The 576,716-nt window shown below is 44.6% G+C and overlaps 7 protein-coding genes, 2 long non-coding RNA genes, 1 other non-coding gene and 1 pseudogene across 16 annotated transcripts; 5 read left to right on the top strand and 6 right to left on the bottom strand.

Annotated features, from left to right (window-relative positions):
* The first annotated feature begins 38,958 nt into the window (after positions 1-38,958).
* CCDC174 (coiled-coil domain containing 174) lies at positions 38,959-65,436 on the top strand. Its single transcript, XM_043588214.1, has 11 exons — positions 38,959-39,085; positions 42,291-42,395; positions 43,087-43,187; positions 48,074-48,132; positions 50,199-50,376; positions 53,919-54,014; positions 54,991-55,133; positions 55,487-55,581; positions 58,650-58,782; positions 60,524-60,670; positions 61,757-65,436. The coding sequence occupies exons 1-11, from the start codon at positions 38,972-38,974 to the stop codon at positions 62,053-62,055; spliced, it is 1,470 nt and encodes a 489-aa protein (XP_043444149.1). The 5' UTR covers positions 38,959-38,971; the 3' UTR covers positions 62,056-65,436.
* CA2H3orf20 (chromosome A2 C3orf20 homolog) lies at positions 64,319-169,726 on the top strand. Of its 2 annotated transcripts, none has more exons than XM_043588213.1 (18): positions 64,319-64,432; positions 70,733-70,803; positions 73,636-73,692; positions 73,949-74,606; positions 75,364-75,504; positions 80,950-81,069; positions 88,247-88,388; positions 89,427-89,699; positions 103,939-104,091; positions 104,865-104,985; positions 110,934-111,065; positions 115,954-116,068; positions 117,421-117,670; positions 158,116-158,419; positions 160,977-161,084; positions 162,418-162,560; positions 168,747-168,878; positions 169,500-169,726. In XM_043588213.1, the coding sequence occupies exons 4-18, from the start codon at positions 74,135-74,137 to the stop codon at positions 169,693-169,695; spliced, it is 2,802 nt and encodes a 933-aa protein (XP_043444148.1). In that variant the 5' UTR covers positions 64,319-64,432; positions 70,733-70,803; positions 73,636-73,692; positions 73,949-74,134; the 3' UTR covers positions 169,696-169,726. The 2 variants fall into 2 exon arrangements, with proteins under 2 accessions (XP_043444148.1, XP_043444147.1); XM_043588212.1 differs by lacking the exon at positions 64,319-64,432 and adding an exon at positions 65,566-65,754.
* Positions 99,685-103,352, bottom strand: LOC122486486 (annotated as a pseudogene).
* A 51,259-nt stretch (positions 169,727-220,985) lies between the features above and the next one.
* On the top strand, positions 220,986-343,573 carry FGD5 (FYVE, RhoGEF and PH domain containing 5). 2 transcript variants are annotated; one of them, XM_043588203.1, is made up of 21 exons: positions 220,986-221,175; positions 230,143-232,783; positions 273,325-273,457; positions 290,375-290,433; positions 290,546-290,576; positions 309,338-309,498; positions 309,760-309,916; positions 310,563-310,647; positions 312,392-312,442; positions 313,051-313,109; positions 321,469-321,540; positions 322,552-322,620; positions 326,548-326,631; positions 327,737-327,816; positions 329,437-329,536; positions 329,852-329,989; positions 330,464-330,593; positions 331,418-331,548; positions 336,636-336,764; positions 341,631-341,785; positions 342,138-343,573. In XM_043588203.1, the coding sequence occupies exons 1-21, from the start codon at positions 221,163-221,165 to the stop codon at positions 342,172-342,174; spliced, it is 4,515 nt and encodes a 1,504-aa protein (XP_043444138.1). In that variant the 5' UTR covers positions 220,986-221,162; the 3' UTR covers positions 342,175-343,573. The 2 variants fall into 2 exon arrangements, with proteins under 2 accessions (XP_043444138.1, XP_043444137.1); XM_043588202.1 differs by having other exon boundaries at positions 220,987-221,175; positions 310,560-310,647.
* On the bottom strand, positions 325,893-331,495 carry LOC122487542. Its single transcript, XR_006298400.1, has 3 exons — positions 331,386-331,495; positions 330,509-330,704; positions 325,893-326,246 (listed from the first exon to the last, which is right to left on the bottom strand). It is a non-coding gene; the product is annotated as an uncharacterized LOC122487542 (long non-coding RNA).
* A 12,510-nt stretch (positions 343,574-356,083) lies between the features above and the next one.
* Positions 356,084-457,140, top strand: NR2C2 (nuclear receptor subfamily 2 group C member 2). Of its 2 annotated transcripts, XM_043588209.1 has the most exons (15): positions 356,084-356,438; positions 369,619-369,702; positions 407,646-407,756; positions 428,560-428,760; positions 430,883-430,985; positions 434,105-434,284; positions 435,411-435,558; positions 436,329-436,422; positions 440,373-440,506; positions 441,442-441,619; positions 442,741-442,862; positions 443,670-443,809; positions 446,574-446,711; positions 447,689-447,794; positions 450,674-457,140. In XM_043588209.1, exons 2-15 carry the CDS (start codon positions 369,643-369,645, stop codon positions 450,846-450,848), a joined length of 1,890 nt encoding a protein of 629 aa, XP_043444144.1. In that variant the 5' UTR covers positions 356,084-356,438; positions 369,619-369,642; the 3' UTR covers positions 450,849-457,140. The 2 variants fall into 2 exon arrangements, with proteins under 2 accessions (XP_043444144.1, XP_043444145.1); XM_043588210.1 differs by lacking the exon at positions 369,619-369,702 and having other exon boundaries at positions 356,090-356,438.
* A 1,828-nt stretch (positions 457,141-458,968) lies between these two features.
* Positions 458,969-472,063, bottom strand: MRPS25 (mitochondrial ribosomal protein S25). Its single transcript, XM_043588211.1, has 4 exons — positions 471,805-472,063; positions 466,382-466,488; positions 460,014-460,101; positions 458,969-459,348 (listed from the first exon to the last, which is right to left on the bottom strand). The coding sequence occupies exons 1-4, from the start codon at positions 471,936-471,938 to the stop codon at positions 459,156-459,158; spliced, it is 522 nt and encodes a 173-aa protein (XP_043444146.1). The 5' UTR covers positions 471,939-472,063; the 3' UTR covers positions 458,969-459,155.
* A 4,159-nt stretch (positions 472,064-476,222) lies between these two features.
* RBSN (rabenosyn, RAB effector) lies at positions 476,223-503,873 on the bottom strand. Of its 4 annotated transcripts, none has more exons than XM_043588206.1 (12): positions 503,785-503,873; positions 500,613-500,918; positions 496,262-496,402; positions 493,621-493,721; positions 492,404-492,449; positions 492,130-492,291; positions 489,547-489,788; positions 487,394-487,464; positions 483,313-483,399; positions 482,338-482,440; positions 480,956-481,060; positions 476,223-480,281 (listed from the first exon to the last, which is right to left on the bottom strand). In XM_043588206.1, the coding sequence occupies exons 2-12, from the start codon at positions 500,758-500,760 to the stop codon at positions 479,136-479,138; spliced, it is 2,352 nt and encodes a 783-aa protein (XP_043444141.1). In that variant the 5' UTR covers positions 500,761-500,918; positions 503,785-503,873; the 3' UTR covers positions 476,223-479,135. The 4 variants fall into 4 exon arrangements, with proteins under 4 accessions (XP_043444141.1, XP_043444140.1, XP_043444139.1 ...); XM_043588205.1 differs by having other exon boundaries at positions 503,711-503,821; XM_043588204.1 differs by having other exon boundaries at positions 503,627-503,795.
* An 8-nt stretch (positions 503,874-503,881) lies between these two features.
* LOC122487543 lies at positions 503,882-506,381 on the top strand. Its single transcript, XR_006298401.1, has 2 exons — positions 503,882-504,304; positions 505,983-506,381. It is a non-coding gene; the product is annotated as an uncharacterized LOC122487543 (long non-coding RNA).
* A 32,625-nt stretch (positions 506,382-539,006) lies between these two features.
* On the bottom strand, positions 539,007-542,409 carry TRH (thyrotropin releasing hormone). The gene is made up of 3 exons (XM_043588201.1): positions 542,141-542,409; positions 540,882-541,094; positions 539,007-540,229 (listed from the first exon to the last, which is right to left on the bottom strand). Exons 2-3 carry the CDS (start codon positions 541,084-541,086, stop codon positions 539,745-539,747), a joined length of 690 nt encoding a protein of 229 aa, XP_043444136.1. The 5' UTR covers positions 541,087-541,094; positions 542,141-542,409; the 3' UTR covers positions 539,007-539,744.
* Positions 542,410-553,277: 10,868 nt separating this feature from the next.
* On the bottom strand, positions 553,278-553,350 carry TRNAR-CCU. Its single transcript has one exon. It is a non-coding gene; the product is annotated as a tRNA-Arg (tRNA).
* Between the last annotated feature and the right edge of the window lie 23,366 nt (positions 553,351-576,716).

The raw sequence follows: 576,716 nt of genomic DNA, 5'->3' as shown, positions 1-576,716 counted from the left end.
CTACTACGTGCAAGGCATTCCACAAAATCGTTGCTCTTACACAGCTTACATCCTATGGGAACAGCTTATTTGCTGTGTGACCTTGAGTGGGTCACTGTACCTCTCTGTCAGTTTACCTATCTGTGAAGTGGGGTTCATAACCCCCAACCTTGCAGGGCAGCTGTGATGAGAGGAGGTCTGGGGCCTGGGGCATTCGATGGAAGGCATCCCAGGTGCCTAGACCCGGAAGAAACCTCAGCCCAACCCTCTTATTCTGCAGCTCTTGACAAATGCTGTCGAGAGAGGGACAATGACTCCTCCAACGCCACTCAGTGAGATAGGGCCGAGTGAGAACTGGATCTTCTCTTGTTCCTCTTTCCTCGAGTCTGAAGTTCTCTGCATGGTCCAGCCAAGGCTGGGGAAGACATCATATTCCTGGGTGGAAAGAAAGCATTCTGACTCTAGAGTTTACCTTCTCCTTGTGCCCTTCCCCAAACCCAGAAGCCAACTTCTTCCCCACACTTCACCACCAAGTGGTCATTGTGGGAAATGTCTCCCAGCTCGCTTTGAGAAACAGCAGCAGCTAATGTGCGGGCCAGAACAATGGCTTGGGAGCCCCAGGCAGCCCCAGGCATCTGAGTCATGTGGAAATGACTCTTCTTAAATACCTACCTAGTTCAGCCACAGACCTTCAGGGAAAGGCCCCACACAGCCTGGGGAATGCTGAGGAGGAACGTGCAGGAGCCAGGATCAGTCTTTCTTTTCTCATCCCTTAAGTTCAGCTCCAGACACAAACCTGCACATCTTACTCAGCAAAGCAAAGGCCTGATCCCTGCCCCATCCTTTTGTTAAAAAGACCAGTTGGTGGGCATGCTGTGGGAAGTCTGACCCTTTCCCCAGCTACAGGGGCCCACCCAAAGGATGATTTCATTGAATCCACAGAGGTCTCTGCACCAAAGAGTCATGGGATATACCCCAACCTTTCAGTTGGGATGAATGAGGGTTAAACCCCAGGAGAAAGTTGGGAGGTGGGAGGAGGCACAGGTAAACCAAGACTTAGAAAAATCATGACTCAGACTTGAATCAACATAGCCTCTGATTGGATTTAAGACAACATTCCCCAACTCGAGGTCTGTCACAGGAAAGGGCAATGTCTTATCTGGAGAAACGTAACAACATGAAGATCCTCTCATGCACAATATCTGGCGTTCAATTTAGACAAAAAAAAAAATTTTTGTTCTTAACCAGACACATGAATAAACAAACCAAAATGAAAAAAAATAAAACTGATCGAAAAAGACCCGAAGGTGACCCAAATATGAGTGTTATCAGATGTAGACTTTACAACAACTGTGATTGATATGTTCAAGAAGATGTAAGAAGACATGAAGAATTTTTATCAGAGACCTGGGATCTGTAAGAAATAACCAATTGGAAATTCAAGAGAAAAACACAATCACTGAAATCGAGAACCCAGCCAATGTGTTTGCAGATGATTGTGCAAATTTGGAGAGAGGATCTGTGAATTTGAAGATAGGTCAGTAAAAAATATGCAGAAAAATAGCTCAAAAATAAAGAGGAAATATCATGGAAAACACAGGAGAGAGATGTATAGGACGTGGTGAAGAGGTCTAACTATATGGAATTGGAGTCGCAGAGAGGAGGACAAAGAGCATGGAGCAGAAGCAATAGTTCTGATAATGACAAGAATTTTCCAGAATCGATAAAAAGACATCAAACTGGGCCGCCTGGGTGACTCAGTCGGTTAAGCATCAGACTTCGGCTCAGGTCATGATCTCACTGTTCGTGGGTCTGAGCCCTGCGTCAGGCTCTGTGCTGACAGTTCAGAGCCTGGAGCCTGCTTCGGATTCTCTGTCCTTCCCCGGCTTGCACTGTCTCTGTCTCTCGAGAAATGAATAAATGTTAAAAAAAAAAAAAGAATATGTCCACATTAAAATGACAACAGCAACAACTGCTTAGCAGTTGGGACTGCCCCTGTGCCTGGGTGGCTCAGTCGACTGAGCAGGTTGAGCATCCAGACAGTTGGTCACAATCTTGAGGTTCATGAGTTCGAGCCTTGTGGTTTTGAATTGTATTTCCCTGATGATGAGTGATGTTGAGCATTTTGTCATGTGTCAGTTGGCCGTCTGGATGTCTTCTTTGAAGAAGTGTCTATTCATGTCTTTAGTCCATTTCTTCACTGGATTGTTTGTTTTTTGGGTGTTGAATTGGATAAGTTCTTTATAGATTTTGGATACTAACCCTTTTTCTGATATGTCGTTAGCAAATATCTTCTCCCATTCTGTCGGTTGCCTTTTAGTTTTGCTGATTGTTTCCTTCGCTATGCAGAAGCTTTTTCTTTTGATGAGGTCCCAATAGTTCATTTCTGCTTTTGTTTCCCTTGCCTCTGGAGACATGTTGAGTAAGAAGTTGCTGCGGCCAAGTCAAAGAGGTTTTTGCCTGCTTTCCCTTTGAAGATTTTGACAGCTTCCTGTCTTAGATTTAGATATTTCATCCATTTTGAGTTTAGTTTGGGGTATGGTGTAAGAAAGTGATCCAGGTTCATTTTTCTGCATGTCGCTGTCCAGTTTTCCCAACACCACTTGCTGAACAGACTGTCTTTATTCCATCATATATTCTTTCCTGCTTTGTTAAAGATTAGTTGGCCATACATCTGTGGGTCCATTTCTGGGTTCTCTATTGTGTTCCATTGATCTGAGTGTCTGTTCTTGTGCCAGTACCATAGTGTCTTAATAATTACAGCTTTGTAATACAGCGTGAAGTCTGGGATTGTGATGCCTCCTGCTTTGGTTTTCTTTTTCAAGATTGCTTTGGCTCTTTGGGATCTTTTGTGGTTCCATATTAATTTTAGGATTGTTTGTCCTAGCTCTAGGAAGAATGCTGGTGTTATTTTGATAGATATTGCATTGAATATGTAGATGTCTTTGGGTAGTATTGACATTTTAACAATATTTGTTCTTCCTATCCAGGAGAATGGAATATTTTTCCATTTGTTTGTGTCTTCTTCAATTTATTTCATGAGCTTTCTATAGTTTTCAGTGTATAGATTTTTCACCTCTTTGGTTAGAATTATCCCTAGGTATTTCATGGGTTTTGGTGCAGTTGTAAATGGGATCGATTCCTTAATTTCTCTTTCTGTGGCTTCATTATTGGTGCAAGGAATGCAACCGATTTCTGTGCATTGATTTTATATCCTGTGACTTTGCTGAATTCATAGATCAGTTCTAGCAGTTTTTTGGTGGAATCTTTTGGGTTTTCTATATAGAGTATCATGTCATCTGGGAAGAGTGAAAGTTTGACCTCCTCCTGGCCGATTTGTATGCCTTGTATTTCTTTGTGTGGTCTGATTGCTGAGGCTAAGACTTCCAATACTATGTTGAATAATAGTGGTGAAGTGGACATCCCTGTCATGTTCCTGACCTTAGGGGGAAAGCTCTCAGTTTTTCCCCATTGAGGAGGATATCAGCATTAGGTCTTTCATATATGGCTTTTATGATCTTGAAGTATGATCCTTCTATCCCTACTTTCTTCAGGGTTTTTAATCAAGAAAGGATGCTGTATTTTCTCAAATGCTTTCTCTGCATCTATTGAGAGGATCATGTGGTTCTTGTCCTTTCTTTTATTGATGTGATGAATCACTTTGAGTGTTTGATGGATATTGAACCAGCCCTGCATCCCAGGTATAAATCCCACTTGGTCATGGTGAATAATTTTTTTAAGGTATTGTTGGATCCAGTTGGCTAATATCTTTTTGAGGATTTTTGCATCCATGTTCATCAGGGAAATGGGTCTATAGTTCTCCTTTTTAGTGGGGTCTTTGTCTGGTTTGGAATCAAGGTAATGCTGGCCTCATAGAAAGAATTTGGAAGTTTTCCTTCCACTCCTATTTTTTGGAACAGCTTCAAGAGAATAGGTGTTAACTCTTCCTTAAATGTTTGGTAGAATTCCCCTAGAAAGCCATTTGGCCCTAGAGTCTTGTTTTTTGGGAGATTTTTGATTACTAATTTGATTTCTTTACTGGTTATGGGTCTGTTCAAATTTCCTATTTCTTCCTGTTTCAGTTTTGGTAGCATATATGTTTCTAGGAATTTGTCCATTTTATTATTATTTATTTATTATTTATTATTTATTTATTATTTCCCATTTTATTGGCATATAATTGCTCATATATTTTCTTATTATTGTTTTTATTTCTGCTGTGTTGGTTGTGATCTCTCCTCTTTCATTCTTGATTTTATTTATCTGGGTCCTTTCCTTTTTCTTCTTAATAAAAACTGGCTAGTGGTTTATCAATTTTGTTAATTCTTTCAAAGAACCAGCTTCTGGTTTCATTGATCTGTTCTACTGGTTATTTTGGTTTCAATAGCATTGATTTCTGCTCTAATCTTTATTATTTCCTGTCTTCTGCTGGTTGGGGCTTTATTTGCTGTTCTTTTTCCAGCTCGTTAAGGTGTAAGGTTAGGTTGTGTATCTGAGACCCTTCTTCCTTCTTTAGGAAGGCCTGGATTGCTATATCCTTCCCTCTTATGACCACCTTTGCTGTGTCCCAGAGGTTTGGGACTGTCGTGTAATCATTTTCATTGGTTTGCATGTACTTTTTAATTTCCTCTTTAACTTCTTGGTTAGCCCATTCATTCTTTAGTAGGATGTTCTTTAGTCTCCAAGTATCTGTTATCTTTTCCAAATTTTTCTTGTGGTTGATTTCGAGTTTCATAGAATTGTGGTCTGAAACTATGCATGGTATGATCTCAATTTTTTGTATTTGTTGATGGATGATTTGTGTCCCAGTATGTGACCTATTCTGGATAATGTTCCATTTGCACTGGAGAAGAATGTATATTCTGCTGCTTTAGGATTAAAATGTTCTGAATATATCTGTTAAGTCCATCTAGACCAGTGTGTCATTCAAAGCCATCGTTTCCTTATTGATTTTCTGTTTAGATGATATGTCTATTGCTGTAAGTGGGGGTGTTGAAGTCCCCTACTATTATGGTATTATTATCAATGAGTTTCTTTATGTGTGTTATTAACTGAGTTATATATTTGGGTGCTCCACATTTGGAGCACAAGTGTTTACAATTTTTAGGTCTTCTTGGTGGACAGACCCCTAAATTATGATATAATACCCTTCTTCATCTCTTGTTACAGTCTTTATTTTAAAATCTAGATTGTTTGGGGGCACCTGGGTGGCTCAGTTGGTTGAGTGTCCACCTTCGGCTCAGGTCTTGATCTTGCTGTTCATGAATTCAAGCCCCGCATCAAGCTCTGTGCTGGTGGCTCAGAGCCTGGTGCCTGCTTCAGATTCTGTGTCTCCCTCTCTCTCTGCCCCTTCACCACTCATGCTCTGTCTCTCTGTCTCTCAAAAATAAATAAACATTGAAAAAAAATTTTTAATCTAGATTGTCTGATATAAGTATGGCTACTCCAGCTTTCTTTTGTCAGCCATTAGCATGATAGATGGTTCTCCATCCCCTTACTTTCAATCTGAAGGTGTCTTTAGGTCTAAAGTGGGTCTCTTGTAAATGGCATGTAGATGGATCTTGTCTTCTTATCCGTTCTGTTACCCTGTGTCTTTTGATTGGAGCATTTAGTCCATTGATGTTTAAAGTGAGTACTGAAAGATATGAATTTATTGCTGTTATGTTTCTTGTAGAGTTGGAGTTTCTGGTGGTATTCTCTGGTCCTTTCTAGTCTTTGTTGCTTTTGGTCTTTATTTTTTTCCCATCATTTGTCCCCTTAGAGAGTCCCCCTTAAAATTTCCTTCAGGGCTGGTTTAGGGGTCATGAACTCCTTTAATTTTTTGTTTGTCTGGGAAACTTTTCCTCTCTCCTTCTATTTTGAATGATAGCCTTGCTGGATAAAGAATTTCTTGGCTGCATATTTTTCCTTTTCAGCACATTGAATGTATCCTGTCACTCCTCTCTGGCCTGCCAAGTTTCTGGGGATAGGTCTGCTGCAAACCTGATCTGCCTTCCCTTGTAGCTTAAGGACTGCTTTTCCCTTGCTGCCTTCACGATTCTTTCCTTGCCTGAGTATTTTGTGAATTTGACTATGATATGCCTTATTGATGGTCGATTTTGGTTGAATCTAATGGGAGTCCTCTGTGCTTCCTGGATTTTGATATCTGTGTCTTTCCCCAGTTAGGAAAGTTTTCTGCTATGATTTGCTCACATAACACTTCTACCCCTTTTTCTCTCTCTTCATCTTCTGGGACCCCTATGATTCTGATGTTTTTCCTTTATAATGAGTCACCGATTTCTCTCATTCTTAAATTGTGCTCTTTTGCCTTAGTCTTCCTCTTTTTTTGAGGGGCTTCATTATTCTCCATAAGTTTGTCCTCTATATTGCTGATTCACTGTTCTGCCTCACCCATCCTTGCCACCGTGGCATGCTTTCTAGATTGAAGCTCAGTTATAGCATTTCTTATTTCATTCTGACTAGCTTTTACTACTTTCATCACCACAGAAAGGGATTCTAATCTGTTTTCAACCCCAGCTAGTATACTTATTATCGTGATTCTAAATTCTGGTTCAGACATCTGGGTTGTATCTGTGTTAAGTGCCTTGCTGTCGTTTCTTCCTGCTTTTTCTTTTGGGGTGAATTCCTTCATTTCATCATTTTGAAGGAAGAAAAGGAATTAATAAGGTAAAAAAAATTATAATTAAAAAATTGAAAACAACACACACACACACACACACACACACACACACACGAATCAAATAAATGATGCCATATCCTAGGTGTGTTTTGGTCTGGTTGTTGAAAGGAGCTTGGTAGATGAGGGGAAAAAAGAGAAAAAATTAAAAAAAAAAGAAAATAAAAAGAAAAAAAGGAAAATGTTTGAAAAAAATGAATACAGTGAGATAGAATAAAATAAAATGATGGAAGTAAAATAGAATTTGAAAATTTTACAAAAAATAAAAAATATAGTAGAAAAAAATTAAAGAAAAATATTTTTAATAAAAATTGAAAATAAAAATAAATTTTTTCTCTTTCTGTATTCAAGAAGAAGAAAAGAAACGAAAAAGAAAAAAAAAGAAAATTTAATAGATGGACCAGTGAACATACTGAAATACGATTGAAATTACATCTTTTTCGTGTAGAAGTCAAACTATGAAGCTAAGCAGGTGGAGAGACTTGTGGTGTTCATGAAGAGCGAGGTTGGCCCAGTTTGGCAGGGCTTAGTGTAACAGCTCCATTCTCCACTAGATGGAGCTGCTTAGCTTACTGGGGTGGATTGTTGTGGTGTTTGTAGGTGTGTATGCGCATGCACGGGGAGGGGTGAAAATGGCAACCCCGGCTACCCAGTCTCTAGTATCAGAATTCTGCTCTCCCCGACCAGCAGTCTCGCACCTGTCCTTTGTCTCCAGCTTCCGTTCAGTGCCTGCTTTTACACTGTCCGTGACCAAGCCGTCAGGTTGCCAGGCGGCACCTCCCTCCTGAGTTTTATCTCAGATGCAGCAGTGTTTCCTGACCCCTCACTTCTGAGGGTCTGTGGCTTTGACCCACTGAGACCTTCTGTGGGAGGGTCTCACTGAGCAATGGCCAGGTGCCAGCCGCACCCAGGAACGTTTACAGGACCGTGCTGCTGCTGGTGCCCAGAGACTGCAGCTGGGTGCCAGCCCGCCCCAGAAAAAGTTCACGTGATCGGGTAGCAGCAACATTTCAGGGATTATGGAAAATCACAACACACATCTGGCACCAGGCTTCGCCCTTGACAACCTTGTTCCAGCACCGGTGAATGTGGTTGTTCTCCGGGGTCTGCTGGTACCTTTGCCTGTGTGGGGGCCACACCGCCTCTACCAGATGTCCTCCCAGCAGGGGAACCTCCTCTCCCCTGTGGCCCGAAGAGTCCCCCAGACCCCACTCTGCTGCTGGGGATTTGCCCTTCCCACCAGAGCACCACCAGGTATCGAGCTGCAGAGTTTCAGCCTCTGTGCTCCCCCTGTTTATAGAGTCTTAATGGAATTTAAACCCTCTCCTTTCTCCTTTCTCCATTTTTAGTTCAGTCCCTGCAGCTATTTCCACTTTTCCATTTTCTCTCCAGCTGCTTGGGGGGGGGGTGTTTTTCCCATACATCCCCCCTGCCCCAGCTCCATCCTCTCTCCACACACAAAAACAGCTACCTGCCCTCCACAGCTTCTCTCTTCCCCAGTTCACCTCTCCACGCAGCGTACCTGCTGAGTTCTGTGGTTCAGGCTGTGCATATTGTTGTGTTAATCCTCAAATCAGTTTTCTAGGTGTGCAGGATGGTTTAGTGTTTATCTGGCTGTATTTCATGGACCCGAGACAAAAAAAAAACTTCCATGCTGTTCTGCCATGTTGGCTCCTCTGACCTCAATAGATATTTTTAAAGTACTTACTAAGTACAGGTGCTGTGCCTAATGCACAAAACACAGCTAATTGAGTCACTGTGACTTCCACCATATAATTTAGTAGGGATTTGAAAGAGTGGGAGAAATCCTGTCACATCCTGTTGAAATTCAGGTGAGGCTTCATGAGGGAGGTAGCATTTGAGCTGGGCCCTTAAGAATGGGAAAGCTTTTGGGGCTCCTGGGTGGTTCAGTCAGTTAAGTGTCTGACTCTTGTTATGGGCTCAGATCATGATCTCATAGTTCATGAGATCGAGCCCCATGTCAGAGCCTGCTTGGAATTCTCTCTCTCTCTCCCTCTCTCTGGCCCTCCCCTGCCCATGCTCTCTCTCTCTCAAAATAAATAAATACATAAATTTAAAAAAATAATAAATTTAAAAAGGGGAGCCTGGGAGGCTCAGTTGGTTAAGTGTCCAACTTCAGCATAGGTTGTGATCTCACCGTTCCTGAGTTCGAGCCCCATGTCGGGCTCTGTGCTGACAGCTCAGAGCCTGGAGCCTGTTTCAGATTCTGTGTCTCCCTCTCTTTCTCTGCCCCTCCCCAACTCACATTCTGTCTCTCTCTGTGTGTCTCAAAAATAAACATTAAAAACATTTATAAAAATAAAAATAAATTTAAAAAGAAAAGAATTAGATTTCCACAGGAGGTGGAGCTGGCCTGCTACAAGGACATGAGCAACATGGCCAAATGGCCAGTGACAGTCAGGAGAGCCCAACAGTTTGAGTGGAGCAGAATATTTGCATACACGAGTCACAGGAGAAAAATAATAGAGCCCTATTAGACCAGATGAGGAACGTGCCTTTGCTGCCAGCCCAAAGGGTGAGGACCACACTTCCAAATCATGAAAACAAATATCTGGGAGTCATAGAGTTCATCTTCTCAACCCTCCCATTTTACAGATGAGAAAATTGGGAGCTGTGAGCAAAGAGACAGAAAAAATAATTTTTTTTTCAACGTTTATTTATTTTTGAGACAGAGAGAGACAGAGCATGAATGGGGGAGGGTCAGAGAGAGGGAGACACAGAATCCGAAACAGGCTCCAGGCTCTAAGCTGTAAGCACAGAGCCTGACGCGGGGCTCGAACTCACGGACCGTGAGATCATGACCTGAGCCGAAGTCGGCCGCTTAACTGACTGAGCCACCCAGGCGCCCCAAAGAGAAACTTTTTTAGTACAAGCATAACATGGACTGATGTGGGTTTTAGAAACATCATTCTTGTGGTTTGGGGGGAGGATAGATTGGAGAGGCAAGATCAGAAATAGGGAGACCAGTGAGGGTTTTTTGAGATGGTCCAAATGAGTATAAGGAGGCCTGTCCTGGGGAAGTGACCACAAAGATAACTGAAAGGGAGGAGGCACATATGGGTGACAGTGTGTGATGTGTGTGCCAGCAATGAAGGCTGGTTGAAAAACCTCATACGAATGAGTTGGGGTTCTCCAGAGAAACAGAACCAATAGGATGTGTGTGTGTGTGTGTGTGTGTGTGTATGTGAAGATTTTATTCTTATGAGCCAATTTCTTATATATATACTTATATGCATATTTAAGAAATTGGCTCATAAGAATTTATGAGCATGGGCAGGGGAGGCTGAGAAGTCCAGACCAAGGCAAGCCAATGATGTGAATTCCTGTCTGAGTCCAAAGGCAAGAGAAGACCTACGTTCTACCTCAAAGACAGGGAGAGGAAAAGAATTCTTTCTTACTCAGCCTAGTATTCTATTTAGACCTTCAACAGGTTAGATGAGACCTGCCCACCTTGGGGAGGGCAACCTGCTTTACTCAGTCTACTGATTCAGATGTTAATCTCATTTAGAAACACCCTCACAGACACACCTGGAATGATGTTTGATTAAATGTGTGGACACATTACAGCCAGTCATGTCGACGTATGAAATTAGCCATCATGCCATGTTAGCCATGGGCCCTTCTGCCTAGCCTGCTCAGGGAGAGGCCCAGGCCTAGGCTTAGGACACACAGTGTGAACGCATCCCCTAGAACTCGGGGTGATGAGATCGTGAACCTTTTGGGGAAAAAACTAGCATTTATCAATCCCTGCAAGTTTGTACTAGGGCTAAAGCACAATCTTATTTAATGCTTATAATCATCCTCAGATGAGGGTTTGCATTTTTTTCCTTTAGAGATGAGGGAACTGAGTCTCAGAGAGGTAAAGTGTGGCAGAGCTGGAACCCAAACTTTGTCCAACTCCAAAACTCACATTCCCTCCACCTCATCAGCCAGGGCATACAAATGACTGAAACCCAAATGTATTAGTTATGGTAACATTTCCCACTGTATCAGACAGACACCCAAGTGCATAATGGCTCCACTATCTAAGTTTATTTCTCACTTACTTGAAGTTCAAAACCACCTCCTCCCAGCAGTGATTCGAAGATCAACTTTCTTCCATGTAGTGACCCCACCATCCCCACATGGTCGTGTACATTAAGCTGGGGGAAAAGGAAACAGGAGGCAGGAATGTTTAAGAGGGCTTTGGAGTCCAGGCCTGGAAGAGGCTTACATCACATAAAGTGTATATTGAGGGAAAGAAAATGCATTATCTTAGGTTAGGTTTCATTGAGGCAAAGCCTTAGCCAGACTCTTGTACATGTGTTTATCTAGGGAGAGCTTAATTGTAATCAGAAAGGGGTGGGGGAGGGAAGCAGGAGGAGGCAGGAAAGAAATCACTCAAGGATGTGGTTTCAGGAAAAGTGTAGCCTCAGCCTGATCCCACAAGTTGCTCTGGAGCATGAGCGCTACAGGGGGGATCGTCCCACCATCCCATGGGAAGAATGTAACTTCCCAGAAATTCCCCAGGGAGGCTCCTGTTGGCTGAAAGCCATTCTCAGTGGAAAGGTGCAGCTGAGAGCTGTCAGCAGCTAGCACTCACAGAAGCCGGTGGGGGGGGGGGGGGCGTGGAGTGCACCACTTTGGTGATGGAGATCTGGCCAGAGCAGGGCCATGAGAGATAAGAGTGGGGACTTCAAAATATTAATTTGATACCCACTGTGAGATAAGCACTGTCCCCACGTCTGAGCTCGCTTTGTCCCCAGGATAGCATTGTCATACTGTATGTTAGTGATCAGACTCTCACTGCCTCTGGAGGGCCTTTGGAGGGCAAATTTGGGTCCATTTCACTTTCAGTCAGTGTTCCTTTCTCCAGCTCCTGTATGCCAGGCCCGCAAGTGCCAGAATCTCTCAGACACGGACCCAGCACCTTGGGAGGCCAGTGAGGGACACAGACAGCTAGGTAAATGGGTCACCACAAGACAAGACTAGCAGAGAAATGCCTCAAGAGTGTTCCCTGCACTTGGCCCCATGCTCGTGCAGAACAGATGGTGGGTATTTGCTAAATGAAGAAGAAGAGGTCCCCAAGGCCTAGCTTGGTCCCTGGCATAGAGTAAGCTGATCAAGAGAAATCTGTGGAATGGATGTCCCTGGGGCTGGGTTTGGGCTCAGAAATTACTGGTCACTTATCCATCCTGGCTAAGCTGGATGTTGAGCTGGGGAATGTGTCTATACAGACCCCGGAGCTGCCATCCTCTCTGTGGCTCCCACCCCAGTGGATAGGCCTAATGCCAGACCCCAGCTGCTCTCCACCCCCCTCCCACCCTCTCCCTCATGTCTTTGCAGGAACAGGATATTAAGAGCCTTGAGTGCTGGAATAAAAAATGCTAATGTTAGACCTTCATCCACTGTGATTATTGTCTTTGTCAGCGAGGGCTGCCACAACAAAATGCCAGAGTCTAGGTGGCTTAAACCACCAAGATTTATTTTCTCACAGTCTAGAGACTGGAAACCCAAGATCAAGGTGCCACTGGAATCAGTGTCTGGTGAGGGCTCTCTCCCTGGGGTGGAGATGGCTACCTTCTCACTGCATCCTTAATGGCCTCTCCCCTTAATGGCCATCTGTAATGGCTTCCATGGAGAAAGAGAGCTCTGGTGTTTCTACCTCGTCTCATAAGGGCACTAATCTGTCATGAAGACTCACCCTCATGACCTCATCCAACCCTAATTACCTCCTGAAGCCCCCACCTCCAAATACCATCACATTGGGGTTAGGGTTTGAAGTAAGAATTTTGTAGAGGGAGGGCCATCTGGGTGGCTCAGTGAGGTGAGCATCCAACCTCGGCTCAGGTCATGATCTTGAGGTTCATGAGTTTGAGCCCAACATCAGGCTCATTGCTGTCAGCACATAGCCTGCTTTGAATCCTCTGTCACTCTCTCTCTCTCTCTGCCCCTCCCCTGCTGTTCTCTCTCTCCCCCCCCCCCCACCTCAAAAGTTATAAATAAACATTAAAAAAAAAGAATTTTGTGGAGGGGACATAATTCAGTCCATAGCCACTATCTACTATGCACTGCCTCAGGGCATAAAAGGTCAACAAGAGCGACACAGACCCTGCCCTTCAGGAGCTTAAATTCTAATGGGAAGGGGAGAAGAAAATGGGAGAAAAGTCAAAATACATATGAGATACAATGAGTGGTGAGGAAAAAATAAATCAGGAGGATGATGAGGCCAGGCCTCTCAGCAGAGCTGACATTTAGGCTGAGATTTGACTGACAAGGAGAAGGCCATCATGAGACACACGAGGCACTGAGTGAGGGCCCTGACAGCTGGAAGATTAGGAGGCAAGAGCTGGTGGTTGGCAATGAGGCTAAAAAAAATGGCAAAGCCTTATCCCAAGGGCTCTGGAGGTCCCCATAAGGCATTTGGATTTCACCCTAAGGGTAACAGGAAGCCATAGAGAGGTTTTAGGCAGGGGAGAGACATGATCAGATTTATATTTCTAGAAGATTCTTTGGGATTCTGGGTGAGGTCCATTCTGCAAGGGAGTGGACCTCAAGAGGGATGAAAGTGGGGTGGCAGTTGGAGGCTGGGTAGGGGTCTAGAAATGATCTAGTGGCCTGAGACAAAGCAGTGCCAGCAAGGATGCAGAGAAGGGCAGTCAGCACCATTCAGTCCTAGTACTTCACCCCTCTTGTAGCCTCACCCATTGCAGCGCCTGGCGCCTGCACTCTGAGCTTGGCTGCATGACTTGCTCTGATTGATGGGATGTCAGCAGACGTGGCATCAGCAGAGGCTAAAACAGGCATGAGCTTGTGCTAGCCCTGTGCCTCTGCCACTGCCACCCACTGGGATGGCCTGGTGGAGGATGAGAGACATGTGGAGTCGTCCCAGGCCACGGCCAACTTAGATGCACCCCCCGACCCCCAAGCCAGCCAACAATCCCCAGACGTATGAGTGAGCCCAGCTAAGTTTGGCAGAACTGCCTAGCCTACCTCTAGCTTATCCTAGACACAACATGTTTATTGTTGTAGGCACTAAGGTCCATGGCTGTTTGTTACACAGCGGTATCGTTATGCTAGGTAACTGATACAAAAGTAAACAGATTGGAGAGTACACCGGAGGCAGAGCCAGCAGAATATGCTGATGGTTTGCATATGAGAATGAGGGTGGAGGAGAGGTCAAGGAGGGCCTCCAGGTTTCTGGGTGCACAGGGTACCCTAAATCTAGAGGAGGAAGAGAGGGGCTGGGAGGCTAGAAAGAGAACAAGCCTAGTGGAGAAGTTCAAAAGTCCCATTCTATTTGCTCTGATAACAACAGGGAGTCATTGAGGGCTCTCCAAGCAGGACAGTGACCTGGTGATGGTGACGAAGGGGGTGGCCTGAACCCAAAGTTCTCTTCACCAAATGCCTTTCCTGCTGCGGGACTTTCCCTGAAGGTTGAACTTAAACAAATATCTTTTGTCCATTCTGTTTCCAGAGACAAATAGACCATATCCCCCCTCTTCCAGTTGCTAGGACACTAATCTGTTTGAGAAAGGCATGGGGACATCTGGTTGGTGGGAACAGTGCTTCTGGGAATTTCCTTTGTATCTGTGATTCGTGCTCCAGGGTTCTCCAACGGGGAAGGGGCAGCTCATGGCCAGGCACTGGGGCAGCAGCAAGGAGAGCTGGCAAGTCGGGGAGGGGAGCCCCTTTTAGTGAGCACCGACTGGATGCCTGTGCTGGGGCACCTGCTGTTGTATCATGATGTATTCCAGAGGGGCCAGAGCTCAGCGAGAAAAAGAGGTGCCTTAGATTTATCTTTCTTTCAAAGAAAGATTTTGGTTTTGTGTGGGTTATATCCTCTTTCTCCTCACTAGAACATAAGCTCCGTGTGGCTGATCCTTTGTTTGTTCACTCCTGTACCCTTGGTGCGTTGAGAAATCTCTGTTGCGCAGTAATAATAGTACTTAGCGTTGGTGGGGTGGTTACTAGCTGCATGGCACGTTGGTAAGTTCTTTAGATATACAAATTCTTCTAGATTTCAAAATCACCTCAGGAAGCGGGTATTGTTTTGTCCCCATTTTATAGGTGAGGAAACCGAGCATGAAGAAATGAAATAACTTGCCCAGGAAGCAGCGGAACTGGCAGTCCCAGGCAGTCGGGCCCCAGAACCTGTGCTCAGAGCGGTAAGACGATTTGTTGAATGAATCAATGACCTTGCCCCTGTCGCACCGAAAAACTGTGTTCCTCACTAGGACGTCCCATCTGCTTCCCTCATACACACAACAACTAAGGCTTCATCTTTGTGGGGTGTGGACTTCCAGGAGGGTGGGGCTGGGTTTTCCCCCTGCTCCACCCAGCGGGGAGACCACAGGTGGGCTCTTCTCAGAACCACCCAAGTGCAGGGTCACAGGCCTCCCTCCAGGCCACCAGTGGCTTGCTAGGCTCCAGGCACTGTCACCACAGCAGTTGGTGTGGGCAAGTAGGGGGCTGTGCATATAGGTAAGTCAGATAGAGCCAAGAGATGCCTCAGGGCACAGCGTCCTTCCTGCTGCTCTTTCAAACAATGGTCCTCACAGGGTACTGATGAGGACAGCCAGACCCTTCAGCGTTGGGCCCCTTGTGTGGACCCTGCTAATCTCATCCCTCTTCATGGCCTCTCCTCCCCTCTTCCTCAATTCAGGAAGCTGTTCAATATTCTGAGGCCCAGGTCACCTGGCTCTTCATCTGTTTTTCCCAAATCTATTAATTAGAACATGAACCTATGCTCTGACTCAGGGTTTCAATGTTTGAAACCCAAAAGGCCACACTCAGAAGAATCAAAATGGCATTTGAAACTCATCAACCGTGGCCTTGGAATGTGAAGTTCCTGGGATTTGAAACTCAAAGGTCTTTTTTTTTTTTTAATGTTTATTTATCTTTTGAGAAAGAGACAGAGTGAGAGTGGGGGAGGGGCAGAGAGAGAGGGAGACACAGAATCCGAAGCAGGCTCCAGGTTCTGAGCTGGCAGCACAGAGCCCGACACGGGGCTTGAACTCATGAACCATGAGATCACGACCTGAGCCGAAGCCAGACACTTAACCGACTGAGGCATCCAGGCAGGCACTCCTAAAACTCAAAAGTCTTAACTTTTCAAACTAAAATATCTTAGCTTCTGAAATTCTTGGCACTTGAAACCCCAAAGTTTAGAATTTTAAAACTAAATGAATGGCACTGGAAGATGGGGAGAGAGCAAAGAATTCAGGGATAGGGCAGGTGTGTGTGTGTGTGTGTGTGTGTGTGTGTGCGCGCACGCGTGTGCACGCATGTGTTCACATGTATGGGGGAAATGTCAGTAAATATTTGTGAATAAAAGGTTAACAAAACTCTTTCCTTCTCTTTTTCTTAATGTTTATTTTATTTATTTTGAGGGAGAGCGCAGGGGAGGGCCAAAAAGAGAGGGAGAGAAAGGATCCCAAACAGGCTCCACGTTGTCAGCACAGACCCTGACGAGGGGCTCATACTCACAAACTGTGAGATCATGACCTGAGCCAAAATCAAGAGTGAGACACTTAACCAACTGAGCCACCCAGGCGCCCCTCTTTCCTTCTCTTAAGAACAGATTTGACCTTGGGTTAACTTACTAGCTCTGTTAACCCTAGAAACCAGAAAAAAGGTAGAATGTTGGCTGTGTTGCCAGGCAACATTGCTTATGTCAAAAATGGCTCTTGGCCAGTGAATTGCATCCAGACTAGAAGGACTGTGAATGTGCCTGAGGGGAAGCCATAATGTTGAGCTTTCCCACGTACAAAGACCCCTGAAACTGGGTGTGTCCTTTGCAGGCACCCTGGAAGCTTTGTATATGGAGCTGTTATTACAAGAGACACTGGCTGGTGTGACATGAGTCTTGAAGCCCACACCTGCCCCATGTAGATAGTATTTCCTGGACTTAAGTCATCACCTGAGGACCAAACATGACTAGCTCTTGGACTGCTATGGGGACTCCTAAGGATAAGAAAGTCCTGGTGCTACCCTTAGGCAGGCTATTTCTTGGACTGTGTCCTGAGTGACAAGCATGTGCTATGGTCAGGTGTGAATTTCATTACCTAGATGAATGCAAAGAAGGCCCCTCCCCCCTACTGCCCTCCCCCATTAGCTCATGTCTCTGCTTCAGTTACAGCTAGGTAAGCACTTGGAATATTCAACTTAGCTAAAGAACAACATCTATAGGGAGGGGAAGACAATGTCCGCCATTTGCCCAAGACTTCTGCACACTGTATTCATATGATCTCTGCACATAAGAATTCATATCATCTCACATCAGTCTCTTCACGGGAGGATACTCGTGCATTTTACAGGTGAGGAAACTGAGACCCCCAGAGGTAAAGAGACTTGCTGAAGGTCATGCAGAAAACCAGTGGCATAGCTGATGTCTGGAAGACTCAGATTTAAGTGCTAGTGTGTTGGGTATGAGCCGGCAGACCTTGTGGGCTATTCTAAACCTCAATCTCTCCCTTGAAATAAGCGGATGTAATTATATTACCATACAAGGAGGCTGTGAGGCTTGAGATAGTCCACTTTCAGATGTCAGGTGCAAATGCAGCAGAATTTAAAATCTTCCCCCTCTATCCCCATCCTGTCTGCTGCCAACACCCCCCGCCCAGGGCTGTACTATCTAGCAAGAGTCTCTAGTTGCCAGTGGCCACATGGCAGATGTCCCCAGTTCTGCAGAGCAGCATTTCCACGGCACAGATAATCCTGGGGCACAGCTAGAACAGAGGTTCGGCTGTGTCAATAGCCAAATCTGATTTAAAATGGGGAGCCTATGGGGCGCCTAGGTGGCTCAGTCGGTTGAGCGTCCGACTTCGCTCAGGTCACGATCTCACGGTCTGTGAGTTCGAGCCCTGCATCAGGCTCTGTGCTGACAGCTCAGAGCCTGGAGCCTGCTTCAGATTCTGTGTCTCCCTCTCTCTCTGGCCCTCCCCCCGTTCATGCTCTGTCTCTCTCTGTCTCAAAAATAAATAAATGTTAAAAAAAAAAATTAAAAAAAAAATGGGGAGCCTGATTACCAGCATTCCAGAATCACCTCTGGCGAATGTAAGTAAACCTTGCTGTTGTTAAGGCAGTTAGAGAGAGTCCATTCATTCAATAAATATTTGATGAACACCTACCACATGTCAGGCATTGTGAATACCATTTTCTGTGAGCACACATAATCCTTGCCCGTAGTGTTTCACAATAGTTAGGGAGACAGACATTAATCAAGTAACTAACTCAAATAGTTTTTTAAATCCAGCTTATGTTATAAAGGCAAATGGCAGGGTATTATGAAAATTTGTAACAGGAGGTCTGTTGTAACCTGCTGTTGTTATTGCCCACCCAGCATCATGCCCTCATTTTCTCACTTTTCATTTGGGGCCCATGTTTCTCTTTCTTTTTTTTTTTTTAATTTTTTTTAATGTTTATTATTTTTTTTATTTTTGAGACAGAGAGAGACAGAGCATGAACGGGGGAGGGTCAGAGAGAGAGGGAGACACAGAACCTGAAACAGGCTCCAGACTCTGAGCTGTCAGCACAGAGCCTGACATGGGGCTCAAACTCACGAACCATGAGATCATGATCTGAGCCAAAGTCGGACACTTAACCAACTGAGCCATCCAGGCGCCCCCTCTTTCTCTTTTTTTTTTAATGCTTATTTATTTATTTTGAGAGAGAGAGAGCAGGTTAGGGGCAGAAATGGAGGGAGAGAGAGAATCCCAAGCAGGCTCAACATTGCCAGTGCAGAGCTCCATGCAGGGCTTGATCCCATGAACCATGTGATTATGACCTGAGCTGAAATCAAGAGTTGGGCACTTCACCGACTGAGCCACCCAGGTGCCCCAACATATTTCTCTTTCATCAGCCCATGTGATTCAGGTGGGGATGAGCTGAGGGTAGGGATATGATCCTGGCCAATCAGAGCATTCCACTTCCTGACCACTTCAATGATTGGTCAAAGATCTGCATATGACCTAAATCTGGCCAATGAGATTCAACTCTGGGACTTTTGTGAGGACACTTAGGGAAAGCAAGTTCTCTCTGCACTGGGGTTTCTAAACTGGAAAGGTAGAAAATCTGGGTCTGCCATGGAGGTGCCTCCCAGGACAGCCTACCTGAGCCTGGAGCCCCACAGAAGAAAGTTGAGAGATCTGTCGTTAGGCAGCTTCCTGGGGATGAGTCCAGCTCTATCTGAAGCCATTACCCTTGGACTTTTCTGTTATCTGAACCAACAGTCACTGTTTTTGGCTTAAGTCAGTTTAATTTTATTTTTCCACCACTTAAAATCAAGAGCTTTGCCTAGTACAGGACCAAAGGGTCTTGGAAGCCTTCCCTGAGAAGTGACATTCATGCTGAGTGCTGAAGGACGAGTAAGAGGAAACTAGGCAAAGAGGCCAAGTGTAAAGTCAGCAGTTTGGGGGCTTTTGAAAACCTTGAGAAGTTCAGGAAAGGGGAGGGTCCTCATCCTGTGTTCAGAAAAGGCATTCATGTTGGGGCGCCTGGGTGGCGTAGTCGGTTAAGCGTCCGACTTCAGCCAGGTCACGATCTCGCGGCCCGTGAGTTCGAGCCCCGCGTCAGGCTCTGGGCTGATGGCTCGGAGCCTGGAGCCTGTTTCCGTTTCTGTGTCTCCCTCTCTCTCTGCCCCTCGCCCGTTCATGCTCTGACTCTCTCTGTCCCAAAAAATAAATAAACGTTGAAAAAAAAATTAAAAAAAGAAAAGGCATTCATGAAGGGAGATCATCACGGAGAAAAGGTAAATCACAATTCACACCTAAGGCTTCTATCACTCATGGTCTTTCATTTCATTTGAGCCAGACAAGCTCATCTCTTTTCACTTGTGATAAGACCTACATTATAACAATGAGCTCCTTTTGCAGACAGAAAGATGTCCTTCCCTACACTGGCCATTCCCAAGAGGGCAAGGCCCAAGCTTGCCCTTTTTTTTTTTTTTATTTTTTAAGCTTTATTTATTTTTGAGAGGGGGCGGGAGGAACACACACACACACACACAGTCTGAAGCAGGCTCCAGGCTCTGAGCTGTCAGCACGGAGCCTGACACGGGGCTCGAACCCACGAACCATGAGATCATGACCTAAGCCACCCAGACCCCCCCCACCCAAGCCTGCCGTTGAAGCACCTCTGCTTCTGGCTTTGGAGGCAGAAGTATATTTTTTTAAAGGGAGGGAGGAATTAAACCAAAAGTAATAACAGACCGAAAATGGGGCCTATTTTTAAATGCAAATAACCATTTCTTAATTTACTAGTTTTGTAACAGTGTGTGGTTTTGTGTTTCAGATTTTCTTAATTTTTAAGTGTTTGTTTTTTTCATTATGAAAGTAATATAACCACATTTTGGGAGATGTGGAAGAGAAAAAAACCCAACTCTTTATTATTCCCTCTTTTCAATCCAACCAAAGTTAGTTTGTTTTTTGTTTTTTGTTTTTGTTGTATTTTTCTTCTTTTTGTTTGGCTAGTTCTGTGCAGTGTGCAGCCTAGTGCTTTTCAAACTTTGATCACCTAGGGATTTGTTAAAATGCAGATTCTGACTCAGTAGGTCAGAGCCAGGACCAGGGATTTCTAATAAGCTCACAGATGATATCGCTGCTGGTCCTGGATCATGCACCGAGTCACACGGAGTTGAAGTCAACTCCGGGCTGTGTGGCCTTAGGCAACCCACTCAGACTTTTTGCTCCAGATCCTAAGTCCTGGTTCTTAGGGGTCTCCCATTGACAGTAGGAGATGGGAGGCACCCATGTCTAAGAACTGCTAAAATGTCATCGGGAGGACTATGTGGATTTGAGAAGCCACTGAGGTAGGGGTGAGGTTTCTGAGAAGCCTGCTTCAGTGGGAGGCACCAAGGAAGGTAGGCCATGGTACCTTCCAAGGAGGGTGGCCTAGTAACTTCCGGCCTCTGTCTTCCCAGGGCAGAATGGAAGTGCTGGAGGTATGGAGCAGACACTTAAGCTGCCACCCACATCTCCCATTCCCCTTCCTCCTACCCTGTCCGCCCCTCTACCGCGTGAATGCTAAACCCGCATTTTATTAATCTTTGCTGCCCAGGTGGGACAGATGATTAGCTTCTCCAAGGTATTTCAGATCTCAGCCTTGCCCCTGCTCACTGAGTGTGTTCCCAGCTAAAATCTTAGCATATTAAACGCTTAAGATATCTGCTTGGGAGGGGGGGGGCACTTTTGACAAGAGACACGCATTAAGCCTCCACAGCTCTAGTGAGGCCTGATCCACTCTCCTTTCTGCCTACCACACACAGGAGAAATGTCCCTCCTCCCTCTCCCGCCCCCCCCCACTCCCCTCCCCGCAAGACTGGCACTCAACAGTCTATAATCTGACCTCATCTAACTTCCCCGCCTCATTTTCCTTTTTTTTTTTTTGTAATTTATTTTAAATGTATTTTTTTTAATTAATTTATTTTTGAGAGAGCGTGCAAGTGAGTGAGGGGCAGAGATTGAGGGAGAAGAGAGAATCCCACACAGGCTCCATGCTGTCAGCGTGGAGCCCGAAGTGGGGCTCGAGCTCACAAACCGTGAGATCATGACCTGAGCTGAAGTCGGACACTGAACTGACTGAGCCACCAGGGCGCCCACCCCCCACCCCCGCTGCCCCGCCTCATTTTCTTATGTCCCACATTCCAGCCACACTGAAGCTTCCCAGGCCCCACTTGCGTGCCACTGCCGTGTCACTTCCTCTGCCTCAAATGCCCTTCCCCGCCTTGATCCTTGAAGAACAAACTTCAATTTATCCCTCAAAACGTAAATCATACGTCTCCTTCTTCGGAAGCCTTCCAGACCCTTTCATGCAGGGGCTGACCTCCTGCCCCAAGCCTCCTTTGTGTGTTGCACGGACCTGACACAAAGGGCATGACTCTTGGTAGCAGGTGGCTTAGGAAAAAAAACAAGGGAGAGGATTCATTGATTTGTGTAATGGAAAAGAGCAGGTGGTAGCGTTGTGGCTTCAGACACACCTGAGACAAAAAACTGAGTCTCCTTGGTCTGGCTTGGTCACGTGCTGATCCTTGAACCAATCACCGCGGCCAGGGGATCAACAGCTCTGACTGGCCCAGCCTGAGTCACATGGCCACAACACCTGGAGCCGGAGGGTCTAGAATGGGGAAGGGCAGCTTCTGGAGGGAAACCAGGGGTCTGGAACCAGAGGCCAACCAAGTATGGGCCCAGCAGCCGAAACCCCCACGTCCCCACCTTAGAGCACTTTTCACACTGTAGTATTTGTTTATATGTCTCTCTTCCAGCTAGTAGGGAACAAGGGTCTTTCTAATCTATAATTCCAGAACATCATTCTAGCCTAAGGGAAAAGGAGCTTAATAAATGGCCATTAAATGGTACATTTTAGGCATTTCCTTGCTATGTGACCTACATAGCAAGTAAATGAGAACAGAGTCTGACAAAAAGTTTTGTGACATGTGTATTAAGGTAATGCTTCCTGACGTTTTTTTTAAATCATAGATTGACTTTTGCTCAGTGCCTGTGTCCATCCAGGGTGAGTCCAGGGTTCTCTCGTGGAATCTACAATGCTGAAGAAGGGAGGGCTCCCTCCTTGACAGGTGAGAAAACGGAGAGGCCCAAATGCCTTAAGTAGATTATCTGAGGTAACACAGTTGGCCAGTGGAGTCGCTGGGAGGGAGTTAATGCTGTGCGGGGCTGCCTTTCCAGGACTTTGCTGAAGGGGTTCTCAGTTCAGGGGGACAGAGAGAGAGGGATCTCGGAAGCACCTTTGGGCCTGTTTGAAAATATTTCCCCCTCAGTTTGGTTTCCCTTAGAGCCAAACCCTTGAGACAAGGCTTCAAGTGCATGCGTTTGACTTGGGAGGGGACCCAGGGTGCACCGGTGAGAGCGTGTCCAAGTAAGACCGAGCGGGGAAGGCTGCCAACCAAGCCAGCTTTGGACATGGATACTGCTGTGGGCAACTGGAGCGGAATGCTGTGGAGACTCGCTGAGGGTCAGGGAAGGATGGAGCTCACGGTGGTCCCCCCTAAGGGGCGAGGGATCTGGCATGTTTTCACCCTGACTCTCTTCAGCCATTGGTTGGGGCTGCTCCCAGGGGGCAATCCTTAGCCAGCATGTCCAACAGCTAGAAAAAGGCCTCAGGCACCGCCAGATGGTTGGGGTCCGGGGCCTCACGCAGGGCACTGACAGAGGCCTCTGCGACCCCTGTCCTCCCAAGCTCGGAAGCACTGTTCTTCAACAGAAAAACAGGCCAAAATATTTGAAATCAGGGCCATTCCGGACCTTTAATGGTGGAGCACATAAGGCACAGAGCCTTTGGGGGGCCTGAGGGGGAGGCAGTTTCTTCTTCCTGCTCTCCCTTCACCTTTCTTGCTGTTCACCTTATGTGTTAACTAGTGTTGCACAAAGGTGGTTCTGAAGAGAGCATCCGGGGATCTAAGTGCAGGGGTTCGGTAAACCCAAAGATTATAGCCAATGACTTAGATCTGATACGTATTTTCAAACAGACTTCCTGGAGCACCTGAGTGGCTCCATCGGTTAAGCATCGGTCTCATTTCTTCTAAGAAAATTATGATAAAGCATTTCAGACATACAAAGTAGGGGGACAGTAACAGCAAACACCCATGTCCCCACCCCCAAGCTTCAGAACTGGGCCATTCCATGTGGATTCCATCTTTCAGAACGACCATCCTGCCAGAGATGTGGAGACAGGAGCCCGAACTTCTGGCCTCCACTCTGCCCTTCCCAGCTGTGGTCTTGCACAGTCACTTCGTTGAGCCTCAGTTTCCTTATCTTTGAAATGGGGATCATGCCAGTACCGACCTTAGGGAGAAAATGAAGAGACCTGTGAGCTGATGGGTGAACACAGGTGGTCCGTGCTTTTTTTTTTTTTTTTTTTGGCAAAATGTTTCACCGCATTTCTTGATAAGCCTGAAAAATCTCCATCCTTTTCCTTCTTTCAATGGCTGCAATCTTCACTCTGATGTTTCTAGCACAATAGAGTTCTTAGTGAAAAACGAGCAAAGGCAAGGCTGGCCGTTTCTCAAGTCTTGTCAGCAATCAGATACAAGGATACACACTTCCCGGTATCCCAGGAGGAGTCGTGCAGGTTAGCTCAGGAGCGAGCATGAGTGTGTTCCAGTGGGAATGTTCATTTGTTTGCTTACACAGCTGTCCTCATTGCTTGGGGGGAGGAGGGAGTGTGCGGGGAGTGCTTGGGGAACGTGTACATGAACTCCGTGTCAGTGGATATGGTCCCTTGACACATTTTTATCTGGTTACATGTTTTTTCCTGTCATGGTAGTTTTTTATCCCATTACCATAATACCCAAATATCCTGACATTCCTTCAGAAATCCCTCGATTTCTATTTTCTCCTGCCTGCCAAGAAAAAAAGGCAAAAAGATGTTACATTCTAAGTCACACAACCCAGCCCCATCAGGAACAACTTCAGAGCAGAGAGGTGTCAGCTACTGCTGTATAACAAACATTACAATCTCAATGGGTTGAACCAATGAACATTATTGCTCATGAGACTACAGGCCAGCTGGGTGATACTTCTGGTCTCAGCTGGGCTCCCTCCTGTGTCTGAGGTCTGCTGAGAGTCATGTAGGGAACGTTCTGATCTGCTCTGGGCTCTCATAGTTTTGGGGTCAGATGTCCGTAAGCTGGTCCACAATGTAAGCTGGGACACCTGGGCTCTCCTCCAAGCCTCTTTACATCCTCCAGCAGACTAGACAAGGTTTGTTCATGGGGTATGAGAGACAGGAAGCGTGCAGGTACTCCCAAGTGACACACCATCACTTCTGTCACATTCTACGGACCAGAGCAAGTCATGAGTTCAGCTCAGTTTCCAGAGTTGGAGAAATAGAATCATCTTTCAATGAGAGGGGCTGCAAAGTCACATTGCAAAGTGATGTGAGTACAGTGAGGCCATTCATACAATGAGTCTACTGCAAAAAGGAAGCATTCTGGAATGGTCACCCTATCTCAACTGCCACTACCCATAGCTGAGTGTGTGGGTCTCCAAATTGGCAGGTTCAACCTTGCTCCATGAAGGAAGGGAGGGAAATAGGAAAGAAGGAAGAGAGGACTGGGCTTGGCAATACTGGGCTCCCTCCCCATCCTAGCCAACAGCCAAAGGGCTGGGAGGGATTCGCTCTGGCAATACATGTTCCAGGCATCCAACTTGGAGCTCCTAATACTTAGTGAATCGCTGACACAGTTCAATAAGTTAGTTTATAGGGCATTACTGATTCATTAACTAACAACTAATTGTTAAACATATTTATTCAAGCACACATGAAATCTGTGTGGTTTCATCGCTGCCGTGATAATCATGCTCATTTAATCTTAATCCCTCTTTCAAGAATTATGTTCTTGTTCTTGTATGTTAAAGAGATGTTCCTTTTGTGAATCTGGGTGCCTGAGCTTTAGGGGGCTCCAGCAGAGGGAGTTAGTGGAGGTTTCCCTCCGATCTTGCTGAGCACCCTCGGGACTCCAGAACCTCCTCCATGCTAGCTCCCCCACCAACTTCTGCCTTGGCCTGGCTGGGCACTCAATTGTCCCATCTCATCTCTCCACGCTAGTCACTTGCCTGCCTCCTTCGAGTTGACAGCTGCCCTGGGAGTCAGATTTGGCTCTGAATCCGGGCTTCACTGCTCTCCTGGGTTGCTTTGGGACATTTTAAAAACCTCACTGACACTCAACTTTCTCATCTGCAAAATGGGCATCAGATGACCAAGACTGCTTTCAAAGTTCGCTCAGAGTAAAAATCAAAGTTCTTGCAAAGATCGTAAAGTTTGGATAATCTGGCTGCTGCTCCCTCTCTGAGCTTATCCACTATTCAGTCCCTCCCCAGCTCCCCACCCCCTGCTCATTTTCCTACAGCTACTTGGGCCTCCTTGCTCTTCCCAGCAGGCTACTTCCTCAGGGCTTTTGCATATGCAGTTCCCTCTACCAGCAGTGCTCTCCCCCAAGCAGCCACATGCCTCTCTCCCTCACCTCCTTCATGTCTTTGTTGAAACTCACCTTCTCCCTATCTGCCAGGTCTGCCTAGAGAACGCAGCCCCCACTCTGCTGCACTTCTCATCCAGTTCTCTGCTTGATTTTTCTCCTTATTAGCACTGTATAATTTACTCCACAGTTCATCAGATTCGCACAACATCAACAGCAAGATGAGCCATTAGTTTTGTACCACAAAGAAGGAAAAAATAACACCAAGTAAACTGTAGAACAATGCTGAGACACCATCGAGTGTAGGATACACCCTGATTTCAGACATATTAAATGTGAGAAATAAATCCACATCATAGAATCAGTGAAATATGGTGTATTTTACATATTTATGTTGTTTATTTTTTTTAAGTTTATTCATTTATTTTGAGAGAGAGAGAGAGAGAGAGAGAGCAAGCACAGGGGAGGAGCAGAGGGAGAGGGAGAGAGAGAGATTCCCAAGCAAGCTCTGCATTGTCAGCGCAGAGCCTGATGTGGGGCTCAATCGCATGAACCATGAGATCATGACCCGAGCCAAAATCAAGTCAGATGCTTAACTGACTGAGCCATCCAAGCACCCCAGAAGGTGCTCTTGCAATATTGTTCAACATTAAATGAATTCTCTTCACCCCCAAGAAAGTACAAGACCTAGAACTGCTTTAATACTGCCCAAATGGGCTGTAGGAGTGTCCGATGTAAGGCGGAGCATGTCAGGAAGGGGCTCTGGTGGGAAAGCAGCCTGCTGGACAGTGACAGCAGGGAGCTCTCCGCACCAGCATGGCAGACAGGAATTCGCTGTAGGAATTCACTGCTACAGTGTAGAGGGTATCCCCTGCTGTTGTGGGGCACCCTGCTTGAGTGGCCAAACACATCCCCCTGGCTTCCTGCCTCCATGTCCCAGGGCCCGGACCCAATGAGAGAAGGGTGTGAACAAGTGAACATGTTGACTCGCGGGACCTGTCACAGGTTGGGGAGTGGTAATTCGTCCCATCCTCACATTTACACAGGGCCTCACACATTCAAATTTGAGACATTCTGGGGAAGTCACTTTCTGTGTGAATTTTAGGCAGTGCTTTGTAAAAATATTAATGAAGTCTAATTTAAAATGCAAAACTGGAAACAGTAAAAATATCTCCCCCTCCTCTCTCTCTCTTTCACACACACACACGCACACACACCAGTTAGTGGAAGGAAATTCAAGAGTCCAACATTTTCAGAGAGGGCCAGCCAAAAAAAGAATTCTAAGTTGTACTTCATGACTGGTGCCACACGATGGCGCCACGCCAGCCATAAACAGAAGCTGCCTCTGTCTTATCCTTGTTGGTCTTGAATTATGAGAGTTTTGAATTATGCAGGGTCTTCAGGAACACTTCTCTCACATACTCCTCATTGTGTTTTATGGGTTGTGTTGCTCAAAGCATTCATTTGTTGACTTGTACCTCGTAAAATATACCACTTTGTGACACCATTTCTTCGTTATTTGGTCTATCAGGTACCCCCAAACATGGAAGTGGCCCAGGGTCTCTTGGCTCTGAGAGGCCCCAGAGATTTACTTTCCTGTTGACCCAGGAGAGGTAGCATCTCCTTGCCCCATCCATCCATCCCCAGAGACTTCCATGGGTACATACATGAAGCAAATACTCTGCAGCACATACCCTCAGAAAGGTCTTGTGCTGGGAACCAGATGTCAGAGATGGATCAGATGGGCTCCCCAGAGCCTAGAGGCTGGGGGCTCTCAGGGGAGGCATCCTGGAGGAGATGATGTCTTGACATTCATTAGGTTGAGAGTGTGCACCTGAACATGAAATTATTAATTACCCTTTGTCTCATTGGCTGAACCACGAGCTCCTTGTGGTCAGGAAACACAATTTCATTCATCTGTTTTTCTGCCCTTCTATTTAACAGAGGAAACAGAAAGTGAATTAAGTATGCAAATTTCTTAGAGCCTTGCCTGAGGCATAGTAAAGACCATGTAAGTGTTAGCCGCTGTTCTTGGTGTGGCCATCTTGCTATTAACCAGAATCAATGTATACAGAATGAGTGAGTGGCGTGGTAGAAAGAGTCTCAGACTAGAGGTCTAAGGCTTGCACTGGAGTCCAGGATGTGTCCCTGACTAGCTCTGATCCTCAGTTCAACATCCAGAAAGTAGAGAAAATAAAACCTTTCAGACCTGGTGTTTTGAGGGGGACATGAAATTTGAGAAAATGCACAGAAAACAGCCAGCATATAGAAGATGCTTACTGCTAATTCTGCTCCCCCTTCTCATGTTATGGCACCTAGCACAGGACTGGGCATGTGTGTGGGCTCAATAAATATTTATGCATGGGTTGATAAGTAATATTCTCATTGCTTTAAGAATATTAGTCATGAGGCACCCTGGGGTGGCTCAGTTGGTTAAGTGTCCGGCTTTGGCTCAGGTCATGACCTTGCGGTTTGTGGGTTCAAGTCCCATGTCCAGCTCCGTGCTGACAGCTCAGAGCCTGGAACCTGCTTTGGATTCTGTGTCTCCCTCTCTCTCTGCCCCTCCCCTACTCACACTATCTCTCTCTCTCTCTCTCTCTCTCTCTCTCTCTCTCAAGAATAAATAAAACATTAAAAAAAAGAATATTAGTCATGAGACACGTTCAAGTATCTTAAACTCTGAAGCAGAAATGGGAAGTATCTGACATATGAATGTCTGCTCACCATGCCTCACCCAAGGCAGACATTATTAATCAATCATGACATTCTACCAGTCAGGACTGGCCAGCTAGGATCATGTGTCACTGGCAAGGTGCCCCAGGGGAGGGCAGTCAGCAGGAGTGAAGAGTTGGCCCTCCTATTGGTCCAGAGGAAGAAGAAACAAAAGCTTGCATACAACTCACTTTGGCTCGTTCAGAATTGGTTCTGAAAAATACACAGGCTTCTGCGTTGATTTGCTTACATGAAGAGAAACCCAATATCTTTATGATAAAGTACCTCTCACACTAATGAGTCTCCCTAGAGCCTGTAAGAGTTGGGGTTTGATTCGGTTTTTTGTTTCTTCTAAATTACCAGGAAGACCTTTTTTTTTTCTTTAAGGGCTAGGAAGCATCATTCCATCTGGAAGAACCATCATCATCATGCCTCCCTTTCCTGGGTGGCTGACTCACTTGCTCGGTTCCAGGAGGCACTGCCACTCAGTTCTGGTTAGGAACTGTGTGTGCATCACTGTGCGTGCACACCCACGAACCATGGGCACACACACACACACACACACACACACACACCTGCCAGGGGCACAAATGCACCATGCTTGAAGTAGGGTGTGTGTCCCCCCACGCCTGGGGCTGCTGACAGAAGCCATTCTGCAAAGGCTTGTTAATTCTTAGACGGCGGGGTGTGAATATCGTCTGACATTTCTAGCTGTCTTCTCTGCACTCCGTCTCGCCCACGCTGAACCATGCACCTGCAGAAGGGAACTGTGAGCATGTTTGCAGCAGATGTTGTGTGCCCTGGGAACGCTTAAATATGTATTCTAGCGAAGGCGTTTGTTACCCAAACACAGGACCGGAGGGAGGAGGAGTTGGTGGCGGGGGGAGGGCATTCCTCTGGTTTCCCCAAGTCTATGTCTGGGTGATCTGGGTGGATAGCCTGTGAAATCCCAGGCTTGGATAAAAAACAAAAGGCTATCCTGGCTTGATTTTTTAAAACAAGCTCAGGAAGATGTTAATCATATACCAAAAAAACAAAAAACAAAAAACAAAAACAAATAACACATGGGCTGTGGAGTCCCTCAAAATCAGAAACCTGATTTTGAGTCCCAACTCTACCGTTCAACTTGCTGGGTGACCTTGGGCCAGTTGCCTAGCCTCTCTGAGTCTTCTCACCTGTAAAATGGATAGATTAAAGTTATTTACTTCTCAGGGTTGTGGTCAGGACCCGTTAGATTAGTGATTCCTAAGGTGGAACCAATGTTGATACTATTTTCTTTATTTGAGCTTCTAAGTTCAGGATGGCATGTCAGGGCAACTTTGTCCTAATATTAGAGATATTATGACCATTTTCTAGTTGCCTCTGGTTCTCAGCTTCCTGTCCCCAACTCTGGCATTCCTGTGCATCCTGGGGGTGGCTCCTGCAGATCCTGCCCCTCCTCAGTCCCCAGGTCTCCCTGGCCTTGAGGGGAAAAATGTATTATGTTGCTCAGTACTTTTCTGATCGCAAAGTGACAGAAAATGGGAACTTACTAATTCATGTAATTAGAAAGTTCAAGGGTCTGACTTCCTGAGATTAGACACAAAGTACAAACAGGCCACCTGCACTTGATTTGACTCTATGTGTCTTCTCCACTTTCTCCAGGTCGGCTCCATTCTGAGGATTTTCCTCATGGCCACAAGATGGTTGCCAGGAACATCAATTCACATCCAACCTAAAAAAGGTGACTCTGTCCCAGCATTCTTAGCAAAATCTTGAGACTTACTTTCATCGAGCAGAGTGAGGAGAACCAGGCACAGGTACAGTGGCCCAAGGAATGCAGCACACTCACTGGCACAGACCTGGGTCACTGGCTGGCACTGGGCAGGGAGACTCACTTGGATCGAGAGTGTACGAAACTGCCTCCTCAAACAAAAATTGAGGGTTCTTGCTAGCAAAGGAGGGTGGGATGCTGACAAGACAAACTGCGGCCGTCTACTGCGTATGTCAGCCTAAAGCTGTGGTCCAAGGAACCCAGCGTTGAGCCTTCTCATTGTTCTCCCTGGGGTCCCAGTGTTCCTGCTCTGACCACTGGCCCACGATTCAGATAAGTGATGGGAAAATGGAATGAACAGTACCCGTGGGGTGTCGTGAGCAATCAACGGGTCACATAAGTAAATGCTTAGCTCATTGTGTGGAGACGGTTCCTTATGCCACCAGGGTCACTTCCATCTCCTGGATGCATGAGAGAAGAACATTCCCTGCAGGTAGATTGGGACCTCAGACTGAGTTCTGACCAATGGACTGTGGACGGGAATGACATACATATTCATGTCCAGGCCTGGCCACCTTCCATGCTTCTCTCTTCCCTGTCTATTAGGTGGAAGCAAAGGGCTCTGAGATACTGGAGCCACCTGCTGAATAAGCTCCGATCCCTCGGTTACCGTGTGGAGGCAGGCCACCCAAGAGATCAACTGGACCAGGCACACTGGACTTTGTAACAGCAAACCTTAGGTACGGTAAGTCAATGGTTCTCAAAGCGGGGCATTTGATAGTATCTGGGACATTGTGGTTGTCCCAATGACAGGTGGGGTGGGGTGGGGTGAGGAAATGCCATTGGTATCTAATGGGTAGAGGTCAGAGATGCTGCTAAACATCCTACAGTGCCCAGGGCAGCCCCCCAAACAAAGAATCACTTGGCCCAAAATGTCAACAGCACCAAGGTTAAAAAATCCCACTCTAAAATGTGAGCACCTTGAGAGAAAAGATTTGTCATTGCCCCAGGATAAATCCTGGACACCCCCCACCCCACCCTTTGATCTACAAGGCCCTGCAGGACCGGGATCCTGCCCACCTCTCCTACCTCACATCCTATCCTCTCCCCTTCCCTCACTCGGTACCAATCACCCTTGCCTTCATCTGGCCTCTTTTAGACCTCAGGGCCTTTGCACTTGCTGTTCCTTCTTCCTTAAAAGTATTGCCCCCTGCTCTTCTAATTATCCAGGCACAACTTAAATGTCACCTGCTCAGAGACACCTTCCCTGATCACACAGTGTGTATTAGATCCCCTTCCACCACCTCGTGATTCTCCATTACCACACCACATCACCATTACTGGTGATCACGGCGACGAGCCCGATCTACAACGTGGTAATGTGCTGGTTACTTGGGAAGGGAGGGATCTGACTTCCCCCTGGAACCTGAGGACATGAGGACAAGCACCATGGCTGCGTCATGTATTTCTGTCTCTCCAGCACCTGGCGCAATAGCTGGCGCATGTGCAAAGGTGAAAAATAGACGAGTTGGATGAAGGAGTAGGTGAGGAATGGGCAGAAGGAGCAGGGTGTTTGCAGTCAGACACCGCTGGATTCAATGCTGGCTCCACCACCAGCTGTGAGTCAGCTTCACTCTCCAAACCCCCATCTGCTCGTCTGTAAAATGAACACAAGAATCCCATCTCCCGGGCTGGGGGAGGATGAAGGACGACAGCATATGCAGAGCGCCATCACGATTCCCAGCACAGAACAGGCACCTGTAAGGCATGCATTGAATATCAAATGCAGGGATAAACACCCTTCCCTGTGTGCTGTCATCTTGAGGGTGACCACTGGGAAGGAAGATGGAGCTGGGGTGCCGGAGCCTGGTTCATCCAGCAGCTTCCCTCAATGATCCTATTCTGTACCCTGCCTTTTCCTTTAAGACCGTGACCCTAGGTCCCTCCTGCCAATGTCACAGGACCCAAGTTGGTGCCTGGCTTCCCTGCGCCCTGCCTCTCCCTTGCAGGATCCAGGAGAGATGTGATGCAGCCATCATGAGGGTCCCTCTTGTGAGATTCACAGCCCCTCCCCACACATGCCTCCCACCCCCTGCCTCTATCTGTGCCCATCTAGACTACGCAGGAAATGAAACTGGGCAGCAGGGTGTTTGCAATAAGGATCTCTGTGATGCCCTGTGATGTCTGTAAAAAGGAACGTGATGAGGGGCCTCTTTCTTTCAAGTACAGTCTCATAGCAGATTTGGGGCCATAAAGGAACTCGGATTGTTTCTACCTCTGGATGCATGAAGAGCAGGGACGGCAGGCAGGACATAGAGAAGGTGACCTAGGGGAGAAACAGGTGCAGGAGCCCCATCTTATAGGAGAGGCAGGAGTGTGAGGTTGGGAGCTCCTGCACAGCCTCAGTGTGTCCCTGAGCCTCGTTTCCCTCAGCTGTAAGATGAGGTGGCGGCAGGCCCCATGGCGTTAGGTTATTGTAAAAATCTGATGAGTTAAAACTTGTACAGCACCACTGGACAGTGGGCTGGCCAGTGACTTGCTTCCAAAGGGTTAAAGATGCTTTACTGGTAGAGAATCCTGCAAATTGGGCCTTAGGCCAGGTGATGAGTGATTTCAGCAGCATCATTGACAGTCTTCCCTACCTGGCCTCCCAGCAGCCTGACCCGGATGGGGGCAAATGTACCGTACCGACCAACTTCCTTTTGTCCCATCTCTGCAGCCAGGCTATCTGGCCACCTTTCTTTGGCACTTCTTAACGATGCCTCAGGCAGTTTGTAACCCCAGGCTCTCTGGAGTGGAGGGAGGCCTCATATTCCCTCCTCCCAGATGGCACTGTGGATCCACAAGTTGTCCTTTTTCGAGACCGGCAGTGGAGCCCGTTGGGGGTTGAAATGGGTCCCCACCATCAAATGATATATTGAAGTCTTAACCCCAGCATCTCAAAATGTGACCTTTTTTGGAAGTAGGGTCGTTAACAGATGTAATTAGTTATGATGAGGTCATACTGAGAAAGCCGGGCCCCTCATCCAACATGCCCAGCATCCTTGTAAGACAGCCGTGTGAAGACAGAGACACAGGGAGAATGCCGAGCAAAGATGGAGGATGGGAGTGATGCATCTACAAGCCAAGGGATGCCAAAGATTGCCAGCAAACCACCAGAAGCTGAGAAGAGGCAAGGAAGGATTCTCCAACAGACTGCAGAGGGAGTGTGGCCCTGCTGGCACCTTTATCTCAGACTTCCAGCCCCCAGAAATGTGATACAATGTCTATTGTTTTCCAACTACCAGGTTTGGGCCTGGGAAACTAACACAGGGCCAAAAGGAAGGGTCTGCTTTTCCCCACTTCATGGCCTTCAGCATCCTGAGGGATATCCCACTCAAACATTGCCCTCTGTGCTCCATCCCTGGAGCCCCTCCCTCACTTGGCTTCAGGCTCCCCTGCCTCCTCTCAGCAGTGGGTCTGGCGGCGAGGAGTGGGGGAGGCGGTGGTGAGTTGAACATAGTAAGGCATCTTCTGCCTTTCCTCCTCAAAGCCACTGGGTTGAGGTTGGGGGCAACTGTCAGGACCCAGTGATAGGTGGTTTTCTCCAGGCTATAGAATTCTTAGTACCTCGTGTTTTCAGCTGTGGACTCACCACCAATTTCCCAGGCAGCAGGAAAAGTTCCATTCACCATCCTGTTATTCCAGATTTGAAAGCTCAGGTGGGCTCTCCAGGCCACCATGATCCTTGTCCAACCCCAGGGTGCACCTTCAGGCCTCCTGACATTAACCTGGTCAGCCTCTTCTGCCTGCAATAACCTCATGACAGGTGCCTCCTGCAGAAATATTCTGGGGTCAGCTCTTGTAAAAATTCCTCCCTTCCTCCACAGACTTAAATGGATGAATGAATAAATGAATCAACGCAAAGCTAATGCAGTCCCAAATCCACCGAGGGAGGACAGTGTGAGGTTGTGGAACTAGGCTGCTTGGGTTCAAATCCTGAGACCAAGAATAGCTGGGTGACCTTGGTCAAGTTACTTTCTCTGTGTCTCAGTTTCCTCATCTACAAAGTAAAGATAACAACAGCACTTACTCTTGAGGTTGTTGTGGGGATTCAATGAAATATTGCTAACAGCAGATTTTGTGCCTGATGCCAATAAAAGTTAGTTTCTTTGTTAACCGGGATACAAGTCTCGGTATCTTTCGGCCCCATCCTGTGCCTGTGCTTAGAACCTAATTTCCTAATCTTCTTTCACACATTGGGTTTGGCTAATTCATCCACTGCTGAGTAATTTATTATCACAGACGGTGTTCTGGAGACAGAACAAAGGTTAAGATGCTATGGGCTGAACGCATGGGGGAGAGACACATTTTTAGTTTGAGGAAACAGGATATATAGAAAAATTGTACACATGCCAAAGCCAGGACTGGATGAAATTAAACCTCTTGACTTAACTGCCAATTAAAACATTACAGGAGCAGCACAGGCTACAGCCTGCAACCAAGCTTCTATGAGACCTTGTGTTGGAAAATGACTTCAGGGCCCCCTTTAAAAATAAGAGCATGGTTTGGTGGCCATGTCCACAGGGAAATAGCTTCTGTATGTTTTGGAAGGTCTCCTCTCTCCCCCTTACTTAAAGCACCTAGGAGATTTTACAATTAAAACCTACTAAGAGATGAGAAGGAAGAAGATAATTGGTCTCCCACCTAGTCCCACCCCCCTTGGGACCCAGCAGGGGACAAAATGGACCTCAGAACACTGCAAAATATGCAGCGTCATAACACAGACTGTCTTCAAGCGTGTGCCTTCTGCTGTGAGAACACTGGCACTGAACAAAACTTCTGTATCCTGTAAGTGATGTGTGCACAGCACCTGTCAGCTTGCAAATCATTTCTGAGCTCTAGATCTCAAACATCCTGTGTGCCCAACTGGGTAAGAGTGTTGAGGCACAGAGGGGTGAGGCGATGTTCTCGAGGTAGCTGAGGGGGTGTGGCTGGGACCAAGTCCTAGGCTCTTTGGAGGAAGGCCTGGGCTCTCTCTCATCAGGCTAGAGCACCCTGTCTGCCTCTTTCTTCCAGAATGAACCCAGGTCCATGGGCTGGGATCCGGGTGAAGATGAACAGCCCGGTAAAGAACATAAGGGCTGTGGCCTCAATTTTTGTATTAGGTAGCTGAAGGCCACTCTAGATGACCCAAACGTTTGGAAAGCATCAAAGGAAGAATTTGAAGAAACAGGACATGTGAAAAATCACTGGTGTCCTCAGAGGGCATTCCAGTCCATCCAAGATTAAGCTTTCCCTGCTTCTCTGACCTTGAAGTGTGTGAGGCTGGGGGGGAATCAAGGAGACTCCCTGGCTTTTTCTTAGTAATTTCAACGGCTTGGGAGGTAATTAAAATCAGCTGGATGCCCCTCTAGTGAGAACTTCTCATAAAGATGATGGCATAAACTTGCCTAATGAGCATGGAGATGACAGCAAAGGACCAGGGAAGGCATTACAAAGAGTAAATTCAACTCTCAAGGTCTTCTGTTTATGGAAACAACTAAAGTTTCTTTCTAGCTGCCCAAGATCAGAACCCTTTGAATGGCATCATTGCCAGTGGTCAACTGGGCAAGGAAACTAAAATTCATGGTTTCCAGTCCGTCTTTGGCTTCTCCTTCTCCCCCTCTTTCTTTCATAGAAGTCCTCTTCTAGCCATTTTTAGATGGTTCCCCTCTTTACAAGTAAGTAGAGTGCAAATAATGAGCTCAATGTCGTTGAGTTATTCTTTGACTCAAGGCTCCAGCACTTGCTAGCTGGCAAAGGCCCTCTGGGGTGTCACTTAACCTCTTGCACCTCGTTTTTTTCCTCTGTAAAATGGAGATAAGTAGCTCCCACCTCTGGGATTATTTCAAGCATTAAACCAGATAACCCATGAAAAGAGTATCATCACACATTGCCGACATCCAGTAGGGCTGTTGCTAAAATCTTTTCTATTAGTTTCCTATTGTAAGTGTTATCAAAAATCAATCTCTGTGCTTCAGAGTGCAAACATAACTCGAAGACAGAGTTTGGGGTAAAGAGGAACATTAGCTTTATTGCTTTGCAGAGCAAAAGAGGCTCCAAAACTGCAAGCCCGCCCAAAGTTGGGGGCTGGGGTGTTTTATAGGGACATCAGGATCTAGCTGTTTTTGTCAGGACTGTGTATGCACTGCCAGCTCAGTTGTCAGGGTGGTACAGGGTTCCTGAAAGAAAAGGCTAAGAAGGGAGGAGGGGAGGCTTGAGGAAGAGAGGAAAAGGGTTACTTAGTTTGAAATCGAGCCTCGCTGGGCCATTAGTACAGCCATTTTGATTTTTCAACTTTGTGCTTTTATTATTTTTTTTTAAAGTTTCTTTATTGTATATATAGAGAGAGTGAGAGAGACAGAGTGTAAGTGGGGGAGGGTCAGAGAAAGAGGGAGACACAGAATCCGAAGCAGGCTCCAGGCTCCAAGCTGTCAGCACAGAGCCTGCTGTGGGGCTCAAACTCATGAACCACAAGATAATGACCTGAGTCGAAGTCAGACGCTTAACCGACTGAGCCACCCAGGCAACCCTCAACTTTGTGCTTTTAATCCATTTCATAACGAATTGTTGGGCTTAAAACAATACAAATTCTCCTATGGTTCTGGAGGTCAGAAGTCTGAACTAAGCCTTACAAGGTGTGATATTGTGATTTGTAATAAATATATATTTGGTCTTCATCCCAGTTCCTGGCACTGAGCTCCTAAAACGCTTGGAATTTCCTAAGGGAAGACAACAGTAAAGGTGTCCTTTGTTCTGTTGGTGAGTGACTTTTGGAAAGCACCTAAAGGTAGGAGCTGGTTGCTAGAAGCAGAACCTTTCAGTCTCACCCTCTGACCTCCAGGGAGGGGATAGGAACTGGAGATTGACTTTAATCACTAGTGGCCAACGATTCAATCATGCCTATGTAATGAAGCTTCCATAAAATCCTCTAAAAAAGACAGGATTCAGAGAGCTTCTAGATTGGTGAACATGAAGAGATTTGTGGAGATTAATAAAAATATTAATGGTTGTGGGGTACCTGGGTGACTCAGTTGAGGGTCCGACCCTTGGTTTTGGCTCAGGTCATGATTTCATGGTTCCATTTGAACCGATCACTCAGAGTGAGCATGGGATCTCCATCTCCCTTCCCACATAACTTGGCCTTATGCATCTCCTCCCCACCCCCCACCCCCCCACCCCACCTCCCACCGGCTGTTCTGGAGTTATACCCTTTTATGATATAAACTGGTAATCTGATAAGTAACATGTTCTCTGAGCCTGTAAGCTGCTCTAGTAAATTGATCAAACCCAAGGAAGGGGTGATTGGAACCTCCAATTTAGAAGCATAGGTGATAGACTGGACTTGGAATTGGCATCTGAAGTGGGGGCAGTCTTACAGGATGCAGCCCTTATCTTGTGGAATATGAGGCTATCTCCAGTTACATAAGGTCAGAGTGAGTTGAACTGTAGGCCATGCAGAATCACTATAAGGCTAAAGTCTAGGTGTCAGTGGTGCTGCATTCCTTCTAGAGGCTCTAGTGGAGGATTTGTCTTTTCCTTCTAAAGGCTGCCTGCATTCCTTGGCACATGGTCTTTGATCCTTCTGCCTCCCTTATAAGGACATTTTGATTACGTTGGGTCCACCCAGATAATCTCCCCATATCAAGATCTTTAATTTAATCACATCTGCAAATTCCCTTTTGCCATATAAGGAAACATATGAACAGTTCCTGCAGATTAAAAGATGGACATCTTTGGCAGGGGAGGTCATTAGTCTATTGTTATCATTAATGTGTTTTTTTAAGTTTATTTATTTATTTTTGAGAGAGAGTGAGCAAGGGAGACAGACAAGCAGGTTCTGTGCGGTCAACAGCAGAGCCCAATGCAGGGTTCAAACGGAATCGTGAAATCATGACCTAAGCCAAAACCAAGAGTCAGATGCTCAACTGACTGAGCCACCCAGGCACTCCACAATCATTAATATTTTTATCAAACTTAGCTCATTTTACTTATATAATCCTCATTAAATCCCATGAAGTACATACTATTTTCTTCCCATTTGAAAACTGACACAGAAGAAGTTAAGTAACTTTTCCAAAGTTCCAAAGTTACATAGCCAGTAAGTGTGATTGGAAGCCAGGAAACTGGCCTCTGGAGTTCATGTTCTTACTAGCAGAAATATGTGTACAGCATTATTTATTTATTTATTTGGGGGGGGGGGTATTTTAGTGAGAGAGCACAGGAACAGGGGAGAGGGGTATGGAGAAGGGAGTGGGGAGAAAGAATCTTAAACATGCTTGGCTTGGAGTCCATCGTGGGGCTGGATCCCACAACCCTGAGATCATGATCTGAGGTGAAATTAAGAGTCGGACGCTAAACCTACTGAGCCATCCAGGTGACCCAAAACAGCTGAAATATGTAAAGTGGTATATAATAAGCACTGTATTAATGTTAGCTATTATTGTTATTTCTACCAAGATTAATATAATAATCCGTATCACATATGGCTTTTGTGAGAAATAAGTTAAAGTGTAAGAAGCACCAAACAGTGCCAGTCGTACAGCAGGTCTTCATTTAGATCTTTCCAGTCCTTACCAGCCCACCTTTCTTTTCAAAAGGAAGAACATTTGTGCTCACTGTGCCCTCCCCAAGATGGCGCCATCCCAGCACCCAATCCGCCCCATTCAAGATGGCGTCCATCATCCTGAAAGCCACATTCCGTCCTTCTCAAGATGGCGCCAACACTAGCCCTTGTTACCTTCCTCTCTCTTCAAGATGGCCTTAGCTTAACAGTGGGCTTCTTTGACCCTCTCAAAATGGTGGCAGGCACACCAGGCACAACATCTGACCCTTCCAAGATGGCGCCGGCGTCGCAAACTTTTCCTCTCTATTATAACAGCACTTCCGGTTGTGCCGGATGCAGGCGTTAGAGGCCTGCGGGAGGGCGTCGGTGCTTGTCCGCTTTGCGCTGGGAGCCTCTGGCGCCAGAATGGATCGGAGGAAAAAGCCTTTGGACGTTACTGCCTCCTCGGTGAGTGCGGGTACGGTGATGCTCCGGGGCTCCGAGTTCTCCTCACCTCCACTAGACAATAATCTCGACCTTGTGTGGCTTTCCCGCAAACAGGAACCCGAACCTGGCTTGTTTCAGTTGGGGACCCGGCCCAACTTTCTTACTGGGTTCTCCCCTCGGACGTACACCCGGACCGGGATTCCCTCCTTCGATACGGACCTGAACCTGATATCTTTTCCCCTTTAAGAACGTCCTTGCCCTTCTTCTGCGACAACCGGGCCAGGCCTCGTTGCCAGTCGTGTCTCCCTCCGTGGTCGGAGAGGAACCCCGGCCAGTGCTTGCTGTGCAGACACATTCCCCTTCCTCCTTTCTTTTCCAGTCCAGAGACCAGCAAGGTCCTCCCAGAACATGAGAGAATGTGACTTATTCCCCTGGATCCGAGAGCGCCCAGCGTCCCCTGACCAGGAACTAAACAGTTGTTAATGCACCCGTAGGTTGCGGTGCTTGCGAGTTGTAAGCTCTAACAGGACGTAGTTTTGTTAAACTAGCTACTTCTAAGAAGAAAACCTGCTCTGACGTTTCTGTGCACTATCTCGTTGAATTCACCCAGCTGCTTTAGAAAGTAGGTGCTATTAATATCCCGGTTTTATAGCTGATAACTTTGAGGCCCATTTAAGGCAAAGTGGCTTTCCCCAGTTTACATACAGAATTCTTAGTGATAGAACTGGCTCACTCAATCTGGTTGTCTCCAAAGCTGTTGCCTTTTCTGTTACATCAGAGAAAATTGCCTAATATTTGATTTAATCTTCAATTTACTGCAGAGTATTAGGATGCAAAGGAAGTGCAAAGGAAAACTTCTATGTGTGCCAATATTTGAGTCTTTTTTCCTTGTCTGATATTGAACTTTAGTGCTAGTTAGTATGTTTGAGCAAAAAGAGCAAAAAAAGTATAAATAATAAAGTTATTCTATCCTGACAGGTTAAAATTAGCAGTAACCATAATAGGAATGTTCTCTGGGATGGACAGTTTTCAGAGCATCTTCTTTTTAAAATTCAAAAGTAGTCACAGAATAGGAAAATGTATGGCTAGAAAATGGAGGTGGTTAAGAAGGCTTAGAAGAAGAGGCTGTAAAGTTTTTGTGTTTAAAAGCTTAGATTATTAGGTTCTGGGATGACACTTCCTTTAGCATTAAATCCCTGCCAAGGCTGCTTTTAAACTGATGTCTTCCAAAATAGAAATCCTTGAACTCATTTTGATTCCCCTTAAAAGTCAATCTGTGATGCTTTATAAGTATCCTGTTGATAAATGCCCACGTGGAAGCACCTGGGTGTCTCATTCGGTTAAGCTTCTGACTCTTGATTTTCAGTTTAGGTCATGATCTCACAGTCCTGAGATTGAGCCCCACGTGGGGCTCTGCCCCAAGTATGGAGCCTGCTTGGGATTCTCTCTGTCCCCCTCTCTCTCTCTCTGTTCCCCCTTGCTCTCATGTGCACGTGCATGCTTTCTCTAAGCATTAAAAAAAAATGCCCATGTGTATAGGGAGCTGTATCTGGACCTTTAAAATGGAAACTGTCGTTATATCTTTCTTTGCAAAGTAGACACTAGTGATTGGTATAGTGAGAGATAGGCATGGATATTCACCCAACTGCCCTGTTCCCTTTGCCCTGGCCTTTCCTGTTCTTGAACCCTGTGATTGAGCTAAACTTGCAGTTTCTAAAACATACATAAGCTTGGAGCTCTTTTCATTCACTCAGTCCACTTTATTTCCAGCTGTTGACATCTTGCATATCTTTTTTTAAAATTTTATTTATTATTAAAAAAAATTTTTTTAATGTTTATTTTTTTGGGGGGAGAGGGGCAGAGAGAGAGGGAGACACAGAATCCAAAGCAGGCTTCAGGCTCCAAGCTGTAAGCACAGAGCCTGACACAGGGTTTGAACTCATGAACCCCAAGATCATGACCTAAGCCAAAGTCGGATGCTTAACTAACTGAGGCACCCAGGTGCCCCTTATTTATTTTAAGTAATCTCTACATCCAGTGTAGGACTTGAATTCATGACCCTGACTGAGATCAAAAGTTGCACACCCCTCTGACTGGGCCAGCCAGGTGCCCCTTTCCTGTCTTTTAAGGCTCAACTCAAAGCTGTCTCTGACCACTCTGGACAGCAGGAAATGCTCCTGCAGCTCAAATTTTATGCTATTTTCTTCCACTTTTTTTTTCTTCTTAAAGACTTTTTAAGTAATCTATACACAACGTGGGGCTTGAACTTACAACCTTGAGATCAAGAGTCATATGTTCCGACTGAGCTGGCCAGGTGCCCCTGTTTTCTTCCACTCTTTTTTTTTTTTTTTTTTTTTTTGAGGCGGGGGGGGAGAGGGGTACCTGGGTGGGCTTAGTTAAGTATCAGACTTTGGCTCAGGTCATGATCATACAATTCCGGAGTTCAAGCCCCACATCGGGCTCTTTGTTATCAGCACAGAGCCCTCTTGGGATTCATTCTCTCTCTCTCTCTCTCTCTCCCCCTCCCCCCCACACTCTCTCAAAAATAAACAAACATTTAAAGAGAGAGGGAGTCTTAAGTAAGCTGCACACTTAGTACAGAGCCTGACTTGGGGCTCGGTCACGCCTCTATCTCACAATCCTGAAATCATGACCTCAGCCGAATCAGGAGTCAGACAGTTAACCTTAATGCTTAACCTTAATGGACTGAGCTACCCGGGCACCCCTTATTCCACTTTTAAAGTCATTTATTACATCTTACTGGTATTATAAGTTACCTTTTTTATTAGATTGTAACTGAGGCAGAAGTGTTTCTATTTCATGTTTATATCCTGCTCTTCATTACTCGGATAGTTGCTGAAGACATTTCTCTGCAGAAATAATAAATTGTTGTGATGATTTTATGGGATTACAGTATCAGTCAGAGAGAAGGTGTTTAGTGTTGTTAATTCAGTCTGAATCTAATAGATGCAAACTTCATTTACTTTTGAGTAATTACCCGCCCCTTGCCCAGTGTTGAAGGTTAGAGTAGAAATACGTCTCCAACAGAGCTGGAATGCATTATGACTTGACTTAGTTTGCACTGGATTCTATATTTAATTTTGTATTCATTTTTGTCTGTTTATAGGAACTTTAAATCTTGCTTTGAGAATTACAGTAACTTGGAAATCTGGTCACTCATTAGAACTAACCCATCGTTTTTGTTTGCTTATTGGTTTTATTCTAGTTGGTAGACCTTAAGGCTGAACTCTTCCGAAAACAAGAAGAATTCAAGCAAGAAAAACTTCTAAAAGATTCTGGAGTTTTGGGAAAACCAAAAACAACTAATAAGGTAAAAATAAGATCTAGTTATCTCCATTGATTCCAAACATGAGGGAATTATGCCATAATTAGATTTTTTGAAAGTCTCCTGGTCTCTGCTACATATAAAATTTCAGGGAAAATCCCTATCTTGTAGCTGAACATCCACATAAAATATATTATATTAAAATAGAAATTAGAGCATTTAAAAGCCCATTATAATGTTGTATGTAATTCTTTAGCACTTCTTTTGGAAAAGTGCATGCTCTAATAAGTGGTTTTGTACCTGTTCATGGAAGATCAGCTACATAGGTATTATAAATCCAAACAGAGAGAAACAATTAGATAATACAGTAATATAGCAGAAAATACCAAGATCTTTAAGAGTTGTGAATGGTTTTCCGATTTTACAGGTAATGGTACTTATTATTTGTATTACTGAGTCTCTTGAGTTAAGTTGCAGTCATTCAGGAGATAAAAGATAAATGTGCAGTCGCGTAAAAGGAATTCTTTAAATAATTTAGGACTTTTTTTTTTTTTTTCCACCTCCAGCTTTTCCTTGTATAGTTTATTTGCCTGACATAGGTTGGCTGTCAGAAGATCTAGTTTTCTCCATTGATCCATAAGATCTAATCTGTTTTTTTCTTCTGATGTATAAAAGTAGAGATTTTTTGCAATCATTTGGTATTTCTGTTTTGTCTTTTTAAATTAATATGCTGCAGAAACCAAGTATCTGGAGCAAACAGAATGTAGGAGTTACAAATAGAGCTGAGAAGGATGCAGAACAGAAGATTGAGGAACAGAAGACTTTAGACAAAGCAAGGTAGAGTTAAACTCTGATAAATGTAGTTGCCCTTGGTGTTACCCAAGCAAAGAAGTGAGAGTTCCACTTCACACTTTTGAATTTATAGGTTTAATTTTGTCATCTTTTCAGTCAAATACTACAAAAATATAAAATAGCCTCTAAAAATAATATCATTTGTAATCGTATAAGAAGATAAGACATAGCCTCCATTTGGAACATGAAACAGAATCCAACTTTGAGCCTTTGTTAGGCACTAAGATTATCAACAAGTGTTGAAGAAATGTCCCTAGGAAGGTGTGGCTCTGGGCTACTAGGTGTTATGATGTTAGCATTTCGAAACTGAATTTTCCCTTTAACTTTTTATTTTGAAAAACTTCAAAGCGGGGCGCCTGGGTGGCGCAGTCGGTTGAGCGTCCGACTTCAGCCAGGTCACGATCTCGCGGTCCGGGAGTTCGAGCCCCGCGTCAGGCTCTGGGCTGATGGCTCAGAGCCTGGAGCCTGTTTCTGATTCTGTGTCTCCCTCTCTCTCTGTCCCTCCCCCGTTCATGCTCTGTCTCTCTCTGTCCCAAAAATAAATAAACGTTGAAAAAAAATTAAAAAAAAAAAAAAAAAGAAAAACTTCAAAGCAACAGGCTAATTGAAAGGATGCCTGGGTGGCTCAACCGGTTAAGCATCCGACTTCAGCTCAGGTCATGATCTTGTGGTCTGTAAGTTCATGCCCTGAGTTGGGCTTTGTGCTGACAGCTCAGAGCCTGGAGCCTGCTTCAGATCCTGTATCTCCCTCCCTCTCTGCCCCTTCCCCACTCACACTCTGTGTCTCTCTCTCTCAAAAATAAATACATATTTAAAAAAAAGAATACAGTACCTGGGTTTACCAATTAATGTCTTTCCACATTTGCTTTGGCTCCTCTCTGTCTCTGGTGTGTGTGTGTGTATGTGTGTGTGTGTGTGTGTGTGTGTTGCAGAGAAACTTTGTTAAACGTCATGATACTTTGCCTCAAAATATTTCAGCATGTATCTCCTAAGAACAGGATATTCTCCTACATAACCACAATAGTGCTATCATACCCAAGAAATTTAACACTGATAAAATAGTATTATATACGATATGATCTATAGTCCGAGTTTACCAGTTATCCTGGCACAGTTAAATCCTTTATAGTTTGTTTTGTTTTAATTCAGAATTCAAAGATCACACATTCCATTTAATCTGTCATTTTCTTTTCTTTCTTTCTTTCTTTCTTTCTTTCTTTCTTTCTTTCTGAGAGAGGGTGTAAGCAGGGGAGAGGGCAAAGGGAGAGAGAGAGAGAGAGAGAGAGAGAGAGAGAGAGAGAATCTTAAGCAGACTCCATGCTCAGCAGGGAGCCTGATGCAGGGCTTGATCCCTGACCCTGGGATCATGACCTGAGCTGAAATCAAGAGCCGGGTGCTCAACTGACTGAGCCATCCAGGCACCCCTCTTTTTTTTTTTTTTAAAGATGGAGAGATTTTGTATATAGAATGACTTTCTTTTTTCTTCCTTTTATTAAAATTATTTTTTTAGTAATCTCTACACCCAACATGGAGCTCAGACTCATGACTGAGATCAAGAGTTGCATGCTCTACCAACTGATCCCGCCAGGCACCCCAGTTGTCCTATTTCTTTAGTCTCTTTTAATCTAGAATAATTCCCATGCCTTTTTGTCGTCTGTTGTGCCATTACTGTTCTTGGTGAGTCCAGGCTTGTGTCTGCAGTGTCCCACAATCTGATTAGAGTCTCATTAACTGCTTTTGGTAAGAATAAGATGTAGGCGGTGTGTCCTTCCCATTGGATCACAGCAGGAGGATCACAATGTCAGTTCGAGTTATTATTGGTGATGAACTTTGATCACTTGGTTAAGATAGATTTTTTCACCATAAAGGTCTCTGTCCCATTTGTAACTAATAATAATCTAAGGAGGGCAACTCTGAGACTATGAATATCTTGTTCACCAACATATTTCCACCCAGTGGAACCTTGTGACTTCACAGTTGTTAGACTGGTGATTTCAAAGTGATGATTTTCTAATTCATTCGTTCCATTTTTATTTTTTCATTCCATTTGTTAGCTGGCATTCTTCTGTAAAGAAGAACTCTTCGTTATTTACAGTGTCACCCTATACTCAGAGGGAATCCCAAGTTTGAATGTCTGTCATGACTCATGTGCTTTTGGATCTATTGCGTAATAAAAACTCTGCACTTGGAAACAGTAGTTGCTAAGATTACTCAGCTCTTCTGGGTTTGAAAAAAAGAGGCAGAATATTAGCGCATTTGGGGAATTGTTTTTCTTAGTGTTTGACCTGTTCCCAGCAGACATAGCATATGTTAATTTTTGAGACATCTTTCTCACCCTACTGGAATATTCTCAGAATTCTAATTTGTTGAAAGGTGCCATAATCCTTTGTTATTTACTGTATATAACAAGAGTTTTCCTGGGTACTTTGTGATTTTTTTTTTATCCAGTAACCTATTACATAATACTTTGGCTTCTTTGTGCTTATGAAGAGTCAAGTCTGTCCTTGGTCTACAGGACTTCTGAGTCTCCCCAGAGCTCAAGATGGGCAGGGACAGTCCTTTGAGGATGTAAGACCTTAGGCAAGTTACTTCTCCATTGAGATGTTCCTTATCTATGAGGTGAGGTGGTTAATACTCAGCTCATGGAGCTTTGTAGGGAATTCATTAAAGGAGATACATAGTGTTTGGCACATAGTTGTTCCAGATAAGTGTCCCATACTCTTGCCCTCTGAATTCCATCTTTCTTACTTGACTGAAGAAATTGTTCTTTAAAGTCTCTAATGACTTCCTCATCTACTAAATCCAGTGGTGGCCATTTCTCTGACATCTTCCTTGATCTCTGTTATTCATCTGGAGACTCTTCCTGCCATCTTTCTGTTACACTGCATCCAGGCTTCTTACGCTTTCCCACGTTTGTTTGTTTTTTAAGTGTATTTATTTATTTTTTGAGAAAGAGAGTGCCCGTGTGTGCTGGGGGAGTGGGGGATGGGCAGAGAGAAAGGAGAGAGAGAGACTCCCACTGAGAAGGCTCAGTGCTTCCAGTGCAGAGCCCTACACAGGGCTCAATCCCATGAATTGTGAGATCACAACCTGAGCTGAAATCAAGAGTTGCACACGTAACTGAGTCCCCCAGGTGCCCCTCCCATGCGTTCTTGTACCTGCCTCTCTCTGTTCTTATTTTGTGCCCTCCTCTCCTTTGCTCAGCATCCTCCACCATTGTGATCTCTGCTTGAACATATCAAGCTCATTCCTACTTCCTCCTTCCTCTGTCTCACTTGCTTTCTCCCCAAGATCCTCTCATGGTTGGCTTCTTGCTCTGTAAGCCTTAGCTCAAATGTCACCTTCAGAGAGGTTTCCCCTGGCTACCCTTTCTAGCCTAGTGTCCTCCTGGTTACTCTATCCTCACACCTGTTTTTTTGTGGTTTGTTTTTTATTTTTTTTTATTTATTTATTTTTTTTATTATTTTTTTTTTTCAACGTTTATTTATTTTTGGGACAGAGAGAGACAGAGCATGAACGGGGGAGGGGCAGAGAGAGAGGGAGACACAGTATCGGAAACAGGCTCCAGGCTCTGAGCCATCAGCCCAGAGCCCAACGCGGGGCTCGAACTCATGGACCGCGAGATCGTGACCTGGCTGAAGTCGGACGCTTAACCGACTGCGCCACCCAGGCGCCCCTGTGGTTTGTTTTTTAAAAATTTTTTAGGTTTTATTTTCATTAAGACAGTAAGATTCTCTGATGACACAGCTTACTACGTTAAGCCCCCTCCGAAATAGAGTCCTCGTTACGGAAACAGTGCTTGGCATAGAGGAGGCCTGGAGGAAGTACTTGTTGAAGGAATGCATAAAATGGGAGAGGAATCTTGCTGACCTAGATGACGAAGATGCAGATGACGTACCTGATGGCATGCTTTCCGTGTGCGATCTAGTTACTCTCCATGACAACCCTAAGAGGCAGTGCTGTTTTTTTCATCTGTTACAGATTTAGGAACTGGGGGTGGGGTGGGGTACAAGAGAGGTGAAGTAATTTGTTCCAGAGCACACAGCCATGTGACCAAGGGACTTTATTGTCTCGGGATGCCATTAGAAGTGAAATTTTCCTTTATGATTAAGTGTGATTGATTCTTCGCAAGCAAAAGCACACATGACTTCTTTGGGACTTCTCTTTACCATCATTAAGTATTTCTAAAATAAGGAATTGCCAGCCATCTTACTAAGTCTGTGTCCACTAAAAAGTAAATGTCACCAGAATTAACGTGACCAGTGAGGCTGCTTTATTGAAATACCAGGGTTGATGTTTGTTTTTTATTAGCTGTGTCATGAATAAATTATTCATGCTCTGTGTAATACATGTATGATGTATTCATGCATCATATTTTAACAGACTTCTAAGAAGTTGATCTTTAGCTCCCTTAGAGAAGCCTAATGAGCCACAGATGATCAGGGACTCGTGCCTTAAAACAGTAATGCAAAGGGTGTGCATTGAATATGGTGATCCCTTTAGAAGGTTGCACATAGAAAATGTTTTTATTTAGACACCTCTTTCTTTTTTTGGTATTTAACTTAGTTTGCCTTTGGAATCTTAATTCATTATTTATTTTCAGATACTGATTGAGAATTTACTATATACCAGGTATTGTTCTAGGCACTGGGATATAGTCATTAATAAGAGAAAGATGGGGCTTGTCCTCATGGAACTTACATGAAGTTGGCAATCAGGAGTGGCTGGGTCTGAGGGTCCCCTTAGGGTGGGGTGGTCAGCTCAGCCTCATCGCCAGACTGGGCCTCCTGGCAGATTGCAGCAGTCAGGCAGCCTTCACACGAGTAGCAGGCGTAAGACCATTTCTAATACTTGTCTTTTTTTTCTCCTAGGGAGAAATTAGAAGAAAAAGCCAAATTATATGAAAAAATGACTAAAGGAGACTTTATAGGTAAATACAATAATTTATTTATACTTCTTTATTTTCTGTAACTCATATAGCCCTGTGGTATTTCATTATTTATTAAAATAACCTTAAGTACGGGGAGAGATTTAAGAAATAACATGCATTACCTTCTGAGCCAGCACAGGGACGGGAAAATACATCCACAGTAATCTCTGATTGTCCAGTGTGCACCACATGTTAGGTGCTATGAGGGGACAAACAAGGGTAGCATGAGCCAGATTCTCTTCTTGGTCCTCAAGGGGATTGTCATCAGTGGAGGACAATGGCACGCAGAACAAAGCAAAGTTAGGAAATGAGGTCTAAATAGGCTACAATTAGAAACGATTCTACCTATATTAAAAAATGACTGAGGGGAATTATAGGTATATCAGGGTGTTGGAGTTAGGTTTCCTTGTCCCTATTTTCTATTTTTTTCTGTGATGTGCCTGTAATTGCTTCTAAAATAATAAGAAGATCCCCCTTTCCCCATACCCCCTCCCCGCCAGAGAAGGAACGCCCAGCCTTACTATTAGATAGCAGTAGAAGAGATTTTACAAGGCACTGCATTTTTCATTGCCAAAAGGCATGTGAGGAAGTCTTTAGGGAGAAGGTAGGCTCTAATAGGATCTCAAAGGCTTTGGAGAGCTGGAGAAAGGGATTCTGCAGGGTAGACTGGTGAGAGAAGATCAGTAGAGAGAGGAGAGGGCTAGTGTTGGCAGACAGACTAGTATGGCTGGGCCTGATGGGCTGGGAAAGGGGGCAGTGGGGCAGCAGGAGAAGAGGCAGGGCCTGAACCTTGGTCATTGGCTGCCCACACAGCCAAACTCCCTCTTTCCAGACAGCAGAGGCATGTTCCTTGCCTGGCGGGGAGCCCAGCACGGGAGAGGTAGGCACTCTCAAAGCTAGGGGACATGGGGAGAGGCTGTGTCTTCCTTTTGATGAAGCAGCAGGGTGTCCATTAACCAGGAGGCCTCACTGTTATGTGGTCTTAGAACTCCACTCTGAGAAAGTACATCTCTTTCCCATGTGAGTTATTTTGTGGCTTAAAAAAAAAATTAGTCTTTTTTTTTTTTTAATTCAGACTTTACTTGTATCGTTAATATAGAAATCAGGTCAAAGGACTGTGCCTGTGGACCTGGGGATTTGGTTCTGTCCAGCATGGTGGGACCTGATAGGCCTGATAGGCATATTGGATATTTGGGCAAGTTAAGTTTTGGAGCCTCAGTTATTCTCCACTGTACCTTGGGGGTTAACAACGGTACCTGGTAACAGGGAACCTAATACCTGTTCCATAGAGCTTAATCCTGTACTCAAAAACCTCAGAGAAAATTCAGCATAGTGAAACTTAATGTAAATGTTATTTGTGAGTATTTCAACTGTCTTGGGTTAAATTGAATGAAAGTCACGGGTTGCTATTTAACTTTCAGCGATATGTTTTAGCTCAAGCATATTATAAGCCATAGGTCTTACCCGTCTCTGTATGCACTACAGATCCTGGCACCATGCCTTGCCTGAAAGTGGTGTTAATTGCATTGAAAAGAATTCAGATGACTTCTTTTCCCTATATTATGACCCTTAAAACACCATACCACAACAGTATAATTAAGGTTGGTAATAATATAGCCCCTTGATTGGGGAGCTACATGTAGTAACACAGGTCTGTTGCTCTGGTCTGGCGACATGAGAAATGCAGTCCTGCTTCTATATTATGTCATTGGGTGAATGAGTCTCTTCGAAATCACGTGGTTTTATCTTAAAGTTACATTCTGAGACCATATTGCTCACTCATTGTATTGACGAGGCAACAGAAGACTTTAGACTCTTAAGATTTTTTTAGTGTGGTATGTGTTTCTGATGGCACATTTGCAGCTCCACGGTTAGATCCCGCAGTGGCTCTGTGTCTTTGTAAACTTGCGGGGGGTGGCGGGGGTGGCGGATGCATCGACTAGTGAGCCATCCAGGGGGAGTGTAGCCGCCCACTGGTGAATGTGACTGCTTCATATCAATTCCATATGTGGTTTACATCTTTGAAAAGAATGTCAAAAATCTGAATATTGATTTTTATGTCTTAGATGAAGAAGCGGAGGATATGTACCTTGTGGATTTCACACAGAAGATCATAGACAAACACAAAGAGATGGAGGTGTTTGGTGCCAACAGAGATTGTAGGAAGGCAGGAGAAAGAGACGATGATGAAGAAAATCTTTCTGAAAAAGATATACCTCCTCCCCAGGACCCCGGTGAAGAATGGTTGGTGATAATGACATTAATTGGTCATGTTGACATTCTCAGACTTGTGTTTACTTTTTTTTTTTTTTTTTTTTAAGTAAGCTCTGCACCCAACATGGGGCTTGAACTCATGACCCTGAGACCAAAAGTTACATACTCCACCGACAGCCGGTCAGGAGCCCTGACTCGTGTTTACTTTCTGAAAGTGATTTTGTTTGGATGCTATCAAAACATTTCTCTTCAGTCTTCCTCTCTTTCCTTTAAGATTGGATTTACAGAGGGGCGCCTGGGTGGTGCAGTCGGTTAAGCGTCCGACTTCAGCCAGGTCACGATCTCGCCGTCGGTGAGTTCGAGCCCCGCGTCGGGCTCTGGGCTGATGGCTCAGGGCCTGGAGCCTGTTTCCGATTCTGTGTCTCCCTCTCTCTCTGCCCCTCCCCCGTTCATGCTCTGTCTCTCTCTGTCCCAAAAATAAATAAACGTCGAAAAAAAAAAAATTAAAAAAAAAAAAAAAAAGATTGGATTTACAGAAACAGTGGCTCCAAAGAAGAAATAATTAACAAGACCGAGTCAGGTGCAAAAGGCATTAATACACCTGTTTGACTGATGTGGAAGTGTTTAGACAGAAGCGTATTCCTTTCTTACCTGGGCTACTGCCCAGGTCATTATTCAGGCATTGTGGAGAGTCACTGTCCAGCTGGTGGTGATCTTCATTTCCACAGAAAAAGGCAGGCAGGACTCTGGCTGGGGCATTTCTGGCAGTGTCGTGTAGGCATTGTGGACCTCGGACCTGCATAGCAGGTCTTTCACTGGCAGTATGACCTTGATCAAGTTCCATCCTCACTGAGGCTCAGTTTCCTCACCTGTAAAACAACGAAACCTGGTTTTCCTTATTGTTTGCCTTAAACTCCCTTCAGGAAGTAAGAGTATATTAAGCTACCCAAGAAACTGCTCTGTGGAGTAGAAGCACACATGTTGTAAGCTTTTATTGAAATTATTCTAAGTTTTACCTACGTGTACGTGAATGATGGGGAAGCAAACTAGTCTTTTCCCTATGAGACCAATATGTCAATAAGTAAAGAGACCAGAATGAAAAGTCCCTTCTAAAGATTTTCTCTACTGAAGACTGTGTTTGCAAACTTGTTCAGACGTGGTTAAAATTGCATAGAGCTGCACTGATGCTGTAAAACTGTCTTGAGAATAACCCCGCCTGCCCACCCTCTTGCCAGTGCAGAGCCTGCCCACCTTCTCTTCCAGGCTCAAATATCCTCATTATTGGGATCTTTGTTGGGAACCGCTCAGGATAGTTTGCAGCACTTGCTGACCTTTTGTCAGCTCTTGGCCCCGTCGGTAGGAGTCATTGGTGAGCTTAAGAGAGCAGGTCCGGCTACTGAGGATTGCAGGGACCTCACATCTTCATACTACCGAGGGTGTCCACGTTGTCTGGAAATAACATGACATTGGGATAGAACAGATGTTATCTGCTTTCTAAAAACTTACATTTGGGCTAGGTTTTCTGGCTGCATACTTGTTAAAAGCAACCCAAAGAGAAGCACATACGACGTGGTCTCTTCTGATGCTTTTCCTCATCGTTTCCAGTATGAGCGATTTCTCCCTCACCTGAAATCTGGTAGCACTTAGATATGCTTCCAACTCCTTTGGGTCTTAGCTTCTCTTTATTATTGACACACAACTGGCCTCGTTACTAGAAAAAAAATTCGAGGCAAAACTTTGGTACTTCTTATATCCTCCCTGCTGATGTTAGGAAGCGTTTCATGGGCACGGGCCTTAACTCTCCCTGAGAGCGCTTTGAAGATGCCATGACTCTGAGCCCTGCCATATTACTCTTGTACCTCAAGTAATTGTTTTCCTGGAGCTTGTTCAGTGATTGCTGATTACATAGAGCACTTGCTGACTACTGTCTTGCCACTTCTGTTTTGAGGGGATCTGTACATTTTAGAGACCTTCTCCAGAAACAGAATAGCCTATGATTGCTTTTCATAGCAGAAATCTCATCTCCTTTGAAAGGTTTAATGTCTTTTTTTTTCTTCCTAATGCTTGTATGATTACTAGCAATTTGTCAGTGATTTGAAGAGTTTGGAGGGCAATTGAAGGTGTCACATGCCACCATATGGTGAAGGAAGACGCACCGCAAGCAGTTCTGACACTTTTTTTGTTTTTAAATTAAGCTCCAGAATTGTAGCTACTTGTAAAATCCTTTTGGTAGTTAAGTTCCAGGTGGTGGAAAGTCTTTCCGCAAAAATACTGTAAATAATTACTCAGACCATCTGGCTAGATGATTTTATTTCTCTATTCATTAAAAAAAGTGGAGGGGGGAGGGAGGAAGAAAGAAACTGCTTTCTGCAGTTGGAGGTTTTATTTCTCACAGCAATCAGCGTCAGGACTATAGTAATAGATTCCCAGACATTCAGTTTTCAAGTCATGGGCTAACAATTGGAATCAGCACGTGTAAGAGGAAAGAAATTGCCAACAAAAGCAGAGCCACATACATGAGACTCTGATCTTGAGTTGCACCAGCAGTACTGACCCCTTTCTGTGTTTTTAGCCCCCTGCTAAAGGCTATAGGCAATTCCTTGCCCATAATTAAACAATAAATCTGTTGCATCATAAGGCAGTTGAAATGTTTTCCATGAAAATCCGTCCATATTTCCTGTTGGAAGTAGGAGTATTTCGTTTTGCCTTGATGTCTGCCTGGTTCCCCTGACTGTAACTTCTGTCTGGTTTGGGCAAAGCTAAAGAAAGCGGAACTAAAAGTAAAAGATAATAGACTAGCCCACCACTGAGCTGCTTTTGCAGTACAAAATGTGTGTTGCTTGGCTTCCTCCTAATTAATGAGTCCTCATAGTAATCCTGACTTGAGAAATTTCTAATTGGAAGGAGCTGTACCAATTAGAAGAAGTAAAAGAAAGAATAAAAAGTCAGGTTTGCAAAGACTGAGAAAATGAGCAGGTTGAGCATGGTACAGAGCAAAGTTATGCTGGTAAAATATGTGGAATTGTCTAAACCAGACTGAAGGAAGTTCTGAGGTATTGCAGCAAGGCTCTGTGTGGGGTGTTTTTATTTTATTTATTTTTTTAAATGTTTATTTTTGGGAGAGAGCAAGAGAGCGTGCACACAAGCAGGGGAGGGGCAGAGAGAGAGAGAGGGAGATACAGAATCCAAAGCAGGCTCCAGGCCCTGAGCTGTCAGTGCAGAGCCCGATGTGGGCCTCCAACTCATGAACTGTGAGATCATGACCTGAGCCGAAGTCGGATGCTTGACCGACTGAGCCACCAGGCACCCTTGTATTAAATCACAGACATATATGATCAATCATTTTCTGCATTTTCTAAAACTAAGGTTTAACAGAGGGCACAATGAGCTTATTGTGTGTCAACTTAAAAAAAAAAAAAACGTTCTTATCCGTGGTTATGGTCTCTCAGGGTTGAGAGTGTTTTCTTGGTAGTGAAGCTTACATTACTTTTTTACTGTGCACCTAGTCTGTAACTTAAGGAACCATATGTCATGTACAAAGCCTTCTTCACATGTTTTCACTTTTATTTTAGGGTGGATTATGTGGATTCTTTAGGGCGATCTCGCCGCTGTATGAAAAAGGATTTGCCGGATCTGCTGGAGATGGATAAAAATCTTCAGGGGAGGCTGTAAGTATGTGATATGCAAACCTCTGCCCAGGTCTGAAATGTAGACATAGGGATTGTTTTATGGGTGAGGCTGCTTTTAGTTCATTGTCTTGATGGTCCAGTAAGAAGGTTTTTTTCTTGATGCGTAAGAATATTTGCTGAAGAACTCTTCTATGGTTAGCACACACACATAATCCACACTCAGGGAACAACCTGAATAGTTGATCATCCATATTGTGTAGCCACTGAAAGGGATGAGTTGGAAGCTATATCTGTTTACTTGGAAGGGTGTCTGATTATCAGAGTTAAAAATATAGAATGAGCCCAAACCAACAAACAAACCTTTGTGGAGAAAGATATTTAGCAATATATACTTGGTTATCCCATAGCAAGTGAGAGCACGGAGGTGGTTAGCTTATTAACTTTTTCTTTATACTAATTTTTGCATTTTGAAGCAAGGGCCTTATTGCTGGATTTTTTCCTTTAGGGCCAGAGACATCTAAGAGATAACTTGCCAGTACACTCCAGGGGATAAAATTCCCCTCACCAAGGGCAGTTTTGATGTGGAAAGTCCACCTTGTCCAAGTCCTTCAGGTTCAGATCGGCCTGGGCTCAGCACAAGGAAGGAAGTGCAGGAGCCCTGAGCCGCCTGACACGGGACAGGAGACACTGCCTGGCTGCAGTGTTACGCAGCTGACCATGCAGCCGAGGCCCTGGCTTCTTCCTCCCCTTTAGCCCAGAAGGGGATGGGAAGGAAAGTGGTTTGTCTCAAGTGCTGAGGCAAGATTCTGTTGCACTAATGTAACAAGTCAGCTGCTTAATTAAAGAAAGATGAAAACAGTTTTTGCAGTTTCCCAGTGGTATTGTGGGTCAGAAAATTCTGTAAGGAATTACCTTATCAGCTAGAATTACTTGTCCATGATCCAGCTTACTGAACTGAAGTATTGCTGTCTCACAGCTCTTACCTAAATATAGCTTTGCTCTGTCCCCCTACTAGTTTCGTTAGTCCTGCTAATGAGAAAACCTTATTATCTGAAGATATGAGAAAAGAACTTCAGCGCCAGCAATGGGAGGAAGAAGAAAGAGAGGCCTTGAAAAGGCCGATGGGGCCCATACATTATGAAGACATTCGTGAAAATGGTATAATCATCTTGCAGCTTTTTAAATCTTTTTTTTTTTTGAACTAATGGCAAGCATAAAGAGAAATATTCATAAAGCTGTAGCTCTTACATAGAAATAAAAGATTCTGATTTCGAAATTGAAAATATCCCCTTTGTTTGCTTTATAGCCTAAAAAATACTCTTGTTGGGAATATCTTTCTAACAGAGGGCCTGCTAATCATAAGCAGGAGATCTTTTTGGCTTAGCTGCCTTTTTTCTTAAACTTGTGTCAAATATTACTGCATTTCTTTTTGCCTTCATTGGAAATTTAGCCTGACTCTAATTTGTTAATCAGGGAACTCTAATCTTCTGAAAAATTGTGACTTATTTCAGAGGCCCGGCAACTTGGTGTTGGATATTTTGCCTTTGCCCGAGATAAAGAGTTGAGAAACAAGCAGATGAAAACATTAGAGATGCTACGTGAACAGGTAAAAATTAAATTCAGAATTGATGTTAAGTATTTGAGAGCAGTTTGTTTCTTGTTGGACCATATTATGGAAATGGTCTATTTTTTAAATTGATACTCAAAATGGCCTTTTAAAAAAAATTTTTTTTGTAACGTTTATTTATTTTTGAGACAGAGACAGAGCATGAATGGGGGAGGGTCAGAGAGAGAGAGAGAGACACAGAATCTGAAACAGGCTCCAGGCTCTGAGCTGTCAGAACAGAGCCCGATGCGGGGCTCCAACTCGCGGACCATGAGATTATGACCTGAGCCAAAGTCGGACACTTAACCAACTGAACCACCCAGGCGCCCCAGCCTTTTTTAAAAAATATTTATTTAATAGTTAATATTCAGAGCAGTGATGGATAAAAGTACATTAAATAAACTTTCCATTTTATTAAAGATTAATATTTCTGATAATTAGTAAATATTGTGGCCATAAATCAGATACTGTATTATTACTTTTTAATTGATGTATAATTAACACATAACATTATGTTAGTTTCAGGTATACAATATACTTATTCAGTATTTGTGTATATAGCAAATTGATTGTCACATTAAGTTTAGTTCCTATCTGTCACTATACATAGTTACAAAATTTTTTTTCTTGTGATGAGAACTTTTAAGATGTACTGTCTTAGCAACGTTCAGATATGCATTACAGTATTATTAACTGTGATTGCCATGTTTTACATTACATCCCCATGACTTACTTATTTTATAAGTGGAAGTTTAAATACCTTTCGATTCCTGTCACCCATTTTGTCCACCCCCTACCCTCACTTCTGTCAACCACCAATCTGTTGTCTGTATCTATAAGCTTATATTTGTCTTTGTTTTTTTTTTCCTTAGGGAAGGGGGTTAGATTCCACATATTAAGTGAGATCATGCAGTATTTGTCTTTTCCTGTCTGACTTATCTCATTTAGTATAATGTTCTCAAGGTCCATCCATCTGGTTCAAATGACAAAATATACTTCTTTTTTTATGGCTGAGTAATATTCCATTCCTCCCACCCCTTCTGTATCCGTAGATCCATTGATGGACACTTAGGTTGTTTCCATGTCTTGGCTGTTGTACATAATTCTGCAGTGAACATGGGGATGCAGATATCTTTTTGAGTTAGCATTTTCATTTTCTTCAGATAAATAAGCGGAACTGGAATCACTGGATCATATGGTTAATTTTTTGAGGAACCTCTATACTGTTTTCCATAGTGACTGCACCTATTTACGTGCCTACCAACAATGCACAAGTGTTCCCCTTTCTCTACATCCTTGCCAACATTTGTTGTTTCTAGTCTTTTTGATAATAGTCATTCTAATAGGTACGAGATGAAAGCTCATTATGGTTTTAGATTTGCATTTCCCTGATGATCAGTGATATTTAGCATCTGTTCATGTGTCTGTTAGCCATCTGTATGTATTTTTGGAAAAATGTCTGTTCAAATTTTCTGCCTGTTTTTTAATCGGACTGTTTTAATGTATATATTAATCCCTTATCCGATAATATGATTTGCAAATATATGTCCCATCCAGTAGGTTGTCTTTCATTTTGTTGATGGGTTCCTTTGCTGTGCAGAAGTTTTTAGTTAGATATAGTCCCACTTGTTTGTTTTTGCTTTTCTTGCCTTTGCTTTTAGTGTCAGATCCAAAAAGTCATTGCCAAGACTGATGTTAAGGAGCTTATGGCCTATATTTTCTTCAAGACGTTTTATAGTTTGGAGTCTTGTGTTCAAGTCTTTAGTCCATTTTGGGTTAATTTTTGTATATGGTGTAAGATACCAGTCCAGTTTCACTCTTTGCACCTGCCTGTTCCTTTTTTCTCACATGATTTATTAAAGAGATTGTCTTTTCCCCATTGCATATTATTGGCTCCTTTGTCATAAATCAATTGACTGTGTATGCTTGGCTTTATTTCTGGGTTCTCTTTTCTGTTCCACTGATCTTTGTGTCTGTTTCTATGCCAGTGCCTAACTGCTTTGATTACTATAGCTTTGTAATATAGTTTGAAATCAGGGAGTCTGAGGCTTCCAGTTTTTTTTTTTCTTTCTCAAGAATGCTTATTCATGGTCTTTAGTGTTTCCATACAAATTTTTGCATTGTTTGTTCTATTGTGAAAAACACTTGTTGTAATTTTGATAGAGATTGCATTGGATCGTAGATTGCTTTGGGTAATATGGATGTTTTATTAATATTCATTCTTCTAGTCTATGAGCATGCTATATTTTTCCATTTCTTTGTGTCTTCTTCAGTTTCTTTCATTGTTACTTTATGGTTTTCAGAGTACAGGTCTTTTACCTCCTAGGTTAAATTTATTCCTAAGCATTTTATTCTTTTTGATGTAATTATAAATGGGAATGTCTTCCTAATTCTTTTTCTGATAGTTTGTTACTGGCGTATAGAAACATAACAGATTTTTGTATATTGCTTTTGTATCTTGCAACTTCACTGAATTCATTTATTAGTTCCAACAGTTTTTTGGTTGGTGTCTTTAGGGTTTCTATATATAACATCCCGTCTTCTGCAAATAGTGACAGTTTTATCAATAAACTATTATTTATCAGTATCAGAATGCTATTATAGTTTTATGAATGTAGTTGCTATTCTATTTTGGTGTTCCAGACTTTAAAATTATAGCTGCTTAGAACTAACTTATATAACTTTGATGTTTTAAATTTGGTTTTAAATATGGTACTTTTAGAGTGGCCTGGGTAAGAAAATAGAGAGTTATTTAAGGGATTTATTTAAGGGATTAAGGAGTAGAACAGAATTGGTTGGTTTCCTTGAATGTGAAGCATTCCAGGGCGCTCTGTGAACACTCGCTAAACTTAGAAAACCTGCCAGAGGGCTTGTATAAGAGGGCCTCCTAGGTCTGTGTTTTGAAGAGCTCAAGGCTAGCTGCCTAGTGGTGGCCTGAAATTAATTAGTCTGTTTTTTAAGATGAAATTAATATTTAATCCTTTAAATTCACTTTTAATAATTTTAATTTGAGAAGAAATATTGTGAATTTGATATACAGTATATTTCTAATTTTCTGTTATATTCAGACAACAGATCAGAGAACAAAACGAGAGAACATAAAGGAAAAGCGAAAGGCTATGTTAGAAGCAAGGCTTGCTAAACTCCGACAAAAAAAGATGAAAAAGTCAAAAGAAGATGGAGCAGAGGAAGAAAACAAAGGTATATCGTGGCTCATTGTGTCTGAACTTCAAAAGGAAAATCTTTAGTTCCACTGATGTCTCAGTGAACAGGACTGACAATCTGGAAATGAGCCATTTAGTTTTATTCTCTAAGCAAGCAGGGTACCTTTGGGGTACTGCCAGGAGCAGTTTTTTATAATCCACGTGGTGCAGAATGACACTCGAAAGAATCTTTTTATACAGACAAGAATATTAACGAACAGGACATTGTGTTACTTCATAGAAGGGCCTGGCTTAGTAAACGAGACTTCACTTAGAGCAGAGATGTTTTAAGATAGAGTTTTGTTGTACACACACGTTTTAGACTTGGTTTCTTTTGCTATGGCTATAAGTTTTTTTGGTTATTGTGCATTAATTTATTTTAAAGGAGAAATATATTCACAAAGTCACGTAAGAAAGGAAAGAATTTACGAGTATAGACAGCTTCTGAAAGGACTGTCACAACACGTGGAAACACCACATGGCATGTTGTGTCCCTGAAGGCTTCTGCTTGCTGCATGAGCTACCCTAGTCTGGGCTTCACTGCCATTCCTGAGACTCCTGCATGGACTGGCTCCAACGAGCTGGAAGTCTATTTTTGGTTTTAATCCTTTGGAGGTGGTGGGTGTCTAGGCAGGTAGTAGCTCTGCCCCACATGGTCACCCAGTCCCCAGCTTCCTCCTGTTTTCCTGCTTCTGCCGTTCCTAGAGTGATGCTCTACCTGCAGGGTGGAAGCTTGCTCCCTACCACCTGTTCATGGTCCAGCCCTAGGGAAGTGGGAAAGAGGGGAGAGGAACCTGTTGCTTCTTTAGGAATGTGAATTGGAAGGCCCACACAACCATGCATTTACAACCCACTGGCCTGAATGCAGCTGCAGGGGCCCCTGGGGAATGGCCTGTCTAGCGAGGTGGCCACATCTCTAACTGAAACTGGGGGCAGGGCGTTCCATTCCCAAAACAAAAAGGTGACTGTGGGTATCAGGAGCATGTTATACAAGCCTCTCCTGCTCACACGGAAGCCTTGTGCTAAGCCATCGGCCATTTTCTATTCTGAACACAGCTTCAGTTTAGCTTTGAAAGGAGACAAGAAACATTTAGGAATAGGAAGATCATCTGTTTAGTTTTGTATAAATGCTATGTTCCTGTAATATGTTAAGCTCTGCATATTGTTTCTCTATTTTTTGCTCTACTCCTGAACATCTGTCATCTCTACAAGATGTGGAGCGCCACACAGTGTTTTTTGAAAAATCCACTTTCTTTTAAAATCTAGCCAAAGGTGAAGAGCCTACAGCCCGCTGCCACACCCCAGCTCTTTGTCACTCCCAAGTTCTCTTGCTTTGTCTGAGACTCTTATTTTAGTGGAGTAACTGGGGGTTTCTGGTCCTTCAGTTGTCGGTCTGGGGAAGCAGGGTGGCATAGTGGGAAGCACAGAGACTTTGAAATCCATCCCACCTGGGTTCGGATCCTGGCTCTTGTCACTTTCTACCTGTGTAGCATTTCTGAGCTTAATTTTCCTCATTTATAAAATAGGAATACTAACCCTGACTTTATGAGGGTTATTATAAGAGTTACACAAACTATTGTACACAAGGTACTTAGTTCACTCCCTGGGCCAAGATAGGTGCTCATTAAATACTGGCTGTTACTTTTACTCTCAAGATGAGCATGTTCTATTTAATGTTTATTTTAATAATAGCTTTAAGTTTTATTATAGTGATGTCTTATTCTCTTGCAAAAAAATAGATGTTATTGGGCCTTTGCCACCAGAACCAGAGGCTGTGCCAACCCCACGTACTGTTGCCCAGAGTAGCAAAGTGGAAGTCATCGTTCAGGAGAGGAAGGATACCCGCCCAGGAGTGCCGCATGTCCGAGAGTGGGACAGAGGAAAAGGTAAGGGGGGGGGGGTGGTTCTAAACAGGCCTTGCACAGACTTTTCCAGTTCATCTCAGAGTGTGATTCTCATGAGTCTTAGTGTAGAGGCTTTTGAGGCTCACGGAACTCTCCAGATCTTTGAACTGTTTCTTCTCAGTACCCAGACCCTAGCTGTTTGTAAACAGGAACACTAGAAAGTGTGATTATAAAAGACCAGGGTCTACAACAGGTCATTTCAAAAGGACAATTTTTTTTAGAAGCACTGGGGGAAGTTTTTAAAAATTTGTGCTACCCTCATGTGGCTTTACAGCTTTGGAATGCCCTTTCTCAGGAGCCACTTTTAAAAATCTTACAAGGTTTGGTATTTCAACGTCCTCTGTGTTTTTAGCAGCCTCCTTTACGTTTAGTTGAAAATAGTCTGCATGCCACAGGATTCACCTGGATCCACGTATGGTTCTGTTGGGTCATGCAGATTTTTCCATAAATTATTTCTGTAAATGTACCATGATGCCCACAGCAGCTTCTTGTTGGAGGAGACCAGGATTTATGCCTCTTTGAACAAGATTTTTACAGTAGTGCATTAGCTCACCCTGTTTGAGCTGATGAGATCCAAGACTCAATAAAGGCAAATAGGCCAGTGCATTTGGTTAGTGCTAGTTAGAAATAGAGATGAAATGCCAAATTAGATTTGGACTTTCGTGTCTTCTAAAACTCAGTAAAGGCCAAAATTTGTATTTTGTTGTGAAGTACCACATTATGTCTAGCAAATGATTTGAGTGTTTGGTTTTTCTGTATTTCTCTCTCAGATGTAATTTTAGTGCCTTTTTGGCAATACTTCCAGAAGCTACCAGCCTTCTCCACCAGAGCCTTCCTTGAATCTTCCCCATCTGGAAATAGTCACTCCCTTTGCTTAGCCTGCTGCTTCCTTATATTTTTGTAGGCCTTACATATACCTCGTATTATATTATTGCTTTCCTTGCTATCTCCTCCAGAGAATGGGCGTTGGCATTTAAGAAGTATATGTAATAATCGAAAAGTAATAACAATAAAAATTCAATTGATTTGGTCTTTACTTCTAATGATACTCTTTCTTATTTTTATTAGAGTTTTCCTTTGGGTTCTGGTCGAAGAGGCAGTCAGATCTCCGGGCTGAGAGAGATCCTGAGTTTGCCCCACCATCGGATTACTTTGTGGGTCAAAAGAGAACTGCTTCCCTCAGTAGCGAGACGTGGAGCAGAGCTGCAGCTGCACCGAGCGACCCAGGACAGTGCTCTGGCCAGAGTCGTGACACTGGCTCTTCACATCCACCATCCAGTCCTGCCCCCAGCAGCCCACCACGAGCCCCGACAGTCACTTTTGAAACTCTGGACGATATGATATCATATTACAAACAAGTGACATGAACTTCCAAACCGTTCTGATTTGGGTCTCTACTGTGGATAGTGCCTTCTTCTCCTAAATTGGGGAAGATAATTTAATTTTAGGGACTGAATTGTACCTGTTTCCTCCCGTCCTTTCCCTGGAAGACACAGACTTCAGGTTGGATTCGTCTGTCAGCAAGGAAGAAAGTGAATGGTACCATGGGAATTCTGTGGCCACTTGGCTGTTCATTTTTTTCTAATTGATATGGAGCCCTGTCCTTCTGGATTTATGTGTAAGCTGTCATGTACGACCCTGAAGATCTCGTAACCCTGTTTCATAACCACTTCCTTGGCTTACCTAGATTTAAGGGTTCCATTCCTTTCCTTTTGCAGATACTAGAGTGCAGCTTTCTTTGTTCCAAGGATTCAGCTTCCGTATCAATTCCATATCTGTCGGGAGGTGTGTTAGGCTGTCAAAGTGGCAAATGAGGGGACACTGTGTGGGCAAAGTGATCTAGTCTCCAAGAGGACCATGAAGCTGGTGGACTATTAAGTAATAACATTTGAAATAAGACCAGAGAGGAGAACTTCATAATCCAGAAAGGTAGAGGGTGAAGTCACTTATCTTGTCATCCCATCCTAAATGATGGTTGTCACCACACATGCCTAGTGGGCATTCGGTAAGTGTGTGTAGAGTCCCTGGGGCACATGTGGAGGCTGCTCAGCCTGGTCAGAGAGTGAGATGCTTCTTAGCTTAAGGGTTAGTTTTTCAGCTGGGCCTGCCTCTCTGTTGCATCCACTGTAGGCCCTTATCACTCTCAGGAGCCAAGTCACCTCAGAAGTCTGATTGGAATAGACCTGAGCTGGAGTAAGAGGCAGGGAGGTCCCTTTGTCTTTACTAACAATGAACAGAGCTCCAGAAGCATTTCCTGTGCCCGCTGCACCTCCGTGTCTTTACAGCTGCAGACAAGCAGTGTGAGTTGGCCCATAGGACTCCCTGTAGGAATGTGCTAGAGCAGGTCTTTCAGGTACCAGAAGGAGCCTGCACTCTTGGGGCTCTGATGCACATAGTCTCAGTGGTATTGATGGGAATGCCCCCTTCTCATTACAGATTGCAAACTGCAGTGCAGAGAAGGTCAATGACTTGTCCAAGGTCATGTAGCATCCGTATGGCAGCTCTGGGACTTCAGGGCAGTTTATTTAGGCTCATGTTTGCTCTAGCTTCACTTTCTCCAGTGCCATCTGCTCTCAGTCTTGTCCCAGTTATCAAATAGTATTAGATGAAAATCCCAGATTCTTGGAAACGTAACCTCTGAACTCCATGTCAAAGGCAAAGTTGCCTGCCCTACTAAGGGTCATTCTGTCAGCCTGATCAGGCAAATACCTCTTCAAAAAAAATTTTTTTAATGTTTATTTTTTGAGAGACAGCGTGAGTGGGGGAGGGGCAGAGAGAGAGGGAGACACAGACTCTGAAGCAGGCTCCAGGCTCTGAGCTCTCAGTGCAGAGCCCCATGCAGGGCTTGAACTCGTGAACCGTGAGATCAGGACCTGAGCTGAAGTCAGACACTTAACCGACTGAGCCACCCAGGCATCCCAGGCAAATACTTCTTTTTAAAAAATATACCTTAATATCAACTGACCCAGTCACATTTTTTGCAAAACTTGATAAGCTGATCCTAAAATTGGTATGGAATTGAAGAGACGCAGAGTATCCAAAACAATCTTGAAAAAGAACAAAGTTGGAGGACTCGCACTTCCTCATTTCAAGACTTACTACAAGCTACAGGAATCAAAGCAGTGCGGTACTGACCTAGACCCATGGACTAGCGTTGAGTCCAAAAATAAATCCTTATTTCTGTGGTCAGTTGAGTTTTGACAGTGGTGCCAAGGCCATCCAATGGGGTAAAGGATATTTTCTTCAGATGATTTTGGGACAACTATCTGCATGCAAAAGAATGAATTTGGACCCACAACTCAGACCATAAACAAAACCAACTCATTGTCAAAATGAATCAAAGACCTTAACATAGGAACTAAAGCTACAAAACCAACTGAAACAGCTTGTAGTACAAAGGGAGAGGGACAAAAAAGGAAAATTGGAATACTAGAGAGAAAAAATAGAAATAATAGTTCACTGGAATCCTAAGAAAACAAAAAAATGGAAGGGAAGAACGAAAACAATAGACAAATGAGAACAATGGAAAGAACGTGTTTATGAGGTAGAGCAGAAGAGCTTGAGAGCTGATTGTGGAGAACAGGCGGGAAGGCCAGCCAGACAGCAGTAAGCCCAGGCCTGTGGGAGTAGCGGTCATGAGCAGGATCCCCAAATAACCTTTCGTCGTTGCCCAGGATGGCCCAACCTAGGGTGGATGGCGAAGCAGTCTGCTCTTTGGCTTATGGTCACTGTCGACTAATAACTGTAAGTCGGATGTCCTCTAGGATTTCAAGACTATATAAACATTTCTAATCCTCTCTTAGCATACATGTAGTTGTTTCATGAGCCCAGTTAACATCCTCTTCCTTTTCAGACCCAGAGCTGAAGTGTTAACACAATTAGTTTTACCGGTTCTTGTGGGCCTGTTTTGTACACATGTATCCAGCAGATGGCGTTCAAGTCCTCAAGACTTCAGATCACTCTAGAACAGCACTGCCCCATAGAAATAGGATGCGAGCCCTCTGTCATTTTCAGTTTTCTGGGACCCACATTACAAAAGTGTAATTAATTTTATTGTATACTTTATTTAGTATATCCAAAATATTTCAACACTCCATATTAAAAAAATATTGAAATATTTTACATTTGTTTTCACACCAAGTGTTCAAAATCAACTGCAAATCCTCCCATGGTACATCTCAATTCAGATGCTAAGTTTTCATCAGGAGTACTCGATCTGTATTTATATGTCATAAAACATACAGGAAAAAGTAGACTCACACATCCACATTGTTGCAAAAAGACAAACATTTTTAAGTTTGCCAGTAACTGAATCCAGTATCAAGTCATAATACAATTTTAGATCTTAGTCATACTAGCCACATTTCAGATGCTCAAAAGACACGTGTCTAGGGCTACTGTCTGTCCAGCACAGTACAACTCTACATGATCTGTTTTTATACACTTTATGGTTTGACCACACCTACTCCTCCCATTAGCAGCTAAAGGACTGATAAACATTTCTTCCAGGCATACGTTAAGCATTCAAGATATTATGGCAGTGTTTCACTTGAAGGCAAGGAGCAGTGAAATCTGTCAGAAAACATGACCACACCTTATTCATATCTTTGTAGAGCTAAGCGGAATGTTTTGGATCAGAAATTGCTTTGAATTACTTGTTTTCATTGTAATCTTTCCTCCAGGCCTTTGTGTGTTTTGATACAGTTCATTTGAATTGGCTAAATAAATCATTTTGTTTGCTTGCAAAATTCCCAAAGGAGAAACTTTAAATCCATATACATGAGATTTCTGCTATGTTTAGCCGTACATTTGCCAAAGACTTGTGGGATCATTTATTTCTTCTTAAAGCCATAGTGCAGCCTGCAGGATGGTTTTCAGCTAACCTTGTTGTGACATAGAGACGAGGCGGTAGAATTTAGAATTTGGAGCAAGGGTGGGTACTGGTCTTTACAGTTAACCCAAAATAGATTAGCCACGCCGTATGCGTGTAGTTTCTTTTTTAGCCTGTAAATTGAACTAAGTCAGTTATATGCCAAGCAGTTCCTGTAAAAAACAACATGGCTAAGGTAAGTGATAATGATTGAAAAGAATTTGTTGACCCACTGAAAACTGGGAGAGAGAATGAAACTCCCCTGGCCCTCCCGCCCGGTCCTTGCCTTGGTGAGGCATTTTGCTAGTGTAGGTTGTGAACGTCTAGCTTAATGTTTATAGTTTGGGGTCGGTGGGGAAGAGACTGATGTGATGGGTGTAGATCATTGTCTAGGAAAACTGGAAAATTCATGGAATGAAGCAAGGTGTTTTAGTGAAAACCTGTCATTCAGGCCCAATATTGATCTGTTACCCTGTTTCTTAAATCCTGGGCTCCATTTATATATTCATGCATGGTAAATGTATGTTTGTTCAGTGACGGGATTGGTCAGAAATACTACTTCTTTTTCATCCTTAATTTAAAAAATTTCTTTCTCCACATTTCTAACTACCACGTTCTTCCTAATTCTGAAAGCTCACCTGCTTGGTGGCAGTTTTGCCTGGTGATAAGCATCTTCCCTGGGGTACATTGTATTCTGTTCCTGTTTCTTTTTTTTTTTTTTTTTTAAGGTTTTTTTATTTTGGGAGAGAGAGTATATGTGTGTGCAAGTAGGGGAAGGGCAGAGGGAGAGAGGGAGAGAGAGAATCCGAAGCAGGCTCCACACTGTCCGTGCAGAGCCCGATGTAGGGCTCGATCTCAGGAACCACGAAATCATGACCTGAGCTGAAGTGGGATGCTTAATTGTCTGAGCTACTCAGGCGCCTGCCCCTCTGTTTCTGTTTCTGAGAGTTATCAGCAATTAAGCTTCCTTGAACTTGAATATGAGGAGTAGTTTTAGATACTCGACCCCTCATCGCCCCTTCCCTGCCCCACACCTCTCTGCACATGTTGTTCAGGGTTGTTTATGAAAAACAGAAACACAAAAATAGGTTCTGCTCATAGCCGGTTCTCCCAGGTCACAAACATGTCTGAGAATGGCACTGCTGTTTTTGTAGGAGACCCAAGATTTACTGTCTTCAGTAATCAATAGATTTTTTTAAATCAAGGTATAATTTACATACAACATATTAGTTTCATTGTACACCATAAAGGTTTAATATTTGTATGTATCGTGAAGTGATCACCATAACGAATCTAGGTATCATCCATCACCACACCTAGTTGCAGAATTCTTTTTCTTGTGATGAGAACTTCTGAAGTCTACTGTCTTAGCACCTTTGAAATATGTAATCCAGTGTTAACTGTAGTCACCATCCTGTACATTACATCCCCATGGCTTGCTTATTTGATAACTGGAACTTGGCAGTTTTTGACTCCCTTTATCCGTTTCGTCCATTCCATCCTCTGCCTGTGGCAACCACCAATCTGTTCTCTGTCCCTGTGAGCTTGGTTTTTGTTTTTGTTTTGTATTTGTTTTAGATTCCACATGTAAGAGATCACAGGGTACTTGCCTCTCTGACTTCTTTCACTTAGCGTAATGCTCTCAGAGCCCACCCGCGTTGTGGCATATGGCAAGATTTCCTTATTTTTGTGGCTGAATAATACTCCACTGTGTATATAAATCTTCTTTCTCCGTTCATCCATCGATGGACACTTAGGTTGCTTCCATATCTTGGCTATTGTAAATAATGCTGCAGTTAACACATGACTGCGTATATCTTTTCCAGTTAGTGTTTTTGTTTTCTTTGGATAAATACCCAGAAGTGGAATTCCTGGATCCTGGATCCTGGTAGTTCGATTTTTAATTTTTTGAGGAACCTCCATATTGTTTTCCATAGTGGCTGCACCTGTTTACATTCCCACTGTGTACCAAGGTTCCAGTTTTTTCAAATTCTCCCCAACACCTGTTATTTTTTGTCTTTTTGATAATAGTTATTCTCACAGGTGTGACGTGATATACCCCATTGTGGTTTTGATTTGCATTTCCCTGATGTTGAGCATTTTTTCATAATTTGCAAAGATCTTTACCTTAGGAAAGGCTTTTTGTCCCTGCTTCCAATGACCTGCATAAGTTTTAAGGTATACGTAACCAATGTAAACATAACATTAAAAAAATTTTTTTAACATGTTTGAAACTGGGCTGCTCAGATATTTTTAATTGGTACCTGATAGTTCATCAGATTCATCTGCATCATTCTTAAACCCTTCCTCAGTTGTTGGCCGGGTGCATTATTTCAGTATTAGGAATGAAGTAGCTATAGGCATCTTTTTTGTTTGGCTCAGCCAGCATTGGTCTTTATTCCAGTAGCTTCTCTCCTTTTAAATCATCCCTTTGGGCATTGTTTTCAGAAGTGAGATTACTGGGTCAAAGGGACGATCATTTTTATGTTCCTTGATGGGTCTTGCCGGGAGACCATCTTAATAAGGGCCCTTGATGTCGTGATAAATCTCCCTGGTGGAGGATGCAGGTGGTTTGCAAGTGAATTCTGCTCTAGGATAAGCAGTAACCATAAGGTTTCAGTCTCCTGTGTAAACCGTCCTCGGTGGCAGGTGGTTAAGCTTGATCATGTGCGCTGGCCCCCACTCTGCTTCCTCTCAGATCACTTCTCTCTCCAGCTCAGCCCTTTCTTCTTCTCATCTGCCTAGAGAATTCAAGCATCTGTCCAGAACATGCTTTCTGTATTGAATAGCAGAGAGGACAGTGTCTGTTAATTTTCCTAGTCCCATCTCCACCTCTTTTGTGCACTGAGTGAGGGCTCATTCTCATGCCTGTCCTAGCCTAAAGCTGGGCTTGCTCACTGATTGCAGGCACGCAGTTACATCTGCACTGCTTTCTGTCTTTATCAAAGCATTTCTGATGAAAACTACAGAGAGCCAGAAACTAGAGAAAATAGCAAAGAAAGCCAGGACCAGGTGACCTGAGAGGGCTAAGTTTACAGCTTTTTGTTGTTAAGTATACAGCTGTATAAACTTCTAAAAGATACATTCTTGGGTCAGTGCCAATAATGGGAAGGAAGGATGCCCGTTTTTCTTCTAAACCTACACCCGATTCCTCACCCCCCACCCAGCTTCCTTCTGATTACATGCACTTGCTTTTCCCAAAGCCTGTTCAGAACTTTCCCACTTTTCACCCGTGTTCTGCTTGTGCTCAGCTTGCTGTGTCTGTATTTTTCAAGTACCCTTCCGGGTGCACCAAGGACTAGAAATCCCTTTGTCCTGTAGGCAGAAATCAGGCTACTGTGATTTGGTTCCTCTCCTTGGCTAATCTCTACAGCAGCTGGGCTTCTTACACTCCTTCCCACCACACTGCCAGCCCCTGGGAGGAGTACCCTAAAATACGGATGCCACCTCTGCTGGCAGTCCTTCCATGGTTTCCCATCACCTGCAAGATGAAGTCCAGGCTCATCATTTTACAGCTGGCCCCTTTCTGCCCCTCCCACGCATGGCCCCTCCCCACTTGACACTAACCCATCACCCGCTCTACTTACTTCCAGTTCCCCAAACTTGCCAGGCAGTTTAGAGCCTCTGCCCTGAGCAAGTTCCCATCACCCAGAATGCTCTTCCTCACCTTGTTTCCTAGTCAGCTTGTCTCTGGAGCAGTTTCTGTCATTTCCATTGTGCAACCTTTTTGGACCGCTCCAAATAATTTCCGTTTGCTATTTAACATTCATTGAGCACTTAACTGTGTGCTAGGAGTTGCGCCAACCCTGTACGTGCATCACCGCACTTACTCCTCACAGTCCTGGGAGGTGGGGACTAGTGCCCTTGAGAATATCACACAGATCCAAGTGCTGGGTTCAAGGTCACCTAGCCTAAGCTCTTCACTACCCAGTGGTAACTATCTTCTCTGGGCTTCCATTCTCCCTTGCAGAGAGCACTCTGACTTGTCATTGTAGCTTTGTGTGCCTGCTTCTCCCCTCAGATCTATCCTCTGGGACAGAGCAGCCAGACAGTAAGTAAATGGAATGAAGAAGCCCCTGGGCCTGTGGTCATCTTCTATATGCTTTATAAACTTATTGCATGATCCTTTCATTTCTTTGTGGGAGGTGTTTCTTGAAACTTTGCTTATGGCCACCCGCATGGGTCTTTCAGGCTATTCATGGGACTTCGATGCCACAAATAGTTTTCAGTTGCTTATAGCAGCACTGTAGTTAATAATATGGACACTATGAAAGAGAGAGAAGACACGGGCCCTGCTCTTCATTTGCAGAGATGAGATTTGCCACATGGGACACAATTAGTGATTAAAGACAATACATTTGAATATTTGATTGCATAACATGCAAATTCTTTGGCATGACCTTCTTTGGCAAGGCCTTTTGGTGATCTGATGTGAGACCACTTTTCCAACTTTGTCTACTATTCTCCCACAGACCCCAATCATGCTGATGTGTTTTGTAGTGCTCTGAGCCCACCATGCTTTTGATGCTTCTGTTCCCATGTACATATTGTTCCTTTTGCCTAGAATGCCTTCTCCTTCCCATCTGCGTAGCAACCTCCGCTCATCTTTTATAGCCATCTTCAGTGCTGCTTCCATTAGATCCTTTTCTTTGGGTTTTCATGGCCTGTGTATATTTTTCTGTAGTGTGACCCTTATCCTATAGTCTATGAGTCAATTTTGTTCTAAGTCCGACCTGCCTGTTAAACGTTGAGCTAGTTGAGGGCAAGGCCCATGTCTCAGTGATGGAAAAATGAATGACCGAATCATAAAAAATGTTTACATAGAAAGGAGGGTGGGATGGTGTTCCAACATGGCTGGTTGTCAGTCAGGAATCACACTTGACTGCAAGGATAGAGATCTGAATAAAGTGGTTCATTCTGCCCTGTGAAACCAGTTTAGAGGTCGGTGGCCGATTGTTGGAGTAGGGTGTCGCTGTGTCATCAGGAGCCCAGGCTCCGGCGCTCTGCTCAGCCCCCTTTAATGCGTGGCTTCCCTCTGCAAGGTAACCTCATGGTTGCTTGAGCTACAGAGAGGAGGAAAGAGAAGGGCTGTGAGGAAAGAGCAAGTCCATGAAGGTAGCTTCCTGTAAAAACATGTCTCAGGGTCCTACCCAGAAGCTCTGCTTTCATTTCAGAGGCCAGAATTTAGTCACATGGGTACGTCTAGCTGAATTTTGAAGAGATAAATATATGGCAATAAATACAGGTAAGTAGAAATTATAAATATAATATTTATGTTGATTATATTATCATACTTAAATATAATGTAAATAAAGTAAGTGTATGGTAATAGCAAATTTTAAATGACATTTTTCTTTTAAAAAACAGCTTTTAGGTGCAAATGGACTCTTCTATAAAGAAGATATAAATTGGTCAATAAACACACAAAAAGATGCTCACCATCATTAGGCATTAGGAAAATGCTAATCAGAATCACAATGAGATGCCACTTCACACCCTCTAGAATGGCTCTAGAATCAAAAAGACATAGTAACAAGTGTTCACAAGGACCCGGATTAATTACAATCCTCCTACATTGCTGGTGGGACTGTAAAGTGGTGTAGCCACTTTGGAAACCAGTCTGATGGTCCAAAATGTTAAACATTGAGTTGCCATATGACCTGGCAATTTCACTTCTAGATATACACCCAGGAGAGTGAAGACATCCATCCACGCAAAAACTTGTACACGAGTGTTCATAGTATTACTATTCATGATAGCCCAAAGTGGAAGCAACCAAAATGTCCGTCAAATAATGAGTGGATCAACAAATTGTGGTCTATCCATATAATGGGATATTATTCTGCCATAAAAATGAATGACGTACTGACACATTCTGTGACATGGATGAACCTTGAAAACATGCTGACTGAAAGAAGACAGTCACAAAAGACAACATAGTGTATGATTCCATTTATGTGGAATGCCAAGAACAGGCAAATCTATAGACAGAAACTAGATTAGTGGTTGCCTAGGAGTGAGGGGGAATGGGGAGCGATTGCTAATGAATGTCTTTTGGGGATGATGAAAATGTTCTAAAATTAGATAGTGGTGTTCATTGCACAACTTTGAATATACTAAAAACCACCGTACACTTTTAAAAGGGTGAATTGTATGGCGTGTGAATTATACCTCAATAAAGTCGCTTTAAAAACCAGCTTTTATCTGTTTGTAAGACTTATCTTCAAAGTTAACTTCAAAAGAAATGAACTGGTAGGGAGGGTGGGGAGAAGTTCCCCAAACCAGTTAACATTTCAAGGACTGTATTTGTCTTCTCTTCATTTGAGTCTTAGCTTAAAAAAAAAAAAATCTGCCTTGCTTGGTCAGGGTCAGATCCATCTGGCTGGTTGCCCAGATGATGGAGATTCTGAGTGGTTTCTTTGTTCTGCAGACTTCTCATTTAAAAAATGAACTATTTTTTTCTGAGTCTCCAAAGCTGAGGAATAGAGATGCCAGGGGGTCAGCAAATAGACATAGGAAGCCACTTCTCTGTAAACCAGGATGTCATAAGGGTTTGCTCTATGGAGCTCTTGTTCCTTGGGGATTTTGTTGCTGATAGATGGGCAGAGGCAGCTCGAAGGCCGTGGGGAAATCACAGTGTGCTTGGACAGCTTCTGTGCCAAGACTTTGCATATAGGCAACTCCTGCCTGATCAGGAGCTCTGTCTCCCTAAGCCTCTGATTCCTCATCAGTGAATTGGGAAAGTGAATAATCTCACCCTGGGGTGGTCGCACCAGATCGTGGCCCTGAGCGTGCTCTGGTATATGCCGGTTGTATACCCCACGGGTGACTTTGGGGTGGCTCCAGGGGGCATGGTTTGAGAAATGAAAGAGGGAAGATTGGCAGGAGAAGAGGCACCTTGGCATCGTGAGTGGTTGTCAGGATGGAAGGTAGAAGTGATGATTGGAAGGCTGTGGTGACAAGGATTGCCAGAAGGCACTGGCCAGCAGTCCTTCCTCAGCCGGTGTTACTGGTGTGCTGGTTGGGGGCCACTGAAGTCAGACCACAGGGGCAGCTGGCCTGCATGGCATGGAAAATGCTGGCAAAGGTGGTGGGGGAGGACCCTACCCCGTCTGCTCTAAGCTTCCCTTAGGTCAGCTTTTGTGACATGTTCTAGATTCTTCAGCATCTTTTGCAGAGGCTCATATTCTCACAAAGCCCCTCTGGAATTAAAAAGAAATAAATCATCCTTTTCTTGTAGCACAAGAGTAAGAAGTGGACTTTACATTTTTTGTCAATGTATTTTAGACTGATATGCTACTAAAGAATGTCCTTATGGGGTTCATTTTGATTAGATAAATGAAACTTTCAGATCTGATTACAAAACCCTCGAAGTCTATCTGTGGATTTTCCCAGCTATCTTTGTGTTTATCAAACTGTTCTTCACACTCCCTCTCTTCAATTGGTGTTTTATTTTTTTAAGTTGATTTTTTTTTTCTTAGTAATCTCTATACTCAATGAGCTTGAACTCGTGACCTCAAGATCAAGAGTCACATGCTCTTCTGACTGAGCCTGCCAGGCACTCCAACCAGTGGTCTATTTTTGATATATATTGAGAAAATACGAATAAAACACAATTTAGAAGTAAGGGTAACAACCACCATAGCACCTAATGGTGTTCAGATGACCCAGCCACAAATATGCTTCTTTGCTACCCCACACATGTCTGCTTGATGAGCATGCAGAGCCCTCAAGAAATTCTATTAAAGTGGGGAAATATTTATTATAGTTCATTGATTTTAAGATAGGCATTTCCCCCATTTTAACATCTCTTAAATTGTGATATGTCTTATAGTCAGTGGCATCTTACATTGATTTTTTTTTTCTTTCTTGTACGATGGTGCATCTTACAATCAATTGCTTAAAACCTTGCTTTGATGAAATGTGGCCAATATTAGTCATTGAATTGAGAAAATGTATTCTCTGTCTGCCCTTGGATGTACATGTTGAATGATTGCATGCCCACCCTTGCATCACCACCAGGAACTTCCACATCACCCCCTCCAGACAGCCAATAGCATCTTTTTGTTCTTTGCAGATTTTTATTACTAAATTACAAGAAGATCTCTCGCTCTCAGGTCTCTAACTATAAAAGGTACGGTGGAACCTTTCGCCCTTCCCCATCCTTTCCACTCCTCCAGCCCTGCAGGGTCCCTCCCAAGAGGTACTTGGTTTGTATGACTGTCCCTGGAACCATTTCTGGAATCTGGTCATCCCCAAAGGCCCTTCCCAAAGCGACTCATCAATGTGGGTTTATCTGTTGCTGTCTCTGGGAAGAAAAGGGAAGAGGGGCATCCCTTTGCCCTACTGTGTGAGGAGTGACCAGTTACTTCCTTATCCTCCCTGGATAGGACCACTGGCTCAATGACCTGTAACGGCCATTTCAGCACTTCCATTCTGTTTGTCTCCAAGGCTTCACCTTAGGTAAGAACTTTTCGCTCTCATTCACCTCTCAGGGGGCTCTGACTTTTTACAGCTGAAGGTCCATCTTATCTGAGATGGACAGTATTACCTAGTAGCATGCATACTCTAGCAACATGAACGACATCAAGAGCAACAGAGAACTGTACCAGCAATACACAGCCTTGGCCCCCAGGCTGCTGGCCCGCATCTCCAAACTGCTCATCATTTGCCGGAATGCAGGCATTTCTGTACCTAAGGGCATCAGGAACATCTTTGAGTTCACTTGGGAGGAACTCACTGCCGACCCCATGGTACCTACTGCGTCTGACATCCTGGGCCTGGAGATCAGCATTGGATCCCCACCTGTGGTGCTTATGGAATCAACCTCCATGCAGGCCCCTGTCCAGAAGAAGGCACCCCCACCAGTACTACCACCTCCATCACTGCCCACACCCACTGGGCCCGCCAGCTTCACCCGCTCTCCCACCCATGGCCATCTGGTGCACTCTAGCCGGGAAATCCTGCAGAAATTCCAGCGGCGGTCCATCCACCTGCTGACAGAGCTGCTCACCCTGAAGATGAAGGCCATGGTGGAGTCTGTATCTGGTAAGGCTGGCTCACCAGATTCTTCTCCATTTTTTCTGAGCCCAGAAGGATCTACCCAGACTGATGTGTGTGTGTCCACCACAGCCACCATAGCCCCCCCAGCCAGGTGTATAAGAATATGCTAGGGATAGGTGGCAGCCATGGGTCTGCCATAGGAATCGAACCCTGTCCCATAACCCCCCTCAAGAGTCATCCTCTCCCCCCAAACTGTTCTTTACTTTTTTCTCCCATTCCCCCAGTATTGCTGAGTTCAGACTGGAAGGTAGGCTATGGAGAACAGTGTGAGGCCAGAGGCACTGAAGGGTGGAGTTTGTAGAAGTGAAGGGTGGAGAGAGGCAGCACCCAGGAAGAGGGGGGTGAATTGAGAGGGCTGATTGGTGTTTAGCAAGACCATCCATGGTAAGGGTGTAACCCCAAGATCAAGGAGGGAAGATAGAGCCATATCAGTAATTGAGCCTTCTAGATGCTTCTAGAACTTGCTAGATGTTATTTTAAATACTAATGGCACCAGGACCCTGGCCTGTGGGTAGGAAGAGAGAAGGGTAAGGGGGGTAGAGAGCAAAATGCTACCTGACAGGTCTTGGGAAATCGAGACCCTTCCATTAAGGAGACCCTTCTATTAAAAGACCCTCACTTGCTTACCCTAGGAATAGAGCTTCCCTCTACCCTTATTTCCTGGGCCATTTACAGAAGTCTTTTCCTGGAAGCATTAGCCCTGTGCTGGGAGGAAAATGAGTTGCTTCAATGATTCCTTTAGTAGGTGCCAATCCTCTGGACATCACAAGGCGCTTCGTGGAGGCCAGCCTGCTCCTCCACGTCAATGCCAAGGAGATGGCTCTTGACTACCTGATCAGCACAATTGGAAAAAGTGGCTATGGTGCCGGACAGACAGGGAAAGGTGGGTACCCAAGCTTCAGCCCTTAGAAGTTCGAATAGTGCCACTAAGAATGCAATAGAAAGGTCAAATCCCCAGTTTAAACATTTGACATCTCCAAGAGTTGAGGTGGATTCTCAAACAGAGATTCTGGAGCAACAGAGATTCTTAAATGCTGCAGGTGAGTATAGAAATTGGTGCAGTTCCCATGGAGAGCAGTTTGATGGTATCTGCAAGGTGGTCGATGCTCTAGCATGTGACAACTCGGCAACTTCTCTTCTAGGTCATTCCCTAGGGCTGTGCTTTTCAAACTGTCTGCGGTAAAGGACCAACTTGTAAAATTGCCGATCTCTATCTCTCGTGGACTGACGTTTTCAAAAATGTGATGTGACAGCAATGTAAAATTGACACAGAGGTTTCTAAATGTTTACTCTTCATTTTTGTGCTCATCTGGCCATGGGCTGGTGTGGATTCTCATCAGTCCACTAGCCACACTTGGCTTGTCACACTTGGCACACGTGTACAAGAAGTTGTACCAGAATGTTTATTGCAGTACTGTTTGGAATGGCAAAAGAAAATAAAATTGAAAACAACATAAGTGTCCATCAATAGGAGGAAAACAGTTGATAGTCTATTTAAACAATGGAACGTAGTGAGAAGTAAAAATCAAGCACTTGTACAGCATAGGGACTGTAGTCAATAATACTATAGTGACAGATGTGTCAGATGTGACAGAGGCGACCACACTTACTGTGATGAGCAGTTTGTAATGTGCATAAATATTGAATCACAATATTGTACACCTGAAAGTAATATAATATTGTATGTCAACTATACTTCAATTAAAAAGAAAAAAATAATACAAAATGAAACAAGCATTAAAATGCACATATCAGTACAGATAAAATCTCAAAACACAGTTGTAAGCAAATAAAAGAAAGAAAGTTTGAGAAGGATACATTTGGTATGATACTATTTAAATAAAATTTGAAAGAATACAAGCAATATTGCTTTGGGTACAGTATAAAAGCGTGGAGGGGAATGCTGGATGCTAAGTTGGAGGAAGTGAGCACTAGAGAGGGGTGGAGGGGAATAGGATCTGGGAGACACAGTGAATCAGTTGTATCTAATGTATCTCTTAAGCATGGTGGATATACAAGTACAACTGACCCTTGTGCTGACCCCCCAAGCAGTAAAAAATCCAGATGTAACTTTTGAGTCCCTCAAAACTTAACTACTAATAGCCTAATATAGATCAAAATTCTTACTGATAACATAAACAGTTAACACATACTTTGTGTGTTATATGTATTATATACTGTATTCTTACAATAAAGTAAGGCAGCGAAAAGAAAATTTGTTAACAAAATCCTAAGGAAGATGGGGCGCCTGGGTGGCTCAGTCAGTTAAGCATCCAACTTCAACTCAGATCATGATTTTATGGCTTGTGAGTTTGAGCCCTGTGTTGGGCTCTGTGCTGACAGCTCAGAGCCTGGAGCCTGCTTCGTTTTCTGTGTCTCCCTCTCCCTTTCTCTTTGCCTCTCCCCTGCTCACGCTCTCTCTCTCTCTCTGTGTGTCTCTCAAAAATAAACATTAAAAAAAATTTTTTTAAATCCTAAGGAAGAGAAAATATATTTACAGGACCGTACTATAGTTATTGAAAGAAATTCACATATAAATGGACCCTCACAGTTCAAATCCATGTTGTTCAAAGGTCACCTGTGTTCATTTTGGATGCCTGAAAGTCATCCTGCCTGTTAGGTTTCATAGGGAAGCGTAAAAAAAATTTAAATCTCATAACCATTGACCCTCACCTGTAAAATCCATCCCTCCCTGTAAAATAGCATCTCTCCCCGTCCACTGGATGTTTGTCCATCTTGGACAAACCTTTCCTTGGAGGTCAGAGCTTAAACATCTGATAATATACATGTACAGTACAAATAAATTGCATAATAAAATTGCCAGCCTTGCAGGAAAAATGTGGGATTTCATGGAGTCAGTGGAAGCGATGTTGGAAAGCTGCTCAGTCCCCATGCGAAGCCACTGACAATGGCACAGTGAGGCAAAACCAATCAGCTACTGGAGACAGGAACATCATCTGGGGCAGCGACTCCTTGCAGAAAGGATGATTTGGGGGTCAGTTAAAAATAAAAACTGATAAAGCCCTTGGGTATTTTTGCAAAGAAAAACAGGAAGGTACTCATGTTTTATTGCTATCCTACAACCATTCAGGAAAAAAGAAAATTACCCCACCTCAAAAAATTTTTAAAAAATGACACAGTCATTTTTATTGCTTATGAGAATTAGAGTGTGCTTACAAAATCAACAAACTTTCATTAAATACAAGGTGAAAGAAAGTTATTTTGATAAATTTTGGGGTATTTTTCTAAGCCTCAATCCAAGTATGCTTTATTTTTTTCTTTTATTAAATTTTATGAAGTTTTTAATTTTAATTACAGTATATTTAACATACAGTGTTGTGTTAGTTTCAGGTGTATAGTGAGTCAGCAATCCTATGCCTTGTTCAGAGCTCTTCACTTATTTCACCCCTCCCCCGCCTACCTCCCCTCTGTAACCATCAGCATGTTCTCTGTACTCAAGAGTCTGTTTCTTTGTTTGTCTGTCTGTCTCTCTTTTTTCCCTCTGCTTATTTGTCTTTTCATGTGTCTCTTGACCATCTGGTTGTCTTTGGAGAAATGTCTGGTCATGTTTTCTGCCCATTTTTTAATTGGATTATTTATTTTTTGGTTTTCGAGTTTGTTTTCATTTTCTAAAATAAAATTCCAATTGGATTCCCCCACCCCCACCTCCGCACTATTTACCATGACCTGGAGGTCTTTGTTTTAAGGGAATTTACTCTTTGCGCATGCTGCTCAGGATCAGCTATGCCATGAAAACACTGGCCCTCTAACTATGCTGTAACTATATACACAGATGGTTACCAGCATGCATGGAGTCCTGCACCTTGCATTCTGTGTGGAGCTTAGAGATCCATCTCATTTGTGGGGGACACTGCCTGCTGGTCTATTGCATGGGTAGGAAAGTCCCACCTGGCCCAGCGGCTCACCCTCAGACCTGCCCAAGATGCTCCCCTACCTGAATGTAGCGTTCCCTTACCTTGAAAAGGAAATGGTTGTCACCATTAGTATTCCACCCCATAAGGTGTTTGAGCATTCTTGCAGGGTCACAGACGTTCACCCGTGATTCAGTGGCTTCCTGCCTCCCTTCTGGGTTGTGGTTAATATGGTGGAAGAGAATTTGCAGAGAACTGAGCTGAACTCTGGAGAGGCTTTGATGATTTCTGCATCCTGCTACATTAGCAAGAGTGTTCCACCACACTCCCTAAGAAATCTCTCACTTGCTGGCATGTCTGTTCCAGATGCTCCTCTTTAAACAAGCCTAGAGCTTGGGGAAAAAAAAAAAAACCTAACCAACAAAATATAAATGAAGGACTGATCTGTTCTTTTTGGAAAAGCATTAATCCTAGAAGGACTTGAATTAGCTCTTACAGGGCATTAAAAAGAAGATCCAAATGCTGTTGACGTATTTTACATGACTTTTGCTTTTCTGGACCATCTTACTGCATGAGGTAGACTAAAGCTGTAACTGGGTCTGGAGTAGTCTTCCCTTCAAGCTACAGCCAGAATACACCCCTTGCTTAAGGAAGCATTTCCTTAGTGATAAGCCTGCTTCCTGCCTTTTCTCCTTTCCAGTACATACTAGTCTGCCTTGTCATGAAAGAAAACTGGACTGCTCCTTGATTTTCAGTTGTTGGCAATATTACTAAGTAAAACATATACAAAAAAGGAAAACAAATAATCTTGCCATCTTTATTTACATAATTCCTATTTTTCATTTTTGTAATCTCCTTTTTGGTTCCCCTCCCTCCCTCCCTCCCTCTCTTGCTCGCGCGCTCTCTCTCTCTCTCTCTCTCTCTCTCTCTCTCTCTACACATATATATACGTGTATATATATATATATATATATACACGTATATATATGTGTATATATATGTGTATATATATGTGTATATATATGTGTGTATATATATATATGTATACGTATATATACATATATATATGTATATATATACACATATATATATTAATACTACAATTTTCCTGCCTCTCAGTTTCCTTAACTGAGAGACAAATGTTTGCCAACATAGCTATATATTTTAATAATTGTCGCTTTAATTCATTGTAGACTTTTAATGTTCAGGTTCTATGATTAACCAAATGCTTAGATTTTCAGTTTTCTACTATTAGTATAATATGCATCGCAATATGCAACTTCAGTTTCTCTTGGTTAAGATTGATTAAGAGGGATTATTGGGGCAGAAAATTTCAATATGTGTACAGCTCTTACCAAATACTATTTTCTAGATGGATTTTGCCTATACCAGCGTGGTTGACTGGTTTTATCCCATCTTTACCAGTATTGGCTATTGTCAGTTCATTTCTGCTAACTTAGAAGGTACTGAAAGTTATCCTGATCTTAACTTTTGTATCACTAGTGAAGGTTATTATTTGCACGTGTGCAGTCTCTGGTTATAGTCTTTATCTATTTAGGTCAGATCTGCCATTTTCTTTAAGAATTTGAATGAACCATGATAAGTTGCTTAACATTTCCTAACAATTTCATGCCTAACCAGCGAAATGACCATATTTGGGTAAAGAATGAGTCAATGATTTGATGAAGTTTATGTAAATATGATCACGATTTTCCGCCAGTGGTGCGGGTGCTAAATTTTAATTCTCAAGTGGTCGGGTATCAAATGATTCTATGTGAAACAGTGTGATTCTGCAAGAGCCTGATTTGTTGTTGAAGAAGCATCTGATTTCAGTGTCCTGGATAGAGAATAACTGGCCCAATGTTTATTCCCTCCACCTAGCGCTGCACTTATACCTGCATTTGCCCTCGCAATAATACCATCACCTTCTGTGCTTGCTGCTCCCGGCTCCCTGTGCTGGTGTCATTACTCTCTTGAGGGATACTATAGTGGGGTGAGGGGTACCGTCGGAAAGGAATCTTAAAGATTCCCCTTAATTACTCTGAGCCTGCTCATGCATTAAAAGTCTTTTTCTGGGGCGCCTGGGTGGCGCAGTCAGTTAAGCATCCGACTTCAGCCAGGTCACAATCTCGCGGTCCGTGAGTTCGAGCCCCGCGTCGGGCTCTGGGCTGATGGCTTAGAGCCTGGAGCCTGTTTCCGATTCTGTGTCTCCCTCTCTCTCTGCCCCTCCCCCGTTCATGCTCTGTCTCTCTCTGTCCCAAAAATAAATAAACGTTGAAAAAAAAATTAAAAAAAAAAAAGTCTTTTTCTTCCAAGATGTGGTTGTTTTGTAGCAATCAGGGCACTTTAGAATATCTACTCTACCATACTGTCAGAACAAAAAATGTAATACTAAATTTTTGGCTACAAGAAAAATTGAAAAGTTGAAAAAAGAGTTCCTCCATCTTCCACTCCAGATTCCTCTGTGAGCACTCCAACCATGGGTGTGAACTCACCTTACCAGCTTGTCTACGAGTCATCTACTGGCTGTCTGAGCTTTTGCCTCTCAACTGGAAGGGAAGTCAAGAAGAAAACAGGTAACAGAGGATTCCAGCAAAGAGCTCTTAGCCCATCTTTGGGGGAGGGGTGGGGGAGGGGATAGAGGATTCCCAGTGCAGGTTGATGAGATGCTTTGATTTAGTTTTCTGATAGGAAGGGTACATGGCTGTCCTGCCTGTTGGCAGAAGCTATTGACACAGATTCTTTCCCATAAAAGTTGACACATCTCAACCCAGTCACTCCACAGTGCAGTCTCATCATTTGATTGTTTTTACGTGCCCTCTGTTCCTGGTGATGTGGTTCCCTTCACACAGGACAACATCCCTATCAAATCTACATCTTCCATCCCCCTCAGTATCCCAAACTCACCCCCTCTATCAAGAGAGAGATCTATGTTGCTCCTACTCACACAGCCAGTGGGGGAACGAGTATCTGAAGAGACGTATTTGGATACCAGACCTAACAGCATGTCCCAAACTGGGCTGATTCATGCAGAAAGAAGAGAAAGACATAGAGGGACCTGCTATCCCACGGAAGAGGACACACAACAGAAAGAAAGGCTTAAGACAAAGAACAGGTGGCAGTAGACCAGATAGTATAGCAGCAACCATGCAGCCAGAACCTCAGAGAAATAAGTTGGGAGTGGAAATGGCAAGGCAAAGTCTCATGGAATTTCCAATTACCTTCTCCCCAACCAGCTGTGATGGCAGATGGTGGAATGGGGTAGGCAGGGAGGACTGTACTTGCAAAGTAGGTGGTAGAAGGATCAGCAAAAGGTGGGAATGCTCAAAGATTGTCCGGTTGATTCCCACAGACACTGGAGGTAAGGCTGGAAGTTGAGAAGTTTGCATTTTATTTCTGACCCTGCCTCTTGCTGACTATGTGATTTGCCTTCCTCCAGGCCTCATTCTCCATATCAAGCTCCTCCTGTGTCTTCAGTTAGTGAACAAATGTTTAGTGAACAATTGCTAGTTATCAATTGCTAGTTATCACTGTTCTAAATCCTGGGGGTATACATGAGGACTCTAAGACAAAGAACACCTTCCCAAATGGAACTGACATCTTCAGCTTCCTTGTTTGGAGTAGATGCAGCCGCCCCCTCTCGTTTCCCAAGCTCCTTTACCTCTGTTGATGTGCTTTCTGTCACTGTGGTTCAATAACCCACAGCATCATTTCCAGCATCCCAATTTATGTGGTTTTATTATATCCACTCCTGAGCTGGCCCTAAATCAACAGAATCCCTTTGAGAGAAGACAAAGTATCTTCAAGATAAACTGTGATTTCATGATTTTTCCTCCTAATGATCTTGCAGGTGATGCCTTCTGTTGGCCTCTTTGTCTGTCCGGCTGTTTTCCTCTGCTACCCCACCAAAATGTGATTTGTCATGATGTGCATCATTCTGACTAGATGTGTGTTCGTGGTGTTGCATCTGTTATAGGTTCTTGATATGTTTAGAAATTAGTCTCATACATGCATGCCAGAATGGATGATTAACTTTCTCTAATAGTTTGTAAATGACCATGTAGACCTGTTTTGCCCAGGAATGTCCCAGTTTATGCTTATTGTTCTGACATAATATTTAATGATGCCCACTTTCACTCTAAAAACTTTCCCAGTTTGTATATGTTGTACAGTTATTCTGGTTTTAGGCCACTTTGAATTTTGGACCTCTGCTCTCTGTTCATGCACATGTGCTATCACACCTTACCAACTGCCCCCTTTGCAGTTCTAGGACCAAGCAGACTTGGAGTAGACAGGCTTCAGGAGTTGAGTCTACTCCCTGAGGGAACAACAGCTATTTTTTGAAAGTAGCCCAACTTTACAGAAGGAGAACTGAGAGAAGTCTGTCAAAAAATTGTTCCTGGTTGAAGTGAGAAGATATCACCCTCAAGGATCCAAGGCAACTAGGGCCAAGCCAGACATGAATGGTCAGACTAGAAGATGTTTCAGGAGGTCAGCCAGCTGCTAGCTGGGACTCAGGGCCAAGTCTCTGGTCTTGGGTGGCAGGAGGAGTGGCAAAAGGGACCAGAAACCACTCATAGTGGCAGATACCAGAGATGGTATCCAAGTACCAGCCAGAAAGCCGAAGAGTTGGCTGACAGGAAGACTTAATTTTGAGGCACTCAGGACCCAGCTGGAGCCTGAGCAGCGGCCCTGGCTTGAAATTCATTTTCATTCTTGAAACCAGGATGAAGTTGAGCCTACATATATTAAGAGAGAGCATGTGGCTCCAGTTGGGTGGGCAGCAGAGGCTCAGAAACATGTGGACCTGAAATGATGCCTCTGGAATTTTAGTCATGGAGGACTATCTCCACAAGTTCATGTCACCAAATCCTTATACCAGCTGACACCTGCCACAGGGTTATAACTGTGAAAATAAGTGCAATAAGCACAAAACATTGCCACCCAGAGTTGAGCAGGCAGAAGAAAGAATAAGCAAATTTGAAGATAGAACAATTGAAATTATTAAATCTGAAGAACAGATTTTTAAAAAGTAAACAGAGCCTAAGGGACCTGTGGGACACCATCAAGGAGAATAACATACACATTGTGGAAGTCTCAGAAGGAGAAGAGGGAAAGGGATAGCAAGAATATTTGAGGAAATGAAAAGTCCCAAGTTTGATGAAAGGCATGAGTATAAACACCAAAGAAGTTTGACAGACTCCAAGTAACATGAACTCAAAGAGACCCACACCAAGATACATTATAATCAAACTTTCAGAAGACAATGACAGTGAATCTGGAAGGCAGCAAGAGAAAAGCAAATCATTATATACAAGGAATTCTCAATAAGATTATCAGCAGGTTTCTCATCAGAAACTTTGGGGGCCACAAGGTACCAGGGCTGTATATTCAGAGTGATAAAAGAAAAAAAAAACTGTCAACCCAAAATCCTATATTCAGCTAAACTGTCCTTCAAAAGTGAGGGAGATATTAAAACATTCCCAGATTGGCAAAACCCAAGGAAGTTCATGACCACTAGACCTACCCTTCAAGAAAAGCTCAAGGGCGTCCTGCAAGGTGAAATGAAAGGTCACTAGGCACCTTGAAGCTGTATGGAGAAATAAGGATATCAATAAAAGAAAATACATGGGCAATTATAAAAGCTAGTATTGTAATTGGTTCATAACTGTACTTTTTGTTTTTTACATGATTCATTTATTTATCTTAATTTTTTAAGTGTTTTCCTTTTATTTTGAGAGAGACAGAGACAGAGAGACAGAGCACAAGTAGGGGAGGAGCAGAGAGAGAGGGAGACACAGAATCTGAAGCAGGCTCCAGGCTCTGAGGTGTCAGCACAGAACTCGATGCGGGGCTCGAAGTCACAGATTGTGAGATCATGACCTAATCCAAAGTCGGATGCTAAACCAACTGAGCCCCCCAAGTGCCTCTGTTTTTCAAAAGGATTTAAAAGACTTATACATTTAAAGAAAAAATTATTAGTTTAAAAGCTAGTATTACTGTAACTTTGGTTAACTACAAATTTTATTTTCTACATGATTCAAAATACTAATACATTTTAAAAAACCGTTAGTTTATGTTTTGGTGCATATACTAAATAAAGATGTAATCTTGTTGGGGCACCTGGGTGTCTCAGTCAGTTAAGTGTCTGACCAGCTCAGGTCATGGTCTCGCGGTTCAAGCCCCTCGTTGGGCTCTGTGCTGACAGCTCAGAGCCTGGAGCCTGCTTCAGATTCTGTATCTCCCTTTCTGTCTCTTCCACTCCCCTGTTCACACTTGGTCTCTTTCTCTCTCTTAAAAATAAATACACATTTAAAAAATTATAAAGATATAATCTTGTAACAACTGAAAGAGGTGGGAATGAATCTGTTAAAGGAGAGTTTTTGTAAGTTAAGCTGATAAAAATTCAAATTAGAGTGTTAGAACTTTGGGATGTTAAATGTAATCTCCACTGTTTCCCTCATTGTAACCACAAAGAAAATAGCTATACAATATACAAAAAAGCAAATGAGAAAGGAATTTAAATATCTTATCACACAATCAACACAAAACAGTATTGTAGGACCTGAGGGACCAAAGCCATAAGGCATTTAGTAAACAAAAAGTACAATGACAGAAATCCCTTGTCAGTAATTACTTTAAATATGAATGGATTAAACTCCCCAATCAAAAGACAGAGATTGGCAGAATGGATTAGAGCACATGATCCAATGATGTACTATCTATAAGAGATTCACTTGAGATCCAAGGACACAAACAGGTTGAAAGTAAAAGGATGGAGAAAAGATATTCTATGCAAATATTAACCAAAGAGAACGGGGTAGCAATACTAGTATCAGACAAAATAGACTTTAAATCAGAAAAATTACAGGAGGGGCACCTGGGTGGCTCAGTCGGTTGACCATCTGACTCTTGATTTTGGCTCAGGTCATGATCTCACAATTGTTGAGATCAAGCCCCATGTCGAGCTCTGTGCTAGGCGTGGAGCCTGCTTGAGATTCTCTCTCTCCCTCTCCCCTTCCCCTGCTTGAGCATGCAGGTTCGTTCTCTCTCTCTCTCTCTCTCTCTCTCTCAAAAGTTTATAAGAGAAAAAGGACACTGGTATTAATAAAAGTTTCAATACAACAAGAAGATATAATAATTATAAATGTTTATGCACCTAATGACAGACCATAAAAATATCTGATGCAAAAAATATATATATAGCTGAAGCAAAAACTGACAGAATAAAGACAGTTCTACAATAGTGGTTGAAAATTTCAATACCCTACTCACCATAATGGAAAAACAACCAGGCAAAAGATAAGTAAGGAAAGAGAGGAAATAAACCAATTAGAGCACAAACAACAAAACAATACACATTCTTTTCAAGTGCACATGGGAGATTTTTCAGGATAGGCCATATGTTAGGCCACAGATTTTAAGTCTCAATCAATTAAAAAGGATATACAAAGTATCTTTTCGGACCACCATGGGATGAAGTTAGAAATCAATAACAGAAGGAAAACTAGAAAAAAACCACAAAATTGTGGAAAGTAAATAACACATTCTTAAACAACCAACAGATTAAAGAAGAAATTGCAAGAGAAATTAGAAAACAGAGATGAATAAAAATTAGAATACAATATACCAAAACTTACAGGATGCAGCAGAAGTAGTTCTAAGGGGGTAATTTACAGTTTTAAGTGCTTACACTAAAAGATAAGAAAGACATCAAATAACCTAACTTCACAAGTTAAGGACCTAGAAAAAGAAGAAGAAACTAAAACCAAAGCTAGACAAGGTAAAAAATACAGATTAGAACAGAGATAATGAACAATCATACACCAACAAATTAGATAACTTGCATGGAATGGATAGATTCCTAGAAAAACAAAACCTACCAAGACTCGGGAAGAAGTAGAAAAATGTTGATAGATCTATAAATACTATGGAGATTAAATCAGTAATCAAAAACCTACCAAAAAAGAAAAACCCTAGACCTGATGGCTTCAGTGGTGAATTCTACCAAACATTTAAAGAACTAATTACAATTATTCTTCATTCTCACAGTTTAACAAAAAAAATAAGAGGGAACACTTCTCAACTCCTTCTGTGAGGCCAGCATTACCCTGATACCAGAACCAGACTAGGACACTACAACAAAAGAAAACCACAGACAATGTTCTTTATGAACATTGATGCAAAAATCTTCCACAATATACTAGGAAACGGAATTCAATAGTACATTAGGGATTATACAGCATGACACCAAGAAGGATTTATTCCTGGAATGCAAACATGGTTCAATAACAAAACTCAATCGCAGAGTGAAGGGGAAAAAAGCCACATGATCATCTCAGTGCAGAAAAAGCATTTGACAATTCAACACCCTTTCATGATTAAAAAACACTCAATAAACTAGGAATAGAAGTGAACTACCTTCACGTGGTAAAAGTCATCTGTGAAAAACATAGAACAAGCATCATATTCAATGATGAAAGATGGAAAGCTCTTCTTCTAAGATCAGGAACAAGGAAAAGGTACTCAAGTTCACCCCTTATATTCAACTTAGAACTGGAAGTTCTAGCCAAAGCAAGATTGAGAAGAAAAGGAATAAAAGATGTTCAAATTGGAAACACACATTAGTGTATGTATGGACCCAAGTGTCCATCAATGGATGAGTGGATAAAATGCGGTCTATACATACACATCGGAATATTGCTCAGCCTTTAAAAGGGAGGAAATTCTGACACATGTTATAATGTGGAAGAAGCTTGAGGACATTATGCTAAGTGAAATAAGCTAATCACAAAAAGATAAGTACTATATGGCTCTACCTATATGAGGTATTTAGAATAGTCAGACTCAGACAGACAGAAAGTAAGGTGATGGTTACTAGAGGCTGGGGGGAGTAGACAATGGGGAGTTGTTACTATTTAATGGGTAAGAGCTTTAATTTACAAAACGAGAAAGTTATAGAGGTAGATGATAGTGATTGTTGCACAGCAGTGTGAATGTATTTAATATCACTGAACTGTACATGTAAAAATGGTTAGGATGGTAAATTTTTGTTACATGTATTTTACCACAATATGTGTAAAAAAAAAAAAAATGCAGTCTTAGTCTGTCCATACACACTGCCCTCTGCAGAAGGCCCAAGATTAGCCAGTGTCGGAGAAGTGTTGCAGCCAATTGAGTTGGAACTGAGATTTTCTGTCTTTAATCAGAAGTGTCAAAAGGGAATCACTTCAGCATGCATGGCAGCCCCAGGCCCAGGCTGTCCTGGGGAAACATAGCTGGGTACGCCACTCTGCACGTGCCTGTTCCTAACACATTCTTAGTTGACTCACAGAGCAGTGTCTCTGTGTTATAGTGACATGCCAGGGATTTCCATCCCTGGGAAGCATGAATGATGCCCCCGATTATTTTAACTATCAGGAGAAGTTGCTATCCTCTGCCTGCCACCTCACCCCCATGTGAACATGGCGTCTTAAGAAACCATCTTCTAGGGGCGCCTGGGTGGCGCAGTCGGTTAAGCGTCCGACTTCAACCAGGTCACGATCTCGCGGTCCGTGAGTTCGAGCCCTGCGTGGGGCTGATGGCTCAGAGCCTGGAGCCTGTTTCCGATTCTGTGTCTCCCTCTCTCTCTGCCCCTCCCCCGTTCATGCTCTGTCTCTCTCTGTCCCAAAAAATAAATAAAAAAACGTTGAAAAAAAAAAAAAAAAAAAGAAACCATCCTCTAGAACCCCTCTCTAACTTCTTCCTCTCCAGCCACAGGCAGATCAAAAAACTTCGAAGACATAACCATGTCACCCCTCCAACGAGGACTCGGAAACTCTGCCTCTGACAGTATGGAGTTCAGCGACCCCTGCCCTGAGGCCCGAGAGAAGCTGCAGGAGATGTGTCGCCTTATGTGAGCGTCTGGGTGGTTGGGGGCAGACACGAGCATTGGGTATGGCTGCCAGCTACCTGTGTGTGCATGACGGGGAATTCACGGGAGTGTCTGAGCAGGGCCAGGAAGTGCCAGCTGCCCAGTGCCCCCAACGACAGTGACCAGTGATGGGGTGATGGCCATCCCTCATATGCATTCATGTCCCTACGCTCTCACCACTCACAGTCCTTTTCAGCCCTCACTATAACCTGATGAGGAAGAAGGGGTATGCCCATTTTGCGGATGAGGAAACCAGTAGCCGGAGCAAGCCAATAAGCTATTGCCGGAGGTCCCATAATTTGGTGGACCTGACACCAGGTCATTGATCTTAGCCTCCTCACCTTTTGCAGGGCTCCTTACACTTTTTAGGCTTTGTGCCTTGAATGTTTATTTCTTAACACAATTTGTCAGATGTTTTCCTACAACAGCAGCAGCAGCAGCAGCAGCAGCAGCAGCAGCAAAAATCCTCTCAGAGCAAACAAAAAACATTGACCTGGGTGATTAATGATATCTATGATTTTGGGTCCCACAAGTCCTAGTAAGTTAGTCTACATTTCTCCAAAGGCTCAGACCATGGGCCATAAAGGATTTAAAACCTAGCCCCATCTAATGCATATGTCTTGGGCTCCCATGGGCCATCATTGCAGCTACAGAACATGAGAGGAGGGAAGCTACCCAGTTTGCCCTTTACTGTAACATTCTGGATGGAAGCTCAGGAGTGGGGAGTGAGCAGAGTCCCCAGACCCTGCCCTCCAGACTCCCCTTCTGTACTCAGTCCCACTCCATGGGTCCTCATCCCATTGGAAATCAGGCAAGGAATGGTTTCAGAAGGGTACCAGGGCCTTCCCAGTTCTTCCTAAGTACTGCCTTTAGGATGAGGGGGAGTAGGGTGGGCACAGGTACTTTGGGGACAGAGAAATGGGATGAGAGTCTTGGGAGCTGGGCAGGGGCTATAGAGAGAGTGTTCCTGGTGAGTAAGAGCCAAGTGGCTAGAAGATATGTTGGTCTCCTTCCCTGCAGAGAAGCTGAAAGGGCCTCGTGGAAAGGGAGGAATTTCTCCTACCCCATGATCTTTCGCAACTACAGGGCAAAGATGCCCTCTCATCTAATGTCAGCCCCGAGAGGGGACGCTCAGACCCCTCACCCTCCAGGTGCTCAGACTTCCACTCCCACCCCTCACCAGCCTCCTGCCCATCAACAGCCTCACTTCAGCCAACATTCTCAGGAGTCTAAGACATCTAAGAAGGTCATCAAGTTACATTACACCTTCTGTGATGGGTCCTCCTTCGTGTAGTATCCTTTTATTTGCTGCTGCCCCTTCTCCCCAACAACTCAGCCCCAGAAAATTTCTGGGTTTGAACAGGCCTGATTATTTACTTTGGCTTTTCACCTGACCAGAGAAGCCTGGTCACAGGTTCTTCAGGACATTAAGCATCTGTCCAGGTCAGAGAAGGCTCTCTTTGGAGGATGTCTGGGTGGGAAACAGTGCATCAAGAAGTCACCTTGGAGGGGCGCCTGGGTGGCTCCGTGAGTTGAGCGTCTGGCTCTTGATTTTGGCTCAGGTCATGATCTCATGTTTGTGAGATTGAGCCTCATGTTGGGCTCTGCACTAACAGAGTGGAGCATGCTTGGGATTCTCTATCTGCCTCTCTCTTTGTCTCTCAAAAATAAATGAATGAACTTAAAAAAAGAAGAAGAAGAAGTCACCTTGCAGCCCCGGTCCTGTCATTCACTCCCCAGTAGGCAGTGGGGCTGGACCAGATGCCCAACTCATTTGGCAGCAAGGCTGTGAAGCCAGAGAGGGCAAAGCATTTATTCCAGGTTCTGCACTCTGAGTTGGATGATACGTCAAAGAGAGGAGACACTAAGCCAGACATTCTTGTCCCTTCTTTGTAGGAACAGATGGTGTGACTCAATTTAATGTCACAAAAGGAATTTGGTGGCAAAGCCAGGCCCAGGTTCAGGGCCACTTCACCTCCATTTAGGGACCTCTTTCTGGCACCATTTTTATGCCTTCTAGGATTGTTTCCTCCAGCAGAGAATAGGAGATGGGGGATGGAAGGGAGCCTCATTTAATAATAAAACCTCGGGGTGCCTGGGTGGCGCAGTCGGTTAAGCGTCCGACTTCAGCCAGGTCACGATCTCGTGGTCCGGGAGTTCGAGCCCCGCGTCGGGCTCTGGGCTGATGGCTCGGAGCCTGGAGCCTGTTTCTGATTCTGTGTCTCCCTCTCTCTCTGCCCCTCCCCCGTTCATGCTCTGTCTCTCTCTGTCCCAAAAATAAATAAACATTGAAAAAAAAATTTAAAAAAAAAACAAAAAACCTCTAGGTACTTAGTGGCCCATACCTTTGGAGGAGAGGGAGCTCTCTGAACTCTCGGGCTGCCCAGCAGCAGTCCCCCCTCACTTCATTTGGCCTCCTCTCCGACTGAACTGGGAATTCAGAATTTAAGCACCCTGTCAAAGGAGTCCTATTGTTTCTCTGACTGTAAATGAATCCATTCATCACACTCTGCTCAGCCTTGCTTCCAGTGAGCCTTGTCATACTGTACATGGCAAACTCCTTCCAGGGTAGCTGCTGCTTGCTGTGGGTCAATGGCTCTCCTTTCCCCCTTTCCTATTCTTCCACTGCCTTGAGTAGGATCGTCTTCCTGAGCCGCTGGAAAAGCTATGTCTGTGAATTCTGTTGCTATCAGCAGGACCAGAGTATGTGGGCTAGAGCACAGTCTGTTCTCTTCCCTGTTCCAGAATCCTGAGGTTCCCCCCCCTGGGTGAGACCACCCCAAACCTGCAGGCCATGCTGCTGGCATGCTTGACTCATATGCCAGAAATAACCACATCCTGGCCATCAACGCATTTCCTCTTTGGGAGTCCCAAGAGGCTGGGTTCTAGGCCCAGTTCTTCTTGGTGACCCTGCACAGGTCACTTCATCTCTCTGGGCCTCACTTCCCTTCATTTGAAGCTGAGGAAGTTGGACCCAGTGATCTTGATAGAGAAATTCTGTGTTACTGCATTCAAATGGCCAAAGCACCCATGCAGCTGTTGGATCCCTTGGAAGTAGAGAAAATGTTTGGAAGGTGTTTTCTGGGCTCAACGATTAATTCTGGTCCCATGGAGATTGCTGGACAAAACCTCAGGTAGAAATTGTTCATCTGCCCTTGGGATGCCAAAGAGCTCCCAGCCCTGATTGGTTTGCTCTTTGTCAACACCAGACCCCAGAAACCATCCCAGTATTCTTTTCATTTGGGTTTCATTCATTCCATTGTCAGCGCCTCCTGGATGTCTTGGCTCAGCTGCCCATTCGCCCCTCAAACTTCCCTCAAAACCTTTTTCATATGCACAGACAGACTCATCACATTAGAAACAAACCCTAATCACAGTGCACAGTGCTGTGCTCAGCCCTGTGCCCTTAAGGGTTGGTGGAGCGCTCAGAACCACTCTGTGTTTTTTTTTTTTAATATGGTAAAATATACATAACATAAAATTTATCGTTTTAACCATTTTAAAGTGTATCACTCAATGGCATTAAGTACATTCACAATGCTGTGCAGTCATCACCACTATCTAGTTTCAGGGTGTTTTCATCACCCTGAAAGCAAATCCCATGTGTCTGTTAAGCAGTCACTCCCCATTTCCCCTCCCCTGTAGCTCCTGGGGACCACTAATCTGCTTTTTGCCTCTATGCATTCACCTGTTTCAGATATTTCATATAAGTAGGATCATGCAATATGTGACCTTTTGTATCTGGCTTCTTTCACTCACGTTAATGTTTTCAAGGTTCATCCACATTTTAATATACATCACTGCCTCTTTTTTAATTGACATTTACAAAGCATAAAATAAAATATTTTAATATATACAATTTAGTGGCATTTAGTGCATTTATAGCGTTGTGCTACCGTCACTGCTATCAAGTTCCACAACCATTTCATCACCCCAAAAGAAAACCCTATACCCATTAAGCAGTTTTCTGTTACTTTCTGTTTTCCCCTACCCTAGCCCTGGCAACCACCAATCTGTTTTCTATTTCTTTTGATTTGCCTATTCTGGGCACCTCATGTAAATGGAATCCTACAACATGTGACCTTTTTTGTCTGGCCTCCTTCACTTAGCATAATGTTTTCAAGGTTCATACATATTGCAGCATGTCTCAGAATTTCTGTTATTTTTATTATAACGTGTGTGTATGTATAAAATTTTGTTATATGGATATTCCACTTTTTTCTAATTCATTCATTTGTTTATGGACATTAGACTTTCCCCACCATTTGGCTATGAACATTCTTATAGAAGTTTTTGCACACCTGTTTTCAATTCTTTTGGGTCTATACCTAGGAGTAGAATTCCTGGATTATATGGTAATTCTATGTTTAACTTACTGAGGAACCTCCAAAAAGTTTTCCACAGTGACTGTGCTATTTTATATCCCCACCCACATGTATGAGGGTTCCAGGTTCTCTACATTCTTGACTACACTTGATACATTTCAATTTTTAAATTCCAGCCATTCTAGTGGATGTAAAGTCATATCTCATTGTAGTTTTGAATAGAATTTTTCTAATAACTAACAATATCAAGTATATTCATATACCTTCTTTGTGTATCTTCTTGTAAAAATGTGTATTCAAGTCTTTTGCGCATTTTTTGATTGTCATTTACTTGCTGAGTTGTAAGAGTTCCTTTATATATTGTAGATACCAGATCCTTATCAGACATATGATTTGCAATTTTTTTTTCCTATACTGTGGGAAGTTTTTTCACTCTTGCTCACCCTCTTTGGTATGTGGAAGTTTTTAATTTTTATGAAGTCCAGTTTTTCTTTTTTTTATTCCTGTGCTTTGGGTTTCATATTTAAGAAACCATTCTCATGCCTGTGTTGTCTTCTAAGAGTTTCATACTTATAGCTCTTACATTTAGGTCTTTGATCCATTTTGAGTTGATTTTTGCATATAGTGCATATGGTGATATAAGGCTCCAACTCCATTCTTTCACATGTGATTCCCAGTTGTTCCACCTCTATTTCTTGAGTAAACTATTCTTTCACCATTGAATGTTCTTGGCACCCTTGCTGAAGATTGTTAACCGTAGATGTATGAGTTTATTTTTGTAGTCTTTTTTTTTTTAACGTTTTTTATTTATTTTTGAGACAGAGAGAGACAGAGCATGAACGGGGGAGGGGCAGAGAGAGAGGGAGACACAGAATCAGAAGCAGGCTCCAGGCTCTGAGCCATCAGCCCAGAGCCTGACGCGAGGTTTGAACTCATGGACCGCGAGATCGTGACCTGAGCTGAAGTCTGACGCTTAACCGACTGAGCCACCCAGGCGCCCCATTTGTAGTCTTAATTCTATTCCATTGATCTGTATGTCTTATTGTGCTCATGCCACAGTGTTTTGATTATTGTAGCTTTATAGTAATGTGTTGAAATCAGGAAGTTTGAGTCCTTCAACTTTGTTCTTTTTTCAATATTTTTTTGGTTATGTGGGGTCCAGTGCAAGTCCATATGAATTTTAAAATAAGTTTTCCATTTTTTGCAAAAAAGATTGATGAAATTTTGATATGGATTGAATTGAATCTGTAGTTTACTGTGGGGCATATTGCCATGAATAAGATGAAGTCTTCCAATTCATAAATACTAGCCACAAATGATATGAAATGCTGTATGAACAACTATAACAATAAAAAGGAAATGAACAAAAGGAAATGATGCCATTTACAATAGTGTCAAAAAGAGTATTTTGATAAGGATTGTACTGAATATGTGTATTTCTTTGGGTAGTATTGATATTTTAACAATATTTGTTCTTCCAATCCATGTGCATGGAATGTTTTTCCATTTCTTTGTGTCTTCTTTAGTTTCTTTCATAAGCTTTCTATAGTTTTCACTATACAAATCTTTTACCTCTTTGATTAGGTTTATTCCTAGGTATTTTATGGTTTTTGGTGCAGTTGTAAGTGGGATTGACTCCTTGATTACTCTTTCTGCTGCTCCATTATTGGTGTATAGAACTCAACCAACTTCTGTACATTTATTTTATATCCTGTGACTTTGCTGAATTCCTGTGACTAGCAGTTTTTCGTGGAGTCTTTTGGGTTTTCCATTTAGAGTATCTTGTCACTGCAAAGAGTAAAGGTTTGACTTCTTCTTTGCCAATTTGTATGCCTTTTATTTCTTTTTGTTGTCTAATTGCTGAGGCTAGGACTTCCAGTACCCTGTTGAACAACAGGGGTAAGAGTGGACCTCCCTGTCATGTTCCTGACCTTAGGGAGGAAGCTATGTTTTTCCCCGTTGAGAATGATATTAGCTGTGGGTCTGTCATATGTGGCCTTTATGATGTTGAGATTTGTTCCCTCTATCCCCACATTCTTGAGGGTTTTTATCAAGAAAGGATGCTATATTTTGCCACATGCTTTTTCTGCATCTATTGAGAGGATCATGTGGTACTTACCCTTTCTTTTATTAATGTGGTGTATCACGTTGACTGCTTTGTGAATATTGAACCAGCCCTGCAGCCTGGGAAAATACCACTTGATGATGGTGAATAATTCTTTTAATGTACTGTGAATTCAATTTGTTAGTATCTTGTTGAGGATTTTAATATCCAATTTCATCAGGGATATTGGCTTGTAATTCTACTTTTTAGTGGGGTCTTTGTCTGGATTTAGAATCAAGGTAATGCTGTCTTCAGAGAATGAGTCTGGAAGCTTCCTTCCATTTCTATTTTTTAGAACACTTTTAGGAGAATAGGCATCAATCCTTCTTCAACTGTCTGGTATAATTGTCCTGGGAAGCTATCTGGCCCAGGACTCTTGTTTGTTGGAAGGTTTTGGATAACTGATTCAATTTCTTTGCTGATTATGGGCCTCTTCAAATGTTCTGTTCCTTCCTGTTTCAGTTTTGGTAGTGTGTGAGTTTCTAGGAGTTTGTACATTTCTTCCAAACTGTCCAGTTTGTTGGCATATAATTTTTCATAGTATTCCCTTATAATTTTTGTATTTCTGTGGTGTTGGTTGTGATCTCTCCTCTTTAATTCGTGGTTTTATCTATTTAAGTTCTCTCTCTTTTCTTTTTGATAAGTCTGGCTAGATTTCCTTCAAAAAAAAACAGCCTTTAATTTCATTGATCTGTTCTACTGGGGTTTTGGTTTCTACATCTTATTTCTGCTCTAATCTTTATTGCTTCCTTTCTTCTGACAGCTTTAGGCTTTATTTGCTGCTCCTTTTCTAGCACCTTTAGATGTAAGGTTAGGATGTGTGTATTTGGGACCTTTCTTGCTTCTTGTGATAGGCCTGAATTGCAATGTATTTTCCTCTTAGGGCTGCCTTTGCTGCATCCCAAAGCGTTTGGACTGTCATGTTTTCATTTTCATTTGCTTGCATGTACTTGTAAAAAGTGCTTCTTTAATTTCCTGGTTAACCCATTCATTTCTTTTTTAAGATTTTTTTTTTTAGCATTTATTCATTTTTTGAGAGGCAGAGAGAGACAGTATGAGTGGGGAAAGGACAGAGAGAGAGGAAGACACAGAATCCGAAGCAGGCTCCAGCCTCTGAGCTGTCAGCACAGAGCCTGACGTGGGGCTCGAACTCATGAACAGTGAGATCATGACCTGAGCCGAAGTTGGACGCATAACTGACTGAGCCACCCAGGTGCCCCCCATTCATTTCTTTAGTAGATTTTATTTAACCTCAATGTTTGAGGGCTTTCAAAATTTTTTCTTGTGGTTGATTTCAAGTGTCATAGTGTTGTGGTATGAAAATATGCATGGTATGATCCTGATCTTTTTGTACTTGTTGAGGGCTGATTTGTGACTCAGTATGTAATCTTTTCTGGAGAATGTTCCATGTGCAGTCGAGAAGAATGTGCATTCTGTTGCTTTAGGATGAAATGTTCGGAATATATTTTTTAAGTTCATCTTGTCCAGTGTGTCATTCATAGCCATTGTTTCCCTGCTGATTTTCTGCTTAGATGATCTGTCCATTGTGGTAAGTGGGGTATTAAAGTCTCCTACTATTATGGCATTATTATCAATGAGTTTGTGTTTGTGATTAATTGATTTATATGTTTGAGTCTTGCAAGTTGGGGGCCTAAATATTTACAATTGTTATATTTTCTTGATGGATAGACCCCTTAATTATGATATAATGCCCTTATTCATCTCTTGTTATGGTCTTTGTTTTAAAATCTAGTTTGTTAAAGTATGGCTACTCCAGCTTTCTTTTGATGTCCATTAGCATGATAGATGGTTCTCCATCCCCTCACTTTCAATCTGCAGGTGTCCTTAGATCTTAAATGAGTCTCTTGTAGGCAGCATATAGATGAATCTTGTTTTTTATCCGTTTTGATGCCCTATGTCATTTTATTGGAGCATTTAGTCTATTTACATTCAGAGTAATTGTTGAGAGATATGAATTTAGTGCCATTGTGTTACCTATAGAGTTGGTGTTTCTGGCGATGTCCTCTGGCCCTTGGTAGTCTTTGTTGCTTTGGTCTTCTTTTTTTCTCCACTCAGAGTGTTCCCCCTTAAAATTTCTTGCAGGAGTGGTTTAGTGGTCACAAACTCCTTTAGTTTTTGTTTGTTTCGGAAACTCAAGCCAGCATTCTTCACAGAGCTAGAATAAACAATTCTAAAATTTGTATGGAACCAGAAAAGACCCTTTATAGCCAAAGTATTGTTGAAAAAGCAAACTAAAGTTGAAGGCATATAACTCCAGGCATCAAGCTATATTACAAAGCTGTAATCATCAAGACAGTATGGTTCTGGGTTCTCTAACCCAGAAATGGACCTACAAATATATGGCCAACTAATATTTGACAAAACAGGAAAGAATGTCCAATGGAAAAAAAGACAGTGTCTTCAGCAAATGGTGCTGAAAAAACTGGACAGCGACATGCAGAAGAATGAACCTGGACCACTTTCTTACACCATACACAAAAATAAATTCAACATATATGAAAGACCTAAGTGTGAGATAGGAAACCATCAAAATCCTAGAGGAGAAAACAGGCAGCAACCTCTTTGACCTTGGCCATAGCAACTTTTACTAGACATATTTCCAGAGGCAAGGGAATTAAAAGCAAAAATGAACTATAGGGACCTCATCAAGATAAAAAGCTTCTGCACAGCAAAGGAAACAATTAACAAAATTAAAAGTCAATAGAAATAATGGGAGAAGATATTTGCAAGTGACATATCAGATAAAGGGTTAGTATCCAAAATCTATAAACAACTTATCAAGCTCAAAAAGCCAAAAAGTCCAGTGAAGAAATGGGCAGAAGATATGAATAGACAATTTTCCAAAGAAGACATCCAGATGGCTAACAGACACATGAAAAGATACTCAATGTCACTCATCATCAGGGAAATACAAATCAAAACCACAGTGAGATACCACCTCACATCTGTCAGAATGGCTAAAATTAACAACTCAGGCAACAATACATATTGGCAAAGATACAGAGAAAAAGGAACCCTTTTGCACTGCTGTTGGGAATGCAAATTGGTACAGCTACTCTGGAAAACCTAGTGGAGTTTCCTCAAAAAATTAAAAATAGAACTATCCTACAACCTACCAATTGCACTACTAGGAATTTATCCAAAGGATGTAAAAATGCTGATTTGAGGGGGTACATGCATCCCACTGTTTATAGCAACACTGCCAACAATAGCCAAATTATGGACAGAACCCAAATGTCCTTTGGCTGATGAATGGATAAGGAAGATGTGGTATGTATGTGTATGTATATATACACATGTATGTATATATACACATGTATGTATATATACACATGTATGTATATATACACATGTATGTATATACACATGTATGTATATACACATGCACATACATACATACACAATGTATTATTACTCAGTGATCAAAAAGAATGGAATATTGCCATTTGCAACAAGGTGGGTGGAACTAGAGTGTATTATGCTAAGCTAAATAAGTCAGAGACAAATATCATATTTCATTCGTGGAATTTAAGAAACAAAACAGATGAAAATAGGGAAGGGAAGGCAAACTGTAAGAGACTCTTAAATACATTGAACAAACTGAGGGCTGCTGGAGGGGATATGGGTGGGGGGATGGGCTAAATGGGTGACGGGCATTAAGGAGGACACTTTTTGGAATGAGTATGGGGTGTTATCTGTAAGTGATGAATAATTGGGGTCTACTTCTGAAACCAATACTACACTGTATATTAATTAACTTTAAATAAATTAAATTTTAAAAAGAAGATATTTTGGAATAAATTTAACCAAGGAAGTGTCAGACTTGTACACTAAAAACTACAAAATACTGTTAAGATAAATTAAAGAAGAATGAGATAAATGGAAAGACAACCCATGTTCATGAGGGGCAACTGATTTCTGGGTGTTGATCTCTTATCCTTCAATTTCCCTTTGCATGTTTCTAGGAATTTTTTTTCCAAGTAGGCTATCTAACCTGTAGATGTAAAATGGTTCATATACTTCTCTTATATGTCTCCACTTTCATTTCTGATTTTAGGAATTTGAATTTTCCTTTTTTTTTTTTTTTTTTTTTTGGCAGTCTAGTTACAGTTTTCTCAATTTTGTCGATCTTTTCAAAGAACCAACTTTTGGTTTTGTTGGTTCTTTCTGTTGCTTTTCTGTTCTCTATTTTGTTTCTGTTTCTGCTAATCTTTATTATTTCTTCCCTTCTGCTAGCTTTAACTTTAATTTGCTCTTCTTTTTCTAGTACCTAAAGTGGTAATTATGGTTATTGATTTGAGATCTTTCTTCTCTCCCTTTTTTAAAAAGCTTATTTATTTATTTATTTTGAGAGATAGAGAGTGAGCAGAGGAGGGGCAAAGAGAGAGGGAGAGAGTGTGAATCCCAAACAGGTTTCATACTGTCAGCGCAGAGCTGGATGTGGGTCTCGAACTCACGAACCATGAGATCATGATGTGAGCTGAAATCAAGAGTGGATGCTTAACCGACTGAGCCACCCAGGCACCCCTCTTCTTTCAGTGTGGGTATTTACAGCTATAAATTTCTCCCTGACCGCTGTTCTCACTTTATCCCTTAAGTTTTTCATTGTTGTTGGTATATTATTCCTTTATTAGAAACTGGTGACACCTGGGTGGTTCACCTGGTTGAGCATCCAATTCTTGATTTTGACTCAGGTTGTGATCCCAGAGTCATGGGATTGAGCCCTGCATCAGGCTCTACACTGTGGAGCCTGCTTGGGTTTTTCTCTCTCTCCCTTTGCCCCTCTCACCCACTCATGGACTCTCTCTAAAATAAAAAAATAAATAAATTGTTAATGAGAAATTACTTCAACACCTGAAGACCAAACTACAACAGAATATTCCATAGGTTCAAGATTTTAAGACATTCTGGAAAGAGTTTTCTGTAAAGTATATCCTTTCTGTGGCATGGCATCATCATTCTTTAAAAAAGTTACTGGAAAGGCATCATTTTCACCATCACCTACATAAACCATTCATGTATAACTCACTCCCTCTTGTAACCGTTTGTCTACCAAAACTACATTTTGCAAATTTTTTTTTGGAACCTATTGCAAGAATGAGCATGATAATTTTTCACAGAGAGATGACAATTGCTATCAAAAGATGTTGGATTTATAAACATATTGTCTAACACATCATGAAAACTGGTAGCTTCTAAAACCCCATCCATGAAGACTGAATTTGAATCTGAAATAATGATACAGCCAAATTTATCCAAAGTTCACCAAGGCATTGATGTCACTGCTCTTTTCATCTTTTCTTATACCTTCATCTCCCAAATGCTTAAAGACTCTGCCCATAAATTCTGTCCAAAATCCTTTTTCATAAGAATCTTGTAGTTCCATAGGAAGCTTTTTCTCTGGAGCACACTGTACAATCCATGCATCGCTATTGTCATCTGTGATTATATTGTCAAAGTCAAAAACGAGCAAAGTTTCATGGTTCCAAAAGCAAATTTGGGTCACCAGTATTATTACTGTGTTCCTGTGTGGATGATTCTTTGAGCACTACGAATTAAACTGACTTAGTATTTCTAAGACAATTTTACTTCAGAATAGAGCTTACATTAAGCAGTCATGACAATCTTCAGTTTTAAACACCAGCCAGATTCTGACCAACATCACTCCTATTCTATATGCAGGGAAGAATGTCTTGTTTTGGAGCAAAGAAACAGAGACTTCATAACTCCAGCATTATTACAGTGGAACATCTGACAGAAAACCTATCAGGTCGCCTTGAATGTAGGAGTAGGCACCTAGTTGGGGGTCATTCCCTGTGAGGTGCATGTTGGAGAACAGGAGCAGCAGGCTCGGCTGGGTCCCCAGGGCTTCTCACTGACCTGGGCCAGGTGTTGGCAGCATTCCTGGCCTCTGTGCCATTCCCATGGACTCTGTCCTCCAACCTCATTCCCGTGTCTTATCCTGTAAGTTTTGATGTGTTGTATTTTTGTTTTCACATCTTTCTAATTTTCCTTGTGATTTCTTCTCTATCCATTGGTTGTTTAAAATGTGTATTGTTTAATTTGCACCTGAGAAATTTCCAAATATCCTTCTGCCATTGATTTCTAGTTTCATTCTGTTGTCCGAGAAGATACTTTCTAAGGTTCCAATCTTTTAAAATTTATTGAGACTTGTTTTATGTCCTAACATATTGTCTCTATCAGAGAATGGTCCTATGCACTTGAGAAGAATGTGCATTCTGCTGCTGTTGGGTGGAGTGTTCTGTTAGGTCTAGTTAGTTTATAGTATTGTTCAAATTCTGTTTTCTTTATTGACCTTCTGTGTAAGGTAGTGAGGTAGTGAAGTCTCCAACTTTTAACTTTTTAAGTCTCCAACTTAAAACTTTTTCTATTTTTAATCCTGTAAATTTTTGCTTTATATATTTTGGGGCTCTGTTGTTAGGTGTATATATGTCTATAATTGTATCTTCTCTAGGTATTGACCCTTTTCTCAATACATAATGTCCTTATTTGTCTCTTACAGAAATTTTTAAAATCTGTTTTCTCTGATACCAGTATAGCCACCTCTGCTCTATTTTGGTTACTATTTGCATGGAATATCTTTTTTCCCATCATTTGACTTTCAACATAGTTGTATCTTTGGATTTCAAGTAAACCTCTTATAGACAGCATATAGTTGAATTTTTTTTAATTCATTCTGACAATTCCTGCTCTTTGGTTGCAGAATTTAATCCATTTGTATTTAATGTAATTGCTGATATGAAAGGACTTAATTCCACCATTTTACTATTCGTTTTATATATGTCATTTTTTTGCTCCTCAGCTCCTCTATTATTACCTTCTTTTGTGTTTAACTGATTTTTTTGTAGTATTCCATTTTTATTCTTTTCTCATTTTCTTTGCCCCATATTTTTTAGTTATTTTTTTAGTGGTTACTCTTGTATAATGGACTTTAATAGTGTCTCCTAAAAATTTATGTTCACTAGAACCTCAGAATGTGATCATATTTGGAAATAGGGTCTTTGAAGATAAATTAAGATGAAGTCATTATTGGCTTCCAATCCAATGACTTGTACCCTTAAGAAGAGAAAGCAGGGACCACAAAGAGGGAAGAAGACCATGTGATGACTGAGGCAGAGATTAGAATTATGCATCTATAAACCAAGGAATGCTGAAGATTCTTGGCAACCACCAGAAACTACAGAGAGGCAAGGAAGGATTCTTCTCCAGAGCCCCCAAGATCATGGTCCTGTCAGCACCTTGGTTTTAGACTTCCAACCTCCAAAACTGTGAGAGAATAAATTTCTGTTGTTCAGGTTATCAGGTTTGGCCTGGATGTTATAGCAGCCCCAAGAAACTAATACACTTGAGTATTATAATTGACAAGAAACCAGTTTGAATTAATACCAACTTAGGCTTAATAGTATATAAAACTCTGCTCCTATACAGCTCATCCTTCCTCGTTTATGTTGTTATCAGAAGTTACATCTTTATATGTGCATTGAGTGCCATTAACATAGATGTACAATTACTGTTTTGTGCATTTGTCTTTCAACTTATACAGGAAAAAAGAGGAATTATAAATCAAAATATAATACTGGTTTTATATTTACTTATATAAACACCTTTACTGGTGTTCTTTTTTTCTTTGTATGGCTTTAAGTTGCTGTCTTTCACTTCAGCCTGAAGAACTAGCATTTCTTGTAGGGTAGGTCTACTAGTGGTGAACTCCCTCAGCTTTTATCTATCTGGAAAGCCTTAATTTCTTCTTAATTTTTGAGGGATAGTTTTTTTCAATATAGAATTCTTGGTTGGCAGTTTTTCTTTCAGCTCTTTAAATATTCTATCCCAGTTCCTCCTGGCCTCCATGTTTTCTGATAAGAAATTGCCCTTAACCTTATTAAAGATCCCATGTATATGATGAGTCTCTTTTCTCTTGCTGATTTCAAGATTCTCTCTTTGTCTTTTGGCAGTTTGATAATGTGTCTCAGTGTGACACTCTTTGAATTGTTCTCCTTGGAATTTGTTGAGTTTCTTGATTGTGTAGATTCATGTATTTCATCAAGTTTGTGGAACTTTCAGTCATTATTTCTTCTAATATTCTTTCTTCTCTTCTCTCTCCTGTCCTTCTGGAACTCCTGTTAGGGATATGTTGATATGTTTGATGATCTGCCATAGGTCTCTTAGGCTCTGTTAAATTTTCTTCATTCTTTTTAATTTGTGCTTCTCACACTGAATAAACCCAATTGATCTATCCTCAAGTTCACTGATTCTTCTGCTTCAATCTGCTGCTAAATCCAGCTAGTGACTTTTCGTTCCAGTTATTGTACTCTTCAGCTCCAGAATTTCTATTTGGTTACTACTTATGATTCCTATCTGTTTATCTCTTTTTCCCCCATTAATGGGAAACCCGTAAGAGGTTGAACCCCAGTGATAACCACTGAAAGTCTTCTGTCTGGGCACTACTGAAATTCCTACAGTAGCTGCCCACACCATGTTCCTATTTAGCTGAGACCAGTGCTTCTTGGAGTCACCTTAGTAGGAAATGAGCAGGGAAACATTGCCTGCTCTTCTAGACTGATCGTAAGGGAAGGCAGCCTGACAACATTAGAAATATCACTGGCTTCAGAATTCAGGTCCTTGTTCTGCCACTTCCTTGTGGTGTCACGTGGGGAAGATCATTTCTCTGGTCCTTGGATTTCTCATCTGTAGAGTGACCAACTTGTCCTGGTTTGCCTGGGACTTTCCTGGTTTTAGCACTGAAAGTCCCACGTCCCAGGAACCACCCCCCACCCGCACCCCCAGACACAGAGGGACCCTACTCATCTCTGAGATGGAGATAATACTACCTACCACAGGGTGGTTTGAGGAGTAGAAAGAAGATACAAGAAGGCACCTGGGGCATGGTTGGGTTCCATAGTCATTTAGTTGTTACTTATGCAAAGTGCAGGGAGGGTCTTTGAAGACTGGGAATGATGCACCAAATAGCTATCATTTTGACATGTAGACTTACTTTCCATCGAGCACCTGAAAGCAGAACCCGGAGAGTTTTCTGCTAGTTCTCCTTGACCATTTCTGCCAGCTATCCTTCTGGAAATATTGCCATGTGTCAGATCCCCACGTGCTGCAGAGGGAGAACCATCACCTGCCTCTTTAATGACACACCCAGCTTCTCCTTTCTGGCTCTGTTCAATGCTGAAGGCCAGGGCTGTGTTCACTACAACCTGAAGGCCCGGTGAGTTGGTTGGGGGAATCCTGGCCCCATAGAAGTATCTTTGATGGTGACAAAGGGAGGCACCATGGGAAAAGGAGGGCCCATCAATGTCCAGAGGTCTAGGAGGGCAGTGAGACAGGGTTAAAGTAGGGCCTGCAGGGTGTAGGTATTTTGATGCCTGACCTTTGCTTGCTGGATCCATGTCATAGCAAAAGAGAGGGGCAATTCCCAAAGTCCTACTCCTCACTTATACCCCCAGGGCACTAAGATCTTGATTGTTGACTTGGATGGAATTCCTAGAAGAATTACTTAGTAGAGAAAATTTTTTTATACCAGGAGTAAGTGAAGGAGAGGCCATGGGTACCACTTCCGTGGGGTCTTTTAAGAGAGGCACATATTCTTGTCAGCCAAAAGCTGATTTTATTTTGGCCTTTCATGAGGAACTGTTCTCAGAAGGAATGACTCTTGCATTATAGATGTTCCATTTCCCATTTTGTCACCTGTATGCTCCAGCTTTTGGGCAACAGGACACACATTCTATTTCTTCCCCTGTTGGATGTGGCCTGAACCTCCATCATCTCTCAGACCTGCCCTTTCTGACAGACATTCCAGTAGCATCAACAGGTGAAAGGGCCTAAGACCACATTAGGCAGAGGAAGTGAGGCTGCCTGCTGGACTTCATGGTTCCTTCAGCCCAAGACAGAGTCTCAGAGCCCTGCCTTCCTGTAGCCTATAGTGATGAGGGCTTCTTTCAGGGGCCTGGCATCAACTTCTCACCTCTGAATTTCTCCTAGCTGTCCATTTGTCTTGGTCTTGGATGAGGAAGGTGGGACCACCAATGACTACAAGGGCTACGTAGTCCACAAGTGGAGCTGGACTTCCAAGACAGAGACTTTGCTCTCCCTGGAATATCAGGTGGGCATGGACAGCACAAGTGGGGTGGCTTTGGCAGTCTTCCTCAGACTGCCCAGCATTAAGAGTCATAGGGCTACCTGTAAGACAGGTGCTTTTCCCTTAAGGAGCTTATGGTCTCATTCAGAGTTTCCCCAGTTGATGAACAGTGGTTGGGAGCTGGCTGAGGTAAACTTTTCATCAGTCTACAGTAACTGTTTGCTGCCATACTGACTTTCTTAGTAATATCCCTCCTTTTTTATTTTTATTATTTTTAATATTACTACATTTTGATGGTTAAATTCCCTTCACTTTATGAAATAACTGTTATAGTAGTTGCTGTCTTTATTTTTGATGCCTATACATGGCAATAAGAAAAGTTAGCAATTCTATGTTGGTCTTCTCAGCTTCTGTTTTTATAATGTTACTATGTCATGAAAGTCAAAGGTGGCTGACAAACACAAGCCCTTCTTTATTATTCATTTGATTACTCAGACAGCCACTCATCAAAGATTCATTAAATAATAAATTAGTGTGGAATTACTAATACTAAATAATAATGATAAATCTAATTTATTAATAAAGCAACTAAATGTGCTTGTTACTTTATCTAGAGCAGACTTTCTCATCCTTGGCAGAACTGACATTTTGGGATAGATAAGTCTTTGTTATAACTATGCATTGTAGGATATTTATCAGCATTCCATCAGATGCCAGTACTACCCACTCCCCAAACTGTGACAACCAAAAATATCTCCACACATTGCCACATGTCCCCTGGAGGAGAAAGTTGTTATTGATCGAGAATCACTGATCTGGGGGTAGAAAGATCAGCAAAGCCCCCCAAGGAATCCCAAAGTCCAGGAGAGTAATAAGAACACAGGATAGAGAAGAATAAGGGCTGTGAGAGAGAAGAAACAAGCTCATAGGGTTGGAATTCAGAGAAAGATCACAGAACATAGAATACACTCAAGGTGGCCTGATATTTAGAGCCTCAAGGTAAGGATTATGGACAGAAGTACTCTAGGAGTATGCAGTGGGGCTCAGACACCCTACCCCTAATTGTCTGTCTTGTGCCCTTTCTGTTCATCCTCTAAATTGGCCACTGGATTCTCATCCTTGTATCCTAATTCCCATAGATCACACCTCTGCTCAGAAACATTCAATCTCTTAAATATATCTCATCTTTCCTATTAGGGAATAGGCCTGAAGTGTTCTCCCTCCTCTCTCTACCAATCTAAATTTCCCCTCCTTCACAGCCCTGCTCATACTTCCCCTCCATCATGGCACTGCAGCCCACATCCATTTGCCTCTTCTCATAGTACTCACAGTCTGGGTTAGTTATTTGATAATTAGTCATGCAGTGAAGAGGTCCTCAGCTCTGGTTGCTTATCAGAACCACCTATGGAACTTTAAAAAATGCAGATCCCCAGGCATAGCCTCAGAGAGATTCTGATTCAGGTGGTCTTTCAAGAATGCTAGATTTCTGTAGTTGTCACAAGTACTTCTGATGCTTGGCCAGGTCTGAGATTGTCAATCTAGGGGTATATTGAATTGTTGCCTTAATATTAAACTTTTTCCAGCTCTATGAAAAGTTTATAATCCATAAAGATTATAAATTGGTGGCAGACAGGCACCATGTTTTATGTATCAGTGTGACCAAGTGGACAGAGAGCTGGAATGAGAGTCTAAGAAGCCATGTGTAGTGCCAGCCTTGCCGACTCTGGCTGTGAAGCTTTGTGAAAATCACTCAGCTCCTGAGTATTGGTTGCCTCATCAATACAAAGTGCTTTTGTGAGAACTAAATAAAATAATGGCGAGGAAGTTGCTTTGACATCACTAAAGTGTTTTGGCAGTATAGTTCAGTTCATTGTTTTGTCCCCTGGAGCTGCATCTAGAAATGCATAACAAGGGCTAGTGCAGTCAGGAGTGGTCTGAAAGATGAGGTGTCCCTTGAATTGTAATGTGAACATGTGTGCATATGATTCATGTAGATAGAAGGAAGGGAGAGTATTCTGAGTAGAAGGAATAGCATCTGTAAAGACTTGGAGTTGGGACTCTGTATGGCATCACAGGTGCTTCTTGGGGCACCTGGGTGGCTCTGTCAGTTAAGCATCTGACTTCGGCTGAGGTCATGATCTTGCAGTTTGTGAGTTTGAGTCCCACGTCGGGCTCTGTGCTGACAGCTCAGAGCCTTGGAGCCTGCTTCAGATTCTGCGTCTCCCTCTCTCTCTGCCCCTCCCCCACTCATGTCCTGTCTGTCTGTCTGTCTCTCTTTCTCAAAAATAAACATTAAAATTTTTTTTAATAAAATAAAAAGTTCACAAGTGCTTCTTGTAAAAGAAAGAGGGAGCAGGAGGTGTATCTTCTGTGGGGTGGAGGTAAGAGGTATTGTATGTTAGGCTGAGGAATTTGCTTATTGTCTTGCAGACTGCATTGGACAGTTTGTTTTCACCCAGATATTTACCATTTCCAGGGTTTTGCATTCCTCTGAAAATCCAAGTTTCCCCATAGTATAATTTCTCTTCAGCCTGAATAAGTTCCCTTAGTATTTATTGAAGTGTGCAGATCTGCTGGCAACAAATTCTGTTTGCTTTAATGTGAAAAAATATCTTTATGAAAGGATATCTTTGCTGGGTGTGGAATTCTGGGTTAACAGAATTTTTTTTTCCTTCCAGCATTTTAAAGATGCTGTTCCACTGTGTATATCCTCTAAAGTTTATGATGAGAAGTCTGTAGTTACTCAAATCGTCGCTCATTTTCTCTAGCTGCTTTCAAGATTTCTTCTTTAATTTGATTTTCTAAGTTTGACTATGATGTGTCCAGGTGTGGTTGCCTTTGTTCTGTTGGAGGTTTACTTGAATTTGTAAATTCATGTCTTTCACCCAATTTGGGAAATCTTCTGTCATTATTTTAGGGGAAAATGTGCTCAATCTCTCTCCTTTTCCCCCAGACTCTAATTATGTTTTTTTTAATAGCTTTTAATATTGTCTCAATATACTCCTTCTTTCTTCTTGTCCTATTTTCTTCTCTTCTCAGATTGAATAATTTCTATAGATCTATCTCCCAAGTTCATTGATTTTTATTCTGACATCTTCATTCTGCTATTATGCTAATCTAATCCTGTGAATTTTTTTATTTCAAATATGTATTTTCCAGTCTAGAATTTCCATTGAGGTTTTTTTTTTTATATTGTCTATTTCTGTGCTGAGATTTCCTATTTTTTCCATTATTACAAACATAATTTCCTTGGCTTCATTGAGTACAGTTAAATTAGCTGCCTTAAAGTTCTTGTCTAATAATTTCAACATCTGGGACATACCAGACAGGATTGGTTATCTGTTATTTTGAGAATAGCTCACACTTTACTAGTTCTTTACATGTTGAGTACTTTTGGATCACTGACATTGTGTACATTATCTGAGGATCTATGGATTGTGGAGTCTGAATTCTGATGTATTTCTCTGAAGAGTGTTAACAGTTTTGTTTTAGCAGGCAGTGAACTTGGTTAGACTCACGTCCCAAACTTTGTCTTACCACAGTGGGCAGGAGCTCACATCTCAGTTCAGCTTTTCTGATTCCCTAGCAGTTAGCTGTCTTGAGTCTTCACTACTCATGCATGGTTCAGTGATTAGCCAGGGATATGGATGGTTTATTCATAGGATTTGGGCATCTATTTCTTTGGCACTGTCCCTTCTGGAATTTTTTCCTTACTTTTTTGTGATTATAATTTCCACAGGTTTAGTCCTTTGGTTCTCTGGGCCAGAAAGATGGTAGGTGTTTTGGCCATGACTGCAGTTTGCCTTCAGGCTAAAACTGTAGAGTGGAAATTCATCCCATGCTAGCCCTTTCTTTTAAGTTTTGATTCTTCAAAATTTGCCTGCTTTTGTTTATTCATCAGAGCCTTTGGGTCATTGGGGTTTTTTTTGTATTTTTTTTCAAGTTCTGTGGGAGGGTCAGCCTGTTAGGAGCTGACTCAGCTATACTGGAAGTATAGTATAACCAGCCGGTTAGTTTCTAAGTTGATGGCTGGCATGGTTTGTCCAGCATTTGTGTGGAAAGCTGACTAGTAAGGGAAAGATCAGTGGATGGGATAGTACAAAGACTGGTTATGGAGTTACCAGCCAGGTCTGACACGATGAAGGGCAGCAGCAATATATTTTAAAGGAGCCATTTCAATAGAAGGATTCAGTGACATTCAGGCACAGGCTATAGGGATAAATGAGAGGAAAGAGAAGTATAGATGACTCCACAGTGGAGTATGTGCTTGGGTGGAAACAGAAATTTCTGAAGGATCGGACATCAATATAGTTTTAGATGTGCTGATTTGGCTCAGTGCCTTTTGTGACCTAATCCTTGCTAAGGGTGAGAGATTAGAGAGGACAGATATATGTGATAGACTGGCTCATGAACTCCCAAGAAGATGAGCAGTGAATGAGCTTGTAGAGAAATCATCCAGGAAGCAGGGATAATAAATAACAGTTGTACTGTGCTAAGACTTGTGCATGTTTTACCCCAGGAAATCTGCTCAGTCCCCTAGGATAAAGCTTCTGTTACTGTCCCCAGGCTCGGAGAAGCCAACCAATTTGCCTAAAATTGCTCCTCTGGTAAGTAGCTACACTGGGATTTGAACTCTGTCCAGCTGTAGCACTTAAGCTGTCAACCACAGCTCTCTACTACAGTCTCTATAAGGAGAACAGGAGAGGGTAGGGTTTTTTCTTAAGTGGAAGTGATCAACAAATTTGAAGATGTCAAAAGGCTTGGCAAGAAGACAGCCGTGGAGTAAATATTTTCTAGGTGCTGGAGAGTACTAGCATTCAGACTGCGGAGTATAAGGAAGGGATTCAGTGGTGAGGAAATTGAGTGTAGACCTTGGGGCCAACAAGTGGGATAGTAGAAGTAAATGGAAGAAGCAAAATGAAGAGTATTTGCTTAGTTCAGAGGAGTCCTTGGGTACATGTAGGTCAGGGACTTTGAAAATGGAAGAACACGTCACCACACAGGTACCTACATAGGTAGGGCCACTGTGTATACATAACTCTCTGTACACATGAACCAGGGACCTCACACTGGAGTTGTGCTGACACATCCTGACAGTATCTGCTCTTGTGTGTGATGGGTCATTGTCACTTCCATAATCTTTATCTCATTTGAACCTAATATTAGCCTTTCACCTATTTCCTGTTGAGGAATTTGAGCTTCAGAGAAGGTCAGTAGTTTGCTAACAGAGGCAGAACTCAGACTTACTTCTAGAACACAAAATTCTCAGAAAGGAGTGAGTTGCTATAAAGGCAGCTCATCCTCTCCCTGTTCCTATCTGGGATTGCTACATAGAAAATCCCACCCTTTTGGAAGTGATTTTAAAAAGGGGCGGGGGTGGGTAGGTTCCTTTGGCTCCTCTTCAGGGGAAGAGTAGTGACATATGTGGTGATTGAGGGGAGAAGACTGAGTATGTGTGGCTCAGCCCCTGCTGGGTTCCCTTTTGTCATCTGCCCACCCACCTGTGGAGGGGTGCATTCTGATGCCTCCTGCCATGTTGTCAGCTTCCGGAGGCAGCTCTGCATGCTCTAGACCAAGGTTCATAGTCAGAATTGGTGCTTGGGTGGACATGTTGTCTGATTCAGATATAGTGTAGGCTTATGACCCAAGCTGCATTTCCACCCAACTCTACTAGAACCAAAGCTGATTCGCCTGTAGACTCCTATGTCTCTTTCACAGTTGGTTCCAAGCTTGGGCTGGAAAGTGAAGGGGCAGGGGTAGGAAGGCATCAGTTACTTTTTCTGCCAATCCCCCAAAGAAAGACTGACATTCTTTCTTCTCCATGAAAGCTAAATTCCAACATAAGAACTGGAAAGATCTTACAGCTATCTCAGTCCCAAGCCAGGAGGGATTTTATGCTTTGTGGAGAGTAAGGAGTGGGGTATGGATAATAGAAGCAGAGATCCACTAAGTATTGGTTTCTTCATCTTCAGGTGAATGAACAAATTAAGCTGACGGTTCTGAGCCAGGACTCCATCATAGTCACCTTCACCTCCCTAAATGAGACAATAACACTCTCTGTTTCAGCCAACAATTGTCCGCATGGAGTAGCGCAGGATAAACGGGTAAGCCAAAGCAGACCAGGTCCCCAGGGCTGACCCCAGGGTATCTCAATGTGAATTGCCACCCCATATTTCAATGCCTATGCTCCTCCTCTTCCTCCACCCCTGCCCTAGGCAGGGCGCTACCTCTTTCTCTGACTAATGGACTCCTACTCATCATCATTCACTACCTGATGTTAGTACCATCTTCTCCGTGAAACTTCTACCTGTTAGAAGTCTTTCAATTGTGATTGTATCCAATGCAGATTGGCTTAAACATAAAGACAGACTGTATTGGCTCAGTAAACTGAAAAGTCTATCAGTAAGCAGCTTTAGGCACGGGTGAATTCAGGATCTCAAATGATTCCATCAGATCTTCCCATCTCTTGGCTCTGCTTTCCATTTTGTTGGTTTCGTTCTCAGAGAGTTTCTCTCCTTATGGTAACAAGATTGTCATGGGCATCTCTGGGCTTGGTATTCTATGAGCTTTGTTCTTCCTAGGAGAAAGAGGGCTTCTCTTTCCTAAGTGCTTCAGTAGAAGCACCAACATTGCTGCCTCTGCTTAAAATGGCCCCCATGGCCAGGAGCGCATGTTGCTCTCGCAGGCTAGGCTCAAGTGTCATGTCCATCCTGAGAGCCAGGGCATGATCAGCCCCAGGTATACCACCTGCATGATGGATGAGTCAGGAACATCATGGCGCTGTTACCAGAAGAGAGAGAGATGATACTGGAATGAATTACTACCAAAGTGTGATGATGACCCTCTCCACCACCCCCTTTCCCATCCCAAGGAGAGTCTACCTCTCCCTCTGCTCGGCCCTCCCAGTCATGACTCATCTCTATTCTAGCACTCCTTTATTTGTAAGCCTATCTACTCTGCCAGATTGGGAATTTCTTGTGGTTCCTTCTGATGTCTGTTTCACCAGAGCCCCAGCACAAGGACTGCTTCAAATTAAGTACTTACTAAGTATTTGTTGGTGGGTGAGCAAACAGTGGAGACTAGAAGCTCACTTCTTCCATTTGCTGTGTCTTCATGGATCTTTATATGTACCTGGTCCCTAGTCAACATTGTGGAGCGAGATTGGAGAGGATAGAGAGGACACAGTCCCTGATCCCTGAGGGGTTTACAGTCTAGTAGGGAACAGTTGACATATACCTTGACACTGGGATAACCAAGGGCTCATTAATGGAGCAGACCACTTGCATTGCACAGAGCGCTTTGCTGGGATTCCACTGGGGAAGCCTCCTTGGAACAGTAGCAGGAGGACCACACCTCCCAGTTTCCCCAGGGCCAGTCTCAGTTTATACCTGCCAGCCCGGAGGAATTGTTAATAGCATCCCCTTTCACTCTCAATAGTGTCCAGGTTTGCATGATCAGTTATATGACCATCCAGAGGGCAGTTCACCCTCCCCATGTTCCTCTCTGGAGCTGAGCAAGGCTCTTGTGCCGCAGGGGCATTTGCCACCAAGGCTCATAGACTCACAAAGCTGACAGAGCCCATGAGGAGAAGCCAGCCCAAAGTTCTCACTTTACATGCAGACATGGAGGCAGGCATTTGCTAGGGGCCCATGCTATTTGAATAAGGCACAGAACACCTGTGTTTTTCTTGGAAGAGAGCATTGCACCTGTTTTTCACTGCCTTTTCATTTCAGCAGGATTTCAACTTCATTAATTCATTAAGTAATTCAGTAAACATTTATTAGCACTTGCAGTGTGCCAAGTTGGCTGCAGGGATGTAGAAATGGAAGAAATCTCACTCCCTCTAGTCTCTAAGGTATCTTTGGTCTAATGGAAGGGGGCAAAAGCTTCAACAACCCGCTGTAATCCAGCCAGATTGGTGCAGTGTGCTAGGGAGGGGGCACTGTGGGAGTCACTGGGGTACCAGGAGAGAGTGTGTCACTTAAAGGGGCCTCATAGGAGCACCCAGGAAACTCAGATGCCTGTGACTTCAGGCTGCACTCATTACTTCAAAGAGCAAAAGAACCCCAGGGTTCTGACTCCATCTGGGCTAAGATGACGATCATGCTTATTGATGAGTCCACCCTGCCCATTTGGTTCCATGCTATTACTCTAAAAGTTGCTGTTATGTGACTAAGTACACATGATATATGAGGTCATATGTCTATATTTCTTAAAAAGCTTTTTCAGCTGTGTAAAAAAAAAAACGTGAGCTTACTTTTCTTACCAAAGGCAACGGGTATTAGAGAATTGTTCTTTCCCATAAAGTTGCAATAATGCTTCATTTTCCTGGCAACCTCTTGTCTGGCAATTGCTGCAGCCTGGATCATAGCTGAGAACCAGGATGTAAGCAATTAAAGAACCCCATGAATAGCCAAGCCAAGAGAGGTCACTCTATGTCCAAATACCAAACATGCCCTCTGGGACTAGGAAAGCCCCTTAGTAATTCAAGTCTTGTTTTGTCTTACCTAAATGCAATCTTAGAAGCTAGACCTAGAAATCCAGAAGTCCACGACAGAGTCCTGTCTAATATGGTAGCCACAAGCCACAGATGGTTACTGAGCACTTGCAATGTGACAAGCCCAGATGGAGATGGGCCATAAGTGAAAATGCATGCTGCATTTCAAAGACTTGGCATGGAAAGAAAATGTAAAAATTTCTCATGAATAGTTTGATTCTATGTTAAAACCATCATTTTTTGATATATTGGGTTAGATAAAATAGTTATTAGGATTAATTTCACCTTTAAGAGCTTTTTTATGTGGCTACAGGAATGTTTACAACCACATGTGTAGCTTTTATTTTATTTGTGCTGGACCATGTGGTCTAGAAGGTGGCATCTTCATAAGGGAAGCTCACAGAGGCAGTTTGACAGTGTGGTAGAAACCTGGAAAGCTATTTAAAAGGACATCATAACTCAAAAAGCACAATTGTCTTGGGGACATTTAGCATAGGGATAAGCAGACCAATACATTAAAACAGCTTCTGAAAACAGTGCTGTGTTCTAGTCTATAGTCATTGATATTGACCAAGAAGACTGACTTGCCATAAAAGTGACAAGGTAATAACCCCTTCTGTTTGAGAACACAGATTTCTGACTAGACAAACTCCAATAAATGAGGAAATATCAACTTTATTGTAGGTAACACAATTCTCAAATGTTGACTTTAGCTGCCAAGTTAAGCATCTTGGAATATTTTTACATGAAATCCTAAGGTCCAGAAAATTGGTTCATCATAGATTCTTGGACCATCAGAGCCGCAAGGGGCCCCTGAGAACACTTGCTGATTGTGAAGGCTCGCCTAGGTTAGGAAGGGGCCATAGAGCCTTGGGGTAGTCCCTTCCCTTTCTGGGACTCAGTGTCCCCACCTTTATAGTGACATGTAAGGGCCTGCCTGGCTTCCACACACTCCCATCCTGGGACTTTTACAATCCATTCAACCTTTTGTAGGTCTGTGTGTTTGGGGCTAGTTATGACTCATCAGCAAAATCCATGGCAGTCTAGAAAAGCTGAGGGTGGGGATTAGGGTGGCCTCCTCCCACAAAGTTCCCGTCACTGAGAAGCTTGTTAAATGGCTTCCCCAGACACCCATCACCTTGGAAGGAGCCACCTATCAGAGTGACAGGCAGGATGGCAGTCCTAGCTTTTACAGCCCTGCAGCCAGGCTTCTCACTAAATATTTCTATCAAGGCAGCACTTTGGAAGTGAGGCAACACCTCAATTTAAATGTTTTATTAGCCCAGAGTGCCACCTCAAAACCTTATTGGAAGCAGGCTGAGTATAAATTACAAATAAATAAATAAAATTAGCCCAGAAGCAGCAGCTGGGGCCAACAACCAGAAGGATGGTTGAAGCTTTGCTATTAATTGGGGCATCCTTTACAGAAGTCCTGACTGCAGGGCAAAGAAGAATCTATAGACTGACTTCGTCACACTTCAGAAAATCTGTCCCCCATCCATCCCATTCTCTCTACTTGAGGCTTCAATTCCACTGAAGAAAATTTTTTCTGCAACTGCTCTGTATTAAGCAGGAGATATAGAAAGCAAAGATCCTGCCTTGGAGGGGCCAGTCACATTGAGAGATAAAGAAAGTACAAAATGGCCAGGCCCAGGGTGGAAAGGACAGCAATGGGCCCTTATGCTGGTTTAGCATGGAGAGCACTTCCCCTGGCTGAGGAAATCAACAAAGGCTTCCTGGAGAAAAGGTCAGACCCCGACTGTCATGAACTCCGAGATCTGAGCCTCATTCCACATGCCTCTGAAATGCTGTAGCAGAGGTAGAGGTTGAACGGTGGGGCAGCCCCAGCAAAGGCCTCGCTGTCCTACAGAGGGCCTCAGAGCCAGAATGGCTTTTCAGGGTAGTCCCGAACTGAGGCAAGAGGCCTGGGCCTTTGTGCCCTACAGGAACCAATCTACGTAAGCTTGATCACAGTTTCTCATCTGAGATGTCCTGGCAGCTGTAGGGGACAAAGGGACTCTGGGGAATGCATATAGAGGGGGACTGGCAGCAAGGACTCCAAAGAGGCCCTTGTCTATCTAGTTATTCATAATGCAACAAGCATTAATTGAGCACCTTCTGCATGACAGGCACTCAGACACCAAAGAGACCAAGATCCGGTCCCTGCCCTTGAAGAGCTTACAGTCCAGTGGGGGAGACAGACTCATATGCATCCAGTTACTTCATAAAGGGCTAACTTTTGACTTCAGGCTACATAGAGAGCAAGGAACAGTTTTGCTTCCTGGAGGGGAGCCCTCCCACAAGGGGACATTTGAGTCAGGTTGGGCTGATGTGCAGGAATTCCCTGAGTGCAGGGGGAGAGGGCTGTGTCCCAGGCAGAGGGGACAGCACATCCTCCAAGCTGGAGCAAGGCCTAGTTGTTGGTGGGCTGAGCCAATGGCTCCTGGGCTCCTGGCGGGGAGGCAACAATGCTCTCCCCCTTGGCCTCTCCCCAGCTGCTGACCCGCATGGACGACAAGATGTCTAAGATGAGCCGAGCCCTAGTGGGGATCAAGAAGCGGTTTCAAAAGACAGTGTCACAGTTTATGAATTCTGTCTTGTTGGCAGCAGGTAAGGAGCAGAAAAGTAGAGTGATGCCTGTCAGATAACTTCCTAAATCCTGAGTCACCTGCAAGGCATCTCTGAGGACAGCTTTTTACCACCTGGGGAGGTGGGTGGGCAGGGCGACCTCCTCATCAGTAGATTGGGTAACAAGGCTCAGGCTCCCGAAGCAAGGGTACTTGCTCAGGGCCGTGTCTCAAGTAGTGGTGGCCTTTGCCACCTTCAGTTTTCTGAGCATGGTCCCATGTGTCCTCAGTGTCTCCTGTAGTTGTCTTATTTTCCTGGACCTCCCATCATTGTTCTATAACTCTCTCTGTCCCCATCTGGTTCACCTTTCAGCTCTCCCATATTGCCCGTCATCCATTTGTAGACCCTGTTCCTCTCCTTGCGGACAATCTCAGTATAAGGGAAAAAAGCAGCCAGTTCACCAGTCTGTCCTTGTTAGGCTACAGGGTTCCCCCTGGGGCCAGCCTGGTGACCTCAAAACTGCTCCCACATCTAGACTTTCTTCCTGCTGTTGGGCCTGGGGACAGAGGAACAGTGATTTCCATTCCATGCCACCCTGGCTGGGCACCAGGGGGCTGTGTTCCAAGGAGTTTTTCCTCATCCCTAAAGACTCAGTTCAACTGTACTCCTCCTCCAGAAAGCCTTCCCTGGTTCCCTAAGCTGAATGAGTCATATGCTCCTTTGGGTTCCCACAGCATATGTAAAATGTGCTCTAATTATAAATCTTACTACCTAGCATTATGAATAGTTCTTTGCTTGTCCATCCCCCCTGTATCCCTGCTAGGAGTTCTCAGAGGCAGGGAACCCTGTTTTGGGTCATCTCTATATGTCTAGCATCCAATAAACATCTGGTAAGTGAATGAAGGAATGAAAGGTCCTGGGCCTCAGAAGTTTTCAAGTCTAGTAGGAGAAGCAAAACAAGAATACAAATAAACACAACAAAGAAAGTAGATGGAAACTACTTAAATCTGGAGATATAGGGAACAGCATTCTCAGGGAAGAGAACAGCATGGATGCATTGTATACCCAGCCTCTATGAGTGCTGTGGAGGACACAGAACTGAATGAAATGCAGGCTCCTTGGCAGAAGAGGGATCTCAGCTGGGTCTTGACAAATGAGTAGAAATAAGATTGATTTGTTCTTACATTTCAGCCAGTATTTACCAATCCACTAACTGTACTGGGGTGGAGTTCTATGCCAGACAGCAGAAGGGAGGCAACCTGGCTTGTGAGTGTGTGAGAGTGGAGGAGTGGAGAGGAAGATGAGCTGAAGGGCTGCTCATGTGCAGAGCCTCATAGCAGGGCGGGGAAGGCCGGGCCATGAGGGAGAGTGACAGCCATGTCTTCTGTTAACAGGCCTATTCACCATAGAATACCCAGTTAAGGAAGAGGCACAAAGCAATCGAACCAAGGTAAAATCGGGTACCTATGTCGAGCGAGGCCCCAAGCCAAGTTTATACTCAGAAGTCCTTTTATTACGATCTCGGTCAGCCCGACCTGAATCCTCAGTTGGAGAGTCTTCGAGGGAAGAGCATGGGTCCGTTTCCGTGAGCCCCACTCGGAGGAAGACCATCAAGACCCAAGCCAAAGCCATGATCACACCCAGGTAGGCTTGGGCCTTCATTGCTTCTGGCCTCCATGTGTCAGACATGGTGATGGGCGGTGGGCACACCATGAAGAACGAAACAGATGAGGCCCTTCCCTCTTGGAGCAGAAATTTTAGGGGTGTGAGAAGATAGACAATAAATACAAGAAGAATTGAAGTCATTTTAGGTAGTGATATAGGCTAGGAAGAAAGTAAATCAGGGTCACCTTAAAGCAGAGGTTGGCAACGTAGGGCCATTCACCAAATCTAGCCCCACCGCCTACCTTTTTATAAGTGAAGAAGAGTTTTTAGCTTTTTAGATGCTTAGGGGGGAAAGATCAAAAGAAGAGTATTTTATGACATGTGAAATGATATAAAGTTTAAATATCAGGGTCCATAAGTAAGGTTTTGTTGGAATAGCCACACCCACTCATTTACATATTGCCTGTAGTTACTTTCCCTAAGACAGAAATGTTGAGTAATTATGACTAAGACCATCTGGCCTGCAAAGACTAGAATATTTACTATCTGGCCCTTTATGGAAAATTTTGACTAATGCCAGGAGTGGAGAGTGACTGGGAAGTCTGGGTAAGGTGCTAAATTAGATAGTCAGTGAAGGCAGTTCTGAGGAGGTGATATTTAAATGGGGACCCACGATGGGCATTGAGGAGGGCACCTGTGGGGATGAGCACTGGGTGTTGTATATGAGCCATGAATCATGGGAATCCACTCCCGAAACCAAGAGCACACTGTATGCACTGCATGTTAGCTAACTTGACAAGAAATTTAGAAAAAAAAGACTAATTTTTACTATATTACCTTAAAGAAAATAAATGAGGAACCATGACGAGAAATAGGTAGGCACAGAGAAGGACAGGGAAGGGTTAGCAGGCAGAGGATAGAGCAAATATAGAGACCTGTGACAAGAACAAGTTAGGTATGTGCTAGGGAAAGTAAGAAGGCCAGTGAAGAGCATGTTGATAAAGAGGGGAGATGGCTGTAAATTGAGGACAGAGAGGTAGCCAAGAGCCACATCAGGTGACCTTGTTAGTGTTATAGGAAATCATTCCATAACTTTAAGACAGCAAGTGACACCATCAGATTTATGGGTTTTTAAACTTTAAAAAATAGATAAAATACATGTCTTTTCTATTTTTCTATTTTAATTTTATATACTATCAATTAATATATATTTTCTATATATATAAAAATACATAAAAATGAACAAATCCTGAGTGTATATAGCTTAGTGCATATCACAAAGTGAACATACCCTATAATCAAATCAAGGAATAGAACATTACCAGTTCCTTAGAAATACCCTCTTGTCCCCTCCCACAGCTTCCTCCCCAAGGGGAAGAGTTCTAGCTTTGTAGATTAGTGTTTGTGTTCTTTTTAACTTTATTGAAATGGAACTACAGTATTCAGTATGTAACTGGCATCTAGCCTCTTTTGCTCAACATTATAATTATGAGTTGTGTGTAGCAGTGTTTTGCTCATTTTCATTGCTGTATGATAACCTATTTTTGAATACACTACAAATTATGCATTCTAATGTTAATGGATATCTGGGTTGCTTACAGTTTTGGTAATGGCAAACTGCACTAGTGTTAGCATGTGTCCTTAATTATTGTTGGTATATGCCTGGATGTGATATTGCTGTCCTAGGGTGGTAGGTACATGTCCCACTTCTTGTGGGACTGCCCATATTCTAGAGTGGTGGTATTGAGTGTCACTCCCACCAGTTCCAGTGGCTCCCCATCCTCACTAATGCTTGACATTGCCAGTCATTTTAATTACAATATGGATTTTCATTGTGTTTCCCTGGTGACTGTCGAGGTTGAGCACCGTTTTGATTGTGCATTGACCATTTTGTATATTCTCTTTTATAAGGTGCCTGTTTAGCTCCCTTGTCCGTTTTTGTACTAGTCATTCACCTTTTCTTGATTTATATTTTGGAGTTCTTCGTATGTTGTGGGTACAAGACTTTTGTCCATTATACACGTTGCAAACGATCTTACGTTTACTCTGGTAATGGTGTCTATTGAGGAACAGAAGTTGGAAAATTTTAATGTCCGATTTTCAATATTTTTCTTTATAATTAGCTTTTTATATCCTATTCAAGAACTTTCCTATTCAGAGAACATGACAGTATTCAACAAAGTAACTTTCCTAGTTAACTTTTTTGTTTTAACTTTTACATTACATCTGTCCTCCACTTGGAGATTTCTGTAGTGATGTGAAATAGGAGCCAACTTTTAATCTTTTCCATCTATATCTATATCTATATCTATATCTATATCTATATCTATATCTATATCTATATCTATCTATCTATCTATCTATAGTTATCTATATCTGTCTTACTGATCCAGCATCCCCTTTTGAAAAGATTGTAACTTCCCTAAGCTTTTTGGTGCAAAGTTTGTCACAAATTAAGGGGCTCTATGTGTATAAATTAGAGGACGTTTTCTGGACTCCTTATTTTGTTTCCTCTTTTTCCAGTCTTTTACAAATACCAGGCTCTCCAATTAATTATTATAGCTTTATAACAAGCATTGATATACAGCAGAGTACGTACTAATACTTTGTTGTTCTAAATTGTTTTGCTGTCCCTTGTAGTTTATATTTCCATATAGGTTTAGAATCACTTTGCTGGTAAAAAATGTATCTTGGCATTTCAACTGGATTGTTAATGTCTTTGTAATATCGTAGTATTTCAATCTGTGAGTAGTATAGCTTTTTATTTATTTATGTCTTCTCTAATCTCTCTCTGGTTTGTAGTTTTCAACACAGAGTTATGTGTCTTTCATTAGGTTTATTTTAAAGTTTTTAGTAGTTTTTGTTGCTATTATAAATTATGTTTTTAATTTAATTTTTTAATTTGTTGCTGGTTATATAGAAAGGCAGTTAATTATATTACAATTTAAATTTATTTTTCATTTACTTACAGTAAGCTTTACTCTTTTTGGTGTATAAGTCTATGAGTTTTGACAAATGGATGGAGTTGTATAACCACCACGATAGCCAAGACATAGAACAACAGAACAGTTTTATCACCTCCTACCCCCGACACGCACAAATTCCCTCATGCTGCCCCTCTGTAGTCAAACTCTTCACTCACCCTTAATCCCTAACAACCACTGACCTGTTCTTTGTAGCTATAGTTTTGTATTTTCTAAAATGTCATATGAAAGGAATTATACTGTGTATGGCCTTTTGAGTTTAGCTTCTTTCACTTAGCATAATGCATGGAAGATTTATTCATGTTGTTGCATGTATCAACAGTTCATTTCTTTTTATTGCTGAGTAGTATTCTATTTCAGGGGGCCCCTGCACTACTCCCACATTCAGAGATTTACCAGAACTCATGGGATTCAGCATATGGAAGCATTCATGTATAAGGTATTATAGTGAAAGGATACATGATAGGATCAGCAAGGGTAAAAGACACAGGTAGAATCTGGATAAATCCATACACAGACTTCTTTATGCTCTCTCCCTCCTGTGAGGGGATGCACCAAGCAAGCTCCTTTCTCTAGCAGTGAAAAATGTGAAAATGTAGTAATGTATGCAATATCTCTGCCCAATCATGCCCATTAAAGACTCAGAACCCAAGGTTTTTATTGAGTGATAGTCACATAGACACTCTCTGCCTAGCAAATATGAAAATTCCAGACTGCTAGAAGGAAAGCAGGTGTTCGACATAAATCACATTGTTTACACAGTGTGGGCATAGCATAGGAAATGGTTCAAGTGCCAGGTTTCTAGACATCGGCAAAGGGCCAACCTTGTAAGCAGGTCCTTCTAAAGATAGTAGCCTTCTATGTTAACTCTTTTGTGCATGTATTACATGGCCTGGATGGATAAAAAGATAATTTATCCATTCACCTATTAAAAGACATTTGGAATATTTTCAGTTTTTGGTGATTATGAATAAAATTGCTGTAAATACCCAAGAACTTTATGTGATCATGGGCTTTCAATTTACTTAAGCAAATACTTAAGAGCTAGATTGCTGGCTCTTAGATTGTAAATCTATGTTTAACTTTATAAGAAACTGCCAAACTGCTCAAGTAGCTGTACCGTTATACATTACTCTCAGCAATGTATGAGGGTTCCAGTTGCTTCAAATCTTTGTAATTGGCATCCTCAACTTAAAAAAAATATTTTACCCATTCTAGGGGCACCTGGGTGGCTCAGTTGGTTAAGCGTCTGACTTCAGCTCAGGTCATGATCTCATGGTCCATGAATTCGAGCCCTGAGTCGGGCTCTGTGCTGACAGCTTGGAGCCTGGAGCCTGCTTTGGATTCTGTATCTCCCTCTCTCTGATCCTTCCCTGCTCACACTCTGTCTCTCTGTCAAAAATAAATAAACATTAAAAATTATATATTTTACCCATTCTAATAGATGTGCAGTGATATCTCATTATCATTTTAATTTGCATTTCGCTAATAACTAATGATGTTGAGCATCTTTCCATGGGCTTACTTACCATCATTTGGTAAAATGTCTGTTCAGATCTTTTGCACATTTTCAAATTGGGCTATTTGTACTGTCAAGTTTCGAGAGAGTTCCTCATTCTGGATATAAGTCCTTTATCAGAAACTTGACTTGAAATATTTTTCCCAGTCTGGCTTGTTTTGTTTTGTTTTGTTTTGTTTTGTTTGAGCAAATTTATTTTGATGTAGTCTAATGTATTTTTTTTTCTTTTCTGGATTGTGATTTTGGTGTCATGTCTAAAAACTCTTTGCCTAAGCCAGTGGTTCTCAACCAGAGACAATTCTGATCCCCAGAGGACATTTGGCCATATTTTGAGAGTTGTTTTTTTAAGTTTATTTCTTTATTTTGAGAGACAGTGTGTATACACATGCGTGTGCACACACATGAGTGAGCAGGGGAGATAGAGAGAGAGAAAGAGAATCCTGCATTGACAGTGCAGAGCTTGACATGGTTTCTATCCTACCAGCTGTGAGATCATGACCTGAGCTGAAATCAAGAGTCAGATGCTTAAGTGGTTGAGTCACTCAAACACCCTGGAGACATTTTTTAATCGTTACAATGTGAGAGGGATTGCTACTGCTATCTACTGAGTAGGGGTCAGAGATGCTGCTAATCATCCTACGATGCACAAAACGACCTGCACCACCACACACAAGAAAGAATTAAGTAGTCCAAAATGTCAGTAGTGCTGACTGAGAAAACCTGGTCTAACCCAATGTCACAAAGTTCTCCTTCAAAGTTTTATATTTTTATGTTTTGTATTTAGGCCTATGATCTACTTTGAACTAATGTTTGTTTAAGGTACAAAGTGCGGGTTGAAGTTTATCTATTTTGCATATGGATATCCAGTTGTTCGAGTGCCATTTTTTGAGACGATGTCCTCTTCTCTGTTATGTTGCCTTGGTACTTGTGTAAAAAATCAATTGGCCATATATGTGTGGGTTTCTTTTTATTTTCTTAATATGGTGAATTATGTTGATTTCAAATGTTGAGCCAGCCTTGCATTCCTGGGATAAACTCCACTTTGTCATGAGGTACTATTATTTTTCTCTTTTGCTGGATTCAATTTACTAATATTTGGGGGAGAAGTTTTACATCTATAGTCATGAGGTTATTGGTCTGTAGTTTTCTTGTAATGTTTCTGTCTGGTTTGTCAGGGTAATGCTAGCCTAATAAAATGGGTTGGGAAGTTTTTCTACCTCTTCTATTTTGTGTTGAATTGTTTTGTTTTTTTTTTTTTTTTTTTCTAATTCACCAGTGAAACCATGTTGCCTGCCATTTTCTTCATTAGAAAAATCTTTAAAACACACTTAATTACTTAAATAAATACAGGACTATTCTGGTCATCTGTTTCTCTTGAGTGAATTTTGATAGTTTGTGTCCTTAAAGGAATTGACCCATTTCATCTAATTTATTGAATTTATATGCATAGAATTGTTCATTAATATTCCCTTATCATCTTTTTAATGTCTGTAACGTCTTCAGTGAGAGCCCCTCTATGATTTCTAATGGTTATTTGGATCTTCACTTTTTTATCTTAGTCAGTTTGGCTGTAGTTTTGTTAATTTTATAACCTTTTCAGAGAATCAGCTTTTAATTTTATTGATTTTTCTCCATTGTTATTCTGTTTTCAATTCCATTATTTATGGCATTTATTTTTTATCTTCCTTCTGCTTGTTTTGTGTTTAATTTGCTTTTTACAGTTTCTAAATTGTAAGCTTGGATTATTGGTTTGAGGCCTTATTTTCTAACATGTAAGTATTTAATTCTGCAAACTTCCTTCTAAACGCTGTTTTGCCTACATTCCATAAATTTTGCAATGATGGATTTTAATTTTAATTTTCATTTTGTTTGAAATATTTCCTAATTTCCCTGTGATTTCATCTTTGGTACATGGGTTATGTAGAAATCCAATCTCTAATTTCCAAATCTTTGAGAATTTTCTAGATATCTTTTTGTTATTGATTTTAGTTTATTTCTGGTGCAGAGAACATATTTTGTATGATTTCTGTTCTTTTGATTTGCTAAGGTTTGTTTTATGATCCCTGAATATGGTCTATCTTGGTAAATGCTACATGTGCACTTGAAAAGAATTGCATTCTGCTCTCGATGGGTGGAGTCTTCAGCAAATCTTTCAATAGAGGATCATTTACAAATGTCAATGAGGTACAGTCATAGAGTTGTTTAGCTCTTCTTATCCTTGCTGATTTTCTGTCTTCTTACTCTGCTGGTTACTGAGAAAGGAATGTTTATGTCTCCAAGCATGATTGTGGATTTTTTTGCTTAAATTCCTTAAAATATGTATAACTGTTGAAAGCAAAAATTATAACATTTTTGAGGTGTTTCAATCTATGTTTTCAATATCTTCAAATTGTATCATATTTTTGTTTCATAAATCTTGGACCCATGTTGTTAGGTATAGCACATTTGATTCTTTTAACATTATGTAATGTCCTCTTCAGACCTAATAATTTTTTTTGTTCTGAATTCTACTTTGAATAATAATAATAATAATAATAATAATAATCATCCCACTTCAGATTTCTTTCAATTAGTGTCTGGTATAACTCTTCCATTGTTAATTTTATTTTTATTTTTTATCTTTTGTTTGTTGAAGTAAACTCTAGACCCAACATGGGGCTCAAAATCACAACCCCAAGATCAAGAGTCACATGGTCTTCTGACTCTGTCAGCCATGCACCCCTCCATTCTGTTACTTTCAATCTATCTGTATCTTTATATTTAAACTATGTTTCTTGTAAACAGTGTATAGTTAGGTCTTGTATTTTTACCAATATGACACTCTTTTAATTGGTGTATTTAGACCCTTTACATTTAATTAATTATTGATATAGTTAGATTTATGTCTACTATTTTATTTTTCTGTTTATATCCTGTTTTTGCTTTGTTTTTGTTTTTGTTCCTCTCTCTTCTCCTGCCTTATTTTGAATTACTTGAATATTTTTAGTATTCCCTTTTAATTTGTGTATTGGCTTTTTAGTGTATGTCTTTATGGTTTAATTTTTCTTTTTTAGTATTTGCCTTAGGATTTACATTCTACATGCTTCACCCTAAACAGTCTATCTAGATTTAATATTGCCATTTTGAGGGAAATGTAATAATTTTACAACTATATAAGTCTTTTTATTCTTCCCCCTTTATACTATAGTGGTTGGTGTATTATGTCTATGTATATGGAAACACTTCAACAATGTTATAATCTTTGCTTTCATTGGTCATAAATTCTGAATAACTCAAGAAAAATATATGCTTTATTATATTTACTCAGATATTTATAATTTCTGCTGCCTTTCTTTAATTTCTGAAGTTCTGGGTTTCCCTCTGAGATCATTCCCTTTCAGCCTGATGAATTTCTTCTAGCATTTCTTTTAGAGCAAGTCTGTTGGTGATAAATCTTTTTTATTTTCCCTCACTTGATCATGTCCTCATTTTGCCTTAATTCCTGAAGGACATTTTCACTGGATAAAAAATTCTGGTTCAATAGTATTTGAATTATATTTACTCAGATATTTATAATGTTCTTCTTTCAGTACCTTAAAGATGTTGTTCTCCTGTTTCATAATCTCTATAGTTTCTGATGAGAAACCCATAGTCATTTAAATTGTTGTTCCTCCATATGTACTGTGCCCATGCGATTGCTGCCACTGCCATATGAGTGCAATTCTGCTGCTGAAACTGGCCTTGTGGAAGAACCAGGAGAGGAAAAAGAAGGCATAAAAAGATGATTCTCTTCACACTCCCAGAATTACGGGGATCTATTTTCTTCTTCTTTGGCTAGAAAGAAGGTTTCTCCTCAAGGATTTTATTAACCAGTTCCATTGTTCACTTCTCCAGATTCAGTTCACCCTCAAGTCCAAGCAGGATATATAAGAAAGAGAAAGACCAGGAAACTCACCACTACACACTGATTGTTCCTTAAGTTTTGACTCCTTGCTCCCTCCTCTCACAATCTACCTGCTATTATTTATCTTTCAAAGGCACCAGGTAGTTTTAAAAAATTCTTTCTAGAATTGTAGTCAATGGGAGAAAGAAACTACAGTGTGCTTACTCCATCTGAGTAAAAACTGGCAGCCACAATTGAATTCTGCATATTGACTTTTTACCCATTGATCCTGCTCAGTTCACTTAATAATAGTTTTATCAGTTGATTATTTTGGATCTCCAACATACATAGACTTGTTATCTACAAGAGTAAATTCTTCTTTTCTAAATATTATACGTTTTTATTTCTTTTATTGCCTAACTGCACTGGTTAGATCTTCTAAGACAATTTTCAAAAATAGTTACAAACAGAGAAGGAGGGAGGCAAACCATAAGAGATTCTTAAATACAGAGAAAAAACTGAGGGCTGATGGGGAGGGGCGAGGGGGAAAATGGGTGATGGGCATTGAGGAGGGCACTTGTTGGAATGAGCCCTGGGTGTGTGCAAGCGATGAATCATGGGAATCTATCCCCCAAACCAAGATCACACTGTATACACTGTATGTTAGCCAACTTGACCATAAATTATATTTTAAAAAAAGGAAGTGGTAATGATAGGCATTTTGGTTCATTCTCATCTTAGAGGAAAGTTTTTCAGTATTTTTTTCTATTATGCTGTAGATTTTTTATAGAAACCCTTTATTAGATTAAAAATTTATCCTTTTAGTTCTAGTTTACTAAGAAATTTTTTTTATCCTGAGTCAATATTAAATTTTATCAAGTACCTTTTCTGCATCTGTTGAAATTTAGCGTGTGCTTTTTCCCTTTATTCTATTATTGTGGTAAATTTTATTGATTGCATTTCAAGTGTTCAACTAATATTGTATTCCAACATAAATCTAACTTGGTTTTTATATACTATATCCCCTTTTTGCATATTGCTAGATTTGGCTTGCTAATTAATTAATTAATTAATTTATTTATTTATTTATTTTTCTTTATTTTTTAAAATTTACACCCAAGTTAGTTAGCATATAGTGCAACAATGATTTCAGGAGTAGATTCCTTAATGCCCCTTACCCATTTAGCCTATCCCCCCTCCCACAGCCCCTCCAGTAACACTCTGTTTGTTCTCCATATTTAAGAGTCTCTTGTTTTATCTCCCTCCCTGTTTTTATATTATTTTTGCTTTCATTCCCTTATGTTCATCTCTTTTGTCTCTTAAAGTCCTCATATGAATGAAGTCATATGGTATTTTTCTTTCTCTGATTGACTAATTTCACTTAGCATAATACCCTATAGTTCCATCCACATAGTTGCAAATGGCAAGATTTCATTCTTTTTGATTGCTGAATAATACTCCATTGTGTGTGTGTGTGTGTGTATGTGTGTTGTGTATGTGTGTATGTGTGTGTGTATACACACACATACCACATCTTCTTTATCCATTCATCTATCGATGGATATTTGGGCTCTTTCCACACTTTGGCTCTTGTTGATAGTGCTGCTATAAACATTGGGGGTGCATGTGCCCCTTAGAAATAGCATACCTGTATCCCTTGGATAAATACCTAGTAGTGCAATTGCTGGGTCATAGGGTAGTTCTATTTTTCATTTTTTAAGGAACCTCCACACTGTTTTCCACAGTGGCTGCCCCAGTTTGCATTCCCACCAGCAGTGCCAAAGAGATCCTCTTTCTCCGCATCCTCACCAACATCTGTTGTTGCCTGAGTTGTTGATGTTAGCCATTCTGACAGGGGTGAGGTGGTGTCTCATTGTGGTTTTGATTTGTATTTCCCTGATGATGAGTGGCTTGCTAATGTTTTATCTAGGATTTTGGTACTTGTGTTTATGAGAAATATTGGCCAATATTTTTTTCCTTTTCTTGTCATGTTCTGGTCAGTCTGGCTTCTTAAAATAATCTGGGAAGAATTTCTTATTTTTCTATTATCTGCTATTTGTACACTTGAGTTATTTCTTCCTTAAATATTTGATAGAGCTTACCAATAAAGTCATCTGCCCTGGAATTTTCTTTCGGTGGAAGTTTCAAGTAAAACTTTTATTTATTTTTTTTTTTTCAACGTTTATTTATTTTTGGGACAGAGAGAGACAGAGCATGAACGGGGGAGGGGCAGAGAGAGAGGGAGACACAGAATCGGAAACAGGCTCCAGGCTCTGAGCCATCAGCCCAGAGCCCGACGCGGGGCTCGAACTCACGGACCGTGAGATCGTGACCTGGCTGAAGTCGGACGCTTAACCGACTGCGCCACCCAGGCGCCCCAAAACTTTTATTTTTAATAGATATAGGAGTATTCAGATTCTCTCTCTCTCTCTCTCTCTCTCTCTGTGTGTGTGTGTGTGTGTGTGTGTGTGTTTATTTTGGTAAGTTAGATTTTCCTAGGAATTTACCCATTTAATTTAAATGTTTAAATATATTGCAACAAAGTTATTCAAAATATCTTCTTGTGATGTTTTATTTATTTTTTTATTTATTTTTTTTTTTTTTTCAAAAAAATTTTTTTTTCAACGTTTATTTATTTTTGGGACAGAGAGAGACAGAGCATGAACGGGGGAGGGGCAGAGAGAGAGGGAGACACAGAATCAGAAACAGGCTCCAGGCTCCGAGCCATCAGCCCAGAGCCTGACGCGGGGCTCGAACTCACGGACCGCGAGATCGTGACCTGGCTGAAGTCGGACGCTTAACCGACTGCGCCACCCAGGCACCCCATTCTTGTGATGTTTTAAATGACTGTAGAATATATAGTGATACCTCCTTTTACATTTATGTGTGCCTTTTTTCTTTTTTCTTCATATATTCACTTAGGATGATTTTCCTCCTGCCTAAAGAACCACCTTTAGAATTCCTTTAGTATGTCTGCTCTTGCCTAATTTTTTATTTTTTGTTTTTGTTTTTTGCCTTAGTATGTCTTATTTCACTTTCCATTTTGAATCATACTCTTGTGATTGGCAATTATTTTCTTTCAGCACTTTAAAGATGTCTCTCTGTTGTTTTATAATTTTCATCATTTCTATTAATAAGTCAGCTCCCAGTCTTATTGTTGCTTATTGTTGAAAGTAATGAGCCTTTTATTCTCTGACTTTTTTTTTTCTCTCCACCTTTAGTTCGTGGCCTCTTTTAGCACGTTTTCCATGACGTGCCAAAATGCAACTTTTATTGTATTCATCTTGTGTGTAGTGCTTCTGTACCTGTGGCTTTCAATGGTTTTGGAAAATTCTCAGCCATTATTTCCTTTTCTCTCTCTCTCCCTTCCTTCCTCCTCCCTCTTCCTCTTCTTTTCCCTCTCCTCTCAGCGTGGGACTCCAGGTATATCCACGTTACACCTTTTCACTAGGTTCCATGCATTTTTTTTCTATGCTGTATTTTAAATCTTTTTCTTCCTTCTATACTTATGTCTAGATATTTTCTTTTCTTATACTTCTTTAACTTTATTTAAATCCAAGCTAGTTAACATATAGTGTAGTAATGGTTTCAGGAGTAGAATTGAGTGATTCATCACTTACATATAGCACTCAGTGCTCATCCCAACAAGTACCCTCCCTCATGCCCATCACCCATTTAACCCATTCTCCCACCCACCTCCCCTTCAGCAACCCTCAGTTTGTTCTCTGTATTTAAGGGTCTCTTATGGTTTGCTTCCCTATCTGTTTTTATATTATTTTTCCTTCCCTTCTGTTTGTTTTGTTTCTTAAATTCCACATGAGTGAAGTCATAAATGTATCTTTCAATGCCTGAGTTATTTCACTTAACATAATAAACTTTAGTTCCATCCACATTGTCGCAAATGGCAAGATTTCATTCTTTTTGATTGCTGAGTAATATTCCATTGTGTATATATACCACATCTTCTTTATCCATTAATCAGTCTGTGGACATTTCAGCTCTTTCCATAATTAGGCTATTGTTGATAGTGCTGCTATAAACATTGGGGTGCATATGCCACTTCAAATCAGCATTTTTGCATCTTTTGGATAAATACCTAGTAGAGCAATTGCTGGGTCATTGGTAGTTATATTTTTAACTTTTTGAGGACTCTACTGTTTTCCAGAGTGGCTGCACGAATTTACATTCCCACCAGTGGTGCAAAAGTGTTTCCCTTTCTCTGCACTCTCACCAGCATCTGTTGTTTCCTGATTTATTCATTTTAGCCATTCTGACAGATATGAGGTGATATCTCATTGTGGTTTTGATTTGTATTTCCCTGATAATGAATGATATTGAGAATCTTTTCATGTGTCTGTTAACCATCTGGATGTATTCTTTGGAAAAGTGTCTGTCCATGTCTTTTGCCCATTTCTTTAGTGGATTATTTGTTTTTGGGTGTTGAGTTGGATAAGTTATTTATAGATTTTTGATACTAACCCTTTATCTGATTTGCAGTAACTTCTTCCATTCCGTCAGTTGCCTTCTAGTTTTATTGATTGTTTCCTTTGCTGTGCAGAATCCTTTTATCTTGATGAGGTCCCAGTAGTTCATTTTTGCTTTGTTTCCCTTGCCTTTGGAGAAATGTCTAGTAAGATGTTGCTGCAGCCAAGGTCAGAGAGGTTGCTGCCTGTTTTCTCCTCTAGGATTTTGATAGTTTCTTGTCTTACATTTAGGTCTTTCATCCATTTTGAGTTTACTTTTGTTTATGGCATAAGAAAGTGATCTAGGTTCATTCTTCCACATGTTGCTGTCCAGTTTTCCCAGCACCACTTGCTGAGGAGCATCTTTTTTCCATTGGATATTCTTTCCTGCTTTGTCAAATATTAGTTGACCATACATTTGAGGGTCCATTTCTGGGTTCTCTATCCTGTTCCATTGATCTATGTGTCTGTTTCTGTGCCAGTACCCTGCTGTCTTGATGATTACAGCTTTGAAGTCCAGAATTGTGATCTCTTCAGCTTTGGTTTCCTTTTTCAACATTACTTTGGCTATTGGGGGTCTTTTGTGGTTCCATGTAAATTTTAGAATTGTTTGTTCTAGCTCTGCTGGTGTTATTTTGATAAGGATTGCATTGAATGTGTAGATTGATTTGGGTAGTATTGACATTTTAACAATATTTGTTCTTCCTATCCAGGAGCATGGAATCTTTTTCCATTTCTTTGTATCTTCTTCAGTTTCTTTCATAAGCTTTCTATAGTTTCACCATACAAGTCTTTTAACTTGTTTGGTTGGGCTTATTACCAGGTACTTTATGGATTTAATGCAATTTAAATGGGATCAATTCCTTGATTCCTCTTTCTGTTGTTTCATTATTGGTGTATAGGAATGCAACTTATTTCTGTGAATTGATTTTTTTTTTTTATTTATTTATTTTTTTTTTTTCTGAAATTTATTGACAAATTGGTTTCCATACAACACCCAGTGCTCATCCCAAAAGGTGCCCTCCTCAATACCCATCACCCACCCTCTCCTCCCTCCCACCCCCCATCAACCCTCAGTTTGTTCTCAGTTTTTTACAGTCTCTTATGCTTTGGCTCTCTCCCATTCTAACCTCTTTTTTTTTTTTTTTCTCCTTCCCCTCCCCCATGGGTTCCTGCCAAGTTTCTCAGGATCCACATAAGAGTGAGACCATATGGTATCTGTCTTTCTCTGTATGGCTTATTTCACTTAGCATCACACTCTCCAGTTCCATCCACGTTGCTACAAAAGGCCATATTTCATTTTTTCTCATTGCCATGTAATATTCCATTGTGTATATAAACCACAATTTCTTTATCCATTCATCAGTTGATGGACATTTAGGCTCTTTCCATAATTTGGCTATTGTTGAGAGTGCTGCTATGAACATTGGGGTACAAGTGGCCCTATGCATCAGTGCTCCTGTATCCCTTGGATAAATTCCTAGCAGTGCTATTGCTGGGTCATAGGGTAGGTCTATTTTTAATTTTCTGAGGAACCTCCACACTGCTTTCCAGAGCGGCTGCACCAATTTGCATTCCCACCAACAGTGCAAGAGGGTTCCCGTTTCTCCACATCCTCTCCAGCATCTATAGTCTCCTGATTTGTTCATTTTGGCCACTCTGACTGGCGTGAGGTGATACCTGAGTGTGGTTTTGATTTGTATTTCCCTGATAAGGAGCGACGCTGAACATCTTTTCATGTGCCTGTTGGCCATCCGGATGTCTTCTTTAGAGAAGTGTCTATTCATGTTTTCTGCCCATTTCTTCACTGGGTTATTTGTTTTTCGGGTGTGGAGTTTGGTGAGCTCTTTATAGATTTTGGAGACTAGCCCTTTGTCCGATATGTCATTTGCGAATATCTTTTCCCATTCCGTTGGTTGCCTTTTAGTTTTGTTGGTTGTTTCCTTTGCTGTGCAGAAGCTTTTTATCTTCATAAGGTCCCAGGAATTCACTTTTGCTTTTAATTCCCTTGCCTTTGGGGATGTGTCGAGTAAGAGATTGCTACGGCTGAGGTCAGAGAGGTCTTTTCCTGCTTTCTCCTCTAAGGTTTTGATGGTTTCCTGTCTCACATTTAGGTCCTTTATCCATTTTGAGTTTATTTTTGTGAATGGTGTGAGAAAGTGGTCTAGTTTCAACCTTCTGCATGTTGCTGTCCAGTTCTCCCAGCACCATTTGTTAAAGAGGCTGTCTTTTTTCCATTGGATGTTCTTTCCTGCTTTGTCAAAGATGAGTTGGCCATACGTTTGTGGGTCTAGTTCTGGGGTTTCTATTCTATTCCATTGGTCTATGTGTCTGTTTTGGTGCCAATACCATGCTGTCTTGATGATGACAGCTTTGTAGTAGAGGCTAAAGTCTGGGATTGTGATGCCTCCTGCTTTGGTCTTCTTCTTCAAAATTCCTTTGGCTATTCGGGGCCTTTTGTGGTTCCATATGAATTTTAGGATGGCTTGTTCTAGTTTCGAGAAGAATGCTGGTGCAATTTTGATTGGGATTGCATTGAATGTGTAGATAGCTTTGGGTAGTATTGACATTTTGACAATATTTATTTTTCCAATCCATGAGCAGGGAATGTCTTTCCATTTCTTTAAATCTTCTTCAATTTCCTTCAGAAGCTTTCTATAGTTTTCAGCATACAGATCCTTTACATCTTTGGTTAGATTTATTCCTAGGTATTTTATGCTTCTTGGTGCAATTGTGAATGGGATCAGTTTCTTTATTTGTCTTTCTGTTGCTTCATTGTTAGTGTATAAGAATGCAACTGATTTCTGTACATTGATTTTGTATCCTGCAACTTTGCTGAATTCCTGTATCAGTTCTAGCAGACTTTTGGTGGAGTCTATCGGATTTTCCATGTATAATATCATGTCATCTGCAAAAAGCGAAAGCTTGACTTCATCTTTGCCAATTTTGATGCCTTTGATTTCCTTTTGTTGTCTGATTGCTGATGCTAGAACTTCCAGCACTATGTTAAACAGCAGCGGTGAGAGTGGGCATCCTTGTCGTGTTCCTGATCTCAGGGAAAAAGCTTTCAGTTTTTCCCCGTTGAGGATGATGTTAGCTGTGGGCTTTTCATAAATGGCTTTTATGATCTTTAAGTATGTTCCTTCTATCCCGACTTTCTCAAGGGTTTTTATTAAGAAAGGGTGCTGGATTTTGTCGAAGGCCTTTTCTGCATCGATTGACAGGATCATATGGTTCTTCTCTCTTTTTTTGTTAATGTGATGTATCACGTTGATTGATTTGCGAATGTTGAACCAGCCCTGCATCCCAGGAATGAATCCCACTTGATCATGGTGAATAATTCTTTTTATATGCCGTTGAATTCGATTTGCTAGTATCTTATTGAGAATTTTTGCATCCATATTCATCAGGGATATTGGCCTGTAGTTCTCTTTTTTTACTGGGTCTCTGTCTGGTTTAGGAATCAAAGTAATACTGGCTTCATAGAATGAGTCTGGAAGTTTTCCTTCCCTTTCTATTTCTTGGAATAGCTTGAGAAGGATAGGTATTATCTCTGCTTTAAACGTCTGGTAGAACTCCCCTGGGAAGCCATCTGGTCCTGGACTCTTATTTGTTGGGAGATTTTTGATAACCGATTCAATTTCTTCGCTGGTTATGGGTCTGTTCAAGCTTTCTATTTCCTCCTGATTGAGTTTTGGAAGCGTGTGGGTGTTCAGGAATTCGTCCATTTCTTCCAGGTTGTCCAATTTGTTGGCATATAAGTTTTCATAGTATTCCCTGATAATTGTTTGTATCTCTGAGGGATTGGTTGTAATAATTCCATTTTCATTCATGATTTTATCTATTTGGGTCATCTCCCTTTTCTTTTTGAGAAGCCTGGCTAGAGGTTTGTCAATTTTGTTTATTTTTTCAAAAAACCAACTCTTGGTTTCGTTGATCTGCTCTACAGTTTTTTTAGTTTCTATATTGTTTATTTCTGCTCTGATCTTTATTATTTCTCTTCTTCTGCTGGGCTTAGGCTGCCTTTGCTGTTCTGCTTCTAGTTCCTTTAGGTGTGCTGTTAGATTTTGTATTTGGGATTTTTCTTGTTTCTTGAGATAGGCCTGGATTGCAATGTATTTTCCTCTCAGGACTGCCTTTGCTGCGTCCCAAAGCGTTTGGATTGTTGTATTTTCATTTTCGTTTGTTTCCATATATTTTTTAATTTCTTCTCTAATTGCCTGGTTGACCCACTCATTCGTTAGTAGGGTGTTCTTTAACCTCCATGCTTTTGGAGGTTTTCCAGACTTTTTTCTGTGGTTGATTTCAAGCTTCATGGCATTGTGGTCTGAAAGTAAGCATGGTATAATTTCAATTCTTGTAAACTTATGAAGGGCTGTTTTGTGACCCAGTATATGATCTATCTTGGAGAATGTTCCATGTGCACTCGAGAAGAAAGTATATTCTGTTGCTTTGGGATGCAGAGTTCTAAATATATCTGTCAAGTCCATCTCATCCAATGTCTCATTCAGGGCCCTTGTTTCTTTATTGACCGTGTGTCTAGATGATCTATCCATTTCTGTAAGTGGTGTATTAAAGTCCCCTGCAATTACCACATTCTTATCAATAAGGTTGCTTATGTTTATGAGTAATTGTTTTATATATTTGGGGGCTCCGGTATTCGGTGCATAGACATTGATAATTGTTAGCTCTTCCTGATGGATAGACCCTGTAACTATTATATAATGTCCTTCTTCATCTCTTGTTACAGCCTTTAATTTAAAGTCTAGTTTGTCTGATATAAGTATGGCTACTCCAGCTTTCTTTTGGCTTCCAGTCGCATGATAAATAGTTCTCCATCCCCTCACTCTCAATCTAAAGGTGTCCTCAGGTCTAAAATGAGTCTCTTGTAGACAGCAAATAGATGGGTCTTGTTTTTTTATCCATTCTGATACCCTATGTCTTTTGGTTGGCGCATTTAATCCATTTACATTCAGTGTTATTATAGAAAGATACGGGTTTAGAGTCATTGTGATGTCTGTATGTTTTATGCTTATAGTGATGTCTCTGGGACTTTGTCTCACAGGGTCCCCCTTAGGATCTCTTGTAGGGCTGGTTTAGTGGTGACAAATTCCTTCAGTTTTTGTTTGTTTGGGAAGACCTTTATCTCTCCTTCTATTCTAAATGACAGACTTGCTGGATAAAGGATTCTTGGCTGCATATTTTTTCTGTCTAGCACCCTGAAAATCTCTTGCCAATTCTTTCTGGCCTGCCAAGTTTCAAAAGAGAGATCAGTCACGAGTCTTATAGGTCTCCCTTTATATGTGAGGGCACGTTTACCCCTTGCTGCTTTCAGAATTTTCTCTTTATCCTTGTATTTTGCCAGTTTCACTATGATATGTCGTGCAGAAGATCGATTCAAGTTACGTCTGAAGGGAGTTCTCTGTGCCTCTTGGATTTCAATGCCTTTTTCCTTCCCCAGTTCAGGGAAGTTCTCAGCTATGATTTCTTCAAGTACCCCTTCAGCACCTTTCCCTCTCTCTTCCTCCTCTGGGATACCAATTATGCGTATATTATTTCTTTTTAGTGTATCACTTAATTCTCTAATTTTCCCCTCATACTCCTGGATTTTTTTATCTCTCTTTTTCTCAGCTTCCTCTTTTTCCATAACTTTATCTTCTAGTTCACCTATTCTCTCCTCTGCCTCTTCAAGCCGAGCTGTGGTGGTTTCCATTTTGTTATGCATTTCGTTTAAAGCGTTTTTCAGCTCCTCGTGACTGTTCCTTAGTCCCTTGATCTCTGTAGCAAGAGATTCTCTGCTGTCCTGTATACTGTTTTCAAGCCCAGCGATTAATTTTATGACTATTATTCTAAATTCACTTTCTGTTATATTATTTAAATCCTTTTTGATCAGCTCATTAGCTGTTGTTATTTCCTGGAGATTCTTCTGAGGGGAGTTCTTCCGCTTGGTCATTTTGGATAGTCCCTGGCGTGGTGAGGACCTGCAGGGCACTTCCCCTGTGCTGTGGTGTATACCTGGAGTTGGTGGGCGGGGCCGCAGTCAGACCTGATGTCTGCCCCCAGCCCACCGCTGGGGCCACAGTCAGACTGGTGTGTGCCTTCTCTTCCCCTCTCCTAGGGGCGGGATTCACTGTGGGGTGGTGTGGCTCGTCTGGGCTACTTGCACCCTGCCAGGCTTGTGATGCTGGGGATCTGGCGTATTAGCTGGGGTGGGTAGGCAAGGTGCTCGGGGGCAGGAGGGGCAGGCTTAGATCGCTTCTCCTTAGGTGATCCACTTCAGGAGGGGCCCTGTGGCAGCGGGAGGGAGTCAGATCCGCTGCCGGAGGTTTGGCTCCGCCTAAGCGCAGAGTTGGGTGTTTGCGCGGAGCGAGCAAGTTCCCTGGCAGGAACCGGTTCGCTTTGGGATTTCGGCTGGGGGATGGGCGGGGGAAATGGCGCTGGCGAGCGCCTTTGTTCCCCACCAAACTGAGCTCTGTTGTCAGGGGGCTCAGCAGCTCTCCCTCCCTTTGTCCTCCAGCCTTCCCGCTTTCCGAGCAGAGCTGTTAATTTCTGACCTCCCAGACGCTAAGTCGCACTTGCTGTCGGAACACAGTCCGCCCGGCCCCTCCGCTTTTGCAAGCCCGACTCGGGGGCTCTGCTTGGCCGGCGAGCCGCCCCTCCGCCCCGGCTCCCTCCCACCAGTCCGTGGAGCGCGCACCGCCTCGCCGCCCTTCCTACCCTCTTCCGTGGGCCTCTCGTCTGCGTTTGGCTCCGGCGACTCTGTTCTGCTAATCCTCTGGCGGTTTTCTGGGTTATTTAGGCAGGTGTAGATGGAATCTAAGTGATCAGCAGGACGTGCGGTGAGCCCAGCGTCCTCCTAAGCCGCCATCTTGCCGCCCTCTCTGTGAATTGATTTTATATCCTGCAACTTTGCTGAATTCATGTATCAGTACTAGCAGGGTTTTTTTGGTGAAGTCTTTCAGGTTTTCCACTTAGAGTATCATGTCATCTGCGAAGAGTGAAAATTGACTTCTTCCTTGACAATTTGGATGCCTTTTGTTTGTTTTTGTTTTCTGGTTGCTGACACTAGGACTTCCTGAACTATGTTGAACCACAGTGGTGACAGTGGACATCCCTGTTGTGTTCCTGACCTTAGGGGGAAAGCTCTCAGTTTTTCCCCATTGAGGGTGATACTAGCTATGAGTCTTCTGTAATGGCCTTTATGATATTAAGGTATGTTTCCTCTATCCCTACTTTCTTGAGGGTTTTTATCAAGAAAGGATACCGTATTTTGTCAAATGCATTTTCTGCATCTATTAAAAGGATCATGTGGTTATTATCCTTTCTTTTATTAATGTGATTGATTTGCAGATATTGAACCAGCCCCACAGTCCAGGAATAAACCCCACTTGATCATGGTGAATAATTCTTTTAATGTATTGTTGGATTCAGTTTGCTAGTTTCTTGTTGAAATTCATCAGGGAAATTGGTCTGTAGTTCTTTTCAGTGGGGTCTTTGTCTGGTTTTGAAATCAATGTAATGCTGGCTTCATAGAAAGAGTTTGGAAGTTTTCCTTCCATTTATATTTTTTGTAACAACTTTAAAATAATAGGTATTAACTCTTCTTTAAATGTTTGGTAGAATTCCCCTGGAAAGCCATCTGGCCTACTGACCTGCATTCCAATTTAGTAATTCTCTCTTTAAATGTATCTAGGCTGCTGATAAAACTTATCTCTTGAGTTCTTGATTTCATTCATTCTATTTTTAAGTTCTAAGATTTCCAACTGATTCTTTTAGAGCTTTTTCTCTGATGAAATTTTTCATCTTGTCTCCTATTTTCTTACATGTATTAGTCATGGCTACTTTAACACCTTTGTCAGATATGTGCAATATTCCTGTGGGTCTGTTTCTCATAGTTTTCAGTTAAACCTTGATTCTTTATATGTCTGATTTTTTGTGTATGCCAGACATTGTGTATGAAAAAATATAGAGAGAATTTGAGGCTTTGGATAATGCAATATTCCTTCAGAGAGGACTTACCTTTGCTTTCAACCATCAACTTGGCTGGGTCCATATCACCCTCACCCAGACAGGAATTTAAGCTGTGTTTCAGTCTTTGTGAGGGCTTGTCTATTTCTGTTTCACTTTTACTCTTTAGGTATAGTTCTTCAGGTCCTCAACTAAAAGCCAGGACTTTTTTCAGGGACATCTTCTTTGGTGGGCCTGAGCTTCCATTTCACCCCCCTACAACCAATGAACATGCCAGGAGTCTCCTCACCTTCTCAGCCTGTCATCCCTAGGTTTCACTTTCAGAATCAGAATTTTCCTTGAGGGGTAAAGCTGTCCTATATGTCATACTTACCTTTCTTGTTTTCTCTCTTTTTCCATATCCTGACCTTTCAAGTTCTCACTTATGAAATGCAAACATATTTTTGTTAATTTTTTCTCAGAAGGAAGGTTTGTCTAAACCCCCCTAGTCAGCCATTGTTGGAAGTGGGAACGTTTCTGATTGCTTTGTGGAAAATTATTTTAGGGTGAAAAGAGTGGAATCATAGTAGTTAGGAGAATATTTTAGTAATCCAGGTGACAGTGATATTGTGCTGTCAGAGGTAGTAGTAGAAATAAGGAGAAAATTAGACATATTTTTAATAAACAAAATATGTAATAACATATTTGTTAACAGAAATGACTAACTGATAGATGTGGAATAAGAGAAAAAAAAGTATTATGGATGACTTTGAGGTTGTTGTCTTAAATAACTGAATGAGGATGGTGTCATTACCTTGGATAGGGAAGAGTGAGGGCAAAGTAGGTTTAGGTGAGAATAAATGTGCAAATTACAAATATACTCCTTTCAGTATGCATTTGTATCTATGTGAGCAAGGATCCTGACCCAGATGGAGAAAACTCAGGACTTATTCAGAGCCACTGTTATTCAGTGGACCCCTGAGTCCATTTCTCCTTTGATCTTAAAACTCACTCTCCTCGTGTGGTAGAACACATCCCTAAAACCCTGGAGTTACAGGAATTAACCAAGTTTATACAACTCTAAGACCTTCTGGTCTAAGTAACTCTAACTCTCAAAACCTCAGTTTCCTTATTTGTCAAATGGGTCTAATAACCCCTGCCCTGTCTACCCTCTCCCTGTATGCTCTTCTAAGTTCCTGGGAAGGGCAACGTCTATTAGATTTGCAGAAGTGCTATTTAAGCTGTAAGTGCTGTAATAACTTAAAATAGTGTGCTTCTGTATTTTCAGATACCTCAGAAACATTGTGGGAAGTGAGGAAGGAACTAACACTAACTGTTTAGTGAACCAGTCCTGCCCTACCATATACCTGGATTAGGTTTTCCTTAGGCAACAGGCAATAAGGCACCAAGGGGAGCAGTGTTTATGTGGGGAGCTGGAAGACAGGATTCCCTCTCCAGAGACAACAGTGAGCAAAGGTGAGCAGAACCTGTAAAAGCCTCTTTTCCTAACCTTCCAGTCTCAGGAACCATAAACATAATGCTGAACAGCAGAGCACTGAGCAGGAGAGGCAGTTTCCAGTTACTCCAACAACTGTTCTATCTTTAAAAACAGGCAGCCCAACTCTGGACAGGAACTGAAGGGATGGACTGCTAGGCATGGGAACTTAAGTGCCAGGCTTTCAGCATTGCAGAGGCCAGAGCTGGCAGGTGGAAGATGAGGACTTTTCCAAATGTGTGGGCCTATCTGAAGAGTAAAGTCAAGTTAGAGTGGGAAGGGGAACAGTTGATGAGACCAGGCTGCAGAGTTTGGATTTGACTTTCAGGGCAAATGACTAAAACCTGGACAGAGAGAGCAATGGGGAGGACCTTCTCATGGGAACACTGACCGGTGGCTGAGAGGAATGTGACCCCACAGGGAAGGAACTGAAGAAGTAAATATCTAACTGTATGGTCCTCTTTACTTCTGATCTCCTGCTGGTGCTCCCACTGGCAAAACCCAACCAGAATTTCTTAAAGCCTGTTTAAGCAAATGCAAATATATTTTACTTCTTCTGTTGCTGCTGCTTCTGCTTCCACTTTTCTTTTGTCTTTCTTTTCTCTTCTTTCTTCTTCAAAAGCATGATATTAAAAATGCTGTTCTGGGGGCGCCTGGGTGGCTCAGTTGGTTAAGCGTCCGACTTCAGCTCAGGTCACGATCTCACGGTCCGTGAGTTCGAGCCCCGCGTCAGGCTCTGGGCTGATGGCTCAGAGCCTGGAGCCTGCTTCCGATTCTGTGTCTCCCTCTCTCTCTGCCCCTCCCCCGTTCATGCTCTGTCTCTCTCTGTCCCAAAAAAAATAAATAAACGTTAAAAAAAAATTTTTTTTTAAATAAAAAATAAAAATAAAAAAAAATGCTGTTCTGAAACTTTGCCTTTTTCACTTAACACTATATCTTAGAAATTGTCCTATAAATTGCTTTTTCTTTTGGCTACATAATATCCATTATATAGATGTTCCATGTTTGATTTGCCCAATTCTGTATTCCTATTCTAACCCATGGGGAAAGCAATGACCACATATATTCATCATTTCACATTTATACAAATATAGCTGTAAATAAATTGCTAAAGATGGAATTGCTGGGCCAAGGGTCACGTGCATTTAAAAGTTTAAGAGATAGTCCAAATTAATCTCCATAAGGGTAATACCAATTTATATTCTCATCAGGAGAATATGTTGCCTTAGTATAGTTTTAATTCATATTTTTCTTAAAATTTTTTTTTTAAATTCAAGTACAGTTAACATACAGTCTTATATTACTTTCAGGTGTACAATATAGTGATTCAACAATTCTTTTTAAAAAAATGTTTATTTAGTTTAAGAGAGAGGTGCACATGCAAGCGGGAGGAGGGGCAGAAAGACAGAATCCCAAGCAGGCCCCCTGCTGTCAGCGAGGAGCCCTACGCAAGGGACTCAATTCCATGACCATGAGCATGACCCAAGTTGAAATCAAGAGTTGGATGCTTAACTGAGCTACCCTGACATCCATTGATTCAACAATTCTGTAAATCACTCAGTGCTCTTCATGATAAGTGCACTCTTAATCCCCATCACTTATTTCACCCATCCCCTACCCACCTCCCTTCTGGTGACCATCCATTTGTTCTCTATAGTTAGGAGTCTGTTTTTTGGTTGGTCTCTTTTTTACTTTGTTCTTTTGTTTTGTTTCTAAATTGCACATATGAGTGAAATCATATGGTATTTGTCTTTCTCTGACTGATTTATTTCACTTAGCGTTATATTCTCTAGGTCCATCCACATTGTTGTAAATGGCAAGATTTCATTCTTTTTATGGAGGTTTAATATTCCATTGTATATATACCACATCTTTATCCATTCATCTTTTGAGGGACACTTGGGCTGCTTTCATAATTTGACTATTGTAAATAAGCTGCAGGAAAAAATGCTTTTGTATTCTTTGGGTAAATACCCAGTAGTAGAGTTATTGGATCATATGGTAGTTCTTTTTTAATTTTTTGAGGACCCTCCATACTATTTTCCACTGTGGCTACACCAGTTTGTATTCCCACAACAGTGCACAAGCATTCCTTTTTCTCCACATTCTTGCCAACATTTGTTGTTCCTTGTATTTTTTATTTTAGCCATTCTGATAGTTGTGAGGTGATATTTCATTGTAGTTTTGATTTGCATTTCTCTGATGATGAGTGATGTTGAGCATCTTTTCATGTGGCTGTTGGCCATCTGCATGTCTTCTTTGGAAAAATGTCTGTTCTCATCTTCTACCCATTTTTTAATTGAATTGTTTGGTTTTGGGGTGTTGAGTTTGATACATTCTTTATAGATTTTGGACATTAACCCTTTATTGGATATGCCATTTGCAAATATCTTCTCCCATTCAATAGGTTGTCTTTTAGTTTTGATTGTTCCCTTGGCTTCGCAAAAGCTTTTTTTATTTTGATGTAATCCCAATAGTTTATTTTTGCTTTCCTTTCCCTTGGCCTTGGGAGACGTGTCTAGAAAAAGGTTGTTATGGCCAGTGTCAGAGAATTTACTGCCTGTGCTCCCTTCTAGGATTTTTATGGTCTCAGGTGTCATATTTAGATCCTTAATCCACTTTGAGTTTATTTTGTGTATGGTGTAAGAAGTGGTCCAGTTTCATTCTTTTGCATGTAGCTGTCCAGTTTTCCCAACATCATTTTTTGAAGAGACTGTCTTTTTCCCATTGCATATTCTTGCCTCTTTTGTTGAAGATTAATTGACCATATAATTGTGGTTTTATTTCTGGGCTCTCTAATATGTTCCATTGATCTATGTGTCTGTTTTTGTGCCAGTACCATACTGTTTTGATTATTGCAGCTTTGTAATATATTTTGAAGTCTGGAATTGTGATACCTCCGGTTGTTTGTTTTGTTGTTGTTGTTGTTTTAAAGATTGCTTTGGCTATTCGGGGTCTTTTGTGGTTCCATACAAATTTTAGGATTATTTATTCTAGTTCTGTGAAAATGCCATTGACATTTTGATAGGGATTGCATTAAATATGTAGATTGCTTTGAGTGGTATGGGCATTTTAACAGTATTTGTTCTTGCAGTCCATGAGAATGGAATAGCTTTCCCTTTTTTTTGTATTAGCTTCCATTTCTTTCATCAGTATTTTATAGTTTTCAGAGTACAAGTGTTTGTTGGTTAAATTAATTATTAGGTTTTTTATTATTTTTGGTGCAATTGTAAATGGGATTGTTTTCTTGATTTCTCTCTCTTCTATTTCATTATTAGTGTATAGAAATGCAATGAATATCTGTATGTTAACTTTGTATCCTGAGACCTTACTGAATTCATGCATCAATTCTAGTTGCTTTTTTGGTGGAGTCTTTAGGTTTTTCTGTATAATAGCATCATGCCATCTGCAAATAGTGGAAGTTTTACTTCTTTCTTACCAACTTGTATGCCTTTTATTTCTTTTTGTTGTCTTCGAGTACTGTGTTGAATAGAAGTGGTGAGATTGTACAAGCTCATCTTGTTCCTGACCTTACAGGAAAAGTTCTCAGTTTTTCCCCAGTGAGTATGATGTTTGCAGTGGGTTTTTCATATGTGATCTTTATTATGTTGAGGTATGCTTCTCTAAATCTACTTTGTTGAAGATTTTCTTTTTATCACGGATGGATGTTGTACTTTGTCAAATGTTTTTTCTGCATATATTGAAATGATCATATGGTTTTTATCCTTTGTCTTGTTGATGTGCTATATCATGTTGATTGATTTGTGAATATTGAGCCACCCTTGCATCCCACAATATGACTTTATTGTGGTGAATGATTTTTTAATATATTGTTGGATTCAGTTTGCTAATGTTTTGTTGAGGATTTTGTATCTATATTTATCAGAGATAGTGGCCTGTAGTTGTGTTTTTTTTTTTTTTTTGTAGTGTCTTTATCTGGTTTTGGTATCAAGGTTATGCTGACCTCATAGAATAAATTTGGAACATCTTTCCTTTTTCTCTATTTTTTCTTCTTTTAATGTTTGGCAGAATTCACCTGTGAAGCCATCTGGTCCTGGACTTTTGTTTGCGGGGAGCTTTTTTATTTTTAACGTTTATTTACTTTGAGAGAGAGAGAGAGAGGATGAACTTGTACACGCGTGTAGAAGAGGGGCAGAGAGAGAGAGAGAGTGAGAGAGAGAAAGAGAGGGAGAATCCTAAGCAGGCTCTAGACTGTCAGTGCATAGCCCGATACAGGGCTCAATCCCAAGAACCATGAGATCATGACCTGAGCTGAGATCAACAGTAGATTTAACTGACTGAGCCACCCAGGTGCCCCTGCTAGGAACTTTTTGATTACTGATTCAATTTTTTTCCATAAGTGATCTGTTCAAATTTTCTATTTCTTTCTGATTCAGTTTTGGGAGGCTATATGTTTCTAGCAATTTGTCCATTTCTTCTAGGTTGTCCAATTGGTTGGCATATAGTTTTTCATAATATTCTCTTTTAATCCTTTGTATTGCTGTGGTGCTGGTTGTTATTCTTTCCTCTTTCATTTCTGATTTTGTCTATTTGAGTCTTGTCTTTCTCTGTTTTTTGTTCTGTTTTGTTTTGATGAGTCTCGCTGAAGGTTTATCAAGTTTATCTTTTCAAAGAGCCCAGCTTCTGCTTTCATTGATCTGTTGTATTGTTTTTTTAGTTTCTGTTTTGTTTATTTCACTCTAATCTTTATAATTTCTTTCCTTCTACTGGTTTGGGTTTTCTTTGTTCTTCTTTTACTACTCCTTTAGGTGTAAGTTTAGGTTATTTGAGATTTTTCTTGCTTCTCAAGGTAGGCTTGTATTGCTATATACTTTCTTCTTAGAGCTGCTTTTGCTGCATCCCAGATTTTGTACCATTGTGTTTTCATTTTCATTTGTTTCCACATATTTTAATTTCCTCTTTGATTTCTCAGTTGGCACATTCATTGTTTAATGCATGTTATTTAACCTTCACATATTTGTGGCCTTTCCAGATTTTTTCTTGTGGTTGATTTCTAGTTTTACAGTGTTGTGATCAGAAGAGATACATGGTATGGTTTCAATATTTTTTATTTGTTGAGACTTGTTTTGTGACATAATATGTAATCTATTCTGGAGAATGTTCCATGTACACTTGAAAAGAATATATAGTCTGCCATTTTAGGATGAAATGTTCTGAATATATCTGTTAGATCCATCTGGTCTAGTGTGTCACTCAAAGCCGCTATTTCCTTGTTGATTTTCCATTTGGATGATCTGTTCATTGATGTAAATGGGGTGTTAAAGTCATCCCCTACTATTACTGTATTACTATTGATTACTTTTTGTATATTTGTTATTAGTTGCTTTTATGTATTTGGGTGCTCCCATGTGGGTGAATAAATATTTACAGTGATATATTCTTGTTGGAGTGTTCCTTTTAGGATTAATTAGATAGTGTCCTTCTTGGTCTTTTGTTACAGTCTTTGTTTTAAAGTCTACCTTGTCTGATATAAGTATTGCTACACTAGCTTTCTTTTCACTTCCTTTTGTATGATAAATTCTTCTCCATCCCTTCACTTTTAATCTGTATGTGTCTTTAGGTCTGAAATTAGTATCTTGTAGGTGATTACTTTAAGTTTTTTATCAGGTATATTACTCATCTCCATTTCATTTAGGTCTCTTGCTGTGATTTTGTCCTGTTCTTTCATTTGGGACATATTCCTCCATCTCTTCGCTTTGCCTGACTCTGTGTCTGTTACATGTGTTATGAATTCAGCTATATCTCCTGCTCTTGAAAGTAGTGGCCTTATGAAGAAGAGGTCCTGTAGTGCCCTGCTGTGCAGTGTCCCCTGTTCCCTAGAACTGGTGCTTCAGGGGTGTCTCCTATGTGTGTTCTGTGTACCCTGCCATTGTGGCTGAGTCACTTTTGCCTTCAGTTATCAGCAATGGCTCTCTCTACCTGTTGTGGGCAGGGCTTGTTTCCTGTGTTGTTAATGGGTTAGTCTGAGGCTTCCAGTTTGAGGTTTGAGTTGAGTCAGGCCAGGCATTTTCCAGAGATGCAGTAGCACCAATATACAGAGTGCTTTTCCTGTGTTCTTCCCTGAGAAGTTTTGTTGGTGGGCAGAGCCTACATAGACCAGATGTCTGCTCCCAGGCCTCTGCTGGGCCACAGTTGGACTGGTGTCAGTGGTTATCTTCCCCATTCCCTGGGGCAGGTGTCACTTTGGAGTGGTACTGGTCCCTGTTGGAGCAGCTTGCATGCTGCCAGGCTTGTGGCATCACTCTGGATGGGCTCCATCTAAGGGCATATGGGAGTGGGGGGTGGTGTCTGAAGGAGAATACAGAAGCAGGGCAGGTGGTGTTAACAGGGTCTAAGAAGATTTGCTGTGGGAAGGGACCTACAGCTTCTGGAAGCCATGGCCTGCCAGGTTGGAGGGGGTGGATCCACAGAAGTGTGTGGGGATAGGGTGCCCTGTTAGCAAGTAAGTAGCGAATTTCAGCACTGCACTCGTTGCAGGTATCTACGTGTCTAGGCTAGGGCGTAGGGGAGGGAAATGGCACCTGCCAGCTCTTGGTTCCTAGAGAACTCTCCCAATGATCCTGCCCCTTCAGCACATGCTCTGAGATTAGTAAACAGATCTTCTTCCTGTATACCTCCGGCAGTTTTCAAACTGCTGCTTCTATGCTGTATCTCCATGGGGCTGTTTGTGCTGTTTAAGGGCAGGGACTCAATTTCCTATTGCCCTCTCAGAGTTTTGAAAATCCCACTGATTTTTAAAGTTCCAGATGTTAAGCCCTCTGATCGTAAGAACTCACAAAATTTGGCCCCTCTGGTTTTCAAAGCCAAACATTATGGGGATTTGTCTTCCCTGTGCAGTTTCCGCATGACTGGGGTGCCTGATGTGAGGGTCTATTTCTTTCCCCTCTCCTCCCCTGCAGTATCCCTCCCTTCCAGCACAATCCTCCAGGTCCATTTAGTTCCTGACTGTGTTTTCACTCTTCCTATCTTCTTTGATGTGGCCTCTTCTTTATATTTAGCTGTAGAGAGTCTATTCTGCCAGGTTTTGGGTTGTTTTCTGGGACATTTACACTGATATAGGTGTTAACCTAATTGTATTTATGAGACGGGTGAACTTAGGGTCCTCCTACTCTACATCTTCCATACTTATTTTATTGTCAGTGAAGTCAAGCGTAATTTTATAATTTCTTTTTCAACTTTATGTTGTGGTAAAATACACATAACATAAAATTTATCATCCTGGTCATATTTAAGTGTATATTTCAGTGGTATTAAATACATTCATGTTATGAGACCATCACCACTGTCCATATCCAGAACTCTCTTCATCTTGTAAAACTGAAACTCTGTTCCCATTAAACACTGACCACCCATTTCCTCTCCCTCAGCCCCTGGCAACCACCATTCTACTTTGTTTTTATGACTTCGATTACTCTAAGTCCCTTAAATAAGTAGAATCATACAGTATTTGTCTTTTAGTGAGTAGCTCATTTTACTTAGCATAATGTCTTCCAGGTTTATCCATGTTGTAGTGTGTGTCACAATTTTTTTCCTTTTAAGGGTTGAATAGTATTCCATTGTATATATAGACCACATTTTGTTTATTCATTTATCTGTTGATAGACACGTGGGTTACTTCCACGTATTAGCTATTGTGAGTAATGCTGCTATGAAGATGGGTGTACAAATATTTCTTTGAGAACTGTTTTACATTCTTTTGGGTGAATGCCCATAATGCATTTGCTGGATTATATGGAAATTATCTCTTTTTTTTTAAACATTTTTAATGTTTATTTAGTTTTGAGAGAAAGAGTGTACGTGGGGGAAAGGCAGAGAGAGAGGAAGACACAGAATCTGAAGCAGGCGCCAGGCTCTGAGCTGTCATCTGTCAGCTGAGATCATGAGCCGAAGTTGGATGCTTAACTGACAGAGCCACCCATGCACCCCGAAGTTGTCTCTTGTTTTTGAGGAAACACCATATAGTTTCCCACAGTGGCTGTACCACTTTACATTCATACCAACAGCACACAAAGTTTCCAATTTCTCCACATCCTTGCCAACACTTGCTGTTTTCTCTTTTTTTTTTTTTTTTTTAAATTTTTTTTTTCAACGTTTATTTATTTTTTGGGACAGAGAGAGACAGAGCATGAACGGGGGAGGAGCAGAGAGAGAGGGAGACACAGAATCGGAAACAGGCTCCAGGCTCTGAGCCATCAGCCCAGAGCCTGACGCGGGGCTCGAACTCACGGACCGCGAGATCGTGACCTGGCTGAAGTCGGACGCTTAACCGACTGCGCCACCCAGGCGCCCCTGTTTTCTCTTTTTTTTGATAGTAGCTATCCTAAGTGTGAGGTGATGTCTCATAGATGTTTTTTGGGGGGGGTAGGTATTTAGTATAAATTTATTAATTGCTTTATATAAGCGCTAATGCTATGTACAATCATGCAGTTTTAAAAATAGTTAACAAGAAAAAAATAAAAATAGTTAACAAGAGTTGTTATAGAACTATACATTACTGACATCATTGGGAAGCAAGGATTAATTGTTCATACTTTTGTAATGAAGGACACCTCAAATTTACTTAGTTATTTCAAATATCTATGTCAAGATAGTCTACATTTAGCTTGCCCTGGGTGTGTTTTATTTATTTTATTTATTTATTATTTATTTTTATTAATTTTTTAAAATTTACATCCAAGTTAGTTAACATATAATGCAACAATGATTTCAGGAGTAGATTCCTTAATGCCCCTTACCCGTTTAGCCCATCCCTCCTCCCACAACCCCTCCAGTAACCCTGTTTGTTCTCCATATTTAAGAGTCTCTTATGTTTTGTCCCCCTCCCTGTTTTTATATTATTTTTGCTTCCCTTCCCTTGTGTTCATCTGTTCTGTGTCTTAAAGTCTTCATATGAGTGAAGTCATATGATATTTATCTTTCTCTGACTGACTAGTTTCACTTAGCGTAATACCTTCTAGTTCCATCCACATAGTTGCAAATGGCAAGATTTCATTCTTTTGGATTGCTGAGTAATACTCCTTTGTGTATATGTACCACCTCTTCTTTATCCATTCATCCATTGATGGACATTTGGGCTCTTTCCATACTTTGGCTATTGTCGATAGTGCTGCTATAAACATTGGGGTGCATGTGTCCCTTCAAAACAGCACACCTGTATCCCATGGATAAATGGCTAGTAGTCCAACTGCTGGGTTGTAAGGTAGTTCTATTTTTCATTTTTTGAGGAATCTCCATACTGTTTTCCAGAGTGGCTGCCCCAGTTTGCATTCCCACCAGCAGTGCAAGAGAGAACCTCTTTCTCCACATCCTTGCCAACATCTGTTGTTGCCTGAGTTGTTGATGTTAGCCATTCTGACAGGTGTGAGGTGGTATCTCATTGTGCTTTTTATTTGTATTTCCCTGATGATGAGTGATGTTGAGCATTTTTTCATGTGCTTGTTGGCCATTTGCATATCTTTCTTTTAAGAAATGGCTCTTCAAGTTCTTTCCCCATTTTTAATCAGGTGTTTGTTATTTTGATTTTAGTTCTTTAAATATTCTAGGTATTAATCTCTTATCAGTTATATAATTTGCAAATATTTTCCCATTCTGTGGGTTGTTTTTTTACTCTATGGATAGTATCTTTTGATGCACAAATTTTTTGTTTTCCTGAAGTGCAATCTGTGTATTTTTTCTTATGTTACCTGTGGCTTTGTTGTCATATCCTTGAAATCATTGCCAAACCCAATGTTGTAAAGCTTTTCTCCAGTGTTTTTTCTAAGAATTATATTATTTTAGGTTCTTGAACCATTTTTAGTTCATTTTTGTATGAAGTGTTAGGTAAGGGTCCAAATTCATCTTTTGCATGTGGAAATCCAGCTTTGCCAACACCATCTGTTAAAAAGAAAATGTCTTTTCCCTATTGAATGGTCTTGACACCCTTATTTAAAAATCATTTGACCATATATGTAAGGGTTTATTTCTGTGCTCTGTATTCTATTCTAATGGTCTATATGTCTGTCATTATATCACACTGGTTTGATTACTGTAGCTTTGTAGTAAGTTTTGAAATCAAGATTTGTGAGTCCTCCAACTTTGTTCTTCTTCTTCAAAGTAGTTGCAGCTATTCATGGCCCCTCAACAATTCCATATGAATTTCAGGGTTGGCGCTTCCATTTCTGCAAGAAAGGCGGTTGAAATTTTGATAGGAAGCACATCAAATCTTCAGGTCATTTGGAGTAGTATTGCCAGTTTAACAATTTTAATTCTTCCAACACAGGAACATGTGATATCTTCCATTTATTTACATCTTTTAAAATTTCTTTCAATGTTTTGTAATATTCACTGTGAAAGTCTTTTACTTTCTTGGTTACGTTTATTTCTTAGTATTTTCTCCTTTTTGGTTCTATTATAAATGAAAATATTTTCTAAATTTCCTTTTCAAATTGTTCTTTGCTAGTGTATAGAAATATAACTGATTTCTGCCTGTTAATCTTTTATCCTGAAATTTGCTGAATTTATTAACTCTTTGTGTGTGTGTGTGTGTGTGTGTGTGTGTGTGTGTGTGTTCTTTAGGATGTTCCAAATACAATTCATATTATCTGTGAATAGAAATAGTTTTACTCCTTCTTTCCAATTTAGATGGCTTTTATTTATTTTTCTTGCCTAATTGCTCTAGCTAGAGAACTTCTAGTACAGTGTTGAATATAAATGGTTTAGGCACCTGGGTGGCTTAGTCAGTTAAAACAGCCAACTTTGGCTCAGGTCATGATCTCACAGTTTATGGGGTTGAGCCCCTTATTGGGCTCTCTGCTGTCAGCATGTAGCTCTCTTTGGATCCTCTGTTTCACTCTCTCTCTGCCACTCCTTGCTCTCTCTCTCTCTCTCTCTCTCTCTCTCAAATAAATAAACATTTTTAAAAATGGTGAAAGTGGGCATCCTTGTCTTACTCCTGATCTCTAAGAGGTAAGGCTTTCAGTCTTTTACCATTGGGTATGATGTTAGTGGTGAGTATTTTGTAAATGCCTTTTATCATATTGAGGAAGTTCCCTTCTAATCCTAGCTTGTTGAGTGCTTTTATCAACATTCATGAAAGGGTGTTGCGATTGTCAAATGTTTTTTTCCTCCATAAACTGAGAAGATGTTGCATTTTTTTTAACCTCCATTTTTTATTAAGGATATGTATCACCCTGGTTGATTTTCGTATGTTGAACCGCCCTTATGTTCCTTGGGAAAATCTCTTAGTCATGGTGTATAATCCTTTTAATATGCTGCTGGATTTGGTTCACTAGGATTTATTTTATTGAGAATTTTTGCATCTATATTCATAATGAATATCCATCTATATTTTTCTTTTCTTATATTGTCTTTGGCTCAGGTATCAGGGTAATGTTGGCCTCATAGAATGAGTTATGAAGTGTTCTTTCCTGATCTATTTTTTAGATGAATTTGAAAACAATTGGTGTTAGTTACCCAAGTGTTTGGTAGAAATCAAAAGTGAAACCATCTGGTCCTGGGCTTTTCTTTGTCGGAAAGTTTTTTTTATTACTAATTCAATCTTTTTACTTGTTAGAGGCTTATTCAGATTTTATATTTCTTCTTCAGTAATTTTTGGCAGTTTGTGTGTTTCTAGGAATTTATCCATTTCATTTAGTTTTTCTAATTAACATATATATTCTATATTATATATTAATATGTATTATATATAATAATATAATTATATATTAGCATATATTTTATATTATATAGTACATATCATTATATATTAATATATTTATATTATATATTATATTAATATTATAATATATTAATATATATTGTATATTATATATTTTAATATATTAAGATATATTAATAATATATTATTAATATTATAATATAATATATATTAATATGTTATATATTTTAATATATAATATATTTATATATTTTTTAATATATATTTTTTCAAGTTCATGATTCTTTTTTTTTCAATATATGAAATTTATTTTCAAATTGGTTTCCATACAACACCCAGTGCTCATCCCAAAAGGTGCCCTCTTCACTACCCATCACCCACCCTTCCCTCCCTCCCACCCCCCATCAACCCTCAGTTTGTTCTCAGTTTTTAACAGTCTCTTATGCTTTGGCTCTCTCCCACTCTAACCTCTTTTTTTTTTTCTTCCCCTCACCCATGGGTTTCTGTTAAGTTTCTCAGGATCCACAGAAGAGTGAAAACATATGGTATCTGTCTTTCTCTGTATGGCTTATTTCACTTAGCATAACACTCTCCAGTTCCATCCACATTGCTACAAAGGGCCATATTTCATTCTTTCTCATTGCCACGTAGTACTCCATTGTGTATATAAACCACAATTTCTTTATCCATTCATCAGTTGATGGACATTTAGGCTCTTTCCATAATTTGGCTACTGTTAAGAGTGCTGCTATAAACATTGGGGTACAAGTGCCCCTATGCATCAGTACTCCTGTATCCCTTGGGTAAATTCCTACCAGTGCTATTGCTGGGTCATAGGGTAGGTCTACTTTTAATTTTTGAGGAACCTCCACACTGTTTTCCAGAGTGGCTGCACCAATTTGCATTCCCACCAACAGTGCAAGAGTGTTCCCGTTTCTCCGCATCCTCTCCAGCATCTAGTCTCCTGATTTGTTCATTTTGGCCACTCTGACTGGCGTGAGGTGATATCTGAGTGTGGTTTTGATTTGTATTTCCCTGATGAGGAGCGACGTTGAGCATCTTTTCATGTGCATGTTGGCCATCTGGATGTCTTCTTTAGAGAAGTGTCTATTCATGTTTTCTGCCCATTTCTTCACTGGGTTATTTGTTTTTCGGGTATGGAGTTTGGTGAGCTCTTTATAGATTTTGGATACTAGTCCTTTGTCCAATATGTCATTTGCAAATATCTTTTCCAATTCCGTTGGTTGCCTTTTAGTTTTGTTGGTTGTTTCCTTTGCTGTGCAGAAGGTTTTATCTTCATAAGGACCCAGTAGTTCATTTTTGATTTTAATTCCCTTGCCTTTGGGGATGTGTCAAGTAAGAAATTGCTACGACTGAAGTCAGAGAGGTCTTTTCCTGCTTTCTCCTCTAGGGTTTTGATGGTTTCCTGTCTCACATTCAGGTCCTTTATCCATTTTGAGTTTATTTTTGTGAATGGTGTAAGAAAGTGGTCTAGGGGAAAGAGCATCAGTGGGGGAAAGGGGCAGAGGGGAAGAGAGAGAAAATCCCAAGCAGGTTTCACATTTAGCATGGAACTCGATCCCACAACGCTGGGATCATGACCTGAGCCTAAATCAAGAGTCAGACACTCAACTTACTGAGCTACCCTGTTGCCCCTCATTTAGGTTATCTAATTTGTTGGTGTACAGTTCACAGTGACTTCTTATACTCCTTTTTAGTTCTTTAAGATCAGTAATAATGTCCCACTTTCATATTTTATTTTAGCAATTTCAGTCTTCTCTACTTTTCCTACATCCAACTAAGATTAATGAATTCTGTTGATCTTTTCAGAGAAACAAACATTTTTTAGTTGTTTCTCTATATTGCTTTCTATTTTCTATTTTCTTTACCTACTGAGAATTATTTCTTTCCTTCTACTAGCTTTGAGTTTAGATTGCTCTTGTTTTTCTAATGTAAATTTCAGTTAGGTTATTGATTTGAGCTCTTTCTTCTCTTTTAATGCTATATATCTCTATTTGAGTACTCTTCTCAATGTATCCCGTAAGTTTTAGTATTTTGGGTTGTTTTGTTTTCATTAATGTCAAAGTATTTTCTCATTTTTCTTGTGATTCCTTCTTTGATCCATTGATTGTTTAATGTGTTGCTTAATTTCCACATATTTATGATTTTTCCAAATTTCCTTCTGTTACTGATTTCTAATTTCATTCCATTCTTATTGGAGAAAATATCTTCTATGATTTCATTTTTTTTAACTTATTGGGACTTTTTGATGGGTGAATATATATAGTTTACCCTGGAAAATGTTCCCTGTGCACTTGAGAAGAATATATATTCTTCTGTAGTTAAGGTAAATGATCTACATATGTCTCTTTGGTTAGTTGGTTTACAGTGTTCTTTAAGTTGTCTATTTTCTTTTTTGTCTTTTTTTAGTTGTTCTGTCAATTATTGAAAATAGGGTGTTGAAATACCCAACTATTAGAGTAGAATTTTGTTTCTCCCTTCAGTTCTGTCAGTTTTTGCTTCATATATTTAGACTGTGTTGTCATACTGCATATATATTCACTGCATATATATATATATATATATAGAAATATATATTTCTAGTGAGAGTGACCCTGTTCTTAATGTCTAATACCTCATTTGTCTCCTGAAATCATTTTTTACTTAAAGTATTATTTTTGTCTCTTATCAGTTTAGCTACTCCTGTTCATTTATGGTTACTATTTGCTTGGAGTTTATTTCCATCCTTTTACTTGCAACCCAGTTGTATCTTTGATTCTAAAATGGGTCTCCTGTAGAGATCATATTATTGGGTCATAGGGTTTTTTGTTTTTTTGTTTTCTTTTCTATTCTGTCAGTCTTTGAGTTTTGTTGAAGATTTTCATCCATTTACATTTAAAAGTAATTACAATTAATGACTTACTTCTTCCATTTTGTTAATTGGTTTTCTAAAATCTTTTAGTTTTTGTTCCTCAATTCCTCCATTGTTGACTTTTGTTTTTGTTTCTTATTTTTTTTTAATTTTTTTTCAACGTTTATTTATTTTTGGGACAGAGAGAGACAGAGCATGAACGGGGGAGGGGCAGAGAGAGAGGGAGACACAGAATCGGAAACAGGCTCCAGGCTCTGAGCCATCAGCCCAGAGCCCGACGCGGGGCTCGAACTCACGGGCCGCGAGATCGTGACCTGGCTGAAGTCGGACGCTTAACCGACTGCGCCACCCAGGCGCCCCTGTTTTTGTTTCTTATTTTTATGTATGTTGGTATATGGTGTGATGCTTAATTTTGTTTCAACTTGACTAGGCTAAGGGGAAAATATTATTTTGGGGTGTGTCTGTGAAGGTGTTCCTGGAAGAGATTAGCATTTGATTTAGTAGACTGGTAAAGAGATCCATCTTTACCAATGTGGGTGGACATCATCCAATCCACTGAGGGCCTGAATAAAACAAAAAAGCAAAGGTGAATTCCTTCTTTATTTTCTTGAGCTGAAAAGTCTATTTCTTCCTGCCCTCAGACATCAGAGCTCCTGGTTTTTGGGCCTTTGGACTCTAGGACTTACACAGAAGCCTTACTTCTTATGCCTTTGGCCTTGGACTAGGAATTTCACTGTTGGTACCGTTTCTTGGGTTTTTGGACTCAGATTGAATTTTAATACTAGATTTTCTGGATCTCCAGCTTGTAGACACCAGACTGTGGGACTTCTTGGCATCTATAATCACATGAACCAGCTCCTGTAATAACTTTTCTATGATATATATCTACATATATCCTATTAGTTCTGTTTCTCTGGAGAGCCCTAAATAATACACACAGTTTTATTTCCTTCTTACTTCCTTTTCTGTGTAGTTTTTAGTTATTTTTTAGTGGTTAGTCTGGGAATTACAATAACAATCTAGCTTGAATTAATACCAACTTAGCTTCAAAAGTTACAAAATCTCTTCTATACAGATCCATACTCCCTGCCACATTGTTGTTGTCAAAAATGACATCTTTATGCATAGTGTGCCCAATTAACATAGTTTTATAATTATTGTTTTATGTATTTGTCTTTTAAATCATATAGAAAAAAACAGGAGTTACAAATTGAAAATATAATAATGTGGGTTTATATTTACTTAATGTAGTTACCTTTACAGTGTTTTTTATTTCTTTATATAGTTTGAAATTACAGCCTAGTATTCTTCATTTCAATCTAAAGGATACTTTAGCATTTCTTTTGCAGCAGGCCTACTGGTGACAAACTTCCTCAACTTTTGTTTATCTTGGAATGTCTTGATTTCTCTTTTATTTTTGAAGGAAAATTCGCTTAATATAGAATTCTTTATTGGAAAGTTTTTTTTTCTTTTAGCATTTTAAATATGTAATTCCACTGCCTTCTGGCCTCCATTATTTTTGATGAGAAATTGGCTGTTAATCTTACTGAGGATCCTTCTTGTGATGAAATACTTCTGTTGCTTTCAAGATACTCTTTGTCTTTGTCTTTCAACAATTATGTGTCTCACTGTGGATCTCTTTGAATTTATCTTACCTAGAGATTTGTTGAGCTTGTTAGAGATCTGTCAAAGTTGAAGACTCTCTTGGCAATTATTCCTTCAAATACTCTTTCTGCTCCTTTCTTTTTTATCCTTCTGGAATTTGCATTGTGTATATATTGGTATTCTCAATGGTGTCTCACGTGTAACTGAGGTTCTATTAATTTTTCTTCATTTTTTTTCTTTCTATTCCTCAGACTGGATAATCACACTTGGCCTGTCTTCAAGTTTGCTGATTCTTTTTTTTTTTTTTTGGCCTGTTCAGATCCACTGTTGAATTTTTTATTTCATTTATTGTACTTTTCAACTCTAAAGTTTCTAATTGATTTCTTTTATACTTTCCATTTCTACATTGATATTTTCTGTTTGGTGGACGTTGTTGTCCTGGTTTCCTTTAGTTCTTCATTCCTGCTTTCCTTAGTACTTTGAGCATAATTAGGACAGTTAATTTAAAAATCTTTGCCTAGTAAGTCCAATAGCTGGATTTCCTCAGGGATAGTTTTTCTTTATTTCTTTTTTCATGTGAATGAGAAATATTTTCTTGTTTCTCTTTAGGTCTTCATAACTTTTTGTTCAAAACTGAATATTTTTAGTATTATACTGTGGTAATTCTAGAAATCAAAATTCCTCCCTTTCCATGGTTTGTTTTTGCTACTCATAGTTTGTAGTTGTTTGTTTAGAGACTTTTCTAGACTACTTTTATAAAGACTATATTCTTTGTCATGTGTGATCATATCTATTCTGTTCTATGTGTGATCATATCTATTCATAAGGTCTCTGGTTAGCTTAGTAGTCAGCTAGAAAAATTTGACAAACTTCCTTAAATACCTAGAGCCAAAACAACAACAACAACAACAACAACAACAACAACAACAACAACAAAAACAGTGACAACAATCCTCCTATCATTGCAGATTAACTATGTTGATGTACACTCCTTTAGTGCTTTTAGCCAGGCTCTTTACATCTCTACTTTGTCCTTCACTTCCCACTTGTGTGGAGCCCAAAGATCTGCCAGGGGTGAAAATCTAGGATGTTCTCAGGCTTTTTCTAAACATGGTTCCAACCCTGGGCATGCATGTGTCCCTTTAGATTCCCTAGTGTATGTGGAACCTTCCAAAGTCTTTATTCCCTCATGAATTTTTTCCCCAGCCTCTTATTCCCAAGCTTTTTGGTTTGTGTACTGTGTGCTTGTGTGTTACCTTGCACCAGGAGGTTGTATCTGATATATTTCCTTCCAAATACTTTGAGAGATGCTGTCCAGGAGAAAATTCCAAGGTGGGAAATACAAAGGCAAGCCATTAGCCAATCCTTCAGGGAACCTCCAGACACATCAAACCACCCAACCACAGTTCCTTGAGAGCAAAGTTCATATTACCATCTCTGGTATCAGCAAACCACACCAGGAACATGGGCTGCCATCCCCATGAATACCACCAAGCTGGGGAGTGGAGGGTAGTAAATGAGTAAGTTAAAACACAATACTTTCTTATCAAAATATAGCAGTTTCTATATATTCCACTTTCCTCCACTGGAGGGTTTCAGAAAGTAGTGACATAACGTGACTTAGGTTCTAACAGGAACCAGGATTCCCCAGTCTGGTGTGTGCAGAATAGATTGAAGAGGGGTCAGGGGAGAAGGAAGAGCACCATTAGAAGGCCCTTGTAGTCATCCAGGCAAGAAATGATGGCAGCTTGTGCCGTGTCAGTAGGAGTAGGAGGGCAGGAAAGCGGATGGATTCTAGATCGTTCTTGAATGTAGAGCAGACAGGCTTACTGATGGGTTGGATGGAGTGTGGGTGTCAGAGAAAGAAGAGGGTTCAGGATGACTCCAAAGTTTTTGTTGGATGGGTGAAGGAGTCACAAGTTTTGCACCTGAGGAAACTGAAGAACACAGAGGTTAGGGACACACACACCATCCAAGGTGGTGCTGCACCAGCAGGTGCTAGTGGGGCAAGGACCTGAGCCCTGCCCACTGAGCACTGGCCCACTTGTTTCTCATTGTAGGGGGAAGGCCCAAGAGGTGCGCAGCCCCACCAGGTGGGCAGCCTCGCCCTCTGACTGCCCGCTGGTGCTGCGGAAGCTCATTCACAAGGAAGACATTAGGGCTGGCTGCAAGTGCCTGGTGAAGGCACCCCTGGTAACCGATGTGGAGCTGGAGCGCTTCCTGTCTGCGCCCCGCGACCCCAGCCAGGTACTGGTGTTCGGGATAGTCTCAAGCCAGAACCCCACCAGTACCGCACAGCTCCAGTGGATGCTGGACACACTCTACAGCCACCGGCAGCAGGGCCGTGCCTCACCCTGCATCCAGGTTGGTCTTGGGCCCAGCTGAGGAGGCCCCAGGGTCCAGGCATCAGGAACCTGGGGGGAGGACCCCCCACAGGGAGGCTAGGACTGGCTGAGCATCTGGCTGAGAGGCTGTCCTTCGACCTCAGCACATAGGCCTTCTTTTACTTCCTTTTCTCCTCCAGGCCTTTGTACACACTCTTCCACACACTTTCTGCCACGTTTTGCCCCCTCTACTCTCTGTGACTCATCCTCCTGTCCTGAGATGAAAGTCACCACATTTATGTGGGTGCTTTGTCTGCATTCAAGATTTTTCCTGCCATTTTCATCCAGGGCACTGACCGTAGCTGTGGTTGTATATTGGTATGTAAGTACTTAGAGCAGAGATGGGCTCACCACTGGGTACCCAGGGCTCAAGAATATTCACAGACTGTAGCCAAGTACCTACTGTGCACGGGCCCTGTGCCAAGCCCCAGGGAGGCTCCCAGCATGGTGGGGAGCACATATAGCACTCCTGAACAGGGCCATGAAAGGCCAGTTCCAATTTGCAGGAGCTGGGAGCAGGCCCTGTCACCTCCAGAGATCAGGGAGAGTCTCCCAGGATGAGACGGTTTGAGCAGGTGGGTGAATGTTCCCGGAAGAAGCAGGGAAAGGGGTGCTTGAGGTCCCTGTTCAAGGGTCTGTTAGTCAGGGGTACATGGAACCACTTTCTCAACCACCTTCTCCCCATCCTGGCTGCAGGGTCCTTCCTGAGTCTCATCATCATCCTCAGTCAGTAGCCATCTCTGGCAGGGTTAGCACAGTTCAAGGGTGGCCACATCCCCACCCCCACTGGAGCAGAGGATGCCACGTGAGCACATGAGCTTCATGTTCATCTAGTAACTTCCTTCAAATCCTCTTGGCCCCATGCCCTCTCTGGTCTGCTGTCTGCCCTTTCTCCCTTTGCTGCAGACACAAAGTCTAAGTTTTTGTGTTTGTCCTGGGGATACCTTCTCCAGCTTTGCTCCCAGGGGTGCAGCCTCCTGACCCCATGAGCCTACCCAGCTAGTGCCAGGAGCTTGGCATTGGAACCAGTCTGATCAGACACCAGAAGGCTTTTTACTAGTCACATACATCAAAGCCATGTATGTTTCCTGGAGCCAACCCCAATTTACATAGATTTAGTGAAAACTTACTGAGTTCCTGCCCTGCAATGATCCATGCATAGACAGATATGATCCCTGCCCCCATAGGACCTTAGAGGTGACATTTAATTACCTTGGGGCTATTAATGGTTTATTAATAATTATTCATAAATGTAGGATGCATGGCGGTCCAGCCCAGCTGTGAGAAGTGCGAATGGGGACCGGGCCTGACCTCAGGTGGTTGAGGCCAATGGAGGAGTAGATAGTGGGTTTTGAGGGGTGCAGAGGACAATTCTGGAAGGAGGTGTCAGATGTCACAGTGCCTCTGATTCCACCATTCCAGTGTGTTTGGTTAAGGTAGAAATGTTCCCTAACGTCTTGCTCTGAAAGCTAAAATACCAGATACAGTTCTGGGTTTCACTTTTTTTTTATGTTTATTTATTTTTGAAACAGAGAGCAAGAGTGAGCAGGGGAGGGGCAAGAGAGGGGGGTGGACAGAGGATCTGAAGCAGGCACTGTCCTGAGAGTGGAGACCCTGAAGCAGGGCTCAAAGTCACGAACCATGAGATCATAAGCTGAGCTAGAGTCAGATGCCTAACCAACTGAGCCACCCAAGCACCCCTGGGTTTCAAATTTTAAGTAGAAACATCAGGGGTGCCTGGGGGGCTCAGTCTGTTAAGTGTCTGTCTCTTGATTTCAGCTCAGGTCATGGTCTCACAGTCCTGAGATTGAGCCCTGCATCAGGCTCTATGCTGGCCTTGGAGCCTGCTTGAGATTCTCTCTCTTCCTCTCTCTCTCTGCTCCTCCCCTGCTTGTGCACACTTACTTCCCCTCTCTCTCCGGAAAAAAATAAATTGAAATGTCATGTAGGACAGTTAGAGGCACCTGGAATAAAAGGCAGATCAAACCAGAAAACATCATACATTAGCCATATTAATGGATTTGTAGCATCCAGAAAGGAGGGGAAAGAGACCAGCTTTACTTTGGATTGCCCAGGTCCCACCTTGAGATGTAGGTTTGATTCAGGTCCTGGCACTGACAGGGGTTGTCCAGAGGGGCAGGGGGGCAGAGGGTGGAGGAATCCTGAAAATAGGTACACCCAGGAACACAGTACACCTCCAAATCTCCCACAGGGCTTCTCCCAGGCAAAGGGAACAGTCAAGTCCTGCAGACCCTAGAGTGTGGGGCTAGTGGCTGTCAAGTGGTAGGGCACAGTCATCTCCATGACAGCTTTCACAAGCAGAAGGCCCTAGAGGAACCCAGATGCCTAGATGGCATCCTTTGGCAATGGTCATGGTAGGTGTGCTTGTGGAGGCTGAACAGCCTGTTGAACAGGAGTTGGGAGGGGATGTTGAGGGGCTCCAGGATTCCATGGGAACTTGGCCTGGCTAAGAATTCTGCAATCTGAGTGCGTCCTCTTGGCATAGGATTGATGGGCACTTATTTCTCTGTTGGAAGTGCCGGCATGACCCCTACCGCCTGCTACGGTATGACCTGGACAGTGCCCTGCAGAAGAACCCACCACTGCTGGTGAAGAAGTATGCTGTGGTGCAGGGGATGGTTCTGGTGAGCTGGGGCCCGGTGGGGGGCTCACCACCAACTACTGCCAACCTAGTCCCCCATAGCCCCTACCCTTGTGGAATCACAGATATGGGAGGGGAAAGGAGAGAGGGTCTGTGGGCTCTGAGGCAGAAGGCCTGACTGAGAGTCACCCATCACATGGAGCCAGGGCTGCAGCCCAGTCTCCCGTTTGCAGCCTGACCCCATGCGTCCCTCATCCCAGAAGACTCAAGGGAGTGAGGGACACCTAACCTGGAGAACCAAATTCTCTTTTTCTGTTTTTAAATAACTTTTTACTAAAAGCAGGGCATTGTAAAAATATATGTATATTTATTGAAAAAATTTAGAAAATAATTGCTTCCCCGTATTACCCAGATTGTCTCATTTGTTCACACAATGAGGATGTACTGGGCAGCTGCTGGATCCAGCACTATTGGAAGCCCTGGGGCATGCCCATGCTAACATTTTGGCCCCTGGATTTTTCTGATTTTGGGGTCCTGCTTTTTTTAAATGTTTTTTAAAAATTTTTATTTTGAAGAGGGAGAGAGAACAAGTGGGGTGGGGCAGAGAGAGAGGGAGAGAGAGAATCCCAAGCAGGCTCCTCACTGCCAGCATAGAGCCTGATGCAGGACTCAATCTCATGAACTGTGAGATCATAACCTGAATTGAAATCAAGAGCCCAATGCTTAACTGACTGAGCCAGCCAGGTGCCTCTGGAGTCTTGCTTTTTTAATTGTAATTTTTTAATCACTGCATGAGAATCAGTCATTTGATTTCTCTACCTGTGATCCTTTTGTTGAACATTTACATTATCTCCTTTTTGTTTGGGCAGTGGGCCATGACAAATAGCACTCTAATGGATATCTTTGCACAGAAATCTTTGGACAGGTGTCTATTTGCTGGAGACTGACATGTAGAGAGTGGGGGTTCAGAGAGCCATAGGACAAGATCCCTACCCTCAAGAGCTCCCATCCCATGGGGCCAGCTGATCAATGCATATGGATAAGTGGGCCAGTCAGCTGTAGGAGGGTGGAGTGGGTCCCTCTGAGCAGGAAAAAACCCTTCAGGCCCCAGGGCTCTGGAGCCCTTGTGTGTGAGGTGACCTCTGAGCAGGTGGGCCAGCAGAGGGCAAAGGCTGGGATGGTGGGGCTGCCCTCTGACTTGGGAGACCTTGATGGGGAACAGGCTCAGCCACACCTCACTGGGCGACTTGGGGAGGGTAATACCCTTTGCCCGAAACCATCAAAGAAAGGCCTGAATTCTGGCACAGGCTCTGAGGCCCATGGCACCATCCTGAGATTCAGTGCCCTTCTGCTGTTTCCTTCCTATGTGTTGACAGATGTTTGCTGGGGGAAAACTCCTTTTTGGAGGCCGCATTTTGAATGGATATGGCTATAGCAGGCAGAATCTGCTGAAACAGATCTTCCAGGCTCGACAAGACTGCAAGATGGGCTACTTCCTGCCAGACAACTACAAATTTAGGTAAAACAGGAAAAACTTGGGGTGCAGGGCAAGGACGGGGTGGGAGGAGACCTTGCTATGGAAGAGACACTATTAGGGACAGAAGCTGGCAGCAAGACGGAAGACTTCACAGGTGGCAAGGAGGAATGAGGCCACGCTGTTGGGACACAGGTCAGGGGAAAGTGCCCTCTTGGAGAAAGAGGGACACAGGATGATGTGCACAGTGCCAATTTCTGTGGGGGAAAATAATGGAGACAGGTTTGGGTGGGGGTCCTAGTGACATCCCTGCCTTTCGCCCTATGACACCCTACCCCATCCTCAGTGCGATCCCAGTCCTGCTTCTCTGTTTACCAGCAGGGCCATGTAGTCAAGGGTCCCTCATGAGGTGAGTTCAGTCCCTTGTAAAGGGAATGGGGTGGTGCTGGCTTAAGGCTGCCTCTTGGCCACTGAGCATAGGCTTTTCAACCAGGTGACATCCATCTATGGAGTGACTCCTAGGCCCAGCTAGGGTGAGATGAGCATACATAGGTCTCTTGGTTCCAGAAGCATGCAGCCTGGTCCAGGGAAGGAGCATGGGGTTTATGACATTGCTGGAGGCTGTGTTAAGAGCTGGCAGTGGGTTCTGGAATGCCTGTGAAAATGCAGTGAAAGATTTACTGGGTCAGGAGTTCCAAGAGGAAGAGAAAGCCTCAATTCTGCTCTTTATAAGCTGGGGAACCATTAGCCTCCCTAATCCTCATTATCCTCACCTTTAAAATGAGGGTGATAATTCCCACCTCCCGGGGTTGTTGTGAGGATGTAATGAAGGCATGTTTGCTGAAGTGCCATATAAACCAGAAAGTGATGAGCAAACACACATAAAAAGCATACGCCTGCCTAGCACATGGGCTTGCCTTTGACTGTGCCCCTACCGCATGGAGTTGGGACAGCAACCCCACCCCACTCCCACCAGGCCTCTCCGCTTTCTAGGAGTCCTGACGCCAATTTCTCCCCAGTGCACTGAGTTGGGGCCATGCCAGTGTGTCTGCCTGACCCTATAGAGGTTCCTCTAGGAGGATCTGGTAGAGGTCAGGCCCTGACCCCAGCATCCTGGACAGCTTAGTAGAGAAGGCAGGATCCCAAGGAGCCTGTGGACATCAGGAAGGCAGATGCTGGCAGGTGCAGAGAGGAAAGTCACTGAGACCCCAAGGCCTGAGACTCAAGGAGGGCTTGGAGGTTATTCAAGACCAGCTCAATGACAGTTCCAGGGAGAAAGGGAAACGGAGGCTCTGGGTCTGCTTGGGCTCAAGAAAGAAATACACCAAAGACAGAAGGGGGTTGGGGAGGACGCTATCCAGAAGGCCCACACTGAAGATGAACTGAGACCACTGGAAGGTGTCAGAGACAGCAAGCAAAGGCATTTTCAGAAACATTTAACAGATGGGGTGCTTAGGGGTATGGTAGATGGGGATGCCAAAAACTAGTTACAAAAAGATGTAGCTCTTATTTGACTTCCACTGTCCCTCAAAGGACCACTTACTTTCTCTCTGCCTCAGCTTCTTTGCCTGCAAAGCAAGAACAAACATAGTTTCCACTGTATGGGGTTGTGAGAATTAGATGAGCCAGTGTGTGTGAAGTTCTGGTACATCACTAACATTTATTGAGAGGTTACAAATTATAGCTGTTAGTGCTGTCATTATTATTACTAAAATGAATTCCAGGTTCTTAATTTGTTATATGCACGGGTTCTAAAAGGACTTAATACTTACAATGGTTTTCAATAATTTTTTGAGGAATGATGGAGAAAGAATCAGCAAACCACACACACACACACACACACACACACACACACACACACACACAGAGTCTAGGTTTTTGGAAGTGGAAAGGGGAGGATTCCGGAGACTATAAACCAGTAGAACTCCTCTTAATTCCAGAATGGCCTATTAGGTTGGCAGTTTGAAAGCACTTAGAGAAAAAAGAGTGGAATTCTACAAGAAAATGTTGCCATAACAACAGTTCCTTTATCTCTATCTGTGGAACAAACTACCTCAAGTTTAGTGGTGTAAAACCACACAACCGTTGTTTATTACCATCTCTGGCAGTTTGGGGGCCAACCGGGTTCAGCTAGGTAGTGCTTGCTTAGGGTCTCTCATGTGGTTGCAATCAGAAGTTGACGGGCTGGAATCATCCCAAAGTCTTGCTCACTCAAGTCAGGTGGTCCGTGGAGGCTTTCAGCCGTGACAATTACACATGGCTTCTCCATGTGGCCTGGGCCTCCTCAGATATGGCAGCTGGGTTCCAAAAGCGAGCATCCTGAGACACAGCCAGGTGGGGACTGGGTTGCCTTATATGGCTTGGCCTCATAAGTCATGTATGTCATCACCGTCCACTCCATGTGACTCCCTAGGGCCGGCCCACATTCACAGGAGGGAAATGACACTACACCTCTTGACGGGAGGAATGTCAAAGAAATTTGGGACACGTTCTAAAGCCACCCGCTGGCCCGATTCCTCTTCCAGCAGGGTAACTAGAATAGTAGTGAGACACGCTATCAGCCTAGAATACCTAACTTCAAGGAAGACACTGGGTGAGATCTCTTGATGTCCTCGAGAACTAGATGGATAGATGGGGCTCAGGCAGCTGCTTGCTCGGCCACACCCAGTAAGTGGTGGTGGGCCTAAAGGGCAGACCTCTATGTTTGGCCTGTCCACTTTTTCCCTAAATATGCAACTTAGATGTGTTCATGGAAGCCTGACTGATCATTTGTGCCCTAGATGGGGAGAGATGACAGAGTGGGAGTTTGCAGTAGGCTCAGCCACCAAGCAGGGGTTTGGGAGGAAAATGAACAAATGTTTACTTTTAGTTGTGGAAGGTTTATGGTCAGTGGATGTTGGAAGCCCCAGCATGATAGTCCGTTATGCTGAAAAAAGTAACTTAGAAGTCAGAGCTATCGGTGCAGCCCAAGGGAGCCATAGGTCCTGGAGTGTTAGCGTTTTCATTTCTGGGTCCTCTGTTCCAAGAGGGACGCTAGCAGAGCTCTGGCAAGGGGGGTCCTCCCTGTCCCTTGGTGGGAGTCATTTCTTCCTTGCCAGAGTAGACTTTCAGCTGCTTGGTTTTATGCAGCTCCCGTGGGAGGATTCGAAGTGCGGAGGTGGGAGGGAGAAAATATAGGTGGGCAGAGCCGGAGTACAGATCCAGAAGGGCTGGGCTGCTTACCCGGCACTCAGAGGAGCCAGCCACAGAGACGGCCATCCATCTGGGCTTGAGGTCTGTGAGGCCACCGTGGAGAAGCAAGGGCTGTGAGCAGGGAGGGGAGCCGGGCTGCCCAGGGAGGTGGGGCCCCCCACTGAGGCCTTCCAAGCCCCATCAGAGAATGGGGTGGGGCCCCTGCTAGTGAGTAGACTGGTTGTGAAGGAGCAGGAGGGTGGGGGCCAGGCCAGGCCAAGGACAACTGGCGGGGCGGGGGGAGATTCATGCAGGGCTGGAGAGACCACTCTGCCTGGAGGAGAAGGCAGTGTGTTGGGAAGCTCTGTGTTAAGCTGTGCCAGCCCAGAGGACTGGGTGTCCTGTATCACATGGCCCACCTCCCTTCTGTTTGTGTCCTTTGCTCATGCTCACAGCCTGGCACATTGAACCCCCTTGGGAAACGTTCACTGATTGAAGACCTAGAGCTGATTTTATCCCAGGGAAGCAGAGGGCAGGTCAGACTGAGGAAGTGCCGGTTGACAGAGTGTCCACTGATAACTGGCCCTCAAGGCCATCCGGCTGCCCCTCATATACCTCCAGTGGTGGGAGGCTCCTCTCTCCAGAAGCAGCTCCTGCTTTTAACGTGGCAGTCCTGCCATTCCTTCCATTTCTGAGCAACTCCTGCATGCCCGGCCTCGTGCTTGGCATTGGGGATTTGGAAGTGAATAAGACCTCAACCTGCTTTAGCTTGGCTGTTCCAAAGATGCAGAAACTGAAGAAAAAGAGCAAAGGGCACTAATCATCAGAGGACACAAGTCAAAACCACAGTGACATATGGTTTCACACCCATCAGGATGGCTGCTGTCGGAGCACCAAAAATAGCAAGCTTCGGCGAGGATGTGGAGGAGCCTGAGGCCACGTGCACTGCAGGCGGGAATGCAAACTGGCACGGCGGCTTTGGAAAACAGTACGGAGGGGGTCCTCGGAAAGAAATAGAATTATGGTGTAGCAGCTTCACTTCTGGGTAGGCACCTAAAAGAATTGAAGGTGGGCTTTCAAAGTCCATAGTGGCACTGTCGGTAATATCCAAGAAGCAGAAGCAACCCAAGTGCCCGTCCGTGGATGGATGGAGAAAGAAAATGTGCTCTGCGCATGTAATGGAAAAGGAAGGAAATTCTGACACGCTACAACACGGATGAACGTTGAGGGCATTATGCTCAGTGAAATAAACCAGGCACAAAAGGACAAATACCACGTGATCCCACTTACATGAGGTCCCCAGAGCAGACAGAAAGTCGGAGGGTGGGTGCCAGGGCTGAGGGAGGGACAGTGGGGAGTTTGCGTTTAATGGGGACAGAGTTCCAGTTTGGGACGATGAAAAGGTTCTGGAGATGGATGGTGGGGACGGCTGCACAACGGTGTGAATGTACTTAATGCCACTAAAGTGTGTACAAAAAAATGGATAAAGTTTATGTTATGTACTTTTAACCACAGTTTAAAAGTGGGGGGTGGGGGGAAATGCTCTGTGGGTGCTTTGCAGCTGAGGGGGCAGGGAGAAAAAGGGGCTATTTTCCCCAGTTAATGAGCTCCCAGGGCGAAGGCTGCTTTGGTCTCCAAAGCCCACCCCGCCTGCTCTGGTAACCAGGTCCATTCTCCATCAGCCCGGGGCCGGATGGAGGAGACGGACTCCCCAGGTGTCAGTACGTGTCATTTGCCAACACGGCCCCAGGCCTGGTGGAGGGTCTCACTTAGGGACGCCGCTGATGCTCCCGCCGCTGATGCTCCCGCCATCCTGGTCACCCTGACTCTCTCGTCATGTAACCTGCTATTGGCAGCTGTCACGTAGGAGTCCTTTTCCGGTGCCCCACTGGGCTGGACTCCCATTGCTCCATTTACCTATGTTTTGAGTTCCTAACAAATGCTGAGCCATGACCCACCCTGGGGGACCGGGGTGGGTCGGGTGCTGGACAAGGGCACTCGGCTCAGGAAGCCTCAGGAGACCCACTCCCAGAATCTGCTTTCTTGCCACCTCTGCAGCCAGGACCAAAGGGAACCGGGGAGACAGCCAGGTCCACACCTTCCTTTTTTATTTTTCTGGGATTCTCAGAATGACAGAAGAGGCCCTTGTCTCCCCTCCCCTGCTCATCTCTTGTCGCGAAACACCCTGCCCTCAAGCAAGTCACATAGCAGGGGCTCAATTAATATGAAGAAATGAGGAGTAAAAGGGCCTGTTCCGTCTCTGTCCTCATTAGTTTCCCAAGACTGCTGTAACAGTGCTTCACACACTGAGTGGCTTAAACTGGAATGTATTATCTCATGGTTCTGGAGGCCAGAGATGGCGGTGTGGGCAGGCCATGCTCCTTCCATGGGCGCTAGGGAAGGACTCGCTCAGGCTGGTCTCCTCGCTTCTGGTAATTCCTTAGCTTGAGGCAGCATTGTTACCCCAGACTTCACATGGCGTTCTCCCTGTGTGTGTGCTTGTGTCCACACTGCCCCCTTTTTATAAGGACACCAGGTATTTTGAGTTAAAAGTCCACCCTACTCTGGTATGACTTCATCTTAACTCATTGCCTCTGCAGTGACCCTATTTACAAGCAAAGCCACAATCTGAAGTACCAGGAATTTGGACTCCCCCTACATGTGAATTTGGGGAGGGGGACACAGCCCCTAACACTGTACACAAGGACTTATTTCCTGGGCATCCTGTGCTCCCTCCCTCCCTTGCTCACTTTATGGAGCCCTCCTGCCCCATTGCACACCTTTCCGATGGTCAGTGCTGGGTGCACAGGTGTCGCTCGCACAGAGTTAGGGTGACTCCAGCCCTAAACAGAAGCCAGAGAAGCTGACCTCCGGTGAGTCTCTGTGTCCCCAGGGGTCAGACTCTCCCTTTACCCACCCTGGTGAGGGGCAGCCCTGTGTCCTTTTCTCTCTCGGAACCGGAACATTAAATGGCAGCGCTAGGTGAGGGCTGCTTACTCAGGGCCCCCTCAGGCTGTGGCTCTGCTGAGCGTTGCCCTTCCTTCCCTGCCTCCCCTGCAGCATTTCAACCTACATCCCGGGCCTGGAAGACCCTGACTCAGTCAAGAAAACAATACCAGAAGACATCCAAGGAAGCTTCTCCTCACTGACCATGGCGGACCAGATGGAGGAGTCCTCCCCTGAAGCTGAGAAGTAGGTGCCCCCCACCCTGCCCCGGCCCAGGGCTGAGGGGCCCTCCTGTGGTAAACAGAATGGGCATGGCTCATAGCAGAGCCCCTGGCTCTGCTGCAGACCACAGAGTCCATGTGGGGCTAAGTGGCCTTGGGCAAGTCACTTCCCCCTGGGCCTGGGTCATCTCTAACCATCCCTGACAGCTAGCCCATTTAATCAACACAATGTCCAGTTGGGCATTGCTCAGCTCCCCAGAGCTGCTGGCAGTGGTCTGGGTGGTGGCCATTGAGGCCTTTTGTGGTGAAATCCTACAGTCCAGGCCATCATCAGTCTGAGATGAGTGGAGACTGCCCACTGTCTCCCTGCGAGAAACTTCCTAGACCTTAACTTGGCCATGTTAACTGAAATGAATTATGTATTCTGCAAGAGCGTGAAAAATCACACATTTCTTATGAAATGGAAAAACAAAACTGTTACAGTTTTTGTTAGAAAGGTTACAGGTGCCACTGGGACCCCCCAGGTTGCAGCAACACCCAGAGAGCCTCAACAGTGCAAAGCAGAGGGCCAGGGCTCTGGGCCCCATTCACACAACCTCTCTCCACCCATTTCCCAGCATTTGCTTCTCTCTATTTTGGTTTTTAGAATGAAACAGCCTGAAGTGTTTCTGCATACTCTCAGCAAAGCCAAGAGAGGCAGTAAGAAGTCGGCCATCTGGAAAAAAACAGCCCTCCAAGAAATGATGCTGCCCCCACAGCTACCCAGAGCTCCAAGCCTGGACACAGCTCCTCTCACATCCACCCCAGTCCTGCCTCCCAAGCCTCCCACCCCCTTTCTCTAAGCCCCTGCATAATAAATAAGCGTGCCTCCAGCATCTGGGTGAGGCCGTGGGATAGGCTGGCTCCTCCACAGACCTGTTCCAAGCTGAGTCCTTGGAAATGTGGTTCCTCTGACCCAGAGCTTCCTCTGTAACCAGTTAAACCAGCCAGAGAATCTCCCATTCCCAAGGAAACAGGTATCTCACTCTAAGGGGGCCAAGCCAAAGGATATATTAACCCTGGGGAGGTCTTGGATGGGACTGAATTGTGCCCTCCTACCTATCCTTTACTAGGTGGAAAAGGACTCTGTGTCTGGCCCAGATGGAAAAGAGGGTGAGAGAGAAAGAGGGAGGAGAAAGACAGAGAAGAGGAGCAACAGATGGGAGGAAAGGCAGGGGGAGAGATGGAGAGCCGCTGAGAAGGGGCAGGAAGAGGAACGAGGGAAGAGGAAACTAGGGAAGAGGGAGAATAAGGGGGCAGGTGGAATGAGAGGGAAAGGGGCATGGAATGGGATGGAAAAGATAGTGGTATCTATTTGTCCCAGACAGCCAGAGACCCTGTGCCCCGCCCCTCGTGTGTTAATGTCCCCATTTAGCCTAGCCTCAGTGCTCTTTGATGGATTAGACACCCCTTTCCTGGCTGATAGGCCTGAAGAATCCTTGGCAGCATCACTGGCCCAGAGATAGCAGCCCTGTCTCCCCATCTCATGTGCTGACTACTCCTGGGTCATGGTTCCCAGCTCTAGGCCTGTTTGTCTGAGGCTCCTGAGAGCCACTTCCTGGAGCAGGGCATAGACCCCAGAGGGTCTGCCTGCTTCTCCAAACTCAGAAAAGACTTCAGACCCTGATCTGTGGGCAGTGTTTGGTGATGTGCTCTACACTTAGCTACTTGTGCCCCTTTTTAATAGATGCTTTTTTAAGCTGAAGTTTTTGAAGGTTAATGTTTATCCTTTGTATCATGCAAAGGCTTATTTTGAATGATACATTTATTCCCCTAGAAATGGATTTGAAATGGCATGCTGTGTGTTTTTAAGTCTGCATCTTTTGATACCTAAGGGCCTGATATTTGCTAGGTGTCTTGGGCACATAACTCTTCTCCCCTCTGTCCCCCCCACTCAAGCACAAGGGCACGCAAGGATTGGAAGGCAAGGGGAGGCAAGTTCCACCTCTGTCCTGGCTTGCAGGCACCCTTATCCCCTCAGGCAGGATTCTGGTAAAGGTGAGAATGCAGACACCGACCCTCCTACCTTCCTCCCGGAATTGGACCTTTGGGCCTGCATGCTAAGTTGGACACTTCACCAGCTGCATGCACAGGTGAGCACAGAACTGTCCCTAAAGGACAGGCCCCAGCCCAACTCAGGATGCTCGCCACACTGAAAAGGGGCTCAAAATGAGCAGACTTGAGCAGCAACATTTCCCACTGGTGGAATAGGGCCCAGTGGAATGTCCAGTGCTACAAAATCAAACTGTCCCTTGAGGGCATAGAATGTCCCTTCACCATAGAAATACCAGGAGAGGGGGATCAGGTTCCACCAACAATGCCTCCAAAAAACCAGGTGTGATGGGAAGGTGTGACGTTATCTGAGAGTCAAACTCTTGTCTGACTCGAATAGCTAGACTTTTCCTTCAAGTTCCCTCCTGTGATCTTTTTCCTTGGATTAGTGAGGTCCAAGGCTTTTTAAAGCAAAAAAAGCTCTAAATGACTCAGGTGGATACTCCAGAGATGACAAACATATGACATACATGTTACTGCTGTTTACCCCAGGTCTTTGCAGGCATCATTAATTAATCACAACACTTTGAACTCAAGTGATGCTTCAGAATCCATCTTCAGCACCAGGCAGCCACTACCAACTAACTCCCCATATTCGCCTTCTGTGGACTTCTGTCCTCTACCAGGGCCTCAGCTTTTAGAAAGACTTCTTGGGGGAAGTAGAAGTGGAATAAGAGCCAGAGCCTAGGGTAGGTAGGCAGAGTCCTTGGCACTGAATCCATTCTTTCTCCTCTATCCCACCACTTTCCATGGAGGTGGACCCAGGGCACCTCCTTCTTCCAGGAAGAAGGAACCAGGAGGGCAGGAAGACAAAGATCAGACTTCCATTTCCAACAATAGTATGGATTAAATGGCCTGTAAAAAGTCACACTGCAAAATAGGTTGAATAACATAAACCCTTTTAATTGCATATTGGAGCTCACGAGATAGTAAGGACAATCCATAGGTGCTGAAAAGAGGACTCAGGAAACCAAGTGGTAAGCAAGCACTAAAACCACAGCTGTCCTGAGGCTGTTTTGTTAATCCCAATGACCCAGAACCAGAGCTTTAATGGTTGTAGGGACACAGGAGACAAAGCCTTGGGCCTGAACAAGATATCAAGCTTTTGTTTGTTTTTACTTTATTTTTTTATTTTACATCCAAGTTAGTTAGCATATAGTGTGACAGTGATTTCAGGAGTAGATTCCTTAGTGCCCCTTACCCATTTGGCCCATCCCCCCTCTCACAACCCCTCCAGCAACCCTGTGTTTGTTCTCTATATTTAAGAGTCTCTTATGTTTTGTCTTCCTCCCTGTTTTTGTACTCTTTTTGCTTCCCTTCCCCTGTGTTCATCTGTTTTGTCTCGTAAAGTCCTCACATGAGTGAAGTCATATGATTTTTGTCTTTCTCTGACTGACTAATTTCACTTAGCATAATACCCTCCAGTTCCATCCACATAGTTGCAAATGGCAAGATTTCATTCTTTTTGATTGCCAAGTAATACTCCATCATATATATATATACCACATCTTCTTTATCCATTCATCCGTCAATGGACATTTGGGCTCTTTCCATACTTTGGCCATTGTTGTTAGTGCTGCTATAAACATTGGGATGTATGTGCCCCTTCCAAACAGCATGCCTTTATCCTTTGGATAAATACCTATTAGTGCAATTGCTGGGTCGTAGGGTAGTTCTGTTTTTGTTTGTTTTTTTTTTTTTTGAGGACCCTCCATACTGTTTTCCAGAGTGGCTGCACCAGTTTGAATTCCCACCAGCAGTGCCAAAGAGATCCTCTTTCTCCACATCCTCGCCAACATCTGTTGTTGCCTGAGTTGTTGATGTTAGCCATTCTGACAGGGGTGAGGTGGTATCTCACTGTGGTTTTGATTTGTATTTCCCTGATGATGAGTGAGGTTGAGCATTTTTTCATGTGTTGGTTGGCCATCTGGATGTTTTCTTTGAAGAAGAGTCTATTCCTGTCTTTTGCCCATTTCTTCACTGGATTATTTGTTTTTTGAGTGTTGAGTTGGATAAGTTCTTTACAGATTTTGGATACTAACCCTTTATCTGATATGTCATTAGCAAATATCTTCTCCCATTCTGTCGGTTGCCTTTTAGTTTTGCTGATTGTTTCCTTCACTATGCAGAAGTTTTTATTTTGATGAGGTCCCAATAGTTCATTTTTACTTTTGTTTCCCTTGCCTCCAGAGACATGTTGAGTAAGAAGTTGCTGCCGCCAAGGTCAAAGAGGTTTTTGCCTGCTTTCTCCTCGAGGATTTTGATGGCTTCCTGTCTTACATTGAGGTCTTTCTTCCATTTTGAGTTTATTTTTGTGTATGGTGTGAGAAAGTGGCCCAGGTTCATTCTTCTGCATGTCGCTGTCCAGTTTTCCCAGCACTACTTGCTAAAGAGACTGTCTTTATTTCATTGGATATTTTTCCTGTTTTGTCGAAGATTAGTTGGCCATACGTTTGTGGGCCCATTTCTGGGATCTCTGTTGTGTTCCATTGATCTGTCTGTTTTTGTGCCAGTACCATACTGTCTTGATGATTACAGCTTTGTAATACAGCTTGAAGTCCGAAGACATCAAGCTTTAAATAAGACTCCCAAAGACAAATCTGGGACCCTTGATATACACAAAATTACAAGGGAATTTTAATGTCTCAGCCTGAGAGAAAAAAATGTTTGGTTAAGGATCCTTCTATGAATGTATAACCCATATCTGCCTTCATGGAGATTTTGGGTTTACATGTTTATGTGTGCTGTCTATGAGATCTAGAAACCCTCAAGATGTTTCGTGGAAGCAAACAAATCCTGTCTGAAAATGTTTAGTCTCAACCTGGACTTCATAGGATTCCCACAGAGATAATCCAGTTGAATATGAGCTCACAATCCAAAATTTAAAAGTATAAGCCAAAGTGAATAAAAATAAACATCAAACATTAAATTAGACATCCAAGATTTTGGATATTGAACTTGGCAGACAATATAAAATGAATGTGTTTTTAATGTTTAAATAAGCAAAAGAAGGAACTGAAAACATAAGCAAAGAAGAAGATATAACTAAACAAAAAAGAGGTGGCTTCAAATTTGCTTCCAAACATGTTAGAGTAAATGGTACTGGAGTGGATCTATTGAAAAACAACCAAGGTAAGAGAAAGAAAATGAGTTCTACAACCCCCCCCCACCCCCCACCCCCCCAGCTTTGGCCAGAGATCATGCTTTCTGAATCATGGTACATGGAAGGAGAATTCAAGCAGAGTATGATAGTGTTGCTGAACTGAGGAGAAAGATTAGAATTAGGGGAGATAGCAGTGACTGAAATTTGTGGAACAGGGCCTCAGAGAAGAGGGAGTTATGCAGAGAGAACTCTAGATATCTGCACAGTGATCTCCTTGAGACTTTCAGCTGAATACTAAACTGCACGTGGTTTGAGTGTGGCTTCGTGAAGCCCAGTAAAGAGCTACATGGGAGCTGTGAACTGGGGAGACATTCAAGTTCCAACCAATCAGAAACAGACTCATGAGCCAGTAACTTCTTTGACATTAGCTGTAGTAGCTTCTTTCTTTGACATTAACTGTAGCAGCTTCTTTCTAGATGTGTCTCTCGAGGCAAGGAAAACAGAAGCAAAAATAAACTATTAGGGCTACATCTAAATAAAAAGCTTCTGCACAGCAAAGGAAAACAATCGACAAAACTAAAAGGTAACCTACAGAATGGGAAAAGGCGTTTGAAAGACATATCCAATAAAGTATTAGTATCCAAAATATATAAAGAACTTATAAAACACAACACCCAAAAACAATAATCTAATGAAAATCGGCAGAAGACATGAACAGGCATTTCTCCAAAGACATGCAGTCAGGCAACAGGCACGTGAAAAGATGTTTATCATCACTTACCATCAGGGAAATGCAAATCAAAACCACAATGAGATGGCACCTCACACCTGTCAGAATGGCCAAATCAACAACACAAGAAACAGATGTTGGTGAGGATGTGGACAAAAAGGAACCCTCTTGCATTGCTGGTGGGAATACAAAATGGCACAGCCACTGTGGAAAACAGTATGGAGGTTCCTCAAGAAGTTAAAAACAGAACTCCCTTATGATTCAGCAATCTTATTACTTTGTATTTACCAAAAGAATACAAGAGCATAATTCAAAGGGGAACATTCACCCCTATGTTTATAGAAGCATTATTTACAATAGCCAAGAAATGGAAGCAGCCCAAGTGTCCATTGATTGATGAATGGAAAAAGAAGATATGGTATAGATATACAACAGAATAGTATTCAGCAATAAAAAATAATGAAATCTTGCCATTTGCAATGACATGGATGGAGCTAGAGAGTATAATGCTAAGCAAAATAAATTAGAGAAATAAAGATACCATATGATTTAACTCATACGTGGAATTTAAGAAAACAAATGAGCAAAGGGAGGAAAAGAGAGAGAGAGACAAATCAAGAAACAGACTTTTAATTATAGAGAACAAACTGATGGTTACCAGAGGGAGGGTGGGTGAGAGGATGTGTTAAATAGGTGATGGGGATTAAAGAGTGCATTTGTCATGATGAGCACTGGGTAATGTATGGAATTATTGAATCACTATTGTGTACCTGAAACTAATGTAATACAGTGTGTTAACTAATTGGAATTAAAATTTTAAAAAGAAAAAAAATAGAAGTAGAGACTGGGCATTTCAGTGAAGATCCCAGAAAATCCAGGCCATATGAGTAGGGATAAACTAAAGGCTAATCTAGACCCTCCCTAATAAAATTTAAAAGTAATTCTTGGCAAAGCTATAGGGACAGAATAAAATAGATGAGGGGTTGCCTGAGATGGGAATGACTACAAAGGGTATGAGGGAATTTGACAGAGGTAGGGGTGTAAATGGGATTATTTTATGTCTTGATTATGGCAGTGGATACTTAACTGTAAACATTTGGCAAAACTCACAGAGCTGTACCCCTAAAAGACTAGATTTTACTATATGTCAGTTACACCTCAATTTAAGAATTATAAGAAGCCTTGAAAGAATCAATCTGATCTTCAAGTAAATTGAACTGCCTGGAAAAACGTCAATCCTCTTAAAAGGAAAACAATATAGTACAGACACAACATTCAACGTAACACAACATAGCATAATATAACATTCATAATGTCTGGCTTGCAATTAAAAAAAATCTCTGGATATGTGAAGAAGCAAGAAAATGTAAGCCATGACAAAAAAAAGTCAATAGAAACAGACATAGAAAAGATAGAAGTGATAAAGGTTGCAGGCAAGGCCTTTATAACAGCTATTATAAATACTTCAGATGATTTAAATGAACACAATAAGAGACATTAAACCTATAAAAAGAACTGGATGAAAAATATACTGGGTAACAGTAATGGTGGATTAGATTCTATAGAAAAGATCAGTAAGCTTAAAGACAAGGCAATGCAAAATAGTCAAAGTTCAGAGGGAGAAAAAGTCTGAAAAAATAAACAGAACCCTAGTAACCAGTGAGACAACATTAAGTGATCTAGTATGTGTATAATTGGAATTCCAAAAGGTAAAGGGGGAAAGAAAACATATTTGAAGCAACCCTGACCAAAAATTTGCCATACGTGATAAAAAGAATCACAATGAGAGGCACCTGGGTGGTTCAGTCAGTTAAGCATCTGACTTCGGCTCAGGTCATGATCTCACGGTTCATGAGTTCAAGCCCCACATAGGGCTCTGTGCTGGCAGCTCAGAGCCTGGAGCCTGCTTCGGATTCTGTGTCTCCCTCTCTCTGCCCTTCCTCTGCCTGTGCTCGCTCTCTCTCCCTCCCTCCCTCCCTCCCTCCCTCTTAAAACCTAATAAACATTAAAAAAAAAAAGAATCACAATGAATCTCAAGCAGGATAAACACAAAGGAAACATCATCCAGGTACCTCATGATCAAATTGGTGAAAGTTAATGTTAAAGAGAAAATCTTAAGAAGAATCACAAAGACTCATTATATACTGAAGAAAAAATGAATGCTGATTTCTCATTTAAAATAATGCAAGTACTAATTTTTTTTAAAAAGTCAACTTACAAATTTTATATCCAGTAAAAATATCCTTCAATAATGAAAGTAGGGGAAAAAAAGTAAATGTGAATGGGTTAAACTCACCAATCAAAAAATAGAGACTCTCACATACAAAAACTTGTAAACAAATGTTCATAGTATTATCCAAATGCCTGTCAACATATGAATGGATAAACAAAATGTGGTTTAGCCATACAGCAGAATATGACTTGGCCATAAAAAGGGATAAAACACTAATACATACTACAATGTGGATGAACCTTGAAAACATTATGTTTAGTGAAAGAAACCAGACACATAAAGCCATATATTGTATGATTGAAAATATATTAAATGTCCACAACACACAAATCTCTGGAGACAGAATGTAGATTAGTGGCTTCCAGGGAACGGAGTGGAGAATGATGGCTTAAAGGGTATGAGACTTCTTTTTTTTTGGGTGATGAAAGTGTTCTGGAATTAGATAGTGATGTTGTTGCATATTATTATGAGTACACTGAAACATACTGAATTGTATACCTTAAAATGTTTAAATTTGTTAATTTTATCTCAGTTTTTTAAAATCCATAAACTATTTCTGGAAAAAAGATTTAGATATATCATTTCATGTATTAGAAGTCTCAATTTATATAGAAATGCAAAAGACCTAAAGTAGCCAAAATTTTTTTGAAAAAGGAGAACAATGTTAGAGAACTTACACTATAGATTTCAAGATCCACTGTAAATTTACAGGAATTAAAACAGTGTGGTATTGGCAGAAGAATAGACACATAGATAAATTGAATAGAATAGATTAATATTCAGAACCATGTGCATATGGTCCAACAGATATTCAACAAAGGACAAGATAATTCAATGGGTGGGGAAGAGTAGTCTTTTCAACAAATGGTGCTGGAACAACTGAATGTCCATATGGGAAAAAAGTTAGAATTGATCTTTACCTCTCATCATTCACAATAAGTAATTAAAAATGGATCAGAGAGGGAGGAGTTAAGATGGTAGAGAAGTAGGGGGACCCTGGGCTTTCCTCATCCCTCGAACACAGGTGTATAGAAGTCAGGTTACTTGGAACACCCAGGGAATTGATCTGCGGAGCAGCAGAAGGATATCCACAGTTGGATGGGGACACCTTGGCAGGAGTAAGGTGCGTGGATGTGAATTGAGGGAGATAAAATGGCAAAGCCATGGAGGGGAGGGAACCCTTTCTGTGAGAGACAAAAGGAGGAGTAAGGGAGAGGGGTTGTGAAAGTGCAGCATTGAGTTAGCACAACAGGAAAACCTGTCTGGACCATGGACTGGTCCATGAAGTACAGAGTGTGCCAGTTCTGCCAGTTCTTTTTTGCAAACAGCCTTTGGGCTGAAATTCTGAGGTTTTGAAGGTGCACGACTAGCCATACTTAAATCAGATAAACTAGATTTTAAAGCAAAGATGGTAACAGGAGATGAAGAAAGGCATTATGTCATTATTGAGGAGTCTATCCATCAAGAAGAGCTAACATTTGTATATATTTATGCCCCCAACTTGAAACACCCAAATATGTAAATTAATTAGTCACAAACATAAACTCATTGATAATATTACCATTATTGTAGGAGACCTTAATACTCCACTTACCGCAATGGACAGATCATCTAAGCAGAAAACCGACAAGGAAACAACAGCTCTGAATGACACACCAGACCAGATGGACTTGACAGATATATTCAGAACACTTCATCCTAAAGCAGCAGAATACACATTCTTCTCAAGTGGATAGGGAACATTCTCCAGAATAGATCGCATGGTGGGTCACAAATCAGCCCTCAACAAATACAAAAAGATCAAGATCATACCTTGCATATTTTCAGATCACAACACTATGAAACTTGAAATCAACCACAAGAAAAAATTTGGACAGCCCTCAAATACATGGAGGTTAAAGAAAATCCTACTAAAGAATGAATGGGTTAACCAGGAAATTAAAGAAGAAATTAAAAATGCATGGAAGCAAATAAAAATGAAAACACAACCGTCCAAACCCTTTGGGATGCAACAAAGGCAGTCCTAAGAGGAAGATACATTGCAATTCAGGCCTATCTCAAGAAGCAAGAAAGGTCCCAAATATACAACCTAACCTTACACCTAAAGGAGGTAGGAAAGGAGCAGCAAATAAAGCCCAAAGCCAGAAGAAGAAGGGAAATAATACAGATTAGAGCAGAAATCAATGCTATCAAAATAAAAAAACACACAGTAAGACAGATCAATGAAACCAGGAGCTGTTTTTTGGAAAGAATAAACAAAACTGATAAGCCCCTAGCCAGACTTCTCAAAAGAGAGTGGACCCAAATAGATAAAATCATGAATGAAAGAGGAGAGATCACAGCCAACACGACAGAAGTAGAAACAATTATAAGAGAATACTATGAAAAAGTATATGCCAACAAACTGGACAAAACTCAAGAAAAAAATGGAAAATTTGAATAGGCCCATAGCCGGCAAAGAAATTGAATTGGTTATCAAAAATCTCCCAAAAGGGGAACCTGGGTGGCTTAGTTAACTGACTAACTCTTATTTTCGGCTCAGATCATCGTGTCATGGTTCATGGGATTGAGCCCCCACCTTGGACTCCATGCTGACAAGCCTGCTGGGGATTATTTCTCTTCCTCTCTTTCTGCCCTTCCCCCACTTGTTCATTTTCTCTCTCTCCCTCTCCCTCTCTCTTTCTCTCTCCTCATCCCCAAATAAATAAACTTAAAAAAAAATCTCCCAAAAAGTAAGTGTCCTGGGCCAGATGGCTTCCCAGGGGAATTCTACCAAACATTTAAAGAAGAGTTAATACCTATTCTCAAACTATTCCAAAAAATAGAAATGGAAGGAAAGCTTCCAAACTCATTGTATGAAGCCAGCATTCCCTTGATTCTGAAACCAGACAAAAACCCTACTAAAAAGGAGACTTACAGGCCAATATCCCTGATGAACCTGGATGCACATATTCTCAACAAGATACTAGCAAATAGAATTCAACAGTACATCAAAAGAATTATTCACCATGATCAAGTGGGGTTTATTCCTGGGCTGTAGGAATCAGCCTGCAAATCAATGTTATACACCACGTTAACAAAAGAAAGGATAATAACCATATGATCCTTTCAATAGATGCAGAAAACGCATTTGACAAAATACAGCATCTTTTCTTGATAAAAAAAAAACCTCAAGAAAGTAAGGATAGAAGAAACTTACCTCAATATCTTAAAAGCCATATATAAACGTACCACAAATAATGTCATCCTCAATAGGGAAAAACAAAGAGCTTTCCTAAGCTCAGGAACATAACAGGGATGTCCACTCTCACCACTGTTGTTCAACATAGTTCTGGAAGTCTTACCTCAGCAAACAGACAACAAAAAGAAATAAAAGGCAAACAAATTGGTAAGGAAGAATCAAACTTTCACTCTTCTCAGATGACAGGATACTGTACATCAAAAACCCAAAATAGTCAACCAAAAAACTGCTAAACCTGATACATGAATTCAACAAAGTTGCAGGATATAAAACCAATGTACAGAAATTGGTTGCATTTCTATACACCAATAATGAAGCAGCAGAAAGAGATATCAAGGAATTGATCCCATTTACAATTGCATCCAAAACCATAAGATACTTAGGAATAAACCTAACCAAAGAGGTAAATGATCTGTATGCTGAAAACTATAGACAGCTTATGAAAGAAATTGAAGAAGATACAGAGAAATGGAAAAACATTCCATGCTCATGGATTGGAAGAACAAATATTGTTAAAATGTTGATACTACCTAGATCAGTCTATACATTTAACGCAATCCTTATCAAAATAACACCAGCATTCCTCAGAGAGCTAGAACAAACAATCCTAAAATTTGTATGGAATCAGAAAAGACCCTGAATAGCCAAAGTATTGTTGAAAAAGAAAACCAAAGCTGGAGGCATCACAATTCCAGACTTCAAGCTGTATCCATCAAGACAGTATGGTATGGGCACAAAAACAGACACATAGATCAATGGAATAGAATAGAGAACCCAGAAATGGACCCACAAATATATGGGCAACTAATCTTTGACAAAGCAGGAAAGAATATCCAATGGAATCAAGACAGTCTCTTCAGCAAGTGGTGCTGGGAAAGCTGGACAGAGACGTGCAGAAGAATGAACCTGGACCACTTTCTTACACCATACACAAAATAAACTCAAAATGGATGAAGGACCTAAATGTGAGACAGGAAACCATAAAAATCCTAGAGGAGAAAACAGGCAGCAACCTCTTTGACCTTGGTGCAGCAACTTCTTTCTTGATATGTCTCCAGAGGTAAGGGAAATGAAAGCAAAAGTGAACTGTTGGGACCTCATCAAGATAAAACTTCTGCACAGCAAAAGAAATGATCAACAAAATTAAAAGGCAACCGATAAAATGGGAGAAGATATTTGCAGATGACATATCAGATAAAGGGTTAGTATCCAAAATCTATAAAGAACTTATCCAACTCAACACCCAAAAACCAAATAATCCAGTGAAGAAATGGGCAAAAGACATGAATAGACACTTTTCCAAAGAAGACATATAGATGACTAACAGACACATGAAAAGATGCTCCACATCGCTCATTATCAGGGAAATGAGATACCACCTCACATCTGTCAGAATGGCTAAAATGAATAGGTCAGCAAACAGCCGATGTTACCAAGGATGCAGAGAAAGAGGAACCCTTTTACACTATTGGTGGGAATGCAGACTGGTGCAGCCACTTTGGAAAACAGTATGAAGATTCCTCAAAAAATGAAAAATAGAACTACCCTACAACCCAGCAACTGCACTGCTACATATTTATCCAAAGGATGCAAAAATGCTGATTTAAAGGGGCACACACACCCCAGTGTTTATAACAGCACTATCAACAATAGCCAAATTATGGAAAGAGCCCAAGTATCCATCGACTGATGAATGGATAAAGAAGATGTGTGTGTCTGTGTGTGTGTGTATACATACATATATATATATATATATATATGTATATATATATATGTATATATATATATACATCTTCTTACACATACACACACACACACACACACACACACACACACAGAATGGAATACTATTCAGCAATCAAAAAGAATGAAATATTGCCATTTGCAACTACGTGGATGGAACTAAAGTATATTATGCTAAATGAAATAACCCAGTCAGAGAAAGACAAATATTATATGATTTCATTCATATGCATAATTTAGAAACACAATGGATAAGTATAGGGGAAAGGAAGGAAAAATAAGATAAAAACAGAGAGAGAGGCAAACCATCAGAGACTCATAAATACAAAGAACAAATTGAGGGTTGCTGGATGGGTTGGGGTGGAGGGATGGGTTAAATGGATTATGAGCACCAGAATGGCACTTTTAGGGATGGCACTGGGTGTCATATGTAAGAGATGAATCACTGGGTTCTACTCCTGAAACCAAGACTACACTGTATGATAACTAACTTGAATTTAAATGAAAAAAAAAAAAAACCACAAGTTAAAAAAGTCAATCATAGATCTTAAGAGCTAAAATTATAAAACTTCTAGGAGAAAATATTTGTGATTTTAAGGCAGACAAAGACTTCCTACAACAATAAGAAAAAGTAATGAGAAGAAAAACAATGGACTGGACTTCACCTAAGTTAAAAATCGTCACTCTTCAAAACAAAAACAAAAAGTACTTTATGAAAAGAAATGGTCCACCATAAACTAGGAGAAAAATACAAATTTCTGGAATAGCTAAAGGACGCTTACAACTCAATGAGAAGACAAACAACTCTATTCTTTCTACCTAAGCAAAATATTGGAATAGACATTTTGCAAAAGAAGATATATAAATGGCAAGAAAAACCCCACATGGCAAGATGTCTAATATCATTAATTAAGAAGGCAAATTAAACCACAAATGAGATACTAGTAGACACCTGTCAGAATAGCTAAAAAAATTTTTTTAACTGAAAATACCAGCTACTAAGAAGTACATGGAGCAACTAGAACTCTCATACATTGCTCGTGGGAATGTAAAATGGTACAAGTACTTTGGAAGACACTTTAGAGATCTCTCATAAAGTCAGTTATTATATGACCAGAAGAAGGAGCCAGGTTGAGGAGCGGGAAAATCCTATTCTGTGAGGAGTGCTTAGAGAGACTGGGATGGTTCAGCTTAAACCCAAAGCCTCAAGGAGTCTCAGTCACTGTCCCCATCTCTGCAGGGCTATCCCAGGGCTTGAGACTGTAAAAGAGAAGTTATAGACAGGTGTCAGCATCTTTTCATTATAAGAAGAAGTTTCTTATGCTGAAAACCCCAAAACCATAGTAAGAAATCTCCACAGGGTTCTCCTGGGTGGCTCAGTTGGTTAAGCATCTGACTTTGGCTCAGGTTGTGATCTCGTGATTTATGGGATCGAGCCCCACATTGGTCCTCTCCTCTCCCCCTCCTGCACTCATGTGTGCACACACACGCATTCTCTCTTTCTCTCAAAAATAAACATTAAAAAAAAAAGAAACTTCACATGACTACTTTGTTTAAAGGCCAGTGCGGCCAGAGCTAGCTCCAGCAAGGTATCTGCTCCATAAGATGGAAACACCCATTGAGAGTAATTCTGGTTTCTGCCAACATGGCAAACTGGCACGGACTACTGGACTATTGGCTACTTCCCTGTAAATCAACCCTGGAGAATTAGTAGCTGACATGATCAAGAAAATATGAGCTCAGAGGCCACAATAACTAAATATAGGAAGAATCATTTACTGAAAAAACAAGAGAACCTGAAAAAGAAGCAGTACCATTGGTAAGATCAGAAAAAACAAGTGCAATCAATATACTTAAGGAGACAAGAAATAGTTAAAATAAAAAACACCACACATGAGATAAAACCTGAAGAACCATTTAATGGATTGGAAGATCAGAGTGTGGAGCTCTCCAAGAAAATATCAGAAAAGACTGACAGTACATAAAATAGATAAGAAACAGTGAAAGATGTGGAGGAAGGAAAGAAATACAACAAAACCCAGACTGTAAGAGTCCCAGGAAGGACAGGAAATAAAAGTGGAGAGGGGGAACTACCTGAAGAAATAATAAAGATGAATGTGCCATAATTAAGAAAGATGAAAAACTTTAAGAATGAAATAAATCAGAGTGCCAAACAGGAGAGATAAGGAAAAACCCACACACAGAGTGAAATTTGAAAAAATCAAACAGAAAATTCTAAGAGACCAGATAGAGCAGACCACCTACAGAGGAGTAAGGATTAGAATAACATCAGATTTTTCACAGCAACACCAGATGCAAGAAGAACGAAGTAATCTTTAAAAAAAATTTTTTTTAACGCTTATTTTATTATCGAGAGACAGAGAGAGAGCATGAGCACGGAAGGGGCAGAGAGAGGAGGAGACACAGAATCCGAAGCAGGCTCCAGGCTCCGAGCTGTTAGCACAGAGCCCGACGCGGGGCTCAGACTCACAAACCACGAGATCATGACCTGAGCCGAAGTCGAACACTTAACCAACTAAGCCACCCGGGCACCCCTGAAGTAATCTTTTTTAAGAATTGAAGGTAAAGTACTGTCAGTGTGGGGGTAGAGAAACTAAAGGGACATGACACTGTGGTAAGATATTTAGCTTCTAACAAGCTAGAGTAGATATTGATAAGGATAAGAATCAAGAGAACAGGAGGAAGAAGGCAGAGTAGGAAGCACCATTAATCTGTCTCCCCGCCTGGACCTGATGGCTTCAGTGGTGAATTCTATCATTTAAATAACTAATGCCAATCTTTCTCAAACCTTCTAACTCATTCTATAAGGCCAGCATGACCCTAAGACCAAAGCCGGAGGAAGATACTACAAGAAAACTGCAGACTAATATTCCTTATGAACATTGACACCTGTCATCAACAAAATACTAGAAAACAGAATTCAGCGGCATATATAAACATTATATATCTTGACATCAAGTGGGATTTATTCCTGGAAAGCAAGATGGCTGAAAATACAAAACTCAATGTAATACACCACAGAATGAAGAGGGGAAAAGAAAAAAACCTATGATCATCTCAACTAGGGCAGAAAAATCAAGGAACAAGGAAAGGATGTCTGCTCTCACCACTTCTATTCAACATAGTACTGGAAGTTGTAGCCAGAGTAATTAGGCAAGAAAAAAAAAGCATCTAAATTGGAAAGGAGGAGGTAAAATTGTCTCTCTTCGCAGATGATATGATCTTATATGTAGAAAACCCTAAAGATTCCACACGAAGCTTTTAGAATTAATAAATGATTTCATCAAAGTATCAGGATACAGTCAACACACAAAAATCAGTTGCATTTCCATACACAATGAGCAATCTGAAAAGGAAATTATAAAAACAATTGCATTTACAATAGCAGCAAAAAGAGCAAAATACTTAGGAATTAACCAAGGGGGTGAAAGACTTGTACAAGGAAAACTACAAAACATTGCTGAAAGAAATTAAAGATATAGATACATGAAAATACATTTCACATTTATGGACTGGAAGATTTAATATTGCTAAGTTGTCAATACTACCCAAAGTGATCTAAGATTCAAATGTAATCCCTATCAAAATCCCAATCACTTTTTTTTTCAAAAATAGAAAAGTCCAGGGGCGCCTGGGTGGCGCAGTCGGTTAAGCGTCCAACTTCAGCCAGGTCACGATCTCGCGGTCCATGAGTTCGAGCCCCGCGTCAGGCTCTGGGCTGATGGCTCAGAGCCTGGAGCCTGTTTCCGATTCTGTGTCTCCTTCTCTCTCTGCCCCTCCCCCGTTCATGCTCTGTCTCTCTCTGTCCCAAAAATAAATAAACGATGAAAAAAAAAATTTTTTTAAAAAATAGAAAAGTCCATCCCAAAATTCATATGGAATCTCAAGGGACCGCTGAATAGCCAAAACAATCTTGAAAAAGAACAGCATTGGAGGATTCCCACATCTTGATTTCAAAACTTACTATACATCCACAGTAATCAAAGCAATGTGCTCTTGGCATAAGGACAGATATACAGATCAATGGAATAGAATAGAGATCCCAGAAATAAATGTTTGCATATATGATCAAGTGAGCTTTGACAAGGGTTGCCAAGACCATTCCATGGAGAAAGACAGTGTTTCCAACAAATCGTGCTAAAAACTGGATATCCACATGGAAAAGAATGAACTTGGATCCCTATCTAATACCTTATACAAAAATTAACTCAAAATGGATGAAGGACCTAAAGGTAAGACCTACAACAATAAAAGTCTTAGAAGAAAACATAGGAGAAAATCATGACAACATTCGATTTGGCAATGATTTCTTGGATATGACACCAAAGGCACAGCAACAAAAGAAAAAGCAGACAGACTGGACTTTGAAAATTTTAAAAATTTGTGCATCAAAAGATGAGTAAAAAGGCAACCCACAGAATGGGAGAAAAATACTTGACGATCATATATCTGATAAGGGGTTAATATCCAGAATATATAGAAAGCGTCTAAACTTGATTCAGAATTGGACAAAAGATTTAAATAGTCATTTTTCAAAAGAAGATATACAAATGGACCATACACACATGAAAAGATACTCAACATCACTCGTCATCAGGGAAATGCAAATCAAGACTATAATTAGATACCACCTCGCACCCATTAGGATGGCTACTATCAACAAAACAAAACAACCTAGAAAGCAGCAAGTGTGAGGATGTGGAAAAATTCGGACCCCCTGTATACTCATGGTGGGAATGTAAATTGGTACAGCTACTATGGAAAGCAGTATGGTGGTTCCTCAAAAAATTAAAAATTGAATTGCTCTATGACCCAGCAATTTTCACTTCTAGGAATCTACCCAAAAGGATTGAAAGCAGGGTCTCTGAAAACACTTGTACACCCATGTTCATAGCAGTGTTATTAGCAATAGCTAACATATGAGAGCAGTCCCAAGTATCCATCGACAGATGAATGGACCATCAAAATCTGGTCTATGCATACCCTGGAACATTATTCAGCCTTAAAAAGGAAGAAAATTCTGCAATACACTGCAGCATGGGTAAACCTTGAGGACATCAAGCTGAGTGAAATAAGCCAGTGACAAAAAGACAAATACTGTACGATTCCAGTTTTGTGTGAGATCCCTAGAGAAGTTAAAATCTTAGAGACAGAAAGTAGAGTGATGGTTGCCAGAGGCTGGAAGGAATGGAGAACGGGAGTTACTGTTTAATGGGTAAGAGTTTTAATCTTACAAGATGAAAAGAGTTACAGGAATGGGTGGTGGTGGTGGTCGCACAGCAGTGTGAGTAGATTTAATACCACTGAACTGGACACTTGAAAATGCTTAAGAGAGCATATCTTATTTGTATTTTAGCTTTAAGAAATGTTTTAAAACCCTGCAGCAAACATTTTTCTTTCTTCTTTTTATTAAAAAAAATTTTAAGTGTATTTATTTATTTTGAGAGAGAGAGGAGGAGGAGCAAAGAGAGAGAGAGAGAGAGAGAGAGAGAGAATGAATCACTAGCAGGCTGCACACTGGCAGCACAGAACCCGATGCGGAGCTGGAACTCACAAACAGCGAGGTCAAGGCCTGAGCTGAAACCAAGAGTCGGACGCTTAACCAACTGAGCCACCCAGGCACCCCAGCAAATAGTTTTCTTAATGGAGACACTTCAAATGCATTCTCTGTAAAATTAGAAACAAGACAAGGGTACTACCGTCAACACCACTGTCTACAAAATACTGGAAATTCTGAACACCATATGGAAAGAAATAGAAGTAGTTCCAGCTGCTCTTACAAAATACCAGAGCCTGGGTGGCTTAAGCAGCAAGCATTCATTTCTCACTGTCTGGAGCCTGGAAGCAGAAGGCCAGGGTCCAGCATGGCCAGGTTCTTGGTGAGGGCCCTCTTCCCGGGCCTGGCCTTTCTTGGAGTGTGCTCACAGAGAGTGATCTCCTGTCTTTGCCTCTTCTTATAAGGACACCAGTCCCATCATGGGCGCCCCACACTCAGGACCCCACCTAAACCTGATTGCCTCCCAAAGGCCCCACCTCTAAGTACCATTCCATTGGGGTTTAAGATTTTGACTATAAGTTTAGTGGGGGAGGGGGGGTGCAGGGAGCAAACACACAAATGTTCAGTCCACAGCAAAGAGCTAGAAGGATGTGAAAGGAAATTATAACGTTGTCACTATTTGCAGGTGGATTAATCATTTACATTGAGAAGCCACCCAAGAATCAATAGACAAACTGTTAAAACTAATACGGATTCACTGAGGCGCTGGACACAAGACTAACGCATGCAGTCAGTTTCTCACGGTGAGAAGCAGTTGGCCAGCAGCTTGAGGGTCTTAAACACACAGCACAAGTGGATGAGAAACAGAATGAAATCTGTACAAGTGACATTAGTGCCAGGGGTGAGCTGAGGCAGGAGAAAGCAAGAGTGCCTGCCCCAGAGAGGATGGTAATCCTCTGCTGATAGCCCGGAGCTCTGTAAGGCCAGGAAGATGACAAAATAAACTTGAGGCCTGTGGTTGCTGACCTGCTACGCCCCTCACCCAGAACCCTCAAGTATCTCGCCCTTCAAAAATCAAAGCTTGCTTCTCCGGTGTTCCCCTCTGGCTCATGCCTTGAGACTGTGGGCAAGCAACTTCAGTCTCTGGGTCTCTACTTCCTCATCTGTAAAGTGGGAATGATCACAGTAAGAACCTCCAGGGATATGGGTGGATTAAATGTGATAATGCAGAGGAAGGACTTAGCTGGTACTTGGTAAACATGAGTGAGAATAAGTAATTATTAATAAAGCAATTAAAGAGCACCCCCCACCTCCAAACCCCCCAGCAAGGCCAGCGTGCTGGCTGCCTCCCAGCCCCCAGTTCCATTAAGGGTTAAGGAGTTTGGCTGCTTGCCTAGAAACAGGAATGAAGCACCAGCCCCAGCAGCTTCTCCCTATCTGAGAGCAATCTCCTCCCCGCCCCCTCCTCCAGCTCAGCCCTTCGGAAATGAAAGCCCCTCTAGGCTGAAACTCCTCCGCTGGCTGCATCATAATGACTTTCCCCTGGGCAGAGATGGGGGTGGGCTCTTCCCCCTCCAAGCTCTGCCTTGCTCCCCTGGATCTTGGGGCTACAGGGACCCCGGAGCTGTCAGCTCATATGTAGGAGAGAGATTGTCACTCCAGCTCCTGGCCCTGTGGGGTGCAGGAAAGAGAAATGGGGGCGGGGGCGTGTTGGAACAGGGTCCTGGAGCTGGGGGGTGCCGAGGAGTTTGGGGAGTACCCAGCTGCTGTGGCCAGGCACCCTGGGTCTCAGAGAACCAATCCATCCTGCCGTGGGTCTGCAGATTATGACCCATTAGTGAGCTGTGGAATCCATTTAGTGGGTTGTGATCTGCATTTTAAAAAAGAGAACTGGAATAGAAAATAGAGTGCATTGCATATAATAAATTTACAAGCTTTGTTTCCCTACCGTGAGGATAGTGGCTAAAAAACACGGACCCTGGAGCCCACCTGCCCAGCATGTGACCTCAGACATATTATTTAACCTTCCGGGCCTCAGTTTCCTTATCTGTCCCTGGGGAAAAGATCAGCACCCACCTGATGGGTTATTGTGAGGACCGAAAGAGTGATACAGGGAATGTCTGTGAGTGCTGGCTTTTTTCTCGTCCTCACTGGGAAACAGAGATTTCCTCCCTGGGAGTGTAGTCACAAAAGCCTCAGGGAAAGCCGCTGGATTTGAGGACTGGGTACAGGACCTGCTTACAGTGGGAATTCGAGGTGCAGTCTTGACGAGGGTGTTGCTGCTCCTAGCAAAACAGAAAAGAGAAGCCTGAGTTAAAAAAGGAAAAACCAGCCTCAGAGGCCAGTCTGTGTGTACACAGCCCTCCACAGTTTATACCACCTGCTGGCCTCCCTTGCCCCACAGTGGACAAGTTGCTATGGCCGATGGGATCATTATGCCCATTTTGCAGATGAGAGTAGAGGCTCAGGGTGGAGAGCATTCTTCGCGTGGAGACTGGTGGCTGCAGGCCTCACTGCAGATACTGGACAGCAATGACCACTCAAGCCCACCCCATAACAGGGGTTATGGAAATGATAGAAATTCCCCTAATTTCCCAGCACATTCCATTCTCCAGCAGCAAGTCTGCCAGAGCGCACCAGGGGTCCTACATTTCAGCTAGCACTGGCCTTTACCAGGAGCAGTGACATCTCAGAAATTGCACTAACCAGGCCTCTGGTGTGGTCAGGATGACAGGGTAGGGAGGAGGGGACCCTCATGGGGCTGAGCTTGTCCCAGGATCCCAGCAATGACACTCTTGAGTGGCTGTGATGGGCCCTGTGCTTGATCTGCATCTGTGCATCTAATCCTGCACACAGCTCTGTCATGTCCGTTTTTCAGGTGGGTAAGCAGAGGCTCAGAGGCCAAGGCGGCACCAGAACTCAGGCTCCAGATCCCGTGGGTGTAAGCACTGGGCTCCATGGCCTCATGTACACAGTGGATCTTCACAGGAATCTTGGACGGTAAGTGTTAAGAACCCCCTCCTGGTCAGCCATTCAACTGATTTTTAATGAGCAGCTACTACGTGCAATTTAATGGTGACAGGACAGGCAGGACTGACGGTCACTGAACTTACAAAGGAGGAAGTCATCTGTTCTTGTCTGTCCTGCTGCATGTCAGGTGCTGCACTTACCTACGTTAGCTCATTTGATGCCCACCTCAGTGCCTCCCACATTCATCTCCCCATTTCCAATTGGGAGGTTGAAAGCTGGGAGTGGGATAGGGCCTGGCCGGTGACCCCACAGCCAGTCTGTGGTGGTGCAGGATCGGATCCAGGGCTGCATGCCCTGGCGACTGTCCCACTGCCCTCAGAAATCCTCCCTGAGCTGGCGAAGCCCAGGCTGCTGTCTGTCCAGCCGAGCATATGAGAGCCCACCTTGCTCCCTCCTCCACTCCACACCCTCGCTCTTCTCTCACCACTGTGGTTCCCCTCTTCTCTGTCCCTCAAGCATGCCACTACCTGTCTCACCTCAGGGCTTTTGCACGGCCATTCCCTCTTCCCGGAAGGCTCATCATTCCCTGGATCTTCAGGTGCTCGGCAACTTACTAAGGTCAGTCTCAACTGAGAGCCTCAGGAGAGGCTCCTGCCCTCCCAGCCCACGTTGTCCTCCGTCCCCACCGCCCAGGGCCTTGCCAGCACATCATCTGTTTTATTTCCCTCGTGGTGCCCATTACTACCTGGTTTGTATTCAGCTGTGTATTATCTATCTCCCTGATGGGGATGCCCGTACATGGATGCGGGGTTCAGGTTCTCGTTCAATTCCTACAATGCAGGTCACTTCGGGTAAGTCACTTCTTTTCTTTCACCCTCTGTTTCCTCCTCTGTCAAATGGGATACCAGCACCTACCTCTCAGCATATTGGCAAGGGTGCAGTGTGACAATGGCGTGATGTTGGGCACATTGTAGGTGCATATTGTGTGGTTGGTGGTGTAATAAAAGGGCACACCACAGGGGCGCCTGGGTGGCTCAGCCGGTGAAGCGTCTGACTTCGGCTCAGGTCATGCATGAGTTCAAGCCCTGCCTTGGGCTCTGTGCTGACAGCTCAGAGCCTGGAGCCTGCTTCGGATTCTGTGTCTCCCTTTCTCTCTGCTCCTCCCTTGCCCGCATTATGTCTCTTTCTCTCTCCCTCGAAAAATAAATAAACATTAAAAAAATAATAAAAATAAAAGTGCACACCACAAATAACTCAAATGGGCAAAGGGGCTGAATATACATCTCTGCAAAGAAGATATAGGAGTGGCCACTAACCACATGAAAAGGTGCTCAATATCATTAGCCATAGGGAAACACAAATCAAAACCACAATGAGATACCATTCCACACCCACTAGGATGGCTCTAATAAAAAAGCAGACAATAACGAGTGTTGGTGGGGATGTGGAGAAATCTGAGTGGCTGGGGGGAGGGTAAAACAGTGCTGCCGACTCTGGAAGACGACCTAGTGGTTCCTCAAACAGTGACACAGGGAGTTACCATGTGACCCAGCCACTCCCCTCCTAGGGAAATGAAAGCATCTGTCCACATGAAAAGCTGAACACGAATGTTCAGAGCAGCTCTGTTCCTAAGAATGGAAAATAGTCAAAAAGCGTAAGTCAAATGCACACCAACTGATGAATGGGTAAACAAAATGTGATGTATTCATAGGGTGGAATAATACTCAGCCACGAAAAGGAGGGAAGTGTTGATAACACACGTACAACATGGGCGAACCTTGAGAACGTGTGTAGTAAAAGAAGCCAGACACAAAAGGCCACACACCGTACGATCTATATGAAACGGCCAGATAAGCAAACCCATAGGGACAGAGGGTGGCTGAGTGGTTGCCAGGGGCTGGGGGGTGGGGAGGGCATGGAGCATGACTGCTCATAAGTACAGGGTTTCTTTTGGGGGTGACGAAAACGTTCCGAAATCGATTCTGTGGATACACTGATAACCACCGACCCATACACTTTTCTCTTGTTTCTTTTTAACAAGTCTTGTTTCCTGGGGTGGGGAGGATATTGTGGGTGGATATTGTGTGCCGTGTTAAAATAACCCCACGAGGTACATTCTCTCTTTAGTAGCGTTTTACAGACAACTGAATTGGGCACAGAGAGGTAAATCAAGCTGCCCAAAATCATGCAGTGGCAAGGCTGAGATTCGAAGACAGGCAGTCGGCCCCAGAGCCCAGGCTCTTGTTGCCACTGTTTTATTTGAATATAGTTGACCCACGCTGTTACATTGGCTTCAGGTGACAGAGCCATGTTCTTAGCTACTTTTATGTCTGCTACGTGGACAAATATTAGAACCCCTAGAATATATACCCTTGCAATCTGTAACGACCCAATATGAAGAACCACTATTTATTAGACAGACACCTGCCTCATCAGGCGCCGAGCAAAGTTCTTCCTCTGAGATTAGCCCATTTTATCACCCCCATCTGTCAGATGGGGGAACAGGGTCTGGGAGGCTCCAGCAACTTCCCCGAGGCCAGCTGACAGCGAGGCTTGGATGCGAATCCTCCCAGCTGACAGACAAGGCATTGCTGTTCCTATACCTTCCAGCCACCTCCTGCCAAGTGCATGAAGGGGCCATGGAAACTGGCACTTCCTTTCCATGTGGGGAAACGGAGGCTCAGAGCTGGCAAGCACCTGTCCACAGCCTGGCAGCCCTTGGGCTTTGGCTTTACTCTAAGAATGGAGGTGAGCTGGGATGGGGGGGGTCAATCCCCAATTCCTTCTCTCCAAGATGTAGTGGTTCTGAATTGGGCGGGTTCTGATTCTTCGGTTCTAAATGCTCCCCTCCCCACCCCAGGAAACAAGACTTGTTCAAAGGAAACAAGAGAAAAGAAATAAAGCCGTGCCTTGGTTTTCAGTCTGTGGGTGTCACGGGAATGGCCAGTTACACTAACGAAGCAGGAGGCAACAGGACACAGGGCAGAGGTAAAATAAGAGGTGCCCCGGGCAGTGGGCAAAGCCTCGAAGTGAATTCTCAGACCAGATGGGCCAAACAGCTTTTCTTAGAGTGGGAAGGAGGAAGGAAGGAGAAGCATTCTCAGCATCCCTGGGCCAACCCATCCTGAACACACCTATGAAGCTCTGGGACCCAGAGCAGACATATTTACAGCCACTTCCTTCTTTTAAATTAAAAAAAAAAAAAAAGTAACATTTTTAATTTATTTTTGAGAGGCAGAGAGAGACCGAGCATGAGCAGGGGAGGGGCAGACAGAGAGGGAGACACAAAATCCATAGCAGGTTCCAGGCTCTGAGCTGTCAGCACAGAGCCCAAAGCGGGGCTCAAACTCACAGACCGTGAGATCATGACCTGAGATGGACACTTAACCGACTGAGGCACCTAGGTGCCCCCTTCTTTAATCCTTATAATAAATGCTATTAGCTCTTCCTTCCACAGATGGGGAAACTGAGGCCAGGGCCTCAAAGGCAAAAGGCAGAGACAAATACCCAGCTTGGCAGGAACCATGTCCCAGGTATGGCTGGGGAGCTGGTGAGGGGCCAACATGGGGGAGGATGGAGCCTTCAGGGGCTCCTTCCAGGGGCATCCCCCGTCCACTGGCGGGGGGGTGCTTACTCACCGGCAGTGGGGGGGGTGCTGAGCTGAGAGGGAGGGAGGGGTTGAAGAACATGGACATCTCTCAGTCCTGTCTATCTCTGTCTCTCGCTTTCTCTGCATTTCCTTTTTAGCTCCCTCCCTCTTGTCTCTTCTAGGACAGAAATTCCTTGTAGACAAGCTACCCCCATCCCACCCCAAGTCCCTCCACTTCCAAAAGCAGGAAGGTCTCCATGGCTGGGGAGAGCAGTCAGCTTGCTAGGGACCTGGGAAGATCCCACAGATCTCCTCACCTCCTGGGACCAAAAGTGAGCTGGGTGATGTCCACAAGCCACATAGTCAGCACAGGCAGGAGACCGTGGCAACTATTGTGTTTCTCTTTCCAGCAAGTTTTCCCATTCTCTTTCTCTTGGTAACAAACTCTGATTCCCCCACATGGTGGTGGACATATGGCCCAGCCTGGCCAATCACAATTCTTTATCTCTGTAGCAACAGTGATAGGGCCAAGGAATAGCCAATCAGAATCCTTCCCTGAGATTGATGCTGGCAGCAATCCCCCTTTTCACTGCAGAAGCAAGCTGGGGGGCTTCCTCATCTATTTATTATTATTTTTTTTTAATTATTTTTATTTATTTATTTATTTTTTATTTATTTTTGGGACAGAGAGAAACAGAGCATGAACGGGGGAGGGGCAGAGAGAGAGGGAGACACAGCATCGGAAACAGGCTCCAGGCTCCGAGCCATCAGCCCAGAGCCTGATGCGGGACTCGAACACACGGACCGCGAGATCGTGACCTGGCTGAAGTCGGACGCTTAACCGACTGCACCACCCAGGCGCCCCTTCCTCATCTATTTAAAAAAGATATCAGAGGCAAAGGGAAGGGAAGAGTCTCTAATGACTCCTCCTTCTTAAACCTGCAGAGTAGGCAAATGTGCCATATTGTTAGGATGACTTTGACCTGTCAGAAGGCCCTGCCCTGTGTTACCTTTGGTTTCCAAATTAATGAACTCTTCTTCCAGACTCTTCACTAAGAGCTGTCCTCGTATGCTCTTGTTCGGCCCTGATATTAGCCCCAGGAGGAGGAGACTTTCCTTCTCTCCAATTTTTTAAAAATAGACTTTATTTTTTAGAGCAGTTTTAGGTTTATAGCAAAACTGAGCAGAAAGTGTAGAAGGTTCCCATATACTGCCTGCCCCCTACCCCAGACACCCAGGCAAGCATAGCCTTCCTCACGGTCTACGTCTCCCACCAGAGTGAGATATTTGTTATCATTCATGAACCTCCACTGACACATCATTGTCACCCAAATCCAAAGTTCACATTAGGGTTCACTCTTGGTGATGTACATTCTGTGGGTTTGGACAAATGTATAACGCCGTGTATCCACCATCATCGTGTTATACGGAGGAAAAATCCTCTGTGCTCCCTCTACTCATCCTTCTCTCCCCAATACCCCTTTGCACCTACCGAAGGACATCTTGGTTGCTTCCAAGTTTTGGCAGTTATGAATAAAGCTGCTCTAAATGTCCATGTGCAGATTTAGTATAGACATAAGTTTTCAATTCCTTTGTGTAAATACCAAGGAGCTTGCTTGCGGGATCATATGGTAAAAGTATGTTTATTTTTGCAAGAAGCCACCAAGCTGTCTCACAAAGCGACTGTATCATTTTGCATTCCTACCTGCAATGAGTGGAACTTCCTGTTGCTCCATATCCTTGCCAGCATTCGGCATTGTCAGTGTTCTAGATTTTGGTCATTCTGCTCTGTGTGCGGTGTTACCTCATTGTTGTTTCAATTTACACTTTCATAATGGCATGTGATTTTGAGCATCTTTTTTCACATGCATATTTGCCATCTGTATATCCTCTTGCTCAGGTATCTGTTCACATCTTTCGCCCAATTTTTAACGGGCTTGTTCATTTCATTGCTGCATTTTTATCAGATGTGTCTTTTACAAATGTTGTTTCCCACTCTGTGGTTTCTCATTCTCTTGACTGTGCCTTTCACGGAGCAGAAGTTTTTAATCAAACTATTTCTCTCATTTATTTCTTTGGTGACACTGGCTGTGAGCAACTTCTTTTCGGTGGAAGCAGACAGAACACAGAGTAAGAAAGGTAGCTCCCTCCCAGTCTCCTGTCATCCTCCCTCTACCTCAAGGAGAGTCTCAGGTGGGTGCTCATACCCCTCTTTGACCCTCACTAATCTCCCTTAACCGACAGAGGAGCGAGCGGTTCTCAAGCTCAGGGCCCCTGCAAACAACCGTGTTTGGCTTGAATTTAACAAAGTAGCTTTATGTCTCATCTAGCTGTTTCCCAGTAAACGTCCATACAAGAGCAAATCATGACAGCGGTAGAAATTTCTTTTAAATATATCTAAGTTGAAGATGTGATTTCGTGAAATCACATTTAATGAAAGGTATTCCATAAATGAAAATGGCAAACATCATGGAGGTGATGTATAAACACCCACATACCAGCATTTGGGAAGCACTCCCTTAAGAAACATGTTTGTAGGATTGCAGTGAGGTTGGGCTTGCGTCTGCTGTGTTTGTCCCCCCTCTTTGATACTTGCTCCCCTCTTCTTTCTTGTCCCCTGGCCTTTTCCTCTAGGAAACAGGACCGGGTGGGGTGGGATCCAACCTTTGCCCCACCCACCCTGCCCGGGCTCTGGAATGTCTGAGAACCTCTTCCAGGTCAGCGTCCCTGTGGGTCCCCAGTCCACTGGGGGGCGTCCCCACACTGGCCAGATCTGCCCACACTTGCGCTGTTTGGATGCGCTGACCTCACACCTTCCACCCTGAGTCCTCAGGGCCCAGGACCAGCACCAAGTTTCGCTTTCTGTCTGCCAGGGCTTCCCACATCACGTCCTGTTCTCTGCGCACCATCTCCCCTACTCCCGACCTCCCAGCAGCCCTGTGACATGAGTACCAACCCCAAGAGGTGGTGAGGCTGGTGAGACCACCTGCAGGACAAGCCGCTGATCCGGGATGACGCATGGTAGTGGCTGTTGGGCTATCCCCCTCCCACCGTGCTCCCTGAAGGAGTGAATGGGGGAGGGGCCTTAGCACAACACCTCTTCCTTACACATGAGCTCAGCCAGAGACCAGTGGCTGTCCTGCCACTCATCCAGCCTGCTAGCGACCAAGCCAGGTCCCCCAGACACTGGGAATTTATGACTCCCTTAGAGAGGCTGAAATCTGACCACCAGCGAGAGCAGTGCTTACCCCCAAAGACTGCCATTTCTGACATATGAAAGGTGACATTCGGAGACCCTCAATAATAACAGTCATCATAATAACATTTATCTTATTTATTCTCTCAGAACGCTTTACAGGTATTAACTTGCTTCCTTCCCTGAAAAGCCCTATGATGCCGCTGCTTTTATGATTCCTGTTGTGCACATGGGGACACTAAGGCACAGAGCCATGAAGAAGGCCCGTGGAAGTTCACACAGCAGGTCAGTGGCAGAGCCGGAAGTCCGGCCCGGAGAATTTGGTCCACACTTGTCAAAAGTGAGCAGAGGGAGCGAGGCTGTGGTGTCTGTTCGTACTGAGCCTCCAAGCCTGCCTGCTGGTGCAGTGGGCCCAGCCCCTCCTCGCTGGCCTGGGTAGCGGCCAGAGCCACAGAAGGCTGGAAGGGACCTTCCTTGGAACCTACCTCCCACTCAACAAGTCAGCCCTCGACAGCTTCCCTAGTATGTGGCCATGCCATCTCTGCTTGTACACCTCCGGTCACGAGGGGCTCACTCCTTCCCGGCCGTCTGTGTCCTTCCTGTTCCGTTCTGCCTGAGAGAAACCTGCTGTTCCTCACCCTGTGAATCCAGCACTCAGTGGGGTCTGATACTGCCCTGTGGATCCCCAGACCTGCCTCTTCCCCCTGCTTTGGGACAGCCCCAGAGCCTCTCTGACCCCTACGGACCCAGTAGGCTTTTCTGAACTTCGGAGTCTGTGACTGTGGGCCCAAGGGGCTTTAAGGGGGGGTTGGGAAATTAAAGTGAAGACAGAACTACAGCCACCTGTGTGTGTGTGTGTGTGTGTGTGTGTGTGTTTATGTCAGGGCTGGTGGGAAGGGGTGGTTTCAGGGCTCTGCTAACACCCAGCCTCCCCACCTTTGCCCTCATGGTGAGGCCAGCCCAGTGCACGGTTTCCAGGGTCTGGCCCTTTTAAATTTAGCTGCAGGAAAAAGCAGTTTGTGCAGGCCTGGAACGCAGAGACAATCAGCAACAGGAAAAAGTCATCCGAGGGGAGTTTTCAATGAATTATGGAGGCATTGTTCCTGCACCCAAGGAGCCAGGGCTGCTGCTGGTCCAGGCCTCACTGACCCAGCCCAGGCCTTTGGGGCCAAACATTGCCTGGAGCTGCGTCAGGACAACACAATGCGGGTGTCTGAAGGCCAAAAAAAAAAAAAAAAAAAAAAAAAAGCAGAGGAAGAAAAATACTGGAAATTCCCTGTGTCCCAGCAATGGAAGAGCCCTTCTTGAAAATCAACAGCAAGAAAAAGGTTGCTGCCCGCCCAGGCAGGGGGCCTCAGGGAGCGGGAGGAAGTTGCAAGTGATATTTTGAGATATTTTCAGTCTGGTGTGATGCTGGCCGATTTTCCAAAACATGAGGACCTCATGCTGGGGGGAGACCTGAGGTTGGACAGGGCTGACCGGGGGGTGGGGCTGGGGCTCAGGATGGGCCAGGACAGGACATAAACAGAAGCTGACCCAGTTGGAGCACTCTCGTGTCCCAGCTGGCTGACTCACAGGCCCCTTGAAGCCCAGGGGGTCTCCTGTTGATTCAAAGGCCCTTCCGGACCTCACCTGGATGAGAGGACTGCAAATGAACATTGGGATTCACCACACAGAAAGTCTGCTTGGTGGCCAGGCAGATTCTGCTTCCTCACCTCTCCCAATGCGGACCTCACTACCTATTGCTCAGCCCATCCCCTTTCTGTACAGCTCGGACTGGGAAAAACAATAACAATGCCTCTGAGAGGGACAAATTAGTGACCAAAACAAAATCTCCTGTGCTCACGGAGCTGACATTCTGGTAGGGAGACCCAGACGGTGCACAAAATTAGTAACATTTATAGCATGTTAGAAGTTGTAAGCACTATTGAGAAGATAAAGCAGGAAAAAGAGTAGGAGGTGGTTGGGATACAATTCTAAAAATAAGGAGTTAAGGGAAAAACTTCTCTTCACTCTCAGCCAGGACCCAGCTTCCTGGGATCTCTCATAGGCCCCTGCTCTGTCTACAGGGCCCATAGCCAGTCTGCTCCCTCTGTCCTGGAATAGCCTTGCTCTGTTCCAGGCTGAGTAGGGCAAGCTACTCATGGGAAAGGGGCCCCAGCCCCATCCTCACGCATCTCCAGCAGCTCAGAGCTAAATGCCTTTCCCAGAAGTAGACAGAACATCTTAAACCCTCTGTCTCTATGAGAGCACCAAGGGTCCCAAATTAGCTGTTTTAGCAGCTGTGGCCCAGTCACCTCCTGCTGGGCTCACTGACCTCCACACCCTCGGTGGTCACCAGCCCTGCCTCTCCCCCCTTGTAAGAATAGTGTGGGCTTGCAGACCCAGGAACAAGAATTCTTATTTATTTATTTATTCCCAGTGTTGCATCTTATGGAATTCTGTCCAGGCAGCTTGCAGAGATCCTCCTGACACAGCAATGGACCACATAGGAGACAGACAAAGCGTTAATATCATCATACAAAAAGTGCCTAAGAGTCTCTAAGGAAAACACACAACAAAAATAAAGAAACACAGACAAAGAATGTGATCAGGCAATTTACGACAGAAATGCAAACAGCCCGTAAACAAATGAAAAGATGTACAGCCTCTCAGGCAGTTATGGAAATACAAGTTACAAGAACAAGGAGATGCTATTTTTCTCCCATCAGATTGGAAGAAAAAAATTAAATATTGATGACATCCAGTGCCAGCAAGGAGGAGGGCAGTCACATAGTTTTGACACTGCTGGTGGGAGCGTGCAATGCCACAGTCTTTTGGGACAATGATCTGCAGTGCCTATTAAAGTTTAAAATGTGTATGCCCTTTGATCCAGCAAATCCACTGTGGAGAATTTGTCCTGCAAAGCCGTATAGACACATAAGGCAATACATACAAGGGTGTTTGTCACAGTAAGAGAAAAAAAGAAGAAAAAGTGTTGATCACTTAGGACAATGATTGAATGAATTCTAGGACATTCATTCTATAAAATATTAGGCAGCTGATAAAAATAATCAGATCTGTATGTATGTACATAGATGTGGATGGACCAGAAGTACGTTTAGGATAGATTATTCGGCAAAAACCACAAGGTGCCTGGGTGGCTCAGTCGGCTGGTAAGCATCAGACTCTTGATTTTGGTTCAGGTCATAATTTCACGGTTCATGGGATCGAGCCCTGTGTCGGGCTCTGCACTGACAGCATAAAGAAAAAAAAAATTTGCAAAATCAGTTATATGTCTGAAGAAGTATGCCAGAAAGAAATATTCACCAAACTGCTAATATCAGTTACCATAAGGCAAGAGGATTGCTAGGGGCAAGATTATTATATTTTTTATGTCACTTCTGTATTGTTTGACTTTAACAGTAAGTTTTCATGGCTCTAATAATTTAAGCAGCAAATACCTTTTCTTCTTTTAAAGTTTGTTTATATTGAGAGAGAGAGAGAGGGTGTGTGCAAGTGGAGGAGGGGCAGAGAGAGAGAGAGAGAGGGAGAGAGAGAGAGAGAGAGAGAGAGAATCCGAAGCAGGCTCCACACCGTCAGCACAAAGCCCAGAGTGGGGCTCCAACTCATGGACCTCAAGATCATGACCCGAGTCAAAATCGAGAGTTGGACACTTAACCAACTGAGCCGTCCGGGCACCCCAGCAAACATGTTTTCTCAAAAGTCATTTCTAAGTGGTCCTTAATGGAGGACCTGTCATGTCATTGTCATGAACAAAGGGCAGTAGGGTGTCGTCTCCCTGCTGAGCTTGGGGACGTGGTTCTGGCTCACTGTGGGCCCCCTTCTCAGGCCTTCCAAAGGGTATTCAAGCACCTACTTCCCCTCTCACCCTCAGACCAGCAGCAAACCCATTGCTTACTGAGCCTCACGGTCTCCCCAGCTTCAGTTTCCCTTATCTGCTTCTCTTGTACCTCATCTTACCTTCCCTGTCCTGTGAGTGGCACTGATTCCAGAGACCGTGCAGAAGGGACTGAGCTGTTTCTCAACCTTGGTCAATGATTTGAGGGATACAGAGTCTAGGCCCAAGGCATAGTCTCCATCTTGCATGCCAACTCTGACCAGTGGCAGAGGCTGCTATGCAGAAAGGGAATCGGGGGCCATTTCTAGGCTCCATGGGTGAGAGTGTAATGATTGGTTAGGGACGTCTGCTCTCAGTGAGGGGTTGCGGACTGGGAGCCACCACAGTTACTGAACAGCCATGCTTGGTCTGGGCCAGTGATTCCCAGTCTGAAATATGCTCCCAAATTACTGGGTATCTGATTAACAGGCAAATTCAGGTCCCAGAAGTCTGGGGCAGGGCTGAAAATTCTGCATTTCCAGCAAGCTGCCAGGGGATGCCCATGCTGTGGGTCTGAAGACCACCCTTTGCGAAGCATGGGGCAGAGATATTTGAGGTCTCCATTCACCTCTATCCCTATTCTCCATCCATGTGTCACATACTTGCAGACAGAACTGATCAGCCCCTCCCCACCATCCAGCACTTTCTATACCCATCACAGCATTTGGTTCTTGGAGCAGCCCAAGTTCTCATTCTCTTCCTTGACAGATGAGGACCTGGAGGTCCAAGGGGAAAAGACTGGCCCTCAGACCCCCAGCTGCTGGTGGCAGAGGTCTATCTGGATGACAGATCCATCACCAACCTCCTCATCCCCAACCATCTCTTCTCTGGAGCCAGAAAACAGCCAGAAAGACCCTGCTGTTCCAAGGCGCTGTGTTCACTGCCATAAATAAGGCCTCGGCCAGCCAGGCTCCTCCTCCTCCCTGGGCCACATCTCACAGCAGGCCGGGTCTAGGGCGGCCGTGGAGGGAAGGGAGGCTCTCCGACAGTGTGAGTTATGGGCTCTGGGAAGCCCATTAGTCACCCAAGCGAGAGAAGTTAACTCCAGCTTATTAACTCTAAACGTTTATTATTCACATTGATCACCTCGCAGACAGCACCCACCACCCCACCCCCTTGGAGCCAGCCAGTGCATTCAGATCGCAGGATGGCGAGTGGGCTGAAGGCACTCGCACATGAAGAATCCCCAGGGAATGCAGGCAGGGCACAGATGGCCCCAGCTGCCCCTTCCAAGAGGGCAAGGAGGGTCTCTCATCCGTGGCCCTGTCACTCATCCACTTCCCACTTATCTGTCAGCCTCTGTTCTGGGCCAACACTTGAACCAAGAGCAGGGGACCCCCAGGTGCACAGACACCGTCTCCATCGTCCAGGGGGTGGCCACGAGGTGAGGGACATGGGGCAGATCGGTGGGGAGGAGCATAGCTTCAGGGTCTGCCTCGTTTGATTTCAGGTTCTGCCACTCAGTGGGTGCCCTTGTGTATAAACCCTATGACTCTCAGAGACTCCATTTTGTCATCTATAAAATGGGGACACATTCATTCACTTGACAAATATATACTGAGCACCTACAGTAAAGAACAGAAAAGCTCCCTGCCCTCATGGAATTCTGGAAATAGAGACAGACATAAGGCAACTGAAAAAAATAGTGTAATTTCAGATGGCGGTGAGTGCAATGAAGAAAATAATCCTGAGTCGCGTGGAAGAGAGGGACTAGGGGCATTGGGGGGTATTACTGGGGGTGCTCAGGGATGGCCTCTCCAAGGATGTGGCCTTTGAACTGAGACCTGAATTATGGGGAGGGGCCAACAGGAGGAGACCTGGGCCAAGGGGAGTCCAGGCAGAGGGAGCAAATAGCAAGGACAAAGGAAGATCGTGATTCCCGGCAATGCTTGGCTGCAGGGCAACCAGAGAGGAGCCAGGGCGGCTGAGTTAAGTGAGATGAGGGAAGAGAGAAACGGGGGGTGAGCCATCTTTTTAAGAACTTCAGCTTTTGTTCTTGGTGCAATGGGGAGCTGCTGGGTGGTTTTAGGTTGAAACGGTCATTAGGAACATAACAATACTTGACCTCCCTCCATAGTTATTATGAACTGTAGTGGACACTGGGGTCCCCGCTCTGCTCTGCATTACAGGACAGTGCTTCCTGTCCCCTAGGTGCAGTGAAGTTGGCTGCTAACGGCCAACAGCTGTCCCCTTCTCCTGAGCATTGCCCTTGGCTACCACTCTTCTCCAGCGTGGGCCCCCTGGCCTCTGACGGGGGCCAAATCTGTGGTGTGCTTTGCAAGCCAGGGCTCTCTGGTGTCATGGTGGGGCCGGGTGAAGGCCAGTCTCCAGCAGGGACCATAGTTTCTGGCCTTGCCTGGTGCTTTGCTCCTGCGCTCCTTGCATCCCTCACTTCCTGCTGAGAGTGTGTCTTTGATATAATCCACGTGCACCTGGACCCCTGACTCAGGCTCTGCTGCGAGGGGTCCCCAACTTGAGACGAGGATTAGATCAGACAGTGACCATAAAGGCTGAACCCCACGCCTGCCACACACAGCAGTGACTTAAGGCTGCCAACCTGTCCTGATTTGCCCAAGACATTCGTGGCTATGGCACTGAAGGTCCTGCATCCCAGGAAACCCCTCAGTCCTGGGCAAAGCAGGACAGTTGGTCATTGGAGGTAACTGCTGACAGGCTTCATTCATTCATTCATTCATCAAATACCTCCCGGGGTCTCTCAGTGCCAGGCTCTGTCAGTGGAGCCATGACAGGGTCCCATCCTCACAGAGTTCACAGGAGGCAGGCAGTATCATCAGATGTTTGCTTGGGCCTGCAAGAAGTCAGGAGAGCCGTCCTGGGTGGTGAGGTGGAGGCTGTCCCTGAGGGCAAAGTTGCTGTCCAGTGAATGGGGGCGGGGACTGGGGAGGTTGGGCAGAGCTCCCACCCTGGTGAGCCGATCAGGAAAGAAGCCCTGACCTTCAGATCTACAAATGCAGAGAGAGGCCATGAGCAGCAGGTTCTGGGGTCCCATCACCCCTGCCCTCAACTGCTCCAGGCCTCAGTTTCCCCATGTGAGAAGTTCCCTCCAGCCTCAGCAGGAAGCTGAGAATGTTTGCAAAGCAATGACTCCTTTGGGAGGAGTGCTCTGAGGCCACCGAGGCCCCTGGGCCATCAGTTCAGATGGTTAAGCCAGGACAGGGAGCCTCCCGAGCCAGCAGGCACTGTACTGGTCTCTGAAGCCCCACAACAACCCTGTCAAACAGGCCTGTTCTTTCCATTTTGCAGACAAGGAAACCGAGGCTTAAAGTGGAGCACTGACTTGCGCAGAGTCCCGCAGCCAGCGAGTGGTGGAGCCGGGGCAGGGTCCTGGGGCTCTCAGGCTCCACGGCCGCTGAGCCACTTGGGTAATTCAAGAAGATAAGGAAGGCATCATCACCTCCATCTGATTCATTGCTTTACACACTCCCCTCTTCTCCACGCTTACAGGGGAGAGCGAATGAGAGCGCAGGTCCTGGTGCCGCCCTGCCTGGGTCCGGGCCCCAGCTCCACCAACGCAGAAGCTGGGGGACCAAAGGTAAGCGACTTACCCCTTCTGTGCCCTGAGTTTCTCATCTCTCAAAGAGGAGAGATCTCAACAGCACCTCCTCCAGGGGTTGTTATGAAGATCAAAAGAGTTAATATATGGAAAGCACTCACAGCAGAGCCTGGCATATCATCTCAGCTATTATTGCTTGTTTTATTACTATGACTCAGTACAATGCAAGTCATAATAATAAAACATTGGAAACAACCCGAATGTTCAGCAATAGGGGAGTTATTAAACGACCATGATTTATCGATTTCAGTGGACACAACAGTAATTAAGACGGGTGGTCTTGGGGCGCCTGGGTGGCTCAGTCGGTTAAGCATCTGACTTCGCTCGGGTCATGATCTCACGGTTCATGGGTTCGAGCCCCACGTCGGGCTCTGTGCTGAGAGCTCAGAGCCTGGAGCCTGCTTTGGGTTCTGTGTCTCCCTCTCTCTCTGCCCCTCCCCTGCTTGCGCTCTGTCTCTGTCTCTCAAAAAATAAATAAACATTAAAAAAAAAATTAAAAAAAAAAAAAGACAGGTGGTCTTGGCACAAAGACGGACAGACAGACGAAGGGAACAGGATAGAAAGTCCAGAACTAGACCAACACGTGTAGAATCACCAGATTAATGACAACGGAGATGTTGCAGCACAGTAGAGAAAGATGATGCTTTAGGTCAGGGCCGCTGGATCGGTGGATATGCACGTGGGGGAGGAAAGAGTCTTGACCCCCACCTCACATATCTGACCCCCACCACACACCCATATCTGTTTCAGTGAACTCTAGGTAGCCATTCGCCTTGAGCAAAACATTGGCTATGTGTCTGTTTACCTCGTCCTGTGCTTTGAAAAAGGCGAACTTGTGTTAAGTCCACTTCGAACACAGGCACGGACTCTGGCGAGGAAGCCAAGGTGAATTTCAGTGGTGTCGAAGCCTTCGCGTGAATGGAAGTTTTGGTTTGGTGATTGTCCTTTCAGTGAAATGAAAGACATTCCTTTATTTTGGAGTGCAGTCACACAATGCACACAATCCAAGATAATCACAGGAGAAGGAAGATGACTTTTAGGCAACAAGTAGTCAATAAGAAAGTTCCGATTTCCTCTGGAGAAAAAGGAAAACATGTTTTGTTGTCCCCTGACAGCGAGGTGGAAAAAAAGAAAATAACCAAGGGAAAAGTCACCCCACGCTTTCCTCGTGGCCGTGGGCCCCCACCACTGTGGCGCCATGAGGAAGTGGAAGGTTGAGTGAGCAAAACATGTTTTCCTTCGGCAGGACATCTGTAGGAACCGTTGCAATCAATTATTGGAAAACAAAAAAATAAAGTAAACTTCAGCCGGTGGTAAACATTACCCCTTCTTTCTGGAAGCAGGAAAACAAAGGCCAGGATTGGGGTCAGCGGGAACAGAGGGCAAGCATGCCAGGCCAAAGGCAGGGACCTGGGCTTTGGGTGAGACTGGGTGAGGCAAAGCCTTCCTGAGGCTCAGTTTACCCACCTGCAAATTCACAATCCTGTGCCCATCTCACAGACCTGGGGGTGAATGTGCCATTTCACTTAATAAATGTGTATTTAGCCCCTATTCTGTGCCAGGCTATGACCTGGGGGCTAGGCACCCCAAGATGCTTGCTGCTTTCCTAGCACTGGTGTGCACAGGGCCAGCTTCACAGCTGTGCCAACAATGTGGTCACCCAGGGACACACACACTCGGGAGGGTCCAGTGCTTGGGTTAAACCTCCATGTTCTGCTGTCACCGTCTTGAAATGCCCCATTTTTGAACAACAGGCACTGCATTCTCATTTTGCACTGGGCCCCACAAATTATGTAGCTGGTCCTGGGTATGAGGCAAGAATCAATGATGCTTTTTGATTGCTCATGGAGTCTGTGTGACCCCTCTGGGTTCACTCCAAGACTTGGCACAAAGAAGGGGGCCAATAGTGGGGTTGAAATGGACGTGAGAGCAGAAGCCAGCAGTTACGGATACTGTGCTACTGTCTGCCCCCCATGTGCCCTTGACACAGGAGCCCCCTCGAGTCCTCGTAGGTGCTATAACTGCCACTGTTTCAGAGAGAATTACCTCCGTTTTGGTTGAGTGCAGTAGGAAGGGTACTAGCTGTGTGGTTACGGCAGCCCTGGGGTCACAACCTTCCCCATCCTTGCTGGCTCTGGATCTCTGGGCAAGTCTCTGCGCCTCAGTGTCGTCATCTGTAAAATGGGTATGATCACACATGACATACAGAGTGCTTGTGGAGGTTAAACAGATAATGCTTAAAGCACCATAGCTCTACTCGTTGGAGGAGGTGCAAAGCCCACATCTACAGAGGTGGCAGGGATTGGGATCCCGAAGCGGGTATTTACATTGAGAGGCAAACCGTTCTCAGGCTTTAAAATGAAGAGTTTGGCTAGATCAGGGGACACTGTCCCTGGAGAGCAAGAGCCAGGTGCTGCAGCCTGTGCATAAGTGAAAGGCAAGCAAACTGTATTTATGAATAGTCAAAAATTAGGTAACCAAACTATCAGGTCAGTGAGAAATGACATGTGGATTAGACCTTCACAAAACCCTAGCAATGTCTACCCGCTAAAAGGCATCAGATCTATTTGATTGCCTACTATGCACCAGCTACTTCGTTAATACTTAATAATGACGTCTAACATTTACTGGGCAGTTACTAGGTGTCAGGCACCCAGCAAAGCACTACTGTCTTCCTAACGGGCATGTGCAGTCAGTGCTAGAAATACCCCATTTTTCAGATGAGGAGAGCTACCCCCAAAAGAGACAGGGACTTGCCGGGGGCTCAGGGCTGGGAAGCGGTGGGGCTGGGGCTCAAACCGCAGCGTGATGTCCACACCCTCATGCCAAACTCTGAGCTGTCAAAGCTCTGTCCCCAGCTCGCTGTGAGATCATCAGAAGGATTCACGCATGGCTCCCGCAGGCAGCTCTCAGGAGGTGCTGTCCTCCTCCCTTCTCATGCTGTTCTGTCCCCTCACTAGGGACTCCCCCCAAGCTGGAGAGGGTCAAACTCCAGCCTGCAGCCCCCCGGCTGGAAGGCAGCCTGGGAGCAGCTCCTGCAGGAACCCTGCACTTTAATGGTGTTCCTGGACTGGGTCTGATTAATTTCTCCTAAGTGTCTGGGTTTCAGGTGGGGGGAGGCTCATCCCAGCAATTGATGGTGTCCATGACAGGGGGTCACATTGCCTCCCAGGGCCCTCTCTGAGCACAATCACACGGGTGCACGCATGCTTATTAAGCTAATTAATGTGGTCTTTCCAGAGCCGCTATCTCCCTCACCCTCTGCCAGAGCTGGCAGAGAAATGCAGTCTCCACTCTAGAGCTCCATGGGGAAAATAAATCAGGAGTCGGGCCTTGCAGCTCATCAAAATGCCTCTTTGTAAATCGCCACCATTCCTGGTACATCGGGGAAACTGACACGGCCACGCCCATTCCGCAAAGTATCCCACAAGGGAACGATGGCCTTGTGAGGGTATGAGCTCCCTGTCCCTGGAGGAACTCAAGCACAGGTGGCTGTCAAAGGTAGGAAGTTGGACTCAATTGCTTGGCAGGGGCTTCCTGGGACTGCCCTACTTCCCACCTCTGCACAACGGGATGAACATGTTCTTGCCCCTTTGGACATTAGTACACACTTGGTCAGGTTCTTGTCTGATGATCCATTTAAAACCTCAGGAGCTTTAGTAGAAAGTTGTCCTTGTGCTCTTCCCACAGGCCGTCGAATGGGGCCTATGGGGCACCTGGGTGGCTCAGTCGGTTGAGCTTCCGACTTCGGCTCAGGTCACAATCTCACCGTCTGTGAGTTCAAGCCTCGCGTCGGGCTCTGTGCTGACAGCTCAGAGCCTGGAGCCTGCTTCGGATTGTGTCTCCCTCTCTCCCTGCCCCTCCCCCACTAGCGCTCTGTCTCTCTCTCAAAAATAAACATTTAAAAGCTATCTAAAGAAATAATAATAATAATAATAATTAATAATAATAAAAATGGGGCCTCCAAAGCCGTAAGCTCATGTTAGCCAAAATGAGGAATCTCAATCCAACCCCTGGGAGTCTTAACTCATGGGGCCTGTGATGGGACTTCAGAGTTCATATTTTAACCAGCCCAGAAGATTCTTCAGATCAAGAGGCTGGGGTTCCCCTGTGTCAATCCACAAACGTGGCTGGTGCCACTGGCCTTGACAAACTTTTGGAGGAGTTTTTTTTGTTTGTTTGTATGTTTTTCAGAAAGCCAATCACCTTTTCTCATTGTCTGTGTACAAGGCCCCTTTGGGCTTGGTGGGAGGGTAAGGAGAGAGCACAGGCTCTGAGAAGTCATTCCTGTTTCCCCTCAACCCCACTACTTCCCAGCTGTGTGGTCCTGGGCACCAGGCTTTCCTTCTCCCAGCCCTAGTGTCCTCATCTGAAAAATGGGGATAATGATGCATACCTGCCAGTGCTAATGCCCAACACAGTTCCTGGTGAACAAATGTTAGTTCCTCCATAGGGCAAGCATTTCATCCTTGCTCCCCTCATCTCCCGCTGACTCCTCTTGAGCGCCATCTTCCTGGAAGAAAGACTGCCAGTCCCTTCAGACTGTGCAGGTGAATGGAAGTTTGTTGCTATGCCCAGGAACGGGGGTCCCTGTTGCTATGGGTGCGTTCGGTGTGTGACAGATACTACAGTGAGCGCTCACTGCATGCCAGGTTCTGTTCCAGGTGCCAGGGAGAGAGCAGCCAGCAGGAGAGACTCAGCCATGCCCTCCAAGAGCTGGCCTTCTAGGTGGGGAGACAGACACCACCCAGGTACGCAGACAAATGGGAGGATCTCAGATATGGGTAAGTGCAAGTGAAGAAGACATGCTGAGTGTTGGGATGGTGAGGGACTGGGGTGGGCAGTGGTCAGGGCACCCCTGAGAAGAGGTGACACTTGCAGCCCAACTGATGAGGGAAGCAAGTCCTGCCATGTGAAAATTTGGGAAGGAGACAGAAATCCAACATGGCGGAGAAGTCGGGGACCCGAAGTTCCCTCGTCCCTCAAACACAGCAGCCTTGAGGCCAGAGGACTTTGAATTCCAAGAGTCCAGGCTGCAGAATGACAGAGATGTCTCTAGGGGCCCACGGGGCCAACCTGGCAGGCCATAGGGCTACTTCAGTGAACAAATCTAAGCACACCTGGTGGAGGGTCCCAAACATCCCTGCAAGTAGAGAGATAAAACAACCAGAGTCACAACAAGAGAGAGTACGTAACACTCTCCAAAAAACACCTCCTGAAGGGCCAGGCCCTGGGCAGTGTATGACCCCTCTTTAATACAGTAGTGCTCGCAGGTGCAGGATGCATACCAAGCTTTTAAAACACATAAGGGACAGAAAACTAGCCAAAATGGCAAAAGAAATCCCAGGAAGAAATGACAGCTAAAGAATTGCTCAAAACAGATATAAACAATATATCTGATCAAGAATTTAGAATAATAGTCATAAGATTAATTGCTGGGCTTGAAAAAAGCGTAGAAGACAGCAGAGAATCTATTGCTGCAGAGATCAAGGAACTAAAAAATAGACATGACGAATTGAGAAATGTTGTAAATGAGGTGCAAAATAAACTAGATGCTGTGACAGCTAGGGTTGAAGAGGCAGAGGGGAGAATAAGTGACATAGAAGATAAAATGATGGAAAAAGATGAAACTGAGAAAACGAGAGTTAAAAAAGTTCTAGACCATGAGGGGAGAATTAGAGAACTAAGTGATTCAATGAAACGTAATAATATCCGTATCATAGGAGTTCCAGAAGAAGAGAGAGAGAAAGGGGCTGAAGGTGTACTTGAACAAATCATAGCTGAGAACTTCCCCGATCTGGGGAAGGAAACGGACATTGAAATCCAGGCGGCACAGAGAACTCCCTTCAGACATAACTTGAATCAATCTGCGTGACATAGCATAGTGAAACTGGCAAAATAAACAGAGATAAAGAGAGAATTCTGAAAATTTGGGAAGGAGTTTTCTAGTGAGCAGAAATGGCAGGTGCAAAGTCCCTGGGGCTGCGGGGCACTTGCAGGGTCAGGGATGGAGAGGAAGGCCAGCTTGACTGGAGCTGAGGCTAAAGGGGAGGGTGGTGGGAGATGAGGCAGCATGCTGAGCTGGGGAAGTGCTAAGTGTTGGAGGCCATGGTAAAGAGAGCCTATATTACTCACTCCCAGAGCAGCTGCTGCATGAGCCACTATGCTGGGGGCTACTTCCATGGCCTCCTCACAGTGGCCCTTGGGCATCCAGAGAGAGCGGGGGAGGGATGTGTCCTGGTGCGCGGTCAAGGAAAAGGCCAGGTTCCTGGACACAGGCCACAGGGTCCCCGCCCTGTCCCGGCCCCGCAAACAACAACGGACTACTGCCTCTCCCCAGGACTCAGGGTTCCCAAGGGTCACAGCACAAGGTCCCCTAGAAAATATGCCTTTCAGAGTCCCAAGTCCCTGTCTCTCAGCTGCATCCCATGGGCACCAAGAACCAGAGGGAATTGTACAAATGCAACTCAGAGCATGCTCCTGCCTGCCTTGCCCCTCAGCCACGCTGCCTTGCTGTGAGAACACAGCCCAAGGGCCGTGATGGCCAGCATCTCCTCCCTTCTCCCTTCCGTCCAACTCACTATTCCTCGGATGGCACAGGCCTTCCCTCCTCTGGGCCTTCCCTCTGTCTGAATGCTGTCCCCCCAAGTGCTGGGACAACAGGCGTGTCTCCCTCTCCCCACGTCCCGGCCTTTCCTGGACCAACAAGAGACCTCTCCCCACTCCACTCCCCTCTCATTGCTCAGAGCACTGGTCACTCTCTGAAAGTCTCCCATTTGCACTGGCTTGTGGGCTTCCTTACTGCATCCCTAACTATGATACTCACCCCATGAGACAGGATACTCACGCTCCATGAGTGTTGTCACTGCCGTATCCCGGGGGCCTGTGGCAGCTGGCACACCACGAGTGAATATGTGTTGGATGAATGAATGACCTCAGGGGATGCCTACAACAGTCCCATGGGGCAGGTGCTCTAATTGTTACATTTCACAGGTAGGGAAAATGAGGCTGGAGAAGGTTAAGCCGCTTACTCAAGGGACACAGCTAGCAAGGAGCCATGACAGAGACAGATTGACTTCAGACCCCACACCTGTGCCCCGCTGCACCTGACTTACTGTATGGCCAGGCCTTCATCCTGTGAGCCTCGACATTGTCATCCATCTAATGGGTATAAAATCCCAGTGCTGCTGTTTCTTCGGGCTAGTGCTGAGACTTTGAGGGTGTCACCAAAGCAGACCCTCCCTGTCACCTGTATGGTGCCACACCCACAAGGGATTGGTTAAGAAGGGGCTTTCAGCCAGGTCTGCCCTCGGAAGGGTTAACATAGCCTCTTTGTCCCATGGTTGCCATGGGGACAGTTCCTGTCCTTCAGGAAGCAGGGAGAGCAGTTTCCTGTTTTGAAGAAGGCTTGAGGGCTGTTTTCCTCCAATCAGCCTGCCCAAAGAGGGGCAGGAAGCCTAGGGCCGGGCCGCCCCTGCTGATGGGTGTGTGGTCGAGCCATACCCACGCCCAGCCAGCCAGGAGGGGCCCTTGTGGAAATGCAGCCTCGGGGAAAAAGCCAAACAGGCCAGCAGAAGGAAAAAAAAATGGTTGGCCGGAAGAGGGTGGTCACTTCCTCCACAGACCTTGGATCCCACCCAGTGGTGATAAAAACTGCAAGCTGGCCCTGCCCAGCCCCAGACTCCCCTCCCCCAGAGCTCCGCCTTTCCTTGGGGAGCTGAAGGTCTGCTGGACAATGGCCTTTGGGGCCCCTACCTGTCCCTGTCACCTAAAGGCACTCCCTACCCTATATGCTACACGCTTCAGCCTAACTGAGCTACTGGCCCCCACTTCTCACCTCCAGCTTCTGCCTGCCACGTTCTGCCCTGCCTTGCTCCCTTTTGCTTGTATGACTCCTTCAGGGTGCAGAGCAAAGCTGTCCTCCTTCTGGAAGTCTTGCCAGCATGCATTTGAGCCCTCACAACTGTGGGTCAGGAACATTCATGACTTCAGGCCTAATCTCTCTTGGGGCCCCTGTCCCAGCTTCCTTGGGTCATCCCACCTCCAGGCTTGACCCTCTGACCCCTTTAGCACTCTGGCTACCAGCTTTTCTACCACCCAGGTCTGACCATGTCCCTCCCTCCCCTAGAAACACTTTGTGGCTCTCTATCCCCTACAGAGGGGAAAGTCCAATCTCTTTGGCCTGCCATCGGAGAGCTTCCCCGCCCCCACCCCAGCACCATCCTGTGCTGTGACCACTTCCTACCTTGCCCCGACCTCGCCTTCCTCTTCCGTCCCCACAGACATTTGCTCAGGCTGTTTCCCTACCCGGAATGGAACCCTATTTTTCAACCTGGAAAATGCAACTTGACCTTTAAAGTTCAGCCCCATGTTGCCTCCTCTCCTCTAGCCCCTCAGCTGGACTCAATCCCCTGCTCTCACCCCCAGTTCCACTGTGTCACAGTTAGCTGACTCCCACACCCTTCCCTTGAACTGAATTCTGAGCTCATCAAGGACAGTAAAGTGGAGAGAGGGGGGAACCAACATTCCTTTAATCCTCACCCTGGCTCAAGAGAAAAGTCTCATTCCCCTTTTACAGAGGAGAAGATTGAGGTGCAGAGAGGTGAGATGTCTTGCCTGAGGCCACAAAGCCAGTAACTGGTAGAGCAAGGGGTCTTCAGGCCCCAGGCTCCTCTCTCTCCTCATGCCTGGCCTGGGTGTGTGCAGTGGGGGCAGGGGTGGGAGATGCCTGAACCAAATTTATCTGCCGTATTCCCATCCACCCCCACCAATCTTTGGGCACGGGAAAGGAAGGGAAGGGTGGTCTTGCTAAAACCCATCCACCCCGGCAGGTGTCTGGCTCAGATTTGCCGCCCCTGGAGCCAGGAAGGCAACTCAATGCCTTTCCAGGGGAAGATAAGCCTTAGAAGCTGATGATGTTGCAGCTGTGGCAGTGGGGGAGCAGTCCAAGGCTGCAGGGACCTGGGGGCCAACACCTGGGGAGGCTGCATGGCTAGGGTCATTTCCATTTGAATAGTGCGCACTTTGTCCCTGTAGACAAAGGCATACCTGCTGCTGGTAGAAAATGGGAAACCCAGGAGGGACCTCCATAGAAGGGGGAGGAGAAGGTGTCCAGCATGGGTCCCAGCTTTATGGGAACAAAACCCTGGTTGTCACCCTCTCTGGCCTGGTGCAGGAAGCAGAACCCAGGCTGCCTCCACATGCCTCCGTTGTCCCCTCTCACCAATCCCAATATAGCAGCTGTTCAATAAATGCCCTCACCTGTCTCTTCTGCTCTGATTGTGGGTTTTTCATGCCCACTTCCTGGTATACTTTATAAACATGGATTAAGCATCAACTATGTACTAGACATTTATTTTTTTAAGTTTATTTATTTCCAGAGAGAGAGAACGTGTGCATATGCACGCACGAGCGAGAAAGGGGCAGAGGAAGAGGGAGAGAGAGGGAGAGACAGAATCCCAAGCAGGCTCCACATTGTCATCACAGAGCCAGACGTGGGGCTGGAACTCATGAACTGAACAGTGAGATCGTGAGCTGAAATCAAATCGAGAGTCAGCGCTTAACCAACTAACCAAGGGAATCACCATTTAAATGATAATGACCATTTATTTAGATGAACTGTCTCATTTAATGAGCAGACACTATTATCACATCCACTGGGGGTGGGAGGGGGGTGCTGTGTGCTGAAGGGGGTTATAAAGCCAGCTTCAGAGCCAGGGTAGGATCCCTATCACTTACTAGCTGAGCATCCCTGGGCAAGTGCCTCAGCCTCTCTGTGGCATGGTAGCCTCATCTGTGACACAGGACTAATTATATTGCCTACTTTATAGGTTTGTTGAGAGGATTAAATGAGTTAATAATATGTGCAGAACATTTACAGAGTACATGCAATAAGCACTCAGCAAATACTAATTATTATGATTTACCAATGGGGAAACAGAGGCCCGGACTTGCCCGCAGGTCAGTATGGTTACTGCCTGTCTGGGAGGCTGGGCCATGGCCATCTCAGCATAAGCTCACAGGGTCGGGGCACTCTGTGTCTGAGAATGAGGCCACATCTAGTTTTGGTGCTGGCTGTGCACTTTGCAGGGGCTCTGGGCAGGCAGGAACAGGGACCCGGATTTCAGTGGTTTTGATCTGAAATTACCTAAGCTGTGCACAGGTAGGTTATTCACCCTGGATGGTTCAAGGATTTAAAAAAAAAGACAGGAGGCATTTGCTTACTTGGAGGATCCTGATCTTTCATGCTGTGTCGTGTGTGTGTGTGTGTGTGTGTGTGTGTGTGTGTGTGTGTGTGTGACATGTGAAGGAGAAAGCTTCAGTGGGGAGGGACCCAGGGGCCTTAAAAGGTCCATGGAGGGGTGACTTTAATTTCAGAAGCCCCGGGTAACTGGTCAGCCCCCACCAGGGTCTAAAGGCATCTGAGGGGACTCAGGAGGTCACTGTCTTCCCCATCAGTGCTCCTATCAAACTGGCAGATAATTTGCCACTGGTGTCCTGCTTCCTTGGCTGGTCTTCGGGCTCCAAAAGGCATGAAGGGAGTCTGGCCTGTTTATCCAGTACCCTGCTCAGTGCCTGGCACAGAGTAGGTACTCAGTGCACTTTTGTGGAGGGAAGGAAGGAAGAAAGGAAGGAAGGAAGGCCGGCTGGCCACCAGTCATTCTGTTTCTGATTCTGCCACCATGGTGTTAGACAAACATGATGTAATGTGACAGCCCCGGCCTTGAGGACAGAAAGACCTAGGTCTAGTCCCAACTCGACCACTAGCTCTGTGACTTGAGTAAGCCTCTTACCTCCCTGACCCTCAGTTTTCTTAACTGTAATTTGGAGATAATGATAGAATCACTCCACATGATCACAAGAAGCACGTAAAGAGAAAGTGCTCCGTAGACGTTAGCTATTCGCCCTCATTGTTACTATTGCTTGTTCTCATTGCCACAGCCTCCTCGTCTGGCAACAGCCGGCCACGTCCCTTTCACCCTCAGGTGCTCAGGCTCTGAGGCTCCCACCTAGCTGTTCCTTGGACGTATCAGAACCACAGTGTTGGTTCCCTGGAACACCCCTCCCAACACTCCTGCAGATATGGGCTGGGCCATCGCTGTGGAGCTGGGAGCTGCTGGCCATTCGGACCATCCACAACAGACAGAAAGACAGGAGGAGGAGAATAAAGGACAGAGAAGGCAGGCCTGGTCAGGGAGGTCTGACTGCTGCCATGGGTCAAGCATGTGACGCCCCTGTCCTGTCTGGCTTCTGTCCTCAAAAGGCAAAGGCAGCGACTACAGCAGCACTGGAGGAAGAGGTGTGTGGTTTCAGGCTTCATGTGGTTCTGGCCTGGGCCTGGATGATGGGACGTGTGGATTCCAGCCCTGGCTGCTCCCCCCCGCTTGCTGTATGATCCAAGGCCAACAATTTCCCCCTCTGGGCCTCAGTTTCCCAGTCTGTCGTGTGGGTATAATACCTACCCTGGGTGGCTCACGGTCTGCTGAGGGGGATTGAGACAGTAGTCATGATTTGGAAAACGTGGAAATCTAGGCAGACTTCCTGCCCATCAGAGAGAGAACAGTGTAGGCTGGTGGTGAAGTGCTCAGACTATGTTCTTGGAGTGAACGGTTGAGTCTTGCCTGGGCTATAGGACAGGGCACTTCCATCTGGGCCTCAGTTTTCCCTTTGTGAAATGGGGATATAATAATCCCTTTATAGGATTCTTGGGAAGAATCCATGAGTGAAGGGCTCATTACCCCACACAGCCATGCCCTTTGTGGGTGTTTGCAGCCAGCCCCCGAGCTCAGTGTGTGGTTATGGCTCAGCTCCATTAGGACTAAGCAAGTCCAACCACCAGTATGAGCGCCGGATGTTTGTAAAGCCTTATGGTCTTTCACATCCATCTTCTCTTATTAGGAAAAGCAAACACAGGAACAAGCATTTCCACTTCATAGTCCATCACTCCACACCAACAAGTGGCTTCAGCTAAACGAGTTTAGACCTGTGCTTTTTCCCAACTGTCACTGGTGCTATGATCTTTTTAAGTAGACTTGGCTTAGCCTCAAATCCTAAATTCAACAGTCGTGGAAAGGGCTTAGCAAAGCATGAGGTCTCTTCCTGCCTTCCCTTCTTTTCACAGGCCCTACAGCGAGGGGTGAGGTTGGCTGTTGACTGAATTCTCTGAGCCTCCCTCTCCTGCTCCTACCCTGAGGTCTTAGGTTATTTGGGTTGTATTGCAAAGTCCCAGAAACAACCTCAACTTTTAAACACATCTCTTTATCTGCTCCACCATGTCCGTCACCTTGACCAACTCCACCACTACCCCCATCACCTCCTCCAAGTCTTCACCTCCGCATCTGTCAGTTTCACTACCTCTATCTCCTCTGCCATTGCCAACTGCACCACATCTTCCGTTTTCACCATCACTTTCACAGCTACTTCTGTCACCTCACCACCTTCACCTCCTTTGCCTCCAATATCACCTCTCCCACCTCCACCGTCCATCACCTTCTCCTCCCCTTCCTTGCAGGGATCCATAAAGTTTATTAAGAGCTTGTCCAGAGAACACAAATTCCGCGGTAGATTTTCTACTCCAGAGGCACAAGTGCTTCTCTACAAAAGGCTGGAGGCTTGAGGACTCTGGTGGCAGTTCAGAGAAGAAAAGGTCCTCTAAAGGATCAAATTCCATTCCCAATTTAGAAAAACTGAGGTACACCTTACGCCCTTGCCTAAATGTGTGCATAATCGAATTCTATATTTGTGGCGTTTAGACGATACAAATAAACTGAAACAAAATCAGCAAACCTGGTTAAGTGTATGAAAGTTCTCGGTGAGTGAGAAGACACTATATAAGATTTTTCATAATGATAGGAAAAAAAAGAGTTTAAACTCTTCAGAGCCTTTCCACATTACCTCACTGAAATTCATTCATTCCTGTCTTTGGTCTGTGTGCACCAAACACCTTCTGTGTGCCAGGCACCATCTGGGTCAGGTAACAATTTAAATCAGACCTTCACTCATATAGTTTTAATATATTTTGAGTGAGCACTGGGAGTTCTACTGGGTGCAGACCCCTAGATATCCGGAAGCCTACCAACTTTCCCAATAACGTATTAATAAGGAGACAGAGGTCAGGGGATTAAGTTCTCATCCCAGTGAGAACCTGGGGAAACCGTGATGTCTTTTCTCTACTCCTGTGGGCCCCAGAAGCACATCTGGCCAAAAAGAAATGGGGTGGGTTATCTATGGCAACGTTTCTCCAACCGTACTGTGTGTATGGATCATCTGGAGATCTTGTTAAAATGTAGATTCTGGTTCAGGAGGTCTGGGGTGGAACCTGAGGCTCTGCCTTTTTACAAAGCATCCGAGTGCTGCTCCATGGACCACGCTTATAGCAGTAAGGTGTTTCATCTATGCAATAAAAAGATCCAGTTACCTGGGACTCCTGGACCAAAGGCTGGACCGCAGGTATCCAGGTTCAGGAAGACAAAGCCAAAGTTGTAAAATGCCTTGTGTCCATTTGGAATTCTGCCTCCTTGCAAGGTCCCAACACACCTGGCCAAAATCACAAAAATTCTAGCCTCCACCATCTTTGATCCCAGAAAACCAAACTGATCCTGAACAACAGTAGGAACCTCTGTCTTGGGCCCTATTCTTGTGGGCAGTAGATATTTTTTTGAAGACCTACTAAGTGGTGGGCTCTATGTTAGATGTCAGGGTTGCAGTGGTGAACAGGTGAGCACATCCCTGCCCTGGAGCCATCATCCTGGCAAGGGGTCATGTCTGGGCCTTTCTCTCCTATTTGATGGACAGGAAGGAATGATGGTACTAATGGGAAAGGGGTACGTTCCATGTTCCTTCTCCAATTTCCACATAGTAGATACTTTGGCTCAATTGCCTAAATGAATTGAGACACACACTCCCCCCTCCCCCAGCACATACGCCTCCTGCTGCCCTTCCCAAAGGACACTGGAATTGCTGGGGCCCACACCCTGGGCTTAGTAGACTCACATAGTAGTAGATTCACAACCAAACTATTAAATGACCAAGCCACACTTTGAGGCGGGGGTTCTGGAGATGCAGATGAGGAACAGCAAGGGCAAGAACAGAGGCAGGAAATCTCATTTTAGCAATTTACTCAGTTTCTTCAAACGTAAAATGGGAAGAATTTTGAATTTTTTTAATGTTTATTTTTGAGGAGGGGGGAGGGACAGGGACAGAGGGAGACGCAGAATCTGAAGCAGGTTCCAGGCTCTGAGCTGTCAGCACAGAGCCCAATGCAAGGCTCAAACTCACAGTGAGATCATGACCTGAGCCAAAGTTGGAAACTTAACCAACTGAGCCACCCAGGTGCCCCATGGGAAGAATTTTGATACCAGCTTCACAAGGTTGCAATGAAGCTTAAATGAGTAAACATGCTTGTTTAGCACTATGCCAGGCCCACAGTAGGTGCTCCATAAATGTAAACAGCCAGTTATATATGGAAGCCATGTTCCTTGCCCTCAGCTTTCAATGGCTGATGTAATGAAGCCCTTAGTATGGTTTTCAAGCACTTCTGGGGCACCTGGCTGGCTCAGTCAGTGGAGTATGTGACTCCTGATCTCAGGGACATGAGTTCCAGCCCCATGTTGTGCATAGAGATTACCTTAAAAAAAAAAAAAAAAAAGAAGGCACCTCTTACTTTGGCCTTTCTGTACCTCCTATTGGGACACTTTTTTTTTTCCTTTTTTTAAAGAGAGAGAATTTTTTTTAAGTTTATTTATTTATTTTGAGAGAAAGAGAGAAAACCAGTAGGGGAGAGGCAGAAGGGAGAGGGGGACAGAAGATCGGAAGGGGGCTCTGTGTTGGGCTCAAACCCATGAACAGGAAGATCATGACCTGAGCCACCCAGGTGCCCCTGGGACACATCTACACCATCTATTTTCCTGCCAAGCTGACCCCTGTTGGCTCCTCCAACAGGGCATGCCTTTTCACACCTCTAAGTCTTTGCTCAAGCCATTTCCTCTACCTGAAAGGCCTTTCCTTTGCTTGAACCCTCTCCACTCCCAGGGATACCTCTTGAGTTCCCACAAGCCCTGTGTGCTCCTGTCATATCCTAGCATTTGTGCTGGGAAGCAGAGCTATCTGCTTATGTTTGCATGACCAGTCAGACCAGGACCTCAAGGGCGAAGGCTTGGTACAAGTCATCCATCGGTGCCAGGGAGGTGCTGGCAGGTGTGCGCTAAGTGAACACAGAAAGGCTCATCGCAACCAGGTCTTTCTTTCAATGTCAGCAACTCAGGGAGGCTTCTCTTCATCACTCGTACTCTACACAAGTGGTTCTCAAACTTCAGGTTGCATCAGAAAAACCTGAAGGGTTTATTAAACACAGGATTTCTGATTCAGTAAGCTCCGGGAGCGGAGGGGGGGGGGGGGGGCGGTCCTGAGAATTTGCCTTTCTAACAATTCCGAAGCTGACCCACACACTTTTGAGAGTCAGTGCTCTGCCCCATTACCCTGGTTTATCTCCCTCTAGGCAGTTATCACTCTCTGAAACGATATTTATTGCTCATTTGTCTTGTGTCTCCACTGTCCTCCCATCTAAGCTCCACGAGGGTAAGAACTGGGAGCTGTCTTGTTTGATCCCAGCATAGCACTTGACACAGGACTGAATGCATACCCGAGGTTGAAAAGAAAGAGATGGATGGTCCGTTGGACGAGAGGACTAGGGGATCCCAAGAACCGCACTCGCCGGCTCCCCCACCCCACCGCAACTGATCCTCGTCCCTTGAACCTCGCGCAGCTCCCCGAGTCGCCACTGCCCCTTTAAATGTGCGCGGGGACGCCTCGCCCCTCGTCTCCTTCGATCCCTGACCGAGCAGAAAGGGGAGGAAAAAAAAAAAAAAAAAAAGCCTTCCTCTTGGAGAGCGGGAGGAAACGTCTAGGAGGGGGCGGAGGCGCGGCGGCGGCAGAGGCGCGGCGGCCAGAGCGCAGCGCGCCGGGTGCGGAGCCGGACCCGGAGCGGACGCGACGCCGCGCGCTGCCCCGGCCGCCGCCCCATGCGCGGCGCACTCGCGCCCCCTCCTCTCTCCCACCCCCGGCCAGCGCGGCCCCGCCCCCGGAGGCTCGCGCCCCGCGCCCCCACTTGCCCTGCGCTCCGCGCGGAATCTCGAGTGAACGCGACGCGGCGCGCCGTCCCGGCCGCCGCCCCGCGCGCCCCGTGCTCGTGCCCCCTCTCCTCCCCCCTCCGCCCCTGTCCGCCCCGCCCAGCCCGGAGGCTCGCGCCCCGCGCCCCCACTTGCCCTGCGCGCCGCGCGGAGTCCGGCGCGCGCCGGGGGGGGGGGGGGGGACGGGGGGCGGGGCGGGCGCCTGGGAGTGCGGGCCCCGCGGGGCGGCCATGGAGTGAGGCGGCGCGCGGACTCGCGCTGGGACTGACCGACTGATTGACCGACGGGCGGCCCCGGGCTGCGCGTGCTGGAAGATGAACAGAGCAGGTAGGAGGCCCGCTCGACCTCGGGCGCCGAGGGACGCGCGCGAGGGGACCGCGCCAGGCGCTCCAAGTTGGAGCCCACGGGGCGCCGGGAGCGAGCCGCCGAAAATCCCCCGACCTTCCCGCCCTGCTCGGCCGCCGCTGAGATATGGGCGGGTCCGGAGTCCCCTCGCCGAGGAGGCTGAGGATCATCGGGGGCCCCCGTCCGAGACGCCCCGCCTCAGGGACGCTCCCTCCGTCTCCGCGAGGCCGCACCCTGGCGGTGTACTCCGTCATCCCGCTCCCACGGCCACCCCGGCGTGGGGACCGTTTGGCAAGCGAGGAAGGCTCCCTTCGCGAAGGCGACTTGATCGCGCTCCTGAATCCTCGCTCCGGCCCCTCTGGGTCCCTGCCAGATCCTCGCTGGCCCCTCGGAGGTCCCTCCAGGGCCCCGGGATCCTCCCGCAGCTCTTCGCCACCCCGGGGTCTATTCCTGGTCCGTCAGTACCTGGCGGCGCACTCTTAAGACGATTCCTGCTCCCTCCTCTCTCTTAGACCCCGAGACTTAGAGCTCACTCTGAGGATCAGACTAGAAAGCTCTAAATTATTGTCCCCCACAGCGTACCCTTCCCTCGCCGCGCCCTGGCCCGGGGCCTTCTTTGTGCCTCCCCCAGGGGACCACATGCCAAGGGACGCTCCTCGCCGCTGAGGCTGAGCCCCACTCCAGACGTTTCCCTCCGTCCCTCGAGTCCGACTCTGCCAGTTCAGGGATTCCGGGAAATCCAGAATGCGTTTGATAGTAAATATTAGCAATCCCTTCCGAGGAGTGCCATTTAACAGATTTAGTAACTGAGACTCCCATGGGCGATGCCCCGAACCGGTCTCAGGATTTCTGACTCCATCCACCCGGAGGGCAGAAAGTTCCCTGAAGAGGCGAGCTTGCAAGCCAGCAATCTCAGCTAACTTCATTTCCCTGCCAAGGAGGGATAGTCACTCTTTTTTTTCTTTTTCTCTTAAAATTTAGCAGAAGGCAGCCCTCTCTCTGACCAACACCCTCGTCCGAAGCCATACTCCAAAACACACATCCCTAAAGAAACAGGAAGCCACCATTTTGGCTGTCTTAGAACCATATCCTGCTGCCTTGTATGTGTGTGTTGTGGCTTTTTCTTTTTAAAGACTTTTTAATGAAAAAAGTCATTGTCTTAGGAGGTGCAGAAGGGAGACATTTGGCTGGACTGATTTGACAAAGGAGACACTCGGGGACTTGGGAGTGTGGTAGCTGCCTTCATGTGGCCAGGCACTGTTGTTGCTGGGCATGTGGATGCCTGGACAGTGAGGGAGTGGGTCAGAATGGGGGTGGGGTGGGAGTAGGGGTGCCACTTTGGGAGTGGAAGAGGCTGGAGTGGGGTCCCAGTGTTCAGTTAGCCACTCCTTGGAGGAAGAAGGTGGCCTCCAGCCTGTTTCTGGCACAGCCTGAACAGAGCCGGACAGGCTAGCTTTTTCCTACACTCCTAATAAAACCCACTTTAAAACAATGGTGAGAGCAGTTCCAGTTTTCCCACGTTTCCCTGCTTGAGGCTTGGGCAAGCCCTCCCCTCCCTGAGAATATGGGGGATGAAGTGAGCAGGAATAAACTTGGAGGCAGGCTTGGACCCAGGAAATCTTAGCAGTTGCTGCTCTTGGGTTTAGTGGTCCTAGAACTTGCCTCCAGCATAAACCTGGTTACTTTTTCAGTGTGATAGCAATGATGGAAACCTCACATAATGATTTCTGTGTGCTGATCATGTAACATAGTGGTCCACAGACTCCGTGGGAATGAATTTCAGAACCACCATATACTTAGTTAGGTGACCTTGAAGAGGTTACTTAACCTCGGTGCCTCAGTTTCCTCATCTGAAAAATGGAGATGGTATGATCTTTGTCATCGAGTTCGATTAAATAAAGCTCATAAGGTATCTGGAACAGTGTCTGTCATAAGCCACTAATGAATACTGGTTAACATTTATTGGTCACTTATTATGAACTAGGTGTGGCTTTTAAGTGTTTTACTTGTATCAGGTCAGTTTTCACAGTAACCTTATGAGGTGAGTACTCTCGCTATCCCCATTTTATAGGTTGGAAAACTGAGCTGCAGGGATTTTATGGTCACTGAGCCAAGATAGGATTGAAATACAGACTGTCCAGCTTGAGAGCCTACTTTTTTATGCAGTGCTGAACACATAGTAGATGCACAAGAAATGATGGCCAGTTGAGTTTCTGTTGGCCTCTAATTGAGGTGTCTTCTATTATTTCTTTCGAACTTCTCAACAGCCTTATAGAAAAAGGAGGTATTTATTTCATCTTGCCAAGAAGGAAACTCAGGTTCAGAGAGGCAAAGTGACATGCCCAAGATGGCACAGTTGATATGTACCAGTGCTGGGATTGGAGCCCAGGTCTGTCTGAGCCTGGGGCCCATGCTTTTCCAACTTCGTCCCATGCAGTCTGCCCAGTATGTGCCCTGTTGTGGATCACTGGACTAGCTTAACAGCAGCCTAATTAGAAATCGTCAAGCTTGGCTTGGACATTCCAGCAGGCACCCAGGAATGAAAGTTAAATTAAGATGCGATTGGGAGGTGAAATTGGAAGATAATTACTCTTGGAACATATGGCTATGAGGGTTCCAGGGGGAATATAGTGAACTGCTGTTGAAACAGACTCAGGGATTGAAGAAGGGGATATCAGGAGACATCAGAAGAAGAGCCATGCATTTAATACTCTGTAGTTGGCCAGAGCAGAAGGCACTTTCCTAACTGGTGCAGTGCTCTTACTCTACAGATGGAGAAACTGAGGCCCAGCGAGGGGAAGGGACTTACCCAAGGTCACACCTCCAGTTAATGGCAGAGCCAGGAGTGGAGATCAGAGTTCCTGACTCCTAGTCCAGTGCTCCTCCCAATACCCCCTCTCATTTAACCTCTATATAGCTGACATGGGAGCAGCAGCATGAATGTGTGAGTGACAGATTTAATTAAAATAGAGAGAGAAAATACAAACTAGTAATGGGGGCTGGCTAGGGATGATTTCTATCACCAGAAACTGTTAAAAATCTCCTCTTCCTGTCACTGTGGTTCCCCACCGTCAGTTTAACTCTTGGCATCTTGGCTCAAAGGCTATTCTGCATTTGAGTTATGCTCATGCATAGCAAATTGCCAAGAGGTCCTGGGCAGAGAGGGTATTACCCTGGGCTTTGTGATACTGAGAAAGGGAAGGTTCACACAGCAGCCACAGGGACTCATGAGGCAGCAGAGGGTCCACACCAGCTGCACCCATGCTGGGTTCTAGTTAGAAAGAGAAACTTAACCCGGAGGAGGAACCCCCAGGTCTGATTTATCCTGTAATTCTGCATCCCTGCCAGACTGGACTCTTGACCATACTCCCAAAGGGCTTGCGTCTAACCACCTCTGGGCCTCTGCATATTCTGTTCCCTCTGCCTGGCATACCCAGCGTCTCCTTTGATTAAGAAAATCCTGCCTGTCCTTCCACATGCGCCCCAATGCTGCCTCTTCTGCGGGTCTTCTCTAGGCAGGATTGGTCTAGGACCCAGATAACCTTGTACAGAGGGCAGGCACTCTATCAGGTTCCTTTCTGTGAGGAAGGAGGGAAGGGAGCCGAGCTAAAGCTCTCACACAGCCTTCATTTTCTTTCCTTCCTCCCCAGTGTCTTTCCCAGGCTCCTCCTCATGCCAGGGCTCCCTCCTTGGCCCTGCTCTTTTCTTTGTTCACACTCATTCTCTTGATGATCTCACCAGGCCCATGCCTTAAATCCCATCCCTGTGATGGAGATACCTCCAGCCAGACCTCTCCATGGAACCCAGACTGGTCTACCTAGGAGTCCACTTGATGTCTGTCTCCACCTAGGTGTGTGTGCTAGGTAACTCAGATTTAACACGTGCAAACTAAAATTCTGGCTTTCCCTCCCTAGCACGTACAGCCTCCCCCAATTCAGTTGGTGGCAACTTCATTTTTCCAGTTCCTCTGACTCAAAACCTTGGTGTTGTCCTTGACCTTGCTCCTTCCCTTACACCCCGTATCCAACCTGTCAGCAAATCCTGCCAGCTCTACCTTCATATTTGGAATCTGACTCTTTACTACTCCCACTGCTGCCAACCTGGTCCAAGCCTCCACCGTCTCATCTCCTGCCTGGATGTCCCTGGATCCGTCATCACCACTTCTGCTTATTTCAGCACATTAACCAGAGTATGCGCGTCCCTCTTCTGCTTGGGGGGCCTGCATAATCTGTCCCCTTCCTGTGACCCCTCTGACCTCATCTCCTGCTTCTCCCCGTTGCTTGCTCGCTCGTCCCTCCCTTCTGGCCACTCTGGCCCTCCTTGAACATACCAACCGAGTCCTGGCTTCCCTCACATCTCTCTAATCTTTGCTCTAGCGTCCTTTCCATAAGGCCTACCCCAGTAACTCTTTAAAATTGAAAAAACAAACAAAACCCCACCTAGCTCCTAATCTTTGTCTATAGAGTTTATGATCATCTAATATACAATAAGGTCATATACATCTCCTTTTTATTCCTTATCTCCTCCACTAGAATATAAAGGTTCATGAGGGACAGGGTCTTTGTTTTGTTTATTGATGTGTCCAAAGATTCTAGATGGGTGCCCAGCACATAGTAGGTGGTCAATAAATATCTGTTCAATGGAATTGGATTAATGAAAATTGGATGAGAACAAACCTTGTGACCAGTCAGTACTTCTGAGTTCTGAACTCAGCCTTTTGTAAAGTTCATACCTGGTTAGTTGTCTCTGGTCTCTCTGGCCTCAGGTTTTCTGAATTTTACCTTTGTCTGCCTCACTAAAAGCTGGGAGCCCTGAGTCTCCACTGTAGAAGAAAGCTCAGTAGCAAAAGGGTGAAGGCAGAGGTTCTAGCAACTGGACCAGGAGGCAGGAAACCCACATTCTCCCTGGGCCCTGCTCCGGGCTTGCTGAGAACAGTATGCGTCACCTCTGTGTGCCTCAGTTACCCTATCTCTTACTGAGGGGTCAGACAAAGCCTTTCTGATTCTGGCATCCTTTGATTTCAGAGGGGTTTCAGGTGAAACACCTTGAACCTCAGAACTGGAAGCAGAACATGAACACTAGATATTTGTCATTCCTAGGGGATCCTGTGGGGAAGGCATTTTCTTGCAGGATCACGCCTCAGACACCTACTGTGACCTTTCTCGAGGAGATGGCGCCCACAGATCAATAGCTTGATTGGATGAAGGATGGCGTGGGGGTGGGGGCGATGCAACCAAGGTGATGGTCGTTTTTCATGGCCCATCTGTCCCTCTGCCAAGTCTCACGGTGCTCATGTGAAATACCACCTGTTAAGGATGAGAAATGAGAGTCCCCACCCCCAAAGAGTAATTTCATGCCAATGCCTGACACCTGATGTTGGGAACTTGAAGCTAGTATTATACATCAGTGTAGAGCAAGGCTTATACCAGGGGAAGATGTGTGGTAGACAAAGACTGACATTGTTAGAATAACAATTGCTACTATTTATTGGCTAGTCCTACTTGAAGGCCTACTGCTGGGCACTTTTAATAAATTATATATATTTTAATATTCATAACCTCTTGAGAGTAGGTGTTACTGTTGAACCCATTTTACAGATGAGGAAACTGAAGCTCACTTTTATAGGTTGTAAGTGGCAAAGCCAGGATTTGAATCCAGATGAGCCAGGCTCCAAAGGCTATTACTTCACAGTTACAGGTTAGCTAAAGCTTAGCTGTTTAAAATCCACATAGTTGGGTGGGTTTTGTTGGTGGTTGTGGTGGTGGTGGTGGTGGCAGCGGTGGTGTGTGTGTGTGTGTGTGTGTGTTTTAACTAATTTGGACAGATAATTTTCTAAATTAGGACGTATTTGCTTATGGCAACAAGGAGTTGGAGGGCCACTTATGTCTTGAACACTCTGGGTTATTATCTGGATGCCCGTGTCTAGCCTTGGTGTTGATGTGGATGAATATAGGTGTGGGTTAGGGCGTTGGCGTAGTGGGTGCTTTAGCCTTTAGGGTCTCGACAGCTGAGTCTCTTCTCTCCCTTTCTTGCTGGCAGCTGCCACATCTTACACCTGGCAGGGTTCCTGTTCTAACTGCCAGTCCCTTCCCCTCCTAATTAGCTGTACACTGGGAAACCAGACCACTGAGTTCCTTAGATATATGTGCAAAGTACAACTAAAGAGACTGAAATCAGGCCCTTTCAGGAGCATGGTTCCTGGGCACCTATATTCTTGCTGCCCCAGGCCTTTTTAATTTCCTTTGGGGCCTCCTCAGTTAAATTTTACATGGTTCTGTGAGTTTAGGGGAGATACTGAGTTTGGCTTGAGGTGCCAATGGAACAGTCCCATGGAGATGGGTTACAACGAGCTAGTGCTGTGCTGGCCAGCACCATAGCCACCACCCACATGTTGCTACTGAGCAGTTGAAATGTGGCTAATGTGAATTGTGATGTGCTGAAAAGTGTAAAATACACATTTGATTTCAAGGACTTAGTACAAAAAAGAATGTCAAATATTTCCTTAATAAATTTTGTATATTGATGACATGATCCAAATATGACTTATTGATGATATCCAAAATGGTAATATATCAAATATATTGAGTTGAAAAAGTATTGTTAAAATTAATTTCACCATTTCTTTTTTACTTTTTTAAAGGATATATATGTATATCCTTAAAGTATATATCTATATACTTTGATCTATCAAATCTATCAAAGTGTGCATGCACGCAAGACAGAGGGAGAGGAGAGAGAAAATCTTAACCAGGCTCCACACCCAATGCAGAGCTAACGTGGGGCTCCATCCCACAACTGTGAGATTGTAACCTGAACCCAAATTGAGTAGGACACTAAACTGACTGAGCCACCCAGGTGTCCCAGATCTCTCTCTCTCTCTATTTTTTTTTTAAAGTAGGCTTCATGTCCAGCACAGAGCCCACTGTGCTCTCACTACCCTGAGATCAAGACCTGAGCTGAAATCAAGACTTGGAAGTTGGGGCGACTGGATGGCTCAGTCTGTTAAGCATCCAACTCTTGGTCTCAGTTCAGGTCATGATCTCATGGTTCATGAGTATGAGCCCCACATGGGGCTCTGTGCTGACAGTGTGGAGCCTGTATGGGATTCTCTGTCTTCCTTTCTCTCTCTCTCTCTCTCCCTCCTTCTTCCCCTTTCCTGCTTGCTTTCTATCTCTTTCTCAAAAAAATAAAATAAAATAAACTTAAAAAAAAAGAGTCGGATGCTTAACTGAGCCACCCAGGTGCCCCCTCGTTTTTACTTTTTACTTTTTACTTTTTTTACTCGTTTTTACTTTTTAATGTGGCTGTGAGAAAAATAAAAATTACATATGTGATGATAAACGTGGCTCATGTTGCATCTCTGCCAGCTACCTCTGGACTACAGATGACAGGGTAACGGTGCTGCAAGGGTTTAACTGGAAGTCAAATGCATGGGGAGAAGAGTTTGCTGACAGACCTTTAGGAGCTCTGCTTCATCTCCCTTCTGTCATGAGCCAGGCTGGCATTCTGAAGTTGCTCTGCATCAAACCCAGGCCTTAGTGGGGATGGCACTGGGCGGCGGGGCGAGGCTTGAGGGGAGACTTGTGTGTCTTCATCTATGGGCAGTGGGGAGCCAGGCAGTGTGTTTGAAGCTGAGATGTCAGGATGGAGTTGCCTTCCTGGAAATCTTCATTCCTCACTCTGCCCACAGTGCGGCCAGGGGCTTGGAGGCATTGAAGCAGTCTTGTGGCAGGACGGATGAACTTGGAAGTGGGCAGCTACACCCTTGACCTTTGCATTTGTCCAGGCCTCTCTCATTCTGCAAAATACAGCTTAAATTTCACCTACCGCAGGAGGGTCTTCCTTCATCATGGTAACTCTTGCTTCTCTGACTCCTGTTGGATGTACAGTTTGTACCTACATCCTTTATTCTGACATGGTCAGATAGATCCCCCAAATCCACAAGGGAAGAGAGTTTTTGCAGATATACATGTTGGAAAATATCATGTAGCTTCTCCCATGAAGTTTGGATGCCCATGAAATTTAGACACAGGGCAGTTAGCTAGACACCAGTCTTGAAGCATGTACAATTCAGAGGTGACCCTTAGAGGAGGAATCATGCATCACTGTCACAGACCTTTGGTGTATCATTCTTGAAGGAATGAGATAATGGCTATTCAGTCATAATATTCCAAAGGTCTGCAGCTCTGTCCTCCAGTTGTTCTGTTCGTTTTGTCTCCCTGACTCAATGGCAAGTACTCAGCAGAGGTATTCTTTTCGTCTTGATTCTAGAAGACCTTCCTATGTATGGTGCTATGCGTATAGATAGGTATCCAATGAATTAAGTGTAGGGTGAATGTAGGCTCCATGTGGGTGGCAGAGATGATGACCGTCAAGTTCAGCATTGTCTCATGAGTGCCTGGCACCTAGAAAGAATTTTTTTTAATGTTTGTTTATTTTTGAGAGAGAGAGAGAGAGTGCGAGTAAGGGAGGGGCAGAGACAGGGACAGAGGATCTAAAGTGGGCTCCATGCTGACAGCAGAGAGCCCAATGCAGGGCTCACAGTCACAAACTCTGAGATCCTGACCTGAGCTGAAGTTGGATGCTCAAATGACTGAGCCACCCAGGCGCCCCTAGAAAGCTTGTAATACGTAGCTGTTGGATGAATGATTACAATGATCTGATACCTGTATTTGAGGAGTATTTCATTGAGTTCATTGAGTAGCTGGACTATATATAGAAGAAAGATCTATTTACTTTGTTTACAGAATGAATTATCAGTGGAGGTCAAGGGGTCTTAAAGATGATTGTGGAGGGCATAAACTTAACACAGAATATAGCAGATTGGGTTCACATAGGTTGGGAAACTATCTTCAGTGTTCTCTTCAAAATGGTAAGTTGGAGACTCTGAATGGAAATAAGGGTTAACTGTACTTTTTCTCCTTCTTTTTCTCTATTTTTATCCTTTAGATTCACCAAAACCACCAGTTGCTCCCAAGCCAAAGACTGCCAGTCCCCTCACACCAGTGACAGCACCCAAATTCCCTTCATCACCCCGGCCCGATAGCCTTCCCAGTCCCAACTCCATGTCTAGGGGGCCGAAACCCCCCATTGCCCCTAAGCCCAGGCTGGCGACCCCCAGTGAGTGGAGAGCCAGCGTGTACGTGATCAACAGCTTGAACAAATGCAGCAACGGGAAGGTGCTCTGTGTTGACAGGGGGCCTTATGAAGAGCGCCAGTCCAACTTGGAGTGCTCGGAGTCTGAGGCTGACGAGGATTACATCGTGGTCCCCAGGGCTCTGCCGAAAGAGGACGAACCCAGGGACAGCAGCTGCTCTGCAGAGAGTGCTGCCATGGCGCCTCCAGATGCCACGGGGGAAGAGGAGTGCAGGGAGGAAGGCGAGGAGAGTGACCCAGAGGGGCTGGGAGCTGCTCCAGCTGAAGTGGTGCTGAGTAGAGAGGCTGATGGAGGCGGGGCCCCCACTCCTGAGAACGTGGAGGCAGAGGATGGTGCCTGTGACCCTGGGGCAGAGGAGCAGACATTGACAAGTGAGGAGGAAGAGAAGCGAGTGGAAGAGCACAACGTATACAACCTGGAGGACAGGGGACCTTGGGACGGAGAGGCACTCCTCCCAAGCGATGACGTCATTCTCACTCACGTTGATTTAGAGGGTCCGGAAACTCCCAGCGAGGAGCCTGGGCCCCCTGGGACACCCAGGGAGGCAGAGGAGGGTGGTGGGGAAGGCTCCACCAACACAGAACCAGGGGTTCCAGAAGAATGTGTGGATTCCGACAGGCCCTCTGACGGGGACGCTGACGATGCCAGCAAGGAACCCACAGAGAATGAGGACTTGGCCGTGGGTGTCCAGGAGGCGGAGACAACCACTGATAGCCCTGAAATCTCTGAGGAGTGTGAGTGTGAAGATGACCATGATGACCAGGATGAACCACAGGACCAAAATGAGAAAACTGGCCAAGAAGAAATGGCAGCCGTCACCCAGGAGGTGGGAGAAGACCCCCGAGAAGGCAGAGACCTGGTGCAGGACGAACCTGCTGAGGAGAGCTGCCAGATCATTCCTTTCGAGAGTGACAGTGTGGATGACTTTGTGACGTCACTCTCGGGAAGTCCCTACGAGTTCTTTCCGACCGAGAGCACCTCTTTCTGTAGCGAGAGCTGCTCTTCTTTTTCCAAGTCAGCAAAAGGCTTAGAGTCCGAGCAGGAACCACAGTCAGGAGAATGTGCAGAGCAGGGCCCCGTTGTTGGAGCTTCCTGTGTCTCTGGGGAGGGCCCCTCTGTCCCTGAGGTAGTGGTTATGCCAGAGGATGAGGACGCCGGGGACGATGCACTCACCAACCCCTATGAGATGGGAGTTGACCTGGAGCATGAGGCTGACCCTGGGGAAGGAGAGAAGCCGGAGACACAGGCTGCATGTGACACGCTGAGTGGTTATGGCATGAAAGAAGAAATGAACTCCGATGCTGAGGGAGGCCTGGTCCCCCTCGACAGGAAGAACATCATCACGAGGACCAGGCCCCACTCTGGGAAGGTGGCCGGCTATGTCCCAGAAACCGTCCCAGAAGAAACGGGACCAGAAGCTGGCTCATCAGCCATTGGCATTAGAGGTGCCACCAAGGAGGCGAGAAAGACAGTTCTGTCGTTGGAGGGGAAACCGCTGGAAGCCAGCAGGGCCTTGCCAGCAAAGCCCAGAGCCTTCACTTTGTACCCCCGATCGTTCTCCGTGGAAGGCCGAGAGATTCCGGTCTCCTTGTACCGGGAGTCGGAGGCATCTGGCTTGGACGACCATAGGATCAAAAGGAAAGATGACAACCTTTCTCTGCCCTGTGTGATCGGCTCCTCTGGGAGCTTCTCCCAGAGGAACCATCTCCCATCCAGTGGCACCTCAACACCCTCTTCTGTGGTTGACATCCCGCCCCCTTTCGACCTGGCCTGCATCACCAAAAAGCCCATCACAAAGAGCTCTCCCTCCCTGCTGATCGAGAGTGAGCCCCCGGACAAGTATACCAAGAAGAAGAAGTCATCCTTCAAGCGGTTCCTGGCGCTTACGTTTAAAAAGAAGTCCGAGAACAAAGTGCACGTGGATGTCAATGTGTCGTCTTCCAGGTCCTCTTCAGAATCCAGCTACCATGGGCCTGCCAGGCTTCTGGAAATCGACCGCAGGAGCCTCAGCAACTCCCCGCAGCTTAAGGCTCGGACTGGCAAGCTCCGGGCTTCCGAATCGCCCTCCTCCCTCATCTTCTACAGGGATGGCAAGAGGAAAGGTGTCCCCTTCAGCAGGACCGTGTCGAGAGTGGAGTCCTTCGAAGACCGCTCTCGGCCCCCCTTTCTGCCCTTGCCCCTGACCAAGCCACGGTCCATCTCGTTCCCTAACGCCGACACTTCAGACTATGAGAACATTCCAGCCATGAACTCGGACTATGAAAATATCCAGATTCCGCCCCGGAGGCCTGCGAGGGCTGGGACATTTACGAAGCTGTTTGAAGATCAGAGCAGAGCCCTGTCCACAGCAAATGAAAACGACGGCTACGTGGACATGAGCAGCTTCAACGCCTTTGAGAGCAAACAGCAGAGTGCAGACCAAGATGCAGAAAGGTACTGTGAAGTTACATTTTCTTTGTTGTTGGGTGAGCCAGGAGGCAGGCGCTTAGGTTTAGGGGACGGGATGGACTTGCTTTTTAGCCTCAGGCTCTATTTATTTCTAGCTGTGTGAATTGGGGTGAGTGGCTTTACCTCTCTGAGCCTCAGTTAACTGGCTGCGAAATGGGGTTCATGCTACCTTGCGGCAGAGTGTTTGAGAAGATCAGAGTTGATCATCTGTGTGAAAGTATTGTCTAAAATGCCAAATACAGTGTAAATGTCAGCATTTGTGTTTCCATTATTTGAGAGACATTTCTCATGTAGATGGGAATGATGGGTTTGCTGGTCCCCTCCAGGAAAGTCACCAAGAGAGAAGGTTCTGGAATCTTGCCAAACTAAATATCTTTCACCATCAGGAAAATACCCTGAATTGAGATTGATACCCTTTTACTGTGTAAATATACACTCTATTCAAGGGAACTAGAAAAGACAATCTATTTAAATTGTTTAAAGAGCTAAGGGCGCCCTGAGCTAAATTTCTGAATAGAAGCCTTTTAAGAGGTATATCCAAGCTGATTTTTTTTTTTTTGGACTCATTCACCTTGGAAGTAAAAGTGAAACACTGAAATTATTGACAACAGTGGGGATTTTCTGACCCCACCTTTCCAAGACTGACTGAATGCCCTTATTGAACATCCCACGTGGATAACTGCCAAATCTTGCTGTTCCGCGTACCTTGTGGACGCAACTTAAAGGCAATGCAATTCAGCTTCAACCATTTACTCTCTTTGGGAGTGCCTGATCGGAATTAATAAAAGCGAAAATGGCGGTGATTTTAAAGGACATCCTGATTCTGACCCCTCGTGTGCAGTGACTTCACCCAGTCCCACACAGCTGCTGCTGCTGCTGCTAGGAGTTCCCAGGGCGCCTGCAGTAATGAATAGATAAGATGATTTGCAATTAGCCTGAGCTGTCGCTGGAGTGTAGATGCTAGCAGTGTTTGTATGGTTTATTCTCCTGAGTTTTTTACATGGTTCCCCCACCCTGGCTCCATCTTCTCTCTCCCCCAAGTCTGGGTGAGGCTGTTAATTAGTTCTTTCCAGAATGAAAAGGTTTGTTTGCTGGGGCAAGGGTAAACACTAACACTACTGGAGGGACTGAGTTTAATTTGGAGAGTGTGGACATGTGCAAACTCTAAGAGGGTGAGAGCTACACAGCCGACCAGTTCATTGCATTAATAGTTATCGGCAGGGTTTGAGAAGATCCAGACCTAGCTGAGTGCCTCCTAGCGTTAATGAACATAGAACCAAGCTCTGAAACCAAAATCTCCCTGCTAGAAAGGACCTCAAAGGGCAGATGGTCAAGGCTCCCACTCTAGCAGGCCTTGCTCTGACCCAGTCTGTACTTGAATTCCTCAAGCCACAGGAAACTCACCACCTCCCAGGGTTGCCTCATCTGTTGCTAGGTATCCTGATTAAATTTTCCTTTCTGACTGAGGCAAAAGCTGTCTCCTAATATCCCTACCCCACTCATGCTGGCTCTCCCCTCTCAAGCTAGGCAAGTGAGTTCATTTCCTCTTTTGTATGACATCCCTTCAGAAATCGAAATCTGCTTCTGTAGAATCACTGAATTTTACAGCTGGGAGGGAACTTCAGACAACATTTGGTCCTGTTAACAGAGGAAGAAACTGAGGCACAGAGAGGGAAAGGGATTTACCTAAGATAAGATAGCTCAGCAATTTAGTGGAAAAATCAGTGCTAGGACTCAGATGTCCTGACACCTGGTTCGGGCATTCTTAGTGAATTACAACTAAGGGATGCCAGATCTGATTGCGCAGGCTGTGCACTGCACAGCTCCAGGGCCACATTCACATCCTACTCCCCCAGGGTTGCCCAGTGCACAGTTTTTGCTTGGCCATATGCAGAGTCCCTGTTGCCTTGATCTGTACTTTGTCCAGAAACCAAAAAAGGTCCCTTCACCCAAGTTAACATGACAATAAGGGAAAAATACCCAAGAAAATGTCAGTGCTACCTTATCTTCTGATGCTATTTCACTGAAGGCCAAACTGACCAGGATAAATCTCCCATGCAGGACCACATCCTCTTGGACATCAATCAGTGAGCAAAGCTTTCTTCTGTTTTCCTTCATGAAACATATAGAAGCAAGGGGGAGAAAAATCCTCGCTTTGAGCTGGAACAGGTCTGGGCAAGGGATGTTTCAGACACCTCAAGTTGAGAGGCACGGGGGACTGCCGTGGGGGTGGGGTCCTAGTGCGTCTTTGCCTGAACAGGGGCTTTGAGAATTGAGTGGCTGGAGTGTTGCTATCTGAGAAGCGTGCCCAGGGGTGTGCTTCAGGTTGAGCAGGACAGGAAGGGGTGAGAAGGTGGGGAGGCAGTGCCTCCTCCTTCCGCTCCTTGTCTTGCCCCACACCTTGCTTCAGTGCGAGGATCGGGGGGAGAAGCCAAAATAAATATCAACAGCCCTGAAAGGGTGCAGGGCAGTCCGTTGGGAGATGTGAGTTCAAAGCCTGCTCGGTCACTGACTTGCTGTGGGGTCTTGGAGAAGGCTAGGCCACAGTTTGCTCATCTGTAAAATGGTAAGATTGGAGCAGGTCTGTGTTTCTCAACTGTTTGCCTTTCCTGTGCCACTTCTACTATTTCTGTTACACCACCTATACTATCACTTACTGTTTTTCTTTCAATCAGTCTTTTTTACTTTAAAATATTTAGAAAGGAAATTTTATGTCACGGTTGGGAAATGGAAAAACACTATTGGCTGCCATAAATAGAAGGCAATTGTACAAATAAGATACTAAGGAAAGGAAATTAACGGGTAAATTGTAGCTTGAGGTTGTTACTTGCCAAGGCTGGAGCTGGAAGCCTGGTCCCTTTGTTAAACAGGGAGAGGTGTTAAAGACATCCTGGCACCACACAGAGACTTTCTCCTTGGCATAGTCAGAAGGATTCAGAAGGACTGAAAAGGGAATAACTCTGTCTCTCTCATGGTGTGATTCACTGTTATTTAAATCCAAGTCCTTTTTCCGCTAAAAGTACCTCCCTTCAAGAAACATGTAGAGTATATAATAGAATTCAGAAGGCCCTTAGAGAACCCTAAACCAGAGTAGCAGCTCAGGGTCTAATGGATGATTGTAAAGTTTCTTCTATGTGGTAACTTCCACTGAGATTTATATACCCAGATAATAACGTTTTAGGAGCCACAATAATCTTATTAGCAGTTTTCTGTCTTGTAAAATAAAACTGTATACATTGTTACTTATGTACATTTTCCCCATGGTGTACAACATTTCCATCATCTTTTAGTTTAAAGTGTATCACCAGAACATTCTTTTTTTTGTTCCCCCCCCCCCGCGAATTGACCCTTGTGAAAAAGAAAAAATGGACCAGAGATCTAGTCCAGAAAAGTCCTACTTTCCAAATAGGCTGTTCTATGTCTTCAGTCAGTGCTCTTTGATGGGGGAGCCTCGTCTTTACTTCTGAGTATTCCATGGCCCTTCAGTACATTGGTTCTATGCTGGGAGCTTAATAAATGCATGTTTAAAAAAACCAAACAAAATAAGTAAATGTATGTTGATGATGAGGGGTTTTATAATTCCATGTGAGTTGGTGATTTTGAGCTTCACAAGGATCAAAGAATTATCATTTATTAAGCACCTATCTTCAGCAACACAGTGCTAAGTGCTTTGTATACACTTAATAAATACCCATTTGGTGCAAAATACTACATAGACTGGTTTGTCCTAAGTGCCTCACTTTTATTTTATTTTATTTTATTTTATTTTATTTTATTTTATTTTATTATTTTATTTTTTATTTTATTTTAATTTTAGAGAGAGTGCAAGTGTGAGCTGAGGGAGAGGGGCAGAGGGAGAGAGAGATAGAATCTTAAGCAGGCTCCATGCCCAAGGCAGAGCTTGACGCAGGGCTCAATCCCACAGCTCTGGAATCATGACCTGAGCTGAAATCAAGGGTCGGACGTGTCACCTCTGAGCCACTCAGGCACCCCCTAAGTGTCTCATTTATTTTTTTTAATTTTTTAATGTTTACTTATTTTTGAGACAGAGAGAGAGAGAGAGAGAGAAACATGAGTGGGGGAGGGGCAGAGAGAGAGGGAGACACAGAATCTGAAGCAGGCTCCAGGCTCTGAGCTGTCAGCACAGAGCCCGACGCGGGGCTCGAACTCACACACCGTGAGATCATGACGTGAGCCGAAGTCGGATGCTCAGCCAACTGAGCCACCCAGGTGCCCCCTTAGTGTCTCATTTAAATTCCCGTAATTGTATATTTGTTTTTTGCATGATGATGAATCTGTTTTAATCATTCAGCACTATACATCAACATGGATCCCTGATGCTCCTTTTGCCCATTTCATTATTAACATTTTCAAACTTACAGAAGAATTGAAAGAGTTTTTACAGTGAATGTTTGTTTTCCCACCACCTAGATTTACCATTAACGTGTTGCCACACTGGCTTTTTCTCATCTTTTTCTTTCTCTGTTCTCTCTAGCTGTTGTGATCAGTCCACATATTGTTCTTGATGCATTTATGGTGGCTTTTTATGTTTACAGATGACGACCCTGGACCCCAGGGAGAGCACAGTGGCTAAGCATGTGGACTTTAGGCAGGCTGCCTGGAGTTTCAGTCAGTACTCCACCCCTTACTGTCTGTGTGACCTGGGACAAGGTACTCACCTCTCTGCACCTTGGTTTGTCTGTAATAGGCCATGAGAATAGTCCCTGCCTTATAACATTGTTAAACCTGAATGAGTTAATGTTGTACATAGTGAAATGATAAGTAAATATTAGCTGTTATTCAGTGACATGGTCAGGGTCACATAGTGGTGGATGCAGGATTTGAATTTGATTCTAGAGGTGTGGGTAGCGAATCCGGTACCTTTCACTGTGGGGATGTCTCTGTCCCTGTCTCCCATATGGAGGTTCTTCTGCATGAGTTTGACTCAGTGTTCAGGACACCACTTGCGAGCTTCAGCTGTGGCGTGTGGTGTCAGCATTACCTCTGACTTCCTCTTGGGCTGGGGTCAGGGCTACAGACAACAGCCCAAGCGAGAATGGTTTGGAGTCATCAGCAGCCTCTTACACCAAGGACGGCAGGACCAGAATTTTTATAATTCCGTGCTCATAGTAGAAATGCCTATCTCTGTGACTCTGACATAGCTGTTATTTCACTTGTAATTCACAATTAGTTAGGTACATTCATCTCCAGGTGAGAAAACTGAGGCCCACTGAAGTGCTATAAACTATCCCCTGTTGCACAGGTAGTAAGTGGCCAAACTAAAATCTGAACCCAAGTCTCTCTCTTTTTTTTTTAATTTAATGTTTATTTATTATTGAGAGACAGAGAGAGACAGAGCATGAGCATAGGAGGGGCAGAGAGACAGGGAGACACAGAATCCGAAGCAGGCTCCAGGCTCTGAGCTGTCAGCACAGAGCCCGACGCGGGGCTTGAACTCACAAACCGTGAGATCATGACCTGAGCCGAAGTCGGACGCTCAACCGACTGAGCCACCCAGGTGCCCCCCAAGTCTCTTTTTTTAAATTTTTTTGATGTATATTTATTTTTGAGAAACAGAGAGACAGAGCACGAGTAGGGGAGGGGCAGAGAGAGAGGGAGACACAGAATCCCAAGCAGATGCCAGGCTCTGAGTTGTCAGCACAGAGCCTGACACAGGGCTCAAACCCACAAACTGCGAGATCATGACCTGAGCCTAAGTCGGACGTTTAACCAACTGAGCCACCCAGGCGCCCCATGTCTTTCTGAATCCAGTACTCTTTCCACTACCTCTTGTTTCCTGTAGTGAAAAAATGCCACGTTTTCTAGTTGTCTTCATCCGACAGCTGTAGTGTCTCCTTTGCAGAAGACAAGCTAGCACAGCCACCACCAAAATGTTGGCTTTGTCTATTGGTCTAAAGGGCTCGAGGAAAAGTGGAATGACACGTTCCTTTATTTTCTGATGGGTGGTGAGTTTGCTGCTCTGTTGGGAGCTCATCAAGAAGGCTTACAAGCTTTCCTGGAACTTGCTAATGAGCTATTCAGACATCTTGCCCTCCCTCAGGGCCATAGTGGGAGACGCTTGCCCTTGTGTAGCTCACTGTGCCCCTAGAGCAACCAGGAACTCTGGGTGTGGAGCAGGCCATCTGTTTGGGTTGTACGGGTTGTTAGGGGGGCTTCAGATGATTCGGCCCACCTGGGAGCAGCAGCTCATGAGTGCTCATGCCGTCTAGGGAGAGTTCTGGAAGGTCTAAGGTCCAGCCTTTCAGGGCTCTCTTCTCCCAGCCTGGGGGTCCTTACAGAGCTGTTCATTGTTGGAATGCAGCTTGAATTGCATGTTCAAGGGTTTGTGGGTTAGCCATATTATACAACATTTGCGTGAGGATAAGGAGTGGGAGCATCCAGGTAATTCAGTATTTTGGCTGATGATGACCATTTGAGAAATGAGTGATTCTTGAGGAACTGTGCCAAGTGAAATATGGACAGAGATGGACCAGGTACCATCACTGGCCTCAGTGGACTTACAGTGAAGGGTAGCAAGAGGACTTACACCCAAGTCCCTGGAGTACAAGGTAGAAAATGCTCAGGATCCAAAGGGTAGAAGTCCAGGGGAGGGCAGGATGGCTTCATGGACACTGATGGAAAGGTAGGGTCTTGACACATGGAGATAGGAGAGAGATGTGAGGACATGTGGAGAAACACAGGCCTGTGGTTTTAGCAGGTAAAGCTGCAATGAACATGGTTTAATCTTGGCTTAGGAGTGCTTTGATCTCTTTATTCTGGAAAATAGCTCACATCATCTGTAGGCATGGGGAATAATATATGGAGGAGATTGGGTTGAAAGACTAAGGATGAAGCTCGAACACTGTGTTTTTCTGATTTCTGGTTCTTGTAGTAGAATGTTGCCCCCAGCTTGGCCTGTTGATCAGTCCCTCTGCTAACATTCGTTCAGCATCTACTAAATGTCCGCTACTGTTCTAGGTACTAGAGGTTCCCACCACCACCTGGAGAGAGAGACTGATAGAGGCCATTAGAAACCATGTGATAAAGGTTTTGCTGGAAGCCCATCCTGTTCTGGAGGAGGGGTGTAGGAAGCCTGGACCATTTGGGAGAAACTTGAAGTGGGTATTGGCAGAGGAATAGGAGTTTGTGATGGAGACCAATAGTCCAGGAGGAACACAAGCATGTGCATGAGTCTGGGGGTTAGAAAGGACCATGAAGTGCTCAGATGGGCCTCAGTGTACGCATCTTTGTGATACAGTTGGGGAGGCAGTTGTGACCTAGTGAAAAAGTCCTTTGAATATCAACTTGATGAGTGAGCACATTACCCATGGGCAGTAGGGCAACCGTGGCAGGTTTTCGGCAGGGCAGGGCCACAGTGGAGATGCCGCATTGGCACAGACGCTCTGTTGGCACGGTGAAGTGGAGGAGATGAAGAAAACGGAAGCAGGGAGACTAGTCAAGAGGCCATTGCAGCAGTGCCCTCCAGAGAACATGAAGACCAGGCCAGAGCCGTAGCATCAGAAAAGCAGGGAGTGGGGTTCCACAGTGACCACAGCCACCCGCTTGTCCGGTGCTGACCAACTCCAGGGCTAGCTTGGGGCTGCCTTGGCTTTCCTCGTCCTTTTATTTGATTGTTACAGCCTGTCTGGGCCCAAATAAATTAAATATTTCCGGCAAAAGGCAAGCAAGAAGCAATAAGAATTCAGTCCTTAAAAGTTAAAGGATACAAGCTGAGTAATAAAGCCGGGAGAGGTAATTGTACAGGCAGTCCAGACCAAGGACAGCGACTGCAGCCAGAACGCTGAAACCCAGCACAAAATCTAGCATGAGAGCCCTCCCTCTCTCCTCCCCGGCTCCCAGTGCCTGTTCACCATCCTTAGAATGCAGTAAATATTTTGCAGAAGTGATTCCCTGAGAGAGTGAAACCTGACTTTTTATTTTTCACAACCATAGACAGTGCTGCAGCAGCAAATACACGCGTCATTGTGATACAAAGGTGATTTACAGACTCAACTGTAAATCCTCGGGTGGGTGCACTGCAGAACTGCATCTAAACCTCCCACTGACTAATTCCATTGGTGCTGAGGGCTGCATGCCTGGGTTTTTGGCACATCCCAGCCGTGGTTCATGGGTATCTTTATATCTGCCTGTAAGCTGGGAGCCTTCCTATTATTATTATGTTTTTGACAAATGAACTCATGCAGAGCTTTCATTAAGTTTCATTGAAAGGACCTGGAAATGCCATAAAAATTATTATAATCTCAAAACCATCACATTCTGAATGCATGCGGCTGTGCTTCTTGTTGAAATTGACTGATGAGAATATTCAGTTTTTAATTTTCTGACTTAAAATAAGACCATCTGCAGCTGTTTCTTTTAGCAATAATTTTTAATTAAATGCAATAAAATTTACGGGTAAGGACCCTAATAAGAAAATCGTGTCAGAAACACACTTATTGTAACATTTGCTAGCATGATATTAAGGCCCCCAACCATTTTTTTTCTCCCTTGCAGAGCTATAATACAGAGGAAATCTTGATTAAGTGTTAATCACAATGTGGTTTTACCTTCATAAAATCAGGGTTTCCCCCTGTGGGAGGCGTGAAAATAATTCTCACTAATAGAAGACAGTCTCGTTGCACAAGTTCTTTGGTGACATGTCAGCAGCCGGTCTTCTTGACCAGCTGAGCCCCAGAAGAGGAGGGGAGTCTTTGTTCCAGCCTGAGTTTGGGTGGTGCTTGAGATGTTAGACCTTATTCTCCCCACCCCACCCCACCCCCACCGTGGTTGGGGGATGAGCTTATCACGCATTGGATGCAGCGGAAGAAGAAAATTATCTATGTACTTCATGCAGCTCCTCAGTAAGCGAAGAAATCAAGTGCCTACTACGTGCTAGGCTGTGCTCTATTTAGATAGAGTAGGGAGCAGACAGATAAGGTCCCTGCTCTGGCAGACTTGGTCTTCTATTAGGGAGAGGCAGACAGTGAACAGACTGAGAAGTAAACAAGATAATCATAGATAACTACATCATTCTTTCCTGATGAGATTTTGTGTGTGGTGTTGGTGGTTGGTGGGGGGGGGGGGGGGAACAGTAATGTGACAGAAAGTAACTGGTGGAAGGGATGTTTTAGGATGGTCAAAGAAGGCCTCTCTGAGGAGGTGATATTTGAGTGAAACCTGAAATGATGGTCAAACCACCATGGGGGAAGGGCATTCCAGGCAGAGGAAACAGAAGGGACAATGGCCTTGAGGCTGGAGGACTCTTGTAGGGTTTGTGGGGAGGCCAGCATGTCTGGATTGTATAACAAAACAGGGGGAGTGTTGGGGGTGGGGTAGGCAGGGGCCTTTGTAAAAGACTTAGATTTTACTTTAATGAGACACCAGTGGAGAGAAATGTCAAGATCTAAAAATGTTTGAATTATCTGAACTCTTCAGACCATTTCATAGGATTTGGACATTTAGGGTCAGATCACTAAATAATTTGAAAATTATAGCAAAGAGTATTTGCTGTTCAGGATGGTTCTGAAAGTATAACACAGGTTTGAATTTAGGTCCCGGCTCTGCCCCTGGCTATGTGAATTTTGAGCATCTGTGTCTCAGATGTCTCTCCCACCTGTGACTGCTCTGAAACTACTCAGAACTAGCAGTTCTGAGTTCCCCATCTTAGTGTTCTTTACAGAAGACTGTGGTGGCCCAGGGAGCTGAGAGGGGGCTGGCCCAGCCACACAAGAGGAAGGGTACAGGTGATAAGGCTGGGGGAGGCGGTTCTTAAAAATGAATGTGCTGCATTTGGACTTGTCCTTCCTACATGAAGATATAATGTGTGAGCCATACAGAGCTATTGAAGGTTTTAGAGCAAGAGAGCGACTTGATTAACTGTTGCTCTAGCACAGTGATTGTCAGATGTGTGGGGTAGAACAGAGGAAAAGAAGCCACCACAGTAAAGTATCTCAGGGTCAAGAGATTGAGGCATGGCAGAGGGACCTAGCTTCTATAGCCTCTGTAGTGTGATGGCCTCTAAGTACAAATACTGCAGTCACTGAGAGAAAGATAAACCAGCGCTTCCACTGCTCTGGAACTCCCCAGCACAGGGTTTCTCAGGGTGGTTGATGGCAGTTAGGCAGCACAGATGACAGAACCACAAAGGCAGCGTGGCTTGTCAGGAAGACAGAATGAGTTCCGGTCTGCCTCTGTCCCTTACCTTGTCATCTGATCTGAGCCTCAGTTTCTTCACCTGTTCATGTGGTATGATGGTCCCTTCCTCTCTGAGTTATCCTGTGGCGTTAGGGCTGGTGCATGTACAAGGGCGTTGTCAGGTACTAAAAAAGGACGCTGTCAGTCTTGTGCTTTGCTGCTGGGAGCTGGAGTGGACATACGCTGCTGTGCCCACAGCACATGGGACTTTCCTGCATGTTCACTCTATGCCAGGCACTGTCTTAGACCCTTATGTACATCAACTCAGTTAATCCCAAACTCCACCCTGCCACACAGGTACTTTAAAAAATATATACTCAGCAGATGAGACATCTAAGGTATAGTAAGTCAAGTGCCCAAGGTCACAGCAGAGCCAGAATTTTAACCTAGGCAGTTTGCAACCCCCACACTGTCACATCTTCTGTGAGGTGCTTTCTCACTTCATGTGCATCACTTCATTTAATTTGCTGAATGTCCCTTTGTCAGGAGTTACCCAGGTTTACTTTTTTTAGAAGAAAAGGAAACTGAGGTTCAGGGTGGTGACATGATGAGTAAGCCAATTAAGTGACAGAGCTAGGACGGGAAGGAAGGTAGCTCTAGGTATGGCTTCTTCCCTCTTTCTGGTTCACCCCCATTGAGAATTTCCCAACTGGAGTTGGCCCTCCATCTGTCAAAGGTGAGGACACACAATGGAATATGAATCTTCAGAACGGAAATGTCCTTATTATAGGCATTCAAACTGGGCAGCTTATGATGACTGTCCACTTGCTTAGAGACACATGGCCAGGGGATGATGTAAAAACTATATATAGAGAGAACAGCACACACTAGTATAGTAATAATCAAAGGGATGATATTATGCAGGAGGTTAACGCTTCCTTAGATCGCCTGGCAGAGCTCAGGAGGGCCCTTGGGGCATTTATCATCTGTGCTCACGGTACTCCAGGTCAACAGGACAAAAATCTCATAATAATTTCTGAGTGATGAATTAATGCATTTCATCTGGCTCCTTGAGACTGCCCCAAGATTGTCCAGCCTCCAAGAGGTGAAGGCAGCCGCTGAGCTGTGTGCTGGAGAATTCTGAACTTGCCCCTGAGAATTGTAGTGTTTCCCTGTCTTGGAGAAGCCTGTGTCTTTGGCTGTTTTCCTGCAAGATGAATGTCTCAGTGTTGAGATTGTTTTGGGGGATGATGTGGCTGGTCTCTATGTAAACAGACCCATTCTCTTTGTGCTTGAGTTCGGTCTGGAGTCCAAGAGAAGTTTCTCCAGGTCAAGGCATGACCCAAGAACTTGAAATTTCAGGCTCGCTTGCATGATTTTAATTAAGAAAATAAGACACACACACACACACACACAGATACAAATCCTGCCTTACAGAGATCTTAAGTTCTGCTCTCTTGTTATGATGACACTTTCTTACACTGAGAGATATGTGCAGTGAGGGTTCCTGTGAGGTAGTGAGCTCTCCATCATCATCTGTAATTAGCACAAGTGGAAAGGATAACAGAATCTGTCATGAGGTTGTTGTAATTCGTACAGGCCGGGAAATCTGAACTCTTGGGATTGTTTTTGGTTGGGCAGATTAGAGTTCTAAGGAAGCAGGTGGGCTGCTATAGGGACTAAGTAGCCTCTGAAAAGTATCCAGGTCCCCAGTTTGGAGAGGCCCCAGAATACTATAGAAGACTCAATATCAGCTCTGGAACCAATTCCAGAAGCGGTCTCCTGGTACAAGGAAACATGCTTTTCATGCCCCTTTCCCACCACATCTGAATCCTCTGAGGTACTGAAAGGCTCACCTGCTGAAAGGTGGCACGGGGAGATGCAGTAGCTCCTGGGCTCTGGCCTGCCTTGGGAGAGGGCAGAAGTCCTCCTCCCTGGAGCCAAGGGCCCAGCTGTAGTGAAGCGGATGGGAAGGTTGGTTATTCGGTGCTTCTTGGGGGTTCCCTGACACATTTAATCTCAGTGGTTTTCAAACTCTGTGTTGTAGCAGGATCCTTTTTCAGATGAAATCTTACTTGGAACTCCAACAAAGAAGGCAAGAGTTTGTTATTATAATTTTCTTTCATAAGTTCAAATTTTCAATACTTCATATAAAGCTAGTTAACGAGATCATCATGATAAAGAAACGTCTTCATGGACATCATGATGGAAGAGACATCTTCCAACTTGGAAGTTGGGAGTTATGGATTGCAGTGTTGCTCTTACAGACTAATGAGGGGTGATGATTATACAAAGGTGTGTATCATAGGGGTTGAGAGCCTGTGTTCTAGAGCAGATGGTTGGGTTCAGATCTCAGCTCTGCCAGTTTCTAGCTGTGTGTCCTTAGACTGATTACTTAATCATTCTGTGCTTTACCACCTTATCTGTGAAAACAGGGAAGATGACACTACCTACTATAAGAAATTGTTGTAAGGTTTGAATGAGTTAATACTTGCAAGGAATGTAGCCGGGGCCTGGGTGTCTTTTAGGTGCTCAAAACACTTTTAGCTGTTGTTGTTAACACTGTAGCAATATCTGTATCCATGAAATGGGAAGCAAACTTTTGTGAATCCTTGACCACAGGAGTCCAGGATTTCTAAGGAACGCTTTGAAACCCCACCTCATCTCATACGATCTGGTCAGTCTTCTTTTAATAAGTGTGATCTGTTGGGTATACATATTTATAGGTCTTTTTCACCAATAATGTAGTCAGTGGTTTACAGAACCCTGTGCCAGACATATTAGGGGAGGTGGAAAAATGGTTTCTGCCCATCTTTCAAAAACAGGCCTTTTTGGGGCGCCTGGGTGGCGCAGTCGGTTAAGCGTCCGACTTCAGCCAGGTCACAATCTCGCGGTCCGTGAGTTCGAGCCCCGCGTCAGGCTCTGGGCTGATGGCTCAGAGCCTGGAGCCTGCTTCTGATTCTGTGTCTCCCTCTCTCTCTGCCCCTCCCCCGTTCATGCTGTCTCTCTCTGTCCCAAAAATAAATAAATGTTGAAAAAAAAATTTTAAAAAAAACACAGGCCTTTTGTTCGGTTGAGGGGGAGAAGGTGTGGCAGGTTAAGAAGTAGTTTAGGGTAGGGCACCTGGGTGGCTCAGTCAGTGTTAAGCATCCAACTCTTGATTTCGGTTCAGGTCATGATCTCCTGGTTCTTGAGATGTGAGCCCTGAGCCCCACATCTGGCTCTGTGCTGACAGTGTGGAGCCTGCTTGGGATCTCTCACTTTCTCTCTCTCTCTCTCTCTCTCTCTCTCTCTTTCTCTCTGCCCCTCCCCTGCACACACACGTGTTCTCTCTTGCACTCTCTCAAAATACATAAAATAAATATTTTTTAAAAAGCAGTAGTTTAGAGATACATAACTAGTGTATCTTAAATTCTTGGATTATAGTAACCTCACATTCTGTGTATAAGAATGGAAGTGAAATTAAAGATATGAATGGGGAAAAGAAGCAACACTGCAGATTCCACGGTCTACAAATATTTCATATGCATATGTGCACTCCACTACTTTATATGTGTTAGCTCGTTGATTATCAGCCCTATTTTACAGGTGAGAAAACTGAGGCTCCAAGACATCATGTGGCAGAGGACACAGACAGGGTCCGAGAACCTAGAGTACAGAGTCAGGACCCACGGTGGGGCACAAGGAGGCAGGTCCCAGCCCCACTGAGCAGTGCCTGGTCCTGGCAGGAGTTGCCCCACCTTTGGAGGCGGGGAGTCACCCTGCCATGCGAAGGTGCAAAGGGGCTGGCCGAGCCCCCGTCAGAGAAGCTGTCCTGGAGATTCCTTTTGTGGGCCAGAAGCTGGGATAGAAAACCCAGAAAGTTATGAAACCTTGATGTGGCCACTGCGTAGCTGTTCACTGTACTTTACAGTTTACAAAGCTTTTCCATGCCTGTTAGCTCCATTGATTCTCCCAACAACCACCATGTGGAGTAGGCAAGCAAAGACCTGTAGGTAGCCAGGCAGAGTTACTTTCGTTGTGATGCCCTGGGTAAGCTGTTCTCCTTGGGTGTGTCTCAGTGTCCTCAACTGTAAAATGGGCATAAGATTGTGACAGGTATGTAATGGGTAAGAGTAACCCATGCCAAGTGCTTGGTGCGGGGCTTGGCATGAAGGAGGTTCTTAATGGATGTAATTGTAGATATTACTATGATTGTACCTGCTATGAAGAGGGGATCTGAGGAAGGACAGGAGGACAGGCTCCCTCTAAGACTGAGGGTTTGGAAAATACCAAGGAAGGGGTGATAAAGAGCAAAACAGGAACTGGAGGCTCCAGGTTTTGTCCAAGCTCACATAGCCAGCTAGCGGGGTATCCGCTACAGAGCTATGTGTTCCGTGAGGAATTGAGGTGAGCAAACCTGGGTCCCAGGAGTGACCTGGAGTCAGGATGTGGCAGGTTGCAGTCCACACCTGGAGCTGCTCTTGGGATGATGTCATGCAGCTAGGGATTGTTCTGTGCCCTTGCTCCCCTTCCAGGACGCCCCTTGTAGATGCTGCATCTGGTTTTCAGGGAGGTCCCTGGTTCAAACCCAAGTTGCCTTGCTGGCCTGAGGTCAGAGGTCAAGGCGAGGTTCAGAGCCATGGAGTGAGTCTGTGGCTTAGAAGGTCCATGGTTTAGGGTGCTGCTCAACCTCTGGGATGAGGAGGCCCTTCCCCTTTCACCTTCCTACTCCCTTCCCACCTACCCTCTTCCCAAACCCAGTCTCAAACTCTGGGAGGCCCTGAGGTCTCCATCCAAGGCCAGCTAGCAGCACTGTAGTGAAGGCATGTTTGTGTGCTATAGCCTTTGTCCCAACTTCTGGTCTTTCTTTGACCCCGCCCTGTACCAGTGTTGAGGAGGGAGGTTCAAGACACCCCTGAGCCTATCACCTTTCAGAGGAGAAAACTGGACCCAGACAGGGGACTTGGTTCCTCATTTCCTCTTTCCACTACCTAAGCTTCCACCCTCATAAATGCATAGGGAAATGGTGAATAGGGAGGACATTGAGGGCAAAGGAGGAAGGGCATGCCATTGATGGAAGTTTATATACTGTGTTAAATGTTTGGGAAAGTATTCTGGAAGAGAAAGTCTCCTTTGTGTTCTTCAGACCCCAGCAGGTAAGCATTACGTTGCTGACCTCCTCACCCCATGATTGACCACTTTCTCCTTTGTACCTCTGTGTAGAATCTGTTCACCTGTGTTATTTGTATAACTGTCTCCCTTACCCCACTGTGAACCCCTCCAGGGCTGCACACCTACAGCTCATCCATGTGTCCCTGGCACTTGGCACAGGGCCTGATGCCCAGGTGATGCTAAACAGAAGTTTGTTTGTTTTTTTTTAAAAAAAAATTTATGTTTATTTATTTTTGAGAATGAGAGAGAGAGAGAGAAACAGAGTGCGAGTGGGGGGAGGGTCAGAGAGAGGGAGACACAGAATCCGAAGTAGGCTCCAGCTCTGAGCTGACAGCACAGAGCCCAACTTGCAGACTCTGGGGACTCGTGGGGACTCAGGAACTGTGATATCTTGACCTGAGCCAAAGTCAGATGCTTAACCGACTGAGCCACCCAGGTGCCCCTTAACAAAAGTTTGTTAAACAAGTGGATGTATTCTGGAGGCTGAAAGACAATGTGTTATCTCAGGGGCACACCCCAACCAAACAGGACTTTGCACAGATTCTCCCCAAGCCCCATCAGTGCTCTGGGTCCTGGGACAACAGGACAGACAAGGCAGGTTGACATGAAATGCCTAATTGCATGGTCAGTTATTTAAATTCAACTGTGTGAGTGCTCTAAAGAAGTGCAGAGCTTCTAACAGGTGCTCTGACCTATCTGTGGCTGGAAAAGACCTCTAAGAAAATGGGACTCCCACTCAGTCCTGAAATACGACGAGGAGTCAACTGCATAGATGGGGAGGGTCAGGAAGGACCCTGTGGGAAAAGCACAGTCATCTTTCCAGATGAGGAAACCAGGGCTCAGAGCAGGTATGTGACTTGTCTGAGGCCACACAAGTATCAAGAGGAGAAGCTGGGATTTGCACTCAAGTCTCCAGAGCCCATACCTCTTCTACTGGCCCTGCCCTGGATGAGGCAGGAAGCCCAAGCTGGCCGTGGTGACCTCCCAGTGTATTGGGCCAAAGCCCTTACTTCCCACTGGGAAGGCTGGACTCCACACACTCACTGCTTGACTCCCTCCCCATACCTGGGGGCTCCCCCATTCCCAGTTCCTTCCTTCCCTCACTCACTCTGCATTTCATCTGTTTTGGTATCACATGTTACCCAGGCCTCTCTGTCCTTGGCTCTACAATGAGGGGGTCAGGCAACAGACTTTCTCAGGCTCCTGACAGTCTGGAATTTTACTACATTCAGTTCTGACCTTGGGAAACATTTATGAGCCTCACATCCAGAAGGAAATATGCTAATCAATTTAAGGATCGTTCAGTGGGCATCTCCCAATGCCAGCCCCTATAGATCAGAAGCCAGGGACCACAAATGCAGCTCAGACTTCAGGTTTTGGGGGAAGGCAGATCCATAAGCAGCTGAATGGGTACAATTACAAGTATAATAGGAAAATTAACAATATTCTGGTAGCAGAGAAGGAGTGGCCAAATCCATTGAAGAGAAGACTTTCCTGAGAAGCTTGCAGGGCTGATATTGGACATTTGAACTGAAGGGTGGGTAAAAGTTTGCAAAGTGAACACGTGTGAGGAGGGCATTCAAACAGAAGGGATGGCATACACAAAGCCACACAGTGTACAAAGACTGTGGACAGGTGCACGGTGGCCAGACTATATGTGGCAGGGAGTGACCAAAGGTGAGAGTTTTGAGCCACCAGCTTGAGATTCTGAAATATAGTGGCTAAGAGTGCAGGTCTGCGGTGGGATGGAGACTCCCAGGCTGGGGCTCTGCCTGTCCTTGCTGCCTTCAGTGGACCCTTCTCCCTGTCTTTTTCAGCCTCCATCAAAATTGTCTGGGATTATATGAGACTCCCCTCCCCCAGCTGGAGAAGGGGGAAGTGTGAATGTATAACAATGTCTTTGAGGCCGGGGACTGGTCTGAGTCCCAATTATCCCTGGAGAGGCAACTACTCAGCTCACAGGGGCTTCATTCTCAAGTTGCTTCTAATCGATGGTGCCCTGGTGACAGGCATAAATTAATTTCCTTTGAATAGGCCAATTAGAGCTAATCACTGGGGGAAATGTATTTAGGTGGCCTTAGCTCTAGGCCTAGGCTTCTCTAGATGTGGCTTTTCAGAATCCTGGTCTCTGAGTTGTCATCCGCCCCATCCCATCCCTGTCTCTTTGGCCCAAGGAGTAGCTGGGTTTTATATAAATAAAGTCCACGCTGGGTAGACTGTCCACCCACAGAGGCGGAAGCAGGCTGAAAACTACTGAGGAGCATTCTATAACTCATCGTGTCTAAAGTGATTGGTTGTGGTCATTCACAAAGGTGTTCATTGTGTTCCACAGTTTGGTTTTGGGCTTAGAGCTCTGAGTCTCCCTCTGAGAGCAAGGTCTGGCCCAGAACATCTGGGCTCTTTGGCTCTGTGTCTCTTGATTTGTGATCTTTTTGTGGTGTTCTACTTTCTGAGCCTTGCTTTCCCCATTTGCAAAATGCAGGGTCCAGGGAAGTGATTTCTGAGATGACATATTAGTTTTCTATTGCTGCCATAGCAGTATACCACGCACTTAATAAAACAACATCCTTTTTTTCCTATCTGACAGTTCCGTAGGTCACAAGTCCAGTGGGCTGTACTCTGTTTAGGGTCACACAAGGCCAAAGCCAGGGTATCCTCTGGCCTGGCCTTTTATTTGGAGGCTGAGGGGGAGGATACACTTCCAAATGCATTCAGGTTGTTGGCTGAGTTCAGTTCCATGTAGGACTCATATAATAGGATAGGGGATGTATCTCTGTTTCCCTGCTGGGGGACTGGTTTTTGCATCTAGAGGCTGCCTGCATTCTTTCTCATGCTTTCCATGGACCCCCCTGCAGCAATAAAGAAAAAGAAAGAATCTTTCTCACACTTTGCATTTCTGACTCCAGGCAGAGAAAGCTTTCTTTTTTAAGGACCAGTGTGATTAGATTGACTCACCCAGATAATCCTGATAATCTCTGGATTATAACATCTGTTAATTTTAAATACATCTGCAGTCTCTTTTGCCATATAATGCAAAATATCCATAGGTCTCAGGATTAGGGTATGGACATTTTTTAAATTTTCTTTTAACATATATTCATTTTTTGAGAGACAGAGACAGTATGAGCAGAGGAAGGACAGAGAGAGAGGGAGACACAGAATCCGAAGCAGGCTCCAGGCTCTGAGCTATCAGCACAGAGCCTGACACAGGGCTTGATCTCACAAACCTCAAGATCATGACCTGAAGTCAGGCACCCCTGAAGTATTTCTTTAAAAAAAATTTTTTTGTTGTTTTAATATTTTTATTTATTTTTGAGAGAGACACAGAGTGTGAGCGGGGGAGGAGCAGAGAGAGAGGGAGACACAGAATCTGAAGCAGGCTCTAGGCTCTGAGCTGTCAGCCCAGAGCCTGACGCGGGGCTTGAACCCACAAACAGTGAGATCATGACCTGAGACGAAGTCAGACGCCTAACCGACTGAGCCACCTAGGCAACCCAGGGTATGGACATTTTTGAGGGCCATTATTCTGCCCCCTCTTTGACACCCAAAGATTCATGTTCATCCCAAATGAGAATTCACTGCATCCCAAGGTCCCCAAAGATCTCATCTTGTGATAGCATCAGCTCAACAAGTTTCATGGGGATCTCATCAGCTCAGGTGTCCCAGGTCCCAGCATCTGAATTATCTAAGCAGCTCCATCCTAGGGTATAGTTTGTCTCCATCTGTGAACCTGCGAAGCTAAAGAAACAAGTTATCTGCCCCCAAAATACAATGATGGAACTGGTTACAGGTGTTCGGGTTCAAACAGGGAGAAAAAGGAAAACAGAACCAGATGACATTTGGGCGCCCTCATACCCGTCTCCCAAAACCGTGGGGAAAAACAGACCAAACCCAGCCCCTCAGTCCCCTCCTCACCTTTGCAGGCAGTGACTGACTGTGTCTGTGATCTGAGCTCTGCTGTGCCCACCTGGGGAGGTCCCAGGAGGTTTGACTGCCATGGTACCTTCCCCTCCTCTTTTGGGATAACCCCCCTCCCCCCGCATGCTAATCTAATTAGCTGACAAGTGTTTAGAGGACAAGAGACACAGGATCACAGAGGTCACTACAATGGCCAGAATTCTGGCCACAGAGGAGGAAATCATGCTGTTGGGAGGAAATGATGTCTAGTAGGTAAGAATTAACCAGTCCATTTTGGTTCAAAACCCCTTTTTTAAATGTTTTGTAAAACATAACATGCACTCCAGAAATTCATATCTGCAGTGAAAAATCAAATCTTACGCCCTGAATTTCTGTTCTCCAGCCCCCCACCAGATGTTTTATATGTGTGCGAACATGCAAGGACATGCACACACACACACACACACACACACCCCTCCCCTGACCCTTGCCTTTTTCTAAGCAGAAATGGAAGCATATTGAATACACTCTTCTGGACCTTGCTCTTGTCACTTCAGACATTGTTCCCTATCAAGGCATATAGATCTGCACCACTCTCTTTAATGACTGCAAGGAACTCCAATATCTAGTCACCTATTGATGGTATCTAGGTTGTTTCCAGTGTTACGCTCCTCTGAAAATGCTACAGTGAACAACTTGTGTACACATTTGCAGACATTTATGAACGTATCCGAAGGTGAAAAAAAGACAATCCTGCCATGTTAACATAATCACTGTTAGTATTAGTTATATTTGTTCTTGTGTTGTGTGAATGTACCTAGGGTGTGTTAAATGTGGATATAATCATATTGTGCATAACATCTCTTATTTTGCTTATTTTATTTAACGGCATGTTGTATTTGTCTATATTATTAAATAACTTACTAGAGTAATAAAAATTACTATGAGACAGTCTGCCAGACTCTACAGATACAGCAGTACCAAGTGATTGCATATTCCATTTGAGTGGTTGTGCCCCAAATTAATGTACCCATTCCCTTGCCTTATGTACTAAGGGTGTTTCTAACATTGTGCTGCATTGTAAAGAATGCTCGGTGAACGTACTTGCAATTAAAGCATTTTCAGCATTTGGGTTTACTTCCATAAGAGAGTGGCATGGGAAAAGGGGGTGCTGTGTTGCCAACGGGCTCTCCAGAGGGTTGTGCCTGCTCGGTGGGTCCCGTTAAGATGGGAGCTGTGGTATGGCGAAGGGACAGTGAGGAATAATTGTGGAGGTTGCTGGTAAAAGCACAGACAGTGGGAGTCACCGTGCCAAAGCACCGCCGTATGCAGGGTGCACGCTGCCTCTCTTCGGGCGAGGGTGTGCATACACTTGCAGAGCCCCGGAGCCCCCTGGGTTAAACACTGCTCTGTCCTGGTTGGTATCAAATTATGGAGGACTGACTAGTGGAGATGGGTCGGTGTGAATAATTCAGGAATCTCAGGCACAAAAAGGATTACTGGAGGCAGGAAGGAGATGAATAGGCTTAGTTAAGGAGAAGAGTTTTTTTTAAGGATAAGATTTCAGAAAAGATACAGGAAAAGTCAGACACCAGAGGGCATGGGTATAACTGACAATTGTCCTTTCTTCCTTATCTAGAGGGGACACAGGTGGGGGGGGGGCGGGGTCCCAAGCCATCTCCCATGGATCTGGGGACAGAAGAAGGCACAGTCACCAGGCAGTGCTGACCTTACTGGTATGGTTGAAGGGTAGCTGCCCCCCAAACCTGCCTGCCTCCCATAGTTCCCAGTCACTTGAGAGTGCCTGTTCTGGGGCTTTAGAGGCACTCCCCCCACGCACATACCCCTACAGTGTGTCAGCGTTCCAAACCCTGGCTTTCTGCAGTGATTTTCCCCCAAAGAGGACTCAGGCAGTTGCTAAAATCAGGCGTTTGGCTTTCATTTCTGCCTGGCACAGTGCTCAGCCTGACAGTTAAGTTGGGTGTGCTTTTTTCCTGGAAAGGCATCCCGGCTTGGGCAACTGCAGTTTTCTGGGACTCGGAGAAATAGAACTACACGTCCCCATGTTGAAAATGCCAAGTTGTCCTCAAACCAACTAGCGGTGTTCCCAGCCAGGCCCCTCCACCATTTCCCTACAAGGAGTGTGAGGGGAGCTTCTCCATCAACCTCAGACCTCAGGACCACAGCCATCCCTTTCCCAGTCAGTCAGCGCTTGGGACCGGCTGCTGCCTGGGGGCTGGAAATAGCACCTCTAGGAGTGGACTCCTCCCTGATTACCAGAGCAGGTACGCAGGTCACAGAGACCAGCCCACAGCACTCCCACGTGGCTGGGAGGCTTGTGAAGCCCTCCTTCCCTTTCCTGCACCCTGGCTCTCCCTCACAGGGCCCCAGAGCCCCCTTCTAGCCTCACACACTTGTTGGGACCCTAGCATCTCTCTTGCCCCCCTCTCCATCCCTCGAGTGGAATTCTGTCTTGTCCTCTTACACATCCTGAGTGGTCTGACTTCCAAGCCTTTGCCCATGTGGTGCTTTCTGCCCAGCTGCTCTCTCACTCTCTGCAGGTTCAGATCCTTCCAGAGGTACAGGTTGGCCCCTTTTAAGTACCACCTTCTCCGTGAAGCCTCTGTTGTATCTTTCGGTAATTAATGGTGTCTCTGTTGTCATCTGAACTTTCCTCACAGTTGATCCCTACGGCTCCTGGGTCTTCTGCCTTCCTGTTTTGTGGCTGTGTGTGTGTCACTGTGTTGTTATTACTCACAAGACCACAAACCCCAAGTGAGCAGACACTTCTGAACCCTTCTCCTTCAGTGTCTAGCCGGAGTCTTGCATTTTCAGTACTGTGTGTGGATTTGAAGATGGATGGCTGGTGGGTGGGCAGACAGATGGGTAGGTAGTCGGACAGGAGGGTGGGTGTCAGACACTGGTCCCATTTTCTGTGGTGTCATCTTGCCCAAGACAGACTGCCCCAGTGACACCTCGGTGCTGCGCTTCCTCCCTACTGTCCTCTTCCCCGATATTAAAATAGAAAACAGAATTGTATGTTTAAGTGTTTGTTACATTTCTTGAGTGAAGTCATACGTTTCTTGTTCTTACGTTAAAAATCCTGAGAGTTGAATACTTGATATTTCTTCAAGAAAAAGAGAATCTAAATTGAGTTCCTTCTCTTTGTGTGTGACATTTTGCTTGATTTATCTTTTTCCTTTTTAGACTCTGGCTCTCCATGAAAGGAAGGGTCCTCATCCTGAACTTAGCATAGTACCTGGCACACCACAGGGTCTCTGTAAATGCTGGGCTGAACTGCGCTATGCTCAACAGCCTGGGAACCCTTGGGGTCTCTGTATGCTTGGGGACTGTTCGCTATGTGTGCTAAAAGTGAGTCTTTAGCTGGGATGCAGACTGGGGCTGATGCGCTGTGCCAGATGTCCTCCCTGCTGTGGTCTTTTCCTTCTAGCCTTGAAATTTGGGATGGGACTCCCCCTTCCCTCTATAGACACTCTCTTGGGGGCCGACACTGAGTCAGACCTGGTTGCAGACAGTCCTCCGCCCCAGGGCTCTGTACTAAGTCTCGTGCAGAGCGCCATCTGGATGCCATGCAGCTCACCCTGTCTTGAGGAGGGCTGTGGGGAGTCCCCCCTGCCCCCCTCCCCATCCCACTCCCTGTTGTTGAAGAAGTCATAGCCAGCCACTCCCTATCAGGGAGCCGTTTCCATGGACAAAGTACCAGTCTCATGGCTGGAAGGAACTTAGAACATTTGGAGTCTGGGGTCTACACCTGTGCATGCCCAGGGAGATTTTCTAACTTCCTTAAAAAAAATGTTTTAAGTATAGTTGACACACAATGTTACCTTAGTTTCAGGTATACAGCATAATGATTCAATGTTTCTGTATTATTATGCTATGCTCACCACAAACGTAGCTGCCATCTGTCACCCACGCAACATTATCACAATATTGTTGACTATATTTTCTATGCTGTGCCTTTTATTGCTGTGACTTATTCATTCCATAACTGGAAGCTTGTACTTCCCACTCCCCTTCACCCAGTTTGCCCATCCCCTATCCCTTTCCCCATGGTAGCCATCCGTTTGTTCTCTGTATCAGTAGGTCTGATTCTGCTTTTTGTTTGTTTATTCATTTGTTTTATTTTTTAGATTCCACATGTGAGTGAAATCATATGGTATTTATCTTTCTCAGTCTGACTTATTTCACTTAGCGTGAAATAAGGTTCATCTATGTTGCCACGAATAACAGCATCTCATCCTTTTAATGCCTGTGTAATAGTCCATTGTGTGTGTATACACCACATTTGCTTTATCTATTCATCTGTTAATGGACACTTACGTTGCTTCCGTATCTTGGCTAAATAAGTATGTATGGTCACTGTGGAAAACAACATGGAGACTCCTCAAAAAATTAAAACTAGAAATACCACGTGGTTCAGTAATTCCACTACTGGGTATTTACCCAAAGAAAATAAAAACATTAATTTGAAAAGATATTTTCTAACTTCATTTGATCCTCATAGCAACTCTGACAGTTGGAGGGAAAGAATTCTCACCTGACAGATGGAGAAACTGAGGCTTGGGAAAAAGAAGTAGCTTGCTCAGAGTTGCACAGCTAGGGGAGCTGGGATTTGGACCCAGATCTTCTGACTCTCAGCTACTGTGTTTCTCAAATCTTAATATGCCTTAAAAAAAAAACTGTTAAAGATGCAGGTTTCCAGGCCCTGCACCCAGAGATTCTGATCCACAGGGTCTGGGATATGGCCCAGAAATGTGCATTTGTAACAGACTTCCCCAGGAATCCCCAGTCAACCCTTAGAGGAACAATCCCCTAACCATGTGGCTTCTTCGTAGCTAGCTGCATGGGGAACCACCTCCCTCTGGATCCGGTCCATTGCAGAGGGGAGGCAGTCTTGGGACCTTGCAGATGCTCCTGTATTTGTGTAGAGGAAGAGATGTGGAAAGGGTCCCTTTAGACAGGTAGATATAAAAGCATTTTGCTTTTCAGTCAGACAGGCTCATTTTTAAACACTGGTTTAACAGCTGTGTGGTTTGGGCTTAGTTGTGTCATATCTCTGTGCCTCGATTTTGTCATCTGTGAAATGCAGCTAGTGGATCCTATCCTAGTGCATATAAAGAGCTGACATAGTGTCATGCTTGAATAAAAAAGAAACCCCAGTTTCTCTGAAATAGGCCACACACATACCTGTCTTCATGGCTTTGTTCATACTGTTCTTCCTTCCTGGAAAGTCTTTCCCTTATCTCCCCTCTTAACTAAATACTTCTGATATTTAGTTATAGCAATAGCCCATGACTGGTGTCTCATTACCTTCTAAGGTGCTCAAGGAAGTCGCTACCCTGGGTTTCGGACAGGTGTCTACGTCATCTCAGGTGCTTCCTGAGCATCTCAGGTGCCTCCTGGCATCTCAGGTGCCAACTTCTGTGCCTCCTGGAATTTGAGAGTTTTGAGAAGTTCTGCCTTAGCTTACTCAGAAATTCTGCCTAGCTTACTCTGGAGAGAGCTTCTAGATTTTGTTGTTTGGTTAGTTGGTTGGTCTTGGTTTTTCTCTTTTCTGTAAGCCCTGTCAAAAAATCCTTTGTGCCACCCCACCCCAGGTGATCTCCTTTGCAGGGTTTCTAAAGGCAGGTGGGGACTCTCTTGCTGTATCTTGTGGGTTGAGGTGAACTGCAGGAAAGGTTTCCCCTAGCTGCACTCTGAAGTCATCCTCAACTTGCTGGCCTCATCAACTCATAACTTATTTTACTCTGGGAAGTTTGAATTACAGCTAATGAGGGTAGTCAGTTTGGGTTTGGAAAGGACTTTTGAGATGGGGACACCCAGTCCCCCACTGGACACTTCAGTTCTCAACAAGCCGGAGCTTGAGCACCTCTAGGGATGAGGGTCTCATCTCTCTCGGGAAAGCTATGACATTATTTCAGTCTTATCTGTCAGTTTTTCTTTCTGCTCTGGGAGGTTTGGGAAGTTTCTCTGGATGAGCAGGTGATACAGGTAGGATAAATGTAGCTGGATGTGAGAGAGTTTATCAGGATAGGAACCCAGCCCTGGAGCAGGGTTACAAGGTGGCTTTATATCAGAAACAGCATAGTCCAGGTGAGCTTTGGAGCTGTGAGCACCCCAGCATGCTTTGTCTTGTTAGACTTTACAGTTGGAGAACTGCCTTAATACACTTTATGCTCTGATCCTGCACAACTGAGCAAAGTTCCCCCACCCTCCAACAAGTGGCATTCCCAGAATGTGGAGAGGGGCTAAGACTGAAGTTGGGGTCCTGGTGGTCCAGGGGTAAGAGGGGAAGGCTGAAGGGATGAGGAGCTGGGCGGCTCGGAGGCTGGATTTGGAGCTGGGTGTCAGTACAGAGGCAAGAGCTTGACCCAGCTGGCCCTGTGGTTTATTTCTGTAAAGGTGATGTGCTCTTAGGAAATGCTTACCTAGTTGATATCCTTCCTTCCAGCTTGCTTCCCGTAAAACTCTTCTCCTGAATCACTAACTGGGGACAGACTCATTTAAATTGAACCTGGGTATACAGTCTGATCTTCAGGTGGAGGAAAATGCCCCGAGCAGTTTAAGGGCTCAGGGGCTCCTCCCTGAAGGCACAGGGTCGGGGAGTTGAAGGATGGGATTGGTGAGGGCAGAGTTGAGGAGGGTGCCACACTGTCCTCAAGGGTTCTGTTTCCAGTTCACTGCCTCTTTTCCAGCACTTTCTTTCAGAAATGGAATTGGAAATGCTTACAGAATGGTGTGCAGTTTTCCAGACTTCCATTGTTGTAGTCTCTGTCCTGGGCGTGTGGAAAGAAGGCTGTGCCAGCTGGCGCTGCAGCCCAGCCCTCTGAACCCATATTTCAAAGCAATTACTGGCCAAAAAAAAAAAAAATTCAGGCTTTCCTGCACAGCTCCTAAACACTTCCAGATACCCGACCCCCCCAAATGCTCATAGCGCCCGGGTCCTGACATGCCCCCATGCCAGCTCTGGAGTCAGGAACCACCATCCAGCATGCTCTGAGGCCCGTGCAGGAAACAAAGAGGTGTTGTCCTGCAAAGGGGAGAGTTCTAAGCATGGGGCTGGACACCCAGGTTCTGGCCCTCTATTTCTGCTCTCTCACTGTGGGCCCCTGGGCAGGCTGCTCTGCCTCTCCAGGTACTAGTGCCTGCCTTACAGGTTTGTGGGCAAAATCAACTGAGATGGAATATGCAGGTATATTTGTAGACTGTAGAGTGTGGTGCAGATCTTAGCCAAAGGGTGAGGGGATGGGGGAGTGGGTAAGAAAAGCCTGTACAGCCCACTCTTAGAGCCTAGGGTATTGCACTGAAGAACTACTCCCCTAGAGGCAGCATACGTAGTCTCTTTGGAGGCAGAGAGATCTGTTCTAATTCAAACTGCGGCCTGTTTCATCATCTGTGACATGGGATGATAATATGCCACTGTGTACCTGTCTCAAGGAGTAAATGAGACATTGCAGATAGGTGCTTACCTAGGGGCAAGTACACAGGAAGCACTCAGTGTAGCCATGAAATTAACACTATACCAAGAAAGACTTTCAGAGTTTATTGTTAGAGACTTAGGTTTGTGATGATTTATTTGGGAATGTTGGCTCCAACCTTAAATACTCATATGATCTCCCAACAACCCATGAGGTAGGCAGAGCAGGGATTTTGAACCCTGTTTAATAGCTGAGGACACTGAGGCACAGACAGAGGAGGGAAGTGATTTTGCTCAAGGTCACAGGGTGAGTCACTGGCAGAACAAAAGTCTCCTGACTCCCAGTACAGCCCTTCTAACTCTGAACTATTTAGAGGTTGGAAATCCAACCCCCAGATGCATCCCTGGTGGGCTGTAGCCTGGAGACCTGGGTCTGTACTGGATAGAGTTTTCAGTGGACATTTAAAAAGTGTGATAGGGGTGCCTGGGTGGCTCATTCAGTAGAGCATCTGACTGTTGATTTTGGCTTAGGGCATGATCCAGGGGTCATGGGATTCAGCCCCACATTGTGCTCTGTGTTCAATGTGGACCTGCTTGAGATTCTATGTCTGTCTGTCTCTCTCCCTCTCTCTCTGCCCCTCTCCCCCTGCTTGTGCTTTCTCAATCTCTCTAAAAAATTAAATAAATAAATAAATAAATAAATAAATAAATAAATAAATAAATATTAAAGATTAAAAACTGCAACAGTAACATGGTAACAGTGTTACAGCCATTACCCTAGATACTTTCTATGTATGGCAACTGACACAAAAACCCAGTGAGATTGGTATTATTATTTTCCCCGTTTTACAGATGAGGAAAACGAGGCACAGAAAACTTGCCTAAGGTTGCATAGCTGGTGAGCAGCAGAGAACCAGGTTTCGGAAAGCCAGGTGACTGGCTCCAGAGTCTGCTCCTAAGTAGCATCTTCACTTCCTAGACTCTACATGTGGCCGGGGTATAGAGATGAGTGAGGTGTGACCTCACATTGTGCGACAGACTTGCTGTGCAGCCTGGGTCAAACTTCTTCTCCCCACCCCACCCAGGCCTTACTTTGCCCACTTTTGCCATGGGACCATTGGATTGGGGCAGCTCAAGCAAAGGGTGGCATTTCTCTGGGTCCTGGGGACGGCCTGGGGTGCAGAGTGGCCCAGCCATTGTGTGCTGGGCTAGCAGGCCAGCCGGGTGTGGCCCCAGCACTGCCAGGCCCTCCCGGGGGAGGAAGTGTCGGTATTTACAGGAAATGCAGGACAAGGCCTGGGAGGTGGGTGGAGGAGGGGCACAGCCTTTGGGAGCCCAGAAGATGTGTCTGGGCGCTGGTGGGAGGGCTGAGGGCGGGTGCCCCTCTCCACACCCCAAGGACAGACTTTTTGTTGTTGTCAAGGGAAAGGTCCCGCTTCCCAGGCAGCCCTGCCCCTCCCCTTGCCTCTTCCCTCCAAGACTGCCGCACCCAGCCTGCCTCCAAAAGGCCAAGGCAGCTGACCCCTGCTCCCTAGGGAGGCTCCTGGGAGCAGTGGAAAGAGCATGGAGCTGGGTAACAGGAGATCTGCCCTGAAACTCGATTTCTCCACCTGTTAGATGGGCACTTGCTGCAGCCCTAACATACATACAGCAAGCTCACTGCCCCCATGTAGCCCACAGCCCAGCTGTGAGAAGCACGACGGGGACAGAACATGCCAACTGCCTTCGGCCCTGTCGCACAGGGAACATAGATTCCTTATGCCACAGTTTCACTTATGCCACAGAAGTGTTCCTTGAGAAGTGTGTGTAAATTGAAATTTTGTAAAAACAGGCCCTGTACTGATTATTCTGGGATGCAGGCTAATTTTTAAGGCCTGGATAAGAACTGGAAAGGAGGGGAAAGAATAGGAAAGGGAACTAATGTTCATTGAGTCCATGCAGGTGTCCAGGCACTGTCTTTACTGCTTTTTTGCACCTCATTTCACACTTTAAGAAACAAAGGTTATATTGGGGGATGGAAGACCTAAATTTAATCTTGGAACTGCCACTTTCTGGCTGGGTCTCCCTGAGCAAATCTCCCAATACCTTGGAGCCTCCGTTTTCTCATCTGTGAAATGAGGATACTTGTGTGTTGTGTCCCATAGGCTTCCTTGAGCCCGTGCCTCACCAGCCCCCTCCCAGGCCCTTCCCAGCCTTCTCTGGGTTCCCAGCCTTTAGCATGTCTCCCACTGCTGTTCACAAGTGGCCAGAGGGAAAAACTCTCCAGGGAGCACAACTAGGCAGGTTCTTCCCCTGGCTAAAAGCCTTCCTCTGGCTACCCATTACCCCTGGGATACACAGTTCAGGTGCCTTAGCCCTGCATTTGAGACGCCAGGTGCCTTGCCAACCTCTTCTCCCAGCCCTCCTTGTGGAGCAGTAGATGTTTCTGGTTCCCTGCACATGGACCCCAACATTTCTCTCCACACTGCCTTTGCATGAACTTCCCTGGAATGTTCTCCCCTACCATTGTCTTTTCTTTGTCTCCTGCTCAACCTTCAGACTCAGCTCAGTCAGGCCTTACCCTGGGCTGGAACCCTTCTGTGATTCCCTCCTCACCACACACACCCACACAGGTTTAGGCGTACTTTACTGTGCTGCTTCCTCATAGCACACACTACCTCCTCTCCTGTCGGTCTGTTGGTTTTCCCACTAGGCTATGAGTGTGCCAAGGGCATATAAGGGGGATCCCTTTCACCTCTGTGTCCCCAGTGCCAGGCATGGGTTAGACCGTCAATATATGCAGATTGAGTGGGTGCTCCATCCATATGCATGGCTGTGCCTGTGCTGGGTAGGGCAGCTCTGATCTTGAAGTGTTCCAAGTCCACACCAGTTCAGGGATGCCAGGAGGGACCTGGCTGGAGGTGCTCTCTCCCATCCCCATGAATCAATTAAAGACAGTAGGTGTTAGTTGAGCACCTGTTACATGCAGCATTGAATACTCTTGGCTGGCAGGAAGGAGCTCACAGTTTGGTGAGGGAGAGAAAACATGTAAAAAGCAAGACCATAGCCAGGTGAGGGTACAGGGTACCCTCTGTGGGTACAGGGGCACATAGAGGGGATCAGGGCCTCTTCTGTAAGTAGGTGTGGCCACACAGGGGCAGGTTGTTAAGCTTATGCAATCTGTGGTGTCTCTTTAAGAAAAAAGAATATACAATGAAGAATACTAAATAACCTACAGAGACTTGAAAGGAACCCATGCAGGTGTGGGGCCCAAAGCATAAGCCTCATTAGCTTCTCTGTAGCCCTGCCTCCTTGATTGGGGAAGGCTTCCTGGAGCAGGAGGTGACGTTGGACCTGGGTCCAGAGAGGAGAATCTATCAGCCATGTACCCTAGGTCCTGACCAGTATGAGGGAGTCAGGTCAGCAGATGCTTCCCAGGCATCTGTTCTTGGCAGGCAGTCCCTGCCCTCGAGAAACAAGGTGGATTTATGGGATCTTAAAGGCTTTTGGCAAAGGGTAGCATTTCTCTGAAAATGCTTCGTCCCTATTGGGAACAAAAGAGGCAGATGTAGTTCAGCAAGACCACAAGATGGGTCATGTGACAAGAATGTGTGTGTGTGTGTGTGTGTGTGTGTGTGTGTGTGTGTGTCTGGGTCCAGGGGTGTTTCCCTTGCCTTTGTCACCTTCCCTGCTGGGTCTGAGCCTTAGTGTGTTTATTTCTGTCTGCCTCTGTATGATTGATTCCCTCTGTGTCCCCCATCCAGATGTCCCACCCTGGCCACACGCGACTCGTGTGTTGATGTGTGTCTGGAAGGCCCTCGCCCTCTGCCCTTCTCGTGTGGTTGCACTGTGGACCCGGCCCTGTGTCCTGGCACCTCTTGTACATTCTCATGCCTGTCTCCCAGCACAGATGAGGCAGCAGTGAACCAGAGGAATGAATGTGTCTCATGAGTGGGCCCAGCTGAGGGTCGTCTGTTTGCGGTTCTGTCCAGGAGAAGTTGGTGGAAGAGGAATAGCACAGTAGGCCTTGGGAAAGTCGTTTAGCCCCACAGAGCCTCAGTTTCCCCAGGTGAAAAGCGAGGATGATAACGGTGCTTGCCTCACCAGGTAGTTGAAAGGATCTAGTGGGGTAATGGATGAGACGTGTTCAGCTCACCACTCACAGCAGTTAGCTGCTACTGCCGCTGCTATATAGAAACAGTATAGATTAGTCGCCCAAAGAACAGACTCTGAAGCCAGATTCCCTGCGTTCCTTTCCCAGCTCTGCACTTACCCTGTCAGCACTTGTTTCCCCATCTGTGAAATGGGCATGGTAACACCTACAGGATACAGTGGCTGGGAAACATTTCTACTTCTACTATTGCGGCTGCTCCTGTTGTTATTGGCTAGCTGTGTCCTTGTGGAAGGGAGGGGTGGGAAAAGGGGACTGCTTTTCAGACCACCACACAGAGAAACCACAAATGACCCTTCTCCCAGCTCCTGGCAGCTTCAGATGTGGTGTGCAGTTATAAAATTACAGTGTTCTTCATGAATCTCCAGCCACCACATCCTCTCCCGCTGCCTGAGGTGGCATCAACGGCCCCCCTCCCTTCCACCTCCCCTGTGGTCTTGCTTACTCTGAATCTCAGAGCAGTCAGGACAGGAGAAAGATGGGTCCAAGTTTCCTCCTGCTCTGGGCTGGGTACTTAGGACTGACAGCTCTGGAGCTTATCTCACAGATGAGGAACCTGAGGCAATCCCAGTCACCAGTCTTTCAGCATCCACTGAGCCTATGGCTGAACCAGATGCACCCCACAGGGTGCCTCTCCCAACCCCCACCCACAGCCATTTTTGAAGTAATATCAAATAATGGTCTAATTAGTAAAAAGGAAGAAAGGAAGGAAGGAAGGAAGGAGGGAGGGAGGGAGGGAGGGAGGAAGGAAGGAAGGAAGGAAGGAAGGAAGGAAGGAAGGAAGGAAGAAAAGCCCATTTATCCATTAAGACTCAGCTAGCCACAGCATTCTCATGGCAGCACCTGCTGGTACCATTTTTACCAAAGGTGTTGAGCACCTGCTGTGGGCCAAGTACATACAGGAATAGGGAGGCCTTCACTGATAGGCTAAGGGGAAGTCAGATAAATTAGCTGGGGTAGGACAGTCGTTCAGTGCATGTTTGTTGTGCACCTACTGTGCACCATTCATGCAACACACAGAAGTGCATAGCAAGCAAATGATCCCCTTCCTCGAAGAACTTGTGTCTAATAGGGGACCTAATACAGGAACATAAATAACTGCAGTCACAAAATGTAAACTGTGATGGGAGCCCCTTCCAGCAGGAGAGATGCAGATGGCTTCCTACAAGAGTTGGCACGTGTGTAGCCCTTGGGGGGCAAGTGGAGGAAGGGGGTGGGCAGGAATTCTGGAATAGCCTTGGAGGAGGCACAGTGATGGGAAAGTGCAGAAGTGTGCGTGGGCCAGTGAGTCAGTGCTTTGGCTGCATGCGAAGGCCGATGAGGGCCGAGATGTGCAGGAATCACGAGGACAGAGTTCCTCGGCTTCGTGGGGGGGCCCCTTTGGACGTAGAGTCACAGAGCTCCAAGTTGGGAAGGGCCTTCAGAGGTTCTCTGACTCCCTTATTCTACAGATGAGGAAGCTGAGGCCCAGAGAGAGGAAAGGGCCCACCCAGGGTCACACAGCAAGCTGGTGGCAGAGGTGGGGCTGGAACTCAGGTCTGTACCACATTGAGGAGCTCTGCCTGATTAATTCAGCCCTGGCCTTTAGCTCAGACTGATTGTAGCAAAGGCACTGCGCTGAGCAGTTCACCCACCTCATTCACAGACATCATCTTCTAGACTCTGGGAAGGTGAGGGCTGTTACCATCTTCATTTTACAAAGGAGGGAGCTGGCCAGCTTAAGTGACTGGCCTGGGGTCATTGGGCTGACAAGTGGCAGAACTGCCCTCAGGAGGTGAAATGTGTCCTTTAACATTGTCCTTTGCTGGGGCCCCAAAGGTGGCTGACATGCGAGGGTCAGTGGTCAGAGCGAGGCCTGGCCTGTGGCCCAGCCGTGTGGCTGCTGCTATGGGCCAGGACTCTTCCTCTGCTGTCTTGACTGGCACCCCAAGTTGCAGGAGGGTTAGTGATTGTTTCCCAAAGCCAGAACCTGAGAGACGATTGTTCTGGTGAGTTTGGGGCTCTGGCTTATGATTTTTCTCTCATATGTTACCTCTTTATATTAGTCTATCATTTTATGAGGCTTCTGCTTGTCTTCCACAAGTATTAATGTTGCTCCCCTGGACTTCTGAACCCCGTGGGTTATCTAAAAAGAGCACCTTCATAGGTATGGCTATGTTCCCCTTTGCCCAGGGGGAAAAAGAGATGTTTGTTTGGAGCAGGAGGAGGTGAACTGGAATGAAGAACAAAATTTTTTGAAAATGCCTATAAAACTGCTTCAAACCCAATTAAAAAGACAGACAATAACAAATATTGATGAGGATGTTGAGAAATTGGAACCCTCATCATTGTAGTGGAAATGTGAAATGGTGCGGCCAAAAACAGTCCAGCGGTTCCTCAAAATCTTAAACACAGAGTTACCATATGACCTAGCCATTCTACACACACACACACACACACACACACACACACACACACACACACATATATTTCTTTTTTCAAGAGAAATGAAAACATATGTCCACACAAAAAACTTTTACCAGAGTGTTCACAGAGGCACTATTCATAATAGCCCAAAAGTGGAAGCAATCTAAATGTGTATCCACAGGTGAGGGGATAAATAGAATGTGGTATAGACTTACAGTGGAATATTTCTTGGCCATAAAAAGGAATGAAATACTGATACATGCTAAAGCACGGATGAACCTTGAAAACATTGTACTAAAGGAGCCATAAACAAAAGGACAAATATTGTAGGATTCCATTTATATGAAATGTCCAGAAAAAGGTAAATCCATAGAAACAAAAAGTAAATTTAGTGGTTGCCTAGAATTAGGGGGCAGTCCTAGTGGTACAAGGTTTCTTTTGAGGTTGATGAAAATGTTCTAAAATTAAGTAGTGATGATGGTTGCAAGACTCTGTGGATACACTAAAAAGCACTGAATTATACACTTACTTAAAAGGGTAAATTTTATGATATGTGAATTATATCTCAATAAAGTTATTACAACAAGAAAACAAATTCCTATAAAACCATTGATGCTGTGTTTCAAGAAGAGGGGTGGGGATGTCATAGGACAGAGAGCAAGGATGTACTTCTGTTTTTACTTAGTGAAAAATGGAAATTGAATTTTTTAAAAAGCCTCTCCTTCAATCATGTTTCTGGGAACCATTACAAGCACTATCCCTTGGCTGACCCTGGGTGTAAGATGCATTCCCTCCAAGAGGGAACAAAGCAGAGATTCACTCCAGGGGTGAGGAGACAGGCAGGCAGCTGCTTTCAGGCTGTGGGGTGCACACGGTCTGGTCTCAGCACACTTCACATGCCTGGGTGTTTTGTTCTCCACCTCCATTTTACAGGTGTGAAAACTGAGGCCCACCTTGACAGTTGTGTAGCCCAGATCATGCATTGGGTTAGTGGTGAATCCAGGACCCCTGGGGCTCTGACCCCCATCTTAAGCCATTTCCACCATATTCAGTCGAAGGTTCCCAGTTATAGTGCAGATGATGCCTGTGTCTGTGGAAGTCTCAGTGTCCCTTTGAGGAAGGGGGACATGTGAGGGGTCAGTTCTGAGTGACAAGGAAGTCTCAGAGCAGAAAGTAGCACCTGGGGAAGGTCTAGAGGGATTGTTTGAATGAACTGTGAAGGTGCCTGGGGGTGAGAGGGTGTAGAGAGTAGGCAGGGGGCAGGATTGAATGTCTGAGGGTTTGGAAATCCCTGGTTGTGCAGCCAGCCCTCCTCTCCCTCCACTTCCAAGCTATTCCAGCTGCTCCGCTAATTAGGGTAGTCATCCTGTCTCCTCCGTCTCCAACTTTCCAGCTCCCAGAGAGCAATCCTGAAGCCCCCTGCCCCTCCTGGCTGAGCTGGCGAACTTCAGAAAGGTCCCAGCCTATGTCACAGGAGCCAAAGGCTGTTACGTCTGCAGTCTGGCCTCCTTCACACATATCATTGCACCAACAAAGATGGAGTTTGGGGCCAGAGTGCCCACTGACTGATTCCCAGTGAGGCCAGCGTTCCTTTTTTATGAGTTATTAGGCCATTTTGGCTGTGCTTAGGGTTATGGTTCCCGGCGACTGTCACATAGAATGGGATTTAATGGGCAGCCCTGGGCTGGGTTACAAACTGTTCGTCCCCCCACGTGGATGCACATGTCCTTTTACGACTCTAGGCTGCTGGAAAGGACTGTGCTCATTTGGAGGGTCATTTAAGGTAATGAGCTCCGGGCAGCTTTAATTTATGTTCCCTTTAAAACACAAGTCAACTCAGAGGGAGGACACAGCTCTGTGGAGACTAGTCTGGGGGTTTAGAACTTGGCCCTTTTGCAGGCTGGCCAGAAAGGACCTACTGCGTGCCAGGCAGTGACCACTTTCTCCATTATGTTCTCATTTCATCCCACATGAACCTACATACTCATCCCCACATCACAGATGGGAAACAGAGAGATTGGGTGACTTGCCTAAAGTCACACAGTGACTCTCCTCTTATCTGATGCCAAAGTTCCAGGCCACTTGGTCTCTAAACTTACAGTCCTGACTGCCTGGCCCTTTTGCTGATTTTTCCGGGCATGTGTCATCTCCCTTGATTTACAGATTTAAAAACAAACACGCAAAAAGCTGAGGCATGGAAAGGTTAAGTAGCTTGTTTGAAGTGATAGAGCTGGGATTTAAACCAAGCAGCCTGACTTCTGAGCTCACCCTCTTAACTAGATATAGGCCAGAGATAGTACTTTAGTCATCTTTGAGTCCTCCCTGTGTTAGCTCCTTGAAGTACATGCTAATCCCTGTATGTTGAGTAAGTGAGTAAGGGATGATTGGATAGCTGGATAGAAGGATGGCCAGATAGGCGGGTGGACAAATGGACACATGGATGGATGGCTAAAGTGGGTAGGTAGTTAGATAGACGGATGGGTGGGTGGAGGGATGGATAGGTGAATGGGTGAGTAGATGAAAAAGTATATAGATAAGTGGGTGGTGGGTTAGAAGGCTTTCTCATATGTAATATATTGTTATGGTCAAATAAGCTATCTGGAGACAACATCTCAGTTATAATGGACATTTTCCATAGCACAAAGGCAATGTCTGTTCACCACTGTCCTACCAGTACCTACAGTTCAGAGTCTGAAACACAGAGGATTCTTAATAGATTTTTTTTGAATGACTGAAAAACCAGACAGGAACCATGCAACTAAAAATACAGAGCCTTGCAGTGTTCCCTTCTATGCAAAGGACCCATCTCAGAAGTTTATGTTGACAGACCGGGGAAATGAATGAGATGTGTCAGGGTTCCCAATCTGTTTCCCCAAGGAAAGAAGTGGTTACTCACACAGGACACAAGTTCTGCTAGAGCCTGGTGGAGCATTTGAGTGTAAGTTGTCGAAACATTTCTCAGAGCTGTTTTCTTCCCTGTATTTGAAGATCAGCCTGGTAGCAAATATGAAGGGTCTGTAGGGGCAGCTGTGTTGACACTTGTGGTCTTAGAATATTTTTATTTGCTTATTAAATGAATGACTTCTGTCCAAGATCAGGTCTGTCACTACAACTTTCATTAAATCTGCAAAGGCATTGGATTATACTTGTTCTTTTAGGTTGTGAAAGTATATTTTTAATGGCAGTTCATCTCCATTCATTGCGCTCACAATCCCTAAATGAGACAGCGAAATAAACAAGCCAGAAATACCATTATAGAACCCAAACCTTTGTCTCCTGACTTATGTTCTAGATCTTTCTTGAAAACAGAAGTCAGAAGAAGAAGTAGAATAAAAGATCATGGGCCACATTTCCAGCCAAAGCTTGAGGTTGGTTGCAGTTGGATGGTTGATGGGTCAAAGGTAACTGTGTTTATCAATGGGAGGCCTGTGGGTCTCTGATGGTGAGCAACATAATGTTAATCAAACTGTTATAGATTAATAATTGTATGGTTTATTTTAAAGTTAGAGGTGGCTCAGTCAGCTGAGTGTCCTACTCTTGATTTCAGTTCATTTCAGCTCAGGTCATGATCCCGGGATCATGGGATGGAGCCCCCTGTGTCAGGCTCCGCCCTGGACTTGGAGCCTGCTGGGATTTTCTCTCCCTCTGCCCCTACCCATGTGCGTGCTCTCTCTCTTTAAAAAAATTTTTTTTTTTTTTTTTTTTTTTTAGGAAAAAGAGGAGGGGTGCATGGGTGGCTCAGTCAGTTAAGTTAAGCATTCAGCTTCAGCTCAGGTCATGATCTCACAGTTCGTGGGTTCAAGCCCTGCATCAGGCTCTGTGCTGACACCTCAGAGCCTGGAGTCTGCTTCGGATTCTGTGTCTCTCTCTCTGTCTCTCTCCCGCTTACACTCTGTCTCTCTTTCTCTCTCTCTCTCAAAAGTAAATCAACATTAAAAAAAAAGAAGAAAAGAAAAGATTAGATGAATGCACACTGTCATTTCATGGGTGTTATCACTTGAGATGAGGTCAGAGTGTTAGCAAATGTTAAAAATGAGTTGACTTAAAGACAACAGTAGGTAAATCATAGAATAACTGTATGCAGCTAGAGCTGAGCCGGTAATGGAGAGAGCGCCCGTTTAGTAAGTTATTATGTGTTGGGCATGGTTCTAAATGTTTTACATTATGTAACTCATTGAATCCTCTAGGCAGCTCAGTGAATTAGGCAACCCTGAGGCTTGGTGAAGTTATACAGTAGCCACTACGGGGCCAAGATGGAATTTGAACACAGGCAGTCTGACTCAAGAGTATGAGTTCTAATCTCTGCATGCTACCACCTCTCAAACAGAAAATAAAAGAATAGCACAGACAACAAAAACAAAGCCCCCTTTCACCCTGATAATCTGAGGCCCAGCTCCGTACATCAGTGCACTATGGAAACCCAACTAGGCCTCTGTTGTCACATCTCTAAAATGGGATCAAGCGTAGGGACAGGCATCCTCGGAGGCAATGTGTATTGGCCTAGATTTGCCATGTGACCTTGAGTCAGTCTCTCCCTCTCTCTGGGGGTTTGACTTGCATGGCTGTCTCCCCAGCGTCACTCATGGCTCTGTCCTGTGGAATCCAACCCTCTGCTTGGCCTGAGGTAGTATCCAATGTTGGGAAGACTTCATGGCAGCATTAAGCCCCAAGGACACCCACTTTTTTTACATCCCAAATTGAGCAGAGCCTTGCCCGACAGCCTGAACAATTCGAGCGAGAGGGTGACATGATCAGATTGGGTTTTGAGGAGGCCCCTCTGGCTGCTGGGTAGGGAAGATTGAAGCCAGCCAGGGTGGAATGGGAGAGGGTAGGAAAGCAGTGGTCACTGGCGTCCAGGCAGGAGATGCTTGGTCCACAGAGCTATGACAGAGATGCCAGTGGAGTCGGGGAAGACTAAAGGTAAATTCCAGGAGAGGTGTTGTGTTCAAATAGTGGCTGGCTATGTGAGGAATTGCTGAGATTTCCAGCTTGCTGCCTGGGACCATGATGGCACCCTTCATCCGTGGGAGGCGTGGCTGAGAATCCTTTCCTCCTTCACAGTGCATGAGGAAGTACGGTTCAGGGACACATTTAACTGGGTAACTGCTCCATCCCTCATCACTACTGGTTATCCTCCACAGAGCATAATGGGCTCCTGCTGGGGCCTAATGTGGCTATCCTCTTATAGGGGTGCAAGGCTCCATTCCTTGTCTGAGGGTGCAAATTGACACAGGAGGCTCTGGGGTCAGGGAAAGGGAGCCAGGGCTCTAGGAGACTGGCCCATGCAGTCACTTTCTTGAAGGAGGTTCTGTGGTCTCTAAAGTAAGTGTGGTGTTCCTCTGACTCCCGGTGGCCTCTGGTGGTGTGGGAAGGGGCAGTGAAGAAGGTGTAGGGTGGTCTTAGGAAGGGAGGTGCTCACGTGCCTTTTTACACCTTGGCGGACTAGGACTTGTTGCAAAATCCATTGTTTGCTCCATTAGTTTGAAAAAAGAGGACAACAAAGTCGATTCTGAAAAAAGAAGAAAGAGGTCTGACCATAAGGGTAGCCAGTGGGACAGTAGAGTAAGTTATGACTCAGCCCCAGTCAGGACTTAGTTTGTGCATCTGTACACAAGGACACAGCTACAGATGGTGCCACACACACATTATGTCAGCAAAAGCCCAGGCAGGAACAGGCCACCTTGTCTCTGATCTATCTGGCTTCATGGCTCCAGTGTGGACCAAGGGATGCCTATCTTGCTCTTGACAGAGCCCCTTGTTGCTTAGGCTCCAGGTATCCCTGGTTCTGGTTCCTGCAGTAGTGGAGAAAGAGCTCCAAAGATGGCCCCTAGTTGTACCGTAGCCTAAGGCTCAGTTTCTCTTGTCCTGGTGTCCCCTACCCTGGCCATGCTTCTCCCTGCCTGGACGAGAGGTAGGAACAGTGTCCCTGACCACATGAAGCATGGGCTAGCCTTGGCCCAGCCACTCCAGCAAGTGGATGCTTCCTCTTCTCTCCCAATTCATTCATCCCTCCATCCATTGATCATTCTAGCACCTCATTGTGGCATTCCCAGAGAGCGGAAATAAAGATTTGATAAGAATTTAACAAGACCAAATACCTGGATTTTGAGTATGAGGAGAAAATTCTTGAGAAGTTTTCTGGGGCCTCATTGCCAGTGGCAGGAAAGAGCCATTGAAAGTTTTCAAGTAGGAGATGGACATGGCCCAATGTTGTACAGCAATCACTCTGCTGGGTGGAGAGGGAGGCCCAGAGCAGGGAGCAGAGCAAGGAGGTGGTTGTAATGGGGTTAGAGCCTCCTCTGTGAAGATAGTTTCAAAGTCAGAGAAAGGAGGGTTCTTCTACTCCAGGTTGGTTTGTGACAGGCCAAGCTCTTTGCTGCCTCAGTGCCTTTACACATGCTGCTTCTCCTGGAAACTTCCCTGTGCTCTCACAGAGCTCCTTTTTCTCTTACAGACTCAGAGCAGCCCTCCCTGACATATCTAAACAGTTCCCCCTTGTTACTCCCTATGAAAGCACCTCCTTCTTCTCCCTTCACTTATAATTTATGATCGTATATTCATTGTTCCTTTTTTGAGACAGAGACCATATCTGCTTTATTTACCACTGTTTTACTCACTGCCTAGCTCTGTGCCTGGCATAAAGCAGGCAATCAAAAACATTTATTGAATAAATGTATTTAATCAAGGCAATGCCTATGTAATAGTCATAGTTACGTATATATGAGATTGTTAATCTCACTGGTGTAAGTTTTCTAAGCATTGATCCTCATAGCATCAGCCAAGAAAATGAAATAGGAATCATTATCCCTCTAGGTGGAAACTGACTTGTGTGCTGTTCGTGATCTAGCTGATGGCAACACAGGGACCAGAGTCCACAATACACATCCCAACCTGTACTGCATCACTTATTCAGGCCCAGAGGACATGACCACCTTGGGAATGGCCCCTGCTGCCTGACCATGCCTGTCCAGACTGCCGGTCCAATCAGATTAACATCTCTTGACATCATAGTAATTATTTGTACCCTCCTTCAGCATCACAGCCTGCCTTGTATCTAACAGAGAGACAAGTCTATCTTAGACATCATGTGTAGAGGCACTTAGGTAGCAAAAGAGTGTGGCATATTCAGGGAACTCCAAGGAGGCCAGGATGGCTGGAGTGGGAGCAGGTAGAGAGGTTTGTGCCTGTGTCTTATTCAGTTCTGGGTCCCCATGGAGGGCAGGCATGGAGCTTTGCACCCAGAGCACTTGTTAATGGCTTGTGGCATTAATAGGGCCCCGGATGTGTTCACTTTGCCTGTGCTGGACAGGGAACTCTAACCCTCTCTCTCCTGTGCTCTGACCCCAGCGCCTACACAGAGCCCTATAAGGTCTGTCCCATCTCGGCAGCGGCCCCCAAAGAGGACCTCTCATCGGATGAAGAGCAGGGAAGCTCAGAGGAAGAGGACAGTGCTCCAAGAGACCCCAGCCTCACCCACAAGGTAGGGTGCCCTGCCCCGGACGAGGGGCAGATGGGTTGTGGGGGATCAGAGATGTGAAGGCTGAGAAAGTACGGTGAAGCATACACTGCACCCCCTCTTGGTGAGAAGGGAGCTGTTTGCAAGTCTCTGGCCCCAAGTTGGATACAGAGGAAGAGTCACTGCGCAGCTGGGGCTGCAGCTTTAAGACACGTGGCAGACATGGGGTTCTGCATTGGTGATGCCAGGGTGACGGCTCCTACGGGCTTCTTGGGTCTGAGGAATTTTGGGGTTCCAAGAGCCCTTGTGAATGAAGTGAAATAGAGCTGCATGATTGGAATCAAGACAGACCTGGATTCTAATGACCTCAGGCCTCTGGGCCTCAGTTTCCTCGCTGTGAAGTGGGAATCTTGAGGATGAGTTAAGGGAAGTGTGTGAGTTTCCTTAACTGAAGACAGTTTGGGACTGAAAGCTGGTTTCCCGTACTCTGCAGTGGTGCTTTGAGGGGATGGGGCTGAGAGAAGGGCTCTTGCTTGTCTGGACACAGACGGTGAGTTGAGGCCCTGCCTGGGACAAGAACCAAGTCAGAGTGGAGGTCCAGACCTCTTAGTGGGCATTGGGCATTGGTGGCTGGTGGTAATTATATGTGCTCGCCACAGGGTGCTCGGGTCCTGTGCTTCACTTCCATTCTCTGGCATGATGTCAGTCCTTCCACACAGCGCTTCTGGGAGCTAGGGTTTGCTTCCCGTGTTTTTTATTTGCAGAAACAGAGACATGAGGAACTTGTCCGGGGTCACACGACTGTTATTCCATGCCATCCAGGAAGTACCACACGGTGCTGGAGGCTGGGAATTCAGACCAAGAGAGACACCCACCCAGCTGCAGGGAGACAGGCGAGGAAGGTTGAGGCCAGCTTGCCATTTGCCCCACTGCATCCCCCCGGGCCCCGCTTGTCTGCAGAGGCGTAGCTGGGGAGGCTGAGGAGCACCACCTCCTGCCTCACAAGCCTCCTTCAGACACCTTGCCCCATGCCTGTGTCCCTGTCTTTGTCAACCTCTCCTCCCACAGCCAGGGTAGGTGTATCACGTTGACTAAAGACTGCTCCCGTGGAAGTGCCCCCCAGAGTGCCTGGCACTTACCAAGCCTTGTATATAAATGGTCATGACTTCATTTTGTTTTCATCTCGTTGATTTCTTCTAACACCTCATTTATCTCTCTGCTCAGGGTTTTCATCAAGTTACCTTCCCAGGGCTGTGGGAGTGTTGAAGGGGGTTTTCCCACCTGGCTGTTCCTCAGTCCTTCCTGCTTTGGCTTCTGACCCTTCCTCCCCCTGTCTGGGTAGAGTACACTGTCTGCTGCACTCCAGGCTTCTTTCACTCCTTTCTACAAATTCACCGTCAGTGCCATCACCCCCCCTGTGTAACAGAGGACACAAAGATTAAGTAACTTGCCCAAGGCTACTCTGCCAGCGATTGAAGGGGTTGGATTTAAAAGTTACAAGCCCAGTGTTTGTTTGTTTGTTTGTTTGTTTCCCCTACAGCCCTGGAAGCCTTCTCTTACCTCTCCACTTCTTCCCTTCTCCCCAGAAGGAACTGTTGGCTCCTTGAGGGCAAGGGAGGGAGCTTTAAGTTAGTGGAGCTATCTACCTATCTATCTATCTATCTATCTATCTATCTATCTATCTATCTATCTAAATATCTATCTATCTATCTATCTATCTATCTATCTATCTATCTATCTATGCGAGAGAGTGAGTGAAGGGCAGAGAGAGAGAATCCCAGGAGGGGTGGGGAACAAGGGGGTGCAGAGAGAAAGAGAAAGAGAGAAGCAGGGCTCACCTGAAGCAGGACTTGACTGGAACTCATGAACAGTGAGATCATGACCTGAGCCAAAGTCAGATGCCTAATGACTAAGCCAGCCAGGTGCCCCAGTAGTGCTATTTAGAGATGATTATGGCTTTTCTGTGCTTTTCTGAGCATCCGGATCAGGGGTTGTGGAACCTGGAAGCAGAAAAATGGTTGCTCTTTGGGATTTGGTCCCCACTCTGACACTGGGATTTGGGTCTGGGTACCAGGCCAGGAAGAGTTGAAGGGCTGACAAAGCAGTAGGGCACCCCCTGTGCAACTTTCTGTACCTCAGGGGGCCCCCACCTCGTGATGGTTCCCCCCACAGTCCCCCAATTCTCTGTTAAATGTTCCTCTGGGACTACCTGCATCTCCTCCTCCAGCTGTGGTGCACACTTTGGTGTGTGTCTTTCCAGAACCTCTCCCTTGTATTCCCTTACATACGTTGTTTGTTATGAGTGGAAGGTGGATGGTATTGTTTGTGGAGTTGTTCTGATAGGTTGAGTCATGTCAAACTGTAAGAAACCTGGCCTAACTTGGTTGCATTCACACACACCTATCTTATAAGATTTTCACACATTGCTACAGCATTTTATTTATTTATTTATTTATTTATTTATTTATTTATTTATTTATTTATTTATTTTACGGCTGCATGGTATTCCCATTTATGGATATGCTATCCTTTATTTGGCCATCCCGCTGCTGAGGAACGTTTATAGTGTTTCTAATTTTTATGCTCTACTAACAGCTTTTCAGTGCACTTGTTCACACATCTCCTTGTGTACGTGCTTTTCTCTAGCATAGATCCCAGAAAGAGATTGGTGGGTCAGAGAGGGGCATTTTCAATCTTTGTACCTGCAGCCATAGTGACCCCTAGGAGGCTGTTGCAGTGCTCACCCTCCCGGCAGCCCTCAGTGGATGTGAAGGGGCATTTCTAGAGGGTGCAATCTTTCCTGGTTTTGGTGGGGGGAGGGGGGGGTGGAGAGAGGCAGCATTTGCTGTCATCTTTTTGTCTTCCACTGAAAGTTCTATTTCCCCAAAAGGCAAAGGCCTCCATCACATCAAGGGGGGAAAAAGAGCCAGATTTGCCATCTCCAGCCACGTCAGAGGAGCAGACCTAGGGAAGGTGTGAGTGAACCCCGCCCCCCCGCCCCGGGAATTGCTTCCCTGGGGCCACAGGAGGTATGTTTGGGGTGAGCCCCACCCTTCCTAGAGTTTGATATGGGTTATGTAAAAATAAACAAAAGGGGGTGAGCTCCACTCTTCCAGATGCTTTGAGGTGGCCACATCAGGAATGGAGAGCCTTCTGGAGCAGGACAGGAGGCCGAGCCCAGCCGTCCACCCACCTGTCTGACTTTGCCCTCTTTCCCACTCACGGACATTCAAGGGGTGTGGGTTGAAGGGAAGAGGGGGCAGAAAAGGGAAAGCAAGAAGGACATAAAAATAGATCTAATGTGAAAGGAGACAAAGGCAACCTGACATATCACTCCTCCCTGACAGCAAGCCTGATTTTCAGACTAACCGAGACTTTTCAAGCGAAATACCAGCTCCCCAGAGGTGAGCCCAGGAGTTGGTGGCCTCTCTGAGCCACCTCCTCCCTCCACCTCCTCCTCCCTCGCCTGAGTCCTGTCGTCCCTGTGTTTCCCTGATAGGTCCACCCCTGAGCCCAGGCAGAAGCTTGCCCTGTCCTCTGGAACAGGCCTGCCCTGCTGTGACACCCTCCCTGGCTGTGCCCACGGTCCATGTGGCCTGGCCTGGGCCTCCTTGCTGGCCTCGTGCCCCCAGGCCTCTCACCTGTCACCTCTATCTGATCATCTCCTTGAACTCTGGTTATTTCCACTGGGCCAGTCCCCACCTGGGTTAAATTCTGCCATGTGCTTTCTCCATGCCAGAGTCTTGTCAACCCATTGTGCAGCCCCGCACCTTGGCTCCATGGCCTGTTCTCACTCCTTCTAGTCCCCAGGAAGCCCTCCTAATCCTGCAGCAGCTTCCTCAGGCTGCAGCCTGCTCTCCTTCCCAGAAAACATCCTCATCTCATCACAAGCGTGGACTACCTCCCGTCTGCATCTCTTGTCTCTGTATCCTCACTCCATTTCTCCCCATCCCTCCTCTTCAGCAGAAATGTATTTACTAAGTACTTACTGAGCACCTGCTATGTGCCAGGCATCCTTCCAATGGCTGAAGATACAGCAGCCACAAGACAGTCTGGGTGCCTCCCTGCCTGGCTTCTAGAATAGAAGCTCCCCTAGAGAAGGAGATGAACAATCAGAAGGCCCCTGCGGTGGGTTTAGGCAGTGAAAGCGCTGTGCCATCAAAGAAACACAACAAACCTGGCAGGTGGGAGCTGGGTCCCAAGGGCGGGGTGAGGGGGGAAATTGAGGCAGTGAGGCTAGAGAAAGCTTTTTTTTTCCAATTAAAAAAATTGTGTTAAAATACACATAACATAAAATTCACCATCTTAACCATTTTACATGTACAGTCTGGTGGCATTAAGTACGTTCACACTATTGTACAACCATCCCCACCATCAATCCACAGAACTCTTCATCTCCCCAAACTGGAACTTTGTCCCCATTAAATGCTAACTCCCCAGCCCCTTCCCCAACTCCTGGCACCTCCCATGCTGCTCTCTGCTTCTCTGATTTTGACTATTCCGGGGACCTCATGTAAGTGGGATCATACAGTATTTGTCCTTTTGTGACTAATTTCACTGAGCACCGTGTCCTCAGGGTACATCCATGTTGTAGCCTGTGTTCCAGTCTCCTTCCTTTTTTAAGGCCGAATAATATTCCACTTGTATGTACATATCACAGCTTGTCAGTTAATCCATCAGTGGGTGTTTGGGCTGCTTCCACTTTTTGACTATTGTGAATAATACTACTATGAACATGATGTACAGATGTCTCTTTTAGACGTTGCTTCCAGTTCTTTCCCGCGTGTCCCCAGAAGGAGAGTTGTTAGATCATACGAGAATCATGTCTCTAATTTTTTGAGGAATTGCCATCCCATTTTCCACCATGGCTGTCCCATTTTACACTCCCACCAGCAGTGCAGGAGAGTTCTGGTTTCTTAGAGGTCTTTAGGATGAGTAAGAAACCAGGGAGCTGAACAGAGTGAGCCAGCTAGAAATGGGAGGGTCTAGGGACAGAGCGTTCTGAGTGGAAGACAGCAGTGCAGAGGCAGAAAAGCGGGACTGAGCCTCGAGGGCTAGAAGACTAGGTCAGTAGACAGGAGCATAGGACAGGGAGATGGGCTGCAGACATTCTTAAGGACTTCCTTCAGCCCACAGACGTATTCAGTCTTCCCCACTCCCCTACCTCCCTTACTGCTGTCATCTGCCCTGCACTGCCCTCCCCGCCTCCATGAGCCAGGCCTCCACGCTGTCCACCCAGACCCTGAGCCTCAGCTCTGGTGGTCTCTCACCTTGGGAGCTCCCTCTTCCCTTGGTTTCCACTGTCCAACTCTGTCTCTGCCTCCACACGAGACCTTTCTTTCCCAAGGCCCGAGCTCCTCCACCCCTGTCTCTCATCTGTGTTCTGCCCAGGCAGCCCATTCCAGGCCAGCGGCCAGCCCTCCTCAGCTGGCGTTCCCAGAGCTGAGCTCCTGGTCTGACCTCTCTCCGTGGCCCACACTCCAGCCTCCGAAAGCCCCACAGATACTGTCGTCCTCCCTTACTTGGGGTTTTGCTTCCTATAGTTCCAGTTACCCGTGATCAACTGTGATCTGGAAGCAAGGGGTCCTCCTCCTGACACATATGCAGAAGGCCAGTAGTAGCCTAACACGTCACAGTGTCGACATCATTTATGTCACTTCATGTCACCACATGTGCGTTTTATCATCTCGCATCATCACAGGAACCAGGCTGAGTAGAGTACTCTAAGGTATTTTGAGAGAAGACCACATTCACATAACTTTTCTTTCTTTTTTTAAAAAATTTTTTTAACATTTGTTTATTTTTGAGAGAAAGAGAGTGTGAGCAGGAGAGGGGCAGAGAGAGAGAGGGAGATATAGAATCAGAAGCAGGCTCCAGGCTCTGAGCTGTCAGCACAGAGCCCGACCTGGGGCTCAAACTCACAAGCGGTGAGATCATGACCTGAGCCGAAGTCGGACTCCCAACTGACTGAGCCACCGAGGAGCCCCTCACAGAATTTTTCTTGCAATGTATTGTTGTAATTGTCCTATTTTATTACTAGTTATTGTTGATCCCTTACTGTGCCCAATTTATAAATTAAAGTTTATCATAGGTATGTATGTCTAGGAGAAAACAGTACATACAGGCATACCTTGTTTTATTGTGCACTTGGTTGCACTTTGCAGATACTACATTCTTTACAAATTGAAGGTTTGTGGCAACGCTGCCTGGATCAAGTCTGTCGACACCATGTTTCCAGCAGCATTTACTCCCTTCAGTGTCTCTGTGTCACGTTTTGGTCATTCTCACAGTGTTTCGATGTCGAACTTTTCATCATTATTATATTATGGTGATCCATGATCAGTGGTTATGGCTCAGCATTTTGTAGCAATAAAGTATTTTTTTAAACATTTACTTATTTTTTGAGAGACAAAGAGCATGAGTGGGGGAGGGGCAGAGAGAGAGAGGGAGTGACAGAATCGGAAGCAGGCTCCAGGCTCCGTGTTGTCAGCACAGAGCCAGATGTGGGGCTCTACCTCTCCAACTGTGAGATCATGACCTGAGCCAAAGTCGGAGGCTCAACTGACTGAGCCACCCAGGTGCCCCAATAATAAAGTATTTTTAATTAAGGTATGTACATTGTTTTTTAGGTGTAATGCTGTTGCACACTTAATAGAATACAGTGTAATGGAAACGTAACTTTTATGCACTGGGAAAGCAAATAATTTATTTGACTCGCTTTACTGCGGTATGTGCTTTATTATAATGGTCTAGAAAAACCCACAGTGTCTCCAAGATGTGCCTGTGCGGGGTTCAGCACTATCTGTGGTGTCAGGCATCCACTAGGAATCTTGAGACATATCCCCCAAAGATAAGGAGGGTCTACCATACCTCGAACTCAGCGCATCCCAAACTGAACCCGGCATCTTCCCATCCCCTCAGCCAGCTTCTCCTCTTGTGTCTGCCATTCTGGTTGTTGGCACCAGATTTGAAAATTTGGAAATCTCTGGCGTTTCATCTTCTATTGTCATGTGTTAATCACAGATCAAATGAAATTCATCAAACTCCAAGGTCTTTGGACGGGCATCATAAAGGATTCCAAAACAGGTTCTGTCCGTTCTTCACCCACCTCAGGGCCTTTGTGCTTGCAGTTTCCTCCTCCTGAAGCACTCTTCCTGCCCTTTGCATAGTTGGCTCAGGGTTTCAGATTAAATGTCACCTCCTCAAAGAGGCCTCCTCTGCTCATCCTTAAGCGCTCCATTGCAGCATTCCTATCTACTTCCTTCCTTATACTTATTTCAAGCTGTGATTGTCTTTCTTTTTCTGTTTACATGCATGCCATATGCCTTTCCCTGTAAGAATAGCTCCAGAAGTGCAGGACCACACTTCTCCTATTCACATTTGTGTCCTTACTGCCTGGGATGTAAAATAGTACTCAGTAAATATTCTCAAGTGAAACTAATAAATAAATAATAGATTTGACTCCGTTTCTGCAGTCAAGTAAGGAAAACAAACTTAGATGCATGACAGTAAGATGAAGACACTTGGGGCGCCTGGGTGGCTCAGTCGGTTGAGTGTCCAACTCTTGGTTGGTTTTGGCTGAGGTAATGATCTCATGGTCTGTGAGTTCGAGCCCCTCACTGGGCTCTGAGAGTGTGGAGCGTGCTTGGAATTCTCTCTCCTCCTCTGCCCTTCCTCCCGCTTATCACTGTCACTCTCAAAATGTGCGCTCTCACTCTCTGTCTCAAAATAAATAAGCTTTTAAGAACTTAAAAAAAATGAAAACACTTGTTTGGTCCTGTATAATTTACTTCGCACAGTGAGGGGCAAAGCTGGGAGCCAACCCAGCTTCTCACCAGCTCCCTGGTAACCATGCAGAGGGTGCAGCGGTTCAGCAGAGTAACACAAGAGACATCTGGAGGCAGTGTGAGCAGAGGAGGATGAAGGACAGACCCTCAGAATAGGGGCTAAGAGGTCTGGAGGTGGCCAGGGCAGCCCTGTGTCCCACGCCCCTTGTTCAGAGAGTCCTGGAGGCCTTGAGGGCTGTGAGGAGCCAGCAGGCTGGGTATGAGGCATTAGGGTGCCCGGCCCTAAGAGAGCTTGTTCTGTGGCTGATTTTGCTCTCTGCCATGTCCTAGATACACCCCTGGCCCCAGCCTGGGATTGGGGCCACCATCACACTCACCCTCGCTTTCTCCTTCCTGGCTTCATGGCAGCTGCTCCATATACCTAGTCTGCAGCCCTGCTGCCCAGAGGTGGACATACAGACCTGCAGCACCCAGGCACCACCCCCCACACCCGCCTGACTGACCGCATGTGGATCTGCATGTTTACCAGATCCCCAGCAGTACGTCTGCTCACTGAAGTTTGAGCTCTGGCCTGTGTACATCAGCCACCCATTCTGTATGGAGCCCCCGCAGGGCCCTCAGCCCTCGAGGTGCCAGGAAAGAAGACAGTGGGGTGTCTGACCATGGGGCACACACAGCCAAGTTGGGGAATGAGAAAGCTATTGACATAAAAAACCTTACATTTATGTTTTATGCTCTTTTGTGAATGTTATATCTCGTGATATAAAAACAATGGCTGGCTGTGAGATAGCACAGTTGTGGGGCGGCCCCAGTGTCCTCAGCTGTGTGCACTAAACTCTAAACAGCGTAAGTGTCCCAGGTCTTAAGAGTCAGGGCAATCAAGGAGGTTTCCAAGAAGAGGTGAGGCCTTAGTGCTTCACAAAGGAGAGTAGGACATAATTAAGTAGAAAGGAGAAGGAGGGTGCATAGGAGGCACAAACAGTATGGGATCCAGCCATTGACTGGCTTCTTGAGGTCATGGCAGGTCCTTTCTTGAACTGAAGTGAGGTGGTTAGGACAGGACCAAATCTCATATGAGCCATGTACTGGCCTCTTCAGACAGTGAGAACTTGCCAATTATAGTTATGGCCACTCTCTTTAGAGTCTAGAAGGTAGGAGAGCTGACAGGGACATTTAGATACCACTTTGTTTTGTTTTGTTTTGTTTTTTATTGTGGTAAGAACACTCAACATGAAATCAACACTCTTAATGTCCATTGATGAATGAGTGGATAAACAAAGTGAGGCCTGTTCATACAATGGAATATTATTTGGCCTTAAAAAGGAAGGAAATCCCGTCACATGATACAGCACAGATGACCCTGGAAGACATCGTGCCAAGTGAAGTGAGCCAGTCACAGAAGGACAAATGCTGTGTGGTTCCATTTACGTGAGGAATCTGATACAGTCAAAGCAGAGAGTAGAATGATGCTTGCCAGAGGCTGGGGGAGAGGGAATCGAGAGTTCTTACTCAGTGGGCATAGCAGCTCAGTTATGCAAGAGATTGCTTTGTCTTACAGGAGGGAAAACTAAAGCTCCTAGAGAGGCACTCACTTGCTGGAGGTTATTTCGCAGATTAGAGGCAAAGTTAGGAGTAAAAACCAGGTTTCCTGATCTCTCATTCGACACCTTCCAAGATAACATGCTGCTTGTATGAATGTATTACAGACTGCATCCAGAACCAGAGTCCTTCCAAAATTAAAAGTTTTTTAAAGCATGTAGGCCAGACCCAGACTCACACCAGCCTGACTTCAAGAACTAGAATAAGGCAGTCGTCATCATGAACTGGAGGCAGCCACTCAGTGCTGGGGGAGCCAGAAGACCTCTGGTCCCACCTTTTCCCCGCCCTCCTCCTGGCAGGTATTGCCTCTCTTTCACCATCTTTATCCCTCCTCTGCCTCCTGTGGGAGCACAGGTGATAGCTGGGATAAAAATGAGCCATGTCTCCCCAAGCTCCTGTCTGAATTTGCCAGTGGCCGTCAAAGGCTGTGCTGGAAACTCCGACCTGAATTCCAAGGAGAAGGACAATGTCTGAGATAGTAGTGCCTGGAGGAACTTCCGGAGACAGCACTCTCCAGGAATCTGGTGCCACCTGCGAGTTCTGAGCACTCTCCTTTCTCCAGATGTGGCCTCAGAACACGCCAGCAAGCCCTTTCACTGGGACCCTCAACAGTATTTTCCCAGGGCTTGAAACAGCCATAGAAGGCAGCCTCTGCTCCCTTCTGCGTGGGTTTTTCGTTCAGCAGGCTGTGTGGCCAAGGAGGCTGGAAAATATGGAGCAGCGGGATGCCTGCCGTGGTGCCCGGCCCCACCTCAGGTTTAGTGTGTGACTTAGAGACATTTGCTGAGATTATAGGGAAGTTCCGGCACAGGGACCTGCATGAGCCCAAAAGGCCCAGAGGTAGGGAAAAACAAGGTGTGAAACTGAGTTCCCTGGGGGCATGGAGGAACAGAGGAGAGGTTTCTGAAAAGGGTCTCTAGGCTGAGTCACAGGCAAAGGGTAGGACTTATTTGTGCCTCAGTTTCCTTCTCTGTACAATGGAGGTGATAATAATAGTACCTTGCTCATAGGTTGTTGGGAGGATTCAGTGAGAATACACATAAAAAGTTTACAGCCATACTTAGCGCATACTAAGTGTTCAGTAGCGGTAGCTGTCTGTTAATAAGTAGGTATTATTATTATCATTGCTGTTTCACACGATGAAGAGAAATCACTTGTCCAAGGGCATAGGTGTATGAAGGGACGGAGCCTGGCATGTGAACCCAGGTCTTGTGACCCCAGAGCCCGTGCTTTCAGCATCATTCTGGATGACAAGTTTTCCTGCAAGTGCTAGGGAACCATGAGAGCCACTCGAGGCTTCACGTGACAGCAGAAGGTGGCCACCGTGACCTGGAATGGATGGGAGTAGGTGAAAGGCTAGAGATCCCAATCAGCTAAGAGATAATTTCAGTTGACGGTGGAGGGACGCTAGAAACTCTGGTCCAAGATGGGGACCAGAAAGTTCACTTCAGAGGTGGGGCAGTTTTGAGTGTGGAGAAGGCCCAGGCTAGGTGAAGCGGATGTAAATATGGGCAAAAGTTATCTGAGAAGAAAGTCAAGGAGCTGAGAGGCCGAGGGCTGTGGTGCAGAGAGAATGGAATGCCATCCCACAGATGGGGAGGACTGAGCCAGGTGTTAAGACCCAGGACATGGGGCTTGGCCAGGGACTGGCAAAGACAAACTTGGAAAGAAGGAGGCAGCTGTTTAAAGGCAGAACAGGTATGGGGGCACCTGGGTGGCTCAGTCGGTTGAGCCTCCAGCTTCAGCTCAGGTCATGATCTCACAGTTTGTGAGTTCGAGCCCCATATCAGGCTCGTTATTGTCAGTGCAGAGCCTGCTGTGGATCTTCTGTCCCCCTCACTTTTTGCCCCTCTCCTGCTCACACTCTCTCAAAAATTAATAAACATTTTAAATTTTTTTAAATAAATAAATAATTTTTTTAAAAGGCAGAGCATGTATGAGCCCAGGAGGCCTGCAAGCAGGGAAGGTAGTTAGAAACCAGGAGTTTTAGGGGTGGTTTCTTCCTCTTCTGCAAAGTAGAACATTGTGGAGAAGGACTATGTGGCCTCTGGGCCTACTTGGGGCCATCCTGAGGGCCAGGCCATAAAGCTGGAGGTTCACTGGCCTGCTTCTCACAATAATAATAATTGTTACTATCACTATTACACAGTAATAACGATCCCTCCCTCCTCCGTAATTTTTCACTGAGAATGAGGAGCTTTTCCATCTACAATCCTATATGAGCTTTGTAACAACCTCTAGGACAGTAGTTCTCAAAACCTTTTGGTCTCCCACCTCTCTTTCCTCTTAAAAATGATTGAGGACCCCAAAGAGTTTTTGTTTCTATGGGTTTTATCAGTCAGTATTTACCACATGAAAAGATAACACTGAGAAAAATTTTTAAACATCTTTTTTTTTTAATTTTTTTTTAACATTTATTTATTTTTGAGACAGAGAGAGACAGAGCATGAACGGGGGAGGGGCAGAGAGAGAGGGAGACACAGAATCGGAAGTAGGCTCCAGGCTCTGAGCCATCAGCCCAGAGCCCGACGTGGGGCTCAAACTCACGGACCGCGAGATCGTGACCTGAGCCGAAGTCGGATGCTCAACCAACTGAGCCACCCAGGCGCCCCTAAACATCTTTTAATTCACTTAAAAAATGACAATAATAAGTGGTGCCTGGGTGGCTCAGTCGGTTAAGCGTCTGACTTTGGCTCAGGTCATGATCTCACAGTTTGTGAGTCCAAGCCCTGAGCCCCACATCAGGCTCTGTGCTGACAGCTCAGAGCCTGGACCCTGTTTCGGATTCTGTGTCTCCTTCTCTCTCTGCCCCTCCCCTGCTCTCTCTTGCTCTCTCTCTCTCTCTCTCAAAAATAAACATTAAAAAAAATTGTTTTAGATGACAATAATAAGTCCACTGCATGTTAACATAAATGGCTTTTTTTATGAAGAGTAACTTTTCAGGAAGACTTAATGAGGAGTGTGACATGAGTTTTCCATTTTTGAAAATACTCATAATGTCTGGCTTCCTAGAAGACAGCTGGGCCCTGCTGCCTCTGTGTTCAGTCTGTCAGAACTGTTGTTTGGGCCAGCTTCACAGATAAGTAGTCGGAAAAGGGAGACAGAACCCCAGAGGTTCTCAGACCACACTTGGGGAACTGCTCTTCTAGAAGGAGGCTAAGCCCTCCCCCCCACCATTTCATAGCTGGAGAAACTGAGGCATGGAGACAGAGGATTAGGACTCCCAGCTCTTTCTGGGACTGCAAACAGGAGGGTCCCTAACGGAGGACTAGCGCTCCCAACCTGGTCTCAGAATAGCCAACACTGACCGGCTGGTTCGCCTAGGGCCTGGGGAGGAAGTGCAGGACTGGGAGGCCCTGGGGAACGGGGAAGATAAGCTGCTTCGGCCTTGGGCAGAGGGGCCAGTGGCCGCCTGATATTAACACCCACAGCCTGAGAAACGCGATAGCGCGGGCCCTGGCGCCCCCAGCCCCCACATTCCTGGGAGGAACCCTGTTCCCAGAAGTCTGTCCCTGGACACTGCCGTCAACCTCAGAGTTCATTTCCTGGTTAAACAAACATCTATATTAAATGGCCCGGTTGGGCAACGCCCAGTAGCAGCTTCTGAGGAGAGCTTCGGGCACATGGCCTGCCAGGCCCCCTTCTTGTCGGGCTGGTGAAGACACATCCATCATCAGCAGAGGCACTAAAGCTGGACGGCCCCGTACGTCCCACCCAGAGTCTGCCCGTCTGGCAGGAGGGGTTGGGAAGGACGTGCAGAATGGCCCGTGCCCCAGCCCTACCAGAAGTCTGGGGGAATGACAGCTTCGAGAATGTAACAATGGTAATGACAACAACTCCAAATGTTGGGGTGGGCCTGATGACTCCTATCCATCATCTCATCATCTCATCCTTGCAGGTGAGAATGCTGACCCAATCTTCCAGATGAGGACACTGAGGCATCCGAGAGGGTCTTGTCCTGAGTCACACAGCCTGCCTGGGATGTGGGTCCGGGCATCCTGACTTCCAGCATAGTTCTCTTTCCTATGTACCATGGCAGGCACTGCTCCTAGGGTTGGAAATCAGAGAGAACTGAGTTCAGAGGACTAGCCTGGACTCCCCCAGGAGTGCTAGACTCCTGCTACTACCTTTAGAGGACAGGTAAAGGATAGGTGTTTCCCAGTTTGGAAAACCTGCCATCTATAATGAGCAGAGATGCCATTTACAGAGTGCTTACTATGTGCCAGACACACTGCTAAGTGCTTGGTTGTTGAAGCCAGACTACCTGATCTTGAATCTTGGCTCTGCCACTTACTAGCAGTGACTTAGGGCAAATCTTAGAACTTACTTGTGCCTCAGTTTCCTCATCTGTAAAATGGAGGTGCTAATAATTGTACCTTGCCCCCTAGGTTGTTGAGAGGATGCAGTGAGAATACATGTAAAAAGCTTAGAGCCATACTTAGCACATGCTAAGTGTTCAATAAATGCAAGCAGTTCTATTATTAAGTGTGTATTATTATCATCACTGTTTTACAGTTGGGGCTCATCGAAGAGGAATCAGTTGTCCAGGGATATATGCATAGGAAGGGATGGAGCCTGGGATTTGAACCAAGGCCTTCTGACACAGCACCATGGGCTCTCAGCATCATGCTGGATAACAAGTGAAAATTGAATCACAGGCCCCTAGAAGATTAGAGGTCATCTTGTCTTCATTTTATAGGGGAAGAACCTGAGCTTGACTTCTGACCCCTGTCCTTTGTCTATAAACTAATTCTCTTGATGGAAGCTTGACCACAGGGTTTCTTAGCTATTAAGGCTTGTCCTGGCAGGGTATATTTTCCATTACGAGGGTTTTGTTTGCAAAGACTTTTCACATGTGGGACTCTGCAGGAGCCCCTGCTTGGGAGGGGTGAGCTGCTTTTGTCCACAGAACCCCACACTAGCCCTGCAGATGCAAAAGGCAGACAGTGAGTCACAATTCGGCGCCTGTGGGAAGGGCGGGAGGCCAGGTGAGGCTGGAGGCCTCTGGAGGCCTCGCTGTTTCCCCTCCTGCTCCATGGATGCTGTGACAGCCCGCCAAGAGACAGCAGTGAGATGCAGGAAGGAGACTGACCGTGGGCCCAAGTTCTGCCCTGTTTAGGTGGCCTTGGAGAGAATGAAATCTCTAAAAACACTATGCTTCTTAGCCAAGAAACTGTCAGGGATGGAGTAGCTGGAGAAGGGAACTCATTTATCGAATGCCTACTGTGTGCTAAGCACTGTATCTCATTTCATGTATTTATTCAGATGTTGATTGAACATATCCTGTGTGCCAGGGTAACATCAGGTAATGTGGCTGCTGTAAAGAAGAACACACCCAGATAAAAAGTTATAACAAGTGGCTCTTACCCAGGGGTGAGATTTTCCCCCCAGAGGACATTTGACAATGTCTAGAGACATTTTTGGTTGTCACAACTTGGGGTGGGAGCTGCTACTGTCAGCCGGTGGGTAGAAGCCATGGATGCTGTTAATGAGCCTACAGTACATAGGACAGCCTTTGCAACCAAAGCTTCCCGGCCTAAAATGTCAGTAGTGCCAAGGATGAGGAACCCTGGGGTAGAGAAAGACTTTGGGTGATCTTTAGGTCGGGTGGTCATGGTTGGCCACAGTGAGGATGTGATTTTTGACCTGAAAAAGTCAGAAAGTAAGAATGAAAAGATCTGGGGAAGAGCATCGCATGCAGAAGGAGCAGCAAGTACAACGGCCTTGAGTCAGGAATGCCTCATCAAAAAGGCCAGTGCACGAGATCGGGTTGATTATTCTCCACCATATTTCAGATGAAGAAACTGAGGCTCAGAGGAAATGGTTTGCCAGCCGTCATATGATTACACAATATGCTGGAACCAGGATTTGAACCTGATGCTTGTTCATCCCAGCGTCCCTTTGCTTTCACTGTTTCAACTGCCGCTCTCAGAGGAGTGGTTCAGCCTTCATTCTGCAGTTGAGACCTCTCCCCTACATGACCCTGTAAATTGTTTTTTCTTATTCCATCCCTGAGCACTTGGTTCTGTCCCTGGTTTCTGCCTCAACAACAAAAACCGCAAAGATGACGATAGCCATTATTTCTGTGGTTTTTACCGTGCACCAGTCAGTGTTCCAAATGAGAGACGTGTGTATAGATACATAGATAGAGATATACAGATATCTTTCTGTATATACACTCACTCATTTAATCTTCACAGTATGCAGGTGTTAGGCATCCTTATCCTGTTGTGCCCATTTTGCAGATAGGAAAATTGAGGTATAGAGAGGCTGCATGACCAGCAAAAGGCAGAAAGATTTGAACTCAGATTGCCTAGTTCCAGAGTCTGTGTTCTTAACCATAACACTGTAGTTGCTCTCTTAATAGGTAGTGAGTTTCTAGTCATTAGAATAGACCACTGGCTTGACCAGTGGCTCCTTGAGTTTAGTAACACACAGGTTCAGCACAAAAGGGAATTTAGAGGTCACTTTATCACACATTCACACATTTAGCAGCCCCAGGAGGCAGTGATAGACCTGGAACCAAAAGCCAGGTGTCCCATCCAAGTGCCCTCTGCTCCACTGTGGGCCACTCTGACCTCAGCCTTGCCTGCACATTCCTGGCGTCTGCCATCTGTTCTGTCAGGCTGAGCCACACAGTCTTTGCTCTTCTGGATCCCAGCCAGCAGCTGTGTCTGATATCTGGCAGGTTTGGGGCCACAGAGGAGGGGCCTGCTTGTGGCAGAAGGCCCAGGCATCTGCCTCAGTCCCCGCCCATCCTTCCTGTTCATAGACATAATCTCACTTATTCCCAAATCTTACAGGTGCAGAAGTTGGGCCTCAGATGGTTTAAATGGCTCATCTCCTGAGGTCAGCTGGGAGAATTGGTGCTTCCAAAGCGGAATGGACATTCATTCATCCATTCATTTACTCATTTGTCTTTCAGTCAACAAAAGCTAGCCTGCTGTATGTGAGGTACCGGTCATGCAGGGGTGATAGTGAACCATTATGGTTCCTTCCCTCTAGGAGAGATGTAATTGGTGTCCTGAGAGGAGGATGTTCAGAAAGGATACCAAACCCAGCTGGTTCACGAAGGGGTTCCAAAAAGACTCCTTGGAGGAGGTGATAGATACCATGGCTGAGTCTTAAAGTATAACTGGGAATTAGCCAGGCAGAGAAGGGGAAGGGGACAGCATGTGCAAAAGCAAGACGTAAGAGAGCTCCCTATGCGCAGAGAACCACAGGTTGTTCAAGGTTACTGGACCTATGGGTAGAGGCCCAGGTCACGCAGTCATGATAGTGGCCACTTGCTGAGCACTTTCTGTGTGTTGGACAGTGTGCTGGGCAATAGCTCAACAGCATCCTGAGTTAGATGCTACCAATATCCACATTTACAGATGAGGAAACTGAGGTACAGTAAGATCTCACAGAGAGTAAGTGGCAGGAATGGGCTGAGAAGTATGTGGAATTTGTCTCCGGCAGCTTGGAGGTCCTTCTGTAAACCCAGTACTTGGGGTCTCCCTTCCCCCATCTGAATTGGTGCTGTCCCTCCTGATCACTCTGTTCTCTCTTGCAGGTAGAAGGACAGTCCAGAGCCCATGTCATCGCACAGGAACTGCTGTCTTCAGAGAAAGCGTGAGTCCCCAAGCAGCTGCCTGTGGCCTTGAGCTTGTTAACAGAACATCACCCCTCCCTGGCTTAACCAGGATGGGAATTAATGCAAACTCAACCCTCTTTCCCTCTGCAGATACGTGGAGATGCTTCAGCACTTACATCTGGTGAGTTAATCATTTTAATTGTCCAAAACTAATTGCCCTTTTACAAGGCTATGATATAAGAGGCAGAAAAGCAGTGAGGAGACAGAGGTGATTTCGATGAACAGAGGCTTGGCAGCAGACAAATGTTCACCAATGCTTTTTGTGGACGTCTGTCCCCTGATTCATGTGCTTCAGGGGGTGAATAGCAGCATGCTTTCCATAAGTATGCCTCTCTGCCCAGAAGGGGGTGTATGGGGGATGTGCTGAGGGTTCTGGAAGGGTGTTTGCAGTTTCCTCAGCCCTCTTATTGAGGACGGCAGAAGGAGGACAGATGTAGTTCTGGATCATTGCTGTGTGTGCATGTGAGTATGCATGTGTGGGTGTGTGTGTACACGTGTGCATGTATGCATGTGTGTGCCTACGTGTGCGTGTGTGGGTGCATGCATATGTTTAGGTCCATATGGAGAAGGTGATTGCTTGCGCAATGACAGAGCAGCTGGGGTGTAGAGAGGCTTTCTCAGTCATCCCAGCCCTGGGGCAATAACACTTGAGCCAGTGGTGAGGAAATCATCTGGACTTTCAGAAGAAAGGAGGCCAGACTTGGGGACTGCCTGGGTATCAGGCACTGCCACCCTTTACAACCCACAAGACTGCCTGGAAGGTCTCCCTGTGCAGTCAGTTCATTTCAGTTCAACAAATATTTTTTGAACACTTGCTGTGTGACAAGGTGAATAGAAAGATCCTTCAGGCCTTTCCCCAGGAGCTCTCTGGCCAGTGAAGGAGACAGATTAGTAAATGAGTAATCATCTGGAGCATGGGGGAAGAACTGACAACCTGGGGGAATCTAGGCAGGCTTCCCTGAGGATGTGACTTTTGGGCTGAGTCATAAGGAGGGTTGAGGGAAGAAGGTACAGCAGAGACATGGGAAGTGAGTGAACATCGGGGCACCTGCTCCCTGAGGTCTCTAAGCCATATCCAGACCCCTAGTAGTTCAGCATCTGATTCCACGCTGTTTTGTATTGTTCACCATGTCTATCCAAGAACATCAGAACTGGGAATGTCCACTTGATATTTTGTTCCTGGTGATATGGAAGCCCAGAGAGAGTGACTGAGCCAGGATAAACACCCAGGTCCCTGTATTTCTAGTGCACTATCGTGTGTTAATCCCACGTTTCTGACTGCCTTTGGAGTTCTTTGTGGCAAAGACCACTCTGGTTGTAGCAGAGCACCCAGCACCAAGCCAGGCCTCCTGCTGAAGCCAGCTGAGGCCCCTGTGAGTGGCATCACCCTAGTGTCCTGTTGCCATGTGAGCAGGGCACCCAGGTTCCTGGAAGCAGGACAGAGCATTACTCTGGTCTGTGCGCCCAGCCCCTCATTTTTGCCCTTCAGGATGAGAGCTTTGTGTGCATTATAAAACCCAAAAGTCCTCAGGTACATAATGTACCACCCTCTTATACCTAAAAGATCTCCTTAGGAAGGGCAGGAAGACTCACTCTCCTGTTTTCTTCTCTCTCACTTGCTTCTGAGCTGGCAGCATGACAGAAAGGCTGGGCTTTTTGTTTTATGACTTTGTTAAGAGGGTTTTAACTGGGAAACTTCCATCTGTGTTTGCACTGCTTCCTGCCAGTTGGAAAGATGCTGAAACCTCTGGTAATCCATAATAATATCCTGAGGAGAGAGAAAGAAAAAAAAAAACGAGCCCATAAAAGTCACAACTCAAAAGCTAGTTGTGGGAAATTGTGATCCAGAGCTATACTGATGATGTCAGTGCTTGTGGGGATGGCAGTGGCAGAAAAGCCCCAATGTGACTACAAGTCCTAGCCGGGTACATGAGCCTCAGGGAGGCCCGTAAACTGCGAGACATTGTCCACCACTCCCCACTCCGGATCCATCTCTAATTGCTAAGATTGGCAGGTTCTCTCTCAGAATTCCTCCTTACAGATTCGATGCTATTGAAATCCCAAGGCTGTGCGGTGAGGGGAAGGGCTGAGCATGCATTCTGAACCTCCCCAGCTAAAAAAGTCTCTGGCTCCATTATGCTCTTTTTGGGCAGTGGGGGGTGGAGGGGGTGTCCTCTGGCCTTCTGTGTTTGGGATTCAACCCTGAGCTTGTCAAATGGTAGATAGAGCTAACTAAAAATTCTCGTCACCCAAACCTGAGTCGTAATGACCAAGATCCTGTTTTTTTGTAGCCTATTAACTAAGAATGGATTTTATAGGTTTTAAATGTTTGCAAAAGGGGTGCCTGGGTGGCTCAGTTGGTTAAGTGTCTGACTCATGGTTTCAGTTCAGGTCACAATCTCCCAATTTGTGAGTTCGAGCCCTATGTCAGGAGCCTGCTTAAGATTCTCTCTCTCCCTCTCTCTCTCTCTCTCTCTCCCCCTCCCTCTCTCTCTCAAAATAAATAAATAAACTTAAAAAAATAAATGTTTGTGAAAATAGGCAATGAAGATGCATCAACTATACTTCAAAAAAAAGATGTAAGAGTTTTCCATATATTCTTGATACTAGACTCTTGTCAAATATACCATTTGGGGGCAAAAAAGGTAAAGAAAAATACTGTATGTGCCCCGCAAAGCCTAAAATATTTATTATGTGGCCCTTTACAGAAAAGGCTTGCTGACTTCTGGTTTAAATACTCCCTTCCATCCCTCCAGGAACCCAGTCATAAATACATTCATCCCCCTGCCCATCTATCTGTATAATCAAACTCTCACCCGCTCATGTAGCCAGCTTTTCACCCACTCATCTGTCCTTTAATCTATGTATGCCCCTTATGGCACATTTATGCACTCATTCATATCCCCCCTCAGTTTATCCACTGTTCAGAGGTCCACCTATCCTTCCAACCATCCACCCATCCTCCCATCCAATCATTTGTCAAACTCCTCATCCATCCATCCACCCATCAACCCATTAACCCATTCATCTAACCATCCATCCATCCACCCACCCACCTATCCTTCCATCCACCTTTCCATCCAACCATCTAACCATCCATCCATCCAGCTTATTCCTTTTGGATGGGACATCACAGGATTTTTACAGTGCTATAGGCACTAGGATGGGCCTTGGAGCCCCAAAGATAAATAAGGCCCAGAACCTGCCCTTGAATAGGTATCCCTTTTTTCTGTGTGTGGGGGGGAAGGGTGGAATGGGGAAGAGTAACAGGTAAACAGTCAGTTATGCTACTCTGCTAAGTATAATTTTCACAATTACAGTTTTGTGCAAAATCTGCAGGGGGATGGGGGAGAGAGAGACTTATTCCCCCTTGGGGTATCTAAGAAGATTGTCAGAAGAGGTGCCCCTAAGATGGAATTTGAAGGAGCCCACCAGGCCAGGATGTTGATGGAGGAGGGTACATAAGGCAAGTGGTCAGCACGGAAATGCTCCTAGGCCTAAAGGTGCATGATATATGTGGAGAATGGTGCATCATCACACATGGTTAGAACATGGATAAATTTCTAAAGGCAGGTTGGAGGTGGGATTGGGGGTCAAGTGATTGGTCTGGAAACCAGGTACCTAAAATGCCAGGCTATGGGGTTTATGCTTTTTCTTATACATAGTGATTCACTTTAGACGTTGAACAGTTATATCCCCTAACACCTTCAATCCTCTATTTCCTCTTCTAAAAAAAAAAAAATCCCTCCCCACCAAAAGCTGAAGATTCCTACCATGGGTTCTTCGTTTGGGTTAAGGCATTGAAGGCCTTTTCAGAAGCCATTCTTCCTACTGGGAGAGGTAACCCTGGAAGTTATCACCATGCCTAGGAGACGCTCCCTATGACTGATTCCCTTGGAGAAGCTCCATCCCCTAAGAGACCCTTAGGGGTCTCTGATCCCCGCCCACCTCTGTGGCACTGCCTCCTACCACTTACATTGTTGTTCACTCCAGACGCTGTGACCTTCTTGCTGCTCTTCAGATACTACAGATGCATTTCCTTTGCATGACTTTTCCTCTTGCTTTTCCCACCACCACAATGTCCTACCCCCGATCTTCTCATAGTCACTTTCTCCTTCTCATTCTGGTGTCAGCTCAAGTATCAATACTCAAAGAAGTGGTGCCCAAAACTTAGTGGCATAGAACAACCATGTTGTTATGCTTGCAGATTCCCTGGGCCAGCAGTTTGGACAGGGCAAAGTGGGGAGAGTGTGTCTCTACTCCCCAATATCTGGAGAGAACTTCAAGACAAAGGGCAACTTGATGGCCAGGGGTTAGAATCACCCTAAGAGTCATCATTCACAACTGGTGGTTAGTGCTGGCTCTTGTCCGGGACCTCATTTGGGCTGTTGGCCAGAACACTTACTTGTGGCCTCTCCATGTGATCCCTCTGCCTGGGCAAGTTTTGGGCTTCCTCACAGCATGGTGGCTGCATTCCAAGAGTGAGTGTCCCAAGAGAGAGCCAGGAGGAAGTGCCTGGCATTTTTATGATCTAGCCTTAAGTCACGTAGCACCACTTCCACCATACTGTTAGTGGAGACAGTCACAAAGGTCTACCCAAGTTCAAGGGGAGGAGGTACGGTTTCCACCATCAATGGGAGAAATATCCAACTCACATTGTGCAATGATCCTGTGAGATAGGAGATATTGTTATGGGCCACTTGGGAAAAATACAATCTACTACAGAAGCCTTTCCTAATAATTCTATGTTGGTTAAAAATTGTCTTCAGCTGCTAGTAATGAAAACCCAGCTATGATAGCTTAATTAATGTAAAGGTGATTCTCTCATGTGAAATAAGTTCAGAAGTAAGAGATTGAGGTTAAGTTTGGCAGCTCCACAAAGTACCAGGGACCAAGGTTTCATTTATCTTTCTGCCGCATCCATTTCCAAGGTTCTTCATGAACAGAGGATGGTTGATGCAGTTCTCACCATCACATCCATGTCCCAGGCAAGAAGGAAAAAAGGGGAAAATTAAAAGGTCATGTTCCCAGCCCCTTGAAAAAAATTTTTTTTTCTGAAAAGTTTACTTGTCCACTTTTGCCTCTGTCTCACTGGGCACTATTAGTTGCAAGGGAAGTTGGGTCAACTGAATCGGTCAAAGCTGGGTTCACTTCAGTGGCTGTGCTTCTTGTGTATTCATTCTGGGACCCAGGCTGAAGAGACAGCAGGCACCTAGGGAAGGCTCTCCCTGTGGTGATTGCAGGGAGCAAGCAGAAATACCAGAGGAGGGGTGCCTGGGTGGCTCAGTCAGTTAAGCATCCAACTCTTGATGTCAGCTCAGGTCATGATCTTAAAATTTGTGGGACTGAGCCCCGCCTGGCTTCTGCACTGACATCATGCAGCCTGCTTGGGCTTCTCTCTTTCTCCCCTTCTCCCTGCCCCACCCTCTCTCTCAAAATAAATAAGTAAACTTTAAGGAAAAAAAGAAAGAAACACCAGAGGGCTTCTGAGATTCAGCCTTACAACTGGTGCATGATCACTTCTGCCCGTGACCCATTGGCCAGAGCAAGTGCTGTGGTCTGGACCAAAGACAAGGGGCAGGGATCTTCTCTCCCCATGATGAGGCCATGGCAAGGGTGTGGATGCCAAGGGAAGTTCAGGAACCACAGCTGTACCTCCTCTTTTGTATCAGCTAGCTCATACTTCATTTTATTTTCTTTATAGAATGTTTCATATCTAAAAATCATCTAATTCATGTATTTGTTTACTTGTGTTGTATTTTCATTTTCATGCAGTTCCAAATACTTTCTAATTCCCTTTGTGATTTCTTCTTTGACCCATGAGTTATTTAAAATTAAGTTGTTCTGTTTCCAACTATTTGTGAATTTCCCAAATTTCCTCCCGCTGCTCGCTTTTAATGCTGTCGTGGTTGGAGAATGTACATTGTGTGGTTTTAAATTTATGGAGATTTGTTTTGTGGCCTGGTGTATAGTATGTCCTGGAGAATGTTCCATGTGTGCTTGAAAAGAATGTGTTTTCTGCTCTAGCTGGTGGGTATCCTATAGATGTCACTTAGGTCAGGCTGATCGACGGTGCTTTGAGTCTCCTCCATCCTTGCTAGCTTTCTGTCTCATCCTTCTGTCCCTTACTGAGAGTGGGGTTACTGATTGTTGACTTATCTTTCCCTCCCGTTTCATTTCATCCACTTTGCTTCATTTGTTTTGGGGCTGTTTTAGAGGCTTGTTTACTGTGTCTCTCCCTCACTAAACTCAGAGCTCCCGGAGGGCAGAGAGCTTGACCGGTCCCATTCCCAATGGCTTGTGAGACCCAGTACACCATCAGGGCTCAGTAAATATCTGATGAATGAGTGATGGCGGGGTCAGCCCTTATAGCAGTCCTACCACTTCTTCCATCAGAAATATTTCCTGAGCACCTCTTATGTGCTGGGTATGGGGTCCCTGCGCTTCAGGGACTGACAGTCTAGGAAGGAGACAGGTGCAAAAAAGGGCAATATTAGTACAATGGTAGGGGCATACTGAGCCTGAGAGGTTCAGACAAGGAATATGTCCCAGGCTTCTGGGTGTGGGAGAAGGACTCCCAGAGGAAATGTGTCTAAGCTGAGACCTACAGGATGGGGAGCAATTAGCCAGGTGAGGAAGGCTTGTACCCGGCAACGGGATCCACATGTACAAAGATCCAGAGGCCAGTTAGAGATTGGAGTGTTTGGAAACTTAAAGAAATTCTAGGTGGCTGGAGCATGTGTGTGAGAGAGTGGTGATAGGTGAGGGGCAGAGCAACACAGAAGTGGGGCTTTGGGTTTGATCCCCTAGAGTTCTGTGGGGAGGCCATTGAGTGATTCCAGCAGGAGGTGACACTGGACTGGAGAGCTGCAGGCAGATTGGAGGACAGCATGCTTGGTGAGTGGCTGTGGGGTACAGGAGAGGTAGCAGATTTCTGGCTTGGTGACTCACCATAGCAGCAAGTGCTGGAGGGGGTCAGGCTAGGCATGGGGGTGATGAGGAGTTTAGTGTGAGTTTTGTGAACCATGAGGGGTGGGTGAAGGACATCCCAGTGATGGGCTGGGCACAGGATGTCTACCAGAAGTGATCAAGTGTGGAGATGTCAACCGAAGCCCCAGCAGTGACCCAGATTTCCCCAAGGAAGTGAGTGTGTAGAGTGGGGAGAGGGCTCTCAAGGGCCTAGCAGGCTTTTGTGAAAGGGTCAGGGGACTTAGGGAGGAGTATTAGGAGGCCATAGGGCAGAAAGGCTTCTCAGATCCTCCCTGCATCCAGCCCACTCATCACCTCCTACACCCGCCTTGCTCAATGGTGGTAGCCACCTGGAAGCGCATCAGGAGTGTCTGGGACAAGCCAGATTTCTCAGACTTCTCGGAGGAAAAGGCCACTTACTCAGAAGCCCTCCCTTATCACTGCATACGTGTTTAACTCAACTGTGGCCATGGTGCTGACATGGCTGGGGCAAGTACAGAATCTAGAGGGACTCACTAGCAAATTTATGAGTTTATGTAAGCTGGGTGCTATCAGTTTACTCCCCACCCAGGTCCCCTCTTTCCTCACCCAACCAGCTCTGGCTTCTCATTACAGCCAATGTCCAGTGTAGCTGATGCTGAGGAGGGGTGGCAGGAGTGGCAGTGAGCATTTGTTGACCTCCTATTGTGTGGTTGACAATTTACATACATTATGTCATTTAATTGCACATAGTCTGTGCTCAATAAATATTTCTCACATGGTTGAATGAGTCCAATTACCCAAGGTCACACAGCGAGTAAGAAGTAGGACCAGGACCATCTGACCCCAGAGCCCTGAGAAGGGGAGGAAACAAACAGAAGTGGAACAGTGCATTTAGGTGGCAGGGAACCCAAGGAGGGGAGAATGAGTATACACAGGAGGAATGAAATCAGGGAAGGCTTCCTAGAAGAGAGGATGTTGAGCTGGCATTGACGGACAGGCTTTCCAGGGGATAGGAGCAGCAGGAATGAGTCCACAGAGTGGAGGGCTTGGGGGTGTGTGGTGTACAGGAAGGGGCTTGAAGAGCTGGTCTTGAGGGAGAGCCTGAATGCCATGCCCCAAGGCCTTTCAAAAGGGAGGCATAGGAACTTGGGAGCCCTGAGCAGAGCAGATGCCCTGAAGGAGGGGGAGGAGGGGAAGGGTGGTCTGGTGGGTTGGGTGGGAGGGCATGATGCTAGGGCACCCACAGGTTAACCCAGACCAAGCTCCCAGGTAGCCTCATGCTGGGGAAGTTGTGTGGAGATAGGAAGATTTTGTGTCTGTCTCTTACTTTTATTTATTTATTTGTATTAACTAAATTCCATAATTTATTCAGATACCCTTCATTTTTACTGAAGTCTTTTTTCTGTTCTGGATCCCACCCACCATAGCATTTTGCATTCATTTTTTTTTATATTTAAATTTTAGTTAACATACAGTGTCTTACTTTAACTTTTGTAGCTCCAGTCCGTAGATGACAGTAAAAAGTAAGTTTTAATTCAGTGGGGAGGGCCCTGTTTCTAAGTCTTTGCTGGGCTCTCTTCCAGGACAAAGTGAACTTATTGATCTTTGGTGGACTCAGAGAGAGACAAATTTTGGTTCAGTGTGAGAAAATGTGCTTTTCTTTCTACCTGAACTGTTGGAGAAGGGGTAAGCTGTCCTTATTGGGAAGTATGAATGTAGTAGCTGTTGGGGAGCTCAGTAAAGTGGTTCCTATCCCAGGTGCGTGGCTCTTCCCTGTATATTTTCATTCAGTTCAGGAAGAAACTTGCTGTGTGACCCTGGAAAGTCCCTTCCTCCTTAATCCCTCACCCTGAGATGGCTGGTGGGACTGAGACATTTTTAGCCACGAAAACTCTCTTCAAGTGGAATTTCACTCAGACCCTCAGTATGAAGAGTAGCTAAAAGCAGAGGTGCTTTGTTTCAAAGGTGGGAGGGGCCAAAGTTTGGGTTCTGCCTCCACCTCTCTAATCCCTGGGTCTCCATGGAGCACAGTGTGAGAAATAGTCATCTATTTCAGTGGTTCTCAGAATGTGGTCCCTGAACCAGCGGCACCTGAGAACTTATAGGAAATGCATATTCTTGGGCCCCAGCCCACAACTGCTAAACCAGAAACTCTAGGGGTAGGGTCTGGGCATCTGCATTTTAACAAAACTTCCAGGTGATGCTGATGGACAGTAACATTTGAGACCCACAGGTACATGATCCTGTAAAATCCACTCGGCATGAGTTCTCTGTGATTCCCTGCCCCCTCGAGAGAAGCATCCTCTGGAACACTGTTCCCCAATCCTGGCTGTGCACAGATCCCCAGGAGCTTTAGAAAATATGGTTTAAAAACATCCACTCAGCACAGTTACGAACAAAGGTGGGTCAATCTAAGGGTGAAAGTAAATGAGACACAGTCTGCTCCCTGCATAATTGGAGGGAAGATCACAGAAACATACAGAGTAAGTAAATAGCCTGACAATGCAAAATCCTATAAAGCCATTGTTTTTCAGGCTGGGATGCATACATTCCTCCCTGAGGTATGCAGTAGGTGTCCAGGAGCACTTGAGGCCACAGCATAAAGAGAGCACATTTTCTAAGCACTCCTGCTTTGCTTTAGATACATATATTTTTTTAATTAAAAAAATTTTTAATGTCTATTTAAAGAACACAAGCAGGGGAGAGGCAGAGACAGAGGGGGTCAGAGAATCTGAAGCAGGCACTGTGCCGAAAGCAGAGAGCCCGATCGGGACTCAAACCCACGAACCGTGAGATCATGACCTGAGCTGAAGTCGGAGCTTAACTGACTGAGCCACCTAGCTGCCCCTAGATATGTATTAAGTAAATTAAATCACACATGGATATATTTTGGAGAATAATGTTAAATACACCTTAATTTTTAAGCTAAAACATGAGACTTCAGAGACGTTCTGAGACCAAGGTGGCTCCCTTCAGGTTGTAACCCCAGAGTTCCAGAGGCTGTAGGATACTTGAAAGGCCACTAGACTGACCCAGGAGGCCTTCCTGATGGAGGTAGGGTTTGAAGCAGCTTTAAAAGATGAGCAAGACATGGACCAGATGTCAGAAGCACAGAACAAAGACACAGCAGCTGGAAAGAGGACTCCTATAAAGCAGTAGTGCTCCAAGTGTGGTCCCAAGACCCAGCAGCACCTGGGAACATGGGAGAAATGAAAATTACCCAGCCCCATTCACAGCCTACTGGATGGAAACTCTGGAGGTGAGCCCAGCGATCTGGGTTTTCAATAAGTCCCACAGACGATTGTGAAGCAGGCTTATCTTGGAGAAGCAGGGGTATACAGAAATGAGCAGTCCGCTGCAGAGGTAGGCTGGATCAGCTCTGGATCATGAAGGACCATGGACTCCAGGCCCTGGAGTTTAACTTTAATTAAAGGGCTTGGAGGAGACATGAAAGCAGTGGAGAAAAGCAGTGCTTGTCTTTCCTCACCCAGGGACCTCAGAGAACCGCTTTCCTTTTTAAAAAATGTTTTGTAACTTACAGATAGGTGCACAAAGGTAGAGCCTAAATATTTAATATATGTGTGTGCGTACGCTTGTAACTGCCACTCGTAGAGCATTTTCATCATCCCAGGAGGTGTCCTGTGCCCCTTCCCAGTCCATATCACCCTCCAGAGGTTGCCACTGTTTTGCTTTCCATCACATTGGATTGGTTTAGCCTGTTGTTGGATTTCATATGAATGGAGTCATGAATTATGTATTCTTTTGTGTCTGGCTTCTTTAGCTCAACATAATATGTGAGATTCATCCAAGTTTTCATGCCTATTAGTATTCTTTTGTGTGGATATACCACAGTTGGTGTATCTATCCTGTTAATGATGATTTGGGCTGCTTCCAGCTTGGGCTATTACAAAGCTGCTATGAATGTTCATATACGTATCATTAGGGAACATAAACACTCATTTCTCCTCAGTATCTACCTAGAGTGGAATTGTTGGTCATAGAGTAAGCATAGATTCAGCTTTATTAGGAACTGCCGAATAGGTTTTCAGAGTGGTTGAATATATATACTCCCACCCCCAACATTTGGGAATAACGTTCCTCATGCTGCCCAGCGTATTGGTATTGCCCATCTTTCTACTCATGGCCATTCTGGTGATTGTGTAGTGGTTTCTCATTGTTGTTTTAGCAGCAACCACCAACTGATGGTTGATGAAATTGAGTATCTTTCTGTTTATTAGCCATTTGAAAATCCTCATTTGAAGTTCTTTTGCCTACTTTTTAATTAGGTTGTATTTTTTTTCTTATGGATCTATAGGAATTCTTTAAATATCCTGGACACAAGTCTATTTTCAGATATATGTATTATAAATATTCTCCCAATCTGTGGCTTCCGTATTCAATTTTTAATAGCTTAATTGAGATATAAATCTTATACCATACAATTCAGCCATTTAGCACATTCAGAGTTGTGTAATCATCACGACAATCCATTTTGGCACATTCTCATGATCCCAAAAAGAAACCCCAAACCCCAAAGCTGTCACTCGCCATCACCCTGCCTCAGCCCTAGGCACCCACTGTCTAGTTCTGTCTCTTGTAGGTTTTCCTGTTTTTGAAATTTCACATAAATTGCAGCAAGGTTCATCCACATTGTAGCATGTGTCAGTACTTCACCCCTTTCATGGCTAATATTCCATTGTGTGGATAGACCACGTTTTGTTATCCATTCATCAGTTGATGGACATTTGAGTTCTTTCCACATTTTGATTATTTTGAAAATGCTGCCACGAACATTCATGGGCAAATTCTTGTATGAACATACATTTTCCATTCTCTTGGGAATATACCTAAGAGTCCAATTTCTGGACCATATGGTAACTTTTTAACCTTTTGAGGAACTACCAGCTGTTTTCCAAAGTGTCTGCACCATTTTAGATTCTCCTTGCAGAACTTGTTATTATCTGTCTTTTTTATTATAGCCATCCTGGTGGATATAAACTGGGATCTCACTGTGGTTTTGATTTTGCATCTCCCTAATGACTAACGATGTCAGGCATCTATCTTTTCATGTACTTCTTGGTCATTTGTATATTTTCTTTGGAAAACTATCTTTTCAAATCCTTTGCCCATTTTTTAAAGGGCTATCTTTTCATTTTGGTTCTATATACATGCAAGTCCCTTATCAGATATGTGATTTGCAAATAATCCCTCCTGTTCTGTGGCTTGTCTTTTCATTGTCTCCATGGTGTCCTTTGAAGCATATAAGTTTTTAATTTTAATGTAATCTAATTTTTTCTTTTGTTGGTTGCATTTTTGATGTTATATCTAAGAAAGCTTTGTCTAGCTCCAAATCACAAAGATTTACTCCCGTATTTTCTTTCTTTATTATTTTTTTTAATGTTTATTTATTTTTGAGAGAGAGAGAGACAGAGCGTGAGCAGGGAGGCGCAGAGAGAAAGGGGAGGCTCAGAATCTGAGGCAGGCTCCAGGCTCTGAGCCGTGAGCACAGAGCCCAATGTGGGGCTCTAACCCATAAACTGCGAGATCATGACCTGAGCTGAAGTTGGATGCTTAACTGACTGAGCCACCCAGGCGGCCCTCCCATATTTTCTTTAAAGAGTTTTATAGTTTTAGCTTTCACATTTAAGTATGTGATTCTGGGTTAATTTTTGTATAGAATATAAAGAAGGAGTCCAAATTCATTCTTTTGAATGTGGATATCCAAATATCTCAGCACCATTTGTTGAAAAGGCTTTTTTCCCCACTGAATTTTCTTGGCACCCTTGCTAAAAATCACTTAACCATAAACATTTATTTCTGAATTTATCTCTGGACTCTGAATTCTATTTCATTGATCTTTATGTCTGTCCTATACCAATATCACACAATCTTGATTCCTTTAGGCCTATAGTAAGTTTTGAAACCAGGAACCGTGAGTCTTTCACCTTTGTTCTTCTTTTTCAAGATTGTTTTTTGTTTTTTCTTTTTTCAAATTTTTTAAAAAATTTTTTTTTCTTCAACGTTTTTATTTATTTTTGGGACAGAGAGAGACAGAGCATGAATGGGGGAGGGGCAGAGAGAGAGGGAGACACAGAATCGGAAACAGGCTCCAGGCTCCGAGCCATCAGCCCAGAACCCGACGCGGGGCTCGAACTCACGGACCGCGAGATCGTGACCTGGCTGAAGTCGGACGCTTAACCGACTGCGCCACCCAGGCGCCCCCTTTTTTCAAATTTTTATATAATGTTTATTTTTGAAAGAGCATGAGCAGGGGAGGGGCAGAGAGAGAGGGAGACACAGAATCCGAAGCAGGCTCCAGGCTCTGAGCTGTCAGCACAGAGCCCGACGCAGGACTTGAACTCACAAACTGTGAGATCATGACCTGAGCCAGTCAGACCCTGACTGAGCCACGCAGGTGCCCCTCAAGATAGTTTTGACTATTCTGGGTCCTTGTATCTTCATGTGAATTTTAGAATCAGCTTGTCAAGTTTCTCTACAAACAGGTGACTGGGATTTTGATGAGGGTTAAGATGAATCTCTATATCAACTTGGGGAATGTTACCCTCTTAACAGTATTAAGTTATGTATACGAGACCTCTTTCCATTTACCTAGGTCTTCTTTAATTTCTTTCGATGAAGTTTTGTTGTTTTCAGAGTGTAGGTTCTATGCTTCTTTTGTTAAATTTATTTCTAACCATTTTTCCCCTTTTCATCTTACTTTTTCAATGATTTTTTAAACTTCTATTTAAAAAAAATTCAGTTTTACAGAAAAGTAACAAGGATAGGAGTAGTACATAGCACAACCAGATTCCCTTTTCCGTAGTCATCTGTTAACATGAAGTCCAATGTATTTATTTTTCTGTGTGGTTCATACATTTTGTATACAGCTGAAGGAGTCTTTGCCCCTCTGAAAACAGAATTGTTTTCAGGGTTCCACAGTACCCTCCAGTGGCTGACCATGCCAGGTGAAGTCATGTCTGCTGGACAGCTCATGGCCTGCCAATGCATGTTTGTGACACAGGTGGGTCGTGGTTGAGGTTGGTGTGCGTTTGGCCAGATGGGATCCCAGTGAGTCCACTTGACTTTTGGCGACAACATCAGTGGTTTGACTACTTGCAAAGAGGACCTTGGCCACCCACCAACTGTTTAGCTCAGAGAATAGAGGTGCTGTGTTGCTTAGAAAACTCAGTAGCAGGTTTGGAGAAGAGAAAAAGGGGCCAAGGGCCCAGGCTTCTGCATGTGAAGTCCCAGCTTCCACTTTACACAAGCCCAGGACAGGGTCCTGAGAATGCTGTGAGCTCCAGGAAACTTGTCTGAGCCCCAGAGGCAGAGAGGCAGTCCTCACACTCGGGCCTCTCCACCAAGCTGCCCCAGGGTCTCTGAGATTGGGCCAGAAGCCCTGGCTAGCACTCAGGAACCGCGTTCTAGTCCCCCTCCTTGACCTGCATCTGTCACTCCCCCGTCTGGGCCATCTGTAAGAGAGCTACAACTTTGGAGTCAGGCTGACTTGGGCCCAGATCTTGCCATCTTGATGACGTTGGGCAATTTACTTAATCCTTCTGGACCTGATTATTTTATTGGAAATAAAATGGAAATAATAATAGTGCCAAACTATAGTTGTCATGTGTTGATCACCTTCCCTGTGCAGGGTGCTAGGGAGACAGAGATAAGTGAAACAGAGTCTAGGGGAGAAGGGAAGCACAGGAAACAAAGAATCCTTAAACAGAGCAGAAGGCAATATGCACAAACACTGTGAAGAAGGTATTTGTATTCCCATTTAGCAGAGGGGGAAATTGAGGTCCATACAGATGAAGTGACTTGCTCAGGGTCACACATTTGCAACTCTCCAGGTTGACAAGGACTCATTTGTGTTCTCTAGGCCTTGGCTTGGGGTCTAGAGGCTCTAAGGCTGGAGCAGAGGCTCCACAGAGAGCTGGTAAGTGGGCATGGTGAGAAGGGGAACCAGATCAAGAGACCTCTGGTGCCCAGATGCATTTGGATTGGATCCTGTAGGCATTGTGGCCACTCAGTTCTTCTTCCTTATTATCTCCAGTCCATTCCCTCTCTCAGTCCCCATGGCCACCATTGGGTCTGGGCCTTTCTCCTGGATGACTGCGACGGCCTTCTCACTGGTCTTGCTCTCGTTCTGGCCACCTCTAGTTTGTTCTCCCAACAACGTGAATTCTGTAAGATAGATATTTGGTCCAGTGGTTCCCTGTCACCCCAGGATGAAACCCAATTGCCTTTAAAACCCTGCAGGGCCCTGTGGGAGGGGTCGTCTGTCTGACCGTCCATTGCCATCATATTCCAGTCCTGTGCACTTGCACAGTGCGCACACTCACATGTATGTGCATACTGCACCCAAGACACATTTAACTTAGTGCCTCCTCCACCTCAGGGCCTTTGCACATGTTGCCTCCTCTGCCTGAAACACTCCCTTCCTATCTCAGAGGAGATAGGATGCTTTCCCAGAGCTAAGTCAGGTCTCCCTCTTATGGCCTGCCACAGCCCCTGTGCCTTGCCCACTCACAGTACTTCTACTTCTGTGTTGAAATTGTGTTTTTACTCCTTTCTTTTCCTCAAGATTGCAAACTCTTTGAGGGCAGAACAGCATTTCCTGCTCCTACTCCCTCCTTGGGACTTGGTGCAGAGCAGGCATTCACTTTGAACGAATAAGGGGATGAGGGCTGGGTATCTCCTACCTCCTTCCTCTGTCTGAGAGCCCCCAGGTGCAATGATGGCCAGAACTATTAAGACAGCAGAAACCTTTCAGGGAGTGATGGATGGTGCGACAGGCACTCGGTGCTTCCAGCCGATGCATGAGTTTTAAGAACGGATGTTTGTGGCGAGTCCAATTATGCTCTGGTTTTTGAAATGAGTCGTGTCGATGATGGCCATCCTGCCCATTGGGACTTAGTCAATTTAGTGAGAATTAATTACAGATGAGAAACTAGCTTGCAGAGCAGTTAATATTTTAGCTCCCTGGGGTACAATGCACATGCAACCATCAGTCTTGTCTTTGCTTGTCCTTCCTTCTCTCCCTCTTCCTCTTTCTGTGGTGGTCCGGGCTGCAGGGTGACCAGATTGCAGTCTTGGCTCCCCTGTGGCTCACTCTCCTGTTAAATAAATAAGGTCTTTCTGTCAGTCAGCAAGTATAATAAAACTCCTCTGTGTCACATGCTCTGTTGGGCTTTAGAAACACAGCAGGAAACAAAACAGATGTAACCCTACTCTGAAGATGTCATAGCTAAAATATAATCACAACTGCAATGGGGATAGCACTTTACAGTTTATAAAGCAGTTTTAAGCATCAGGATGAGCCTCTCAACAGCCTCATGCTGTCCTTAGTGGTGCCATTATTTCCATTTTACAGATGAGGAAAATGAGGCTCAGATAAGTGACAGCTTGCCCACAGTCATCAGCTTTTTCTGGGGTAGCTGGGCTTGAACCTGGCACAGAGCCAATAACAATGTGTTGAAAGTCTGTCAATCAGCTGCCCAAACCCAAGCAAAAGGAATTATCCTTCTTCATCAGGACGTTTTCTTTCTTTCTCTGGGATTCCAGGGCTGAGAAGACCCTGTAGGGCTGGAGCCTGGGTCCTAAACATGGAGACCCATAAGGAAGAATGGGAGGGTCCTCCTGCCCTTGGGTCAGCAGAGAAACCCCCACTCCAGGTTCAGAATGACCCCAGTGTCCCAGAGCCAGCTGTGGGCAGAAATAAGAATTAAACATTACCTTCCTTTCCCTCTCACTTGTAGTTCATACTTTCTTCACCCTCTGAAACATGCTTTCAGGAAAGGTTCTGATAGCTTAGGTACAATGGGATTTGATTTTTTTTTTAACATTTCTTTATTTTTGAGAGACAGAGACAGAGCATGAGTGGGGGAGGGGCAGAGAGATGGGGAGACACAGAATCCAAAGAAGGCTCCAGGCTCTGAGCAGTCAGCACAGAGCCCAACGCAGGGTTCCAACTCATGAGCTGTGAGACCATGACCTGAGCCGAAGTCAGACACCCAACCACCTGAACCACCCAGCTACTCTTGATTTCTAATTATAGCTCAAGCATGTGGTCTCCACTTAAGGACACACACGCCTTCAGCCAGAGAATCCATTCATTAGTTGAAGACTCAGCCCCAAGTTTCTGACCTTGGTGATGGGGCTAGAGGTGTCCTGAAACCTTCAAACTGCACCAGACTGGGACTGATGAGGGCTGGCCTCAGGAGGAACCAGCTCATTCTCCCTCCGTGGGACCACAAGCCAGGGTGGGTGCCCTCTCCTTGTCCTTCCCGCCATCTCTGCCCAGATTCCCGGAAGGGCAGGTTACAGCAGCAGGAAGTCAGCTCCGGACTGGAGGAGGTGTTCAGGAAGCAGGGACCTTTGTCACCTCCACACCTGCTGTCCTCTGTCTGACAGCACAGCAGCCTCTTTACAGATATTAGAGGGTTCTGTGTCCTGCTATCCATCAGTCCCTCCTTCCTACCCTCCATCTTTTCTCCTCTTTCTCCCTCTCCTTCTCTCTGTTTTCTCATTTTTATCTCTCCCTTTGTCTTTCTCTCTAGCCCTGTCCCACTTCCCTGCCTTTTTTTCCCAGTCCTCCCCTTCTCCTGCACTCCTTTTCTGGAGAAGACCAGAAAGACTTCCTGGAGGAGGGACTGCCCATCCTCTCAGGCATTTTCCCCTTTCAGATCTCAATGTAAAGAGACAATTCTAGCAATAAAAACTGTTCAGCAGTGGAATTAACTGTCTAGCTCAGTAATGAGTTCTCTGTCAGAGAGGCAATCAAACAAGGCAGGGTGGGCATCCTTCCTGAATGTTATAAAGGTGATTTGACCTTGATTGGGGCTGGACCACATGTCCTCTGATACTGAGGTTTTCCTGGTGTTTATTATTCCACAATTCAAGGTGGTTTCAGTATATTCCATATAATTAAAACTTCAGGCCTGGGGCTCATGCAAGAGCAGGTAGATTTGAAGATAGTTTTTTGTTGTGAGAAAGATGTCTTGCATTCTTTACAATTTTAATGTTCATTAAATTTAGTTGAATTTTTAAAGTAATGAATCACAATACAGAAATTTTAGAAAACAGAGAAGATGGGGCACCTGGGTGGCTCAGTCGGTTAAGCGTCCGACTTCGGCTCAGGTCATGATCTCACAGTTCGTGGGTTCCAGCCCCACGTCAGGCTCTGTGCTGACAGCTCAGAGCCTGGAGCCTGCGTCTGATTCTGTGTCTCCCTCTCTGCCCCTCCCCACTTGTACTCTGTCTCTCTCTGTCTCTTAAAAATAGATAAATGTAAAAAAAATTTTTTTTATAAGAAAAGAAAACAGAGAAGAAAAAAACCATTCCTAATCTTGTACCCCTGACACAGCCACTGTTTACATTTCACTCCATTTCTTTTCAGCTTTTTCCTTTGTTCCTGTTTTAGACAGCCATGTCAGGGTGGAAAGACAACTGTGTATCCCTTCTTGATGTCCTAACTCTAGGACACGAATATGTTTACATAGACACCATCTGCATCGTTTTCAGTGACTGCTTAACACCCCATGGAGTGGTTGCCTATGACTTCTTTAGACTTTGCTTTAAAACAACACAGTGCATGAACCTTTTCAAAGACAGATAACGGTAGAGCAGAGCTTTGTACTTCTTCAGAGAGGGAATTACCCAACTTTTCAGAAGAGCAAAACCTAAGTTCGGGAGTGAACATGCTTGAAAGCCTCCCGCTGCACCAGGACTTGTGGTGGGTGTTCTTTGGGCATCAGTTACCTGTGAACAGCAGGTGTGTGTTACCACCCCTGTTTTACAGGTGAGAACTCTGGGGTCTGAGATGCTGGCCTAAGGTCTTGTGCTATCTGTATATAGGCTAGGGCTTCAAAGCTGCAGGGGACTTGTGCTCAGGCCTATCAACTGTGGGATGACAGGCCTTTGGGGTTTCAGGATTTCCACGGAGCTGTCATGAGGGCCTTGGATGAAATAGACCACGAGGGCAAGGACACATTGGCCAGGGAGGAGCTGAGGCGCGGCCTGAGTGAACTCCCAGCCATCCGAGACCTTCACCAGGGGATCCTGGAAGAGCTGGGGGAGAGGCTATTGCACTGGTGAGCTGTCCATGGTCTGCTGCCCGTACTTCCATTGCACTGGGGGATGGGGTGGTTAACACCACACCAAGTGAAACTGTGTCTCTGTTTGACCAATGCAGAAGCCGAGGTGCAGATGTTGGGTCCTTTGCCCAAAGTAAAATGAGTGTGGGAGGGTCAAGTTGGGACCACTACCCAGTGACATGATCAACGCTCACCAACTAACACCGTGCTGGTCACGAGGCTGAGTTCTCACTGTCCCATCTCCCTACCCGGCTGCAGGGAGGACCAGCAGAAGGTGGCCGATGTTTTCCTGGCCCGGGAGCAGGAGTTTGATCACCATGCTGCTCACATCCTGCAGTTCGACAGGTGTCTGAGTCTACTCAGTGAGAACTGCCTGCATTCCCCCCGGCTGGCAGCTGCTGTCCGTGAGTTTGAGGTGGGTCCCTTGGTCCTCTGAGAACCTGCTCTAAGGATCCAGGGGTGGGGTGGGCATGGAAGGGCTTACTGAAAATCAGTGGGGCTTCTTGGTAGGCCTGAGGCTGAGGGTCAGAGGGGAAGCCCTGGCTGGGAGAGGAGAAGGTGACCCAGAAGAAGGGAACACTTAGAGCCTAGGACATACCCTGTTGGGCAATTGATGACAACTCCATGAGCCCCCACCTTGGTGGGAGTTTTAGTGGCCATTCTCCTGTCCCAGTAGAAAAGCACAATGCAAGCTGGGGCCACACCCATTGGAATGACCAACAGATGGTCACTAACTGGGGATACAGTTACTGAACAGGAAAAATGAGGTTTTTTTTCTTTTACTAATACTAGATGCAAAGCAGGGACTAGGAGTTGCATGTTACTGAATATAGCACTGACTGTGAGCCTGAAAGAATGAACTGTCACAGAAGGAATGAACTGGTGCTAATCTGGGAGGCCTTCCTGGAGGAAGGGAACCTGGTTTTAGAGCTGGGGGAGAAGTTCAGTGTGGCCAGGAAGAGGCGTGGATGGGACAGTGTATGAGGGATGCCGTGAGCTTGGTGCCCTGAGGCAGGGGTCTCTGACGGAGTTTTGTCCTCTCTGTCTCTTGGGAGCAGCAGAGTCAGCAAGGAGGTGGCCAGAACGTGAAGCACCGGCTGCTGCGGGTGGTTCAGCGCCTCTTCCAGTACCAAGTGCTCCTCACAGGTGGGCCCCACAGGAGGTCAGGGTGCACTGAGGTGATGCGGGAGGGAAGGCACCTGAGGAGGGGTGCAGGTAATGGTGGCAAGCTATGTGATCACAACCTCCCCTCCCACTGTGCCGGGAATGGGCAGGGGTGGGGATTGTTCTCAGTTCCTGGCTCCTGACCCTCCAGACCAGCTAGACTCTGCCACCATCTTCCCTTCAGCGAAGCTTTGGACCCTCTGCTGCCACCTTGGAAACCTTGCTTCAGTGGCCACCTTCTGTGTCTTCCTTCAGCCTCTCCCATCCTAAAACACATGAAGTCATACCTTCTCCTGTTCTGCATTTCCTCAGTGGGTGTCTCATTTCCCTAAATCTGTTCTTACCACCAAAGCCCTTCTTGGGGCCAAATCAGTGGACATTTTCCATCTTGGACCTACTGTGGCCATCTCTGTGGCTTTGCCACTGGTCACTTCCTGCTTCTCGAAAACCCTCCCATCCTGAGGCTTCTGTGATATACTCTCTCTGTGCCTCCCTCAGACCTCTCTGCTTACCCTTCTCCATCTGTGTTGACAATCTCCCTTCCTCTACTGTTTCATAATAAATGTCAGTGTTTCTCAGGGCTCAGTCCTAGGTCCTGTTCCCTTCCTTCCCTCTTTATAATTACAAACTCTCCTCGGGGAATATCATCCCCTCCCTTACCTCTACCTGCCAGGAAACACCATACCTCTGTCCAGACTCACTTACCCAGCTGCCTCCCAAATGGACAAAGTCCCTGGGCCTGGAGGACTGCTATTCCAGTAGGGGAGACAAATACCCACATGTAGAGATATGCATGTAATTCCAGGTAGGAACCAGGGCTGTAAGGAAAGTACATTAGGGCCAAGGGGCAGAGAATTTGTTCATCTGATTCAACAAATGTTTATTGAGCATCTACTGTGTCCCAGGCCCCGTGCTAGATGCTGGAGGTATAGTAGTGCATTAGACAGCCAAAACTCTGTGACACTGTGGAGTTTTTACTCTAACAAGGAAATAAAAATATGATATGTCAGTGATAAAAGCTCTGAAGAAGATAAAGGGGTTTAAGGGGATGGAGGTAAAAGTGCTCTGAATTAGATACAGCACTCAGGAAGGACCTGTCTGAGGAGGTAACACTGCACAGAGATCTCAGCAAAGTGAGGACATGAACCCTCTGAAGATCTGGAAAAAGAGACTACCAAGTAGAGGGAATAGTGAGTGTAAAGGCCCTGGGGCTATTAACAGGTTTAACATGTTCCAGAAAAGAGTAAGAATGCCAGCATTGCCAGAATAAGTGAGTGACATTGGTAGGTAGCTGTACAGAGGCCAGCCCACATAGAGCCTGTGGGTATAAATGTGTTAAAGGTTTAACACGTCACACACCGCTGTGTTGATGGTCACATATGTTCCCCCAGTAGACAGTGTGCTTCTCAGAGGCAGGGTTTCACCTTGTCTGTGTCTATATGCTGAGGGCATAGCACAGTACCAGGCACACAGCAAGTGCTCAATAGTTGTTGAATGAGTGAATGGCTAGCAGTGGTGGCAGTGATGCTGGTGATGGTCCAGGGGCCTGATTTTGTCCTAGTGTGGGGTTGTAGTAGGCTAGCAAGGGTGAGGGGATGCGTACCCCATTCTTCCGGCCCTTTTCTTCCAAGTCTGGAAAGCGGGGGGGGGGGGGGGGCTCCTGCTGCAGACAGAGGGCCTGGTCTCCCTAGGGCAGACTGACCCCTGGCTCTTGTTCTACCTGCAGACTATTTAAACAACCTTTGTCCGGACTCAGCTGAGTACGATAACACACAGGGTAAGTGCAGCATGAACCTGGAGGATGGGGACACATTTCTCTTTGGCCCCTGTCCCCTAGCTCTGGACTCTCCACCAGTTCAGGCCCGGGACATATTCTCTTCCCTGGTAGCTAGATGTGCAGTGGACATGAGACCTCTGGGGCTTCTGAGGTTATTCCCTGCTCACCTCAACCACAGGGCTCCCTGGGATGGGCTGTCATCCAGTCAAAGGAGAAGAGGGTAATCAGCATTGGTGATAGGAGGTAGTGCCAGGTATAAAAAAGTCACCACAGTGTCCCTGTTTCCTCCCAATTCTATGTGACTGTCCCTGCATATGACCTGCCAGGACAGTCCCTATTTTAACATATTCAATTTATAGCCAAGGGAACTAAGGCACAAAGTGGTCAAATCACTGTAAAGGTCACTTAGGCAGTGGTAGCAAAGCTAGGGTTGGACCTATGACCTGACCCAGGTGTGAGAAAAATTGGTGCCACCCACATACAAGGCCCTGCAACTGTAGTGATCTTGGGGGGCAGTGGGGAGAGAGGGGAAGAAAGGAGGTGAGGATAGTGCTACTGAACTGGCCCTCCCCAGGTGGCCCGGCTACCTTCTCTGCTTCCCTCCACAGGTGCACTGACCCTCATCTCCAAAGTCACAGACCGCGCCAATGACAGCATGGAGCAAGGGGTAAGTCTGTTTCCTGGGGTTCAGGTCTGGGACCTCCTCCAGCCTGCCCCAGTCTGCCTTATGATACTCCACTTTTGGAGGTGCTGCAGGCAACCATCTGTGTCATGGGACCTTGCAAAGAGTTCTTGGCCCCTGAGTTCTGGCCCTGACACTTACTATGTGACCTCAAGTACTGTGTGTTCCTGTCCGGGTCCGTGGTTCACCATTAGGGTAGTGAGGGGAGGCTACAGACTTGTCTGAATGTGATAAGTAGTGTCCAGACTGTGGTCTGAGACCACCTGCATCAGCACCTGGAGTGCCTCGTAAGCTACAGATTCCTGATAGACCTTAGCTCTTCTCAGTCAGAACATCTGGGGGTAATGTCCAGGGATGTGCATTTTTAACAAGCATTCTAGGTAAACGTTTTGCTCACAAAAGTTTGAAAACCACTCGTCCACAAGAATACGTGAGCTCTAAGTACACGCTTGTTTCTGCCAGCAAGTGACTATTTGTTGGACACTGATCCTGTATTTACTAGTTTTCTGCCAAGGAAGGCCAACTTTATCCTACATCCCAACTCTGTTCAAGTGGCTACCTTGGTCACTTGTGTCCACATATTTTCTGTTCCACTAAGCTTTAAGTAGGCCTGAGATTTGTGTTGAGAAGGATTCTGAGGCTGAGTCCTAGCTCGGGGGGAAAGAGTTCGGTGATCAAGTGCTGGGTTCCATGGGCAGAGGTGGGAGTGATGGTGGTATGTGCACCGAGCAGTTGCCCAGCTCTGCTGGGACAGGTACACGGAGCGTCCGCATAGTGAGTCCACAGGGAGAAGAAGGGGAGGGGAGTCGCAGCTATTGGACACCTACTCTGTGCCAGACTTGTGTTGGGGGTTGGAAATACAGAGGTGAGACGTGAATCCCAGGAGGAAATCACAGCTAGTGGAGCAGTAAATATGTGGACATGATAAGCATCATGAGGGAAAGAGAAAATGCCACATGGTTTAGAGAAGGGATCCATCCCTCCCAGCCAGGGCTGTGACAAAAGATGATACAGGAGGTGCCCCCATGGGGAGGACACACACACCTCAAAGGCAGAGGGAGGAAAGATGTGCCAGGAAGAGGCATGGAGATGGAGAAGTGTAGGTCACGGTAGAGTTCAGAGATCCACCCAGCATGGCTGGAAGATGGGAACAGGGTAGATGAGATTGGATGAGGGTCTGGGCAAAGAGTGCGCTGAGTGTGGAGGCTGAAGCCAGCTGGCTGTGAAAATTGGTACGTCAGACATGTTGTTATCATCGGGTCTTCTGCCTTCCCGCTCCAGGGTCCGTGAGCAACTTGCTCATGTGTGTTTTGGCATCCTGTATGTACAGTGAGATCTCCTTCAGTGTAGCCAAAGACAGAGGTGCTTTGGGGTCCCATGCCTGTCATGATATAGCAGCAGATGGGCTGGCTTCTCCGCGCTTCACTTTAGCCAGGGATGTCTCTGCTTCCAAAAAGGAAAAACTAGGTCAGGAAGGGCTGGCTGTGTCTTCCCTCCTGCGGGCAAGCTCACTGCGGCACCCTCCTGTAGGAGGGGGAGCTAGCGGTAGCAGCAGCCAGATGCCCTCCTGGCTTTCTCTAAGACTGGGGTTGGGTGCTGTGCCTGGCACAGGCTGGCCCTTGTCTCTCCAGCTGCCTGTGGACACCACACTAGGCCTGCTCTGGACTAGCAGCCCCTACTGCACACTTGCTGGGATTGGGCTAGGACCCTGCCTGGGTGGTGGACAAGCAGGTCCAGATGAACCCTATCCCAAGGCAGAGCTCAGTGGCTTGAGTGGCTAAAGGGTGGGCTGGGGCTCTGCCTCTCTTTCCCCATGGTCACTCCCCGGCTCAGGCCTCAACACCTCCCAACCCTGCCATTCCATTCTTCATCTGGAAGCCAGAGTAATCCTATTAAAATATATCTGATGGTGCCATTCCCCCATTTTGCAAAGCCTTCTATGTTTTCACATTGCCTCTGGTCGAATCTGGGAAGTACTTATTGGTTGTGAGAACCAGGGAAGGCTTCCTGGAGGCAGGCAGCAACATTCACATGGGTTTATGCTCCCATCAAACCATTGCCCCAACTCCCCACAAAGGTAGCTAAGCTAGAGGTATGATTTCTTGAAAGAACCAGATCCCACCACCCCAAAATGGGGCCCATCTATCTACCTGACACCTGGTCTGAAATGCCACCAATAAGCTCACTAGGATACTGTACTGACAGCCAAGCGTAACTGTAAATCCACTGAGCAGCCTGTTTACAGAAAACTGTTAGGTGATGGGAGAAGCATCAGGAAACATGACTCTAAGAGCTGAGCCCCAGGTAGTCCGTCCCCTGCTGTGATCACTTTTCGATGGAGGACAAGGAATAAATGTGAAAGGATGGGAAAGTCTTGGAAGTAGGAAAGGTCGTCCTCACCAGCTTTTCAGGAAAGGCTGTGGCAGATTCCCACATGGTGTCCTACTCACGGTGATCACAACTGCCTCTATTAGCCCAGGATTGTGCCCGACATTCTCCTCTAATCCTCAGGAGAGCTATTACCAGCCCAGTGTCACAAGCAAGGAAGCTGAGGCCTGGAGAGACAAGTGGCTTCACCCCGGATCACTCAGCTCTCGGCATGGGAGCCGGGTTTGAACTTGAGCCTTTCTTGGCTACCAGGCCAGACATGCCTGCACACATCACTCACAGGTTCAGACTTGCAACTTCACACACATCTGTGCATGAAAACGCATCCAGGTGCCCATGCACACAGCACCTGCTTCTCTCTCGTGACACACATAAATGTACACATGGACCGTTTTTCTCTCTTTCCCACATTTGGATTTTTCTTTTTTTGTTTGTATCAACTCAGCCATGGGAATGTCATGAAATGTAGGGGTGGAGGTTTGGAGTTGGCTCCCAGGTTTGTGAGCACAGGGAACTCCTTCAAGGATTGGTCACAGGTAACCTCAGAGAGTGCATGCACCTTGGTTCTAATTGAGACTCAGACCAAGTCTCAGGGGATTCCCTAGAAGAAAATCCCACATCTGCTTGCAGGGTCCGTCTTTCGAGGCTTTTGATCAGATTCGCCATTGAGTGTCCTCTTCCCCACAGCATGAAAGTAAACTGTCTCCCCCCCAGAAGAGAGTGAGGGGACATGTGCGAGTCTGGGGTCTCCGATTTGCACCATCTGTTTTTTTTTTAATGAACTTAAAAAAATTTCTTATTGAGGTACAGTATAACCATTACTATTATTATTTAATTTTTTATTTTTTAAATATTTATTTTGAGAGAGAGACAGAGAGAGTGTGAATGGGGGAGGGACAGAGAGAAAGGGAGACACAGAATCTGAAGCAAACTCCAGGCTCTGAGCTGTCAGCACAGAGCCCAACATGGGGTTTGAACCCACAAACCGTGAGATCATGACCTGAGCCAGAGTCAAACACTTAACTGACTGCACCACCCAGACACCCCCCATCTTAACCATTATTAACACAGTCCCTCGGCATTAAGTACATTGACGTTGTTTTGTGACCATCACCACCATCCACCTTCAGAACTCTTTCTCTCTCTCCAGTTGAAACTGTTCCCATTAAACGCTAAGCCCTCATTTCCCCTCCTCCCAGCCCCTGGTGACCAACCTTCCTACTTTCTGGACAGAGTTTATTGTTGAGAACATTTTAAGCTTACAGAAAAAAAATTAAGAAAGATAATACGAAGAGCTCCCATGTATCCCACACACAGTTTCTCCTATTACTAGCATCTTTATGTTAGTCAAGTACATTAAAGACCCAGTATTGATACAGTATTATTAACTAAAGTTCATTCAGGTTTCCTTCATCTTTGCCTAATGTTTGTTCCAAGTTCCCATCCAGGATATCATATCACCTTTAGTCTTCGTGTTCCCTTAGGCTCCTCTTGACTGTGATGGTTGCTCAGATTTCCCTTGTTTTTGATGACCTTGACTAATTTGAAGAATACTGGTCCAGGTATATTGTAGAATGCCCCCTATTGGAATTTGTCTGATACTTTTCTCATAAACAGACTGGGTTCATAGATTTTGGGGAGAAAGATCATGGAAGCAAAGTACCACTTTCATGACATCGTACCAAAGGTGCATACTAGCACCATGGTTTATGAGTGTTGTTGTAGACCTTGCCCACCTGGCTGCAGGTGCGTTTATCAGGTTTCTCCATTTTTTATTTAAACTCCATAAAGTTATCCTCTTCTCCCCTCCTAGTCCATGCTCTTTAGAAGAACGTCAATATGCACGGCCCACATTTAAGGAATGAGGAGTTATGCTTCCTCTCATTGAGGGCAGAGCACCTTCCCAAATTATGTGGAATTCTGCATGGGAGATTTGTCTCTTCTCCCTTATTTATTAATGTATTTACTCATTATAAATAAATAATTTATGTTATTAAGGGCTCACAGATATTTATTTTATGTTAAGGTTATAATCTCATAACGTTTTATTTCTTTTATTTCTCAAATTGCTCCAGTTTTGGCCATTGGGAGCCCTGTCAGTTGGTTTCTCCGTACTCTCCACATATCCCCATCAATATGGATTTGGGTGGGCTATTTTGGTTTGCCTATTTTTTTTTTAGCACTTTCATTATTTTTTTTTTTTTTAGCTCTTTCCTACTTTCTGTCACTATAAAAATCTCCAGACTCATCTTGTGTATTTCCTGCCTTAGCCTTAGAATCAGCCATTTCTGCAAGGAGTCCTGGTTCCTTCAGTTGGATTAATGGTATTAGAAACCAAGGTCTGGTCACCAAGTAGGCTATCATTTCTTTCAGGTCCTCTTACTTACAGAGCAAAGAATTATATGTGTATATAGTAACCTGTGTGTATACTCACGTCTATAGATATTTCTGTACACGACCATCTGTATCTATATTAAGGTAAATATGTATCCCTGCTGATAGCTCCAATTCTTTTTTTTTTAATGTTTATTTATTTTTGAGAGAGTGCAAGTGGGGGAGGAGAAGAAAGAAGGGGACAGAAGATCCAAAGTGGGCTCTTCACTGACAGGCTGACAGCAGCAAGCCTGATGTTGGAGCTCAAACTCACTAACTGCAAAGATCATGACCTGAGCTGAAGTCAGACAGTCAACCGACTGAGCCACCCAAGTGCCCCTGATAGCTCCAATTCTGATCACCTGATCATCTATGTGGATAATTCCAGTCTCCTCCCTTGGCTTATCTATAAATTTCCACTCTAGCAGTGAGATACCTGGGTCCCACCATCCATCACCCATTTACTTAATTGGTCAGTTTACCTTCATTCTTGAAAGTTATTTTCCTGGGAAAAATATCTGGATTGACCAGTTTTTTTTTTTCCTTTTTACTATTTTAAAGATACCACTCTTATAGCCTATATAATTTCTGATAAGGAATCCACTGTAATGTTTATATTTATCCCTTTTACATAGTGTGTCCCTTTTTTCTGGCTGCCTTCAAGATCTTCTCTTTACAACTGACTTTTAGAAGTTTGACTATGATGTCTTAGTATGTGTGTTTTTAAGGGGATGTGGATGGTATTTGTCTGGTGATTCTCAGGCTTCCTGGATCTGTTGTCATTCATTAATTTTGGAAAATTGTGTTAGATGCTCTGTTCTTTCCCCCCACCCCCTGCATTCTTTTTTCTCTTTGTGTTTCAGTTTGGTTAATCTCAACTTTCATACCTCCAAGTTCAGTCTTTCCTCAGCTGTGATCAGTTTGCTGCAAAGCCTGTCAAGGGAAGTCTTCATTTCTGATATCACGTTTTTTGTTTTTAACATTTCCATTTGATTCTCTTGTATAGTCTCCATCCCTGCTGAAATTCTCCATCTGTTCATGCATGCTGCCTACCTTTCCCACTAGCTCCTTTATTTTTTTTTTTTTTTTAATTTTTTTTTTCAACGTTTATTTTATTTTTGGGACAGAGAGAGACAGAGCATGAACGGGGGAGGGGCAGAGAGAGAAGGAGACACAGAATCGGAAACAGGCTCCAGGCTCTGAGCCATCAGCCCAGAGCCTGACGCGGGGCTCGAACTCACGGACCGCGAGATCGTGACCTGGCTGAAGTCGGACGCTTAACCGACTGCGCCACCCAGGCGCCCCTCCCACTAGCTCCTTTAATATATTGATCGTAATTACTCTGAAGTCCCTGTCTGATGGTTCTAACATTTGTGTCACCTCTAATAAGAGGTGGTTTTGTTGAATGCTTTATTTCCTAAAAATGAGTTGGGGTACTTCCTTGCGTTTTGTGTTTCTTATAAGATGTTCGATTGGATGCCAGGTATTATGTGTTGGAAGAATTGTAGAGACTGAGGGAAATAGTATCTACCCCAGAAGTGGGAGTGCCTCTTTTCTGATCTTGCCATTCATGTAGGGGGTGGGAGCTGAGTCAGTCCAATCAACTAGGTGAGTTGGGTTTGGGTTTTGTTGTTGCTTTTGTCACCTTCAGAGCCCCACAGACTTCACACTCCTCCAGAAGAGGGCTGCTATTACCTGATACTGTTTGTGGGGTCTGAGATACTGGAGAGTTTTTCTCATTGCCCTTGTCTCCACCCTCAGCTTTTAGCAATCCCTGCACCACAGAAGAGGCCTCTCTCCATTGTCTTGTCCCTTCTCAGAGGTAGACCGCTGTTTCCTGTTACCCAGTGCTTGGCTTATAAGTGTCTGCTCTCCTGGACAAGCCTCAGTCCCAAGCAGGGCCTGCAAGCCAGGCCTTCTCTGCTTTCTGGCACCTCCTCTGCACGGTAGCCACACACGCTGCCTTGTAGCCATGGCAGGTCTTGGGCAGGTTTCTGCTTAGTATTACTGCACAATCCTGGGCCCAGTGGGTACTTTACCTCTTCTTGGGGAAGACAGCTCTTGCTTCTGCCCTTTCCCCAGAAGTGGTGAGTGGCATTTTGCTTGTCCTCTGGGAGTGGGTTACTCGGCCTCTCCCAGGGACTGAGGGTTTTGCACCAGAGAGGGGCCTGGGGAAGTTGGCAGGGTTTTATGCCAGCGCCCCCCCACTCCAGTGGCAACCTGCATGCCTTCACCACCAAGGCTCCCTGCCCTGCCCCTAGTGTTCCTTGTGAGCACCTGGTGGGAGCTTTGAGAGAAGAGCTTGCAAGTGACTGCATTTTTCCTGTGTCTGGGGCTCTGTTATTCTAAACTATCCCATCAGCCCCCACCCAACCTTTCAGAATCCATTAACATTTTAGCTGCTTTCTTCTCATCCTCCTTTGTGCTGGCCACCTCCTCCTCCTGTGTGTTGCAGCAATTCATGTGTCTCATGTCTCTGAAGGGGCTTGTCAGTCTTTGGGATTCGGTTCAGTTGGTTGCCTTTTACTTCAGCCTCCAATAGGTGTGAGAAGAGTTGTGATTCTGTACGTTATCTTTTTCTCACTATTAGAGAAAAGGTGGGGGCACTGTTGCCTTGCAATTTCCCTACACACAGTTGTCACCTTATTAGTTGACTTAAGACCCTGGCCCCGCATAAAGTTCAGGGGCACCTACCTCATGGGTTAAGTGCTTGTTATTTCTAGCATAATGGGGTACTGTGCAGAGGGAGGGTAGGTATGTCACTGCATACTGTGGATAGCCCAGTGAGGGACCAACAAGGAGTTCCCAGGCACACATATTTTTCTTCAAAGAACACAGATCTGTTTCTTCCCCAGGTGGAAGGTTTTCTTGATTACTTTCCCTCAGAGGCCGCCCCCCCCACCCTGCCCCCGGCTGCAATCCCAGAGAGAGTCTGGCCTCTGGGCATCTGACCCCTCTGGATTAGTGATGGCTAGATGCTCCAGGCCTTTCAGGGGACACAGATTGAGAGGAGGAGCCATGGCCTAGCGATAAATATGGGTATCAGCACAACAAGGGCAAGCGACTGTCCCCATGGCACACAGAAGATGGTGGTGTCAGATCGCAGGCCCAGAGGGACTAGCCTGAGTATGGGCAGTCCACATGTCTGGTACCCTGCAAGGCCAGGCTCAGATCCCAGTCCTGCCACTGACAGGAGGTCAGATTTAGGGCAAGGCCCTCCTGAACTCTGTTTTCCTCCTTTGAGGTAGAAGCAATGCCACTTCTAATAGAAGGGATAAGACTCAGGGGCGCCTGGGTGGCGCAGTCGGTTAAGCGTCCGACTTCGGCCAGGTCACGATCTCGCGGTCCGTGAGTTCGAGCCCCGCGTCGGGCTCTGGGCTGATGGCTCGGAGCCTGGAGCCTGTTTCAGATTCTGTGTCTCCCTCTCTCTCTGCCCCTCCCCCGTTCATGCTCTGTCTCTCTCTGTCCCAAAAATAAATAAACGTTGAAAAAAATTTAAAAAAAAAAAAAAAAAAAAAAAGAAGGGATAAGACTCCTTAAAGGGGTCCTGACCATCTCCCCATTGCCCTGCTTCCTCCCACAGGAAAACCTGCAGAAGCTGGTCCACATTGAGCACAGTGTTCGAGGCCAAGGGGATCTCCTCCAGCCAGGAAGGGTGAGTGCCACTGCCGCCATGGGCAGGGACAGAGGGCGGCCTGGTAGGCAGGCGGGTGAGGCTCTGATAAGACCCATTGTTCAGCTGGGCTGGTCCCAGACAGGCCTGGCTGCAGGTGCTGTTTACCCGAGGAGGGGGAGGGGGAAGGGCAGGGGGAGGGTTCTGCTGGGCTCTCAAGGCCCAGGGGCTGCCTCCCCTGGTGTTTTCCACTTTCCGGACCTTTAAAGAAACAGTGCCATTTGGGTTCATGTCCCTGTGGTTCTTTTCACCTCTAAGAAGAGACACCAAGTATGTTTAGTTTAGCCCAGCATTGCTAGAAAATCAGGAAAACCATCTCCCAAAAACCATGCTCCTACAAAGCAGCTTAAAAATAACACTTTTCCAGAGACAAATTTACCCACTTTTAAGTTTCCAAATGGAAAACACAAAACTCAGCTCAAAAATAGTCAAAGATATGTTTGTTACCTGTTATGGTCAATGAAGGACAAGAGACATAGACATGAGAGGTGTTATGTTCAGGATATTTTATTCAAAATTAACATGGATCTCATTGGTCTGAGAGTCTATAAAATCACACCTAATGGTTTGGCCTTGGCTCACCAGTTCAGTAAATATTTATTAAATATTTTCTTTATGTTAAGTAACTTTAGGTATCGATTTTAATCATCCTCCGGAATTAATGAGCCTGTAGCAACCGTTCACGGGTCTTCAGCTGTTTAGCAAACCTTCATAGGCTTTGTTCTGAAGGGCTCCCCATGGCAGCAAACGAGGGAAAGAGTCACTCTCTCGACCCCTCAGAGACCAGAACAGTGTCTGGGGCTTGCTAGAAGTCAAGGCGGACTGACAGCTCCTAAGAAGCAAACATGGGCATCTCGCTAAAGCCTGGAATTCACCCATTAGTTGTTCTGTGGTACTTTGGGAGGCACCAAGATTTAAGTTTCCTGCTTGGGGCCTCCCCCCACTCTTCTTGGGCATCAGTCTGACTTCTCAGGTCTGCTTCTGTCCCCACAGGAGTTTCTGAAGGAAGGGACACTGATGAAAGTAACAGGGAAAAGCAGACGGCCCCGGCACCTGTTCCTGGTAAGTACCTGGTGCCCAGCCAAGCCCCAGGACTGTCAAATTTTGTGAAATTTTCTTGGGTCATTATTCAAAGGCAACTGGAGTTGGGGGGTGGGGGGCCTAGAACAGAGCCGAATATTTAGGCTGAAGATCATTCTACAGAGCTGAGCTTTCCAGAGGTCTGAGGGCTTAACTATTGCCAACCACAGTCCTTCCCTCATTTATTATTTGAGCGATTTTAAATGGAATGTTGCCAAAATTTAATTGCCTGTGTCCCCATTTCAAACATCCTAACACTGGGAAATTCTTACACTGGAGATAGCTGTTCAACTGCCTTCTCTAACACGCGCGAAAGCTGAGATCTAGAAGGGGGAGTTTCCTGGGCCAGATCTCCCAGCAGGTTGATGGCAGAGGCCCAGAAGGGAACCAGGGTTGTGACCCCAGTCTAGCACTTTCTCCACTGTGCACAATACAGAGTACAGTGTAACATTTCTGATGATTTGCAGCCACAGTCTGGAATACAAGGGAATGTCCAGGCCTGTTGCATGGTAACATCAACCTCTGTGGCTGTTGAGCTACAAGCAATAATTTTCCCCAATCCTATGGCCCAAAATTGTTTTGCTTTTTAAGTTCTTCTACCTGCTGGGTGTAATTTTCTCTGTTCTTCATGATTTTAACATTCATTTTTTGTTACTGTCAGTCAAGGCTGCCCTTAAGAGCCTCTTATACTTTGTTAGGATTGTGTGAGAAGTAATAATAAACAGGCTGTAAGTGTCTAAGAACTCTGTTTCAGATATTTACTGAGCACCTCCTATGTGCTGGGCACTGGAAACAAAGAGATAAAGTCTCATGCTGTGCCGTCAACCTTCGGTGTCTAATGTGACTACCGAGTTAAGAGCATGACATGGACAGAACCTCAGGTCTATGGGAGCAAAGAGGGAGGTCAACGAGAGTCAGGGAATAAAAAGATGGACAATAGCATCAGCAGCACGGATGTTTGTTATATGTTCCCTGGTGCTACACACTGTGCTAAGTATATGTTTCCTGGAGAAATGGTACCTAGTTAAGCCCAGAAGGAAGGGTAAGAAGTCTGTCCTTCCCCTCTCCCTTTCTCCCCATTTTTCTGTCTCTCTTCCCTCCCTCGTGTTCCCTCCAGCATCTAGTTGGCTTCACCATGGCCTTTCCCTCACTCATCTCCATGCTGGGCCTGGGTCTCTCATATCCCCTCATTATAATTAGGCCATAGCTCCTGCTGAATCTGGGTCCCCTTCTTTGCTCTGTCTTAGCATAGGACCTTCATAAATATCACCTAGAGAGAGAGATGGGAGGAGGATACACAGGTTCCTGAACCAGGAAGAGCCGTGATAAACACACTTAAGAATTTTTCTTCCTCATAGGTACCAGTTTCATAAAGTAATTGTAACTGTAGAACAAAGTCAGGGCCTCTGCCCACCAATGCAATGCACAGGGGTTTCAGTAATGCTACAGAGTGGTTCCCACCATGACCCCAAGCGATAGGTGGGTTTCCCCACTGGTGGCTCATTATTGTGAGAGATTCCCCTTTACTCCTCCATGAAGGATTCCTCTCCCTTCCTCCAAATCGGGCTATAAAATACCTGCTTTGAAGAAGAGAACTGTGGGCAATCAGGAGGCAGCCTGGTTCTGACCACACATAAAACCCCAGGGTGCTAATGGCAGTTGCCATGGCAGCAGGTGCCTGAGGGGCAGCCGCAAAAAGGCAGGGACTGTTCTGATGAGTGACACAAGCCAGTTCCCCAGGGTGGGCAGGCTTGTGAGCAAGGCTCTGTGCCCAGGTTTGGTCACTGTCCCCAGATGGGGCAAGAACTCAACTGCGTGGCCACCCCCCACACACCACACCTGAACACACTGGAGGCACATTCATTTGCTGATGACCCTGACTCTGCCACTTACAAGCTTTGTGCCTGTGAGCAGGTTGTCTAAGCTGTCTGTGAAATGAGGATGATAATAATGGTGCCTGCCTGATGGGATTGTTGGAGACATGAATTGAGATCAGGGTGCTTAGCCCAGGAGCTGGCACAGAGTGAGCGTCCAGTAGGACAGTAGCTCTTGTCATTATTAGAAGGGCAGAGCTGAAAGGGTCTTTGAAGGTTCCTCTGATCTGGGGGTCAGCCTGACACCTGTTTTTGTTAATAAAGGTCTATGGGAACACAGTCTCATGCATCTGTTAGTGGATTGTCTGTGAATGCTTTTGGGCTACAATGACTGAGTTGAATAGTTGTGACAGAAACTGTATGACCTGCAAAGACTTAAATATTTACTATCTAGCCCTTTATTAAAAGTTTTCTGGCTCCTGGTCTACTCCCAACTCTGGTTAGAGACAGTGAGGTCCAGAGAGAGGAAGGGTTTGCCTGAGTCCACCCAGCGGCTCTGTGTCCAAGCCAGGTGTCCCACACTGCTCTTGTTGGCATATTGGGATGTTGGGATCCTAAGAGCTGGAGGCAGGAAGCCTCATCTATTCTTTTCCCTCCCTCAGCAGACTCTCTACAGGGAGAAGAAGTGCTAATCCTGAGTTCTTGCTCTGTTTCAGCCCCTTAGATGCCTTGTCCTATTCAGTCCTTGCAACACCCCTAGTTTACACTGGCTCCTACATACAGTGGGCTCACTGGGGCCATTCTCTGTCTCGGCATCTGTAATATGGTAGGGGCAGCAATGACCCCTTCTTTGCAGGGAGGAAGCTGGGGCTCAGAGAGAGAGAAATGGCCTGTCCACAGTCACACAGCTGCTACAGAGCAGAGTGAAGATTGACGTGTCTTTTCAAACTGTAAACCTTTTAGCTAAACAGAAACGCTCTCCCCTAAGGAGGTGAGGGGACTTGCACTATGTTCCTTCTGGTCTGCCTTGCATGGGGGCAAGGAGCTTCCATTGTTCAGTTAGCAAATATTAATTGAGTACCTACTGTGGTCACTGGAGGTACACCAGTGACCAGGACCCACCAGCTTTCTATGCTCAAGGAGCTTCCTCCCTCCCTCTCTCTCTTCCTTCCTTGACTATACTTTACGGAGTCTTCATTTACAGAGTAAAATGCATCAATCTTAAGTGTATATATCTGCCTATTGACTAATGTGTATCATTGTGTAACCACCCTCTGGATCAAGATACAGAATATTTCTTTTTTTTTTTTTAATGTTTATTTATTTTTGAAGGAGAGAGAAACAGTGTGTGAGCTGGGGAGGGGCAGAGAGAGAGGGAGACACAGAATCCCAAGCAGGCTCCAGGCTCTGAGCTGACAGCACAGAGCCCAATGTGGGGCTTGAACCCACGAACCGTGAGATCACGACCCAAGCCAAAGTCGGCGCTTAACCGACTGAGCCATCCAGGCGCCCCAAGATACAGAATATTTCTTGAATGTTCACCTGTGCCTCTTAGCACTCACTTCCTCCACCCCCTGTTTGGGCAACCACTGGCCTAATTTCCATCACTACAGGTTAGCTTTGCCTCATCTGGTACTTCATATAAATGTTATGAAACAGTGTATCCTCCTCTGTGTCTGGCTTCTTTCACTTGGCATGTCTTCGAAATTCACCCATGCTGTCGTGTGTACCATCAGTTCCTTTTGGTTGCTACGTAGTACTCCACAGTGCTACCTGGTTCTTTGATGCAGTCACCTGTTGAGTAGACATTTGGGTCGTTTCCACTATTTGGCTCTTATGAATAAAGCCTCTGTGAACATTCCTGCACTTGACTTTTTGTGGACAACTGCATTTATTTCCACTTTAAGTTTCTACCTAGGAGTGGAATTTCAGGGAAAGGACTCACATTTTAGTTCAGAGTGGTTATGCTCTCCTGTGGGGGGTCACTGGGGAATGCAGGATGCCTCTGCTCCCCAGAGGTCAGTGATCCTCCAGGACACAGCCTACGTTGCCTTCTGGGGTCAAGACACGTCTGATGGGATTTCCTTCTCCCCAGATGAGTGATGTGCTCCTATACACGTATCCCCAGAAAGATGGGAAGTACCGGCTGAAGAACACGTTGTCAATGGCCAGCATGAAGGTAAATGCTTGGTGTTAAGCACCCTGTTGGGTGGGTGGAAGGAGACCCCAGGGGAGGAGAGATAGCATCCCCGCTTCTAGGAGCCCACATACCAGTGGGACCAGTGGGAAGAGGCAGCCCCAAGGAAACAGCGATATATTGTGGGTTACAGCAGGAGAGGGGACAGGGTAGGAGGACTACCTGGAGGAGGGGCACTGAGTCCCTTATGGGGGACAGATGGGGAAGAGGAAAATATTTGGACAGATGGGGAAGAGGAAAAGGCATCCTAAAAAAAGGGCAATTCATAAGGAAACCCTTGGAGGGAGGAAACAAAGTGGGGGTATGGCAAAGTTTTTTAAGTTGTGATAAAATATACATAACATAAAATGTACCTGTTAACCATTTTTAAGCATACAGTTTAGCGGCATTACGCACATTCACACTGTTGTGCAACCGTCACTACCATTCATTTCTAGAACTTTTTTATCATCCCTAGATGAAACTCTCCCCATTGAACACTAACTCCCTATTCCTCCAGCCCCCTACCCCTGGCACCCACCATCCTACTTTCTGTCTCTAGGAATTTGCTCTAGATAATTCACATGAGTAGAATCATACAGTATTTGTCTTTTTGTGACTGGCCCATTTCAGCACAGTGTCCTCAAGGTGAGTTCATGTTGCAGCCTGTGTCAGAATTTCCTTACTTTTTTATGGTTTAATGATATTCTGTTGTACATATAGACCATTTTTGTTTTTCCATTCATCCATAGATGGACACTTGAGTTGCTTCCACCTTTTGGCTATTGTGAATAATGCTGCTATGAACATGGTATACGGGGATCACTTTGAGACCCCGCTTTCAATCCTTTTAGGTGCATACCCACTTTCTTAGGGGTGGATGGGTGCCTACAGACCACACAGTTGGAGCTGGCACTCCCCTCTCCACAGACGCACACACACACACACACACACACACACACACACCCTGTACCATCAAACAAAAGTTTACCCTTTGCAGATGAGGAAACTCAGGCTCAGAGAGGGACAGTGGTAGGACCAAGAGAAGAATCCAGTCTATGGTTGCCCCTCCCTGCCCCTGCCCTGAGGGGCTGCTTTGATTTTCCAGGTCAGCCGCCCTGTGATGGAGAAAGTGCCCTATGCCCTAAAGATTGAGACTTCCCAGTCCTGCCTGACTCTATCTGCCAGGTATGGGGAAGTGGGTAGAGGGAGGGTCTGGGGGATAGGGACACAGGATTTTATAGGTGTTAAAGTTTGGAATAACAAGCTGAATGAGTCATTTCTATTTGGTATTATTTTGGGTCTAAGGACTTATTTTTTAGAGCCTCTTCTTTTAAATACAATAATAACAATATCTCATGTTTGTAAAAGTCTATGGATTATTGATTGGGTCTTTACAGTAATGCAAGTAAAGAAGTTAAGGTGAGCAAAAAACGCACTGTACACCTTAGTTCATAAAGTGGTCAGCTTTTAGGCTTTCATGCCTGGAGATTGAGAGAAAAACATAATGAGTGAGCATTCATCATTTGCCTTTCCCTGGTTTGGGGGTGTGGCCTTTTTCTCAGAAGGGTCTGTGTTTTCTCCAGGCCTTCAGGCTGCCCAGGGACCCTGCCTCACTCACTATGGGCAGCAAAAGAGCTTCCCCCTCCCTCTTTCAGGGCAAGGCCAGCTCCAGCTCTCTAGGCTCAGAAACCAGGGAGGTGTGGCTTCTGCTGGGGCCACTGTGGGGGCTGAGACAGGGTCACCAAGGCATGGGTGTCTCCCCTCACAGCTGATATGTGACCCTGGCAGGAGGCAGCAATGCCCTCTGTGTGGCGTAGTGCACATCACGTTCTCATGCAGATGCATTTGCTCATTTAGCATTTATTAGCCACTCCTCAGTGCCAGGCCCTGTGCTGAGGACACAGATTTAAACCTTGATGTGCTCAGGGAGAAGCTCACATTAAGGGCGGGAGAGTTGTGTACCAATTACAGCGTAGAGCATAACTGCAGTAATAGTTAAGTGTTGATGACACGAGTAGCATGCAGTGGGCACCTGCCCGGTCTCAGGCACCTCCTCCGACCTCATCGCCACCCTACCCACCCCCTACCCCCTGTCCCTCCTTCCCAGGCCAAAGGGATGCCTTATCCTGGCTTTCCTGGGGCAGACCACACACTTACGCAAGGTGGGAGCGACACCTAGTGGGTCCTGGGAGAATTTCCACCACTCTGCCTCTTGGGGCAGAGCTCAAAGCTCAGGCAACCCTGAAGGGCAGGGTGTGGAGTGGGAATTTGAGAAGTCATCTTGTTGGGGAGGGGGTGTCTGGGAAGCTATGTGGGAAAATGAGGAGGAAGATGGAGAGACGAGGATGTTGATATTTTCCAACTTCACCTAGCCATCCCCTCCCCATGTACACAGCCCTCTGCACCCTGTCCCCTGTCCCTCCTCAAGTGTGGGACTCTCTACATCTTCCTAATGCCCCTTGCTTTTGCATGGTGCTTTGCCATTAACAAAGTCCACCCATGTCCCACATGTCATTTCTTCCCACAACAGTACTGGGAGTTAGAGGGATAGTGTTGATAGTGCCATTTACAGGTAAAGAAGCAGGCCCAGAGGACAGCTAGCATGCCCTGGCCACCCTTCTAGTAGATGGAGGTGCTGAGTTACGATCCTAGGCTGATCTGGCAGGTGGCCAGTGCTCGGTGGGATTTCAGACACTGACAGGCACAGCCAGGGGAAATGTGGGGGGACTTGATCTACACTGAGAAGCAGAGGCAGAGCCGCCGTGCACACCTGCATGCCTTGTTCACACCAGCTTGTGTCCACAGCTCCTGTGCTGAGCGAGACGAATGGCACAGCTGTCTGAGTAGAGCCCTCCCTGAGGATTACAAGGCCCAGGCTCTGGCTGCCTTTCACCACAGCGTGGAGGTGAGTGGAGGGCCCTGAGACCCACCTGATGCCACTCTCCCAGCCCTGGGTTTCCCTGGGCACCCATACACCCAGGAGGGCTCTCAGCTCCTTCCATCACACCCCTTCTCCTTCCCTTCCCACCACACTCCCCCACAGCCAGGCAGTCACTGTGCAGCCCAAATACAGCACTTCCCATTGGCTCTGTTTCTGACCCAAGGTTAGGATCCTGGAAGCCACCGTGCGGTGGAGGGGGTTGTAGAATCCTGCACAGGAAAGAGGGCACCCATCTAGCTATCTCCCGACCACAATGCTCACCCGATTCCTTTGTTCCAGATACGGGAGAGGCTGGGGGTCAGCTTGGGGGAGAGGCCCCCCACCCTGGTGCCTGTCACACATGTTATGATGTGCATGAACTGTGGCTGTGACTTCTCCCTCACCCTGAGGCGTCATCACTGCCACGCCTGTGGCAAGGTGAGTCACCTCACCTGGGTGAGTGTGTACATAGAGTCGTGTGGGGTTGGCTGTCAGGGATATCCAGCAGCTACTGAGTGTCAGGCCCAGGGAAGGGTGTTTTCACACCAACCCTGCGAGGTAGAGATTGTTAATACCCATTTCACTGATAGTCTCAAACCAGGGCTCCAAATCCCATTTCACTATACCACCGTACTCCCAAAAGACAACCATAGCACACATGGTTATTGTCCCAGGAGAAAACGTATCACGTCCTGGTTAAGGACTCATCAGAAAAACTGATAAAAACACTTGCACAGAAACTCTGTACCTTCACAATGGAAAAGCAGGGGGATCCGACACAGTTCTGTGCTCAGAACACAGGGCCCCTGGAGAGGTGGGGTGGGGGGATTGGCAGAGGCGAGGGAATGCTGGCCCTCTGCACAGGCAGAGGAGGAGAACCATTCCAATGTGTGTCCCCAACTGGGCCTGCAGATCGTGTGCCGGAATTGTTCGAGAAACAAGTATCCCCTGAAGTACCTCAAGGACCGGATGGCCAAGGTCTGTGATGGCTGCTATGGGGAGCTGAAGAAGAGGGGCGGGGATGTCCCAGGCATGATGAGAGGTAACCTGGGGACACCATCTCCGTTCTTCCAGGTGGCCCACGTGGCTTCTCGCCGGCCCGTGGTTGGTGCCTGAAACCACTTTTCTGGGGAGGCTCAGAACAAAAGCAGTCCTGAAGGAAGAAAGAGGGGTTTAAACCATACCTGGGGGACCATTTCCCAAAATAGTGGTTCCACAATAAATCAATAGGCACTGCCAGAGGAAGCGTTCTGCAGGCAGCTAAGCTTGGGAAACGCTGGGTCAGTGCATCTCTGTGAAGGGGACGGTAGGCGTGGTGACTCATGGTTACTTTGCCATAGCGGCCCTCTTTTGAAAATGTTCTGTAGGCCTGTGTTCTATGGGACTTTTTCAGGATAAGGATTGTAAGACGGATAGCAGAGGAATTGTGGATCAGGGAAGGGCTGAGGGCTCTTTGATTGAGAAAGGAACCTGGGGAAGCTGTGTTAGCCCTTGAGAGACTGTGCTCAGGGTCCAGGCTTTGTCCAAGCAGGGTCAGGCCAGAGGGACAGCAAGTGTATCCTGGACCTAAAACCAAAGATTTCTCCTCTCTGGAGCCCCCCGAGGCCATCACAGAGGACAGCCCAGGTGAAGAAGGGATAGCCAGCACCCAGAAAAAGCCTTCCTTCTTGGCTCCCATGGCCTTTGTGTCAGTAGATAAAGTGTGCCTGTTCTTCTGGTCACACCTAACCCCCATCATGAAGCTGATTTCCATCGCAGGAGGGACCAGGAGCTCTAATTTTACAGGAATTGGCATTCCAAAGTAAGATGCATGCCTGTCTGCATGGACACTCACCTCCATTCCTCTATGGCTTGTCTTGGTTACAGAGCGGCCCGTGAGCATGAGCTTTCCCCTGTCCTCCCCACGCTTTTCGAGCAGTGCCTTCTCGTCCGTCTTCCACAGCATCAACCCCTCAACCTTCAAGAAGCAGAAGAAAGTTCCTTCAGCCCTGACTGAGGTAAGGCAGGTAGACTGCCTGTGTGGGAGGCAAGGGATTTAGAAGGTTCATGGCCTTCCTCGGACAGGGTCAGAACCTGCCCCAGGCTGACTGAACTTTACAGGACAAAGAGAATTCCTAACATGAGACATTCTAGCTACAAGGAGTAACTCACCACTAACAGGGCCTGTCTTCTGGGCGTGACTAAGAACATGTCTGATTGGTGGCAGAAGGCAGGACCCCAAATGGTTATGGATGGTGCTAGAAGCCTTTCCCATTCCTCTCTCCCCTTCTCCCCTCCACGTGTTTCTTTTTTTCTCCTTACTTTCTTTCCTGTCGCATAGCCTGGACCAGGTCAGGTCCCCAGCAGTGGTGCACAGATCACTGGGGCTCTTCTGACTAAAACAGCTACAGTCCTGACTTCGCCCTCCCCAGCAGGCCCTTGGAACTGTGCCATCCACTCAGCCTGTGGGTCCCAAATGGCCTCAGGTGCTGTGCCTCCTGGAGGGTGTGGGACTCTGTGCAGGAAACCTCAGCATTGGTTAAACTCAAGTCCGTTCTTTAAGGAGGGCCAGATTCTATGTTTATATTCTGATCACAACCACAAACAAATGTGTGCCCGTGAATATACAAGCTGTCAAAAGAGCATGCTCAGCTGTTTCCAAGTTTTTGCATTAATATTCATTATTAAGTAGCTGGTGGCAAGGGTTTTAAGAAGTGTTAGGGTATGAAATATTTAAAGAGGTACTGTTCTATTCATTAACTTAATACCTTTGCATATTAAAAATCTTGGGAATAACACGTGGTAAAAAAATTTTTTTCAGAACACAAAGGAATACCTGATGAAACGTACGTTTTTCTCTCCCTCCCTGAACTCCTCCAGTCCCACCACCCCCAGAAGTAACCATGAAGTTTCTTATGGATCCTTCCAGAAATTTTAATGCATATACATAATAAAGATGCACATTCATAGATCCTCTTTTTTTTTTTTACCCGAAATACAACAAATTGTACTAAATCTTCTGTACATTTTCACACTTCATTTCTCTTAACTATCATTCCACATTTGCTGACATGCAGATCTCACACGTTTTACATCATGTGGTTGTAAGTCATCCCTTTCCAGTAATTAGAAAAGATCACCTCTCACTCCTTCTGTGGTGGCTCACAGAACCCGAGTGTTCCACGGGCACAGAGTTTGAGAACCACTGCTCTTAGCCTTCCAGAGTCGAGCAGCTCTGATGCTGGTGCCCCAGCCAGCCCTTTAGTAATTTTTGCTTAAAGTGACAACCTTTTTATCATCCAGCAAAGATTACACTTAGTGGGATTTGCAGCAGCCCCAGGAGAAATGTGCCCCACCCCACCCCCCACTGCCCTGTCCCCTTCCCCCAGGAGCACCATCTCCGCAGCAAGCCCTACTCCCCATGAGAAAGTCTGCAGAAATGCTGCCTCCTGAGCATCTGCCAGAAAGGGAGGTTGCAGAATCGGTTTCTTCCAATGTGTTCTGTCCACTCTGCCTTTCCTCACTCTGTGAGCTGCCCCAACAGGGCAAGTGCCAGGAGAGAAAGCTCGTGTCTGGTTCTAGGAGTCTTGGAACCTGTGGCGGAGACAGACTCCTTTCCTGGTACTTCTCAAAACAGCCCAGGCTGGTGGTGGCCTCCTTTCCCTTCAGTAAAGTTCATCGACCTTCAGAGTACTTGCCAAGAGATCCCAGTTCTTATCTTCTCTTCAGCTAGGTAGGGATTTGGCCTTTGGTAGATACCTCCATGCCTCCAGGCCCATCTGTAAAATGGGAAAGTCAGATTAAATTATTTCCAAACCTGGCCTTCTTTCTCCAATAGTAAGATTAGTATTTATGAGCAGTTCCTGTAGGCCAGGCACTATACCTGTCAGGCACCTGTCTTGTGTCATTTAATCCCAGTTTTAATAACAGGGAAACTGAGACTTCAAAGAAGTAATTGCCCACATTGCCCATCAAATAACTGGGAGAACCTGGACTGGAGCCCCAGACTGGTATTACTCTACACCTGTGTTCTGAACCTCCACATAAAGACTGTGCAACAGACAAGTACTGCTTCTAATAACAACAGGAGTTAACATTCCCCATTAGGCAGACCTTTTAAGTAAACATTAAAAAGAGGATCCATCTTTAAGATCCATCCTCTTATCCTTTTAGTATAAGAGATAAGCTTAAAAGTATAAGAATCAATGTTTTGAACATGTATGTGTGGAGTTTTTTAAAGTTTTTCTTTAAATTCCAGTTTACAGCGTAATATTAGTTTCAGGTATACAATAATAGTGATTCAGTACTTACACCTGGGGCTCCTCATGACCAGTGCCCTCCTAATCTCCATCACCTATCTCCCCTGTTCCTCTACCCACCTCCCCTCCGGTAACCATCAGTTTGTTCTATGTAGTTAAGAGTCTGTTTCTTGGTTTGTCTCGTTTCCCCCTTTGCTCATATGTTTTGTTTCTTAAATTCCACATATGAATGAAATCGTATTGTATTTGTCTTTCTCTGACTTATTTCACTTAGGATCATACTCTCTAGCTCCATCTGTATTGTTGCAAATGGCAAGATTTCATTCTTTTTCATGGCTAATATTCCATTGTATGTGTATACCACTTCTTTATCCATTCATCTAGTGTGATTGATAGATGGTAGGATAGTTCTATTTTTAACTTTTTGAGGAACCTCCATTCTGTTTTCCAGAGTGGCTGTACCAGTTTTCATTCCCACCAACAGTACACAAGGGTCCCCCTTTCTTCACATCCTTGCCAACACCTGTTGTTTCTTGTGTTGTTGATTTTAGCCATTCTGACAGGTGTGTGATGTTATCTCATTGTGGTTTTGTTTTGAATTTCCCTGATGGTAAGTGATGATGAACATCTTTTCACATGTTTGTTGGCCACATGTATGTCTTCTTTGGAGAAATGTCTGTTCAAGTTTTCTGCCCATTTTTTAATTGGGTTATTTGTTTTCTGGGTGTTGATTTGTATACATTCTTTATATACTAACCCTTTATTGGATATGTCATTTACAATATCTTCTCCCATTCAGTAGGTTGTATTTTAGTTTTATTGATTGTTTACTTTGCTGTGCAGAAGCTTCTTATTTTGAAATAACTCCAATAGTTTATTTTTGCTGTTGTTTCCCTTGCCTCAGGAGACATACCTAGAAAGAAGTTGCTATGGCCAATGTCAAAGAAATTACTGCCTATGTTCTCCTCTAGGATTTTGATGGTTTCCTATCTCACATTTAGGTCTTTTATCCATTTTGAATTTATTTTTGTGTGTGGTGTAAGAAAGTGATCCAGTTTCAGTCTTTTGCCATCCAGTTTTCCCAACACTATTTGCTGACAGAAACAGTCTTTGTCCTGTTGGATATTCTTTCCTGCTTTGTCAAAGATTAATTGACCATATAGTTGTGGGCTCATTTCTGGGGTTTCTATTCTGTTACATTGATCTATGTTGTCTGTTTTTGTGCTGGTACCATACTTTTTTGATGACTACAGCTTTGTAATATAACTCAAAGTCTGGAATTGCAATGCCTCCACCTTTGCTTTTCCTTTTCAAGATTGCTTTGGCTATTTGGGGACTTTTGTGGTTCCATACAAATTTTAGGATTGTTTGTTCTAAGTCTGTGATATTTTGATAGGGATTGCATGAAATGTGTAGATTGCTTTGGGTAGTATAGACATTTTAGCAATATTTATTCTTCCAATCCATGAGCATGGAATGTCTTTCCATTTCTTTGTGTCTTCTTCAAATTTTTTATCATTATTCTATAGTTTTCAGAATACAGGTCTTTAATCTCTTTTGTTAGGTTTATTCCTAGGTATCTGATTATTTTTCATGCAATAGTAAATTGTAAATGAGATTCTTTAATTTCTCATGCAACAGATTTCTATACAAAGATTTTGTGTCCTGCAATTTTACTGAGTTTATTTTATCATTTCTAGCACGTATTTGGTGGAGTCTTTTGGGTTTTCTATGTATAGTATCATGTCATCTGCAAATAGTGTAAGTTTTATTTCTTCCTTGCCAATTTGGATACCTTTTTTTTTTGTAAGTAATCTCTACACCCAACATGGATATTGAACTCATGACCCTGAGATTGAGTCACATGGTCCACTGACTGAACCAGCCAGGCACCCCAGTTGGGATCCCTTTTATTTCTTTTTGTTATCTGATTGCTATGGCTAGGACCTCTAGTACTATGTTGCATAGAAGTAGTGAGAGTGGACATCCCTGTCTTGTTCCTGACCACAAAGGAAAAGCTTTCAGTTTACCCTATTTAGGATGACACTAGATGTGTGTTTTTCATGTGGCCTTTGTCAAGGCATGTTTCCTCTAAACCTACTGTGTTGAGGGTTTTTATCATGAAAAGATGTACTTTGTCAAATGCTTTTTCTACATCTATTGAACTAATCATATGGTTCTTGTTCTTTTGTTAATGTGATGTGTTGATTGATTTGCAAATGTTGAACTACCCTTAAAACATAGGAATAAATCCCACTTGATTGTGGTGAATGATTTTTTTAATATATTGTTGGATTCGGTTTGCTAGTATTTTGTTGAGGATTTTTGCATCTATATTCACCAGAGATATTTGGCCTGTAGTTCTCTCTTTTGGTGGTGTCTTTATCTGGTTTTGATGTCAGGGTAATGCTGGCCTCATAAAATGAATTTGGGAATTTTCCTTCCTTTTCTGTTTTTTGGACTAGTTTGACAAGAATAGGTATTAACTCTTATAGGAATCAGTTTTAGAGGGAAGAACCTTTCCCTCAAATATCTGCAGTTTCATGTTTTGGGGGCTTGGGAACTGGGAAGAGGGAGCCAAGAATCTGCAATACCACTCGGGACAGCACTCCCGAAGGCTGTTTTTGACTCTTGTGTTTCCTGGGTGCATTCAGTAAATCCTGTCTTAATCCCTGGTACTGTTTTGCTGCTTTTGAGGTACTGGATGTATCCTGAGACCTCATCCAAGTCTCAGATTTCAAAGCAGTATAAACACTCTCTGCCAACTGGTTTGCAGTGTCACTTTAGCTCTGTCTGAACTATGCCTACCACCTGCTGTCCTGACCACTCTGCTTCCCTTCTGTCAGGTGGCCGCCTCCGGAGAGGGCTCTGCCATCAGTGGCTATCTCAGCCGGTGCAAGAAAGGCAAGAGGCACTGGAAGAAGCTCTGGTTCGTCATCAAAGGCAAAGTGCTCTACACCTATATGGCCAGTGAGGTACTGGCGATTCTTGCTTTCTCTCCTCTCATCTGTGACGGCCCTCAGGTTAAGCTCACGCCTCAGAATGTCCATCTGGGCATGCACAACACCCCGTCACCTGCAGGGCCATGTGAGGCCGGGATGCTGTTCCCATGTCATTCAAGTCTGTATCGAGCAATACCATGTGCTGAGTGCTGCTGTGGATACCCAACCACGTGTTGGTTCCACATCTAAAGAATTGACCATTCCTCCATGGAGATAAGGCAGTACAGTGTGCAGACCTGTGTGTGTACCCAGGTGGTTTGAATGTCACAGGCCCAGCATCCAGCACAAGCCAAGCACTCTATAAGAGCAGGCTTCTTTCTGCTCTCCACCCGGTTGTTTGGGACAGAACTCAACAGCTTAGAGAAAGCTACCACACTTTTGCTCCGTGCATTTCTTTTATCAGGGAGCTACATTGCTTCATGGTAACACTTGTACCAAATAAAACTTAAGTTTCTGTTTTTATAGATCATCTTACCTTTATGTCTTATAAAATGTAGGAGAGAGGGCCTTGGGAGTGAAGCTTGCTTCCAGAGTAGACAGGTGTGGGCTATGGTTATACAGCAGGGAGCTGTCTGGTCTTGACCCAGGCTGATTCTGTAGGATAGTTTGGAAGATTTCCATGTCCAGGCCTCACCATCTGGTGACTTCCATGGGCTAAACCCACTCTGAAAATTGGTCTTAGGGGCACCTGGGTGGCTCAGTCTGTTAAGCATCCGGCTCTTGATTTCTGCACTGACAGCACAGAGCCTGCTTGGGATTCTCTCTCTCCCCCTTTCTCTCTGCCCCTCCCCTGCTCTCTTTCTCTTTCTCTCAAAAATAAATGAATAATAACTAAAAAAAAAAAAGGCAAGAAAGAAAATGGGACTTGAATGTGCTTTGCTGCAGAGGGTGTGTGCTTTACCCCAGGAGGATGTTCACATCAGCACAAGGCTGGCCTTTCTACCCTGACCCCGCCGCCCCCTCCTCCCCGATGCTGGCCAGTGTGCAGAGGGCACTTCCTTTTTCAGGGCATAAAGTTTCTCTCACAAAAGACCTGCAACTGTGATGGTTGCAGCCTGCTCCTTCCTCAGGGAATCCCAGAGGCTAGGAGGGACACAGACAGGCTTGGAGGGGGTACCCACTGTAGCTTGAGTGACTCAGGTGCTGTGTGAGCCAAGCCCTCACTGACATGTCCATAGAGGAGCAGAGGATTTTTGAGCTAGGGAGAATTTTGATCTTTCCAGAACAAACTGAAATGTGATACAGTGTCCACCTGCAGCCCAGAGCATCTTCCAAAGTAGGTATTGCGCAGGACGCTCACAGGAGTTCTCTAAAAACTGGGTTCTGAGGGAACCTTGAGTAGGCAGTTCGTGGGACTGCCTCACAGAAATACTTCTCAGAATCTCTAATGTACCAAGGAGAGCTGTGGGTCTCTGAAATAAGGAGATTTCCCAAGCTGGCCTGACCATGGGCCCTTCCTCATGGAGCGTCTTGTGGAACCATTCCATCCCGTGGAACACTCTTTGGGAAGAAATGCAGGCTTAGACAGGTGAACAAAGGCCAGTGATGATTAAATAATCACCAAATAGAGATGAGTCCTGTGTGAGAATGGAAAAGCCAGAGTCTCTAGGTCATGAGCAACAGTTGTCATGGGAGTGACACCCTAAGTTTGTTTTTTTAAATTTTTTTCATGTTTATTGATTTTGAGAGCGGGGGGAGTGGGAGAGGGGCAGCAAGAGAAGGAGAGAGAGAACCCCAAGCAGGCTCTGCACTGACAGCACAGAGCCTGATGCAGGGCTTGATCTCACAAACCTCGAGATCATGACATGAGCTGAAATCAAGAGTCAGATGTTTAACCAACTGAACCACCCAGGCGCCCCCCCTCCCCCTGCTAAGTTGATAGATGGATTTTAAGTATGCTTCCAAAGTAGTTTTTTTCTATAGAGAGGAACTTGTACAATTTCTTAGTAAGGTCATATCACTGATAGCACTAAGCTCTCAAATTCCATCAAAGAAAAAAGGTTTGATAAAACGGATAGCCAGTTTTCACTGTCTATACTACCGTGAACCCCTGTCATGTACCTGTGTATCCCCACCTCATTCCCTTCCACCAGAGATTAGTTTTATCTGTTTCAGATCTTTATATAAATGGAATCTCATACAAATGTGATTTCTTCCATTCAGCATGATGTGTTTGAGATTCACCTGTGTTTTTGAATATAGCAATAGGTCATTACATTTTCTACTGAGTAGTATTCCATGTTGTGAACACATCACCATTTGTTTTCCCACTCATCAGTTGAAGGACATTTGGGTTGTTTCCAGTTTTGGGTTGTAATGAATGAAGCCACTTTAAACTTTTATATACAGGTTTTTATGTGAAAATAGGTTTTTTTATTTCACTTGGGTAGACACCTACAATTGGAATTTCTGGATCATAGGAAGGTATATGTTTGGTTTATCAGAAATTACAGACCTTTTGCAAAATTATCTACCATTTTACATCCCCCTCACATTTACATGTGAGATTTATGGTTGTTCCACATCTTTGTCAACACTTGGTATTGTCAGTCTTTAATTTACTAGTATCTCAGTGTGGTTTTAGTTTAAATTTCCATAATGACTAATGATATTGTTAATGTGCTTATTGGCTATTTATGGATTTCCCTTTGAGAAGTGTCTGTTCAGATCTCTTAGACAATTTTTTAAGTAGGTTGTCTTCTTCTTATTGAGTTATAGGAGTTCTTTACATATCTTGGATACCAGTCTTTTGTCAGATAAATGTTTTGTGAACATTCTCTCCCTGTTTTTGGCTTGCCTGTGCATTTTCTTAATGAATGAATTTGTTCTGTTGTTTTGATGAACAGAAGTTTTAAACTTAACCAAATTTATCAGTATTTTCCTTTGTGGCCATTGCTTTTCATATCATAAGAAACTTTTGTCTGCAGGTCACAAGTTGTTCCCCATATTTGCTTCTGACAACTTTAATGTTTCAGTTTTTACACTGAGGTCTATGTGAAATTAATTATTGAGTGTGGTGTGAGATAGGAGTTGAGGTTCATTTTTTTCCCAAATGGATATCCAGTTATTTGAGCACAACTCATTAAAAAAGATTTTCCTTTCCTTATAGGATGATTTGGTCCCTTTGTTAAATATCAAATGGCTAAATACATTTGGACCTATCTCTGGGTTTTCTATTCTGTTTCACTGATAATATTTACCAATTCTTATGCCACTGCCTTACTACCTTAATCACTAGAACTTTATAGTAAGTCTTGAAGTCAGGTTGCATAAGCCTCCAACATTTTTCTTTTTAAAGATTGTTTGGAGTATTCTAGGTATTTTGTGTTTCCATGTAAACTTGTCAATTCTACCAAAAAGCCTAAGATTATGATGGGGATTGTTGAAGCAACTTGGGGAGAATTGGCATCTTAACAATATTAAATCTTCAAATCTATGAACATGGTATAAATCTTCATGTATGTAGTTCTTTAATTTTTCCTTTTATGTTTTGGAGTTTTAGTATAGAGATCTTATACTTCTGTTCTTGCATTTTTGTTAACTTTATTCCTATTTTATTTTTTAGATGCTACTTTGTTGTTTTTCTTTTTGGATGCTATATTGAATGGCATTTATTTGCTAGTTACTTGCTGCTAGTACACAGATATAAAAAAAAATGATTATGCTGTGACCTTGCTAAATTATTGGTTCTAGTAGTTGTTTTATAATCAAACAAGCCCTTTGCAAGCATAGATCGTTTAACTTCTTTTTCTTATCTTTATGTCTTTCTTCTTCTTGCTGCACTGCAATGGCTAGGAACTCCAGTATAATTTTGAATTTAATTGGTGGGAGCGAGTACCCTCTTGCCTTATTCCCAATCTTAGAGGAAAAGCATTCAGTATTTCACTCTTAAGTATGATGTTAGCTGTAGTTATTTTACGGATGCCCTCAGATTAAGGAAGCCCCCTTCTAATCCTAGTTTGCGGAGGTTTTTTTTTTTCATCATGAATCGATATTGAATTTTGTCAGATTCTTTTTCTGGTCCAGCAGTCTTTGAAAATTGATTCCCTTTTATATACAACCTCAGCTCCCCCTCCTTCTCTTCCCACAGCCTTCTTAGCTAATTATATTTTAACTAATTGCTTAGCTAATTATATCTGTTTTTGTATGGTTTAATAAAGTATTTTATGAGAACGTATTTTTATATAAATATGTATGTATGAACATATCTATATATATATAAATCTTTTTCCTCTGAGCACTGTGATTTTAAGATCCATTTATGTTCTCTGTGTACATGTCATGAAATTTTTAGCAAGTTGATAGGACAGACACCCTGAGTGCTCCATATTGAGGCATTGTGAATGAGGGCTTGGGGGAATGAGCACAGGGTATGTTATCGAAAGTACTAACGGAAAACAGAGTCACTGACTATTCGAGTTAGCCTGAAGAACGCAGTGTTAGAAGGTGGTCATGAGTCCAAGTTCTGGCTCAGCCCCTTACTAAACTGTGTAATTAATCTTGGGGAGTTATTTACCTTCTCTGAGCCTCAGTTTCCTCTTAGAACAGGAGTGACTCCTTCTATGATTGTTGTGAAAGATTCGGCATGATAATGTAAAGGTAAAAATGCCTGGGCCCTAATAGGCTGTCACAGAATGTTAAGTTTCTTTCCCTCCTCGTGATTGGTCCTGGCGGGATCAGGGGAAAAGAGTATGTGTGTGGCTGGTCTAGAGTTGCCAAACCATGCCCTACACAGAAGAGCGCATTGTGCATCTTACATCAGAGGTAACGGTAAATGCTAAGCAATTGACTGTGTGTTGTGTGGTGTTTACTATCAGTTTTCCCTTTTGCCCTCTGCAGGACACAGTGGCCATGGAGAGTATGCCCCTGCTCGGTTTCACCATTGCCCCAGAAAAGGAAGAGGGCAGCAGTGAAGTAGGACCTATTTTTCACCTCTACCACAAGAAAACCCTATTTTATAGCTTCAAAGCAGAGGATACCAATTCAGCTCAGAGGTACCCAAATAACTATCCTTGCCTCTCCCTCTGGAAGGAAACAAGTTGCTACCCAGGGCTTTGGATGCTCTCTGCTGCAGCCATCCTGTTCCATCAAATCCCTTTGGGCCACAGCAATGGAACTATCTGTTCCTGATCATGAGATTTTTTTAAGATTATCATGATTCATTCATACAGGCATGCATTGATTCACCAAGCCTTTACACTGTGTTCCAGACCTTTTGCTAAATGCTAGGCAACAAATATGAATATGACCTCAGGTAATAGTCACATAGTCCACCTAGTCACATAAAGGTTCTGCCAGAGTCGCAGAGCCATGACACCTAAATGTTCCCTCTCCTCTGTTTTACAGGTGGATCAAGGCCATGGAAGATGCAAGTGTGTTATAGCAGTTATCAGGCATGTGGACTCAGAATAAACTCTTAGGTTGATATGTGGACCCTTCTAGAAGTCGATCTGTGTCTCCACTCATTGGGGCTCACATCTGGATTCAGCATGGAGCCTAATCCTTTTTTGCTGTAACCCCCTCTCTCGCCTTCACAAGTGGAACCCTTAAGGAATATTTATGAACCGCTCCTTTTCTGTTCTCGTGTCTTCCACCCACCCGACTCCACCCCAACCCAGCAGAAACTATTTCCCTGCCCAGTAGTGAGTTCAAGTTTAGTAACATGAAGACATGGAAACAATAGAAAAAGTACCATGCAGTACTTAGAAATGCAGGCTTTTTAGTGGAAACAAGCTTTTACAATTTTTACTGGTGGTAAACATGATCACTTGTCATAGCATTGACATCAGTGCCTCAGGTGAAACAAGAAACAACTGGTGAATAACAGCTACCCTCCTCGAAAGCACTTTATTGTTTTATTGAGCTACAACCTTCAGTTTTATGTTTTCCAAGTGATTTACTTAAGTAAGTAGCAGATGGAGCCCCGTGGACTAATTTGCCACCAGTTCTCAACAAGAGTATGTACAAGTGATTTGTGCAAACCTGGCTGGACCTTGCCAAGTGGGCTGGTGAGCAACACTTGGCCTGGGCGGGGGAGGGGGGGGGCGCGGGTGGCCGGGCAGGGGGTCCTCCTCGCTGCGGAGGCCACACTGGACTGAATAAGATGGCAAGGATTTTCTCCTCCATTTGATCATGCAACCTGTATACTGACATGACTTAATAAAGGAAGGACCCCCTCCTTCCCGGGGTGGTCCTCACACTACACCAGTGCTGGAAGCTCGGCTGCTAGCAGACCCAGCCCCCACCCTGTAGGTCGCTGCAAGCCTCTGAAGAGATAGGGTCTGCTTTAATTTATTGTGTGCCTTCCTGTGTCTACCCAACATGAGCTGACAGCGTTGTGTCTATAAGAACCTGTGCTTGTTTTCACCACGGCTATCCTCCAGCTATCCTTCGGCTGTACTACCGAAGAGAAAGAGATAGGAAGAGAAAAAAGATACAGTCACAAGGTGAATTAGTGGACTTGACCGGTGGCTCTGGACACAGTGAGGGAGCACAGAAGTAGTGGCTTGAAGAGACTCTCTGGGCACCTGGGGTTCAGCCACCTCCTGCTGATGACCGCTGCTCATTTTGCTGGACAAATTTCTACATGAAGCAGAATGGGGGCAGGGCAGGTGGGATTCCTTGTTATTCTCATCAAAATAGAAAACAATCATATCATTTTCTGATGTCCTGTCCCCATCCTCCTGCTGCCCTGTTCCCTAAACAAAAAGGCATTTGCTGACAAACCTTTTGTAAAAAGTACCATCTCAAGGAGTTATTTACATTAAATATTTTCAGGGGAATTTTTTTTCCTAGTTTGCATTAAACATCCAATTAATGATTCAAACTAAGTGATTAGACAGATCTTTTTATTAATTTTTGAGGGATCAATTCCAATGCAACCATTTTCATCGTCATATTTCAGTGGGCCTTCTAGAGCCTCTGAGCCTTTGAAAAGTACAGCAAGACTTCGGCACCAGGTAGTGGGAGCTTCCGCAGTCTGCTGTGTGTCACTGGCCATTGTCAGTGTCTGAGCTCCGGGCAGAGTTATGCATCTGGAAGTCATCCGAAGGCCTCTTGTACCATATGACATCCTATTTCTGATGCTCTATAAACAAGAGGTAATAGGGCTTTTATTTCTCAGTGAGTAGTTACCCTAATAAAAACCACCTGGGTTATACAGAAAACCTACTGAATTGGTTTTATGAAAGAAAGTGTCAGGGGCCACCAAGCTCCTCTACAGCTCAGTGTGACTGGGCAAGGACCCACTTGGTTTGCCTGCCACTTGCTTTTACCTGTCTTTCCCATGGTTCTTTGATTTCAGCTGATTTCTACTGGCCTATTTTGCTTGTCGTTCCTTCCCTGACTTTTTCTTTGTCCAGCCCATTTTACGGGTTCATGGGGCCTCCTCCTTTCCACTGGGCCCAGAGGCTGGAGAAATGGCCAGCTTTGATGCCATGGCCACACTACCTGAGGCCCCCATGGTATGTGCTTTGCCCCCTGCTCCCAGAACAGCCCCTCTGCTGTGTGCCTCCTGCAAAAGCTGTGTTTCTAGGGAGAAAGCCGTTCTGCGCCAGGCTATAGGCCAGAAATAAGAGCGTGCAGGCCTTGGGCAACTCACTCGCTTCAGTAGCTCCGAGCCTCAGTGTCTTCACCAGTCACACGGACACTATTACAGTTTTCCAAAGAGTTCAGGGACAAAGCACAAACCAAACGCTCAAGAAAGCGGACTGGAAACCATAAACCCGTGGGAAAGGGCATGCATTGTACAAAGTGAAATAAGTCATGGGCCCTGCTCTGTGACACTACAAGATGAAGACAATATGCAAAAAATGACCTTCCTTCTTATCCATGAAAATGGCAAGAAAGAGAAACCAGGACTGAGGAGGGCCTGATACAGGCAGGCTGGGCCCCTTTGGTCACCACCACCCCCGCATTTGTTTTGAATGACCTCTCCCTGAATTATTCATACATGGGTCAAAAAACACACAGACCTTTACATGGTTGGCCTCTGCCTGCTTCTGGGAATCAAATTTTATGAAACTGGAGTTGCACTGAAAGCAGGCACTTACTTTCTAGCAGCTTCCCCCCTTCCCTGCAATGTTTTTCCAGCCTGGATTTGTCTTAGTAAGTAGGTAGAATTCTTGTTCATGATTACTAATACAAAGCCCACTAGAAACAAAGTGTCCAGGGACATTGGTTGAGTTCCTGGCTCCTGGTAATAATTCTTTCACATATCAGAAGTAGGCTTTGAATTGTGGTCAGGCTGACAGATCAGCTGACCACTCATTCTCCCTTGGATGCAGCCTGGACCCATGTGTGGGTGTGGACCGAGGGCAGCCTTTGGGTGTATGCCACAGGGCCAGTGCCAAGGACACCGACAGCCCTGCTACCACCACTGCAGGGTAACAAGGTCAGAGTTTTTTTCCTCATCCAGCCCAGCCTTCTGTTCAACTGTGTAAATGTCATCACTAAACACTGAAGCCCTAAATGGGGACTGAGGCCACCTGGGCTAGGAGTGGTAGGACCAAGCTGGAGCCCGAGTTTGTTCGGCTACAAGACAGTCGACAACATGCTTGTACATTCTGTTAGTTCATTCAGCCTGTGCTTTGTGACTTCTATAATTGTGGCAGTTTTTGTGCTTGCACACGTTGACAGTCAGTTGAGAGGACAGAGGTATCCACACTAAGAAGAAGAAGTCTGTTTTCAACAGCAGGTGAGAAGAAACCAACATCAAATTGGTTTAAACATCTAGGAAAATAACTCTACCAGAGGAAGTTCAAAAGCAGGGCACTTTGAGGATTAGACAGTGTCCTTAAGAACCAAGCTCTTTGGGTTTCTCTAATCTGTTGTCCAGTATCAGCCTGATTCCAGGGCTGGTTCTCCAGAGACTGATCAGTGACTGCCACTGATGGCTGGGTTACAGGTTTCCCTGTTCATGGGCACCAGGGAGGCGGGGCTCATCTTCCTGCACTAGCTTTTTCTTAGAAGAACCCAGCAGGCCTTCCATGCCTCTCAAGGTCCACCCTTACGCCTGCCCTTTCCTGAGCTACTTACAGGGACAGACCTGTCAGCTGGGGGCTGAGGGGAGGATGGCTGCTGAGGATCCACCCATAAAGTCCACCCTTTGGATGACATCTTTTGGAAAGAAGAGTGTAGTTTGGATTAGTATAATGCCAAGGCTGTGCAGGGCCATGGAGCAAGTTCTCTTCCTTACACAGAGAATCTAGTGGTGGTTGTATAGGAAAGGGCATCCTGTGTTGACACAACAGAATGACAACAGGCCTCATTCTCTTGATGGTCTTTCACGGGTACCGTTACAATAGAGCAGGAGTAGAAATGCAGCATTTCCACAAGAGTGAAAGAGAGGCTCATAGAAAATAAAATCCGTGTTAAGAAAGAATGAGAAAAAAAAAAAAAGTACCGTGAACAAGTTTTTTGGCCTTGTTTTTTTTTAACTGTAGGAGTGGGTTATGAAATCGATGGCATTGGGTCACACCCAGCTCCCTTCTCCCAGCTCCCACCCCCGCCCCCCAGGCACACTGAAGACAGCACAGGAGAACACAGCAGAGCATACCTATCATCCTTAAAGACTATTTTATGACATTGTGGTTTCAGTCATGTATGTGCACACACATCATATTACTGATTGCTGATGTAAAATGTATTTATACTTACAGATTACAGTCAACAATTTTTTTAAACCACTAGCCTAAAAGTGTCAGGAGCACAAAGTTGCAGTTAGACATATAATGAACCAAAAGACACATATTCAAATGTAAGGTCGTTGCCAGTTTTAGTTTTTGAATGCTTCAAAAATATTACAAGAAGGGAGAAGGTATAAAATTCATGGTAAACCTACAGAAATAGTTTTGATCAGGAAATGGATATGGTAGCAATTGAGGTACCATATACCTGTAAGTAAAGTAACATGCCTGTTATTGGTATATGTAAATTATAATAATTATCCAGCAGCTAAGAGTTGCAATTATAGAACTTTAGAATAGCAATATCTTTTATGTCAGGGGCTCCCAAAGCTTATTTTCAACAGTGACTACTTTGGTTTATTATGTAAAGATTACCCACTCAAGTGAGAACTGCCCTAAATGACCTCAAGTTCTCTTCAAAATTAGGACCTCACCTTCAAAAGTGCAATTCACATTCTCTCCAAAGGTGGACTCAGGGAAAGTAAGGAAGGATTTGGCTATATTTCTAATGTGTTCACCAACAGCTGTATCCAACAGCTGTATCCAAAAACTGGTCTTGTGGTAAAGCATAACACAATAAGCCTATATGTTCCTAAGAACTCCTTTTAAGTAACAGATATGAGAAGGAGATGAGAATTTTTTTTTAAATTTTTTTTTCAACGTTTATTTATTTTTTTTAGGACAGAGAGAGACAGAGCATGAACGGGGGAGGGGCAGAGAGAGAGGGAGACACAGAATCGGAAACAGGCTCCAGGCTCCGAGCCATCAGCCCAGAGCCCGACGCGGGGCTCAAACTCACGGACCGCGAGATCGTGACCTGGCTGAAGTCAGATGCTTAACCGACTGCGCCACCCAGGCGCCCCTTTTTTTTTTTTAATTTTTTTTTCAACGTTTATTTATTTTTTTTAGGACAGAGAGAGACAGAGCATGAACGGGAGGAGATGAGAATTTAAAAGAATTGCCATCTCCAGTAAATCTGTGGCCCTTCAAATCCAGTGGCCTGTACTTGACAACCCCTAACAATACCACACTAGAATTCATGAATGTGTAATGGAGCTGCCCTGCTGTGAGGAACATACATGAAAAAATAAATTACCTCTTGATAGCTACAGTAATTGGCTATACCCCAAAGCATGAGACTTGATTATTCCAACATGTATAATTATGGAAGTTATTACAGGCATAAAATTAGACAGCTCTTTTTAAAATACAGCTATAATACCACTCAGTGTGACCCTGAATCTTTTTTTATGGGACAAGGTGGAAAATGACCATTAGTTTTCACAGTAGCAATCTGACTAATTTCTCTTAAATCTCAACCTTTCACCTACTCAATAAACATCTTCCATTTTTACAATTATCAAGATATCACTGTCATCCTGTGAGTCCATCCCTTGCTACCTAGGACCAGAAACATCCCCTCCGGACAAAAATACGTGAAGAAGATGGCCTTTTAAACAACATTTCTTAAAAAGCTTTCCTTTTTCCAGATACGTCCCTTGACATTATTAAGGTTTCTTTGTGAAAAATCTTTAAGAGAATAATCTTTTTCCTATTTAGGGAAGCTATGGGGATAAAACTTCTAATAGAGAATACAACATAGTGTTTCTTGACAAGTTCTCTCTTTGGGGGGAAAAATCACGATAGAACGTTTGCTAAATACCATATCTCAAAATTTTAAATACATTTAACATACTGCATTAAACATCTCAAGTTTCTTGTGTTTAGTTCAGGGCTTCACACAAGAGTTTTGAGCTTTGAGGTTCAGCAGGCTTCATGAATGCCTCAGTTTACCACTTGTAACAGTGCTTCCATATTCTTCCTTCCACACTTACCCACCCTGGCAGATAGGGTGGCCTCAACTGACCTCGGAGCCAACAGACTCATGAATTGGATCTCATCTAAAGTGCCACAATCAGTTAATGGCAAGTCTGGAACATGCCAAGACATCCAGGGTACTCCGTACTCTGCCAGCACCTCTCCTCCTCAGCTGAAAGATGATTGATGGTCAGTTATCCTGGAAACTGACTCCGCTGATTGAAACTCTGATATGCAGTTGACTGATAAATATTGACTTTCCTAATACAGAGAAATGCTGATTACCTGTCATAACCAAAACATCTATGAACAAATCAAATTTGTTCAACAAACCTGGAGCCTCAAGAATACATTATGATATTTACTTGCAGGATTAATTAGCTGGAAAGAAAGGTTAGTATAATCGGGGTTGTGTTTCCTGGTACTAGATATTTTTGGTTGACTGCTGGAAGAGGAAGAGCAAGGGCTGAATGTTGTGCATATAGGAGAATGCTAAGGTACTTTGGAACCCTGTAATATTCAGGTGCTATTTTAACAGTGACACCAGACTGGGCACAGTATTAAGCACTAGAGACATGGTTATTTACTTTCAGGAGCTAACCACCTGAGAAGTCAGGTACAAAAACTCTAATTCTCTGTCCTGGAAGCATGAGAAGGATAACACTGTGGTGGAATGGATAACAGAGAATGGATTGTGCCTGAGGCAGATTAGGAAATAGTTGGGGGGGGGGGGGGGGGGGGGGAGGTGAATGGACAAAGGAGGACTTGCCTCACAGAGATGGGCGTCAGAGAGGTCCCTGGAGGCAGGGAGCAGAATGAGTAAGGTGTGTGAGAATGAGTAGGATACCATGTGGCATATTCAGGAAATGGGAGAGTGCAGAACTATACAGTGAATTATACAGGGAGGAAATCACAAAAACAGATGAAACAAGAAAGGCTGTTTGTGACCAGTTCATTCAGAGCCATTGCACCTATCCTATAGTTTCTAGATGGGGTAGAGGGGTCTTTCAGATGCTTTAAAATGGAGGGTGAAACAGCTGTGTTAGAAAGACCACTCTGGTCTTCCCACATTAGATGGAGTCTATTCTGTCAAAGATGGCCACCGTAATAGATGCCCTCCTGCGTGTTCTTACAATGGGATTTGATACTCCTCCCATCAAGGAGTGGAGTGCACATCCCTTCTCCTTGAACCTGGGCAGACCCGTGTGATGGCTCAAGGAGTAGCAGAGGAAGTGACTTCTATAAAATGCTACTTTGTTCTCTTGTGCACTCCTGGAATGCATCCACCATGCTATGAGGAAGCCCAGGACACATAGAGAGGTCACATGTCAGGGTTCACACTGCCAACCAGCATCAATCTCTAGACAGAGTAGGAAGCCTTTCAGATGACTTTAGCTCCAGCCACTTTCTGACTGCAACTATAAGAGGCCTCAGGAGAGAACCTCCTATATGAGCCCCCAGAACTGCAAGATAGTAATTTAAGAAAGTGGTTTTTAAGCCCTTGAGTTTGGATGTGACTAGTTATGCAGTGATAACCAGGAAACATGCATTTCTTGGCTCCTTTCTAAAACCTACTAGGACAGTAAATGAGTAAAAAGATGTAACCTAAAGGACAAAGAAAATGCAAGAAAAGGCAGAGAGTATCAAAATAGTCAACTCATTTTTGGAAGTCACATGCATGGATAGTGGCAGCTGACTTAGCAGAGGAGAAAACAAATACCAAAGTGCCTGCAGGGAGGGACCCCAGTGAGACATAAGGGCTGGCCCTCTGGAGAGGCTTGGGAATTTGAAGGCACAGGTGTCTGGGAAGGCTAGAGTGGGAGTAACAAGAGCATCAGCTGAAAGTCTCTGTAAGCAGTCATGAGACCCTCAAATACCCTAATACCACTGAATAGAGACAAATGACTCTGCTTCCCCACCCTGGCAGGAGACAGTAAATTTATGCTCTGGAAAAATGAGAACTACAAAAGGAACATGCCTCCACCTGCCACACACACACACACACACACACCACTGCATTCGATCTGTAGACATGGGCGCACACACACACACACACACCACTGCATTCGATCTGTAGACATGGGCGCGCGCGCACGCACACACACACACACACACACACACACACACACACACCACTGCATTCGATCTGTAGACATGGGCTTCTGTCTCCTGCCTGCCAAATTCCCTTTCCATGACAGATTAAAATGTATTCCTTCTATTGAACAAATAGAAGGAATCAAAATTCTGAGTTCAGGTGTTTTTATTGGAAGACTACCCTTGAATGATGCTTTAATCTGTAAGGGGCTGAAAAGACTCACTGTGAAGGACTTTCAGTGGCCCTGGCTCAGCTTAGATTTTTATCTGATTGGTCAAAGGTCCCAAACTAGTTCTGAGACCCAGAACCATGTTTAAAAGAGGATGCTTGGCTTGCATAGTTTAAAAACAATTTACAAATTGCCAGTATTGGAAAGTCAAGAGATTTCATTTACAAATCTGGATTTCTGGCTTCTCTCAAAAAACCCATCTTTGGCTGCATTGCAGGTGCTGATAAGGGGCCACCCCTTCAAGTCCAGTGAGCTCTCCGGGTGTCACTATGACCATTTACTGTACTAATGGAGGTTTACCTCAGCTTACTGACCTCCTTTAGAATACCTGCCAGACCCAACGCCCACTGTCCCCACTTTAGGCATCGAAGTTTTCACTTCAGCCCTAAGCAATGCAGAACCATTAAAGAACTTTATTAATAGAAGAGCACTAGAAATGGCTGTTACAGAACAGGCAGTGGAAGAAAAGGAGGGAGTAAGAGAGGGAGGCTGGGTGGGAGGGGGCAGCTGGAGACTGGTTTGGAAGGTTAAGAAACCCTGACACTGGGACAGAAATAATACCTAAACTAGAGAACAGTGGAGGAGGGGCCAAATGTGAGGACAGAACCAAAAGGATTTATGCATACCGTCTTGACAATGTACCCAGAGCCTCCCCAAGGCCAGAAACCTCATAGCAGCATCTTATCTCTCCCCAAGGTGAAGGGCAGGATCCAAAGCAAAGCACAGAAGGGAACGGCTTTTCCAAGACTTTTGGCTTTGAGTTGCATTTTCTGGCCTGTAGTGAAGAGGCTGTAGGGGTGAAATAATCTCTCTCCTTTTTCTAAGTTTATTTATTTCCGGGGGGGGGGGGGGGGGGGGGCGGGTGACGGAGAGAGAGAATCCCAAGCAGGTTCTGCACTGTCATGGTGGAGCACGATACATGACTCGCACCCATGAATTGTTGAGATCGTGACCTGAGCCAAAATCAACTCAGCTGCTTAACTGACTGAGCCACCTAGGTGCCCCTAAAATAATCTCTTCTTTAAGAAACTCAAGGAATGCCACTGTTTAGACTTAGACCCAAGTGATTAATTCTTGTGGTGGTGCTGGGCTTGTAAAGAACTCCCAAGCCTCAAGATTGAGAGTTTCTAATCAGGCAAACTTAAAAAACATTCTTCCAAGCAATCCACATTCTAAAACAGGGGACCAAGGGCAAGTGCACTTTTCTAAGATAATCTAATTTTCTGTCATGCTCCAAGATATTTGAGCCAAACACAACTTTGAAATAACACCTCTTCAAGGCCCAGGAAGCCTCAGGATAGAAACTAAAGGGGCAAAACTCCCAGTGAAAGCTGTTCTGGAGAGGCTCAGGAACTCACTTGCAGTGTCCCTGTTTTCCAGTCTCCCCAGTCCACCACAGGATCACTCACTTTTCTCTTTCTGGGAAAAAACAAAAGCCCTGTATACAGAATCTGAGACCTCTCCAAGTAGCCTTCTATTGTGACAGAGCTTGACTTTGACAGATCATGGTGGTGGGGTGAAGACAGTTTTCTTCTCAAAGTCCTCAAGGACAGAAGAGAAGAAATAAGCAGAAATAACTTATGAATAAATGTTCCACCACTTGCTCATCATGTGACTTTGGGGAAGTCATGCTCCCCTTTAAGGCCTCAGCCTCTTCAGCTATAAAAACAAGACAATACCATTCACTTCACAAAGTTATTCTGAAGATTAAACAAGATAATGTGTGAGTATAAGGAACATGCAATCTGGTATTCATTGATTACATCTGTTTAGATTCCACATTCTTAAAAAAGACCAATAAGAATTATGAGGTTTAAAAGTTTATTTTATAAACATGTCATAATTATATAAATAACAAACAGAAGTTTCATAAATTAGTACACACAGTAACAGAGAATAAGCTTTAACAGAAAAGTTGGCACAAAGATGTAAGTACTTATGAAGGTGATTATTAAGCCTTCTCAGTCTAAAATAAAAAGGAAAATCATCATTTACACTACCACAATAGCAGTATCCTTACAAGTTAAAAAAAATCTTTGCTTAATAGTAACTTGAAGGGATGAGCACTGGGTGTTGTATGGAAACCAATTTGGCAATAAACTTCATATATTGAAAAAAAATAGTAACTTGAAAAATTAAGCACATCTACAATGATTGTTTAACCAAAAGTTCGTTTTCTTTGACATTTACCATTTAAATGCAAATCTCAAATAACCCTGCTTAGCAAAAAAATGTTTACTCTGGGCTACGTACAAAACGAAACTGCACAGTATAGTTCCTGCTCTCAAGAAGCTCACGGACAAGTTATGTAATGATTGACTAAAGAACATACTAGTTAGTTAAGTGGTGTGAAAAAACAACCTGCTCAGAGGTACAGAGAGGGCAGTGTAAGGAGCCAACAGTCCCAGACCCACATCCCAGCTCAGGTAAGTCACCAAACTTTGTTTTCACTGAGTTCATCTTAAAAGCAAGATGATAACAGGGACACCTGGGTAGCTCAGTCAGTTAAGCATCTGACTTTGCCACAGGCAACGATCTCATGGTTCATGGGTTCGGGCGTGGGGCTCTGTGCTGACAGCTCAGAGCCTGGAGCCTGCTTCAGATTCTGTCTCCTTCTCTCTCTGCCCTTCCCCTGCTCGTGCTCTGCCTCTCAAAAATAAATAAGCATTAAAAAAATTTTAAACAAACAAAAAGCAAGATGACAATATGAATACTGTTTACTATATACTGTTGCTGGGAAAAGCACTGATTTAGTAAATGCCAACTTCATACAAACTCTTTACTAGGTACTGTGTTAAGGGCTGAGATAAGAGGGATAAGACACATTTTTTTTTTTAAATTTTTTTTTCAACGTTTATTTATTTTTGGGACAGAGAGAGACAGAGCATGAACAGGGGAGGGGCAGAGAGAGAGGGAGACACAGAATCGGAAACTGGCTCCAGGCTCTGAGCCATCAGCCCAGAGCCTGACGCGGGGCTCGAACTCCCGGACTGTGACATCGTGACCTGGCTGAAGTCGGACGCTTAACCGACTGCGCCACCCAGGCGCCCCGATAAGACACATTTTGATACAGGGCTTACAGTCTGGGTAGTTGCCAAGATGCTACACACACAACAGCTAGGTACTGCCAGACAGACCATCACTCCTGTCAAGACCCCTTCAGTCGTGATCAATCGGTTTTTTAAAAAGCTGCATGTCAAAAAGTGAAACAAAAAGTTTTGTCTTGTTATTTTTGCCACACATTTTTGGAACTAGATCAGTGGTTCAGGCCGGTAGGTACAGAATTCTATGTGATGCAAAAAAAAAAAAAAAAAAAAAATTCTATGTGATGCTCAGAAGTGCTGATGCCAGGCCCCACCCAAAGCTTACTGCTTCACAATCACTGAGGGCTTGGCAGTTCTGAAGTACACCCCCAGCCAAGAACCCTTGAAAGGCATATAAAACAATATAAAATCACTGTTAATGCAAATGTGGATATTTATTAATAGACAGTCAAAAAAACATAGTATAACATATAAGTAATATAGTACAACTTGAATATTTTTTGTGATTATAAGCCACTTAAAACACTAAAAGGCGTTCTAGTGAAAACACAATGGAGCAAAAAAAAAATGGCACTACGGTAGCACTGACCTCAGCTTGCAGAGGCCTGTTACCTGCATATATTGTTTGCAATCTGCACAGAGCATGAACAGGGGAGGGGCAGAGAAAGAGGGAGACACAGGCTGTGAGATCATGACCTGAGCTGAAGTCGGATGCTTAACCGACTGAGCCACCCAGGCGCCCCTAAACAACTAGCTTTTAAGTGAACATTTACTGAATGCTATTACCAACAGGCCAAACTGATGCAGCATGGTTTTATAGCATAAGCCTTAAGGTCAAAGGACTAGGTGAGAGTCCTAGCTTCCCTTATTGCACCCGTAACATCTGGCAGGTTGCTTACCTTACCTGGGCCTCAGTTCCTTCACCTCAGTAAAATAACTGTGCTTGTTCACAGTACTGCTGGGTATTAAGTGAAGAAAATTAGAAAATTATAGGCCATTATAGAAACAGTAATGATTGTTTAGTATTTACCTCAAAACTAGTGCAACTGTAATATGCTTGCAAAAACAAAAAACCCCAAAACTCACTGATGTGTGAATTTTTACACAGTATCTAAAAGCATTATTCAACATTAAAAAATCAATTTTTGCAAGTACACAATTATAAGAGCAGTTCATGTTTATAAGGATTTACCATCAAAACAGCATGTTACCATACCCACATCACTTGACCCGCCTCTCCTGTAAAATCTTCCTGCCAGAGGACTGGCAGTTCCTGAGTTCCTGAGGCCCCTTCCAGTTTCAGGGTCTGTGTGATTCACCAAGACATTACAAACTTAACTCCCTTCCCCACTTCTTTTTGAGTTGAGAACATGGGAGAAGAAAAAAATAAGTGCATTTAAAGCATTTCTTATAAAACAGAAATTACGGACAAAATACTCAAAAGTTGGGGTCAGCCTGATCAAAGCGCAAATGTTTAAGAAAAAAGGTTAATCCTTCCATCTTGGGATCAGTACCTATTCGGAACAAACAAGAAAAGTGAAAAAAAGAAAAATCAATTACCAGAGGATCTTCCTCCTACAAAGCATGATAATCAAGGAGAGTCTAGCCAAAAAATTTCAGGGCATCTAGGATACCTTCTCAAGCAAGTCAAAAACCACAACTTAAAAAGAGAGAAACATCTAAAGAAAACCCACAACCCTAAGTTCCCAAGGTCAAGAGAAGCACTTTTCTTTATATATTTAAGCAATTTCGCAAAGCGTTGTTTTATATACACTTACGTATCACTGTTTACTAGTTCCAAATCACGGGAAGACAGGAAAAGACTTAACAAGCTTTGGGTCACATGTTCGCTAAAAGACCATTAGTAACAGGTTTTGGATGATTTCAATACCTAATACTGCCAGAAGCTGGCGACCTTTAAAACCTAAATAAAAACCATCAGTAACGTGTAGGGCACAAACAATCCAATACCCACCAATAAACCAGCCACTTTTAACCTACAGGCTCTCTGCTGTGACTGCTTCTTCAATCAACAAACACAGAAACTTCAGCTCGGCGGGAGGCCAGGATGGAGAATGTCACAGGGAGAAAACTGTCCCCACCTAGCCTCGCGAAGCTCTCGGTCCCCCAGGAGGGGAGGGCCTGCACCCGAATAACGGTGCCCGGCACTCCTAGGTTTTAACAAGCCCAACCGGCCCTTTGCCCTGGAAACAGAAGCGGCCGCGCCATTTAAATTTCGTCTGGCGGCTACGCCGGCCGAGTCCGGGGCGGCGGCCCCAGGCCGACCGCCCTGACCCCAGCGCCCGCCCGCCGCCGGGCCCGCGGGCCACCGAGGGGCCGGATGGACCAGCGCCGGCCGCGGCGTTCCGGTGCGCGCGCGCGTCTCAGCCAATCGCGTGCTCGCCCGCCCCCCGCGGCCGCGGCGAGGCTGGCGCTGGGAAGAGGAAGAAGAACATTCGCCCTCCTCCTACCAGCGCGCGGGCGGCGGCGGCGGCGGCACCGGGGTCACGAACTCTGACCTTTCACTGACAAAAACAATAACAAACCCCCCCTTCCCCGCGACCCCGGCGGCGCCCCCGGGCCCGCCCCCGCCGCCCCCGCTCCCACCTCGGCGTCTCTTCTCTCGCCTGCTGCCCCGCGAGCCCGCGGCCCCCGGGCTCCCGCCATCCGCCAACGCCGGGAGCCCGGCCTCCCCGCGCCCTGCCCTCCGCGTCGGGGGCCGTCCGCCGCAGACACGGGACCTGCTTCGAGGCCGCTTTGGCGCCAAATCCTGAGGTAAAATTGAAAAGGGGCCGGAGCGGGCTCGGGCCAGCGGCAGAGGGGGCGGGCCTGGCGCGCGGACATGGAGCCGCCGCGACGGCGGCTGAACCCGACCCTTTTACCTTTGCCACGGGGCGCGGCGGCGGCGGCGCCGGACGCTTTGCATAGTGGGCCGGGCCGCTCCCCTCCCCTCCCCGCCCGCGGCCGGGCGAAGCGAGCGGGCTCCCCCTGACCGGCCCGGCCGGCGCGAGGGTGGGGGCGGAGGGGGAATGGCCGCGGCCCCGCCTCACAGCTGGCCCTCCGCCAGCGCCGCCATTTTGTTCTCGATGGAGATGGCTCCGGCTGGGCCGGGCTCCCCTCCTCCTCCCTTTCATCCTCCTCCTCCCTGCAGTCCCTCCTTCCCTAGTTCCCCGGCTCCTCGCCCCTCCGCTTCCCGCCCGCCGTTGGAGACCGCCGCGGCCCAACCGCCGTTTTTTCTGAAGGGAGGGTGGAGGAAAAGGAGGGAGGCGGGTGCGGGGCGCGACTTCATGAGCGATGGTTGGCCCGACCAACTGGTGCCCAGATAGGAGGGATGGGTCCTGTGGCCCCGCCCCCCGAGCTCTGCTGATTGGCTAGGACGGGAGGGGCGGTCCCCGCGGGGCGCGGGAGCCCTGGCGGGGCGGGAGCAGAGGCCGCGACGCGGCGTGAGGCTGGGGCGGTGGGGGCGGGGCCGGGGGCGGGGCGCGCGGGGGCGCGGCCTAGGTTAAGAGTCTGGGGCGCGCGGGGACGCGGCGAAGGGTTTGGCGCACGTTCCCTAGCCGTGGAATGCGTCCAGAATGAGTACCGTAGAACAATAGTAATAAAGGTGATGAAGTATCTAGAATCCACGGCGCTGGCTTGCGGGAAAGGCTCTTCGGAACCTGTACATCCTTCAGGGCTCCTTCCCGTGTTTTCGGCATGGCTGCGGTTGAATCCCTTCTGAGGCTCAATTTCCTGGACTGTAAAATGGGGAGAATGGTGGTTTTTGCCAGGCTATACCTCCCTTCTCAAGATCGGTTGAGGGTCTCTGCTCAGAAAATGGAGTCCAGACTACTTTGTGAACGGCAAAGTAATGTAAAAATGGTGTTCCTGTTGAAAGTAGGATGTAGAGCCATTGGGAAATGAAAAGCTTAAGGGCATTGAGGGCTTGACAGAACAGAGGTAAATCTGAGGTAATTCTAATTCGTGAATTAAATACTTATTTGCCTAGTTTGGTTCACTGGAGGATACATCCAGAGAACCAGCTAGACAAAGCTCTTGCCTTGCTAGAATTGGGGAGTGGGGTGAGTGGACGTTAAAGAGATGATTAAAGAGTGGTCAATTTCATGAAAGAAATGAAATTAAACTGAGTGATGATTTAAGGTCTGATGAGACTAATTTAAGTTAGATTAGATTAGGAAAGGTCTTTTATGAGGTGGTGATGTTTGAGCAGAGGAACCCAAGGGAGAAATAGTGTTCTAGAGAGAGTGAACAGCAAGCGTAAAGGCCCGGGAGGGCAAGTGTCCCTGGTGTGATGGCCAGTTGTGGCTGGAGAGTGGTTCGAACTAGTTCATTGTCCTTCCCATTATCCCACTGACCTCCAGGCTAAAGTCTGTGAACTATAACAAAGGTAATGTAGATAAATCTTCAATTTAACAGGGCCTGGGTGGCTCGGTTAAGCGTCCGACTGTTGGTTTCGGCTGGGGTCATGATCCCGCGGTTTGTGGGTTCTAGCCCCGCATTGGGCGCCCGGCTCACAGTGTGGAGCCTGCTTCGGATTCTCTACCTCCCGCCCCCCCCCCCCCCCACTCTGTCTCAAAAAAAAAAAATTTTTTTTTTTTTAAAGAGACAAAATACAGCCATCAAATGAATTACTAATGAATACGTGACTGGGGTGTGGGGGGAAGGCTTCAAAATCACTTCTAGATTCAAATCTTTTGTTAGTGTCTCATACCCATCTTCAGTTCATAAAGTATTTGCCACGTGCCACTAATACCTCAGGCACTAGGTGACCAAGACGCTGATCTGGGTCAATTATGTGAATGTGTTTCTATACATGTGAGTTCTGTTCTCTCCTCTGCGTGTATATATGCACACACCTATACACACACACACACAAAATGTTTTAAACGGAAGCTAAATACTGTTGTAGTTAACTGTCAACATTTACCAGCTGTCCGGCTTTGGATAACTTCCTTAACTTTTTGAGCCTCAGTGTTTTCATCTGGACAGCAATAGAGCCTTCTTTTTAGAATTGAGGATTAAATGAGTTAATCTAAATAAAGAACTTAGAAAATTGCCTAGCACATAGTAAATACTGATAATTGGAGTTGTCATTATGAAGCACTAGCTGTTGGGTAAAGACCTTAGACTAGTTAAGTGATATAAACAGTGAAATTTTTATGCAGTGTGGTATAGGGGCAAAACACTGGGTTAGAATTAGTTTCGGCTCTTTTCCTTCTGGCTGTCACCTGGCATCCAGACCAAAAGTTTATTTAGAAAACAAAGTAGAGGAACTAAATAGTACTAATGAAAGTATGGGGTGCTTTACAATTTACAAATCTCTTACAGGCTTTACATTGTTCAAGCCCCACTAGAACCCATGTTATGGTACACCGTTTTCCTGCTTCCTATTTTAAGAACTTTCTAAGACTTATTTCTTATCTCTGTATCCCTAGCTCCCTGTGCACTAAACACGGTGGCCTGCTTTCAACTTCCTTAACGGTGTGGCTTACCTTTACCCCAGGTCGTTTCACGTGCTCTTCCCTTCACTTCAGACTTTCACATGCCTGCCCTTTCCTCCACATACCCCCATCCTCCAGTCCCCTGCAGATCTCAGCTCAAGCATCACTTCCTCAGGGAAGCCCTCTCTGTTGCCCACTATTTGTCTAGATCAGATTCTATTACTTTACACTGTGTTCTTTTTCCTTGTATCTCACTTTTTAATTACACACTGTTATGATTGATTGATGTCTGTTCCCCTTACCATACTGTAAACTTTGTGACAACAGGAATAATTTTACTCACCTTTGTATTCCCAGCACTTAGCAGAGTATCTGGTACTATTTGTTGAGTGAATGAATTGTTGATAACTTTTGATATCACAGATAACTAAGTTGCTGCTCTTAAATGGTGCCTTTTTATATGGGCTTGCTTGGCAATTCAGATAGCAGTGCCAGCAATAAAATGCCTGTTGTGGTATTTGGATGAATTTAGGAATTGGTCCCTCACAGATACGGCACTGCCTAGAGATGTAAATATGGGTAAAATAACCCAGATTAATCCCTTTTTACCCACTTAGGTGTTGATTTGTGTTTATCTTTTTAAAACAAGAAGTAGATAATTTAATAGTTGTAAGTTAAATCTCATGAACATTAATGAGCTCATATGAAACTCATTAATAAGTAAATAGCCCAAATATAATGTCATTTCTCTATCACAGGGGATCAGAGAACAGGAAAGAAGACTTTAGTGGGTTTGCAGGGAGTTGAGAGTTGAAGTCTCTGTGGCCATTAATTTTAAATATTTATCTTTCCAAAGAGAAATTGATTCATGCAATGGAATTACTAAAAATCACCCTTTAATTGCTTTACCAAGGTTAAAAGCAGATTTTTATGCAGTATGTGTCAAGCTTCTACTGAAAGGTCTGGTTAATAGAACATTTTGTTTATATAATACAGATTTTTAAAATAAAATGTTACAGTAGTTTGAAAACAACAGTAACATTTTTATTTAATACTTTGTTTATTTTTGGATGTTTCTTTTCTAACCTGTTCAAGGATTTTTTTGGTATCACTTGTTCAGTTCAGCACTCTTGATTCCTTGAACTAATTACTCAGGGTGAGCAAAAAACTGATAAGTTTCCTTATTATTTTATATCATTAAATTATTTATTTCCTCAATAGTTGTATTGATGGTGATCTTGAAATTTTGTTTGAACATGACTTTATAGAAAAAAGAAAAACCCTGTGTTAATAACTTAACTTATTGGGTTTGAGAATTGTCTCCAAGGAGTCAAGAGACAGTGTAGCACCTGTCTCTGGAACCTTGAGTGGGTAGCCTCTTAGAGGCTTATACATTCCTCGCTTGAAATATGGGGAGGGAGGAGCCAACACTGAGATTGGGGTCAGGAGTAGGGAGGGGCCAGTTACTATCTAAATGACTTATAGAACGAGGCAGGTGGGCCTTTGTAGAGCAGCCCTCTTTCAAACCATAGCATTGAACCACTGGCCTCATGTATCTAGCTGCCTGAGTGTGACATATTGAGGGTTTTCGTTTGGGATTTTATCTTTGAGTTCTCTTACCTATGTGTCAAATTCTTCTTTCGTCCCAAAGCACCTCACAAAGCAGATATTGGTCAGTCCCCTTCAATCAATGCCACTTAGGGAAATCGGTGAAGGAATCCATATTAGAGTTTATCAAGCCCAATCTCACACCTTGATGCAAAACTCCCCAGCCAGAGTTAGTTCATCCCTTTTTACTTCGTTGCTGGTTATGAGGAGCTTAAATAATGTTGACTTTTCCCCTCCCTGTATGAATACCATCTCTAACCTGATAGACACATTCATGCTATCACTCATTGTAAAAAATGTGTTCTTTATTTGTTATAGTTTGACCTGCCTTCAACATAACATGCCTAGAGGCCAAGATTCATTTTGTAATTCCCTCCCATCCTGCCATTCCTTCTCCACGTCCCTTGTCACAGTGCTGCCACCTGCTTCCCATGCTCTCTTCAGTGCCCTGAGTGCTAGAGATTTTTAAGCAGCAGGAGCTCTGTTGCCAAAAGGCAGGCCTGCCTGGGACCAGCTCAGCTAGTATAGGTACAATGATGAGGGAGAGTGTATGCATACAGAGGGTGAAAGCCCAGATCGAGGCACTGGCATGGGGGCATTGTTAGGGGGACAATATGAACAGATTCATGTCCCTGGCATCTGGGAGTCTTAGAGTAGAAGGGTGGGAGGGGAGTTGTTTAAGATGTGAAAGGAATAGAGTAGCTCAGACACTCAACTGCCCTTTCTGATTTTAAGTGCTACACTCCAGGTAGTTAGTCTATAATGATGAAAGCAAACCTCAGGGACAAAGTGTGATTTTTAGGGACAATAAAAATTACTTCCTCCACTATAATAAGAAGCCTTCATGAGAAGTCTTTATAGGTAAAACCTTTCATTTCTTAATTATCGACAGTAACCAAAGATTCTAATTCCTGGAAATGTTAATGTTGTAGAGAGATTTCATTCCAAGTGTTAAAAAAGATAGCTTTCTCTTCTGTTTGGACTAGTAGTCAGAGGTATGAGAGGGTTGAAAATGAAAAATCGCCTCAAACTTGAAGCCTTCATGGTTTTACTGGCTGCCCACACATGCAGCCTCAAGAAACTCCAATAACTGCCTGCCTCTAGGTGGCTGAGAAAGATACACAACAGAGATTGGATGGCTTTTGGGAAGTTACACAATGCCAGCAGGCTTCATGGTACATTTGCCCAGTAGTATTTATTGAACAGTGAATCTGATTATTATTTGCAAAACATTTCAGAAATGCCATTTGTACTATCTTCGTTCTTTTTCTCTCCCCCGTCTCCATTGCTTCTGCAGTAATGCATCTTTTTACTAGGTTGGTTAAGTGAATGGCTTGGAATTACTCTTTTTTTTTCCTTTTTTTTTTTTTTTTTTAACATTTATTCATTTTTGAGAGTGAGAGAGACAGAGCATGAGTCGGGGAGAGGGAGACACAGAATCTGAAGCAGGCTCCAGGCTCTGAGCTGTCAGCACAGGGCCCGACGCGGGGCTTGAACTCACAGACTATGAGACCATGACCTGAGCTGAAGCCAGACACTTAACCAACTGAGCCACCCAGGCACCGCAATAGCCTGGAATTATTTAAAAAATCACCTTTCACCATGGTTAAAAGCACATATTCTAAAGTATGTCAGCCCCTGGCTGAGAAGACTGGCAATTAGAATATATTTGTTGACTTATTCGATACAATACAGATTTTTAAAACTTTAAATTTATAATACATGTTTCTTTTCTGAGGAGGGAAAAGAGTCAATTTTTAAAAATAAGTATCAGGTTACTAATTGGGTGGGACTAGATCAGAAATTTCTTTGAGCAATACTGAACATAAATTACATATTTTGGAATTAGTGGTTGTGTAAATGAGTTATTAAGTGGTCTAGCTTATGTTCCCTTAGATAATAAACTAGTCTTCTGTCACTTTTTAAAATTCCTTTCTCTCGACTTCTGTTTTCTGGGAAACTATTTTGAAGGGCACTGTGGTATAGAGAGAATGTTGTGATTTTAGAGACAGACAGGCCTGAGTTAGAATCCTAGGTCTGTCTCTTACTAACCAGATGACTTGAAACAAGTTGATTAAAATTCTGAGTCTTTTTTTGTCAGTATTGGTGGAACTCATACTTAGAAGGTGTGTTAAAGATTAAATGATGCCTACTTTGATTAAGACAGAGTGGATGCTCAGGAAATCTATCCTGCTTTCCTTCCATTCATCCATCCATCCATATTTCATGCTAATAGACATGAAGAGAGTCTGTGTCACTCTTACACTTGGGCCCTTGGTAAGGGAGGCAATCACCCATTAGGGTACATGTTTTTTAGGGGAAGTCTCCATATAGAAGATTGTAGTGCTGCTCCCATAGAATAGGAACTGCATGTAGGTTAGAGTCACTACTCTTCGCCACTATTCATTCACTCCTCTCCTCATCTCCCCAGGCCCATCACACACACACTATTGCTGCCCCTTTGTTATAGTCCAGACCTGTAATATGGAAGAAATAGGTTTCCTGTGGAGGGTGGGAAATCATCTGACCCCAAAGCTAAATAATCTTTGAGTCTAAATAATGTCAGGGTTTCTGATAAAAAGATGTATATCTGAACCCGAGACATCTCTGTGAGCATCTTTTCTGTTGATGAACATTTATATTATGCTCAATTTGCCACTTGATTTCTATTTCCTGATTGTAAGGCTTGATCTAGGATTTCAGGTCTTCAGATATGTATTTCTTCTTTTTTAGTTCTCAGGCAATCCAGATTCTTCAATTTTTATTTTCCCATGAGTATAAAAAGACTTCTGACAATCACAGAATAATAAACTTAAACTGAGTACCTTGTACCTATCAAGAAGTTCTAGGGGCACCTGGGTTGCTCAGTTGGTTAAGCGTCTGACTCTTGATTTCTGCTCAGGTCATGATCTCATGGTTCATGAGTTCTAGGCCCATATCAGACTCTGCGCTGACAGCATGGAGCCTGCTTGGGATTCTCTCTCTTTCTGTTCCTCCTCCACGTGTGTGTGCACACTCTTGCTCTCTCTCTTTCTCAAAATAAATAAACTTAAAAAAAAAGTTCCATACCCAGAAGTATTTTGCAAATAGTTATTAGCTTGTTTTTAAATATTTGTGAGATTTATCCTAATTCAAGCCTTTCATTTTGCCCAGTTGTATAATTTAACAGAATAAATTACAAATGCTATGTGAGCATATTTTATTTGTGTGTGTATACATTACATATTTATACACATTTCATGTGGATCTTATGTCAAAATGAAAGACCTGTTCCTAGTTATATATTGCATTATACAATTTGAATTTTTGCTTTCAAATTTCTTTGAGAAAGTAGAAGCGTCACCGTCTCCTTATAGCAATGGTAGCCACCATGTATTGCATGTTTACTGTATGCCAGCCTCAGTGTTAGGCTCTTGACATACATGTGTAAGATCTAATCTTCGATCCTTCCAATAACCTCATGCAGTATGGTATCAGATCAGCTTAGTGTCAGAGCCTCAAAAACCTGATATATTTGCTTCAGTGGGAAAATACCAAGACTAGATATTTTGAATGTTATATAATTATGGGCCATGCAGTACATAAATATGGATGATATAAATCAGTTGATTGTAATGGGGAAAGCAACTCACTCATTCCCGTCAGTGAGGACAATTTCCTTGTCCCAGGACTTGTTTATTGTTATTTGAGACACTCCTAAGGCTTCCCCTGTGGGGAGCATAGCTGGTCTATCCTGGTGACTGGCTGACTTGGGGATTCAGGTGTTCCCAGTCAGAGACCAGCTTTCACTACTCTGGGGTCTGTAGCCCTGCTTGACTAAAGAAATCCTGGTTGCAAAATTTGGTCAGCTGTACACATTTTGTGAGCCTAGAATAGTTGATTCAAAGTCACTGTTGTGTTCTTTGCTTTTTTATTGTTAAAAGTTATATTGATCTACTTGTATTTGAAAGGATTTATGTTGTAAAACCTAACATCACATAAGACCAACCAATAATAGTTTTACTTCATCATTCTGGGGTCTGTATCAATTTTTATATATTGTGCCCTGTTGTCATTTATGTGCTATACAAGAAAAACTCTGTAGTTCAAGTTAAGTTTAAGAGGCTCTACCTTCATCCCTGGCCTTCTGCCACCACTTTCTAACTTCCCTTCCATGTACAGCCTCTCCTTTTCCATCATCTCTCCACACTGTTGCTCAAAGGTTTTTCGGGGGTTTTTTTGTTTGTTTTTGTTCTTTCGAAAATCCAGATGTGATCACGTCATTTCTCTGACAAACCTCTGGTTGTTATCTGTTGTCTGCAGTGTCAGCCTTTCGCCTCCCCTGCTCTCCAGCAGTTTCCCACCAGATTGCCTGCTGTTCCTTGAATATGCCATTCTCCTTCATACCTGCCAGTTTGTATGAGCCGTCCCTTCTGCTTAGAACTCTCCCCCTGTCACCCCATTCTTTTCTTACTAAATTTCCATTCTTCACTCAAGACCCAGTTTAACTAGCTCCTTCTCCTTTAAAACTGTCATTGGCTCCCATAGGCAGAGGGAGATGCTTTTTCCTTTGGACATTCATTGTAGCATTTAAATTGCAGAGCTATTACAGTTTCCTGCTTAAGTTCTTCAGGGGCAAGGACTGCTCCTCCTCCTCCTCTTCCTCTTTTTCTTCTTATTCTTCTTATTATTAATCTTCAGCAATTAGTCCATTGCCACTTCAGAGCAGTTGCTTTCAAAGGTTGATGGTCTTGCATTTGATTAATTTAAAACCAACATAGAAAAATTTACTGTAGCAGCTTTTTTTTTTTTTTTTACTAGAGATACTTGCTCTTATAACTCTTTTGGCAACTAATCAGATTCTTTTTTCAGAAGCATTATTGTGCATGTGGGCAATCTTCAAGGTTTAGGGACTTGAGTGGGTTGGGCTCCACCCTTTTTAGACCTCAGGTTCCTGTACAAAGAGCTACTTTAGTGTTTTGTCTGCAGTGGTTATTGCAGTGCCTGGAGTATAGTAACCACTCAATAAGTGTTACTTACTATGAGTATTACCATGTTTACTGTGCGCTCCACCAGCCAAGAAGGTTGTTGATACTTTGTCTGATTTGTGGTATCAAAACAATAAATTGTTCTTTTTTTTTTCCAGATCAAATGCAAATTTATATTGTGCTAGTGAGTATGGTTTTTCAAACTACATGTAGACCCAACTGACTGTTTTCCTGGAGCTTCTCATTCTAGGGAGACACCCCTAATTGATGATCCTTGCCCAGTACCCTTTCCAAAACTCTCTACCCTTCCTTCTCACTGTGATCTTTCTGTCTCTAGGACTGCCTATGGCTGAGGTAGCAGAGAGAAAGCTCTCAGGTGAGAGTCTTACCCTGATATTATCTGGGGTACACCTGATTTAATGTTTTCTCTCACTGCTTGACATTGCCTGAGGATTTTGTTTTACTTCTTAACATTGTGATATCCTGGAGAAAGAAGCCTCTGTATCTTACTTATATGTGAGGATAGGCTATGGTTTGTTACAACATATTTTCAAAAATGATGAAATGGAAAATATTTTTCTGAAATAACCTTTTCACTTACCTGTTCTTAGTGAATTTAAATCTTTATTGAAAGCCCTTGCGGGGCGCCTGGGTGGCTCAGTCAGTTAAGCGGCCGACTTCGGCTCAGGTCATGATCTTGCAGTCCATGAGTTCGAGCCCCGCGTCGGCTCTGTGCTGACAGCTCAGAGCCTGGAGCCTGTTTCAGATTCTGTGTCTCCCTCTCTCTGACCCTCCCCCGTTCATGCTCTGTCTCTCTCTGTCTCAAAAATAAATAAACGTTAAAAAAAAATTTTTTTTTTTAAAGAAAGCCCTTGCTTTTCATAGTTTCTCTTTCATTTTCTCTCTCCCACTCTTTGTCTCTGCTTGTTTTTCCAGAAGGTGCACTTTCGTCCTTGTTCATTTTTAAGCAGCTTGGAAAGCTGCTGTTTGATGATGCCTGACATTGTTTTGGAGGAAGAAAACCAACAGTGAGATCAAGAATTGTAAGAATTCCAAATGTGTAAAGAAAGGTTGCTGCTCTGGTTTTGAGTGCTTGAGATGATCTAGGAAGTTGATGTGTGGGAGAAGACGGCAAGGTCGGGGACACTTGCCCTAACAGAGAGCAAGACTTCTCAGAAAGCTGCAGTAATAAGATAATGGTAGTGGCATGTGGAGAAAGATAGTAGAACAGTAGTGGAACAGAACGGAGAACTTAGAATTATAGCCACATGTATAGGGTAGCCTGAGATATGGCAGAGGTGGCATTACAGATTAGTAGGGAAAAAGAATGTTCAAAACTGGTGCTGGAAAATTGACTATCCGCACAGGAAGAAAATTAATTGGATCCTTCTCACCAAGCTCAAGAGTCCATTTCACGTAGATTGAGGACTTATATGTGAGGGACAGAGACAAAACTCCTAAACATTTATAAGAAATACATAAAGTTATACTTATGACCCTAGGGTAGGACAGGATTTTCATAAATAAAACATAAAAGTACAACCTGTAAAATAAATATTGATAAATTCAACCTTATTAAATTTAGGAACTTCCATTCGTCAAAAGACAGCATAAAGAAAGTAAACAGACATGCCACAGGGTAGGAGATGTTTAGTTTAATATTTAAAATATCCAGAATATTTACTTTTTCTAGGCTAAACAGGTTAACTACTACTTCTCTATGACCTAATATCTATAATCACTGGTCATTAGCAGTATCTTGGGACAGCTCCCTCTCCCCCAGCCTTATCTGAGACTAATTGGTCCTGCAAATTTAATGTTAAAGTTGAGTCATTACAGAAAGTTTTCTGAGTTACAAAGTCTCCATCAGGCAGTCATCTATAAAATTCACTTCAGCTCAAAACTTAAAGGATCAAGCTACCTCTTTTAGGGAAACCCAATAGAAAGTTACACCTTTCTAGTATTTTTTATTTCTATACTACTCAATAATATTTCCCTAACAATATTTCTATAATATTCAAATTCATATATTTCTTGTATCAAACTGCATCAATAACAGCAACAGAAATTCTAACAATCCTAAAAGTGATTAAATTAATAGTTACATCTGCATGTTTGGATTTTATTAATATAAAATACCTATTGGTTATTTATCCATTTGATTCCTTAGAGAGTTCTTATTTACTGTTTTGAGAAGAAAGATTAGAACTCTAGACTTTTCACATGCAATAATTGTGGGGTTTTGTTTGTTTTTGTTTTTGTTTTTGAGAAGGAGAGAGAGCCCGCAAGCAGGGCAGGGGCAAAGAGAGAGGAGGGGGACAGAGGATCTAAAGCAGGCTCTAGGATCTACACTGACAGGAAACAGCCCGATGAAGGGCTCAACTTAGGAACCTGAGATCATGACCTGAGCAGAAGTCAAAAGCTTAAACCTCTTGAGCCACCCAGGTGCCCCAATAATTGTGTTTTTAATAATAGTCAGTAGATTTTCTGGTACCCGTGAAGTGATGCATTTTTCTTCCTTTCCTGTTAGTTGGAACCAAACAATAACTGGGAAAAAAGACCAGAGTGTTCTTCTGAATCACTGACACTGGTGACCTGGTATCATTGTAGCAGGTGGTACAGTATGTGCTCTCACAGGATTTTGACTCTTTGGAGGCAGGGGCCAGTTCTTTTATGTTTGTCAGTCACAGTTTCATGCCTCCATTTCTTTCTCATTGCCATTTTGGCAATAAAATAATCTGAAAGAGAATTAATGATAATAGATGTGGATATTTAATAGTAGATAGAATACTATGGAAAGTTGCCAGAGAGTAAAAAAGTTTCAAAGAGATCAGTGCTTGAAATACTTTAGTTAAGAACTACTGGAAAGTGTTTTATAAAATTGCATTGTCCAGTTTATGACTGAGGGAGGGCCAAGCAAATGGACTGTGTATGCATTTGTGTATATAACACACTTCGTGTGGTTCTATATAGTTTTTATATGTATTGGTGGAAATAAATTATATAAAAATTACACAAGAGCTTTTTCTCTCCTATTCACCATGAGACCTGTGCATTCAATAATAAAGTCTTTCTGATTTGTCCAGGAATTAGATCCAAAGTGGATCTCTTTATCCTGAATTCTTGTGGAAGACTTATTGGAATGGGGTTTAGGGACTATTTAGGGGAGCTGTGTCTTTAGACCTAAAGACACCAGGCGGGGGGAGGGGTGGGGGCTGTTTCATTAATAGTGCTTTGCATTCGATTGATCCTGACCCAGGAGACCAGCACACTTTTTGGTCTGTAGATGCTTTTCCTCAATTTTTACAAATGAGGGCACTATTTTTTCTATTAATAAAAAGCTGAAATATCTCGTTTTCTAAATTAATGAGGACTTTAAAACATAAATTGATGTATTTATGGGTACCATGTTCTTAGCCCACTTTAGTAATGTAGTCTCCTTACTTCTTTGCTAGTGCTGGTGTTTGCCTTTCAACCTGTGAGGTGTGTTAGCACCTGGACAGGGTTTTGCTCCTCACATTGCCGCTGGTAACAGAAGTATAGTTGAGGATAGCAATCTAGTGCTCTGTATCTAAGGTTGATCTCACACCTTTCTCAGATAGCCACCTTCTTTTTCAGCATAATATGACTGGGAGCTATCCAGAAAGGTGTGATTCCCACCTCCCTGAGAGGTGAACCAAGCTGTTACAACCCAAGGGTCTTGATAATTCCAGGGGAAGTCTTGTTTCCAAATTGAAATGTTTCTGCTAATTGATTTTGGTACCTGTAATTGAAGAAGCTGGTGCAGCATATCCAGATATGCTTAGCCTAGTAACTGTGTCTTCTAAAGAGGGTAGAATCTGCACAAGACACTACCAAAGATGAGTTTTGATTTCTGATATTTTTCAAGTAGCCTGGTTTCTCCCCACCTGATAGAAGTTGCTGCATCTTTCCAAACAGGTTCTCTAATGATCTTGCTTCACCATGGCTACAAATATGGAGGGGCTGGTTCAGCACAGAGTGGGGACCCAGCAGGTGGCTGAGGTGAGTGACGGGCTAGCACAATAGCTGGCACCCTTGCTTTTGAAAGGAAAAGTACATCCGTGTCCTCTGTTGTTTGAAAACAGTCCCAATGAAGTCAGCATGAAGTCCAAATCCAAAGCAGGATGCTGCCATGGAAGAAAAAAAAAGACGACAAGAACATTTACTCCTAACATTTCTTTACATGAGGAGGGTGGCCTAGCTGCATACAATAAGGTGACTTTTAAAAAGTTTACCTTAAGGGGCTCCTGGGTGACTCAGTTAAGTGTCCATCTCTTGATTGTGGCTTAGATCATGATCTCGCGGTTTGTGAATTCAAGCCCTGTGTCAGGCTCTGCACTGTCAGTGCAGAGCCTGCTTGGGATTCTCTCTCTCTGCCCTTCCCCTGCTTGTGCTGTCTCTCTCTTTCTCTCTCAAAATAAATGAATACACTTAAAAAAAAAAAAAAAAAGCTTACCTTAAACCAGAAACAAAAAGAATCTAGTAGTTAATCAAACTTGTGATTATAGTTTTAACTCCAAGCCTCTGTCTTAGTTTCTTGCATACTTGATACTTTGTTAATACTGTGATATGGTAGAAAGCTCAGTTCAGTGCAATTTGCAGTCATTATTGACCAACTACCATGTGCTAGGGATTTGGGGAAGTACTGAGAAATCTGGAGGTAAATGAGCCATTGGTCCTCCTATAGCGGTCTCAGAGCCTAGTGAAGTAATTGAAAATCAGGGTGAGAAGTGTAACTCCATGTGAGGAAGGTGATCCTGGAGGGGGTGTTGAATAACATGTAAACATTTATCAGACCCAAAGAAGTGGGATGAAGAACTCTGCAGCTGATACTGGGGAGGGCATCCTAAGTCAGAAACCTGTATCACGTCAGGACAGTGACATGAAATAGCTGGTATGTTCGGGCAACTTGAGGTGTAAAGGAGAAAAGTTGGGCCAAATCTTTTCACTCTGGACCAGGCCTACGCAAGGGCTTTAGTCCATGCAACAACCATTTAAAGTTGGTATGATCATTATTCCCATTTCATAGGTGAGGAAACCAAGGCTCAACGACAGAAGCGATTGGCCAAGGCTACACTGATCTAGTTCTATTTCACTTCTTCCAGAGTTCCTTCAGTAAATCATGCATCATACTGTAACCAGGAACTATTAGAAGGATTCAGATTTGTACTTTTGAACCAATATTCATATCTCTAAGGCAAAAATACAAATTTACCAAAAAATGAGCATTTAAAGAAAGAATTTAAAAAGATAAAAAGTAAGTACACACATTCCAGTTTAAACCAATAAAAATGGTGAGCAGATTTTCTAAATTTTGGATCAACCATTAACTTTAAGGGCCATATTCCCCCAGTAAATAATGATTAATATTCACTAAAGATGAAAGCAGATAGATTTCATAAATTTTTTAATATTATATTTTTGAAAGGGTTATTAGAGCTGTGGAAGTATTAGGTTTAAAATGCCTGTGTTTATTTGTTGCTTTAGTTTATAGTAGGAATAATTAGCCTGGAAATCATTATGTTGGTTTTCAAATAGTTAGGGTTATTTTGCATTTGATACAGTTTCCAGCTGTTTTGGAGACTGATGTATGGATTACTAGGAGAATCATTAATTCTTTAGGGGAAGAGATTAGTATAGGAATTTACAGTAGTAATCTATAGTAACCAATAGTGTATGTGATCAGAAACTTTGCTAGCTAAAATTTTCTGTCAGATACCTTATTTCCTTAAGGAAATGGAATTTCATATATTAGTGCAACTACTATTTCCCATGGCAAAAAATGTGCATTTTTAGGACACTTCCAAAATAATAGAAGGCATTCTTCCTTTGGAGCACAAAAGCAATCTTATTTAAAATATTCCCTAGATTTCTTTGCAGTTAGTTTAGTGGATAAGTATGTGTATTGTGTTCTTTGAAATTTTGAGCTTAATAACTTAAACTAGATATAATAACTATCTATAATATTAGATGTTCTAAAACAGTAAGAGAGCCTACAGTTCCATCATTTCAGTACTAAGTAGTAATTGAGTGGGAGTGAAGTATCTAAATTGAGTTATTAACAGTCATTTTTGGATAGTTGTTTATACGATCAGTAGACAATGAGGGAGCACACCCCTTCTCTGCCTGTGGGCCAGAGAGGGCACACAGGTGAGTAAATAAGTGGGGGTTGTCTATTTACAAGGGCCCTGTGTCATGGGGGTCAGGCATGAGACAGGCCATGCTAGAGGAGTGCATAGGAAAGGACAGGCTTTCCATAGTAGAAAAGAGGATCTACAGGGACCAGACAGACTGGGATTTAAATTCAGGCCTTTCCATTTGCTCTCTGGGTGACTGCCTTGTTCCTCAGTTTCCTCAAATAGAAAATGGGAATAATAATAACCTGTCTATCTCATGGGATTGTTGTGAGAAGTCATTGAAATAAAAACGTATAAAGAGCTTTAGTAGGTGCCATGCTTTTGCTCCGTAAATGCAATACAGCAACACTGTCGGTCATGTAAATGATTATGTCAAGTCCGTAGATCACCTTTTTCTCTATAGACCAGATAAGTCACAAATACCAAGGTTAACTACGAAAGTTGGAGAATACAAAGTAACAACTTAATGGCTTATAATGTTCTCAAATTTACTCAGTTATTCAGAGAGACAATTTAATATAGTGGTCAAGACTGTAGACTCTAGAGTCAGATGGCTAGATTTGAATCCTGACCCTGCCACATGCAGACTGTGTGACTTCTCTGTCTTTTGGAATTGTCTATGAAGAATTAGTTTTAATTCTTTTTTAAATGTCTGGTAGAACTCAGCAATGAAGCCATCTGGACTTGGGCTTTTCTTTGCAGGTAGTTTTTTGGTTACTAGTTCAGTCTTTTTCACTTATTATAGGTCTATTCATACTGTCTGTTTCTACTCAAGTCCATTTCAATAGTTTGTCTTTTTGAGAATTTGTTCATTTCATCTAAGTTATCTAATATGTTGGCATACAATTGTTTACAGTATTCCTTTATAATCATTTTTATTCTGTAAGTTCAGTAGCAATTCCTCTTCATTTCTGATTGTAGTAATTTTAATCTTTTTCTTGGTCAGTCTAGCTAAATATTCATTTGTTGATCTTTTCAAAGAATCACCTTTTGGTTTTATTGATTTTTCTCAATTGTTTATGTATTCTCTGTTTCACTAATTTCCACTCTAAGTAAAACCCTAAAGAGATAACATTTTGCATCCACTAGAATGGATAAGTCAGATAACAAGTGTTGGTGAGGATATGGAATAATTGGAAACCTCCTATATTGCTGGTGGGAATGTAAAATGGTGTAGCCATTTTGGAAACAGTCTGGCAGTTCCTCAAAAAGTTAAACACACTTACCATATAACTCAGCAATTCCATTCCTAGGTATATAGTTGAACCCCTTGAGCAGGGGTTGGGGTGCCAACCACCATACAACTAAAAATCTGTTTATAACTTTGACTCCCCAGAATTTAAACTATAGCCTACTGTTGGCCAGAAGCCTTACCAACAACATGAAAAATTGATTAATATATTTTTTTTTAATTTTTTTTAACGTTTATTTATTTTTGAGACAGACAGAGCATGAACGGGGGAGGGGCAGAGAGAGAGGGAGACAGAATTGGAAGCAGGCTCCAGGCTCTGAGCCATCGGCCCAGAGCCCGACGTGGGGCTCGAACTCACGGACCGCGAGATCGTGACCTGAGCTGAAGTCGGACGCTCAACCGACTGAGCCACCCGGGCGCCCCGATTAATATTTTTTTTATGTTGTATGCGTTATATACTATATTCTTACAGTAGTAGCTAGCTTTTTCTTTTTCTCAGTATTTCTAGGCTATGCATTTCATGTGCAAGTTTTTGTGGGTTTTTTTCAAGTTTATTTTTTAAGAGAGAGAGAGGGTGTGAGCAGGGAAGGGGCAGAGAGGGAGGAGAGAGAGAGAATCCCAAGCAGGTTATGCACTATCAGTGCAAAGCCTGAGGCAGGGCTTGAACTCCTGAACTGTGAGGTCATGACCTGAGCCAAGATCAAGAGTCAGATGCTTAACCAACTGAGTGAGCCACCCAGGTGCCTCATGTATGAGTTTTTTAAAACTGTCACAAATCTATAAAAAAATTTCCCAAAGAATTTAATGGGAAAAAAAATCTGTGCATCAGTGAACCATGTAGTTCAAACCTGTGTTGTTCAAGGGTCAAGTATATACCCAAAAGAAACAAAAACGTATGTCCACACAAAAACTTGTACACAAGCATCTATAGCAGCATTATTAAAAATAGCCAAAAGGTAGAAACAGCCAATGTCCATCAACTGACAAATGGTTAACAAAATGTGGTATATACATATAGTAGAATATTAGTCAACCATAAAAAGGAATGAGACACTGACATATGCTAACAACATGAGTGACCCTTGACATTATACTAAGTGAAGAAGCCAGTCACAAAAGACCACATATTGCATTATTCCATTAATATGTCCAGAAACGGGAAGTCTACAGAGATGGAAAGTAGACTTGTGGTTGGTTAGGGCTGCGTTATGGGGGTGATACCTAAAGAGGTTTCTTTCTGAGGTAATAAAATATTCTAAAATTGACTGTGGTGATAGTTGCATATATCTGCGAATATACGAAAAACCGCTTAATTGTATACTTCACCTGTGTAGATTATTTGGTAGGTGAATTATATCTCAGTAAAACTGTTTTTTAAAAAACAGTACATAAGCAACCAGATGCCACTGCCAAAATTAGGAAGTATTTTGCAAGATAAAACCAAAGGGCACCTACCTGGGTGGCTCAGTCAGTTAAGCATCTGACATCGCCTCAGGTCATGATCTCAGGACTCAAGACTTCGAGCTCCACATTGGCCTCTGTGCTGACAGCCCAGAGCCTGGAACCTGCTTCAGATTCTGTGTCCCCCTCTCTTTCTGCCCTTCCCCTTCTCATGCTCTGTCTCTCTCTCTCTCTCTTCCTCTCAAAAATAAATAAATGCTAAAAAAAAAAACCTAAAGGAATTTGTGATTGTTTTCACTTATTAATTAGAATTACATACTTTCCAAAATACTAAAGCATGATTTACATGTATAGTAAACTATGTTTTAAAAAAATTGTATATATAGTTTGATTCCAGTTTGTAAAGTATTTATACTAAATGTTTATAGCTATATGGCATGTACTATGTAATACCATGTGCCAGGTATTATGGTCAGTTTATCATTTCATTTAATATTTCCATTAACACTACCAGGAAAGTATTATTTTCCCCAATTTAAATAAGAGGAAACTGGGGCACCTGGGTGGCGCAGTCGGTTAAGCGTCCGACTTCAGCCAAGTCACCATCTCTCGGTCCGTGAGTTTGAGCCCCGCGTCAGGCTCTGGGCTGATGGCTCAGAGCCTGGAGCCTGTTTACGATTCTGTGTCTCCCTCTCTCTCTGCCCCTCCCCCGTTCATGCTCTGTCTCTCTCTGTCCCAAAAATAAACAAACGTTGGGGGGGGGGGGAAATTAAATAAATAAATAAATAAATAAGAGGAAACTGAGAAATAGATGGATTTCTTTGTCAGGTTTCAAACTCATATGTGAGTGACATCAGAATCCAGGCCTTTAATCACTATCCATTAAGTTCATTTTTTAAAATACCTTAAATGTTGGGGCACCTGGGTGGCTCAGTCGGTTGAGTGACTGACTTCAGTTCAGGTCATGATCTTGCAGTTTGTGAGTTCGAGCCCCACATCGGGCTCTGTGCTGATGGCTCAGAGCCTGGAGCCTGCCTTGGATTTTGTGTCTCCCTCTCTCTGCCCCTTCCCTGCTCATGCTCTGTCTCTCTCTGTCTCTCAAAAACGAATAAACGTTAAAAAAAAATTTTTTTTTAATACCTTATATGTTAATAGTATTTTTAGTTTTCTAGGTTATGGAAAATTGTCTTTATACCCCCATTTTCCAAGTTTTAATTGTAATGCTCTTATTTAAACAATTCAACAAAATTTATGATTTTTTTTTCCCATGGTCAGTGTCAGAAGCATGGCAAAATTCAACCTTCTGCAAAATCTGTGTGCTGTGGAGTTGACTATGAAACTTGATAAAGAACAGTGTGGTTAATTTTTTAAAAAAGGGATAGTTAACAGTTGAGAATTCTAACTATAGCAGTGGAAGATTGAATCATATCTAATAGTAGCATTAGTTTTGCTTTTCATATATGAAATGAATTTTTTTTAAAGATTTCCCTCTATAGCTGGAAATATAAAACACACAGACTCAGTGTTTCTTCATATTGCCTAAATGAAAGAAAGACAGTTTTAAACTCTATGTTTTGAGTCAGAGAAATTTAGGAGTTAACTTGTTGAAGCACTTTGAGTTACTTACTGGTAGAAAGAGACCATTCATGCACCCAAACTGTAAGTTGAGTGTATGTTTACACAGCGGAAGTGAGGTGGCTTCACAGATCTTGGCAAGGCCTTTTCCTGGGCCCTGGGCTGTCTAAGGGCCTCTCAATCATCAGATGCTCTTCGAATAGGAAGGTCCTGTCACCACTGAGAAAATAGCTAAAATCTTATGATCCCATTACTCTTTTTATCATCAGGGCTTGCATCACCATTGGAGAAAACAGCACATCCGTGCAAGGGGATGTTTAAAAACATAGGGCTCTCCCAGTTCTTGAACAAAGCTCTCTGTATTGGCAGAGCTACATACTCAAGTGGGAAAAAGCAAAGTCATTGCTCAGGTTTCAGGTTTCCAGTGTCCTGAAAAGACCAACTCATTACATTAAATTCTGTTATTCTGCCCTCTTAAAAACTGGACAGTTAAGTTTTAATTTTCTTGTCAAAGTGTAGTACATATACATAGATTTAAAAGTTGACCAGTACTGTGTTTGGTTTGAAATAGGAAACCGCAAGCTCCTGAACCACCCCTACCCCCTCCTTATCCCCAAGTCTCCCTCTCTAAATTCATTTTTTTCTGTTATTTAACTCCTTATTTCTAAAAATATCCTTACCCTGGTTTTTTTTTTTGTTTTTTGTTTTTTTGTTTTTTGTTTTTTAACTCAGTATTAGACATCGTCCTTTTTTGGGGAAGGAGGGTTTTTTGTTTTTTGGGTTTTTTTGTAGTAAAATATGAAATTTACCATTATAACCATTTTTAAGTGTCCAGTTCTGTGACACTAAATTCACATTCACATTATTCTGCAGCTATCACCATCATCCATCTCCAGAACTTTTTCGTCTTCCCAAACTGAAGCTATACCCCTTAAACACTAACTGCCATTCCCTCCTCCCCTCTCCCCCAGCAACCACCATATTCTCTATGAATTTGACTACTCTAGGTACCTCATATAAGTGGAATCATAATATCTGTAAGTTTTAATAGGCTTATTTCATTTAGCATAATCTCCTCAAGGCTCATCCATGTTGTGGTATGTATCAGAATTTTCTTCCTTTTGGGGGGTGACTGACTGAATCAGTAGAGCATGCAACTCTTAATCTTAGGGTTGTGAGTTCAAGCCCCACCTTGGGTGTGGAGCTTACTTTAAAAAAAAAAAAAAAAAGAATTATCTTCCTTTTTTTGTTGTTTGTTTGATTTTTTGAGAGCTTGAAATGCACCCTACCAGGGGAGGGGCAGAGAGAGAATCTTAAGCAGCCTCCATACACAGGGCAGATCTCATCATGGGGCTCAATCTCACAGCCATTAGATCATGACCTGAGCTGAAATCAAGGGTCAGACATTTAACCAACTGAGCCACCTCAGCGTCCCTGTTTTCACTCTCTTGATAGTGTCCTTTGATGCAAAAAGGTTTTTAGTTTTGACAAAGTTCAGTTTATCCATTTTTTTCTTTTGTTACCTGTGCTTTTAGTGTCATATCCATGAAATAATTGCCAAATCCAATGTCATGCTTTTCTCCTATATTTTCTTCTAAGAGTTTTATAGTTTTGGCTCTTATGTTTAGGTTTGTAACCCATTTGTCTATGGAATAACAAAAGGGGCCAACTTCATTCTTTTGCATGTGGATATTCAGTTTTCTTGGCACCGTTTGTTGAAAAAACTGTCCTTGCCCCATTGAGTGGTCTTAGCATCCGGCATCCTTTTTGAAAATCATTTGACATATATGCATGGATTTATTTCTGGGCTTTTTTTTTTTTTTTTTTTACCATCTTAACCATTTTTAAATATACACAGTAATGTTAAGTTTATTCACATTGTTGTGCAGTGGATCTCCACAGCTTTTTTGTTTTGTAAAACTAAAGCTCTGTATCCACTAAGCAGCAACTCCCCTTCTTCCCCCTCTTCCCAGCCCCTGGCAGCCACCATTCTATGAATTTGACTACTTTTTCTATTTTGTGTAAATGGAATTTTATAGAACTTGTCTTTTTGTGTCTGGCTTAGTTTTAGCATAATATCTTCAAGGTTCTGAGCTCTCTGTTCTGTTCCACTGGTCTGTATGTTTGTTTTTATCCCACTACCACACAGATTTGATTACTGTAGCTTTGTAGTAACTTTTGAAATTAGGAAGTGTGAAACATTGAACATTGTTCTAATTTTTCAAGATTGGTTTAGCTATTTGGGTCCCTTGACATTCCATATAAAAGTTACAGTGTATTTTTCCATTTCTATAAAAAACATTGTTGGGATTTGAATCCCTAGGGATTACATTGAATCTAGATGGCTTTGGGTAATATTGGCATCTTAAAAATTTGAAATCTTCCAATACATAAACATAGTATGTCTCCCATTTATTTATGTATTTAATTTCTTTCAGCTCTGTTCTGTAGTTTTCAGGAAGTCTTTTACTTCCTTTGGGTAAGTTTATTTTTAAGCATTTTGTTATTTTTGAAATTGTTTTCTTAATTTCCTTTTATCATTGTTCTTAGTGTATAGAAATGCAACTGATTATTATGTGTTCTTTTTGTATCCTGCAACTTTGATGAATTGTTCATTAGTTATGAGAGTTTGTGAGAGAGAGAAAGGGATATTCAGTTTTCTCTGTGTGTGTGTGTGTGTGTGTGTGTGTGTGTGTGTGTGTGTGTAATCTTGTATTTATCTTTCTAGCCGAACTGCTCTGGCCAGAATTTCCGATACAGTGTTTAGTAGAAGTGGCAAAAGAGGGCATCCTTATCTTCCTGATCTTAGAGGAAAAGTTTTCAGTGTTTCGTCATAGAATAGGATACTAGTTGTGGGTTTTTTCATATATGACCTTTATTATGTTAAGATAGTTGGTTTTTTTTTTTTTTAATGTTTATTCCTTCATTTTGAGAGAGAGAGAGAGAGAGAGAGAGAGAGAGCGAGAGTGCATGAGCAGGGAAGGGGCAGAGAGAAGGAAAGAGAATCCCAAGCAGGCTCCTCATTGTCAGTGCAGAGCCTGGTGCAGAGCTCGATCTCAAGAACCATGAGATCATGACCTGAGCCGGAATTAAGAGTTGGGGATGTTTAACCAACTGAGCAACCCAGGTGCCCCAAGTTAGTTTCTTTCTATTCCTGCTTTGCTAAATGTTTTTATCATGGAGTGTTGAGTTTTGGGAAATAATTTTTCTCTATTAATTGAAATGATCTTGGGTTTTTTTTTCCCCCTTTCATTCTGTTAATGTGGTGTATTTAACTGATTAATTTTTATGTGTCAAACTATCCTTGCATTCCAGGAATAAATCCCATTTGGTCATGGTATATAATATTTTTAACAAGCTGCTGATATCAATTTGCTAGTATTTTGTTGAGGAATTTTGCACTGATATTCATAAGGGATACTGGGCTGTAGTAATGTGTGTCTGACTCAGATGTCAGGCAATGCTAACCTCATAGAATAAATTGGGGAGTGTTCCTTCCTCTTCATTTTTTTTGGAAGAATTTGAGAAGAATTGTCGTTAATTCTCCTTTAAATGTTTGCTAGAATTCACCTGGACTGGTCCAGGGCCTTTTTTTTTTTGAGAGAGGTATTGATTAATGTTTCATTCTTATTATAGATCTATTCAGATTTTCTCTTCTTCATGAGTCATTGTTGATAGGGTTGTATGGCTCTAGAAATTTGCCCATTTCATTCGGGTTGCCCAGTTTGTTGGCATGCACTTATTCATAGTACTCACTTAGAATCCATTTTATTTCTGCAAAATCAGTAGCAATGTTTCCAGCTTTCATTTCTGGTATTAGATATTTTTGACTTACCATTATGGATGAAGAAATTTTAGTTTTCATTTGGCACCTCACATTCCCATCTTTCTTCCCCCCTTAATCTTCTCATTAAATTGTATTCTCTTTGCATTAATTAATGTTCTATTACCCAATTAGGACACTGGTACACATACTTTTCTTAGTATCTCCAATAAATTCTAAAACCCTGTTTTCTGTACAGTTACATCAGAGGAATTTTCAGTTCCTTTTTTTTTTTTTTCATGAAAACATTCCTTGTAAAGCCCTCTGACCTCTTGCTGTAGTCCTTACTGATTGCTTTTTGAACCTGCTACACAGCTGTTGTCCTTGACTTCTCTCTTATTTTGGATTGTTTCCTTTAATTCATGTTTTTTCCTTTAAAAAAAAGGGGGGGGGAGGAAAAATTCTCCAATAGCTTCCTAGGGTGCATCAGAGATGAATTCTTTTTACATCTTACACGATTGACTCTTGAATAACATGGATTTGAACTGCTCAGTTCTACTTATCTGTGCATTTTTTTTTTTTTTTTTTTTTTTAGTAAACACAGTACTGTAAATGTATTTTCTCTTCCTTGTGATTTTTTTTTTTTTTACTTTTAAAATTTTTATTTTATTTTATTTTAAGATTTTAAGTAATCTCTACACCCAGTGTGGGGATCAAACTCATAACCCTGAGTTTAAAAGTAACATGCTCTTTGAACTGAGCCAGCCGGATGCCCCCTGCCTTATGATTTTGTTGTTGTTGTTGCACATATAGCATACAAAGTATGTACTAATCAACTGTTTATGTTATCAGGGTGGTTTTGGGTCAGCTGTTGTAGGCTTTTAGTAGTTAAGTTTCAGGGAAGTCAAAATTATATGTGGATTTCCAACTGCGTAGGGAGTTGACACCCCTAACTCCTACACTGTTCAAGGGCCAACTGTATATCTAAACATGTCTTTATTTACCCCCACATGCTTGATGGATAGTTTGACTAGGAATAGAAATCAGAGTTTTTAGAAAGTAATTTTACCTCAGATTTTGAGGCATCACTTTATTGTCTTCCAGCTTTCAGTGTTGGTTTTAAGAAGGCTATATGTATTTTTGATCCTTACTGGTGACCTTCTTCTATTTCCCCCTCCTTTTCTCTCTCACTATTTCTTTCTTTTTCATTCTCTCTTGATTTTACACTCCCCTCCACCCATTAAGATTTTTTTCATCCCTGTCATTCTGAAATTTCACATTACCTCTTAATGTACTTATTCTTTCATATGTTATAGTGGTACTCGGAAAGTCCTTTCAGTCTAGGAAATTATTTTATACCAGTTCTCTTTTGTTCTTTGTTATTTTTTTTTTAATGTTTATTTATTTTTGAGAGAGAGAGTGAGAGAGAGAATGAGCAGGGGAGGGGCTGAGAGAGAGGGAGACACAGAACCCGAAGCAGGCTCCAGGCTCTGAGCTGTCAGCACAAAGCCCGACATGGGGCTCGAACTCACAGACAGCAAGATCACGAGCTGAGCCGAAGTCGGATGCTCAACCAACTGAGCCACCCAGGCGCCCCATCCTTTGTTATTTTTCTAGTCTCTTTCCAGAACTAATTAATTGGAATTTGGATCTCTTAAACTAACCTTTTCATTTACTCATCTTTTCTCCTATTTCCAACTCTGTCTACTTTGTCTGTTTTCAGGGATATTTCCTGATTTAGATCTGTCTTCACAGGGGCACCTGGGTGGCTCAGTCGGTTAAGTGTCCGACTTCAGCTCAGGTCATGATCTCACAGTTTGTGGGTTTGAGTCCCACGTCGGGGTCTATGCTGAGAGCTCAGAGCCTGGAGCCTGCTTCGGATTCTGTGTCTCCCTCTCTCTCAGCTGTTCCCCCACTCATGCTCTGTCTCTCCGAAATGGATAAATGGTAAAAAAAAAATTTTTTAGATCTGTCTTCAGCCCTTACCAGTTGCTTGAGCATATCATTTAATCTTGCTATGCCAGTTTTTCCACTTGTCAGATGGGGTTAATGTTTATACTTTAGAGGATTACTGGGAGAATTAAAATGTGTTAATGCATATAAAGCATGGCCCAGAGCAAGTAGTACAGTTGTGGCAAATAGTAAATACCCCAGCTCCTGCTGCTGTTGTGTTGTTTCTTCAACTCTTTTTTTCATTTTTGCTGCCTTATTTTTACTTTTAGGAACTTCTCCCCTCTTTTATAGCAACTTGTTCTTTCATAATTGAAATTATGGTGTTTTTTTTGAGGATCAGTACTCAGACATTTCAATTTGTACACAGTTCTTAAGATCTGAATCTTGGTACTGAATATCTAAAGAGCCAGGTAGTTGTGATTATTTTTTAAGCTTAAAATTTGAAGGTAAATTTTCCTTAAAAGAATATCAATTGCCAGTATCTTCAAATGTTGATGTTATTACATCATAAGACCCACTCCATACATTTTCAGTCTTTCACAGCACCGTAATAAAGTTACTAGGAAAACTGGACCAGCACTACTCAAAGATGTTTCATAGTGCAAGCAGTTCTGACAGGAAGAGAGCCAAGATCAAGGAGTATTCTATAGAAAACAATTCTACTAAAAACAACATGGGAAGAGAGTTAAAATGGCCAAGGCATAGTAGGGGCAGCTAGGTGGCTTAGTCGGTTAAACGTCCAACTCCAGCTCAGGTCATGATCTCACAGTCTGAGTTTGAGTCCCAGGTTGGGACTCTGTGCTGACAGCCCAGAGCCTGGAGCCTGCTTCAGATTCTGTTTTCCCTCTCTCTGCCTCTCCCCCATTTGCACTCTGTCTCTCTCTCAAAAATAAATAAACATTAAAAAAAAATTTTTTTTTTTAATGATCAAGGCATAGTAAATGTGCAAGTGTGACTCCAAATTGCCATCTAATGTGCTTTGTATAAAGGATATAAAAACTACCATCTGTGGAATGTTAAGCAGACACTTAAAATAATCAAAGCATTGTACATTTAATATCTCACTGTTTTCTGGTTGTACCAAGAAATAAGCAAGCAAATGATTTTACCTTAAAGTCATTTACGCTTTAAAAATGGGATGAGGTGGGGGATTCCTTTCCTAAAGACATTTCCAGAGCTATTAAAAACACTTACATTTACAAAATAGTTGATAAAAATATTCCTCTGGATTGTATAAGAAGGGAGACAGGGACCCCTGATAAGACTGGTTATTTGATATTAATCAGACTTGGCCTCTTTCTCTCCTGCTTCATCAGAGGCCAGACTTTCTTCATTCTTAGTTTCTCTGTTTAGTAGAAAACTGTCTTTAGTTTCTTGGTTAACCATTTTCCCTTTTCCTCACCCTTTCCCTTTGTGCACTTTGTTGTGTGAAGATTTATGCATTCCTGCCCTTTCAGCTTCATTTCCACTGCAGGTTTAGCTGACAGTCTCCTGGATCTCCTGGGCTCCCCTGACTCCAGCCCTTCAGCAGAGCTGGCCTTCTTTTGGGATTGGTGCCAGGGCCTGGGTGAGCCAGACAGAGCCTTTGCAATGCTGCACCGCCAGAGCGGCAGTGGGAGAACTGGATGGAACTGTATGGCAACTTTATATTGTCTCATGGATGCAGTAGCTTGTCCTATTTCTGTGAGGGCTTTAATTGCAGGGTTTTTTTTTTTGGTTTTGTTTTTGGAGGGTTTTTTGCTCTTTTTATTTTCCTTTGCTTCTTACATTTGCTGTTTTATTCAAGTTCCTTTTTCTTTTAGTTCCTCTCATATGGAAGCTTTCTTCAAATGGTTAGTGAACCTTATTTTTGGTTCACATTTAAGAATGAATCACTTACAACTAAAAGCAAAAACAAAAGTGAGTATGAGTAAGGCTTGTCAACTAGTTTGGTTTGACTTTACTTTGGAGTGATTAGATAGACACCCACACATTTTGTTTGGAGGGGACCCCAGATGTCACTATTGGTAGGTTTCTTTTCTGAAGCCATTCACTTTTCTTGTCAAGAATTCTTTAGTTTTCTGTCTGAGGGGTATATGCCTTGTTGCCAATACTTTTGTTTTTGTTGTTTTAAAGCTATCACACAAGAAAAGGGAGTTGGAAGATTACCTTTCAATACTTTCACTTATTAATCTACCTCTTTGAAAATGGAAGACAGGACTCCTTCCTTTGCCTTGAAGATATTTTTTTCTTTTTTTTTTTAATTTTTAATGTTTTTATTTATCTTTGAGACAGAGAGACAGAGCATGAGCAGGGGAGGGGCAGAGATAGAGGGAGACACAGAATCTGAAGCAGGCTCCAGGCTCCGAGCTGTCAGTGCAGAGCCCGACGCGGGGTTTGAACTCATGGAGTGTGAGATCACGACCTGAGCTGACGTCGGACTCACAGCCAACTGAGCCACCCAGGTGCCCCGTGAAGATATTTTTGATGTCTCTGGGGCTAGGACCTCTTTGTTTCAACTTATCCACAAACTACACTTCCTTTTTTTTTTTTTTTTTTTTTTTTTGTAGTGAGTGAGGAGGTGGTTTGTTATGGTGGTGAGTTCCTGGCTGCACCACAGATAGTCAACTAGTCCCCTGATTTTCAGCCTGTTTCTCAGCCCAGCTTTTTGTGGGACCTAGGCTGCTAGTACTGAGCTTTTCCAGGGTTCTAGGGTGGGAATTAGTTTGTGTGTAGCCCTTTTGTAGGCCCTGAAATTCAGCTTTGTTCATTCTGTGTTGGTTTCTTTTCTTTCCTTTCCTTTTTCTTTTTTTTAAAGCTGGGCAAAGTTATAAAGATTTAATTGTATCCATATTTAAGTAGACGTTACATAGTGAAGAGTGTAAAGATACACCCTATCACATAAACTGAGAGGAAAAAAAGTTTTTTAAGGTTCTAGCAAATCAGTAGTTTAACATTAGGGATACATAGGAAATCTAATGTTATGGTGAGGACTAATTTAGGCAGCTGTTTTGTTCCATGAAGGGATGTAGAACCACCCAGAGCAATTTTTTAAGAATCCACAAATAGAGACTTCCTTGTGGCTATTCTAGTTTTTAAATATTGGTTTAAAAACTATAGCACCCCAATCACCCAAAAGTCTAGAGCTCAGACAGACCACCAGTTTATAGCCTCTGCCCTGCAGCGTTCTTCTAACACCAGTGGAATTCCAAAAGTGATCAAACTAGGATTAAAACATTCAGCAACTACCTTTTTCCTGCCCCAATACAAAGCCCTAGGAACTAAGTCAGTACCTTTTAAGTAGCTAGTAGCATTTCACTGTCCATAATATAAATTTGTTTCACTGATACAGTTACTAATCAGAACCATCTTTTAGTCCATTTCTACTAAAGTTCCAGAATGAACTTGGAATATTTCTATATTCTGTTTTACGTGCTGTTGCATTTCATCCCAAATATTCCATATTCAGTCTAAACAAGACTGGTATTGGGCAATAGCAAATCTATTGAGGCAGATATTTTAGTTTTAGATCACAGGTCTGGAAGGGAAAGAAAAGCTCTCGGACTTCACTCCGTATTGGTTTTCCTCATGATTACTTATCACTCACGAAGAAAAACAATTTTACTGCTTCCAAGTGAAAAAGACTAAAAGTATACTTCTTCCTCTTTTTCATGTGGGACAACAAAGTCAAGTTTGCATTTTTTTAAATAAACATAAATTACTAACAAGGTTCTGAGGTGGGAATTAGTTTGTTTCTAGCCCTTCTGTTGGCCTTGAAATTAATCAAATTTTCGAAATCAAATTAATCAAAAATTAAAATCTCAAAGTTTAAAACCAAGAAACAGGAGTGCTTGGGTGGCTCAGTCAGTTAAGTATCAGACTCTTGATTTTGGCTCAGGTCATGATGTCGCGCGGTTCATGAATTTGAGCCCTGCATTGGGCTCTGCACTGACAGTGGGCAGCCTGCTTGAGATTCTCTCTCTCTTTCTCTCTCTGCCCCTCCCCTGCTTGTGCACTCTTTCTCTTTCAGAAATAAATAAACATTTAAAAAAGTTAAAAAATAAAACCAGGAAAGAAGCTAAATCCACACACCTATTTCGACCAAACAAACTAATACTGGAATATTTCCCAAATAAAAAAGTAAGCACAATTATTACATCCCATGTTTCAGAAAAGAGGCATTAAGGATCCATATCCTAGGTTTATTTACAAATAGAACGAGTATGTTGAATTCAGGAGTTCGATCTGTTTTTCAAAGAGATTGCACCTCTTAATTAAAACGCTTCTTTTCACATCTATGTAATGGATTAATTAAAGCATATCTATTTCTTAAGCAGTTGGTGTCTTACTATTAAAAAAAAAAAAAGGTGCAGGGTCACCTGGGTGGTTCAGTCAGTTAAGCGTTTGATTCTCGGTTTCAGCTCAGGTCATGATCTCATGTTTTCCTGAATTCGAGCCCCATGTCAGGCTCTGTGCTGATGGTGCAGAGTCTGCTTGGGATTCTCTCTCTCTCCCCCTCTATTTCTGCCCTTCTCCTGTTCACACTGTCTCTGTCTCTTTCAAAATAAATAAACTTAAACAAAATTTTTTTTAAAGGTGCAGCAGTGGGGCACCTGGGTGGCTCAGTCAGTTAAGCATCTGACTTCGGCTCAGGTCATGATCTCACAGCTCATAAGTTCGAGCCCTGTGTCAGGCTCTATGCTGACAGCTCAGAACTTGGAGTCTGCTTCCGATTCTGTGTCCCTCTCTCACTCTGCCCCTCCCTGGCTCATGCTCTGTCTCTCTGTCTCTCTCTGTCTCTCTCCTTCTCTCTGTCTCTCTCTCTCTCTCTCTCAAGAATAAATAAATGTTAAAAAAAAATAATAAAAAGGTGCAGCAAATCCAGATCCAAAGTACAAAATCATCATAGTTAGCAACTGCCACTGGTTTTCCACCGAAAATAGCAAGTTCTTTTCCTGAGTCCCCCTCATAGTGGTTCCTATGGACCACAGAGGTCATGAACCTCTGAATGCTCTGTCTCTGCATAGCGCTGTTGGAAGTTCTGTGAAAGGCACAGAAAGACAGAAGAAATGGCAGCACCACACCAAGTTCACCTCTCACTGAGTTGGTTTCCATTCCATCTTCTGTTTTCTGTCTTGTTTGTTTCTGTCTTGTTTGTTAGTATTTGTGATCCACTGCCCTCTTCTGCCCTCTTCTTGACTATCCTTTTTGTCCTTGTGGGTCTGTACATTTTTTTATCCTTTATTCATACTTAGATTTGGTAAAGGAATAGAGATGATAAATGCATGTGAAATGTATTTGCTGTATTTAATTGGAAGTCAAGAAAAGTACTTGGAATTGAAATTCTTCATTGATGGACTTATAGGTGCTCCAAAAATACTCGTTCATTTATCCATTCAACAAGTAGTTAAGGGGTGCTTACAGTGTGCTGTGTACTAGGCATTGTTCTGATTTTCAAGATGAACATTCTGCTCACGTGAAGTTTCTATTCTGTTGGGAAGGAAACAAACATCTAAACAAGTAAAATGTCAAGAGAGCGATAAGTGCTATAAAGAAAAGGGAAGAGATAGAAAGTGACAATATCTAAGCACATTCAGGGAAGACTCTTAGAAGGTTAGAAGGTGACATTTAAATGGAGACCTGAATGAAGTAAGAATGATCCTGGTGAGTATCTGGGTGTGGGGTATATTCCAGGCAGGGAAGAGGGGGAGCATGCTTTATACAAGTGACACTCAAACTTGCTTAAGTGAAAAAAGATTTGTTGGAAGGATATTCACAGAACTGAATCTCAGGATGTACGATCGGGCTGTATGGAACCGGAAAGCTGTCCAGTAACATCTCTTTCAAACTCCTTCTGGGGACACATGATCACTCCTCTTTGCTTTGTTCTGAGAGTCAAATTTATATCCTCTCTCCAAGGACTAGCTTTTTCTGCTTCTGTGTTCTCCAATAATTTGGGCTTATATGTGGCATCAAATCAAGCTGTTACCCTATATGATCTTATAACTTTACTTCATATCACTCTCTTACTTCTATAAACATGACAGATCTTTCGGGGCGCCTGGGTGGCGCAGTCGGTTAAGTGTCTGACTTCAGCCAGGTCACGATCTCGCGGTCCGTGAGTTCAAGCCCCGCGTCAGGCTCTGGGCTGATGGCTCAGAGCCTGGAGCCTGTTTCCGATTCTGTGTCTCCCTCTCTCTCTGCCCCTCCCCCGTTCATGCTCTGTCTCTCTCTGTCCCAAAAATAAATAAACGTTGAAAAAAAAAAAAATTTAAACATGACAGATCTTTCCATTTACTTGTTTCCTTTATTTTTTTCGTAAAGATATAATATTTTTTTATTTGCTTCCTAATACATACTTTATGTTCTGTGATGCTGTTTACAAGTATGTTAAACTTTTTTTTTTTTTTAATTTTTTTTAACGTTTATTTATTTTTGAGACAGAGAGAGACAGAGCATGAACGGGGGAGGGGCAGAGAGAGAGGGAGACACAGAACCGGAAGCAGGCTCCAGGCTCTGAGCCATTAGCCCAGAGCCCGACGCGGGGCTCGAACTCACGGACCGTGAGATCATGACCTGAGCTGAAGTCGGACGCTTAACCGACTGAGCCACCCAGGCGCCCCAAACTTTTTATTTTCCAACTTTGCTGGTGTATAGAAATGCAAGTTTATAATTTTTTTAATTGAGCAGCCTTTCTCTTATTCTCATAATTTCGCTATATGTTCATTTGGATTTTTTTTTCTTTCTAATCCTTATGTTTTGTCTTGCCTTACAATCCTAGCTAGATCTCCAGTACAATGTTGAATAGAAGGAACAGGTGGCATTGCCTTGTTCCTCATCTTGAAAGGAATGCTTTCAACAATTAATTAGATATGATGTTTGTATGAACCTTTTCTCTTTATCAGTCCAGGGCATTCTCTTCTGTTCCCAGTTGGAGGAAAAGTTGTTATACTCAGCAAATGTTGGATTTTATCACCTTTTTTTTCCCCCCTCTGGCACCTTAATTATCATATGATTTCTCTCTTGACTGGCTACTGTAGTGAATTAGATTGATTTGTAATTTTAAGCCCATCTTGATTCTGGGGTTAATCTCAAACATGATTTACACACACACACACACACACACACACATTTTGGATTCAGTTTGCTAACATTCTGTTTAGGAATTGTCTATCATGTTCATGAGTAGGACTTATAATTTTTCTTATGTTTTGGGAGGCACCTGGGTGGCTCATTTGGTTAAGTGTCCGACTTTGGCTCAGGTCATGATCTTGCGGTTCGCGGGTTCGAGCCCCACATCAAGTGCTGTGTTGATAGTTCAGAGCCTGGAGCCTGCTTTGGATTCTGTGTCTCCCTCTCTCTGCCCCTCCCCTGCTCACACTCTCTCAACAATAAATAAATGTTAAAATTTTTTTTTTATGTTTCGGTATCAAGGTTAGCATAGCCTCATAAAGAGAATTGGGAGTAAGTCCCTTCCTTTTCTACTTTTTGTAATAATTTATGTAAAATTGGAAATTTTTTGGTTCTTGAATGCTTACAGAATGCACCAGTAAAACTACTAGGGCATGGAAAGATTTTTAACTATTGATTCAGTTTCTTTTTTTTTTTTTTCAACGTTTTTATTTATTTTTGGGACAGAGAGAGACAGAGCATGAACGGGGGAGGGGCAGAGAGAGAGGGAGACACAGAATCGGAAACAGGCTCCAGGCTCTAAGCCATCAGCCCAGAGCCCGACGCGGGGCTCGAACTCACGGACCGCGAGATCGTGATCTGGCTGAAGTCGGACGCTTAACCGACTGCGCCACCCAGGCGCCCCTGATTCAGTTTCTTTAATGGTTAAAGGACTATTCAAATTTTTTATTTGTACTTCACTCAGTTTTAATAAGTTACACCTTTTTCTAAGAATTTGTTTTGTCAAATTTTCAAGTTTATTGGCATTCTGTTCAGAATATATTTGTTTTATATTTTAACATTTGAGGCAACTCTAGTTACAGCCCTCTTTTATTCCTAGTATTACATTATTTGTGTATCTCTTATTTTCCCTTTGATTGGTTTCACCAGAGAGTTATTTTATCTCTGATAAGTTTCTGTTTTTATTATTTTCTTCTGCTTTTTGGCCCTTATTTTGGTATTCTTTTTGTAAGTTCTTAGGATGGATCTTAGCTTATTGATTTCTTAGCCTTTCTTCTTTTCTAATACAACAATTCAGCTATCTATTATCTTCTAGGTAGAGCTCTAGCCATATCACTTCCACGCAGCCAATGGTTATCTTCCTATCATTTAGATTGATTTGCAGTTTGTAGAATTTTCTATGAAAGAAATCATACACTATATACCCTTTCTTATCTGGCTTCTTTCATTCAGCATCATTATTTTCAGACTCATCCATGTTTTATATGTATCAGTACTTCGTTCATTTTTTATAAAAGTGTATCCATTGTATTGCAAATTTTTTTTAGCCTGAATGGATAAATACTTTTATCCTAAATGGATAGACATTTAAGCTGTTTCCCTTTTTTTTTTTTTTTTTTGCCTATTACAACTAAAGATGTTACGAACATTTTTTTAAATGTTTATTTTTGAAAGCAAGAGAGACAGAGCTCAAGCAGGGGAGGGGCAGAGAGAGAGGGAGACAGAATCTGAAGCAGGTTCCAGGCTCCACACAGCCAGCACAGAACCTGATGTGGGGCTTGAACTCACAAACAACGAGATCATGACCTGAGCCGAAGTCAGATGCTTAACCGACTGAGCTACCCAGGTGCCCCTGTTATGAACATTTCTGTACAAGTGTTCATGAGAACATAGGCTTTCATTTCTCTTGTGTAAAAACTGCCCAGTTGATTTCCAAAGTAGTTGTACCATTTTGTATTCCTTCCAGCAGTATACAAAAGTGCTAGTTGCTCTACAACCCTGCCAATACTTGGTGTGGTCAGTCTGTTTAATGTCAGGCATTCTCATAGATGTGTACTGTTTCCTCATGGTAGTTTTAATTTCCATTTCTCTAATGACTAATGTTGAGTATCCTTTATGTGTTTATTTGCCATGCATATATCATCTTTCATCTGTTGAAATCTTATGCCCATTTTTTAAAATTGTTTGCTTTCTTATTCAATTTTGAGAGTTCTTTGTGTATTCTGGATTACATGTCCTTAACACGTACATGGTTTCCAAATACTTTCTCCTAGTCTGTGGTTTATCTTTCATTCTCTTAACCATGTCTTTTGAAGAACACAAATTTTTTACTTTGATGAAGTCTAATTTATCATTTTTTTTTTTTATGAATCATACTTTGGATGTCCTACTAAAAATCTTTACTTAACACAAGATCACGAAGATTTTCCCCCTTGTTTTCTCTAGCAGTTTTATAGTTCTAAGTTTTACATTTATAATTATCTTTTTTGTAACTTTTTAAACTTAATCTCAATATAATCAGAAAATCTGGTCTGTATAATAACAGTTCTTGAAATTTGTTTTACTTTGGTGTGTTACCTTCCAGGGTTTTTTCCTAAGTATTTATATTCATGTATATGTAACTATAGAGGTACATTTGATCCTTAAAGAACATGGGGGCTAGGATGGTATGCCAAACCCCGCATAGTTGAATATCCATGTATAATTTTTGACTCCCCCAAAACTTAACTTCTAATAGCCTCCTATTGACTGGAAGCCTTATCAGTAACATAAAACGATTGATTAACACATGTTTTGTATGTTGTATGTATTATAGTCTTAGAACAAAGTAAACTAGACAAAGAGAATGCTATTAAGAAAGTCATAAGGAAGGGAAAACACATACACAGTATCACACTGCATTTATTGTAAAACATCCTCATGTAAGGGTACTCATGCACTTCAAACCCATGTTTTTCAAGGGTTAAGTGTTTATAGATTTTTAAATTTAGCATAAATGGAATCACACTAGATAAGATGTTCTATAAGTTGCCTTTTTTACTTTGTCTCAAATATAATGATTGATTTTCAAAATAGTAGCATTTTATATTCCTACCAGTAGTGTACAAGAGTTCCAATTACTCAAATCTGTATAATTCCTTTTACTATCATGTAATATTACATAAATTAGAGCTCTATTTATGTAGCCACTCCACTCTAGAAGCACATTTTTGAGTTGTTTCCAGATTTTCTCAAACATAAATAGTGCTACAACGAACATCTTTGTATATGATGCCTTGTTGGGCTCACATGTTGGGTGTATTTCTCTAGACCAGAAGTAGAATCACTGATTCAAAAGCTATCTGGGCAGAATGTTATCTTCTAAGTTTTTGTGGGGTTTTGGTTTTTTTGTGGGTTTTTTTTTTTTTTTGACAGTTAACAATCATATAGCTTTATATACAAGAAGTAGCTGGGCCACTGATAAACTCTGTTGTTAATTCAGCAAGTATCCATTGAGTACATACCATGTGACCCTTCCTTCAAGGAGTTGTCTGTTCCTTCAGACCCAGCACCCCCTTTTTATTGCAGTGTTTCTTAATGACTCTTTTACTATACCAAAGTGATACTCATAGTAAATATATCCATTAATACAGAAATAATTTCCAAAAATCAGTATAGTACAATAACTAAATTCAAGAGAAGTAAAAGAAGCAAGTTATTAAAAAGTAGTATGTATTTCATGTAAATACTTGGGCATAGCTATCATAGAAGATGTAATGGAAAATTCAGATAGTTGCACACACGTAAGCTAGTGAGTTAAGAGTAGTAAGGTGAAGCTGTTTTGTAAATGAAATATACACAGTGGACTTAGAATAAAACTAGTGTTATAAGTAAGACAACTTACTGGTAGTGTGGAGAGGGAAAAAGAGTTGATAAGTGGAATTGTCAAAAAGGAGAAAATGTTGAAGCATGATGCCCTTGTAGATATGACATACCTTATGTAGAAGGTGCCAAAATATATGTGTCAAAATAATTTCCTATGATAAGTATGTCTTGGGGAGAATAGTAACGTTCTATCGTAGAAAACATCTCCTTTATTGAAATCTCACTGCATTTGAGGTATATGTATACCTTTAGTGCCTCATACTTTTAAAAAGATTTTGGAGACTGTAGCCTTTTATTGGTCACAGAAAATGGAGGATTAGAAATGAAACCATCTTGTCTATAAACAAACAAATGAACATTTGCATAGGAGATAACATCTTATTCAGGGTGATAGGTTTAGCATTGTGCATTGGATTTCGTCAGGGAAATTTTAGTAGGAATGCTCTGTATTTATATAATGCATTGTACTTCATTGCCTCATTTTAATCCTCCCATTATTCTGTGAAGTAAGAGGTATGCACCTCAGTTTTACAAATGAGTAAACAGAGGCTTAGAACAATTAAGGGACTTGTCCAAAGCCACCCCGACAGGAGCTGGTGTTCTAAGTGTAATGAGTTTCCCTGTAACTAGCTGCCTACCAGGATGATTCAGTTTAGATTTGTAGTTGCAGAAATATAGCATGGTTTTAAAATATCTTCAGTAGCAGTCCTTCAAAGGACAAGGAGACCGAGAATTCTTTTTCACAGTAGAATCTCATCTTACAAAAAAATACATATATTTTCCTGAATGCGTAGAAAAGTTTTTCTTTTTAAAATGAAGAAAAGTATGAAGAACACTCATTATATCAGACTTGGGGTAGAAAATAAGATCATTCATAATACCAAATTCTAGCAATATTTGCTGGTTTTAAAAGGTAACTTTTTTGGAAATTATTTTTTTTTTAATTGATTATGAAAGTGGTAGAACATGCTGGAAAATTTGCAGAGGAGAAAAGAAAGCCATATTTCTATATTTGAACACATCTTAACACTATCATTTTATTACTTTATCACTTCTTGTATAAAATAACCATTTCCACCTCGGTCACCCTTTATCCCTCTTACATCTTACTTTTCTCCAAAATGCTTATCATTATCTAAAAAACATAGGGGCACCTGGGTGGATCGGTTGGTTAAGCTTCCGACTTCAGCCCAGGTCATGATCTCACAGTTCGTGAGTTCAAGCCCTGCATCAGGCTCTGTGCTGACAGCTCTCAGAGCCTGGAGCTTGCTTCAGAGTCTGTGTCTCCCTCTCTCTGCCTCTTCCCCGCTCCCACTATGTCTCTCTCAAAAATAAATAAACATTAAAAAAATAATAAAAATAATAAAATAAAAAACATATATACTTTTTTATTTATCACAATAGAATGTAAGTTGCAGAAAGGCAGGAACTTTGTTTCACTTGCTGTTTGTCTTCCCAGTGTCTAAAACACTTTCGAGTGCCTGGAACATAGTAAGCACTCAATATTAAGATTTCTTTATTGAATGAATAAGCATATTCTTTTTTGGTCTTCTTTTCACATGCACGTCATCCAGCTGTAATCAGTGTGCACACATAGATTGTTGTTTGACAGAATAAATGTAAATATCCTTTCCACAGGTTGCTACATAGCCTGCATAACCAACATTTTTCATAGCTACATAATATTGTATCAAGGGAGCATAGAATAATTTACTAACCTATCTCCTAGTTTGGGACATTTAAGTTGATTCTGACCTTTAGGTTAAATACATCCATCCTTTACCAGTTGAGGGTGCCCAAAACAAACAAGAAAAACCAGCTGTTGCTGATTTTAAAAAAAAATAGGATTCTTAAAAAACACGGAGTTAAACTATGTGTGGGAAAGGATTGGATTAACTTGACAGAGTTACAGGAGGACTAGAAATGTAGCTTTGCAGCTATGAAAACAAATCTCACCAAAGAGCCAGTTTGGTGAAGCTATGGCTATACACCACAACACTGCCTAGGCTGGCCACAGGGTTCCTGCTGCCAGTAGTCTCAGCACGAACATCTGATCAACCTGCTGCCCACTAAGGTAAGCTAGACCTGCAAGTATCTGTCACTTTCTGCTTCTTCAGTTGAAGGTGGGCTCTACTTTATCCAGACCCCTGAGAGAGGGAATTCCTGTATTCCCTAGAAAAATAATTTAGGAGCACACACTGATAAAGCCATTTCTGTATTTAGGATAGTTTATGTAAGGTGGATTCCCAGAAGTAGAATCACCAGATCAGAGGGCGTGAACAGATTTTTATGATGAGAAGAACAGACCTATTGACCTGAACAGTTGGGCCTTGGAGCTTTTTGCTTCTTTGTATTAGTCTTTCATTTTACACATCACTTATTAGCTTCACTGAATGTTACGTTTCTTAGAACTTTAAATAGTTGTTGAGGTAGGGGGACTTTTAGTTTCCTTTTTAAAAAAGGAGAATCCTTAGGGCACCGGAGTAGCTCAGTTGGTTGAACATCCGACTCTAGATTTCAGCTCAGGTCATGATCCCAGGGTCGTGGGATCAAGCCCTGCATCTCAGGCTCCATGCTCTCTGCTTTAGATTCTCTCTCACTGTCCCCCACTTGAGCACACACGCTGTCTCTCTAATGTAAAAAAAAAATAGGCAAAAAGGAGAATCCTCTCTCTTTTTTTACTCCTGAATTAATTTTTCCCTTTTAGGTTGGGATGCCTAGGTTTGTGCCAGAACCTAAAAAATAGGTGGCATATTCCTTTAACTTAGATTGTATTAAGTTAGTACGTATACAAACTTCTGTGGAGTAGAAATTCATTGTTTATAACACAGTGAACTTACTATTAAAAATTTCCTTTACTCTATCAGTTCCCTCCTCTTATCCTATATAAAAGTAAATATCCCTTTTAAAACCTCTTTCTTCCTACTCCCCCCCCCCCCCCCCCCCCCCCCCCCCCCCCCCCCCGCTTTCATTTGTTTTGTCTGTTTTTGGTGATTGGTCAGCATTCACTTTATATTAGTTCTTTGCCCAGGTATTGAAACAGGTAGTTAAGTTACATGTCAAACAGAAGGCTACAGCTTGGCTTAGAGACAGGTGCTCTTGTCTAGCAGCCAGAGGATCTGAGTATTAGTTACAGCCCCACCTCTAACAGTGACCTCAGAAGCTCTTTCCTCTGGCCTTCGGGGGAGGGCTGACACTGAGACTTGAGCCATTCCGTGGCCAGTTACTACATACAGCATCCTCATTTGCACTGTCTACATGTGCTCGCCTTCCTGCGAGTATGGGAGGCTACAGGGGCTAGAACTCTGACCTGTACTCATAAGCCTGGCACATATTGGGTGGGTGTAGTAAAATATTTGTTAAATGTGCCCAGTGCTATTATTCTTGTGATTGTTATGTTGCCTTCCCTTTGAATGGTGTAGTAATTTGCAAAGACCCCATGTCTTTAAAAATGTTGGCTTGATGTACTGTGAAGTTGAAAATGCTATATGCAGAATGTGGTATTTCTGAGTTCTCCAAATCTTACCTTCACTCTTTATAGTTTTAGGACTGTTTTGAGTTGGTTAGATTCCATGGTAACATGCTCTCAGGAGCTCTCAGTTCAGGAAAGATGGTCTTTAAGGGGAAGCTGGTGGAGCGGGTTGGGGGGGGGGGGGGACATTTAGTAAAGGCAGCAACCTAGGTGAAGGGAGAACTTTGTAAAACAAAGTACATCTTCCCCAGAAGCAATTAATCATATTATTAGACAAACTGCTTTAGCAGCTGGTGAAACGGCAGGAACATGTCAATTTTGCTTCCTTGGTTACAGGGAGTGATAGTGTACTTGACCTTCAGCAAGCAGGGTCGTAGAGAGGGCATCTTTAAACAGCTCTGTCTGGTTTTGGTGAATGGAATCTGCACTGGTGGTTTGAAAGCAAATGCCTGCGCTTCCCCAACCAACCCTTTTGGTGGGACTCTCTGGCCTGGGAGGTTGCTGAGGAAAAATGTAAATAAAGCTGGAGGGAGCCATTGGCATGGTAAGTTTTAAGGGTCCTAAGAACAAGACTGCAATTTTGAAGCCTGTTCTCATTCTCTGTGTTTCTGGGGGAAGCCTCCTTGAAAAGCAGTATGTTTCATAGGTACTTGTTTTTAGAGCAGTTGGCAAAAGAACAGTGGATTTAAATGCCTGGTATGTATATGAAGGAATTCCATTTAGTGTCTGTTGCTATGCTTATTAGCACCCAGCAAGTTATGTCTTCGTAGGAACTTGTATTTGATTATGCTGGTTAAATTAAATAGGGCAAAAGCTGCTTCCTTGTTTTTCAACAGACTGACCTGCTTATGAACAGAGAGTTGCTCTTAACACCTCATTGTTTTTATATAATGTGGGTGGGTAGTGGTTGTTGACTGTGTGGATCTTTGTTTTTGTGCCAAGAAATTTAGGGTTATAGTTCTATCTTTTTAAACATTATCAACTGGAAAATTTAAAAACTGGTTAATCAACTCTGATATGAATCAGTGAGGCTGATTTGTAATGTTCAGTTTTGAATCCTTAATTGACTTTAGTTTAAAGAAGAGCCTGGGAGTTACCAGTCATCAAGATAATTTATTTTTTTAGGAACACAGCACACTGGCATTGTAAGGTCCTAATCCTTTGTATGAGGTGAGCAATGAGCACTTTGAAGATCAACACTCCTGTGCACTCTGGTGCAAGTTGCAGCACAAAGAGGACTTAACTCTTTGCCCATTGACCCTTCACTACACTTACTATAATGGTCCTTTGAAATAAAAGGAGGGTGTGGTATACATTTCAATTCAGGCTGGTGGTGTCAGTGCCTGAAACCCTTTACCCTACTTAGGCATTTACTTTGTTCATAGTTTCACTGGGAATGTTGAGAAGTCAGAAGTTTGTGGTTGAGATTCGTAACATATTGGGTCTGCATGATCTGTTTTTTTCACAGGGTGTGAACTTGGTTGCCCTATTAATAACCCATGGGAATGTTGCAGCCAAAACTCAGAATAAATTATAGATTTAGAAACTCTTAATATTTGCTCCTTAGCTCAATGCTGTGGGCATTCTTTTCAACCTAAATGTCTATCTTTTAGCATGTAATCACCATAGAAAGTTTTCCTAAGAATTTATTCCTTTAAAAAGTGCTGCTACAGCAATGCCTTTTACAATGGAATAGAGAAGGTTCTCACTCCAGGGTGAAAATGTATGAACTTTCCCATCAGCCTCATAAACCCAGGTGTGTCAGTGAAAGCCTGTACGCCTTGCTTTATGTAATAAACTGCCAGGGCAGGTGTTGTGCAGTACCTGCAGGATGTCTAATTAGCAGACAGGCATAAGAGTGGAGTAAGAGAAAAAGGTCTTGGCACAGTTTAGGACCAAGGACTATAAAACAGATTTCTTACTCATTCCTAAAGTTAGTAAGTGTTGATTCATTAAGCAAGCATTGTGGCCCTAAAATGAACCTAGCCTTGGGAAAAAAGGAAAAGTAGGAAGTGTTTCCTACTGCCCTCTGAGGTAGACTTAAGCAGTTACAGTAGGTGCCTTGTGGAGAGTGCTGAGATGCAGGAACTCTTGGCACCTAGAACAGAACATGTATACCAACCTGAGGGATCAGAAAAGGCTGGCCTGAGGAGCAGGGCTTTTATTAAACTCATTAGACTGTAAATATTTGTATGTTGGGGAAGCACAATTCACTTTACAAAGGATGCAAAATAGAAGAGCTGATTTTTACCCTTTTAAATGTGAGTCAAGAGACCATGCCCTGGAACACCTATGTCCAAACATACTTTCACACCCTGCTTGCTTGTGGTTTAATTGAGTCCTTTGGACTGGCAATTTTTCCTGTCAAAATGCAGGTGCTCTGGCCAGGGTACACACACCTGGGTATTGCCAGGCATTTATATTTTTCATTCAGTATGAACTAATGATCCTGTCCTTTGCAACTTGAGCAGATCGAGGGAGTTGAAAGTAGGCTAAGGCAGAGGGCCAAGACTGACATCGGGCACTGAAAAGATAAGCAGGAAAGGATGGAAAGGAGATGCTTCCTCTCGTCAGAAATACATCTAATATTTTTATGTCCTGTTACCAAATTGACTTCCTACAACTGTGCTAAATGATACTCAACAATATGCTTCTGGAAAAAAAAAAGTATATTCCCCACCTTGATGTGTGTTTATAATGTCAGGCTCTAAATTCACACAGCTGCAAGAATTTCTGAGCAGTCCCATCATGGCAGGACTTTGCCTTCAAGCCAGATCATATCTAAACTGCCCCTGCTGCCACTAGAACACACCTTCTCTCTAAAGGCCACGGGAGTGGGGGACCCCAAGTATTTTCCCATTAACCTGTCACTTTCAGAGTTAATCATCCCTCTAATAAATATGAGGGATATTTTGGGTTGTTCATCCAATCTGAATTTATTACTGAACTACCAGGCAACATTGCCAACATGATCTGTACCGCATCTCAGACAAATTTGTAGAGGCCTTTGGGCATCTCATACAAAAGGAATCATAAATTTGCAAGCATGTCCTTCAACAGGTGAGGTAAACTCACTTGAATCAACTGCAGCTCATACCAAAGTTGGCAAAAAGCAGACTTAGCACCCAACCTGTGCTTCTTCCACTATAGCTGTCCATCTTGCCCAACAGATGCTAGAGGGGAGAACTGCTTTTGATTGTACAACAGCATGCAGCAAGCTCTAGGGTGGCACAGGGTTAACACATAGCAGGTTCAAGTGAAGCACAGACGAGCTTCTCTGGCTTACTAACATAGAAACCTTCTTTGAGACCCGATGAAATACTTTTTGAATGCTGTTACTCTTTTTTTTTTTTTTTTTTTGAGTTTATTTATTTTGAGAGAGAGAGGATGCAAGCAGGGGAGGGGCAGAGAGAGAGGGAGAGAGAGAATCCCAAGCAGGCTCTGCACTACCAGCGCAGAACCTGATTCGGGATTCGAACCCACAAATCGTGAATGACCTGAGCCAAAACCAAGAGTTGAATGTTTAACCAACTGAGCCACCCAGGCATCCCTCTTTTTGATTATAACCATCCTAATGCATGGGAAATGATATCTTAATGTGGTTTTGATTTACATTTCCCTAATGATTAATGATGTTGAGCAATTTTCTTCGGCTTATTGGCCATTTGAATATTTTCTTTGGAGAAATGTCTGTTCAACTCTTTTGCCCATTAAGTTTGGCAGGGGGGGGGGGGGTGCCTGGGTGGCTCAGTTGGTTGAGCATCCGACTTTGGCTCAGGTCATGATCTCACTGTCCATGGGTTCAAGCCCCGCATTGGGCTCTGTGCCGACAGCTCAGAGCCTGGGGTTCTGTTTCGGATTCTGTGTCTCTCTCTCTCTCTGCCCCTCCCCCACTCATGCTCTGTCTCTGTCTCTCAAAAATGAATAAACATTAAAAAAAATTTTTTTTCTGTAGATGATATGAGGTAGGATTTAATACTTTTTAATAAGAAGAACAAAAATAATTTTCTGGTCAAGGAGAGCCTCACTAGTACACTTTATCACATGTGACATTAATATTTATACACTATAACTCAGATTTTAGAGAAATTTTCAGGAAGTTTGTGATAGTGCTAATAACTACTAAGTGTTGAATGGAATTAATACTTAACATTCATTGTCCCTCTCATCGGTCTCGTAAAGTAGTAACAATATATCCATGTTAAATTTCAGGAAACTGAAGTTTAGAGGGTTTAGGTGGCTTGCTTAGGGTGATAGTACATGTTTCAGAGCTCAGCTCTGTCTGATTCCATAGTCTGTGGTACTCATATTATGTTGATTGCTTTACAATGTTTTACAGGTAAAGTGAGTATCTAAACCAGAAAATTAGCATATTATTCAATCAGTTAAGAATTCCATATATCTGAAATTGGTAGAATTAACTCACAGGGTAACAATAGATTCAACCAAAACTCTAACAGACTTTTTCTAACAGACTTTTTCTTGATGGGGAATGCTTGATCATATCATTTGCAAACAGATTATTTTTTACTTCTTATTTACGATTTGGATGCCTTTTCTTTCCTTTTCTTGCCTAATTGCTCTGGCTAGAACTTCTAGTACTAGATTGAGTAGAAGTGGTAAAAGCAGCATCCTTGCTTTGTTCCTTATCTTAAGGAAAAACTTTCATATCTTTCACCATTGAGTATGATATTCACTGTGAGTTTTTCATATAGTTTTATTATGTGGAGATAGTTTTCTTGTGTTCCTAGTTTGTTGAGTGTTTTTATCATGAAATGCTTTTTCTCCAGCTATTGAGGTGATTGTGTGATTCTCCCCCACCCCCGCTTTAATTCTGCTAACATGGTATGTCACATTGATTTTGTATTTTGAACCTTGTGTTACAGGAATAAATCCAATTTCATGTCAAGGTGTTTAATCATTTTAGTATGCTGCTGAGTTCTGTTTGCTAGTATTTTGTTGAGGATTTTTGTATCAGTTCATAAGAGATACTGGTCTGTAGTTTTCTTGTAGTGTCTTTGTCTGGCTTAGGTATCAGGGTAATGCTAGCCTCATAGAAGGAGTTAGGAAGTGTTCGTGTTCAGTGTTTGGGGAAAGTTTGAGAAGGCTTAATACTAGTTTTTCTTTAAAGGTTTGGTAGAAATCACCAGTGAGCCATCAGGTCCAGGGATTTTCTTTGTGGGGAAATTTTTGATAATTGGTTCAGTCTCCTTCATAGTTATAGATCTATTCATATTTTATATTTCTTCATGATTTAGTCATGGTAGGTTTTGTGTTTCTAGGCCTTTGTCCATCTAATGCCAACAATTTTGTTGGCATAGAGCTGTTCTTAATATTCTCTTATAATCCTTATGGTTCTATAGAATTGATAGTAATGTCCTCACTTTAATTTCTGATTTTAGTAATCGCAGTCTTTTCTCTTTTTTTTTTCCTTTAGTCCATCTAGCTACAGATTAGTCAATTTTGTTGATCTTTTCAAAGAACCAACTTTTGTTGTAATTGATTTTTCTCTATTTTTCTGTATTTCTTTTATCTCTGTGATAATCTTTATTATTTCCTGTCTCCGGCTAGCTTTGGTTCAGTTTATTCTATTTCTAGTTCTATAAGTTATAAAGTTACATTGTTCACTTGAAATCTCTCTGGTTTTTTAATCAAAACATTTATAGTTCATAAATTTACCCCTTAACACTGCTTTCACATTGTCCTATAAATGTTTTGTTTGTTTTCATCCATCTGTAAGCTTTTTCTAATTTCCCTTATAATTTCCTCTTTGATCCAACACCAAGAATATATTGTTTAATTTCCACATGTTTGGGACATTTCTTGGTTCACTCTGTTGATGATTTCTAACTTTATTCCCTTATGGTCAGAGAAGATACCTTGTATGTTACCTGTCTTTTAAAATCTGTTGAAGCTTTACTTGTGACCTCACCTGGTCTGTCCTAGAGAATGTCCCGTGTGTACCTGAGAAATTTTTCTGAGTATTTGTTGTTTCTGGGTAAAGTGTTCTGTATAGTGTGTGGTTGGTTTGTTGTATTAAGTTCTCTATTTCTTTGCATATACTATGTCTGTCTGTTCTGTCCATTATTCAGATTGAAGTATTGAAGTCTCCAACTATTTTTTTTTTATAAAGTTTATTTATTATTTTAAGAGAGTGGGGTAGGGGCAAGGAGAGGAGGAGAGAGAGAGAGAGAATCCTAAGCCGACTCTGCACTGTCAACATGAAGCCTAATGCTGGACTCAAACTCACAAACCACGAGATTGTGACCTGAGCTGAAGTCAGGTGCTTAACTGGCCATGACCTGAGCTGAAGTCAGATACTTGACTGACCAAGCCCAAGGTACCTCAAAGTCTCCAGCCATTATTGCAGAACTATTTCTCCCTTAAATTCTGTCATTTTTTTCTTCACATATTTTTGTGGTCTGTTATTAGATGTGTAAATGTAATTGTTACATCTTCTTGCTACATTGAAACCTTTTGTTAATGTATAGTGTCCTTCTTTGTCTCTTGTAACCTTTTAAAATTTAGTTTATTTTGTTTGATATTAGTACAGCCACCTGTGGTTCTTTTGGTTACTATTTGTATGGAATATCTTTCTCCTTCCTTTCATTTTCTAGATATTTGTGTCATTTGGTTCTATTTCTGTCTTGGTTCTAAAATGAGTTTCTTGTAGATAGCATATAGTTGGAACATGAGTTTCTATACATTCTGCCAATCTCTCTTTCGAATGGAAAGTTTAATGTATTTGCATTTAGAGAATTACGATAAGGAGGGACTTATATGTCATTTTGTTATTTGTTTTTTTGTATGCCTTATAAAGCTTTTTTTGTTCCCCATTTCTTACATTCCTATCTTTTGTATTCAGTTGATTTTTTTTGTGTGTAGTAAGATGTTTAAAATCCTTTTTCATTTCCTTTTGTATATTTTATAGCTATTTTCTTTGTGGTTACCATGGTAATTATATTTAACATCCATTCACTCTAGTTCGAATTTATACCAGCTTAACTTCAGTGATATACAAAAACTTTCCTCCTTTGAGCTCTGTTCTTATCCCTTTTGGTTCATGTCACAAAATTACATCTTTGTATATTATGTGTTCCAAAACATAAACTAATAATTATTTTAAATGCATTATGTAGAAAGCAAGATTTGGAGTTCTAATACAAGCTTTTACACTAATAGTTTTTTTTCTTTCTTTATTTATTTTTTAATTTTTTTAACGTTTATTTATTTTTGAGACAGAGAGAGACAGAGCATGAACAGGGGAGGATCAGAGAGAGAGGGAGACACAGAATCTGAAACAGGCTCCAGGCTCTGAGCGGTCAGCCCAGAGCCCAACGCGGGGCTCGAACTCACAGACCGTGAGATCATGACCTGAGCCTAAGTCGGACACTTAACCGACTGAGCCACCCAGGCGCCCCAGTTTTTTTTCTTTAAACATGTTAGTCTTTTAAATCATGTAGGAAACAAAAAATACATTATAAGCCATTGTTACAATAATACTAGCTTTTATAATTACCCATGTATTTACCTTTCTTGAGATCTTTATTTCTCCAGGTAGCTTCAGATTAGTGTCTAATGACCTTTCATTTCACTGTGCAGGACTCCCTTGAGCATTTCTTGCAGGGTGGGTCTACTGATCATGAACTCTCTCAGCTTTTGTTTATCTGGAAATGTCTTAATTTCTCCCTCACTTTTGAAGGACAGTTTTTCCAGGTATAAGATTCTTGGTTGATAGTTTTTTTCTTTGAACACTTGGAATATATCAGCTCACTATCTTCTGACCTCTACAGTTTGTTTTTTTTAATGTTTATTTCTGAGAGAGAGTGAGAGCGAGTATGAGTGGGGGAGGGGCAGAGAGAGAGGGAGACACAGAATCCAAAGCAGGCTCCAGGCTCAGAGCTGTCAGCACAGAGCCCAACGCGGGGCTCGAACTCACAAACCGTGAGATCATGACCTGAGCCAAAGTTGGACGCTCAGCCGATTGAGCCACCTAGGCGCCCCAACCTCCACAGTTTTCAGTGAGAAATCCGCAAGTAACATAATTGTTCCCTTGTATGTGAGTTACTTCTCTCTCACTGCTTTTAGCATTCTTTGTCTTTTGAAAGTTTGATTATAACGTGTCTTTGAGGTCCTCTTATATAGAATTCATTGAACTGCTTAGGTATTTATATTCATGTCTTTCTTCAGATTTGGGGAGTTTTCTGGCATTATTTCTTCAGATATTCTCTCTGCCCCTTTTTCTCTCTCTCCTCCTCATGGACTCCCACAGTGCATATGTTGGTCTACTTGATGGCCTGTAGGCTCCGTAACACTGGTCAGCTTTCTTCAATGTTTTTGTTGTTTTGTTTTGCTTTTCAGACTTAATTTCCATTGTTCTGTCTTCAAGGTTTTTAATTATTCTGCTTGATCAAATCTGATTTTGAATCCCACTAGTGAATTTTTCACTTCAGTTATTGTACTTTTCAGCTCCAGAGTTTATTTTTGGTTTCTCTTTAGGATTTTTGTTTTTGTTTTTGTTTTTTGAATCCCTTTTGAGTTCTGGCTACTGCCCATCTTCCTTTAGTTTTTTGAGTAACTTTCAGATAGTTGTTTTTAAAGTCTTTGTCTAGTAGACCTGACATCAGAGATTTTTCAGCAGTCATTTCTGTTGATTTATTTTTTTTTCTTTTAGATAGCCCATACTTTCCAGTTTCTTTTTATGCCTTGTGATTTTTTTGTTGTTGAAAACTTGATATTTGAATCTATTAATGTGGTAACTCTGGGAATCTGATTCTACCCCCTTCCTAGAATTTGCTGTTTTTTGTTACTGTTTTTATTTTTGTTTTTTAATATTTAGGCTGTCTCTGTGCTAAGGATCATCCTGACGTATAAACTTAAGGACTTCTGAGGTCTTTTCTCAGACCTGTGCCTTCCCCTAGGCGTGTACAGTCACTGTCTATTTTTTCCTGTATATGCATTTGCTCTTGAATGTCCTTGTCTTTAATGTTTGGATCCCAAAAGAGGAAAAACAGAAAAATAGAGGAGTGGGGAGAAATAATCCAGGACTTTAAGGCCCCTGGAAGTCACTCAAGCTAGAAACAGAGGGGCTTGCAACAATAGGGGGAAGTACAGCATCAATGGCTGTCCCTTCTTTTTCTGCACTTCTGTGATTAGAAGTAGCAATCAGCGACTGGAGCACACATCCCCCGTATTTGTGGAGGACAAGGATCCTTTTGTCCACCTGGGCTCCCACAAGCTGTATGCAAGCTGTTTCTGGAACGTGTGCCCATGGCTTCAGAGTAGACATGGAAGATGGGCAGCTGCTACCAGCTGCTAAGAGAAGCCAAAATTGAGAAACTAACTACAACTTATTGTCCAAGCCTTCCCCTGGAAGTTGCAAGCCTTCAATATCCAATAGACTCCAGAGTTCCAAAATAGTTACATGAGTCAGATTCTACCTGTGCAGTTAAGGTTTGGTGGGGAGACAAATTCCTGGTGCTTCCCACTCTGCCATCTTTTTCCAGAGTCCTTCCTCTCTCGAGTTAATATTTGCTTGGATGGTATGAGGGAGGGGTCGAGTTTCATTCATATGGTATGTTGTGTCCAGTTGCTTCATCACCTTTTGTTGAAAAGACTCTCTTTTCCCCATTGAGCTGTCATGGCACTTTTGTGGAAAATCATTTGACCATATATGTGAGGGTTTATTTATGAGCTTTTTATTCATTTTTATTGGTCTAAATATCTGTTCTTATACCAGTGCCATACTGTTTTGGTTATTGTAGCTTTGTGATAAGTTTTGATATCAAGAAGTGTGAGTCCTCCAACTCAGAACAATTAATGATTGTTTTGTTGGTTTTTTTTTTTTCTCAACAGATTTTATCTTTAAGTAATCTCTACACCCCATGTGGGGTTCAGATTTACAACCCCAAAACCGAAAGTTGCATGCTCTACTGATAGAGCCAGCCAGACACCCCAAAACATTCAAGATTGTTTGAGCTATTCTGATTGCCTTGGATTTTCATAAAAATTTTAGGATCAGCTTGTCAATTTATGCAATAAAGGCAGCTAGAGTTTTGATAGCAATTATGCTGAATCTGTAGATCGGTTTGAGTAGTATTAAGAGCTTAACAGTATTAATCTTCTGACCCATGAACACAGATGTCTTTACATTTATTTAGGCCTTCTTAACTTTCTTTCAATGATGTGTACAGTTTTCAGTGTATAAGTGTTACACTTCTTTTGATGTATTTATTCCTGTTGTTAATGTTCTGGAGGTGGGAATACTTCCTTAATTTCATTTTCTGTTGTTCCTTGCTCTTGTATAGAAATACAGTTGATTTTTATATATTGATCTTGTATCTTCCAACCTTGGGACTCATTTACTAGTTCTAATAGTTTTTTGTTTTTTGGGTTTTTTTTAGGACTTTATGATCATGTCGTGTCATGATCATATTCTCTGTAAATAGAAATAGTATTCCTTCTTTGTTTCCAAGTCTGGATGCTTTTCTTTCTTTTTCTTCCCTAATTGCTCTGGCTAGAACCTGCAGTACAGTGTTGAGTTCACGTGGCAAAAGCAGACATGTTTGTCTAGTTCCTGATCTTAGGAAGAAAGCTGTCAGTCTTTCACCATTAAGTGTTCTGTTAAGCTGTGAGTATTTTATAGATACTCTATCAGATTGAGAACTTACTGGTTTCTAATTTGTTGAATGTTTTTATCATGAAATGGCATTGGATTTGGATTTTGTTGGATGGTTTTTCTGTGTGAGGTGATGAGGCTTTTGTTCTCTGTTAATATAGTGTATTACATTGTTTAATTAATATGGTGAACCGATCATGCATTTTTGGGGTAAATCCCACTTAGTCATGGTATATGATTTTTTTATATGTCTCTGGATTCAGTTTGCTAGTGTTTTGTTCAGGATTGTTACATCTATACTCATAAGGAATATTGGCCTGTAGTTTTCTTTTCTTGTGATGTCTTTGCCTAGTTTTGGTCATAGAATGAATTTGAGGAGTGTTCCCTCTTCTGTTTTTTGGAAGAGTTTGTAAAGCATTGGTTCATGATGCGCTTTTATTCAAGGAAAAGTATCTGCCCACCTCAGGTGCCCAGGTGACCACTCAGAACCTTGAACCTTGCCTTTTAGTAGGTATTGGCGAAATTCCAGACCTTTGTATAACTGATGGGCTTTTCCCAGCCCCATCCCAGTGGGGCTGGGATATTGCCAGGACTCTTTCACAAGTACTGATCCCAGAAGTTTTCAGCGTACTGCTGGGGTTTTTTTGCCATCCTCTATGGTGTTTGTGAGAGCCTTTCTTCTGGAAACTGTCATCTTAAAGGAGTGTTTTACAGCTGGTTTTGGGGACAGTGAAAACATTCAAATACCATTTCTAAAAAGGTACTTTGGTACTTTCTTTTATGAAAGTTATATGAGCAGATTTGAAAATTCCTGTGTTTTTGTGGGGGGGTTATTTGGGGAGGGGTTGGTTGGTTGGTTTTTGCATTTTCAACATTAGAAATAACTCTTTTAAGATTGTATTTTCTTATGGCCATCCTGTGGCAGTATCTCATTGGTTTCTTTGTCATTCTGGGTCCAAATACCAAAACTACTCAAGTGTATTACTCAAAGCCACAGTGAAAGCAAGAGGCATGGTCCTCAGCTACCACCGGACATTTTTGTAAGCCCCCTTGTGATCCAGCCCATTTCTTGCCCACAGGTACCACGGACACAGACCTCTCGGCCGGAATCTCCAGGGATGACCAGCCCCTCCCCGCGCATCCAGATAATCTCCACCGACTCTGCGGTAGCCTCACCTCAGCGCATTCAGGTACTTGCACCAGTCCCACTTGGTTCCAGCCACCTGCCCAAAGGCAGACCTGCCTTCTGAATCCTTTCTAGAACAAACCTGCCTTTGAATTTCACTAAGGAGTTGTGCTTCTTGGGCCTCAAGTATAGTACAACCTCATTTATTCTTAAAAAAGAAAAAAAAGTTTACATTGATTGAACTAACTTACTACTTTTAATGCAAAAGTCTAAACTGTCTCAAATTCTTGGGATGTAGTACCATTTTATTACTTATGTGCATCCACATTGAGAGGCAGTATATCCTAGTAGTTAAGTGTATGGGCCCCCACTTGGAGTCAAGTTCAGTGCCCCACTTTCTAGCTATTTTGACCTTGAAAGTTAACTTTTCAGTGCCTTGCTTTTTTGGTTTAGAAAATGTATGTGATAGTAGTACTTACCTCATAAGGTTATTGTGAGGAATCAATCAATGGGATAATTGCTTGTAAAGTGCTTAGAACAGTGATTAGCACATACTGATGTTCAGTATGTACTAATTATCTATTACAATAACCATTATTACTAGTGTTATTGTTACTAATTGATATTCACTTATGGGAAGTTTAGTCTTCCCCAGGGCTCTGAAGCTGCCTCTGGCCCATTGAACAAAGGGAAGATATGTATATTGAAATCTTAATCAACAAGCCAAGAAGAAGAGATAATAATTGATGACACAGATTAAAGACTCATAGTTTCCTCAGCAAGCTGAATCACAAAGCCAAACCAAAAAACATGAACAAAGATGAATGGCAGAAAAAACATTAGTTACATAACACAAATTTGAAAGACTATCAGGGCATACAGGTAATTTGAGTGAATGAGTAAAAGGATTGCTTTCAATTTACAGTTTATTCCAAAGTTGGTATAAGTGAACAATATGATACCATAACTACATAATTTCTATAATGTTTACCCATTCTAAAAAGTGATTTTGTGGACTATCTATTATAAAGTAAGCATAGAAGAGTTCTAATAAGTAAATGAAAGAAGTTAAAGATTATATTCTCATTATGTCTGTATTGTATAATATTTTATCATAAACACTGAAGCTCATATAAGTCATTTTAACCTCACACCAGTAAGGAACACATATCTGAGTGTTTGGAAATTCAGAAGTAATGGGCCCAACATTAGAGGTTTTACTGTTCCTCAGAATTAGGAACTTCATAGCCAAATTATTTTTTCTCTTTTGTTTTGCTCATTATGACTTGAAAATGGGTCTTGTATAGTTTTATGTAGTAGATATTAGGATTCTGCCTATGTAACTGCCCCAACTGGGAAAGGAGCTAATTGCATTCAACCATTGCCTGTACATAATGGGCTCACAACCACCTTAGGGCAGATGAGAACACAGAAAGTTCCCCAAGAGACTGTCAGTAGCTAGTGTATATACTGAGAGAGTGCACATTTCCGCCCATATTGGTATGAGAAGAATCTCTTCCCAAGGGCTATCCTACCATCCCATTCCATACAGAGGGGCTAAGCCCATGCCCTGGTCCTCGGCCTGTGGTGACACTGCTGTCCTGGCTGGATTGTAGCAAGGTCCCTTGAACAGAAGTCCTATAGAATAGATTCTTAGTGTTGAGCTTTTAGTCTCTCTGGGGAGGATAACTCTTAGGCATGAGTTCCTACGTATGGTAAATATACTTGAAAATCTTTTCATCATGAACTGTCAATAAAATGGACAAGTGCAACTGAACTATTTCAAGGTTTAGGGTTTTGTTGTTGTTTTTTGTTTGTTTTGTGTTTTAAGGAAAACTAAGGTTATAGAATGATTTCTGGGTTCTTGATGTTGGTGGTAATGGTTTCGATAAAGTTTTCATTTCTAGCCCTGACTTCAGTCATGAATTTCCAATGCCCTGAGGCCTGGGAAGAGAATAAGTGCTATGATGTTTTCATGAATAACAATGCTTGGAACCCAAATGGTGGCTTCTGTGATAAGGTTAAGAGGAAAAAATTATACACTAAGGGTGATAGACCTAGGTCACATTTAGGATCTTTGGCTCTGAATGGAACAGACTTAGGATCAAATTTTATCTCCTCTCAGCTGTGTGACTCTGAAGAAAGTTTCTGTAACCTCTATAGCTAGAAAATGACAACAATAATAGTACCTGTTTAATGGGATTTTAAAAGGATTAGGTGAGATAATGCTTGTAAACTTATAGGAAGCAAATATCAATGTTAGCAAATGACTTATAATTTTTCTTAAGGTTTCTTTTTATATAATTCCAAACACAGAAAATAGTACATGGAAATCCTGTATATATATCCCCAATTTAACCAATTGTTTGCTATAACATTCTGAGTAAATGTACGTATATTTTTTTGAATCATTTGAGAATAGAAATAACACACCTCTTTGCCCTGAATATGTACGTATTTCCTAAGAACAATGACATTTTCTTACATGATCACAATACAGCTATCAAAATCAGGGAATTAATTATTGAAACATACCATTATCTAATCCATAGTTTATATTCTAAAATGTCATTCAGTTGTCTTAGTTAAGTCCTTTATAACTGTTTTCTCCAATTCCAGGATTTATGTTACTGTTTTTATTTTATTTTATTTTTTTCAACGTTTATTTTTGGGACAGAGAGAGACAGAGCATGAACGGGGGAGGGGCAGAGAGAGAGGGAGACACAGAATCCGAAGCAGGCTCCAGGCTCTGAGCCATCAGCCCAGAGCCTGACGCGGGGCTCGAACTCCCGGACCGCGAGATCGTGACCTGGCTGAAGTCGGACGCTTAACCGACTGCGCCACCCAGGCGCCCCTATGTTACTGTTTTTAATAATGATAATGTGGCCAACATACCTAGTTATGCAGGCCAGCAGAGGGTGATCTGGAACATAGACTTGTGTCTGTCAGTATCCTGTCATCCTAATGGCTGCAACGGGGCTTTGGGGCCAAGTGGGAAGAGTGGCAGTCCTCAGAGTGGGGGCAGTAGCCTTGTGGCTAGAGTTAAAAGCTGTTGTTTTGAGGATACAGAGGTCTATGGTGGGGACTGTGGAAGGAGAGAAGGAGGTAAGAGCCATAGGAGGGCACCCACTTCTCTGAGAATGAGGCATAATCGAACCCATCCAATTGCAAGGTGACTTCTCAGTAAATCTCACAGGTTTTCATCATGATGCAGTCTTTCCAGGCCAGTGGTTTGCAAATTTCCTTATGATTTTTTTTAATGTTTATTTAATTTTTGAGAGAGAGAGAGACAAAGCACGAGCAGGTGAGGGACAGAGAGAGAGGGAGACAGAGTATCTGAAGCAGGCTCTAGGTTCTGAGCTGTCAGCACAGAGCCCGACACGAGGCTAGAACTCACAGACCTCAAGATCATGACCTGAGCCAAAGTCGGATGCTTAACTGACTGAGCCACCCAGGCGCCTCTGCAAATTTCCTTATAAACAGGTGCGCCTGTTCATGTATATTTTTTAGAGTGTGAAATCTTTACTTGGGCCCTTATAGCACCCGCTTCCCTACTTCTCTCTTCTACCACCTCTTTATTCCTACACATCCCTTCTGGAACGCCAGTACTTGTTCTCTGCCCTTTCTTTGTCCACAGCCATCAGACATCTCCTTTCTCGCTGTGATATTCTTCTGGCCCCTCTCAGGTACTCATTGCTGTAACAAAATCACACCACACCAAGCAGAGTATAGAGTAAACCATACACCTCCCTTCTTCCTCTTCCACAAGTCACCCAGGTCTCTCCCATGAGGTAACCACTGTTACATATTGCTATTTGTTCTTTCACAGACACACTCTACCAAAAGCACATGTGTAAATAATGTACAGCATATTTTTCATTCATGTAGACATTCTGTCCAGACTGTCCTATATTCTTTTTTCTTAACAACATCTTTTGGAGGTAGTTCCATGTAGAAACCACTCCTTCTTTCTCTTGATGTCTATGGATGCTCCAATGAATAACTTTTTACCTGTTCAATTTAACACTTGCGAGAATACTTCCGTCAGATCAGTTTCTCAGTGTAGGATTGTTGGGACAAAGGATATGTCCGTGTGTAATTTTTTTTTGGCCTATAGTATCATATTAGCTTCAGGTATACAACATAATGATTTGATATTTGTGTAGATTGTGAAGTGATCACCATACATGGTTAGAAATTTTTTTCTTGTGTTGAAAACTTTTAAGATTTAGTTTCTTAGCAACTTTCTAGTGTGCAATTCAGTAAACTATAGTCACCATTATGTGTATTACATCTTCATGATTTACTTTGTAACTGGAAATCTGTACCTTTTGACCTCTGTTGCCCACCCCTGCCCCCTTTGGGCAACTACCAGTCTGTGCTTTGTATCCATTGAGCGTGTGTGTGTGTGTGTGTGTGTGTGTGTGTGTGTGTGTGTGTATTTTGTTTTGCTTTGTTTTTTAAGATTCCATAAGTGAGATCATACAGTATTTGTCTTTCTTTGCCTGAGTTATTTCACTTAGCATACTACTTTCAGGGTCTATGTTGTCACAAATGGCAAAATTACATCCTTTTTTATGGCTGAATAGGTATTCATTTGTATATAAATAAATACACATACATATATACATGCACACATATTTACCACATTTTCTTTACCCATTCATCCATCAGCAGACACTTAGGTTGTTTCCATATGTTGGCTATTGTAAATAATGCTGCAGTGAACTTTGGGGTGCATTTTTTAATGTTGTTTCTTCTTTTTGAGAGAGAGAGAGAGAGAGAGAGAGAGAGAGAGAGAGAGAGACAGAGTGTGAGCAGGGGAGGGGCAGAGAGAAAGGGAGACACAGAATCTGAAACAGGCTCCAGGCTCTGAGCTGTCAGCACAGAGCCCAACACGGGGCTCAAACTCACGAACTGCAAGATCATGACCTGAGCCGAAATCAGTCACTTAACCGACGGAGCCACCAAGGTGCCCCTGGGGTGCATATATCTTTTTTGAGTGAGTATTTTTGTTTTCCTTGGATAAATACCCAGAAGTGGAATTGCTGGATTATATGATACTTCCATTTTTATTTTTTTGAGGAACCTCCTTACAGTTTTCCACAGTGGCTGCACTAGTTTATATTCTCACCAACAGTGCATGAGGGTTCCTTTACTCCACATTCTTGCCAACAATTGTTACTGCTTTTTTTTTTTTTTTTTTTGATACTGGCTATTCTGACTGGTGTGAGGGGTTATCTCATTGTGGTTTGATTTTCATTTTCTTGATGATGAGTGATGTTGAGCATTGTTTCAATACCTATTGGCCAACTTTCTGTCGTCTTTGGGAAAATAAGTAACTATTCAGATCCTCTGCCCATTTTTTAAAGTTTGCTTTTGCTGTTGAGGTGTTTGAGTTCTTTTTTTTTTTTTTTAAGTTTATTTATTTTGAGAAAGAGAATGTGGGGAAGAGGCATGGAGAGAGGGAGAGAGACAGAATCCCAAGCAGGTTCCACACTGATAACACAGAGCCCAACACAGGGCTTTAACCCACGAACTGCTAGATCATGACCCGAGCCAAGATCAAGAGTCAGATACCTAATCGACTGAGCCACCTAAGCGCCCCCTAGTTCTTTATGTATTTTGAATATTAACCCCTTAACAGATACATAATTTACGGATATTTTCTCCCATTCAGTAGTTTGTCTTTTCATTTTGTTGATGGTTTCTTTTGCTGTGCAGAAGCTTTTCAGTTCCATGTGGTTTGATTTGTTTATTTTTGCTTTTGGTGTCAAATCCAAAAAATGATCACCAGAACTGATGTTGAGTTTACTATTTTTTTAATGTGTTCTTCTAGGAATTTTATGGTTACAGGTCTTACATTCAAGCCTTCAGTTGATTTTGAGTTGACCTTTGTGTATTGTAAAATAATGGTCCCATTTCATTCTTCTGCATGTGCCTATCCAGCTTTCTCAATATCATTTATTGAAGAGGCTGTCCTTTCTTTCCCCATGGTATATTCTTGGCTCCTTTGTCATAAATTAATTGACCATATAAGTGTGGGTTTATTTCTGGGCTGTCTTGTATTCCATGCATCTGCATTTCTGTTTTTATGCCAGTACCATACTGTTTTGATTATTATAGCTTTATAATATAGTTTGAAATCAGAGAACATGATGTCTCCAATCTTTTCTCAAGATTGCTTTGGCTATTGGTCTTCTGTTATTGTGTAAAAATTTCAGGATTGCTTTGTACTGTTTCTGTGAAAAATGTCATTGGAATTTTGAAAAGAATTGTATTGAATCCATAGATTGCTTTGGGTAGTGTAGACATTTTAACAATATTAACTCTTCCAATTTATGAGTGCCAAGTATCGTTCTATTTATTTGTGTTTTCTTTAGTTTCTTTCATTAATGTCATAACAGTTTTCAGTGTGCAGATCTTTTACCTTCTTGGTTGAATTTATTTCTAGGTTATTTTATTCTTTTTGATGTAATTGTAAATGATTGTTTTCTTAATTTCTCTTTTAGATTGCTTGTTATTAGTGTATAGAAACACAACAGGGGCGCCTAGGTGAGTCAGTTGGTTAAGCGTTCAAGTTCAGCTCAGGTCATGATCTCACAGTTTGTGGGCTCAAGCCCCGCATCGGGCTCTGAGCTGACAGTGCAGAGCCTGCTTGGGATTCTCTCTTTCTCCCACTCTCTCTCTGCCCCTCCCCCACTTGCACATGCACATGCATTCTGTCTCTCTCAAAATAAACTTAAAAAAAAAAACACGACAGGGGTACCTGGGTGGCTCAGTCGGTTAAGCGTCCCACTTCAGCTCAGGTCATGATCTCACAGTTTGTGGGTCTGAGCCCCGAGTAGGGCTCTGTGCTGACAGCTCGGAGCCTGGAGTCTGCTTCAGATTCTGTGTCTGTCTCTCTCTGCCAGTCCACCACTCACACACACGCTCTGTCTCTTCATCTCTCTCTCTCTCTCGCTCTCTCTCTCAAATATAAATAAACATTAAAAAGTTTTTTAAAAAACAGATTTTTATATGTTGATTTTGTATCTTGCAACTCTGCCAAATTTGTTTATTAGTTCTAACAGTTTTTTGGTGGAGTCTTTAGGATTTTCTGTGCATAATGTCATGGCATCTGCAAGTAGTGATGACAGTTTTATCTCTTCCTTTTCAATTTGAATGCCTTTTACTTATTTTTCTTGGTTAATTGCACTGGCTAGGACTTCCAGTACTGTGTTGAATAAAAGCAGCGAGAGTAGGCATCCTAGTCTTATTCCTGATATTGCAAAAGCTTTCAGCTTTTTGCCTTTGAGTATGATGTTAGCTGAGTATCTGTGTGTAATTTTGACAGTTGTTGCCAAACTGCCTTCGAAAGAGGTTGTGCCAACTTATACTCCCACCAGCCCAATATCAGAGTGCCCATTTCCCCACACACTCAACTGTATATTATGCTATATATACTGTTTAATGTTTTTTAGTTTGCTAGGTGAAATATCACTACTATATAAGTTTTGTGTTTCTATTACTTATTCATCTAAAAATATGTAATGAAAACTGTTGTGTTTTTATCACTGTTGTGATACTCAAATTTTATATAATCGTAAATAAGAAATTACTTTTTTACCCGTCTTTCTCCATATCTCTACTCCATTTACTTTTCAACCAATAGGTTTCTTGAAAATTATGTCTAATTTTATTATCATTATGTTTTACATTAAAGTATTTTACATATACATAAAAGTATAAAGTGTAAAGATACATATATTAAGATATTAGGCTTTTCTAGAACCACTTTTCTGAAATATCTAAGATCAATCAGCTAAGTATCTGTTTAATAGGATTAATATTCAGAAAACTTAGAGGAAGTTATTTATAAAAACTGAATATAATATGTAGCCAGACTGCTAAATGTTGGAGTTCCTCAGGATTGCATTCTGGTCCCACTTTCTCCCCTCTGTATTTTCTCTGAACCCATGGCTTAAATATCATTTTGTGCTAGTGACTCCCAAATGGATGTCTATAGCCTAGACCTCTGCTATGACCTCCATTTAGTTCAAAATATTTTAAATTTTTATTGCTGCTACTTTGACCCATGTGTTATCCAGAAGTGTGTTAATTTCTAAATATTTGGGAATTTCAAAAACTTTTTATTAATTTCTAGTTTAATCAGTCTAGTAGTGACCTAGAACATACTTTATGATTCCTATTTTTTCTTAAGGTATATTTTATGGCCCAGAATGTGATGTATATTATTGGATGTTCCTTGCAAGCTTGAGAAGAATGTGTATCCTGCTGTTGTTAGATGGATTATTTTATAAATGTCAGTTATATCAGGTTGATTGATAGTGCTGTCCAAGTCAACTATATCCTTATTGATTTTTCTGCCTGCTTAATCTACCAGGTGCTGACAGGGAAGCAGTGACATCTCTACAGCTATAATAGTTGATTTCTCTCTCTCTCTTTCTCCTTGGCAGTTTTACAAGTTTTTGTCTCCTGTCTTTTGATGCTCTCTTGTTAGGTGCATACACGTTTAACATTGTTATGTATTTGTGGGGAACTGACCCATTTGTCAACATGTAATACCCCTCTTTATGCGTGATTTTTTTCCTTGTTCTGAGGTCTACTTTATCTTTAACTTAAATTCACTTACTCTAGCTGTCTTTTGATTAATGATAGCATGATGTCTTTTCTCCATCCCTTTACTTTTGATCTATCTGTGTCGAGGGTTTCCTGTTGACAATGTATAGTTGGGTCTTCTTTTTCTATTGAAATGAGTCTTTGTCTTTTAGTGGTCTGTGTAGACCATTCACATTTAAAGTGGTTCTGGATATACTGTATTTACATTAATGTCAACCATGTTTAACTATTTTCTATTTGTTGCCAGAGTCGTCTTTTTCTGCCTCATCTGGGTTTTTATCATGTTTGTTTATTTTTTTTAACTTTTTTTTTTAACGTTTATTTTTGAAAGAGCACAAGCAGGGGAGGGGCAGAGAGAGAGAGAGAGAGAGGGAAACACAGAATCTGAAGCAGGCTCCAGGCTCTGAGCTGTCAGCACAGATCCCTATGCGGGATTCGAACTGTGAGATCATGACTTGAGCCGAAGTCGGACACTTAACCAACTGTTAAGGGGCACCAACTCAGGTGCCCCTATTTATTCATTTTTGAAAGAGAGAGAGAGAGCGCGAGCAAGGGAGGGGCAGAGAAAGAGAGGGAGACAGAATCCCAAGCAGGCTTCGCACTGTCAGCTCAGAGCCCAATGCAGGGCTTGAGCTCAACAACCCTTGAGATCATGACCTGAGCTAAAACCAAGAGTCAGAGGCTTAAGGGACTGAGCCATCCTGGTGCCCCTGCCTTATTTGGTCTTGATTGGGCAATTTAGTTGATCCCTTTTATCTCTTCTCTTAATATATCAAATGTACATCTCTACAGATGTTTTTAGTTGTTGCCCTAGAAGTTTACAGTAATTATTTTAAGCTAATATAAGCCTACCTTCAAATGACATTATTCTGTTTCACATGTAATATAGGTTTCTTATACCCATGTTCCCAATTCCTCCTTCCTGTCCCTTGTGGCATTGCTGTCATTCATTTCACTTATCCACATGCTGTAATCACAGAGGACATTGTTGTTATTATTATTAATTTAGACAATTATTTTTTAGATCAATTAGGAATAATAAGATTTTATTTTACCTTCACTTATTCCTACAACAATGCTCTTCCATTCTCTAAGTAGATCCAAGTTCTAACCTATATCATTTACTAACTAAAGAAAAGCTTTTAATATTTATTGGGCAGGTTTGCTGGTGATGAATTTTCTTAGTTTGTGTTCGAGAAAGTATTTCTCCTTGACTTGTTGGTTGTTGTTTTTTAAAAATTATTTTTAGTGAAATTCATAGGACGTAAAATTTAATCATTTTAATGTGAACAGGTCAGTTGCATTTAATACATTCTCAGTGTTGTACAACCACCACCTCTATCTAGTTTCCAAACATTCTCAGTGTTGTACAACCACCACCTCTATCTAGTTTCCAAACATTTTCATCAGTCCAGAGTAAAACCCCTTACCCATTGAGCAGTTTCTCCCTGTTCCTCTTTGCCTGTAGGCCCTTGCGACCACCAGTCTACATTCTATCTCTATGGACTTACCAATTTTGGATATTTCCTATAAATGGAATCACACAGTATGTGACCTTTTGTGTATAGTGTCTTTCACTTAGCATGATGTTCATGATGTTCTGTGATGTAGCATGAATCTGTACTTCATTACTTTTTATGGCTGAATAACATCCCAATTTATGGATAGACCACAATTTGTTTATCCATTGTTTCTCTATAGGTGAGGTGTTTCACCTCCCCACCCTACCCCACCACTCCAGACTTCTCTCAGTATTTTCTCTTTGTCTTTGGTTTTCTGTGGTTTGAATATGTTGAGGAAATATAGTGAAAAGAAACAAAATCTTCTCCCAATCCAGAAAACTCTCCATAAAGGTAGAAGAGAGAAACAGGAGTTTTTTTCCTTCTTTTTTTTTTTTAAAAGATGTTATTTTTAAGTAATCTCTGTACCCAGTGTGAGACCTGAACCCCCAACCCCAAGATCAAGAGTTGTGTGTTCCTCTGACTGAGCCAGCTAGGTGCCCCTTTCTCCTCCTCCTCCTCCTCCTCTTCCGCTTCCTCCTTCTGCTTCTCTTCCTCCTCCTCTTCCTCTTCTTCCTCTTCCTCAGTAAACATTAAATCAGAATGTAATGTGCATTATAGGCAATCTTCTAAGAAATTGCAAAGATGGAAAGGAATTTTACTCATTTGTAAGCCAAGCGTGTACAACCCATTACATACATGTTTTTAAGATCCTAACTTTATCATGGAAATTGTGGAAACCACTTTATTGAGGAAGGAGAAGGGGGAAAGGTTGTTAAATCTTTATGATGGGAGGTAGTTTGCAAATAGCAAGGTGCCCACCAAGTTAGGTCCTTACTCTCCCAGAGGCCTAGGAGGTAAGGGAGTTGTCTTCAAGTTTGCATTTCGAAATGGTGGCTCCCAGATCCTTGAGAACACATTCCTGAGTTGTGAGACTGGCAAGAGGCTCCTCTAACCATTATAAAGATTTACATACATATGAAAAGGACAGAGAAGGAGTTCTAAAAGGAAGGGGAAAGAAATTTCTTCCTTTATTTTTCACAGAATTAAGCCTCTTGTCTTTAATCTGTATTTGGCCTTACAAGTAGGATTTGTCTAGATACAGTATTTTAGTATTTATTCTGCTTGTCATTAATTTTAGAAAGTTCCCAGCAGCCACTATTACTTCCAGTATTTCTTCATTCTCCTTCTGGTATTCCAGTTATGTATATGCTGTATCTTGACATTGTCCCACAGTTCTTGGATACTCTGTTCTGTTTTTTGTTTGTACGTTTTGTTTTGTGTTCCTTCATTGCTTTTTGCCTTTGCATTTCAGTTAGGGATGTTTCTGTTGACCTATGTGATGCAGTTTTGGAGGGGGGTGAGGCAGGGGGTGTCCAAATTGACGGCCAAGAAAGAATTCTTGAGATGTCTTTGATGCAAAAAAAGTGATATTATTTTTTATTTTTTTTAATGTTTATTTATTTCCCAGAGAGAGACAGAGCATGAGTGGGGGAGGGGCAGAGAGAGAGGGAGACACAGAATGAGAAGCAGGCTCCAGGCTCTGAGCTGTCAGCACAGAGCCTGACGCGGGGCTCGAACTCTCGACCTCATGACCTGAGCCGAAGTCCGATGCTCAACCGACTGAGCCATCCAGGTGCCCCAAAAAAGGTGATATTATTAAAGCATGGAGTCAGGACCCATGGGCAGAAAGAGCTGCCCTGCGATTGTGAGGAGTGACTGATTATATACAGTGCTATGGAGTTGGGGGAGGTAAAGGCAAAAGGGAGGCCTTGCTATTGTCAAGTTAAGGTTGTTTTCCCTCTAGTAAGAGTGGACAGAGGGAGTTTATTGGAGGAATGTTTTACTCTGCCTGCCTCAAGTATTTGTCAACGAACTGCAAGTTATAAGGAAATTTAATTTTATCTACCTTTCCTTCTGCCTTTGTTTCCCGTATCACTATCTTTAAGCTCACTGATTCTTTCCTTGGTTGTGTCCAGTCTGCAGATGATCCCATCAAGGCATTCTTCGCTTTTTCAGTGTTTTTGAATTCTAGCATTTCCTCCTTTCTGAGAATTTCCATCTTCTCTCCTCTGTTCTTGCATGTTGTCCTTTTCATCTAGAGAACTTAACGTTAATCTTTGTATTTTAAGTTCCTGTTTGGTCATTCCAACGTTTGTGCCCTGAATCTGATTCTGATGCTTGCTTTATCTCTGGATTGTTTTTCTTGCCTTTTGGCATGTCTTGTACATTTTCTTTTTGAAATCAGGTAATGTCTATGTTAGATAATAGGAGCTGAGACAAATGAGCCTATAGTATGGGGATTTATGTTGATCTGGCTACGTGTTGAGCTATTATGATGTTCTCTGTGGCTATAGGTCCAAAGGCTTCAGATTCCTCTAGTGCCTTTGTCTTGGTCTCTCCTCTTGACTTTGGGCTTCCTTGGATACTCTTCTTTAGAGTGTCTATATCTTAAAGCTCTTCCAGCTGTAATCCCCTGTTACACTGGAGCCCTGTTGGTGTGGTGGTAAGGTGGGAGTGCAGAAGCATTCTACAATCTTATAATGAAATCTCAGTATTTTAGTGGGCCTTTGTCCTTGAACTACCTGTAAGAGTTCCTGGACCTAGTTCTAACTTGGGGGCAGGTTTGGAGGAGTCCCACATATACAACACCAAGCAATTCTGACACTATCAATGTAAAGATAGCATAGATTCCACAGACTAACAATTCAACCTGATAAAACTGCCCCCTAGTCCCACCTCAGACATCACTCTCAAGTCCCAGGTTGTTACCTATACCTCTGACTAACCAGCTACAGATTAGAGTTCCACTGACCTTTTTAGGTTCAATTAATTTGCTAGAGCATTTCACAGAATGGAGGGAAGCACTTATTCATGTGCAGTTTATTAAAGGATACAAATCACCAGCCAGATGAAGAGATACCTAGAGCAAGGTGCCAAACAAAGGAGTTTTTGTCCTTGTGAAACTTGGGGACAGACAGCTTAGTGACACACAAAAGTCTTCTGGTTCCCCAAGCATGGAAGCTCCCAAATGGGCCAAAAAGCTGTTTTCTTGGGTTTTTATGGAGGCTTCATTACATAGACATGATTGATTAAGTCACTGACTATTGACTGATTGAACCTCCAGCCCCTCCCCCAACCCGGAACCTCCAGGGGAGGGGGAAATGAAAGTTCTAACCCTTTCATCCATGGTTGATCCTTCTGGCAACCAGTCCTTGCCCTGGGGACGGGTTCCAAAAGTCATCTTCATTAATAACAAGACACTCATTTCACTTTTATGGCTCTAAAGTATTTTCAGGAACTGTGGATGAAGATCACATATATCTGAAAAATATACTTTTGTCATCTGAATGACCAAATATATACTTCTTATAAATCATATTGCAGGCTGTGACCTTGACAAGTGTGTATTAATTTCCTCTACTGCCCACCTCCTTAGATGAGATAAGGGAGCCTGAGGGGCCTGGAGTTGAAGAAATGCCCTCTCCCCAGGTGGGATAGACTCAGGTGTAAAGCCTTATTCCCCTGCGGAATAGTCATTTGTTTACTTTACAGAAGAAACCCTTGAGTTCATTTTATAAAAATTCTTCCCCTTCCCTTCCAGAGCCACCAGGAAATCTTTCTCATCTTTTCACCTTGGGAACCAAGTGGGATTTCTGGAGCTAAAACCCATGAAAGTATGAGGGACCCTCCTAAGCCTGTGGTACTCAGGAGTTTCTTACTCGCAGGCTAGTCTGTGCTGAGTCTTCAGCAACTCATTGCAGTTACGTTTTGAGTGTTCCTCCAGGTTGGCTTCTGCTCCAGCTAAGCAGATCTCACACTTTGTGAATCTACCTCTCTCCAGATTTTGGAATAGAGTTTGCCCTGCATCCTCAACTTTTCTGATAAGCCCAAGGGAAGTCATTGATTTTCATTTTGTCTTGCTTTTTCTTGTTGTTAAGGTGGAATGATGACTTCTAAGCTGTTTATATTGAAGTTGAAACCAGAAATACACTGTGAGCTCCAAACTCATCTATCTGGTAGTTTACTTGACACATCTACTCAGCCGTCTCCTAATTGGCAGGCTAAAAACAGACTTCTGAATTCCTACCAGCCCTTGCCCTTCCATCATGCCATTGTTCAGGCTAGAAACCTAAGAGTCATTCCTGGCTGTTCATTCTCCAGTCCTTACATCTCCTCCCACCTACATATGCTGTTGCATCTCCCTCCAGCCTGCATCCCGCAGTGGTCCTCTGCTCTCCACAGTCCCACAGCCACTACCTTCTGCTCTCACCTGGGCTTCTCCAGGGACATCCTAATAGTTCCTCAGCTTCTACTTTTGTCCTATATTTTTTTCCATCCAATATCTAGGAAGATCTGTTTAAAATGCAAAGCCCATCATTCCCTCACTTAAAATCCTGAATGTGTTTAGAAAACACTGTTTTGTGTTACTCAGGGAGGAAAGCTTTGTGAAATACTTTACCTGCCTAAACTTTCTAGAGATTGAATTAGGCTGAATGGAGAATATAGTTGTTTGATCCTTGCCTGTGAGCGGTACTAACTTCTCATATGTGTTAAAATTTATTTAATTTTTTAAAATTTTTATTTTTGAAAGAGAAAGCATGCATGTGGGGGAAAGGCAGAGAGAGAGGAAGACACAGAATCCGAAGTAGGCCTGGAGGCTCCAAGCTGTCAGCAGAGACCCTGACACGGGGCTTGAAATCATGAGCCGTGAGATCATGACCTGAGCCGAAGTCAGATGCTTAACCGACTGAGCCACCCAGAACACCCCTTAAAATTTATTTTTAAGTGAAAGATTGACTTACCTTTTTGCATAGGTCAAAAAATTTTTAACAGGTTTTTGCCTTTACTTTTAATTTAATTATCTTTACTATTGTCCTGCTATGTTTAATATACCCTGACTTGTAACAATCTAACAAATTTTATATAGTTTATATATTTTTAAATGTATGTGTGTGTAAAAAATAGTGTAATGTAAGATAGATATAAAATAAGAAACCTAAAGACTTGGTTTGGGAGGACAGAACCCTTGAGTGGCTCCCATTGTATGTGGAATGAAATCCTGACTCCACGCAAGGCCAGCCCACCTCCCCCTGTAGGGGAGCCTTCATTGTCCATGGACCTGATGTGAATTCTAAGAGCTCCTTCCTCTTAGGGCTTTCCATGTGCCAGAACATTTCCCAGTTCTTGGAACACACTTTTCCCTGAACCTTAATCCGACTCCCTTCTTAGCCTTGAATCTTGTTTTAAATGCCGCCTTAACACAGAAACCTTCCTTGACCTCTCTTTCTGAAAGGTTAAGTGCCTGTGTTTTCTCCTACTCCATCCAGCCAGATCTTTAACCTCATAACATTTATCATAAACTTAAACTGTTCATTGGTTGGTCTGTTTACTTGGTTTTTGCCACTTTCCCACTAAACTAAAAGCTCAGCGAGAGCAAGAGCCATCTCCGTAATGCCTATAATCTAGCAAAGCCCATGGCATAGAGTAGACCCTCTTTGTAAGCATTTGAGGAATGAATGAAAGACTGTAGTCAGTGGGAGAGATTGGATGAAATGAAAGGGATAAGACAAGGCTTCCCAATGAGGAGAGAAGTACGTGAGCGCTTAGAGCAGGAAATACTTTTATCAGGGTCCTCTTATGTTCTGGGCCGTGTACCAAGTGCTTTCACACACGTATTGCTTCACTTTCCTAGGAATCCTATAACTGCTCCACAGTGACCCAGTTGGGAAGCAGTAGAGTGAGCATTCCATTCACAGCTCTATCTGCAAAGCCCTATTTCAGGATCACAAACTGGTGTTTACAGGACCAGGTGGCAGTGGAAAAGGTGGTCAAGTTGGAGATTAAGGCCAGTCAGAGAGCCCATGACCCATCTGAAGGGGCAGCCACACACAGCCAGCTGATAACCACAGGGAACTTAAGTCCAGGATGGCCTCAGCTTCCAGCTTGTCACAAGAACTATAAATCCAGTTTTTATGGTAAATACTCTATCTTCAGGTGTTGGCAACCAGTTTTTTAAAATGTTTAAACTCTGGGGAACGCCTGGGTGGCTCAGTCGGTTGAGCAGCCGACTTTGCCACAGGTCATGATCTCACAGCTCGTGAGTTTGAGCCCCGCGTCAGGCTCTGTGCTGACAGCTCAGAGCCTGGAGCCTGCTTCGGATTCTGTGTCTCCTCCTCTCTCTGCCCCTAACCCACACGTATTCTATCTCTGTCTCTCTCAAAAATAAATTAAAAAAAAAAAAACAGTAAAAAATTAAAAAAATTAATAAAAATTTTAAACTCTGGGAAATCAAGCAAAAGTTATCTATTGGCTGGTTTTACCTTTAGGCTATCCCATTTGCAGGTTTTTTCTTTACAACGTAAATCATGAGCCCAGCTCGGCTGGAACAGCGTGGGTAACATGGAGGAGAATGGCAGTAAGTCAGGTCACATTGAGGTCCTTTTAGGGTAGAAGTAGAGAGGGCCTTGGGCCTGTAGAGTATGTAGTCTGCGCTAATAATGTGACATATGCGTTCCTAAAGATTCCCACACTGCCAAATTTTGCAGTAGAAACCATAGGGCTTGTGGGGGGAAATGGGCTTAGTGGCATAACATTTAAAAACTGTTGAACATACCTAAAAAACAGGTATGAACTTAATTTAATGTAAATAGTAGTTTTATATATGTTAATTAGTTAAGAAACACATAATGACCACAATACAATATGGCACTTTGCCTTGAAAGATATTGAAGCTTACTTGTGGCGGGGGTGTGAGAGGATTATAGCTCTTGAATGATTGTGAGTGGGGTGGTCTGAAACTAGGGAAAGCAGCAATACCACCTGCACAGAGCTGGCTGTTCCCACTTAGCTCACTTCACTTGGATGTCATTTTCTGGGTGTACACTGTTTCTCAGAGAAATCATGCATAAACAGACAAAAGATTTAAATTGTGCCTAGATTATTCTCTAGTATATCTGTCACATTGAAACAAGTACAGCTTTTCAAAACAAGCATCGTAGCAGTACTGCATAGCCAAGCTGTGGAGGGCCTAAGAGTCACACAGGAAACAAGACCTCCCTCATTACAGTCCTCCTTACCCTCCATTCGTTATTGTTTACAAGCAGAGAGTAGGAACATTTGTTCCAAGTGAAGAGATTAAATAAAGTTTGCTTCTCATATTCATTTCCTAGGGCTGCCATAACAAATTACCACAAACTTGGTGCCTTAAAACAACAGAAATTCATTTTCTCACAGTTCTGGAGCACAGAAGCCCAAAATCAAGGTGTTTTCCAGGGCCATGCTCTCTTTAAGATTCTAGAAAAGCTTCCTTCCATGCCTTCCTACCTAGCTTCTGGTCCTTCCCTGCAGTCCTTGGAGTTCCTTGCTCACAGCTGTACCACTCCAGTCTCTGCCTCCATGGGCACATGGCTTTGTAGTAAAGACACCAGTCATTGGATTTGGGGCCCACCCTAATCCAGTCTGGACTCATCTTCACTTGATCACACTTTCAAAGTCCTATTTCTAAATAAGATCACATTCATAGGTCCCGGGGGTTAGGACGTAACCATCTCTTTTTGAGGACACTGGTTCTACCAACAACGCTTCTTCTCCGCCCCTCCACAGGAGATTTAATAAGTCCGCATACATCCTCTCAATTTTTTTAAGTTTATGTATTTATTTTGAGAGGGAGAGTGCAAGTGGGGAAGGGCAGAGAGAAGGAGAGACAGAATCCCAAACAGGCTCTGCGCCGTGAGTCTGATGCAGGGCTTGAACTCACAAACCAGGAGATCATGACCTGAATCAAGATCAAGAGTCAGATGTTTAACCGACTGAGCCACATGGGTGCCCCTACATCCTCTCAATTCGGTGTTTCCTTGGTTTCATTAAACAGGAGTCTGCCTGCTTGTGTTTGTCAGCAAAGTTTGTGTAAGGGTCACCCTGGGGTTCTTCTGTGACCCTGAACCTTTGGGGGGGAAATAGAAAAGAATAGTTTGAGCTTTAGGATATGTTACATACAGCCACCAAGAGCAGCTGTCCCTGTCTAGACCCCATCACTCGTACGTCCCACCCCTGCCCTAGCTCCATACCTGCCACGCCTCAACCAAGAGGCCTGGGAATAACAGCAAAGGTAGTAACATGCCCATAACTGTGTCTACTCAGATGTAGAGTGTATCGCCTCTGAACATGCGAAGGACTTCTACTAGCCATGCCTTGGTTATAGCTGGTGATTGAAGATCCTTTCAATCACATGACTCTCTCATTTCTTTTTATTTTATTCTAATTTTTTTAAATGTTTTTATATTTGAGAGACAGAGTGCGAGTGGGGGAGGGGCAGAGAGAGAGGGAGACACAGAATTTGAAGCAGGTTCTGAGCCATCAGCACAGAGCCCAACTCAGGGCTCAAACCCACGAATCTTAAGCTCATGACGCTTAACCGGCCGACATCCACCCAGGCGCCCTCGTGACTATCTGACTTTGTAACAGGGAAAGTAGTTTAGGAAGGAGATAAGTTTTGATAGACATGAAAAGGAAGTCAAACACTTAACTCCTAGATCTCAAAGTTGTAAGGGCCTTCCAAAGGCCAGCTTGTTACCTTTTAACTAAGGTAGGAGTCCCTTTTGTGGCAGCTGAGAGAAGTATGTGTCAACCAGTCTGTCTGTGGTCTTTCAGTTCCTCATTGGGTAGGAAAGGTTTTTGTTGTTTTTTTTTTAAAGAATTCTTCTTACAAAGTTTTCTATCTCATGTTTTACTTTTCCAGGGGAGTCTCGGTATGTATGCCACAGGAATCTGCCTGTGTAACAGTGAAAGGTACTTCCTTTCATTCTTTGAAATCTTCCTTCTTTATCCTTAAAGATCTTTTGACACATTAGTTGGAAATGATGATATGCCAGGATTCATGCCCAGCCATCAGCTAAGGATTTGTTCTTGTATCCTGTTCCCAGTCTGCTCTTCTTTCTGGTCTTGAACTTGCTGTGTGCCCTCAGCCTGTAACATACTTTGCCACATTTATGTATGGCTTCCTCTCTTGCTTCATCAGGTGTTTGCTCAACATCACTCCATCAGAGAGATCTTTCCTTCTAACATGGCTCCCCCACCTCCTTTCCCTTGACATGATTTGTCCACTTACTCTGCTTTTTAGTTTTCTTCAAGGCACCTACCAAGCCTGATGCTCCACAATATCAGTGTTCATAGTCTGTTCTAGACTTCTAGAAGTCTAGAAGGTTAACCCCACGAGATAGGAGCTCTATAGTATTCGTGTCCCTATCCCTAGTACCGAGAATAGTGCTTGCCACATAGTGAACACCTAGTAAACTATATTAGTTAATTGGATCTTTTCTTACCTATGTCATTTGCTTTTGAACCAACCAACCTTATCTAATTTTTCATATTGGATAGTTGGTAAAGGTGTTGTGCTAGATTCTGTAGAAGTTTGCTGTCTGAACCTTGGAATGATGTGTCACAAGGCAACATCTATCAAGATGTGGATACCAGACCTGGCAATAAATACAGTATAGGGAACTGAGTTCTAGTCAGAGATGTAGTACATCTCCGCTTGTTCAAGGCCCAGCCACAACAGCCCCAAGAATCCTGTTTGCTGTGAGGCCCTCCTGCTGTCCCCAAGGAGAAGGTGGGCAGTGCTCCAAGCTGGGCACTCGGCCTAGAAGAAGGCAGGACAGGGAGTAGAACAGCTTCAGAAAATTTCATGAGCAGGAATGAGAAGTCACTCTTGCTGTAGCAACTATTTTTATTGTAACTGATGCAGTTAAGGCAGGGGCTCTGGGAAGAGGCAGGCTCTGACAGCTGGCCCCCTGAATGGTAGTAGCCTCTGGAGAAATCAGGATCTGGACTTCTCTGGAGTTTATTATGTCCAGGACAAGGATTTTTCTTTTAATGTTTATTTTTGAGAGAGCAAGAGAGAGACAGAATGCGAGCAGGGAAGGGGCAGAGAAAGAGGGAAACACAGAATCTGAAGCAGTCTCCAGGCTCTGAGCTGTCAGCACAGAGCCTGACTTGGGGCTCGAACTCAGGAATCATGAGATCATGACCTGAACTGAAGTCGGATGCTTAACCGACTGAGCCACCCAGACGCCCCAAGGATTTTTTTTTTCTTTTTTTTAGTTAAACCTATCATCTACTATTATTATCTCCATTTCATAAAAGAAAGGGCTTTTCTTTTTCCAGTTTTATTGAGATTATAATGGACACACAGCGCTGTGTAAGTTTACTGTATACATCATAATGCTTTGCCTTACATGTATTATGAACTGATGACCCCTGTAAGTTTAGTTAGCATCCATCGTCTCATACAGATACAGAAAAAGAAAGAAAATATGGTTTATTCCTTGTAATGGGAACTCATAGGATCCACCTTCTTAACAACTTTCAAATACATCATATGGCAGAGTTAGCTACAGTCACCATGCTGTACATCACATCCCCAGTATTTAGTTATCTTACAACTGGAAGTTTGTATCTTTTGACACTCTTCATCCAGTACCCACCCCACACACACCCTAAAGGGCATTTTAATGAAAAACAGGAAGGATATCATCCCAAAATAAAATTAGCTCTATGATCATTGGTTTCTGAAAAAACTCATGGTTGTGTTTTGTTTTTCTCATTTCACCATGCACTGGTGAAACTGCATCTTGGACCAGCATTGACTCCAGGACGGCATTGGGCAGTCACCGCTTTGAGCACCACCTGCAAGTACACAAGTCGCATGATGCTCCGTGAGAGCAGCCTCCATGTTGTGTCTTGTAGATTGTGACAGACCAGCAGACAGGACAGAAGATCCAGATAGTCACCGCAGTGGACGCCTCCGGATCCCCCAAGCAGCAGTTCATCCTGACCAGCCCAGATGGAGCTGGAACTGGGAAGGTGATCCTGGCTTCCCCGGAGACCTCCAGTGCCAAGCAGCTCATATTCACCACCTCAGACAACCTCGTCCCTGGCAGGATCCAGGTGAGGCCTGTTGATAGGCATTTGTTTCTGCACTTATTTCTGACCCTTCCTCTGTCTTGGAAGCCAAATCCATCTCTAGAAGTTCCTTTGAGGACCTGCAGGCATGGCAGAGTTATGCTTTGGCTAAAGTAAAAAACCCGCAAGTGAGGGGCAAGGCCCAGAAGGCAGCCAGCTGCAGTGCTCAGATGGAATGGAAGTTGAGCGAGAAAAAGTCAGTGGCCCACAGGAGACTGGCATGGGCAAGCTGACACTGAGGCCACTAAAGAATCGTTCTAACTAAAGTAAGACTGCACGGTAGTAGTTCTTGGCCCCTGACATTTTAGGGGCACCATCTAGGGCTGACCACAGTCCATGCTCACTTCAGCCTCATCCAGGTCATCAGGACTGGTCCCAGCTCTTCATTCTGTCCTAACTTGCTCCTGTGAACTGCTGCCTCTGGGTCCCTCAGTCACCATCTCCATCTCTGCCATGGTTCTCCCTTTGCTGGCAGGGTGAGATGGGGAGGGGGGCAGATAGAGAAACAAAAAGAGCAAGGGTTTGACGGAAAGCAGAGTTATTGAGAAGCGCTGAATGTCCAAGCCTGACACTTAGAGAAGCAAACTCAAGGCCACTGTCTCATGGTGGCCAAGCGTGGAGCAGATTTAGTGAAAGTCAAGATGGGATCTATGTTTTTGTTTTTAATTTTTTAAAAATTATGGTAAAATATAACCGAAAATTATCATCTTAATGACTTTTAGGTGCCCGGTTCAGTGGCATTAAGTACATTCACATTGTGTAGCCATCCCCACCACCCATCTCCAGAACTCTTTTTATCTTCCCCAATTGAAACTCTGTCCCCATTAAACACTAACTGCCCATTCCTCCTCCCCCAGCCCAGACAACCACTATCCTACTTTCTGTCTTTATGACTTTGGTATTCTGGGGACCTCATGTAAGTGGTGGTATTTCTACAGTACTTTTTCTTCTGCAGTGGCTTATTTTATTTCACTGAGTATAATGTCTTCAAGGTTCATCCATGTTGTAGCCTGTGTCAGAATTGCCTTTCTTTTTAAGGCTAAATAATATTCCACTGTATGTATAGACCACTTTTTATATAGTCATCTGTTGTTGGATGTTTGGGGAGCTTCTACCTTTTGGCCCTTGTGAATAATACTGCTAAGAATCCATGTTTTGAGTGGGGGGCGGGGGTCGGGGGGACTTTCTGCTGTAGAGAAAAATAAGGAAAGGGAATGATTTTTTTTTTCTTCTGATAGAGCTGGGTTCAGGACACAAATTATGTTCAGCTTTCAGAACTGTGCTTTTGAGACACCTAATGCAGTTAGTAAATACTACCTCTTCCTTTCCCAGACTACATGCTGATCATCTGAAATCAAAATTCTTCGCTGCTTATTTAGACTACTCCTTGTTCATGGGAAGGTGGCTGTTGATTTTGTTGCATGTTTTTTAAGAAGTCATTCTATATAATTTCTGTATATATTCCCACCATACAGAAATCATGTTAAGGGTTACGGTTGGTACGTTATTTAATAACAGGTATTTTTCACTTTCTCATATTGATGTCAGTTACAGTATTCTTCCAGATGAGTAACACTGTCACCTAGAAAGTCATGTACAAGTGAAGAAGAAATAACAGTGTTCAGAGGTCACCAGCTGCCTCAAGAAGAGACCTACTTATTTAATTAATAAAGCTTGATTATTTCACTGCCCAGTATACCTCTCTGCATACTTCTAAGCTGTTTCATGGGAATGGAGAAGCAGCCAGAAAGACCTGCAGTATCTTCATGTTGAGGCATCTGCATGTGATTTCCCACGTGGGGCTCCCCATCCTGGGTGGTTGTGCTAGCCAGATAGGAGAATAGACCAGTGAAAATCAATGTCTGACCTTGGACAAACCACACATCCCCCCACCCCTTGCCACCACCACCACAGCTGAAGGGGCATAGTCTAGGTGAGCAACAGAGCCATTCTGGATATCCGGCTAAGTGTCAAGTGGGATTTTCCCAGTTCTGCCCAAGGTTCTCCTGCTTAGAAACCCAAGATTAGGAATTTCTAGTTAAACATTACTTTGCTTTAACGATCTGATTTTTAATCAGCACTTTGCTTGTTTCCCAATTCTTCTTAGATCGTCACGGACTCTGCTTGTGTGGAACGTTTGCTGGGGAAGGCTGACGTCCAGCGGCCCCAGGTGGTAGAGTACTGTGTAGTCTGTGGCGACAAAGCCTCTGGTAAGTAATCCTAGATTATAGGTGCACTTCATGGTCCAAAGTCATGAACCAGTTGGGGGTGGGGGTGGGGAATTACCAGAGAGAGAACATTTTCTGTAGGGTTTGTAGGTTTCAAAACATGAACTCCAGGGGCGCCTGGGTGGCGCAGTCGGTTAAGCGTCCGACTTCAGCCAGGTCACGATCCCGCGGTCCGTGAGTTCGAGCCCCGCGTCGGGCTCTGGGCTGATGGCTCAGAGCCTGGAGCCTGTTTCCGATTCTGTGTCTCCCTCTCTCTCTGCCCCTCCCCCGTTCATGCTCTGTCTCTCTCTGTCACAAAAATACATAAACACTAAAAAAAAAATGTTCCTTCTCTTTAAAAAAAAACAAAACAAACAAAAAAAAAAACCATGAACTCCACTTTTCTTAGTGGGGTAGTAATATAAATAAGCAAACCAACTTGTCAGATTATTAGAATCAAAAGAAAAAGTCAAGGTACTGTTTCTGTGAGTTGTAAATCTTAGTTATATATTTATATACTACTAAGAAAGCAGTTTCTTTAATCTAGGTAATATCAGCACAGTGCTTTGCTATTTCACAAGATGTGTTACTTGTCTATTTCTTCTTCATCATCTTCATCATCTTCTGTCATCCCCTCACTATAACCCAGTGTGGTAACTGCTATAATGGAGGAGGGAGCACGCAATTCTGGCTGGAGCCCCAGGGTCAGGCAAGGTCCCCCAGCGGCGGTCACGTTCTGTGAGACTTGGAGGTTGAGTGTGTATGCGTTGGGTAAAAGAGAAGCATTCCAGCTGGTGGGGATGTAATTCCCCACCATTGGGAATTTACATCCCCACCAATGGATGTAATTTACTCCATTCCAGGGAGTAAACTCCTGAGCCAGGGCCCAGCGAGTTTACTGTCCATACCCATGGTGTCTTTGGGGAAGAACTCGGGCTTCTGTGGTTAGGATGTGAGTGCAAGGAGACTAGAGAAGATGTCTGGCCCTAAAGTTCAAAATTCAGCCTGCTAACACCAGTGAGCTGTAGAAGGTGAGGTGAGCAGGAAGGATGGAGAAGTATTTAGTGAATGTGCTGACAAAACGATCAAAGGATGGACAAGTATTTAATAAGATACTCTTTCAGCTGTGTTAGGGCCATAGGCCTGAGTTTTATGATTGGCTCCACTTTAGTCTATGGTAACAGAATTCCTAGGAACTTTGGGCACTTTGTGATCCTGTTTAAAACTAAAAAAGGATGGACCAAACATCTTAGGAAGACAGCCCAGGCAAGCATCCACAGAGGTCAGAAGCTGCAGTTCCACTCCTAGCTCATGGCATCATTTGCTCTGCCAGGGTGCCTTGCCTCTGTTTCCACCCCTTGTCTTGAACAGGGCAAAGCCCAGCCCATCCTTCCCTTTCTCTGAAGCCAGTGCTGCTTCTGTCTTCATCATCCTTTTGTATAGACCACTATATCCTGTCTCCTGGCTCAGCAGGAAGAGGCATTCTGCAAACTTTTGAACAAATGAATGAAGCATGAACATAATGAAGAGGCCCACAAAATCTGCTTGGCTTCCCCATTTGTCAGTCTCTTTCTGGGCTTAAAGGAATGGCCTAGTCACAGGCTTCCAGTGCCACAGTCTCCAGATACTAGAGGTCACTCTAAAGTCTAGAGAGGCTAAGGAAATACACTGCAAAGAAGGAAAAGTGATGTCTACACAGGAATTTTAGCACTGTTCTTTTTTTGTTATTGTTTATTTGAGAGAGACAGAGAGAGTGGGTGAGGGGCGGGGAGAGAGAATCCCAAGTAGGCTCTGTCCTGCCAGCACAGAGTCTGATGCAGGGCTTGAACCCACAAAACTGTGAGATCATGACCTGAGCCGAAACGAAGAGTCAGATGCTTAACCAACTGAGCCACCCAGGTGCCCCTAGCACTATTCTTTTTTTTTTTTTAATTTTTTTTTTCAACGTTTTTATTTATTTTTCAGACAGAGAGAGACAGAGCATGAACGGGGGAGGGGCAGAGAGAGAGGGAGACACAGAATCGGAAACAGGCTCCAGGCTCTGAGCCATCAGCCCAGAGTCTGACGTGGGGCTCGAACTCACGGACCGCGAGATCATGACCTGGCTGAAGTCGGACGCTTAACCGACTGCGCCACCCAGGCGCCCCCCCCAGCACTATTCTTAAAGACACAAAATTGAGACCCTCCAAATACACACTTGGAATGGCTCTGCGTGTGAGAGCTTAGGACTGTGGGACACTCACTCAGTAGCTGCCATCAGTGATGATCCTTTCCAGCAATGTAGCTATGATACTGGGTTAGAGAAGACCAAACCAGGGGAGTTTCATGGTCAGTCCCAGCTAGGAACAAATGAGGTGTGATGTGTGTGGAAAAACGTGGAGAAATTGGAAGGGTAACTGAGATGGGGGGCTCTTTTTAATGTCATTAAAAACTTCGTCATTAGAAGTTAGAAACCCCAAAGTAAACAAGATTAGAAAAAAAGAACCATGTGTAATAAACGCATTTCTAGAACTGTGTTTCCAAAAGGGTCTGAATACCTAACCCAAGTGAGCCACATGACATGCACCCTTCCCTCACCTTGGGCCTACGCAGTCACAGCCCCTGTGCTTCCCCAGGACCCAGGACAAGACTCACATAGAGGGAGTAAATGGAGGAGGAGTAGGACCCTATGTGCTAGAAAAGTCATGCAGGTGTTTGCTGTGTGCCACTGTCAGCAGGATAGGCGCACTGGGTAGTGTCACAAGCCCAGGTCTGCAGAGCCAGGACCAGGTGCATGCACCCAAGTGGACACTGTGGTTCAGCCGTTATCCATGGGCTCCTCCTGCATGTTAGGTCCTCTGTGTACTAAAAGCATTGAGGTCATGCCGTTTACCAGCTGTCACTTAACCTATCTGAGCTCCTGTTTTTCCATCATGACTTCACAGGGCTACTTTAAAGATTATAGGAAAATTATGGGAAGAACCTAAGTGCCATGCTTAATGCTCGGGCCTGTGGCTGTCCTGTGGCTGCCGGTGTCTGACACTGTGCCAGTCACCTTGATAGAAGGTGACCTTAGAAACAGGGCCTGTGGCGGATCACCTCTTCTCTTGGTGAATTGCTTCACACACTCTTTCTCCTTTCAGGCCGTCACTATGGGGCTGTCAGTTGTGAAGGTTGCAAAGGTTTCTTCAAAAGGAGCGTAAGGAAAAACCTGACCTACAGCTGCCGGAGCAACCAAGACTGCATCATCAATAAACATCACCGGAACCGCTGTCAGTTTTGCCGGCTGAAGAAATGCTTAGAGATGGGCATGAAAATGGAATGTGAGTAACAATAATAAGAAGCCGCCTGAGTTAGCAAGTTGAGAGAAAGTGAAGTTTCTCTACCTGGCTTTAAAATACTCTAAGAGAAAAATATCCACCGAGGCTTCACTTTATTTCCCTTCTGGGTCAGCTAGGTGTTCCAGCACTGATGCTGCTGGGATTGGTCATTTCCCGTGGAGTATTTGGAAACCTCCAGATAAATCGGGATGCAACACAGGGCAGTGGGGTAAACACAGGCTGTGGAGTATCAAACCCCAGCTCTGTCACTTAGGAGCTGTGGGGACTGGGGAAGACATGTCACTGCTTTCAGCCTCAGGGTCCTCATCTGTGAAATGGGACCCTCTTACTTACATATTGGATCTGGGGTTCATCCTTTCTTTCTGTTAAAAAGGTTTTTATTTTCTTCATTTCTTTCTGGCCTGTATACTCCTTTTAGGCCAGATTGCTAAAGGGAGAGACTGCTAGTGTTGTAGAAAACTAACACCCCATTAAACAGTTTGCAGAAGCTGTGCAGGTTTGAGTTCGACATTGGAATGCTTCCTCTCTGACACGTGTGTTAGACAAGATTTCTGTTAAGGACCAACTTGAAGATGGGTGTTTCTCTTCCAGAGAGTGCCTTTTGTTAGCAGCAGGCAGAGAAAAGCCCGAGTCCTCAGGGTGGGCCCCCCACAAGGCCATACAAATGCCGTGCTCAACTGTCTTAGCAGGCAGTGCTTACCCTCTTTAGCCCTTTGGATTTAATATCGTATCGTTTGGCTTTTGAGTTTTTCACCTCTTTGGCTGAAAAGTCCACTGTGAAAATGGAGTTAGATGTGTCTAGCACCAGAACCTATCATCCCTGTAGTAACAAACTTACTAAGGAAAACCCCTAAATTTACTTTGAAAGATGTAGTTCAAAGTGGGGGAGGGGCAAAGAGAGAGGGAGACAGAATCCGAAGCAGGCTCCAGGCTCTGGGCTGTGTCAGCGCAGAGCCTAATATGGTGCTTGAACTCAAAAACCATGAGATCATGACCTGAGTCAAAGTCAGACACTCAACCGACTGAGCCGCCCAGCTGCCTGGAAAGATGTAGTTTTTAATAACTTGACTCTTTCCTCTAAATGTGAATATTTATGTTGTGATTTAAGCTGTACAGAGTGAACGGAAGCCCTTTGATGTACAACGGGAGAAACCAAGCAATTGTGCTGCTTCAACTGAGAAAATCTATATCCGGAAGGACCTGAGAAGTCCTCTGATAGCCACTCCCACGTTTGTGGCAGATAAAGATGGAGCAAGGTCAGTCCCTGTTTTGGTAAAGGGTCCCACTGCTATCAGCCTTTGAGCTGTCCCTTGGAGGGTGCTTACTTGGCTCCCTGCATGCTGCCACAGCCTTCAGCCTTGTCTTGCCCCACCCTACCCTTTTTGGAGCTGTTCCAGTCATATCTGTGGATAGGCCTGAGGATGGCTAATTTAAGATGGGGTCAGAATTTCTCCTGCATCAGGGGCTCAGGTTATGTCCTGTAGTTATTCATACAGGAAAACAGTTGCTCTTCAATTCAGGATGGAGTTTTTCTGCAGTATAGACAAAAGGCCTAGGTCCTCAGGTAGTCTCAAATAGTGCCACAAGTTAACTTATATGTCTTTTTGCTTTCATGTAATCTGTTGAACTTAATTGAAAAAGAACAGAAAAGAAAAATAAGAAATCCAAACTCTATCCTAGCAAGAACTAGAGTTGAGAATTCCTTGGTGATATTCTGAAGATCAAGTTAACTTTATTTAAAAGAGCAGTCACCGTCTGTGGTCAGCATGGAAGCTTGGGGGAGCAGGGGTGGGAGCGGGGAGACATGTGTCTGTGTGGCATCCTGTTTCAGGCTGTAGGCCCAGCTCTGTGTGCATCTCGTTGCAGAGAGAAGGGGGGTTGTTAGTCACTCAGTGGCTGAGTCCAGTTAGAGCTTTTGTGCTCTTCAGACAGCTTTGCAGATGTGGAAGGGACAGAGCAATGCAGCATGATCATACTGTTCATTAAATGTTGGAAGCTACTCTGGGTTTCTTTATGTCTTAAATAGACAAACAGGTCTTCTTGATCCAGGGATGCTTGTGAACATCCAACAGCCTTTGATACGCGAGGATGGTACGGTTCTCCTGGCCACGGATTCCAAGGTGATGTTCTCTACTTATGCCTTACTCTCCATCTTTCTGTTGCCGTGCAGACTGCTTCTCGGAATTGTGCACCCACCTTCTTGGCCTTCCGAGACAACCTCGAAAGCATGGCCTTCTGCATCTCACCTCACTTCTTATACAGCCATCTGTGATTTATTTTAGGGATGTTGAGGACTTTTTGGAAACTCAGGACTGGCTGGTTATAGTCATTGTAACATGTCAGGATCTAGAGTTCAGTTTGGTGAGAATTCAGTGGCTCTCAAATGAGTTAACCACCCCCCACCTCAGTACACACATTGGCAAACTACTGGTATGCTAGGGAAATGGCTGCTTATTCTAAGATGGCCTTTGGCAGAAGCTGCTAGTTCCTTTTTTTTTTTTGGTTGAAGTTGACACACTGTTAAATTATCCACATCCACCCCCTTCCTTTTTATTAGATGACCTACAGGAGGAAGTTCAGGCAGGATTCTGACAATTGTAAAACTAAGAGCAAATCAGCCATATGGAATTTAACTTGCTGTGAACAAGTTATTTGTCACACGTGTGGAGTGAGCTGTCCCTCAGTAGCAGAGCTGGGCAAGTCTCTGATGAGGTGAATGCCGGCGGGGGCCACCCTCGCTGTCCCGGCCCGCTTGGCTGGTGCTGCATCATGCTCAGTGCCTTCTCCACGGCACCCGACCCCGGGGGTGCGTACCAGGGCTGGGGTCCCAGGAGGGCAGAGTTGGCACCTCGGGGTCGGGGACGGGGACGCGGACACGGGCGCCCACCTGGAAGGCAGCGGCCGGGCACAGGCGTCCAGCCCTGCTTGGGTGGGAGTGGGACAGGGCTGGTGGCCAAACCGGCCCCTCGGTGAGGAATGCACAAAGGCGCTCATTCCATCCTATTTAATTGCAAAATCGTGTTTGTGTATAGAATAAACTGTTGACGGCGGAAAAAAAAAAAAAAAAATGTTTGTCATTCCAGGAGAGAGAGAGCTGGCTAACCCCTGTGAAGATAACTTAGGAGAAAGGTTTTATCCAGGCAAGGAAACTGATTACATTAGAAACTATGAGATGAGAAATATAACCCAGTGATGATGAAGTAGCAGCGCGCCATGGCTGAAGTCCGGTTTTTCTTCTCTAAAAGGAGCGACTTTGTAACAGTGCTGACATGGCTACTGCCCTGAGAGCCAGAGCCACGCTACCTGCAAGGCTTCCTTCTCATCTATTCACATGCACATCGCTGGGCCCACTCAGCACATTAGGAACATCCTTTTTTGAGAAAGAACAGGCAACAGTGAGAGCTGCTGGCTGGCACCAACAGCAGCTTTCCATCCTCTGGCCCTTATGCCAGGCTTTGAGCTTCCTGTCTTTGGGCACTGGTGATGTATGTGACATGGGAATCACACCCAGTTTGCTGCTGTCACCCAGTAGCCATTCAGGACAGTGATTGATGCATAGTGGGGTAGAGAGAAACCAGAAGCCTGAAAGTAAGGCCCAAATAACCTTAAAACCTGATTACCAAGGGATTTCACAGCACTGTTCTATGGTACCATCCATGCAGAGACTGAGAATAAGAACCAAGAGACTCCAGAGTCTGCTATCTTGGGAGCCCAGCACCGCTCTTGGGAGCCATGTGCCCTCTTTCCTACATCTCTGCTTCCTTCAGTACCCCCGACACAGGGGTGCTGGGAAACTTGAGTTAGTTTTATAAAGCACACAGCATGCAGTGACACTCAGTAAATGAGGAGCTAGTCATGGTCATTGGATGGAAGAGAAAGGACACAAACTGTGGTATTTAAGTAGCAGTTAAGAGAAAGAGCTGCAGAGTCAGACGTGTGCTCCTACCTATTCCTTCCTCTGTGGTGTGGAAGTTTTTCATGAATAACAGAGTATATACAAAGCACCTAAAGGGAGCTATTTTCAGAATCTGTTTTTTAAACCTTCCACTTTGAAAGATTAAAATTCAAAATAACGTACCTTAAGCAAGCACAAAGATACTGCAGAGCTCCCCTGTACCCTTTACTCAATTGCTCCCAGCAGTTTATCTGGCAAGACTGCAAGATGGTATCAGAACCAGGATGCAGCACCGGTACAGTGTGTAGGGAGTGATCTTTTTCTTTTTTCATTTAAGCTTTCTTTCTCTTCAACACATCTTTCTGTCATGACAACCTGCATCATTTAACAGCTGCACAACCTTCTGTTATATGGTTGTTCGGTGATTTGTTAGTCAGTTCTCTGCTTATGATCTTTTCTGCTGTTCTGGTTTTTCACTTTTCTAACCAGATACAACAAACATTTGTTTATACATCTTTTTTTTTTTTTTTTAACATTTATTTATTATTGAGAGACAGAGACAGACAGAACATGAGCATGGGAGGGGCAGAGAGAGGGGGAGACACAGAATCTGAAGCAGGCTCCAGGCTCTGAGTTGTCAGCACAGAGCCCGACGCGGGGCTTGAACTCGCAAACCGCGAGATCGTGACCTGAGCGGAAGTCGGATGCTTTACCGACTGAGGCACCCAGGCACCCCTGTTTATACATACCTTGATTTATTTGTTCAAATATGTCTGGTTTTCTTTTTTTGTTTATTCGAGATAAAATTCACATACCTGAAGATTTATCCTTTTAGTGTTACAGTGCAGTGCAGTGGTTCTAGTACTTTCACAAGGTTGTACAGCCATCACCACTACCCAATTCCAGAATATTTTCATCACCCCAAAAGAAACCCTGCACCCATTAAGCAGTCACCTCCTCCTCCCCTACCAACTGCTACTCTACTTTCTGACTATACTCTACTTTTCTGATATAAATGGAAACATACAATATTTTGCCTTCTGAGACTGGCTTCTTTCTCTTGGCGTAATGTTTTCAAGTTTCATCCATGTTGTGGCGTGTGTCAGCAAGCACTTCGTTCCTTTTTATTGCCAATTAATAAGCCCTTGAATGACTAAACCACATTTTACATATCCATTACATTCAGCTGACGAACATTTGAGTTGTTTCTACTTTTTGTCTATTATGAATAGACAAATATGCTACGAACATTTGGGTAATTTTGTGTGTGTGGACGTATGTTTTAATTTCTCATGTATATGACTAGGGAGTGGAATTGCTGGTCATATGGTAACTCTGTATTTAAACTTTGTGAGGAAGTGCCAGACTTTTCTACAGTGGCTGCACCATTTTACATTCCCGCCAGCAATGTATGAGGGTCCAGTTTCTACACATCCTCCCCAGCACCTGTTATTACCTGTCTTTTTTATTATAAACATCCTGTTGGGTGTGAGGTGGTATCTCATTGTGGTTTTGATTTGCATTTCCAGTGATGTTGAGCATCTTTTCATGTGCTTATTGGCCATGTGTGTCCTCTTCTAAGAAATATCTAAATCCTTGGCTCATTTTTTTTTTTTTAACTGACTGCTTTATCTTTTTATTTTTGACTTGAAAGAGTTCTTTAGATATTCTGGTTACTAAACCATTGTAAGATGTGTGTTTTGCAAATATTTCCTCCCATTCTCTGGGTTGTCTTTTGTGTGTGGAAGGGCAGGGTTTCTTTTTACTTTCCTAATAACTTTTTTCTTTTTTTAAGCTTTTATTTTTAAGTAATCTGTACACCCACCGTTGGGCTCGAACTCACAACTCCAAGGTCAGGAGCCAATGCTTCACCAACTGAGCCAGCTAGGCACCCCATTTACTTTTTTAATATCTTTTGAAGCACAGAAGTTTAAATTTTGGCAGTGTCTAATTTGTCTGTTTTCTGTTACCTTATTATATGTATATTTGTGTAACCACCATCGCAGTCAAGACACCGAACTCTCCCCTCACCAAAAAGTTCTCCCTCCTGCTGCCATGCTGAGCTCACACCCCATAGATACTGTTTTTAAACTACCATTATACCTTCATTGGCCTGAGAGTCTTTTATGTGTGTGTTTGTGTTCATCTTTAATGTTCTTGTTTTTTGTTTAATAGGCAGAAACAAGCCAGGGAGCTCTGGGCACACTGGCAAATGTAGTAACCTCCCTTGCCAACTTGAGTGAGTCCCTTAACAATGGTGACGCTTCGGAAATGCAGCCGGAGGACCAGTCCGCAAGTGAGATTACTCGGTATGATCCCATGAGGGTGGAGGCTCTGCCCAGTGTGCACACTTAGCTGCTGTTTTGTGAGGGCTGGCGGCAGCATTTTGACACCCACCCTGTATTTAATCAAGGATGGTAAAGTCACAGTGTCCCTGCACATCTGTCTTCCTTCACATTTTAACTATGGGAACCAGGATTCGTTTATATTACATGATATAAAACAATCAAAGTTGCTTTTCATTCCAAACAATGAAAAAGGAAATGGAGTGACTGAGTGGAAGCAGGGAAAACCCTTCAATAGACAGGTGTTCCTTGCATTAGTTATTTTGAGTAAATATTAATAGTTCATCCCCTTTCCCACTTCTGTTTTAGCCTATTTTTCCAAATAGTCTAAAGCTTAAGTCCATCAGGTGTTAGCTACTAGCGTTAGCTGGCCCTGGACATCCGTAACCGGCTGCAGAGAGTTTCTTCTCCATAGGCTCTCGTGTTTGCTCCTTTCCTGTGGGACTGGTCACCCCTACCTGTCTTGCCAGGCTGGGCAGATGTACAGCTGGAGGCCACACAAGTGCCCTGGGCCTCGTGATCTCTTGCAGTCTGATAGCAAAGAGGATGGGATTCGAGTTGGATAGAATTCTGTTTCCACCATTTACTGGGTGGTTGGTCTTAGAAGAGTTATGTAACATCTCCAGGCCTCAGCTTTCACATCTATAAAATGGGGAGGGTTCTACCTTAGAGAGTAGTGTGAAAAATAGAAATTATGTGTTAAATAATATATAGCTTAGTGCCCATGATGATGTGTGGACTGTACGCAGAAACTTTCATTGTCATCCCTTCCCCCAGCAGGTAGAATTTAATGATCTTTTCCCCATTGCATGGTTTTTCTAGATTATGTCTCAGCTAGAGTTCTGTTCCTCCTAAAAGCTGTGGATTCACACCACTGACTGCTTCATTTTTGCTCACAGGGCATTTGATACCTTAGCTAAAGCACTTAATACCACAGACAGCTCCTCACCTCCGAGCCTAGCAGACGGCATAGATGCCAGTGGAGGAGGCGGCATCCACGTCATCAGCAGAGACCAGTCCACACCCATCATCGAGGTCGAAGGGCCCCTCCTTTCAGATACTCATGTCACATTTAAGGTGAGTGCATTCAGCCTATCCACATGCCCCAGCCTCCCAGCCTGCAGTGTAAAACCAAAATCTTGTAGCAAGCTCATTTTCATGTTGTGGCTTTTGATCCAGACCTGGTGTTCCAGAACAGTATTCTCATTAAAAAGCATTTTCACTCCATTTTGCTCATTTGGCTCTCAAGGTAACTTGCCCTGAAGCAGGTGTGGCCTGTCCTTGCCAAGAGGGGTTGACAAGGTGCTGACCCTCGAGGGTTTTTAATGGACTGCTCTGCCTTTTCTAGGATGGCCTAGCTCCAGCACAGGCTCAGTCAGGCACCTTTGTCTGTTTCAGCATGCAGGCAGCCAGCCCTCATTCCTAGCCGCTGGTCCTGACCGCTTGCCATCGCTAGCCACAGAACTTTGAAGAGCTATTAGTCTTCCCCACAGGCTCCTCCATGGCCTTGCTTCCAAAAGACACTCCTCAGTTTCTAGGGCTACAGACCGTGTCTTCCTATCCCCGAGTGCTCTTGACTAGAGAGGCCTGACCAGTCACTTAGGAAGACTGGGTCCCTGCTCATAGTTGCCCACTGGTGCCAAGAATATAGGTCACCAGTGGGATTCCAGCATCAAAGGCATTAATGCCCCTTCTGGACAGTGGAGCTCTGGAGCCCAGGCCTGAGCATTCTGATGATGGGATCTCGTCCTCCCACCATATGGGTTTCTTTTCAGCTCTCACTCACTGTTACCCTGAGGCCACCTACCAAATGCCCACTAGCTATGAAGTTGACCCCTGTTCCCAGATTCAATTTAGATTTTAACCTCCAGCTCAAAATGGAATTGCTTTAGAACAAATAGCAATTTAGTTGAGGCAAAAGTTGAAAAGTATGTCTGTGTGTGATTGAGCTGGGAGGTCACCATCATTGACCACATTCTGAGAGCCATCAGGCCCGAGTTCATTGGGCAAGAGACCACAGGGTGTTGGTGCCAGCCCCCCGCTGCAGAGGACACAGGTTTCATAAGGATGGGTCTGCACAGGAGCTTCAGCATTAGAGATTATCACAACTCAAGTGTCACAGTTGTTGAAATGTGACAGGGATTCATGTTGACCTGTCTCTCTGTCACCTCCTGTGCTGTGTGCCTCTTCTTCTCCAGCTCACCATGCCCAGCCCAATGCCAGAGTACCTCAATGTGCACTACATCTGCGAGTCAGCGTCCCGCCTGCTTTTCCTCTCCATGCACTGGGCCAGGTCAATCCCAGCTTTTCAGGCACTTGGGTAAGTGGCCTTTTCTCTCTGTGCATATCTTTCAGCAAGAGCCCTCCCCTCATTAGGAGTGGCCCAGAAGATATCTGAGGGCCATTCTAGTTTGTTCCTGTGATCTCATTCAAGTGACCCTGATTTTCTTATTAAACACACTAAGTGGACTGGTAGCCGAGGTCCATGGTTGCCACTATTTCGGTGTTACTCAAACTTTTATCAGCCTTCTCCATATGCCAAGGACTTGGTGCTGAGAGCCAGGGATGGAGTGGAGCAAAAGGCAGGAGTCATCCTGAAATGTTGAGACAAGTAGCAGGAGCTCCTCAGATAGGGTCATACTGTTTGCAGCATGGGAGCCATGCTGTCCTGAGTATAAATCATCCAAGACAGGGCTGAAGGCTGGCGTGGCTGGCCTCTTCCTGTCTCCAGTGCCAGCTTCTCCCCTGCAGAGTTTGCAGACCCTCTGTTCTCTGTCTGCAGGGTGTGTCTCCCACCCCCTTAGCTCTTAGCCCTTGGATCACTGCAGCCTCTTCTGACAGCCATGTCAGGGCCACTGTGAGTTTAGAAGGCTGTAGGAGATGCCAGTTTAGTCATACCCATTCAGATTTCTCATTACTGAAGTCTAAAGAGTCTTTGTTAAGAGAATAGTTTATCCTCAGAGGGACTTTAGTTAAGAGATTCACACAGACAGTGGTGTTTTCAGAGAATGGTCCTGAACATACCATAGACCTTCAAGAAACACTTGCTGAATCGACTTGTTTGGGGCAAACTGGGCCCTGGAGAATGCCAGCATGTACCCACACCCACTCTGACCTCTGTCCCCAGGCAGGACTGCAACACCAGCCTGGTGCGGGCCTGCTGGAACGAGCTCTTCACGCTCGGCCTCGCCCAGTGTGCCCAGGTCATGAGTCTCTCCACTATCCTGGCGGCCATTGTCAACCACCTGCAGAACAGCATCCAGGAAGGTAGGGCTGGGCTGGGCTGTGGGGGATTGCATCTCGGTTCAAGCTGACTCCTTGCAAACTGGCCAGCCTCAGTGTCCCACAGCATCCACAGGCTGAAGGTAGTTTAACATTTAAGTCCTAGGACCTTTACTAGTGAGAACATTTAAATTTCCACCCGTCTGTCATCTTATAAGGCATATGAAAGGCGAAAAAAAGATAATTGAAAAAATTGCCAACTTCCTGATACGTAGGCATTTGGTGATGTTTCCAGCATAATCTTACATTTCCATCTTGATTGGCAGGCATACATGGAAAAAAACTAGTTTTTCACCTGTGGGGTGAAAGAAAAACCCAGTTTTTCCCTACTGTGCTTCTCTTCCCTGCATGTCTCCTTTACTACTCACACAGAACACTTTTTTTTTTTTTTTGAGAGAAAGAGCACGAGAACACGGGGGAGAGGGGCAGAGGGGGAAAGAGAGTAAATCTCAAACAGGCTCCATGCTTAGCGAGAAGCCTGATGCAGAGCTCAATCTCACGACCATGAGATCATGACCTGCGCCAAAATCAGAAGTTGGACACTTTACCAACTGATCCACCCAGACTCCCCAAGCACTTCAGTTCTGGAACTTGTAGTCACCAATGTGTGGAGGTGTTTCCCCACAACAGGCAATTCCCTGTGACACCAGGTGGGTGTCTTACAATTTAATTCAATTCTGACACTGTCTACCCAGAGATAGTGTCAGATCCCACGGGTGTTAAGGGCTCAGTCCCATAAGACCCTGTCCCCAATACACACACACAAATCCAGGCTATCACCTGTGCTTCTGACCAACCTGCTGTAGATCAGAGGTTGCAGCAGCCCTCAAGTTGGATTCATTCACTAGCGTTGCTCACAGAACTTGAGGAGACACTTAAGTTCACCACTTTTTGGGGCGCCTGGGTGGCGCAGTCGGTTAAGCGTCCGACTTCAGCCAGGTCACGATCTCGCGGCCCATGAGTTCGAGCCCCACGTCAGGCTCTGGGCTGATGGCTCAGAGCCTGGAGCCTGTTTCCGATTCTGTGTCTCCCTCTCTCTCTGACCCTCCCCCGTTCATGCTCTGTCTCTCTCTGTCCCAAAAATAAATAAACGTTGAAAAAAAAAATTTAAAAAAAAAAAAAAAAAAAAAGTTCACCACTTTTTAAAAGGATATGATAAAGGATACAGATGAACAGCCAGATGAAGAGATACATAGGGTGAGGTCTGAGAGAATCTCAAGTGCAGGAGTTTCTGTCCCCGTGGACTTGGGGTACTTCACCCTCTGGTGTGTGTGTGTTCACCAACTTGGAAGCTCTCTGAACCCCATACTATTGGGATTTTATGATGGAGACTTCCTTCCTCATGTGGGCATGATCAATTATTAACTCCGTGTCTAGTTCCTCTCCCCACTCTGGAGGATGAGGGACGGGGCTGGAAATTCCAAGTTTCTCGGCATGCCTTAGTCTTTCCAGGGGCCAGGCCCCATAGATTCACCTCAAAAGATGAATCCTAGTGCTCTTAACACATAGGAGCTTACAAGGGTTTTAGGAGCTCTTTATCAGGAACAGGGTCAAAGACAAATATTAGAATAAGATGTCGTGGTAGTGCTCTTAGCACTTAGAAATTAACAAGGGTTTCAGGAGCTCTGTGCCAGAAACTGGGGGCAGAGACCAACAGACAGATTTTTTATTATCTCGTAACAGGTTACCCTTCCCCATATAACAAATTCTCACAATCCTAGAGAGACTATTATCACAGTAAGGTCCCTGGATTGCCCCAAGTGAAACAGCAAGCAGAAGAGCCAGGCACAGACAAGGGTCGTGCAGACCCCCTAGTCCAGGACACAGTTGCATACCCAGCTGCTGCTCACGAGCGAAGGTGACTCTCTTCCAGAAAGATTTGTGGCAACTACCTAACATTTGGTGGTCAGATCCCAGCCATGTCAGGACAGGAGATAGCCAGTGCAGATAGCCCTCTGCCTGCCGGAAGTCCATAGTACATCAAAGACAGTCTTGAGGGAGCACACCTAGGATTCAGCACTGACACTAAAAATCTACACCTGATACTGAATTGCAGTTGAGCTGCACTTTTCATTAGGCATTCCAGATGTTTGATTATCTAGGAATTCGAGTTACCTATTCACACCTTTGTTTTTCTAGTTACTCCTTTGGACTAGTAACGTAAAGCTGATTTTTTTTTTTTTTTTTAACCCTGTAACATTTTGTTGATTTTAAGTTAGATTTGTTCACAAATGAGGATTGGTTTCCTTTATTTTTAACTGAGTGTAATAATACTAATACCTTCAGCAAATACTACCATGAAGATTAAATCGGAAAACACACAAAATTGTTTCCACAACTAAAAAATGTCGACATTTAATGGTCATATCGTAAACATTTATTAAATGCCTGCAGAGACTTAGAAAATCTGACCACTGTTAAGAATTGACTTATAGGTCTTAAGCACAGAATAAAAGGAGTTACCAGTTTGTGCCTATAGGCCAAAATTGCTGCCCAACGTGGGGCCAGGGAGAATCGCTGGTCTGGGGGATTATTACTGAGACACCATACATAGCAGAGTGGAATTTGGGTACCTATTGTCACTTCTCCTTCACCTGGAAACTGAGGCTGTTAACCATCTTAAGGTAAATGGTTTTCCATTAAAAAGTGAAATTATTTTCTCTTCTCTTTGAATCTGTGGCTCCTCAAAGCAGCTTGTGTTGTTATTCTTACCAGCCTTTCTCAGAGGATCTGTGATGTTGATTTGTAGATAAACTTTCTGGAGACCGGATAAAGCAAGTCATGGAGCACATCTGGAAGCTTCAGGAATTCTGTAACAGTATGGCGAAGCTGGATATAGACGGCTATGAGTATGCATACCTTAAAGCTATAGTTCTCTTTAGCCCCGGTAAGATATGTGGTGGTGACTCACAACAGTTTTCCGCCTATGTCTACTGATATTTCTGAACATGAACGTGTTGTCACGCTGTCAGCCATGTAGAGAGAGCCCTGCCAGATTGTATGTGACAGAATGTTCTCCTAAAAGGTGTGCTTTGCTAGCTAACATAAACACATAACGTTCTTTTAAATTGTTTTTATAGTCCCAAAGACATATGCCATAGTGCCTTCCAGATGTTTGACTTCATATGTTGAATAGATCTATTCTGTATCCTAATTTAAACCATTGGCCAAACAAGACTTCAGCATACAAACAGAGTAGTATACTACTGTCCAATGTCCTTTTTTATTCATTTTGATTTGTTTTGCTTTCCTTTTTGCCAATTTTCAGTTTGTATTAGCATATGTCCTCCAGTACAGACTGAAACTGCACAAGTTTACCTGTTCCTGGAGGACAGTAGCAGCAGCTGAAGAAGAGGCAGCAGGACTGTCTGGCTGGCCTCACTGCCCCCCTCTCGGCTGTTGTCTTGGAGCCTCCAGAGAGGTCACTCAGGCTGACTGCTGAACTCGATAGCAGGGTTGGACACCGCTAACTCCCTCCCTTCTTCCCCAGCCATCCACTCATGAACAACAAAGTAGCTAATAAAAATGGGAGAAATTATGTATTAAATATATAGAAAGTAAATGATAATTTCTAATCTCATGTGATAGTTCCAAGCCAGATGTCCAAACCAAGCCAGGTGGGGCTGGTGAGGCTGGTGTGACCACTCAGGAGCCCAGCCCTCTCCCGGAAACCCTCAGGCCTTGGCAGAGCATTGAGCAAAAACTAATGTTTTAACAGTAATATCCAAACCAGATCCACCTTCAGAGTTCAATCTACATTGTACTTGAGAAATTTGCCAGAGGCTTAATTAAAAATACTAAGAAGTCTGCAAGCGAGGCTTTCAGAATACACAAGGCAATTCAGGGGTACTTTTCTCTTTTTAGACCATCCAGGTTTGACCAGCACAAGCCAGATTGAAAAATTCCAAGAAAAGGCACAGATGGAATTGCAGGACTACGTTCAGAAAACCTATTCGGAAGACACGTACCGGTGAGGCGCAAAGATACACACTCTTGCTGTGGGGCAGGAGGGGGTGCAGCTGGATCTGTAGTCACAAATATAAATTGTCAACCTTTCCACGTCTGGCAGCCCGGTGAAGCCTCCTTTTGATCACACTTTAGTTCTTGCATTTCATGGATGGTAACAGTGTGTGGAAAGTGCTAGGTGGGAGGGGCAGGAATACTGGACCATTCCAGTGTTTGCTGGGTAAACTGCAGGTGGAAACTTGCGTGGTTCTTCTGTAACATGAGGGTTTGGAATCGTTGCTGTGTAATTCCCTCCGAGGCTCACATCGTGCACAGACGGTAGTTCTCACGGAGATTCCCTTTGTCCAGAAGAGCAGCTGTGCCCCCGTGGTCTGCGTCCACTGAAGAGGCCAAGCTAGCGTACGTGATAGCAAAGTTTTTGTTGACAGAAACCGACCCCGACCTCTACAAAGGAGTGAGTGGGTTATAGAAAATAGTAATTTTGCCGTCAGATAAACTGATTTTTTTTGAACTCCCATTTTTTAGGTAAAAAAGTTAGTTTGTATTATTTGTAATGATTGGGCAGCAAATACATGTATATACACATATACTCATAGATATACATGTGAGCCTTTGTCATGCAAAACTGAACAGGAAAGTTCTGAAATAGGGCAGGATGCCTGGCAGGCTTTCCAGCCAAGGAGTGGAGGAGCTCTTTCCCCATGACCACTTCCAACCCACTAGAAACTCCATGAATTACTGAGGTCATGTCAGGCAAACCATTTAATATTCCCTTCCCCGCCCTGTCCTCTCAAAATAAACACTGGAGCAAAATTGACCCAAAAGATACACGGCCCCACTTCTCTCCATGTGTGTCCCCTTCACAGACCTCAATCCCAAGATGCCCCACAGAATGAGAATGCCAGGCCCCAGGGACCCATTTCTGTGGTGTGATTGGCAGACCTGTAGCTGGCCCTGATGGGAGAGAACCTCCTCTGCTTTTGGCACACCTCCATGGCCCAAGCATAGCTTTTGCCAGAGCAGGATCCATTTTGACTGGAATCTATGAAAACCTCACCATGAGTCTCAAGTGATTACAGCCTCAATACATATAGAATGGGACTGCCAATGGGAGCTCTGCCACCCATACCCAGAGCTCATCCAACCCAGCCAGGTACGCGGGCAAGCTGTCCCCAGAGGTAGCCATGGGCCTACTCCCACACAGTGTCCATGGTCAGAAGAGGCTGGAAATGCCCCTGTAGGGACTGCTAACAGAACCACACAGCACACTAGAGTCATCTTGACAACAGCAGCTCTCTGGCCTTTGAAAGTAGGTGTTTCTACAAAAATCTAGTGAGGGACCCAGGGATAGATAAAGGGCATGGTAAGAAAAGTGATTTGGAACCAAAAATGAGATAAGGGAGGCTTTCTCATAGGATAGGACTCAGAAACTCACTCAAAGACAGTTCCCCCAAAAGCCCTAGGACGGTTGACACCCGTTTCTGCATTGTTTTAGTCTTTCCCATTTTATGCCTTTTCTCATACTGTCTGCTCCTCCTGAAATAACCCTTCTATCCCTCCCCATTGTTTATATCTCTGCTGAGAGAAAAACCTCAGCCAGCCTCTAAGGCCCAGCTGACCTGTCCCCCCACCCCACCCCAAGAAGTCCGACTTGATTGACCCTTGCTGAGTTTCCAAGATCCTTCATCCTGTCTGCCCCTTCTGGTCTGTGGTGGTGTCCCCTTACATCTTTGTGTGCCCTGCAAGACTCATGGTGGCTGGGCGAATGGACGATGATGCTGGAATGCTGCTTGCATAATCTGTATTTTCTCTTTTTAAAAATAACAGTGTTCACTGTAGGAAAGAAATTAGAACATTCTGGAAAGTAAAATGAAAGCTTTTCAGTTCCTGTAAATAGCACTATCCATAGTTAACGTTTTATGCATTTCCTTCCAGAAATTTTTTATGTCTGTGTAACTGGAATCATAAAATCCAAAGTAAGGTTTTGTAACCCTTTCTTCATGTAATGTTCAACAAGCATACTTCTGCATTTTCTGTGGCTGAGGAGATGCTGTCATTTCTTTAGAACTTTCCTGCTAATGAAAATATAGGTTGTTTCCAGACTAGGCTGGCACGCAGTGAGCATCCTTGCACACGTAGCTTTGTACAGTGTCTGTGGAATGGCCAATCATGTGGGATGCTTCAGATACAGTGTCCAGAGAGCCATCAGAACGGGGTCATGATGTGTCCTCCCACCGAGGGTGTTTTCAAAATGAAAACAATTTTATTGCTTCATTTTTTAATTAGGATGCTATGTGAACACTAGAGTAATACAGACAAAGGTATAATAAGTAAAAGCATTCCAGATCCCCAAACCCAGAGATCAGGGTTTTGGTGAACATTTTGGTGAACATCCTTCCAAGTACTTTTTTATACATGCCACACAAATAAATTTACACAAATGAGATTGTGTTACACTTGCTGCTTCCCGGTCTCCTTTTAGGTTTTTACTCGGCTGTACATCACAGACGTACCATCAGTGAATATATATCTTTTTATACTTTTTGCTGAATATACAGTGTGCTCTTTTATATGGAGATACCATAATTTAACCCATCCTTTATTGATTTCCAAATTTTTCTCTTTTGGTGGAGGTGGGGAGAATTGTTATAAATGAAGGAAACATTTGTACATACATCTTTGTACTTGGTTTTGATTTTCTCTCATGATAAATCCCTACAAGAGGAACTGTTGAAATTTGAAATACAAGGGGTAAGGGGTAGGTCATGGGTCTGTTTGTTTGTTTCAATTCCAAGCAGTGCGGAGAGGGTCCCAGGGAGCCTGTCCAGGGAGCAGTCTGAAGGGCAGTGAACTCCCTTTCTCTAATGAGCCTCCCTTTTACAGATTGGCCCGGATTCTCGTTCGCCTGCCAGCACTCAGGCTGATGAGCTCAAACATAACAGAAGAACTTTTTTTTACTGGTCTCATTGGCAATGTTTCAATAGACAGCATAATCCCCTACATCCTCAAGATGGAGACAGCAGAGTATAACGGCCAGATCACCGGAGCCAGTCTATAGTGTGCACCGCACGCCTGCCGAGAAGCAGAAGGATCCTCCCAGGACCGCTCAGATAACAGAGAAAATAAAGTAGTGGTATTTTGGTATGTGCAAATATTTCCAGTATGTTAGCCATTTCCTACCTGGTTTCTTCTTACCTGTTAATCCCAAACAATAGCAACTAAAAGACTAGTAGGATCCTTTCCTGCCATAAGAAATGTTTTAATGCCTTTTGATGAAGCAGATTTTGGAACAATCTTTTAACCTAATTTGTATTTAGCGATTCTCAAAGGGCAAAAAACAAAGAGTTTTATAATGTCAGAGACTAGTATTAAACAAAACTAAACGAACCTAAGAAAACAGTATGTGTGTATATATATTAAAATTTTCCTTGGAATTAATAGCTACTAATTACCAGGGTAAATAATATTAGCACTTTCTAAGCACTTCTTATCAATGCGTATGTTAGCAACATCTTGCCTGTGGGCAGGACAAATGGAAAACTGTGTATGTCTTTTGCCGAAATGCTAATGATTTCTGTGAAAACGCAATAGGGTACAGGAGACAATCATTTATGTTTAAGAAAAGATGGCATCATTCCTAATTGTATGCACACATTAGTGGTGTTGAACTAAATCCCTATGAACGATTGAGAATGTGGCTCATGTGTATCATGTAGTAAGTGGGAGTGTGGTAGTGCAGTCGGTGGGGACCCCAACCGGAAGCTTCCTCAGCTGGTGAGTTGATGATGCTTGTCAGGTTCCCTGACCTCTGGTTCTGGTCTGTGACTGGCATCTACAGGCTCCTCCAAACCTAGGGCTCTCTTGATGACTGGTTCTCAGAATTGGATTGCAACCAGTCAGACATAAACTGCCAATTCCTGCAGCAAGTGAAAACATGCCCAAACCACCTCCACCACTCAGGGCAGACAGAGCCTTCTGACCAAAAAGTGCAAGGTGGGCATTTTGAACCTGACAGTAATTCCTAAATGCAATCTGGGGCGGTTGCTCATTGTTCAGATGGAGGAAGAAGGTTCCCTTCTCAGGGGTTTCCATTCCAAACGCCCCCTTGAGAAGGGTCTGTATTCCTGCAGTTCACTCAGAACTGTGAGGTGATTCAGCGGGGAGGGGTGCAGGATTTTGCTCCCTGTCCCAGGGTAGTGGTGATGGTACGGCTGAATGGAAGAGTTTCTCTGTTGACCTTGAATATCAGGGTTTTTCAAAGTGTTTCCAGACTCTGCATTTCTGTTGGCAGATCTTTGAATGCTACTGGCACACCATGCACTTTGATCCCCCCAGGTGTGTACCAGCAAAGAACCCTGGAGCATTTTGGGTGATGTATGCAGAAGCAGCCTACCTGCTCCTTATAAAAAACCCATAACTCCCAAAGTTATCTTCTTTGTCCTAAGTTACAGCCACCATCATTTACAAGAGCAGAATGCAGTATAAGGAAGTTCTGTCTAGAGAAGAGCATAAATTCCCATGGATGTGAGTAAATGGTGGGCATTTCCTGCTTGGGAAAGTGGCATGTCCAAGACCAGATCAGGTACTCTCCGTTTCCTTTTTGTACAGCCCAGATTAAGAAAATACAGCATTAGGTTAAATTTGCATCTGCCAGGACCTTTTGACCAGATGGTATCCAGAAAGATCCCAGTGCACTTCCCCTGCCTCACAGGCACTCTCTGGTCTGGCTTGGGCCCTAGTCAGGGTGGGGCCTCATGTGCTATGTAGGTGCCCAGCCAGCTAGCCACTGGCTCTTAACAAAATAGGATTCTCTGTTCTGAAGTGTTAGGAGCACTTGGTGAAAGTCATTAGTAGGAATTAAGTGGGGATGGTATCTCCAACTTCTAAATTCCTGTTTGGATTTAATTATATTATTTATAGTTCATGACTTGGAAACACATTTTGGAGATAATAGGGGTGCCTGTTATAAAATGATGGAAAGAATTTAATTTTGCCAGCTTAAATTTTTGGTTTCTAACTTTGAAGAGATTTAAATTTCAAAATTAAGAAAAAAAACAGCCAAGACAGTAGAGTTAGGGCAGGTCTGTTTCATTTCTACTCGTGAAGGATTTTAGCGGAGGATATTTTCAAGCACGTTTATGCATCTTTCACAGCAAGTTGCCTGTTTTCTGTTCGATTTTTTAATATAAGCACGTCTGTTGATCACATAGCCATTCGGTGGCAATACCGGTGTCACATCTCCCAGATCTGAGTTCTCCATGTTAGGGAAAAGGCCCACCCCTCTTTCCCAGGGGTGGGCCCTGGAAGTCCTGTGTCCATTCGGCTTGTAGATACCTTTGCCTTTAGACAACAGCATGGCTTAGCCAAGACCTCGACCGAGGTCCCAGCGATGCACTGTTGAAAGTTTTGGGGCAGAGAAGATGATAAACCAGCAGGAAGACAGGGAACATTTGGGTGAGTGCTGCACTCTGGCCAGGTAGCCCTGGACAAAAATCGGTTCAGCTTGGAGGGTTGTTGATTTTGACCTAGTCTTGCCCCTTGAGTCCCTTCACTGGTGATGGCTGATGGCAGTGGACCATTTTGGGCTTTGAACACTCATTGGTTTCCCAGATCCTCTTGGCTTTACTTTGAAGTCGCCTTTTCCCTAAGGATCATGTTCACACAAGCTGATTTCTTGCTGCCCCAAATCATTTCACACCTTGGACAGCAGGTCCATCCCATCTTGTCAGATTGGTTAAGAGAAGCCCAAAGTCCAGACTTTTTTAAAGGGATCCCAAGCAAATACTGAGGCTCAACTTTCACAAGGCTTTCACCCCTCGTTGGTAGTTGGTGAAACTCTAGATTTGGTTAAGTGATGCCAGCTCTCTGCCCAAGAGCAGGTTCTTAGTCACACAGCCTGTGCACATGTCCCTTCTGTTAACCTGGCCCTTCTTCCCTTGTGAGAAGAGGTCTATCAGCTAAAGGAGGTGGTGATATACACCACTGTTTCTTGATGAAATGGGCTCTTTTCCGGCAGTATCTCAGATAATGCTAGACAGTTTTATGTTGAAATTCTGGAGGTCATTACGTATAATCATAAAACAGGACAGGAAGAGACTTAGAAAAATTACTCAAGCAAATGATACTTTCCAAGCTATTCCACCCTTCTGATTTGAAATTTGTATGTGTGTCTATTGGGGGGTTACCATTATTTATTGTCTAGCTTCTGCCATGAGGCTGTTCTTGGGGTTCTTTTGGTGTTTGGGTTTTTGTATTTCATTGCAGGTATAGTCACTTGTAAGATGTTATGTAAATGCCCTCAAGAGGGATGGTTTCCTAGCTTCTCCGTATTAAATGTGAACTCTGTTCTGAGGCAGTTGCCACCAGCCATAGTGATCACAATGGATGCACCTACTCTTGGGCTCCCTGACGTGGCAGCCACATATCGCTAGAGCGCATGGTTGCAGCCATAGTACATATTTACTTAGCTGTTTTGCTTGTTTGGGGGATGGCCGTGGCAGGAAGGCTAAGATTTAGAAAGGCTATATCTAGTGCTTTTATTCTGGGGGAAAAAATGCATCCTAATCCTTTGGGGTGATTTCCAGTAGTCTTGCCCCCAGCCTGCTCTCTGCCTGACAAGCAGCCCTTGGCTATGAATCCAAGTTCTAGGACCTGATCAGATCAGAGTCCAGAAGTTTGTTGCCCACTTGCCGGTGGAAAGGGCCTCATGTGCAGTGGGGCTATCTAGATGACATTTCATCTCTAAGTGTAGGCCGTGAAGTGTCATCTTCTGACATTCGCTTTTATCCCCGGGGGCGGGGGGGTGGGGGTAGGTAGGGAGGCAGTGCCCTTTAGACCCTGGAAGGTTGGAGCAGGCCAGGCAGATGCCCACATGCTTCCTTTATCCCACTTCCAGTCTCTAGATTGTACGGCTCTTTGAAAATGTCTTAACTTTGATGTAAATTTGTAAAGCCAAGCCCTAATCGAGGTAGCGGGTTTGGGTCTTTTGTACACAGGGTTCTGGACATCCCCACGTGTGCCTCTTGCCAGCGCACACTTGCGCATGTCCAGCCCTGGGGTCCCTTCAGCGGCATTGTGCGTGTACAGATTTATAGGCTTGTATGACTGAATGAATGTACATGTGTTTATATCTATATATGTACAGTGTATATAGTGTGTGTATGTGTACATAGATGTATATTATGTATACAGACATGTAGCCATGTATCCAAAATTTCCTTATGTTTTAAAGAGAGTCTATGATAGAGTTGCTAAAGTAAATGGATGTGGGTGTTCCAAGGTCCCTCAGCAGGATGGATTTGCTGATATTTTAACTCCATTTTCCTTTGGGTGAGCCTGGCTGGGAAAGGCCATGAAGACAGAATCTCCACTCTGTACCAGGGAAGATTCCAGACAGAAAAGGTCCTGACAGGAGGACACTGCCGTATATTCTCTAGGTTCAGTCAGGCAAGGGCCAGAAAGGTAGAAGACTGTTCATCCTTATGTCCAAAACTAGGTGGGGACCTTTAACTTGGCTGCCACACACCTGTTTATGGCCTGACTAGAAGGAACTTGATAGTAGGAGCTGTCGGCCTTCCCAGACACTCGCTCTGTCATGTGGTCCAGAGACAGGCATCATAGTCAGAGATTCAGAGTGGTCCTTGTTCTGGGGCCTGACTCCTCGTGTGGTAGTGATTTCCTATGCTCACCCGGATTTAGCAAACGGTGGGCACTGCCCGGTGAGTAAACAGATTCCCATGTCTCTAGTGCCAGTTGAAAAAAACCTACCAAGCAGTCTTTTAAGATAAACATGAATATGATAACTAAATTATGGAATATTAAGTTACAAATCTTAAATTACTTCTCTAGCATGTGAATAAAATCCAATGACGTAAATCCTTCCTATAAATTGATTTAAACATGTCAGATAAAAATTGGATTTTAATATGGCTACATGTGCCCTTTAAGCTACAGATACCTAATTTTCCTCGCCCAGGTCTATTCTGATGAATTTTCCCCCTTAATCGGGCTTTAAACTGAGACACGGCACGCGGGAGCCAGGGCCCAGCCCGGCGTAGTTGCTTGCAGAGCTGGTGAATGGGGCCTGCCTGGCGGGAGGGCTGAAAGCTGGCCCGCTGAAGGGAACTGGAGAACAGCAAAAACTCACATAGCCCATAGGTTTTCTGTTGTTTTTTAAAATAAGCTACCGAAATGTTTGAAAACACTTCATTGAGACTATAGTACTCAGTGCCTTTTGTGAGACGGTGGGTCATTTAGCCTTCAGCTTCCCCTATATTTGATGTAAAAGAAGCTCCTACTTCGCTGGCCTCATCCAACAGTACTTCCTGACCTTCCCCTGTCCCTGCCTGTCGTGACAATCACACTCTTGAAGGTGGCTTTCCAGTTAAAATACAAGAGGAAGCTTGACAGTCTCTCAATCTTCAAAGTAAAAGTTTTCATTTGGGGCTATCTTAACAGCAATCTAAGAGTAATTAAAGTTTGAGCTTAAAAAGAGTATCTTAGGGGTGGGGAATGTCGGAGATACTTTTAGGGCCCAGCTATACTTCCAGTTCAGAAGCCAGTAATTCTGGTGTCTCAATATTTATACACACAGCATAGAAAAAACGCTATAAAAATCAATGTTCAGCAACATTTATCAACTGACAGACTGTGAGAAAGCTTAATATTTGGATAACATTTGGAAGTAGTAGACTTTATGTTAAAAACGACTTCTCTTTAGGAACGTGTACTCAGTTACCATTTTAACGACCAGAGCGGCCACGGGCTCAGATGATGCCGCCACACAACTCAAGTGCTGGGATATTTTTCTACAGCCTCCGTTCTCCCAACTACCTTGTAATAAACCAGTGTTCAACTAGTTTTATAACTGAAAAGCTGCACATTTTTCATAGTACAAACCCTAGTTTTTACCTGTAGTTTGGACCTCTCCGTTAAAATGTAGCTGCATTACCGGCCCTTTTAAAAGACATCTGTTAAAGGAAAATTCGGGTGTTAGATTTTCTTGGGACCGTTTCTGTAACTTCTGCCCTTCACAATATAGAAAATACTGTTCATGCCATTACATTTTAATTCCAGGTTTAAAACCTGTCGAAAGCTGGAGCTTGAAATCAGCTTTATGTGATGGCATTTAAAAAATAGCATGTTCTTTTTAAACTGAGTTTTATATCTAATCAGTGTCTTCAGTCTTGAAGAAGAATTTGCATTGTTGTGTTTGTATATAGAGTATTGCAGTGCATGAATTAGCTTTTATGCATTTTATTAAATGCTGTCTCAATGTGGCATTATTGTTGTGGCTTAATACTACTACCTAAATGAGGTTTATACTATTAAAAAAGTGAATTAAAGACTAATGTGCATCTGCTCATTTCTTCTAATAGTAACACCAGTAATGCCTGACCCCCAGGAGCACCCGCAGGAAGTACCCGCAGGTACTTCCCTAGCCGTCAGTCTACTTGATGGTCCACCTGACTTGCAAATACCTTTAGTGGGAAAGAAGGTGTGGAAGTCCAAAAGCCAGGTCGGTGGTTCTGGAGGGGAGCACAGCTGAGGTGCCAGGCTACACAAGCTGCAGTCACAGATGATACTCAAAAGCCAGGCCTCCAACCAGCCGGCTCATCCTGTAAGGGTATTCACTATCCAGAACAAAAATGTGTTCTTAAAGTTGTAGAAGTTGGAAAGAACTTGCTCCGTGGGGGGATCATGTGACCTCTCATTTTACTGGTGAGGATTCGGAGGTCCAGAGTCAGATTCTTGGCAGAACCCACTGGCAGCCAAATAGCTTTAAATGGCTGTGCCAGGTAACTATTCAAAATGAAAACCAGTCACTTCAGAAGAACAAGGTCTAAAATCTATGCAAATAGACACTATCACAGCAATCTTTTTTTCCTCCTATTTCTGTACATTTTAAACCCATCTTTTATCACTACTAAACAAAGTAGGAAACAGGAGACAAAAGGGTCAAAGAGATAATGCCCCCAGTGGTGCTTATTCCAAGTCTCTGTAAAGAGTAATAAGGGCGGCACTGGCTTGCCTTGCCTCCCGGTCAGCAACCTTTCTGGGCCCCCTGTGGGCCATGGAGGGAGAGGTACTTACTTCCCCAGCCCTGGCTCACTTTCCGAAAAGCTCCAGCGGCCCCAGCAGCCCAATCACAGCCTCAGCAGCTGGCATGAAGGCCAAGGCTAAGTCAGCTGGGAGGGGTTATTAAAAAACATGACAGAAAGGGTTAGAATGGAGAATAGAATTCTCTGTCCACCCTCAAATGGTAAAGGGAGAAGGCGCACTGCGGTGTGGACCTGTAGTTCAACACAACCCTGGTGAGCCTGCAGCCATCCCAGAATGCCTCCTCCGTGCCCAGCCCCACCAGCCGTCTCCCCGAACACAAGTCTGGTACAAAATCACCACCTGAACATCAGGTGGTGTAAATGTAAAAGGAGACAAATCCCTCCCAATTTAATGGGCTGATCCCCCAGCATTTCTATAAAACATTCTGGTTCCACACAATTTCCCCAGCAAATTAGTTCCTGGTCTCCCCTTTCCTCTAAGCCCCACCGGCCAGGCATTTCCCACAGGGCAGCGTCTCAGCCAGGTAAGCCTTGAAGTAATCCTGGAGGGCTCAGGTGTCACCTGAGGGTTGAAACCGGCATTCCTCAGTGACAGCAGTATCCATGTCCTGTGAGGCAAGAACTAGGCGGACCTTCACCCCCTCTTGCAAACCTGAGAAAGAGGCAGGCTGAGAGGCACCCAGAGCAGGGCCTCGGAGTCTCGACCAGCCAGCACCTCACCCGTCTGCCCTCCTGGTCCGCAAACCTACCTGTGAACGAGGCCGGGGAGTGGCAGCTGGCAGTGGCTGCCTCACCAGGGCACACACCTGAGGGAGGCTGCTCTGTGCCCGCCACGGGCGCCTCCTACACCACCTGCTCGCCTGCAGCCAAGCCTCTTGGGAGGAATGTCAGTTGGCTTTAGTTTGAAAGGGGGCTTCACGCTGCCAGCCAGACGGCTCCAGCCAGATCCTGCCAGATCCAACCACAGCAGCTCAGGGTCTGGAAGAAAAATCGAAGCCAAGAGAGACTAGGAAAAGCCAGCAGGACTGACACAGGGGTGTCAGAAGGTAGGCCTTAGACCTTCTCCATCCCTACGCAGGCCTTCCTGTGCCTATCAGACAGATACGCATCACGCCTCTGGAGATCTGGAAGCATTTTATTGACCTGATGGAGTGAAGATCTTCGTCTGGCAGTTTGACGGCAGATACTCCCCCGACCCTCCCGTGTCCTTCCACACAGGTGTGTGAAGGGGACCCTCATGGCAAAGAGACCGTCAAAGTCCCTTCGAGGACAGCCAGGGGCTTCCCTGGGTGTGGTCTGGGGCCCTAGTCCTGGGCGCTGGCTTTCAGCATCGCTCTGTACTTCCCCGTCATCTCCTTTGGTAACGGCACCAGGCCCGGGCAGGGGACCTGCCCTTCCACCTCGCAGATGCACTCCCGTAGGCAGTACTTTCGGGGGCCAAAGTGAGCCGGGTGAGAAAGCTGCTTTTTCTCCTGCTCCTCTCTCTCCAGGGTTTCCCTGCCAAACAGCACAGACGGCGACGTGTGGGAGCGCTGCTGAGCCTCTAGGCATTGTGGGACTTCTTGGCCAAGTGCATCCCACCATCAGCCGGGAAACCTGGCTCTCCTGTGCCTCTCGACCTGCTCCTCACCCCCAAAGCCTAACGTCCTCCCCCACAGGCCTCCCAGTCCCACACTGGCCACACACAGCACTGACCGCACAGCAACGGTCAGCTTTCCTGCGGCCTAGAGGCGGCCCCAGCTCTAACTCAGCACGTAGTCAGGATGAAGGGGCCTGTGAAGGCCTCAACGTGCTTCCTCCAAGACGTACTTTTCTTGGCTTCCCTCCTTTTGCTCCATCCATCCGTGTACAAAAGATGGATCCCAACACGTGCTGAGGCTAGATACCCACCAGCTCCAAAGGGAGATTCCCAAGGAGAGAACTGGCCACAACTGCCCAGGGCCAGTGCTCCCCCAGCACCTCAGCTTCCCGTCGAGCCCAGGAGACAGGGAGGTCTCTGTCCCCACCTCGCAGCAGAGGCACACACGTGGGGAGCAGCAAAGCCAGACCGAGCGAACTCTGCAGCCTGCGCTTGGGTTGGTGTGTGCCCTCCTGATGCCCCTTTCCTCCCTCGCTCTGCATTGAGGCTCCTGTTCCCCTCCAGGTCAGCCCCATCAACTCACTCGCTCTTCCCCAGGATTTTTTTGACGTGCTCCATGATCTCCTTATTGCTCTTGGTCTCCACATCCACGAGGACCTGCTCCCCGGAATCTGGAAATGGGAAGCAAAGGGGACAAGAAGCACTGAGGACTCAGTGGCACGCTTTGCAGCCTCAAGTGGTGGTGATGGATTTGCTTTTAGCGGAGCATTTTAACAATAAGATAAACGTGTGTCTACATAACCCATAATGCTACCCTTTTTCCATATTTCTTTAAACATGAGGAAACAAATTTGAGGTATGTGCAAAAGCATACTATTTTAATGGAAAGCAACTTTCCACGTTCATGGATAGAATATTCAGTATCATTAAGATGGAAATTCTTCCCACACTGGACCATGGATTCAGTGCAACCTCCATCAAAATCCTAGCAGGTGTTTTCATAGAAACAGACAAATCAAGCCTCAAATTCATGCAAAGGACCCAAAATAGCCAAAACAGTTTTGAAAAACAAGAAAATGGAGGCGCCTGGGTGGTTCAGTTGATTAAGGGTCCAACTCAGGTCAGCTCAGGTCATGATCCCAGGGTCGTGGGATAGAGCCCCACATCAGGCTCCATGCTCAGTGTGGAGCCTGCTTAAGATTTCTCTCCCTCGGCCCCTCTCCGTGACTTGCACTCTCTAAAAAAAAGTTAAAAAAATCCAAGACAAACAAGACAATGGGAGGATGTTCGTGTTCCAATTTCAAATTTACTATAAGCTACAGTAACCAAGACAGTGTGGTATTAGCATAAGAACACACTACAGACTGATGGAAAAGAACTAGGTCCAGAAATAAACTCCTATTTTCAGCAAAGATGCCAATGCCAACATAATTCCTCACAGCATTTAAAAAAAAACAGAAAAACCTGAAAATGGATCAGAGGCCTAAATGTATGAACTAAAACCACTATTAAACTTTTAGAAGAGAACAAAGAAAATCTTCATAACCTTACCTACACAAAGATTTTTAGATATGACATCAAAAACACGGTCCATTAAAGAAAAAATCTGATAAACTGAAATTCATGACAGTTTAAAACTTGCGTTTCAAAAGATACCAAAAGCCACAGACTACGACGAAATATTCATAATGTATACATCTGATAAAGCACTCATATCCCAACTATATAAAGAACTCACAACTCCTTAAAACAATCCAACTAAAAATACGAAATATGTAAAACATTTAACAACAAAAATACAACGGTCAATAAGCACATGAAAAGATACTCTTCATCATCAGTTATTAACAAAATGCAAATTAAAAGGACCATAGGACAAGATTGGAATGGCTCAAATTTTTTTTAAATGGGTAATAAAAGCACCAAGGAGGATGCAGAGTAACTGGAACTTTCCTTTTTTTTTTTTTTTTTTTAATGTTTATTTATTTTTGAGACAAGGCGAGAGATAGAGTGCAAGCAGCAGAGGGGCAGACAGAGGGAGACACAGAATCTGAAGGGGGCTCCAGGCTCTGAGCTATTCACCCCAGAGCCCGACACGGGGCTCGAACTCACAAACCATGAGATCATGACCTGAGCCAAAGTCAGACACTTAACTGACTGAGCCACTCAGGCACCCCGGTAACTGGAACTTTCCTACACAGCTCATAAAAATGCAAAATATCACAGCCACTTTAGCCAGTGAATACACAGAAAAAGAAAAGGAAAAAAGATCGGAAAGGAAGTAAAACTGTCGTTATTTACAGATGAACTTAGGAATTTAGAAAATAAAACCTACTAGAAATACGAGGTCAATTTATTACCAAGGATGCAAGACACAAGACCCACACACAAAAATCAATTGGACTTCTATAAAGGTGTAACCAAACAACTGGAAATGAATTAAAAAATAACACTTTTCACAACAGTCACAAAACATATTCAACATTGTTAAAATGTCCATTCTCAAAATGGTATGTAATATGATTTCAATCAAAACCCCAGCAAGCTCTTTTCAAGAAACAGACAAACAGATTTTAAAGTTAATATATAAATGCAAAGAACGTACATATAAAGTGATTTGGTGGGGTTGGGGGGTAGAACAAGTCTGAATTTAAAACTACGTGATCTTAGGGGCACCTAGGTGGCTCAGTTGGTTAAGTGTCTGACTTTGGCTCAGGTCATGATCTCACAGTTCACAAGTTTGAGCCCCACGATGGGCTCTGTGTTGACAGCTCAGAGCCTGGAGCCTGCTTCAGATTCTGTGTCTCCCTCTCTGCCCCTGCCCCTCCCCGCTCGTTTTCTCTCTCTTAAAAACAAATAAAAACGTTAAAAAAAATTTTTTTAACTACCTGATATTAAAAGACTTACTAGAAAGCCACAAACCAAGACAGTGTGGTATGAGACTAAGAACAGACATATGATCAGTGAAAGAATGAAGAGGTCAGAAATATATGGTGAAATGATTTTTGTGTGTGGTAAAATACACATAACAAAAATTACCATTTAAAGCCTGTAATTCCGTGGTTTTTATTCCATTCACAATGTTGTACAACTGTGACTATCACCACTATCTTGTTTTAGAACTTTTCTCATCACCCCAAAGAGAAACCCTGTACCTATTAAGCAGTCACTTCCTATTCACACGACACCAGCCTCAGCCCTGCACAACCATTTTCTGTCCCTATGAACTGGCCTGTTCGTTCATACATTTTATATAAACGGAATTATATAATCTGTGGCCTTCTGCGTCTGCCTTCTCTCATTTGGCTTATGTTTTCAAGCTTTGCCTGTGTTGTAGCATCTGTCAGTACTTTGTACCTCTTTGTGGCTGAGTAATATTCCACTGAATGGATATACCAAGTTTTGTTTATCCATCTACGGTTGACTGTGTTTTGACAGAAATGCCAAGGAAACTAAATAAGGCAAAGGATGGTCGTTCATCGCTTGGTGCTCTAACACCTGAGTATCCCAACCCTGAAAAACAGGGGCGCCTGGGTGGCTCAGTTGGTTAAGCGTCTGACTTCAGCTCAGGTCATGATCTCACGGTTCGGGAGTTCAAGCCCTGCATTGGGCTCGGTGCTGACAGCTCAGAGCCTGGAGCCTGCTTTGGATTCTGTGTCTCCCTCTCTCTCTCTCTGCCCCTACCCCTGCTCATGCTCTCTTTCTCTCTCAAAAATAAATAACTGTTGGGGCGCCTGGGTGGCGCAGTCGGTTAAGCGTCCGACTTCAGCCAGGTCACGATCTCGCAGTCCGTGAGTTCGAGCCCCGCGTCGGGCTCTGGGCTGATGGCTCAGAGCCTGGAGCCTGTTTCCGATTCTGTGTCTCCCTCTCTCTCTGCCCCTCCCCCGTTCATGCTCTGTCTCTCTCTGTCCCAAAAATAAATAAACGTTGAAAAAAAAAAAAAATTTAAAAAAAATAAATAAATAAATAAATAAATAACTGTCAAAAAAAGAAAAAAAAAAAAAAAACCTCAATCCCTATTCCACTTAATACACAAATAACTCAGATTATATATCAGAGAAACAAATATGCAATCTACAACTATAAAACTTTGAACAGAAATATAAGAGAAAACCTTTGTGACCTTACAATAGACAGATTTCTGGGACAGGACACAAAAAGCACTAGCCATAAAAAAGAACAACCGACAAGCTAGAGTTCATCCAAATTAAAACTTGTGCTCTTCCAAAGACCCCATTATGAAAAGCAAGCCAAAGACTGAGAGACAATACTCACAATACACATACCTGAGGGAACTGCATCCAGAATATATAAAGAATTCAATAAGAAAGCAAAGAGCCTGATTTTTTTTAATGGACAAAGACTCAGAGACACTCTTTACAAAGAAATCTTATGAGTGGCCAATAAGCACACGAAAAGATACGGGGAAATGTAAATTAAAATTTCAATGAAGCCTGGAAAGGCTAAAATTTAAAATATTTAATGTGGTAAGTAGAATGGCCTCAAAACCTATCCCTGTCCTACTCCTCCATAACATGTAAATAGGTCACCTTTCGCGACAAAAGGGGCTGTGCCTCAGAACGTGAGTCGAGGACCTGGGGATGAAACCATTCTGGATAATGTGGGCGACCTAAGTTAATCACACGGATCTTAAAATCAGAGAACCTATCTGGACTGTGTTCCAAGGGGCATGTGACTGTGGAAGAATGGCTATATATGCCATGCTGCTGTACTTGAAGATGGAGGGTAGGGCCACAAGCCAGAGAATGGGGGTGGCCTCTAGGAGCTGGAAAAGCCACATAAATGAATTTGCCCTTAAACCTCCAGACAGGAAGGCTCTGCGGACACCTTGATTTTTGTCCATGTTGGACTTCTACAGAAATGGAAGAAATTTGTGTTAAGCCACCCAGCCTGCAGTCACTTGTTACAGCAACCACAGGAAACCAATGTAATTAACAGGGAAAAAAAAAACCTAATGCAAATGACAGCAAATAAGGATGGAGAGCCACCACGACTGCCACGCCCTGCTGACTGAAGGGTGAAATGCACTAGTTGGAGAAAGCAGTTCACAGCAGTATCTGGCATGGCCTATCCCATCGTCCAGCAACCCCATCCTGAGGCACATGCCCAGGAGAACAGGGCGCCTGTGTCCACAAAATCCACTCATGCAGGAAGGTGCTGAGGCGCACCTTCTCTTAGTAGCCAGAAACTAGACACGGCCCTCAACAGCCACAGAGGCCCTCCTGTGACAGCGCAGGTGTCCAGGACCTGGCCAGTTCTGCCCAGCACAGAGCTGGAACTTCCTGCTGGGCTGGCCCAGACTTGCTCAGGCCTGCGCCACCTTCTAAGGCACATCCAGACTCCTTCCTTCTCCCTTTCCTTCCAGAGATGTCCAACCTGCTCTGCCACCTGAAGACTTTCCCTGCCTTCCCCCTCCCTTTATCTCCAATAAACCTACTTCTTTTTTTTTTTTTTAATTTTTATTTATTTTTTTTTCAACATTTTTATTTTATTTTTGGGACAGAGAGACAGAGCATGAACGGGGGAGGGGCAGAGAGAGAGGGAGACACAGAATCAGAAACAGGCTCCAGGCTCTGAGCCATCAGCCCAGAGCCTGACGCGGGGCTCGAACTCCCGGACCGCGAGATCGTGACCTGGCTGAAGTCGGACGCTTAACCGACTGCGCCACCCAGGCGCCCCCAATAAACCTACTTCTAACTCTGTCTCGGCATCTAACAAAAACCCAAATGATGATCAACAGGTGAACGGATAAACTGTGGTATGTTCCTTCAGTGAAACCCTACTCAGCACTAAAAACAAATAAACTACTGATACACGTAACTGAGGAGTCTCAAACACATAAGTAAAAGCCAGACACAAAAGAATATTTATACACAGAAAATCTGTGTGTTTTACTCTGGGTAAATTATAACTCAATGAAATTATTTTTTAAAATGCAAACACAAAATATATACACAAAACTGCTCTAGCACCAGCATTCTCTTCACCCCCTTGACCTTGCTCTAGTTTTTCTTTCATAGCACTTATCCTCTGACATACTATCTGAAGTTTCTTGTCCATTCTGTCTCTTCCTGCTAGGATGCCATCCCTACAAAGGCAGAGACCTTTGTCTCTATGGCTCCCTAATACCTCAGGCACTGTGTGTGCCTGGGCCCAGCGGACACTCCATACATATTTGCTGAATGAATTTAAGAACAGGATCATATTGCTTCCTGAAGCATTTCCCAAACTGCACCTCAGTTGGTTCTTGTAACCATGTAAGCCAGTTGTTGGACCTTCACCTGAGAAATTAATCAATGGGAATATTACTCTCTCGTGGTCAGAATGACTGAGTAGAGAGCTGGATCAAAACATCTAGGTCTGACTTCAAAGCACTGAACCCAATATAACCAAACAAATATTCACTCGGTGCCTCATGCGAATAGGAGAGCATCATGAAAGTGTGAGCTCCAGAAGAGGACACACACAGATACACACACTGCTCAAGAGGACGTGGCCAGCACTGAGAGGGCAGCTAGGAGACAGGGGAGGACCAATGTAAGGGTGCAGGCAGAGCTTCCTGGAAGAAGTGGTGCCCAAGTGGAGTCTCTGAAGGATTTTAAAAATAAATCAATAAGCAAAGTAGAAAGGGGATTTCCAGCAGAGGGTCCAGCATGAGCAAAGCATCGAGGTGGGGTGTGGCAAGGGAATTTGGAAGAATCTGCTGCATGGTGTGAGGCAGGTAGGAGACACGGGGGCAACAGGAGACAAGGCTGGAGAGATGGGGGAAGATCCAAACCTCAGTGGCCACTGTGTGCCACGGTCCAGTGCCAGTAACAGAAAGTAAGGGATGTTTACAAGAGCCCTTGCCTCAGATCTCCCCTGAGTGCTACGGTAGGAGGAAAGGACGGGAGGAAAGACTGTCCTGGCCTCAGCAGAGACCACACTCACCCAGATAAAACCTCAGGAAGGGGGACGGCGTCATGTTCTTAAACATTATGATCTGTACCCAAGGGTTTTTGTACTGGATCTGAGGTATGTTGAAAAACACAAATTTCCTGCAAAAGGAAAGACGTTAATTAAACATGTGAAACAGAGTTTTCAACTTGAAATGCTGTACACTTCCATATTTTGAGGGAAAGTCCAGAATTTTCATCTGATTCAGAGGGGACCCTGCCCCACAAAAAGGCTGAGAAAAGCAGCAGTCGGGAATTTATTAGTATATTCTCTCAACAGTGGGTGCTGGTTAGACAGGTGTGCTCATTCATAGGTAGAAGTTCATCAAACTGTATACTAACAGGTGTGCACTTCATGTAAATTAACCCATAATATAAAAATAAATAAAAGCATTGGGTCACCTCAGTGGCTCAGTCAGTTGTGCGTCCAGGTCTTTTTTTTTTTTTTTTAATTTTTTAATGTTTATTTACTTTTAAGGAAGAGAGAGAGACAGAGTGTGAGTGGGGCAGGGGCAGAAAGAGAGGGAGACACAGAATCTGAAGCCGGCTCCAGGCTCTGAGCTGTTAGCACAGAGCCCAACACAGGGATTTGAACTTAAGAACCATGAGATTATGACCTGAGCCAAAGTCAGACACTTAACCGACTGAGCTACCCAGGTGCCCCAAGCATCCAACTGTTAGTATCGACTCAGATAATGATCTTGTGGTCGTGGGATCAACCCCCATGTCAAGCTCCACGCTGAGTGGAGCCTGCTTGGGATTCTTTCTCCCTCTCTCTCTGCCCCTCTCCCACTTGCACACACATACACACGCTCTCTTAAAATAAACTTTAAAAAAAGAAAATAAAAATAAATAAAAGCAAACATGGAAAATAGTTTTACAACCTAAGAGTGGAGAGACCTTTAAACTTAAGTTTAAAACACAGATAGAGGCACCTGGCTGGCTCAGTTGATTAAGCATCCGACTGTGGCTATTCATGGGTTCAAGCCCTGCACTGAGCTCTGTACTGACAGCTCAGAGCCTAGAGCCTGCTTTGGATTCTGTGTGTGTGTTTTTCTCTGTCCCTCCACTCACAGGCTCTCTCTCAAAATAAATAAACATTAAAAAAATAATAAAATAGAAAAAACACAGATAAATATGACCACCTTTAAACTTTGGCAAAATTTATCAAAAACATAATCAACATTTGCCAAAAGAAAAATGTTTGTAAGACATAAAACAAAAAGCTAATTCCTTTGATAAAGTTTTACACATCATAAGATTTACAGTTCAACAACAATGGCCACAAATAGGCAGAAACCCAAATAGCCTATCATCTTGAGAGTCTCAATACCTTCCCAAGAGTCCTGTAAATTAAAATAGGATTGACACCTGTTAGATTGCTACAGATTAAAAAAAGAAGAAGTTATAGAAATCAGCAAATACCTCCTTAAGAACTGGTTTAACCTCTTTGGAGGTCACCTTGGAACTAGCAAAATTTTAAAAGCTTAGATCCTGACTCAGTGATTTCACTGCTTTTTATGTTCACACTTGAATGCAAAGACATTATTTGTTACAGCAAAGGAACAGAAACAACAAATGTTCCTTGAGACAGGACTAATTAAGACGTTGCTATATGTCTGAATCCCTCTCCTCCTACTCTCCATCCTTGATGGCTAACCTACTTGGACTAGGAGGTGGGCTTCCTTGACCTCTGACCTCATGTTGGGTTTGGCCAACAGTGACCTTCGGCAAGACTGGAAGTAGGGGGCAGAGTCAAAGTATTCTTTCCCTGACTTGTCTCCTGGCTGAGTCCCAGGCTCATTAGGCAGTTCTCTCCCTCGCACTTCTGCCAACCTAGACCCGGGGTCCTGCACTGTTCCTTGTGGTTTCTTTTCCCCATCCTTGCCCATACCTCTGTAAACAGTTCCTTAATTAAAGGCTCCCCAAATGATCCTAATTTAAATGTGCCCTCTGGGGCGCCTAGGTGGCTCAGCCCGTTAAGCATTTGACTCTTGATTTTGGCTCAGGTCATGATCTCACGGTTGTGGGTTTGAGTCCCATATTGGGCTGTGCACTGATAGTGTGGAGCCTGCCTGGGATTCTCTCTCTCTCTCCCTCTCTCTCTGCCCCTCCCCCATTTGCACTGTCTCTCTGTCTCAAAATAAATAAACTTAATATATATATTAAAAAAATAATAAAATAAATGTGCCCTCTGCTTCCTGCTGCCACCCTGCCCCATACATCAGATGACAGACAGGTACAAGTAGTACACGGGAAAGAAACAGTTTCCCAGCTTTACCACTTCTCAGCTGTCTGAACCAGGGCAACGTATGGCTGTGTGCCTCAATATTTACAAGACGATGACAATGCAGGACAACCAGTCCCTAGTAGAGCTTGTAATTTATTTTTAAAAAGATGGAATTGACAGAATCAACAGAAGGTGACTATGTGACCATTTACTTGGGGAGACTTCCATAACCAGAGCAGTCTACAATTAAAACAAAAGCAAGGACAATTATTAACTCCAGGGAAAACAAAAAGCTTTGCAAAAACAAAAAGGAAAAATAACCATAGTACTCTGGTTCAACTGTGTGGAGTGTTCACAAAGTCACATTAATTTAAACAATGAATACTATTCTATCCAAAATTCTGAAATGACTACACTGGGAGGATGAAGAGCTGAGTAATGTGTTGGGTTCGGTTGGGGAATGGCAATGTTGGGGAAAGAGAGCTAAATCCTCATCTTCCATAGTGGCAAGTCAGTAGATAATGCCTAAAGCTAGAAAAGTAAGAACTAGCTTTCTAAGTACAGTGTTCAACTATGAAGGGGAAACTAATTAAATGGTTAAAACTAAAAAGTTGCTGACTCTATGGGAGGCAACAGAGATAAGGTCCTACTGTAGGCCTTGCAGATCATGACAAAGCTAAATTTACCTTCCTAGGCTTATGATACCTCTGCTCAATTCCCACCCCACAGCAGAGGATCCCAACATCATACCAAGAAACCAGGGCATATTTATACAAGAATTGCTGACACCTAGAACTGCTGGGACAAAATCTCGACAGGAATGTTTAAATGGTTCTTGAAGCCTGGGAAGAAAGTTGACAATGGTAGGAAACCTTTAGTTGAGCACCTGCTGTATATGTCAGACATATTGTTGGGTATTTTATTTTACTTTTTTTTTTTTTTTAAGTAGGCTCCACACCCAAATGTGGGGCTCTAACTCACAACTGTAAGATCAAGAGTCAGACGCCCTACAGACTGAGCCACCCAGGCACTCACCTGTTAGGCAATTTAATACACTTGAATCCTCACAACGACCCCACAACGTAGGGTTTTATAACTAAGGAAATCAGGTCAGAAAAGTCAAGTAAACTGCCCTAGGTCACACAGCCAGGGGTCAAAGAACTAGGACTACGAGCAGCTGGACTTCAGCCACACTCTTCTGTCACTATCAAATTACCAAATTCACCTAGATCCTGAGGTTCAGCCTGGAAAGAAAACTCAATAAATGCTAGCAGCTGTTACTTTTCTTACTGCATCTGAATGGCAAGAACATCTGGCAGAGGTGAGCAGGGATTTAGCCCTCAGACACTAAGGCAGCTCCCCACACACCCAGCAGACACCCAAGACTATGGCTCTCCCAGGGCTGTGTGTACACTGTGGCACTTGGAATGGAGGCGATCCAGGGAGGAGCAGCAAAATGCTACGGGTACATGAACACTCAAAGGCCTGTGGTGCGAGAAAGAGCCAAGTCAAGTAGACTCAAACCCAAGGGCACAAAATCCCCAAGGGCACACACAGGTGAGACAGGCAAGCCTTTGCCATGAGGAATAATGAGGCACAGAATGGCTGTTTGGTTTCTGTTGACCTAGAGGGTATTAAACTACTTGAACATGCAAGTATAAGGCCTACAGGCCTATTTTTTATTGGCTGATGATTTAAAAACCAGATTCATATACAAATCTGAATTTCTGGCTTCTTGACAAGTCAGAAATTCTCCACGGGGCCCACAAAGTTAAGCTGTAGCCAAGTAGTAAATGGTCTCTTGTGACGGGGCATAGTTCCCAGTTCTAGTGGGCCCATCCAGACTGCCTCCCTCCTTACTGGTACTGCCTGGCCTCTGCCCTGACTGCCAGCATGGACACATTGGATGGGATGCACAGTGGGTTATAAAGAAGTATCTGGATACCCATTCCAGAAGCCCTCAGCACAGCTGATCCCATGCAAGCAAGTCCAAGTTACTCGCTTCACCTATGGACAGCAAACAGCTAGGAGGTAGCCTCTGGCTGTCCCAAACAGCTGTGCAGCAAAGGCACCTCACCATGGGAGACCATTCCATACTGGGAGCACTCCCCCTGTCCCGTTTTGATCCACCCCATATAGCCAGTCCCAAAGCTTCTGGAGGACAGAACTTTTTTCTTAGGCACTGTTGAACTCCCAGCTCAGAGCCAAGCATTCAGCAATCAGTACATTTATACTTAATACCTGAAAAGCCCAAAGCACCAATACTGCCTCCAGGTTCACTTCAAACCCTCCATTTGTAAACTTCCGTTTAAGGAGTTCCTACTCTGCTCCAGGATTAAAAAACCACCTTAAGGAGTCTATGGTGGGGGTCGAGGTATGGAGCCTGAGGCTACACAGCTGACATAATCAATTACAAGGGTGATGAGTCCTGCATATGAGAAGCATGTGCACAGCCAGCCTGGTACCTTGAACAACCGACTTACTAACATCTCTGTGGCGTTTCTTCATCCCTAAAATGGGGATAACCATGGGGCTTCCGTAAACATCAAATAAGATAATGCATGACAAACATTCAAATAATGCATGACAAACATCCTTCTTATATGCTGCAAGTGCATGCATAAGAAGGGCTCAGGAAGTGCTAGCAGCTATTACTTCTTTCAGTGCATCCCCACAGCGACCCTGGGCACAGGTATCAGCCCGGTTTGGGACAATGAGAAGGAGCAACTCGCCCCAAGCCAGCAGTTGTTAAAGCTGGGACTTAAACAGGGTCTGTCGCCGCCGGACCAAGCTCCATCCAGAGCAGAACGTGTGCCGCCGCTCCCCACGGCTCGCCTGCCAGGCACAGGTAGTTAAAGGAGGCTGTGGCCTCCCCGGTTAGCCTAGTCCTCCACCGGGGAGGCAGGAGGGAGGAGGGGGCCCTTGTCCTCCGCTCCCCCACCTCCGTCATGACCGCAGCCTGCACGGCGTGGCCCTGCTGTCCTCTTCTCGCTGTGGAACCTGGAGCAAGCTGCTCCTCAGTCTCCTCGTCTGTAAAATGGGGCCGATGGCACCCAGCTCAGGAGGCCGGCCTCAGGATTAAGTGGCACTTAGAGCAGCTCCAGGTCTCAGCGTTACTAGCCCGTCATTACGGTGAGCACAGTACGGTCCGCGCGGCCTGAGGACGGCCTCGGAGAGTTCCGACTGACCTGGCGCCCTCGCCCAGCTCCCCGTGCGTGTTGTAGTTCACTGTCATGACCTTCACTGAGTCCTTGAACACCACGTCCCCCTGGCCCAGGTACTGCAGGGTGCGGCGGATAGGGAAGCGGCCCTTCATGGGCATGGCGGCGGAGAGGTCGGGCCACTGGCCTAGCAGCAAGGGCCCCGCTGCTGCAGACGCCGCCGGCCCGGCGGACCTCACACCGCGTCGCCTCACCGCTGGTTTCCACTTCCCGCGCAGACGCACGGGAGACGCCTCCCGGCAGGCTGCGCGCTCACCGCAGAGCAGCTCGGAACTTGTAGTTCCCTCTGGCGGCATTAAGCTTAGAGGCGGGGCACCTTTTCGGTAAGAACACCCTCGCTCAAAGTTTGGTTTTCACACTCAGTATATTAGCCTTTCCCCACCCCACCCCGCAAGTAAAAATATTTTTAAGAAGGCTCAAACTCAGTTAAAAAATATTTTTAAATAAATAAATAATAAATAGGTTCAAACTTAAGACAACAAAATTGCAACAGTGATATATCAGGAGAGCTGAGTTCAGAGGCCCAGTGGGCTACCTTGATCTTCAACCGCAAATAAGTCAGTTTTTCTCTCTCAACTTCTCTGGATTCAAAGTGAAGTGTTCCAAGTGCAGATTTTCTTTCTCTTTTTTTTTTTTTTAAGATTATTTATTTTCAGGGGCACCTGGGTGGCGCAGTCGGTTAAGCGTCCGGCTTCAGCCAGGTCACGATCTCGCGGTCCGTGAGTTCGAGCCCCGCGTCAGGCTCTGGGCTGATGGCCCGGAGCCTGGAGCCTGTTTCCGATTCTGTGTCTCCCTCTCTCTCTGCCCCTCCCCCGTTCATGCTCTGTCTCTCTCTGTCCCAAAAATAAATAAACGTTGAAAAAAAATTTTTTTTAATAAAAAAAAAAAGATTATTTATTTTCAGACAGCGAGTGGGGGAGGAGCAGAGAGGGAGGGAGGGAGAGAATCTCAAGCAGGCTCTATGCTGTCAGCACAGAGCCCAGCTCCAGGCTCAATCTCACAACCGTGAGATCACCACCTGAGCTGAAATCAAGAGTCTGATGCTAACAGAATGAGCCACCCTGGTGCCCCAAGATGCATCTCTCAAGTACACTTCCTGATCTTATAAAGTTTTTCCTTCTCCTTCACATTAGAAGGATAATTTTGCCAGATATAGATTTCTAGGTTTGTGGGGTTTTCTTTCAAGACTTTAAATATTTCACTCCACTCTCTTCTTGCATGTTTCTGAGGAGTAATCAACTATAATTCTTTGTTTTCTCTTTAAAATAATTTTTTCTTCTGACTTCTTTCAAGATTTTCTCTTTGGTTTATGCAGTCAAATAAAATATACCTTGATATAGATATTTTATATTTACCCTACTTGATATTTATCCTACTCTGAACTTCTTGGATCTGCCATGAATTTTGTGAAGTTCTCAGCCATTACCTCAAATATGTCTTCTTCACTCTTTTTTTTCTTCTGCTGTTCCAATTACATATATTATATCTTTTGAAATTGACACATTGTTTTTGGATATTTTTTTCTGGGTTTGTTTTTCCTTCTTTCTTTTTCTCTTGTCATTGCAGTTAGTGTGGTTTCTACTGACATATCTTCAAGATCATTGATTCTTTGCACAATTGTGTCCAGTCCACTGATGAGCCCATTAAAGGCATTCTTCATTTGTTAGCATTTTTGATTTCTAACATTTGCTATTGACTATTTCTTAGAGTTTTATCTCTGCTTACATTACCCATATAGTCTTGCATACTATGTATTTTTACCATTAGACTTAACATATTAATAAGTTATTTTAAATTTCCTGTCTGATAACTCCAACATCTGTGTCACAGAAGTCTGTCTGGTTCTGGTGCCTGCTGTGTCTCATCAAACTGTGTTTTTTTCCTTACCCTTTAGCATGCTTCTAATTTTTTGTTGAAGGCCAGATGACATTGGCTGTATTGGCTAGTAGGAACTGAGGTAAATGAGCCTCTGGAATGAGGGTTTATGTTAATCTAGCTAGTTGTGTTTAATGTTTCCTGTAGGTCCAGAGGCTTGGAAACCCTTTAGTGTCTTTTTGTCCCACCTCTTGACTTAGCTATTCGCTAGATGTTACTCTTCAGAGTGTGTGTCTTGAAGCTCTTCCAGCTGTAGTCCACAGTTACACTGGAGCCCTGTTGGTAAGGTGTGAGAGAAGGGAAGCATTCTATTAGTCATTTGATGAAATCTCAGTATTTTAGTGGGCCTGTCCTCGGGCTGTGACCTTCGTAAGTGTTTCTTAATCCCACTCTGTGATGTTATAATACAATAAGAAATATATAAACTTGGTCTTTGTTCCTGACTCCTGACCAGAGTTCCTGAAACTCTTGTAATTTCCTTAATGATAATATAGGTGCATCTTCTGTCCTATCTGGGTTTTGTCCCTGTTCCTGAAATAGCTCTGGAGAGATAAAGGTGAAAGGAGCATCTTTTGTTATAGTAACAAGCTCCTTTTAACTGCACCAGTTTATGCAGATGACATGAGCTTTTGGAAAGCCCCTAAGGATAGAGGGCTGGTTGCCACAGATAATTAGTTGGAACTTTCAGCCCCAGACCCCTAACCTCTAACCTCTGGGAGAGGGGCTGGAGGTTGAGTTAATCACTAATGACAATAACTTTAATCAATCATGCCTATGTAATGAAGCCTCCATTAAAACATACCCTAACCAAAGGAGTTGGGAGAGCTTCTGGGAGGGTGAACGCATCAGTGATGGTGCAGGGAGAGTGGTGTGCCTACAGAGGTCATGGAAGCTCTCTGCCCCTTATTCCATATCTTGCCCTATGCATCTCTTCTCTCTGGTTGTTCCTAAATTGTATTCTCTTATAATTAGCCAATAATCCAGTGAGCCGTTATAGCAAATTATCAGACTTAACGAGAGGCTTGTGGGAACCCTAACTTATAGGCCATCTGTCAGAAGCACCAGATGCTTACACTTGTGATTGGCATCTAAAGTGGGGGGGGGGGGGGGGGGCAGTCTTGTGGAGCTAAGCCCTTAGCTAACTCCAGATGAATTATGTCAGAACAAAATTGCATTTGGAGGACATCTAGCCGGTATCAAGAACTGGTTAGTGTGGGGAAAAACACACATGTAGCATGTGTGAGTAGCAGAATGTATAAACAAGTTTTCTTTTACCCTCCCCCCACTTAGATGAGATGGAAAGGCCAGAGGGTGTGGGAGTGGGAGAAACCTGCCCTTCCCAGAGTAGGATCAGACTCTGGTACAGTATTTTCCCCTGGGGAATGCTCAGAGTTTATTTTACAAAGATTACTCATCCCCTTCCCGTCAGAGCCACCAGGGGATCTCTCTCAGCAATTAAGGCCACAGGTGGCATTCCCTGAGATAAAACCATAAAGGTGTGTGGTGTCCCTTCAGCTGTGGCCCCTAGGAGTTCCTCACTCCCATGCTAGTCTGTGCTCAGCCTCCCACATTCCACTTGTGTTCCTACCAGGTTCCAGTGGCTTCTGCTCCAGGTGAGCAGGTGTCTGCTACGACTCTCCAGGTTTTGAAGCAGCAGTTTACCCCACACTCGGTTCTCTGGTGGGTCCAAAGAGTCGCTGATTTTCAGTTTGTCCAGCTTTCTCTTGTGGTAAGGACAGGAGTGACAACTTTCAAAATCCTTGCATGCCTGAGCTGAAACCAGAAGTCTTTCTGAAGGTATTTTTTTTCCCCTTCCTGAAGTATTTTAAAAACCGTGCTAAACTGAAGAGTTTTAGGCAGAAGAGCTCTTGACCTTAAAGTCCACAGAAGGCACTCCCCAAGGATGCAGTATCCCATCCCACATTACAAACGGGAGTGTCCATATACATAGGCCACAGTGCTTGGGCACTCCAACTGTGCCTGACCCAGATGGAACTGTTCTTGCTACTTAGGGCAAAGTGAGTCAGGCAGCCCAAGCTTTAAATCCTCATTCTACCACTGACTGGCTGTGTGGTCCCCTGCCAGGCTAACCTCTCTTAATTCATCTGTTCCTCTGCCAGATGAATATCTGAGGAACTACCTCACAGGCCTGCTGCTGGTAGAGCTAAATAAGGGGTATGTGAAAAGGTAGCAAACTGCATGGCACGAATGGCAGCCATTAAGCTCCTCAACCTCTCTGAGCCTCAGTTTCTTCTAGCATGAAATGAGGTTGATGGATTGTAAAGGGTCTGGCACTATTCTTGCATGAAACAGCTCATTTAATCAACACTGCAGGAATAACCAGGATTAAGGACAGAAGTGGAACCCACATTTATCCCGTTAAGAGCCCAGTGACCTTCTGTCCAGTATCTTTTGATACTCAGATGGTCATCTAGAAAGGGGTGAGGGCAGAGATCTGGTAATTCTTACTTGCAACACATGTGGACATACACACACATACACCCAACCACTAACATCTGTTATTTTATTTTTTTAAAAAAGATTCCAATACAAGGCCCCAGAGTAGTGCATGCAAACCAATGACCCTCAAGCTGTCACCATCAAATGACCCGTACAATCTGCTACCACATTCTGTGACCTGGTAAAGAGACCAGCTTCTCCCTTTGAGTACCAGCATCTAATTATGCCAATGTCCAACCTACCACCTGGCTCATGATGACTCAGAAGTACACTTTAGTATCTGAACAGCAAAGACACATTGAGCTGCAAGTACTATTAGTAAATGTCCTTAGTGTATTAGACATGGGAAAATACAAACAAGGTGTAAAAACAAAGGCCAACTTCATGTGATATCTGAATCCCCAAAGTCTCTTCCATACATGATCTTTGTCTAAGGAGATCTGCCAACACCGCATCAAGAACTTGCTCACTTTTGGGGTGCCTGGCTGGCTTAGTCGGAGGAGCTTGGGACTCTTGATCTCGGGGTCATGAGTTCAAGCCCCATGTTGGATGCAGAGATTACTAAAAAGAATAATTAAGACAAAAAAAAAAAAAAAACTTGCTCATCTTCTCATGAGATGGAGTGGTTTGCCTTGAAAGACTGCGGGAAGAGTAAAATATTCACATGAGGTAAGAACTTGAAGCTGTGGTTGCAATCCATAGGCCATCTTTACCCTGATGATAACTCATCTCTATAAAGCCAACTTTGTGCCTGTGTGAATTCTGGGAAACGTTAGGGATAGAGAATTCTAATTCCTGTCAGGTCTATGATTATATAGAATATAGCCATAGAAGAATTAAATGGAAGAATATACCCATGGAAGAATTCAATCACATCAGAAGGTTTTAGTTTGGTTTAGTATATTCAGTGTTTTGTTTTGTTTTTAAGTTTAACTTTTTAAGTATGTGGTTCTTAATGCTCTTAGTTACTTACAGATTGCTACCTGGGTTGACTTCAGGAAAAGGGTATGTTCAGTAAACTAGTCTGAATTGAAATCACCAGCTAATTATGAGATATATTTTCATAAGAAAAGTAATTATGACGGAAAGCAGCATTTAGCTTCTGGAACTACCTGCTTTTTGGTGCAGAGAGTATCCTCCTCTTCAATCAGAGAGCAATGACAGACTGAGCAGCAGGGAGCATGCCAACCATCTGTGAAACCCTCCATAATAACAGCGGGAAGGGCATGAGAAGGAAGAAAGGTGCCTGTACCAGGCAACATCTTACAGACCTGGTTGCCAACTTCCCAACCCCCCCCACAATCAGCAAGGCTGGTAACTGGTTGATATTAGCAATCCACTCATATTCCTTTGTTTGCAAACAGAACAGTGTCCTCCACACACCCTCCACCCACTTCCCATTCCCACACCCCTATACAGGATCTTTTCACTCAGCCCAAAAATCCAACAGATGCTAAAGAAATGCGACTAGTGTCAACACAAATACAGATCACCTTTAAACCACAATGTTTTTCAAACATTCTCAAGACCAGCAGGGGTCTTCCCAGAAGGTAACAAAAGGAATCTCAGCTCTCACACCTGTAACCAGTGAGAGTATGACCCAGAGTTAGTTAAGGGATATAAAGTGACTAGTGGTCAGTTATTGTTCATTAATCAACAAGCCTAATTGCAGGAACTCTACCTAGAGCTGAGCACACTTGGGTATCATGATGTCAGACGTCAGGTAAGGATTACATTCCTGTAAACCAAAGCACCAGAGCTAAAGTAACAATTTCCCTTTTTGCCCTTACTTGATGAAGAATTCAAGTAGTGTGGTGCTACCAGAATGATTCTGGCTTGTGCCTCTTCAAACATTTCCACTTCTTAATACTGAACATTGGTAGGAAAATACCTCCCTGGTGCCCAGATCAGGACGGGATGACCCAAAAAGGAAGAAGGCTGATCAACTTGCCCTGAAAATTATTTTATCTTCTGACTCAAGGAAGTTTCCACTGCCCTGGCAATGTCCCACAAAAGCTTCCTGATTACAATCCTAAATTATAGACTGGGCCCTCTGAAAAAGCCCAGGCCAGAATAATTTCACCAAAGCTCTAGAGGGAGGTTTCTCTGGGACAATTATACCATCAGTTATTCAGTTCCAACAGAGTAACATTTGGCTAGACACTCTTCTCCCAAAGACTACTGCCTCCATCAACCAAAAAGTTAACCACTCCCATCTTCTGAACAGCCCACGGTCAGACCCAGTGATAGCCGGGACTGGAAGTTTAACTTCCTGAAACAGACAACCAAGGACTTAAATTGTATGGAAACACCCTGGTGAAACATCACCCCCTGCCACCGCCTCTTAAAAAGAGGTGCTGGGCTCTCCTGGGTCTAAACTATTGCCTTCATGCAGCACCTCTCCCCTTCTACTGCATGGGTTGGGATGTGCCCAGCAGGGCAGAGGAAGCCCCAGGTGAAAGAAGCCTAATAGGGACAGACTTCTGTCTGACCAAAGAAAGGTTTAAATGAATCCACCTTGTCTGTCTTGGCTGAACAAAGTGCCCTATTTAAGGCTTCCCTATAATACTGCATAAGGACCAAAGACTAGGCAGGAGCACATGGACTCACGAAGACTGCCCAGCAGAACTGCATTTAGTTATAGTCGGTAATGAAAATTTAAAATCCCTTCTAAAGGGAAAACCCAATTCAAAAAACAAGTAACAAAAAACCAACCCAGGAAATACAGCAAATGAATGCTTATTCTTCCTGTTCTGGTTCCCACTTTACTAATATTCAACTGTAGTGGAAAAACCTCCAAGTGCACAGCACGAAACAGCAGATTCCCTGCCCTAACCTGTGTGCACACCTTAGATGTTACCCTTCCCCTTCCCTCTCGCCCGCCGAGCCCACCAGCCCTGCCCTGCTCCACAGGCTCCTGCCAGGCCCTGGGCCCAAAGATGCCCTGCCCACGGTCAGTGGGGTCAGTCAGTGCCCCCCTTCTGTTTAGCCAGGGTGCGCTTCAGCTCCCTCAGGTTCTCTGTCAGCAACTCCACCTCATCCAGGCGGCCACACTGCTTGGCATCAAAAATGTATGCCTTGATGTTATCAATCTGCTGGAGAAGGAGCTCCTCCTCTATGGGCTCCTCGCCCTCTGGCCCACTGTCACTGTCCATCTCAAAGGGGTTGGTACAGGTGGCTTCCTCAAACGGGTTGCCAGGAACAGGAGGGCTTGAGGGCCTCGGGCAGGGATACTCATCTTCCTCATCGAAGGGGTTGGGCGCTGGACTGTCTGGGTTAGTGAAGGGATTCCCTGCTACGGCCTCCTCCTCTTCTTCCTCAAAAGGATTGTATTCTTTGAGGACACAGGCTGAAGGGCCAGAGGCAGGCTCTGCAGCCGGAGGGCTGGTAGTGCCGTCTGCTGTGGGGCTGGAGGGGTCTTCCTCCTCGAAGGGGTTTAGAGAGGCCAGCTCACTCTGCTGTGACACGGTGCTCTGGGGGAGGGGTTCCTGGCCAAGGGCTGGGGGCCCAGACCACACTCTGACCGGCTCGAGAGCTGAGACGGGCGAAGGAGTCTTCTGAGCTGCACTGCTCTGAACTGGGGAAGAGCCTAGATCCAAAGCATAAGCAAGGTGGGTGCGAGGCTCCCTGCCAGGCTCCAGCTGGAAAGGCCGGATTTCTCGAAAGTCCAGGGACCGAGTCCGTGTGTGTAGGGATGCGGCCTGGAACTGCTCCCGCTCTCGTTCCCACTCCCGCTCACGCAGCATCTGCAGCTGTTCGCGCTGCAGGTCCTCCTCCTCGGCCTGCCTCCGGGACAGCTCGATGGCCTTCTCCGTCTGCTGCTGGTCGTACTCGTCCTGCAGCTGCCGCAGATTCTCCTGCAGCGTGCGCACCTCGTCCGCCCGCCCAGCGGCCCTGGCCTGCCTGATGAATGATGTGATGTTGTGGATCTGCTGGAGGAGGGGGTCTGAGTCTTCGCTCTGCCCCTGACCTCCAGACAGCGGGAGCCAGCCCTCAGCCTTTCTCAGGGGGGCAGGCCCCCCTCGAAGGGACGCCACCTCCCCATTAGCCGTACGAGGCGCCAGGTCACTCCGCCGTTCCTTAAGCCTTCGCTGGGATTCCAGGGCAGCCTGGGGAGACACCAAAGCCGAAGGGAAGAAACACAGTCACCAGGCTGACAGCAGCCATATCATCAGCTGCCCCTACGGTCCCACCGCCCCTGTGCTGATGAGACTCCAACTGCCCACCTCAGGACTCAGGGATCCAACTGCTAAGTCAGATCATGCTTTGTGTGCTTTAGGGGAGAGGAGGCACATGGCCTGGCTTTCAAAAATAAATTCATAAATAATAGTAAGTTAAGGGATAAGATTTTCTCTATCTTAGATTATTCACTGGCCACATGCTGGTCTTAAACCTGTGAGGTCTAGTATCACTCGTCTACACTAGAATCTCACCCAATATTAAATGCACACATTATTCTGTTTAATGTTGCATCTTCCAAAGCATTCTACAAGGAGCTCCCTGAGGTCTGGGTCCCCTGAAATCTGTGCTACAGGGAGAACTGGCAGCCTCCATGGTATTCTGGATGGGAGAAAATCAGCAGAATCTCTGAAGAAATATAGGACTGACGTGGGGAGAAAAACAACTATTCTGGTATCTACAGAGGAGAGGCCAGAAAAGAACAGAAGAGAGATGCAAACGGGAGAGCACGAGAAGTTGCGGTTTACCACGACCTCACAGAGGACCCCTTGGGAGCCTGGGGCAGCCTCTGTGCCCAAGAGGCTGCCAGCAGCATTTCACTTGCCTGTCTCTCCAGGATCCTCTTCCTCTCCATTTCCTGCTTCCTTTTCTTTTTCAGTTCCTCAAACTGTTCTCTGGTTGGCAGTGACATCAAACCAAGCAACTTTTCCTGTAGGAAGCCACAGACAATTTTATGTTTTAATCCTTTTAGGAAGAACATCAGCCTAATGAAGTCTGTTTGTAAGCCTCCATCTGAGCCCCATGCACGCCCGCTACCCCTTCCCTGCTCTATGTTTCTCCACAGCACTTTTCACTATCTTCTAAGCTATATATTTTAGTTACTTCTGGTCTATCCCCATCTAGAAAGTAAATTTTACAAGAACAGGAGTGTCTTTTTTCATGGCAGGACACCCAGCACCTAGAACACTGCCTGGTACACAGTAGGCACTCACCGCATGACTGCTGAATACACCACTAATGAAAAGGACAAGGGGCCTGGGCGCCTGGGTGGCTCAGTCAGTTAGATGTCCAACTTCGGCTCAGGTCAGGATCTTGTGGTTTGTGAGTTTCAGCCCTGTGTCGGGCTCTGCGCTGACAGCTCCGAGCCTGGAGCCTGCTTTGGATTCTGTGTCTCCCTCTCTCTCTCTCTGCCCCTCCCCTCCTCACGCTCTGTCTCTGTCTTTCAAAAATAAATAAACGTTAAAAAAAAAAAAAAAAAAAAAAAAAAGGACAAAGAGCCCACTTCTCTGCAATACGGTGTTGGAAAACTAAGCCAACAGGGCTCTAGTAGATCACCCTATCATGCAGCCCCAGTGGCTGTGGCCCTTCCAAGAGGTGTGCTGAGGCAGAAACAACTCTGCTCTAACCTCCCAGGGTGAGTCAGTCTGTGAACAATCAGCTGTCTCCTCCCAAGCAATGGCCCAGGAAGAGTCCCTTAGGAGCTCATCCTGAGGAAGAAATGGCATGTATAAGTATGTTTGTCAGGCAGTATTCATACAAGCAAAACACGGGAATCTATCAGATACCCGGTGAAAGGAGAGTGAGTAAAGGATGGTGCATGCAAAGTCATATTCTGTAGCCATTCAAGTGACAGCTGTTTAAACAAAGACTATGTAAAAAGTGTTTGTGATACAAAATTCAGTGTTAAAAAGAGAAAACATAAATTTGCAAATATGTACTAATCGTAAGTGTTTATATAACAAATACAAATGAAAAAAAAGGAAAATATGCCAGAATGATGTGTCATGGTCCTGGGGACATAGAATTAAGAAGTTTCTACCCTTCTTTGTAGTCCAGATTTTTCTCTAAGTGTGACATGACTGTATTTATAATTTTAAAAAATAAGTGTACAAATAGGAAATAAGCCTTTGGCACGGTCTGCCTTCTGAGAGGCAGAAAAGCAGGGAAGGCAAGTGAGACGTTCCTATCACCCCAAGATGGCTTTACCTGCACAAAAAGCGTAGCTGAGTATCTGATCATCCTCTGCAGCCGCAAAGTGTTTGGATGTGGTGGAGGGTCCTGGTTCAAGCCCAAGGTTAAGATCTTCTTACTGAAATGGAACAAACATATCAATGTAACAAGCATTGCTAGCCCCAGAAACAAGGGAGCAATCTCTGAGCTGCCAGGCTTTCATGCCAGAACCATCCGTGGAGGAAACAGGTTAAAGACTTCACGAAGTGTCCTTTAAGGCAAAGCCCGTTTCTTACCCTGTGGTTGTACCCAAGGCCCCCAGCACAGCACAGGGTAAACAACCAACACTCACCCATTAAGGGACTGGCCACACATGTAGGGCCAACTTCATGAGGGAGTAGCCAGGGCCTGGTTTAATATTCTGCTGTCACAGTCTTAAACTTCCTAATAATCCCTACTGTGGACTTGCATTGTCATTTTGCACTAGGTCCGCAAATTACATAGCCAGTCCTGCACAGACGGATGGACAAGGCTGCCCCATCTCAGTTCTCCCTCTAAATCATTATACTTTCTACACTTCAAAGGGCTGATTTAACCCCAACAGTAAGTCCATGGTTAAAAAGCAGCTGTTGACCAGCAGAAAGAATCTGGCTTCCTATCCTGGCTCCATCACTTTGCCAGCTGTGGTGTATTTTCTCACCTACAAAATGAGCATATTAATCCTTACCACACCGGGTAACTTTGGTCCAATAAATGAGATGTGGATACAACCAATGGTTGGCACAAAGATGGTGTCAATAATCAGTTCCTATTTCTTTAATAATAAGGAACATTAGAAGCCTTAACCAAGTTACTGAGACGTGTTGAGAGCCACAGCTGGCGCCTACCCTCAGCTGGCTCCTCACACATACTCCCCAGGACTCCGGGTGGCCTCAGGCCTGCCAGCCACCCACCTCCCTCATTGAAACCGTATCTCCTCCACTCAAGGCAGCGAGTCAAACATCACCTTACCTTAAAGCATCTATGAGCTCATACACTTTCTGCACTTCTATTCGAAGGTCACCGGCATGTTCCAGACTGTAGGTGGTCTCCCCAGCACTAAGAAGAAATCACAGAAATGTTTAATCCAAGTTTCATCACGCTTACTGGAGAGCATTGTGTAAAAGGGCTCTAAAGGTTTAAGGCCTTACAAAGGTAGACACAGCTAATTCTCTCCAAGCGGTATTATCTCAGACTTCTGTATATAATGCAGGGCTCATTCCTCTTCTAAATATAAGTGCTAATCACGTGGAAGCTGCTTTCTGTTCTTTTAGTCTGCAGATACCACAGGAACAGATTTGTGCCTAGGCCTCTAAGGACTAGCTCTTACACTCGTCACCAAAATAAATGCAAATGAATCTACTTCAGCCTACTTTCCCTAAACAATTTCATTATACCTAGTAAGATATATGAAGTGGTTTACTAAATAAGTTGGCTACACCACATCAGAGGAAAAAGCACCTGGCTTTTCTCACTCAGACTACACAGGGAGACCGTTCAACACCTAGTGATACCCAGCACAGCATTAGATCAATTGCCCCATGCCCCTGGGTCTCATGAACAATTGTTCCCTACATGAGAAAAGCACTTTGACTCCAAATTAAGAAGGGAGGAGTACCCAGGGTGGAGCAGGCGACTTCAGAGAAGGCCAGAGGTGGCTTAATTCCACTTAACTCCAAGGAACAATAGCAGTCATCATGTGATCTTAGAACTGTTCATTTACAAGTCTGTCACCCCCATCAGGCCCAAAATCCAAGTGCAATAATGATGGCTTTTCATTTTTATATCCTCAGGAACTAGGACATGGCCAAGCTTCATCCATGTCCACTGAAAACAGAAACACTTCAAGGACCTTGCAGCTATTAATGCAGCCTCAGCAATGGCCATTCAACCCCCTTTCTGAGGCAGCAGCAATTTAAGTGAAATAAACAGAAAGGACTGAGGCGCTGACCTAGTTTATCATCTACGAGAAAGTGTGAGCTGGAAAAATCTTGCTGTGCGCTGTAACTAGAGGATCCAATAAGGTGGTTTCATCATCTCAAACTGCATAGTTTGCAAAAAGAACATCAGACCAGAATTGAGGATGCATCCACTTCGTCTTGGTATCTCCAAGTCATGTGGAAAATAACAAGGTTGGCCCAAATCTGAAAGCACTCCCAAGGTTTTCAGTCACATCAACCAACATGTTTCCCACAGAGCACCTATCACGTCTGGAGTTATCTTGTTCATGACTTTTTCAATTGGTTATGGCCTGTGCTCCCATGATAATGAAGCTCTATAACAGTGGACACGGTCTTCACTGTTCATTGCTACAGTCCCAACACCTAAAATAGCACTTGGCACGTAGGTAGTGTTCAATAAGTATCCATCGAATGAATGAGGGAGTAAAATTCACCTAAAGCCCTTTAGAACCAATCTTTGGAGAAGGAGTAAGAGTTAGACATCTGGAAACACGTTGAGCAATGGCAGTTCCCCAGCTGGATGGGGAGGCCCATTAACCCACAAGCGTGTCTGAGGCACAAAGCAAGAAAAACAACAGACTCAGGGACAGGAGCCTCATGGGTAACAACATCATGAGACAAAGTTTAGTGCCAGCTCAGACCGCCAGGAACACAGCTCTCCCTGCTGGGATCCAGGAAGAAGATAATCCTGTCATGATTTCAAACCAATGGGCACAGGTGGGAGGAAGGTGTTCATTCCAGTAAGTTCCAGGGAGGAAGAGAGCATGAGACAGGTGCTCCAAGCCAACGAGTTTCCATTTAGGGGAGCTATATACCAGCATGACTTGAGCTGCTTCTCCCAACCTACTCACAGGAAGGATATATGCTCCACGGATCGAAACTGCTCAGTGAACTGCAGGTAGAAACGAAAATGTGTCCTTTCCTGCCGTTCTTCATTCTTGGAATGAAAAGAGGAAGAATGGGGTACAGAAGGTGCAAATAGAAGAGAAGGCGCAGTGGAGGCTGAGAGGGCTGGAGAAACAAGGGTTTCCTCCCCTGACACTGTCTTCTGCCAGAGGCTACAGACATCCAGGTGCTAGGACTGGGGGAAATGGAGGTGGTCTGCAATGGTTTCTTTCTTTTGTGTTTCCCTCCCACCTCTCTTTTCCTTCCCTGTGGACTGGCGAACACTGGGGGAGGGAACAGGGACTGGAAGAAGAGCCCTGAAGCAACAGCAGAGGCAGGGAGACATGCAAGGGAAAGGATATTTTTTGCCACAAACCAACTGGGTTTAGCCATTCGTATTTTGTAAGTCAGACATTTACAGACTCATAAGTCAAGAAATTCCTTAAGGACCTTGTAAATGAAAAGGTTAATTTTCTTTTCATGTGAGACCCACACGATAGACTTAGAACGTAGTCACTGACGTCATGAAGGAAAAGCCAAGCTTTGCTTGTGGGGACACTATAACATATTGCCACAGTAAGTGGGTAAATAAAAACAAAGGCAGATAATTCTCAAATCGAAAGCACTGGATGCCATAATTTTCTTCCCTGCAGATTGGGGAAAGACTGTGGGGATCCGATTCTAATGGTAGCACTTCAAACTCCAGCTCACATATCACTAACCTACAGAAGAGGCAATGCTCCTAAGAAAATGTCAGCATATTTCTTCTGTAAAGGGCCAGATAATAAACATTTTTAGCTTTGCCAGATAGTCTCTGTCACAACTGTTCAACTCTGCTGCTGTAGTTTGTAGTTATAATCAAACAAATGGGCATGGCTACGTGGCAATAAAATTTTACTTATAAAAACAAGTGGCAATAACAAGCGTTGGCAAGAATATGGAGAAACTGAAACCTCATACACTGCTGGTAGAAATATAAAGTGGCGCAATCATTTTAAGAAAACAGTCTGGCAGTTCCTCAAAAAGTTTAAAACCCAGAGTTACCATATGACCTAGCAACCCCACACCTACGTATATACCCAAAAGAAATAAAATTGTATGTCCACAAAAAGACTTATACTTATACATGAATATTCACTGAAGCATTACTCATCACAGCCAGAAGTGGAAAAACCCAAATGCTCATCAACGGACTAATGGATAAACAAAATGCGGTCTATCCATACAAACGCATTCACACAAAAGGGATGGAACACTAACATGTGCTACCACAGGAGTGAACCTTGCAAACATTACACTATGTGAAAGAAGCCAGACATGAAAGATCATATATATTTATGATTCCGTTTATATGAAATGTCCAAAATAGGCAAATCCATAGACAGAAAGCAGACTAGTGCCTGCCAGGGAGAGGAGAAATGAGCAGTGACTACTAATGGGTATGGGGTTTCTTGGACTGATGAAAATGATTTAGAATTAAGATGATGGTTGTACAACTTGGTAAATATATTAAAGACCACTGAATTGTACACATTAAAAGGGTGAATTTTTTGGTGTCTGAATTATATCTTAATTTAAAAAAAAAGAAAGAGATGACAGGTTGGATTTGGCCCATTAGCTAAAATGTGCCAATCCCTGCTCTAAAGGAAATGCTTGCTCTAAGTCCTGACACCTCAATGCCACCCTGAAGTAGCATCTAGCTAGGCAGGTGCATGAGGAATACTGTCCTTGCTCACCTCCAGATGCCATACTTGGCCGTGGGGCCTATGAACCTGCTCAATCAGAATGACTGGGGTCACGGGACGCCTGGGTGGCTCAGTCGATTGAGTGTCCGACTTCAGCTCAGGTCATGATCTCACAGCTTGTGAGTTCGAGCCCTGCGTCAGGCTCTGTGCTGACAGCTCAGAGCCTGGAGCCTGCTTTGGATTCTGGGTCTCCCTCTCTCTCTGCCCCCAACCCACTCGCATTCTGTCTCTGTCTCTGTCAAAAATAAATAAACATTAAAAAAAAAAATTAAAAAGAAAAATGACTGGAGTCACTTGAACATGGCTACATGGGACTATACAGATATGACAAAGATTCTCCACAGTTGCTCACAGAAGAAAAGCACAGCCAGAGTTAAGATTTTCATTTTCAGCTACCGAGGGGCTGCCCTAAAGGCAAGAAAACAGTCATCACTGAATTAGAAAAACAGAGGAATAGCTTACTTTAATGATGCTGCCATCCTGATGTATTCAGGAGCTTTTTGGTCAACTTTCTCCATGCAAAGTCGTAATTTCTAAGAACAAAAAAGAAGTGAGTGGTGCTTTCAAGGTACAGAAAAGTTACACTGTTATCAATAGAGAGGCATTTAAAATCTATAGTTTTCAGGGCACTTGGCTGGCTCAGTCAGTAAGAGTAAGAGCATGCAACTCCTATTCTCAGGGTTGTGAATTCAAGCCCCATACTGGCTATGGCGCCTACTTAAAAAAAATTTTTTTAATTAAAAAAAAATAATACGTACAGTTTTATAATATAGAAATATGCAGAGAGTGCTTTTTGTTTGTTTTTACTGTTATCAATTTCCTGATTTACAGACCTCCTTTAGAAGCAGTAAATCTTGCAGGAAGGAAAGTGACAACAAAACTTTTTACCGGATGTTTTTGCAGGGAGCAAGGCCTTCCAGGACACAAGCCAATGAGTTTACCAAGGCAGACGAAAGGAACTGGTTGCTACATTCTTCCTCTGCCAGGTGATGAAAGATACCAGCAAAAGGCATTGCCAGGGCTCACTTCAAAGATGAAGGAAGGAAAAGCACAGTGGCTATTTACAAAAATGAGTTATCAGGTCACGAACTCCATACACAGAATGGATAATGGCTACACCTGCAGCTCAGTACAGGGTTTCATTAACACCATTTCTAGTAGAAGTCTAAGTATTTTCATGGTGACTCCAGAAACACAGCCATTATGACCTGCAGAACTGCTAACAGTGACCATTCAGTGATCATCAGACAATATATAGACAGTCCCCGACTTACAACGGTTATTGGACTTTATGATTTCTCAACTCTACAATGGTGTGAGGCACTGATAGGCATTCAGCAGAAACTGTACTTGGGACTTTGAATTTAGATCACTTCCCAGGCTAGTGGCATGCAGTCTGACGCTCCCTCCGCGAAGCTGGGCAGCAGGCAGCAGCTACAGGTCAGCCATGCGATCACGCGGGTCAACACCCAATACCCTTACAAGCACTGTTATTCACTTCCAGGTACAGTATTCAACAGTTATAGGACACACTCAACATTTCATTATCAGATAGGTCTCTGTTAGAGGATTTTGCCCAACCGGAGGCTAATATAAGTGTTCCCAGCACGGTTAAGGCCAGGCCAAACTATGATGTTCAGTAGGTGAGATGTATTAAATGCATTCTTGACTTAGGATATTTTCAACTTTGGTTGGGTTTATCAGGATGTAACCCCATTGTAAGTCGAGAAGACCTATACGCTCTTCCTCTGCTCAGGGTTGTGCATGAGCTGCTTCTGCTGCCCAGGCTGATCTCCTCCCCATCTCCTATCACCTCCCTGCGAAACCTTCACTTGGCAATTTCTCCTTGGCCTGCAGGTCCCCCTGGCCACTGGGAGGCTGAGGCAGTCTCACCCCCAGGCTGACACTAAATCCCATTTTTCATTACACTACGTTCCTCTCAAAGTGAGCTTCTACCAATGGTGTTTTGGGACTGCTGGTGGTAACGACAGCTGAGGCAACTGAATGGACTTAATAGGGGAAGCTCTATCTCGCAGTTCATGGGTTTGAGCCCCACATTGGGCTCTGTGCTGACAGCTCAGAGCCTGAAGCCTGCTTTGGATTCTGTGTCTCTCCCTCTCTTTGTCCCTCTCCCACTCACACTCTGTCTCTCTCTCAAAAATAAACATAAAAAAATTTTTTTTAAAGGGGAAGCTCTATGCTCATGGGCAGTCACTCAAACTCACAAAGCCTGAAGCTTCCAAGTGAGTTTCCCAAGACTCCTCTGGCCCACTGTTTACCACCTGCTCCAGCTTCTGCCCTCACCCCCAAATCCTGCCCACACCCCACGGCAACCATCCTTCTTCCTTTTGCCCCTAGGCCACCAAAGTCTCCAACTTCCTGCTTTCAAGTAGGCAAGGAAGGGAGAGGGAACGAGGTTGTTGCAACACACCCCCAATGACTCTGTGAATTACCCAGGGCCCTAGCTAGGAAATCACACTATAGCCCTTTGGCAGAGACTAAAAGTGATTCAGAGGAACAACTTCCCAAAGCATCTCCAAAATGTGCAGGCGTGTACATAATTAACAGCCAAATCTGCATCTTGCATCAGACCAGGACCGCACACAGTGAGTCACCTCATACAGCTTTACAATGTCGGGGGTGTGCTCCTTCTCATCAATCTGCTGCTCTCTCTTCAGTAGCGTGTCCTTGCAGTGTGTACAGCAGCGGATCCGGTCGTCATCCTTTTCATCCAGGACAGAGCTTACACTGCTCACGCTGCTGATACTGCCCCGGCGGGAGCCATGGACACTGTTGGGTGACTGGCTGGGGCTGGTGTGGGTGCTCAGGGAATCCTTGCTGGCACTGGTAAGCTTATCTGTAAAGCACAACACAGGACAGGCAGCTGTGAGCCCGCAGACTCCAATCACCCTAGTGCTCACAACAGAGGGGAGTGCCACAGGTGCTGATACAGGCTGTGTCTATTGGCAAGAAGCACCAGACCTCTGCCGTCCTGGGGTCAGGCTCTGCGGTGGCAGAGACTCTCACTGCCAGCCAGGAAAGAGCCACACAGTCTAGGAAGGTCTCTTTGAGGCTCTGAGGCCCATTCCTAACCTGACCCTAACTGCCCTCCTCCATTTGCTCTGCCTCCAACCAATCTAATCCCTAGACTGTCCTGACAGACTTCCCCGCCTCCAAACATCTGACTCCTACCGTTTCCAAAGCTCAGCTCGAATGGCACATCCTTCAGGAAGCCCTATATTCCTTGAGACAAAGGAAGCCCTATATTCCTTGAGACAAAAAAAAAAAAAAAAAAAAATCTGCCCTTCCTATCAGTTCCTACCATATCATCCCTCTTAGAGCACTCTCCACTTTTGTCCCAGTATGACAGTTCTATGTATACCCAGGGCTGTTCTATGAATCTGTGACTCTACGATGGTAGGAATTGCCCTTTCATACTTGTAACCCGATATATACAACAAGGCTACCCCATAGCAGCTGCCCAGTAAATGTTGATTAATTAGCTCAAGACAAGAAAGGTGAATAGTGTCCCAAAAACATAGCTTATGAAGTCTCAGGTGAGACACAAAGTCAGTCTCAGGGAGAAAGGGAAGGTATCAAGGTAATGTGTGCCTGCTGACTGTGAGAACTGGACAGAGGAAACATCTGCTTCTGCCCCATGTTGCCCAGATGCTCTGTAGCCAACAGCACATGCAGAGTTAGCAGAACTCTCCAGGGTTGCAAAACCACACTAAATGTCCCAGAACTGGGGGCGCCTGGGTGGCGCAGTCGGTTGAGCGTCCGACTTCAGCCAGGTCACGATCTCGCGGTCCGTGAGTTCGAGCCCCGCGTCGGGCTCTGGGCTGATGGCTCGGAGCCTGGAGCCTGTTTCGGATTCTGTGTCTCCCTCTCTCTCTGCCCCTCCCCCGTTCATGCTCTGTCTCTCTCTGTCCCAAAAATAAATAAACGTTGAAAAAAAAAATAAATAAAAAAATAAATGTCCCAGAACTGGCCCAAAGCCCAGGAGATCATCTTTAACAACTTTTAACTAGCTGAGACTCAGAGTTCTGATCCTCTGGTTCAAGCAAACCTTGTAGCCACCGTCCCCATAATTCTCAAATGTGTCCTCTACACTCCCCCAACTATTCTACTTGCTCATCTACTAACCTTCCTCAGGGCCTTTCCACAGCTTTGCTCCTGCTCTTCACTCTACCCAGGTTCCCTCCTGCTCTCTTTGCAATCCTGATTATCTTAAAGGCTCTTCTCGAACATCACCTCCCAAACCTGAACATCCATGCTCTTGATCTCCCCAGCACTCAGTGTCTCTCATATTATGATGTTACAGTCTGTTCTATATGACAGTGAACGGTTTGTGACTTTAACCTCAAAAGGAAGGACAGCCTGGTACTCATATTTTAAGACCTTCTCTTACAAGCTCCACTTCCAAGCAGGGCTGACCACAATTGGGTCAGCTCTCTTGAGTGTCTGACACAATGTCTCTCATAGTACTTATCTCTTTATAAAGCAATTATTTGTTTGTAAGTCTGTATCCTCTGCTAGATGCTAGACCCTTTGGGAGAATGGATGATGTCTTAAAGACCAGAGGTAGGCAAACATGACCTGCAAACCAAGACCAGCCTGCTTTTGTATGGCCCTTGAGCTAAGTATGGTTTTTAAAAGGTTGTTTAAAAAAAGACAAAGAGGGGCACCTGGGTGGCTCAGTCGGTTAAGCCTCCAACTTCGGCTCAGGTCATGATCTCACAGTTTGTGAGTTCCAACCCCACATCGGGCTCTGCGCTGGCAGCTCAGAGCCTGGAGCCTGCTTCAGATTCTGTGTCTCCCTCTCTCTCTGCTCCTCCCCCACTCATGCTCTCTCTCTCTCTCTCTCTCCTTCAAAAATAAATAAAAACATTAAAAATTTTTTAAAAAAGAAAAAGAAATGTCACAGAGACCGCCTGTATCACACAAAGCTTAAAACATTTACCATCTGATTTTTTACAGAAAAAGTCTGCCAGCCCTTGTTATCCACCATTGTATCCCTGGGCCCTGGCAATGCCTAGCCTATAGCAGGCTTCATGGAGTCAGTAAGTGAATGGATGAAGATCCCATAGAACATTAACTCAGACAGAAATGTTCAAAAAATCACTAAGTGGTGATCAGCAAACAAGGTAGTCACAAGAGGAGATCAGGGTCCAGGGCACCGCCTCCACGTTACCTACTTGCAAAAGGGAGACTGATGAGTTCCATACACTTCTTGCACATAATAGACCCGCAGAGCCGGCAGTGGTGGCGGCGGTTACGGATGCTGAACTTATTCCCACAGTCTGGACAGAAAGGAACATCCTGGTCATTGACCCAAGGCACCACTGACTTTTCTATTGCTTTGGGAAGAACAAAACAAAAATCAAACAGAAAAACAAGCCATTTTTAAAAAAGAGGTGTGATCAGGAAGAAAGATAAACAGAATGAATGTGAGCAAAATTCTGGAGTTACCTCGTATCTTAGCAGACTCGGTATTCGTTCTGTCGAATGCAGTGAGCTGACAAAGAGAAAACAGTGCAAACAGAGTTAAACAGGTGATGTACACACTTTCCACAGGCAAAAGGCATCAAGCGGGAATTTGCACATCTTCATTTCTCAAGTCTCATTTGTCATCACCAACCCTACAAAGCCACAAAAGCAATTTTGCATGAGACAGAGTATTAGCTTTGCATCTGGAAGGCAGCTCCCTTTCCGTGACCTGATTCCAATCTCTTTATTGTCAGCTTCCCATTTAAGCAATAAGCAGGGGTAGGCCAAGATGTGGTGGGTGTGGCTATTGAAAGCAATGGAGAATTCCTGATTCTCCATGGTCCTCCTGGACAATGAAACTGGCCACATATTTCTGTCCTACAGAGTACACATCAAGAACTATACCTGCAGGTGCTACCATGCCCACGACACAATCCAGGTCATACACAGCAAGCATTTCTAGGGTCAGAGTAGAACAGAATGACTGTGGTATTAGGGTGTCTCGAAGGCTCAGTTGGTTAAGTGTCTGACTCTTGATCTTGGCTCAGGACATGAGCTCACAGTTCCTAAGTTCTAGCCCCACATCGGGACTCCATGCTGAAAGTGTTGAGCCTGCTTGGGATTCTCTCTCTCTCCCAATCTCTCTGCTCCTCCCTGATCACTCACTCTCTATCTCTCTTAAAATAAATAGACAAACATTAAAAAAAAAAAAAAATGACTGCGGTATTGAAGATGCACTCTGGTACTACAGGACAAGAAGGCTCAGTTAAGAAGTTCCCACACTAACACTGGCCCTGGCTGAGTAGTCCTCACAAACGTTGTCACCAGTTTCTCAGTTTGCTATCAAGTATCACACACCATGCCCCATTGCGTGTTTGTACTTGGGACACCCAAAAGAGGAAATAATTTGAAGGCAGATAGGTTTTCCAGCAGCCAAGTAGGCTTCAGAGAAAGGAAAAGGAAAGCCTGGCTATGTGGCAAGTCTGTCATCCGGGGCCGTGTCCTTCAATAAAACCAGCCCAAGCTAGACCTGCCCAAGCAGGTCCTCTGCACCTCTCTAGGTGAGCTCTAGATGGGGCATTTCTCTGCCAGCATCAGATAGATACAACATACATGGTACACACTGTAGAAATAGAATTCTTTTCTCCCAGAAAAGTTACACTTGCAGAAAAAAAAGGTTTGAAAACAACAAAATTTACCTTCTCTAACCTGATTATTAATTTATTGACTTCAACAACATAGTGGTCAATTCTGGCAGCTCGGTGTTTTTTGAAGTCGGAAAGATGGCTTCTCACAGCACCTAGAAGGAGAGGAGATGGGGAGACAAATGACCTGTCATTCCTATGAAAGAGCCCCTCTCCCTTGCTGCTTATCCTCAATGACTTTTACACGCAAGTAGAAATTCTAGTTTAGAGTCTTACTAAAAATTCAAAGACAAACAAATGGAAACAAATTTGCTAAAATGTTAATTAACCATGGTTACCTTGGAGGCCACAGAGTACAATACCAGAGACCTCGGAGTACAGTGGATAAGAGCCTGAACCGGAGCCAGCCTGTGCTCAAGTTTCAATTCTGCCACACATTGTGCGACCTTAGACAAGTTCCTTAACATCTCTGTAACTTGGGAGCATTCATCTATAAAATGGGGATAAGAATAGTACTTGCTCCACAGAGTTATTAGGAGGATTAAAAAGTTAAAATTTATAAAGCCCTTAGAGCGCTGTCTGGCACATGAATTTTTGTTCAGTAAAAAGGACACTAACATTATGGGCAATTTTTAAAAATCTCTCACACTTTTCTGTACTTTCCAAAGTTGGTACACTATGGTTTTTCATCAGAATCAAAACAGTCCTTCTCAAAATAGTCCCCAAAATGTAAATGCTAACAGAAGCCACAGGAGGAGCCAGTTAAACTGATACCTTGCTCAGTCCAGCAGCAAAGACCCAGGATGAACATTCTCACACAAATGGAATCAAGTAGCTTATTGTCTCAGCAGATCTGAAATATTCCCTCTTCCAAAACACCAACCCTTCCCCTTCACCTGGCCCCACCCCCCCAGCACGCAGTCCCCCTCCTCTTCTCAACCATGGCCGGTTCATTTATACCTTGGACCCTACCTGGAGCTTCTCACATGCTACCCTCTGCATCATCTTCGTTCTTTTCTCCCCTACCATACTCTCTAACATCTAGTTAAATTTAATTTCAAATTCCTAGGGATGACCTAAATATGAACTTCTAAAATCTGCCATTCTCTTGACCTTCCACAATTTTGACTTCGTCGGTTGTTGAAAACAGGCAAATTAATAAAACGGGCTATTGAAAAGCTAATAAGAATCCACAAATTTTCCTACATACTTTCATATTAACTCATATGTATAATTACTATTTTGTAAAAATGAAGTATAATTAACATATGCTATATTAGTTTTAGGTGTACACACGTTGATTTGAAATTTTTAATTTTATTTTTTTATGTAAATATAATTAACAGACAGTGTTACGTTGTATACTATTATTTTTAAAGCCATTTTCTCCTGCCATGATGAAAATGTTCCCATTCTCCACTTTGGCAGCCACTAGCCACAGGTGCAGATTGAACACTTGAAAAGTGGCTAATGTATGATTGAGGAAATGACTTTTTTTTTAAGTTTATTTATTTTGAGAGCGAGAAAGAAAGAGAGGCAACAATTGAGGGAAAGGCAGAGAGAGGGAAGAGAGAATCCCAAGCAGGTTCCGCACTGTCACAGAGCCCAACTCAGAGCTCAGTTCTATAACCGTGATCATGACCTGAACTGAAATCAAGAGTTGGACACTTAACCAACTGAGCCACCCAGCCGTCCCTAAGGAAGTGATTTTAAATTTTACTTGATTTTAATTTATTTAAATCTAAATAGCCACATGTAGTTAGTGGCTATCCTATTGGACAGTGCAGTTCTAAGATTTTTCTCATCCAAAAAGAAGCATTCCATAGTGGCCCTACAAGAAGAAAACAGTAGATGACCCTGGATAAATATCAGTTCCCTTCATACAGCCTATTTCCTCATCTGTAAATGGGAATGAGCATCACTACCCTTTACAGCTCACAAAGCTTTTGTGAAAGGTGCTGAAGATAATAAATATGAAAGTTAATAGAGCCTCATGAGTAAATCATTATTTATCTATTGCATGGACATAAAATGTTATATTAAATTTATTATCATTCAACAGTTAAAGGACATGTAAGATTAGCTAGTTCAACACCACATGGCAGTTTTGGTAACAGCTCTGTTATTATTCATGGACATACAATTCACCATTTAAAGCACACAAATTCCATGGTTTTTAGTATATTCAGAGTTGTACAACCAACCATCACCGAAATAAAGTGTAGAACATTTTCATCACCCAAAAAGATGATTATTTTAAAAGTCAGTAGATGGTATGATAATTATGTGTTTCGAAAATTAAGTTGCACAAATCAGTGAGTGCCTCTTGCCAGACAGGTAATCTACTACGTGAGAGGAGACAGCCAAGTCAATGCCGGAGCTGATGTCAAACACCTGGATTCCTATCTCATTTCTGTAGCTGCTTAGCTGTTTGATTCTGGGAAGGTCCCCATCAAGTGCAGTGAGGATTAAATGAGTCCACGTGTAAAGCATTTAATGCAGTGCCTAACACAAAGTAGGTGCTGGGCTCGTTCTGGTCCATTTTCGCCCCCCACTGGGACATAAGGACCGTGAGTTTAGACCATTCTGGTTTACTGATGCCTCTGGTTTACTGATGCCTCCTCAACTCTTAAAACATCACCTAGGACATAAAGATGCTCAAACATTTGCTGAATGAAGGAACAGAATTTCTTACCAAGTTCCTGGGGTTCCCACATGTAAGGGTCAACCCCTCCATAGCTGAAAGACTCATAGCCCTGTGTCCCCGATTCTGCTCGGTCATCTCCTTCTCGTTTCAACAGCCTGTTCTTGGCTTTCTTAGCCTTCTGGACAAGACCTGGAAAAATCAAACAAACACCATAAATGAGTCCACAAAGAACATCTAGCACAAAGTCAAGGGAAATCTCAAACACAAAAAGTGATGAAATGACTATACTTCATTTGAAAATTTTTGGATCCCAAACAAACTGCAATGATAAACCCCCAGAGCAATCCATTCACTAGTCAGTATTAGCAGTAAGTTGGTTTATGTAGCCAGTATGTAGCTACATTACTAGTTGTTGCCAAATTTAAGAGCCCAATTAAATAAAAGTATTAAAGCCAAATTCAATGAGGGGACCAAGGAAATGGAAAATTTTTTTTTCTAGATCTTAATTGGGGAGGTGGTTACATGGGTATATACATTTTTCAAATCTTACTGCATTGCACTTAAAAACTTATTTGTAGGGGCACCTGGGTGGCTCAGTCAGTTAAGCGTCCGACTACGGCTCAGGTCATGATCTCACGGTCTGTGAGTTCGAGCCCCGCATCGGGCTCTGTGCTGACCGCTCAAAGCCTGGAGCCTGTTTCAAATTCTGTGTCTCCCTCTCTCTCTGACCCTCCCCCGTTCATGCACTGTCTCTGTCTCAAAAATAAATAAACGTTAAAAAAAATTAAAAAAAAAACTTATTTGTAAAGTATATTTAAATTAAAACAAAGTTTTTAAAGTTAAATTCTACAGTATTAATTTATTTACTCTATGGACTCATGAGGAAACACTTCTTATTTACTTCCAGGATGGAAGTAAACCAACACCTGGGCTGGTGCTCCCCATAATGCTTATCTGTACATAGAGTTCTTCTTCCCCCACTCACTTAATGAATGCATGTGTGCTGACACTGACAAAAAGCTTCAAGAAACAGATATAACACCTACAACATAAGCAAAGGGAACCAGACTTGGTAACAAGAGAAAATGAACGTTTCCTGGATTGATTCCTTGCATGTACCAGGCACAAAGTGCTTTCAAATACATTAGGCCAATTCATGCTCACAACATTATGAGGCAGGTGGTATCCCTACTTATAAATGAGGACATGACATCAAAGAGGGGGAAACTTCCTGCACCCAAGATCACAGAGCTTATAAGGCAGCAGTGCTGGAAGTGGAAACCCCATCTGTCTGAAATGAGAACCCCAGCTCTCCCCGGTCAGCACAACTCAAAAACTATGCCTCCACAGAACAGGGGTTCTGCCCCCTGTGCTAAGAGGACCTGCTGTTGAAGGAGAACAATCAACTGGTGGGAAAAAAGAATTCTTGATCCTAAGTTGCTCTCATTAATGTTCTTAAGTCTTGGATGACTATCCCTTACTGCCACTAGAATCTAGTAGAAAATACGAGGTTTAACACAAAATGTAATTTCTTTTACATTTAATAGATCACTACTTCATGGAATTCCCTGACTTCTGAACTGCTGTTACCTGAACAACATTAAAAACTACCAAAGCTTGGGGCGCCTGGGTGGCTCAGTCGGTTAGGCGGCCGACTTCGGCTCAGGTCATGATCTCGTGGTCTGTGAGTTCAAGCTCCGCGTCGGGCTCTGTGCTGACAGCTCAGAGCCCGGAGCCTGTTTCAGATTCTGTGTCTCCCTCTCTCTGACCATCCCCCATTCATGCTCTGTCTCTCTCCCTGTCTCAAAAATAAATAAATGTTAAAAAAAAATTAAAAAAAAAAAAAAAAAACTACCGAAGCTTTTCAAAACTCTAGGGAAATGCAGATATGGAGGGGCTGGCAGGCAGAGGGAGAAAGTGTTAAGCTTATATATATATGTCTTTGTTAGGCGGTCAAGCTAATAAGCAAATTCCCTGATTATCGGTCACTCTGAGATGGCTTTCTCCACCTGGAAAAATAAGGTCCACCAGATGATATTCTTAACAATAGGGGAGAGAAAACAGAAAACGGTAAACAAAGGGTTAGCAGACAGGCAATTGGAGTTAGCAGACACAAATTCACTTCTGCAAACAAAACTAAGCTGTGTCCAGTTAAACAGGCAAGTCCATGTAATTTAACCGCTTTAGGATAGAAGAGAATAGAAGAACGCACTGGCCACCTTCCCAGGTATAGCCCTTCAAGAGGAGGCCAATTAAGAACAATCCCATATATCTTTAAAAGCACAAAGCAGAGGGAAAAAAACTACTAAAAAAAAAAAACACACACACAAAGCAAAAGCCACAGGTAATTTTCAATTACCTTTTCTTATACTTACTGTACATGTGCTAAACTGAAGCTGAAGCAGGGCTGGGGCCCAAACTCACTGACCACTTAATGACAAGTTTATATTTTCTTTCTTAAACCACCTCCAACACCTGGTATCAAGGTTTGCTCTTTTGGCTTTAATATTTCACTTGACAAAACCAGCAATGTCATAAAATGTCTAAGAACCAAAAGACCAAATGCTTTTCAAAGGACTTCTCAAAAATCTTTGATGTCAATCTTTAAAACTTTACTTTCCTGGTTCCAAAACACAGAAAACTCCCACAGAAGCAAGATATCCTTCCTGACTGAAGAAATGCTCATTAGTACTAAAGAAATGCTTAACTCAATTTCTTAGGTCTTCTGAGGTAGAGATAGGGGGAAAACAAAGAAAAACACAAGAGAATTCTTTCAAGTTTCTTTCACAACTCATAAAATCTCTATTACTCTTTAAGTGGATTCTCACACCTATTATTCCCTACGTAACCTTAAATGTTTTTCCTCTAATAAATGGGTTACCACAGGAAAATGAAGACATTGTCTAACTTCTGAACCCACTAGCATCAAAGTCTTAGTGACATCACGGTATATGACAGCTGACACTCAGACTGGATGCTCATTAAAGGTCACAGAGGTGCTCCAGCTGTCCAAAGAAACTTAGATGAGCAGTTTTTGTTTGCATTCTAGCTGCAGGGCAAGCTGTGATTGGAACACAGGGTCTGGTATCATCAGTGATGCCAAATGGAAAGAGCAGCACTAGACTCAGAGGTGACAGAAGACCTGGGGTCAAAGTCTACCTCTATAAATTCCTGTGTGACCTTGGATAAGTTGCTCAACATCTCTGAGCCTCACTTTTTCTCTGTAGAATGAAACCAACCACCATCTTGCAGAGTTGCTGGAAGAATCAAATGAAATAACGATGTTTATAAAGGAACTCTGAAAACGACAAAATACAAAACTTTTTTTTTTTTTTTTTTGCTAACAGTTATGGCTCTGCTCCAGCCTCTACAGACACCTTATTTATCACAGCCCTCAGGATTATGAAAATGTTTGACTTTGTCATGTGGTTAGAAAGAGGTAATAAATGATAATGCTTTCAACAATTTTTTCTGAACTGAAAAGTGAGACATGGAGAGGGACTATTTCATTACAGGGTGCATGTGACTCGCATGTGTGGAGGCCAAAGTCCATTTAGAAATATATGATCATCCCCTTCTCTCCCACCCAACACAGAATTGTCAATACACATCCAGGCCTTTGTAATCTCGCTGCCTTCAGAAATGCTGCCAGCTAGGAGAAGCAGATTAGCTGAATCACTAGGAAAGTGAGTTCCAGAATACTGGCATCATATTTAGGAGTTAGAATCTGAATTCCAGAAATGAACACTATGTATGGTTAAAATTGCTTTGAAAAAATCCTTTCTGTGACTCTCTACAACCTAAGGCCTGAGAAGCTCAAAAACCAAGTTTAACTTTTTAGGTTGTTTCTCCTTGCTTTTCAACTCTGACCTTCCTTTTCCTGGGCTGCAGAGGACAAGGTATAGTTGAAGAAGGAAGGATGGCAGGAAGGCTTGAATTTGTAACAGAGTAATGGATACACAATGGGCCTCCACTTTCAGAGCTAAGGGAAGAAATTCCACTCCATATTCCTCACAGGCTGGCAATTAGATAATTCAAACAGTCTAGCGAGACAGCAGAGAGCACAGTGATTACATTTATTAGGTTCAAAGCCACGCCCTACCTCACGGTGTGACTTCAGGCAAGTCACCTAATTTCTCTGTGACTTAGTACCCTCAACAGTAAAATGGGGTCCCACAGTCCGATAGGTATCATGAGGATTAAATGAGGTGAATTCATGGGGAAGACTCTGAGCAATGCCTGGCACATGGTAAGCATTAGATATACGTTCACTACTATTATTATTAATTTACTATTGTTTATCACCTTCTGGTGGGATCATGGAAGCTAATGAAAACCATCCCATGAGTTAAAGCTCCCAAGGACAGAACAGGATAGGCAAAAAACTCACGCCTCTTACTTTTAATTTGCCCTTTGACATCACGGTCTTCCCCAGAGTGCTCTTCCTCATAATGTGACTGAAGCTGACAGAAGGACTGCAGGTCCTTCAGGCACAAAGGGCAAAGGAAGCCCTCCCTGACTTCCCCAGGGTCATCCAGAGAAGCCATAGCAGTGTCCCTCTCAACCCCTCATGCCAAGAGTCAGCTTGATTCCTCCACAAGGGACCAGTGCTCTCACAGCATTAGCTTAACCAAGCGGCACACAGGTGACGGGAAAGTGGTATCATGGCTCTGGATGAGGTTTCCTCTCTGGAGTAGGAGAAGCTCTGAAACAGGAAAGAAGGGACAGAAAAGAGGCAATTCAGGCAAATTAGCAGCAATTGAGAATTTTCTTTGCTCTTTTCAACGCTCAACAAGATTATTTAATGTTTGCTCACTGCAAGTTTCAGAACACAAACTGCCTTCTCAAACCCTTACACTGAAATACAAAACCTTCAAAGATTTGAGAACATCACTGGACAATGGCAACTCGCTGAAGTAGGAAGCACAGATTCCTGAAGATAAGAAAATTCAACTTCAAAAGCAAACACAAAACCCAGGCAGTTCTCTAACATGCACTTCAGTTGGTCCAACTCCATAATTTGTATGCCACTTCAGCCACTGAGGAAATGTCTGAAGTACTTGCCAACACACAGAAATTTGTTTTTAAGTCTATTTATTTTGAGAAAGAGAGAGCACAACTGGGGGAAGGGCAGAGGAGAGACAGGATCCCAAGCAGGCTCTGTGCCATCAGCACAGAGCCCGACACGGCTGAAACTCACCAACAGTGAGATCATGACCTGTGCCGAGATCAAGAGTCGGTCGCTTTACTGACTACCCCACCCAGGCGCCCCCACACACAGAAATTTTTGACTCTTTACCTTGGTCATTTACTCAACCACATATACTTACATCACAAATGCAAAGAGTGGGGCGCCTGGGTGGTTCAGTCATTTAAGCATCTGACTTCGGCTCAGGTCATGATCTCACGGTTTGTGGGTTCAAGCCCCGAACAGGGCTCTGTGCTGACAGCTCAGAGCCTGGAGCCTGCTTTGGATTCTTTGTCCTTCTCTCTCTCTGCCCCTCCCCCACTCACACTCTGTCTCTCTCTCAAAAATAAACATTTAAAAAATTTTTTTAATAAATAAAAATGTTTCAAAATGCAAGGAGAAAAAGAGATAGTGTTTGCCCTAAAAAACAAAAGCAAAGCTAAAACCACACCAAACAAAAATCCCAACCTTAGTCTAAGGAGGAGCACTAAAAATCCAGTGGTAAGGCGTGCCTGGGTGGCTCAGTTGGTTAGGCAGCTGACTTCAGCTCGGGTCATAATCTCGAGATCTGTGAGTTCGAGCCCCGTGTCGGGCTCTGTGCTGACAACCTGGAGCCTGGAGCCTGCTTCGGATTCTGTGTCTCCTCTCTCTGCTCCTCCCCTGTTTGTGCTCTCGCTCTCTCTCTCTCTGTCTCTCAAAAATAAATAAATGTTTAAAAAAAAACTTTTTTTAATCCAGTGGTAAAAAGAAAAATCTATTTTGTGTTTTATATTTGTACTTTTTCAACAGTGAACACAGTGGGTTTTATAAGTCAATAAACGACAGCTGAAAAGCCAGCCTAATGTTCTCACTGCTTCAAAAATAAAAGGATTTAGTGCTTAAGACATCCAGGGCTTAATAGGTTACATTTTCACTTTTACTGGGCCATGCCAAAGTCACTTCCAATGTCACCTCAGAAAAACACCCAGCCTTGGGAGAATCCAGATAAAACCATTCCACAAAAGCAGAGAAATTTCTCCCCAAGAACCTGTGGTCACAAACCGCAGTAGAGAGTAAGAGGAAATGTATGACTCTCAGCTTCGGATAGGCCTGCTCAGAGGGCCTGTGAGGACGGAATGCCTGGTCCTCAAAGCCGAAGGGTAGCCATGACCCAGAAAATAAGCAAATGAAACACCGGGCCCCTGGTTTTTCCCCTCTAAGAAACCCCACGACTATATACACCCAGATCTCAGCCCCTTTTCCAGACGGTCACTGAAATAGCAGTTCCAGTTTCCTCCCCAGCAAGTGGTTATGGGATGCGGGGACTCTAAAAGCTCCTTTCCTTCCCAGGCACTCACCCTAACAACCACAAATCAAACACACACACCCTTCACATCTCAACCCAACCTTGCTTCCTCAAGGAAATGCCTCTCACTTGAGGCATTCTCCCGTGGGACAGCACTCGTATCAACTTATAATCACGAGTACATAAAATAACTAAGTACAGAAGGCTCTAAGCTCTGTAAGGGCAGAGACTATGCGCTTTTCCCACCACCTTACCCCAGGGTCTAGCACATTCCCTGGCACCTACCACGAAGAAACGCAAGAAAGCTTCATTTGTGAATGAATGAATGCCTCACCGAACTCTAAAATCGCATAACCAAACACACACCACAACCAAATAAATCTACAAACCACGAAGCCAGACCCCACAACCGTAACATGTGCAAGCCCCTCTCGACCCACACCACGTAAAAAATAAAAATTATACCTACATATCCTGAAATTATACGCCCAGCATGAATGCTACACGGCTACATGCCGCAGAGACTACACATCCCACAGTCGCACTCATCACGGCCTCGACCGCGCACAACACCCTCCACACAATTCAACACGATTATGCACAGGTCGCATAACCACACACGACATGAAAGACTCGACCCCACAGAGCGGACATGACAACTTGACACGGCGCACAGACGCCACACCAAACGCTACAAACGACTCTACACAAACTCAGAACCCAAACGCCTCAACCTCACACAACCAGGGAACCAAACGCAAGCAATCGGGAGACCACCGCTCACGCACCCTCAGCCGTATAGCCAAACACAACTGTGCACGCCCCCACGTAACCACACAATCACACAGAGCCCAATCGTCGCAAGCACAATGCAGGCGAAACTCACGGCCCGAAAGCCACATCTCCCACCAAGCACGTCACACCCACCACAACCGCATACCTCCCACACCCGCACGGCCCGCCCGTCTCTGTTCCTGAGGTGAGCCGAGCTTCCGCCACTCAGACCCTTCCCGGCCCTCTGTACCCGGCCGCGCTCCCCCTGGCACGCAGGCCCGTCGGCTCCTCCCGCCGGGGTTCTGGGCCTCTGCGGTCCCTCACCCAGCCGCGGCCGCCATCTCCATCGGTTGCTCGACGCTCGGCAGGCGCGCCTGCGCGGCACCGAAACCGGAAGGCAGCCTGACAGACGCCTGTCGAGCGCCGAATCTCTGAGGGCGAGAAGGGCGGAGGTGGGTTTCAACAGCGCCAAGCTTGTGCACTGGTTTCTGCGCAGGCGCTGTAAGAACCAACAGGGGAGGACTGGTAATTTTGCAAGGTTTTGCTGTCCCAGGCACTTAACGTGCGAAGCGTTAAAGCCAGCCGGTGGTTCTCCACCAGTTGTAGAGGTGGAAAAACAAAGCCCGTGATTCTTTAGCTCTTAGCCAACGTGTGCCATGGGTGAAGAAGTGGTGGTGGGCGGTGGGGTGCTTAACACTTTCTACCCCACTCCCAACCGTGGCTCTGAATTAATCTGAGTCAATTAAAGTTCCTGAGAGCTAGAGAGAGAAGGAATGTTCAGGAGACCTGGAGAATGCGGAAAGAGCCAGAATAGAACCACGTGAGAGTGGGGATTTGGAATGAGGTGGAGTATCTATCTGGAGGGCATACAGCATAGTCAAATCTGTGGGAAACCTGTGGTGTTTTCAAATGCAAATGAAAACCTTGATGAATATCACCTGACACCTGTTAGAATAGCTATTATCCTAAAGATAATAACAAGTGTTGATGAGGTTATGGAGAGAAGTGAACACTTGTGCACTGTGGGTAGGAAATTGATGCAGCCACAATGGAAAACAGTATGGAGGGTCCTTGACAAATTAAAAACACAACTACCCTGCCATCCAGCAATTCCACTTCTGGGTATTTAGCCAAAGAAAGTGAAAACACCAACTTGAAAAGATATATGCACCACCATCACCATTCCCACTACGTTCTTTGCAGCATTATTTCCAATAGCCAAGATACGGAAACAATTTAAGTGTCCACTGATGGATACATAAAGGATATATAGAATATCATTCAGCCATGAAAAAAAAAAAAAGGAATAAAAGCTTGCCATTTGCAACAACACGGCTAGACCTTGAAGGCATTATGCTAAGTGAAATAAGTCAGAAAAAGACAAATACCATATGATCTTACTTATATATGGAATCTAAAAAAAAAAAAAATCAAGCTGATAGATACAGAGAACAGATTGGTGGTTGCCAGAGGTTTGGGTGGGTGGGTGGGGATGGTGGTGTAATGGGTGAAGAAAGTCAAAAGGTACGAACCACCAGTTATAAAATAAATAATGGGGATGTGATATACAGCATGGTGACTATAGCTAATAATTTTGTATTGTGTACTTGAAAGTCGCTAAAACAGGTAGATCTTAAAAGTTCTCATCACAAGAAAATTATTTTGTAACTATATATGGTAACGTTTGTGCCACTTATTGTGATGATCATTTTACATAATATACAAAGTCAAATCATTTTGTTGTATGTGAAATGTACATAATAGTATATAATATATATATATAGTGACATCTATATGTCAATTATACCTGAATTTAAAAAAAAAAAAAGGATGATCACTCAGCACCTACTCTGTGCCCTGCATTATACTAGGTAATACAGGGTATATAGAGACAGTACTTCATCCCAGTCCTGGGAAGCTGTTTGCTTTGTGTCCTGCACAAGGGCTGGCCTTCAGCAATGTCCTGGGCTCCAGAAGAAGAGCTGCAGAGCATTATGGGAAGATCCTGGGCTTTGGGGTCAGAAGGCGGCTTCAGTTCATGTTCCAGGAGTGGTACTTGACTCCTTTGCCTCTTGGTATCACCATCTATAAAATGGAATGAAAATAATAGTTTCCACTTTATAGAGTTATGAATATTGAGTGAGATGATGTATATGTGGGAGTGAGTGTGTGTGTGTGTGTATATGTGTGTGTGTGGAAGTCTTTAACACCTGGCTTTGGACAGGAGCACTGCTTCTGTGATTAGCACTGGGCCTCCAGCACCTTCCATTTAAGGACACAGGGCTCCCAGCACAGAGATCACTGAGTGAAAGGCAATGGCCAGTGAAAGGGCAGTGAGCTAGCCATGCAGAGGCCTAGGTTCTAACCCTGGCCACACTTTACTTTGTGATTTTGAATAGTTCCCTTCCCTCTCTTGGCCTCAGGTTTCTCATCTGTACAGATAAAATGAGTTCCAAAGACTTGCAAGCTCTTCTACTTGTTTCAACCTGATGACCAATTTTTTTTTTTTTTTAACTTTACAGGGTTAGCAGGAATGGACAGTGACTTCCCTTTGCACATTGACACAGACGAGAAAGAGACCTTGCCAACCTCTCAGAAGTAAAACAAGAGACCAAGCTTTGCCTGTCTGTTGCCGGCCTCTGCCTTGGATCCTGGTAGCCAGGACTTGGGAAATGAAAACACCATATTAAGTGTCTGGGACCATATAAATCCCAGAACAGGACACTCCTATGGGCAAGACTATATTTGGAGTCAGGCGATGGACCTTTTGTTAAACCATTATGATTTTGCCTGTCATTCTACCATTTACAAAAGCCAGGTGTCACATTCACCATTTTATTTGCTAAAAAAACACAGTGGCAATGTGGCCTTCAGGTTGTGAATTAATTCTGGAAATCATGATGGATGGGCCACTGCTGTTCTATTGGTGTTTTTAAGAGTGATGATGGCAAAGAACTTCTTGTATACTTTACAGTTTATCAAGAACATTTTCAGGGGTGCCTGGGTGTCTCAGTTGGTTAAGCGTCCGAATTCAGCTCAGGTCATGATCTCATGGTCCGTAAATTTGAGCCCCGCATCGGACCCTGTGCTGACAGCTCAAAGCCTGGAGCCTGCTTCGGATTCTGTGTCTCCCTCTCTCTCTCTCTGCTCCTCCCCCACTCACTCTCTCTTTCTCTCTCACTCAAAAATAAATAAACATTAAAAAAAATTTTCATTATTTAAATCCCTTGGGTAACTCTATTACTATTTCCACATCAGTAATAATAATGACTAATATTTACTGAGTGATTCACACGTGCCAGTCACTGTTCTATGTGCTTTACACATTATGACTTGTTTAATTGTCATACAACACTATGTGCTACCAACTAATACTGTCCCCATTTTATAAGTCAGGAATCTGAGGCCCAGAAAGATTCAGCGATTTGCCCAAGGTCACACAGTCGGTAAGTGCTAACTAAACCCAGAGTCCTATTGCCTTTCACAACCCCCACTTTTTCTTCCTCTGTGAAGTCCTGGTTTCTGAGCTATACTGCATCTCTCAGCATTTTCCAGGCACCAACCATGTACCGGGCACGGAGATGGAAGATGTGAGGAGAATAAGGCAGGATGGTCTCTCAGTCTTGGAGGAGGCCATAGCTGGCAGAGGATACAAACACCAGCCAGTTAGTTAAAAATAGAGAGAGGGGGAGAGAGGGAAGTGTGCACGTGTATGCAGATGCTGTGGCATCAAAGTGGGGGCTGCTGAAATGTCCCATGGGAGTTCAGGGAAGTTTCCCAAAGGTAGCAACACATAAGCAGAGCCCTCTGGTAAAAATGATCATGAAAGGCCTTCCAGGCCAGGGAACAGCAGATGCAAAGACATAATCATGGGTAAGAACATGTGTCCTTTGAGAAACTTAAAAAAGTTCATTCATGCTTTGAACATTGTTCCCAACACTGTAGGGAGCTGCTTCTAAGGGTGGAAGCTGGATCCCTTCGCCACCTTATGGTTCTCCCGCCCTCTAGCTCTGTCTCTCTCTTTCCGGCCCCTTATTAAGTCTATCCCAAGAAGCACAAGGTGTCTTGGCATCATATTAAAAACCCCAGAGCAGAGGGCACCTGGGTGGCTCAGTCGGTTAAGCACCCGACTCGACTTCAGCTCAGGTCATGATCTCACAGTTCGTGGGGTTCTGTCTCCCTCTCTCTCTGCCCCTCCCCTGGTTGCTCTCTTGCTCTCAAAATAAATAAAAATAAACTTAAAAAAAAAAAACCCTGAGCATGAAAGGGAAATCATGATGTGGTAAGCATACGTCAGAAGAAAGTGTGCAGCATGTCGTGTAACTCCCCAAAGATCTGGCTTCCCTTCAGGCTGGCCCAGACCCCAGTTCCACCGGCCTCTGCCAGCTGATGCTGTGGTGATGAGCAGGCAGGTTGAAGGGGTACAGGTTGGCACACCCCATCTGCTGGCATAGGGAGACGAGAGTAATGAGGATAGGACTGGCTAGGCCGTGGGAGACAGAGCCTGGTCTGCAGAATTGGCAGAGGGTGAGCCAAGCTGGGCAGGTGGCACCCGTTCAGGCTTGGTAAGGGAGGAAGCAGAGAATGGAGGAAAGAAGAGAGGGGAAGAGGGAAGGAAGGGGAAGAAAGAGATGGAAACCAGTAGGGAATGAGAGACAAGAAGGACAAGCAAAAAATTAAGAGATGGCAAAGCATTGTGGTTATAAGCACAGACTCTGGGCTTCCCAGCCCCATAGCGGTGTGATCCCAGGCAGGTGACTTAAATTCTCTGAGCTTTAGTTTCTTCAGCAGTAAACTAGGATAATAATACCTCCTTCCTAGGCCAGAGGATTAAATAAGATACTATTTGGAAAGTACTCGGTAAGTGCTGGGCACATAGGAAGGACTCTGTCAATGTTAAAGATAAAGGAGGAGAGGTGTGGTTCCAATGCCTTGGCAATTATGTCAAGCTGGGTCAGTGCCATAGGAAGTGTGCGGATCCAATCTGGTGTCATGGAAACATCCGTGAGAGTCACGGCCCTGCCAGGTGGGAACTCAGAAGAGAATCAAGTAGCTACATTCACTGATCCAGGGAGGCTGGAGGTGGGCAGTGGCAGCCTCACAGACCTGAAAAGTGGGACGCACATGGACGTCTTGGCTGGGGGGCTCGTGAGCTGCACAGCCACCCATCTACATGTTGTAGGCTGGCATCTCCTTTGATAAAGCAGGGCCACCACCAGCCATAGGGGCCTTTGGTGGATGGGAAAGAGCCCTCTCCCCCCCAACAGATGAGTCCTGTGCCAGGACTCAAGCCCTGCACTTAGCGAGTGGGGCAGGGACTGGATTTCTGCTCCCTCTCAACCCCCCTCCACTGTGCTATCCACAGCCTGTACAGGAGTCCCGGGGCCAGGGACAAGAGTGAAGTCTCAGATTTTTCAAGAGAAAAATCAGGCTGCTTATCTGCAGCTTCAAATCTCATTCTTCTGACCTAAATCTCCGGATATATGTGTGCTTGGCTAGTTGAGAGGTTATCCCAATTCCAACCCAGATTTGAAAGAATCCATGTATATGTGGTATGTTAAGTATTTAGGGCATTTAAGAGGATCTGGCATGTGAAGCGTCTAACACATTAGGCTCGTGACTCCAGTTTAAAATGTGTAACTAGCAGTTGACTTACACTTGCGATTTTAAGTTTGCTCAACGAACTCTGTATTAAGCACCTGCCTACGTGGGAGCCTAAGATAAACCAAACAGGCAACAATTCTTGCCGTTAGGGAGTTGACATTCTAGTGGAGAGACTTAGACACTACATGATGGATATACTAAAAAATTACATTATACAGTATGTTAGAAAGTGAGTGCTATAGAGAAAAGAAAGCATAGGAGGGGGAGTGCTGGCTTGTAGTATTTAGTAGGGTGAACAGAGCAGGTCTCACGAAGAAGGCACCATTTGAACAAAGACCTGAGGACTGTGAGGAATGAGCCATGTGGATCTCTTGGGGAAGAACATTCCATGCAGAGGGAACAGCCAGTGCAAAGTCCTCAAGGCAGGGGTATGCCTGGCAGATTGAGGAAAAAGTAATGAGGCCAACACCCATGTCATAGCAGCACTATTCACAAGAGCCCAAAGGTAGGAACAACCCAAGTGTCCATCAACAGATGAATGGATAGACAAAATGTATATTCTGCCCATACAGTGGAATATTATGTAGCCATAAAAAGGAATGACATTTTGGTATATGCTACAACATGGATGGACCTTTTCCTTTATGCTTAGTGAAATAAGGCAGATGCAGAAGGACAAATACTACATTGTTCCATTTACACGAGATCTCTAGAATAAGCAAGTTCATAGAGACAAAAAGTTGAACAGAGGTTACCAGGGGCTGGGGGGAGGGGAAGAAGGGGAGTTGCTGTTTCTCTGGTCCAGAGTTTTTACTGGGGATGATGAAAGGCTTTGGGTAGAGAGAATGGTGCTAGCTACACTGCACCGTGAACGTATTTAATGCCACTGCATTGTATGTTTATGAATGGTTAAAATGATAAATATGTATATTTTACCACAATAATAAAAAAAAAAAGTAATGAGGCCAATGTGGCTGGAACAGAGGGGGTGAGGGAGAGAGAGGAATTGGTCTGAGAACTCAAGGGGAGAGGGCAGGTCATGGCTATCATAGGGACCTTAGGCCTTTACTCTGAGTGAGGTGGGTGCCAGGGAAAGGTTTGGAGTAGGGGAGGGACAGGATCTGACCTCTGGCTTCTGTACTGAGAAGAGATTCAGACGGTAAAAATGTCTAGTGTGCTTGGCACATACTGAACCTTCAATGAGTCGACAAGTACGGGCTGGAAGGATTCCTGCTGTGTCTCTGAAAGGAAGCACAAATTCTAACAGCTGTCGCCCCTGGGACCTGGGGCGGGGAGCTGGAGGTGGAGGGCTCTGCAGTAGGGTGAGCCGAGGGTTGTGAGGAGCCAAGCCAGCCACCAGGGGGCACCACAGGAGCACGTGAGAGCGCTGCAGACTTCCCAGGTTTTCAAAGTCAACTTAGTTCTGCTAGTTCCTGCTGGATGTTTTCTGAGTCTCCCTCCTGCTGTCCCGCACAGGAGGGTGAGGACCTCAGCCCTGTGGGGTGGGAGTGTCAGTTCCCCCACCAAGCTCCTGCACTGCTGAATTTGAGGCCCCTTCCTCTTGCAGGGGCTCGACAGAGCAGCTGATGATAGTGTGGAACTCAGATGGCACCACACACAGCCATATTCTGGACTGGCCTTCGGCCTTCAATAGAGCTCATGGGTTCTTTTCTCTCCTGGACCCCAGCCCAAACCAGCTCCTCCCACAGCCCTTTAATTACAGTAAGCAGCGCCTCTGTTCAGCCACGTGCTCCCCACAAAGACCTTGATTGAGGTCATCTTTGACCCCTCTCTCTCACACTTCGGTTCTAATTCATCAGCAGATCCTTTTGGCTTTTACTTTGAAATGGATCTACAATAGGCCCATTTTCAGCCATCTTGCCACTACCCAGGCATCTCTCACCTGGGTGACTCGCCTCCTCCCTGAAGCCCCTGCCTCTGCTCTTACCCCATCCATCCCTGCAGCCTCTGCTCCCTGGGCAGACAGGGGGCTCCTACTGGACCAAAGTCAGATTATGTCCTTCCTCTGCTTAGCACCCTCCGATGGCTCCTGCCAAAGTCCTCACAATGGTCCACAGGGCCCTGCATGACCTGATCCCAGTGCCCCTCAGAGTCATCTGTTGCCACCCTCCCCCACCCTGGGTATGCAGGCAAGGTGGCCTCCTTGGCTGCTGTTCCCAGGCAGAGGATGTTCCACCTCCGGGCATCTGCACTTGCTGGTCCTGTGCCCAGAACACTCTTCTCCCAGGTTTCTAACTGCCTTTCTCCTTCACATCTGTGCACATGTCACCTCTTCCCTGACCGCACTATCAAAATAGCACACCCTGGGCCAAAGCTGGGACCAGGAGAGGCAAGTGAGGTATCCAGGTTGCAGGATTTAAGGGGCACTCACTCCCAGGCCCGTGCAAGCACTAGCCACCTTTTTTGCACTCTGGGAGCCTCACTCGCCTCCCCCTGTTCCTGGCTGTTCACCAGCATCATTTCCCCTTTACTCTCTGTGCCCCTACCCTGTGTTTGTTTTCTCTCTCTCTTAGGAGCATGTGCCGGAGTTGACTGACCGCCTTCCTGCTCCTGGGATGCCAGCTGGGAGGAGGGTAGGAATTTTGTCTCATTTACTACTGTTATCCCCAGCCTCAAACTGTGCTGGCCCATAACAGGCCCACAGTAAATGTGTGTTGAAGGACTCAGTGAACCAATGTGTATCTTGGGCAGGTTGGTGAATCTCTCTCAGCCACCATTTCCGTGTCTGTAAAGTGGAGATGACAGGAGCCCACACTTCTCCAAGCTGTGGTGAGGACAGAGACTGTGCATCTGACACAAGTCCTGTGGTTTCTGATGTACAGCAGGTGGTCAATAAAGGCCAGCTGTTGTCGTTATTCTCATGAAGCCATGGACCCTCTCCTAGGGAAGGTAATACTAGTTGCTGGAACAAACCACCCCCAGAATTTGGTGCCATAATAACACATAATGGCCAAGGCGGGTTTTCCTGGTCAGTAGGGCCAGTGGGGGAAGAAGGACGTAGAGGAGAACTCTCTCCAGGCAGTCATCCATTCCCTTGGAGACTGTAGACAATAAAGCCATGCTGGCTTCAGTGTCTGGCTTCCAAGGTCACCTTGGAGTTCATGTCCAGCCAGGAGATGACAGAACAGAGAATGGAGAAAGTACACCCACTTCTAAACCACCTGAGCCAGAAGCAGCTCACATGACTCTCTTGTACCTTCACTGGCAAGAACCAGTCACATGGTCTCTCCCAGCTGCAAGGAGGGCTGGAGACTGTCGGCCCAGCTGGGCGGCTACTTCCCAGCAGCTACACGCCACAGTAGAGAAGTGCACGTCTCTAGTGGACAGCTGGCTGTTTCTGCCTCAGAGAGTTTCCCAAAGTCTCTACTCCCTGAAAGTCTTAGGCTGAACCTCTGCCAGCCTGTCAAGTCACCAACTTTGCCAGGCTGGTGAGACACCACCCCAGGTATCAACCGTGTGTACCTCAGCCCAGGGGATTGGAAAAGATAGCGGTGGAAATCTCTCAGCCTCAGCATCTCTCTCTCTCTCTGAATCAGGAGGACACAACTTGTCCCAACCGTCTTTAAGTCTGAGCTTCTCGCCAGTTCTCTGATCTGCCCCGCAGATCAGACAACCCTGGTTGTTAATGGTTAATCGCATGGTTAATCACAGTGAACTTGTGAGGAGCAGAAGACCCCAAAAGTGTTGGAAAAAGAGAGAGAAGAATCTAGGAGAGGCCAGGGCTTCCCCTACGTGTTTAAGGCTCCTTTCCACCTGACTCTGCATAGCCAAATCTCCCCCGCTCCTCACCTTTGTCCCCTCTCTACATCATCATCATTATCACCGTTGAGCAGACATCTCTGGCTCTTTCCTTGGCCGGCATACACCCTCTTCCTACTAGTAACATCTCCATTCCTTGGCAGAATCACTCTCCCCTGCCTCAGTCTCTGGTTCAGGTAATTTCCTTGATCTCACGCTACAGAATTTGGTGCTGAGTCCAGAATTTTCATGCGAGATTTAAAAGCCAGCTGGGCCCCACCCCTGAGCAACCCATCACACTCCCACTGGCCTCTCACCTCCTTAGAGTCTTCCTTCTCTAAAGGTGCTGTGTCCAGTCCTGGAAAGCCCCTCAAAATCAGTGGTGCAAAGCATCTCTGGCCAGGCACTGGGTGACACGGACTGAGTGCTGGGAGGCTGGTTTGGGGAGGGAGCTCCCCTCATTACAGAAGCTCTGCCAGTTAGCTATTGCTGTGTAACAAACACTCCTAAACTCAGTGGCTTCAAACAAACCACTAAACTCAGTGACATGAGCATTTATTTTTGCTCTGCAGCCCACATGCCAGCTGGGCAATTCTTCTGGTCTTGGTTGGGCCCTCTCCTACATTCAAAATCAGCCAGGGACCAGGTGGGCAGCCCTGCTGATCTTAGCAGGGCTCTCTCACATGTCTGGGGATTGAATGGTTTAGCACAACTTTGACTGGGATCGATGAATTCTGCTCCACGTGGTCTGCCAGCTTCTAGCAGACCAGTCTAGGCTTGTTCACAAAAAGACAGCCATTAGAAGCATGCAAGGTCTCTTGAGGCCTAAATTCAGAACCATCACACGGTCACTTCCGCTGCCTTTTAAGCCTTCTATTGGCCAAAGCAGGTCACAAGAGCAGCCTCGATCCAAGGATGAAGAAATGGACCCATCTCTTTCTGGGAGGAAGCACCAAGAGGTAGGTGTCAGTTTGTAGGCCGCCATAACAAAGTACCGCAGACTGGATGACTGAAACAACAGAAATTTGTTTCCTCACAGTTCTGGGGGCTGGGATTCAAGATCCAGGTGCTGGCAGGATTGGTTTCTTCTGAGACCCCTCTCCTTGGCTTGTAGGTGGCCACATTTTCTCTGTGTCTTCACATGGTCTTCCCTCTGTGCATATTTGTGTCCTAATTTCCTTTTCTCATAAAGACACTATATTGGATTAGATTCACTCTGATGACCTCATTTTAACTTAATCACCTCTTTAAAAACCTATCTCCAAATACAGTCACATTCTGAGGTCCTGGGACTTAGAACTACAGCATAGGAATTTTGAGGCTCCATAACGCAGTGCATTATGGATATCTTTGTACTCAGTCTAGCACAGACCCCTAGCTTTATCCTGAGTATGATGATGACCCTGCGAGGTGGATGTTAGTCACCATTTCACTCCCCAGGAAGCAGAGGGTCCCAGATGGTAAGTGGCTCATAGAGCCAGCACAGAAGGCTGGGTCCTCCCAGCTAAAAAAGCTCACTCACATCGTCTTTTCCCCACTCCGAGTATGTACCTGGGCAGGGCCCAAGCTGGGCACAGGTCATCTGGAAAACCAGCGGTTCCTCTTGAATAAGCTGACATGAGAAACAAGGCAGACCAACCGTTTGGTGCCTCCAGGGCCCCCACCCCCACCCCGGGCTATGTCTCCCGACAGAGCTAACACAGAGAACACCCAGGTCTCCCTTCCCTCGCCCTGAAAGCACACTGGCTATTTCATGAAACTGAGAACCTTGAATTCAGGACCTCAGGCACACTTCCCAGCCTCCTGCAGGGTGCCATTCCTGGCCTGTTCCAGGCACAGTCTTAAAGCAGTGAGTAGTATCTATCCCACACTCGTATCAGACTGCTTTTTACTTATGGCATAAATTGTGCTGTTTTCTTGCCTCCTCATCTTTGCACATACCGTTCCCTCTGCCTCAAGTACCCTTCCCTCTTCTCCTACCCCTTCTAAGCCTGGCTAGCTCCTTTTTTTTTTTTTTTTAAATATTTATTTGGGGGAGAGTGCAAGTGGGGGAGGGGCAGAGAGAGGGGGACAGAGGATCTGAAGCGGACTCTGCACTGACAGGCTGACATCAGCGAGCCTGATGCGGGACTCGAACTCATGAACCGCAAGATCATGACCTGAGCCGAAGACAGAAGCTCAGCCAGCTGAGCCACCCAGGTGCCCCTAAGCCTGGCTAACTCTTAGTCGGCCTTTAGAACCCATTTCAAGGGGCTGTCCTCCCCTACCCCTCCCAGACAGAGGTGCGCTTCATCTCTTGTGAGTCCCCAGTTACGTATGTTTCTCAGGTCTGTCACTCCACTAGACTGTGAGCTTCTCAAAGGAAGGAGAGCTGTCTTAATCACACAGCAGCCACACCATACTTGTGAGAACGTGACCAAGTTATTTAACCTCTCTGTGCATCAGTTCCTTCACAGTAATTCTGTGAGACCCAGTGAGTTACTAGATGCAAAGTGCATAGATAGAACAGTATCCGGCACAAAGTCAGTGTTCAATAACTGTGAGCTATTATTTGTGTTATTGTCCCCCAGCACCCTGAATAGGACCCAGCCCAGGAATTATTTGCTGAATTAATAAATTATGAATGACCTTCAATTTCGTGAGCAGAGGACCAGTGCAGAGGGATGGGAGAGAAATAAGAATATCACCAAGCGCCTTAAGCATTTTAATTAGAGCCTCCTCCACGCCCCCATGCTGTCTGGCCGCTGCCTTCCGCTCCTATTTTTGTTTAGCCTGGGTGGCACTTTGAGGATCAGAATTTGGGGCATCGCCTTCTGCCTGCGTCCTGAGCCCATGTGCCAGAACGCGTGGCCTCCCACGTGCTCCCAGCCTCCTGCTTTAAATAGTCTCCTCTTGCTGTTAATCTAAAGCCTGGAGCGGAGTTTATGTAAACTGACCAGCCTCTCCCCCCAGTTTGGCTGAGACCCTGAGGCCCATAAATCCCACCAGAATGGGAGCATTTGGCTCCTCCCGCCGGCAGGGGCCCTGCAATATTGTTCTTCCCTGAAGAGACTCTGGGGAGCTTTGGGAATCACTCACCTGTCCCTGGTGGTGCTTAAAGAATTCTGACGCTTGTCTAGCATCCTCCCATTGATCTGGAACGCAGCCTGAGCACCGGGATTTTTAACACTCTCCACGTGATTCTGATGTTCAGCAAGATTGAGAACCATAGTGCGAGAGCCTCTTCCTTCCTCTACCAACCTCTGGGTGCGCTCTTTCCAGGCATTAGGCAGGGGTCTCACTTTCCTGGCTCCCCACACCCCACCCCCACCCCCGCCCCTTTTATAAATGACAGCTGCATTTCCAAGCTTCGGAGTAGTCCATGTGCCTCTGGTGCACTATCTACAAAATGCCTATTATTTACTTTGAATTCTACTCACTTTTAAATTTTAACGCCATTCTTGGGCTGTCTGGGTGGCTCAGTCGGTTAAGCATCTGACTTCAGCTCCTGTCATGATCACAACGTTCGAACCCCGCACGGGGCTCTGTGCTGACAGCTCAGAGCCTGGAGCCTGCTTCAGTTTAGGTGTCTCCCTTGTTCTCTGCTCCTCCCCCACTTGTACTCTGTCTCTCTCTCTCTCTCTCTCAAAAAATAAAACATAAAAAATTTTTTTTAATAAATTTTTTAATTTTAATAAATTCTGGGGCACCTGAGTGGCTCAGTCAGTTAAGCTTCCAGCTTCAGCTCAGGTCATGATTTCACCGTTCATTAGTTCAAGGCCCACCTTCGGTTCTGTGCTGATGGCTTCAGACTCTGTCTCCCTCTCTCTCTGTCTCTCCCCTGCTCATGCTGTGTCTCCCTCTCTCAAATATAAATAAACATTTTAAAAAAATTTAATTTCAACCCCATTCTAAGAAGATGTGACATGATGGGTTGGATGTACTAGTCTGTTTTCTTTAATATACATTTAAATAAGAGCTAAACTATTAATACTTAAACCCATATGCCACACAAAATCATTTTGTGCAGAGGGAGGGATACACTCACCACACCTTAGAGGGAGCAGAGAGGGGCCACCCAAGGATATGTGGGATCAGGGAACAAAGGCTGCCTTCCAGGGTTGCACATCAAGGAAGGCCAGGGGATAACTCCCAAGTCAAGGACAGCACAAGTATGCTGAGAATGCTTAGAATATCTCTAGGGGAATCTATAAGAAACTAGTAAAAGTAGCTATCTCTGTATCTTCTAGACCTCTTTTTTTTTTTTTTTTTACTTTTAAAAATAAATCCTTTTTTTGCTTGTTTATTTACTTGAGAGAGAGAGAGACAGAGAGAGCACAGGGGAGGGGCAGAGAGAGAGACACACACACAGAATCCAAAACAGGCTCCAGGCTCCGAGCCATCAGCACAGGGCCTGACACAGGGCTGAAACTCACAGACCACGAGATCATGACCTGAAGTCAGACGCTCAACCGACTGAGCCACCCAGGCACCTCTAAATCTTTTTTTTTTTTTTTAAGAGAAAGAAAGGGTTAACAGAAGGAAGTGTCTCAGATAGAAATGCCAGTGCCAGACTCCAACTTTGGCTGAGAATATCCAGTGCTGTCCAGGCAGGAGCAGCATAGAGTTGGGTTGGGGGCACCTGGCATTCCAGTCACCGGAGACCCACTACCCTTGTGTAGGACACCGGGGTTTGCTCAGGCTTCATCCAGGGCAGGCCCAAAAAACAACCTTTTCTCTGAGTTCTGGCTCAGCAGGTGCTCTCTGAAGACACGTAGGCTCTCCATCCTATTCTTAGGTGCTGGGCCCTACACGAGAGCTAGGCTGAGTGTACCCAGGGCAAGTAGGAGGCCAAGAAGGCACCAGTTTCAGTGAGCTGGAGGAAGCATCCTGAGGGGTCTCCTGCAGCAAGCTCACAGGGCCTGAGGGCCCAGAGGACAGGGCAAGGAGCCACAAGTGCATTATGGGGCAGTCACATATTACCAGGTCTCAGTTAAGAGAGCAAACTCTTTCTTCCCAGCAAAGTTGTGCTGGTTAAGAAAGTTGTTCTTGAGGAAGTGAGGTTCCCATCACTAGAGGTATGCAAGCATGGACTAAAGAAACATGTGTCAGGGAGGCTGGGGAGTATTTTCCTATATTCCCTGACTTTTAAATCTCTTTGAATGTTGAACTTCTGGGATTCCAACTCCCTGACATGAGGCCTGCCTCCTCTTTTGTTGGCAGGCAAAATGTGAGAGAAGGGAAGAGGTACTCTCCTGCCTCCATGACAATCTCCTTGCCTCCCAGAGAAGAATCTAGGTGGGTCAGGAGCACTGTGATAGGATGACTGGGGAGATCCTCATGGACTTCCAGTATCAATGGTCATCGTTTGGCCTTGAGATACGAACTTCGGCCTTGGAAAAGTACCTTCAGGAACATAGGAGGTGATGGGATCCCTGGCAAGTGCCTCTCAGAGCAATGTGGGACCTCAGGCAGTACAGTGGCCTGCGACTCAGGCCTCCTGCCCAGTTTGGGCCTCCAAGATATAAAAACTGCGACGAATTTAGTTCAAGTCAAAATAATTTTAAAATGTTCTAGTTTTTTGATCAGTATAAATTAAAATAATCAGCAAGGTCATGTAGTAAAAAGTGAATCTCCCTTTCATACTTCTATCTGGAACAACCACCAATCCTTGGCATCCTCCAGAACTAGTCTATAAACACGCAGCCAAATGCATACATCTCTCATGAAATGTGTTTTGAGCACCTACTAAGTGTAGGGAGGGGGGCTGCGGGGTGAGGAAGCACAGACCAGAGAGTTAGGCCTGGGACCACGAGTCAGCTGGTAATAAGAGCAAATGTTTACTTCCTGTGATCTTTCTGGTTTTTTCTCTCATGTAATTCCCACCATGTATTAGTTGGGGTTCTTTGAGAAACAGGTACCCATATGACATTAGGCATGAAAGAGATTCTGGGGGGGAAATACCTGTGAAGGAAAATGGGGGAGGAGCTAGAATAAGGTCACGAGATTTAGTAGACAAAAATATAGAACATCTAGTTAAATGTGAATGTCAGATAAACAATGAATACTTTTTTAGTATAAGTATTTCATATGCAATTTTTCTGATGCATACTTAAAAGAGTATTCACTGGGGGCGCCTGGGTGGCTCAGTCGGTTGAGCGTCCGACTTCGGCTCAGGTCATGATCTCACAGTTTGTGAGTTTGAGCCCCGCATCAGGCTCTGTGCTGACCGCTTGCTCAGAGCCTGGAGCCTGCTTCAGATTCTGTGTCTCCTTCTCTCTCTGCCCCTCCCCCGCTCACACTTTGTCTGACTCTGTTTCTCAAAAATAAATCAATGTAAAAAAATTAAAAAATTAAAAAATTAAAAAAAAATAATAAAAGACTATTCACTGTTTGCCAGAAGGTGTAAATGTAACTGGGCATCCAGTATTTCATCTGGAGGCAATCGAGTCACCAGACCATGATGCAGGTCCCCAAAATGCCCACATCCTAATCCCCAGGACCTGTGAATGTTACCTTACATGGCAAAGGGAACTTTGCAGATGGGATTCTGTTAAGGATCTTGAGATGGGGAGATTACCCTGGATAGCTGGGTGGACCCTAAGTGTAATCAAAGGGCCCTCAATGAAAGGGAGGCAAGAAAGTCAAAGGAGGAAGTGAAACACGTGACAAGGCTCACAGGGAGGCCTGTCATATAGGAAAGGGCCTGCCCATAGGATCTGGTCTCTGTGCCAAGGTTGTGTTTCCTTTAGAGCATAGCACTGAGCCAGTCAGTGACACTCTCCATCCTTGGAAACCTCAGAGGCACATTTTTATGGCTGCCATATGCCATAACGTTATTGTTCTCATTCTACTACAAAGAAAACAGTGTACAGAGAAGTTAAGAAACTTGCCAAGTTCACAAAGCTTTTCAGTGTTGTTGGTGTGGTTAGAACCTAAGTAGTCTAACTTAGGAGTCCACACAACTGAACCATGATTCTAGAATGCTTCCTTCACATGTCTCTGAGTAAAAACTGCCTTTCGATGCAAGTAGAGGGTATCTTGAAAATAGGTTGATTTCAAAAATATTACAGGCTGATAGTGATGAGGGAGCATGAGGCAGGCTGAGCATGAGCTAGCACCACCGCCCCCTCCCACCCCAGGTGGGATCTGTGTGATATTCCCTGGAAACTCCCAGCTACCCAAGAACAAAGGAAAGGGGTATAAGTGCTTGCCTTGGTGATGTGGGAAATTAAGTCAAATGAGAAATTAAATTCCCTTACTGGCTATAGTCCATTGACAAGTCCATGAGACCAGCAGGGTGTCCTCCCTCTAGGAGCTCAGTTGCCTCAAGGATGACACTTTGTTGAGGCAAAAGAGAAACTTAGCTTAACATGATCCCAACCTCGAGGACCCTGTAAGTCTATTTCTTGTATCTCAACTGCCCCAACATATATGCTGGCAATCACACTCCAAGCTTATGGTCCCTGATATGTATCTGAAGGGTCTCATGACTGAGGTTTTATTAAACGGTAATAAATGGTGTTTCCCTAGAAACAGCTAGCCCCTCAAGGTCCTGGAAACCTTGCTTCTAAAATTCCTCAGAGGGGCGACTGGGTGGCTCAGTTGGTTGAGCGTCTGACTTCGGCTCAGGTCATGATCTCACGGTCTGTGAGTGAGTTCGAGCCTCCTGTGGGGCTCTGTGCTGTCAGCTCGAAGCCTGGAGCCTGCTTCGGATTCTGTGTCTTCTTCTCTCTCTGCCCCTCCCCCACTTGTGCTCTGTCTCTCTCTCTCTCTCAAAAATAAATGTAAAAAAATTTTTTTAAATTCCTTAGACACTTACTCTATCCCTGACCTCCTCCCAACCTGAGGGTATATAATGAGTTAGCCATCAGGACCCCAGTGCAGCTCTTCCTGGCCACAGGTCCTGTCCCCATGCTTTAATAAAATCACCTTTTTGCACCAAAAACATCTTCAAGAATTCTTTCTTGGTGCGGACCACCGCACCTTCTCCCCAAAACATCATCAATAGTATCTAGTGGTGGAAATGGCATAAGGAAATGAGTATTCTCAATGTTCATGCAGTAAGAGAGAAGTATAAATTGAGCACAGCTTTTTGTGGAGTGATGGGCAATATTTACAAAGGTTTTCACTGCCACACCCTCTGTCCTAGCAACTTGACTTTAGTCTGTTACAGAACCAGGCTGGAACACTGGCGGAAAAACCAAGCGGCACTGGGAGATCTTGGTGGATCAGAGATTTATTTAACACCGGCGGGCTCAGAGGAGACCATTTCTCCAAAGATCTGAGCCCCAAATGAAGGGGGGAAGGGTAATTTATAGTTGTCACCTTCCATATGGCGGGTTGTCACGCATGCGGCAAACGGGGAAAGAAGAACCCGAAGAGGGGTCTCCAAGCTAGAGACCAGAGCTTGTTTTAGTCCCCTTGGCCATCTTACGGTGTAAAACTTTATTCATGTCTCCAGTCTTCTATCCCACAGGCACTCTCATGTCTGTACAAAGACAGGAATAAGACTCTTCATGATGACATTGATTACGGTTGGGAAGCACTGAAAATAACCTAAATGCCCACTGGTAGAGGAATGTGAAAATAAATCATGGTGCATCTAAACATCAACCATTGCAGGGGCACCTGAGTGGCTCAGTCAGTTAAACGGCTGACTTCTGCTCAGGTCATGATCTCGTGGTCCGTGAGTTCGAGCCCCGCGTCGGGCTCTGTGTTGACAACTCAGAGCCTGGAGCCTGTTTCAGATTCTGTGTCTCCCTCTCTCTGACCCTCCCCTGTTCATGCTCTGTCTCTCCTTGTCTCAAAAATAAATTTAAAAAACGTTAAAAAATTAAAAAAAAATAAACATCAACCATTGCAGTGAGTGAAAAAGAGCAAGATCTCTCTTTTAAGATATTTATTTATTTTTGAGAGAGCACGTGTGCGGCGGGGGGGGGGGGGGGGGGGGGGTGAGCGGCGGAGAGAGTCAGCCCAGAGCCCTATGACCTAAACCGAAGTCGGATGCTTAACTGAGCCACCTAGGTGCCCCAAGAATAGGAAATATCTAATGACCCCCAGGAGAGTATCCTGTCATGTTGCAGTATTAAAAGTGTCTTGGGGGTTGCCTGGGTGGCTCAGTCGGTTAAGCATCTGATTCTAGATTTCAGCTCAGGTCATGATCTCACAGTTCATGTGTTCAAGCCCCAGGTGAGAGGTCATGATCTCGAGATTTGTGAGTTCGAGCCCTGGGTCAGGCTCTGTGCTGACAGCACGAAGCCTGCTTGAGATTCTCTGTCTCCCTCTCTGTCTGCCACTGCACTGCTCACACTCTCTCTCTCTCCCTGTCTCTCAAAAATAAATAAACAATTTTTTAAAACCTTAGGTTTAAAATAAAAAGAGTCTTGGGACAAGGAGTAGAGGAACAAGACGTTTATGTAAAACAATAAGAAACAAGGTATGAGAGTTGTATGCTCATGTGAATGTGTGCAAATGCAGAGAGAAAGATCTAGAAGGTTACAGTCCTGGTACCTGATGCCTGGTGTATCCCAGAAAGAGCAAAGAGGCACGTGTGAGGTGAGGGAGGGAGAAAGGAGGGGCTTCAGTCTGAGGGCTCCCAGCAGGCAGTGGGCATCCCTGCAGGGGTTCAGATGTCACAAGCCCTGGTGGTGGTCACATCAGTGGGGCTGAGCCTGCCTACCAGCCTCATACCCAGAGCTTCTGGTTCCTCCCTGTGCTAATCATGCCTTTTCTCTTCTGTAATTCTCATACTCTGTGGCTTAGTTGACAGCAAATTGGCCAATTCCTAGAGGCAGTAAAGGACTGGCTTGGGGGCACCTTTCATATGCAGACTAACCAATCCAGAGCCCAGCTCCCACCATCGCCTTTGTCTGTAGGCTCTTATACCCTGGGTCACTAGCCCTCTGCCCTAATCAACCCAGACCTGGGTACCAGACAACTCAAGACAGCTCCTACATCCAGAGTTTGCTGGAATTATTCAAACCAGCCAGTCCCAAACCCACTCACCCTGCCTTCCCCTCTCCTTCCTGCAGAAAGTTTCCTGCCCTCATTTTCCTCCTGCTCCTTCTCCCTCTTGACAGACTCTGGTGCCTTACACACAGTCCTATGTGGCTTGGCGAGCCACTTCCTCTTGGGAGCTGTGAGTGACAAACTAGCTTCTCAAGGGCGGCCCCCCTCCACCTGTTAGCCTCACCATACCTGAATCATAACACAATCTACATTTGAAAGCACTCCCCCACTTCCAGACATGAAACACCACCCCTTGAGGTCTGGGACGGGAGACACTGGACGTCCAGATTCCTCCTCCCGGGCGTGCAGTCCATCCTGGAAGGTTCTGTGTGGAACGGACACACCCCACGAGCAGCCCTTATCACACCTTCTCATTACCTTCCGTACTGCCTTCCTCATCCTCACTGGCAACGACCTGGGCCAACCACCTCCAAACTGTGAGCTGTGGTCCCTCCGAGGGGTGCTGAGAGGTGCAGAGTTATAAAAGGAGACTCTGATTTTTTCTCTACAGATCTGTATATTACATGATTTTTTTTAATGTATTTATTTTTTAATTTACATCTTAGTTAGCATATAGTGCAACAATGATTTCAGGAGTAGATTCCTTAGTGCCTCTTACCCATTTAGCCCATCCCCCCTCCCACAACCCCTCCAGTAACGCTCTGTTTGTTCTCCATATTTATGAGTCTCTTATGTTTTGTCCCCATCCCTGTTTTTGTATTATTTTTGCTTCCCTTTCCTTATGTTCATCTGCTTTGTATCTTAAAGTCGTCATATGAGTAAAGCGTTATAATATTTGTCTTTCTCTGACTAATTTTGCTGAGCATAATACCCTCTAGTTCCATCCACGTAGTTGCAGATGGCAAGATTTCATTCTTTTTGATTGCTGAGTAATACTGCATTGTATATATATACCACATCTTCTTTATCCATTCAGCCATCGATGGACATTTGGGCTCTTTCCATACTTTGGCTATCGTTGATAGTGCTGCTATAAACATGGGGGTGCATGTGCCCCTTCGAAACAGCACACCTATATCCCTTGGATAAATACCCAGTAGTGCAATTCCTAGGTCCTAGGGTAGTTCTATTTTTAATTTTTTGAGGAACGTCCATACTGTCTTCCAGAGTGGCGGCCCCAGTTTGCATTCCCACCAGCAGTGCAAAAGAGATCCTCTTTCTCCGCACCCTTGCCAACATCTTTGTATATTACATGATTCTTTAAATGATGTGTTCATTTATTACTTTAGTAAATCCACAATATTAAAAATGATGATAGGCTTAGGAGAGAAAAAGGAGGTACGTTCAGTCAGCAGCTGTGTGTGTTGGCAGCCGGGGGAGGCTGTCTTTTGCTGCCTTGTCATTAGTTTTGAAGCTTCGCAGAGAAGCCTCAGCCTGGTGCTGGTGGTGGGGAAGGGGCCCCCTCCCTCACAGATGTGTTGGCACTCATCTTTGATGCGGGTGCCTCCTGCCACGCTCATCTCCTGCCGGCTTCCTCCTCCCCCTCCCCAGCCGTCTTCAGGAGCCTTTCGTCAAAGGACAATTATGGGGCTCATTTGTCTCTGCCTGTGCCTTGCCCCCACTCAGTCTGAATCTCATGGCGCTGGATGCGCCATGACAGCTTTTCTATGACGGCTGCCTGCTCAGAAAAGCAACACTCAAGGGACTATCCAAGAAGTGAGCCCCCAGTCGTACAATTAGTTCAGATACTGGGCTCACACGCTGTTTCTGCTACATAATTGCTGTGTGATCTTAGGCAAACTGCTTACTCTCTTTCAGCCTCAGTTTCCTCATGTTTAAAACAGGAATAAAATAAAACTTTACCTAGCTCATAAAGTTGTCAGGTGTTTGAATATACTTGAAACACTTAACATAATCCTCAAAGTCACCAAATTTTGTCATTACTAATCTCTCCATTCACTCATTTTCTAAACTACCATTTATTGAGTGCCTACTGTGTGCCTGGCCCTGCACTAGTTTCCAGAGATGTAAAATAGAGGTAAAAATACTTGTTCTTTTTATGTCACAGGCTGCTTTGGGGCCAGTGCCAGCAAGAAAGAGTTGGGTTAGACACCAAGAAGAACTTCCTAGAGTGAAAGATTACCGGATACTAGAAGTAGAGGGAGGAGGATTGAAGGAAACAAGTTTTCTAATGGGAGGAAACGCTAATCCAGAAAATATTTGGGCTCCTAAGATCCTCCTCACAAGCTTTCCGAAACATCCTAGTGGGGTGCCGGCAAAGAGAAGAGAAAAAAGAAGTATTTTCCCAGGCAACATTTGGTGCATCTGCAAGGAGCCATATGAAATTTACAATATATTCGTGAAGAAGCAGATGACCGGTAGTTTGTTCCTCAAGCTCAGCGGGCCCCCCGGCCTGGCAGGATTGGGGTGGAAGAGAGGCTGATGAGAAATAAATGAGACAGGCGCTGAAATTTCTTCTTTGCCAATAAAAGAAAGTTACAATTTGAAATTGGGCAAGTGTCTCCAGGAAGTGAGAGCAGGGGATGTGATGGGGAAAATTCTCATCTGTAACAACTCCATTAGCTGGTAGCTCCCAGGGGAGCCGGCCACTGAGCCCAGGCCTCTCTCCCTTCTGCAGCAGGGGCTGGAACTGGGGCCATGTGGCTGGTGGTTGATGCAGCAAGGTGCTTCAAATGCAGAAATCTAGGGACACCTGGAGTGGCTCAGTCAGTTAAGTGTCTGACTTTGGCTGGTCATGGTCTCATGATTTGTGGGATCAAGCCCCACATCGGGCTCTCTGCTGTCAGTATGGAGCCCCCTTCAGATCCTTCCATCTCCCTCTCTCTCTGCCCCTCCCTTGCTCGTGCTCTCCCTCTCTCTCAACACTAAATAAACATTATATATTTAAAAATGCAGAAATCTAGCATGGTGTCGGGAGACTGGATTAGATGAGTGTTTTTCAGAATTGAGCACCAGCATTCTCCGAAGGGATTTCTACCACACAAATTGCTGGGCCCCACTCCCAGAGATTTTGACTTTGTAGTTCTGGAGGTGGGGCCTGACAATTTACATTTCTCACGAGTTTCCAGGTGATGCTGGACCACTCTAGATGAGCAAGGGCCAGGTCCCAGGGCCAGGCCCATGCAGCTCTGGCAGGTGTGAGCCCAGAGGAGTTGCCTGATGCAGTGTGGAAAGAAGTCACAGAAGGCTTCCTGGAGGAGCAAGTACTTGAGTTGAGTTGGAGACTGGGATTTTCCAAGTCAAAAGGAGAGGCAGGAAGAATTCCAGGCAAAGTAGTATTGTGTGGACTAAGAAAAGAAAGTCTGTACAAGTGTGACTGGATGGGGGCAGGAGAAGGGAGCCAAGACAGGAGCAATGGGCCACTTCCAGATCACAAAGGGCCAGGGAACATTGCTAAGGGATGTGAACAAGATAATGACAAGACCAGAGCTGAGTTTTGAACTGATGTCTCTGCAAACTAGGGGAGTGGTGATTCAGCTATAATTCTTTACCTCCTCCTTCCAGAGGAGGAAGCTGGGGTGCAGAGAGTAGAAATGATTTGCCTGGCATCTGGCTCAAAAGCTGGGGGTGGAGCCAGGACCCACCGTGGTTTGCCTGGCACCAAATGTGTGCGTCTGTCCACCACCCAGCAGGGGTCTGGAGCAGGGAGAGCAGAACAGTAATCCTGGCTCTGCCCGCAGCTCACTGACGCCTCATGTCCTGATCGACCCTCTCTTGGCCACTAGGAGGAACAATGAGTGAAAAATGGGTTTAATGGTGGTATAATGGCAGCTAAGGAAAAGGGCGAAGGTCTGGGGCTAGGGAGTCATGAGGGTGGGTGGGAGGGACGGTGCCAGACCACAGGGCCAAAGCCACTGCTTTGTGCTGACGACGATGTCCTCAGAAGTGTCTTGTTCCCTGAGTCATCAGTCTCAGACACAAAGGGGCAGTAGCCCCTGCACCACGCCTCCTCCTTCCCTTACCCGCCTCAAGCTGCCACTACCCTCTGCTTTAATGAAAAGTATTCTCTGCCCTGGCAACACCAGCCCCACTTGCTGGCTCTGCTCTCAGAAGGTGTTAATGAGGCATTTGGAGAACCCAGAGGTCACAGGGACCCAGGGCCTTGGGGGGGAGCGATGACAAAGGGGGAACTCAACCTGGCCAGATCAGGCAGCAGCCACCCTGAGCCCGCACGGGGTACCTTGTAGAAGCGACTACAAGGTACTCCGCCGGCAGACTTTATGAAGGCAAGATGTGTGCGCTTATTATGATTCCCCCACCCCAGCTCCTTTTGCTCCCAAACACTGGTTCTTGACCCTTCTGGATCACAGACCCCTTTGAGAATTTGATGGAAGCTTGAAACTCTTCCCCTAACAAAACTTAAATGCAAACTAATGAAGTAATAATCCCAAGAGCTGGCATTTATGAATAATTCACTGTGTGCCAGGCACTGAGTTAAATGGTTTACATGCTTTATCTCATTTAACCTTCGTGATACTCTAAGTTTCACCATCTCCACTTAGTAGGTGGGGGAATTAAGATACAGAGAGGTTGTTAGCTGTTGCAGGCTGCACAGCTAAGTTAGTGGTTGAACTCAGACTCAAACCCAGGTCTGTTTGACTCCATAGCCTGGCTTTTAACAAGCTCACTCTACCACATATATATGTGAGCATAACTTTGAAGGCAATTTCAGGAATGATAAGCCCACAAAGGACCTGAGATACACTCTTTGTGATAGGGACATAATTCTATTCACCCCAGTGATCTCACAGTTCAGTAGGGGACAGACATGCTCCCTGGTGATCAGTGGTATGAAGGGATATTAGGAAGGACATCCTAAAGGCAGTAATGTCATTAAGTCACAGGGTATTAAAAGATAAGTGGGCAAGGACATTCTTGGCAGACAGAATGGTAGATGCAAAGATGTAGAGGCAGGAAGTAATGTGTTATATTTGGGGACTGTGAACAACTAAGAGAGGTGACAGCAAAGGGTGGGGAGCATGAGAGCTGGGAGGTGGCAGATGATGAGGCTGTAACATCAAGTTCTATAGCAGTTAGAATGCTTTGGCCACCAGTAACAGAAACCCCAACCAGAAGTGGTTTAAACAACGATTCGGTTTTATTATCCTGTGTAGCAAGATGTCCAGAGTTGGAGGGGCTCCAGGGTTGGTTAATTCTGCATGGATCAATGACATTGTCAATGACTCAGATCTCTCTTTCTGCTCTTCCATCTCCAGTGGGTTGACTTCCATCTCCAGCTCATGCCCTGGAGCTCATGCCCTCATGGTCACAAAATGGCTGCCAGAGTTCCAGATATCACATGAGAACATTATGACACAAAGTAGAAAAAGAGGGATTATACGGTGCCTCTGTTTTATCAGCAAAGAAACTTTCCTCAAGACCCCCATCTTCCCTCCATTGGCATTCCTTACTTCACTGGGTGACACAGACACCCTTAAACAGATCACTGGCAAGAGAACATAATTTCCAAGATTGGCTTAGATCCATCAAGACTCAACTCTTAGGAGATGCATGGCTGCGTGATACCAGAACAAAACCAGGAAGAAATAGGAGAAATGCCTGTTGAAAAGGCAACTAACAATGTCTGACAGATTCTTAACACAAAAAGCTTTTATTGTGAAGGAAATGAAGAGTCATCAGGGTTTTTAAGCAAGAAGATGTAATGAAGTTTACATTTGAAAAGCTCACCCTGGTGGCCAAAAAGACAGATATTCAGAAGTCAGAAGAAGCAATGAAGAAATAGCAATAGCAATAGACCAAGGAAAAGAGAAAGGCTGCCCTAGATTTAGGAAAAGATGCAATTCTAAGATGCTTGGCAATCTTAGAATTTCCAAGTGTTTTCTTGTTCCCTAACTATTCCATTTCTATATCATCTTTTTTTTTTTAATTTTTTTAACATTTATTTATTTTTGAGACAGGGAGAGACAGAGCATGAACGGGGGAGGGGCAGAGAGAGGGAGACACAGAATCTGAAACAGGCTCCAGGCTCTGAGCTGTCAGCACAGAGCCCGACGCGGGGCTCGAACTCACAGAGTGCAAGATCGTGACCTGAGCCGAAGTCGGCCGCTTAACCGACTGAGCCACCCAGGCACCCCCATTTCTATATCATCTTATACCAGTTTTACGGATGCTGTATTTTATCTTATCTCTCTCTGAGGATACCAATTAGAGGGTGTTTTCTTTTCTTCTTCTTTTTTTTTTTTCAACATCCTTTTCTATTTTCGGAATTATCTCCGTTTTCTCTGGGGTCATTTTTTTCTGTTTTGTTTTGTTTGTCTTAGCCTCTTGTTCAGGTTGCAAGTTTTCTTGAAATATTTAGATCATCCTTGATCATTCAATAATGGAAGAGCTAACCATGTGTGACCAATAAGCTATCTTCAAACAGAAATCTCAGATATTTAAAATATAGAATCCACAGGAGTTACCGTGCCATGAGAAAGCAGATACCTAAGCTCTCAACAGAGAAGCATCCGGACTATTGTTCACAATGAGCTTGAGAGTTATTAATACCGGTATTAGCCTGGTGACCCCTCTCCACAAAGCCCTATAGACAGGACCTCAAACACACCACAAGACCTCATGACCCACATAAAGAAAGACAGCCCATTCTCACTGACTGTACCTCTAGGAACTTCTCCCTCGTTTGTGACTCATTAAGAAACGGTGTCTCCACAATGGTAGAATCTTTTAGAAGTTAAGCACCCTGCTTAAGATTCTCTCTCTCTTCTCTCTCTCTCTCTCTCTCTCTCTCTCGCTCGCTCTCTCTTCTGCCCCTCCCCCATTCGTGTACATGCTTTCTCTCTCTTTCTCTCTCTCTGTCTTTCTCCCTCTCTGAAAAATAAATGAATAGAAGTTAAGCACATGGTATCAGGAAGACATGAGTCATAGGTCATCCAAGGGGTGTAGTATGTATATTGTGAAGCTGTTCCCGAGAATGAAATGAGGTAATAGATGCAATGTGTTAAGCACTAGGTGTTGCAAGTGATTGATAAATGTAAGCTATTACTATAATTGTGGTTAATTAATGCACCCCTCATTGAGAAGGCAAGTCAGGCCCTCCATCTGGCTCTTCCAACTATGGCCACAAGAGAAGGGGAAGGGCCATGATGAAGAGACCCGTCTCCTCCCAGAGGTTGCTCTGGGCTTGGGTTTGAGAGGCTCGCATAGGAGCAGAAGCTGATGCTATAGGGGAGGAAGGCTGTCCTGAGAAGCAATGCCAAGCGAGATTAGAGAAGGCAAGATGGAGGCAGAATTTAAATCTCAGACAGAAATTTGATTCTGGACCCTGTCAACACAATCTATAGTGTAGTGGTTAAAAGCCTGAGTTTTGAGGCCATACAGAATTTGTAATCTTGGCTTAGCAACTCACTAGCTGTGTGATCCTAGATAAGTGTCGACCCTTCTCTGAACCTCGGTATCCTCATGTGTAGAATGGGAATAATAGCAAACATATACCTGATAAAATCATTGTGGGGATTCCATGGGATAACATACACGAAGTTCTGAGTTCAGTGAGCAGCTCTTAGTAAGTGCTCAGTAAATGTAGCTGCTGCAATAAAAAAAAAAAAATGATGATAATAATAATTGTCATTTGGTATCAATGGGCCTAAGGGGGTTATTAAAGTCTCCCATGATTCTGTAAACCAAACTGGCTTCTATCTCCACTATGGTACTATTATTGTGACTGCTAGTAAGGCTGTGTCCATCAAGGCCCTGGCAGGAAATGGCCACCCACTGCAAAAGAGAGAGAGAAATGAAGGGATTTCTTATCACGGGGAAGGCAGGGTGAGGAGAAACACAGAAGATAGTGCAGCACCCCGAGGTGGGAAACAGCGCCCACCAGGTGCGGCCCGCAGGGGTAAGGCAGAGGACAGTATCGCCGGAACCCACAGAGAGCTGGAGCAGTCGGGGAGGGCTGCCCCACAGGAGGCGTGGCTGTAGTAGGAATGAAGCCAAAACAGCAGGAAGCGGGGGAGCAGAAGTACCCCAGCCTTCCCTCAGCCTTGGGTCTCCTGAACCACACCAGAATCTGGAGGGAGAGGGGACCCATGTGGGGCAGTCTGCAGAGACTGGCTTGCTGGACGCAGACACAGAAGGGACAGAGAAGGGGTAGGGAGGGCAGACAGGTGATAATGCAAAGGCCAAGGAAGTCACTACCTGGAGCTCACCAAGCGACAGCCAGGGGTAGGAGAAACGTTGGTTGGAAATGTTGACAAGAGTGGTTATGATTTTGGAGGAAGGAGTGGTAGGGAAACTATACCAGATGAGGACAGGAGCTGTCCCCAACATTCCTCTCTAACCTGGGCAGTGACCCCGGGGAGTAGTTGGCAGGAGGTAGGGTGGGAGAAAGGAAGGAGTATTCCCCACTTGGAAACATGTAGGGACGCCTGGGTAGCTCAGTTGGTTGAGCATCCAACTTCAGCTCAGGTCATGATCTCGCTGCTCTGCTTCGGATTCTGTGTCTCGCTCTCTCTCTGCCTCTTCCCTGCTCTCACTCTCTCTCTCTCTCTCTCTCTCTCTCTTTCAAAAATAAATAAACATTTAAAAAAATTTTTTAATTACTGAGGATCCCCAAAGAACATTTGATTACGTGGCTTATATCCACTGATGTTTCCTATATTAGAAAATAAATTCAGACTTTTTAACGTTTATTTTTTCATTAAAAATTTTTTAAAAATTAAAATTTTTCATTAAAAATAGGGGCACCTGGGTGGCTCAGTTGGTAAAGCGTCTGACTCTTGATTTCAGCTCAGGTCATGATCTGACAGTTCGTGGGTTCAAGCCCTGCGTCAGGTTCTGTGCTGACAGCATGGAGACTGCTTGGGATTCTCTGAATTCTGTCTCCCTCTCTCTCTGCCCCTCCCCTGCTTGCTCTTTCTCTCTCTCAAAAACAATAAAAACGTTTAAAAAATAAATAAAAAATACCTTATAAATCCATTATGTTAACATAAATAAAACATTTTTATGGAAAACAGAGTTTTCCAATAAAAACAATTTACTGAGAAGAGTGGCATTGGTTTAAATTTTTATGAGTTTGAAGACAACTACATTCTCTTATTTGCTTCTGTATTTAATCAACAGATTAGGGGTGCCTGCGTGGCTCAGTCGGTTAAGTATCCGACTTCAGCTCGGGTCATGGTCTCACAGTTCGTGGGTTCAAGCTCCGCATCAGGATCTATGATGAAAGCTTGGAACCTGGAGCTTGCTTCAGATTCTGTGTCTCCCTCTCTCTCTTCCCTTTCCCTGCTCATGCTCTCTCTCTCTCTCTCTCTCAAAAATAAATAAACATTTTTTAAAAATCAACAGATTAAATTTGGGTTGAAGTCTGTGAAGATAAACTGGCCTCACACAGATATGTGGTTAGGAAGGTGACAGCCTCATGGATCCCCTGAAAGGGTCTTAGGACCCTAGGGGTCTTCAGAGCAATGTCAAGGAGGGACGGCATGTATGACACATGAGAGTCAGCATTGCTAGAGCTGCTTAACTTGGAAACAGACTGTCTGAATGTAAATCTCAGCTATATGGGCAAATCACCCAATCTCTCAGTTTGGGGGGCTCAGTTTCCTCCTAGAGAGGGTTAAATAACTTGCTCCTCACAGAGTGATTTAAGCAGTGGAAAGTGCTAATAAACACTGACTTATTGTTAGCCCAGAGCCTGGTACTAATAGGGGCTCTTTTATTTTCCCAGGTTGGACATCCCCTCCAAGACAATGTTCAATCTCCCAAGGATGGCCTGGACTTCGATGTTCCCCAGGGGAACATCCCCCTGAGACCCTGTGCCCCTCCCAGGGGAGACCCAGGCTGAGCCCAGCATGTGCCTGTGCCATCTCTCTGGCCACGGGCTCAAAGCAGCCTCCCCCACGTGTGCCTGCCAGCCTCTGGCACGTCAGGCCAGTTGTACCTACGTTGGTACAACGTACCAAGCTCTCCTCCCCAGCAGCTGGCAATTAGGAAGTCACTCTCCATAATGGACAAGACCTAATCAGCCTGCTGATAATTACCAGGCCCGGAACGTGGTTGTGATTCAGGAAAGATGATCCCTGAAGACCAGAGCCACTTAAATCCTGGCACTGACCATGGGTCCCCTTGGTAACCTGTAACTCAGCACAATTTAGCCACTGAGCTAATTGATGTTCTCCAAGGCAGTCAGCTCGCACTCGGGCAATCAAAATGGGCTCTAATTGCCAACATCCTTCAGGTAAGAAACTCCACATGTTCTCTTGCCACCCAAGAGGCCCAAGCAGGAACTGAGTCTCTTGGCAAACTAGTCCTCTGATTGGATTTAATTAATCAAAATAAGGTTCGAAGAAAGAATTAATTGAAGAACATATTAGAGGAAGTTACGATATTGAGATGTTTCACAGCAAAGCTGGGCAGGCAGCTTCGCTGAATTCATGAGAGGTGGCTCCTTGAAGAAACATTCCCCAGGCTCCCAAAACTGCCTGGGCAAGCAACAGCAGGGGGAGAAGAGGGACTTCCAGACTTGCTGTCTTACAGAACCCAGGTGAGCCCCGTGGTGCCGTCCACATGAGACGTGTGGCCTGGGCAAGTCAAGTCGTTTCACTTCTGAGCCACGCGTTTCCCACCCATAAAGTGGGGGGTGGAAAAGGTGGGTGGACAGTGCCTTCCACAGTGCCCTGCACAAACTAGGTTCTTGGTGGCACAGTGCAGAGGTGAAAACTGGCCCCTGAAGAGGGCCCCTTTGTGCCCTCCAAAGTGTTTCAAAAGGCAGAGTAATTGGGTAGATGTTACACTGGGTTGCAACATAAGCTCTCAGCTCCGTGGCCGTCTGTCCGTGGGGCCGGGTTCGCAGGTCTGTAGTGACTGCATAGCACCCTACGATATATGGGTTTGCCTCACCACCTCGCTCTCCGACTGGGGAATAAGGCATACCTGGTCTCAAATCCCAGGTCCACCCTAGCGAGTGGCCTTCATTCATACTCAACAAATATTTGCTCTGCACCAGGCACTGTCCTGGGTGCTGGGGCGCAGGAGTGGCTCCTGCTTTACGGGGCACAGAGTTTGGTGAGGGAGGAGTCTCTTATGAAAAAATCACCCAGGAGGACTATGACAGATCCTACTGGTACCTCACCCCATCCCCTCAGCTCTCACCTTTGCGGTACACATAATGGCATCCTGAGATTCTTCACGCAATGGCCTCCTTCTTGTGGCAGGCACACAGGGCAAGCTGGAAGCAACAGGAAGTTAACATCCCCAGGAGCAGCCCCCACCCCCTGATCAAAGGGAATCAGTGGAAAATCTCCACCTTCCTCACCCCATCGAGTAGGACAATTCTAAGGCCTGTTCTACAGTTTCCCAAGGAAAATCTGCTCACTGATGCATTCCACATGCACTTCCCTCCCTTTTCCCAGTCACTCCCCAACTCTCAGACCACTTCCTGGGATCACTCTCCAAGCAAACTCTTTACACCCCTGGGACTACCCTGCAGGTAAACTACTTGGACTCAAATCCTTGTCTGGGGGTCTGGTGTCTGGCACCCAGCCTAAGACAGATATGATCACAAACTGTGATAGCCTCAAGGAAGGGGCAGGAGAGATACAGTGCCACATCCTGACAAAGTGTCATCTGAAGTGACGGTTAAGGAGGAGTAAGGAGTTACCTAGTGTGAATCATCAGTTCAGCAGAGCAACCAGAAATCCTTTTGGAAATGTTAAGCAAAAAGAGGTAACACAGGGTTGGCATTCAGCCCCTGGCACTGCTGTGGCCTCACAAGTGTATCTGAATCCATCCATTGTAACTGGACATGTGTCCTGATTCACTGATGCCTGTATTAAACCAGTTGTTGAATATTTTGAGAATCACTTTTGGAACTAGGTGTTTATGAAATTGTCGAAGGCTTAAGGAGCAGGATTGCAGAGTGATACCACATAAGTGACCTGCCAGGGAAGCTGTTTCCTCTGTTTCCACTCAGGAAAGTGGGAAATGAGGAGACAGCCTTTGGGATTATTGAACTTGACAACTCACTCTTTGAAGCACTAGTCAGCAATAAAAAGGAACAAACTATCAAAACATGCTGCATCATGGATGAAATTCAAAAAAGTGCTAATTGGTAGAAGCCAGGAACAAGAAACCACATATTGAAGGATTCTATATGTACTAAATGTCTAGGAAAGACAGATTGATGGAGAAAAAGTAGTAAGTGGCTGCCTGGGGCTGATGGTAGGGAGAGAGATTCATTGTAAGCATTACCTTACTGGGGGTCTGAAAATGTTTTTAAAAAATTACTAAAAATCATTGAATTGTATGCCTGCAATTCAGGGTAATTTTTACATGTAAAACATATGCCTAATAAAGTTGTTTTAGAAGGAAAAGAAAAAGAAAAAAACCATACTGGTAAAGCTGTGAAGCTGGACAGAAAGCTGCTATCCATAACTGACTCTAGATACTTCCAAAGCTAGGGTTTGGATACCAGAAAGCTGTTGCAGAAACATCACACCTCACTATAGCCCTGCTTTTCAGCAGGAGTAGTCAAAGCAGCCTTCCAAATCTCACATGAAAGCGTCCATGTGGAGAACTTACTGTGGAATCCAAGACTCTAGCTGCAAGGGAGTCTGAGAAATATAGTCTTTGCTTTCCAACCTCCACAGTGCAGGAAGACACATAGAAGGGAACACAGGTAATATAAAAAGTAGGAGAGAAGAAGGCTCTAGAAGTGCCTGGGTGGCTCAATAGGTTAAGTGTCTGACTTCGGCTCAGGTCATAATCTCATGGTTTATGGGTCTGACAACCGCGTCCCCGCCCCCCCACCCGCCCATCTGGCTCCACACTGAGCATGAAACTTGCCGTGAGATTCTCTCTTTCCCCCTGTGTCCCTCCCCAGCGCCCTCTCTCTCTCTAAAAAAAATAATGAAATTTTAAAAAGAGTACTTTTTCTAATGTTTGGCCCCAGAGGAAGTGCTCAGGAATTTTTTCTTTCATCCTTCAAAACTGTCCCTTCCCCCCAATGAAGCCTTCCCTGATTCCACTCCAAACCACACTGCTTTCTTACACATCCAAACCATGGTGGTCTGAGTCCCTGTGTGGGGACTGGACTGAACCAGGGAGAGAGAGGGAGGACTGGATAAGGCACAAAGCCTGGATGAGTCACATCCCCTTCAGGGCTAGAGGACAAGGTGGAAGAGGAAAGGGAGGACCCAAAATACCTCAGATTTCAGATGTTAGCAACTCCAATAACACATTATTTCTTCCCACTAAGCCTTTGTTAATGCTGTTTTCTTCTGCCTGAAATGTCTTTCCTTTTGTTTATCCTTTGACTCAGCTTGGATGTGTCCCCCTCCGGGAAGCCTGTTCACCCAATGACCCCTCATCTGTGCTCCCCTTGCATGCTTTGCTCACCAAAATCAACACTTCTTACCCTAAATGGCCATCATCTGTTTGCTTGTCTGTCTCTTCACTGGCAAGGGAGCCCCTTAAGGGCAGGGATCCCCAGGAAGTTAGGCTGGGGGACCTAAGATAGAAGTAACCTGAAGCTTTCCACATCCACTCAGTGAAGCACCTATTTCATGCTGGGCTCTGATCTAAGCAGCTTCAATAAAGGCAGACATATGTAAGAAAGGAAAGATGGGAAGGATTTCAGTGGAGAGAGACCAAGGGAGGAGGCATCTGTGTTAGTCAGGATTGGCTAAGTCAGCCGCGGTAACAAATAAACCCTGAAATCTCAGTGACTTAATACGAGTTTATTTCTCACACGTGAGAAGTCTGATGTGGGTGTGCAGTGTCTAAATTCAACCTTGTGACTCTGGGGTCTAGAATCCTCCCATCATGTGTTCTGCCATCTCAACATGTGCCCCCCCCCAGGCTTCTAAGGCAGGAAGAAAGGGGTAAGGGAGACTCATGGGCTCTAACTGCCTCAGCTGGGGAGTGACACCTGTCTGCTCACAGCTCATTGGCCAGGGCTAGTCATGACTTCACCCCAAGTGCAAGGGAGGCTGGGGGAGTTTAGGGAAGCATGTGGAGCATCTCTGTCTCAGCATCCTAAGCTGGACAAAAGGCACCAGTATAAGAGTGGGAAGGAGAGGAAGTATTTGGGGGAGCAGCACATAGACCCATAAAGCTCCAGTTCCCGGCATGGACTCATAATAAAGCGCCCGTAACTGATTTTTGTTTTTAAATGTGTTTTGTTTTGTTTTACTTTGTGTGTGTGTGTGATTGGAGAATGAATGAAAGAAAGAGTAAATTGTTCTGCAAGGTTCAGTTTTGAGTCCCTCTGGTCCTGGGGCGCTAGAGCTCAAAATGCTGTTTATCAACGGTCTACTTGGGGCCACACACTGTGCAAGGACTGTACGCATATTACTGCATCCCATTTACTTCTTAGAAAAACTCTGAGGGAGGCGTAGGGATTGCTGTGCCCATATTACAGATGAGAAGACTGAGGCTCCAACTAGTTTAATCATCTGTCCGGGACTGAAGCCAATGCCCGATCCTTTCCATCATGTGCATTGGTACAATCACTCACAGGAGCAGAGGGAAAAACCTTAAATGGCTAGGAGGTGGGTTTCTCACTCTCTTCAAGTCTTCCCATATCTGAGGAGGAAACACCACCTCCCATATCAATCAAGTTTGGAAGCGGAAGAGGGTAGAGTATATCCTTGGTCAAGGGCTCCACTTATTCACACTCAACTGCAGCTCAACTTTCTTCAACTGCATGGACATGGTAACTGTCCTGGGGTGGTCACGAGATTCACTGAGAAAGTGTCTATAAGCACTGAGCACCAAGGAAGTACTGTATCAGTGGTCCACATTGCCTCTATTAGGGCACTCACCTTTCAGAGGGGTACTGTGAGCAGAAGGAATGTTATTAGGGCCCCACTTGCCCTGATGGTGACAATTGGTGTTTTAAGGTTGTCTTAAGACCTTCCAGAGGAAGGCAGCCCAGTGGGGTGGAAAGTCAGGCATAAAGGAAGGCCAGCCCTACATGCTTCATACACCCTGGGGCAAGACACTAGTCTCTCTGTTGGTTCTTTCATCTGAAAGTGAGAAAAATCCACAAATCCATCAAATGCTTAATGTTTCAGAGGGCTTTGGGGAGTAATATTGGAGATGTGGGTGTGCATGCATCTAATAAACCACAAGTCTTCCTCTGTCCTGACCACACCTGAACCATGTGTCCCCCAAGGAGAGGAGCTGGAGCTCAGATACCCTTCTAGCCCCCTCCTTCCACTGCCCAAGAAAGTGACCAAAAGCTGTTTTGCAGAAAAGCCGAATAGCTCATCCATCCACCAAACAAATGGTGGTCTAATTCAGAGTCTAAGGCCTGAGAAAATTTGGGAATTCAGTTTGTTTGTTTGTTTGTTTGTTTGTTTTTAAGTGTATTTATTTTTAGAGTGAGAGACAGAGCTAGCTGGGGAGGGGCAGAGAGAGGAAGAGAAAGAATCCCAAGGAGGCTCTGTTCTGTCAGCGAGGAGTCTGATCCCACAAACCGTGAGATCATGACCTGAACCAAAATCAAGAGTCGGAGGCTTAACTGCTTAACCAACTAAGCCACCCGGGTACCCCCTCGGAGGCCAGTTTAAATCAGAGGTTGCAAACCAACAATGAGTGGGCCAAACTCAGCTTCAGACAAGTTGCTTAGCCTTTCTGTACCTTGGTTTCTTCATCAGGAAAATGGGCATAATAATAGTAATACTACCTAGAGGGATTATTGTGTGGACTAAAAGAATTAATATAGGGAAGCTCAGCTGGCTCAGTCGGAGGAGTCTGCAGCTCCCAATCTCAGGGTTGGGAGTTCAAGCCCTATGTTGGGTGTAGAAATTACTTAAAAAAATAAAACACTAAAAAAAAAGAAAAGAATTAGTATATGTAAATTGCTCAGGACAGTGACTGACACATAACAAGTGTTGTGTATACGTTGTTATCATTTGATTCACGTGATGTTCAAGTTTTTGGATTTAAGTGTCTCCACTTAGCTGGCCTCTTCATTTTGCACAGTCCCTCTTGTCCTGCACCCGGCTTGCTTTCCTGCCCAGGCCCAGAAGGCTGCTAGTTTGAGTTCCCAACCACAGCCTAGTCCTATGTCCTCATTGTCTCTGCTGGATGACACAGACTGTTGATTCTTGCCATTGAACCATGACGATTACAAGTCCTGATGCCCTTCTCAACAGAACTGAGGAGCCTTAATCCTGTCCCCCTCAATGTTAGAAAGAGAAACCCCACACCAGCTGAGAAAAAACTAGAGCCACAGAGCTCCAAGATTATCTGGATGCATGTTTTATTATCATTCAGATGATGATCATGGACAAGGGGAAGGCGCCTAGAGGGTTATATACAAGTTCAGCATTCAGGGATGTTTACATACGCCCGCACATCTTTATTCCCACAACCGCCACACAGCACAGCACAGGATGCCTCCACCTGCCATCATTCCCCTAAGCAGAACATAGCCATGGATCAGGGCTCTGCACACCCACAAAAAGGAGGCCCAAGAAGCAGAGGAGACCCCCAGTTCTGGAGGTAAATAAAGTTGACATGTGGCAAATCTTGACTCATGGAGCAGGGGATAGAAACTGGATTTGGACATCACATCTTCAATCCCACCCTGACCTCACTGGCTGCTGGACCCAGTCACCCTGCTCCTCTCTGGGGATCCCTTAAAAGACACAGAAGGGTCATTTTTAGCCAGGGCTAAGGAAGGGGAGCAGCCTGTGGGGGTGCGGGGAGAGGGACTCTGGGATCTGTCCCCTGCCAACAGTGCAAAGTGGGGAAATCCAGGGTTTTAATTCAGGCTCCCGTTCTCATGTCCCTGAAGGGAGAGGGGGAACAAGGCCAGAGAACTGGGTGTTGTACATACAGGGGGCTCGGGTTTATGGTCAGGGATCTAAGGAGGAGGGAAAGAAGGGGTCACAAAGGGAATAGGACCCACAGGACTTAAGACATTCTTAGACCCCAAACTTGATAGGAAGCTGGGTTCACTCCTCCAGGGGCTCCCTGGCCTAGGCCGCCCGCCGCCCAGGATGCTGCCGCTTCTCCTCAGCCCCCTGACCCCTGCTCAGGTCATCCAGGAGCCCCAGCAGGAGGCTGGCTTGACCACAGGCTCCCTGAGGCTCACATGGGCCTCCCAGAGCCCTCTTGCCCGGATGTTGGCGTTTCTCAGGCATCAGCTCTCCCTCCTCCACCTCCTCTTCCTCTTCTTCCCAGCTCCTTTGGGCCTTGGGATCTGCCAGCCGTCTGCCTGGGTGCTGCCTCTTGGTGAAAGTGTACCCAAGCCAGGAGGAGCGCCGGCCAGGGTGCTGCCGCTTCTGCTGGGTTACCTCTGACCATGCAGCCACATCCTCCCGCCGGCCAGGGTGCTGCCGCTTGTGGGGGCCCATGGCCCCTCCTTCTTCTTCCTCTTCAACTCCGTCTTCTGCCTCCTCCTCCTCCCTTTTGCCAGGATGCTGACGCTTGGAGAGCCAGTCGGGTTGAATGATCTGGGACTCTGGGGAAGGAAAGGGGCCAGTGAGGGACCTCCTGACCCCCAAGTGCCCACTCCAGCCTTGCTCCTACTTAAGGCAGATTCCCTGCAGCACTCATCCAGAGTCACAGCCTTGTACAGCCTCTTAGACATCACAGACACAAACACAGATACAGGTGGTCAAAGGCATGACCTCTGGTTCTAGTCCTAGCTCTGCCACCCCCTAGCTGTGTGACCATAAGCAACTTACTTAACTTCCTGAGCCTCAGTTTTCTTCTGTGTGAAATGAGTAATAACAGTATCAGTCTAAGAGCTTGTTAGGATGATTTAATAGTGTGATAAAGTGTTTGAAGGGCTTAGAACAGTGCCTGGCATATACGAGTCTAATAAGTAGTAATTAAAACTGTCACATACAGAGAGACTTTTTCTCTATCCCCTGCACAGAATCTTCCCCACTGGAAGCCTGCTCTCTGTAAAACATTCCCAGGATGGGCATGGAATAGAAATCTGATCTCAGAAAAAGGTCAGCTCATGATCCTGCGGAGGTTATGGCCAACAGTTTCTAAGCTTCTGAAAGGCAAGAGTTTGGATGACCAAGTTGCTCCCCACCTCTGCATCTGGGTTTCCCCCAACCCTCTTGGGGGCCTCTGGTAGGAAGGACAGACCCACCCCTCACCTGATTCTCCATCGTCCTGATTCCCTTGCAGACGCAGGAGGTCTTCCTGGAGGAGGAGGAGGCGCTCTGCCTGGCGCAAGAGGTCGTCCAGGCCTGCGTGCTCACCGGCCTCGTGCTGGGCCACCTCCAGCTGGGCGCGGCTTCCCGGAATACCAGCCACGGTCAAGGTCAACGCCAAGGCGAGCAGCAACCAAGGGCCAGGCATTTCGGGGCCTAGGATTGGGAGTACAGAGAGTATAAGCAGGCCGCGCCCCTCTTCCAGCCCTCCACCACCTCCCCCTTTCCTGTCCCAGCAGGTCCCCAAGGTGGGTAACAAATTCAAACACCCTCCTGCGGCCAGGACCACCTGCTACCTTAGGGTGGGGTAGGGGCAGCCTCAGGCTCTGAGTGTCCTCACCCACAGAGATGCTTGGAGTACCTGCCCGCGCCCAGTTGTGCCTGCGCGAGCCTGGAAGCCGTGGGAACCCCATCGCCACCGCCACTCCTCAGTGTCACCCGGAGCTGGGGAAGCCAGCGCGCTGCAGGCTCGCCAGGAGTGTAGCCACCAAGAGCGCGGGGGCCCGACGGCCACAATGCTAATTCTTGCGACGCAGGCTAAGATTCTTCCTGGCGCCACATTTTTGGTCCAACGCTCCTTTCCCAACATTCGAATTCCCATGTCACCGTTCCAATTCCAACTCTTAGATTCTATTTCCAATGCTAAGATTCTTTGGCTAAGCTAGGAAACCACCAGTTCTGACTCTAAAATCCTAATTTCAACGGTGAAATTGTTTCTAACACTGAGGCCGACACTCTAAGGCTAAGATTCGAGTCCAACGCGAAAATCAGTCTCTAACGTCAGGATTCGGATTCTAACCCTCAGGCTCTGACGCCGGACACCCAGCTCTGCCCAGTTCTGCCCCGACGTCCCGGCGCGGACATACAGCTGCCATCTAGGCAGGGGTGGGATGGAGAACTTTCCATCCTACCGACACTGGGCGCCGAGCGTTGCAGAGGCCGGGACGTGAGCGCACAGGAGTGAACGCCACCAGTGCGCCCGCACCACCAGCTGCCTCGTCCAGTCCGCGGCCCGCGCTGTGGAAACCGCCGGGGGTATGAGCGCAGCGCCCCAGCCGGTGCGCGGGTGCCACGCTCCGGGAGGCGCTCGGGGGACAAAAGCCGCGGCTTCTTCCCGGCCTCACCCAGGGCTGGTGGAGGGGGCTCCCTTTCCAGTGCTCCCGGACCCTCCTGCGGGGAGGCGAGGGAACAGAGATGGTTACCTGCCGGGCGCGAGCTCCGCGGGACCGGTCCGAGATCCTGGGGCTCCGAGTTCGGAGTTTTGGGGCCTAGAGCCGACGGATCAGGAGGCGGGGAGCGCTGGCAGGACCCGGACCCCGCTGCCCGCTTCTCGGAGGGGGCGCTGCTTATATCTGCGCGGGGGCGGAGGCGCGGGTGAGGTCAGCGGGGAGGGGTCGCGGACTCCGGGAAGGGCGCTGACGGCAGCCGGCCCCGTGGGTACCCCGCCCGCCAGCTCCCCCGGAAATCTGGGGCGGGGGCGGCGGGAGCGGCGGGGGCGGCGGGGGCAGCGACGAGGCGCGAGCCGGAGCCTGGGGTGCTGATGTTGGGTCGTTTCTGCACCCGGCTCCGAAGGTTTGTTGTCTAAGAGAACGCTCATGGAGAGGACAGAGGGAGGCAGAGAGATAGCGAATCACACCGTTAAAACGAGACACACAGGAGAGGATAGGAGATAGTGACAAAGACTGAAGGAGGCACACTGAGAGCAGAGACAAACACCAAAGAGGCACAGGGAGAGACAGAGACAGAGAGAGACAGAGAAGGAGAAAGAGAAGGGGGGAGAGGACAGAGGAAAAAAGTAGGGGACAATTGGGACTTGGGTTCTGATCTTGACCGTGTCACTTCTGGCGAATGCCTCCGGCTCCCTGGGCCTCAATTTTCTCATCTGTACAGTGGGAGAGAGGGACAGTTTTCAGAATGCCAAACCTGGTAGCCTGGGGCCACCACCTGCTCACAGATGGTTTTGTTTGACTACCACAGTGATTTGAAAAAAAAAAAAAACTGAATAACTAACATTTAAAAACCAGGAAGAATTTGGGACCAAGAATTTGGCCAGCTGGAGCTGAGCCTGGTTGCCCCAGTCACCAAGGCAGGACATTGGAGTTTGTGGCCCCTGGACCAGAAAGAAGTCTGTTGGCGCCCACCCCATCAAAGCAAAGGAGGAGAGGGGATGTAGGGAGGAGAAAAGCATGGATGATAAGGCTCTTGTTCCTCAGTCAGTCCCCAAAATCACATTGGAAGAGAACACTGCCACATCTAGTCCTGAGTACAGCCTCCATCCTGAAACACTTAAGGGGAACCCACAGTGTGCCAGGCTCCTTGGTCAGCCTCAGACACAGAAGTTAGTCAGGCCTACTTAGAGGGAACTACATTTTAGGTGAGGGAACATCAGTGAAGTCATCTCCTACCTCTAGACCATCTCAACATTAGTCTGCCTCCCCATACGATATTTCTTCAGCCTCCCATTTTATTTTATTTTAGTTATTTTTTTATTTAAAATCATTTTTAATGTTTTACATATTTTAGAAAGAGAGAGAGACAGAACGTGAGCAGGGGACAGTCAGAAAGAGAGGGAGACACAGAATCTGAAGCAGGCTCCAGGCTCTCAGCACAGAGACTGATGCAGGGCTCGAACTCACCAACTGGAAGATCATGACCCCAGCCAAAGTTGGGCACTTAACTGACTGAACCACCCAGGTGCCCCCAGCCTCACATTTTAATTGAGTACATGTTGAATGCCCCCAGCCATGCTGGGGGTCTGGAAAGAGATTCCAAAAGTGTTCAATTATCACTCCTTCCCTTGGCATTGCACCCAACTTTCTACCACATCACCACAAACTCACATCACCTGGCAAGATAAACAAAGTAGAGACTATTAGTCCCACTTTATAGACAAAGACGCAGAGGTTTGGGGAGGCAGAAGGACTTGGAACATAAGAGGTGGGAGGGAACTTTCAGATCCCCAGCTAGAGTCCTCTCCTCATTTTTAGACGAGGAAACCGAGGCCCATAGAGATGACCTGATCTGCTTCCTGACTCCCCTGCACCCCCAGAGTCAGAAAGTTGGCTGGTGTAGACTACAAACCTGAAACCTGCTTCATCTCCCAGCCAGACTCCAGGATTTGAAGACTCTCCATCCATACTGAGCATTAAATCAGACAGACAGACAGACCTATTATCTTTCACATATAAGGAAAAGGTGTAAATTGATAGAATCTCTATGGGTGGTAACCTGAAAATGTAACACATATGTACCTTCCACAAGACATCCCACAGACACCCATACCTGTGCACAAGGATGTATGCACAGACCATTTGGTGCAGCATAGTTATTAGAAGCCAGAATTGGAAACAGCCTGGATGTCTGTTCATCGTGAGGTGTCTGCTTAAATCAACTAGGACCAAACTAAAACTATGGGTATTATATTCTGACTTTGAAGAATGAGGCAGTTCCCTATGTACAGATGTGGAATAAGCTCCAGGACATATTGTTACATGAGAAAAAGCGGAGCAGAGAACAATGTGTACATCATGTGCACGCATGTGATGGCGCGGGAGATGAACTGTTATGCTCTTCCGCAGAGTGTCTCTCTGGAGGGATGGGTGAGAACAGTGCAATAGGGAACAGGGAGCTGGGGAAGCCAGTGGTCCGGGGCTTGCTTTTCATGGTCAGCCCTTAGTGCTGCTTGAATTTTCTCTCTTTGCATCATTACCTATCTACAAACCAACAAGCAGCACCAACAAAACAAAACAACAGAATGTCATCTGAGGCATAAAAGGAGTGATAAGTGTGGATGGATAGAAAAGCTGCCTGGTAGAGGGTGAGCCGGCTGGAACCCATTTGATGTGTTTCTATAATCAGGGATTTGAGTTGTCTGTTAGGAGGACAGTTCCTGGAGGGCTGGGAAGGGGATGGGAGAGGAGAGGTCTCACATTGCCCAAGGGACTAGAGAGGATGGTACAGGCATCTGATCGTCCTTTCCTCTGTTTGTCCTTTCCTCTCTTCCTTTCCTTCCCTCAGCAAATATTCATTGAGCGCCTAGAAAGTACCAGGACCTATTCTGGATCTTGGGCACTGTGTTAACTTGCGTTTCTGATGCTTTGACCTGGGGGGGGCGGGGCGTGGGGGGGTGCGGTTCTGGCTGACTCTGGGGAAAGGGCCTCTCCCAGGATTAGCCAATTCTTAGAGATGATAAGGGACTCACCTGGGAACACCTTTCATAGGCAAACTAACCAATCCAGAGCCCACACCCCCACCCCCCGAGGCTGCTGCCTCCTTGCCCTTATCACCCTAAGCCCAGTACCGGACAGCTACAGTTACAGATTGCCCCTAAACCCCAGAGCCAATGAAGTTATTCAAACCAGCCAATCCTAAACCTGTTTACCCTGCCTCCCCATTCCTTTGTTCCTTCGTTCCCTCAGGCAGAAACAACAATTAAGGCACTGGTCCACCTTCCACCTTTCCCCTACCCCCTGCTTCCTCTGCCTCCTTACTACTGGATCCTGGTGTGACCAGGATCTGGCCAAGCAAAAAGGATCCTGCTCTGGTCTCTCACTGAGCTGACAGTCCAGTCGTTATGTCGCACATATTTTTCTCACTTGCTTTTATTTTTTCTCTAACAATACAAGTGTGCTTGATTTTCAAGACTGTAATTGCTTATCAGATTAAGACAGCTATGCTTTTGAAAATGAATAATGGGATAGTTTAATGGTGAGTTTGTACATTAATTTGTAACTCCCAGTGCCTGCCCACCCACCCCTACCCCAACACACACACACACACACACACACACACACACACATCCCTTCCCCCCCCCCCCCCCCCCCAACACACCACAGACACCTTCCTACAGGAGGTCTTTTGAGTCTCAGGGTGGGTTCTGATTTTCCAGACTCTGTCTTCCCTAATTTCCCCTGTCTTCTCCCTCAAAGTCTCTTTGCTCCCTGTTCAAGGATGTCTTCTATATATTTTAGGGTCTTTTTCAACTCTGAGCTATATAGAAGGGCCTGAAGTAGGCCCATCTCAATTATGTATTAATATTTTTTACATAGTGGTTTCCTAAATTAAACTTTTTATTTTGAGATAATTGTAGATTCACATGCAGCTCTAAGAAATAATACAAAGAGGCTGTGGGTACCCTTTGCCCAACTTCTTTTAATGGTTGCCTCTTGTAAAACTATATAGTACAAAGTCACAACCAGGATACTGACATTGATACAATCCACTGATCTTATTCAGATTTCCCCAGTTTTACTTGTACTCATTTGTGAGTGTATGCACTTAGTTCTACGCAATTTTATCACACGTGTGGGTTTGAGTGTGGATATAGACTCAATTCTTTCCTTTATATTCTGTTTTTGCTGTCAAAACAATGAAGGTCTTCTTTTCCTCAAGATCATAAAAATTCCAGGAAGAAAAATCCATTTAGTGTCTGCTTTTTCTCCATAGAAACTCATTCCAGAAATCTCTCTAATCCATATTTCCCTTTACCCTTTCCATTGGAGATTTTTGACCCAACTGAGTGACAATTCCTTGATGAATCCACTGGAAACTTTTCAGTTCTCATTTCAATCACTGATTTATTTTTCTATTCAATGAATAGTTCCAGTATACACACAGGTGTCAGGCATAGGCCTGGCCACACCATGGATGCAGAAGGGCAGGGGGTGCAGGGATGTACAAGGTAAGAGACAGGTGGAAAGCAGTCAGATCTCACGGGGCTTTATTGGCTCTACAGAGTAAGGAGTTTGGAATTTATTCTCAAGGCAGTGGGGAAATAGAGGGGTTAAAGCAGGGGAGAGATGTGACCTGATTTGTTCTCTAACCATCCATCTGGCTGCTTGGTAAATTATAAGCTTATGGGGGGCAAGAGGGAAGCAGCAAAGCTAGTGAGGAACCTCCATGAAACCCTCGCTCCTTTGTGAAACTCTTCTGCCTGTCTCATCGGGTTGTTCTCTTCTGCTTTCGGGCTCTCCTTCTGCTATGCTTGGCTGTGGAGTGGGCCCCACTGAGCCCAGTGTGTGTCTGCAGTCACCCCAAGCACCATCCCCAGGCCTCCTCATCTTCACTTCACCAGGCCACATGCTGGTGCCTCCCAAATCAGCTTCTCCACAGAAAACTATGTGGCCCTCAGAAAGAAAGAGCCCCTCCCAGGGCGATCCTCTCCTGCAAGCAAGAGAAAATACAACCCAAACTGGCTCAGGCAAAATAAAAGGCGGATGTACTGGTACATGTGACCAACAACGTAAAGACCTAGGACTAGCTTCAGGGATGGCAGGATCTAGAGGCTCAAATGATGTCATTCAGAATCTGTCCTTTTTCTCCGTTTGTAATCTCCACTTTCCTCTAGATGGCTTCATTCTCTGGCTGAGTGTCCTCAAAGGTGGAGAAGTAATCATGGGCATCCCTGGGATCACACTGTCCCAGCTGAGTTACCCTAAAAGCAAAAGAGCCCTTCTCATTCCCAAAAGTCCCAGGGTTAGTTCCCATTGGCCCGGGCTGGGTCACATGCCCATTCCTGAACAGACCACTATGATTCTGATTGGCCAACGGGTCAGCCTATCTGAACAGCATGGACTCAGGGGGTCCTCCAAAGGTATATTGGGTTTCACCCACTAGAAGAAGAGGAGCTGAATGACAAGTACATAAACAACACAGGTCTCCTACGTCCCCATTGCACAGATGAGGAAACCAAGACACAGACAGAGGAGAGGGTTGCCTGAGTCCCTCAGTGAACCAGCAACAACCTCAAGACCCGTGCCCTACCCCATTTTTCCTTCACAGTGTCTGGGTCAGGGTTTTCTCTAAAGAAACTGGAAGAGGGGATGCCTGGATGGCTCAGTTGGTTAAGCCATGGACTTCGACTCAGGTCATAATCTCATGGTTTGTGGGTTCAAGCCCCACATCGGGCTCTGTGTTGTCAGCGCGGAGCCTACTTTGGATCCTCTGTCCCCTTCTTTCTCTGCCCCTCCCCCACTCTATCTCTCAAAAATAAATAAACATTAAAAAAAGAAAAGAAAAGAAACTGTAGTGGCCAAATTCTTACTGGCACACTGGGTTCTGCTTTACACTCCGTGTCCCATCCCCAGCCCCAAGAACTTGTTCTTTTCTTGTAGGCAATAAGTTGCCATTAGGAGAGTGTCATCTTTTCTGGAAACTCTAGGGAGGCCTCCCCCTAAATAACATCAAGCCCCGAATAAATGGCTCTCTACTGCAGGGATTTCAGACACCCTGACAGGAAGAGGGCTCTTTGGGTGCCAAGAGGACTCCTGGCAGCTGACTACTCTGCTTCTATTTAGGCCTCCCTTAGTCACTGCCCAGCTTCTGGCAAAGAAGCGCTAACTCAGTCCATTCCCTCCAGGACCCTTCAATTCCATACACATTCACTGAGCACCAACTCCATATGGGCAGTGTGGTAGGTGCCAAGGAATACGGCGGAAGGTAAACCTTGCATGGCTCCCTGCTGCTTATGGGATCACATCCTTAGCCTGGTATAATTCCTTTATAATCTGGGCACAATCTTGGCTCCTCTCCTGCCAGCTCCCCTTTACTCCATGTCCAGTCCCGCCCCCAACATCAACCAGTGAAACTCATTTTGCAGACATGCTGTCTAATCTCACACCTCCATGTTCTCGCCCCTCTCCTTGCCACCTGCCACTCGCGGGCCACTTATTCATTCTTCAGAGCCTACTGCAAATGCCCATTCATCTATTCATTCATTCATCTGTCCTTTTGTTAACTTAACGAACTTAAATGTACATAAACATGAGACCGAGCAGGTCATATGTTGGGTGTTAGGGTCATTGAGAGGGTCCAGATAGGAATATTGTTCTGAGGATGTTAGCGGTCTGGGAGGGAGAAGCGCGTGTCCATATAAGTTGTATTATGGCATACTGTGAGGTGGAAAGCTCTGGGGCAGGAACAGACCCAGCCTGTGGGATCAGGGATGGCTTATCACATGAGTCTTGGAGTTACACTGGATGAAAGGGCATGCCAGGAGGCTTTCCCTGACCACCCTGGCTGAAATAGGTACCCATCACACCCTCTTGTGTGACTGCATCTTGTTCCCTGCTATTTTTCAAGGTCCCGGCACATAGCTAGCACTCAGTAAAGAATTTTTAAATTAACGACTACATGAATGAACGCATTCAGCCCAGGGTGAACGAACACAGGCTGCCTGGCCCTGTCTTTCAAGCTGAGAGGGCACAAGGACAGCCTCCCCCCATCACCACATATGAGGTAGACAGCATGTTTACCAGCAGAAAGAGCAGGCAATGTGAGGAGCAGTCTTGGAGGTGCACAAAGAGAGACCCAGAGGCCAGAGCAATCAGAGGAAGCTTCCTGGAGGCAGAGGGCAGAAGCCAGGCCCTGGAGGATGGAGAGAGTCAGGACAAGCAGAATCAGAAGCAGATGAGCTCAGGCTGTTTGAGGACCTGCTTCCTCTCCCCTTCTTGAACAGAGAGAGACTCTGCGCCCCCGCTTCCCCTCCCCAGAGCAGCATGGTCCAGAGTTGAATAACACCCAGGGACTGTTGAGGCTGACCACTATGAGACACCAGGCAGAGTCTGCCTGTCTGGGCTCAGGACCAGGCCAGGCTTCCACACTTACAGTCTAGGCTGACAAGCTGAAGCCATGAGGCCCCACCAACCCAGGGCCCTGTGCCCCCGTGAGGTCTTATATCCATGCTGAGAGACCAATCGCAGGTCTGTGTGGTCTAGATGGTTTCCAAAGAGCCATTTTCTGACCAGCTGGAGTTTGCTGAGTGGAATTCGGGCTCTGGGAGGGCGCCAGGGGCTGCAGGAACACTGCCAACCCACAGGGCTGATGTGGATGCATAGGAGGGATTTCTGATGAGTGCTGTCTGATGCATTTAGCCGACACAGAACACGTGCACATGTGTGTGGGTGCCCCTGGCTGCGCACATGTCTTTGCATCTACTGCACATGCCCCTTGTATGTGTGTACATATACATAGCCCATGTTTTCATGCTGTACACACATTCATAGATTTTGCCTTGTGTGTATGTGTATACACATGGGTATTATGTATATGGTATGCACAGATTCGTGTACAACTTTGCCTCGTGTGTATGGGTGTACCTGTGTGTATACGCGTATGGGGGTCCAGGTCTGTATGGTGTGCACATGGGCATGTGTGTTTGTGCCTAGGCCTAGGTCAATGTGTACACGTGTGGCACATGTATCTGTGGCTTAGTTTGGGACAGGGCCTAGTGGTCATCTTAGGGCCCAGTTGGTCACAAGTGACCCTGTCTGCTGAGGGAACGTGGCTTGAGATCAAACGTGCTACCCATGAATAGGACATCCTCACTACCCCCTTCAAGAGTTATCTGTTTGTTCTTCCATTTTCTGTTCTCTGCTGGCTAGTCTGGTAAATTAACTTGTGTTGATATAAGAGAAGGAATCTCCTTGAGGACGGAGTCTGTGTTCATCTCCCACATGGCTTGGTGCAGGGTAGGTGCCGAGGAGAAGGTAAGTACTGGAGAGGGACAACAGATAAGAACTGAGAGGATAGGAGGGGCTCTGTCTTGATTTCAGCTCAGGTCCTGATCTCTCGGTTCGTGGGATCGAGCCCCACTTCCGGCTCTGCACTGACAACATGGAGCCTGCTTGGGATTCTCTCTCTCCCTCTCTCTGCTCCTCCCCAGCTCATGCATGTGCACTCTTTCTCTCTCTCAAAATAAATAAAACATTTTTTAAAAAATCGAGAGAATGGGGAACCATCTCCTGGGTGTCCTGAATACATTTTCTTGTTTAATTCACACAGCTCTATGAGATTGGAATCATTCTGTCTGTTTAAAGGAGCCAAGGCTCAGAGAAGGGAAGTGACTTGTTCAAAGTCACACAGCCAGGACCTTGGATTTGAACTCAGGTCTGTGTTATATACCAAAGCTTTTTCCAGTCAAAGCCATCCTTCAATCCAGAATCTGGTATCTCAAAGCCCATAATAAAGAGTGAGTCTCTGACTTTTGAAATAACATCAAGCTTATCTTGGGATCATCTCAGGAGAATATATGCTAATTCTGATGTGGATGGAAGTGCTTTGTCGGGTGGGCCAGGGTGGGGGCGGGTGATAGATGGCTTGACGCCTGTGAGCCACAGTTGCTGGATAATCAGACACATCGTCATCCATCAGGCATGCCAGAGATAACAAGCCCCCACTTCTGCCATTGCTTTTGTTATTACAAGAGAAAAATGAAAACCAACTCCAAATCACCTTGGCCATTTAGGTATATTTATCTTGCTGTCAGCCATAAGCAGGCTCTATCTCAATGTTCCGGGCTAATTAGAGCTTGTTTTCAGAATACATGGAGTCTACACCCCAAGGAGCAGGTATTAATCTGCTGTTAATACTGGGCCATGAGTCAGGGTGACAACAGGTGGAGGAGGAGGTTCCTGGCGGGTCCTGATTGAGACCTTCATTTTGGCCCAACAAGATGGCAGTCTCCTTCCTGAAAATCCAAGTATTCCTTTCCATGGCTCCATGAGAATCCACTTATGAGTCTCGAGTGGACTCCAGGATTCTTTGGCCACCCATATCCATCCTTTGATTTCCAGTAAGCAGAAGGACCCCTCTTTCCTTCTGGAGAATTGCCTTATCTCCATCCAGCACAGTCCTGATGGGATTCTAACCACACTGCCCCATTCCCAGGGCAAGGGGTCAGCCTATGGAAACTCTCTCCTTGGATTTAGACTCTTAGGTGGAGAGATGCAGAGCTGTTAGGGCAGACATTCGTTACAGCAGGCACAATAGCACTAGAATAAGATAGTGGAAAAGTCTCTGCTGCCTGGACCCTTGCAGGACTCCCTTTTTAGCCTGGAGCCTGAGACTTTGGTCTTCCTGTTGAGCAATAAATCTCCCTTTTCAGCTAATTTAGCTAAATTTGGGCTCTGTTCTTTGCAATCCTGACTGATAAGGCCTCCTCCTCTGTACTGGGGTCTCATGAGAATCTAGAGTCATAGATTCAAATCCTGGCTTTGATTTCAGGAAAGAGAGGAGGAGGGAGGGAAGGGGTTGGGAAAGGAATAATGATGACTGGAAAGGGTAAGGGGATACAGCTGGGTCAAATGGATATCAAGGACAATAAGAGAAAAAGGAATCCCAGGCAGAGGCCCAAAGGTGTACCAGAAATATTCCCTATGTGTTTATACATAATTCTCACCAAAAAACTTGAAAGCCTCCTTATTCCCATTTGTATAGGAAGCTGTTATTTTTTTCTGGTCAGCCTCTAGTCCCCTTTCTTCTTATGATAGAATCCTAGTTTTACAAAGGAGAATTATTCTCTTCTGCCTTTGGATTTGTTGGTTTGTGTAGGGCTGGCACCACCTTGGGAACCATGTGACCAAGGACTGGCCAGTCAGGGTTTGAATCTCCCCAGCCACAGGGATTGGTTCAAGGACAGCTGTATGGTCAATCCAGGCCAATGAGATTCAAACTTGAGACTTCTACTGAATTATTTACTAAGAAGTGTTCTTTTCATGCTGGGGTTGTGGGATGTAAACCCAGAACTGGCAGGGTCCATTTTTGCCACTTTACAAGAAGATTCTACTTGTGAATGATGCCACCACAGAATTAGTTGGACCAGAAGGTAGGAAGTCACTGGTTTTTCATGACAGGATAAGTTCCTTTTTTGTTTAAGTCAGTTTGGGCTGCCCTTTCTGTCACTTGCAACCTAATGACTAATAGATAAAACTCAAAGAAGAGAGGGTATCTTAGGGCTGGGCCATGTCTCGTCTCATGCTAGGGCAGGGAAGAAGCACCACAGGGCACCAAGCAGATTCCCTGGCCTTAGCCTCTGCCTTAAACTCTGAAGGCCTGTGTTCAAGTGCCAGTTCTGCTACTAATTCGGGGGGTGGGGATTGGTACATCGCATAACATCTGTAGGGGTCAGCTGTCTCTTCTAGAAAGTGAGGGTGATGATAATATAAAACTTTCAGCCAACTAATTGGTTACTACATGCTAGTCTTCATGCAAGTGTTTTCCAGCATTATTACATTATATCTGCATAAAAAGTGAATGATGTAAGCATTATTATTATTCCCATTTTATAGATGACAAAGCTGAGACCCAAAAGGTTAGGCAACTTGCCCCAGGTCACCAAGTAGAAGACCAAGTCTTTGACTCAACCCCTTACACAACCTCTTGGATGTTAAAAGTGTAGCTAGCCAGGAGGGGATAGGGTGCAGGCAGCTTTGTCTTGCCTGCTGGTTCACCAAGCACCCAGCCACTTTTTGACCTAGTCTGCATCTTCAGGGGGAGCTCCAATTCTACTTGAGTAGTATTCCTTTTTTTTTTTTTAACATTTTATTTTTTAAGTAATCTCCATACCCAATGTGGGGCTTGAACTCACAACCCTGAGATCAGGAGTCATATGCTCTCCCAACTGAGCCAACCAGGCTGGCTACTATAAGTAGTGTTCTTATAGGGAAACCACCCAAAGTCTTGTAAGCGCCTGAACAAACAAAGCAAGGTCAAGACCATTCACAAGGTCAGGATCATGGGAGTTAGGCTGGCCCCATGGACAACATCTGATCTGGACTTTCAAAAGATGGGTCATTTCCCCTGGTCTCATCTATATGTAGCCAAAGGGAGGCCAGAAAGCTTTTAAGAATAATAGTGGTTTGGGAGATGGAAGGAAGGAAGGAAGGAAGGAAGGATGGAAGGAAAAAATAAGTAAGTAAATCTATGAATGAGTAAGTAAATGAGATAGAAGCTGATTGGTTATATTAGAAAAGCTGGAGAAGAAGGGGTAGGCACTCAGTAGGTACAGCCACGGTGGGCAAGTGGAGAAGTGAAGCTAGCCAAGGGCAGGAAACCAGCTCCCTCCCTGCAGACTCACCTAGCCCTAGCCCTCATCATTTCTGATACTTTTATCAGCACTTGGCCAGGAGTCACTTGTGGGCATAGATCTAGGGCACAGATTCTAAGGGGAGAGATCACAAAGAAGGGCTGCTCTTAATTCTAGCCCACAGCTATGGCAGGAGGTGGACCAATGCCATCCATCACAAGCATCCTGGGTCTGGCCCTACCAAAGGCCGAGACCAGGCACATCTCCACAGTTACTCTGAGGGCCCAGCCGGCTACAGCAAATGAATTTTCCTTTATTGATTTTGGGGTTAGAGAGCAATTCAAGACAATCACGAATAATGCTCAGATAAGCAAGGGCTTCTGAGGGGGGAACAGGGCCACAGAAAGGACTCTGGAATTTCATAGACCTGATTTCCACTCCTAGGCCCACCACTACCTTGCTATGTGACCGTGTGCAAATAACATCACTGCTCTGAGCCTCAGGTTCCTCATCTGTATAGAGCAGGGCTAGTGAAACGTACCTCCCAGGGGTGTCATGAGGAAATGTGGAATGTGACGGGCATCATGCTTGCCTGAAACCGAGTAGGCACTTGGTAAATGACAGCTCTTTATTGTTCTGACCTTTCCCCCGAGTAGACACTTTTGTCATCAGAAACAAATATAGTTCATTTGTTTTTAATCTAAAATAACAAAAGTGTGTCTGCTTATGGTCTTGGGGGAATGTATTGGTCAGAGTCCTGCCAGGAAATAGGTAGCATCCCCAGATTGGTTAGTCTGAGGATAACTTCATGAAAAGACTGTTTACAAAGTATGAGCAGAGTGCACAAGGGATAGTGCAGTACCCAGGGAAGGTGAGAGAAGACCTGGTAGCACTTCTAAGCCCAAAGGGACAAGAGGGGACAGCAGTTAATGGGGTCCAGAGAAAGGGGGCATTGGACTGTGAGAGTCTTGACAGGAGCAATCAGTTGAGGGACCTCACAGTGGGTGAGCCTAGAGATTAAATACCACAACCTCTTTCTTCTCCCACCTTCTGATCCCCTCTGGGACTCACCACTGGCGGAACCCAACAGGAAACCAGGGGCCAAGGGAGCCATTGGTAAAGGCTGGCCTCCCAGGCCTTGAGCAGGAAGGGGGAGGGCGCAGAGTGGATCCAGAGGGTCAAACAGAGGGATCCAGCACAAGGGTTTCTGAACATCCTGTTGATAATAAACTTGAAGACCCCATCTCATAAACAGGCTCTTAAGCCCCCCTCTTCCACAGTCTAGACCTGGCCATTTGCAATTACAGCCAGCATCCCATCGTGTAGAGAGGAATGCAGCAGTGACAATGTTCTGATGAAGGATAAGCTTGGTCCTTTCTGGGACTCAGCCTGAGGGTGGGTACAGGACACTGGGGCACCGATTGCTCTGAGGGACGGGCATGGCCGGATGTCACACAGCAGCACTGAGGACAGGCTTCACACCAGAGGCGGTCTGTGATTAATGAGCCACTCAAGTCCAGTGGGTGGAGAAATTAAAAGAAATTAAAAAAAGAAAGTTTAATAAATTCTGGCTGGCGTCATGCAGAGCGAGAAACCCTCCCACGATATTATGGACAGTCATTTTTCAGTCTGTATGCAGAGAAGTCACAAATGGATTCACTGTGGCTGTCAGGATGATGGGGGCCCTTTCCAGTGCCCTTTACAAAGCCCTGATGCTTCCACTCTGGGTTTGGGATGGCAGGCTGAGTGCTGACCTGCCTCAGCCAGGTCACAGCAACCAGGCTCGTCCATGCTGGGGACAGAGGCCAGGGGCACCATCTCCTCAGATGGAATGGAATGAGCAAGGAAGGAGGGCGTGGGGAGGGTGATGGAGAAGATGTCACCCACTCATCCCACGCAGATATACACACGTGGAAACTAATAAGGGGACTCAGACACACACAAGGACACACAGAGACATGAAGAAAGATACACAAGAAGAATGTGTATCTCAACAGGGACTCATACAGACACACAGTCACATACACCAGAGAAACAGACAAATACACACAGGACACTTACAAGGACACCAAAGCCACACAGACAATATATGGGAACATACAGAGATATGAGACACACATACGGGAACACACAACAAGGATACAGGGACACATAGAGTCATAGGTACAGAGATAAACACAGTCAGAGACACACATGGGGAGCCAGACACTCACAGAGACTTATATGAAGATACAAAGACACACAGACCCACAGGAACACACAATAGGGACACATGCTGAGTCACTTACACACAAAGACACAGAGAAGGGTACACAGAAACCCCAGATATGCCCCAATATACAGAGTAACAGCCTCAGGGACACAGGTGCAACGCACACACACACACACACACACACACACACACACCCCACTCTGGAGGGGCTCTAAGAGAAGGCAAAGAGCCCTTGCTGGCAGAGGTCGGAGCTGTGTGGCCTCAGAAAAGACTCTTAACTAATCTCTCTGAGCTTCAGTGACCCCATCTAGAAAATGGGAGTCATAATCCTTACCACATCGCTGCTGTGAGGACTGAATGGGACAATGACACCAAGTGCCAAATAAGGGGTTTAATAGCAGGACACCAAATGTATGTTGGGAAAGTCCATTAACAACACAACGGACTATATTTAAACAACAACAAAAAAATGTCTAGCTGCCCAAAAGGGACTATCCCAGGGCAAGCACTTGTTGGATTACAGCCCATTAAGCAAGGGTCAAGCCCAAGTGGAACCACAATGAACTCATTGACCCCACCCCCCACTACTCTGACTCTAGGCCCAGAACTCAGAGTCTTTTGTGGTCAAGCTCCCAACCCCACCCCACCTCATCTCCACCACTCTTCCCAATCTCTCAGCCCCAATCCTACAGTTTCCCCACTTTCCCCAGACAGGCCATGTGTTCCCTGCCCCCAAGCCTTTAGCCATGCCATCTCCTCCATTGAGGGTGCCTACCCTCTCCTTCTGCACCTGCAAATCATATCCCTCCTTCTCCTACTTGAGTCCTACTTGTTGTGTAGGAAGCCGTTCCTGGCACCAGTGACCTCTCTCTGTCCTGCTCTATAAAATTATGACTTTTCCCTTCCTTCATTTACAACTGAGCCTCAGAGAGGTGAAATGACTTGCCAAGGGTCACACATCTCAAAAGCAGTAGAGCTGGGATTGGACCTCAGGTCTATTGGAGTCCAAAGCCAGTCTCTTTTTGTTACACTCTCTTAGGCCCTAGAGATCAGAGGTTGTATTTCATGCACGTTTCAATAGTTTCCAGCCCGTAAGGATTGGAATATAAGGAATACTGCAATAAACATTCTTATGTTTTAGATTGTGTCTTTGTTTTTATTTATTTATTTTTTTAATTTTTTTTTTCAACGTTTATTTATTTTTGGGACAGAGAGAGACAGAGCATGAACGGGGGAGGGGCAGAGAGAGAGGGAGACACAGAATCGGAAACAGGCTCCAGACTCTGAGCCATCAGCCCAGAGCCTGACGCGGGGCTCGAACTCCCGGACCGCGAGATCGTGACCTGGCTGAAGTCGGACGCTTAATCGACTGCGCCACCCAGGCGCCCCTAGATTGTGTCTTTAGCATGAATTCTCAGCAGTGAAATTAATGGTCAAGGTGTGTCTTAGCCTGTTTGGGCTGCTGTAAGAAAATACCACAGACTAGGTGGCTTTTAATTTTTTATTTCTTTAATGTTTATTTTTGAGAGAGAGACAGAGAAAGATAGAGCACGAGTGGGGGAGGGGCAGAGAGAGAGGGAAACACAGAATCCTAAAGCAGGCTTCAGGCTCTGAGCTGGCAGCACAAAGTCCGACATGGGGCTCGAATTCACAGACTGCAAGATCATGACCTGAGTTGAAGTCGGTCACTTAACCAACTGAGCCACCCAGGTGCCCCAGACTAGGTGGCTTTTAAATAGCAGACATTTATTTCTGACAGTTGCAGAGGCTGGATCAGGGAGCCAGGTCAGGAGAGGGCCCTCTTCCAGACTGCAGACTTCTCTCTGTGTCCTCACACTGTAAAAGGGAGCAGGGAGGTCTGTGGGGGTCTCTTTTATAAGAACATTCATGAGGGCTCCAACTTATGACCTAATCACCTCCCCAAAGGTCCACCTTATACTACCATTACATTGGGCACTAGGATTTCAACTATTAATTTGGTGGGGCATTGGGGGCAGGGGAACAAAACATTCAATCTACAGTAACTTGTATGAGCATTCATTCATCCCATAGATATTTCTCACCACTTTCACGGCTACCACTTTGTTCCATGCCATCGTTACTGCTCACATGCATGTCTACAGAGGCCTCTTACCTGGACACACTACCTCCCCACTTCTTCCTGTGGTATTTTGATTAATTGGTCCCCTTTCTTCACCCCTTCCTGCAGCCGCACACTTGCCAAGGCCTCATCACAGATCGAATGGATTTCCCTGACCCTTAACTTTGGCCTGGGCCACTGCCTTGCTTTAGCCAATGGGATAGAGCAGAAGTGGGCCCGTTTCAAGTTCCTTGGCCATTGACATGAGAACATGCCTCCGCTCACACACTGCTGGTAGATGAAGGATGAGAAACACGTGCAGCAGAGCCACCCCAACTGCAGACTACAAGAATAAGTGACCTTTGGGGCCCCTGGATGGCTCAGTCCATGAAGCATCTGACTCTTGGTTTCAGCTCAGGTCGTGATCCCAGGGTCTTGGGATCGAGCCCCACCTTGGTCTCTGTGCTAAGTGTGAAGCCTGCTTGGGATTCTCTCCCTCTCTCTCTCTCTCTCTGTCCACCCCCTGACTTGCACGCTCTCTCTCTCTAAAAAAAGAAGAGAGAGAATAAATGATTATCATTTTAAGCCACTGAGTTTGGGGGTGGTTTGTTATGCTGCACTCTTGTGGCAATAGCTGATATGACTGATATACACCCCTCTAATCTATTTTCCACACACTGCCAGACTTATCTTTTTAATCTTTTCTTTTATAATTTGTCCTTTATGTGCTGCAACCTTTTACCATTAATCTGCCTACTTACTCCAAAGCCTTGCCATTCTATGCCCCAGGAGGCCAGGAACGAACTGATGAGAGCACAGAAAGCAGAGGTGACTGATGAAGCTAAGGTATGCCCAGATCTCTTGCCAGTTCATTAGGGTTGACCACAGCCAAGGTGGCCCATGTGCATGAAGTGGAAGAAGCCCAAAACCTTCTCTAGAAGGGGGAGAGGAAGAGCCAATACCTAGCACTTGCCAGATCTCATATCTCACCATGGTCCTTACCATCCCCATTCACCCGGAAGGTAGCAGAGGCTTGCCCAGGGTTGCAAGGTGAAGAGGTGGAAGTAGTGGGATTGGAACGCCGGCCAGTCTGTTGCCAAAGCAGCTTCTGCTCTCCAAGCCTTGGCTGGCCTGACCCTGGGCTATCAGATGGAACCTCTCCCCAGGACCACCTCTTCGGCTTCTGGCTGGCCCACGGATATGGCTACTTACTGGCTGTGTGACCACAGCAAGTGACATTACCTCCCTGGACCGCTAGACGGTAAACCGTGTGCGGGCAGGGACTTTCTTTTGCTTATGGCTCCATCCTTTTACCGGAAACAGAGCCAGGAGCTTCATACGTGTTCGGTGAACGAATGAGTAAGCCAGTTCGCCTATAGTTTCATCAGAGTGACGGCATTTCTTCTGTCGAACACCGGACAGGATGGTGCTTGAATATGGAGGCGATTTTGATCACCCCTGAAAGTAGGGAGCCCTGGGAGTCAGACTGGCCTGATTCCAGCCAAACTAGCACCCAGGTAAGGTGACTCATTTGTTCCTCAGTTTCTCCTCCGTCAAATTGACCTTCCTGCATTGCCTACCATGGGGATGTGGTGGGGATTGACTGAGATGTACACATAACATGCCTGTTCGTCATATCAGTGCTCAGTAAGTGGGCCATTATTATCTGGACTAAGGGTAACTATTTAGGCTAAATGACCAGCACAAGAGAAGGTCCAGAAGCCTCCAAACCTCCTGGAGGAGAAGGTCTGGATCTTCATCCATGCTCTGCCCTATCAAAGGAGGCCGTATGAGCATCCAGGACTCTAGCTCTGGGAAGACTGGGGGGGAAAGGGATGAGAAGCAGATTTCTGGTTGTTTCGTACCTGCTCTGAATTAGGCACCTGCTGAGCTGTCCTTAGAGAGGAGGGGGGTGGAAGTGGCAGGCACTCATAATGAACACAGAGCTCATCCAGGCAGGGCCTGGCCATTGATCGTCTGGCTCTTGGCTCCCGGCTCACTCCAGCAGCAAAGGAGGAGGGAGGCAGAATGCACATGTCCCCAGGATCTGTATACAAGTGTCCAGATGTCAGCATGACCCTGGAGTGGAAATGGAGAGGTAGTGAGGGAGACGGCCAGGGGCCTCCAGCATCTGTGTTCAGTCTCAAGGGAGGGCAGCATGAGGAGAACCAGGTGAGTCTGGGCACTTTCCCTTTCCTCCAGTCCTTACGACCATCTCACACTGGAGGACTCTTACCCCTGTTGAGACTGAAGCTCAGAAGTGATTTGCCCAAGGTCACACAGCTGGAAAAAGGGTATGACTTTTAGTCTAAAACCCAAACACATAAAAATTGTCACTTTCTAGATTAGAACTTCATTTCTGTCTCAAACTCCCTTTCTTCCAGGAAGTGGAACCTTAATCTCCCTGCCCCTACGACCCAATCCCTGGGGTTCTGTGTTGCTTTTCTATTGTTGCCTAAGGAATCACCCCAAAACTCAGTGGCTTAAAATAATACCAAGATTGGTATTATTCTCTTGGATGGTTCTGGTAGCCTGCACTCAGCTAGGTGGTTCTTGCTCAGGGTCTCCTGTGCTTTGCAGTCAGGCAGTGGCTGAGGCTGGAGGTACCTAGAAGGCTCCCTCAGTCAGCAGCTGAAGCTGGCTGCGGCCTGGAACACCTACGCGTGGACACTCCGAGTCACCTGGGCTCCCCTCACAGCATTGTGGCCGGGTTCCAAGAGCAAGCGACCTAAGCAAACCGAGTCAAAGTTGTGTCACCTTTTGTGACAGCCTCAGAAGTCACAGAGCAGCCTTGTGCAATAGCCACATGTCACATTCAAGGGGAAAGAAGTAAGTCCCGAAGTCCCACCCCTCCATGAAAGGAGTGTCAACATCTCCTTGCAATACGAGCCTGTGGGATGGGAGAGCCTGTGGAAATCCTGACAATACCATCTCTCCCCTGCACGCAGCCTGCTCCTGCATGCTCTCCAGTCATTGGTCCACACTGTCTGAGACCCCCCTCCCCCAGGGCCCTCACTGCGAGATCCCCCTCCCTGGGCCTCTTGGGTCACATCTGTGTCTCTTGGAATACGGGGATCACTGTGCTGTTTCTCACACTAACCTGGAGCACCCAGGGACCCCGTGAGGCCCCCTCACAACCCAAGCCCCCATTTCTTCCACCTCTCACCAGGCTGGACAGAGTGAGACAGGGGACCTATAGCAGTGAGAGTCCAGACAGGAAACAAAGGGCTCAGCACATAGTAAATGCTGAGCGAATGTTAGCTTCTGTTCATATGATTATTAGAAGTTACTGTGAGAGCACACAGCAGGGAGAAGCTCCTTCTGCTGGAGGTATGGGAATAGTTAGGGCAAGTCTTATGGAGGAGGTGACATAGGCTGGATTTTACCAGCTGGGAAAATGAGAGAAGGGACAGTCTAGGGACAAACGACCAGAAGCGCAGAAGGTATAGGAGTGTGAGAGTCAACTGAGCTTGCAGGCTGTGAAACTTGACCGGACAGAGGCCCAAGCCTGCAGCCTGGGGCTGGTTGGGAAGGCCCCACCTGCCCAGCCATCCTGGGTGTGTGAGCACAAAGCTGGCGGGAAGGCAGGCTGGAGAAGGGGCTCTGTGCACAGGCCCACTCTGACCCTCCAGCCCAGCCTTCCCAGGACAGGCAATCCCAGCCCAGGAACCTCAGTGTATTGAAGCAATTAGACTCTCTGCCGACCTATCTTCCAGCTTTGAAGCCCCTTCCCTTCTGGCTGGGTGGGGGTGGACCGCACAGGATGTGCTCAGTGCCTTCCCAGGATAACGGAGTCAATTAGAGGCTTTGCCAGGAGGTAGCGGAGCATGTAATAACTCTTGTTGTTTCATCACGGGCACTGTGTTTAATTTAGATAAGTTTGCTGCTTGGCAAAGGAGAAAACTGCAGTCCTAGGGGTTGGCGAGAGGGGTGTCTGTTTGGATTTCCAACCGAGTCCCACCATCTGGGCTCAGTGCACCCCCTGCCCATCGCCACCTCCTGTCACCCCCTGGCACCTTCTGCAGACTGGGGCTCCTCGGACTCCCTGAGATTCTGACCCAGTGGGTCTGAGTGGGCCCCAGGTGATTCTGAGGCAGGTTACTCAGGAACATACTCAAAAACCCCTGCTGGGTTAGGGCGAGGTCACAAAGGACCTTGAATGTCACTTAAAGAAGTTCAAACGACTCTAGTCTACTTGTTTTGTAGTGGCTAGGGCAAGATTTACTTTGAAAGGAGGGGTTTGAAGCCAGAGCTAACCAACCCCAGAGTTTGATTTGACAAAACTCATTTGTTCTTCAGATAAATGTTCATCAGCACCCCACTCAGGGCCACAACTTACTCTGAGGACCCTGAGGTGGGAAAAACCACTCCAGTCTGGCTGTGGGTGGCAGGGAAACAGACATGGTAATGGGAACTTGAAGAACCTGAACTGTCACAGCGCCACCACAGCCTGAGGAATGCAAGGATTAACTCTGCTTCCCAGAGGTGGAGGCTTTGGGGCTGGGTCTTAAGGAGTGAATAGGAGTTTGCCAGGCAAAGCCAGCAGGAGGGGCAGGATGGAATGGAGGGAGGCAGTTTGGACTTTCTTCTTTTCCCACAGGGTCTGGTTTATTTCAGTATGATGGCTTGCCTCATGCCCCTGCCTCACAGACCCCCATGGTGGCTCAGGTGACCTGGTTTCTCCTGGCTCCCTGTACTCAACGCACTGACCATCTCTAAGACCCACACCCCACCACCAACACATACACACATCCAGAGGCCGGCTGCCTTGAGTCATCTGGCAGAGTGGGAACATCAGGGTGACAGCCTTCCTTATCGTCACACAGTTAAGGGTTCCAGCTACTGCACAACCCTGGGAAGGGTCTTCTTTTTATTCTTTGGGCTTTACAATTTTTTTTTTCCATCTCTGGGTCTATTATTCTCACATTTAATTAATGTTCCATTTGACTAATAGGATATAACAAAAGCAGCTGGGGTCACCCAGAGGCTGGGGGCTGGGATAATTGCACATCTTGCGAAGGAGGGGGAGAGAGCCTTTAGGGGCTAGCAGCCTTGGGGTGGGGGTGGTTAGAGGTGGACGAGGGCTCCTCCGCACTGCTTGAGAGGAACCCAGCAGAGTGAGCCCACCCCACTTCTGTACCTTTGTCCTGGCTGTTCCCTTCTTGGGGGGCTGCTCTCTGCCCCTCTTCAAAGTCCCACTGCCTCCACTGTCTCTTCATCTCTCCAGCTCCCAGGAAAGCTGGGGCAGTAGTTCTCAAATTCAGCAGTGGTGAGAGACACCTGAGGCCTGTGTGTCAAAATGCTGGCTCCTGGCCCCTCTCCAGGAAGTTGGTGAGTGAAAGCCCAGGAATCTTCATTTCAGCACGGCTCATCCTAGTGCTTCTGATACAGGCTGAATTCAGACAAACTTTGGGAAATCATGATTTGGACAACAAACTGCATTCCCTTCTTTTATAAAGGAGAATAATCAGAGTACCACCCCACAGCACCATAAGGATCTGGATCAGGCCCACCCACCGGAAGCACTCAGTAAACAGCTGCCAAGGTCATTGTCACAGGCTCCACAGGGATGGTGTCTGTGTGTTCCCCTGCTGTCCCCAATCCCCCACACAGTGTGGGTGATCAATAAGCAATTGAAGAATGGTTTTCTTTGGGCAGCTCCAGGAGGCAGAGAGGGAAGGAGAGCAGCTGAAAATTATTAATTCACCCTCCTATACTGTTTGAATGTTTGAACATGAACCATGAACACATACCACTTTCACAATTTTAAAAACTTGTGTTTTCTGGTAAATGACTAAAAAACCTTCTTGAGGCTTTGTATGAAGAACGTATTCTCTTCATAAGGGTTTTGAATTACTAAGATCCAAGTGCAAAAATCTAGTTCCATATGGCCTGTGGATGCCTGAAATGCCCTGGGAGTTTCTTTAAATGCAGTTTCATGGGCCCCGCCCTGGGTCTCTGAATCACAATTTCTGGGGCTGGCACCAGCCTTGCTAACAAGCTCCCCCACCATCATGCTCTGTAAGTGGGAGAATCCCTGGAGAGCACTGGAAGCAGGTAGCTGACACCCTGAGGGCAGAGACATCTTTGTACTTGCCTCAGTCCCCACCACCAATCTACGCGTGTGGGAACGCAGAAAAGACTTCCTTGATGGATTAAAAGGGCACTGAGACCCAGAGAGGGGCAGTGAATTCCCCTAAGCCACACAGCAAGCAAGTGAGAGACAGCAGAGGGGGGCTGGTTAAGAGCTTCGGTTTGGAGCCAGACATGTCCTGTTAAAACAAAACAAAACAAAACAAAAAACAGCTGTTTCCTTGATCAGCTGTGTGGCCTTGGACAACTACCTTCACCTCCCACAGCCCAATTGGCCCCTTCATAAAATGGGGCTATTCATTCCTATCGCAGTGAGTGGGAGTGTAATAAAAGTAGGCATGTAAAGGTGCTTAGCATCACACCTGCTCGGTTGCACTACATGGAAACCGCTACTGTTGGAATCGGTATCATACTTGTCAACATCCTTATGACTGAGAGGCCGCACACAGCAGGGGCTAAACACCCAGGCCCTGGAATCACTGGCTCATGTATGATGAGAGGGAACTTGGACAAGGCCCCACCATATGGAGCCTCGGTTGCCTCATCTGTAAAATGGAAACCAGGATGATACCCATAATACCTACCTCATAGGGATGCTGGGAGTTGGTATTTGTAAAGCTCTTAGGACTGCACCTGGCACAGAGTGAGCTCTAAGTGCATGTTGGCTGTTATTATCAGCAGCTTGGACTGGAAGCCTGCTGCACCCCGGGGATGAAGCGTGCCTGCTTGCTTCACTCCTCATCCCCAGTGCCTCTGGAAGTCCCGATAAAAGCTGTCTCCATAATGAATGTACCTCTCAGCCAAGCACGGCTGTAGCCACACTGCTCTGACGAACGAGGCCTTGGCGGCAGCACCAACATCCACACAATTAAGCAGCTCAACTGCACGGGGCAGGTGGATGACAGCCACCCGATATCGATTTCCTGGTGGGACCACAGCCCAGGCCAGGCAGGAGCCTCTGCTGAGATCGAAGCCAGCATGCAGGACCAGAGCCAGGGGGAGGGGGCCAGGGCTGAAAACTCCCAGGCCAGGGTGTCCTGGGGGACTGGGCTAAGCACCCCTCCCTCCAGAATGGCAACATATGTGCCATGTTTCATGATGATGTTGATGTAACACAGGCAGCTGACATTTAATAAGCATTTAGAGAGTATCATTTACTATTCAACCTTAGTTATAATGATGTCCTGTTTTATAGACAAGGAAACTAAGACCCAGAGAGGCAGAGGTTCTGACCCATGGTGCTCAGGCTGGGATTCAAGCCTAAGTCTGTCTGATTGCAAAATCTGCCTGTTAACCACCACCAGATTGCCTCCCATTTATTACTTGGGTAAGTTTTTTTTGTTGGGCCTCAGTTTCCCTATCTGCAGAATGATCATGGAGGACTGGATTGGATGGCCTCAAAGGGCTCACTCTGCATTTTTGTCTGTAGTCAATTAATTCTCCTGGGGGCTTTTGGAATCAGCTGGGAAGGATGAGTAGGGGCCAATCTGTGAGTTGAGAAAGAACCTTGCTGCTCCTCAGACAGTCTGTCACACCCACCATGGCCCAATCTAACATTTCTGAAGCTCTTACCATGTGTCAGGCACTGTTCTAAGAATATGAATCATTGTAATCCCCACCTCTCCCTAAGGTAGGCACTCTACAACTCCTATTTTCCAAATGAGGAAACGGAGGCTTAGAAAGGTCAAACAACTTGTCTGTCTAGATGCTGTGGGTGCCCCACCCAGGTCCCCCTTACTAGCTGATGCACCCATCCCTAGCTTCTGTGAATCTTCACTGCTAAAGAGCACAGCTTCCCCTTCTCCTGACAATTACCGTTGGCCAATGGGAGCTATCCCATCCCCAAAGCCCTCAGGGACAACGCTCAAAAAGTGATTGTCTGAAGTATAGGTACAAAAGCCTGGCCCATTGCCACAAGGAACCTATTATGGGTTAAACCGTGTCCCCTAAAAAAGATATGTTAAAGTCCTAAACCCTAGTATCTCTGGATGTGACCTTATTTGGAAATAGGGTCACTGCAGATGTAATCAGTTAAATGAAGCCATCGTGGAACAGGGTACACTCAATCCAATACGATTCGTGTGCTTATAAGAAGGGGGAGAGAGACATGAGACCAAGACTCACAGGGAGATGGCCATGTGACAATGGAGTGATGCATCTACAAGCCCAGGAACGCCAAGGATTGCTGGCCACCAAGAGAAGCAAGAAGAAGCAAGGAAGGATCTCCTACACACACACACACACACACACACACACACACACACAAATTTCAGAGGGAGCATGCCTCTGCTGACACCTTGCTCCAGGACTTCTGGCCTCCAGAACTGTGAGACAATAAACTTCTGTTGCTTAAGCCACCCTGTTTGTGGCACTTGGTTACGGCTGCCCTAAGAAAGGAATACAGAGTGTCTGGGACACCCTTGACAAAAGATGGGACAACTCCATGGTGTTAGTCATGTTTCAGAGTGTCTCTCTCCCCTGGCCCAGGATGAGAGTGAAGTTAAACTGCTATCACCCCCACAGCTCTGCCCAACTTCTTCCTGTCCTAGTCTGCTCCCCTCAGTCCCTTGTAGATTCCTCCTGAGAGCTCATTCTCAATAAACCATGTATCCAAGAACCCCCCACGCAGGCTCTGCTTCACGGAATCTAACATGATTCAAGGTCACCCAAATGGCAAGTGACAGATTGGGGATCTGAACCCAAGCAGTCTCGCTGGAGAGCCAAAGCTTTAGAGAACCACAATGCTCTGCCTCTGAAAAGAACAGGGTAAGGTGCCTGGTGGCATTGCCATCTCTGATATGACCCCAGCCTTGAGAGGTGCCCACGCCTGGAACCTCCCTGCTTCTAGAAAGGGACTCTGGTTCTCTGTGGGGGGGGACCCTCTCTCTCACAGTGAGCTCGCACTTCCCGAAGCCTGACTCCACTTTCTAGCTCCTGGGGTAGGCACATAGCCTGGGCTTGGCCAATCAGAGCACCCCACCCCCCTCTCCACATAGTGATTGGCTTAGGGACAGGCACGTGACCCAAGACCATCCAATGAACTTCAACCTCAGGACTACCGTTGAACTGTCAGGAATAACTTCCTTTGCTTCCCTGACGCTGCACACTGGGCAGGAGCAAGCTTGGAAATGCTGGTGGCTTTCGTGCCACTAGATGGAAGCAGGGCTTAAATGTCTTTACATAAGACATTGGGAGTCTTATTGTAAAGACTCACAAGAGCACACACAATCTAGCCCTGATACTCTGTCTTCTTCTAGCTCCTCACCAGTTTTTCTCCAGCACGCTGCCCCCTGCTCCCACCTCGGCACCATTGTACCTGCTATTCTTCCAGCTAGACAGTCCCTGGAGAGGTTCATAGCTCGTTCCCTGTGTTTACTCCAGCCTCAGCTCAGATGTCACCACCTTAAAGAGGCCTTCCAAGCTAAAATAGCAGCTCCATCACTCACTATCCCCTTACCCAGCTTGATCTTTCATCACAAGGTTCTCTCATTACTCACACTATTTATTACCATGAATAAGACTTCTCGGTCCTAGCTTGGTTGTTATCTTCATCCTGAATAATAAGCATGCATTGAGCACCTACTAGATACTGGGCCCTACTGATGGCCAGCGATATAATCATAGTCACAATACTTGTGTCCTTCCACTACTTTCACAACTGAAGTCTCTGGCCCTCTCCAATATGTATGCTCCCTTCTAAAAATAATCAAATTCAGATTAGAGAAGCTGCAATGTCCACGGAATAAAAGAAGGCCCTGTCTGGCTTTAGCTGAAAGGCCATGTGTTTGCAACTCCTGCCCAGGTTGCTCCCTGCGGGGAAGGGAATTCTCAGCTCTTCAGCAACTTCAGTGTGCCAAGGTCTGTGCTGGGCCCTTCACACATGCCACAAGGACTGTGACGCCCATTTCACAGCTGAGAAAACTGAGGTGCTAAATAGTGACAGGCTTTGCACAGAGTCACAGAATTAGGATGTGGTGAAGCCAGATTGCTGCCCTGGTGGATCTTCACCTGAAGGACCTACTTTCCTGCGCTGTGAAATGGGAGGATAGACGTGCCAACTGTAAAGTCCTGTGCACACAATGGGTGTGATTTGACTCTAAGATTTAGGGAGAAGGATTGAGATGGCCCGGAGGTTTTGAGGATGGAGAGGCATAAGGCAGACATGGGGCTGTAGGATGTGGCAAGAGTGGGAGCCTCTCCCTGCTCATCCAGGAAAAGCTTCAGAAAGTCATAACCAGAGGGGCAGGCAGCAGTGGTAGGTGAGGGGTCTGGGCCAGCAGGATATGAGCAAGGGTGGGGTGGCTCCTGAGGAAATGAAAAAGCCCAGAGATGGAGCTGATGGTACGGAAATGAAAGGGTGATGCAGGGATCTTTGGGGATGTGACAGTCACCCACCAAGTGGTGGCGGGGCATTGACAGTCCCTGGGCACAGGTGGGCCTGTCCAAGTCCCTGGAAACAGACAGTGATACCATCATGCTCCTAAATCGTCTCTCACAGAGAGTAAAGGTTAGTTTCCGTCCCCATTGCTGTATCCAAACTCTCCCACATGAACACCACCATCTCACACCTTGAGGCCTTCCCCAACCACCTAGCTGGCCTTCTGTCTCCTCTGCTCCCAACAGTCTGTTTTCTATAGGCACCAGAGTGGTCTAATAAAGGGTAAAACAGATCCTGTCACTCTGTGAAAACCTTCCCGTGATTTCTGGTTACCCTTAGAGTAACAGGCAGACTCCCACCAACCTGTTCCAGTCCTCTGTATGGCCTTTCCTTCTAGCTGGTATCTTCTTGTTGACTTGTTTGGTGGTAATTGTCTACCTTTCTTGGCAAGCTTCAGGACAAGGTTGGCTTTGGCACAGGCATAACCCCTGGCACATAGCAGGTTCTAATATTGGCTGACCACTCCTCTTGTAGTCTGTCTCTGGAAAGGCGCCTCTATCCTAACAACTGCTCAGGCAAAAACTTTGGGGTCATTCTTGGCTCCTTACTTTCTCACACCCAACGACCAATCCATCAGCAAATCCTACTGGCTCATCCTTCAAAATGTATTTAGAATCCTACCCTTTTCCCCACCATCACCCTGGTCCAGCCACCATTGCCTCTCACCCAGTCAACTGCAAGAGCCCCCCTCCCCCACTGGCCTCCCTGTTTCCACCCTTGTTCCCAATGATCTATTTTCTACCTGGCTGCCAGATAGTTCTTTTAAAGCTAAAGTCAGATCACACATCAGAGTAATGGCCAAAGTCCTTATGGTGGCTCATAAGGTCCTGCACTACTTGCCTCTGTCTCCACTGCTCCTTTGACCTGCCCTCCTATCATGCTCTCTTTGTTCTTCAAAAACAACAACCTCATTTCTGCCTCAGGGCCTTTGCACATGCTATTCTCTTTGCCTAGGATTCTCATGCGGGGATCTCTGCTCCGCTAGCTCCTCACCACCTTCACCACCTCTCTGCTCAAATGTTCTTCCCTCAGACCAAGCTGTATGGAATATCACACACACACACACACACACACACACACACACACTCTCTCTCTCTCTCTCTCTCTCTCTCTCACACACACACACACCCTCCAATCACTCTTTCTTTACCTTTCTTTATTTTTCTTCATGGCTTTTAATCATCACTAGACTCATTACGTATTTAGCTGTCTCTTCGTTTTCATCCATCTCTCCCACCAGATTATGACCTCCAGGAAGGCAAAGACTTTATCTCTTTTGTTCATTGCTATGCCCTTAGCTTCTGGCACAGTGCCTCATACACGTAGATGGCACCAACAAGGTATTACATGAATGAGTTCAGGCTGCAGCTGTCTCGGTAAGGCACACTGGCGGTCTGGGCCAAGATGGAAGCTGTAGACATGGCTTCAAAGCAACCACTCACACATTCACATTTAGTAAGCAGAACAAAGAAATAAACAGAGAGCAAAAAGAAGCCTCATGCCTTTCCCCTCCCTGCCCCACAATTTCTGATATACCACCCTCAGGTGAGGGCCTGGTACAGAGAGCCGTCTTCTTTTTGTCTACCCCACACTCATTGTCCCATCTTCTGAGAAGACCACACCCTCCCCCAATATCAGTCCAGGGGGGTTGGGTGGACAGATCCACCCCTCATAACAGAGCCTGCCCATGACTCAGACCACGTCAATCAGAGTTGTAGGAGCTAGTCTCTGGGTGGGCATATGACACCGTCCAGGTCAATCAGAATCATCCCCAGGACATCTGGTGGAATTATTGCTAATGAAGGGAGTTTTCTCTTTGCCTGGTGGCAGCTAGGATGGTTTATAGAGGGTGTGCCCTGAGCTGTTGGTAGCCACTTGCCACTGGGAGAAGGGAGCTTACCTGGGAATAGAACCTCCAGAGAGAGGCAGATGTGCAATGACATCATTTGAGTTCCTAGATGCAGCCATGCCTGAAGGTTTCCTTTTCCTGGACTTTTTAGTTATGTGAGAGAATACTTTTCTTTTTCTTAAGTCAGTTTGTGATGGGTTTCTGTCACTTATCTTCATGAATCGTGAATAAAACAATAGCTTGAGGTATTTCAAAATTTCAGTCATTGTCATACTGCCTCGGGCCAGTCTACACCCCTGTACAAACTAATTCTTCCCTCCATGTCTTTGCTCAAGCCATGCCTCCCTCCTAGAGGGCCCTTCTTTACTGCCTGTGTTTAAAGGTCTGGCTCAAGAGTCTCCTTTTCTGGATGCCTTCTCTGATCACACACACTACGACGTCTCCCTCTCAGAGTCAAGCACAGTCCCCTGCCCCTCGTCCTCCACCTTCTCTCAGCTTCCTGCCCCTTCTCAGCTCCAAGCATCCCTAAGCCTCTCTGGCCTCCCAGGTCCTAGCCGAGGACCGGTCCTGGGCCTGACTCAGGTCAACTTTGTACCTCTGCTCCCCCCTGGTGGTAAAAATCAGGATTGCACTTAAACTTGCTGCCCTTCAAGTCAGGCTCCTGAGAGGGAGGAGCAAATGCCTACTCTCACCTGGGGTTGCCACGCACAGCGTCCCGTGCTTTTTATTGGCTAAATCTGGCAACCCTAACCCACCTTCTGGTATCCTTTTTATAGAAGCTTAGGTTTTTAAGACAGGTCTTTGGAGCTACTCAGGCTGAGCCCCGATGGGGATAGGAGATCTCTAAAGGGGGTGGCCACAACTTTGCCCAGCCAATCACAGCCACAAAAGAAAAAAGGACTTATTTCTCAAAAGAGGCCAAAAATCTTGTTTTACATAAAATTTCCTGATTTCTACAGGTTGGCAACTAATTCAAAGTTCATATATCACTATGCAGGTCAAATAAAAACATGTCTGAGAGCCAGATTCCCCAGGAAAGCAACAGCCTGCTTTTGATCTCTGGGGCTACGTCTCCCATTTCATAGACCAAGAAAGTGAGGCCCAGATAAAGGAATGGGACCGCTTGGTCACAAGGCTGGTAAGTGGTATTTTGGGGCTGAACACCAGGTCTCTAGGATCCCAACCCAGTGCTTGAGTCTTTGCACAACACTCTGAAGCTTCTTCCGCTTCCATTTTCTACAGAGCAAATTCCCGCTGAGGCTTCACCCTCCGGCTTCTCTGTGTCCCCCAGCCCAGAAGCCAGGCCCTCCTCCTCTCCAGAATTAGTTCTTCACCTCAGTTGGCCCCTCACCGTCATCTTCCTCAATGCACTCCCCTCCTCAGGCTCCTCCTTGCAGTCCCACAACAGACTCAGGCCTCCTCAATTCTAAAATCAGCCTCCCCCGAAATCTACTCCCTTGCTCACAATTTTTAGCAATTTGGGCTCATAGTAGCTCATGGCTTAGGGGCAGAGAAAAGTTGCTGTAATTGAGCAACCCAGGGAACTCTGGAGGCACCAAAAAGGGAGCAGGGAATCAGGGAAGGCTTCCTGGAGGAGGGGGTATTTAGTGTTGGAGATGCCTAGGGATGCGTAGTGTTGGAGAAAGAACAGATGTTTCCAAGGTGAAGAGAGGGATGGGGGTTGGTGTGGGAAAAATAGAGGAGAAAGAGGGGCAAAGTCAGTGTGAGTAGTGACGTGTCTATACTGGGAGGGGGTTATGGGTTGAATTGTGTCCCCCACCCCAAATTCATATGTTGCAGTCCTAATCCCCAGTACCTCAGAATGTGATCTGATTGGGAAGTAAGGTCGTTGCAGGTGTAATTAGTAGAGATGAGGTCATGCTGGAGTAGGGCGGGCCTCTAATCCAGTATAACTGGGGTCTTGACAAAGAGGGGAAATTTGAACATAGACACACGCCTATAGATAGGACGCCATGTAAAGAGGAGGTAGAGATTGGAGCGATGTTTCTATATACCAAGGAACACCAAAGATTGCCAGCAAACCACCAGAAGCTAAGAGAGAGGCCTGGAACATGTCCTTTCCTCATGGAAGGAACCAACTCTGCCAACACCTCAACCTGAGACCTCCAGCCTCCAGATCTGTGAGGGAATAAATCTGTGTTGTTTAAACCACTCAGTCTGTGGTACTTCGTTACAGCAGTCCCGGCTGCACCGGGAACTCGAAGTCCAGGTTTGCATTTGGGATAACTGACGTCTCCAAGTTCTACACCAGAACATGGTAGCGTGGGGAAAGTCAGCCCCTGGCTTGTTGCCCATCTGCTTCCTCTTTCCAACCCCTGGCTTCATCCTAGACTGCTCACATATGAACGCCTGCACTTGGCCACCCCTCACATTTAGAGGTGCACACACCAGAGGCACAATCTGCCCTGGGGAGCGTGACCTGGGGAAGCAGCCTGCACAGGCCCTGGAACACTGGGACAGAGATTGTCAGATCCTGAATATCTGTGGTATGATCTAGAAGGGAATGGGGTATGTACTCCGGGAGGGCACGTCCCCTTGGCCCTGCAAACTCCCTGCCCCGTGGGGAGAGGAGCACCCAGCGTGGGTTCCAGTGTGGAGCCTTCTAAGGCACAAGGCACAGGTGTAAAAGCAGGACAGGGGAAACCATCGGGTCAGGATGACTGGGTGGGATTGAGGCAGAGTTTCCAAGCACAGTGAGCCCTGATTGTGAAGATAAGCATACGTCAAATCAAAAAGACTGAACATGCCAAGTGTTGGCAAGAACATGAAGCCCTTGGAACCCTCCTAGGCTGCTAGAGGGAGTGCGAAATACAAACCACCGCCACTTTTCCTCTTTTCGTTTTACGCGAAAGGCAAGCCTACGCTCATTCTACTGCAGACGGACACCAAAGAGAAATGAGGACTTAGGGCTACCAAAGGCTTGCACAGAAAGTTTGTGACAGACTTCTTTATAATTGCCAAAAGCTGGAAGCGGCCCATTCTCCATCTACCTGTGAGCGAATAAGGAAGTTGCTATCAATTCATACAGCAGTAAGATCGTACAAGCAAATGGCATAAATGAAGCTCAGAATCACACTGGGCAAAAGAAGCCAGGGGCGTCCAAGTGGCTCAGCCAGTTAAGTGTCCGACTTCAGCTCAAGTCATACTATCACAGCTCACGAGTTAAAGCCCCGCATCGGGATCTTCCGTCTCCTTCTCTCTCTGCCCCTCCCCTGCTCTCGCTCTCTCTCTCTCTCTCTCTCTCTCTCTCTCTCTCAAAAATAAATATAAAAAAATAAAGAAGCCAGAAATAAAGGACTATATGTTGTGTGATCCCATTCATGTGAAATTCCAGAAGGGTCCTAATTTACAGCAATAAAGGACAGAATAGTGTTGGGGGAAAGGGGGTCAGAATTGACTGGGAGGGGACATGAGGGAACCTGCTGGGAGGCTGGAAATGGTCTAGAGCCTGATGTGGGTGGCACCTCAAGGGTAGATACAAATATAAGAATCCGCCATGCTATAGGGAAGGGGAGAGTGAGCTCAGACTGGGGATTCTAAAAGTCCAGGAGGCCACCCAGGTGGAAGCACCCAGGAAGCACCTGGATAGATGGGTATGAAGCCCAGGAGAGAAGTCAGCGATGGGGAGAGGGATCTGGGCACCGTGTGCTCATCAGATGTCACAAACAGGCAGCCCATGGGCCAAACTTAGCATACAGACAGGTATCATTTGATCTGCACAATGTTTTCAAAAACTAAATTTAAACTAATTTTAAACAGTGGGAAATTTCACTTTAAAAATCCAATTTTCTAGCTTCCTTTGAATAATCAGACAATCGGGCAATGCTGGGATGCTTTCCCATTGATAAAAACCAAGTGGAGATAATTAACCAATTCACTGCTCTCCAGTGACACCTCCCCCTCCAGGCGCCACCACTCTCTGTTGCCTCACAGCCCACCCACGTCAATCTGTAGGTGCACATTCGTGTATTCATGCATTCAACAAATCCTTACTGTCTTCCAAGCGCTGGTAAACGAAACACACAGGGATAGTGATCCCTGAGTCATAAAGCTTAGATTATGTGGGAGGAGACAAGACGATAAGCAAATAAGGAAAAGATGCCATGTAGGGGAGCCTGGCAGGCTCAGTCGGTTGAGCGTCCGGCCCTTCATTTATGTTCAAGTCATGATCTCACCATTTATGAGACCGCTGACCCCTGACAGCTCAGAGCCTACTTAGGATTCTCTCTCTCCCTTCTCTCTCTCTCCCTCTCCCCCGCTCACACATGTGCGTGCACTCTCTCCCTTTTAAAATAAATAAACATTAAAGAAAAAAAGATACCATGTAGCAGCTGGCAGGCACAAGAGAAAAATAAAGCAGGAGAGGGGCACTGGGGTTGCCTGGGTGGAGATGAGCTCTTAGGTTTGGATACGGTGGTCAGACACAACCCCACTGAAGAGAGAACATTGAGCAAAGACCTGAAGGAGCTGAGCAAGCAAACAGTGTGGATATGGAAGGAAGAAAGTTCCAGGCAGAGGGAAAAGCTGTGCAAAGGCCCTGGGTGAGGGTACGCCTCACAAGTTAGAGGGGTAGTGAGGAGGCCAGCATGGAGGGAGGAATGAGGCGGGAGAGGGAGGAGATGACCATGAGCCAGCTCATATAGGGCTTTCAGGACTGCAGTAGGGGTTTGGCCTTTACTCTGGGGGAGGGGTGCCCACAGGAGGTGCTGAGCGGAGGCCTGAGGTGACCTGACTTAGGGTTTCACAGGATGCACTTTGTACTACATGAGGAGAAGACTCTACAGGGAGGAGTGAAGGGACAGCAGAAGCAAGGACCCCAAGGAGAGTCTTTTTTCCCCTTGTCCCCCCATCTTTTTAATTGTGCTAAAATATGCCTAACATAAAATTTCACATTTTCACCATTTTTAAGTGTACAGTCCCATTAAGTACATTCACCAAGCAGCCATCACCACTATTTCCGGAACTTTCATTACCCCAAACAAAAACTCTGTACCCATTAAGCAATAACTCCTGCCCCTACTTCTTGGTAACCTCTAATTTGCTTGCTGTGTCTATGAATTTATCTATGATAGTTATTTCATAATAGTGGAATCATACAATATTTGTCCTTTTGTATCTGGCTTATTTTACTCAGTACGTTTTCAAGGTTCATCCATGCTGTAACGTGTATCAGCACTTTATTCCTTTTTATGGCTAATCGTCCACATTTTCTCCATGCATCTGTTAGTAGACATTTAGGTTGTTTCTATCTTTTTTTTTTTTAATATTTATTTATTTATTTATTTATTTAAAATTATTTTTATTTTAAGGGTTTATCTGTTTGTCTGTTTTGAGAGAGACAGAGAGTGATCAGGGGAGGGACAGAGAGAGAGAGGGAGAGAGAGAGAATCCCAAGAAGGTCCCGTACTCAGCAAGGAGCCTGATGTAGGACTTGAAATGACAAAACTGTGAGATCCTGACCTGATCCTGACTGAGCCACCCAGGTGCTTCTATCTTTCAACTATTGTGAATAATGCTGCCATAAAGACTGATGTAGGTATCTCTTTGATTCCCTGTTTTCAATTCTTTCATTTATACCCAAAAGTGGAATTGTTGGATCACATGATAATTCTTTATTTAATGTTTTGAGGAACCACCGACCTGTCTTCCATAGTGGCTGCACCATTTTACATTCCCGCCAGCAGTGGATGAGGGTTCCAATTTTTCCACATCCTCCCCAGCTCATATTTTGTTGTTCTTGTTAGCTGGTGTTTGATAATAGCCACACTAGTGGGTGCGAAGCAGTGTCTCATTGTGCTTTTGATTCGTATTTCCCTCGTGACTAATGATGTTGAGTATCTCTTCATGTTCTTCTTGGACATTTGTGTATCTTTCATGGAGAAATCTCAGGGAGGAATCTTTTCCAGTTGAAAGATGATATTGCTCAGACCAGAGTAAGAACAGGAAACATAGTGTGAAGTGATCAGATTCCAGGTATCTTTTGAAGAGGAAGCAGACAGGGTTTGCGGCATGGGAGAAAGAGAAGTCGAGGACTTCTCCGAGTGGTGCCCATATTTTTTGCCTGAGCAGTTGCTGAGATGGGGAAGGCTTCAGCAGAGACCGTCTTCAAGGGAGGGAGAAGGGTTTGGTTGAATTGGGACAACCCTGGAAACTGAGGATTGAAGCCCAGAAAGGAATTTAGTACTTCAAGAAAGTGGGTAGAGGGATAAAAAGAGAGTTTCCTATATTTTGCCACTACACTGTTTTTTAAGGTCCTCTATGGACACAGCTTCACTGTATCAAT

Source organism: Prionailurus bengalensis, chromosome A2 (assembly GCF_016509475.1).
Source record: "Prionailurus bengalensis isolate Pbe53 chromosome A2, Fcat_Pben_1.1_paternal_pri, whole genome shotgun sequence".
Classification (NCBI taxonomy): Eukaryota; Metazoa; Chordata; class Mammalia; order Carnivora; family Felidae; genus Prionailurus; species Prionailurus bengalensis.
Note: the sequence above shows the minus strand (reverse complement) of the source record. Positions and strands in the feature narration are given on the sequence as shown.

Bases quoted from the DNA above. Each gene is read 5' to 3' on its own strand.
- CCDC174 (XM_043588214.1), top strand. From the start codon at position 38,972: ATGCAGGCGTTAGAGGCCTGCGGGAGGGCGTCGGTGCTTGTCCGCTTT. The intron at 43,188-48,073 runs GTAGAGTTAAAC...TTTTTCTCCTAG, and splicing joins AAGACTTTAGACAAAGCAAG to GGAGAAATTAGAAGAAAAAG. The intron at 50,377-53,918 runs GTTGGTGATAAT...CTTTTATTTTAG, and splicing joins CAGGACCCCGGTGAAGAATG to GGTGGATTATGTGGATTCTT.
- CA2H3orf20 (XM_043588213.1), top strand. From the start codon at position 74,135: ATGAACGACATCAAGAGCAACAGAGAACTGTACCAGCAATACACAGCC. The intron at 104,092-104,864 runs GTGAGTTGGTTG...AATTTCTCCTAG, and splicing joins CACTACAACCTGAAGGCCCG to CTGTCCATTTGTCTTGGTCT. The intron at 111,066-115,953 runs GTAAGCCAAAGC...GCCTCTCCCCAG, and splicing joins GAGTAGCGCAGGATAAACGG to CTGCTGACCCGCATGGACGA.
- FGD5 (XM_043588202.1), top strand. The intron at 232,784-273,324 runs GTACTGTGAAGT...CTCTGACCCCAG, and splicing joins GCAGACCAAGATGCAGAAAG to CGCCTACACAGAGCCCTATA. The intron at 329,990-330,463 runs GTGAGTCACCTC...CTGGGCCTGCAG, and splicing joins ACTGCCACGCCTGTGGCAAG to ATCGTGTGCCGGAATTGTTC.
- NR2C2 (XM_043588209.1), top strand. From the start codon at position 369,643: ATGGCTACAAATATGGAGGGGCTGGTTCAGCACAGAGTGGGGACCCAG. The intron at 369,703-407,645 runs GTGAGTGACGGG...TCTTGCCCACAG, and splicing joins GGACCCAGCAGGTGGCTGAG to GTACCACGGACACAGACCTC. The intron at 407,757-428,559 runs GTACTTGCACCA...TGTGTCTTGTAG, and splicing joins CCTCACCTCAGCGCATTCAG to ATTGTGACAGACCAGCAGAC.
- MRPS25 (XM_043588211.1), bottom strand. From the start codon at position 471,938: ATGCCCATGAAGGGCCGCTTCCCTATCCGCCGCACCCTGCAGTACCTG. The intron at 466,489-471,804 runs GTCAGTCGGAAC...TTCCTTTTGCAG, and splicing joins GAGCTGGGCGAGGGCGCCAG to GAAATTTGTGTTTTTCAACA. The intron at 459,349-460,013 runs GTGAGTTGATGG...GCTGTTTGGCAG, and splicing joins AAAATCCTGGGGAAGAGCGA to GGAAACCCTGGAGAGAGAGG.
- RBSN (XM_043588206.1), bottom strand. From the start codon at position 500,760: ATGGCTTCTCTGGATGACCCTGGGGAAGTCAGGGAGGGCTTCCTTTGC. The intron at 493,722-496,261 runs GTAAGAAATTCT...CTCTCCTTCTAG, and splicing joins GTGGGAACCCCAGGAACTTG to GTGCTGTGAGAAGCCATCTT. The intron at 492,450-493,620 runs GTAAATTTTGTT...TCTCTTTGTCAG, and splicing joins TAATAATCAGGTTAGAGAAG to CTCACTGCATTCGACAGAAC.
- TRH (XM_043588201.1), bottom strand. From the start codon at position 541,086: ATGCCTGGCCCTTGGTTGCTGCTCGCCTTGGCGTTGACCTTGACCGTG. The intron at 540,230-540,881 runs GTGAGGGGTGGG...TTCCTTCCCCAG, and splicing joins TCAGGACGATGGAGAATCAG to AGTCCCAGATCATTCAACCC.